We start from the raw sequence: 576,716 nt of genomic DNA on the forward strand, positions 1-576,716 counted from the left end.
AAGTAAATATTTTTTCCTAATTCACTTTTTCCACATCAGTCATGATTTTATAGATCTCTATCATATCCCCCCTTAGTCTCTTTTTTTCTAAGCTGAAAAGTCCCAGACTCTTTAATCTCTCTTTATATGGAACCCATTCCAAACCTCTAATTTTTGTTGCCCTTTTCCGAACCTTCTCCAATGTGAATATATCTTTTTTGAGATGAGGCAACCACATCTGTACACAGTATTCAAGAGATGGGTATATCATGATTTTATATAGAGGCAATACGATATTCTCTATCCCTTTTTTAATGATTCCTATTTTAATGATTGCTTTTTTGACTGCAGCTGCATATTGAATGGATATTTTCAGAGAACTATCCACAATGACTCCAAGATCTCCCTCTCGAGTAGTTATAGCTAAAATAGTCCCCACCATATTGTATGTATAGTTGGAATTATTTTTTCCAGTGTACATTACATTTACATTTATCAACATTAAATTTAATTTGCCATTTTGTTGCCCAATCACTTAGTTTGGTGAGATCTTTTTGAAACTCTTCACAAACTGCTTTGATCTTAACTGTCTTGAGCAGTTTAGTATCATCTGCAAGTTTTGCCACCTCACTGTTTACCCCTTTCTCTAGATCATTTATAGATAGGTTAAATAGGATTGGTCCCAGTACGGACCTCTGTTGAATACCACTAGTTACCTCTCTCCATTCTGAAAACGTATACTTTATTCCTACCCTTTGTTTCCTGTTTTTTAACCAGTTATCAGTCCATGAGAGGATCTTCCCTCTTACTCCATGACCACTTACTTTATCTTAAGAGCCTTTGGTGAGGGATCTTGTCAAAGGTTTGCTAAGTACACTATATCCTCTGGATCCCCCTTATCCACGTTTATTGACTCCCTCAAAGAACTCTAGTAGATTAGTAAAGGATGATTTCCCTTTACAGAAACCATGTTGACATTACCCCCCAAAATTATGTACATCTATGTGTTTGACAATTTTATTATTTACTATAGTTTCAACTAATTTGCCCAGTACTCACGTTAGACTTAATGGTCTGTAATTGCCAGGATCACCTCTAGAGCCCTTTTTTAAATATTGGCATCACATTAGCAATCTTCCAGTCATTAGGTAGATTACAAACCACAGTTAACAGTTCTGCAATTTCACATTTGAGTTCTTTCAGAACTCTTGGTTGAATGCCATCTTGTCCCGATGACTTCTTACTACTAAATGTGATATATACCCTCATTTGCCAGCAATGTTCCTCTGGTATGTACTTTAGACAAACTGGACTGTCTCTATGCTAAAGAATAAATGGACACAAATCGGCTATCAAGAATGGTAACATACAAAAACATGGAGGAGCACTTTAACTTCCCTGGACAGACAGTTACTGATTTACAAGTTACAATTCTCAGGGGGGGAAAAAACACCTCAAAAACAGACTGCAACACAAACTTGCTGAGCTGAAATTCATATGCAAATTTGATACTATCACAATGTGTCTGAAGAGACATGGAATGGCTCTCTCATTACAATAATTTCCCCTTCAGTACTCTCATCTTCTGATCATTAAAAATGAGGAATCCTTTAGCACCTTAAGGCTTAAAGATTGATTTGGCTATAAGCTTTTGTTGGTCAAAATCAATTTGTCAGATGCACTGAGACAAGCTTTCATGGAACAAAACTGCTATGTCCAAATAAATCTAAGTCAAGTCTTTACGGTGTCACAGAACTCTTTGTTGTTCTTACAGATACAAACTAACATGACTACTCTAACTCTTCTGAGACTTCTCATCACTGTTGGAAGTGAGCCACATTCACCCCCATTTAATTAGCACTGATGTTACAGAGATGGGAGTGTATCCCTGCATTACTCTCACTTCAAGCATATGAGGAAGTGAATTGTATCTCACAAAAGCTTATGCCCTAAAAATGTTAGTTTATAAGGTGTCACAGGACTCCCTGTTGTTTGTCTATCCAGAATATAAATAAAGGTCCCAAGTAGAACCAACAATAGGAGTACATTTACATTTCTCATCTGGTGGGGGCTGTACAGACAACAGCCAGGGTGTGACCACATGGGGACACTCAAGAGTCAAGATGAAATAATTAAAGTTGTGACGTTAAAGTGCATTAAACCTGTGTATGGACACTCATTTAGTAGTAAAGTGGCTTTACTTTGCTGTAGTTTAATCCATTCACAATACAAATTACATTGTATAGTCCTCTCCGAGCAGCACTCAATTACATAATCAACTCACCTGAGTAAAATGTCTTAATTGTATGCAGTTCACAATTTCATCAAAAAAAGCTAAAGAAATTATTACACACAATGCTTTCAAAAAGAAAAAATTCTAATGACTGAAGTATTACTCCATCCCAAACCACCAAAATTTGGTTATTATGTCATCTAAACAATTAATCCAAATCCTAAACTAAAAGCTGCACAATACTCTCTCTACCTGCATTTTGTTTTAGGAAAAGGAAAGTGCAACTTAACATTACCGTAAGCAAAACTGAAATTTTATTTCTCAAAAAGGGACATTCAAAATAAGTTTTAGTTAATAGCTATTACAGTTAGAATACAAAGTGTGTGTTTGATTTAATTAATACATCACTTTTCTTAGTCATAATTTATTTTCTCCTACATAAATTCTCAATAGCGACTTAAAACAGAATCATAAGGTTCAAAATATGAATGTTACCTACAGTGGTTTAGACAGCCCAAATTCCATATTAAAAATTAGTCTGGATTAGTAGCAGCCAAATGAACATAAGATTTGGTCAACAAAATGAATGACAGCCTGGACTCTAGTGTGCTAAAGCCATTGGACAGATTCTATCTCTTATATCAGGTGCTTCCCAAACTCTAAAAAGAGGAGCATGTCAGATGAAGACTCATGTTATGTCAGAGTTGGAGAGGATGCGGCAAAACTGAGGTCCACCACACACAACCCTCTGCTGGGAGTAAGGACTGCTACACCAGCAGCAAAACCAGCATTGATTAGAAGAGGACATCCCTTCCTATTCTATCTTACTGGGGGCCCCTGCATCAGGGTGCTGCAACTGAGATGCTGTGACAAATCAATTCCTTAATATTTAGTCTCACAGGCTACCCTTCTTGAACGTCAATTAATTCAGCTGAGCTTTAAGTTAATGACTGTTCTCCTTAAATGAAAGTGCTGTGTTCGGGGGGGGGGGGGGGGGGGGGGGAGAAGGAAGAGATACAGAATGTATACTATTAAAAAACCCCATAAAGAATGCTCTTTGGTTCTCTTTAATAACCTATTTGAAATTGTTTCCCAAACTCATTAAGACTGATGCATCTAACGTATGAGATTAATCCCTCCCCCCCAAAAAAAACACCTCCTCTTGATTGTTACATTCTGCTTTTCAGAATAATGCAATAAAATAACTCCAGAAAATAAATTTAATGGGAATATTTACATTAAGAGTAACTTTCATTGACCTAATTTTGTATAAAAGAAATACAATTACTTTAGTGGCCATCAACTAATTTAAATATGGAAATGCTTTTTCACTGTAAAAATGAAATCTGTATTTTTTCTGTGATATGACCAGCAAAATAATTGTATAATGAACCCAGAAATAATCTTGAGTGCGAATGAGTGGACTGGGAGGGTGCCTTTGCAGACTGTGTAAGCTTCAGAGCTTTCTAAGTCATCAATGTGGGAACATTAAATAAAGATATATAAATGTAGGAAAATGCAGAAATAGGTCAACTTTTTATAATCAGCTACTCAATTGCTTTTAGTAATTACATATTTTGTTGCTACATGGTTTTATAAGGTTTCTTGCCATCATAAGAATTGTTAAAAGTAAACAAAACTATTTAAAAGTGCACTAGTATGATTCTCAATTATTCCTGTTAAGAGCCTATTAAGATTCTAATACAAAATTATTTTCTCCTGATTAAGAAGATGTAAAGTTACAAGACAAAGAAGTCAAGAAAATTCAGTCTATAGTAAGTCACAAGTTACCTTCAGAGACCTATATAGAATGAGATAGTCACTATTCAGAGTCACTGTTCAGATCCAAGAGAACAGGAATTTACATAAAATGCCCGTGAAACTGGAAGTCTCAATCATGAAACCAAGTAGATCAAAAAATATGATATCTAGTTATGGCCCTTCTACTGCTGGAATAAAGGACAGTGGCAGGGAAGTATATCTGTAGTTGTGAATAAAGGTTTTCAAGTATTCAGAGTACTCAAGCACATATAATATGGTTCGGTGGTTGTTTGAAGAAGGTGAAGACTGTAAAAAAAAGACAGGTGATTTTTATGAATTGCTGTACTATAGCAATGACATTAACAAATTTGCTGTAACAGCCGTAAGTATAAGTTGTTAAGAACAGTCTAAGCATCATTCTCTTTCTGAAAAATGTTTCTTGCTATCTCTACGATCCATGAACTTGTACAAATGTAGCTTGAATGTGATCTCCTAAACATGTAGTATTTTAATGACGACCTTCCTCCATCCTGCACAACACAGTCTTATTTATATCTGGAAACAAGAAGCCCTCTTTGCTATAGTTTCTACAGAGAGAGATAGGGGATACCACTGTAGTTGCACTCATACTTCAATAAGCTACAAAGAAAGAGTGTGCAGAGGGAGAGGAAGAGGAGTTGCATGTATCTTGGACCTGCTTCTACTCCCAATGAAAATCAACAGAAAAACAAAACAATGAAGTAACAACGTAATATTAAAAGATTCTTTCGGTTATAATAAATAATCTTAAGTGTTTTTTCTAACAGTAGGTAGAGCATTTCTTCAGGGAGGTAGGATTTTTAAGCTGACAATGTCCTTTTGCTAAGCTAGCTACGGAAATGTTTTCTTTTTAAACAACATTTTTAACCTGAGAATCTTTCTTAGGAGTGAATAGGTGTCCTCAGTAATGCTGATTGTCTGCCTCCTTGTCTAGCAAATCTCTGCTATAAGACTATCAGAGGGTGAATTCTGCAAATTCATAGAGTTCAATCATGTTTGAAAGGTGGATGAACTTCACAAAGAACCACACTCACAAGAGTGTTTTAGTGAACCTAGCAATTTGTGTGTGTTTTTTTTTTAAATCACACAATTAGAAATGTGATTAGAGGTTATTTTATAGCTACAAGTATTTAGATATTTCACTAACATTTTGTTAGGCCCAAAGCAGAAGGTAAATCATCACAAAAGAGGACCTTAATGAGGAAAGGACATGCATTATAAGATTTTCTGACCCCAATGCTCTCTCGTCTAAATTATCTCATTTTTCTTTCCCTTCCTTGTCTTCAGGTTTGGTTCAGGAGTCTTTAGCTAAAACAAGACAGCAGGTGGAGTTTTGCAGCTTTCAGATTTGGAAAAGATTTACAAAATATATATACATAGACAGCATTATTGATAAATGTATTATAGACTTCTGAAGAGAACAGATAGATTTCATTTTACACTACAGAGGTTGTACTTTCAGGATTTACACGCATCAGTCGTGAAGCATTTCTCAGATCCTGTAGTTGTTTTGCTGGCTTTCCAACACCTTCCTCAAACCTTTTCTCCACAACAGGAAGGACCGTTTCATAAAGAAAAGATGCATTCTGCCTGATAAATGCTTTTTTCTCAGGGTCTTGTTCACACCGTAAACTGTAATCGACATGCTGGACAGCCACAAGGATGATCTCCACTAGACTTTCCAATAGAACCATGTGCAGCTCTGGGAAGTACAGCTTGAGGGCTTCCTCCAAGAAGGCCATAGTCTGCTTGGTGAAAGCCACCACAGTGTAGCTAAGATTCACCCAGCAGTCATCACCAGTGTATTGCTCAAAACTGCCCACCCCACAGCTCCTCATCTCCTCTTTGAGTTTCCCCAGAGCCTCTGGGGTCATCAGGTTCATCCTTCTCCACATTTCTTCAGAGTTGCGATGCTTGGTGGCTTCGATGATGATATCCTTGTAGCTCTGCAAAGCTCCTCTGATATCCTTCACCAACAAGGCATGAATGATGAAGGTGAGGTCCAACCCAATCTCGCTGAGCTGCTTGCAGTGCTCTTTCGCTACCTTCAATAATAAACGTTATTAATATTTATCTGGATATCACCTTCTAAACTAAATATTTTACAAAATAGTCTAGTTAAATCACCATATTCTCCTGAAAAGTATAAATAATGAAATATAAAGCAGAAATGAAGTAAGTCTTTTAAAAAAAAAGACATTGGTTTAATCTTTTTTTTTAATATTAGAAATGCAGATCTTCTCTGACATGGAACCACTAGAGAAGTAATAAAATCATGTTGTAAGGGCCTGAAAGCAGGGTAGTTAAATAATAAGAGAATTTTAGTATTTTTAAAGCTTTTTTGTGAACCCATATTCAGGTTAAATCCAATATACTCTTTGGAGAAAGGAATATTGAAACTTTTTTTGTTAAATAAAGTCTCTCTCTTCAAATAAGGTGTGAAAGAGCTGACAAACATTTACAATCTCTGAAGTGTCTTTGGGCAAAACCTGGGAAGACCAAACTTTGAACTCCCGATATTCACAGGATAAAACACAAGCACAAAAAACAAAACAGACAAAAAAAGCCTTTCACATAACAAAAAGAAAACATGAACATAAGCTAATTTCCCCCTTTTGCCTGGCGCCTTTCAAGTGACCAGATCAAAGCCACAGAGGTAATCAGTAAGTGAACATAGCTTAAACATCAGAAGTTATTGTCTTCTTCCAGCAATGTGGTCAGTTCACTAGATCACTATCTTTCTAACACACTTACCTTCACACATTCAGCAGCAGTAGACAAGCTCTCTTTACTATCGAATACCTGCTTGCTAAAGGCATCTACAAACATCCTCACAGCTGAGCGGGCCCACACAATGAAGGCAGAGTAGCAGCCACTGTTGCCTGCAAAGTCTGTTTCAAATTCCCTAGCAGTCTCTAGCAAGCTGGTAAAAAAGACATGGCAAAGCTTGTGGATGTACAGCAAAGTGGCACCCTCAATGCGCAGTTGACGAATGGCTGTGTGTACGGCAGCTGCCCTATTCTTCAAGAAAAGCTCACATGCCTTGGTTGACTGGCCCAAGCGAATGAGCTGAGACACAGCCCGGCGAGTGGCTCTAGGACCGCCTCGTAATGATCGATCTGGAGATAGCTCAAAAACCAGTACATCAGTGAGCTGCCTAACTCTCTCATCTACCTTGGCTCTCAACTCCCTCACTGGCTGGTTCACGGGCTTGTCTCCCAAATACTCATTCAATTTATCCAACAGGTCAACTGCTCCCTCAAAATCTCTTTGGGCAATGCAGACATCTAGGTCTTCAGGCAACTCCTGGATCCACTCCATGGACAGATCTACTGTCTCTTCCTCGGGTGGGGGTTCCTTTTCATCTTCTTGTTCAAAAGGATTAGCGGTCTCAGGAGGTGGTGGAGCAGCCCGTGGCAGAGCCTCTTGCTCCAACCTCAGCTTCTCGCTGAGGGCGCGGTTCCGTTTGGTCTCCTCCAGCACCTCCAGCCACTCCTTCTTGATCTTGGCATTCTCAGCCTGGAAAATGCGACTTTCAGGAAACCTAAGGAGCTTGAACATGTCCTTCATGGGTGGGTTGTCCTTGACGTTGATCACAGCCAAGTCTTCCAGCGGGTAGAGCGCGTCGTAGCGGTAGGTGCCACGCCGGTTGGGCAGCCAGGCGGCCACCAGCAGGCAGTCGTTCATGAGGAAGGCGTGCACCCGCTGGACCTGCGCCATGTGGTCGGCGTCGTACTCCACCAGGTCCCCGTTGTAGACGAGGTACTTGCCGGGACTCTCGGGGAGCAGGTCCCGACAGCCCTCCACCTTTTCCAGCAGGGTGGTGAGGGTGCGCTGCCGCCCCTCCTCGCTGGCGGCGGCCTCCTTGGCCGAGAGCGGCAGGAAGGGGTTGCTGTGGGGGTCGGCGGCGGCGCGGCGGGCGCCCTGGGCGGGGTCGTCGCGGTCGGCCTGCAGCAGCAGGGCCTGGGTGACGGCCTCCATGATGCCCTTCTGCTCGGTGAGGATGTGGCTGAGCTGGTACATCTCGCTCTCCAGGTAGCTGATCTCGCGCGCCGTCTCGATGAACTGCCGGTAGTTCTGGTAGACGTTGCGCTTGAGGCTCTGCGCCGTCTCCTCGCTCAGCGCCTGGATGCGCTGCCGGTGCTCCTGCAGGTCCCGGTCCCCGTCCGACTGCTGCGACAGCTGCTTCACGTACTCGCCCGCGGCGAAGCCCCCCGACTCCAGCTGCCGCCGCAGCCGGCTCCCGCCCCCCGTGCCCTCCGCCAACGGCAGCGCCATGGGGCCCGCGGGCAGGGAGGCCGCCAGCCGCGACGCACCCACAGCGGAACGGAAGACGGGTGACAGGTACGGTGGCTACCGCGCCTGCGCCGGAAAACGGCTCTCCGCGCCACCTACTCCGCCATATCGCGCCTGCGCCTGGAGAGCGACCGCCTGTTGAATGACGTAATATCCCGGCGTCCGAGCCAGGTTAGCTGTCCTGCGCAGGCGCTGGTTGAGCCCCCTCCACCCGGGGGGTAGTACGCCTGCGCTGGACAGAGCGGAAGTGAAGTGTGGGATGTCAGTGGCGCACGCGCACGCGCAACGTTTGGGAGCATGCGCATGTGCGGAGAAGGCCGTCGGAGGCTGCCTAGCTGTATTGCGCATGCGCCGCAGTGGAAGTAAACGGTTGCCGGTTGGGAGACTGACAGGCTGGTGCTTCCCGCCCGCCCGCGCCGCTCCGGGATGGACGGAGACTTCCTGCTGGCGCTGCGGCTGCAGGCGCAGTGGGAGGAAGAGGATGACGCGGCGGCAGTGGCGGCGGCCTGTAGCGGGTCCCCGCCCGGCTCTTCGTCCCCGCCGCGGCCGCTCTCGGTGGTGGACGAGGCCTGGGAGCTGCTGGACCCGAGCCCCGACGTGCGCGGCCTCTTCGTGCAGTTCAACGAGACGCTTTTCTGGGGGAAGCTGGCGGCCGTGGCGGTGACGTGGAGCCCGCGCATGACGCTGTACGGTGCCGGCTGGGGGCGGGGGCAGCGGGAGCCAGGGAGCGCGCCCGGCCCCGGGGAGCTGGATCGAGCGGCCGCGCTGGGCCCAGAAACCCGCTGCCGGGAGCCGGGCGGCGTCTGGGGGGACCCGGGAGCTCGCGGGGAAGCTGGTTTCGGGGCAATGTGGGGGAAAAACCGACGCGCGTCTGCAAAGGCGCCCGGGTCCCCGAGCAGGTCACTGAGTGATGCTGCGCCTGGGCCACTCGGGCAGACTCTTGTCAGCGGCGCCCCTCGAGGCTCACCGGGTGGCGGTGACTAGCGATGAGGTGCCAGGTCAGGTGTTGGTGTTTCTGACGAACTTGAAATAGCTAATTCTTATGCCCTCTGCTCTGGAGGCGACCTGTTCAGAGACATCATCTGTCACATACACTAGTGAGGGACTGAAAGTCCCTCTTGGTGTCACATGCTCAAAGCTTTGTGTTTCCCACTAGAGTAGGTAAATTTGGGGAGACATTTACTTCTGGGGGAATTCTGCACCGCAGCACATGTGCAGATTTTATGCCACCTGCAGATTTCTTTGCTTCCCTGCAGTAAAAAGACTTTCTGATGGGGAAGCAAAAAGAAGACATAAAAGTGGTTGTGTGACCCTCCTCAGCAGTGTATTTTGGTTGCATGGGGCAGCTGGCAGCAAGACAAATCATTGTGGGGCAAGAGATGGGACTGGGGAAGACCTGGTTGATGGCTCTTGGCCATCGCTGGGCTGGCGTAGACTGGACTTCCTCTTCTACTGCAAGGCAGTTGGGGCTGGATTAGACCCACCCCAGATTTCTTCCCCCAGCTGCAGGCAGTGCTGCAAACACCCCCATTCCACACATGCACCCACTTCCTGCAGCCATTCCTCATCTGCTGCAGGGGGAGTGATCCCCATACACAGAGCTGCTTCCCCATCTGTCCAACTTGCTAAGCTCTGTCCCCCTCACAAGCAGACCCCCACCCCGATGAGCTCCAACCACTTTGGGCTCCCTGGAAGAGCCTGGGGGGACCCTGAGATCACAACCCCAGGGGATCGCTGGGACGCTAGTTTCGGGGGCGATGTGGGAGGAAACCCGCTGCGTGTCTGTAATGCACCTGGGTACCCAAGCAGTTCACTGTGCCAGAACTGCACGTTGAACTGCACAAAGACTCCCTAGAAGAGTCTCATTGCCATTGCACCCAGATTCTGCACTGAGCCTCCTGTACCCCACGATTGCCCCACACCTGGATTCCCTGACATTAAGCCTTTCTACACTTGGATCCTTCCTTGTTGAATCTGCCAGCACACACTGAGGGGCAGAACCCTTGGGTGTTTCTGAGGCAGGCTGGGTCCTTGTGCTGTGTCAGGGGTGGGTGCATGTCCTGGGGGGAACTGCACAGTTATCTCTCATGTCTGTGTAGCTAGTGGCGTGTGCTCTCAAATGCCATGCTGGAACCTCCACAATTATTTGACAAATACAATTTGCAGAATTTTAAAACGTTAGGGTTTTTAATGCATAGAATTTTTAAACTTTTGGCACAGAATGACTTCAGGAGTCAGCATTTATAACAGGATACATAGTAAGCATTGTTAAGACTGTTAAAACAACATATGGATTAATGCATTAGAGATGTAAAAGACTAAGCGGTTAATTTATAAATATTAGCCTTAACCTGTTACCAGGTAAGCAAGCAGGTAACCAGGTAAGCAAGCAGGTAACCAGAAGTCTGAGCCTTGTGGGAGCTGTCCTCATTCCGCACAGCCCAACAGGCAGCTCCCTGCCTGTGGCAGGCAGACCCCTAATGCAACTGGCCAAGTTGGAGGACCCCAGCTGCAGTGGCCTCTTCTTGAAGAAGACCCTGCTGCAGGATCCCAGCCACTGCTGCTCTGCACCAGCCTTTTTAACCAGTTAAACAATACAATTTTAATAGTTTAACTGGTTAACTGTTTTAAGGGGTATTCACATCCCTACATTGCACATTAGATGTATTTTAAGGTGTAGCAATTCTGTTTTGTTTTCACCAAATACATTTGTTTTGTAATTCTTTGGGACAGAGAAATTGAAGTGAGAGCCGTATATGTAGCCAAGTATTTATTCGAGTATTTTAGGACTATATTAGAAGAAAATATTTTTCCATTTCCTAAATATTAAATGATTGGTTAAATTGTGGGTAATACTTGCTTTTTTGACTTTAGCAAGGTTGTGTTATTCTTGGTTTACTTGGAATTGTTAGGGCTAATGTTTGTGTATTTAATTCTCAATTATGCCCCGCCAGCTACAAAAACAATTAGAAGTCTCCATTCTACTTGTTTTTCATTTTTAGATGTGCTGGAGTGTGCAGCTATGAAGGAAGAGGTGGGATGTGTTCCATTCGCCTTAGTGAGCCACTCTTAAAGCTAAGACCAAGAAAGGATCTTGTAGAGGTATTTTAAGACAGCTTACTCATAGATGAACTTACTGTAAATCTTTCATTAAAATGTCAATGTACAGTATTATCTATACCAGTGTTTCCCAAATGGTGTTCCGCGGAACCAGCTAAGGGTTCCGTGAAAAAATTCTACTCCTCTGCCCCCTGCAGAGCCCGTAGGCAGCTCCCATTTGCCGGCAGGGGCGGACTCCTGGGGGCACACGGCTTTGGCTGCTCCATCCCCCCTGTGGCTGCTCTGCGCACGGCGCAGCCCCCTCCCTACCCTGCAGGACAGCCCTTGTCCAGCAGGACAGCCCCTGTCCCACAGGGCCTCGGGTGTCCTCCTCCATGTATGCAGGAGGTTACTTTTACAGTGGCCGCTGCTGCTGGGAGCGGGGTGGTGGCCAGGTCCAAGTGCCGATTAGCTGCTGCCGGATCTTGATATTTTTAAACTGCTGCCTGCATGGAACTCAGCTCAGGTTCTGCTGCCCCCCCCCCTCCTCCCGGGGTGCACTCGGGCTTTGCTGCCCCCCCCCTCGGGGCTCACTTGGGCTCTGCTGTCCCCCGTGCGCTGCTGCTCTCTCTGGGATCCCCGCTGCATGAGGGGGACTGAGCTCCCTTCCCCCCCCCGGGGAACAAGACCATGATCCTTGGAGGCTTTCCCTGCTGCAGCAGGTTGCCAAGCTAGGTAAGCATCCCCCCTCATACCCGCACCCAGATCCCCCTCGCTCACTCCTCTCCTCCCACCAAGACCCGGCATTCTCAGCTTGGTCTGACACCCTTCCCCAAGACTCCCTCCTGGTCAGACACCCTGCTGCATGTCCCTTCTTGTACCCTCCCTCCTCGCCAGACACTGCCCCAAGCTCTCTCCTGTACCCTTCCTCCTGGCCAGGACATTGTGTATAAATCGCAAAGAAGATCTGCAAACATCATGAAGTATTTTCCAACCACAAATGACAACAATAACTGGATTTGAAATCCATTAAGTATAACAGAAAAGCCAGTCAGTTTTTCTATGTAAGATTATGAAAACCTAATCGAAGTCACTTCAGATGGCTAATTAATACAAAAATTTAAAGAAGTTTCTCTAATTACACTTTGGAGTGGCTTGTGTCAAGAATATTTAGCTTTATCAAGATGTGCAGATTGTCAATTGTTACCCTTTGTCAGCACGTACTTTTGCGAAACTGGGTTCTCAAATTATGCAGCAACAAAAACGAAATACAGAAATCAACTGAATGCCACGCCAGATATGCGAATCCAACTTTCTAATATTAAACCAAATATAAAAAGAATTTGCCAAGAAAAGAAGAAAACCAACTCTTCACATTGAAAACTGCCAATATAATTCGTATTAGTTTTTGAGCTTTATTTTTTGTACACATTAAATGTGATTTTTGTTTTTAAATATGTGCAATTAAACTAAATGTTGATCTCATGACCTTGTTTAGCATTTGTTTATTATTATCCTTACTTATTTGTGGTCTATTTTTTCAGCTTCATATATCAGACTGTTATTAGGGGTTCCTCGAAATTCTTTTGAGTTTAAAAGGGTTCCATGGCCAAATAAAATTGAGAAACACTGATCTCTACTATAAAATAGTCTTTGCTTTGATAAGGAATTTCTTATTGCTTATTGTTGCCTGTCTAAGTATGAAAAATTGTAGTAATCTTTCAGTTCAGAAGTATTGCGACTAACACACTTATAGGTGAGGCCCATAGTCATCTACCCATCTTATTCCAAAATAAGGATGTAAAATCCTGTGTAATTGGTTATCTGATTGAATTTAATACTTAACCAGTTAACCGATTAAAAGAGGAAAGTTGGGGGCTGCTTTGGCTGTCTTGGAACAGTTTCTTGTCCATGGCAGACCCCGTAGAGTTGGAACCAATAAACCTCACCCATTAAGAATCAGGCTTACACGTTAACCATTCACCTCCAACTATTTCAATTTCATCTCCTGGTTGAGCAGCCCAGTAACACAAACTAGAATGCAGGATTTGATCATGTATGTAAGTTTCATGCTCTTCCTCATACCTTTGCCAGTTTTGTTGTGAGCTGGTTGAAAATTAAGGTTTTCATAAGATTCCTATTCTGAAGTGGTCAGTAACTGAAGTCTTGTAAAATGTGCATCCACTGCTGGCTCACAAGCATCACTTTTCTCCTGTGGAAATAATTTAAAAAAAAAAAAAACCTAATATAGGGGAAGTCACATTTTGACTGGCATTCTTTTTAGTAATATCCCTTTAAATGCTTTTTGCGCCATATGGAGAAAATGTGTAGATTTTGCAGTTGGAGGAGCGGATGATTTTTAGCAGAGAAGTTATTGTATTCTTATGACCCATATGTAGGTTGCAAATGCACGAAAATAAAGTCTGTATCAAGATTCATACAAAGTAGTAAAGACAAAACAGCTATTGGTTAGATTTTAAAATAATATATTTTTCAGAAAACATCTTAAATTATTTTTGTTTTAGACACTCTTACACGAAATGATTCATGCACTGTTGTTTGTCACTAATAATGACAAAGATCGTGAATCCCATGGGCCAGAGTTTTGCAAACACATGCGTCGCATCAATCGCCTGACTGGAGCCAATGTTACAGTAAGTGGTTTTTACTTGACAAAATACAATGTAGACCACTTAAACTATATTCTACTGAAGTATTATGTCAAATACAGTATGATAAAAATATTGACATATATTTTGATAACCAGTCCATAGCTGGTAGGGGAAGCTTTGGATAGAGAGATTTGCACCAACTACCCTAATTATAAGGTGGCAGTCGGGGAAAATCTGGTCGAGAAAAGTACAGCAGAATCTGTTTGGGAATATATAACTTTCTCTGGCTCAACTGTGGATGAATATTTGTAAGTGCTTTTTATGAACACTTAATGAAAAAAGATCACAGCTTAAAGATACAATGTGAAAATTAAAAATCCAGTTTGCTTTTAAGTCTTCTTTAATTAGATAGGCTGTTGGGTTAATTATATATTTTGGATCTTAAAACTCATCTATGTTGTTTTGAGCTTTGAATAAAACTTCAGTTTACATTCTTATTATGGTGTTTTCCATAATTTATTGATTTTTTTTTCCCCCTTCAGTCTTAAGTGCAGATTATAGCCTCATGAGGGAGATAAGCATAAATTTATCCTTGCTTGATAGCTCTCAGTGCAAAGAGTGCCAGTCAATATTAATGGTTATTGGTATTCAAGATTGTGCTGTCTATATATCAGGTTTTTTATTTTTCAAGGGAGGGGAGCAAATTATGTTTGTTTTGAAAGTGGTTTCTATGGGTACATCTACATTTGCTCCCTAGTTCAGACTAGGGATGCAAATGTAGGCAACCGAAGTTGCTAATGAAGCGGGGATTTAAATATCCCGCACTTCATTAGCAAGATCTCGCCTGGTGTGCTCGTCCGAATCACAGCTGATTCAAACCAGGAAGTGCGTGCCGGGACGTGGTAGTTCGAACCAAAGCCCTTGGTTAGAACTAACATTACTCCTCAAAAAATGGCGCACACTTCCTGGTTCGAATCAGCTGTGATTCGGACTAGCGCGCCGGGCGAGATCTTGCTAATGAAGTGCGGGATATTTAAATCCCCACTTCATTAGCAATTTCGGTTGCCTACATTTGCATCCCTAGTCCGAACTAGGGAGCAAATGTAGATGTACCCTATGCATACAATAGGTTAAGTCTTCTAGCAGCTAAACCCTGTACTGTTTTCCTTCTGGTTCTCTGTGGATTTTCCCTATGAGTAGCAGCTGTAAGTAGTTAAAGAATGCTAACACACCTCAAATGTGTAAAGATGGAATAAATGTATTGTTTTTGGTTTATACTTAGATCTACCACGACTTTCATGATGAGGTGGATTCATATCGCCAGCACTGGTGGCGATGTAATGGCCCTTGTCAGACTCGAAAACCTTATTTTGGATATGTGAAACGTGCAATGAATAGGGCGCCCTCTGCACAAGACTTCTGGTGGTCTGACCACCAACAGACCTGTGGAGGCACATTCTCAAAAGTGAAGGAGCCCGAGAACTATTCTAAAAAAAGCAAGGAGAAAACTCAACTCACAAAGCTTTCAAACTCTGCACCATCTGATGACAAAGGTATGTAACTCTCTTTTTCCTCTTCATATTCACTCCTGCCCTATACAATATGCCAAATGCAAATAAATTAAATGCTGGAAAGATTAGTATTAAAGTTTTATGTAACACTGGATTTGATTCACTTTTTTAAAAAATGCTGGTATAGCTTTAAAGTTATAGCATAGTTAGACCTATGCAGCAATATGTAGACATCAGTGTTTTTGCTCTAAAAATATGGACGGACCAAATATGAATGGACCAAATAAATAAAACTGAGATTCCTGGATTTACCTGTGATCTAGCTTACTCTTTGGCCAAGTCAGTGTTACCACAGGCCATCAATCTAAGTAACGCATCTTCAGTTATGTGACTAATGTAGCTGAAGTGGACATAACATTTACCATAGTATCTTCACTGCATTAAGTCAACAGCTGACACTCTCCTGTCAACTCCCCTCGCTATTCTCATTCTAGTGGAGTAACTGTGTTGACGTGAGAGTGCTTGGTGGTCGATTTATTGCATCTATGCTAGACACATTAAATTGATCCCTGCTGGATTAATTACTTCCTGTCAATCCAGCAAGCATCGAAGACATGCCCTTAGCAAATCCTAATTATAATCATGGTGCCCAGCCATTCAGAGAGACATAGCTATGACAGTCATTCCATCAGTATTCAGTTTTCTGCTTAAAATTCTGGGATAAAAGGAGTTATGCAACCATGTCCCTGTGTATTCCAAGGCCACAGAACTTGCAGCAGAATCTTCACCTACACAGTAGAGGCAAAATGGTTCTATTATTGTTGTGAGGAGAGCCTGCTAAGTAGTATTATCTATCTGAATTGGTAACCAGCCAGAAATAATATGAATTAACCACCTTAATTATCTCAGTGGCTTGCTAATTCCTGTAGCCTGAAAATGAGTGTAATATGTTAATATTCACCGCTAAAATGGAAATAATGAGCTAATATGATTAACCTACAATCCCCCACCCCTTCCTCCAGCTGCTAAGTGGTACAACTGTCCCCTTTCCAACTTCAAGAATCTTTAATATTTTCTCATCAGCCCCACATGTGACTACGCATGTAAGCGACTAAACGACTTATCTGATAAGCATATGCTTATCGGATAGTCAATTAGTGACTCGACTAGTCAATTTCCTGCCCCCTTGCTACCTCTATCAGAGAAAGGCAGCGGGAGGTGAGGAGGGAGGGAGCAGGAGCCAGCTTGTAAGCTGGTTTTGTCCCCCCACACCCTTACCATCTCTGTGGCTGGGGCAGGAGAGGTAGAGGCATAGTGGAGGACCAGGCATGACCGAGGAATCAGCTGCTGCGCCTGTGCTTTTTAAATGTATTAAGAGCCTATTGGCTCTTAATACGTTTAAAAGGCAGAGCTGCAGTGGGGTTAGCTCCGAGCACTGGGAGCTAATCTGCTGCGACTCTGCAGTTCCCCCCCTTTATCAACTAATCGACTAGTCAATGGAAATTCCATCGACTAGTCGATTAGCTGATTAACACCATTTAACATCCCTACATGTGACGGCCTCTGAAGTCTTCATCGGTATGAGAATGAACAATATATTAACCTGAGAGATAGTGACAGCATAACATTGAATACAAAAACCAGGAAGGGTACTGTATTGGTCTTATATATTTCCTAGTTAGTTCAATTTAATTTAAAAACTCCTTTTTATTGAAGCTGCTGCAAAAATTCTTGTGTGCCACGCCAGAAGTGTCAGTATTTAGGGGAACTTAAAACACAACTTAGCTCTAGCCTGATGTGGAATAATTGAAGCTGGTATTCAAGTGCTATTTTAATATTAAACAGCAAGTTAAGACTTGATAGTGAGCAAATGTAGTAGATGGAGAACAAAGATACTAATCACTCATCTTTTGCAGGGAGGAAACATGGAGGTGATATACGAACCCTAATCCCATTTAGTGGAAAAGGATATCAGCTTGGAGGAGCGAGCCCTTGGTCATCTGAGAGACATGCAAGTTCCAATAACAGTATTAAGGGCAGAGAAATACCCAGTCCTCAACGTTATTCAGAAGCTGGAACTGCAAGACCAATTCCTAAAAATGAACTAAAATTTGAGTCAAACAGATTGCATTCCAGCATTTCCCGTCCAGTTTTTACTCCTAGCACCAACCATAAAAACAGCTTTGCTTTGAACCACAAGTTTCCTAAAATATCTGTCGCTAATACAAAAGCTTACAGGAATGTTGATGGGTCACCTATTAAAATCCCTCCTGTTAGTGGGGGAAAATTGAACACAAGTCCTCCAGATGCTAAGTGTCATTTTTCATCTTTTAATGGAACACCAAAACGAATTTGCTTTGAACAACCTGAGACAACTGACAGAGCCAGGGTTTCATCCCAGGGAAATAGTAGCTTTGAAAGTACTGGTAAACCACAGAAACGGCCAAAAATGGAAGACAAATCTGCCTTTGCAAACTACTTTATAAAGAGAGAGCGTGCTGATAACACTCATGGAACTAGCACTCCTGTAAAAAGCAATGCTGAACCAACGGTGTCCTCTGAAAGTTGTAGTTCTGCTGTTAGTCAGAATAAAAAAGTTAACTGTCCTGTTTGCCAGACTGAGGTTTTGGAGACCAACATAAATGAGCACTTAGATTCTTGTCTGACATAACCTTTGAAACGCAATTTCACAATTAAGCGCCAAGAATTATTTCTTCCAATTACGTTGCTCAGGGTTTATCCAACTATGACTGTTATTGTGTATCTTTATACTGCTCTGTGTTGTCCAAACTGGAAACTTTTCTATATATGTAAGAATATAGAGGCTGAATTTCAGTATGAAGATGAGGGCAGTTATGGTGCATATATTTTTTGGAATTGCATAAAGATATGATTATGGGCACACTCATGGTGTGTATGTCCCAAAGAGCCTAAGGGTATAGGTACACTACAGCACCCACATTAACATATATACATTCTGGCGCAGGCAACAGAAAGAAGAGTTCTGCTGGTGTTGGAACACTACCTCCCTGAATAAGTTTAGATGTACCAACAGAAGTCATCTTCTGTCTGTATTGTTCTGGTCCATGCTAGTAGTGTAGTTGGCATAAATGTGTCCCAAGGAGATGTGGCTTTTTCTACACCCTAATCAACATAACTATGTTGATATAAATTTTAAGTGTAGTAGATCAGGCCTGATTTTAAACTTGATTTTTAGTAAATGTAGTTATTGTTGGGCTACATTTTTCTGCAAAACTAAGTATTACCATGGAAGGAGTCATACTTACTAGATTCTGAAATCTTAGATAAATTCTAAAATCAATTTAACATTTTTAACCATGCAACTTTTTTGACCCTCTTCAATCCCCAAAATGCTATTTAACTTGTCCACCCTTTAATTCTAATCTGTCCCTTTCCACATTATACACTGATACCTTCTTCTCTATTTACCTCAATGAAAATGTGTTAAATAGTGGACACTTTTTATATTGGCATAATACCAATATTGTGTTGAAGCCACTGCTACTCATTCTCCAGAAATCAGTATCACACACATTTTTTTTAAAGGGCAAATATGAGTAAGGGTGGGATTAAAATCAAATTATGCCTGTGTCCACACTGAAAGCTAGGAGTGTGATTTGCCCTGCTTATGTACACACATGCACTCTAGCTCTCATCAATACATACCTACTAGTTTCAGGTGGGTATGCAGTTTGGCTCAGCCATATCTGTACTGCTGCTATTACTGCAGCTGCATTGCTATTTATATTTGCACTACCTGGATGAGAGTGCAAGTACATATACACAACCAGTGGACTCATACTTCTAGCTGGCAATGTAGACATAGTTGAAGTCTTCATCAAAAACTGGGGGCAGCTTAGTTGTAAAAAAAAAAAAAAATACTGTAACAGTCTATTTAGTGTAATAAAAGTAAAAGCATTGGGTAGAAAATTAACACTGCTTGATGCATTTTGTTGGAGCATTAGGCTACAGATTTTAAGGGCCTATTAGAGGTACATATTGGCTTTTGAAGTATTTGTCTTTAAGAGGGACTGGAACAGGAGCTGTGGAACTTAAACATCCTTATAGTGTTAATGCATATGTTGGTTGATTTTTGTTTGACCACTTTGATGTATTTTAATGTGTGTGCAGTAACAGCTAGGTGATCGTTCAACAATCTCCACTTTTTTTCCTTCTCTCTCTCGCAGTGGCCTTGCTGCATATATTGACGTTTCAGTGGCTTTCACACTTTCCGCGCAGAATGCATATTTCTGTGTATTTGAGCTCTAAATGGCTAAAACCACCAAAAGTGAAAATAATGTGAGTACTGCCACAGAATTCTATCTGAAGGCCTGACTTTAACTACAGATTTCCAGTTGACTTTACATTTCAGAAAGGCATCAGATTATCATCAGTGGCAGAGCTTTGCTTTGCTTCCTAACCAGCCTAATAGATAGCTTCGGTCCAAATGAATATACTAACGGCATTCTGTTGCACATTATGAATACCAGGTAAGACGTATAAAGCCTACTGAAATGTTTATGGTTCTATTGGTGCACTAAAGGTATTTACCTGACTGGTTTGGAGGTGTTTTGAACAATGCTTTTGTTGTTAAAACTAGCTTTCTAAATGAAGATTTTATATACTAGGTTGCTTTTTGTACTGCTGGATGGCACACGGGATGATTATGGTGCAGACAAAAGTATAAATACAAGTTGCCTTGTTATAAATGTAATGTAGTTTACAGTTGACTTCCTTTGAGATGAGGCATAAACAGATGAGACAATTATGGAATTTGACCAATGCTAACTAATATCTGGTTTCAAAATATAAGAAAAAATATGAATAGAATGTACCTATTTTTGTAGAAACTGCATTTTAAAATACTGACAATACAGAAATCTTTTAATGTTAACAATGTCTTGTATAATCTGAATAAATCATGATACTGAACATTGGGTTATTATTAAGTCTTGTTTTTATGTGACTGCCAATGTGTTCTTCAGACACATTTGTATGAGAGTCACTTTTAACAGTTCACTCCAAAATGTGTACAACCTCTTAACTACCCCACAAATGCAAGTCTTGCTGTGGAATGAGCGTTACTTCTGGGAGAATTCTGTGCCAGTGCGCATGCATGCAGAATTCATGTCCACTACAGATTTCTTTGCTTCTTCCCTGCAGAAAATTTATTTCTGGATAGGAAGCAAAGAGAAGCCTTAGAAAGCTCATGCACCCCTCCTGGTCATCATAGGTGCATCAATTCAGGCCGCTGGGACAGACGTAAATTACTACCAGCAAGGAGAAGGGGGATGGTGCATTGTGAAGGAGGGATACTGTCTCTCTTGCTATCATGATGCTCTTGGCATGGATTGATAGGGCTTCAGGGTATTTGAGAGGCCTGGGCTGGTCCTTTCCCATCAAGAAAAGCAGAATATAACACTGCCTGCTTAGTGAATTTTCCCCAGGAGTATAAAAATGGGTAAAAATTTAAGGCTCCTTTCCATTGCCAGAGTGGTTCAAAGGAGCCTTATTGTAAATGATATGGCCAATTTGAAATGAACAAGAAAAACTGGGCAGTTAGAGCCCACCTGATACCACTTCCCCAGAGAAGCTGAGCAGCTGGGTCCCACTCCCAGCAGGGAATGGGAAGGTAAGAAGCCTGGACAGCCTTCCCCCTGCTGCTGGCATGGAATGGGAAGTCAAGCCCCATGTGGTCCACTGGGAGCCTATGGGATAATGGGCTCCTGACAAGGACATGCCATCAGTGCTGCCCTACTCTTCCCCCTTGGGTCAGTGGAAGCACTCTTGGTGAGGATGTGCTTCACCAACCCAAGAAAGGTAGTGTGGGCAACAGCCACTACAGTGATAAATGAGGTGGCTGCAAGTCAACTGAATGTAAGTTGACTTCTCTTTGTAACATAGCTATAAACTTACTGATTACACCTGGTCTAAATTTTTGGACTGAAATATCTTTGTAGGCTGGACCTGGGCAATGCCAGGTAAGTCTTCTAGTAGCCAATATAAATTGAATTTGATTCCCAAGCTCTCATTTACATTGTAGACAACTAAATACTGAGCATATGGCTGCACGATTTGTTGACTAATAGCTAGACGTGAAGTGTCATACTAGCTACATTACTGTAGGCAGCGGGCATTTATCTGTAATGAACCCACAGTCCCATTGACCATCCATCTTAGTAGACCACCTGCATCATTTCTTCCTCCAAAAGAATGTCAGGTATTCGCTGCAGACACCATGAACTCTGTAATATGGCCCGGAATCCTCAAGCAGACCTCAAGCCTAGCTGCTTTTTTTAGGGCTTTCTCATTGCACTGTTTTCCCATCAGTTTTTAAGTCTAACTGCAAGTTTTTTTTATTTTTGATCGACACATTGCAAAGCTTTGCATGGTTTAGGAGTTGGTATCTTTCTCCCTGTACAGCATCAAAGAACAGCAGAGCTCATAGTTATACTCTGTTGACCTTTGGATGGTGCAAGGCATCTTCTTGGTCAAGCACATGCCTAAGTTAAACAAATCAGTATTTTTTTTTTATGGTTGGCTAGGGAGTACAGGGAAGGGAGCTGTTACTCCAAAACATGCCAGCTGGTGAGTCCCCAGCAGATCATCTTCATTTGGGGAGTGCACAAGTGTAGTATGATCTGATAGAGCTCCTCTGTTTCATGTGTAGAGATTGGAACTGGACAGTAGTCAGAGGCCTTTTAGACCAAGGGAATTGTCAGATAAGAGCTGTGTGCTTTCTGCCTTTTTTTTTTTTCCCTGGGCCAGAATGCCACACAGGGGCTAGAATACTGTTCAGTATCTTTTACTGACTGTGACTTTTTTCTGTATTGTAATTTAAATAAATTACTAACTTATAAATCTCACTAGTTTCAATTATTTTGACAAATGAAAATGCAGAATTTTAAATAGCTCTTGTATTAATGAAGCTAATCAAGTCAGGGTGGAAGTGGGTCATTCACAGCACTGGCTGTGGAGATGTGAATATCCAGACAGGGGAAATTGCTTTTGTAATGCATTAACCTGTTGAAATCCTTATTCAATCTTAAATTGATATTGCTGAATTTGCAAATGAATTCCAGTTTGGCTGTCTCTATTTGAAATTCTTTTGTAGAAAGATGGCTACTTTCAAATCCATTACTGAATGTTCAGCGAAGTTAATTTGTTCCCTTACAAAGTTAGGTGTGTTGCCATTCCTGATGTCTGAGTTGCGTTCATTTATCCTTTGGCACAGAGACTATCTGGTTTGGCCAATATACATAACAGAGGTGCATTGCTGACACTTCATGCAATATCACAAGTGGTTGTGCAGGTGGATGAGCCCCTGCTGATGTGGCTTATGGGGTTAGGTCCCGTGACATCACTTGTATAGATGTGTGGACAGAGTTGGCAATGGAGTTTACTGCAGGGGTAAGTTCCTGGGTAAGTGTTTCTGTGGTGCGTCATGTGGCTGCTGGTAAGTTTTTGCTTCAGGTGGAGGAGAGCTGTCTGGAGGCAAGAATTGGCCTATGTCCCAAGGCCTGTGAGAGTGAGGGATCATTTTCCAGGACTGGTTGTAGATTGTCAATGATGTGCTGATAGGATTTAGGCTGGGGGCATTAGGTGGTAATCAGTGGTGTTCTGTTATTTACCTTGTCGGGCCTGTCCTGAGGCAGGTGACTTCTGGGTACTTACCTGGCTCTGTCAGTCTGTTTCTTCACTTCCCCACGGGGCTATTAAAGTTTTTAAAATGCCTGATAGAGATCCTGTAGGTATTTGTCTCTAAGGGATTGGAGCAGGTACAGTTATATTTCAGGGCTTGGCTATAGATAGTGGATCATGCATGTGTCCTGGATAGAAGCTAGAGGCATTTAGGTTAAGAATAGCAGTTAGGTTTCTAGTATAAAATGGTGTTTATATGACTGTCATTTATTTGTACTGTAACGTCCAGGAAGCTGATCTCCATGGAGGTTCAACATTATCAATTTAGAACTGACTCTTGACTGGTTAACGCATTCCAAAGGCAAGATCTCCACACCAAATGCTGTGAAATACCCACTTCCATCCTGATTTGATGAGCCTCATTAACATAAACAACTTCTCCCTTTATATACACACCTGCTTCTGTAACTTCTATTAACTGCATCTGATTAAATGAGTTTTACCTACAAAAGCTTATGCCCTAACAAATCTGTTAGTTTCTGCGGTGCCACAGGACTCATTGTTTTTGCGGCTAGACCAGGGGTAAGCAAAAGGGCCTCTGTGGGCTGGATCCAGCCCACCAAGCGGATTGATCCGGCCCATGGAGGCCCTGCCATTCCCCTGCCCCCAGGCCAATTAGGCTCTTGTGCACTCCTGATTGGCCTGCAGATGGAGGAGCAGGGGAAGTCTCTTCCCATTGCCAAGGGCATGGCTGCTTAGTGGGAAAGCGGGGGGGGGGGGCAAAAGGGCTCTCCCACCTTTAGACCAATCATGATCTGTGGGTGGCCATGCCCCTTTCAGTGCAGCTTGAAAAAAATTATTGGCCACCCCTGGGATAGACTAACACAGCTACCTCTCTGAGTCTTGAAACATGTGTGAGAGAGATGTATGTTAAACAATCCCTTCTGCCTTGTATAATGGGGAGTCGAGAGGGAATGAATACAGGTAGTTTATAGCTGCTTGAATGGTATTTTGAAGAATTGGGTCCAATTGTTTTTGCCACTTAGCTCTGCTCTTTGGTACTTTCTTGATTTTTTTGTTTAGCCTGATTGGTAGCAGCATGCTGCAAACATGCACAGTGTTGTTAAATCAGATACAAGACTAATTCCTGTGCCAATGCTCTTGTCAGCTAATAAAACGCTCTTGGATAGCAAAACAATGGGGCTGCGTCTAGACTGGCAAGTTTTTCCGCAAAAGCAGCTGCTTTTGCGGAAAAACTTGCCAGCTGTCTACACTGGCCACTTGAATTTCCTCAAGAACACTGACGATCTCATGTAAGATTGTCACTGTTCTTGTGGAAATGCTATGCTGCTCCCGTTCGGGCAAAAGCCCTCTTGCTCAAATGCTTTTGCACAAGAGGGCCAGTGTAGACAACGCGGTATTGTTTTGCGCAAAAAAGCCCTGATCGCGAAAATGGTGATTGGGGCTTTGTTGCGCAAAACCGCGTCTAGATTGGCACGGACCCTTTTCCGCAAAAAGTGTTTTTGCGGAAAAGCGTCCGTGCCAATCTAGACGCTCTTTTCCACAAATGCTTTTAATGGAAAACTTTTCCGTTAAAAGCATTTGCGGAAAATCATGCCAGTCTAGACGTAGCCTGGGTGTACTATAATAAAATGAGTAGATAGTTTGGCGGATAAGCAATTCAGGGTATAACACTTCAAGCCATCTTACCCTTGGAGACAGCAGATTTGATGAGATCACATAAGGCAGCTTCAGCAAAGAAGGTGGCTTTATTAAGAGGATTGAAAGGGAGAGAAAAGGCTTAACGGGGGCAGGGAGGCTCTTGTAAGCAGCATGGAAAGGCATGAAAGAAATAGTGAGCCAAGATATTATATCTCTCCATTAAGCTTTGTTAGAGTAAATGCTAGAGCAAAGCACTGCACATTTTTCCCCTTAACTATTAAGTAGGTAGAAGCCCCATTGCATGAGTATAGCTTTCGTGGTATAGCTTATTCTGATTTTGGGAAGCAAAATAAGTTATGGAGGTAAAAGGTAACTTTTACAGAGGTATATATTCCTTTAGACTAGGGCTTACTTATATCTGTTAACATTTCACACCAATTGACAGTTATAGCAAAGTTTTTCCTAGTGTAAACCTGGCCTTAAGACCACCTGTCATGCCATAAAATACATGGAATAATTTAACTTTCCCCTCCTTTTCATTACCAAGACATGAATAGAGAACAGTAGGAGAGCGTTTCCTAAACTATGGGCCGTGACCCAGTACCGGGCTGCGGGAAAAAAATAGCAGGCCTCAGCGTGGCTGAGCAGAGCAGGGCGGGCTGGGAGAAGGTTTTTGTGTGTGGGGGAAACAGGCTGCTGGGAAGCAGGGTTGTCCCGTGGAGATGGGGGTGGGAGGCAGCAGGGCTGGTGGCCAGCGGAAGCAGGGTTGGGGGTAGCGGCAGTGCCAGCTTGAGCCATTCTTGCACCCCAGGCAGCGGGCGCATACGCGGCCCCTGCCCCCCGAGCATGCGGCGCCCTGTACAGCTGTAATCAGGCACTGCGCAGCCCCCCCCCGCCCCCGGGGCTGTAAGGAGCACCGTATGCCTGGGGATGGGGGCCGCGCGGCACCTGATTACAGCTGTAAGGGGTGCTGCGAGCCCAAGGGCGGAGGCTGCACAGCACCCCTTACAACTGCAGTCAGGTACCCCCCATAGGTTGGCACCCTGGGCAGCTGCCTGGCTAGCCCCCCCCCCCCCTTAGTCCGGCCCTGGGTAGCAGGGTTGTCCCACGGAGATTGGGGAGGGCTGGCGGCAGAATCAGGGCTGGACGGGGAGATCAGGAGGGGGAGGATGACGGGAGAACAAGCTGCCGGAAGCCGGGCTGGATGGGGGCAGCAGGGCTGGACTGGGGCAATCGGGAGGAGAAGGGGAGGTGGGGAGCGGGACTGACCCGGGCACAGGCAGACCCAGGCACACGAATGAGTCCGGCCCCAAGGATTCTATTTTGCCCCCCATCTTCCCTTCCCCCACACATACCCTCCCTCGAAGTTGCGAACTGCTTGGCTGGTAGACACACTCAGGCAGCGTGAGCACATCTACCAGCCAGGCAGTTCGTAGCTAAGGACTGATGCACCTAATTATAATAAAACTTACCTAATTAGAAAATACCAGACATTTTATATGTCTGGTAATTTCTCAATTTGTTTCCTGGACAAGACCCTCAAATACCAGACTGTTCAGTACAAAACCGGACACCGGGCAACCTTACCCTTCCTTGCACCCTCCCTCCTAGCCAGATACCCTAACCCCAATCTGCTCCTGCTCCCACCACCTGGAGTGCCCATGCAGCACCGGGTCCCCCAAGCCCTAGCCCAGGCTGGGCGGAGGACGCAATGAATATGCAAATGAATGTTACCAGTCCTCCAAAAGCTCATGAATGAATTTACTAGTCCCCGTGTCAAAGTTTGGGAAGCCCTGCAGTAGGCAATGTAAAATATCTTTAGGGATATGTTTATTCTAAACACAACCAGCAGAGGGATCCAGTTCCTTAGTCTCACTGCTGCTGGTTTGTTTCTATGTAGGACGTGGGAAAACCAGACACATTTCCTAAGTATTCTATATACAGTAGCCCGGGCAGCCTTTGTTGAGGGATAAGTGAACATGATTAAGAAAAAAATCCTTATTTCTCCCCTAGACTTGAAAGAGCCTGTTTGTTTATGGCAGTTGGGATATGTATCATACGCTAAAGCAGGGGTTGGGAACTTAAGGTTCGAGGTAGCTTGCCTGGATCCAGCTCCTGAGACTTAAGGCTCCCGTAGCATTGGGGAGCCCATGATGGTGCTCCAGCTCCCCTGCTGTCTCAGTGTAGGGATGGAGCACAGTCTATTAGCCTGGAGCCCCCTAAGCTCTGCTGAGAGAAGGGAATGGAGGGAGTGTCTTTCTCCTCCGTTGGGGGCTATGTCAGTGAGGGTTTGGTTTTTCTTTTTTCCCCATTCTCATTTGTGCATGGCCACCACAAATATTTTTCTGTGGGTCAGTGGTCTGACCCAAAAGGGGTTCCCCACCCCTGCACTAAATTCAGAGCTAAACTCTTGATCTTAACATTAGGCGACTGGATATGTTCAACTATACAGAAGTGTCATTGTCCTCTCTCTATGTTGTAACTGGTTTTTTTTTTTTAATTGGCCCAGGATAAGAGTTTGAACGGTACCCAAGTGGTTTGAGAGAACCCAACATTGAAAATGAAGATTTTAGGCTGTCTTTATGATGAGACTTATGCTTATTTCCACTACACAAATAGTCAAGAGCTTTGTGACATTTCTGGGTGCTTTTCTATCTTCCCCAAAACACCCCTAGGCTGCATCTAGACTGGCAAGTTTTTCTGCAAATCAGCTGCTTTTGCAGAAAAACTTGCCAGCTGTCTACACTGGCCGCTTGAATTTCCACAACAACACTGACAATCTTACCTGAGATCGTCAGTGTTCTTGTGGAAATGCTATGCTGCTCCCGTTCGGGCAAAAGCCCTCTTGTGGAAATGCTTTTGCGCAAGAGGGCCAGTGTAGACAACGTGGTATTATTTTGCACAGAAAAGCCCCGATCGCAAAAATGGAGATCGGGGTTTTCTTGCGCAAAATCGCGTCTAGATTGGCCCGGACGCTTTTCCGCAAAAGCACTTTTTGCGGAAAAGCATCCTTGCCGATCTAGATGCTCTTTTCCACAAATGCTTTTCACGGAAAAACTTTTCCGTGAAAAGCATTTGCGGAAAATCATGCCAGTCTAGACGTAGCCCTAGAGTGCAGTTACATTTTTACTGCTGACTTCTGCAAAGCTGTTAAACATATGGCATTCATAATGCATCAATCAAATCCTTAATTCCAAGCTACTTGAAAAGAATGGAAAATAGCCGAAGTTGCACACTGTTACCTTTGCTTAAGCTTCCCGTCAACCCTCTTACAAATGGTTGGTTTTTTTTAAATTCCTCTTTCCTGGATTGTTATGCATTGTGGTTTGCTCAACCCCAAGCAATTTTAGTCAACCTTTCTAAAAGGGAAACTTACCTGACGCAGTATCTAGCTTCTTGTGATTCACAAGTCAAGAAATAAACATTTGAAGCCTCAAACTTTCCTATTTAAAAGGTACACTGTCAACTTGAAATCTAGTCCATTGGGAAAATAGGTAAAAGCAGGTTCACTTACTATGCTTGTTTCTGAGGGTGCCTGCCCATTTGTGATTTTATAATGTCATTTTCCTGCAGAAAAATATTTTTGACATGCAAAATTACCCACAATTGCAAAGGAACTAGATCAGAGTCCATCTGTCTACACTCTGCATTTGTGCAGGAGAAAGCATGCATGTGTTAGACAACAAATCCATAGCTACATCTACATTGGCAAGATTTTGCGCAAATACTTTTAATGCAAGAGAGTTTTTGTGTTAAAGTATTTGTGCAAGAGCGTCTACACTGGCCTGTGCTTTTGCGCAAAAGCATCTGTGCCAGTGCAGACACTCTCTTGCGCAAGAAAGCTCTGATGGCCATTTTAGCCATTGGGCTTTCTTGTACAAGAAATTCATGTTACCTGTCTACACTGGCCTCTTGCACAAGAACAGTTGTGCAAGAGGGCTTATTCCTGAGCGGGAGCATCATAGTTCTTGCACAAGAAGCACTGATTTCACACATTAGAACGTCAGTGTTCTTGTGCAAGAACTCTCTGCCAGTGTAGACAGGCAGCATGTTTTTGCACAAAAGCGGCAACTTTTGCGCAAAATCATGCCAATGTAGACACAGCCCATTTGTTGATAAATGTGTGTTTGAATGGGAAAAGAGAGATTGCATGTTTCTTGTTGGTAACTGTGGGCAAATAGATTTTTGATTCTGCTTGTGATTTTTTTAAAGATATGGAAGGCACCTATGGCTATGTCTACATTCGCGGCTTCTTGCCCGAGAAATATGCAAATAAGGCTAAGCATGGCATATCCGCGAGCCTCATTTGCATACCTAATGAGCTGCCATTTTTGTAGAAGAGGCTCTTGCCCAGGAGCTGTCTACACTGTCCCTTCTTACGCAAGAAAAACCCTCTTGTGCAATGCTGTTACGCCGATTATTTTCAGGAATAACGGCATTGCGCAAGAGGGTTTTTCTTCTGTTACCTCCTCTCCTCCTCCCCCTTCACAAATAACCCTCTCATCCCACAGCTGGCTCTCTAGCATTGAGCTCCTTCACGCTTGCCTGGTTGAGCTGGTCTGCCAGGCACCTGGCACAGATCCAGGACCCCAGGGTGTTCCTGGGATAAGTTCAGGCCTTGGGCTGTGTCCCGGACAGGTGCAGCCTACTGAGTCTATGTCCTAGGGATAGAAGGGCTACAGTGATCACTCCCCTTCATGCAGTTTCCCACTGCTATGCTGAAGCCTCTGCATTTATTGACAAGTCAAACTTCTGTACAATATATTGCATGTTGTAATTTTTGGTGCAGAATGCCCTCAGGATTACACTTTATAGCACCGAGCTGCTTTTCCTCACATGGAAACTAAGGGCACAAAAAGCCGATGGGTGCGGAGGAGCACATAGATCGGAAGGAGATCTCTTAGGGGAGAAAGTATTAGAGATTCTGTGTTCTAGTAAGGTAAGGATGGAAGATGATAAAATATGAGTAAGATCAGATGAGAAATGAATGAAAAAGTGCTATTCAATATCAGGAAATGGCATACAGCTGAACAGTGACAAATTTTTGAAGTGCTTATATACAAAGGCTAGAAAAGTCTAAAAAATAATGGGTGAGCTAGAGTGCCTCATATTTAAGGAGGATATTGATATAATAGGCATCATAGAAACTTGGTTGAATGAGGACAGTCAATGGGACACAGTCATACCTGGGTACAAAATATATCAGGAGGACAGAACAGGTTGTGCTGGTGGGGGAGCGGCACTATACATGAAAGAAAATATAAAATCAAATGAAGTCAAAATCTTAAGTGAACCAAATTGTTCCAGAGACTCTCTATGGGTAGTAATTCTATGCACTAATAAGATTATAGGAGTGGGGATATATTACTAGCCACCTGACTAGGATAGTGATAGTGACTATGAAATGCTAAGGGAGATGAGAAGCTATACAAATAAAAAAAAAAACCTTAGTTGATATCCCCCACTGTTACTATCTCCATATTGACTGGATACATATGATCTCAGGAAGGAAGGAATGCAGAGAGAAAGTTTCTCGATGCCTTAAGTAACTGCTACTTCGAGCAGCTGGTTCTGGAATCCCCAAGAGTAGAAGCAATTTTTGATTTAGTCTTAAGTGGAGCAAAGGTTTTGGTCCAAGAGGTAAATATAACTGGACTACCTGGAAATAGTGGCCATAATGTAATAAAATTTAACATCCCTGCAGGGGGAAAAAATACCTCAGTAGCTCAACACTATGGCATTTAATTTCAGAAAGGAAAGCTACTAAAAATGAGGAAGTTAAACAAATTAAAAGGTACAATGACAAAAGTTAAATCCCAGCAAGCTACATAGAGACTTCTCAAAGACACCATGATAGAGGCCCAAGTTAAAAACCACAGCAAGAGAATCAAAAAAAGTACCACAGTGGCTTAACCAACTGAAAGAAGCAGTGAGAAATAAAAAGGCATTTAAAAAAAGTGGACATTAAATCCCAGTGAGAAAAATAGCAAAGAGCATAAACTGTCCAATTAAATATAAAATTATAATCAAAGCCAAAAAGGCGCTTGAAGAAAAGCTAGCCAAAGCAGCAAAAAGCAATAGCAAAATGCTTAAGTACATCAGAAGCAGAAGCCTGCTAAACAGCCAGTGGGATCCCTGGACGATTGAGATGCTAAAGGAACACACACACGGTGAGGTGACTGTGGAGAAACTCAATGAATTCTTTGCTTCGGTCTTCACTGGCGAGGATACTGGGGAGATTCCCAAACCTGAGCCATTCTTTTTAGGTGACAAAACCGAGGAACTCCCCCAGATTAAGGTGTCAGAGAAGATTTTGGAACAAATTGATAAACGTAACAATAAAGTCACTGGGGCCAGAAGCATTCACTCAATGAGCTCTGAAAGAACACAAAGGTGAAATTGCAGAACTGTTAACTGAGATTTGTAACCTAACCTTTAAATCAGCTTCTGTATCTAATGACTGGAAGATAGCTAATGTGACACCAATATTTAAAAGTGGCTCTAGGTGATCCTGGTAAATACAGACCAGTAAGTCTAATGTCAGAACTGGGCAAATTAGTTGAAGCTGTAGTTAAGAATAGAATTGTCAGACATGTAGATGAACATAATCTGTGAGGGAAAGTCAGATTCTATAAAAGGGAAATCATGCTTTACTAGTTTAATCGACTAGAGTTCATTGAGTGGGTCAAGAAGCATGTGGACAAGAGGGATCCAGTGGATACAGTATACTTCGTCACAGGCTTTCTGGTGAGGGACTCAGATTTCCAAAGGCTCTTAAGTAAAGTAAGTGGTTATGGGATAAGAGGGAAGGTTCTCTCATGGATTGATAATGGGTTAAAAAGACAGGAAACAAAGAGTAGGAATAAATGGTCAGTTCTTCTTTGAGTGGCCCCGTGGGTGCTCCACTCTACGTGTCGGGTCCCGTCCCGGCGCCGCGGCTCGGAGAATTTTCATAGCCGTGTCCCACCAGCCCACGCATGCGCGCTCCTTCAAAGCGCCGTTTGCGCCTTTGATCAGCCGCGCGCAGGCTGGCAACCGCCAGTTCTTCTCAACCGCCTCAGGTCGCGGTCGGAGCTCCCTGTATTGTTAGATCTATGTTTCTCATTAGCATTATTAGTTCATTTTTTCTCAGTGTAAATAGTTTCTTTTAGGGATAGTCGTGTTCCAGTTCTACAGTTCTGTTAAAAAAAAAAAGTTTTTCTCTTCAGATCAACTCCGTTAGCGCTACGGCTAAGCGCTAAAGAAAGCTGAAATTGACAAACAGCAAAAAGACAGAGATTGCCTGGGTCGGCATCCAGCCACCCTCTTCGGCTCCTAACAATGCCGGGATCCCCCGGTTTTAAGAAATGTTCAGTTTGCCGCGAAGCTATGCCGGCGGCTGATGGCCATGACGCTTGCAGAAGGTGCCTGGGTGAATCGCATGTTCCTCAAAAGTGCACCCATTGCTGCAAGCTTACGTCCAGAGCCCGCAGAGAGCGGGAATTAAAGCTCCGGATGATGTCATTTGACAAGGCGCTGCAACCTGATCCAATACCCTCTTCAGCCTCAGCAAGAACTTCTGAGTCTAAGAGGAGAGCGGCTTCTCCCAGACCGGTGACTTCAAAGAGGGCAAAGCCATCCCCGGCTCGCTCCCTCCCTCCGGCAGCCTCAAGGGCTTCGGCAGCCTCCAAATTGACCCCCGCGGGGTCCCGCTGCTCTACTGACCCCGGTGATAGGGGATCGCAAACGCCGAGGGCTCGGGCTGCTTCAGTGCCGGCATCGGCGGCACCGGCTTCAGCTTCGCCGGCTGGCGGTGCAGCGCTAATGCTGAAACTGACAAGCCAGCCAGTGCCGGGTTCAGAGGCAGCAACGTCAGCAGTGCGGGCTCCAGCAGCACTGCTTGTGACGGCAACGGCATTGGCGGCACCGGACCCAGCCGTGCACATTCCTGACACGGCGCCACCAGCAAATTTAATGACGTCGGCACCGAGCACTCCATCGGCACCGACAGCAGAGCAGCTACAGCTGATCTCCCCGGCACCGCTCTGTTTTCACTCTGTGCAGAGCTCCCCAGTTGCCATGGAAACTGACAATGCCTCAATACCTAGAAAAGCTCTATCAAAGACTCATGGGAGGGACAGATCTGCCTCCCCAGTTTTCTCACTAGGACCATCTCCATCGCCACCAAGGTGTACACGGTATCTAGACTATAGTGGTTCTCCGATCCATGTCGCATACAGGCGGCGCAATTATAGAGACACAGTATATCTAGAAGCACAGCGATCTCGTTCACGATCTCGTTCACCGGGTCGGTCATCTAGATATGGGTCCTCTAGACGCTCTCCACGCTGCGTCTATTACATTCAACACAGTAGTGCACATTCGTCGTGTCATTCTTCTCCGTCACGTTCTGAGCACTACTACGGGCACTACTATCGCTCGTGCGATGGCGGTACCCACCATGAACATATATTATCTTCACTTAGGGGATCATCCTGCAACTGCCGCTCACCAGTCACACAATACTTACCTCAACAACCACAACAGTTAACCTCACCTCCTCCATCGACAAGCCAATCTGTCCAACAGGATCACTCCGAGCTGGAAGAAGGACAGCTGTCTGACGCAGAGGACCCCAAGCCAGAAACCTCTCCAGCGGACTGCGCATCTTCCTCACCAGATGAGGCAGTCTGTCCAGGTGAATTATCTCCACCTGACGATCTAAAACAATTCCAAGACCTGTTTAAATGAGAAGCAGGCACGCAGGAAATACAGCTGGCAGATGTTCCGGTGAAGACACACTGTCTCTTAAAGAACCTCCGTCCACAGCAGCGTGCAAGGATCGCCTTACATTGACGAAGCGATCATGGAAGTGGCGGACGAGATATGGCAAACGCCAACTTCAGTTACTCCTACCAGTAAAAAGGCCGACAAGAAATACTTTGTGCCGGCAAAGGGGTTAAATTTTCTATTCAATCACCCTCAGCCCAATTCGTTAGTGGTTGACGCAGCACAGCGAAGGACCAAAGCACCACAGTACAAAAATGCGCTCCCTGATAAAGACAATAAGAAGTTGGATATATTTGGTAGGAAGGTCTATTCTTCAGCCACACTTCTATTACGTATTGCAAACTACTCGGCTCATTTATCAAACCACAATTTTGATAATTATTCAAAGCTAGCAGAATTATTACATCATCTTCCTGACGCGAAGAAACCTCTACTAAAAGCGATAGTACAGGAAGGATACGCAGCATGTAGCACCGCATTGCAGATTGCAATGGACGTGGCCGACACAGCAGCATGGGCCACGGCTACGGGTATCGCAATGAGGAGATCATCATGGCTTTCGTCTGCGGGAGCACCAAAGGAGCTGCAAAGTAAAGTTGAAGATCTCCCCTTTGATAAGCTTAAGCTTTTTGCAGCAAATACTGACGAAGCCCTCCATTCAGGCAAGGATTCTCATGCCACCCTACGTACACTGGGGATGTACACGCCCAATTTTAAGCGTAGGCGCTATTACCCTTATCAGAGAAAGTACGATTTTAATTTTCCCAGGCAACAGACACGCATGTCGGATAATCAGCGTCCTAGGCAACGTCCTCAGCGGAAACGGCCCCAACAAAATCGTTCAATCAATCTTCAACCAAACAGCAGATTTGACTCCCCCGTCGAGGTTGCAAGCACACTTCCCTTGGTCAATGCAGAAAACGAAACTCCTCATCTCTTCCACCATGGACTGAAATCATATCACCACCAGTGGTCCAACATCACCACAGACAGATGGGTACTAGAAGTGGTAAAGTACGGCCTCTCAATTCCTTTTCTCTCCATTCCCCCTTCTACCCTACCCACCCCGTCCCTTTTCAGGGACCCTTCTCACGAGCAACTGCTGAAACAAGAAGTTCTTCGCTTACTCGCAATCGGGGCAATAGAGAGAGTACCCAAACAATTTTGGGGAAAAGGTTTTTATTCCCGATATTTTCTCACTCCGAAGAAATCGGGAGGCTGGAGACCCATCTTAGACCTTCGAAGGTTAAACCGCCACCTTCGAAAATGCCGATTCAAGATGGTGACCTTATCAACTATCATTCCGTCATTGAACAAGGGAGATTGGCTTGCAGTCCTCGACCTGCAGGATGCTTATTTCCACGTTGCTATTCACGTGGCTCACAGACGTTTTCTTTGGTTCCAATTAGGGAACGAACATTTTCAGTACCGGGTTCTACCGTTCGGATTGGCGTGAGCCCCCCGGGTCTTCACCAAAACTATAGCCGTAGTGGCGGTTCATTTACGCAGGACGGGAGTAACAATATTCCCTTATTTGGACGACTGTCTAATCAGGGGCTCAACATATGTGGAGGCATGTCATATGGTGCAGACAGTGTCCAGCGAGTTTACATCCCTGGGCCTCCTCATAAATGTAAAAAAGTCATTATTAATTCCGTGCCAAGACCTGGTTTTTATAGGTGCACAGCTCAACTCAACCGTGGCACGGGCATACCTACTGTTGGAGCGTTTTGTGGCGATTCAAGACCTTGTACATACTGTCACGCATGCTCCGACAATTCCTACATGTGTCTGTTTACAACTGATGGGCCACATGGCGGCTTCCACCGTAGTCGTACAAAACGCAAGGTTACATTTTTGTTGCCTCCAGCATTGGTTGGCCATGGTTTACAGTCCGGCAAAAGGCAGTATCCACAGACCGTTGGTGGTACCCCAACATGTTCGAGAGTCTATTCAGTGGTGGGCCAAACTGGACAATCTCCTCACGGGCATCCCATTTCATCGTCCGCAGCCTACAAGGCAGATAACTACAGATGCTTCCCTCACAGGCTGGGGGGGCGCATATGGACAACCTGATGATTCAGGGTCGCTGGTCAACTCAAGAAATGATGTTACACATCAACATACTTGAGTTGTGGGCGGTACGACATGCTTGCAAGCATTTTCAGTCCCACATACAGGATACAACTACCAGAATCATGATGGACAACATGGCAACTATGTTTTATGTCAACAGGCAGGGAGGCGCCCGATCTCGTTCTCTATGTGCAGAGGCTGTCCGGTTATGGAATTGGTGTATTCACAACACCATCCTAGTAGCATCCTACCTTCCGGGTACCGACAACTTAGTAGCGGACTCACTCAGCAGACGTTTTCCCCACGACCACGAGTGGGAACTCTGCACAGAGGTTTTAAACCATATATTTGTGCGGTGGGGGTTTCCCACAATAGACTTGTTTGCCACAGAAAACAACAGGAAATGCCCCACCTATTGCTCGAGAGCGGGAATAGGATGTCAGTCACTAGGAGACGCCCTCCTTCTCCACTGGGGATGGATGCTGTTGTATGCTTTTCCCCCAGTCGTTCTAATACCCAAGGTTCTCGAGAAAATCAGCATAGAGGGGGCTCGAGTAATTCTTATAGCCCCAGCGTGGACTCTTCAACCTTGGTTCTCAATGCTCCATCAGATGTCGATAAGGGCACCGTACCCCCTACCTCTCCTCCCAAATCTCTTGACCCAGGACAACGGATCTCTGCGCCATCCGAAACCCGAGACTCTACACCTCACAGCATGGATGCTCATTGGTTTAGCAGTGGTCCAGATTCCAGGCATGGTGTGTGGTTAACAACCTGGACCCCTATTCCACACCTTTACCTCGTATATTAGAGTACATTTTGCAACTCCAGGATAATGGACTGGCCATAGCTTCCCTACGGGTGCATTTGGCAGCGATTAATGCCTTTCATCACATGGACGACTCCTTCTCTATATTCGCACACCCTACTACGAAAAGATTCCTAAAGGGGCTCGCGAACCTCAACCCACCCCGCAGACCCCCTCCACCCTCATGGAATCTGGATTTAGTATTGGAAGCTATCTAATCCTCCCTTTGAGCCTCTAGCCACTATTCCGTTACACGTACTTACCACCAAGCTTTTGTTTCTCCTAGCCCTTACTTCAGCTCGTAGGGTCAGTGAGATAGCAGCGTTCATGGCTTCGTCTCCCTATACAGTTTTTTCTAAAGACTCAGTCACTTTGAGAGCTCACCCAGCGTTTATTCCAAAGGTTTCATCTGAGTTTCACATTAATGAACCAGTGGTTCTTCCATGCTTCTTCCCTAAACCCCATGCCTCAGTGCAAGAAGCAATATGGCATACGCTGGATGTAAGGAGAGCCTTGGCATTCTACATCGATAGAACGCGAGACTTTAGGAAAACGGACCGTTTAATAGTGTCATTGGCAAACCGTTCTAGAGGCCAACCATTGACCTCCCAACGTATTTCAAGACTTATCGTTTCATGCATATCTATGTGCCATTCTATACAAGGGAAACCTCTGCCAAACCCTCCAAAGGCCCACTCCACCAGAGCGGTTTCCACTACTACAGCCTTCCTGAAGGGAGTCCCGTTCCGGGACATTTGCAGGGCAGCAACATGGTCCTCTAATGTCACTTTTATGAGACATTATGCTATAGTTGACCAGTTTGCTTCGGACTCTTCGGTAGCTATGGCAGTACTTAGTCGTGATCATAAAGCCTAATTTCGGAGCGCTCTGGACTCTTTTTAGGTACTGCTCCGGAGTCACCTAGAGTGGAGCACCCACGGGGCCACTCGAAGAAGAAAAAGAAGTTCCTAACCTTGTGAAGTAACGATTGTTCTTCGAGATGTGCCCCGTGGGTGCTCCACGACCCGCCCTTCCTCCCCACTCCGGTTTTCTTTCCTCTCTCTTTCAGATGAGCGGATGAGAGGAACTGGCGGTTGCCAGCCTGCGCGCGGCTGATCAAAGGCGCGAACGGCGCTTTGAAGGAGCGTGCATGCGCGGGCTGGCGGGACACGGCTATGAAAATTCTCCGAGCCGTGGCGTCGGGACGGGACCCGACACCTAGAGTGGAGCACCCACAGGGCACATCTCGAAGAACAATCGTTACTTCACAGGGTGAGTAACTTCTTTTTTTCAGAATGGAGAGAGATAACCAGTGGGTGCCCCAAGGGTCCATTCTGGGACCAATCCTATTCAACCTATTTATTAATGATCTGGAAAAAGAGGTAAATGGTGAGGTGGCAACATTTGCAGATGATACTAAACTGCTCAAGATAGTTAAGATCAAAGCAGTTTGTGAAGAGTTTCAAAAAGATCTCACCAAACTAAGTGATTAGTCAACTAAATGGCAAATGAAATTTAATGTTGATAAATGTAATGCGCACTAGAAAAAATAATCCCAACTATATATACACAATATGATGGGGACTAATTTAGCTACAACTACTCAAGAGCGAGATCTTGTAGTTACTGTGGATAGTTTTCTGAAAACATCCACTCAGTGTGCAGCAGCAGTCAAAAAAGTAAACTATGTAAGAAATCGTTTAAAAAGGGATCAAGAATAAGACAGAGAATGTCTTATTGCCTCTGTATAAATCCCACCCCAGTTTTATACTATACTTACTGGATTTTGTGGCTCTAAGAATTGTTCTGTAGTCCAGTTTTTATGGTAATGGTTTGAAGAAACTGCTAAAATGCTTTTTTAAGCCTGGTTCCAAGATACCTAGTTAATGTGCACGAGATGTATATGCATGCAAACATGGTCATTTCACTCCACAGTCCCTGGACTAAATAATGGTTACCTGAATTTTTGACTGCCTCAGGCTTCTGTTTCTAGTATTTTTGCTTGACAGCACTCAGACAGCCTTCTACCAAGTTTACAGGTGACTTCCTTCCAAGCTTCCAGAGAGAATTCTCCCTTTAATTTCATTTAATCCACTGTGTGTCACTGACAGCAAATCTGTTACCCATTTGCATATCATGGTCAACTCTATAATAAATAGGATAGTCCATCAGACATGATATGAAGCTGCCAAATCTTTTCCTACTTAGACATACCTGACAAAGATCCCATAGAGTGATTTACGTGGCACTGAACTACAAATCAGACCTCAAAGTACTGGGGGTGGTCTGCTAAAAAAGTGCTTTAAATTAACCATCAATGAACTGATAAAAGAAAACGAAGCAGGGCAAGACTGAGGCCAAGTGACTGAAATGCCACACATGTTCCAAAGTACTGTACTAAATATCCAGCTGCTGGAGCAGGACAAAAGCAAACAGAGGCTGACAGACCTAGAAATGTAGGGAATTGTTAAAGAACCAACTTTAAGGAAAACTACAGATTGTACCTCCTTTAACCAGGACTCTCTGGTCTGGCAACATCTGTGGCCCAGCAGGACCATGATTTTCCTGGACCACAGAGTCCAGGTACAAGAGGTCAGGCCACAGGGCAGGAGTGGGGGAGAGGGCGCTGAGCCCTGAGGGGGCTCAGTCAGAAGCCCAGTGTTGAGAGGGGTGGGCAGCACAGCAGGGATTTCTGGCCCTTGCTGCCAGGTGGTAGCGAGGGTTGGCAATGGCTGCAGAGCCCCAGCAGCCACGGAGACCCGGCTGCTGCAGAGCCCTGGCAGCTGCAAAGTCCCGACAGCCTCAGAGCCCTGGTCCCAGCAGCTATGGAGCCCTGGCGTGAGGAATCCTAGCTGGGCAGGCAGCAACAGGGCTCAGCTGGAGTCCTAGCCAGGGGCGGCATGGGTCATCTTGGGAAGGACCTTCCCTCATTCAGCAAATCCCCTTGTTTGGGACTAGTCAGATCCCCACGGTGCCAGATGAGGGAGGTCCAACCTGTAGTATATTTAAGAGACTTTATAAGAGCTGGAGTGAAGCAGAAACCTGTTCATCAAACAGTGGTCAGGAAAGGACCGACTAGAAGGCATAGAAAACAACCTTTATAATTTGCAAGGGTTGGCCAATGACATGCAAGAGGAAGTCTGGCTCACATTGTACCATGTTACTGCTGTCCTTAAGGGTAAACATTCATGATGAGCTCGGGGGGGGGGGGGGGGGGGGAGGAACTCCCATTAATGGCTAAAATCCTGTCTGTAAAGGTTGGGGGTTTTGCACCAGTGTAGCTACACTAATACAAACCACCCACCCTATGTAGATTCATTGCACTGGTGTACAAGACCACTTACACCAATACAGCTCACCCACGAGTCTAAAAACTGACACCTGTTTTTTCTCAACCTCCTCTCAATTAAAAAAGCCAAATCAAACACACACATCCGGATAATTAAAAACAGAGTTTATAAAGGAAACAAATGACAGACCCTTGACTGTAGCTGCAGTGTCACTGAATGCTAAAAACAGACACACACCCTTATTTTATCAGATTATAAATTAGTTGCTTTGGAGTAAGCTTTAAAAAGTTACAGAATTACAAATAACCACCACATTGTTTTCCAATAACCTTTATACATCTTTTTAATTAGATTAGCTTTACAAGCAACTTGAGAGCTCTTTATAATGAACACTGCTTTTCAAATTACATGACTTTATAGGCAATCTGTAAATGAATCCTGAATTTCTTTGCCTGTTATAGAAAAAAGTCTTGTGTGTTTTATAGTCGGCTAATGTAATGAATAAAAATAGCATTAGGAAGCTTTATCTTTAACCAGGACTAAACATATAAAGGTCATAAGACAGTTTAAAAAATAGTTTTAAACAGGACCTGCTTCATGACACTCACAATTGTAGATTTCAATTGACATGAAATAAACAAATTCTAAAAGGATACTGTTAATGAAATGGCTGCTCTGATTTTCTGACCCTTTTGTAGTGATTGACAAGAATGATGAAACAAAAAAATTAAGCACTTTTTAAAACCTGTCTGGCAAGCACAAACCTATACAGTGATTAGAATCTGATACTTTGCATACCTGCAGAAATAGAAGTTTGAATTACAGACTGACTGACAAAGAATTGAAAAGCTCATGCTGTATATTTCCAAAACAAAACCAATCAAATCTCCATCAAAATAATACAAAAGTAGTAAGATTAAAAGTGATGGCTTTTTTTTTTTTTTTTTTTTTAAAGTTGGCCTAAAGCAATGCACCGCACTGCAGACTAGACAGTAATGAAGATTTGTACTCCTTGGTCAGGCTGGCAGAGGCACTTACAGTAGAGGTGTCTTGTTTGATTTTCTGGGAAGAAGGGAGGAAAGAGAAGCAAAGCTGTGAAGAGTGAGAATAAAGTTCTGAACAAAATGAAAAATTTTCCATTAAGGTCTCCTCCATTGTATTACAATACTGAATTCCCCACCCCCTCCCCAGGTCAGTTTGTCACTAAATACAATTAGGGTTGTTGGGTTTTTCATGTTTTACATGAATAGTAATCTTTTATAATAAAAATTACTGAGCTTTCCATAGAAAAGGTCTGATTGAATACAAACTATACAGATGCTAAAATTGTCTTAAATTGTAATATTATATACAGAAACATTTCTGTACACTCACATTGTTTTGGCTATGTCAGGAAATCAAGGACAGACAGAAAAACTGAAGTCGGCGAACTCGAATACCAAAAACATTTATAAATATGGATGCTGCCTTTTAGGATTTTCTTTGCTTTCTCAAACTTTTAAACTCATGACAACAACATCCATCTCTTAAGTAACAGAATTTGAAAGCTTTTGAATGTAAAGTCTGCTTTTCCTTTTAAAAAATTAACATGTAAAAATAAAAGCAAATTTTTTCACTAAATACTCAGTACTGATCAAAGGTCAGTGCCTTTCTGGGGAAATCCTTCAGCAGAATGTATTACACATGAAGCCTGTAGTGATGCACTTCAGCCTCAATGTATTGAATGTTTGCTTGATACTATATAATAGATCAAGGTGCCAGCCTGCAGATCAGATGGGACACTGATACTCAGAAAGAACATAAAGTTTGTGAATTTCAACATTCTATTAACTTACATAGACTAAAAGAAAATCTTTCAGAAAGGAAGAAAAATGTGAAAGTCTCCTGTCAAGTAGGGATGTGATTTTGGGAACCTCTAGAAGTCTAGGAAAGCCCTTATGTATCCAAGGAGCTTGACGGTATTTACCAGGTCCCCAAGACCACCTATAGCATGGATAGTGTCAAGTTCACTTAGTGCCAGTCACTTAGAGACACAGAACCCTTCCCCTCTGCAGATTCAAACACACATACACACCATGAATTAGAAGTTATTGATAGTAACAGTGATTTGTTTGTTAACAAGTTTCATAAAGGACATAGTCAAAAACAATACAGCAGCAATCTTAAAATTCAAATTAGTGTGAGATATGAACATAAAACAATCAGGTTTTTAGCTGGTTATTAAAGTGCTCCTTTTCGGATTTCAGGTGTAAAGAAAATTAAAGTCATCAGTAGTTACTGGCAATTCTTATATTAAATTAGGTCTTTCATGGAAGAGAACAGTATGAATAGTTTTACAAAAATAGATCAATGACATTTTGGAGAATACTGTATTTCTACTCAATTTCAATAAGTTGTACCTGGTCATACAAAAATTATCCCAAATCCAAACTTTACCATATAAAAAAGGGGGAGATGAATTGGATTCAGCTGGATGACAGGTCTGGCAAAATATAAGAATGGAAAATTTCAATGTAGGGCACTTATTTCATGTCCATATGTGTACGCTATTTCTTACTGATTGCTTAACTTCTTTACATAAGCAGTCACAGGTCTGAAGTCACAATCACATAGCACAATGCTGATTTGCAGTCAAAATCTTCTGTTTGATGCAACATTGAAATGCTGTGTTTGTTTCCTTATTAAAATGTTGATCTGTTGTCAATTTTCCTTTATCTCATTATTCACATTCAAGAGTTAAGAGTTCACCAGGGGAGAGTAGCAAGGAAAGTTGCTAGATTAAATGCTTTATAAAACGTCTTTCCCAATGGAGTCAGAAGGTTTATTGAGTTCAACCCTCACACCTTTTTCACCTGCAGAAAAGTAAATAAATAAATAAATGAATGAATGAAAAAAAAAAAATACATGAGCATTCCCAGCTTGCACCCAGTCCCGCTACCCTTCTGCCTCCCACAGAGATGGTGCAGGGGGGAACCGGCTTTTAAGTGACCAGTCACTTACATCCCTAATGGGGAGAAGTAAAAGCCCAGTTTTACAAACCAGGAACAGACAGAGACTAAGTGATCTGCCCACGGTCACACACAAATCATCTAGCAAAATAGGAAACTGAATCTGGGGCTACAGCTAGACTGCACTCTAAACTGAAATAAGGTATGCAATTTGTGCTATTTGATTTTATTTCAAAATAGGCTATTTCGGGACATCCCTTATTTCTTGTGAAACTAGGTTTACAGGGATGCTGATATAGTGTGTCGGTTATTTTGAAAATTATTCCTTGGATGTGCGGTAGCTATTTTGGGATACTTGCAGTATCCTGACAGTTTTGCAGTCTAGACATACCCTGAGTCTCCCAAGTCACAGAGCTTTAACCATCACAGCACCTTTCTTCTAAAACAGTGGTCCCCAACCTTTTCAGGTTGTCGGGCGCCAGGGGGCGTGGCCGTTCGCCCGCTGGGCACCAGGGGGCGGGGACACTTGCCCGCCCGGCCCCCCCCCCCGTAAGCGCCACGCGCCCGGGGGCAGGGCCAAGGCCGGCGCCGGAGCCGGCAAGGGCACCCGCAGTGCCCCCAGGGGCGGGGCCAAGCCCAGGGCTGGCGCCGGGGCCAGGGCACGCACGGCGCCCCCGGGGGTGGGGCCAAGGCCAGCGCCGGGGCCAGGGCACGCGCAGCGCACCCGGGTTGGGGACCACGGCTCCGCGGGCGCATGTAAAGAGCCTGGCGGGCGCCATGGCGCCCGCAGGCACCGGGTTGGGGACCACGCTTCTAAAACATGACTACACAAAAAATTATGTTATCCCTCTTTTTGTTCATAGTGTTAAGGCTACTTAGGATTTCCCCTCCCCCCCAGAAAACCAAGAACACATAATACACAAGTGATTAATTACCAGTTAGATATTTTACTTTAGCTCGTGCTCTTTCATCTGCATCAAAATACCACACTGTTATTGCGTACCTATAAAATGAATGAAAATACAACAAATGAATTCCTGTACTCCAGAAAACAAAGCTTACAGTGATGTTTATTTACATAATATAAACTATTTAATTGTTAGTTTTTTACAGTAAATTTGATAAGAGTATGGGGTTAGGAGAAACAGGAAAAATACATTTTCTGTTAATTTCTATTGTTTTAGCATCACTGTATAGGAGGAAATTTGAAATGACAAAGCAGGTTTGCACTGATGCTATGAATCTGCATTTTAAGTGTTATACAATTACACAAATCACTTCCAGAAACTGTACTGTACAGACTACAGCCACATCTTAGGTATGGTCTCATATTTCATAAATTAAGCAAGTTCAAGGTAGACTAATGCTACAAGAAATCATGCTGGTGATTCACTGGGAAGGAAAAGTAATTATCCTTTCCAGGCAGATGGACCAGCATTCTGTAGTCCATGAATAGTTTGTGACAGACACTTCAAAAGTATTTTAATAATTTCAGTAAGTGGCATCCTATCTGAATCAGTATTGAACCAATCCCCAATGCAGCATATAGGGTATTGTGCCTTTGGAAATGCAATCTTTTAAACAAGACAGAATAAAGAGGAAGTCTGGAACACATGCAGTTAAAAATCCCATGGTACTTTGCAAATTTAATCTCAATGTTCTAGCTAAATTCCAATTTAGGTCATTACATTATATCTAATAAAAGACCTATGGATTTTCAACAAGCTTCCTATCTTATGTTGTTGTGTAGTATAGCCGAATACTATGAAAAAAATAAAGGTTTCTCCTCATTACATGGTGGATTGATGTTGCAGCAATCGATCCACCAGTGGTCAATTTATCACATCTGCTTAGAAACAATAAATCAGTCTCTGAGCACTCCTGTCAACTCCAGTACTCCACCAGGACAAGAAGAGTAGCTGCAGTGGACAGGAGAGCAGCTCCCACCACCTTTGCTTTATGGAAAACACCATGCAAAACACAGACTTCGGCTACGTATCTTAGATTGACAGAGGAGGAAAATGGGAGAGAACATAGCGTAATCTAGGCCTAAGTGTAGACTAAGATCAAAGTCTGAAGTTTCACATTATGTTAAAAAGCATTCCTTTTTATCATGCACAGTTTAATACAGAGGAAAAATCAAAACTTAAAGTCAGGTCCAGGAAAATAATAAGCTAATTTTCTGATAATTTTTTTCCACTCTTCATATAAAAATAGGCCTGATTACATAAGATCCAGGTACTTTATTCTGGATGTGAGATTCTCCAGAAAATAGATTTTTAGTGACTAGCCACAATATTATTAGACTTTCACCTTTCTTGTTCAATATTGCTATTGGTAATAACAGGCAACACCAGCCTTGGTATCTCCTAACTTTTGAGCACTTCACTGTGCAATCAGAATACAGGCAGTCCCCGGGTTACGTACAAGATAGGGACTGTAGGTTTGTTCTTAAGTTGAATCTGTATGTAAGTCGGAACTGGCGTCCAGATTCAGCCGCTGCTGAAACTGACCGCCAGTTCTGACTTACATACAGATTCAACTTAAGAACCCCAAGTCAGCTGCTGCTGAAACTGATCAGCCGCTGATTCCAGGAAGCCCGGGGCAGAGCAACTGTGCCTCGGGCTTCCTGTAGTCAGCGCTGGTCAGTTTCAGCAACGGCTGACTTGGGGATGACTGGACCAACCCCAGCAGCACCCCAGCTGCTCTGCCCCAGGCGTCCTGATTCAGCCGCTGCTGAAACTGACCAGCAGCGGCTGAATCAGGACGCCTGGGGCAGAGGGCTGGGGTGCTGCCGGGTTGGTCCAGTAGTGCCCAGAGCGGCGCTGCGGGACCAACCGGCAGCGCCCCAGCTGCCGTGCCCCAGGGTCCACAACAAAGGCCTGCGCCTCCCCCCCCCGCAGACCAGAGACACGGGGAGCAAAGCCGCAGCGGCGGGGTGCCTCGCCTCTGAGGCTTTGCTCTGGCGCAGGACCCACTTTGCTCCCAGTGCCCCTGGTCTGCTGGAGACGGTCCCCAGCAGACCAGGGGCACTGCGAGCAAACCCGCAGCAGCGGTGTGTTCCCCCGCTTCTGAGGCTTTGCCAGAGCAAAGCCTCAGAAGCGCGGGACCCTGCCACGGCTGCGGGTTTGCTCGCGGTGCCCCTGGTCTGCTGGGGACCGTCTCCAGCAGACCAGGGGCACCGCGAGCAAACCCGCCGGGGCTGCTGCTTTGCTCCTGATGCCCCTGGTCTGCTGGAGACGGTCCCCAGCAGACCGGGGCACCAGGAGCAGCTTTTCTCGCCCCGGAGGTCAAGGTGGCTGACTGCTGCCTGTGAGCTCCGGGGCGAGAAAGCCCCGTTCGTAAGTGCGGATCCGACGTAAGTCGGATCCGCGTAAGTCGGGGACTGCCTGTACTCATTCTCTTAATATGTTTTGACTTAAAAAAAAAAAAAAAAATGGAATTTTCCCTTCATTCCTATTTTTTTAAATAAAGAAAAATTCCAGAGTATGAAATTTCTAATTTTAACACCAGAATACCTTGTTGTATGCAAGGTGTGCAGTAAACGTGCCAAAGGCTCCTCCTCACAGACATCACCTTAGAAGGTGCATATCAAGTGAAGCACTCGTCTTTCAATGTAATTCATACAACACACTTCTTACAAGATCAAGCACATGCACTGTGTGCTTCAGATAGCCTGGCACATAAATACCTACATTCCTTTTGAGTACTGCCTTAAAAAGTACTTTTGCTCAGTTTAATGCATACCCCAAAGTGCAATAATTCAAGAGTCCTAAACACTGCCAAGCAGTTAGTAATAATCATTATCTGGCTTTTATAAAATGCTTATCAATAGGATTTAAGAGTACTTTACAATCATTATCCAATTTTGTAAACTAAGGCACATGGCCCAAGTGATCCGCCCAAGTTTACCCAGCAGGCCAGTAGCAGAGATCACACATCTTGACTTCCAGCCCTCTACTGTATCCATTATGCAACACTGCCTTACCATAATCAACTAAATCAAAACAGTCAAAAGACTCAATGAAAGCTATTCCACCATTTTTTCCCTACCTAATTTTCTATTTCCAGCAATTTTGAATACAGCCCAAATTGCCCCCCTCAAACAAAAAACAAATGATCCTTTATGCAATTAAAATGCTGGACAACACTAAGTATGGGTGTCACTACAGGTTATACCTCCTTTAACTGAGACTCCCTGGTCCAGCAACATCCGTGGTCCAGCAACTCAGTGGGGGGGGGGGGGGGGGGGAGAAGAGAGAGAGAGAGGAAGGGGAGAAACTGGCAGCACAGCGGGGAGCACTAGCCCCAGATGCACAGCTCCAGCCCTGGCCATGGAAACAGGCAGATGCGGAGCTCTGCCCAGCTGTGGAGCTCCAGCCGTGATGCAGCAGGCTGGCAGCATTTAGAGATGAAATACCTGGTGAAATCGGTGCCAAAGAAATATGGCTCCATGCGGGTGAACGGTGCTGACTGCGGCCCTCTCTCGGTGCCAAACGGTGGTGTCTATCTGGTACCGAGGACAGCATCCGTGCTGAGGTTGCTGTAGACACCGGAGGCACCGTGGGTGCCGGAGGTACGGCAACCGGCTCCGGTGCCGGGCGTTCAGGCAGCGGGGCATCGGCGCGTGGCTTCTTCAGTGCAGGCATGTTGCTTCGGTGCCAATCAGTTGGAACCCTGACCAGCTGTTACGGCTGGAGTCTCGTATGGCCCCGGTGCCATAGGTTGCTGTGCCGCTGGCCTCTGCTTCAGCTCCGAGTGGGCTCTCTTATGAGTCGGCACCAACTTACGTGGCACCGTGCCCAAAGTCCCCAGTTTCTCTCTGGTGCTGACCCGTGCAGCCGTCGGTGCCGAGGGTAGCGAAGGAGTTGGGGGAAAGGCCAGTTTTCGAGGCTGCATGGCCAGAGTGGTTAGAGGGACGATTTTTATCCACACCCTTACTCTGTGCCGCTGGTTTAGGAGCCACGGGAGAGTCCTTAGAAGATAGGCGAAGGGACTTCTCGTAAAGGAGCATCTTGAGTCTACTGGCTCAGTCACAGCGTGCTCTCGCAGTGAGTTTAAGGCAGTGGGAGCACTTGTGTGTCTGGTGTGCTTCTCCCAAGCACTTTATACATTTAGAGTGTCCGTCAGAGACAGGCATAGCATCATGGCATGCCTCACATTGCTTAAAGCCGGGCATGAGGCGCCTGGGGGAAAAGTAGCGGGCCACAATAGAAAAAAAAATTCTCTCAACAGGCTGGGTAAGGAGAAAAGGGCTAAAAAACTTGGATGCTGAGGAAAACTAGGGAGTGGAACAGGTTTTTTTAATCTATTTTTAAACAGAAAACGAGGAGAACTCAGTGGCTCCATCTGCTGCCGAGGACAGTAGAGAAGAAACTGAGGAGCCGTGCTGCGCAGGTGCCTTAGGATTCCAACAGCAGTAGAGGGCACTCTGGTGCCTGAGCAACGTGGCAGAAACTGCTGGAAAATGTCTCCGGCGCGAGGATGCACCAGCATCCAGAGTGGAGCACCCATGGGGACCACTCGAAGAAGAATCAAAATTACCAATCATGTCTCATTTGAGTATTTATGTAAAGAAAAATAATTTTCTAAGTACTCCAAATTGTACCCATTTTCTAGAAAGAGGCAAAAATGCACAGAAAGACAATAGCATAGGGAGTTCTGGACCCAGTTGCAGAGCTCAGTCCTGTGTTCTAGCCCTGGCTCCGCAACTCCAGCCCCAGCCACGGAGCCAAGCAGCTGCTGAGCTCCAGTTGTGGTACCCCCACCCCGGCAGCAGTGGGCTGGCAGCATTTAGAGAGCCGCGGGGGCAGGCTGGACCCCTCCCCTGGTGGCAGCACAGGCCAGGAGGGGAGGGATCTTCCCTGGTCCGGCAAATCCCCTCATTTGGGACCAGTAAGGTCCCCAGGGTGCCAGACCAGTGAGATCCAACCTGTAAAACATTTGCAAAAGAGCCTCAAATCGTACAGACAATGGTCTCCATTTCAGGCCATATTGTATTAACATCTGCTCCTCTCTTCTAGTTTGTTCCCCCTCTCACAGAAGCTTTGGGAATACGTTCCTACATCTCATTCATCTTACCTTGTAGCAAATGCTGGCTGCACTTCATGAGGGTTGCGGCGGTCAGACCAGAAGAACAGCAGTCTATCAAATTTGGGTTCGATATCAGCAAACTGAGCTTTGCCTTCTGGGAATATTCGAAGAATACCTCCACTTACCTATTTGATTCAAAAAACAGTCTTAAATATTTACCTTTGTATTTTAGATATATTGACAATGCACAGCCTCAGTCATAAATGTCAAGTCTTCTAAAATTAAAGTGTTAAGGATTTTAGTAGATTATGAAAATATGTGAATCAACTGGATGGTTATAGGTTATCATGCTTCACAGAGACTAACCCTCAACTTCTGTTTCAAAATAAAAGGGTTTTTTGTTTGTTTTTTAACCAATACCCATTAGAATAAGGAAGTGAGAGATGTTAAAGTGGTGACCACAACCACCAAACAAAAAGACACAGCCCAGAATAGCAGAGTTCTAATTCTCAGTGCCAATAGGTTTTGCGCTCTCTCCAAGAGCAATTATTGATTTTCTAATAAGCTTAAAAACAGTAAGGAAGTGATGACTCTTCTTTAACTGGGTCTTTGGCCTTTGGAGCACTAATGTGTTTGTTTTTTTTAAAGCCACAGAGAAGGGGCAATCTGGATAGCTTTGACTAAGACTCTTAAGAAAACCATGATTTTTAAAAGCAAAGTCATCCAAATGTTCAACCATACATTACAGCTTGAAGAATGCAGTCATGCTAAACCAGACTAGAAGTTACTTTTTAAATAAAAGAGGTTTACTATTTTGCATAGAGGTGTCAGAGGTGGAGGCTTTGTGGGCTCCCCCAATGTGGCTACTTACATCCACTCCAACTCAGTTTTCAGATCTTCAAACTGTACACAAGTCTACTATCTACCCCACAGGGAAGTAGTGTGAAGTAGACAATGTAATGTAAAGCCTCTTGAATATGAAAATTATCATCACTGAACTCAACTGTTACCAGTTAAGTGCAGAGATCTGCACATGAGATCTGACTGGTTTATATTCCTCATTTCAGGTCTCTCACTTTTAAGGTGTTAAACAATAGAACTGTACTGGATTAATCATATGATTTTTCAAACAATCGCGAGTGACCTTTTCTTCTCTACATAACAATAGGGAAATAATCTCTGTATACCTGACTGCTCCCCAATACAATCTTTAGCAAAGTCTGAACTCACGTTATTAGCTCTGAATATCTTGTACAGCTACACTGAGCCATGATTAGCTATCTATACTGCCACAGTGATTACCACCTCTAAACAGGTTATTCAAGCCCCAAATCCTAGAAAATAAATTAGAAAACTACTGGCTAAAAGCAAAGTGGAGATTTCTATCGGGCACTGCACACAATGATCAGAACAGGGATAGCTACCGCCATGGTATCTCAACTACTTTAAATCAGGGATGTTAAATTTCATTTAATCAGCTAATTGAGTAGTTGAATTTCCATCAACTACTCAATTATTCAATAAGGGGGGAACTGCAGAGCTGCTGCAAGGTTAGCTCCTGGCCCCAGGAGCTAACCCCACTGTGCCTCTGCCTTTTAAATGTATAACATCCTCCTGGCTCTTACTACATTTAAAAGGCGGAGGCAAAGCAGGGGACCAGGTGTGAGCCAGGAATCAGTGTCCCAGCTTGCGCCTAACCGCACACTGCACCTCTGCCTTTTAAATGCTTTTAAAGCAGAGGCATGGCATCTGGGACTAGGTGCGAGCGGGGACAGCTGATTCTCAGCTCACACCCAGTCCCCTGCTGCACTTCTACCTCACCACAGAAGGAGCTGGTTGGGAACGCTCTTTTTAAGCCGGCTCCCACTCCCCACACCTTGCTGTCACTTGACTAGCTGCTTACATCCCTAGTTTATATCACAAAGGCTTTGCCAGTGTAACTGTACCAGCAATATAGAGCAGACCTATCAAAGACAGCAGCCTTCAGAACCTAAATTTATTAACGATGCCATAAGGCACATTAGATGTCCTCATTTTGGGAGTTCATAAAAGAATGAGAGATCTTTTCTGAGCTCTTAGGCCTAGTCTACAAGCCATTTTTGTACTGGTATTACTGTTTTGATCACTGGGGATTAAAAAACCCAACACAATAATTATACTGGTATAACCCCAAATATTGTTACAGCTATGCCACTATAAAGGTGCATTATATCAGTATAGCTTATACTTTTCTGTACAGGTACAAGCTATACATGTGTGCGCGCGCGTGCGCATGCGCCCACACACCCCCACACACCTTGCCGAACCGCAGTGAGCCCCGCTCACTAGCCGCGCTGTCCGGTGATCTGCGCATGCACAGATCGTTCTGTGCATGTGCAGATCTCCCGAACCCGGCTCTTCCGGGTTGCAATCTACTTGCCACGGGCGAGTAGACTGCATTATTTGTCGAGCCATGTATATATGGGACATCTTAATGCTGGTGTAACTGTGTCCACACAGGGCCGGCCCGAGGCATTCTGGCACCCCAGGCACGGGCGGGCCTGCCCGTGGGGAGCGGGCCCACCCCCGGGGCGCACAGCGCATACGTGGCCCGGCTACAGCCGCTGGCACGCAGGCCAGGGCCCGCCCTAGGGTGCACAGCGCAAGTGCAGCTCAGCTGCCGCTGCTGGCACACGCACTGAGCCATGTAGGGCCCCGCGGCCGTGGGAGGAAGGGCGTTGCGAGGATGCGGGCGGGCCGGTGCTGCAGGAGCCGGGCACGTGGCGCCTGATGGCAGCTGTAAGGGACGCTGCGTGCCCCTTACAGCTGCCATCAGGCACCCTGGGCAGCTACCTTGCTCGTCCATGCCTCCGTCCGGCCCTGTGTTCACACTACAGAGAATTGTATTGCTTAAACTTTACTGATATAGTTAAAATGATACAACACCTGCAGCTTCTCCCTTCAGGCACAATGGGTGTTAAACAGAAACTAACAGCCAGCTATATTAAAAAAACAAAACAAACCTAGATACCACAGAAAAACCAAAACCAAAAACCACACACTACAAAGCTGAAGTAAATATTGTATCTTTTAGATATACTTCCATACTGAATTTTATGAATACATTTCCTCTTCGGTTACATTTCATTAATATCAAACAGAACAAGCCTTTTTACCAATTATGTTATATTAATGTTAAGGATGTTAAATTGTGGTGATCTGGCTAATCGTGCAGTCCATACAATACTACACAATTGGTCAATAAGGGCCACTCTGCAGAGCCGCAGCAGGAGTAGCTCCAAGAGCCAGCTTGAGCTGGGACTGAGCAGTTCCATCTCGTGCCAGCTCTGGGAGCCATCTACACTGTGGCTCTGCCCAGGTCACCACAAACAGAGGCTCCTGCCAGAGCAGCCTCTGCCCCCGGCAAGCCTTGGCCTGCTGAGGGCAGAGGCAGCTTCATAGCAGCCACCTCTATCCCCCACTGACTCTCATAGAGCCAGCAAAGAGGTGGGGTAGGACAGGAAGCGAGTAGTTGATACTCCACTTGACTACCCAATAAGCATACGCTTATGCGTATCAGGTAGTTGACTAGTCAACTACTCGCTCACGTCCCTAATTAATATGTCTTCATACATACTATTATCATAATTTTTAGATATCTGGGGTGCTCATAAAATAAGTCCATTGGTCTGTGTCAAAGATGACATAAGAGTATATCGTATTAAGAGTATTAATCCCTTCCTGCCTCCCACTCCAGAAGTTTGTCAATATCCTTCAAAACCATGAAAAAACAATGCTTAGTATTTTGTACGCTTCATCAAGGTGCACAAGGGATTTTTTATTTTATTTAAAATTAAACTATAATGTAAGTGATATGGAGCACAATGAAAAACTTGAGGACCAGGAGCAAGAATCCTAAACATGCATGTAAAAAAATTATTACTAACATCTCTTATATAGGAAGAGAAACTACATACCTTGGCATCCCAGTCTTTATTAAGATAATATATACACGTGACACATCTTCCATCTCCATTTGGATTATCAACATGACGCACATATCCTGTTCCATTGCCTGGATAACAAGCCACCATTGCCTGCAATCAAAGAATCACCATATGAACAAAAGGGACATTTCTCCTACCTGTAAAAGTGAATTTCTGCACTTCCGCTATGTCAGTTCACACTTTAAACTCTTATTCCAATTTATATCTGTTAATAGGCATTAGTGCCCACTTGGAACGGTCTACACTGGTGTAGACATGGAAACAATTTTCAAGAATGAAAAGCATTTTTTTCTATTTTCAGTGAGTCAGGACTTGTGGAGCTGAAAGACTGAACAAACATCAAGTAGATTGAACAAACATCAACAAACTGTTTAACTTGCTCTTTATTTGACTAACTCTACAATGAAAGGCTGATCCACAAATGAAAACTTAAAGCTTGTTATAAAAAGTTACTATTCTTACAAAATGTTTTATATATAAAACAAAGCTGTTATAGAAGAACTCCTACCACACCTTCTAGCTGACAGTTTGTCTAGATAGGTATGGACAAATGGCAAATTCCAGGGGACATTCAGAACCAATAGTAAGTCCCACAAAAGTTGAACACTGAAGAGCTGAAGTGCTTCACAAATAGACATTAGCTAGGAATGTGCTGTCCACCTGTCAAATCCAGCTCACTGAAATCAACAGGAAAAATTTCAATGACTTTAATGGGAATAGAAATGGGCCCTTAGTTTCACTTTGCAGGCAGTTTTACTTCTGGTGCATTTCTCCTCTGCAATACCTCCAATAAAGAATAACATAGAAGACAAAAAAGAAAAAAAAGAAAGGTAAGAAGGAAAATAAGATTAGAGAAAAAACACTGTGCAGAGGAAGAAACAAGGAGGATGCAGACAGGATGACAACACAAATATCAAAATGAGGACTATTAAGCAATGATCTATCCCAGAACATCTGTAGCTTTCAGTATGTGGCTCATTCTGTGGTCAGGGCATAATGAAGGTTCCTCAAGAACAGTTCTAAAACTATCCCCTTTGTCAGACTGTCTCTTGCCTAGATTCCCTTCAGCTGCAGAGGTCAAGACTAGCTAGCAATTCAGCATATATCCCTCAAGAGTCTAAAATTACTTCTGGTTGGTTTACCTTGCACTAGGGATGTCAATGTATAGACGACTACAGGATTAACCAATAAGCCTAGGCTTATCATTTCATCTCGTTGACTACACATCACACCCACCCTTGCTGCCTCTGTATCAAGGTGGCCGGAGGAGGGGGAGGTGGAGGCGGTGGGATGAAGAGGCAGCAGTGCAAAGGGTGAGAGGAGCAGGTGGGAGCTGATACCTGTGAGGAGCCAGCTTTCAAACAGGCTCCTCGTGTGCCAGCTCTACAGACCCACCTGCCCCCCTACCCTTGCTGCCTCCTACAGAGGCAGAGGGGAGGGGGACCAGGAAGAACCAGTGCTGAGGAGAGCCAGCTTAAAAGCCACTCTCCCCACCGGTACCGCTGCAGGGGAGCTGCCGCGAAGCAGCCTGTCTGCAGTGGCCCGAGCTCCCCGCAGACAGAGGCTGCTCCAGCATCCCATGGAGCAGCCTCTGTCCGTGGCAAGACTGGGCCCACTGCAGACAGAGTCTGCTGTCACCCCACACTGCTGCCTCTGATACAGAGGAAGCAACTTGGAATGGCAGGCTGATTTTTAAACTATCTCCCACCTGCCACCCCACGCAGCTGCCTCAGAGGGGGCAGCAGCACAGGATGGCAGGGAGTTCCCTGGGAGAGGGATCAGAAGTGCGTTGGCAGCCAACCCTGCCACAAGGGACTATTGAATAGTTATGTAACCACTAAAATTTGATGCACTTACTCGACTATTCAATTACACACTAACATCCCTACCTTGCATCTTTTCCAGCTCTGTGATGTTCAGGTTAACACAACTGTAGCCAACATTCCTGCTTTGAGTTCTTTCAACTTACTTTTGAGCTTATTGGAATAAAAGACCTGGAAGACTAGATTTCTAACGTCATAGCACAGAATTCCAGATAACCTTTTACAAATTAGAGCTGTCTACACACGGAAGTTGCACTAGTTAACGAAAGGCCTAATTGTTTTACAAAAGCCGCTCTGTAAGAACATCCAAGTTTAAATGTTGATGGTTTAACCTGCATCTGTAATTCTAAACTATACTAAGTCTCTTTTCTTTATTGTTTCAACCATGACTCATGCCAGAAACAATTTGGAAAAAAAAAAATCATACTCTGTTCATCCTTTTACTAAGACACGGTCATGATTTCTTTTAATCAAACGTGCATTGGATTTATTCAGTACAGATAAGTATGTTACAAGAATTCACATCTTAAACAGTTTGTACATTTTACTGTCAATTAGGTCTATCTGAATTATTTCTCATAAGCCATTTCATGTGAAAAATCTAAGGATTTTATACGGTCACCCATCACCATAGTACCTATTAGGGATGTAAGAGATTAGTCGACTAGTGATGCAACTAGTCACTCTCCACCCCTTAAAAGCCAGTTTCCCTGAACACCGTCTCCGCTGGGGAGGGGGTGGGGTGGGGGTGTCAGGAGAGGTAGAGACAGCAGAAACAGCACAAGCAGGGACTGAAGCCGTCTCCGCTTGTGCCGCACTGCTGCGATTCTACTTTTGAAATGTACAAGAGCCCCAAGGCTCTTGTACATTTCAAAGGCTAAGGCGCAGCAGGGAGCCTGTGAAGCGGAAGGGGTCCCCGCTTGTCCCATGCTCCCTGCGAGGCTTCCTTTTGAAATATACAAGATCCCCACTGGGGCTCTTATCGATTTCAAAGGCTGCACAGAGCAGAGCATGGGGCCAGCTGCGGCACCTCAGCCTTTGAAATGTACAAGAGCCCTAAGTAGGGCTCTTGTTACAGTTCAAAGGCAGAAGCACCCTTATAGACTAATTGAATAGTCAATGGAAATCCCATCGACTATTTATTTAATTCATCCAAATTTAACATTCCTAATACCTATAAACATACACCACCGTATTTTGTTTTAATTTTTAACTACAATTATGACTTTTGCAAAGGGGATGATGGCCTCCCCAACCTTCCCCTACCGCCACTGTGACAAACAAGACATGATGAAGGCTCAATGTCTAGAGATTCTTTCTACACCTAGGCATCACTGATTGGATTAAAGTTAAACTCACAAATTTAACTCTGAATACCAAACCCGAACCCCAAAATTTTCAAATGTCTGAGCAAAGTTTCAGTCATACTACTTTTCTGATTGATTATATAAAGAGTTGTCTGTATAACAGACAACTGTATCATCTGTATAAGAGTTGTCTTGCTTAACACTTTATATTACTCAATCTGTAGTCTTTCACTGCATGCTTTGCTGGCAGTATGCATTGATATTGTGGTTGGGAGAATATTTATATAGGTGAAGCTTTTTTTGCTACTATAATATACACAAACAGTTTATTCCAAATGAAAGAAATTATTGTTTGGTACAGACTGGAGGATATTGTAATTAGGGATTTTAAATTTAGAACAACTAATCAATAAGTCGATGGGATTTTCATCGACTATTTATTAGTCGATAAGGGCACCTCCATCTTTCAGCTGTAGCAAGAGCCTTTCCAGGCTCTAGCTACAGTTCAAAAGCAGAAGCCCCGTGACTCCCTGTTGGCACCTGAGCCTTGAAATGTAGAAGAGCCCCAGAGGGGCTCTTCTACATTTCAGAAGTAGAATTGCAGCAGAACCTGTGCAAGTAGAGACTGCGTCAGTCCCCGCTCACGCTGTTTCCCACTGTGCCTCTACCTCCCCTACCTCCCACAGAGATGGTGCTGGGGGAAGCTGGCTTTTAAAAGCATTTGAAGTCTCCATGTATTATAAACGGGAAAGAAGATCTTGATACAAGACTAAAAGCTACATATTTTAATGTTTGAACATATAACTATATTCATGTAGAGAAGTTAGAATATATGCTTTGTTAAACATAAAGCATGTGGTGTCAGCAAATACAAGTTTAAAATTTGTAAATAATAAAAAGCAGGGACAAATTATCACAGTAATGCAAACAACTATGTTACTATGACATTTGGCAGAAATCTCAGCCACAAAACCCACATATTTCAGAATTTCATTAAGGTTCCCACAATGTAAGCCCTTAAATGCATTCACTGTTACAGTGTCTCTCAATGTCTCACATTCTGTAAACATATTACACAAAGTAATGCAACCTTATGTTTGGCAAGGTCAACATTTATCACTGTTGCTACAGGAAGATTAATTCAGTATTGTTTAGATTTTGTAGGTTATGATACCACACAATGTCAAATTAGCGTTCTGTAACTTCCTGTTTTTTTTATGAAACAGGAATTAACGAATGAAAAATGAAGTTACTTTGAAAAAGGAAGACATTTAGCTTCTGTAGAAAACCAACCCCTTTGAGAAGTGCCAGTCTACCAGAGCTAGAATTTGGCCTTCTAGAACTTGCACAGCTTTAAAAGTGGAGAAATGTTTCTGTTGGGTCCAGTCCTACCTCACACTTATCCCCAGATGTTATTTCATCTGCACCTCCAGCCAAATTTAAAGTCATACTAAAATATAAAAAACAGTAAGTTACTTGAGACAGTTGGGTGAGAAGTGCCATATAAGTCCCATTACAGATATTAAGCCTCAACACACAGGTAAAACAGGTAGTACTAAACTCCTGTAACAGTCTCAATTTTCTCCTATTGACTTGAAGATCATTCACTGAATCTGAGAAAATGAAGAGTAAAACCTTCCAATCCTGCTTCTCATACCTATTCCCTCTAAGCAGCAGCAAACATTCCCTCGAGGACACAAGCACATCCAGTTACAACTTACCCAGTTAGAAGCTATGGTATTCCACAAATTTGTAACTTTGGAAGAGCAAGTTACAGGGAAATTCTCCTGATTTACTGTTTCTTGACTTGATCCAAGAAACTGGATTGTACAATTTTAATTCTGCCTATCGAATCTAAAGAAAAGCCATCTGAAGACGCGCGCGCGCGCACACACACACACACACACACACACACACACACACACACACACACACACACACACACACACACACACAGCCCTTTTTAAGAAAGTATAACAAAGGGAATGTCTACACTGCAGTTTTTCCAGAAAAACTGCACTTACGTTCACACTGCAATTGCGTTCTTTAAACAGAAAGTCGAAAGAACAGAGGGATTTTTCTGACAGCAGTAAACCTCTTTCTACAAGGAAGAAGCCTTTTTCCAAAAGAGCTCTTTTGGAAAAAGGCGTGTGGGGACAGGGAAGAGGGTGTTTTTTTTTGTTTGTTTGTTTTTTTTAAGACAACGCCTTCAGGAAAAAGCACAGGTGCCCTGGTGGCCACTCACTCAATCTATAGTAATCACAACTTAAATGCAAGATAGTGTTCACATTGATTGAATGCTATCTTTTGAAAAAGCAACCACTTTTTCTATACGCTTTTGCTGTGTGGACACTCTCTTTCTAAACATGTTTTTCCGCACGATCTCTTCTGGAAAAATCTTTCAAAAGAAGCCTGCAGTCTAGACATAGCCAAAGCCACCATTATCACCATCTAATGCTATGTAGGATTTCCAATAAATATTTCAAGTCAATTGTCAGTATTGCTTCAAAGTGTTTTCTGTCAGTGTTGAGAAACCAACTTTATTTTGATTCAAGAGTCTGTTAGTAGCATAAACAAGCACTAAAATAAAATAGGTTTGCTGCGACAGTTTATCTAGCTAATATATATTGGTCATATCAGTATCAGTGACTCAGCATTTAACTGCACAATGGAAAGCAAACAACTGCAATAAGCCAACATTGCATACAGTATTTGTATATATTGCTGTATTATTCATCCCTTCACCCCACCCCACCCCCACTATGAAGGAAAATTTAAAAGCTTATAGTTTCCAGTGTCTGTGAAATGATTTTTTTAATTTGTATAAAACAAAATAAATATGCTCTCATGTATTGCAAAGTTATTTATATTTAAGAGTTTTCATTTATATTTGGTTTACATTTTGCTGTTTAAAGACGTAGCAGAGAGTGAGAGAGAGTGAGTGAGTGAGTACACACAGTTACACGCAGCTCTCCCCCATGCTGCTGCCTCTGTATCCACAGGAGCTGGTGCTTGCAGGGAGCGGGCTTAAAATACACAAACACTCTGCAACCTGCAATTTTCAGCAGTTACACGTTTACATAAATATACAAATTTTAACATCCCTACTATTAAAAATGAAGTATTAAGGACATGAGAACAGAGTACTTTACCATGTTTATTTCACTATAGAACCAGAAGACTTACGCATTGTTTCACACAATACAGAAAAAAATTATATGTGCCTAAATTAAGTGAAATAAAAACATTTTTGGAGAAGAAATTGTTCATTTTGTAACCTATTTAAAGGAGCCCCGATTCATCTTTTCCTTTAGAGTTAACATCCAGAGTGAAGGGTGTGCATACACTATGAAAATGAATGCATTTCTGCTACAGTACAAAAACCAATGTATTAATGGGGACAAGACCCAGTAATGCTTTGGTTGGTCATTTAAATTGACAACGTGAAATATTGTCAATTCTAAAGCAAATTAAAAGTATCTTTATGTAAAATCCACTATGCCAATTTTATAGTTTTACTTCACTTTTTCCTATATTAAATATTAGCTCTCTCCCCCCCTTGGTATCTATGAAACATTCAAAACAAGGGAGATAAAAGTATGTATTTTCTCTAATCTTGGGCAGGGCCACTCCCCACAGCCCTCATTGGCTAGGAATGACAAGACACAGCCAATGGCAGCTGCAAACAGCTGTACAGGTTGAACCTCTCATCTGGAATTACCATGTAAAATTATGTTTAATTGGTTAAACGCAGTGGTGTCTAGGGATGTTAGATATTGTTTATTTTACTAATCGTGTAGCCACAGCAATTTTTAATGGTTACACAATTAAAATGCTCTCCCCTTGGAGGCAGGGGCAGCAGCCAGTGCACTTCTGGCTCCACTCCTGGGGAGCCCCCTACATAGGCAGGAGTGCAGGGTGGCAGGAGGCCAGGAGGCTCCTGTGTGTGCTCTTCCTTTAAAACCTCAGACTGGTGGGCTAGGACTAAGCCAGCCTGCCAGTCCAAGTTTAAAATGCAGAGAACATTGAGGGGGAGGAGGAGAGAGAAGTGTTTGTGGTTAACCAATATTTAAAAAGGGCTCTAGAGGCAATCCTGGCAGTTACAGACCGGTAAGTCTAACTTCAGTACCGGGCAAATTAGTCGAAACAATAGTAAAGAATAAAATTGTGAAACATGTAGAAGAACATAATTTGTTGAACAAAAGTCAACATGGTTTCTGTAAAGGGAAATCCTGTCTTACTAATCTGTTAGAGTTCTTGGAAGGGGTTAAACATGCGGATAAGGGGGATCCAGTAGATATAGTATACTTAGATTTTCAGAAAGTCTTTGACAAGGTCCCTCACCAAAGGCTCTTGTGTAAATTACAGGACCATGGGATAAGAGGGAAGGTCCTTTCTTGGATTGAGAACTGGTTAAAAAACAGGAAACAAAGGGTAGGAATAAATGGTAAATTTTCAGATTGGAGAGGGGTAACTAGTGGTGTACCCCAAGGGTCAGTCCTGGGACTGATCCTTTTCAACTTATTCATAAATGATCTGGAGAAAGGGGTAAGCAGTGAGGTAGTAAAGTTTGCGGAGGATACCAAACTGTTTAGGATAGACAAGACAGAAGCAGACTGTGAGAGACTCCAAAAAGATCTCACCAAACGGAGTGATTGGGCAACAAAATGGCAAATGAAATTTAATGTGGATAAGTAATGCACATCGGGAAAAATAACCCCAACTATACGTACAGTATGATGGGGGCTAATTTGGCTACGACAAATCAGGAAAGAGATCTTGGAGTTATCGTGAACAGTTCTCTGAAAACTTCCACACAGAGTGCAGCGGCGGTCAAAAAGGCAAGTAGGATGCTAGGAATTATTAGGAAAGGGATAGAAAATAAGATCCAGAATATCTTACTGCCCCTGTATAAAACTATGGTACCCCCACATCTTGAATACTGTGTACAGATGTGGTCTCCTCACCTCAAAAAAGATATTTTGGCCTTGGAAAGGGTTCAGAAAAGGGCAACTAAAATGATTAGGGGTTTGGAACGGGTCATATGAGGAGAGGTTAAAGCGACTGGGACTTTTCAGTTTAGAAAAGAGGAGACTGAGGGGGGATATGATAGAGGTCTATAAAATCATGAGTGGTATGGAGAGGGCAGATAAAGAAAAGTTATTTATTAGTTCCTTAAATAGAAGAACTAGAGGACACCAAATGAAATTAATGGGGAGCAGGTTTAAAACTAATAAGCGAAAGTTCTTCTTCACACAGCATGTAGTCAACCTGTGGAACTCCTTGCCAGAGGAGGCTGTGAAGTCTAGGACTATAATAGAGTTTAAAGAGAAGCTAGATAATTTCATGGAGGTTAGGTCCATAAAAGGCTATTAGCCAGGGGATAAAATGGTGTCCTTGGCCTCTGTCTGTCAGAGGCTGGAGAGGGATGGCAGGAGACAAATCGCTTGATCATTGTCTTCAGTCCACCCTCTCTTGGGCACCTGGCGCTGGCCACTGTCGGTAGACAGGATACTGGGCTAGATGGACCTTTGGTCTGACCCAGTATGGCCGTTCTTATGTTAAGTGATTGTTTATCGGTTAACGATCTGGTTATCAGTTAAACGGTTAGTCACTAACATCCCTAGTGCTACCACCACATTTAACCATTTAAATAATTAAAGGACGGGTTGGGCCCCATGCTGCTGCAGCTTCCCCCACCCGCTTCCCTCCCACGGGAGATGCTGCTGTATACTGGGGGCGGAAGGGACTGGTGGAACTAGAGCAGCCCTTCCCCCACTGGGGGCTGTTCCTGTGTACCAGGTAACTATTTATCCGATTACCCTTTAACAACTCTGGTCTAGAACTCTCTGCTCTGGCATGGTTTTACTTAGCCAGCTGTCCACTTATCATGGATGTGGCAAGTTTCCAGCAGTCCCATAAAGTTTGTTTACAGCCGTCAGTCATGACTCAGTGTTCTGTGCCGTTATTTAGCTCTTATTTACCCCAAAAATGTCTTCTAAGAGCCCAGTAAGCAATAGAAGTGTTGGTAGAGCTGCTAAACAATATTGACCTCCTGTGGTTCAGCAAATTCTCTGATGCAGTACCAGTCAGATCCTGAGAGTGCTGGACTAGAGAAATTCAATCTGTACCTGCGGACAGTCAAGTAAATAAAACATCTGGTAGCACACCCAGGCTAATCTGGTAAACCACATCTGACCAACAGGTTGCTTACCGCCCTCTGCTATTTTAGGCATTATTACTCTTACACATTACAATAGGCCAAACATTTACAGACAAATGTTTTAACCTTGTGTCCTTTTAATACAAGAGCTTTGAACTGCCACATCTTGCCATATTTAGTTACTTATATTTAGTATAAGCATTAATGCTTAGTTTTATTCACAATATATGCAGGTAATTCTAAGTAACTGATTTAGCTAATTGGTAAAAATTCCTCAGTTATAGTAGGTTCTTCTATTCTTCTCCCCCCCCCCCCCCCTTGAGTACACTAAATGGAATGGAAAGCCAACATTGTTCTACCTCCAAGAAACAGTTACCACTTGTGCTTTTATAAAAACTGTTTAAGCGACTTGTTATAATACTGTCTCATTTTGACAGGATTGCAATATTATGAGGAAATGGTGATCTGCTGCTGGAAGATGAGTGCAGTTACAATTTGAGTGTACATCTGCTAAAAATAAGTGTAAAATTAGATTTATATTTTTCAAGTACCAGGCTAGTCCATTAACAATATTCTTTCCTATAATTTCATTTCTATTCTAGGAAACAAAGTAATTAGCACTAAGCCCCTCTGCCCCCCATGGTGACTGAGGGCTGGTAGCAGGCTCCAACATTTTAAAAAGAAGTGATTTTCTAGCCTGTGTTATGATAAAGAGCCTTGTGAATGCAGCATAGCCTTCATTAGTCTGTAGACATACAAACTGAAACAGCTTCAAAGCCCGATGATCCATTCCTGTGGTAAAAGCCACAAGAGGAGACTTGTTGAGCGAGAATTTGACAGATTCTCTCCAAATTCCCAAGTAACATCCTATCAGAGGTAGGGACTGCTGTCCAGCCAGACAGATCCCTTAGGAAATTGCACTTCCTTCCTGTTGTACACAGACAACTTAGATCAGTGGGATACTCAATCCCACCCTCCTAAACCACAAGTTTTGTACGGTCCTCCACTGTGGTGTTTGCTCAACCCATTGGTATCATGGAGCATACACTAGACCTCATTGTATTTTCATATTTGAACATATCTGTTTTTACTTAAGTTCCGTCTCCTCATCCCTATCCTTTTGCTTTGACTTTCAATAAACAGGAGTGATTAAAAACAGGTATGGTTTGGAAAAGTGATGTGAAAACTCCTGCACATTACTCAATCCTAAACTGAAACAGTCCTCCAGTTTCATTCCTGGCTTCCCTCAAAGAAAGGATGCCAAATGATAGTCATGTAATGAGGACAAATGTCCATTAAGGTTTAAAGTGATTCCATGATGCTTACTCTCATGGAATGTAAACCAAGCATCCAAAAGTACCAGTGAATTAATGAACAGCATGCCATCTTTCCTTATATAGAAATACACTGTCAAGTTAAGAACTCTAAAATGTATTTCCCTATGCTATCTACATCCAAGATTTAAAAATTTTAAATTTTATTTTCCACCACTGATGAGTCTGTTTTTTAAATTTCTCTCCGCTTAAACAAGACAAATGAAATCAGTTTTAGTTTTGTCCATAGTCCGTTCGTTTCACAATCAAGCTCTCAATGCTGCAGAATTTGAGATGCAAATAACTCACGCAATTGTTTAATAAGAATCATATTTTACTAAAATATTGGTTGAAACATTTCAGTTTATTGTAAGCTTTGAAAGAGCTTGATTCTGTAAAGTTTAAGGTATGAGCCCCTAGGAGGGAAAAGATAGACACTTTGTGAGTGGGGAGGAACAGTCCCTATGTGAAATTTTGTATCTACTCTTACAAGCAATACCTAAGGGTACGTCGACAAAGAGTATCTAGACACATTCAGTTCAGCTGCTTTGTCGACAAAACCCTGTAGTCTAGACACAACCCTACATGCAATAACACCTTCTGTCAACAAAAGGCGTTATGCCTCGTAAAATGAGGTTTACCAGCGTCGACAAAACTGCTGAGTTCTGTCGACGTTATGTCGACAAAACTCAGTGGTAGTGTAGACGCAGGTATAGTTTTGTCGACAAAACTCTGTAGTCTAGACACACCCTAAGGCGCTCTGTAAAAAAAAAAATAAACTAGAGGTTGGAGCAACCGGGCCATTCCGTCCCCACATTTTGTTTTGTGCATTTGAAAGTTTGGGAGATTTTGTATTATTTCACTGTAGTCAGTTTTCCCTGTTCAGTGGATCTTTCACGCAGCAATAGGAAAGGAAAAATGTTTTAAAATCAGGTAAAGTTGTATTTTTTTCAACCACAAAAGTTGACAAAAGAACTCGTGGCAAGTTTTAATATTGTAGACTACTTTAACTTCTTAAATTAAAATCAGATTTCCAGGTGACAGCACCCCTTTAAAAGCAAAGTAGTAATCCGATTTTGGCCAACTCATTCTGGCAGCATTGCAGTACAGCAACAAATATTACTGTACCATTACTGAAAAGATGCATATTGACTTGCTGTAAGATTAGCTCCTTCTGTTTCCACCAATCATAACTACAGTACTTTTTTTAAAAAAAATAGATGAATTTACTTTATGAAGAGTGCTTCAAACTGGCTGAGGCTATATTCCACACACACCCCCCCCAGATCATAAATAAGGTTAAGCCATCCAGCACTGTGACTGACCAACATTTATTTCACAGTGACCAACATGCCAGCTGAAATTTAATTAGCTCAAGATTCCCTTATCAACTAGCCACAGTTTCCTTTCTCACAATGCCAAGGCCAAGTGCCAGCTGTCTTAACAGCAATGCAAGAACTTCAACTGAAATGAACAAGGGCATCATGCCTTTTACTAACAGACCAAATGTTAAAATGAACCACAAGCAGTGCAAAGGGTGGGGAGTAGACAGCCTTGCAGGAGCTGGTACGTGTGGGGAGTGAGCTTAAAATTTCAGTGGTTACACATTTACCACAAAAAACAATGTATTTTAACATCCCTAATTCAGTCTAATCTTTAAATTTTTCTTATATTGCCAACTACTTCCACTTACAGCCTGAGGAACTCCAAGAACAGCTCATCTGCTTACATATTAGTTATTGCCCAAACAGCCCAAGAGGTAGAAGAGCCTTGATTAGTGTACTGAGAGACAAGAGTTAGGATACAAATCTACTTAAAGCCTTCTTTTTAGTCAGAGTTTTCAGAAATATTCTTTGTAGATAAAATACATTTGGCCTTCAATCTAAAGATATTTTCCAAATAGCTTCAGGAAAGCCTATTTAGCTTTTTTTTTTTTTTTTTTTTTTTTTTAATTATTAGTGAGAGAAGAGAGAACTATTCACCTGAAATTAGGCTTCCTTAATGGAATATTTGCTTGAATTCCTACTTCTGGATCTCAGGCTCTGGCCTTCATAGCATTAGGAACAACCTTAGCTTTCAAAAACATATGGCCCTTTGAGGCAGACAAGGAAAGTGAGTTATCTACACAGTAAGTCAAGTTTGAGACACCCATACTCACACCATGCTCTTGAAATTAGAATCTTTTAGCCAGTGGTGTCCATTGGGGCCAATCATGTACTGACTATGCCCTCTGTGCATAGCACCAAGATAAAGGGAGGACTGGTCAACCACCCCCTCTGTTCCTTCACCACCACATAGTCCAGATGCAACAGAAGTCCATAACAGAAGGGCTAGAGGGATGTTCAGAAGCAGTCTTACAATATGAGTATTGGAGGCAATCAACCTAACTAATTTTAAGATCAAGTTTAATATGTTTAGGCATGGGATTATATGATTAGGTTGCATAAAACAGCAGAGACGACTTTCTGATCCAGGAGATCCCTTCCAGTCCTGTGTTCCTATATAGGAAAGCAACTGCTCTTCCCTCCTGTGATATATTTAATCCACGCTTAGTGACTCAGAAGCTGTAGCCAGAAGTAACAAGGTGAATATGTACTTCATTAACCCTGCATGCAACATAAGTTTAGTTTGGCATGCAACATAACAGAAGTGCAATAAACCAGGGTTCAGTAAATTGTAACAAGTCCTTTCTGTTTGAAGAGCTGTCTGACGCTGAGTGTGAAGAACACGGACATGGTCTCCAATTTCCTCTGAGGCACGCAGGCTCCAGTGATCTTAAGGTATGCTTATACTGCAGTTAAACACCCATGACTGACCCATGCTAGCTGATTCAGGCTCAGGTGCGGTTTAACTGAAATTCAATCTTTCAATACGGGACCCTCCACCGCACACTTGTATTGAGCACTCTGAAGTCCAGAATAGGTCCACAAACTCAATTGTTCTTAGGTATATAGTAGTATTCAGAACAAACTATTTCTTCTGTATCATGGAGGAACCGCTCTAGCTCAGACAGCGATGCACGTAAACATATTTTCTTACCAGTACAGAAGGACACCCCTGCTACGAGGGGGTGGGCACATGACCTCCCCATGACTCCATCCTGCCCCCAGCCTGGAACCCCCACACTCTTCCCCTCCCCATCCCATGGTACTGGAGGGTAGGAGGAGGCTGGGGCAGTACAGCAGCTGGAGGAGCTGCTGGTAGTTCTATTCCTTTCTCCGCTGCTCCTCCCAATCACTGCCCATCCCTGGGACTGCCATACCTTTGTACAGGTCTTGGAGTTCTGCTCCTCTCTCTGCTGGGAGGCAGCAGGGAAAGAAGCAGAATGCCAACAGCTCCTCTGGCTGCCATAGTGCTCCTAGCCACAGCCTCGGGCCCCAGCCCTATACACAAGAGACACGGTAGCCAATGGAGGGGGGGGCTAGGAATGGCCAGCAGAGAGTCTTTTCAGTTCACCATACTGGCTAAAAATGACTTGCAAATATGGGGTACTGGATCAAACTAGCCCACTTGTACTGCTGAGCTCAGAGAGAAGAGAGCTCAATGAAGAAGTGGCTAGTCTGCTATGAGGGGGTGCCTGAATAGGGAATGGGAAGGTGGATTGGGGTAGATGTAGTACAGAATTGGACTTCTCTCAGGATTCTCAATGTCTGGTGACAAGATGAGCACTGACTCACCACTGATAACACCACTGAGCATGAAGCAGTATCTGCAGCAGCCAGAGATGCTCACAACGACACTATTAACGGACCTTCAGTTATTACAAGAACTGCTGTCTACGATCTTAGACAGCAATTTCTCAGAAGTCTGAAAATTCAACATAGTTGAGGGAAAAAATTAAAAAAAAAAAACTCACCATGCTCAAAAATTACTGATTCTCAGGGCTCGACAAACTATTGAATCTACTCGCCACAGCGAGTAGATTTCAGCCGGTCGCCCCGTTCACCGGCGGCACATGCATGCACAATGCGGGGCTGGTGAGTGGATTTTGCCACCGTTTGTCAACCCCTGCTGGTCTCAACTGCAGATCTGGAGATAAATACATTTTATGACCAAATGGATCCAAAGATTTTGGATCCCTGTCAATCAGGGTCATTTTAGAGTGATAATGTCTGCTTTTCTTGTTTGTAGCTACTGCTATAAGAAAGCCCGGTATAGAAGAACATAGATAACCTATTTCCTCCAGAAGACACAAACTATCTTTTGTCAGCTTTCTTGGATATTGGAACTATAGTAGCTGGCATCTGCCAGACAGTTTTTGCAGTTTAAAAAGGGTCTCATTTATAGGGAGAGTGATCAGTGGTGAAAGTAACTTAAATTTTCTTACAGGTACTATCCTATTGCAACATGCATCTCTGCCAGCTCTTTAAATAGCTCCCTGCTGGCTTTTGCAGCAGCTCAGTCAGCTCCTTGCAGGAGCTGCGCACCAGGGCACACCCACCTACTTTCACCTATGAGAATAATCCATCCTGGCACAGTGACAAAATATGCAATAGCTCATGAGAACCCTTCTGAACTTCCTCAAATTGGATTTGAAAATGTTCAGCCTTTTCATGAGTTTCTGAATGCAAATACAGAAGATTTAAAAAACACCAAGGTTTGATGAAGTTGATTTTCAACTGATCTATTTAAATTAGTGCAAATTAAGGCAAACAAAGTGCATCTGTTAGGGATTTGGAGTGTTTAAAGCAGATCAATTTTTAAAATGACTTAAACTGATTTAATTAAACCAAGCCTACTAGCTAGCGTAAAATATTTGTGATGATGTCCAAAAAAATCTACACTCCCCACAATGTTAAAAAAGCACAAACAGTGGACTACTGCATTTAACTGTAAATTATCAACTATATTAAATAAACCTTTACAAATGTAGCTTACCACACCTTCCCCCCCCCATTGCCTTTTTCCCTTCCTGGCTGCACTTAACTTTTTTTAATTTTCTCTGTAATAAATCATAAATTTCTCTCTTCCTGTGTCATCCATCGCTCTCTCTTCTTCTCTGTCCTTCTGTTTGCTCAGGTATCTTTTTCTAAATTGCATTCTCTGCCACTTCTATATTTCCTTTCTTCTCCCTCTCTTCCAAAAGATCAGTACTTCATCACCCTACAACTGAAAGTTTTGCCTAGACCTCCCCCACTGTAACTTGGGACCATTGCTCCTTGTTCTGCCATCTGTCACCACTGAGGACAGCCTCATTCCATCTTCTCTGGAACCGCCCTCCAGGAAGTTGAAGGCTGCTATCAAATCCTGCCTCACTCTTCTCTGCTGCAGACTAAAGAAGCCCAAATCCTTCAGCCTCTCCTCGTAGGTCTTGTGCCGCAGTTGTGCTTTAAACTTAGCAGCATAGACAAAGCCAGAAATGACCCCCTACAGTCCTCAAACGAGTAGATGTTGGGTAAATATTTCAAGGCCCAGTTATATTCCTTTTCGTACACTTAATAAATAGCCTTCTAATGGTAATGATTCCCCACCACAACCACTATATAACCATTGATTAAATCTGAACTGATGAATGATCATGTTTCAACTGCTTAATAATGAACAATCTTTAGTACTGAAATCAATTACTTAAGATTTTGGGTGCTTTTCAAAAGTATTTGCCATCAAAAATGGCACTTTGTCCTTTCATCATCAATCTCTACTTACTTCTGTAAAATAGTAATAGAAATGTAGCCGTGTTAGTCTGGTGTAGCTGAAGCAAAATGCAGGACTATGTAGCACTTTAAAGACTAACAAGATGGTTTATTAGATAATGAGCTTTCATGGGCCAGACCCACTTCCTCAGATCAAATAGTGGAAGAAAATAGTCACAACCATATATACCAAAGGATACAATTAAAAAAAAAAGTGAACACATATGAAAAGGACAAATCACATTTCAGAACAGAAGGGGGATGCGGGGGGGGGGGGGGGGGGGAGGAAGGTAAGTGTCTTCTGTAAAGGTACTCATCTATTAGTTAAAGCAGAGAATTTTTGCTTTTGCATCTCAAAAGGAAAAAGGTCAATTGAAAAAGGAATAAAATATTACAGATGTTTTCTATCAATGAAGCATTTATGAAATAACATAATCCCTACCTTTTTATTACAGTGGGCTATATAGTGGAGTCATTTATTATTAATTCCCTATCCTAACGGAACAGGCTTGTTTACAGAGCTTGGACCAATGATGGAAAAAGGTCATACATACAATAAAAATGCTGTGATGACTTCTGTGCCAAAATTCACCCCCTCCACACCCTAAAAAAAATCATCCATTTTCTATATGCAAGTACAGAAGACCAGACGAGAGATTTTACTGAATGCGATAAGGACTGTTCTGACTAGATGTCTAAACATCAAGGCTAGAATCAGAAAAAAATACCAATAATCTGCTGAGAGAGAAGTGTGTGCATTACAAGTATATTCATGCTTTTTTACCAATATAAAAAATATCTTCACTATTGAAGAGACAATTCCTGAAGACCAACTTTCAGATTTATATTTCAAAATTTTGTACACAAAAATCTTATTAGGGACATCACTTAGAGCACTTGTGCTAAGCAGTTCTGCTGTGGGACTATACTGCACCAGACCTTGTGGTAAAACTGAATAAACTTTAAAAACAACAAATGGTCTGGTAGCACTTTATAGACTAACTCGGCTACCCCCTGAAGCTGGTAAAACTGAGGCACTCTTTCTTACAGAGCAAAGCCCAACTATAAAAATCATTCTACTCCATAATATTTCATGCTAATTTACCTACAATTTTATTGAAATACTGTGTTATTAATATTAAACAATCTTCTTTTAGGGTCTCCATACACCCAAACTAAACAATCCAGTATATCACAGACACAAAAAATAATTTAATAAAAGTCTGAAAGGCAAGATTGCTTGTTACAAGGACAGTGGCAAGTTTTACTTAATACAACAAAAAACATGGAAGCTATAGCACAGCACAGAGCATTATACCAGATACTTACGTATGTCGGGGCTTATATGAACCTGGATCAATAGGCCTAGGTCTAATATAGAAGAAGTGTGATTAGTGTGCCACTGTTCATTTACAAAAAAGAAAAACAGTTTCTGGTAGTAAAAACTCCTACACTTTTGGTGTAAGCACTGTTCAAAAGAGGTCTTGAAACTGACTGGACTACACAGCCAAAACTAAGCTTGTTAACCAGAGACCAAAATGAAAGGTGTCCCACCAGCAAAGCCAAATGGCAATAACCCAATATGATCCCCCACTCTTTACCCCTGTGATCTGCTAAGATTCTTAACGCACTGCAATTCCCTTAAATCTGGGACACAAAGAAGGGGGGGAGGGGAGGAAAGAAAATTCATTTTTCGCAACACTTGTTATGCAACCGTTATATAATAAATGTGGAGCCTTCTTTCCCTCCCTCCTATCCAGCAGCCAGTAGTTAGAATTGTGTAAGAAGTCTCTACTCTACCCTCTCTTGCCCACTACATTTTGGGTTCTCATCTGACATGAAAAGTATTCAATTACACTGCCCCTTTTCCATAACTGGTCCCCCATTTTTGTTCACGTATCATCATCCTCACACCTTCGTCCTCTTTGTCTCTGTCCTCTCTCTCGTGTTGGTTTCATCTCCATTATCTCTCTCCCCAGAACTGTACTACTCAATCAAGTGATCCTGATTAGTTTCACTATGCTACTCTTGCCATACAGAGAAAGCGCTCTAAATGAGTGACAAGTGCAATTCTGTATGGTTGGTGGAGGCTGATGTAGGAAAAAAAAATATTAGTTTTCACAGCACTCCTAATCTGTTAGCTGTGGGAGTAAGTGAACAAACTTGGTTCCAAAACACACACTAGACCAAATACTTTGGCAATTTTAACCTTTGAGACTTTTCCCTCTTCTTTCCATGTGTCTTTCCCCCTAAACCACTCATGGGACAGATTTTTGTCAATTCACTGACTTCCACTTGGTCTCCGCTGAAGTTGCTTAGGACTGCATTCACTGCAGCAGCAAAAGCATTCACTTCTTATCAGGAGAGTAAAGGAAAAAGAGCAAAGAGAAGAGAAACATCTCTCTAACCCAGCAATGGAAAACCTAGGCTAGCAAATGGGCCGCTCCATCTCAATGGGCTGTTGTAACCAAGACAGTTTCCCGGGATAGAGTAGTTTTGCTAATGGTGCTTGCATACAGAGAATTTGCGGGGTGTACAGATTGGACCATAGCAGTACTTCGATTGTATACAGAAGGACCTCCTGGCTCTCAGAGTGAGTGCTATGCACAATCGGCACACACCTCACTTCACATGCTCCTGTTTCAAGTGCATGACACTTCAGTAATACCTGTAGGAAACATAACATGGACAGCAATCAACAGAAACTGGCAACCCTGCATGTGAGCAATGGAAAACAAAATGTTTTGTGGGCCATACATAAAACAGTAGTGGGCTATTTGTGGTGCTCTAAGCTCTTTCTCTTGGAGTGATCTTGTCCATAACACAACCCCAGCGATTTCAGAAAGTACAGACCAGCGATGGACAACCAAGAGCCACAAGCGGGCTGCATGAATGGCCCTCCATCTCAGTGGGCTGCAGCAGCCCACTAGGATCCAATCTGCAGCCAGCAGACCTCTGTCTAGGGATGTTAGCGAGTAGTCGACCACCTGATAAGCATAAGCTTGTCAGGTAGTTGAGTGGAGTATTGACTGACTGTTCCTTCCCTTTCTGCCTTTTGAGAGGCAGCAAGGTAGGGGGAGGACAGGAGCTGGTGCTAGGGGAGAGCCGGCTTAAAAGCCGGTTCTCCCAGCACCATCTCCAGGGTGCTGCCCACAACAGCCTCTACCCATAGGGATCCCAACAGGGAGCTGCCCCCACCCCAGACAGGGTCTGCTGTCACCAAGAACCCTCTGTTCACAGCAGACAGGGCTGGCTGCCACCAACAGGGTCTGCTGGACCCAGTGCAAGCCAGGACCAAGCAGTCCCAGCTCATGCTGGTCTGGGACACTGCGCCTCTGCATTTTAAATGTAGTAAGAGCTCAGAGCCACTGCACGGGTGGCTCCAGGGGCCATCTTGAGCCAGAACTTCTCAGTTCCTGCTCAAGCTGGCTCCTGGAGCTACTCCTGCTGAAGCTCCGCAAAGCGGTTATCGACTAATCATTTAGTCAAATTGTATTGACTCCACAATTAGTCAGGTAACCACAATTTAACATTCTTAATGGCTACCCTGAGACTTTTCAATTAGCAAAGTGGCTTCCTCAGTGCAGGTGTAGCCACCTCTGAAGTACCAGCTACTGTCCACTGTCAGAAGCTGGTAGGAAAACAGACTAGATGAAAAGTTTTAGAGGGGTAGCCGAGTTAGTCTGTAACTGGAAAAAACTTAAAAAAAATGATTAATAGTCTTGCAGCACCTTAAAGATGAACAAAACATGTAGATGGTATCATGAGCTTTCGTGGGCACAGCCCACTTCTTCAGATGACCTAATGGTTTGATGCTGTATGGCAACTTTAAATCCTAGCCTTGCTATTTACAAACACGTTACTCATCTACTGTAAGGTGCGGGTCTGAACAACAAAGAGGCAAAAGCCATGAAAAAAATGCAGGGATTCCCATTCAAAAGTACTGCTCCCATTTTAAATCTAACAATGAGACAAATTTTAGGAGACTTTTGTTATATTCACTTTGAGATTTTTTTTTTTGCGTTGAACAATCACTTGATGGACGAATTGGCTAACAAATCCCATGCTGCAGAGTTATACAAGAAACTTACACAATGATAGTATGTCAGCTAGCCAATTGCAACATAATAGCTTTACAAATTAAATGTCAGGACACCAACCTACACAAACAAAATAGTAGACACTTTCCATGGACAGGGAAATCTAATTTGCTACGGAGAAGTAGTCTAGGGGCTGGGTTCTTCCCCCCTTCCAGTTTCTCCCTCTCCTCCATAGCTTATTAGCTGATGCTCTGCAGCAACAAGTCTGTCAGAATACAACACACACAGATTGCTTCAGGCCAATTTCACAAGCCAAATACACAGGGAAACATTGGAACTTAACTGCATTTACAAGTTTGGGACCCCATCACATAGGTATGAATAAAGACATTATCTGGCTAGCACACTACCTTCCACATCCTAATGACTTAACCAACCAAACAATGGGTACTGGAACAATTTGACCTTCTCCATCAGCTTCATGTAACATGAACACTTCAATTTGCTATTCGCCCCCCCTCTCTTTTTTCCCCTCCTCATCCCCCCATCTCTTCTTTATTTTGGAACTGGACTTTTAATACTCCATTCATCTGAAGAAGTGGGCTGTACCCACAAAAGCTTATGATATGATCTACACGTTTTGTTAGTCTTTAAAGTGCTGCAAGACTATTAGTCTGTAGCTGGAAAAACTTAAGACGAACTCTGCTACCCCCTGATGCTTCTTAGCAGTTCACCCTAACATTCTTGTTCTTCAAAGGAAGCAGCAAGTTGTCAGATTTGTTGTAACGTCATTTTCACTTTCTTGCAAATGTTTAAAATGGTTGATATTATTTCTTTTAACTAGTCCTCTACTAAACTTAAGATGCCCTATGCAGTCTCTCTACCCCTCCCCCCATTTAAGAACCCAAAGAAAACAGTTGAAAGGATGACTGACATAAAACTTGGAATTTGATAAGAGGACTAGTGTCTCAGCCAAAAACGACCCCTCTCTCCCCCACAAAAAAAACAAAAAACAAAAATCAAGGAAACCATGGAGGTACTCATTTTTGGCAAAACTAGCGGAGAAAACATCAGTTACAACTTTCTTCTCCTCAAGGCTTACATTTTACAGTAGGCTATATAAACAGCACTGCCCGATAAGATTATAACTTCACTACAGGTCAAGTTAACACACACCCACACCTGAATACTTTTTCCATTTCGTTATATTCCTAAGTGCACCAGATATTGTAATATGACATAATATAGTCACTCTAAGTCTCATCCAGCAGTTTTATGCAACCATCTAAGAGCACTTCCTGTATTACCACCCCAAGGTAGCTCATGGTAATTTAAACAGACTATTATACATGCTAAAACCCTCATTACTAAGAGTGTGTTCATAAGCAAACACCAAGTAAATAATGCTAGAAATATTTGTAACAAGAATTACTATTTCAGAATATATAAACAGAAGCAATCATGAGAAACTGATGTAATATTTTGTAGCATGAAATCTCCAAACTGGTCATATTACTTAAGGGGAGCACTACAGACAATGCATCACATTCCAAATTTTTAGGGGCCATCAGTTCAAACAGAAGTTAAAAGGAGGATCATTTTTGCCTTTGTATAGAGTGCAAGTTTTCACAACAGATACCCTATAAGTTCAGAATTATATTTTATAGGCAGGAAAAAGACCTCAAGGTCAGCCACCTAAACTAAGCACAGGAAATATAACTGCATCATTTTCAAAAACTATATATTTACTGTAACAAATGCCACAGAACTACTCATTTTCCCACATGTACAACACGAGCTTTCTGTCACAAAACAAAAAACTGTCCTGCCCATAAGAGAATAGAGAAGTGGAAAATTTAGAACCAACAGCAAGTGCTGTAGCAACCTTGACATTTATGTATAATTACAGACATGCCTTATCTCTCTCATGTGAGGATAGAGCATTATTTGAAGCTCAATTTCTGAACAAGGATTGTGCCATACGAGTTCAGACATTTAATAAAGTATTACAGTTTTCCATGTGAGAGGTCTCATTTATGAAAGCATGCTCACTGACTGTCCTAAAGATGGAAAGCTTCAGAGGGGTAGCGGAGTTAATCTGTAACAGGAAAAACTTCAAGTGTCTAGTAGCACCTTAAAGACTAACAAAACATGTAGATGGTATCATGAGCTTTCTGGGAAAACCCCACTTCTTCCGGTTTTGCCCATGAAAGCTCATGATACTCTCTACATGTTGTGTTAGTTTTTAAGGTGCTACTAGTGTATTTGTTGGTTTTAAAGTTTTTCCTAAAGATGGAAGTCAGTCACAAAACACACACAGAACTGACAGCAGCAATAACTCTTGTATTCAGTGTAGTTTTAGTCACCTGGGCTGCAGGATGTTATACAAAGTGAGTGAGGTAATACTTTTTTGGGGGTCCCAGTTCTGAAAAAGAATTCTGTAGCTCAAAAGCTTGTCTTTCATCAACAGAAGTTGGTCCAATAAAAGATATTACCTCACTCATCAGCAATACACATTACCCCACCCTGACCTTTAGGGACAACCCTTTAGGAAAGAGGAGCTATTCAGTTTCCAGGACTACTCAATCCTTGGACCCTGCCAAGCCTATTTTACCAAGATTACACTTACAAAGATAATTTTACAGGGTTCTAAACGGAATTAGAGAACACAACAATTAAAGCACCTAGGATCCTGGTCCCTGCAATCTCACACTTGCTATTTCCAGCAGAGTTTCTTTGGTGCTGCACAGTGACAAAGTTGACTAAGATATTCAATATTGACAAAGTTCACTCTCCCAAAGTTGACTAAGATATTCAATATCGGCATCAGTGGCAGCTCGCCCCTCAGTGGTGTTTCTCCCAAGAGCCAACAGACTAAACAATTGTATTTTTCATCTCTAACTTGAGTTGCCCCTTCAGTGTGTGACAGAAGGGCTGTGTGAAGAGAGGATCTAACACGTTGGCCAGGCCACTGCTTGGTCTTGCAGGAGCGACTAGAAAGGTGGACTGCGCACAGGAGGAAGAGATGGGCAGGAAAAAAGCAAAGTGCGGGGGAGCTTGGGCTCGGGCTAGTGACCAAGCCGCAGGTGTGAACGAGGGACGTGGGGGGAAAGAGGGTCACTCACTTTCGTCCTGCCGTTGATTTTGTAGTTGCCCAGCTTGCCATTGCAGTGGCGGATGAGATCGTCCATGCTGTTCATGAGGAGCCCGATGGTCTGGCAGCAGGGCTCCTTGCCCTCCACCCAGGTGATCTTGTCCCCGCGGATGTCCTTGGAGGAGTCGCTCTTCTGGCTGACCAGCTGCCCATCGGTGAAGCGGCCAGTGTGGTGCAGGGCCCGCACCTCCCGGGCGATGCGCCCGCCCACCTCCTTGCCCAGGAACTCGTCCACCACGCAGATGCCGTGCTTGTTCATGCAGGGCACGATGTACTCCAGCGCCAGCCGCTGCGGCACCAGCGACTTGGTCTGCCCGTTCGGCCGCAGCGCGCCCCCGCCGACCTGGCCCCCGCCCGGGTACAGGTTGGATTTGTCCCGGTACACGAGCCCCGCCTCCCCCGCCGGAGCCGCAGCCTCCTCCTCGGCGGGGGCCGCCGCCTCAGACAGCGCAGCCGCTGCCGCGGGAACGTGGTTGTTGGTCAGCGGTGCCGCAGCCACAGCCTCTCCCTCCGCGCCGGGGCCCGAGCCCGGCGGCACCTTTTGAGCCGCGGCCCCCTCCTCCCTGCCGCCGCCTGCTCCCGCCGCAGCCCTGGCGAGCGGCTGGAGGCCGGCGCGGTGCTCGGCAGCGCCCCCTCCCGCCGCCGCGCCGCCACCGCTGCGGCAGACGAGCTTGTGCTTCTTCCAGTCCTGGCGCTGGTGCTCCTTGCTGCAGTAGAAGGAGCTGCGGCAGCGGCCGCAGCGCAGCAGGTTCTCCATCTTCCCGCACAGCTCGCAGTACTGCCGGTCCCGCTCGCTGCCGCCGCCGCCGCCGCCCTGGCCGGCCCCGCCGCTGTCATTAGCCATGGCGGCGCCGCCGCCGCTGCCCCTGCTGCTCCGGCGATCGCGTGGGGGCAGCAGCGCTCAGGCGGGTCCCGCCGGCCGCGCTGGGAGGGAGGCTGCGAGGCAGGGCGGGCAGCTTTCACTGCATCATGGCCGCCCCCGTCCCTGCTCCGCGGCGGCCTCCGCTCCCCTGCCCACCTCCCGCGACAGAGCCCGGGCCTCCTCCTGGGCGGGGAGCGGGCACCCGCCGGAGCCCAGGCCGCTCTGCTCTCCCCGGCGGCTCAGGCTCGCCACCGCCTCATCGCTGCCCCGGCGAGGGAAGCAGCTGGGAGCGCCGGGACTGGCGCTTCTCCCCTGCGCGCCTGGAACTGGGGGTCTCCTCCTCTTCCCGGTGCGGGTCAGCGTCTCCTCCTTCGCCTCGCCACTGCCTGACTCGGGGGGAGGGTGCGGGGGCGAGGAGGAGGCGCCACTATCTCTGCCCGCTTTGCACGTACGCCACTTCCAGCCAGCTAGCGCGGCCGGGGCGGGGCCGCGGAGGAAGGGGGAGTGCGGGCCAGCTCAGCATTGCTGCAGCGTTGGGGGTGGGGCTGGGACGCTCCTCCCTTTCCTGCGGGGAGGTTTTAGTTCCTCCGCCACCTAAAAGGCCGTGATTTGTTTGCATTAGGGCACATGGGGTGGGTTTCCCCCCTTACCCGCTTTAAGCCTCCCTGGCAGAATAGGAGTCGACTGACCCTCCTTTGCTCTCTCTCTCGAGTCCAGTTAGAGCTAGGCCAAACCAAAACCTTGGGCTCAACTAGTAGCCACATTTTACAGAATTCCATTCTGGCCCCCAGGGACTTTACTTCTCTGTGCTTTGAACTGTTGCCTGATACATGAACGACACATTTGTATCTAATAGCAGCCATGTGCTCAGTACTGCACAAACATAAGAAGGGGGTGTGTCTGGTATATAGTTGGACAGTTGACATACGTCCTAAATTCTGCCACTGATCTACTGACTGGCCTTGGGCAAGTCACTTAAAGGGAAACGGATCTTGAATTCACACTGCTGTCTGAAAATTATTTCGTTAATTGTTTACTTATAAGGCAAAAATTTTTGGTGAGAGGGGCCACTCCAAGATTTTGGAAAGTGGTCAAGGCCCTCACTCTTCCATGCTATTAATAGAGGAGGTGTGGTGTCTGAGATGGAGGTTGAGGGAAGGAGGCAGTTGTGACCTAGGGCAGGGGATTAGGGTGCAGGGTCTGGGACAGGGTATGGGTTCAGGAAAGAGACAGAGGGTTTGCCTTATATGAGGTGTGGGGTAGAGGGTTGGGAGGGGGGAGGGATTGGGGTGCCAGAGGCAGGCTCTGGCAGGGAGACTTACATGGGTGACTCCCAGCCAGCAGCCCAGCAGGTTTCTCTGCCTGCCTGCAAACCACTCCCACTAACATGCTTCAGGGGCCATGTGCATTGGTGAATAAGAGCCTGAGGGGAGAGGGAAATGGTGCTTCCTACACTGCCTGTTTTAAGCAGCTAGTTCCCAGTGGCCAGAAATCAGCCAATGGGATTGTGCTGAAGGCGAGAGCAGCGCATGAAGCAACACTTCTCCCTCTTCCCCCCTTCACCCCCCACTTCCTGACTCACAGTTGAGAAAGAGAAACAGCTGTGCCAGCCTTTTCTGAGCAGTATGGGGGTGCATGTGGGGCAAGCGGGGCAAGCAGGGAGTCTGCCTGAGGCTCTCTGCTGTGTCTGTGGGCCGGATCCAGTGGCCTGGTGGGCCCAGATCCGGCTGTATTTTGCCCAGGCCTGTTATAAGGTCTACAGTTAATACAATAGAAAGGTTAGCAAATTGTACATTTGAAAACACTTTCTGCATAGTCAATTACCCTATGGTTTCTCATGTACATAGTTTCCTCTGTTTGGTTATTTATTCATTTATTTTGGATGGTGGGGAGGGGGTGTTTCGCAGAGTAAAAGGGGAGAGGAAAACCCTCTTCCCCCCCCCAAAAAAGAAAAACAGTTGGATTGTTAAACAACATCTAGGAAGAGATACAAATTATTAAAAAAAAAAAAAACAATTACAAATGTTTGGCTTCCCTTTAATTTCTTGATGTTTCAGTAGCCTCCTCTATAAAGGGGGCCAGTATTATTTACCCACATTAGTAAAGTGCACCAGGTTCCTCCACTGAAAAGTGTGATACTGAAGTACAAAATATTATAAAATGACAGACAAAAAAGGACAAGAGTTAGATGCAGCAGCCCCAGATGTTTTGAGATAGGGAGAGCAACTCAAAGACATTTGCATTCTGGGCTTTAGTGATAGGTTGATTCCTAGTGGTGTTACTGGAAGTGGAGAGAACAAATCAGGTAGTTAGTTTTTGCCATTTCAAGCTGATGGTGTGAAAGCCAAAAGATGTTAGCTAAATGTACCATGCTGTATCTATGGTTGGAGATAGATCAGCCAAGGTGGCTAGGTAGCCTAGGACTTACAAGACTTGGGTTTGAGTCCCAGATCTGTTAATGACCGTAAGCAAATAATTTAGGGTGGCATTCACAAAGAGATTTAGGACCTAAGGACCACTGATTTCAATGGCAGTTAGGTGTATAAGTACCTTGGTGAATCCCACTTTTAGCCTCCCTATCTTAAAAGTACTTAAGTACTATTAAGAAGATAATTGTACTTCCCTATTAAAGAAGTGCTGTGAGGATTAAGATTGTGAGGCAGTCAGATACTATGATAGTGCAGGCTGTTGTAGTACCTGATAGGAGAGGTATCTTTGAGAGTTATTGGCACAGAAATGGTGGTTAGTAGAATGTGAACAGATAGAGTCACTGAGGCCAGATCTACACAGGAGTTTAGGTCAGTTTTCTATACAGTGAGTCCACACCAGCAAGCCCATTCCATTGTTCAGAGCAACATGCAGTGTCCAGACTGCCTTCGTCCTCTACCCTGGACTGACTCTGCAGAAGATCTTGAACAAGCCTTTACACCACAGGAAGTAGCAAGTAGATAAACTAACAACAAAAACATAGCTCCAGGAAATGATGGTATTCTCTACAACCTCCTGAAAAAAAATCATAGACTCTGATTGGTATTAACTGCCATTTTCAACAGATGCAAGTAGTTCCTGGTTTCAACAGATGCAAGTAGTTCAATATGTCAATACTCTCAGCTCCTGGAAAAAGACCATGATGGTTCTTGTCTACAAGAAAGGTGAGCGAGATGACCCCTGCAACTGGAGCAATCTCTCTGCTTCACTATATACGAGCTGCCTTGCAGCTAGTGAGTGGAGAAGCCATCAACTCCATATAGAAGGGCTTCATGTCATCTGGAGACTGCTACAAGCACAATTTTATCCTTCAGACTGCCATGGAAAGAGAGACTCCGGAAATTCCCATTTGTAGTGGTATGAAGCAAGGCTGTCCCCGCAGTCCCATTATCTTCAATTTAGCCATGGAGCTACTCATCCAAGCCACCTCCAGCAGTCTAGGTAGTTTAGACCAATATGTGAACAAAGTGAACATCTTGGCCTATACAGATGATCTGGTCCTTATCACAGACTAACCCGAGAGCCTCCACCTAATATTGGATGTCATCAACGCAGCAGCCAATTGGAGCCTCTATTTCAGCACTAGTAACTGTGCATCTATGTACGTAGATAGCAGCATCAGGGACTTGGCTTACACAATAAAGTTCCAGATCCAGGGTGAATCCATGGTTTTGCTTGAGGACAGGCAAGAGTACCAGCATCTCGGCATGCCCTCAGGTTTTTGTGTCCAGCAGACACCCGAAGACGCCATCACAGAGATCCTGTACAATGAAGCCAGCATTGATTCCTCCCTTTTGGCATCACAGCAAAGGATCAATGCCTGGGACACCTTCCTGATTTCCCGTATTTCATTCATCCTGAGGGCATTTACCATGGTGAAGGTACCCCTCAACAAGGCAGACAATCCCATCAAAGAACTGAGAAGTGGATGTTTCTTCCTTACAGGGCCAGCAATGACATGGTGTACATCTGTCACAGGCAGGAAGGCACCAACGTCCCTCAAATGGGTGACCTGTGTAATGTTACTGTGATCACACATGCTTTCCACCTCTGGACATGTGCAGACACCACCGTAAAGAGCATTGCAGAGAGTGCCATGCGAGATGCTGACAGGAAGCAAATCACCAGGGCTCCACAGAATCAACCCAAGATGTCTCCACCTACTTGAGTGTCTCCTTGGAGGGAGAATTTTGCAGAGATGGGGAAGCCTTTGCTTCACTCTGGACTCACACTTACAATGCTACATGATGCCGGGAGAAGCGAATCAGTTGCCCCTGGATGTGATTCAAAGAATGCTAGGAGCTGGGAGTTCTAGTGCCACAGGTGAAGAAGATGAAGCACTCCATCATCACTTTGGCAGCACCATGCTAGAGAGGACTTCAGAGGATACCATTTGCTACCATTATGCTGAAAACCTGAAATGGACGCCAGACCAGGGCAAGGCCTTCGAGTTGATATGCAAGTGGGACACCACATTCTCCCCAAAGGCAGCTGCACCCAATTTGCAGACTGGCAGGTCATCCATTGGGCTCAGCTCAACCGTGTTTCACTGAATAGAGCACTCCCCCACAGGAATGAGGACACTCCAGAGCCTGACAGCTGCGACACAATGCCATCCAGGATTGCCTTGTCAGGGCTATCCCGCCAACTCTGGGGAAGGTTTCTGTGAACTTCGCCATCCCTTGAAGAGACAGACAGCTGTGGTCAGACATCATCATCACTAATGAGGACAGGAAGAAGATCATCGTAGTGTATGTCACAGTGCCCTTCAAGAATAGGACCCCGGTCTTTTGCAATGTTCCATCTCAAAAACTGGAGAAGTATGTCCCTCCGGCTAACATCCTGAGAGATAGGGGCTATGAGGTTCAAACCCATGCATTGATCATTGGAGAACTTAGCACATGAGCAAGTACTGAGGGCATGTGGCGTTGGACATTGTTACACTTGGCTAATGCAGCAACTCATGGTATCAGATGTCATCAGGTGGTCGAGAGACATCTACATAGAACATATCACTGGACATTGGAAAAATCATGAGAGATGAAGAGGAGTGCCCACAAGAATCACCATTGGGAAGGTAACTCAAATACTTCCGTGATGGATTGTATTTTCCAATGGATAGTCTACCCTAAATTCTGAATTACTAAAGGTCAATCTCCACTCATTAATATCTTCGCTTTCCCCAATCAACACTCTATAAAACTTTCCATGAGTGATATACCACTTATTCAGTTCAAATATCTAAACTGTATTGTTAAATTTATGCACCTATATTTGGATTATTGCAGATTCTGTATTTTATGAATTATACGATTTTAAGCAAAACTTTTATCTATTGATAATTCAAGCATGACACCCAGATGTACAGAATCTCTTTTTCTTTAACCTATGTAAACTTTTTTAAACATTAGCTTTATTACATTTTTTTAAATCTTGGGGAAATACAAACAAAAAATCAAAACACAAGTAAACAATTTGTAGGGCAGGGTTTTTTAGCATGAACTTAATGCAAGATAATTTTTGTAGCCCTTCACCTTCTAATGTAATGGGGTCATTAGAAATACCTACCACAGGTAAGCTATTGGAACAGATTTCTCTTTTCAGGGTCTAGTAATAATAAGTTAGCATTTATACAGTGCTTTATACATTTAACACTATGAAGATGCTATAAAATACTGCTAGATATAGAAACTATATAGCAGGGCTACTCAACTTTGGAAGCCACGGGGGCCACAGTGATACTCTCAGCACATGCCGAGGGCCACAACTTAAGTGTGGTTGCATATATATGCAAATATTTATGCAAATAGCTTCTTTCACACTGATGGGCATGAATACAAAGCACTTCCCACAATCCCCCGGCACTGCCAGCACCTCCTCCCGGCGGGCTAGAAATGCCAACACCCTGTACCCGTCTATTCCTGCCAGCCTATCCGCTTGCGTCTTTCAATGCTCATCTCACCTCACTGATGTTGAGCATGTTCCCAGTGGAGGCCATGTTCAAAGGATCCCACATGCCGGTCACATGTTGTGCTCCATGTAAACCCAAACCGCCCCATGGGCTGCCTGTTGAGTAGCCCTGCGTTATAGGCATCCAGAGTTCAAAGCCTCTGGGAGATAGATCAATAAGTGGTATCCCTATTTTATAGATGAAGAAGTGGAGACAAAAGGTTGGCGTCTCCCCAAGAGTCCAATTTCCTCCTCCTCAGTAGGGGTTTCCTTCTGGGTGTGTCTAGACTACATGCCTCCGTCGACGGAGGCATGTAGATTAGCCAGATCGGCAGAGGGAAATGAAGCCGCGATTAAAATAATCGCGGCTTCATTTAAATTTAAATGGCTGCCCCGCTCTGCCGATCAGCTGTTTGTCGGCAGACCGGGGCAGTCTGGACGCGACGCGCCGACAAAGAAGCCTTTCTTGATCGGCACAGGTATGCCTCGTGAAACCAGGTTTACCTGTGCCGATCAAGAAAGGCTTCTTTGTCGGCGCGTCGCGTCCAGACTGCCCCGATCTGCCGACAAACAGCTGATCGGCAGAGCGGGGCAGCCATTTAAATTTAAATGAAGCCACGATTATTTTAATCGCGGCTTCATTTCCCTCTGCCGATCTGGCTAATCTACATGCCTCCGTCGACGGAGACATGTAGTTTAGACGTACCGTCTGGTTCTCCCACTTTGTGCCAGGGATAGGGTTTGGAGGCTTGCCTTCTCCTGTGGTGCTATCCCACCGCCGGGCTGGAACACACAAAATCTACTAGGTTAGGCCCCCCCTAGGTTCTGGTGTGCAAAGGGATTGTAGGGAGTGTCTTTCTCCTTCTCAGTCAGGGACCACATCCCTGAGGGGTTTTGGGGGGTTATTTTTTCACTTGTGTGTGGCCCCCAACTGATTTTTCTGTGGATCAATGGCACCCAACCCTAAAAAGGTTCTCCACTCCTGTCCTAAAGTAATGGCTCTTACTCATGAAGATCCAGTCCAGAACCATATTCTTAAATCTCATAATTTCATCAATGCAACCTACTTCCAGGACCTGCTCAGGCTTGTCCGCTCTCTCTCTCTCTCTCTTTGGAATTACATCTGATGAGTTGGCCATTATCAACCAAGAACCACAGGACACCCAGGAGAGAATCACATTTGTAAGGGACAGCATGTATGTTCCCACCAGGACCTCCAAGAGCAGTGACTCTTCAACTGTGCCATGACACCACCCTGGTAGGACAATTTGGGCAACAAAAAAGAGGACAATTAATGTCCTGGGACTTCTGGTGGCCTTTTATGCATTCCACAATAAAGACCTTTTTTACTTCCTGCCGGGTGTGTGCCCGAACCAAGATTCCATGACAGATATCCTACAGTCTCCACCAATTTCTAAACACTCTATCTCATCCCTACACGGCCAGCTCCTTGGTCTTTATGGTGGACCTATCAGAATCCTCACAGGGAAAACTGCCCAGTTATGGATAAATCATGTGGTCCATCTTCATGGCTTTCTAGATCACATCACTTACAACTAGGGACACCAGTTTACTGCCTACATCTATTAGGATTCCAGGCACACCTGTCCTCTGCCTACCATCTTCAGTCAAATGGCCACATGGAAAGAATCAATTGATCCTAGAACAGTATTTATGGACATACACTAACCATCACCAGGACAGTTGGTCTTCACAGTTACCACAAACTCAGTTCTCATATATTAATGCATCCATTCTTTGTCAACTATAGGTACCATTCTTCCCCAGTTTCACCCACAACTACCCAATGTCCTTCCCCCAACCCATTGGTCTCAGATGTAGTATAGCACATCCAAGAGGAGGTGAAGGGATACCCTGAAAAGGCAAAGGGGGACTATAAAAAGCATGCAGTTAGACAACAAGGCCCCATCTACATGGTAGGACAAAATATATAGCTTTCTACAGAACACTGCCACATGACAGATCTTCTTGGATACTAGGTTACCAGTTCCTTGGACCACGCCAGAATCAGCGACAAATCAACCTGGTCACCTTTGAGCTCTAGGTCCCTTGATCCCTTAGGCTATGTCCACACAGCAGCATTATTTCAGAATAACATCATTTATTCCAAAATAACATAGTGTGTGTCTACACAGCAAGCCCATTATTTTGAAATAAATTCAAAATAACGGACTTCTTACTCCGACTTCTGTAAACCTCATTGTATGAGGAGTAAGGGAAGTCAGGGGAAGAGTGCTCTATTTTGAAATAACTGCTGTGTAAACAGCAACAAAACTTGAAATAAGCTATTTAGATGTAAGCTACGCAATTAGCATAGCTCAAGTTGCATAGCTTTTTTTGAGTTTAGCCCTGTTGTATAGACATGCCCTTAGAGTCCAACCCCTAGTCTATGTCTCAATTCTAAAACCCTATGCTGAGAACACATTTCCTCATAAAGTCCAATCACTATCATTACCAGTGCAAGTACAAGGTCTGAATGAATATATTATCCAAAAAGTCCTCAATTCTAAGATCAAGCAGGACAAGTTACAGTACCTAGTTGACTGGGAAGGTTGTGGTCCAGGATAATACACTTTGGAGCCAGCTGAAAACATTCACACTCTCATCCTGATGTGGGTCTTTCACAGGCACTACCATGAGAAACCAGGACCCACATCACCTAGAAGACACCGCCAAGCAAAGGAAGATGCTGTTATTACTCAGAAGTCTCAAAATTGGATCTATGGGAGCTGCCACACTCCACCCCTCTATATGGCAGCCTGCTACCAGCTGCTTACCTAGGACCCATGAAGCGGAGCCCCAGTTTGAGGCTTTGCCTTCCTGCTGTTCTATTGGTGATGTCCCAGAGCAGCTGATTGGCCCATGGGCCATATTTAAGCCAGCAGCAGGAACAGGAAACTGTCTGAACAGCAAGACAGTCCTCCTTCTTCTGAATTGTTTGCCTTCTGGCTCTAGCTCAATTTACAGGGATCCTGACCTAGTGTAATTCCTGGCATTCGATTAATGGTTCTGAGCTTTAGTTTGTCTCCTGCCTCTGATTTCACAGTAGCCTGACCCAGCTGATTCATTACTCCTGTGTCACAAGTGCAGGGGAGCCAACAGATTTGCTGGGCATCTGGGCAAGGTATAGGGGGGAACAGACTCCACATGCCTGGAAGGGGCAGGTCTTTGGGCAGAAGGGGTGGGGCTGGAGGCAGCCAGCCCACAGCTCTGCCTGAAGTGCACCGCGTAGCATTCCAACGATCTAAAGTGCCTGGGGCTCTGGTCACTGCAAACTGCCAGGTCCCCTGTCAGCAGGCCTGCATGAGTGTGGACTCTGGCTCAAACCACTGGGTCTGACGTGCATATTCTGAGTTTATACTATTCTAAAGTCAATTCACTTTCTCTAGATTGTGCAAGTCAGGGGAAGACTGACCTGTGTAACAGAAGAATTTGGCTCTTAACCATTGAGTTTCATAACATTGAACCAACTATGAATTTTAAAGGAAAAACTGTCATAATCTCATTCTTTTAGTGCAACCCTCCTGACAAGTGAAAATGGTTGTATAAATATTCTTTCTATAATCTCATCTAGCCTTGCCTTAAATACTGCAGGATTTTTTCAAGCTTTTCAATTAAAAGTATTCCACCCCTTGTGAACTTTAATATGTTTCCCTTCCCTGAATACAAGTTGATCTTGTACTGAAAATGTAGTGTCCTGAACTAGAAGAGAGGTTGATAGACATTTATATGGAGCTTTATTAAAATGCATTTATGACTGCTGTAAACAATTGTTCACTCAATGTGCTTAAAAATAGATTGTATGTTACAGGACAAGATGTTTTGAATCTGGAAATACTGCTGACTGATCTGTAGCTGTCATTCTATGAATATGTAACCACATTTTACACAAAGTTCAAGACCATCTCAGTCTGTTTTTTGTCATAATTTTAAACTTTGTACTGTGAACAGTCAAAGGCATGTTCCATGCTGCTCGAGCAATTTCCTATTGTGGGCTGTATATTCACCTTTCTCTGTGTTATGTGGGCAGCATCCAGATACAATATACATATACTACTCTACCTATATGAACATAGGGATGTCCCATGGAGTGCAGCTATGTGCTGATTTGATGCTAGCAGCCTGCTGGTTAAGAACCACTACTCTGACAGAGGGTCATTAACGACTGCTTTTTCTGGGAAGAGAACTCCATTTCTATCAGTTAAAAGTCCTACATACTTTTTACCTCTGGTTCAAGCAAGCCCTCAAGTTTTGAGGGTGCTTGAAGTCTGATTATAGCCAGAAAAAAATAATTTAAAAAAGCTTTTTCTTGAACTTCACAGTTTGAAATGAATGTGTTATCAGCACATTTAACAAATAGAGGCAATGTTCTTCAAACCTGCTATCAAAGAGTCATTTAGAATTAGAGCAGTAACAAATTGAAAGTGAGTCAAATCAGCATTGAAATGGATTACAGGGAACCATAAAAGTAATCATAACATAACCTTTTTACTTTGCATTGTGATGTTTGTTTCATGTCCTTGTGTCGGCATGACTCAGCATCATCACATATTGAGCAAACATCAAGGTGAAAACAATTCAAAGTAGTGCTAGGATGCCATGTGAGGATATAATTATTTTGCATTTATTTTTAATCTATTTGATGCTATCTTCTCATTACTTCTCTTCAGCTACTGGGAAGAGGGGCGGCAGTTCTCTCTCTTCCTCCCTCCTACTATTGTTTTTCCCCCTTGTAACTCACAGGGAATACGAAGGGGCCTGGTTGTTCTGGTCCATTTTATTGGCACTTCTCTTGCAACTTCACAAAAAATGTACAATATAGAAGTTCTGATCCTACCCAAGGAATCTTTGGGAGCCACATGCAGGGCCTCAAAGAAACACGTGACTTTACAGCTATTAGTTATATCTCACTGAATTACAAGGTAGTTCTGTCATCATGCTCATCCAGCCCTTGATCTTTCAGACAGTGCTAACAAGGAAGTCCATCATAGTGCAAGTCTTTATCTTCTAGACATTGGATGGAGCCCATTCACTTACTTCATATTGATGACCAAAAAGCACTTTCAGCCACTACCTGACAGGGACAGATTCTAACCAATGAACTGGAGGTGAAAGGCTCTATAACTTGCCGTCAACTTCCACTTTGGGCTTGACCACATTGGGAAGTTTTTAAAATTAAACTTCCTTGCATTCACACACAGAAACTCTTTTTTTCCCCTTCAAATTATCTGGTGACTTATTGTGAATTAGACAATCCACACACACACACACACACACACACACACACTTCAGCCATCAGGACAGTTTAAATACTGGATCTGTTACTTCTCCAGTTATGACCAAGTGACCAACTAGCAACAGATGGCACAAAAGGCTATAGGTCTGGCAGAAGCATGGTCACAACCTCACAGGGTCCTAGAGCTGAGACTGCGGCCTGAGCCCAAATGTCCACACTGCCATTAATCAGCCCCTTAGCCCAAGCTGTGCAAGCCTAAGTCAATTATGGGCCAGCCATGGGGTTTTAACTACACTGTAGACATACGCTAAGTGACCTGGCCAGAGAACTGAATCACAGGAAGGGACAGATCACCCCTTGCTGACAGGCAGTAATGGCTGGATGTGACCAAGATGGAGGCGCTGCTACACTATGCTCAACCAGGAGAAAGTAAACCAACTATTGATTGAAGTTTTGACACCATCTTACATCCCAAGACTAAGGCAGCAATCAAGAACCCACCACCTACATGCCTTTGTGATCAGGACAGCAGCATAAATATGTACACTTAGCACTGTAGGTGGATGTGCCACATCTGCATTATGTTCCATGAAAGTTGCACTTTTATTTGTTGTGGTTTATATTCCTTTAATCTAAATTTGTGTTATGTTCAGTGATTTTTTTTTATTAACCACACTTCTTTTCATTCACTATATTATTGACAGACGTTCAGTACAATTTCACAAAATCACATGCGCTAGATAGCATAACACAATGTCCTTTAATGAAATCACTGTGCAAAGCATAACCAAATTACATTGCATCAAATCTTTGCAGACAGACTAATGAAATCTTTACATAATGCATAATAAAATGTCATGTTAGATTCTAGCCTCCAAGTGAAAGCTCAGGGCATTACATCCTGATGATTTGCTGCAGTCTGCAGAGGCAGCCTCTCTGGCTGCTCATAACATTCCCAAAGACTGTGCACCTCTGCTTCCCACCCCTCAAGGAGGCTCTCTCCCTTGCTCTCATAGCTGTTGTGCAAAATACAACAAGCAGCTGTTGCTCAGCAACATCCAGGCTTGCCACCAGGCACCTCTGTCTCTTTTTCAGCCTTCCAAAAGGACATTCTACTGTTACTTTGACACCACTCTGGGCATAGTTAAACAGCTCCTGTCCAGTATCCACTAAAAGGCTTTGTAAGCCGAAATAGAGAGTAAACTGGGTCTCCCATAAGTTAATCAAAATACCCTTAGTGCCCATAGTAGTCCTGGGAGCAAAAGTTCCCTTTTTCATTGTAGAAAACAGGCCCAATTTGCTAAAGATCACTCCATATTAATACTAGTGAACCTGCCATGTTATAAACCAGGCCTCGAAGTACCCTATAGATAAACCTTTTTCTGTTGCTGAACTCTGAGACTTGTTTTTGGGGGTGTCACATTATTGGATTTTATAATGAGCAGACAGATCACTGCTGTGCCCACGGGGGAGGTTGCCCCAAAGTCTATACAAAGAGGACCATGTGAGGTGTCAAATGATAGCTTATGTTCTACTGATTCTATGTAGGCTACTTATGTACTTGTGTGATGTTTGTATGTGGAGTTATGAATATGAACTCTGTGATTGTACAGTGAATGTTCTCTGTTTGAGACAGAGCAATGGGCCTGGGCTGCCTGTTGTAAAGAAGGATTGTTCAGTCAATGACTATGCTAAATAGCACGGCCTCAAGGACAATGGCTATAAAGGTGGCCAGTACACACCTGAGGAATGCATCTAGAAACATGGAAACCAGCCAGGGCATGATGGCAGCTGACATGGGAAACACATATAGGTCACTTGACCATGTGACCTGCTCCAGCTGGGGAGACGCGAGGAATTGATATATAAGTGTCATGAGGAGGACTCCATTTTGTCTTTAATCTTGCTATTGATCCCAGATGCAGCCTTGCCAGGGACAGAAAGCGGGAAGGATTGCTGGCCCATCCTGACATAGGATGTACACCAGAGACTTCTAAGCTAGCAGTTTGTAACATCTCTACTAAGAGCCTGCATCAAGAACTTGGTGATTGGTGCATGTAATATATTCTCATTAACAACCTAACTCTCAACCTTTTCTTTCTTTTGTTAATAAACCTTTAGAGTTTAGATTGTAAAGGAACAGCCCAGCATTCTCTTGTGGGTAAGATCTAAAGTGGAAATTGACCGGGGATCTGTGGCTGGTTCTTTGGGACTGGGAGAATCTGTTCGGGCTAGGTGAGATTGGATTCTATAACCACTCACCTGTGTGCAAGGCCTGGGGCTGATTGTGGCACAGGGAGAGCTGAGGTATCTGAGGGGTTTTGCTCATGAGGCTTCCTGCTGGCCGGATTGGCAGCTGAAGTGCTCGGTGTGACTGGCTTGTAGCCTATTTGGGAAAGGTCTCCAGTCTGGGGCTGTAAGGAGCTCTGGTTTTGAGCAATTCACCCAGAGCAGATGCCCTCAGCAGTGCCCAGACCCGGCCAATCCGTCATAGGGAGGGCGATCAAAGAATCCAAACCATGCAAATTCATCACATCAATAACTTCCTTTGCATTGCCATTCTTTGTGAACTGACATGGCAGTGTCCTCTTGAGAGCAACGTGCACCCACATGACAACAGCTTCAACATTTGATCAGTTTATCTATTGATCCATAGCAACGTGGAGTGGTAAGCCTCTGGTTGGTGATAGCCCATACTTTCCTGATAGGAGGGGAATTTTCATGTTGGTGCACACTCTAGGGGGAGCTCTGCACAGATTCCTAGGAAAGTGGGCTTTGTCATTATGAAATTCAGCTGCCATGGTTGATCATCCCAGGTCTGCATCTCTCTTCTTTTCTCACCATTTAGTGCTAGTTTCCTGAGCCCCAAAATGGCACTTTCACCAAGTGAAACGGTTCCAGGAAAAGTTCCTCCAACTGTAGCTGGACACAACTTCATCCTCATCCTCCACCCAGATCAACATGGCAGCACTGACTCTCACACTTACACCCATCCATCTGTATGACTGCAAATGTAAGTTCAGCAGAGTCTGTATATTAACAACTGTCAGGATCATGGCTGGCAGCAGTGTGTCCTCTCTCTGCTGGCTGGCAGCAGTTTGAAAAATGCATCGGTATGCAAGATACAGATGAATGTGAATCCGCTCTTTTAACCCCAAGCCCCAAATTTGGGCTTCTGGTGGGTACCCCATAATCAGGGCTGCCAACAGGTTTGCTCCAAGGCCTGGTGATGTAAAAGGGCCCAGAGCATTGAGGTTCCACTGCTGCCAGTAGTGGTGGGGGCCACAACCTTGGGCCCTTTATATCACCTTTGGAGCCCGGCGTGGTGCAGAGGGGCAGGTTGCCCCTAGCTATGTTCCTTCCCCCTTAGGCTCCGCTCCTTCCCCCACATTGTCAAGGTTCCAGTGAAGTCTGTTGCCAGCCCTTCCCATAATGACTTCAAAGAAAAAATCCCAGAATGCATAGAACCCAGCAATAGGACATTTCTGTTATTTGGATATCTATCCAGAATGCTTTGTTCTTATTTTGTAAAAAAATCCATGTTGTGCAGATACACTGATTCAAAGGGAAATAGGTTAAAGCCAGCCTTGCATGTATTTGAATGGAGGTAGGTTAATACAAACAATTGAAGAGCACTTACTTATTTCACAAATGTTTATACACAAAAACATATTTAAAAAAATATATCCCAATGCAGACAAACCCTTAGTTCCATATTCTTCATCAGTAGTTTTCACACTATCTTTAGGGTGTAATCTTGCTCCCAACAGAGACAGTGGGAGTTCTTTCATGGGGTGCATGATCAGGTTTTTAATTAGCAGTCCTGCCAGACGCTGTTCATCTCCTGGGTAGTAGTAAACTTCCAACTTCCAGGAAGCCAAGAAGAGCTTAACATGCTCAGCATTGTCCCTAAGCCTGATGCAGAAGCTCTCAGAGTATATACATGTAAGACTTCTCTGGTCCAGGACTCTCTGATCTGGCAACATGCATGGTTTGGCAGGACCATGGATGTTGCTGGTCCAGAGAGGGAGTAGAGGCTGGATGACAGTCCAGTGGCCAGCAGCAGGGGCTGGCGGCAGGGCCAAGAGCATGGCCTGGGCCAGAGCTGGGAGGGAGACCAGCAGCTGGGAGGTTTGCAGGCCTCCAGGACAACCTGAAGTCTAGCAGCAGGGAGCCAAGATTGACTTCACCTGATCCGGCAAACTCTCTCAGTCGGGACTGGTCATATCCCAAGGATGCTGGATGAGGGAGCTCTAACCTGTAATGTAAAAACAGAAGTCAATGTGAAAGAGCTTCTTTAAGAAGGCTCTTGGCAACTTAGCAATGTTGAGCATTTGATGAGGACTTGATTTTGGAGCATTTTATGCAGTCCCTGTACACAATTAAATTAAGTGCTGTTTCAAAGACACAGGTTCTTTTTAAACCTTGGCAGTCTATAAGAAGGTTAGAAGGTTAACTCCCAACTGATTTTTTTTCCTATGTCAGATCATGATGATTTTTATTCTGAACAATACTGCAAGAATAGGGGGTTCCCACTCCACCCCATCCAAAGCTCAGGAGAGGAATTAAAAAGCAATTAAGGAAATGGAGACTCTCCTCTGCTAGAGGAGCTAGAATCTTTGGATAAAGGCACATATCTTTTCTTTCTCTTTATTTTCCTGCTGGGTCATCTAATCAATTTTCTGTCATTTTACATTCTTCACTTCTAGTGAGGACAGTCTTCTGCCATAAGTAATGGAAATTCCAAAACAAGAAATATCTTAATACTTGCAGCTATGAAAGGGGAAACTTGTCTGTGTGTTTCAGTCATCTAGGAGAGGAAGGAAAAGACAATAGTCAGAATTTTTGTACTGATAACCCTAATTGAGGAATTTGTTATTTCTCAGAAAATGTAGGTCTCGTGATGGGCCAGCTTCTAGATAAGAATGGGTGTGAACTTGATTTTGTTTGTTTGTTAGGTAAGAAGTGGTCTCTCTCCTTTCTTGGAGAATGGAATTACAATATCATTTATATAATGTTGCAAGTGTGTGCAAAGCTTTGTAAAAACAAACAAAACACAGTATTTATACTGAAGAGCTTACCACTAAAAATATAAAATCCTTGCCAGAGTACAACTTGTTGTTTTATTTATAGGAAATTGTGTTTTTAAAACCCAGTTGACATTAGGTACTAAATCTTAGGCAGAGGCTTTGTGCGGTTCACCATTCTCCCTTCCCCCACACCAAGATCCCCTATTCTTGAACCTCATTTTCAGTTATTCTGAGTCCAGTCCCCTTTTTCCCCCTTGATCACAAGCCAGGGGTCTGTCTGTGCCCCATGTTACCCTACCCCTTACTATTGTCTTTCATTTTCCCCTTCATGTCAGGGATCTATGGGTCTTTGTAGGGCTGCCAATGCTCCAGAGTTCTCCTGGAGTCTCCTGGAATCAGCATCAATCTTCCGGTAACTGTTGAATTCAGTCTTGGAGATTTTAATTAGATATTTTAAGAAAATGACATTAGGTCATGGTAGGAAAAAAAAAATCTCCCAGAATAGCTTCAGTCAGAGAAAGCATCCCTACTCTGTCCCCCCCCCCCCTTCCCCTCCCACACTTCTATGCTAGGGTTCCTTATTCCCCTCACCATGCCAGGAGTGTTCAAAAGTTATTACAACAGAGAAATGCACTGAGTTGCATATAAGAACTAACTTCTCTTAGCCAACCAATATAATACTTGTATTGACGCTTTTATTCCAGTATAAGAGTGAGTTTTGTTTAAATTCCTTCCCAATCTAAATTATAAAAAAGACACTCATTGGAGTAAGTGTCCTCATGGTGGTTATATCAGTATTACTATAATGGTTTAAAATAATATCTTAAACTATAAAGAAATCCTTTCCTTCATGTACCCAAAGCTTAAATCTACTTTCATTTTTTTTAGAGGTATAAAAAGACCCAATCTTGATGTTGGTTGTCAGGTTGGGTTGGGTGTTTTTTGTTTTTTTGTTTTAAAGCTATAGAGTAACACAGCTACCCGTATGAGACTTAGCAACTAGTCCATTTCCCAGTGCATATGGGCATTAAATGAAAGCCAATGTGCTCCTGAAGAAATCCTAACAAGTAAAATAATATGCCATCAAAAAGGCTCTAGAACAATTGAAGAGCACTTGTAAAGTGATGCCTAAATGTTAGTTTACGGAAAGAGGGAACTTGCAAGGTAAACTTGAAAACATACACACATTAAATGGTAAAAACTTCATTAATGCAGAGTTAAGGTTTCCCTGTGATACATTGTGTCCTTCCAGAATGTCAAGTGCAGCAAAATGCAAGTTTGTGAAAAACAGAGAAGTTCCATGTCTCTCCTGTCCCTGCTCCACAATTCCCCACAATATTAACCTTCCCACAAAATTTTCAGCTTACAAGCCATTAGATAATACATTAAAAAGGTAGGAAGTTGTTTACTGTTTTCTGTCCTATGATGGTGCAAAGACGTATCACAGGTTCTTAGAGGGCTGCATGGTTATATAGCCCAAGTTATACAGACTGAAGTGGCCAGACTCCTTCTGACCACTGCCTATCCCCAACCGAGCCTGGCCTTAGCCTTTTTCCCCTATTAGTCTGCTTCAGCCCGGTTTTCCTCCTCTCTCCCTCAGCCATGCCCCAGGTCCACTTTGTCAAGTCCCTGAGCCTGTACTCTAAACCAGCAAATATTCTGCTGTCCTCAGATTACACTTCTTCAAAATTAATAAACAAGTACTAACAGAGGCAGATTTTTCCCAAGTGTTTACAATACATTCTCAGATTTCAACCAGGGTGGATTTCAAATTTTAAAGCTGCAAGCTCAGAGAAGTGTTAAGTGGCCCATTTATCTCAATGAGATATCTCCTCAGCTGAAAGAGAATGCTTTATTATGCCATGGAGATGAATACAGCCTGAAATATCAGCTCTGAGACATCAGCCTAAAAAGCTGTGTGTGTTCCTGGAAAAGTTTCTGATATGTGCCAGACATACCTCTCTGCTCTTCACCCATCCATGTTGCACCAACGCACATGATGAGCCCTCAACTCCTCTCCTACAACTTATCCTCTTATCCCTCTGCTCTCAATGGAGTTCCAACCCTCCCTCACCTCATTCCCCATCTTCTCCTTACCCGCTAATATTCCCTTCCCCTGCCAGAAGGCATTCACATGTCTATTTTTAATAAGAATAGAATCATAGGATAAGAAGGGACTGCAAGGGTCATCTAGTCCAAAAAATCTAATACTTTGATTACATTTCTCCTCCTTCACCCTTATCCAGTAACAAAAATTGACAGATTTTAGCAAAATGCCATCTAACCTTTTCCAAATTTCTGCCCTACATGGGAATCAAATGAACAGTAGCCTGCTGTTCAAAGGCCTAGCGCAGCTCCCCTTGGGCTAGCCAGCAAATGTAAAGCTTTAAAAGGCTAACAATATTATTAATTCCTCAGTCTATGCAGGATCAGTGAAACTTATTAGGCGTGAGACTAGGCTCTTGTGTTTATTCTCATGCTTATCTGGAGAGGGAAACTCTTGTCTTTTTCAAAGAATGTTTTAATTTGATTTCTCCAAAGGGCTAATATGTGCTATGCATTCTTGTTGGGGAACCCCATGGCTGTGTCTACACTGCACCCCTTTTCCGGAAAAGGGATGCAGATTAGACAAGTCGGAATTGCAAATGCAGCGGGGATTTACATTTTCCCCGCTGCATTTGCATGAACATGGCTGCCACTTTTTTCCGGCTCGGGGCTTTGCCGGAAAAAAGCGCCAGTCTAGACAGGGATCTTTCGGAAAATAAAGCCTTTTCCGAAAGGTCCCTTATTCCTGATTTTAAGAGGAATAGAGGACCTTTCGGAAAAGGCTTTATTTTCCAAAAGATCCCTGTCTAGACTGGCGCTTTTTTCCGGCAAAGCCCCGAGCCAGAAAAAAGTGGCAGCCATGTTCATGCAAATGCAGCGGGGAAAATGTAAATCCCCGCTGCATTTGCAATTCCGACTTGTCTAATCTGCATCCCTTTTCCAGAAAAGGGGTGCAGTGTAGACACAGCCCATGAGTGTTGGAAACTAGCATAATGAAATGAGGTCTGGTTTGATTGCTATTTGTGAGTAAAATAAGTTGCCAGAATCTGTCAACTTTAAGAAAAGTTGTTTTTGGAGGGGATGTAACTTAGGAACCACTTGATCAAATGGCCCCAAATTTAGATAATTAACAGACCCCCCCCACACGCACGCATTAGCACCCCTCCCCCCCACCAGGTGCATCAAATTTCAAGGCAATACAAATAATCATGTGGATTTAAAACCAATTATAAGCTTTACATTAAAAAGGTGGTCTCATCTAATGATAGCAAAGTGAATCTGGATTTTTAACATTTTGGGACTTCTCTGGGAGTGGAATGTGTGGTTTATTGTGTGACGGTTTGGTCAAAGAAGACCCCATGAGATTGTTTCCCAGTGTGCTGATTATGCCACTGACACCTGCCTTCTTACCCTCTGGGGCTCCCCACCACCCTGTCCTGCTGGGCCAGATTCTCTGGTATCCCCCAGACAAGACACAAAGTTGGGGTTACCACTCCTCTGAAGAGCAATGCAGACACTGACCAACTGCAGCTCTGGGAGGATGCAGTTCTAGGACATAGCACCCAGGAAACCAACCCTCAAAGGGATCAAAACCACAAATAAATCTGTCTTTGTGTAAAAGTTTTATACTGGAAAAGCTTATGAGGATGCCCTTTTTATCACTGAAAAAAAGATATGCACACTGGTCGCCCCTCCCCCTCAATAACAATTAGTTATATTGGGCCTGATAGTAAACAAAAACATTTTTATTAAGTACAAACAGTATGATTTAAGTGGTTGCAAATGAAAACAGACAGAGCAAAGTAAGTTACTAAATTAAAATGAAAAGAAAATGCATAGCTAGCTCTAATTCACTAAAAAACTTATTGCAAGCAGATTCTTACCCTAACGAGTTGTTCTTGTTCTAGGCATAATCTTGAGGTAGAGGCAACATCTTTTATCTTGATCTGGGTCCCCAGCCTTTTGTATACTTCCAAGATTTTGCAGACCAGCTGAAGACCAAGAGCTGATACCTTGATTAAATAGTCTTCTCCCCAACGCATGAATCTGATCTTCTACAGCCGCCTTTCCATGGAAAAGTACCTGGATAAAAATATGGACTCCCAATACCAGGTGGTATGGTTACATATCTTACTAGTCCAATCATCTTTGGACTTACAGACCAAACAAAGCTGTTTCCAAGTTGTTAAGTTGATCACCTAGTCATTAATAGAGCACTAATAATGACTCTCATAAGCATATATAAAACAATAAACAATTTCATTTTTCTAACTTTACATACAAGAATGATACAGGCACCAAAATAGGATATACATGTCCAGCATATTGCAACATCAAAATTGATATATTACATGAAGTATTTTGTTTAAAGCATCTCTGAGTTATGCATACTTATATTCATCAGCCAATTTCATAAAGCATGGTGGGGGGAACTGACACATATAGTAATTAGGGTTGGGTGGTTTCTGGATTTTCATAGCATGCTACCTCAATGCTTGAGTGCTTCCATTCTTGCTCCTAGGGTTTACCATATTTGAACTTTCAAAAAAGAGGATACTCCTGAAAGGGAGTGCATCTGTATTTATATAACATATTAATACAACCTGAGTTGGTAGATACTGATGTAGATCCACTCCCTCTCAGGAGTGTCCTCTTTTTTGAAAGTTCAAATATGGTAACCCTAATTGCTCCTTAACCTGTTTACTCCTCATCAGAACTAGCTGAGCCCATGTCTACACTACAGAGCATCCACACCTCAAGCACATTTTTGTGCAAGTAAATCAAAAGATTAGAGGAGTTTTTGTGCAATTGGTAATCCTCATTCTATGAGGAAGAATGCCCTTTTGCACAAGAGCTCTTGTGCAAAAAGGCAAGTGTGGATGGGGAAGAGGGTTTTTTTGCACAAGAAGAGGGAAGAGAAAAAAGCACAGGTGCTCTGGTGGCCATTCTGTCCATAGCAATCACTGCTTACTTGTGAGAGAGCACCCAGGCAGTCTGGATGCTCTCTTTCACAAAATCACATCGCTTTTTCAATGCGCTTTTGCTGTGTGGACGTTCTCTTGTGCAAGGAGTTTTTGCAGAAGATCTCTTCCAACAAAAGCTTCTTGTGCAAAAAGCCCGCAGTCTAGACGTAGCCTAACTGTCCCAGAGATAAGATGTAGCTGCAGATGAAAAAAGAAATAGGTTTTCATTTTGATATATAAACAATAAACAGGTCAGGCAGCAATTTACATTCTCTTTATCCATCCACTCTACAGTGAAAGTTGATAGCACTTATAATTTCAGGAGGATTTCACTTTTATTTTCATTCTTTCAGCGTGCTCTGATATTCTCCAGGGCGTTGTTGGTTTTTTCAACTGGCTTTTGGTCATCTCTACTGTGCTCAGAAACTCTCCTTAAAAACAGATGTTTAAAAGGGTTTCACTGAGCTGTTTCATCCCAGTGTGAAAGGGCTGAGTGTGATTAAAAAATTTTTTTTTTAAACTTGCCAAAACTAGAGGCCAACCAGGCCTGGCCCTCGTGTGGGTAAAAGGTGGGAGGCAGGAGTGTGGTAGTCACATAGATCATTCCCCCTTCCTAGAAAGGGCCAGGCAGACACTTGGCCCTGGCACATGAAATTTTGTGCATGTGGTATGAGGGAAGGCTGGTGAGGAGGCCTGTCTGTGGTCTTGCTTTCCATCCCGACCTGGCACACTCTGTGGACAGGGGGCAGCAACACTGGACCAGTTTTTAGGAGCATTATTTCTTACGCCTGTGTGCCTGTGGGTAGGGGTTGTGGAGGGGAGTTTTGTCTCTGGAGCTGCCACTGCGTGGAATGGCTCTGCCCTGCCTCCTAGGTTAGTCTGTGTGTTGAACATTGTGGCCCTTGGTCACTGCCTAGATATGAAAAGGGGGATGGGGGAATGGGGTGCAGGGTATATAGGACAGGCACCTATCCATCCTCTCCCCTCCCTTGCTGCCTGCTCCTTCCTCCCCTGCTCTCGAAGGTTCTTCTGCTGCTGCACGTTCCATTCCCATCCAACTGCCCAGCTTCAACTGTCATTCCCAACCTCCATGGAACCTTCTGGCCCCAACGTTCTGTCCTTTCAGCCAGAACATTCTGGGCCAGCTTGTGCCCAGCCTCTCATGGACGCACAGTGGAGGTGGGAGGGCACAAGGGGACTTGCCTCCCTCCCCCATCTCCTGCCAGCCATTGCACAAGCACCGACCTCAAGTGCAATTCCTTGCACTCTCCCTTGTCCTTGCAGACTCAAGCTTTTTCTCTGCCACTGCTCCTTACTTGTGTCACACGGACTTTAGATTGCGAGCTCTTCCAGATAGGAACTATGCATTTGCTGATTTGGGGATGCACGTGGCACAATTTTGGATACTTGAAAAATAATAATTAATTTTGAGTGAGCCCAGCTCCCACTAACCTCCAGAGTTGGCCAGCCACTGAGGGTATGTCTAGACTACATGGCTCCGTCGACGGAGCCATGTAGATGAGTTTACTAGACATAGGAAAATGAAGCGGTGATTTAAATAATCGCCGCTTCATTTATATCAAAATGGCCATTGCGCTGTGCCAATCGGCTGTTTGGCGGCACAGCAGGGCAGTCTGGACACGTCGCGGTCGACAAGGGTAGCCTTTGTCGACCGCTCCGGTATGCCTCGTGAAATGAGGTTTACCGGAGCAATCGATACATCAATATCTGCTAAGTAGGATACAACTAGGATAAGCTTGTAATGATGCTGTGGAGAGCAAACCAATCCTCTGCTCTTCCCCTCTCCAGCTTTCCACAGAGCCACTTTCACAGAGGCCATTCAGGAAGCAGCATGCATAAGGTATTTAGAAGTGGGATGAGGCTAATATCACAAATGTAGCACTGTCTGCAGCTCTGTACACAAAGTCCCTTTAATGTATGCATCCAGTGAACTGTCCAAGTTACTCTTACCAACAAATAGGAGATCTGACCAGATACTCACCCTGTTTCAGAATATTGGAAGCTAAACCTAGCTGATTTGATATAGTCTTATCTCATGAAGCATCATCTGTCTCTAATATATTTTGTTTATGTAAATAATTTGCTTTGGGGTTCCCTGGTTTGCCATAGACTTCCCATGTGACTTTGGGTAAGTTCCTAAGCCAAAGCTTGTCTACACAAACACTTAGTTCATAGAAAATTAGTGTATAAATCACCCTTCCCTGGTCATTCTGCACATGAAGGCTATATCTGCATTGTTTATTAGTGTTTGATTGATGTGTCAGCGTTTGTTTGACGCAAGTCATGTTGGAATCTGAGCTTGCAACTTTGAAGTTAGAAACCCACCTGGGCTGAAATCTGAGAATGAACTGTAAACATTTGGAAAAAATCTGCCTCCGTCAGTGTTTGCTTATTATTATTTCGTTGACGCAAGTCACGTTGGCAGAGAGCCATTGAAGCTAGTATATTGCTTGTGCATGTGCATACTTGGCTCCTGGCGTCAGTGCCACATGTACTCACCCCAGGAGTGCTTGTTTCAATGCACTGCGTGGTGCATGATGGGGAGGCATCCCAGTGTGAAACCCTACTATCCCAGGTACTTTCTTTTAGGAATTTTTGGCAATGCATGGTGGAGTGGAAATGAGCCACGCAGGGATGGCTGGGAGCAAGAAGTCAACTTCCCAGCATGCAACTGTCTCCATCCCATAATGTCATCTATATACCATAATTGTGCCTTTTAAAAAACTACACAGCTCCCCTCTAGCTGAGAATTCTCAACCCCTCCTGTTCTGGGCTCTGACCCTCCTCCAATCTTTCCTCCAAGCCCTCATCCCCACCCTACCTCTTCCCATCCCCACTCTGCCCCCACTCCACTCTTTCCCTCAAGTTCTTTCCCCCCATCCTACCCCTCCTCTTGTCCCCACTCTTCCCCCTCCTTCCCAGAGTGTCCTGGATGCCACAAACAGCTGTTCATGGCGGGCAAGAGGAACTGGGAGGTAGTGGCATGAATTGATCAGCAGGGTCTATAGTGGCCAAGAGGTGCTGGGAGGAGACTGTAAGAAGAACTAAATCAGCTGGGAACAGGACAACTTCTTGAAAGTTAGATTGCTCTGGGACAGGAGTGCAGTAATTTTTGCAGAGGGGCCACTTAATGAATTTCACAATGTGATCATGGGCCAGTTCCACCCCCCCCAGAAGGGGCGGGGCTGGAGCATAAGGGGTAGGGCTGGGGACCAGCCTCCTCCCAGAATTGTCTGGGGCTGCAGGCTTTGAATTAAAAACCACAGAAAAGGACTCGCAGATCCCTGCCCCGTCGCTACCGTAATTGCCTGGCAGCTGTCCAGGGTTGCTGTGGCTATTTAAAAGGCTTGCAGCTCCAGCCCCTGCCAGGGTAGCACTGTGATCAGTACATGTGAGCCATTTAAACAGGAACTTGCTGCCTGAGCCATCACCTGGAAATTTGGTGGATATAAATAGAAAGTGACCAGAGGCAGTCTGCAGGCCAGATCCAAATGTTAGGTTTGCTGGATCTGGCCCCCAGGCTGCATCTTGCCCAGCCCTGCTCTGGGACATAGTGAGAACCAATTCAAAGTGATTGTTGGTGTTTCCAGTAGAGTGTTTTTTCTGTGCCTGAGAGTATCGACTAGTGGGATTGCACTGGGGTTTGGACCAAGGAACAGTGGTTACAGAACTACTGAATGCCCAGGCCACATTTCAAGATATTTGTGCCAAGCTTGCCCTAACCTTCCAGCATACGGACTCCAACAGGAGAGCTGCAGTGACAAGTGAAAATATAAGTGGTGATCTCACTGTGGAAACTTGCAGTGCTGGATTGCTACTAGTTAGGGGGAAATCATTTTGGAATGGGAAAATCCATGGATGTTGGGGAGGGCCTTGCCATGCAAGTGTGCAGGGTCTGTAATCATCTCCTGTTACACAGGACTCTTGGAAATGTGCAGGACATAATGGATGGATTTGCAGCAATGGGGTTCATGAACAGCAATGGATCAATAGATGGCATGTGTATCACTATTTTAGCACCAGCTCACTTTGCCACAAAATACATCAACAGAAAGCAGAGGCAACACAATGGCATGTGCCCCTCAAATGCTGTGGACTTGAGGGGCAAAGGGCCAGCAATTGGTGGCACCAGAGCTTCTGGGCTACCTGGGGGACTAGTAGGGTGGCCTGGTGCCCACATTCACCGGCAGCAGTGGGAGAAAGCAGAGTGACATGGCCCTAGTCCACTCTGCTTCCCTGGCTCCCAGACATATCGCTCAGGGGTAGCACCCTTGTGGGCAGGAGTGGTGAGTTGTACGGGCCCATGATGCTTGTGGTCCAACTATATTCAGGGCATGGAAGCCTGGCTCCACCAGTGTTTGGGGCTGGGTCTCTCCACTTGCCCCTCCTGTTGCCTCTACAGGCTTCCTACAAGTGTCCCTGTGCTTTGGGCAGTGGGCAGATGTCTCCTGCAGTTCTGTGCTGCACTCCCTCTGGGTCAACCAGCTCCAGCCTGCTCCTCTCTGCTTTGCCAGTTCCTGGCATCAAACTGCTGCTGCAGGATCCTAGTGCCCCCCCACTGCCAGCGCAGGCTGACCCACTTTTACCTCGACCCTGCCCTTCTGCCTCAGGCAGACCCTTCGCTTTTCTGACAGACCTCTCCAACAGCACAGGCGGCCCCATACTCTCTACAGCCCTCACTCCCACAGCCCAAGCCTCTGTCCAAGCACCTCCCACACACCTACCCCCACTTCATTGGCCCCGCCCTGCAGCCCTCACCCCTGCAACCCAACCTTCTTCCCATAGGGTTGCCAGATACTTTCAAATACCGAACATGGTGAGGAAAAAATTGGTTGAGCAAAAAAAAAAAAGGAGGGGGGGGGGAGGTTGGGGAATGGACAAAACTTGTTAGGCAAAAAAAAAAAAAAAAAAAGAGGATTAACTGCACCCTTTAAATCCCCACACTCCCCACTCCTCCTGCCCCACCATACATGGCAGGGGAAGAATGTTCCAAACAGCCTTCCATCCAAGAAAAACAGAAAATACCAGACATTTTACATGTCCAGTGTTTTTTTAAGCGGACAGAGGCCACAAATACTGGACTATCCGGGCCAATACTGGACATCTGGCAACCCTATCTGCCCAAACTCCTCACTCATCCAAACTCCTAATCTCCAGCCCCACCCCAGAGCCCTCACATTTTAACATTATTTTTAATGTATATATCAGCTTACAAGGCAGGTGTGGGTGGAGGGCAGGACTTAGACCAGTTCTGGGCACCACCAAAAAGTATACAAACCTGCCTCCCCTGCTTCTGGGACCACACTTAGTACTGTAGGAGTCCCTGCCTTATTCCACAAGGCAGGGTGGTTTATGGTTCATGGTGGCCTGAACCATAAACTCTGTGCTAGTCTCTAAACAGTAAAAGAAGAAACTCAAAATGTAGATGACTGTGCCTTTAAAAAAAGAAGCAAAACCTCATTTCTATCACTATTCTCAAAAGCAAGTGTTGAGTTGCAGTGCTTGAGTTCTTCCAGGCATTACAGTACCATGGCAGAGGCAATTATAACTGTATTGTGATTGACCAAATGGTGTGTCTAAAAGTTGCAACTTTCTCTGTTTACAGTTGAATGACACTCAGGAAAAAATGGACAAGTGTCCTACCTTTACAAACAAAATATATGATTTCTAATTGAAAACCAAATCTCCCCTTTTTGCTGACATTTGTCCATACTAGGGACATTTTCTAAAAACATTTCACTATTGCTAGCACTGGCTTAGCTACACAGTGTCAGGAAAACTGAGAACCCTTGTGCTGCAGGCATTTTTAATGTTGTATTGCTTTAACCTGCTCTGAGCTGCCTTACGCCACACAGTGCTGAAAAAGGCTAGGAGGACACCCAGTATTCTGCCTTGCAGTTGTTGTTGTTTGCTTCTGCATTCACTTGCACCATTCATATTTGCTTTCACTCCGCACACCAATAAATGACTACACAGAGCACAAGCTGGAAGAGGTAATACCTTTTATTGGACCTACTTCTCTTGGGCTACGTCTACACTGGCCCCTTTCCGAAAGGGGCATGCTAATTTTACAGGTCGTAATAGGGAAATCCGCGGGGGATTTAAATATCCCCCGCGGCATTTAAATAAAAATGTCCGCCGTTTTTTTCTGGCTTTTAGAAAAGCCGGAAAAGAGTGTCTACACTGGCCCCGATCCTCCGGAAAAAAGCCCTTTTCCGGAGATCTCTTATTCCTACTCCTAGATCTCCGGAGGATCGGGGCCAGTGTAGACGCTCTTTTCCGGCTTTTCTAAAAGCCGGAAAAAAGCGGCGGACATTTTTATTTAAATGCCGCGGGGGATATTTAAATCCCCTGCGGATTTCCCTATTACGACCTGTAAAATTAGCATGCCCCTTTCGGAAAAGGGGCCAGTGTAGACGTAGCCTTGGTGTGAGACAAGGTTTTGAGCCACAAAGAGCTCTTCTTTAGGTCTGTGTGGCTCGAAAGCTTGTCTCTGTCATCAACAGAAATTAGTTCAGTAAAAGATATTGCCTCATCCACCTGGTCTCTCTAATATCCTTTGACCGACATGGCTCCAACTACTCTATATACACAGAGCACAATGCAATGGAGGATAAAACCTTTCATTACCCTGCCATGGAATAGGGCTATTCAAGCAAATGTTATCTGCCACTGCAAAAAAATGCTTGACCTACCTGAATCGGAGCCCTGTAGCCCCATATACACATTACCCAATGCTGTTAGAAATCTTCTGGATACACCCTTTCATTACCTTCTCGTCAGAATCAGGGTTGCCAATTTTGGTGTAACATCCTGGAGGTTTCATTATATGGCATGACCTTTAATTAAAAATCTTTAAAACCTGAAGACTCCAGGACAATCCTGGAAGGTTAGCAATCCTACTCAGAATAAGTGTCCTAGTTACTCATTTTGAAAACCCCATCACCCTCTTTAAATTAATAAAGGATGAATCCAAGAAAGGAGGAAATAAAGATAATAACATTTATTCCACATGGGTAAACTACCTGTTATTTTTCTATGGAACAATTTTGGTTTTTATTTAAGCAAAATCTGACCAATTTCAGCTGAACCACTATATGACAGATATATCCAGCTGTACACTGGTTGCTAAATGATCCATCCAGGGAACTGACCACATGCCAGTTGCTTAGTTTCTTGGGATTAACTGTCCCTTCCATCAGGCTGATTTAGACTCATCATGTAATGCAAATCTTCCTAAGAAAGACACTTACGCTATTGATTACAAAGGATGTCTATTTCAACAATCATATATAACAAAGGTCAAACCTTGTGTTTAGCACTTTTGTTGCATAAGCTTGTGAAATATCAGTATCAAGAGATAATTCTCATTTGTCACAGAACATGTAAATGGGCACCCTTTATACTACATGGCATTAAATACCTAGTTCAGCAACATTAAGGACTCATTTATGCCACTTAGGAAGAGTTGACTAGGAAGTGTGAGGGCACACATCACCTGAAAGTCCACCTGAGTCATTAAGTCTGAGAAATGTCCAGGGAGGATGTGCTGGCACCAGTGCATTGATTTGAAACATAATGGCTGACCAGTAGTATAGGTATAGTTGTAGGGAGGGCAGATATACTGTCTTATTTCAAAGGTTAGATCCTGCGCATTCCATGCCCTCTTTGTGCTGCTCCTGTGGTGGAAACAAGCCATCAAGCTGCTTTAAATTAGTAGTTTAGGAGTCCCCTGGTATGGGGGAATCCCCAGCCAGCAGAGAACCTATACAGCTAGATATATACCTTCTGTTGTCCCCAGCATAGGGGCATGTCTACAGACGGAGGAGTTTTGACTGAATCATGCTGCATTCAAGCCTGGGTTACATTGGGAAATTACATTGCTCAAGAACTACATTGCTCAAGAATGTGAAAAATCCATACCCCTGAGCAATGCAGCTAAATTTACCTAAGCCCTGATGTAGACAACGCTAGGTCAGTAGAGAATGCTCCCATTGACCTCGCTATTGCGTTTCAGGGAAGTGGAGTGCTTATCCAGACAGGACTTGGTGGTGTATGTAAGTAGTGTCTTCACTGAAGCGCAGAGTGGTGTAGCTGCAGCATTTTAAGTGTAAACAAGGCCACAGGCAATCCCCAGTATGGGAACAGTCCCAAGAGATGCAAACCAACATAAATGACAGCAGCCCTGAGGCTGAGGACTGAGGCTTATGTCTCTAGAAGCACTATTAGGAGTGCAATGAAAGCCATCTATGCTATACCTTTAATAAGGTATCATCTGTAATGTAATCACTAGTGTAAATTCTGCATTTCCTGAGCAATGCGTTACCCCACTTTACAGTGATGCCTCTCCTGCATTTAGAAGGAAGCATTCCACATTGATGAATCAGACCCATGGCCTATAAACTGCTTCTGTGACCTGGAGAATTATCAGTCACCCCATATATTTTATTCTGACTTGTAAACTTGAATTAACAGCTGTACCCCTGTGCATATTAATTAATTATTTAATTTTATTTACGTATTTGTTTATTTATTTGTGTTGTGATGGTGTCTAGGACAGTGATGAGAAACCTAGGCTAGTGAGCGGGCTGCATGAGTGGCTCTCCTTGACCTCAGCAGGCCACAAGGTTGCCATAACAACCAGTCTCTCGGGATAAGGTAGTTTTGCTAATGGCGCTTGTATACCTAGAATTTGTGGGGTGTGCTGATTGATCCATAGCAGCACTTTGATTGGATGTAGCGGGAGCACACAGCTCTCACAGTCAATGTTGTATGCAATCAGCATGCACCTCACTTCACAAGCCCCGGTCATAGACCAGAGCCTCTCTGTGCAAACACAGATAAAAAGACAGTCACTGCACCAGGTTCTAAAAGTACCTAATCAATAATACTTTCTAGGTCCATTGGGCCTGATCCTCTCATTTGTAGTAGTGTAAATCAGAAGTGACCCCAAAAATGTCAGTGGAGTTACACTGCTATAAAATTAATGAACCACAGGTAGTTCACCAGTCTGTGAAGCAGGCTGATGAGTGGCTCTGTGGTTCACCAGCAATTAGGAACCCAATCTGACAAGCTACCAAATGTATGTCAGATGTCAGACTAGAAGTGCCAGCAGGAATCTGAAGCACACTTCCTGAATTGAAGAGGGTACTAAGCATGGACGAGTCTCAGATTTTCCCCACAGTCACATGCGTAGCCATTTTATATGTGTCAGCTATAAATATATTAGTGTTGCTGAGGCCTCTGTGTTGTAGTGAGCTGAATGAATGTGTTGGTTAGCATGTACCTTTATCTATTGCACATAGAGGGGAGTTACTTCTGGGGTGTTATCTGTTATGGTGAATAAGGGTTTTCCTAACCTGTCAGTTCCCTGTGTGCTGGCCTGCTAATGGGAGGGGAAGAAGAGGCAGGAGACCCAGGGTCTGGTGGTCCAAATGGTACCGGGGCTCCCAGTCACCACTGCTGTTACTGCTGGAGCCCTGGGCTCCTTAAATCACTGCTGACGCATGGCACTGAGTGACCTGAAAGGACTGGAAGGGACATGGGAAGAAAAGAAAATGGTAACTAATGGGCTATGAGGAGCTTATCCATCAACTGGAGGCAGCAAGGGGAATAGCAGGGAGCCTCAGGCATCCACTTCAGGGAGCTCATGTAAAGAAAGGACCTCTGCAAAGGGCCTCTGTGCAGCCTTCTTTAGTACCAGAGTACTATAGATGTGTGAAATAGCCCATTCACCTCAGTGGGGCGTGCTCAGATGAATTAGGGCTCCTCAAAGCAATAAACAGTCTCTAACACAATTGCTCTGGGTGGTATGAAATAACCCATTCATCTCAATGGGCGTTCCCTATACCTCAGTTTCAGTTGTGGAATACCATTGTTCAAAGTAATCTCACTATGCATGCCAGTTTTAGAGCAACCGAATATTAAAATCTCATTGGTGGGGATAGTATCCAAGGAACGCCTGAACCAAATTACTCCAAACATGTACCATTGCCTCTGTTGTGGCATTCAGATAATCTCATGCATGTGGATTTTAGAATATTTTGAAAATTAATAGTAGCTCAGGATGCAGGCAGAGGAGGGGGGACGGAAGGGGGAGTTACATACGGAGAAGTTGCATACTGAGAAGGGAGAGTTACATTCTCACCAAACTAAGTGACTGGGCAACAAAATGGCAAATGAAATGTAATGTGGATAAATGTAAAGTAATGCACATTGGAAAAAATAACCCCAATTATACATATAATATGATGGGGGCTAATTTAGCTACAACTAATAAGGAAAGAGATCTTGGAGTCATCGTGGCTAGTTCTCTGAAGATATCCACGCAGTGTGCAGAGGCAGTCAAAAAAGCAAACAGGATGTTAGGAATCATTAAAAAAGGAATAGAGAATAAGACAGAGAGTATCTTATTGCCCTTATACAAATCCACGGTACACCCACATCTTGAATACTGAGTACAGATGTGGTCTCCTCATCTCAAAAAATATATACTGGCAGTAGAAAAGGTTCAGAGAAGGGCAATTAAAATGATTAGGGGTTTGGAACGGGTCACATATGAGGAGAGATTAAAGAGACTGGGACTTTTCAGCTTGGAAAAGAGGAGACTAAGGGGGGATATGATAGAGGTCTATAAAATCATGAGTGGTGTGGAGAAAGTAAATAAGGAAAAGTTATTTACTTGTTCCCATAATATAAGAACTAGGGGCCACCAAATGAAACTAAGGGGCCACTAAATGAAACAGATTTAAAACAAATAAAAGGAAGTTCTTCTTCACATAGAGCGTAGTCAATCTGTGGAAATCCTTGCCTGAAGAGGTTGTAAAGGCTAGGACAATAACAGGGTTTAAAAGAGAATTAGATAAATTCATGGGTTTTTAATGATTCCTAACATCCTATTAGCCAGTATGGATAAGGAATGGTGTCCCTAGCCTCTGTTTGTCAAGGGTGGAGATGGATGGCAGGAGAGAGATCGCTTGATCATTACCTGTTCGATTCACTCCCTCTGGGGCACCTGGCATTGGCCACTGTTGGCAGACAGGGTACTAGGCTGGATGGACCTTTGATCTGACCCATTATGGCCATTCTTACGTTCTTATGAGACTTTCTTATCAAAAGGCCTAAATTTACAGCATGAATTCTACCCTATCCCCTTAATAACTCCTTAATCATTGCTTCCCCAAAGTGTAAGTGGATGGTGGAAATTATCCACGATTTAACCCAGAGGAGTAATATTAGGATCAGAACCATAATTTGAGCCCCAAGTATGTGTTTAAAAAAAAAGCTATCAGTGTAAAATTTGTGTCACGTGATTTTTTTAGTGGGACTATATCTCACTCAAAAAACCCTCAGAAATCTTAACTATTAAACCAAACCTGTAGCTATTTTCAAGACAAGGGTTTTTTGAGGGCCTTTCCCCTAATGGACTTTCTCTTTCCCTAACCAATTTGTCTGTTGTGCTACCAGCACTCTGCTCTATAAGCATACTGTGAATGTAATGGTAAAGGGGGACGAAGTTTCACACCCATATCCAGTCTTTCAGTCCCACAAAGTAAATGGTTACCCTGATTTTAGGAATTAAGAATGTAAAGGAGAATTTCCTTTTTTAAAGGGGATCTGTAAAGGGTCAATAACTGAGACTGCGTTTGTTTTTCTTCTGATCTATAAATCTTCTGATCTGAAGATTTGGGGCCTACATGTTTATTTGTTTGCATGTTTGTTTTGAGGTTTATTGGGGGGGGGGGGGAGCAAAGCTTTTGCTGCCTCTTTTTTTTTTTTTTTTACTGAAAATCCAAGTCTTGGTTCTCTTAAGGGACTTATGTTCTGGCTTTGTCTAGACTAGAGTTAGTTATCCTGTTATAATTTGAACTAATTGATTGTAAAAGCTAATTATGTTGACAACTGAGGGTCTATACAAATGTTTGTTCTGGAGCAAAAAATTGTGTGGTTTGTCACAGGCTGAGCCCCCATGTCCTGATACAAACATTTGCAGAGTGTCTAGATTAGCATTTACAACCACTTAACAAGCAATTGGCAAACAATTACAGCAGGACAGCAAACTCTAGTCTAGACAAAGCCTACGATAAAGGGAAATGCAGGACAGTGAAATGATGACATCACAAGAGCCAAGAGACAGAACATTGAGCAATGAAGAAAGGAAGGGATTTTAAAAAACTCTTTGAAAAAACTTACGTTTTGGTAGATTTTGTTAACTCTTATTTAACTTCAGTGCTAAATAAATATTTTGGATAACAGATGCATGGGTGCAAGAGGAAAGAGAGAGATGAACTTGCTCCCAAATTTTGAGTATCCTGAAGATATCAGTGTAGCAGGGTTAATGTATTCTCATTTCTGATTTCATTCTAGCATTTTTTTAATGTACACTGAAGGAATACGTTCCTTAGACAGCCAGCATCACTACCTTCCTCAGGGGTGGACAAAATCGGGCCTAGAGGCCGGATCCAGCCAGTCAAGCATTTTTTCTGGCTACCCAGCTGATTAGCAGAGCGATCATACTTAAGTTATAGCCCACAGCCTATGTTTAGCTGTCCCTCCCCCTCGCCTTGCTCAGTCCTGCAGCCCAGCTGCTCCAGGGATTCTCCAGCTAGCTGTGCAGAGGGGAAAGGAGAGGGGAGTGTTCCCCTGCATCCTCTCTCTGCAGAACTGGGGTTAGAGAGAGGGAGACACACAACAGAGCTGCTCCAATCAGAAGCATGGATCGTAAGTGATTCAGAAGAGTGCCTGTCTTAAGTGGCAGTGCACCGTTTCTAATATTTCAGTGCTTGATTTGTCTCTCTCATGCACACTTCTCTCTGTTATACTCCATCTCTGCAGAGTGGAGGAGAGAGGGGACAACAGAGCAGGACAGCTTTCCCTATCTTAAAGGGACAGAGCAAGACTTCTCTCAGAAACTTACCCAGTAGCAGCCAGCACACATGCTTTCTGTGTCACTGTCTCTCACACCCAGTCTGTGCCACATTGTCTCTGTGCCATGCGTGCGCACACACACACTGCCACACACATTCTCTGGTCTCTGTGTCACACACACTCAGTCTGTATCACAAAGTCTGTTTCATTGGGTCTACTTCAGTAGCAGGAGATTCCAGGAATCTGAAAGGGTCTCTCTCCCTTAGCAGTGTGACTAAGCCACTCCCCGGAGCAATATAAATTACACAGACTGCTCATGTGCCTAGCACTATGTTGGTGGCAGAGCTTCTCTTGCTGACAGCTTCTGCTGCTCTCAGAGGTAGTTTTATTATGTTGACAGGAGAGCTCTCTCCTATCAGCAGAGAGCATCTTCAACACACCCACTGCAGCAATGCCTTACGCATGTGCATATGTACACACACACTTTGGCTATACGTCAGTTAAGTGCTATGGGTGTATACCAAAAATCATCTTGCCAATCCTCCTCAAAAGTTCTTTGCACAGCAGTGTAACAATGGAGGGAGGCTCACAACTTTAAGGAAAGTCCCCACTTCAACTGTAATTTTCCAAAACTATACCAGTTAAAGAGGAGAAAAGCAAAAAAAACCAACCCCCAAACAAAACAAAAACAAAACAAAAAAACCCACCAACCTTTACTTTGCAACTGCCAACAGGCTCTGGGCATTACAGTTGCCTGACAAACATAACAGTTTGTTGTTATAACAACCAGAGACCAGCTGACCTTCCACTTCCCTTTGTCAACCAGTTGCAAGCTTCTAGAGAGGTCAAGCAACAGTTCTGACCTGCATAGTGACCACAGTTTACACAGTTCCCTTCTGTGTCATACTTTTTGTTATTTCACTTTATTCAATTTGTGTAAATATCCTAAGTTATGCTGCCCTCCTATGATAGCGCTGATGGGGAGGTCTCAACACAAACTTCTGAGGAAGTGGGTCTGGCCCACGAAAGCTCATCATCTAATAAACCATCTTGTTAGTCTTTAAAGTGCTACATTGTCCTGCATTTTGCTTCAACTACCCCAGACTAACACGGCTACATTTCTATCACTACTTCAGAGAGTGCTCTGCTTTGGGGTGCGTGGGGGGAGTCCTCTCTTCTTTATGAAAGATCTCTTGTGTGGGTGACTACAACACCTACAAACTCCGACATGGGTGGAGCCACTATGTGGGGGAAGGGTCACAGTGTGCAGACAGCACCATGGGATTTCTATGTAGGGTGTGTTTAGATCCTCAGAGAGCCTTAATCCAGCAAGATTTCAAGATGTCAAGATTTCAGTAGTATGATAACTATGGTAGATAGAAAGTATAAGCGTAAGGCTATCTCCTAGTCAACATCACATCATCACTCTCTGTGTGTACAGTACAGTGAGATAAAAAGGAAAAAAAGAGAGAGACTAAATTTCAACTCTAGCGACCAAATGGCGCTGCCATGAGAGCAGCGACTTTAATAAAAACTTATCAGATTTGCGTAAGGGTGATTCAATGGTGTGAGTGTGTTACAAATCTGTTTAATCCTATGCAAACTCTGCAGTGTCCATTTACAGTGGAATAAACCCTACAAGTTCACTTGGGGTATATTTCTATTGCAATTAAAAACCTGCATAGGACTCACAGGGCTCAGGCTCAGGGGCGGTTTAACTGGTGTAGACGTTCAGGCCTGGATTGGAACCCAGGCTCTAGGACCCTGTGAAGGGGAGAGTGAAGCATGGAGTCATTTGGGATGGGTCAACCACAAGTGTCTAATTGCAGTGTTGACATACTGTTGGAAATTCTGGTTCTACCAAACTGCCAGCCTCCACAGTCCTGGATTAAGGCTCTCTGAGGATCTAAACACACCCTACATAGAAATCCCATGGTGCTGTCTGCACACTGTGACCCTTCCCCCACATAGTGGCTCCACCCTTGTCGGAGCTTGTAGGTGTTGTAGTCACCCACACAAGAGGTCTTTCATAAAGAAGAGAGGACTCCTCCCACGCACCCCAAAGCAGAGCACTCTCTGAAGTAGTTTGTGTTGAGACCTCCCCATCAGCGCTATCATAGGAGGGCAGCAGAAATGCCTTCTCGTTCCATACAAGCCCTGTGATGGGGCAGTATTTGTATGGAAGGCCTTAAAGCAGCAGGTTTCAGGGTTATGATGAATGGGGAAGGTCAAACCCCTTGGAGACACTGTTTCAAGTAGTGTGCACACATAGGGTCTGTTTTCAAGTTTTTCTTCATGAGAGTTGGAAACTATTTTTTTCTAATGGAAGTTGAGATTCTGATCTCACCATGAGACTCCAGGACTGGGGGCCCTAGGCACAGGCCTACAGAATTTATGTCTTAATCAGACCCTGAATCTCCAAGGAGGCTCTATAGTACCTCACTCTCAAAACAACAATCCTGCACTATCAACTAGCCCCTCTCAGCTATCACCTACTGCCCCAGGTCCTGTTATCTTTCAATTCCTTAATAGTAAGGGAGTATGCCATATTCATCAGGTATAAGAAAAGGAAACATGCTGGAGATATAACAGAAGGTAAGACTATGTGAGCTAGAAGACAGAGATGTCTAGCAGCCAGCTGCAAACTAGAGGGCTGTAATTTATAGTCTTCATCACATTTAAAGGCTGTGCCTCAGAAAGGCAGTCCCCACTCTCAGGCAAACCTCAAAAGAAAGTCATGCAAGGTGTTGTTGAGCAGCTCTTGGCAAGTGCTAAATGCCTTTGATGCTCTCAGAAGTCAAAGAGGGATGATGATGCTTAGCACCTCCCAGGATCAAATCTCTACTGTCCAAGGCCATCTGAAAACTTCCAAGTGATACAAGATATTCTCCTTCTAATATTCTTCCCATTCCCCTGGTGAAGAAACCCCACCTAAAATATTCTGCTTTTGGTCTGAACAGCTGGAGAGAACAGGGAAACAATCATAAAAAGAGAAGGCATTTGTTTCTGACAGCAATTTTTCACTTCTTCCAAAACAGAAAGTCATACTTTAACTTCTGTAGCAATAACAACATTAACACACTTATTCCACATTTTTATTGTTACTATATATAGTATTACTATATATAGTTAGCTCCTCAGTAGATAGCACTGCAGAAATTAAAACTGCTGTATAGCCCAATATGAAAAGCAGGGCTGGAAAAGATCTACTGGGAATTACCTTATTTGTTTGTTACATGTTATAATGTTGTTTTTCACAGATCAGGCATTTTGGAGCATTTTTGTTATGCTTTGGAACAGTTCTGAAAAGCACTGAAATTGGGCATCACAAGTGCAACTTGACTAGCTTGTAGGTTCCGTGGCTGGACATAAAATGATAGATTTGTGTATCTGTTCCAGACAATTAGAGAGATCAGTCTTTAGCAACTCCTGTTTAACTGTTTAAGAAACTTTCCATAGGGTTTTATATAATAGCTTTGCAACTGTTATCGTTTGAATTTGGCTGAGCTATATTCTTCCCACTGTTATAACTGGGTAGGCTGAAAGTTTGCTATTATTTGTATTTATGTATTTATATTCATCCATCACTTAAAGACCCAGGCAGGATTGGGCCCTACTGTGCTCAGTGTCATACAAATATAACAAGAGCAGGCTCTATCTCAAAGAATTTTCATCTAGCAACTCAGTCCTGTAAACTGTTTCATGAAGGTGGACCTACAACTGTAATGGGCTTGTGCTCAGGAACAGGGTCCATCTACACAGAACGTATTGCAGGATTAGGGTCTATACAGACAAAGGACATGGAAAAAAGAAGCAACCTACACGCAGAGTGATCAGGCTGCTCACCTGTAAACATATGTTCCACATGTTACGATTTTTAACATTTTTTGTTTGTGGTTCCCACCCTCATTTAAATGTACTATGAGGATAAATGTGTGTGTGGGTGAAAGACAGACAACAATGATTTAATGATGTAACTGCCCCTACTGTAGAATATAGCAGTTAGAACTGTGGTACACCAGCCCCTTCTGGATGCTCTCTGTACCTCAGTCCTGGTGGTGCTTGCCATAGGAACTGCAAACACTAGACTCTGAGCTCCAGACACTGGTGGGTTCTCATAAATATTCCTACATTTCAAATCAGCAACAAGAGAGGATTGCTTTAATGAGCTGGCAAAATAAAAAGTGCAAAGAAATGTACAAGGACGTCATTATTAACCAGGGCCAGCCCACAACATTTTGGCACCTAAGGTGGGGAGCTCAAATGATGCCCCCTTGCCACCTTTTCTCCTGCCTGTCTGTTATGTCTCTTGTGCCCTCCTTTCTCCAGCACATCACTCCACCATCTCTGTGCATCTAGAGCAGAGAGAATACATATGCACCAGCAGCAGACACAATTTTCTACACTCTGGGTACTAGTGGTGTCCCCTGCCCCCCACAGTCTGGCACCTGAGGCAGCTGCCTCAGTTCACCGCATGGTAAGGCCAGTCCTGTTATTAACCCCTTGCATACTGGCCACTGCCCTCTATCCTCCTACTGTAGCTACTACCAGCCCCTTGTCAGCGGCATGATAGATCTCATCTTTCACTTACATGTCTCAAATAGCTTAGGCTATGTCTACACTACGGGGCTTTTCCAGGAAATTCTCTGCTGTGTCCAGGGAATGTGTCTTCTCTTCCACTTTTTTTTGTGGAAGAGCAGACGCACTCTTTTGGAAGCCTTGTCTTCCTCTTTCCATGAGGAAGAAGGACTCTTCAGAAAGAGGAGGTTTTTCCAAAATTTGGCCCAGTATAGACGGGCCAAATTTTGGAAAAGCCTCTTCCGAAAAAACTACTGGAAAAAGGTACGCAAATTGTGGAATGCAATTTGTGTACCTTTTTCTGATAGATCAGTGTAGTCTAGACATAGCCTCAGCTGCACTCAGCCTGGTTCTTTGCCAAAGCCAATCTCTGGTGAGCTCCAGGATGTGCTTTCTCTAGGGATTAGGGAGCCCTCTACTGGCTGGGTGTTGAACACACAGTGCCCTTCTCTGGCTAGTGATAGAGATGTAGCCGTGTTAGTCTGGGGTAGCTGAAGCAAAATGCAGGACAATGTAGCACTTTAAAGACTAACAAGATGGTTTATTAGATGATGAGCTTTCGTGGGCCAGACCCACTTCCTCAGATCAAATAGTGGAAGAAAGTAGTCACAACCATATATACCAAAGGATACAATTAAAAAAATGAACAAATATGAAAAGGACAAATCACATTGCAGAACAGGAGGGGGATGCGGGGGGGGGGGGGAGGAAGGAAGGTAAGTGTCTGTGAATTGATATCATGTGCCGAAAGTGTCCGTCTGCTATGTACATTGGACAAACATCTCAGACACTTCGCCAAAGGATTAATGCCCACAAAACAGATATCAGACAAGATCACAAAGAGAAAACAGTTTCTTGCTATTTTAACCAGAAAGGACACTCTCTCAATGACTTAACCACCTGCATTCTGCTACAAAGACCTTTTACATCTGCACTTGAAAGGGAATCCTCTGAACTGTCATTTATGTTAAAATTCGACACTTTCCAAAAAGGACTCAACAAACATTTGAACTATCTCACCCATTACCAAGATAGTTTCCCCAATTATCACCTCTAATACCATTAACTCACAAACATCCCACTCTCCCTACCTCTAATATCATCAATTCACAGACACTTACCTTCCTTCCTCCTCCCCCCTGCATCCACCTCCTGTTCTGCAATGTGATTTGTCCTTTTCATATTTGTTCATTTTTTTAATTGTATCCTTTGGTATATATGGTTGTGACTACTTTCTTCCACTATTTGATCTGAGGAAGTGGGTCTGGCCCACGAAAGCTCATCATCTAATAAACCATCTTGTTAGTCTTTAGAGTGCTACATTGTCCTGCATTTTGCTTCTCTGGCTAGAGCCTCTCCCTCCAGCTCAGCTGGTCTGGAAGGAAGAAACCCAGTTACTGAGCCAGCACTAGAGTGAACATATTTCCCAAAAGGGAAAATGGGACATCACACCACATAGGTCTGGTCTGAGCCACTCGTCTGAGCTTCCCTCCCCATACAGAGGTCAGGCAGGGTTCAGACAAGCAGTAATCCACAAACTAGAGAGGGTGACCATATTTCCCAAAGGCTGGGATTGGTGTTGCTCACTCAAGTCATGATTGTCCCCACAGGAGCCCTGATTTCCATGGGACTGGACAGGCATTATAGCTCACCCTCTCTCCCCCACACCTCATTTTTTGTGTGCGTGACAAAGGTGGACATTTGTCCTGTTTGCTCTTGGCAACTGATCAAGCTGGCAAAAGCAAACAGGGCAAAGGCTCACTTTTACCCAAAAAAATCAGGATGGCTGGACAGGGCTTAAAAAACAGACTCTCTCAGCCAAATCAGGACATATGGTTACCCTAGCCAGCACGTTCATTACACTAGGAGCAAGGGAGTGGAATGGAATGGAGAAAAAGAGAGACATAGAGAGATGGGGAAAGCACCAAACAGAGAGAGGCCAATTAAGGCCCTGGGCCAGAGCAAGTGGGGGTCCCCTCCCCATCCCTTCTACCTATGGTCCTGCCCCACTACACACCTTTGCCTGCAGCCCTGCCCTGCCCATAGGACCACTTTATTCAGCTCCTTCCCCCACAGCCTTCCCTCTGCTCTACCCACAGTCCTGCCTCATTTTGAACCCCTGCATTGCGGCCTCACAATCTGTTTGCTCCTTTCTGCCCCACCTTGTGACTCCAATACCAGAGACGCTTCTGTCCCCTCACTATCGCCCTGGGGCTATGGTGGAGACTTAGAGCCCCCCTAGTTCTGAGGCCGAGGCAGGGTGTTAGAGCTCTTTCAGTCCTGGGGCTGCAGTGGGGTCTGGGTGCTGGGGCTTTCCCTGCCACTCTGGGCTTCTGAGGGAGACAAGGTTTGGGGACCTTGTTTCTCCTGTTCCACTCAGCACTTTTGCTGGGGAGCAAGATCAGGGTGCAGGGGCTTCTCTAGGCCTGCTGATGCTTCTGCCAGGGTTTCAGGCTTCTGTTGCCCCATAAAAGGATTCTGCTGGAGTGGGACATCAATTTTTCTAGGGTCACCCAATTGGCCAGGGCACTCCTTCTGCCCATTGGATCATCCACTGCTGATGGTAAAGGAGTAAGGAGCATGGGTGACTGAAGGGACTGGGGTTTAGGAAAGGTCAGAGCCAAGAGCAAATCAAGAGTAAATGGGAGAAGGCAGAGTCTATGGCATTGTCAGGCCAGAGTGCTGTGAACATTTCTGATTTCACTCCTCAGAGCTTGTCCTTCTTGCGGATAGCCCACATGATTAGGGCAATGTGAGCAACTTGGGGCTCAGTGTCCATAGAGATGTCTTCAGAGTTTCCTTTAGTAATAGAGATAACAAGGACCCAGATGGGCTTTTCCTCCCTCCCCAATTGCTTCTGCTCTGCACCAGGTTCCTGCCAGGGACAGGCCTTTTCTCCTGGGTCTGATTGTCTTTAGAATCCACTCCTTCTCCCTCAGTCCATTGGCCACCTGGTGGCCTAGAGGGGTCCCTCAGAGGTGATTCTCTTGCCAGTCCAGTCTAGGGTACCTAACGGGGAATGTCACACTCCCCTGCTCTGCTAGACCTGGGCTATGTCTGGATAATGTTTATGATAAGAAGTATTTTCCTGTATTATAGAGCTAATGTCCAGCCAGACTCTGTCCACAGGAAATCACATTGGTGTAAATTGGTAAATTTTACCCTAAACAAAGATCAAATTGTTCTGGATAGATATCAATAGTTAGGCTAGGGTGTACAGTTACTATATGTGAAAGTTGCGTGATACCAATTTTTTCTCATAGATCACACACTTACACTAATTGCAATATGGAACAAGTTCAAGGGAAGTAGCCAGTGCCATAAACCAGTGTTAACTAAAATCCCTGACAATGCAGCAGGAAAATAAACAGGGTTAGTGTTTCTATCTATGTTAGTTGTCTGAGATGGAACTGCACACAGAGTCAAAGGTAGTGGGTGTACTGTGAATCAACATAGTGGCATTACGATACTATCTTATTTGTGGATTATTCATCGCCTTTGACTTGGCAGCTATCTTTGTCAAATGTTGGCACCCTGTAAGGCTCTGATCCAGTACCATTCTTTCTGAGATACTTTGGAAAATTCTCAGGCCTTAGTCTGGTATCACTGAAGGTGACATACAGGCACTTCTCTGCATAGTTATTGGTTGCTCATGCACAACACAGACAAATGTTATTTGACAGTGTGGTTGGAGTTACCATAACTAATAGTATCAGAGGGGTAGCCTCTGGAAATTTCCACTACATGCATCTGACAAAGTGGGTCTTTGCCCACAAAAGCTTATGCTCCTACACTTCAGTTAGTCTGTAAGGTGCCACAGGACTCCTCGTTGCCATAACTAATAGCTTTCTAGAACTTTTTGAGAAGATGCATTTCATGAGTCCTCGTGCATTTTTACTCTTGCTTCCCCCTGGAGTTTTTGTATTTTTTAATCTGGTGGCAATTGTGGAAAAAAGAAAAGTATTTTTTGCAAAAGCAGAGACATTGTTTTGAGAAATTGATTTAAAAATGTTAAAAGTGAAACATTTTAATACGTGGAATTAGATTTTGTATTAAGAACTAAAAGGTTGGAAAGCGAGAATTTGGGATCTAATTTCTCCCCTGCCGGCTAGGAAGGAAAATCTGAGACTTGAACTTTGAGCTGCTGGCTTTTCGTTCCGAGAGGCTGGGGCTCGCGAAAGGCATCGGGTGGGTCACCACGTTCCCAGTAAAGAACTACATTTCCCACAATACACCGGTTTCACGGGTACGTAGTTAGGGTCCTTCAGTGGAGGTACTTTAGCCGTTTGAGGAATGCCTGTGTGGAAGCAAGACTAGTTTCCTTGACCTAACCCCTTCGCGGACAGAAATGCCGACTCCTTCCCCCTACGGTGACGTCTCCATTCTCACCACTTCCCGCTTTATGACCGCATTGAGGGGTTGGCTCCCGCAAGTTGAGGGCTATTGTCAGGCGCTTGCGATAATCACCTGACGGGGTCCTAACGGAAGGGGCGCTCAGGCGGGGCGGCTCAGACTGGAGGCGCTGGTGGCGGCGGTTGGCGGGGCCCAGGAGTGTGTGTGCGCGCGTGAGAGAGAGGGGCGGGGCGTCACCTCCCCCCCCCCCACCCAGCAGGGAACATGAGCGGCAAAGAAGGTGACGCTGGGGTCGCGCTTGGCGGCGCCAGAGCACGTCGCTGCTGCGCCCGGGGGCGGGGAGGGCCCGGCGGGTTCCCCGGCCGCGATCGGTGACCTTCCCCTCCCCCCCCCCCCCCCCCCCCCCGCTGCTCGCCGGCCCCTGGAAGGTTCCACCCCCCCGGGTTCGCGCTGGCGGGAGGCGGGTGGCACCGCGGGAGGGACTCCCCCGCTCCCGAGCTGTGGCTAGAGCCGGGCCCCAGTGCTGCCCCGGCCGGGGCGCAGCGAGGCGCCGGAACGTCTTGCGCCGCCGCTTTTTCGCGCGTAGAATGACTGGGGTACAGTTTGCTTGCAACAGTTATAAATGTGATTACACTGGTATCGCTTATGGGGGCACTAAGCCATAGTGGAGCAAATGCATCATCGTTCCTAGGGATTGTAGCAGCACACTTATACCAGGAAAAAATCCCACCCTTTAACTGGCCCAGGCCCTGGGCTGCCCGAGGGCTACTCAGCTATGGAGGCCACAGTGATACTCACAGAACAAGCCTAGGGCCGCATCTTAAGTGTGGTTGCATATACAGGCAGTCCCCGGGTTACGTACAAGACAGGGACTGTAGGTTTGTTCTTAAGTTGAATTTGTAGGTAAGTCGGAAATGGTGTCCAGATTCAGCCGCTGTTGAAACTGACCAGCAGCGGCTGAATCGGACACGCCTGGGGCAGAGCAGCTGGGGTGCTGCTGGGTTGGTCCAGTAGTGCCGAGGACCAACCCAGCAGCACCCCAGCTGCTATACCCCAGGTGTTCCCAAGTCAGCTGCTGCTGAAACTGACCAGTGGCTGACTACAGGACTTCTTGGAATCAGCCTCTGATCTGTTTCAACAGCTGCTGAATCTGGACTGGGACAGAGCAACTGGGGCGCTGCCGGGTAGGTCACCGCAGCGCCGCACCTCGGCGCTGCGGGGACCAATTGGGCAGCAACCCAGCTGCTCTACCCCAGGTGTCCCCAAGTCAGCTGCTGTTGAAACTGATCAGCGGCTGATTCCAGGAAGCCCAGGGGGCAGAGCAGCTCTGTCTCTGGCTTCCTGTAATCAGCCGCTGATCAGTTTCAAAAGTGGCTGACTTGGGGACGCCTGGGGCAGAGCAGCTGGGGTGCTGCTGGATTGATCCAGTAGCGCCGCACCTTGGTGCTGTGGGACCAACCCGGCAGCCCCCCCAGCTGCTCTACTCCAGGCGTCAGCGAGAAAAGCCTGGTCTGCTGGGGGGGAGGGGGGCGCACTAGCTGCGCCCCCCTCCCCCCAGCAGACCAGGGAGACGCGGAGCGGCTTTTCTCGCCGCGGGAGTCTGTTGTTCCATGTCGGGTGGAGGCAGGGCTCCAAATGTGGCTAGTGTGAGTTAAGGATGTTAATAATTAGTCAACTATCCAATAAGCAAATGCTTATTGGCTAGTTGAGTAGTTGATTCCCCCACTTATTGCCCCCATCAGAGGCAGCAAGTGGGGGGGGGGAGAAGAGGGGATACTTCAAAATGGCAGCACCACAAGGAGCTGACCCCGGACTCCATGTGGTGCTGTCACTTTAAGGGGGTTCTTGTACATTTCAGAGGAGGAATGCAGAAGTACCTATCAACTAGTCAGTGGAAATTCCATCGACTGCTCGACTAGTATATTAACTGATATTTAACATCCTTAGTGTGAGCCAGTCAGTGCCTCTCAGGCTCTGCCCGCAAAGCTAAGCAGCCAGCACCTTCCACAATACCCCGCCGCTCTCTGCATCTCCTCCCTAGGGGCCAGAAATGCTGACACCCTGTATCCGTCTGTTCCAGCCAGCCTGTCTGCTTGCATCTTGAAATGTTCACCCTGCCTGAGAGATGCCTCTCTATTGTGGAGCATGTTCCTAGTGATGGCCATGTTCAAAGGATACCATCCGCAGGTTGCATGTTAAGCCCTGCATAAACCCAAACTGCACTGCGGGCTGCAAACAAACGGGCCGCGGGCCACATGCAACCTGTGGGCCATGTGTTGAGTAGTCCTGTTCTATGTTATGGCGTGAGATTGATCTTGAAACTTCAGTTATGTGAATAGTGTAGCTGAAGTGAATGTTCTTAGGTCTACTTACCACATTATCGTGCATCAACAGGAGACTCCCATCGACTCCCCTTGTGCTCCCAGTTCTGATGGAGTACTGGAGTCGGCATTGGCAAGTGACTTATCATGTCTGATGCTATAAATTGACTCTTGCTGGATTGATTACTGCCTGTTGATCTGGCTGGTAGTGTAGACATGCCCACACTTATACAGATTTTGTACTCGTGTGTAGACCAGTGTTTAGAAGAGGGTGGTATTTAGTGCTGGTGACCTAACTTTTCACAGTTCATTGTGTTCCTACGTGCTCAGTTTGAGGCTCAGTATCCATACAGAGCATTTCCATTACCTCCCTAAAAACACTTCTGAAATGAATGCCATAACATCTGGTCAAAATGTTATTAAATTGGCGATCAATAATACTATTTGAATCTCACTTTTTTCCAATGTGTTTTATTTATAGGATCGGGTGGGTTCAGAAAACGAAAGCATGACAATTTCCCACATGGCCAAAGGAACGATGAAAAAGATAATGCTAATTCATCTTTGGTGGTGTCTTTTAAGTGTAAGTAAAAGTTGAAAGTTCAGACCGTGACCTTAACAATGTGTACAATAAAAGTTAGTGGAAATAAAATATTTAATGATGGAGTAAAATACAGTTGTCCGTAGGCAAGATTAAAATCAGCAAAACATCCTTAAATCTGGAGCTTGATCTCTTGCTTTCTAAGCCAGCAGTGTGCCATGGTAGAGATGATGTGGTAATATTTTAGTTAGGGGAATGGTGAGACACAGCGCTTCTTGCTGATTACAAAGGATATGATTCTGTCATGGACTTCTGAGGCAGAGCAGGAGCCATGTCCCCTAAAACAGCCATCATTAGAGCAGCTTACTGGCTGTCAGCCCTGGAGCAAGTCCCTGGAACAGTTTTCTTCCCTCTTCCTTTCCCCCAGTATTTTTAGTAAAAGGTCGCAGGCTTCTGTGAATTTTTGTTTATTGCCCGTGACTTGTCCCTAGCTTTTACTAATAATACCCAGTACAGAATCATAATGTCACTGATCATCTTTGAAATCAGAGCTTTGTTGCTCAGAAGCAAAAGTTGCAGTTATTTGAGATCAGGGCTCGTTTACACACAAAAGTTGAACTAATCTCATTGTTAAACTGGAACAGACCCATTATTTGTGTTTGAGAGTCTGATTTTGGTTTGTTGTAAACCAAAAACCTGTTTCTAATTTCAATTAAACCAGAATAAGTTTGGTGTAAGACAAAATACGTGCTTATATATAAAAATAGGATTTTGCACTAATTTAACTGCTTTAATCTCCTGCTTCAAATCTTAAACCAATGCAACTTTTATTATGTAGAAAATCCTTAGTGCACCCATGAGGTCAGTTTTGTAGGGCAAAATTGGCTTGATTAAAACACACTAATATCACCCAGGCTCCTGGTTTACTATCTTAACAAGGTTCCTTCACTTTTTTTTAAGGGGTGAGCACTGTGAAGAGGGAAGAATCAGAGGATAATTGTGTGGGATTGTAGAGTCCTTGCAATATGAAAGAAAGCTAGGAAACAGAAATTGTGTGTGATATATATCAAGCAATGGAAAATAATTTATCTGATCAGAAAGGTAAATCCATGTCTTAGCATGATCTAAAATTATCTGTTGCTCAAAGACTAATATAACTAAGATAAACAAACTTTTGTGAAATGAAGACTTTTTTTTGGGTGAACATAGCTATTATTAGAAAAGGTTTATATGACTTTTTTAGAATTCTGATCGTCAGTAATTGATATTGTTTTTCCAAAACTAGATATTTTGTATGTAAACAAATAAAAATAAACTTTATGGTGCAGCTGTAGCATGATTATTAATGGTATTCTGTGTTATATTTCTATGAAAATTAGTTATTAGAATTCTTCAAAAGTAAGTTCATATGAATGACACTTTGCATTTTCTGTTAATGTTTGTGTACTGTTAATTCTCTGATATTAAGGACTTCAAGTTTTCAATACTTTAACCATTCCCTTCCCGGAGGCTCCTGTAATACCACAGTGCAGAGACTAGTATGAATCTACAAATTAGGCTGTGGGCAGTTTGCACTTAAAGCAGAACTGCAATCCAAATTCATACTTTAATAATTAACTATAAGTCTTGTCTAGACTGAGAAAATGCATCCTGTAAGGATATGTGTTGTTAAATAGCGCAGTATTAAACATTATTTTTCTTTTAGTGTGAATAAAAACAGTTGTGTTTAGAAACATGCTAATTGGTTGAAACACAAAATGACATGTACATTTACAATATAGCTGGGAGTGTACCTTCCAGCACCAGTTGAAATATGTGCACTTGCTCTACTAAAGTTAGCATGTTAAAATAGCTGTAGAGCTGGGAGTGGCATTAGTGGCAGTCAGATCATACTTACAATCTGAGTACAAACCCTCCCAGATCCCCCAGGTATGTAGTGGGTGGTAAGCTTGAGCCACTGACCATACTACCACTGATTATACTGCTGTTGTTTTTTGCACACTAACTTGAATGGAACTAGCATATTCATGTTGGGAAGTATGCTCCCTAGCTGCACAGTATACATGTACCTTAATTACTTGTTTTCTCATATGTTTTCTCAATATGAACAAGGTCTTCCTCTCCAAATTTGGCATGATATTCAAAGAACAATTGCATTTTCTGTGTAAATCTTTTTAGTAAAATATTTACTAATTCTTTCAGAGAGAACATATACAAATTCTCACTTTTTTAAATATGCCGTTATCCTCAGATTTATTGTACTTTGCAACTGATTAACTGTGCCCTTTTGCTGTCCTTTATATTTAGTAAACAATCTCAGTGTTGACCAGACACTGTCCAACTTCTAACTTCTCTCCAATCTGAAGAATAGCTTTTCAACTTGAATTTATTACTAATATGTGTGCCTCTTTCAATATGTTTGTCCTCTATGGAATTGAGTGTATGTATCTAGCTGCAAACTAGAGAGAAAGTAAGACCCTAGTACAAATGAACCGAGAATAACAGAAAAAAGGGAGGAAGAATGAACAACAGAAGAAAGTATACATTTTTTCTGATACCTGTGAAACATTCAGAAATTTTTGACTGTAACAGCTAATCCTCTAGGAATCATCATTATCTCTAAACAAACTGTTCACATAGACTTGTAATACAGATGTAACATGCATTCCCGATGTTTCTGCCCCCAAAGAGTGAGCATGGCTGGAGGAAGTGTTAAGACAGGAGAAGAAACAGATTAGTACAAATCCAATATAAAGTTACAGCAGCTGATTAGTCATATAACTTATGATGAAGCTAAGTTAAACAAGATCCTCCATTGTGGCAGCAGGATTAGGCCATAAATTAGAATATTAGAAATAAAAATGACAGTCTTTTACTACTTTTAAAATGTATTTACATTTTATTGTGTTTTCTGTGCAGTAACATCTAGATAAGCATTGTAATGGTATGACTTTATTTATATAAAAATCTAAAATGTGAAATAATGGAAGATTAAATGGTTCTTGTACACAAATAGTATGGTAATAGAATGCTTAATATTGTATTACATTGCATATGAGAATTGTTTTTGTCATCTGCATTTGGTGTTTAGCATTTCAACTGGAGCTTGATACAAGACATGATAAATATGAGAGGCTTGTGAAACTTAGTCGTGATATAACTATTGAAAGCAAAAGGACGATATTCCTACTTCACAGGATTACTAGGTGAGTTGCAATATTAATTCACATTTCCATGCTGACCCAGAAACTTCTTATTTCTCTGTTGTGTTTTTTTGTATACATGAGTAACAGATGCAATATTCTGCTGAGACAGACATCAAAGAAGATAAACATAGGCTCAGGTTGTTTCCAATAAGCTGTGTTTTTTTTTAAATTTCCTCTACAAGGATATGTAAGGCAGTGGGTACTAGGGAAGTAAAGGAGTAGTCGACTACAGGCAGTCCTCGGGTTACGTACAAGATAGGGACTGTAGGTTTGTTCTTAAGTTGAATCTGTATGCAAGTCGGAACTGGCGTCAGCCGCTGCTGAAACTGATCAGCGGCTGATTCCAGGAAGCCTGGGGCAGAGCAACTCTGCCTTGGGCTTCCTGTAGTCAGCTGCTGGTCAGTTTCAGCAGCGTCTGACTTGGGGACGCCTGGGGCAGAGCAGCTGGGGTGCTGCTGGGATGCTCCAGTAGCGCGGCTCCTCGGCGCTACTGGAGCAACCCAGCAGCACCCCAGCTGCTCTGCTCCAGGCGTCCTGATTCAGCCGCTGCTGATATTGACCAGCAGTGGCTGAATCAGGACGCCTGGGGCAGAGCAGCTGGGGTGCTGCCGGGCTGGTCCGGAGCGGCGCTGCAGGACCAACCCGGCAGCCCCCAGCTGCTCTACCCCAGGGGTAGGCAAGAAAAGCCTGGTCTGTTGGGGGGGGGGGCACTAGCTGCACCGCCCCCCCAGCAGACCAGGGGGACAGGAGCAAAGCCGCGGAGCACGCCCGCAGCGGGACAGCCCAAGCGCGTGCTCCAAGGCATATTCAAGCAAAGTGCGTGCTCCTGGGCGGCTTTGCTCGGGTGTCCCTGGTCTGCTGGGGGGGGTCCAGCGGCTTTGCTGGACCCTCCCAGCAGATCAGGGAGACCGGGAGAAGCTTTTCTCACCCCGGAGGACACGGGTGGCGACCCGCCGCCCGTGAGCTCCAGGGCGAGAAAAGCCCCGTTCGTAAGTGCGGATCCGACATAAGTTGGATCTGCGTAAGTCGGGGACTGCCTGTATATGATTAACCAGTAAGCCTAAATTTATCAGTTAATCTAGTCAAGTACTCGTATTCCCCCCCCCCTTGCTGTCTCTGTATCAGCAAGGGGGAGCAGGAGTCGGTGCTGGAGTCAGATGACTTAAAAGCTGGTTCCCCCCAGCACCGGTGCTGCCTGTCCCCTTCCACTCCCCCCGTGCTGCTGCTCTATAAGAAGCAGCACCAGGGTGGGGACAGGGGAGGCTGCTGCGAAGCCCTTGTCTTTGGGGCATCCGAGCTCTCTGTGGACACGGGCTGCTGTTTCTGTATTGGAGGCAGCAAAGGGTGGAAGAAACAGAAGCTGGTGCTTGGTAGGGTTGTCAGATGGTTGAGCAAAAAAAAAAAAACGCGCCCAGAGTGGCAGTTGCGGCCCCGCCTCCTGTTATTTTCAGGAATAATGGCATTGAACAAGAGGGTTTTTGTTGCGCAAGAAGGAGCAGTGTAGACAGCTCCTTCTGGCACAAGAGCCTCTTCTGCAAAAATGGCGGATCATTAGGTCTGCAAATGAGGCTCGGCAATATTCCACGTTTAGCCTCATTTGCATATTTCTCGCGCAAGAAGCCGCAAGTGTAGACATAGCCAGTGTGAGTGCTATTGTCAGTAGGGTGCCGGCAGCTGCCATTTTTAAACCTTGATGCTGTCCAGGCTTGCTTTGAGCAGAGGTAAACAATATAGTGGTTATCATTCTCGTGGCCACTAGATCCTTGCTGCCTAACACTGTGTCTATTGCTACACAAAGTATAGTGTGGAACTTTCAGGAGGAAAAAGGCTTGTTTGTAGACTCAGCGTAGGTACTTAAATGTTCAGTCCTTCCTTTTGTCTCTGCGAGTTTAGACTCTTTTGTATCCTGAAATCCTGTTTCCTGTAGAAGTGTATTACTGGTGGTTTGCTGTACTGTCTGTACTTCCCTTTCCCTCTGTCTTAACTATTCAGTATAGAGCCCAGTTTCAGAATTCTAACCGCCTTTAAACATTTGTTCAAAACCTAACTCAGCCAAAGCCACAAAATAATTTTTAAAAATATGTTGTACATTTATAATACAATGTACATTGTTGGTTGTTTTAAGTACACTAGATGAACTATCCTTTAAATACTGTATATCAGTGGTACTCAAACTTTTTTTCACGCACCATTTGAAAATTGATGAGGATCTCAGTGAACTACTCAATGATCTTTCCAAATGTTGCTTGTACCATTAGCTAACTATTGTAAAGGGCTTTGGACAAAAGCACTATATAAATAACCCTTAATAATAAATAATAATAATTATGAACTTTACAACTCATTTTTATATCAGTAGGAGTCTCTTCCCTGTCACAGCAGCCATAGAGCTAACTCTTGGAAGAAAGGCATCACTCCTCAGCAGGCACAGTCCAGTAGCTAGGGAAAACAGCCTCTTTCTCTGGCTGCCACAGCCCAGCATGTCCCATTTCTCACCCGATTGCCTCCCCCACACTTCCTATTTCCCCCACTTCACTCACTGCCTCCTCCTCCTATCCCCAGTTTCTCCCAAGGCTACCAACTCACCTTTCATGTGAGGGTCCAGGCACCTGATTGGTGGAACCATGCCTGGAAACCACTAATTAGGCTGGCAGCCCTTCATTCTCTTGAGTGGGACCATCCAGGTGTGCACCTTAGGGGAAACTGTCCACGGACCACTTGAATGTAGTTTGTAAACCATTAGTAGTCCACGGGCCACAGTTTGAAAGCCTCTGTTGTTTATATAAAATATAATGTAACAGCAGTTGTGGATCATATATGATAGAGGTTTCTGTAGACCATTGGTTCTCATAGTGTGATCTGCGACCGTCTTGCAAGTGGGCCGCAGGCTCGCGGCTCACCCCACTCTCCTGCAGCGGAGAGCCTACACTGGCACTCCAGCACTGTGCCCTCATCCTTGCGGGCTGGATCCAGCTTGCAGGGGAAGGAAGCAGCTCCACATACTGCCACTCCTTCCACAGCTGCAGGAACAGCAGCTCAGGAAACCATTTACCTGGAGGCTTTCCCCGCTGCTCCCATTGGCCAGAATCCCGGCCACTGGGAGCAGCAGGGAGCAGTGCCTGGGAGCAGCGGGAGGCATGGAACCAGGTACGCGTCCCCCATACTCCTTATCCCCCTCAAGTACCCATCTCCCACTGAGACCCCACACACTGTACCTGCTACAGCATCCTCCCTTCCAGACTCCTCCACTCTCAGCCTGCTCCTGCACCCAACCTCCCGGCCAGACCCTCCCCCCATCCCATTCTTGCACCCTAGTTTCCACCCAGACCCCACATCCTTAGCCTGTTCCTGCACCCAACTTTCCAACCAGACCCCTCCACTCCCAGCCTGCTCCTGCACTCCTCCTGGCCAGACTCTGTACCCTCACCCCTTTGTGCATCCATTTTGTCATCATGGGTGATTGGTTGGTGGTTCACAGAGGGTTTGTGTTGAGCCGGGTGGGCTGCAGGCCAGAAAGTTTGAGAACCACTGCCTTAGTGGCATATTTCATAAATACTGCTTAAAAACATATAAAGTAGATCCTTACGCTGTTAATCAATCGTATTACAAAATGCTGTGAATTTTGGGTATGGGAGACGGGACTTCTGCAGATTTTTTTTTTCTAGCTTTTCTGTATAATTTAGTTTGAAGCTTGTTATTATCTTCCTTGTTATTTCTGCTTTCATCATAATTAAAGTAACAGCCTGAAATAAGCAGAAATCTATTCAGACTGGGTTTGACTGGTCGATTATCTTAAAGGTAGTTCTTTTTAGCATCTGTAGTAGAATTCAAAGGTACCTACTTCCACTAGATCAGAAAGATTCATTTTAACTTTTTCATTCCAAAATATTGAATTTTGACTGCACTAATTAAACAGTTATTAGTAAAAGATAATGTAATTTAACTCTTTGTTGATGTTCTAATATCTGCCACTTTGTAATTTTATTTGTGTTCTGTGTTTACAGTGCCCCCAATAGGGAGGAAATACTAAATGAATCTGAGGCCAAATTAGAAGCTGTCAGACAGAAAATTAAGCAAGTAGCACAAGAACTGGTAGGAGAAGATATGTATCAGTTTCACAGAGCCATTTCTCCAGGTAAGTCTACATTGCGCTAGGATGTATGCTCACATTGGGCCGAATTCAGTTTAGATACAACTCCATTACTTCCGCAGCCATGCATTTACTTACACCAGGGCTGAATTTGCAGTTTAAAACATAGATTGTGTTTTTTCTCTTTTTGAAGATTAAAAAGCATGCTCTTGATTATATTTCATAACGCTAAAATATGTAAACACATTATATAGATATGAGTATTAAGCACAAACTCTAATGTGTGCACCATTCAAACTTCCCCCCTCGATTTCAACTTCTCTGTGTAAATGGCAGTCTTTTTATAAACAAGTTTCAAAGGTCATCTTAGTTTTTCAGCTGCACTGATGGACACAATATGTTGAGTTTTCCCACAGAGTTTTTTATATCCTTCTCTCACATGCAAAAGAACTGTATTTAGGCACTATCTGTGGCACTAGTGATCAACAGAAACTCTGGCTGTAAACATCACTTGGTCTTTAGGGGTATGTCTACACTACCCTCCTAATTCGAACTAGGAGGGTAATGTAGGCATACCGCACTTGAAAATGAAGCCTGGGATTTGAATTTCCCGGGCTTCATTTGCATAAGCCGGGCGCCGCCATTTTTAAATCCTGGCTCGTTCGAACCCCGTGCCGCGCGGCTACACGCGGCACGGACTAGGTAGTTCGGACTAGGCTTCCTAGTCTGAACTACCGTTACTCCTCGTGGAATGGCATTCAGCTCCTGGGCCTAAGGTTCCCCACCCCTGCTCTAAGAAATTGAATAGCATGAGCTGACTGTATTGTGAATATCTTGTTTTTATTTGAAATCTTTATTTGCGTATGTAAGTGCCTTTTGCATTAAGGTGATTCTTATATCATCAGTGAATCCTTAAATGCAGTTCTCTGGTGCTTATGACTAGGGATGTGAAGGTTTAACCAGTTAACTGATGGCTCTGGAGCAGCTCTCCACTTGTCATGGGCAGGGGGCCGCTCCAGCCATGCAGGAGGCCCTCCACAGACAGGGGATGCTCCAGCACAGCCCCTGACTGTGGGAAGCCCTGGCCCACCTGCCTGCCGTGAGGGGGATCTTTCAACCCAGTACCCTCCCTCCACTTGCCCCCCTTTTAATTCATTAACCAGTTAAACAATATGTTTAACCAGATAGTCAGTTAAACAGGATTTTACATCCCTAGTTTTGACCTGGTATCAAGTATGAACAGTTTGAGGCCTGATGGAAATATACACAATGCCAATAAAATCTATGGTGTGCATAGATTCCCTTTTGGCTCATATTTCACACCATGTTATAATCCAGCATAGTTTGTGGTGTGCACAGCATTTAAAGGCTCTGCTTCATGTAGCTATCAGAGCATATAAATTTTAAGCAGCATTTTAAGTGTAAAAGGACTCAAATTGCATACAATTCAGAATACTGGAGTAGTAGGGATGTTAAATTGAGGTTAATCAGCTAATTAAGTAGTCGATAGAATACTCTATCGATAGGAGAGTACTCGCTACCCCCGCCGTGGCTTTGTACTTTAAATATAGTAAAATGCAGAGCTGCAGCGGGGTTAGCTCCTTGGGCCGGCTCGCACCAGCTCCAGGACACTGTGGCTCTGCTCCCCCTCCTCCGCCCCCCCATCTTCCTGCACCGTGGAGACCGTGCTGGGGGAACTGAATTTTCAAGAAGCAGCAAGCAGGGGGAAAGCGAGTAGTCGATTCGATTACCCAAGAAGCATATGCTTATCAGTTAGTCGACTAGACGACTACTCCCTTACATCCCTACACTGGCGACCTCATAGCAGAGGCTTAGAAAGCAAATGAGAAAACCTGACACACTCTAGGTGTTGGAGAATGCTCTTGGGGAGTGGGGGTGAATGCACTGATATACAGGCAGTCCCCGGGTTACGTACAAGATAGGGACTGTAGGTTTGTTCTTAAGTTGAATCTGTATGTAAGTCGGAACTGGCATCCAGATTCAGTCGCTGCTGAAACTGATCAGTTTCAACAGCGGCTGAATCTGGACATCAGTTCCGACTTACATACAGATTCAACTTAAGAACCCCAGGCGTCCCCAAGTCAGCTGCTGCTGAAACTGATCAGCAGCTGATTCCAGGAAGCCCGGGGCAGAGCAACTCTGCCTCGGGCTTCCTGTAGTCAGCCGCTGGTCAGTTTCAGCAGCGGCTGAATCAGGACGCCTGGGGCAGAGCAGCTCGGGTGCTGCTGGGTTGGTCCAGTAGCGCGGCCGCTCCTCGGCGCTACTGGACCAACCCAGCAGCACCCCAGCTGCTCTGCCCCAGGCGTCCTGATTCAGCCGCTGCTGAAACTGATCAGCAGCGGCTGAATCAGGACTCCTGGGGCAGAGCAGCTGGGGTGCTGCCGGGTTGGTCCAGTAGCGCCAAGGAGCGGTGCTGCGGGACCAACCGGCAGCGCCCCACCTGCTCTACCCCAGGCTTTGCTCCACGTCTCCCTGGTCTGTTGGGGGGGGGGGGGGCACTAGCTGCGTTCCCCCCCCCCCCCCAGCAGACCAGGGAGACGTGGAGCAAAGCGGCGGAGGACCCGGGCCGGACCGCGGCGCTTCCAGATCAGCGCCGAGGTCCGGCCCAGGTCCTCTGCGGCTTTGCTCAGCGTCTCCCTGGTCTGCTGGCTCCCCCAGCAGACCAGGGAGACGGGGAGCAGCTTTTCTCGCCCCGGAGGAGGCGGGCGGCAGGACCAGGCGTCCCTCCGCTCCAGTCCTCCGGGGCGAGAAAATCCCCGTTTGTAACTGTGGATCCGACATAAGTCGGATCCGCGTAACTCGGGGACTGCCTGTAGTTCATTTTAAAGACATAGCACCAATTTGAAAAATCACATTTCTGTGTGAAATGTCTGTAAACTTGCTCTAATTTCAAGTAGCACCTAAGATCACAATAACTGAAAGGAATGAATGAAAGTAGCAATTAATTTCTAATTTTTGTGCTTTCAATAAGATCACTTCAGTGACAGCACCCAGGACAGTTTAATATGAAGATGTAATGACAGGAGGCCATGTATTTTCTGTTCTGGATTAATCAGATGGGTTGTGGGCTTTCACCTTCATCCTGAGTGTTGGTATAAATTATGCTCATGTTCTGGTTGAGGTCCCTGAAGGGTACCATAATGCCACAGTATTTTTCATACACCGGTACAACAGGAATGTCACTGAATATGTAGTTGAATATGTAGCTGACATATTAATAATACAAAGCGCTTTAAACTCCAACGAGTAGTCTTGGGTAAGGTGTTGATGGTATCAGAGAGGGCTAAAGGTCAATGAAAGAAATGTCCAGATGATTCTGTAAATTATTTAGGCACCGCCTTTGATGCCAGAGATCCAGTGGACAGAGTGAAGTTAATTACTCAGCTGCCACTGCCAACAGATGTTATCCATCTAAGATCCTTTCTGGAGCTGACAGAGTTTTGTATGAAACTTGCTCCACAACATGAAGAAAAGGCAACCCCCTTTTTAAAAAATGGTTCAAGACAAATGAGGCACAGAATTGGACTCCAGCTCATACCAAAGCAGTAACTCAATTTAAAGGAGCCTTACTGCAGATCTGGATAACTAGACCCTGAAAAACCTTTCGTGTTAGAAGTTAGTGCTACAGAGTCAGCTTGGGAATGATCTTAATGCAGGAAGACAAACCAGTGCCTTCCAAATATTGGATGAGACTGAAGTAAAATTTTTGCCTTGCAAAATATAGTCATTGGTAGTATATTGGGGTATATTTCATTTTAGTTACTTGACAGGACATACCTTTGTCATTCTGTGAACCCTGCATACTTCCAAAAGATTACCAGTGTGGTGCCCCAAATTTAGTGGAGCTACATATGTGTATACCTAAGGATGGCTTTGAAGATAAGAGGTGACAAGAAAAGTAATGAATCAGCTTATTGGAATAGCACATGTGACCAGTTAGCTAAGTAGGCAGCATGGGGAAACAGTTTGTTGGATGAAACTAAATAAGAGGGCCAGGTATAGTTAGTAGTTAATCCCAAAGTGGAGTTTACGGATCATGGTCTGGTACAGGAAGAAGTAAACAGATAAAAAAGGATGTCACGAGGGTAGGGAAATTTAATAAAACAGAAGTGGAAGTGACTACAGAAGGCTTAATCTCGATGAAAACTGGAGAACATTGGAAATGGGTAATACCTGAATTTATAGGATTAAATTTACTGTTGTGGGTTCATGACAGACATGGACATCAGGGAATTGATTAAAAGTAAGGAGTGATTCAGGTGAGATGGTTGGTAAATCATGGCAAGGATGTAAAAAAGTATGTTCAGAGATATTTTCCTTGTGCAGCAGGGAATGCAGATTGTTGACTCAAAGGGGTCCCTTCATTGTGTCTTAGTTCTAGAATACAATTTGATTCCATTGGATCACTGCTCCAAACAGCAAAGTGGAATAAGCTTCCGCTGGTAATTGTAGATTCTTTCACAAAATGAGCACAGGCTATCCTTACGAGAAATAAATCTGCAAACGAAATTCTTACTGAACAAGTGTTCTCAAGAAGGCGTATCCCTGAAAGGATAGGCTCAGGTCAGAGAACTAGTTTCACTGGTAGGTAGCATGATGAAAAATGCCATGAAAATCTGTGGAATTGATCAATGATTTCATATCTCTTACCATCCCCATGTAAGTGGACAGATAGAAAAGATGACTAGAGCTATAAGAAGTCCCCAATTTATGAATTGGGTGTGTTCCAAAAGTTTGTTTGTAAGTTGGATGGAACTCAGAACACATTTCCCATAGATACAATGTTATAAATAGTGTTTAGGTTCCCAGGCTAGTCCACAGAAGCCTATTTTACCCATAATGTAGCTGAAATATTGTATATTTGCAATGAAAAATAGTTGAAATAGATTTTTATATAACCTTGAATTGCTGGTGCTTGAGGCAAGGCAGGTTGAATTAGATAAGAATGAGGAAGCAGGTGGAAATTCTGAAGGGCACTTCTGGGTATGCCACTTGTCCCCCTACCCTACTCCCCCAGCATGGGCTGTGCCTAACCCTTACTCACCAAGAGGTGGTAAGCAGCACAAGCGTGGCCTGGAGGACTCCAGAAGAGGAGAGGGTGACCGTGTAGCCAGGGGTCGGGGTGAAGCAGCAGTTTCCCCTTCAGAGTGCCATTTCTCTCTAGCCATTGGCTGTGCAGCTGCCACCTGCTGCTCTGAAGTCTCCAGCCAGCACTCGCACTGTGTGTGCTACCTCCTGCCTGATCTCCTGAGGCTGCAGATGAGCTTTGTATGTATGTGCTAATGTTTGTAAGTTGGATGTTTTGTAACTTACTGAGTGCCTGTATAGGTAATGGCCATTGTGACTAAGCAAAACTGAATGGACATGGGACTTGCCCATGTGATTCCATACTCTCTTTACCTATAATTTCCCACAGTAAGAATAATGGGATTCCATTCCACATGGCCGAGGCTATAAAAGGCCATAGAAACACCTTCTTTTTGCTTCTTTCCTGGTCAGACCTCTGAACTATAGACTTATACTAATGGGAGCATTCTAACAAAGGGACTGAGGTGCTTCCAGTGATTTGGAAGCAGCCAGAACCTTATCAAGCCAGCAGTTTATTCCATTGCTGCTATAAGGCTGAACCTAGAACTTTGCAATTATTGTGTGTATTTGATTCCTTTAACTAATTTTAACTCTCATCTTTCTTTTATAAATCTTTAGATTTTTAGATATTAAAGAATTGGAAACAGTGGTTTTTTTGGGGGGTGTATGTGAGATTTGAGTTGTATATTGATTTGGGTGTATGGATGGTCCTTTGGGCTCAGAAAAATCTTTTATCTGATGAGATTGGTTGTAAAGAGCCACTCATCTCTGAATCCAGTATTTTTGGTGGTAAGATAAAGACTGGAATGCATCAGGAAACTGCTCTTATATGACTTTTTGTTAGCCAGTGTGCTGAGACAGAAGTTACTTTTGTGGCTGGTTTGATGCATCTTATGGGGGAATAACCACCAGTGTTTTGGAGTGTAGTTGCTCTATTTCTCAACATTGTGACCTGTTATGAGTTGTGACCTACTGAAGCACAAGGACTTCTACTCTCTATTCAGGAGTTGGGGTGATGAGAGAGAAAAGTAGGATAGCTTTAAAAAAAAAGTAGAATCCAGATTAGGCACAGTGGAGTTTGTAAACTTGCTAGATCTTTCCTGAAAGTTATAATACCCAGAAAGCCTTTAATAGGTCCCAGAGTTTTAACCTTGACCTTTTAATAGCTTTAAAATTTTCCACTCCAAGTTAGTATATTTAAAAAAGCCCTTTGCACTAGTTCTTATTATGGACTAGTACAGAAACTGTGCACAATTTTTGGACCAAAACATTTCTGAATTAAGAATGAATTGAAAAAAGAATTTAAAAAATGCCAGTGTCCCATATCTCAAAAGCAGCTTGTCCAATTAACCTCACACTTCCTAAAAATATTCTCCTCTGGCTTGAAATCAAACATGAGACATCCTCTTGCTCTCCACCCTACCTCTCTCAGAAAGAATAATAAGGGGCTATAACTAGACTTACAATGAAAACTATCTTAACCACCTTAATTATGGATTCATGACTGTAGCTGCATAATAAAGATGGCTGATATTTATTTTATTTGGTATAATAACGGTTAGTCTATAAATAGAACAGTGCAAGATGCTGGGAATATTGTTTGCCACTTTAATTGTTAAATGTTTTTTTTGGGGTAATTCCAAATAGTTGTTCTTTTGACTTAAAGATAAAACAATTCTGGCAGCGCACTAAAGGAGTTTGATGCTTTCCCTCATTAAGCATAGTGCTAATGGCACGCAGGATGTTTCCCCAAAGGATACTTGTCTGAGCTCAAACACTGAGTATAGTACTAATAATTGAGCAACAAAACCTGATGCCTGTTTTCTACACTTAACAGTACAGATTGTCCCAAGGGATGATTAAACAAGCAAACATACTTTTTACTGAAATATTCTGAAATAACTAGTCACTTTTTAAATGTTTAACTTTTAATTTGTTGTGAATGTTCTGTTTTCCTGATATTTTAAAAATGTCAGCATTTGGAACATAGAATTCCTGCTCCTTGCCTCAATTTGTGATATATAACCATTATATCCTGTGAGGAAATGTGAAATGTGTGTTGTTTTTCTTTTTAATTTTATCAGGAAGTCAGGAAGACTGGCAAAGATTCTAGGCATAAACTCTAAAATGAAGGAGAGACAAAGTAGCTTTTCATGATGACTCTTTAGTCTATTCCAGTAAATTAATACTGTGACAGTGTCACTAATGTACACCAAATGCACACTCTAAAATGAAGCACCCCAAAACACATGCTTTATAAATAGTAAGATTTGTGGAAATACTTGAAAGTATATTTTGAGGATAATTTGCATAAATGTAGTAATTCCATTATGCTCGAAAGATAAGCCTTTCTCAAGCTTTACCTTCTTAGGCAACTGCTGCAAACAAATATTTATTATCATGATAGAGGTTAATTATGATAGCCATGCATTTGATAGACACTTTTACAGAATGCATTTAGGACTTGTGAGTGGTGAAGGACGAAATCCACTACTTCATAAGGACACAATTCTAGATATTTGTCTAAGCATTAATCAGTTGGGGCATGATTCTCCTCCCTGATACATCCATGAAAGTCAAGAGTGCCTAGAACAGTAAGACCCTGATCTGTTTGGAGCCTTTCTGCATTACTGTAATACAAATTAATCACAGGTGTAAGTAGGGCTTTGTCTAGCTGAGCTTTTCCATTGCATTACGGCTGGTGTGCCTTCACTGGTAGGTAGAAGTGGGAACTCTTGTGACGGAAAGGATAGGTTACCATCAGCTTTTTACCACCATGCTTTTACTTTCTCTCAACAGAATTAGATTACATTATTATAACAATGTCAGCATCTTGTCTTGCCTGGTGTTCCCATGGTTGCTGTGCAGGGTAAAATTACAGGGATGAGAGCAGCAATGGAATTATGAAACATCTGGGTTGACAAAGCTTAAGAACACAATTTCTTCTCTATAGGCACTATCTGTGCTAGAATAAGACTCGCGCTGAAAAATTTAATTGTGGCCAAACAGTGTTATATGGCTTAGGTCTTGCTTGTGGCCTTGTCCTCTGTAGGGATGTTTTGCAGGTCTAATGAATATGGCATATACAACACAGGAAGCCAGTCTCTGGCAAGGTGCACAATATTGTTGCCCTGACTAGTGTAGACAAGAAACTTACGTTGATGGAATGGGAAATATTATTATCCTGCTAGAGGAACACATTTTAGCCCAGTTAGTTACCTGTGTCATAATGTGGTGTACTAGCATGAATGTATGAGGGCTGCTTTCCTGTCTAAATATCCAAGAAAAAGCCATGTTTAAACAAGGTTATTTTTGTAGAGTATGCAGGGATCTGTTGAATAGAAACTGCATTGGCTGATAAAGTTTCTGTATAGTGACCATACAAGTATTTTTCCACTCTCCTGTTTTTGTTCATGCCATTAGTCTTTATTTTTTTTATACAATAAACATCTCATATGAAACTTACCTTCACAACTCCTTTTTATGTATATATCTCAAAACAATTTTAATATACAGTTCTAAAACAATAGATGTGGGATGGTTCCCCACTGTTGATTTTAAGGAAGTTATAGAAGAACTGTAGCAAAAATGATTAAACGTCATTTTTTTCCTATGCTTGTAATAAACAGGGGCATGAAGGAAGTCTGAAATGGTTTAAAATAAGCTGAATGAATAAGGTATAACAAATAATTGTAGAAGGATCACCCTGGAGGATAATTTTTTATCCTTTAAACACGTAAAGAGGAAGAGATCAATGAAGGAAGTCATTAGCTATTGAGAGATATTAGGGAGATTTTAATAAAATAGGATTGGGCTATAGCTGAAAAATCAATCAAGTTCACCTCATTTTTCATGAACAAGAGTGGAGGTAAGATGCCAGAAATGGAAACTGAAAAAATAAAGAATTATTGGTGTGTAAGTTGCTGTTTATCAGATCTAATTGTGTTGATTGACTTTCTGTTTTTAAATATGGCTAATTAAAATTAGCCAAATGGTGACTTTTCTCAGACGGCATCATTATTCTCAGATCTTTGTGATTTTTTTCCCTTTTCCCTTCAGTCCTCATGCTTTTCCTATTCTCTCCCTTCCCTCCAAAACCTCTTGGCTCTTTGCATTATTTTCCAAGCAACTTAAAACCTCTTCTCTTACTGACTTTGGCAATATTCATAATATCTATGCTAGAGAACTTAAAAAATAATCGTTTCCATTGTGAATGTGCAGTGATCTACAATAAATTCAGCTACTGTTCAGCAGGATATAATACATGAAATAATTGGTTATCTGGAAGAGTTCCTGGGCTGAGAACTTAAGCTTGGGAGGAAACTTGGGATATGCAATGAGAGTTTCTCAAAGTTTTTCATAGTATGGGTCATCTTATAAATAGAGACATTGTGTAGTATACATCACCCCACCCATTAACTGGACCTCTCCCTTCCAATTTGTAATGCTGTAATATCACTGCAGCAGTTGCTTTCATGGAAAAGTGCCATTAGGGAAATAGTTAATGTATTTTAGCTGTCTGAATACAGTTTAGTAGCTAGAATTGGGAGATGCTAGCATCATGTGACCAGTCAATTCTCTAGAGTACACTGGGAAGTGCTATACAGATCACCAGTAGCTTAGAGACCACATTTTGGCAACAAACCCAGGAAGAAAATGATAGGGCCAATAGAAATCTTAGACTTGTCACATTTGCCATTTGAGGCACATAAGAACCGTGCTTTAATGAACAAAACTGATATAGCACACAGCAGAGGTGAGCAAGAATTTTTGACTGGGGGCCACTTCAGAAATTTTTGAAGTGGCCCTTGAAGGGGTGGGTCCTCAGGAGGAAAGGGTGGGGCTTCCCTGCCCACAGACCCTGATTGGTCTCGGGGTGGGGAAGCTTGTGAAGTCTTTGCCCCCGTTACCCCCCCTCTCTCCCGAGAGAACCACTAGCTGTTCTGAACAGCTGGCAGTTCCCTCTAGGTGCCAGTGCCCCTGATGATGGGAGGAGACTTCACACGCTCCCCTCCACCTCTCAACCAATCAGATCCTGGGGGCAGCGGAAGCATGCAAAGTCTCTTCCCGCCCTTCCCCTGTCTTGCAAGGAGCACGTGGCGCTTAGAAGCGTCGCACCTCTTGCAGGGTGGGAGGAGACTTTTCAAATCAGAGCTAGGAGCATGGGGCAGCTCCCTGCCCTCGAGTGCGTGGAGTTTAGAGTCAACCGCCAGGGTTGACTCTAAGCACCGCATGCTCTCCAGTCCCTAAGCCCTGATGGGCCTAGGGGTGAGGGAGCAACAGGGCCTCCATAGGCCAGATCAACTCATTTGACGGACCGGATCTGGCCCATGGAGGCCCTTTTTCCCATCCCTCGCATAGAGCATACCCAGATTTGATCCTCTTTATATTGAATCCATCTGAACAGAGATTCAGGCAGTCTAGTAGGGAGAGATGATCCTGACTGCCTTTTCCATATCACTGAAAATCCGTATTTCTGTGGTTAAGTGGCCACCAATGCGAACTCTGGGTATTCCTCCTCTCTGCTGCCAATGAAGTAGGCCATCTGGCACAAACAAGGTATCTTACAAAAAACATTGATAGGATCCTTAATTAGCTGTAGTGGTAATTGTGCTTTTTTTCTAAAGCACTTCCTCTTCTTCCAAGAATGGAAAGAAAGGCATCAGGAGTCAAGCTGAGATCTTCCATGTGCGCATGACCTTGCAACAAACATAGCTGCAACATTGTGTCCTTATATAGTTGGGGGAGGCAAATTAGAGTCTTGACTGAAGAGGCAATTCTATTTTGGTAACTTTGAAATAAAGGGGTTTGGATAAAATAAGCCAAAATATAAAAATGCCAACCAAATAGTAGAACATGCAGATATGAGCTCATAAGTAACTAAAATAAACTACCTCAGCATACACAGCAGAATCCTTCCTAAAAAAAAAGGGAGGAAAGATATAAGTGGGTAGGAGGGAACATGAAGGAATTGTAATTCTTGGTAGTGATGAGCATTATGTTAACTAGCATACACAACATACTTGGGTCTTGTCTGTATGAGAAATTTGCAATAGTTTAACTAAGTGTGATATTATATCTGTGTATTTAAAACAGAGTAAAAGGCTTTGTGGATATTCTTATTTCAGTTTAATAGGGGCTTAGTTTAGTTTCAGTCAGTTATAGAGTTAGGAGTCTGAATGGAGATCAGCATTTCTTAAACTGCATTAAGATAGTTTAAGATTTGCACTGCTTTAACTAAATGGGTTCAAAAGCTGATTTGAGTAAAACTGGATCAAGCAGCTTGTCTGTGTAGACATGGCACAAGTTGTATTTTTCTGTCCTAATAGAATCCAAAAGCTGTATGTAACTCTGCATGGCATATTGACTTTGAAGAGTTGCTACAATGAATAAAAACAGTAGCAAATAAAATACTTTTTAAAATGTAAATGCCTCTTTGAAGGTTTTGGTTCAACGCTCTGTTTGGACTTGTCATCTGTCTCCATTGCACAAAGGCCAGTAGTTAGCAGTATCATAGTACTTTTTTAAAAAAAAGCCTGTTCTCACAACAGGATATCCAAATCACTGGTGTGTCTGAGAAAAGCTGGCTCTAGAATCAGCTTTCTTTCTGCATGCAGTTTTAAAATTAACCTTTGACTTCACTTCATTCCCAAATATGTAAGCTTTAGGACAGCTTTGTAGCAAATAAGCAGCTGGTGGATAGTTTTACAGAACTTTAAACTTTTGTATAATCAACTTCAGTTTCTAGCATTACTTAATGGAAATGGAACTTTTTAATGTGAATCTAATAAAAGCTATTTTCTTGAGTCTGCAAAACACCTGAATTGAAATAAAGACTGTGAGAAGAGTGAACAGGGTGTTGACTCAAATCTAATGATCACATTTAAACATTAACACCTTTAACTATTTTACTGCTGTTTATATTAGTAGAAACATCCAGTGTGGTCCAGTTGGTTATTTCACTAGTTCTCTAATTTTGTCTTTCTGAGACAAGTTTACAGGAGAGAGATCCTCTAACAGGTTAATGATGGACAATTTGCCACTACTTTTATCAGTGTTTAATTTTAAGGATCAGGGAAGGCACTCTATTCATCTCATGATAAACACTGGTGTATTCTAGTTATTTGAAAGGATGTTCCACAAGAGTACAGTTAAAGGTTTTACATAATAGGTATGAGGGTAGGTTTGTGGCCTAAATTTCACATTAATCTCTCTTGACCAATACCTCCACTGTCTGCAAGTTCAAATCCTAACAGGCAATTTCACGTGATGCTCCTTTACCCGTGAGCAGTGCCTTACCTACTCCCATCCATCCTGCAATGCTGCTGAAATCTCATTCCAGTTGAAGTAGAAGGTATGAAAAGGATTTCCCCTGCTGTTCTTTGTGTGTCCACTGTGTGCTGACGTGGCAGAAAACCACAGTACAGGCAGTCCCCGGGTTACATACAAGATAGGGACTGTAGGTTTGTTCTTAAGTTGAATTTGTATGTAAGTCGGAACTGGTACATATTGTAGGGGAAACTCTAGCCAAACATTTCTCCAGAGCTCAGTTTTATTCTCCCACACCTCACTTCCCTCAGTTCTTTATTCTCAATCTGAGGTGTCTGCTGAGAAAAGCCGCTCCGCGTCTCCCTGGTCTGCTGGGGGGAAGCAGCTAGTGCGGGGTTGCCTCACCCCGTTTGTAAGTAGGGATCTGATGTAAGTCGGATCCGTGTAACCCGGGGACTGCCTGTATTGCATTTCCTATTGCTGCACTCAGGCCAGATCCACAGTACAGTTGGCTTAAGGTACTCAATTCCAGCTATGTAAAAAATGTAGCTGAAGTCAATGTACCTTAAATTGAGCTTCAGCGCTGTCCTCACAGCGGGAGGTCGATGGGAGAAACTCATGTTGACTTTTCTTACTCTTTATGAAGAGTAAGCATATTGGCGCCAACTGGGCACCCTCAGCATTCGATTTAGCGGGTCTTTATTAGACTCACTAAATCAAACGCTATAAGATGGACTGCCGCAGTGTCAATATTCCTGCAAGCAGAGATGTGGCCTTAGTGCCCGGATACCTGCTGGCCAGTGTAAGAAGGGATCAGCCCTTGCTGTCTCCTTTAGCCATCTTCTAGCAGTGGCAGTTTTAAAAGATTAAGAGTGGGGACATGAGGAAGACATTGAGAAAGTGCAGGAGAAAAATGAAAATAAGTCTGAAGGGGAATAAGAATTAGGGACGTAACATGCCATTCAATTAGTTAACAGGTTAAATGTTAAGTATAACTGATTAAACAGGGAGAGGTCGGGGAGGCTGCTCCAGCCTGCTAAGGTGGAGCACCCTCTATCTGACGTGGTCGTGCTGGAGCAGCCTTCACACCACTGGTAGGGGCTGCTCCATCCCAGCTGCTTCTGGCTCTGCTTCCAGCCTGGGGAGCTGAAGCAGGGAGCTGGCAGACCTGTCCTCCCTGGTCGCTGCTTCTGTCTTCCCCTCCCCTTGACTCCTCCACCTGTGGTGGGCTGCTCCTGGGTAATAGTTAACCTTTACCCAATGGATAACATATTACCCATTCACATCCCTAATAGGAACAGAGAAATAATATGCAGGAAGAAAGAAAATAGGCCTTTTATTGCTGTGATTTTTCAGCCCAAAAATCACGCGATTATAAAAATATTTTAAGTTAAACATTTACATTTAAATTTTAATTTGTAATATTTCTCAGTCTCTCTTTTTTTAACCTTAGCCTGCCCTCATCCCAATTTGCCTGTAATAATTTCAAGCTGAAATTTCAATATTCATATGCAGAAATGTGATCCCCACCATGTCTTAAGCAGTTAGAGCAAGTTTCCATTTATTTACTCCAATATCTCAGATTGGGTAGCTGGGATTTTAACACTGTCCATCTCATTTCAATAGCACTCGTCTCCCTCCCTCCCAGCTCCTTCCCTTAATCTCTAGTCTCTCCTCAGTCTTCAGGTCCTATCTTCTTTTCTGATCCTCCAAATTCCTGTTGCTTTTGTGTGTAACCCTCTGGCAACATCTTATGTATTTGCAGTTTCCAACTATAATAGATCACTGTTTGTTTTAGGGAGCATGCCCTAGTTGCTTCAGATCTAAAATGAAACGAACTTTGGAAAAAAATAGCATGCAAAGTGAATTTTTCATTGTTTGTTTAGATTTCAATGACAAGAAGTCTGCTAAAGTCTGTTGTCGTTTTTGGTCTCTGAATTAGGTCCCTGTAAGAACTTGCTTGAAAATCTTTATGCTGAATATTTCTTCTGAATATATTGAGATTGTGTGCAGAAGATTTGTCTTCTAGAAAAAAATGTTCAATCTTTCAGTTTTCAAAATGCATGACAAGGATAGCATAGCTCATTTCTATTGTTTGTTGCATTTCTTTAGTAGGATTAACTGGTGGTGATGGAAGATTAAATTAACTGTTGTTAACTAAAGTAAATGTAATTAAACATGCCAAACCTACTTCTCAGTTCTGGTAAACTGTATCTCTATTTGTAGAAAGTTCCAGAAATAATTATAGAGGTCTTTATTTGGACTTCTCCGTGTGGATACAAGGAAAACAAAATGAATTACACAAAGCAGCCTTATAAACTACTCCATTACAGCACAATCCATAAATAATCCTATTTTGGAATAAATCCAAAACAAGAGCAGAAGGGAAAGGTATTGTTGGATGGAATAGTAAAATGGGATGGAATTTTTCACCTTGGGGATTATTTTCTGAGGGTAGCGGATGTCCTTCCATTAATCTAAAATATAACATATTTAAACATCCTTTTTACCTGGACATAAAAACACCTTATTTCAAGGTCTTGGGTCATTTAAATGTCATCTTTGAACTTCTGGCAGAGATTTTTTTTTCAAATCTTTATACTATGGTCAAATATGTTTTTTTACTCAGATAAACTAGACATATTTGAAAGATGATAATGTACAAGCCATTATGTAAGCAGAAATCTTTCTGAAATGAGGGGAATCATGGAGAAGGGGCAAAGGAAAACAAATGGCAAGCCAGATGTTTTTGTTTAATGCATCTGTGTGAAAGTCAGTGTGAAAAAGTATGTGAAGTGAGAGTTGAGAGAGATGTGGGGATGATCAGAAATAAAGTTGCAAAATAAAAGAAAGAGAAACAGGATGTGTAGAAATAGAAATAGAAAAAGGAAAGAAGAATCTGTGGACTAGGGTGAATTTAGGGAATGGGATGGTATAAGGATGTTAAAATCTCAGTTAAAATGAGATGCAATTTGTATCGACTATACGATTAGTAGATAAGCGTCACTTTGCAGAGCACAGCGGGAGTATCTCCAGGAGCCTTCCCCCCCCCCCCCCCGTAGCCTTGGATAAAGGCAGTGTGTGTGGGGGGACAGGTGGAACCCTGGAGACGGTGCTGGGGTGAGCGCTGCAGAGAGAAAGGGGAGGGCACCACAGAGAGCATGGGACGAATGGGGAATTCTTGAGTCTCTGCTCACCCCATGCTCCTTAGCGCACTTCTGTTTTTGAAATGTACAGGAGCGCCACAGAGCTCTCGTACATTTCAAAAGCAGGAGCACCCACAATGGGAACCTGTGGGAGCGGGGACTGAAGCAGTCTGCTCAGTCCCCACCTGCACTGTTTCCCCGCCATGCCTCTGCCTCCCCATCTCCCTGCAAAGACAGTGCCTCTCTCTGATAGAGGTAGCAAATGGGGGGGAGGGACAACTAGTTGAGTCACTACTTGATTGTCTGATAAGCATTTGCTTATTTGGATAGTCGACTAGTCAGTTACATCCCTAGGATGGTATAGTCAAGGGAATGATGTATAGGGGATTTGGGAGCTTGTTTGATCTTTTGGCAGAAGTTGGTCCCCTGAGTCTTCATTCTCCATCTATTCTTCAGTCCAAAGGTAGCAGAAATATTCTCTGCCAGAGGTTAGGGACGTTAGCTATCATGTTGTCGATTAGTTGTGTAACTGCATGAAATCTTAGTGGTTACCCATTCGTTCGATAGTCCCTGGGGGTGGGGCCAGCAGCCAGTGTGCTCCCAGCCCCGCTCCTGGGGAGCCCCTTGCTACACTGCGCTGCTGCCTCTGTATTGGAGGTAGCAGTGCGGGGTGGCAGGCAGCATCCCATTCACGAAGGGAGCCAGTTTAAAAACCAGCTTTCCTCGCGGACTGGCTGCCTGCTGCCCTGTGCTATTGCCTCTGATACAGAGGCAGCTGTGCGTGGAGGCAGCGAGCCCTGTTCGTTGGGAGCTTGGATCCCCACATGGACAGGGTCTATTGCCATGGAGCAGACTCTTTCCCAAAGGGCCCAGGTGGGCCTCCACAGGCTGAGGACTGTGGTAGACAGAAGGTGCTTCACGGCAGCCTTCCTTGCCCCTCCCTCCCACATTGCTCCTCTGATAGAAAGCTGGCTCCCTGCACATATTGGCTCCAGCCTACCCCTCCCACCCTCTGGGCTGCTGCCTGTCTGTCAGCAGCTGTGCAGGGAGTGAGGAGGGACAGGTGGATCCAGTGCTTATAAGAAGCTGGCTTTTATGCTAGCTCCTTATTGGCACCAACTCCCTCTCCCCCCGCCCTTGCTGCCTTTGATGGGGGGGGCGGGGGAGAATGCATGTAGTCAACAAGACTAACTGATAAGCCCATGGTTATCGGTCATTTGTGTAGTCGTCTACATGATGACATCCCTAGCAAAGGTTCCCATGTGTAATGCTTTTATATTTGGTGTGTGTTGGTATCTCTTGGGAGCCGAGGAAGACATGTTGTGCATTTCATTTGTGGAAACACATGTGGCTCCGGAGCCCAAAGGTCGAAGCACACATGCGGTTACAGACAGGGCATGGAACGCCAGTTGTCAGGACAGGAGAGAATGCAGCTCTATGTCGTCTTTCACGTGCAGCTGCGAGGCGTTGACGGCGGTCGTCCTCAAACTTTGTCGCTGCTTTCCTCGTAAGGGAATGCCAATTAGTCCTATCTGCAGCAGCTAGATCAAATAGTCGAGGTTGAAGGCCTGTCCACTGCAAGTTGGTCTTCAGGTTATCCTTATGCCTCTTCCTTGGGCGTCCCTGTTTGCGACTACCACGTACCAGTTCCCCATAGAACAGCTGCCTCGGGATCCTGCTTTCGTCCATGTGGAAAACATGGCCAGACCATCGAAGCTGGATCTGGAGGATCTTAGCTTCGATGCTTGTGGAACTAGCTGTATCAAGCACTTCTTGGTTAGTAATTCGGTCCTACTAGCATACTTACTTGACTGATCGTAGGGAGCACATGTGGAACTGCTCCATCCGCTTGATGTGCCTACGGAACAGGGTCCATGTTTCACAGCCATACAGGAGAGAGGTGAGGACCATGGCATTATATACTGTGAGTTTAGTTGAAAGGTGAATATCTTTGTGCTGGAGATCCTTAACATGCAATCTCCCAAGTGCCTGACCGGCTTTCTGGATACTCTCTGTAATCTCTTTGTCAAGGGATCCATTATTTGATATTGTGCTGCCCAGGTACTTAAAGCTGTCCACTACCTTCAGTTGTGTGCCATTGATAGTAATGCATGGCTGTCGAGGAGCACTGTTTGGAGCAGGCTGGAAGAGGACTTCTATCTTCCTGAGGCTAATTGTGAGACCGAACAGTTTGGGTGTTTCAGAGAACCTGTCAGTGATGGTCTGCAGGTGGTTCTCTTGGTGTGCCATAAGGGCACAGTCATCAGCAAACAGCACTTCGGTGATAAGCCTCTCCAGTGTCTTGGTCTTTGCAGTAAGGCATCTCAAATCAAACAGTGAACCATCCAAACGGTACCTTATGTAAATACCAAGATCTAGGTCTCTGACAGCATGCATGAGGACTTGAGCGAGGAACAGGTTAAAAAGCACTGGGGCGAGTATGCAGCCCTGCTTCATGCAATTGGAGATGTTAAATTTCTCAGATGGCACACCATCCGAGAGTACCTCTCCTGTCATGTCATCATGAAACAGCTTGATGAGTGAGATGAACTTCGGTGGGCAACCCAGCTTTCTGAGGATCATCCACAATGCATCTCTGTTAACCGTGTCGAATGCCTTCGTCAGATCAATGAAGACAGAGTAAAGGTTCATATTCTGCTCAAGGCACTTCTCTTGCACCTGTCTCATTACAAACATTATATCGACAGTACTGTGGTTAGGGCAGAAGCCACATTGTGACTCGGGGAGACTCACTTCTGAAACTGTCAAAATCAGCCTGTTCAGGATGATGTGGGCGAAGATTTTCCCGGCAATGGAAAGCAGCGAGATACCTCTGTAGTTCCCGCAGTCGGCTCTTGCACCCCTATTCTTGTACAGAGCAACTATCACGGCATCACAGAGGTCAGATGGCATTTCTTCCTCTTCCCAAATACTGGTTAAAGACATTATGAAAAACCTTAAGTGACTTCTCATTAAGGGCTTGTACAGTTCTGCGGGAATCCCATCCTTGCCGGATGCCTTGCTGCAGCTCATCTGTCTGATGGTCTTTCTAACTTTGTCAATAAATGGAGGTTCTCCCAGGTCTTCAAGGGTTGGCTTCTGAGGGATTTGTTCCAATGCTGACTGATCAACTAATGATGGACGATTGAGGAACTGACTGAAATACTCTTTCCATCTATTATTAATGCCAGACTTATCCCTGATCAACGTGGCTCCATCTGCAGACAACAAGGAGGCAGAGACAGACTTGGAAGGCCCAAAGACTGACTTGATGGAACTGAAGAACTCCCTTGGGTAATTTAAGTCAGTATAGTGTTGCACCTGTTCAGCTTTCTTCTCCCACCACTGATCGTGCATTTTGCAGATTTCTCACTGAGCCTGGGCCTGGAGGAACTTAAACCTGTCTTTCTTAGAGATGGAGCCTGGGTCATTCTTCCACTCAATAAATGCCTTGTTCTTCTTGGCAAGCAGGTCCTCAATAGCACTGTTGTTCTCTTCAAACCAGACTTGATGATTGCATTTCTTGGGACCAAGCACTTACTTCGCTGTCTCCATCACCATTTCTCTAAACTGGCTCCACTTCTGAATTGGACCTCCAATCAATGGTCTGTTGGCAGTCAACTTTTCATCAAGGCTTGACTGGAACTTGCGCAGATGAGAATGCTGCTGGAGTCTGGCAATGTTAAAGGCTGTTCGAATGACACATTGTCACTGCGTCATAACTGAGTACAACAAGATGAGCTTTGAATAAATGGGTAGTGAAGTCTGTTTCCACAGCTTATAGGTTAATAAACATTTTGCGGGATTCTGATTGAGCACATTCTTTTTAGCAGCCTTTTTATTTTACACTCAAAATGCTTTATCTAAATTATACTTTGAGTACCCATGAATTGTTCTAGCTTTTCTCCCTAATCGTAGGGCACTGAACAGATGCAGTCTCCAATGTCTCCTCACCACTGAATAGTATTTTAGAGTGGTTTCTGAATACTGAATCGTTTTTCCTTACCTTGCCAGCCTCAAAAAAGCATAAAAGGACTCCGAGGTGTCCTAAAAAAACCCTTCATAAGTAACCTGTAATCCCTTTATTATGGCTATGGTATGGCAGGCCTTCTATAGAGTAATCTGCTCCCCAAAAAATAACAAACCCCTCTTTCTTCCCCCTTTCTAGTCACTTTGGACAGCACCGTTTTTCCTGTTGTTCATATCCATGTTCCTTGCTTTATTTTTTACTCAGCCCTTCCATTTGATCCAGGTTGCATCTAACTTTGCTACATTTTCCTGCACAGTATCTGCAGGAGGGAAATTCTAGTCCTGCTGAAGTCAATGGCAAAACTCCGTAGACTTCAGTGAGGCCAAGATTTTCATCCCTAAAGCCAAGTTCATTTTCCTGGCACGTTGCTGTGACTATTGGCAGGTCTACACTATATTTTCAAGTTGACTTAAGCTATATAATTTGAGCTATATTAGTAGCATAACTCAAATTGACCTACCTTACATCTACTTATGGGATCCATAACATGTTGGGTCAACCGAGGAAACTCTCCTGTCCACTCCCCTTACTCATCTCGTTCTGGTGGAGTACTGCAGTCGACAGGAGAATGATTAGGGGATGGTTTAGTGGGTCTTCACTGGACTCACTAAATTGACTCCAGTGAACCAGTTGCCACAGCATCAATCCATCCCATAGGGCAGGGGTCAGCAACCTTTCCAAAGTGGCATGCCAAGATTTAACCCTCCTGCCTGGGCCATGTTGCTCTCCCAGGAGAGGGAGAGGGGCTCTCTCCACCATGCACCCCATGGACCACTTGAGTCAATGCAAACCTTTCCGCAGACTACCAGTCGCTAATGGAAACTTACTGTTAATTACATAATTACACCCAAGCCATTTTGCTAGTGTTGCAGCTGGGGAGAATGTTTAAAATGAAAGTTGATAAACTAACATGAGAAGGTTAAAACGCTTAATCTATTTAATAATTTAAATTAAACCAAAGTAAAATATTATGTCCAATACAAAAGGTTTCAATGTTTTCTTTATGGCAGGGGAGGGGAACCTTTTTTGGGTCAGAGAGGTCAAAATCAGTTGGGGACCACACAAGTGAGAAGCAAAAAAAGCTTCTCCCCAAATCCTCACTGATGTGGCCCCTAATTGAGACTCCTCACTCTTCCGGCACTCCAGCCCTTACGGGGTGAGGGGAAGGGACAGGGAAGAGTGAGCTTCAGGGCTTCTCATAGGCCAGATTTACTTTCCTGGGGTTCCAGAGTTAGTGGATTTTATGGAACCCCTTAGGCTCTCGGGTGGGAACAAAAATTAGGGGTTCAGTGTGCGGGACAGGGCTGCCAGCGAGTGGGATACAGATGCAGGATGGAGTGAGGAAGGCAGGGTCTAGAAGGGAGTTTGACGGCTGGAGAGGATGTGGGGTGGAGGTAAAAGAGGGAATTTGGAGGTGGGAGGGGGTTAGGGGAGTAACACAGAAAAGGTGAGAGGGTGAGAATGCAGCCAAATAGCTAGTTGGGGAAGGAGGCAGAGAAGTGGGAAGTAAAGGAAAGGTCAGCTTCTGCAAAGTAAAATTGTCTCCCTCCTCACGTTTTCCTTCTGCTTCAGCCTCACTCCCCTCAGGCCCATGATCCCTCCCAGCCTGATCCCCTGCATCACACCATGCCCCTTGTGCACCTCCTGCTCCCACAGCCTGATTCCTTGCATTACCCCATGCCCCCTCAGTGCACCCCTGCACCTCTCATCCTCCCCTGCAGCCTGATCCCCCTGGATTGCCCCATATCCTCTCCCATCCATCTCCTGCATCCTCCTCATCCCCCCCTTCCTGCTCTCACATCCCTGTGCCCCCAGCACACTCACCAGCAGGGCAGCAGCTCTGGGGCGAGAATTGTGGGGGAGCAGAGTCTCTTCCCTGTCCAGACCAGCCCTTTGCCTGCACTCTGTGGTTCTGGGGCTGGGCTCGGCTAGGCAGAGCCCAGAGCTGTCCAGGGCTGGGTCCAGCCTGACCTGGTGCAGAGGGGTGCTGAGGAAGGGTCTCCCCCTCCCCCCCAGGGAGCAGCCCAGGCCCTGGCATGCCACATGTGACCAGCCACCCAGCCCTGGCTCTGTGGAGCAGGCCTCGCCCCCTCCTGAAGCAAGAAGCCTGTAGCCAGGAAGTGGGGTGAAATTAACCCCTTAGCTCCTGGGAACTGCATGACTAGGGGCAGCCCCAGGGAAACGGGCTTGTGTGCCACTTGTTTCGTGTGTGCCTGGGGTTGCTAACCCCTGCCATAGTGGGTACAAACTCTGCCACCCTGCTTTTTTAACTCTCTCCTTTAGCTTCTTATTTTCCAACTTGTCAAGTGCAAACTTGCCATCTGCATTGTTAAAGTTCTTTATGTTTTAGGCTCCCTCTCCCATGCCTATCTGCTTTATTAACATACTGCAATGGATTTCAGCCTTTCCAAACTACTGTACCCTTTTCAGGGGTCTGATTTGTCTTACGTATCTCCATGTTTCACCTTATTTAAAAATTACTTGCTTATAAAATCAGCCATAAAAATACAAATGTCACAGCACACTGTTACTGAAAATTTGCTTCTTTTCTAATTTTCTCATTTAATTATAACATTAATCAATTGGCATATAAATACTGTGTTTATATTTCAGTATAATATATAGAGCAGTATAAACAAGTTATTGCATGAAATTTTAGTTTGTGCTGACTTTGCTAGTGCTTTTTATATAGCCTGTTGTAAAACTAAGCAAATATCTAGATGAGTTGGTGTACCCCTGGAAGACTTCTGCATACCTCCAAGGAGGACCACTATCTTACTGTGAGATTGATCTCTGCCGCCACTCCACCAACCACAACAGCCTCAGTTGCATGCTTATGGCCAGGGCTCGCCAAGCCGCGGCAAACCCTGCTCGCCAGCCGTGCGGTTCAGCATGCTGCGTATGCACAGACCGTGCTGTGCATGTGCTGATCGTGGTGCCATGCCGGGCTATAATCTATTCGCCCGTGGCGAGCAGATTACCTAAATTGTTGAGCCCTGCTTAGGTTACTTCCCATATGTTTTCCTCAATTCATCCCTTTACAATTAAGGACAAAACTCCCATACAGAATCTGTAAAGCAATCAAGTATACAGAAAAGTGATAGCTGCTTAGCACATGGTGAGTTGTGTTTACTACAGTTCACTGCAAATTAGGTACACAGTTTGTGCTAAAACAACATAGTATTTATTAGCCCATTTTTTTTCTCTTTCTGCATCCCCCATGTACATATTTGTTTGGGGCAGGATCTGTGTGTGGAGTAGTCAATTTCTTTGTCCAAATTTCTTGGTCAAGGTATAGTCCAGACTGGAGAAACATTTTTCACGCTGCAGTGACAATTATAATAAGCAAATATTTTGTGGTCCGTTCAGAAGTGTCAGGTGGCCTGGATTTGGTCTTCAGTCCGCCTGTTGATTACATTTGGTTTAGGTATATTTGGTCATGCCTCAGCATTGGGATGGACTCGTTCTTTTGGGGTCCATTCCAACCTGTATTTTTATGAATCTGTGATTTCCCAGAAAAGAGAAGATCCAGAAAACATGCGCTTAAAGCAGTGCTTTCCAGTAATAACTAGATGGAATAATGCATATTCATATTTCTTTATCCTTATATGGAGAGCAAAAATCAATTTTCATGCAGCTCTTTGTCCTCACACTATGCACTATGGCTTTGTGGGTTGCCTAATCACTTTCATCACAGTGCGTGTTGGAGGCAATTGCAGCCAAACAGACTCAAGGAGAAAGAAAATGTATTTGAAAAATTAGTCTTTTAGCCATAATATATGCTCACTCATAAAAAATACTCAATAGTGGGGATTTTGCCTGAGTAAAAAGTGCAGTGTCCAACTTGTATTATGATTACAAAAGCTTCTGGATAGACGAGAGGTTCTATGCATAATCTATCCTTCTGAATAAAAAATGCCAAAATGCTGAAAATTTATATTTGTCATGTTGTTGGTTTAATGCAGGCCTGGGCAAAATATATGGCCCTTGGGCCGGATCTGGCCCATCAAGCCACTGGATCTGGCCCACAGATGTAGTGGGGAGCCCCAGGCAGACTCCCTTGCTTGCCCTGCAGCCCCACACACCACCCGTCATCTGGGTTGTTTCTCTTTCAAAACTGTGATCCTGAATTGAAGTGGGGGAAGGCTTCAGGTGCTGCCTCTGCCTCCAGTACAATCCCTTTGGCCAGTTATTGGCCAGAAACTGGTCAAAACTGCCTGTTTGAATAACAGGCAGCACATGAAGCACCATGCTCCCCTCCAGCTCAGTTACCCACACAAGCACATGGCCCTGCAGCATGGGCAGGCAGGCAAGCTGGCTGAGAAATCATAGAACACAAGATTTGGAAGGGGTCTCGAGAGATCATCGAGTCCAGTCCACTGCCCTCATGGCAGGACCCAGTACCATCTAGACCATTCTTGATAGATGTCTATCTAACCTATCAGGCTCTGCAGGCATTTTAAACTCTGCAAGCCTTTAGCTCTGCAGGCAGACAGCCTGGTTGGGCTGTTGGCTGGTAAGTCTCTTGGCTGGAGCCTGCCTCTGGTACCTCTGCCGTTTCCCCCCCCCCCCCCCACTCAACATACTCAAACCCTCTGCTTCCCTCTTGCACCCACATCTCTTCCCAGATCTGGCACCCCAGTCTCCTGCCCTTGATCACAGTCCCTAAGTCACAAACCAAACTCCTGCACCCCAGTCCCCTCCCCTAGGTCACAAACCAAACTCCTGCACCCCAATCCCCTGCCATAGGTCACAACTGCCTCCTTCACCCAAACTCCCTCCCAGACCCCACCCTCCCTTCTGCACCCCAGTCCGTTAGTCCAGGCTCCCTTCTGCATCCAACCTCCATTCCAGACCTCGCACTTCCTCCATTAATATCATGGAAGAGTGCAGCCCTTGATCACTTTCCAAAATCTTGGAGTGGCCCCCCATCAAAAATTATTGCCCACCCATGGTTTAATGTTTTGGTTTGTATACAGGGAAAGGACAACAGGTGAGTGTTCAGCTCCTATTTCTGTCTTCTAGAGGTATAAAATCCCAGTTAAAAAGTTAAGTGGTTAAATGTGATCCTGTGTTGTGTGGGCCTGGCTATGCTGGAGCAGCCCTCCTGCCTGCCTGGCCAGAGCAGGCCCCCACCAGCTAACTTGTTACCCCAGTAAGCATGCCAATAAGGGTAACCAGTTAACCCTTTATATCCCTGTTATCTTCTGCACCATTTTCACATTTCTTTTGCAAGTGATCTTGAAAATAGTCTCTTCTAAAATATTTCTATAATTGTAAGCATGGATCTCTGTTGAGAAATTTTATTAGTTTCACGTTTGCTGTTTCTGCAGGGCTTCAAGAATATATAGAGGCAGTGTCTTTCCAATATTTCATCAAAACACGATCATTAATTAGTGTTAAGGAGATCAACGAACAGTTAATATTTACAATGGAAGACAAAGAAGAAACAAACACGGTAAGAATTGTTTTGTTCACATGAGCTAGGTTTATCCATTTGTATTTTTAAACACCTCATACTTAGCATTTTTAATATATTTAACACCTTGTGATGGTCATTCCTATTTTTATTTATAGGAAGTAATCTTTTCATAAATACATAATTGTGATTTCCTTGGTAATATGACAGGGTAGACAAGTTTATTTGTGTTGTAATTATAGGCAGTCAGACATCAGAGGTCTTCACCCTACTGTAAGTTAGACATGGGTAGTGCTGACAACATAATGGACTATTGAGGCTTAAAGTTAGAGAACAGTCAACTAGTCAAATAAGTTTGGTTATTGAGTATTTGGCCAAACTATGCGTCTCATGGATAGTAGAAATAATGTATATCTGTGGCGTAAGAACAGCCATATAGGGTCAAATCAAAGGTCCTTCTAGCCCAGTATCCTGTCTATCAACAGAGGCCAATACGAGATGCTTCAGAGGAAGGGAACACAACAAGTAATCATCACATGATCCCTCGCCTGTCACCCATTTTCAGACAGAGGCTAGGGACATCATTCCTATCCATCCTGGCTAATAGCCAGGGCTCGCCAAGCCGCGGCGAGCCCCGCTCGCCAGCCGCGCTGTCTGGCATTCTGCGCATGAGCAGATTGCCTGAACCCGGCTCTTCCGGGATGTAATCTACTCGCCATGAGCAAGTAGATTACATAGATTGTCGAGCCCTGCTAATAGCCATTGATGGACCTAACCTCCATGAATCTATCTAGCTCTATTTTGAACTCTGTTATAGTCCTAGTCTTCACACCATCCTCTGGCAAGGAGTTCTACAGGTTGACTGTGTTCTGAGTGAAGAAAAACTACCTTTTGTTTGTTTTAAACCTGCTGCCTATTAATTTCATGTGGTGACCACTAGTTCTTATATTGTGGGAATCAGTAAATAACTTTTCCTTATTCACTCTTCTACACCAGTCATTATTTTATAGACCTCTATCATATTCCCCCTTAGTCTCCTCTTTTCTAAGCTGAAAAGTCCCAAGTCTTTTTAATCTCTTTTCATATGGGACCCATTCCAAACTCCTAATCATTTTTGTTGCCCTTTTCTGAACCTTTTCCAATGCCAGTGTATTTTTTGAGACCTGTCTTTTATTCATAGCCCAGGCTAAGCCTTTTCCAATGGAAAAAATACCACCACATTATTGGGTAATTCTACAGGCACTTGTCTAAATTTTGTAATGCATATTGCCCACATGATTTTATCCAGTAGGTACTTGGATAAAACCCCATAACGATAAGGGTAGTATAAAAACCTAAATATAAAAGGCAAATGAATGTAAGGAGTACAGTGACTTCCACGATGCAGTCCCATTGCTCAACAATGAGCTCATTATAGCAAGCAACAGCAGACAGTGGTGAAAGGAAGGATGTTGCCCTCTGTCACAGTTTTATCAACTTGCAATTTTTTTACTTTGACCAGCTAGTATTAAAATACGTGATCTGTGTTCTAGCAAGGCTACTGATATGTCATTTAGAATTAATCTTGAACTTCCCCCAGAGGACAGACTAGCTTTCCTTCCACTCCTGTGCCTGATAAAGCATCTTCCATTTCTTGCTTGGCCATCTTTCTTATGCAGCCTCTGGATGAACAGTCCATTTTTTTAAATTCATATTTGGATGTAAAGTGGATCAGTGAGTACTTTTATGTAGGGATGTAAGCGACTAGTCGACTATCCGATAAGTATATGTTTATTGGATAGTTGACTAGTGACTCAACTAGTTGCCCCCCCCACTGCCCCTCTGCCTCTATTTCAAAAGCAGAAGCACTGCGGAGAGCACAGGGTGAGCAGAAGACTCAAGCAGTCTCCCGCTGGTCCTGTGCTCCCTGTGTGCTTTGCTTTTGAAATGTGCAAGAGCCCTGGGATGCTCTTGTACATTTCAAAAGCAGGGAGAATGGGGCCAACGGAGTGCTGCTTGAGTCCCCGCTAGCTCCGTGCTCCCCATAGCACTTCTGCCTTTAAAATGTAGCAAGAGCCGGCGGGGCTCTTGCTGTATTTTAAAGGCAGAGGTACCCTTATCAATTAATCAAGTAGTCAATGGAAATTCCATCGACTATTGGATTAGTTGATTAATCTAAATTTAACATCCCTACTTTTATGTGGAATCTATAATGACGCCTTACTTGCTTTTCTAATGAAACATTTTCAGTTTTCCAAGAGAAAAATCTCAAATGACACTGTATGGAGATGGTCATACCAGTGGTCATCAGCATTGGTGACTTGAAAACCAATGAAATAGATGCAATTCCTCTCCAAATTAAAAAAAAAAAAAAAAAAAAAAAAAAAAAGTCTTAAGCGATATTGGCATTACCTGCAGAAAGTGATCTCAGAACAAACCTGTTCAGTCAAAGTTAGTTGGTCAAAGGAAATTATCATTACTATGCAGATTAGGGATGTGAAAACAGGTTAACCAGTAAGAATCACCCTTAAAGGGTGATGCTTACTGGTTCTGGTTAACCAGTGGGGTCTGGAGCAGCTTCTTGCCTGACATGGGCAGTGGATTGCTCCAGCCCCGGGGGATCCGCTGCAGATAGGGGCTAATTCCGGCATCCAGAGCAGCCCCCATCTGCGGTGGGCCTGAGTGGGCTGCAGGTAGGGGCTGCTCCAGCTGGGGTGGACGTCCCCCCTTTAATTGTATAACTGGTTAAACACCACTTGAAAGAGTTTATGACTCCTGCCCTAGTTGCAGGAAGAGAAACTGTTGCTAAATGCAGGACAATGTAGCACTTTAAAGAATTTTGCTTCAGCTACCCCAGACTAACACGGCTACATTTCTATCACTGTTGCTAAATGAGTGCTGGGCTCCTGCTGAGGCTGTAAGTGGCTGCTCCTGTGTATCCTCTTACCTTGTTTTCCATCTGCAAAGTGTGGGGAGAGAATTTCAAGTTGTCTTTCTGTGTTTCCCCCTTTTTTCAACTCATCTTTAAAAAGCCACAAAGAAAAAAAGTCTCAGCCACTATATTGGTTTAATTTCCAGATTAAAGTGTATTTTTCATTTTGCACATATCTGTCCAAAATTGTTGCTGAAATTTCATAATGAGAGCAATGCTTCAGCTGCCCAAAATGCCAAAAGTGTTAGAGAAACTTCCTGGGAAAATGTTCACAACTTTCACACAGCACTAAAGTCTGTGTATTGTGTAAAGTGCAAGTATCTTCATTGTTAAATATTAATTTTCCTCAAAGAAATGCTGTAAATGTAATAAGTGATATGTTTAGATGGCTAAACTTTTGAGTGTAAAACTTAAGAATGGCAGCTGCATAACATTTCCAGGCAGCTGGAATTCAATTCTACATACAGTATTAAGCAAATGTTTCTAGAGAAGAGCAAACATCTGGAAGACAGATATTCATGGGCTGTGGTTTTGAGCAATCTGAAACCACGATGTCTTAACATTTGAATACATTTTAGAATGGTCAGGTTTCAGCTACTACCACTAACTGCAGTAAGTGTTTTGTCCTGTTTGAACTGTTGACAAGGGAGACTGGGAGCTCTATATGGGTGGTGAGCACAGCACCAGTTCTGCTGCTGCAGATACCTTATAGGAAATAATTTTATTTAGAGCAAATTGTATTCTAGATTAAACTTTTCATAGTTCTTTTATTCCCTCTGACTAAGGATATTTGCAAGGAAACCAGACCTTTGAATCAACTGCTCCTGCTGAAGGCAGAACCCTCTGTGACATACTCACTTTGACAACAAATTGTGATGTCATAAATACAGGATTTATGACTAGATGTGAAGAAAAGTAGCAGGCGCAGATGAACAAAAATAATTTTTCATATAACCATGGATGTCTTAGAGATATAGAATGTGGAAATTAATATACAGAAATTATATTATTTAGGAGCAGAATCATTTCTTGATAAAACAATATTTTAAGTACTCCATGATGTATTAGTTACTTTTAATAAGATTGTAGAATGATGGATCTGGGAAAAATTCCAGAGCAACACATTCATTTATTCTTCATTCCTGCATTTTAATGGTAACTATATTTTGAAATACTGGATTGATGGTATGATTTATTTTTCTTCACCCTGGCTCTTACATTGATTTTTGCACCAGCACTGGGCAGGTCAGTTTTTTAAACCTAGTGTTCTGTGTCTGTGCAGAAAAATGTAAATATATACGCAGAGACAAACATTATATGTACTGTTATAGATGGTAGCTATAGGACATGGTTCTCTGTCTTCAGTGTTTAAAATTAATGCATTTGCCACTGTTTTGTCTGTGAAGTCTAGAAGATACTTCTCTGCTTTACAGTTGTGCTGTAAGGATTAATGAATTTTATAAAGTGCTTTTTGAAGCCTTACCTGCTACTATATAGAAGTGTATGCAGTTTAATTGTACTGAATATTTTTCAGTTGGTGGTGTTTCTAGTTATGCCAGTTAAGCCCACATGTGTTTTAAACTGTTGCAAGCCATCATTTCTTCACTTTTCAATATTCTGCTTTATGTTTTGTTTTGTCCTCAGCCCTCCTCTAATTCAGATGATAAGCAGCTGTGCACATGGAGCCTGAAGGTGACACCTGTTGATTACCTGTTGGGTGTAGCTGATTTAACAGGAGAGCTGATGCGGATGTGCATTAACAGTGTTGGAAATGGTGATATAGACACCCCTTTTGAACTGAGCCAGTTTTTGCGTCAGATTTATGATGGCTTTTCCTACATTGGCAACACTGGACCCTACGAAGTGTCTAAAAAATTATATACCTTGAAGCAGAGTCTGGCCAAAGTAGAGAACGCCTGCTATACTTTAAAAGTGAGAGGTTCTGAAATCCCAAAGCACATGCTTGCTGATGTGTTCTCCACCAAATCAGAAATGATTGACCGAGAAGAGGGTCTTTCCTAAAACACTGAGACAATCATGACCTTGATGGGGCCTGGGCTGTACAGTTGAAAGCATGTTAATATTTTGGGTTTGTTTTCAATAAACCCTCATCATGGCTTTTATGTAGTGATGTTTTTAGTTTTACTTAGCAGAGCAAAGGTAAAATTTCAACCAAAAAAAGAAAAACCCTTTAACATAATGTATAGTGAACCAGTGCTTGTATCTGTGGGCAGTCTGTTTTCTTCTACTTCATGTGCTGTCATAATGACCAAATGCTGTACTCAGTGCTGGTTGTCTTTCAGTGAAATTAACTCACTTCAAACTGCCTTACTATTGCCTCAGTTTTCAGAGATCACAGGATGTTTGGAGTAAGCTGTGAATAAATTTTTGTAATTCTACATTACCTACAAATTTCTCTTGGGCCCTACACCTTAGTGTGGCCTGTTTTTGTGTACCTTTATCATATCTAAAGTAGTGAACCATGTCAGAATGGGGATCCTAAAGACCTGGAGAAGCAGCAGTGTCTTGGTTTAATCAGAGCAAAATACGGCGAGTCTCCCAGCATATAAATCTACTGTTGTCTTTGATCTATTAGATTATTTGGATCAAAATGTGTAATAGGCCCATTTGAGCATACTTGTCTGATGCTGGATCACCATTGTTTAATTTTGTATCTGCTTAACTCAAATGTTTGTCTCAATGGAGCTGAAATTGAGGCAGAGCCAAAGGTACAGTGTAATCTGTAGTTTGGTCTGAATATTTTTGCACATGAAACTGAAATTAAAGTTTCCTGCTCATTGACTTCTAACACCTGCTAAATATTACTGTATACTGTCTATTCCAGGGCTCAGAGCTTTATTTTAGCTCTGCCCGTTCAGATTTCTTGTTGCCTTATTGATTTGGCATCCGTTGGAAAATGCTTCAAAAATTAAATGCATTGTTTTAAATTTAAAGAATAAAAGCTTTAACTGAAGAATCATAGTGTGCTGGCCAGACCTGTTCCTGGACAAGTGCAGAAACCCAGCCAAACAAGTTTAACATTGATAATTCAGCACTAGGACTGATTGTATTGTTGGACGCTGGTTGCATGCTTGTCACTGAAGAGGGATCCGAGTTAAGTCAATGGATAGAATTTTGCCCTCCTTTTTATTTGTGGAACCTCCAGGGACTCCAATGGAGTTGAACTGGTGTTACTAAAGAAAGTATTTGGTCCAGTGTATTTGACTGAGAGGTGACTTATCCCTTTGAAATGTGTTGCCTTGTGTGTCTTAATACGCTTATGAAATATAAATTGCAATAAAAATAAGGCAGACAGGCAAATTCCCTGCATTTATTTGGCATTCTTGAGATCATTGGCAGATAATCTGATTTCTCCACTTGTGTCCAAAGTTGCAAAAGCTCCTTGAAAATATTATCCGGGGGGGAAACAGTAAATATTATACAATTTTTAAAAAAATTATAAAAATATTTCTGGAAATAGACCCCTTAAGCACAAATGAAAACACTGTGGCTATGTCTACACTGGTGGTTTCTTGCGCAAGAATATCTTGAGCTAGGGTTCTTGTGCAAGAAGTCTTGTGCAAGAAGTCTTGTGCAAGAAGTCTTGCGCAAGAAGTCTTGCGCAAGAAGTCTTGCGCAAGAAAAGCTGTGCTTTTGCACAAGAGTGTCCATGGCAGTGTAGACGCTCTCTTGTGCAAGAAAGCTCGGATGGCCATTTTAGCCATAGGGCTTTCTTGCGCAAGAAATCCCTGCCAATCGTCCACGCTGCCCTCTTGCGCAGGAGCTCCTGTGCAAGAGGGCTTACACCTGTTAAAAAAGAGCATAGCTCTTGCGCAAGAAGCCCTCTCCTACCACGCTATCCTGTAAATTTCCTTGTGCAAGAGCGGGTGGGCAGTGTGGATGCTCTGCGGATTCTTGCTCAAGAATGGCCATACTTGCGCAAGAAGCTGCGGGTGTAGACATAGCCTACATGTTTTTATTGTCCACTTCCATATGATGTAGTTCTTCCATATTTATCCCATTAGCAATCCTAGTTAACTTGGGTTATCTGAGATATGACCAGAACAACAATTACTTACAGTGTGTAGCACAATTTTTTTTCCATTGTTTTTCCATGTAAAGCAATATTCAGTGATTTTAAAAAGGAGTGTTTTTCCAGTTGTTTAATACCTTTTAAAACACTTTTTTCCACAATAAAATCATTCAAAAGTTATTGCTGAACGAATAGTAGTTCTTTTATCTATCCATCCTATTTGAGAATATTTGATGAATAACAGCTGAATGTTCTTGGTTATATGCATTCAATTCTTATAGTTCAGTGCTTTATTCAAAGGTCTGACTCATTCCCCATACTGTACCTGATGATTGGCACCCACCAATACATCATTGTTTCTCCCCCATTAAATTTACTCTATTAATTAAAAATAGTAGTGCAATTATGACTCCTTCGGTGCATAATCAAATGCAGGGCACTTGAAGAAATTGGCACTGATGGCAAGACAAGTTTATTCCTGGGATGAAAAGACAACAATACCAAGTTTCTGTTCCATCTGCTTTGGTTTTGCGACACCTTTTGTGTCTGCAGCCTGATTTTTCAGCTGTGCTGAGCACCTAGAGTTTCAGTTGAAGCTGATGAGAATATGTTACTGTGCATTTTGGGAGCAGAGAACTGACAACTCAAACTTGCAGTAAGATGTACTTGTCTGAAGCAAAACCATGAAGAAATAATGGCTAGAGACACTCTGAGATGTTAAACAGAGGTCTCTTCTGTCTGTCCTGGCAGCTATCAGGTGTGAGTTAAAAATTCCATGGCTCTTTTTAAACAGACAATGAGATGAACCCGGCTGCCCTGGCAGTGTTTCCTTCTTTCAGTAAGATTCTAAAGCCCAAGCTGCTGCATTTACCATTGATGAGCGCATAATAGCTACCATACTTCTCAGAACAGCCACTGGACTGGTACCGTGTCTCATTTCTTTTAAAGCACTTTGGAAACTTTAAATATGAAAGAATCAGTTTTTCTCTTGTCACAATCTCTAAGAACACTTACATGCTCTGATGAATATATATTGGCTTTAATAATTTTGAGATTGGAATAAACTTTTGACATGGCTACAGAAGATAATTTTTTGTAAATGATGTCTAACATGATTTTTAAGCCTCTTAGGGACCCTGCTGTTTGGCAAATCAAAGCCATGAGTAATCTTTAGTGGAAACAAAGTGTGCGTGGTGTATTAAAGCACCATGACAGATGGGAAATAGCTAATGGTTTGCAAACCTCTTGCTCAAGGAAATATTTTTTTCTCCAAAAACAATTGCACTATAGTTGTTTGAAAAATGACAGACATTTGTCAACAAAACAAGCTGCTAAACAAGCAATGGCAGTTTTCCCATTTTTTATCCTATTACTCTGTGGAACCATTGATATATCTGGTATTGAGCCAGAACAAGGTGACATCATAGCAGATGTTTTATGAAGGCTGCCTTGCGTACTAAAATCCTCTGCCTTTTTGAAATCCTCTTTTTCAGAGAAGTCAGTTTCCTTTTTGGAATCACATTTGTACAGAAACTACTCATTTTCAATGGGGAAAATAAACCCATCCATAATTTAGCTCTCCTTGTCTGCCAGTGAAATTATGTAAGAGATCAGCTGACAGAATATTATTTCAACTTACTACCTTACTTTGATTTTTGCACAAGGTGTATAATAATCACATTTAAAACTTGGTATCTATACTGTGCCCAAAATGTACATAGTGCTTTATGGAATATAGAGCAGATCTGGCCTTTGCCCCTAGGAGTTTACAACCTAAGATTAGACAAAACAGAGCAAGGGAGATGGTAAGCAGAAGGGAGGAGATGGAGAGGAAGGTAAGATGTGGATTATATCAAAAGAAAGTGGTTGCTTGGTTTGGCCAGATACTGAAAGGAAGCTTTAAAGTTTTTAAACATGTAAAGAATTACAGTAACTGTTCTGTTGGGATAGAGAAGATTAACAAAAGAGGAGAAAGAGATGGTGTTTGTGGGAGGGAAGTGGAGTGTAAAAGGACATGAAGGCAGGAGGACTGTGGGGAAGAGTAGCCGAGGATGAAAATATCAAGGAAGATCGGGGAGGTGCAAAATGATCTGGATACGTCTGTGAGAGGTGAGATTATGGGAGGGTTGTGTGGGTCAGGAGTGCCCTGCAGGAAATGAGACAAATTTTAAACCAGATGATTTTATTCAGTAAAAGATAAGGGAATCAATTGAAAGAAGGAAAAGGCTGATTTCCATCTGGCCACCTCCAGGCTTATGTCTAAAGTTGGACAGCTGGTTTCATAAGGTGCTGCCTTGTTCCTGGAGCTAATAGGAAATGCACAAATGGAGCAGCACTTGCAAGATTACTCCTCTGCCAAAAACTAACAAAACTTACTTTTCTGTTTTTATTTACATACACAACCTGGAAGGGAGTGGGGTGGGGTGGGGAATGATCCTAATTCACGATTTTAGCAAAGTGCAAAGGGAGCTGCACTGTCTTCCTGAGCCACCTGCTAGGATAGTCCCATGAGTCAGTCATGTCCATCCTAGCTGAAACATCTCAATCATTTCTATCCTTGCTGAAACATCTCAGTGCATGAACATGTCTCTTCCAAAGCTGTCAGAAGCAGAGATCTGTTGGGCTCTGAATGCAGGTTCGCTTTGCTTATGCCTCTTTTGAGAAATGCTACTGAAACTGGTTGATCTGGGTGGACTTCTGTTTTGTTCAGTATCCTATAACTGTTGTACCATGTGTCTAGAAAAGTTGATAGAGGTGATATTTCTTGGTTATTTTTAGGTTTATAATCTTCACAAGCCAAAGTAAAGTTTAACAAGCATGGAGCATTTTTCTAGTTTAGGAGAGTGTTATTCAGGATCACCCTTTCTCACCAATTTACCCTCTTTTTAGCCAACTTAACGTCACTTTTAAAGGCTTGTCTCTATGGAACCTAACAGTGGAGCGTTTGCCTATAACTTCTTCTGGAACTAGTCAATGCCTCCCTGATTATGGGCCAGAAGTGATATGTAATGTGTCTTCTCCCAGTTCATCCCATTGGATAGCAGGCTGAGATTCTGATGCTATTGTGCCTTGCCCCTTGTCTCTGCAGTCTGAACTCTGAGTCCCTGCCATTAGTTTTCTAAAACCAGCTTCTAATATATTTTTAGTTTACCTTCTTCAGTTTCCCTCTTATAATCACACTTGCCCCTCATTATGCCCCTCATTATTTAAATAAAGGGGTTTCTGTCACAAAGGATCCACCCTTTGTTACTGAACAAGATCAGACAGCCCATCAAGCCCAATTTCCTGTGTTGCCCACTTGGCCTTCCTTAGCTTATGACATAGGCATGGACTTAATGAGCACTCAAGCACCCACTGAAAAAAAATTGTGGTTTCTCAGCACTGTGTGTAGAGCTGGAGGTGGAGCATAGGTAGTGTCTTCTCTTGTAGAGCTGGAGGTGGAGCATAAGCACTGTCTCCTCCTGCCTATGACACCTACTGCCCATGGAGAACCATGAGAGGAGATGTAACAGCCTTCAAATATGTCAGAGATTGTTATAAAGAGGTGATCAGTTGTTCTCTATGTCCACTATGGGCTTAATTTGTAGCAAGGGAAATTTAGATTCTAATTCATAGTTAGTTAAGCACTAGAACAGATTACATAGGGTAGCTGATTGATCTGTCACAGAAGATTTTTAAGGTCAGGGAAGGTGTATTTATACTTAGGCTGTATCTACACTGTGCACTTTACAGTGGCACAGCTGTGCCATTACAGCTGTCCTACTGCAAATTATGCAGTATAGTGGCTTTTTTCAGCAGGAGAGAGCTCTCTTGCCAATAAATAAAACTACCCTGAATGAGGGGTGGTAGCTTTGTTGGCAGAAGAGTGCCTCCCTCTGACAAAGCACTGTCTGCACTAGTGCTTTTTGTTGGTAAAACATTTGTTGGTCGAGGGGTGAATTTTTAACATCCCTGACCCTCAAAACTGTGACCAAAGTGTAGTGTAGACATCGCCAGCTGGAGAGGCTCTGTTTATTCCTGCCTCAGCACGGGCGATGGACTAGATAGTCTTTTGAGTACCCTCCCAGCCCTTCATTCTATGATTCCAAAAATTGAGCTAATTGCGGTGTTAGTACAAAATGCTGGACATCAGTTTACAAATTATGCTGAGGATGCAAAGAGCAAGATTATTTCACTTCTGTTTTTTAAAACAATCTGCATTATGGCAGTTCCTTGATAAGACTTAACTGGGGTGCTAGGTGCTGTTCAAACACATAGGGAGAGGCAATTCCTGCTCCAAAGAGTTTGCAGTCTAAATAAACAGGACAGACAAAAGACTAGAAGAGGAAAGAGGGGTACAGATGGGTGAAGTGACTTGTCCCCACAGCAGGCCTAGGCAGAGCCAGGTCTTCCACACTGCCTCTAATCTTGAAATACTTTGTGTATACACCAACACCATCACCAGTATTTCACAAGAACCAGCTAGGATTCCTTTGTGGATATATCAAAATGTAAGTAGTATTTATACCAGTGGTGGGCCGCAGGTGGCCCAGTGGGGCTCCACCTGCAGCCGGTGGACCCTGTCTGCCCCTTCCCTTACGTGCCTCTCACTCACTAAGGCACTGGAGCCCTGAACTTCCTACTCTCCCTCCCCCCCCAGCACTTTTGAAGCACATGAATCCACTGATTCACGCTCTGTCGCCACTCCTCCCCATCCCTCCCAGAGCTGGAACATTACGAATCAGCTGTTCAAGCTCTGGGAGGGAGAGGGAAGGGTCGGAAGTGTGGGGCTCCAGTGCCCCAATGCACGAGAAGCGCATGGGAGAGGAAAGCCGACAGATTGCAGTCACCGGTGAAACCCCAGTGGGCTGCAGGCAGCTGCAACTCACTGAGATGGAGGGTCACTCGTGTGGCCCACTCGCTGTTCATGGTTGCTCATCATTGATATATACACACTTTTTTGTAAAATATTAGCAAGAAAATTTCAAAAGGCAGGTATAACATTGTTCATTTAAACTATTTACAGAGGAATTCAAACTAGCTTTAAAAAATTATGCTTGTGTTCACTTTCTTTTGCTCTCTCTATTTTTCCAGCCTGCCTTCCCGGTTTTAATCTGTATCTCTATTTGTGTTAAAATGAATACACAGCAAAAATAGACACACATCACAAGGAACAGTAGCCAGAAGATAGGGGAACCCATGTAAAACCTCTCCTCTGAGTCTTGCCAAATGGATAACAGCAGAATGCATTCCACTTATATCATGTAGCAGGAGAAGACAGGTCAATGCTACCATCTTGTGGTGTGAAATATTCTCTCTCTCTTTTTTTTTTTTCTCCCTATGCTTTATCCTCCTTAAGGATTCCAATTCTGCTTCTGTGCCTTTGTGGCTATAACTATACACTTGTCCTATCATTTTTCTCCATATATGAGTAGCAAAAAATGAGCTTGAATGTGAAGTGAAAGAACAATTATTTTGGAAACTGGGATCCAGCCTCTCCCATATAAGAAATGTTGCTTTATGGGTGTGGAGTTTAAAATTGCTAAGTATGTTGGACCACAACTTTCTTTATATCTATGACAACAGCTTCTTGATCCCCCTATCAGGTATGAAGGCCTGATTGTGCTCAGCATATGTCCACAGGGTAGGAATTTTTAAAAGTGCCAGAGTTACTTAGGAGAAGCGAGTCTATGAGAACTTTCAGTTTATATTTACAACACTATAACAGATGGAATTTAATTACTTTAATAATTTTGGAGTACATTTTGTGGAGAAGACATGATGCCCAATTTGCACTGTATTAGAAGGGGGCCCTTTGTTGTGATGAGAGCTACTATTGTGGCTGTAGCATTAAAGAAGGTAGGAGGGAGGATGAATGTTGATAATAGACTGCCTTGAAACATTTTAATCTCATTTAACAGATCCTGTACTCTACAGGTATTGGTCAAAAGAACAGCAGGGCCATGGCAGTAAGCATTTAGAAGTGAGTATTGGTTCTCTATAACGCTGTGTCTAGGGGCCATTCGTGATAAACAAGGTAGTACATACAGCTCTGTGAATTACATAAGAGAAAATAGTTCACATGTTCTGTTACTTGCTGTGCAATATCAATATCCATGATGAACTTAATTTTTAGGACTTGTCTCATAAAACACTTAAGTGAGTAGACTTTGCTTGCGTGACTCTAATTGAAGTCACTGCTTTCATATATGAGGATTACATATACTAATAAATGTGTGCAGATTTGAGCCCTAAATTACCTTAATTTACATTAAGAGTGTACATTAGCTGTAAAGAAGACTTTGAGTCTTTTTGGATGTTAAGCTTTCGGTATAAAATCAAAGGCCTTTGCATGTGTGTGTTTAAATAAACAAGTGGGGGGAAAATCAACGATACTATGTTGATGAGTGCTACAGGCAATCGTAAGATTGAAACAATATGTAACTTAACAAGATTTCACATCTGTACATAAAATAGGTTGGTACAACATACAGTCTTACTCCCTTAGTGAGATATGATGATTAATTATTTAACTACAGACTACTCTACCCTCCCAGGCAAACATTCTGCTTCAGGATTCTTACAGTTGTTTTTAGGGATCTCCCTAAGTCATGATCAAACTGTCCTCTTTCCACCCTCTCCCCCAGTATTTTGTAGTTTGAGGAGACTCAAATCAGAATGCTCCAGTCTCTTTCAACCACTTGGGGACTGAGATGTATTTTAAACTAAACCATTGAATTTCCACCTTCTCGGGTAGTGGGAAATGGTTTGATTTTGTGTGGTTATGCAGCTGTTGTGGTCTCTCTCAGATGAAAGTCAGGACAGGGAAGTATTGCATTGATGGGGGTCACAAATTTCTCTACTCATCACCACCTTCAGTTCTTCTCATTGTTCTTTCTGCCTACTGCTCTCTAGATAGCAGGACATCTTTAAAACTTAAGCCTCCAGTGTTCATATCCACATTTTTTTAAAAAAGTATTTTAGTTCACCTTTAAATAAGATAAGAAATAATTCTATCCTAGGTAATGTAACACAGATTTATTATCTGGATAACTTTAGTGGAGAGACTTTTATACCAGTCATTTATGAAGCTTAAACTAGACTTTGCAAGATGCAATGCTGTCTCTATACCATATCTCATCACAATGTTCCCTTTAGACCATTTCTTATTGCACTGTTGTTGCCTATCTGTGATGCTTAGTGACTCCTAACCCACCTATAGTGAATTCAGTTTTACAGATGCTGCGTAGAGGCACATTGTCACTGCCTCTATTGTCATTCAAAGCACAGAAAGTACAGTTCTATTGTCTTTTGTCATATAATCTTTATTGTAATATTTCATCAAACTCACAAAACAAACAAATCTTAACCAAAATATGCAGTTGTTCACACTAAGATGATGGGAAAAATATGCACAGAAAGTCTGGCCCATTCTACCTCTTCCTCCAGTTCACCATTAGATGGCAGCAGAGAGCTCCTTTCCCAGAGCTCCAGAATTGCCACAGACGAGTAATTTTATATCCTGTGGTGGCCAATATTGGAAGATAAATATCACTGTGGGAATTCAGTACAAAGTAAGCTTTTAAACTGAAATGACTAGGTGTGCTAGCATTGAAAGGAATGCAGAGGTCACATATCAATAAAACAATATCCTATAAAATCCTTCTTCATACTTCTCTGAGCCTCTTCCATGAAAACAATTAGTGGATACTCTAGAATTGAATGCTATGACTCACTCCAGTAATTTGGTCAAGTTTTATGATCATGCAGTTGGTTGATTTAGTGAAGGGAAATAGGCGATTGTGAGAATTTCCTGCCTTGTCTTTTTTGCCTCTTTGTAATTTTTCTGTGCTTTATACCAGAGGCACATATGATTGCAGCATGGACTTCCAGATGCTCACTCTTCACACAGCCCTTATTCACAAAATCTTTGTCCAACAGGGAATGAACTTTAAAATATTTTTCAGTGCTCTGTTGTTCAGCTGTTGGCACAATACCGTTTTTATTAAAATTATTAAACAATCCATCTGTAACCACCTCCTAGAGGATAATAAGGTTATAAGGAATAGTCAGCATAGAATTGTCAAGAACAGATCAGGCAAAACCAACATAATTTCCTTCTTTGACAGAGTTATTGGCCTACTGGATGGGGGGAAAGAAGACGTAATATATCTTGATTTTAGAAAGGCTTTTGACACAGTCTCACATGTCATTCTCATAAGCAAGCTAGAGAAATGTGGTCTAGATTAAATTATTATATATAAAGAGTAGTTATCAATGATTTTTTGTCAAATTGGGAGGGTATATCTGATAGAGATCTTTTGGGGTTTGTCCTGGGTCTAATACTATTCAGTATTCTCATTAATGACATGGATAATAAGGTGAAGGTTATGCTTATAAGATCTGTGGTTCACTCTAAGATGGCAGGAATTGCAAGCACTTTGGAACACAAGATTAGAATTAAAAGCAACCTTGATGACAAATTGGAGAATTGGTCTGAAATCAACAAGGGGACATTCAATAAGGACAAGTACAAAGTACTACACCCAGAAAGGAAAAATGAAATGCATGTCTCCAAAACGGGAGGGAAAGCATCGATATGGTGCTTCTTAAAAGTACCTGGTGGTTATAGTGATTACAAAATGAATTTGAGTCAACAATGTGATATAGTTGTAAAAAAGGCTACAGGCAGTTCCCGGGTTACGTACAAGATAGGGACTGTAGGTTTGTTCTTAAGTTGAATCTGTATGTAAGTCGGAACTGGCGTCCAGATTCAGCCGCTGCTGAAACTGATCAGTTTCAACAGCGGCTGAATCTGGACGCCAGTTCTGACTTACATACAGATTCAACTTAAGAACCCCAGGCATCCCCAAGTCAGCTGCTGCTGAAACTGATCAGCGGCTGATTCCAGGAAGCCCGGGGCAGGGGCTTCCTGTAGTCAGCCACTGGTCAGTTTCAGCAGCGGCTGACTTGGGGATGCCTGGGGCAGAGCAGCTGGGGTGCTGCTGGGTTGGTCCAGTAGCGCGGCCGCTCCTCGGCGCTACTGGACCAACCCAGCAGCACCCCAGCTGCTCTGCCCCAGGCGTCCTGATTCAGCCGCTGCTGAATCTGACCAGCAGTGGCTGAATCAGGAGCCTGGGGCAGAACAGCTGGGGTGCTGCCCGGTTGGTCTAGTAGCGCCCAGAGCGGCGCTACGGGACCAACTGGCAGCGCCCCAGCTGCTGTACCACAGGTGTCCGGAGCAAAGCCACGGAGCACGGGGGCAGCGGGACAGCCCAGACGCGCAGTGGCTGTCCGCTGCCCGCATGCTCCGTGGCTTTGCTCTGCTTTGCTCCCCCCCCCCCCTCCTCCTGGTCTGCAGACCAGCGGGATGGGGGGGGGGGCAAAGCAGAGCCAAGCCGCGGAGCGCGCTGCCAGCTGACAGCCCAGACGCGTCTGGGCTGTCAGCCGATCGCGCGCTCCGCGGCTTGGCTCTGCTTGGCTCTGCTTTGCCCCCCCCCCGTCCCCCTGGTCTGCAGACCAGGGGGATGGGGGGGGGCAAAGCAGAGCCAAGCCCCGGAGCGCCCGGCCAGCTGACAGCCCAGACGCGTCTGGGCTGTCAGCTGATCGCGCGCTCCGCGGCTTGGCTCTGCTTGGCTCTGCTTTGCCCCCCGTCCCCAGACCAGGTGGATGGGGGGGGGCAAAGCAGAGCCAAGCCGCGGAGCGCGCGATCAGCTGACAGCCCAGACGCGTCTGGGCTGTCAGCTGGCCGGGCGCTCCGCGGCTTGGCTCTGCTTTGCCCCTCCCCCGGTCTGCAGGCCAGGGGGACGGGGGGGGGGGCAAAGCAGAGCCAAGCCTCGGAGCGCGTGGGCAGCGGACAGCCCTGTCCGCTGCCCACGTGTTCCGCCGCTTTGCTTCCTCTCCCTGGTCTGCTGGAGACCAGGGAGAGGAACCCCGTTCGTAACTGCGGATCCGACGTAAGTCGGATCTGCCTAACTCGGGGACTGCCTGTACTATGATTCTAAGGTGTATGAACAGGTGTGTCATGTATACCATTGAGAAGTAATTATCCCACTTTACTTGGTACTGGGGTGGCCTCAGGAGGAGTATTGTGGCCAGTTCTAACTGCCACACTTTAGGAATGATGTGGACAAACTGGAGCGAGCCCAGAGGAGCGCTATTAAATGATTTGAAAGCCTGACTTATGAGAGAAGATTTTTAAAATGATCACATCTAGTTTTGAAAAAAGAGACTGACAGAGGGCCAGATGAGAGTCTTCAAGTAGATTAAGGGCGGTTCTAAAGAGAAAGGTGGCCAATTGCTCTTTGTGCCCCCTGAAGGCAAGAAGTAATAAGCTTAATTTGCAGCAAAGGCGAGTTAGTTTAGATATTAGGGAAATCTTTCAAACTATAAGGGTTATTAAGCTCTGGAACAGGAAGTCTGTAGAATCCCCACCACTGAAGGTTTTGAAGACCAGGTTGGAAAAACACTTCTCAGGGATGGTCTAGCTTTACTTCATCCTTCCTCACAGCAGGGTGCTTATCTTCATGGCCATTCAAGGTACTTTTCAGCTCCACATTTCTCTGAGTCATAATCCTCTTAGTAATAGTTGCATTGCAGGTTGGCTTTCCCTCTTCAGGAAAGCAGCCACCTCACACTTCTGGGAAAGCAGCCACCCCTCTGGTTTTCTTCCTCTCCCATCGGGGTTAAAACAGCAGCACTTCCTAGCCCCTCTCAACTGTTCCTCCACTCTTGCCTCTGCCTTTTTCTCACCCTACGCAGCATGCAGCTCTCTGGCTCAGTTCCTCGCAGCTCCTTTGCTGGGATGGGACTTAGCTGCACCAGATGACCCAGCAGTATGTAGGGGAGGGAGGAGATGTGACTGCAATGCATAGCATATCCCCACACACATTGCCTCTGCTTTTTTGCATATTTGCAAATTCCCATTAAAGACAGTGACCCCCACTAAAATAATTGAAAAATTGCTAAGATTCACCACAATATCTCACTAACTCTAGCTAACTTTACAAACCACCTGCAAGATTTTAACAGTAAATATTCTGTTGAGTGGTAAATGTAGGGGCTTTGATTTTTTTTAATAGTTGTGTAACCTTCTCCAACTTTCCCAGTACACTGATAATACAATACACAGTTAAGTCTTGAAACAATGCAAGATTTCAATGACACTGGAAAATCATGAGAGGTTTTTTGGGAAGAGTGTCTGTTCTAGCAGAAAAATCTCAAAAAAATGGCAACTATTCATGTCCAAAAAAGGAATTTTACAAATGTAATTCTATATGTACACACTTTGTCATTGAGGCTACACCTACACAGTGGAGCTATTTACAGCTATTCCACGTCTTAAGAGCGATCACGTTATATCAAAATATAATGGGCTCACTATTCTGATGTCCCTGTAAACCTCATTGCACAAGGGATAAGGGATGTTTCAGATTAGCGCTTTATTTCAAAATAACATCGAAATAAGCTACGCAATCTGCGTAGCGCAAATTGCGTAGCTTATTTCAAGGTAAGGGTGTTGTGTAGACACACCCTCAGACTGCAGCTTCCCTATTTGTTCTACTAACAACTGTTTTCAATTTGCAGGACTGTTTCTTTCTCCTTAGGCTGACTCCTCACAAGCTGAATCTCTTCTGTTGTCACTATAAAAGGCAGACAAGTCAGAAGTGTATCAGGAGTTGAGAGGAGTGAATACATTTTTGACTTGGTGGCAGTTTGGAAAAATCTTAACGCAGTTTGGATTTAAGCAAATCTAAATAGTTCTGAATTTTCCATGCATTGCTAAAGTCTGTTTCAGGTCTGTTTCAGAATGGTGATTCAAACCTGGGTCTACTTCATCCACACGGGAGTCCTTACCTGCTGGGCTAAAGATCATAAAAGTGAATGGGAAGCATCAGTCTTGGGTCACCACCATGGTCTCCTCTTCTGGCTGATTTGTGAATGGCTGGAATTATGCGTGTCAAGTTTGCTGATAGTTTTGGGTTAACCAAAACTGACTGTCATTAGATAAACTTCTTATTCCCAATTTTTTCCCCTGCTTTCATCAAGAGTGAACTGGAACAGGTCGCCCGTATCTACATTTTTTTTAGTCTTTAAATTGCTACCAGACTATTTGTAGTTTTTTTAAGTTTATCCTGTACAGACTAACTTGGCTACTCCCTGAAGCTTCTTATCTAAAGTAATCTGCTCATTGAAAGGATCTTGCAGTTTTGATGGAAGACCTAAAGTTCTACTGTTAATTAATGGGGAATCCTTCCCCCACCCCCATGGTTTCACAGGAAAGGTGAAGAATATGGCTCCTCCTGGAAAGCAGAAGTTGACTCTTAATAATATTATGTGGAGGGAGATATTGAAGTTTTGATGCAAGTCACCAGGTTGCCCATCCTTTTGCCTTCACTCTGACTCTACCCCATTCTTAGACATTTGGTGTTTTTTTCCCTAACTGCTTCTCCATTTTCCTTACTCTCTTTTCTCTAATCGCCCATCTCTTTTCTTTCCCTCCTTTCCACTTTTGACTTTTTCCTTTAATTGCTTTTCCTTCATCCTTTCTGTCTCTCCATATACTCTCTTTTCTTGCTTTTCTGTTTGCTTTCATATGCATGTACAGTTTTATAAGAACCGAGGCAAAGGTGTTTATAGGTGCAGTTTGTACAGGAACATCTTGTGGCCATCTTTTGGCACTGGCAAAATGACTTGTGGGCACAAATATGAGTCTTTTCCCGCTATTCAGTACAATGTAATCAGGGTGCAAACTATACTTGCAAAAGGGCAGCTGTCCTTCTGAAAATGTACCCCATAATATCTTTTCTCCATTCCAGAACCCTCAGGCTCCATGTTACAGACCTGAGAATCCCAAGCCATTCTGTCTTTCTTTCATGAGCCAATTAGGTATCTTGGTTCTTTAAAAGATACATACTATATAAGGAATGGGGAAATAAGATCATGAAAGGAGAAGCATCACTTTCCTTTTTTATCAGATGACAGCACACTTCTGCACAGTTCTAATGGCCTTCATTTGATTTAGAAGAATATTTTGCAGAAGTGAGCTTTAGTATTTTGAATGGTGCCATGTTTAACCTTTTAAATAGCATATAGCTGAGAAATGTGGCCCTGTCAAAACCCACACATTCATTCTTGCTGACATTCTTTCATTTTCTGTGATGGCATCCAGAAAAAATAGGCATGAGGCAAATACATTATAATAAACCTGCTAGCACTGTTATATATGCCGAGAAATCTTATTGCTGTATACTCAACATGATGGGATGCTGGTGTGTTTCAAAGGCATGTGCAAAGTCTGGGTTTAGCCTATTTTACAGGCTGAGGGTGAAAACCTTGCCCATTGAACTCTTTGAGGGCACATCTACACAGCAGGGTAAAAGTCAAATTAAGCTATGCAACTTCAGCTAAATTAGCTGTGTAGTTGAAGTTGAAATAGCTTATTTCAACTTTTGGCACCGTCTACACAGCAGGAAGTCAAATGAAGAACATTTGTCCTTCATCTTCCCTTATGCCTCGTGAAATGAGGGTTACAGGAGTCAGAAGTCCCCCAGCTCAACTTTATTTTGAAATAATGGCTTGCTGTATAGATGCGCTCTTTGTTATTTTGGAATAACGTTCCAAATACGCTGCTATGTAGACGTACCCTGAGAGTTCTGCCACTAGATTTAATGAGGTCAGGATTCCATCCTGAAACAGGACCAGAGTTTGTCCTGCTTACTGGTTTAGCAATGGAACCAACAGCAGAAGTTCACAGACACAGAATTAATCCTTGTCGTATTGGGTTTTGTTATTTTCCTTTCCTTGACTGTGCCTTTTCCTTTTAGATGTTGCCAAATGAACATGTTGTTTATGAGAGGTGCTGGGTTTACACATCTGTTTGTCTCCAGGAGAGGCATACCAGGTTAGGAGCAGCTGTGCATATTTTCCCCACACTGCTTTGCTGCTATGCCTCCTTTCTTTTCTGGAGGGTTTTTTCCAGCGGGAGGAGGGCAGTTCAGTTTCCAGGCCCCTCTCCACTTTTGGAATAACTCATGTCAGTATTTTCTCTTCATGTGAAGTTTTTATTACAGAGATCCGGATTTCACATCACACAAGAGTGAAGTTATTTGGCATCATATCTAACCAAGATGAATATTTTGGCAGCAAACACTACAACCATCTCCCCACATCCCTACAATTTCTGTTCTATGTGCAGCTGGCCCTTTGGTGTTGATAATCAATATTTTATTAGCCTTTTAAGTAAAGTGTTGGCCTTGGGCCACTAGCCAATTTTTAACACTGACAAATGATAGGAAAAGCAATTAATTCATCTGGAATATAGGACTTTTAAAGGTATTTGTACTTTCTAAATGAAAATTAATTCCTTATTATGGACTTGGCTTAGGTTTGTTCACCAAACAATACACTCAGTCTATTATTTTATCACCAATGCATTAAAGTAGATCCATGAATACAGGCAACAGAATTAGACCATTATTGTAGTAGGAGATAACAATACACCATACACAAGCGTACATCATATCTCCAGAGTTAGAAACTGAACAAGTCCAGCAGGCAGACTTCCATGTATTATCTCACAATAATTGTTCATAGCTAGTAGACAATTTGTACAGCATAAGACAAGTTATTTATATTTTATATTTAGCCTAAAACTGTAATAACATCCTTTGACAATGGCATTATCTGATGGTGTCTGAAACTGAACCCACTTCCTATTTCCAGGCCTTAACAAATGACAATTTTTGTGTCGTCTGATGTTATTTCCTGAGACTGGGATTAAAATGAGGGGGTTTTTAACTTCATCTAGCTCAGTCTTTTTTGAAGTAAAGATCTATTTTAGACAATTAAATTTCCCAGAATTGTTTAAGTGTGGTTTCCATCGCTAACCAGAATGTTTTCTTAAACCCTATAATCATATAGCCAGCAGCATTACTGCCAAAGGATAATACCAGCTAAACCTATAGGCAGTCAAAGAAATGTTTATGCCTGTTCAATGAGCAATCATTTGTGAAGCTCGGAAAATGTAATTAATTTTTTTCTATTGACTAAGAAATGTGTAAATTCCTGTCATTTTACCCTCTGGCTCCTTTCCCCCGAGACCCCAATTGTCAGGTGACAACTGCATGAGGACAACTGCATGAGGGCTCCTCTCCCCAGCTACTTGGCACCGCTGCCCTTGGTTCTCTGGCTGCGGCAGCCCTGTGGACTCCACAGCCCTGGGAGCTCTGGTGGCAGCCCTGCGGGCACTCACAGCCCCGCCAGCTGTGAGCTCTGCAGGCCTCCCCCTTTCCTGGTCCCACTTGCTGTGGCCCCTCACCCCGTGGACTCTAGTGGACCCACTGGCTTCCTGGTCTCACTGGCTGTGGGCTTGGTAGCCCCCTACCCTGCAGACTCCATCAGCCCTACTGGCTTCCTGGCCCGCTGCAAGCTCTGTTGCTCCGCACCCCATGGGTTCCTGTGCCCCTGCCAGCTTCTCAGTTCGACCAGCTGTGGGCTCTGGTGCCCCATGGGCTCTGCTGCCCTACTGGACAGTTCTGCTCCTAGCTGCCACTACCCTCTGCTCTGGGGCTCTCTAGTCCGGCAACATCTATGCTTCTTCTTTCCAGACCATGGATGTTGCTGAACCAAAGAGTCCCAGACCACAGAGGTTCAACTTGTACTTTCCCTTCCCTTAGTAACAAAGGAAGATATTACACATCTGCATTCGGATAACTTGCACTTAAAAGGAGGTCTTTGGGTTGCTGGTGTTCATTTTGGAATACATAAATCCTGGGCAAAATAATGGAAAAGATGATACAGGATTCAGCTGATAAAGAATTAAAGGCCAGGAATTAATGAATGATTAATGCCGGCTTTATAGAAAATATATCTTGTTAAATAAACCTGATTTCATTCTTTGATAGATTAAAAGTTTGGTTGATAAAAGTTTGATAACTATGTAGATGTAATGTACTTAAACTTTTGTCAGGTATTTGACTTAGTACTGTATGACATTCTGTCTAAAAAAATTAGTGCTACTTGATATCAATAAAGCATATGTTAAACAGATTAAGAACTGTCTAAGTGACAGATCACAAATGGGATATTTCTAGTGAGGTTCCACAGAGATCAGGCCTAGATCTGACACTCTTCAACATTCTCATCAATAATCTGGAAGCAAATATAAAATTCACTACTGCTAAACTTCAAATGGGAAATTAGGCACAGTTTTTTAACAGCAAAGGAGATTAAACCATTGGAATAAAATATCAAGGGATGTGATGGATTTTCCAACTCTTGCTGTTTTGATAACAAGACTGGATGTATTTCTGGAAGACCATGATTTAGCAAGACAATTTATTGGGCTTAAAACAAAGGTAACCGGGTGAAATATAACTGACTGTGTTATACTGGAGATCAGACTAGATGATCTAATGGTCTTAGTGGCCTTAAGTTGTATGAATCTCCTAATGAAACTGGAGTTCATGTTCAATACATGGGAGTATCCTAAGAGTAAAAACCACACATGAGCATTGTAGTTATCTCCAAAACAAGGGTTACAAACCCAAGAATTTTAGAATTATGGTTACATTTAAAAGAAATCAAAACATTTTGAGCATGGAAGTATACAGGGCTCTGAAACAATCCTAGTGCTAACACTGCACTGTAGTAACTGTAGTAAGATGAAGGCCTAAAACATAAGCCAATGCAGCACAGGCTTGGTCTGAAGCCTGAGGCTTAGTTAACAATGGACAAAACATGGCCAACATAAAGCAAAGCTAAACTGTGAGCAAGAGGTAGGCCCCAGCCCACAGAACTTGGCATAAACAGGGCTGAGAGTGCAAAACACTAATTGGTGCTAGGTACCGACTGCAGAACAATAATTGGTATTGGTCATAAGTGGAAAGCACATGATACCACTAGCTCATTAAAAAAGACCTTGGTACCCACTTCTCACAGATACAGACCCAGGTTCAGGAAAGGGTCTAAAATGACAGCATGATGGATAGAGATGATCTAATCAACCCACGAGGTACAGGGTGATGGGTGGTATCTATGTAGCATCAGAGGGTGGCAACCTGATATGTCAGCAGTGAGGTGTGACTTGTTTGAACCTGTATATAAAGTGGTGTCTTGGGGGGACAGTCTTTGTATGTCCTAGGGGGCAGTGAAAATTTCCCACTGACTGAGTCATTCCATTGTGGCAAGTACATATGCATAGTGGTTCAGTAGTCTACTGACAACTATTACTGTACTTTGGTTAACAATAAACCTGGTCTGGCACCTTCAATCCTTATCCGATTTGTGGTCTTTGGGGCTCTCTTGGGGTCTGCTGTGGAGACTAAGTGCACAAGTCGACATGGCACACATTACTGAGCACACATGCAAACAGCCTTCTGGTTATCATCATCAATGGAGTCAGAGACCTGTGAGGACACCTCGGCAATAAATCCTGAGCGCCTCCTGAATAACTACAGTGACACTGTGCAATAACTACACATATAATAGTTTGTAGTCTCAGATTGTTTAAAAATACATGATGAATTCTGATATTTTTCTTGTTGTTTAACAACAGGTCAGAGTTAAGGCTGATTGCCTATCTTAATTGTGCACTTCTAGACCTTCACATTTGAATTTCTTTAACAGACACTGAATTTTCTAATATTGTGAGATTTGTGATAAATTTGGAACAGTTGGTACCAATGTTCCCTCTAATCTTTTCTGGATGTGCACTTAGCACTGTGTGCATCCCAACCAGTAGGCTTGGCAGTTTTCCACCGTCAGTGATTTCCTATCACCTCTCAGACTCTAGTGAATGACAAAAGACTACTTTATTAGGGCTGCAGGACATTGGCACAATTGCTTTAAATTACAAACAAAAATTGAACCAGCTGCCCTGGGGTAGACCATTACAGAAGTATGAAGATGGGGCACATCAGGTCCAAAAGTGGTAGGAATACTCCCTCCAGGAAAGTCTCAGCTAGGGGTAACAATGTATTGGCCTGCAGATCTTCTAGCCATAGTCCAGTCCTTTTCTCTGCCTTAATTAGACCTATCTGCACAGCACCCTTGTTTGATTATCACTTCTCTTGCTCTTGCCCTCGCCAATAGGTGGCCAAACCTCCTGTATTGTCTTAGAGTCTCTAGGAATTTAATCTTTAATTAAAGATTATGCCATGTAATGAAACCTCCAGGAATAAGTCCAACCAAAATTGGCAACCCTGCTTACCAGAAACAGGCTGCCTGCTGGCCCAGCTCTAAGCCTTTTGGTCCCAACTCCCAGTATGCCTGATTCTTTTCCTCCACAACCAGCTCCTGTTAAAGGAGGACCATAATTGTTTCTTTTGGACTGCTATGAGTTTGACATATTTCTGACAAACAGTTCTTGGGGCATGAAATGCAAGCTCCACTTAAATCAATGGAAGTTTTGCCATTGCCTTCATTGGAGTCAGAATTTTTCATCAAGTGCTCTGACTTTGAAAGAGATAAAGTTTTATACTCCTGCATCTTGGCAGGAGGTTGGACTAGATGACCTTGGCTCCCTTCTAAACCTATGGTTCTATAATTATGTAATGAAGAACATCTCTCATTCAAACCATATCACCAAACACTCTGCAGAGTCATTGTGAACATTTACAAAGCTGAATAATACACATGGCCAAATTTAATCTCATCTGCTCTGTCCATGATGTTTCCAAGGTTCTGTCATTAAGGTATCTAAGGTAAGTGCTGATAGCTTGGTGGGAATAAAATTAAGAAGTGTAAGAAAGGAAGAAAAGTGACATTTGCAGTTGTTTTGAAAGGAGAGGAAGGAGTTGATGAGACACAGAGCTACAGGAAACCTATTCCAGATGGCAGCAGGTGTAGAGGAGAGTATTCTTACAATGTTGTTAAGGTTGCATGAAGGTACTGTACAAAGGAGAGGTCAGTTCCTGACAAGCAGAGGAACAAGAAAGGGAGAGAGGGGCCCATGGTAGGGTTGAAAAATGAAGATGTCAATTTTGAATTTGATTCTGTAATTAGTGGGGAGTTAGCAAAGTTGTTGGAAAAGGAGAGTGGGATGGCCTTGCACAGCATATAGTGGTCACCATTAAAAAGGCAACATCTGCCAAAAATCACGCAAACTATCAGAACTGCTACAGTACTGTCTCCTACAGGCTAAAATAAGAAATAACTGTGTGGCATCTGCTGGGAAATGTTGGCTTTTTAAAGGCATTCACTTTATGTGGGAATACAGCAACATTCCACACATGGATTAAAAACTGGGACATGAAGATATAGAGAACAATAGTAGAAGTGAGGGGTGATGAATATATTGATGAGGATTGTAGAAGATGCTGCATCCTAACTTTGGTGTACATGGATACTGTGGTGGTAGAGATGGTGATAGGAAAATATATAAACATGGGAAATATGAAAGAAAGCAGAATCCTGATTGAAGCCAATAGAAGATTAAGACAAAATCACAAGTTTACCTGGTCATAGTAAGCAATTAAAGGTATCAAAAGAAGTAAAGTTGAGTGCATCAGTGCAAAAGTGGTGATGAAGGTTTGAGATGGAAGAGAAGTTAACTAAGACCTGGTCTAGAATAGACCCAGAAGGTTGATTTAAGGTGTACAACTCCAGCTATGTAAATAATGTAGTGAGAGTAAACATACCTTAATCTGAGCTTGGTGCTGTCTTCAGAGTGGGAGGTTGATGGGCGCAAATGCTCCCATTGGCTTCCTTTACTCCTCAGGACTGCAAGGAGTACCATTGCCAACCAGAGGCGCCCTTAGTGTTTGGTTTAGGCCAGAGATCAATCTTCTGGCATTTGATTTAGCGGGTCTAGTAAAGTACCTTAAGCCGACCTTCCTAGTCTAGTATAGACCTGGTATAAGAGAGAAAAGGTAAATAAAAAATAGTACAGAGATGGCACCTAGCCTTTTTGGGGAACTCAGAAGGTGGGCAGAGGGGGGTTTCTCAGGATAGATACTGGTGGCTGTAGTAAGATGGAAGAGAAAAAAAGATATCCTCAGAAAAGTGATGGCCTTAATACACAAATGAGGGCAGTTTCCCTGCTTTGGCCTGAGTGAAACTTGAAAAATACATTCCAAGTTCCTCAGAGACTGATGGTATGTGATAGCTGTGTATTAGAATGCACCTACAACAGTTAATGTTTCTGTTTCTGACATCCAAATCCAGACTGAAGAATTCAAACAGCACATATAAACGAACTTAATTGAAGGATTCGTTCAAGCATATATACCAGATATAGTTAATCTAATTTGAAATAAATTAGAGAAGACCATGAGATACATAAAAGAAGAACATAATTCTTAGTGAAGAATTAGTTAATGAAAATCATAAGCCATTGAGATGCATACAGCACAATGATTGTTTCCAATATCATACACATAATTGTATGCATGCTTTCTTCAATGTGAAAAGGAAAAATTCTACAACGAGCAAAATACAGTCCCACAGAAGAACTCCTGAGTGTGCACAGAGACTACACTACTGAAGTGTACCACTGTAGATTTAAATTTAAGAGCAAAACATTCTGCATGTAGAATACACATAGGCACTTCCCCAAATAAGGGATGGTATAAATTACCCAGTGCTTCTAGAAGTGTAAGGGTGGATGTTTACTACTACAGTTCTCTGTGTAGTACAGTGGATTGGGCCTGCATTCTGGTCCCTTTTTGCAGGCTGGTGTAAAGGGCTTGGGACTGTGGTTTTACCTCCTCTCTTCCCTCATTGGAGCATTGTGCACCGCTAGGGAACTAAATACAGAGTAGCCCCAAGTCACTCTGAGTTCAGGGACTGAAAATTTGCCTGAATTTCATTTGGGCTAAAGGAATATGAATGAGGATAATCGGTGCCTCAGTGAACTGCAATAATTTCAGTGAACTACAAGCATTTTTACACTGTAAGACTGGCACACGTCCTCTTTTCAAAAGAGTTGAAAAATGCTCTTAATCTGCTATTTTGGCTAATTTTTCCATATCACACAAAGGCAGATATTTCTCTCTCTCTCTCAGGTTTATCTAACTTCTAAATAGGCTTAGCAGAATTCAATTTTTATTGTATAATTTCAAGAGATATTATGATAGATACAGGCAGTCCCCGAGTTACGCGGATCCGACTTATGTCGGATCCGCAGTTACGAACGGGGATTTCTCGACCCGGAGAGCTGATCAGATCTCGCCCAGATCAGCTGGAAGCGGCGCGGGTCCAGTCCCGGGTGCTCCGCCGCTTTGTTCAGCGTCTCCCTAGTCTGCAGACCAGAGAGACGCTGAGCAAAGCCGTGGAAGACCCGGGCCGGACCGCGGCGCTGATCTGGAAGCACCACGGCTCGGCTTGGGTCCTCCGCAGCTTTGCTCCACGTCTCCCTGGTCTGCTGGGGGAGGGAGGACGCAGCTAGTGCCCCCCCCCACCAGACCAGGGAGACATGGAGCAAAGCCGGGGGCCTGTGGTAGAGAAGGTGGGGCACTGCCGGTTGGTCCCGCAGCACCGCTCCTTGGCGCTACTGGACCAACCCGGCAGCACCCCAGCTGCTCTGCCCCAGGCATCCTGATTCAGCTGCTGATCAGTTTCATCAGTGGCTGAATCAGGATGCCTGGGGCAGAGCAGCTGGGGTGCTGCTGGGTTGGTCCAGTAGCTCCGAGGAGCGGCCGCGCTACTGGACCAAGCCAGCAGCACCCGAGCTGCTCTGCCCCAGGCGTCCCAAAGTCAGCCGCTGCTGAAACTGACCAGCGGCTGACTACAGGAAGCCCGAGGCAGAGTTGCTCTGCCCTGGGCTTCCTGGAATCAGCTGCTGATCAGTTTCAGCAGCAGCTGACTTGGGGACGCCTGGTGTTCTTACCTTGAATCTGTATGTAAGTGGAACTGGTGTCCAGATTCAGCGGCTGTTGAAACTGATCAATTTCAGCAGCGGCTGATGCCAGTTCCGACTTACATACAGATTCAACTTAAGAACAAACCTACAGTCCCTATCTTGTACGTAACCCGGGGACTGCCTGTACTTATTTTAAGTATTTTTTATTTTTATTGATTTAAAATTTTCACACTTGTGGGAAATTATGGGGGTGTCAGACAATAATGATAACGATAATAGATGTTGAGATTCAAAAAGTTAAAGTTTTCTAGTCAGTAAGCCATAATTTGTAAGCATCAAATACCAAAACATACGAAAATGTTTGCAAGCAGCAAACATTGCCTATCTTGCACGTTTCTATTATTTTTATGGCAGTATTTTCCCTTGGTTTGTGTTTATACACTGAATTGACTTTTACAGACATTGACCGATAAAAATCTAATCCTTATATGCCTTCTCAAATCTGTATCAAGCTCAGGACACTTGAACATAGTGCATAATAAATGGTGCTAACTTGGCTAAAACTAGTTAAAATGAATTAATTTAAAGGTGGAATCTGGAGTCTGAATCAGTCAGATATGTAGTGTACAATCTGAGTCCAAAATTAAAATAAATATCAGGAGATCTAAACACGACTACTTATCTAAATAAGAATAAACCTATGCATAAAAATTTGTATTTCCTTATTTGCAAGCTCTTTTGGGCAGGGAATTTTGTCTATGAAGTACCTGACTGACTGTGGGTGTTATATAAATAAATGTACCAATTATACAAAGATAATCCCAATATTTCATTGCACAAATTACTATGAATTAGAATACTTGACTTTTGCAACTCTGTATGGAAGTTGCAAACTGCATACGACTGGCCCTAATGAGAATTTACCATTGAAGTAAAATCTCTTTAAAAATATTAGTTTTTGCATTTTATTTGATATGTATATATATGTGATTTGAACAGATCTGTGGTTGTTGTGTGGGTGGATGTCTTTTTGGATGTGCATATTGTGTGACATGTATGTGTAATATTTGTGTGTGTTGTTTACATGGCACCTTCTTCATTACATAATCCTGATTAATTTCTAGCACTTTCCATCCTTTGTACCAAATGAGTGTCTTGTAGAAAAAACAGTATATGATCATATAACTAAATACCGTATACATGGGCAAGCTTAATTTTTGCATTCACTAGCTTTGAAGTACTCAGTAGCAACCTTAATGTTATTTTAGCATATACTTTTTGGATGTAATATACGTGTGATGTGCAAAGCTGTGTTGTATATGAGTGTGTAATATATATATATGTGTGTGTGTGTGTAGTGTTGTCAACTCTTACAATTTTATTTGTGAGTTGTGTTACCATTTGTTTTCCTTGAAGACGGAGAAGCTGGAATTTATGCTTAAATAAAAAAATCTCTAGTTGTGGAGAAAAGTTTGAAAATATGCTCCAAGTGCACACTAAAGACTCAAAACCCAGAAAGCCAATAAAACCATATGAGACATACACACAGGGCTCAAAAACATAAAGCCAATAAAACCGTCTCTCTCTCACACCCACAACACTTTTTCTTAAAAAAATCATATTGAATCAAATCTTATGCTTTTTGAACTCTTGAGGCTGCATGTGAGTGTATATATGTGTATATGTGTGGGTGTGGAGTGTACATGTGGTGTAAACATGCAATGCATGGGATTGTATATGTGGAGTAAGATATATTCCTATATGTAGATCGATGGTGGGTATATGTCAGGTGTGGATGCATATGGAAATGAGGTGGTGTGGGGTGCACGTGCTGGTGTGGGGAATATCGGCGGTGTGTGTGCGCTGGGCCGTGTGTGTATCTCTATCTGTGGGCACTGTGGGCCGTGTAGCTGTGATGAGGCAGTGAGAGGCGGGGGGCCGGCGGCTCTGGGAGCCCGTGAGGGGAGAAGGGTTTGGCTGCGTGTGCAGGGGGCCGGGCTGGGGCGTGGCTCGCGGAGACGCGACTGTCCGTTTGTCGCGGCCGGTAGGGCCAGGCGGGGGCGCTGCGGGGCCGCCTCTGGACCTGGGGCCGGCGGCGGCAGCGAGTCCGCGGCGGAGGATGTGGTGCGGCGCCAGCGGCGAGAGGCGGCCCGGGCGCGCAGGGCTGAGCCCAGGTGAGCGCAGCCGCGAGCTCGGGGCGCGTTACCGGCCGGTGCCCGCCCGAGGGGCGAGCGCAGCAGCCCGGCCTCGGCCCCGCGCCGCCTTGGGAGCCGTTAGCTCGGGGGTGCCAGGCGCGGAGCCGGGGCGGGGCGGCGGCAGGCAGGGGCCGTGGGGCTGCGCTTGCACCCGGCAGCCAGGGCCGCGCTGTGCTCGGCGCTGTGCAAGCGGGGAGCCCCAAGGGACCGGATCAGCCTGGGGGCGCCCAGCCCCACGCTGGTTAGCGAGCCTGGGTGAGTGGCTGGGCAGGGTAGGGTCGGGGTGACTCGAGGGGCGGGTTGGCCGCTGCTTTTCAGCAGTCATGGAGATCAGGACTTTTTTTTTTTTTTTTTTTTAAACTTGGCGTTTGTCCCCCTGTTCTTGCCTTGGAGGGGAAGGGGGATGAGGAATGTTTGAGCCAAAGCAAGTGGGACAAATATCCAGGTTTTCCAAAACAAGTTGTGATGTCTATAATCAGCTGGGCAGAGTGGCCACACCAGGTGGTTCTGGTCTGATGAGCTACCTGGAGTCACTACTTACCCAGCATCCCGTTTTCAGTTTAGAAAAATATGGTGACCTTAGTTCTGGGTCCTTCTGCCAGGGCTGGATAGTGTCCATGAGGCTTCCAGCTGGGAGGGCTCCTCTTGCTCAAATGTTCTTTTCTTCTTGAGCAGACTAGAGAAGCACTATCAACACCCTCAAATCCCTGCCCCCCAAACAAAACAAAAAAACCCCACCCAACCTCAAATAGAAACCAGATTGGATATTTTAGCTCAGCTGCTCATGATAGATGGCTTTGATTTAAGGGAAATTGTCCTCTGCTTAAATATGAACTATCCAAATAATTTTAAAAATATAAATATTAAAATAAATTATGTTCATTATATTCTTCTTTGTACAGTACTTGTAATGGCTTTTCTGCTAATCTGCCTATGAATCTGTTGCATTTCTAAAACAAATGTATCCATGAACTGTTTGTTCTCCCGCTGAGTGTTCTAAATAAAGAATACCTGGTCTTTACCATGTGTGGATCTCAAAACATAATGGCTGTGTCTAGACTGGCATGATTTTGCAGAAATACTTTTAACGGAAAAGTTTTTCCGTTAAAAGTATTTCTGCAAAAGAGCGTCTAGATTGGCACGGATGCTTTTGCGCAAAAAGTGCTTTTGCGCAAAAGCATCCATGCCCAGTATAGACACGCTTTTGTGCAAGAAAGCTCCGATGGCCATTTTAGCGCAAAAAATTAAGATGACTGTATACACTGGCCCGCGCAAGAGGGCTTATCCCTGAGCGGGAGCGTCAAAGTGTTTGCGCAAGAAGCACTGAATTCTTACATTAGAATGTCAGTACTCTTGCGCAAATTCTCGTGGCCAGTGTACACAGGCGGCAAGTTTTTGCCAGTCTAGACGCACCCAATGGATATTACTGTATTAAACAATTTAAGCCTCAGAATTCTTGTGGGTTATTATTCCCATTGTGTGGATGGATCTTTAGTTTGTTTCACTATGTTCTGTGTAATCAGCTGGTCAGTTTCTCTGTTTGTTTGTATGAAAGTTAAGGAGAGAGCAATATTTTTCAAAGCAGGAAAAGATGCCATTGTAAAACAACAACAAATTGACAAGAGACTTCATAAACAGCATGCCTGCATCTAGACTGGCAAGTTTTTCCGCAAAAGCAGCTGCTTTTGTGGAAAAACTTGCCAGCTGTCTACACTGACCGCTTGAATTTCCGCAAGAACACTGATGATCTCATGTAAGATTGTCAGTGTTCTTGCAGAAATACTATGCTGCTCCTGTTCGAGCAAAAGCCCTCTTGTGCAAATGCTTTTGCACAAGAGGGCCAGTGTAAACAACATGGTATTGTTTTGCGCAAAAAAGCCCCGATCGCAAAAATGGCCCATAGTTATAGTCCTAACAATCCCAGGAGATTAGAGTTGGATATGAGAATCTTTTATTGAACCAACTTTTGTTGGAGAGAGAGTTGGCTTTTGAGCCACACTGAGCTCCTCTTCAGGTCTTCACACCAAAAGCTTCTCTTTGTCACCAAGAGAAGGGACTGGTGTAAGGTCAGAAATTGCCCTTGAATAATTAATATGCTGGTGTCCCTTTAAACATGAAGTAGCTTCTTCCCCCTTTTTTCTCCTGCAGCCCTAGTTCAGCTGCTCCTTCCTCTCATGTTGTAGATGAAATAAAATATTCGTGGTCAGCCTGCTGTTGAGCCTGATGATGGCCTACCAACTTCCAGCTGTGTTTGCCCCGCCAGTTAGCTCTGTGATACTTGAGTACACCTGTGGGAGTGCATATTGGCAAGCCTAGCTGTCTCCTATGGGAATGCAGTGGTTATGATCTTTCACAGGCCCCAAAATGACATGAAATTTTAGTAGGGCACCACTGTATTTGTTTTTATTGCTTTTGTTCAACCAGAAAGCCTGACAGTTTTGAAATATTATTACAAAATATACAATACAGAACTTATTATGTGTGTGGAAAAGTTTCCAGCACTCTTGGAAAAAATATTTTGGCTCTGCAATTAGAGGCCTACATTTTAAGCACAGTGATGTCAGTAGTTAAAATCCACAAATAAGGCAAGCAAACTTAAACTGCAGTAGAGATGGTAGCTTTTTTTTTTAAAGCCTTGCCTACATTAAAAAGTTTGATAAGTTTAAGACAAATGTCTTTTGATTTAAAGTACTAAAAACAAATGATGATCCTATGGGAGCAAGCGTCAGATTTTTACAGGTTTCTCCTTAGTTTAGTTTATGGGAACATGGTAACTACAGAACTGGTAAAACTATAAAGAGCAAACAAAGGTCAGAAAGGGCAACAGTAGTTAATTTCAGTGGTAAAAACTCCCAACCTTTCAAAGGCTATGTGCAGTTTGAAACTTAGTTGGAATAAGGGATATAATAATGTATCCATTTAAACAGTTAACCAAGAAGCATTAATGTATCAGTGGTTACACATCAGCTCCCAGCCCTACTCCTAGGGGGCTGGCTGCCCCCACATGCTGCAGGCTTTGTATTAGAGCCTGAAGTGTGGGGTGGCAGCTGGCTCCCTAGAAGCCAGGTTGGGAGCCAGGTCCTGCTTGCTCTGGTACAGAGGTAGCAGCATGGGGTGTCACCTAGCTCTGTGGGAGTGGGGCCAGCAGCTGGGACCTGGCTCCTGCCATGTACTGGCCATCAACCCTGCTCCTGGGCAGCCAGTTGCAATGTGGAAGCCAGTATGTAACTACACGGTTACCTAATTAACCGCTTTTATCATCTCTAGTTGGAATAGTGATACTTTACAGTGCATTTGACTCATGGAACTTAAAAATGAGTAAACTTATGCACTTGGTTAGGTCAAATAATAAGTCGTGTTTTTTTTTTTAAAGCACACTGAGGCAAGCAGTTTGTCTAGGGTGCAAATTGCTCTCACAAATAGAAAAAACACATTGTCAAAAAATATAAACTTGAGAAAATTAGCACACATGAATTATGTACTAGTGTGTTTTAATGCTAAATCCATCAAATTGACTTTTTCCAGAAAATATTTGTCATTTTTGATAAACTAAGGGATATCTCAAGTTATCTCATTTTAAGCATAATTCTGGGAATGATTCTCATCTTAGTTCAGTACATATTACATAAAGCTATGTAATTAAATTATATATAAAAAAGTTTCTTACGACTTAAAACTACAGTGTAGAAGTGAGAGAATTTAAAACTTTTAAAGTGAGATTTAAAAAAGAGGTAAAAGGAGTTAAGTAGGGAATAAAATAAGCCAAACCAGTGTAAAGCTACCAAAAATGTGTGGCTGTGGGCTTTAAAAATACATGGTCAAGTTATGATTGTGTCAGCACGAATATACCAAAGTGGGAGACGGTTCAGGTATTTTTTCTCATCATAATTGCGTCTGGAATAATTATAATCAGGCTTCAGAGACCAAGGGAGTGCAGAGCCAGAGAAGGTGCATTTCTTGGTGGAATGAAGGTGCAGCTCATTTCTCTTGCACTGGTATCTTGGCACAAAGGAATAGGACTAGAGGAAGCCCTTATTGCACTTGCTGAACAGGTGCAATGTAAGATGGATCCTTTGGTATCAGGGAAGGCATTATGCTTTTGAAAGGCATAGTGCCTCCATTTGGTGGGGGGCTAGCGTTTCAGCCCCTTTTATGTCGCTCTGCATGGCTCAGCCTAGAAAGAGATGTAACTGAAACCTAAGTGTTCAAATGATTATTAATAATAACAAACTCAATAATTTGCCATAAGCATGTCTTGAAACAAATACAATTTACAGCAAATTAAAAGCTGATTGATAAACAAGAACTTTTAAATATCTAGTCATAGTAGATGAAAGTGACATTTAAATATCTGATGTCCACCAGCAAGATCAAGAAAATCAGTTAACTCTTAAAGTTCCATAGCCTATGCACAACGGAGGTCCCTTTTCAGTGTGCGTTGTGAGTATCTATTCATCCAGCCATTTGCTGGTGATGTCTGAGTGCGTAAATACTGGCTGTTTAATAGTAATCTGAGAACCTGCTTTATGGGCTTGTTTCAAATACTGAACATTTATCTTGATTGGTATTTGTTGAAAAATTATCTACTTTGATTTGTACCCCATCTTGTGTGACTAGTTTTACTAGGTTTTTAGCACACTGTCCCTTTCTTATTAAAGGAATATGGCATCAGTGCACTGTCCTTTCACTATTTTTTGCATGTGTTTTGATACATTATTATAGTTTGACGTGGAAAAGAACTAATTAGATCACAGTCAAGCTGAATGAAATTTTTCATATGGGATATAGTAGTTCTTTTGTAGTGCATATCCTAAAGAAATACAGATGGAAAACTAAAGTTATTGGAACTTGGATTTCTAGATCAAGTATGTTTTTGTCCTCATCAAAATGAATTTTTACTATGTTAGTATGTAGCAGACATTTTCACTGATGCAAACAGAAGAATGTCATGTATAACTTACAGTATCTTTAAAATTTCTAGTATGCAATAGCATGGTCTTTTTATTTCTTTCCTTATGATATAAAATAGCATCCATATTCACTGGAATTGCGTATTTCTGAGAGTTTATCTTCATACCCAAAGAGGGCATTCTAACCTTGAAAATTTCCTCAGTTCATCTCAGTCTTTTTCTCTCACACATCTTTGCTTTTGATTCTGACTTGAGTATGAGTTCAGGGGAGAAAATGGCCAAATTTCATGTCTACTAAAAAAAGCTATTGCTAAGTTGTTGTTTTTTCTGCAAAAAGTGAGACACCAAAGCAGATCATAGTTTGCATGTTCATAGCACATCAAGAAGCTAGTAGAGCTTTTAAATATTGAAGAATTCTTTCAATTTTGGAGCTTTTGCAAACCATTAAAAAACGTCTTTTGGGTGTCCCATTTTTGGTTGTGTTCATAGTCCAAGTAACAGTAAAAAAGCTTTCAGTTTCAAGATAATGGCCTTTCTGTTCTACTGGAATTAAAGAAGCCCGTCAATAGACCCGTTTGTTTCATTAATGGAAGAACCCACAGGAAGTCTCTGAGTGAGATATTTTATTAAATCTCATTTGCCCCATTATATCTGAGAATATCTGCAGAATTTTCAGCAACTTTAGGCCATGTGTACAGTACAAACATTTATAACATGGATTGATCTTGTTTGTGTGAACAGGATTGAATCATGATATAGTCATATTAAAGAATCATGGGTATGTATGGGAGATAGGGATGTAGAAGAATAGTTGATTAGTTGTCTATCAGATAAACGTAAGCTTATCGGGTAGTTGAGTTGATTACTCACATTTCTCTCTCTCTCCCCCCTTCCCCTTACTGCCTATATGAGAGGCAGCATGGCAGGAGGAAGCAGGAGCTACTACATTTAGGAGCCAGACAGGCAGACAGCCTGGTTTAGCCCTGGGTCATGCCAAGTTGGGGACCAAACCCTGCTGTGACTCTACAATTTAAAACACAATATGAGCTGGGGTGGAGGGCAGCCTGCCTGGCTGGCTCCTACTACCTTTTAAATTGCAGAGCTGCAGCTGTGTTTGGTCCCAGTGCAAGCTGGTACTGAGCTGGCTGCTTTCCCTTATCAGGTAATCAAATAGTCCATAACAGTTCTGTTGACTACTCGATTACTAAAATAACCTAATATTAAAGCAACGAGGAGTCCTGTGGCACCTTATAGACTAACTGAAGTGTAGGAGCATAAGCTTTCGTGGGCAAAGACCCACTTCGTCAGATGCATGTACTAATATTAACATCCCTAATGGGAGACCTGGAGCAGAGGCTAGCCTGTCACATCTGGGGTCATAACTTTACATTTGGTTTATGTTACCAATGAAAATTCGTCTTAAAGTCCTTGATTAACTTTTTTTCCACAATACGGAATCCAATACAATCTGATGTGACCAGCAGACTCTGCTTATAGGAGACACATAACTTGAATAAGAAAGCAGTTACTGTTGTTTGTACCGCACTTCCAAGTATTTTTGGGAATCCAAAGAAGTCTTAGGAAGAAATTTTTCTCTAGTCTTTAAGATAAACTATTACAAAACAATTTTATAAAGACCAAACCTAAAAGGTCCTAAGCCCTAGCCTTTTTTGAGAGGCAGCCTTTTTTAGTGGCCATATCAGGGATTTGGAATTTGGCACTCCTGGTTTAGTTTCTTTTTCTACCACAAGCATGCTCTGTGATCTTGGGCAAGTCACTTAACCTCTGTGTATGTCTGTTTACCAGCCTGCAAAGTACTGTCATGCATCACAGAACTGATGAGGTTTAATGTCATTAATGTACGTTACACTCCTTGCATGAAAAGGATAATAGAAGCAAAAATTATTGTTTTTAACAATAACTGTCAAGAGTGTTATGCCTAAAGCCAACATGAATGACTGGTAGAACACTAATACCTATTTAGGCTTCTGTGTTAGGCATAGTGCCAGCATTCATCCATTTGTTATGCAGCTGTTGCATCCAGACCCTGTTTCTCCCTCTCCCCCAGTACTCTGCATAAGATCATTTCTACTTTTCAGGTAAATGTATCAAATTCAGACTGGTGTAAATAGCAGATCAGAGAATTGCATCCATTTGCATCAATTCTGAATTTGTCCCAGACCATTTATAGCTTATCTTAGAAAAGAGTACAGAAGAGACTTAAAAAGTCTTTGCAGCTCTTTGCACCCAGGATTCGGAGGGTATCTGTTCATTTCTGAATGACCCTTCCCATCTCCTTCATGGATGTCTATGAAATTCACTGTGAACCTCCTCATCCAAAATATCAGAACATCTACTATTTTTAAAGCCCAATTTATTTTATATCATCTGGAGCAACGAGAAGGGGGTCACAGGCAAATAGGAGGCAGCAGCTAATATTGGGAGTGCCTCTAGGAAAAGAATGAGAGGGACTCCTGGTTACTACTTCACTAAAGGCCCTGCAAATCATAGGGACAGCTGTCAGCACATGAACGCGAAAGACAGGAGACAGGACAAATATAAAATCACATACAATATTTGTATTTACAGGTCTTTGAACTTGAAGTAATTTAAACAAACAACAGAACAATATTAAAATTATCGTCCACCAAACCCTCTTTTGGTATACATATTGGCAAGACTCCTTTCAATATTTTTTACTCTCAGTATGGCTAGTCATTTTTATATATTCATTAAAATGCCTGCAAAATGTACCAAGTTATGATGCATCTTTTGTGCTTATGTTTTGCATGATAATCACACACACACAAAAAGTTAGTCTGATTCATGTTTTCTCCACTTTACTTTCTAAATCTAAATTTCACTAAAAACATTGTTTCATTACGTATTCTTCATTGGTGGCCAGGACTTTGCATCATGCAATAAACTGTCTCAGAAAGATCAAGTACTGTATTCATCTCTTCCAGGATACGTTTAAATCATATGTTTAAAAATGGAAATATAGAGGAGTGAAAGACAGCAAATTCTATGCTCTTTTCATTAAAGTAACCATAGGAATACTTAGGTGACACACAAATAGAATGTGACAGTCATCAGCTAACAAACCTCTAACAAAATTCTTTACTTTTGTTTAAGCTCCAGAGGTATAATCTTACTTAATAAATGGGAACCTGTATTTTTGGCTAACATATGGAAGGGCAGAGGGATTGTCAAAGCAAATTGTGGAAGATAATTGGCTTGAAGTCTTTGATTTCCAAGACTTGAATGGTAATGACTAGTGGGTTTCAAAATAGGTCTTATAAACTGTCACAAGTGTAATGCTCTCAAAAGGAATGAATGGAACTAGTGTGCTTTTACAGTTGAATGTGGATAATGACAGGGGCCATTGAGGAGATTCAGCCCCATGTATTTTGGGGGAAGTGAGTAATTAGTTCCTGAGAACTAGTTAGGACCCCGGAGGAACAGCTGGGTCACAGAATGTGAAGGTAAATGACCAAGGAATTGGAAAACCATAATGGAAAAGGGGGTATGACTGGAGCAGATGACTGAAAGATGTTGGAGCTGACAGACCTGGATTAGCCTTGAGGGAGTGAAACTGACCTAGAATTAGTGTGTGGGAGAATGAAAGAAAAGTTCTCCAAATATGTGTCAGCGAGAATCCTCCTGTAGCTCCATATCTGCTCCATGTTCAAGCTTGGATATTTTTTGAGCAGCAGTATCCATCAGTGCTGTGGGAAGTTTTGAGTCCATTGTGAGGAGTGATGGTCAGTGCTAGCTGCTTCAGATGCTCTGCATTCTGCTTTTCCTTCTCCAGAGAAGGAGCCAGTGTCTGTCTGGCCTCCCTTGGCCTGCTTGCCCTGGTAAGTGGGCTTTTTAGCTCCTGATCATGCTGAATCTATATAGCTTAATCAACTCTATTTAATATTGTGCACCATTATGTGATACTGACAAGTCTGACCCTGGCAGATGTATATACAGAGTTCTACTTTTGAGTGACTTCCATTTTTTTCTGAAAGGATTTGGATGGTATTGTTCATTTATCTGAAGACTCTCTACCATGGAGTGCTGCTGGGTTTTGTTTTGCCCCTTTTCTAGCTCAGTTTCTGTAAGACTACGAGGGAAGATAAGATGATTTGGTTGTAGTGTATGTAGTTGGATTAATGATGATACTCTTTTCTATGCTGTAAAGGTTTTTATACTCATCATCACCATAGTATCAGTATCTGAGTTCTTTTCAGTAGTGCATTAAACAGTGTGACTTCACATCTGTTATTTATTCTCTTATCCTCTCCCCAGAGAAATGTGTGCAATATTGAGTCCTGTTTTGGAGGGTGTCTTTTAAATAAATAAATAAAGGTGTGTATTTGTTAGAGAAGCTAAAGTGTGCTTTGCCTTTTGGAGAGGAAAGTGGTGAGGGTTGTGATTAGGGATGTAAAATCCCAGTTAAAAAGTTAACTGGTTAAATGAAATGTTGAACTGGTTAACTGTGATTCCATCGAGGGGGCTCCTCCAGCTCAGCAGGGCCTGCTTCAGCCAGACCAACTAAGCCCGATGCATTGCCCTCCACCTGCAGCACAGTGCAGTTGGCCCGACTGGACTGAAGTGCCCCCAGCATGGCACAGTTGGCTTGGCCGGGCTGGTGCAGTCCCCTGTTTGCATAGTGCCACTGCAGCCTGGCCAGGCCTGCCGCTCATTAACCAGTTACCCCAGTTAGCTTGCTGGTAAGGCGCATGATTACTAGGTAACCAGTTAATTGGTTAAACCTTTATGTCCATAGTTGTGATGGTTCTTGGTTCTCTTCATGTTCTTGGACCACTACCCCAAGAAAGCTCTGTCTCGTATGCAGAAAAGCCTTTCTCTTTGTTGATAATTCCATTGTGCCCTAGGAGTAGAACTGAAGGCCATAGTTTTTGTCCCAGAACTTTAGATGATCTTTTAGATATCCTGGGCTCAGGCCAGAACAATCTGAAGATAAGGGCTCGGTTCTTTGTGTGTTCACATCAGAGGAAATAATGTGGTTACTCCGTCTACCCAGAGCCTAGATGGCATTGGGATTTGTAAAAGAGTTAGATGATGAAACTTTACAGCATGACCTGCAGAGAATACATTTCATGTCAGAGAGAAGGGAAGAGAATTTATACTGAGATTTTAAAATATTGAATTGCATAGTTAGGATCGAACTGACACCCTTGGCAATATAGGACCTGCCATATTTTATTTTTGTTATCTCTGATCACGATTGAGTTTTGTTAAGAGAAAATAACTTGCTATTTCAGTAAATTCAGTTCTGGTTTCTGACTGACTGCGTGCCAGAAACTTAATTTTGAACTCAGTCTCTTGGTAAAATTAAAAATTCAAATCTCTAGGCAGGAGTACTCAAACTGTGTTTGCCTTTGAAAGTGGCTGCTGTCAGTGTGCTGTCACACTTTCCTTTATCCTTGTGATGAGTTTTATATTAGAGCCTGCTGCAGGTGATCTGTCTGAGCCTAAGTGGGGGGAAATCCTCTGTTTCACATAGCCTATAGAAAGATGTGGTCCATTAAATAGTTCACAGAAAGTAAGTTGTAATGCTGTTATAATTGCATGTGCACTAGGTGGAACCTTCTGTTATAACATATTATTGTAGTCTCCCTTAGTATTATTAAATACTCAACCCACCTTTTTTCTGTTGTTTTGTAAACATTGTGGAATATGATTTTAAACATGTTTGAAAACTCTATATTAAATTGAATAAATCAAAGACTTTCTCTAAACTCTTTCCTTGTATGGTCTTTTGCTGTTGTACCTTAATTGGCATTAAGGTTACAGCTGTTGTCCCCAACCAGTCCATTGCGATTGATTGTTGATTGTGGAGGCTCTGACAGTTGATCTCTGTCTCAGTCCCTCATCTCCCTCCTCCCATCTTTGTTTTCCAGTAGCAGATGTTGCTTTAACAAAGCCTTAGCTAAACTCAGGCCACATCTTCACTTGCTACACTGGTGATCAGTCTTCTGGCATTAGATTTAGCAGGTCTAGTTAAGACCTGCTAAATCAAATGCTGAGGGCGCCTCTGGTCAGCGCCAGTACTCCTGGTGTGGGACTGGGATGGTTATTACATGGACAGCTATGTATATGTGTTTATACCGTGGGACCGTCTGTGGGACCATCATCACCAGCGTTTTTATCAGCATATCAAAGCAAAATAAGCTATACTGGCCAACTTCACACTTGCCTGTCTTCCACTCTTAGCCCACTTCCTTCCCTTTCTTCAACATAATCTCTGCTTTCCTTCCAGTCCCAGCAGTCCTCTTCCCCTGCTTTTCATCATCTCCTTCCTCTTCCCTAGGAGCTTAGTTCCCCATCTCTACAATCTGTCTTCCCTTCATGGACTCTACTGTCTATCTAACTTCCACCCACCCTTTGGTTCAAAGCTTCAGCAGAACCTGTTTCCTTGTGGAATTGACTTTGGCTTCTTTAAAATGCGGTGCATGTTGGGATTTCTTTTTCCTGCATTTGGTGGGTAGGCACAATGTACTCTGAACCTCCCTCTGCATGACAAACCTAGAGACCCTCCCTTTTCCTTTCATGGAGCCTCAGGAGAGAACAGTACTGGGATTGTAGTGATCATGAAGGGGTGTCATAGCTGTTCACATTTCTCCGGCAGGGAACAGGGCCATTGCAATGACCATGCAGAGTGAGTGAGGGCGTGGATAGCCAGGTCTCATCTGAATTCCTTTGAACACTACAGTACACACAGATCTCATAAACAACGATGTCATTTGTTAGAAGTGCCTCCTTCTCTTGCCCCATTACCTTTGGGGTACTGCTGCCTCTTCATCCGTGCTATTGGCTGCTTTGTCTCTTGCTGCCTCTCACCCATTTATCCCTCAGTTTTGCTACTCCTCTCCTCCCCCTTTCTCTTGGGACCCCTCTAATTTTCATCCTTCCTGCTGCTGTTGCCTCCACCCCTTACCTTTCACCCTTTTGCTGTTGTTTCCTCACATTTTTTGCGGTCTTCAGCATCAATTCGTAGCCTCCTCCTGCTACTATCCCTGGATGCTGTCTACTTCCCTTCCTGAATACCCTGTGATCTTGTTCAGGAAGACTGCTGGTGCTTGAGGGGCTAAGTTGGGATCTGCTGAGAGAGTTGGTCTAGCTGCTGTGGCAAGTGGTGGATCTGGTCAGCAAGAAGGTATTACTCTGAGTATGGCCCTCACAGCCTAAGGTGGGGAGAGGCGGCTGCTTACGCAGCTTGCCCCTGTGCATTCAGCAGGGACTTTCAGGAAGGTGGGGCAGGTGGGGGGAATTATAACAAGTCAGCTAACTAGCTGCCACAGAGAGTTGGGGCTGGTGCCCGTTAGCCCCAGTTCAGGAATGCCCTTAAGCATGTGCCTAACTTCAAGCATATGAGTAGTTCCATTGACTTTAGTAAGACATCAAAGCATGTTTAAATGATTTGCTCAACAGGGTGGACGTAATCAGATAAAATTGAGCATATGCTTAAGTGCTATGCTGATTCAAAGCTTAATTCTGAATAACAGGTGTGAAAACCAATATTACAATACATGAATATTACATTTTGGACATTTTAAATTTAAATATGCTTTTATATGGACTCTTTGGCTTTTTTTTAAGTCTTAAGATATTTCTTTCTTTCATAGGTAGCTGCAGAATGAGTTTTATATACCATGCAATTCTTTTACATAAAACACTACTGACCTTGCATACTTTTATAAAAAGATAGAGCTAGACATATTGGAATGGATAATTATAGACTAATGTGATGTCTTGACCCAGTGCTTTAAAGAGGGTCATTGCCATATTTCTCTCTATGGAGTTAAATGGATTAGACATGTCTATAATATTTTTGTTGTTTTCCACATTGTGGAATGATGTCAATAAAAATGCATTTGTTTGAACATTAATGCAACTAAAGAAATCCACTCTAACATTTAAAATGCATTACAGTGCTAAGACTGGTAGTCTTATTCTTCTTTGTAAAACAAGTATTTGATGATTTCAGTGAAATGATGACATGTTGGAAATGTTAGCAGTGAAAAACTAAACTCCGTACATGATCTTAGAAACCACAGGTGTCTTTGTGAGGAAAAAAAAATCTTAGATAGAAATTAAAATAATTAGCTAATCACTTCGTTTTTCTCAAAGTTCCGCATACCTACAAAATGGAAGTGAAGCAAAAGTAAACAAGATGTATACAAGACTGTAGTTAATAAGAATTAAAACTGAGAAGATATTTGACCTTGAATTTTAAGAATTTTTCAAAATCTGTACACAGCACTTTCACTGAAAGCAATACCAGTATCTATTAACTGTTCAAGTATTAAAATACTTTGTTCTACCATTAGAAGCAATATTGTCATTTATATTTAATTTTTTTGCAATGCGGCAAACAGATGTGCCTATAAAATATAAAAAAGCGCTTACTAAATTATAAATCTTATAGAAAACATTAAAAGGATGCAATTCTATTTTTGCTTTGGATTGATGGAGTTTGATTTATGTTTGGCTTTCTTATTAATGTACATCAATAAACTTCTTGTTTCTATTCTCATTTGTTGTAAATAAATATTTCCTAGACCAGAAAGATGAAATTTTGTCATCACATATATATTTTATTAAGGAAACAGTAAAAAAGTATTTAAAAAAAGCTAAGCTACAGATATTATTGTGAATGGGTTTTTGACAGTGGCACCAAACACCTCCCTTCTCCAAATCAGTCCCCAAAATGTTACTTTGGTAACAAATAACCAGATTAAGTTAAAATGGTAAAGTGTACTGTGACAGTCAATTTCTGTTAAAACTCTATTAACCAATAATGTTTGTGCTCAACTGAAAACATTTATAAACATTGCATGGTGTATAATTAGCCACTGCAGAGTTTGTGTATTGGTAATGCTTTGGGATTATATAAGATGTTGGACATTGTATTAATTTAAGATATTTTTATTTCATCTACATACTATTAGAAGATTTACCCAGTGTTTCTTGGGTTCTTAACTATATTAATTTTTGTTTTTCTTCATTTGAATCAATGCTCTGGGATGGGCCTGGGGATGTGGGGTTCAGTATGCAGGCTGCTCCGTGAAGAGAACTATCCCAGCCTGGGTTCTTAACTCAATTTTTGTTTTATTCTCTCAAATATATAATAGATAAGTTGCAAGCTTTTGCCAGCAGATGGCTCCTTACTTCACAAAAAGGATTTCTGTTGCTTCGGTCCTTAATTTAATGTTTGTTTTTCTTGATTTAAATGATTGCTTAGGGGTGGGGCTTGGGCTTGGGCTGTACTTCTGAAACTGGGCATCTGCGGTTCTTTGGTTCAGCAATATTCATGGTCCTGCTGGACCATGGATGTTGCCGGACCAGAGAGTCCCGGATTTTAGAGTTTCAACCTGTAGAAGACTTGGGCTTTTGGTCAAACAACTAAACTTCCAGTCATTTGTGACTGAAAATGAGGAGTTGAAAATTCTGATCCCACTTTAGTCAATATCAGAACTTCCATTTGCTGTATGCTGTACAGGGAGCAGGGTGTCTAAAGTTGTTCATTGAACTAGACAGACAAACCAAAGGAATAAAAGTATAGCTTTTTTGCATGCTATTAAGCACAGGATAGCATGTTTTACCTTTGTTACCTCAAATAATGCATGTTTTTTTGCATTCTGGTGTCCATCTTATTGATACAATTGAGGCTCAAGTGATGTTGGCTTTTAGATTTCAGCTTCTTTCTTTCCACCATTCTCATCTTCAGATTTTGCATTTTTTTGGCCCAGAGTAGGAATCCTTGGGAAGGAATCCGTGATTATCAGATCAAGTTTCTTGTTGAATATCTTCTTTAATAAATACAGGCCTCAGGATTTACATGATATGGTCTTGAACCTCTTTACTCAATACCTAATACTGTACTACAAAGATAAAGACTTCTGACAGCGAAAAAAATACCCGTGCTTCCACAAATTACGCTCACACTCCCTAAAATGTAAAGGACTAGGATAGTTGTGTAGTGTTTGTACTTTATTTGAATTTAACAATGTCAGTCAACTTTTTATTTAATCTTTAAAAGTATAATTTACTGTATATGTTTCTTTTTATATTGCTCATTTCCCTTCCTTCCTTGTTTCACTTCACTTTCTTTTTTATTCTCCTGTAAAACATCATGGTATAACTCTTCAAATTTTCTTCAGTGGATCTGGCAATTCTAGAAGATGCTAGGAGTCAGAGGATTGTGCTAAATTGTCATTAATGTGTCAATTAGCAATATTTGAAGCTTGCTTTATATTATTTTAACTTAAATTAAACATTTAAACTGATACATGTCTGCATTTGGGGTTTTGTACTGGTTTAATTAGATTGGTTTTAAATTGTTTTAAGTTAAACCAGTGAAACTTTTTTGTATAGAATTTGAATGGTGAATTCTTTTTTACTTTGATGACTCTGTTAACCTAAAATAGCTTCTCATTTTTAAAATAATAGCTTCTCATTTTTAAAATATCCTTAAACTAAAATAGCTTCTCATTTTTAAAATAACAGAGTCATCAAAGTAAAAAATGAAGCAAAGAGAAAATGAAGCAAAACTATTAGGTAGATTCTATACTTCATTCATTTTAGTATTAGATTATTTTATGTGCATCAGTTCATTGTGGAAACTACTGATTTGAGAGCAGAATTCTTTTGTTTTGCCTTCTTTGATTTGTGTCTGTCTGTATCTCAGATGGTTTTAGAGTTCAACTCTGTGTGCCACTGAATTGTGGGGTCTCTTTTTAATGATATATATGGCAGTAATAATCTACATGAACATGACACAATATGATAGTTGAGCACAGTGTGGAGAACCATCTTTCTCCCAAAATTAACGTTTGTTACTTGATTATTCTTATGGAAAGTACTTAAGTTGATATTTTTGGTACATAAAATATTGTCTATTTTTTTTAAATAAGTAAAGTTAGGCTTCATTTTTTTTCCACTTTAGAAAAATGTTTTTATAATATCTGCTTGAATTTATAGGGAGGAAATTACAAAAATAGTTGCCCAAGTTACACTGGTAAAATATGCATCTGAACAGGTAGCTAAGTGGGTGCAAAAGGTGCATGTAAAATGCAAATTTGCTGGGCAAATAGTCAGATTTATGTTCTTTTGTAAATGTGAGTTCAGTGCTGTACAAGAAACGCAAATGTGTATTCTGAGCATATAATTGCTTGTTTGTACATATGTTTGCAAATCAGCTCAGATCAGAGCGTGATGCCAGTCCAACATAATGATAACAGAACACTCTTTTCCCATTAAGATAGCCACTCTACAGTATTGTCAGACTGTATTAGAATCATAGAACCATAGAGCTGGAAGAGACCTCAGACGGTCATCAAGTCCAGCCCCCTGCTCTAGGCAGGACCAATCCCAACTAAATCAACCCGGCCAGGGTTTTGTCAAGCTGAGACTTAAACACTTCTAGGGATGGAGACTCCACTAGTTCCCTAGGTAACCCATTCCAGTGCTTCACTACCCTCCTAGTGAAATCGTTTTTCCTAATATCCAACCTGGACCTCTCCCACCCCAACTTGAGACCATTGCTCCTTGTTCTGCCATCTGTCACTAATCTGTACTGTTGTGTTTAAAAAGAAATCAGTGTTCTGTCTCAATGTTCTGAGGTAATTCGTTTCAGATGCTACAATATTTTAAGCCTGGAAAAATCACACAAATATTTTAAAGACATTTTTTTTCTTTTTTTAGATGGTCAGGATCATTCACTGCTTGCAGGTTCTTTTCATAAAAAGAAGCTGGCAAAAAGGCCAGGATACATGAGACCAAAAGCTCCACAACGGCTAGAGTTTCAGCCTTCTGCTGACTACAAGTCATTCAACCCAAAGGGACTTGAACATGGCGGAAAGCATTGTGAAGACTTTAAGAACTGCTCTCTGCACAAATTATGGAAAAATGAATTCTTACACTGTAATTCATCTGTAAACAGTGCTATAGTTACCAATGATGTGGTAACAACGTTGACTACTGCTGGAAATACAACAGGAGACCTCAGAAATCTGTCAGATCACAGGTTTCAGCAGTCAGAAAATGTAATTCTGCCAGTTTGTCCTGCAGCTGTCACATGTAAAAGAGACTTCTCACCTGCGTTCAGTTCACATACATGGCAGACACATCTACTAGCAACTACAGGGGAGACAACCCACTGTGCTAGAATAAAGGAGCCAAAGAAAATGTACACTTTGGATCATAAGGAAGTGAACAATAACTGTGAATATAAAAACAAAGAAATCACATCTTACTCTTCCAGTTCTTGGGATAGCTTTAATTCAAGTTTCAGCTTCATACAACTCTCACTGAATTCAAGTTTTGAAAAAAGTGACTCGGAAGACCAGTCAGATGGCAGGGCAGTGGAAAATACTCTGCAAACCAGTGCAACAGGACAAACAGAAAATGTTAATTTAGATGAACCAAGGGAGAGACTAAGAAGTTCACATAAAGACTTAGGGGCTTCATCTTGCATTTGTAGGGATGGTGAGGATTATCAGTGTACACGAGAGAACGAAGTGAATGATAAATGGCAGGATTGTGAGATTGCATCTCTTTCAGACACAGATGTAGCATTTTCATGTTACACGGATTCCTCAGATGCAGCATCTGCTGGTTCATCTGTTACCTCAGGCTATGAAAGTAGCTTTACTTTTAGTGATTACAACTGGGACACCTTGATGAGGAAATATGAACCGGTGCTATTGGACTGCTTGGTTGGCAACCGTAGTATATTAAAGGTTGGTAATCACAAAGTTTGTTCATGTGCATTTGGTGCTGTGAATTTTTAGACAAATCAATCACTGGGCTATTGTAAAAGATAGGAAATGACTGGCTTTTGTGGCTTTGTGGCATTTAATTATATTTACAACAGTGTAATGCATGGTTAGAAATGAGAGAACCACTGCTTGTGTGGTTCGTTTTCTCAACTTCCTTCTTAAAATAGCCAATTTAAATCTTTTCATAATAGTCAAAGTTGCAATTTCAGCAGAATACAGTAATCCTTGTTTCCTTTCCTAATAAACTATCTTGTTTCGGTATTAAACAGCTGCCACCCTTTCCCAGAAATGGCTGTTTTTTCTTGATGGAAAAAGTGACTGGCATGTGAGGGGCCAAATTTTGATGTGGATTGTACATTTGAAACCAGAGGCCCACATGGGGTAATTGTTGGTCTCAGTTTTGAAGAAACTAGATCCGCAAAGACATTGCTCTGCAGTCTTCCCTATATAGCATCCTGAAGGGCATATTGGAAAAAGGCTTAGAAGTCAATGGGTATGGTCAACTCACTTGAATACATACATAGCTTGATCTAGTCTCACAATTTTCCGCTAGATTAACTTTGTACTGGGGATTACATATCAGACTAAAGATGGCCAGAAATCAGGTTCATGGTAATCCTACTTTTGTATTTTTCTTAAGTTCTTACTGGGAACAATTATTTTGATTTCTGATGTGGAACAACAGTGTACATGTTGACTTTTAATATCAGTCCCTGCAAGTGTAAAATAATAATAAGCATAATCAAAATTGTCAGGATCCGGTCATAAAACAACTCAAACCTTTTGGGGTCAGGTCAGCTCTCCGTCTGCTTGTACGAATGATGCCTGGGTGATTGCGTGTCCTGTTCCCGTTGGCCGTGGCCACCTTGCTGTGCTGTGGAGTGAGTGAGCAAAAGCGTTGCAGTGCCTCTCCATAGAAGAGCTGGTGGCTATTAGGAGTGGAAAAAATGGATACTGCTGCACAGGAAGAAGGCTGTGGCTGCACTGTCTCAGGTCGAAGGGAAAGAGTCAGTGTCAATCTGGAAAACAGCACAACCTTATTGGGATCAATTCAGGTAATGTAGGTTTGGGTTTAGTTTTGGGTCCAGAATGGGCTTACAAATTAGAGCTGAGTTGTCCTCAATTGTAGAAATTTACAACACTAAATTGTATGCACAAGTACTCGTTGTAGTCAAATTTCTGTTTTTGTACTGATACAGATAAAATCCTTCATGTTAAGGCTTCAGAGGCTTCAAGAAAAAGCAGTACAGGAAGATGACTACGATAAGGGTGAGACTTTTTTATTATTGTTTTCATACCAGTTTGTCTTTCCCTTTTAACTTTTGTTTACAATAGATACTTTACTATGGTTGGGTAATGGTGACAAAAGTTCAGTGAACAAGTGTTTGTATTATTGAGTATGCAGTACAATGAGGTATAGAAATGAGAGAAAGTAGGTCAGCAACAGGTAGTACAGGGATCAATGCAACAGTTTATTATATTGAGCCACACCACAATGTAAGTGTCTACCATTAGAATCAGATATCTTTAACAATATGACTTAAATACAGAAATGAGTGAAGGATGTAAATGGGGCAAGTGAGGGCACTGGTTGCCAATGAAACACACTGCAATGACTAATTGTGTTGAACTAAAAAGTAACAGAGACGATACATAGAAGAAAGTAGGTCAGCAACTTTAGAATGCAAGTTGCAACAATAGCTCTTGTAAATGTAAACTGTATGAACTTGAAGGACAAGCTAGCAATCCACCAAATTCAATCAAACAAACTCAAGTAAAACCATGTTAAGACTGCAGTATGCATGGTAATTGTCTCTGGAAGATGCAGCTGCCGGTGAATACACTATATTTAAGAAATGTTTGTCATCTTAAGTGCTTTAAAATATTGCATAGTATATTGTCTATACATGTGAGTGTGTGTGCATGTGTAATTATATGACACAAAATCTCTCAGATTGCTCAATGATAGCTTATGACCCTTCCAAATCATAGACTTCAGCAAAAATCTACATTTTGAAATCAGGAAATAAAGAGTTAAAACAACTGCTCAAGCAACCTTAATTGCCACTGTGAAACTGCCAATAGCCACTGGGAACTCTCAGCATCACTCCAGCTGCTGAATTGAACAGTGCAGGAATGAATTGGAGCAGTTTGGAAGAGCTGTGAGTGTGAGTCCCCCTGTCAAAGGAGAGAGGTGCATATATATCGAGAACCTCCAGTATGCATCATTTCAGTACAGAATTGTGTAGATTGGGTTATTAGCAGGGCACTAGGGTTTTATGTCATGGGGATGGACTGTAGTGAGTTGGGATGTTTAATTTTCTAAATTTTTTTAAACAAAAGGGACATACTAGTTGGTCAGAGTTAGAGATCATTAAGGAAGTTGTTCTTACCTAGGATTACAGCTGATATGCTACAGTAGCTAGGTAATAATTAAAAGACCTAGCTTTTATACAGTACTTTTTATCAGTAGAACTTTATAGTGTTATTCCCATTTTACAGGTGGGAAACCAGGTCACAGAGAGGTGAAGTGATTTGGTTAGCAGGCTAGAGCTAGACAGAGCTAGGAATGGTCTCAGGCCAGTGATGTTTGCAGTAGGACATGTGGCCGCTATGTGATCTGCCAGTGCTCCAGCCGCCTCCTGTAAATTTTGTTATAGTGTAACAGGGATAATGGTCGTGCTTTGAACTGCTTCCAATATGTCATTGCTAATAGTACTGGTGTGAGAAATCTCATCCATCGTCTGTGACCCAAAGTTTAATTACAAAGTTGTTACACTAGATTTAAGTGCAGGAGAGAAGATCGGTATCTGTCACTCTTACTACACCATTCCTGGCAACATGTAAGTTCCTCAACTCTCACCAACATTTCTAGCTTCCCTTTCCATTCTAGTAAAACATTAGTTGGTACTGCAAGTTGGTTCTTGCTGTCTGCCATAAGTGTATCAAGTTTGCCATCTCAAAAAAGAAATATACAGTGAGAGTGGCCAGCTCTGAAAGTTCTGATATAAATGACTTGTCTGATATCATGTAGGAAATGTGTGACAGCCAGAACTCAGTTCTCTGGGGCTTAGCCAGTGCCCGAAGTACAAGACTGTCTTTTTCTTTGCCTGCAGTCACCTGTTTAATTTATTACTTCTGCTGCAGTTGAGGCTTACAAATAAAGCAGAGGTTTTGCAGACAACTGTTTCCTTTGCTGCATGACATTGCCTCATTTACTGTCCATTCTGTGCAATGATGAGGGAAGAGCCCGGTGGAAAATATATGTAATCATGTCCGTGCCATGGGTAAAATTCTCAGAACTCCTATTCCATTTTAAAAAGTAACTTGGTTGCTTCGGAACCTAAATCTCATTTACTTTCAATCAGACTTAGGCTTTTCAGTGCCTAAGTTACTTTTGAAAATGGAACTTACTCTTGTCATGTAGATTCTTTTAAATTTTTTTTTACCCCATATCAAAATGCATACCCATGCATACTTAATTCTAGTGCTTCCTAATTTGTGAGTGCTTGACCTACTTCATCTCTTGTAGCTCTTTGTTCCTTTTCTGATGCAATTTTCAGGCAATTTTTATGACTACTTTTTGTTATTTTCCTAACATCTGAGCTGACTTCTCTAGTTTTTTCTTTGTAAAATGTACATTACTCATCTCAGGGGATAGACTATGAGAATGGATGGTGCAGCAAGAAGAATTAGAACTGTGACCTCTCTTTCTCTTTGTGTGGTAGTGTTCTTTCAGTTTTGCTTTTAGAAACGACTTTGTATCCTACTAAGAGTAGCAAAGTCATACTTGGTGAAAAGTTAAGTTTTAAAACTCATCAAAGAGCTGGCTGATGTATTTAATGCTAATTTCTGTCTAAAATTTCTGGAAAGGGATGGAGATACTGAGCATCTATTTCTACAAATATGTTGTATAAACATAAATATGCCTAGACAAAAGGGAGAAAAACTGAAACATTAATGCATACTATGTTTTGAAGGTATATTATGTATTATTGAAAAGAAATATGGAATGTTGGGGTTTTCTTTTGGGATTTTCATTTTGTGCAGTCGCTTTTTTAGTTGAAAGCAGAACTGCCATTCAGGGTGCACTAAATAGCCTGTAATATTTGCCACATGTGGTTAGACCACGGCTGGTGCGTCTAGTTTGGGGATTTTTCAAAGGAAAGGAGAACTGTGGAGTAGTACAGTTTAATCAGTTGTGCAATGCCATGTGGGGTGTGCGTGTGTATGTATTTTGAATGAAGAATGTGAGCAGTTGGTCAACTTATATCCTAAAATATGAATTTTTTTATTACTGCCATAATTATGGTTTGCATAGCTGCAAATGTTATCACTGTTTTTAGTTCACTTCAGCAGTAGCAACAGACTACTGCTAAAACAACAGATTTTCAAAATTATGGTGCTTGCTCTTTAAAATTCTTCTCATCATGCAAGAAGAGATTAAAAAAGGAATACAATAGGTAGGAAATCCCTTAGGCTTCGTCTTTTCTGCGAATTCTTCTGGCAGAAAATATGCTAATGAGGGACTCATTAGCATAAGTTGAGATCTCATTAGAATATTTTCTGCCATTTCTTTTTGCGCAAGGGGGTTTTTGCGCAAAAAGAAGCAGTGTGGACTTTTTTTTTTTTTGGCGCAAAAACCCCGTTTTGCGCAATATTCTGATTCCTGTCCTGGAGAGGCATAAGGATCTGCACAAAACGAGGGTATTGTGCAAAAAACAAACAAACCCTGTCCACACTACTTCTTTTTTGCACAAAAACCCCATGAGCAAAAAGAAATGGCAGGAATTATGCTAATGAGATTGCAGCTATGCTAATGAGTCTCTCGTTAGCATATTTTCTGCTGGAAAAACTATCAGTGAAGACGGAGCTCTAGAGTAAAGAAGGAATTCTAAAAGCTTAGGACTGTAGGTCTGTACTTGAAACTTTAGAGTAATGCAGTTTTTCTTCTGTAAATAAGACAGTCTAATGATAACCAAGAAAAACATACAGTGGGCGTATGGAACCGAAAAAAAAACTCATTATTTTAAAAAATGAGCAGAAGTTATTTGAGGTAACAAACACATTAAATGGATGTAATAGGAAAACAATGCTGAAGGACCAAATAATTGCAGAATTTTGCTTTTGACACTGCCCCTCTTTTCTATGTCTCCATCCCTGTAATTGCTATATTTTTGGACAAATTAGGGAGATTAAAATGTAAATTGAATGATATCTATCGTGCTGGGAGGTGAAGTGACTTTTCTATTGAAAAGTACTATATTCTCCTTTGTGTTTTTTAATCTACTACTGTTCTACAGACACACAAATATTATATAAACATATATTGTTAATGGTGATACAAAAGAAAAATGCTTGCACTTGATTCTTTCTAGTGAATGTCAAGATACTTGAAAGTGGAAATTAACAATAAACCCTAAAGATTCAAAACAGTAGACAGTGTTGTAGACATGAAACTCACAATAACTTTAATGGATGTTTGTAGAGCTGCAATACTCCACAAATTTGAAAAAGTTGCTATGAATAATCTGTTTATTATTTTCAGTTAGGGTTGCCAGATGATTTCAACAAAAATACCGGACACACTTGACATTACAGGCAGTCCCCGACTTACACGGATCCGACTTATGTCGAATCCGCAGTTACGAACGGGGCTGCCCCAGAGTACACGGACTGCGGGACCTCGCGGTCCTGCCGCCCGTGTACTCTGGGGCTTTCTCTGCGTCTCCCTGGTCTGCAGACCAGGGAGACGCAGAGCAAAGCCGCGGGGGGGGGGGGAGGGGTCGGGCAGCGAGGCAGCCCAGGCGTGCCTGGGCTGCTCCGCTGCCGGCTTCCCCGAGGCTTTGCAAAGTGGCGGGGGGGCTCGGGCAGCGGGGCACACCAGGCGCGCCTGGGCTGCTCCGCTGCCAGCTTCCCCGAGGGTTTGCAAAGCCGCGGGGGAAGCCGGCAGTGGGACAGCCCAGACGCCCCGCGGCTGTCCCGCTGCCGGCGTCCTCAGAGGCTTTGCTCCCCGTCTCCCTGGTCTGCTGGTCTCCAGCAGAGCTGGGAGACGGGGAGCAAAGCCGCGGAGGACCCAGGCGGCGGGACCGCGGTGTGTCTCGGTCCGCCGCCCGTGTCTTCCTGGTCTGCTGGGGTGGGGGTGGGGGGGGCGCAGCTAGTATCTCCCCCCCAGCAGACTAGGCTTTTCTCTGGATGCCTGTGGCAGAGCAGCTGGGGTGCTGCCGGTTGGTCCCGCAGCGCCGCTCTGGGCACTACTGGTCCAACCCAGCAGCACCCCAGCTGCTCTGGTCCTGATTTAGCCGCTGCTGGTCAGTTTCAGCAGTGGCTGAATCAGGACACCTGGGGCAAAGCAGATGGGGTGCTGCTGGGTTGGTCCAGTAGTGCCGAGGAGCGGCGCTACTGGAGCAACCCAGCAGCACCCCAGCTGCTCTGCCCCAGGCGTCCTGATTTAGCCGCTGCTGAAACTGATCAGCGCTGACTACAGGAAGCCCGATGCAGAGTTGCTCTGCCCCGGGCTTCCTGGAATCAGCTGCTGATCAGTTTCAGCAGCAGCTGACTTGGGGACGCTTGGGGTTCTTAAGTTGATTCTGTATGTAAGTCAGAACTGGCGGTCAGTTTCAGCAGCGGCTGAATCTGGACGCCAGTTCCGACTTACATACAGATTCAACTTAAGAACAAACCTACAGTCCCTATCTTGTACGTAACCCGGGGACTGCCTGTACATCACAATCTATATTACATCTTATTTAGAAAATAACGGACATGTATATTTTCTCATTTATATTTTCTCAATTTGTTTCCTGAACAGAAAGCTCAAATACTGGACTGTCCGGTTCAAAACTGGACACCAGGCAACCCTATTTTCAATAAACCTGGAGGTTCTAAGTAAGCACAGCGCCTTAGTAGTGCCAAGTCTTTTTACATAGTGTACCTTCCCTTGTTTCCAGAACAGATACTTTCCACCTGCCTCCCGTGATATTTCTGTGTGAAATGTATATTAAGTCAGATGGATTACCTCTGTTCCCTGTTTTATTTAATGTAAAATGTTAGGATTTCATATTACCTACTTTATAATCTATGTGGCAAAATATAATGAAATGTCTAATTTGTTTCTGTATTTACGTAAAGTTTCCTCTTGATGGCCACATTACTGTATTTTTTCCAAGCAGGTATAATGCCCTGGGAATATGACAACAGCATTTTGCCTTACATAGCATATACTAGAAATTGGTCTGTTCTCCAAGGATTGCTTGGAGTGTTGTCATGGCTCATTATTCCTGATGGAGCTTGACAGCTCCAAGGTTAAACATGCTGTTGAATTAAAAAAAAAAAAAAAAAAAAAAAAGCAGCGCACATTTGTGTCTATGGGAGTTGGGTTTGTCAGGGCAGCAGTATAGGTTTTTTTTTGTATGGCACAGTTCCATTTCCAAACGTTATAAAACCCTTTTCTTTTCCTTTATTGGCTCCTGGAGTAATTTTCATTGCCTCCGGTGGCACCAGGTTCTGGGGACAGATGGTTTGACATTTGACACGAAGTTGCAGGGTCGAGTCAGCTCTAGGCTCTGCATCAGCTTGTGCAGCCAGTAGTTACTTCAAAATTAACTATATACAAATAGTTTAAAACCCCCTACATCTCCTCCATGCAGGAATGAGAACACACAGAGTTCCTTTTTGGAACTGGTGGGAAATGTTGACTTGCACAGCAGAACTAGGCTCTGTTGGGAGTCTGTATTCTCCAAAGCAGGTGGGATAACAATAAAATAATTCTACACAGATTTCTTGTGCAAGCTTAAATGTAGAGAATACAGGCAGTCCCCAACTTACGCGGATCCGACTTATGTTGGATCTGCACTTACAAACGGGGCTTTTCTTGCCCCGGAGCTCACAGGCGGCGGGTCGCCACCCGTGTCCTCTGGGGCGAGAAAAGCTTCTCCCGATCTCCCTGGTCTGCTGGGGGGGTCCAGCAAAGCCACTGGACCCCCCCAGCAGACCAGGGACACCGGAGCAAAGCTGCCCAGGCGGCGGCTTTGCTCTGGTGTCCCTGGTCTGCTGGGGGGGGGGGTCCAGCGGCTTTGCTGGACCCCCCCCCCAGCAGTCCAGGGGGACAGGAGCAAAGCTTTGGAGCACGCCTACAGCGGGACAGCCCAGGCGCGCTTGGGCTGTCCTGCTGCGGGCGTGCTCCGCGGCTTTGCTCCTGTCCCCCTGGTCTGCTGGGGGGGGGGGTGCAGCTAGTGCCTCCCCCCCCAGCAGGCCAGGCTTTTCTTGCCTACCCCTGGGGTAGAGCAGCTGGGGTGCTGCCGGGTTGGTCCCGCAGCACCGCTCCGGACCAACCCGGCAGCACCCCAGCTGCTCTGCCCCAGGCGTCCTGATTCAGCCGCTGCTGGTCAGTTTCAGCAGCGGCTGAATCAGGACGCCTGGGGCAGAGCAGCTGGGGTGCTGCTGGGTTGCTCCAGTAGCGCTGAGGAGCCCCGCTACTGGAGCAACCCAGCAGCACCCCAGCTGCTCTGCCCCAGGCGTCCCCAAGTCAGCCGCTGCTGAAACTGACCAGCAGCTGACTACAGGAAGCCCGAGGCAGAGTTGGGGACGCCTGGATTTCTTAAGTTGAATCTGTATGTAAGTCAGAACTGGCGTCCAGATTCAGCCGCGGTTGAAACTGATCAGTTTCAGCAGCGGCTGACGCCAGTTCCGACTTACATACAGATTCTACTTAAGAACAAACCTACAGTCCCTATCTTGTATGTAACCCGGGGACTGCCTGTATACAACATATGTCATGACAAAGTCTGTCCTTCCTCCACAAGTATAAACAGTAGGTGCTTTTGCGCATAGTAACTTGTGAAGCCAGCAACTATTTTAGCTTATTTTATGAGTACAGTCAATACTCTAAGATAACAGAGCTTGATAGAGCACTGTCCAGCCATGTTATTACATTTTTTTTCTGTTAATGGTGTGCCCTAAGAGCCCCTCAGTGCCATCTTTCAGAGGGCACTCAATACTGTAATTCATATCAGGCCTGATACACTCACTGCCCCAAACTCACTATTTTCATATATATCTAAAAAGTGTCATTTGAGGTATCATATATAAACTGATCATATCCTGACTCAAAAATGGTGTGTATGGATTGTGTTCTAAAAATTATATATGTACTTTTTTTCCCAAGCAGATTTTAAGAACACATAAACCAGACCTGTGCTAGATAAACAAATGTTGATTGACTTGTCTAAGTGGCTTGATTGCAGGCAAACAATGAAAGTACACTTACATATAAGGTCAATAAAGCAATCAAGATAACAAGCAACAGAGAAGAGACCTTTGAGAGACCAATGGGGGTTCTTAGTCTGCACCCCCGGAAAGTCTTCTGGTCTCTTGAGACAAAAAGAGTGGACTTTAGAAAGCATAAGGGGAAGCAAAATATATCACTTAGGGGAGACATAGGGAACAGCACCCTCCGAGTCTGTGACGAGTGTATCCTCTTGACTTGATGGATGGGAGTTGCTGATTACTTAGTTCAAGTGAAAAACTGTTTTAGGTAAAGTTGTAACTTGCTAGAATTAAGATTAGTAACAAGAAAAAGTATGCTTTATTTGTAATCATGCCTACCTCTTTATCTCTTGCTTAGTATCATGTAAATCTCTATTCTTTGTTGTTAAACATATTATTAGTTTTACTATAAACCATCTCAGTGCTTTTATGTTGAAGTTTAAAGTGAGTCTAACCTAAGACGGTCTTTTTGGAAGTGTAGACTTACATTTTGTGAGAGTCCAGTGTGAGGGACTGGATGTTTCTGAGGAACTCACACAGGCACTGGTTTGGATTGGCAGTCTCAAGGAGTTTGTCAGGGAGCTGAGACACAGTCTAATCTCCAGGAAAAACCCTTCTGCCTCAGCAAAAGTGAAAACGTAATGACTTATAATTCTGGGTGTCCTGGACAGAATTTTACACAGGGCTTCAGTTTAATTTATCTGCTTCTGTAGGCCCTTGGCCTGGAAGTCAAGGAGACTGTTCTTTGTTCCTTATTATTACTGTAGTTTGGTCCCAACTCCCCTGAAAAAACCAATGACTCTTTCGCAGATAGTGTCAGTACTCAGTCACAATATAAGAACTTAAGTGCTGAAGATCCCCATATTAGATCTCCCCTAAGTAGAAATATTCTGCTGCTAAAAAGCGCTGTGTAATATTGTACCATGGCATTGTTTCAGTATGGCTGCATAAAGAAGAGTAGCAGCTATTTAATAAGCAACATCTCTCTCTCCAATACATATGCATTCCTTTGAGTAGAATCTTTCAAGTACAGATAGGGTTGCAAGATGGTTTCAACAAAAATACTGGACATACTTGACATTAATTCACAATCTACATTACATTTTATTTAGAAAATACCGGACATTTATGTTTTCTCAATTTGTTTCCTGAACAGAAAGCTCAAATACTCGACTGTCCGGTTCAAAACTGGACACCTGGCAACTCTAATTACATTCTGCTTTTTAAAAATTTCTCCGTGTATTTTAAATTGGATAAGGTGTTGCAATAGAGCACTTTGTCACTATATAAAGGTCATAGTAAGTGTATAAGGCAGTCTGATCTTAAGGTATATAATTTCTGTTGGCACAGATAAGGGTGAGCAAAACCCATATTTTATGTTTGTTTTGCTAATAGCCTGAAAGGGACTGACCAAGGTTTGTTTACCAGTTGTTCATTTCAACTGGTGGTCAAGGGGAAGGAATTGTATTTGTTTTTTTGAGGGGAAGTGAATATGCACCTCAGAGGAAATGTGTGGAAATGTGCTTTTGAAGAATATATGGCCTGGGATCCATGCCTGTTTCAGGATGGGAGGATATAGAAATCTGATGAAACCAATCTTGGAGGTAATATCTTTTAAAAACATCCCTGTATGCTCAAGGAAAAAAAAAAGATCTTTAGCAGTCAAACAAGGTGATTTCTGACCAAGAAGAGGCTGACCTCTTGGCACAAGAGAGAGACAGATAATCTTGGGATCATTTGGCAGGTTGAGAGCAATTGGATGTATAGGACAAAAAGCTTCCCACTATGTAAGGTTTTCAGGTATGTTAAAAACTGTTTTGTACCGTAAGCTTTAAGGCAACCTGGAAATGCTTTTTGTAATCAGCTAGGCAAACTTCCTTTGTCTTTTTTTTTTCTTTTTTTGTTTTTCATTCTCTAGTTCTATAATTTGCTAGTTAGATCTTATGAAATCCTGCATGGATCCTCTTTTACTTGAACAAACATAAGTGACTTTGAAAAGAAAGGAGCTGCATCTTCCAGTTTTGTAGATGATACTGAGATCAGTAGGAGTGATTAAAAAGACTTTAGTGTTCCTGAAAAATACGTATTAGAGACTGAACTCTGCTGTTCACCAAGCAGATACAGCACATGTAGCAGCCATGTGAAATTTTCAACCCCGATTGGCTTCTTTTTGAGTTCTACTCAAAGGTCCATATCCCTGCTGACTTGAGTACATCTAACTTATCTAAAAATTCTTTTACCTGTTCTTTATCTCTTTTGGCATGCATTCCCTCCCCCTGGTTGTTGGTCTAGATTAGAGAATGTGCTGGAAAGCATAATATATTTTGGAATTTTCTCTTGAAAGAGATGCAGCAATAACAAAAAATTAAGGATTTAAAATCTGATTGTCAGAGGTTCTGAGTACCTCAAATTTTAGTTGAAGTTAGTGCAAGCAGCAGATGTTCAGAACCTTTGAAAATAAAACTTTTAAAATTTAATGGTAAGAACAAAAATAGAAAATAGGGGCATAATGTGCAGCAATATTTAAACAGCTAGGTAGAGAATTGTCCCACTTGAGTTAGACCATGTTTAGAGTGGAGTGTTGGATACCAAGCCCAATGGAAAATAAGGCTAACTTGGGGGCTAGAAATACTTCAAAGATTTCTTCAAGTTCTTGGAGTTGTGCATGTATAACTGATGGTGGAATTTGCCCTATTTTGTGTGTGTGTGTGCTGGGGTAGAGAGGCAGGCATGAAGTGTACTGAGAGGAGTACAGTGTATATACAGTAATGCATATGGTGGCACTTCACAGTTCTAATGGCATTAAGTCAATGGGTGTTGAAGCATATCCAGATTAATTGTTCCATTGTGCATTTGTTGTGCTTGGTGGCTAGGGCAGGAGCAAGTATCCTGGCTGCAATTTTCTAAAACATTACTGTGGGTGGTGTTATCCCCAGTACCTTTGAGCCATGCTGACTTGTAATGACAGCATGGCTCCTGAACCTTTCTCTTGGTCACCACCATGTAGTTTCCCCCATCCCTAGAGTTGATTTTAGATGAGTTTGGTCAGACTTCTGTGCTTAGTGTTTTAAGGGTTATCTATGTTTTAAACACTACAGAGGCACAGCTGTGCCTATATTGATGGAAGGGGCTAGTCCATCAGCATAGGCAATCCACCTCCCCCCCCAGGCTGGCAGTTAGGTAGACATAAACATTCTTGTATTCTAGTCCTTTCTTCATGAGAACCTAAGTTGGCTTAACAGGAGTGAAGATTTTTTTAGACCTTGATCCACGTAGTTAAAGACCTAATTTTCTAGTGTAGATTAGGCTTTACTCCTTCACACTGGAAAGCAATAATAGATTTGTTTTATTCTGGATGTTGGCAAAGAAATCATAATGGAAGCTGCTTTAGTCATGTAGTATCTTGACTAAACCATCCTGTCTTAATATTGTCAGCAGACTGAGATTCTATGTTCTCTCTCCCTTAGTTGTGGCCAGCATGAAGATGCTTGATGTGATGACAGATTGTGCTTCTGAGAATTGCTTGAATTTTTTAAAAAAAGTTTACTGAAGTTTTAGCATACTTGTGCTTGAAATCTGACAGTACACTAAGCCAGTCACTGCCTAAAACTGACACACCAAGTAACCTCAGACTGATAGTAAAGCTGTATTTCCCAGTGCATGATTCAGCCATGTTGTTCTCAGACAACTAGGACAGTCTTTTAACCACCACAACAGCAAAATAAGCTGTTTTGCATAATTTAGCAGACTCCTTGTTGAATATTTTTTGGGGAAGAGTTGGCATTCCGAAGCGTAACTTACTACAAATAATGTTGCCATTCAAATGGACAATACCTGCTGACTGTGTAACATTGACCTCTGGTTTCCCAGCTGATCTTTTTCACATTGACTTACAAAAGAATTCACCGTTTCTATGAAACTGGAATGTCTGCATCCTGCTCATATTTTAGAGCAGTGTTGAGGATCAGTACAGTTTCTTTGATGGACTGGTTGTTGTGGTGTTTGGTTATACAGGAGAAAAGGCAAAATGGCCTATGCAAAGTGAATCCTTCCTTCATGCAGTGTGCAAGCCGTGGATCCAATAAAGTAAACGCTAATCTTCCTGGAATGCTGCACGATGCTCTGCTCGCCTCAGCATAATTTTTTGAAACTAAGTTTAAGGAGCTTACATATTGGGCCTTCTCAAGCATCCAACATAGCATCTTTCTGCTAATGCCCTGCTGGTTTTGTAGCTCCACTGTCTAGAGCAGGGGTGGGCAATAATTTTTGATGGGGTGCTATGCCAAGATTTTGGAAAGTGGTCAAAGGCCGCACTCTTCCATGATATAATGGAGGAGGTGCGGAGTCAGAGATGGCAGTTGGGTACAGAAGGGAGCTTGGGGTAAAGGATTGGGGTGCAGGAGGGAGAATGGGGTCTGGGACGGAGTTTGGGTGAAGGAGGCAGTTGTGACCTAGAGCAGGGGACTGGGTGTACAGGGGTTTGGTTTGTGACCTAGGGAAGGAGGGGATTGTTATCTGGAGCAGGTGATGGGGGTGCCAGATCTCGTAGAGTATATGAGTGCAGGAGCGATCAGAGAGTTTGGGTATGTTGAGTGGGGGTGGAGGCTCGGAGAAGGGAGGGATGCCAGAGGCAGGCTCTGGCCAGGAGATTTACTGTCCAGGAGACTTACTAGCCAGCAGCCCAACCAGCGTGGCTGCTTGCCTGTAGAGCTTAACACATTTCTCGGCCTGCCTGCCTGCTCGCCCTGTGCTTGTGTAAATAATTGACCTGGAGGGGAGGGGAATGTGGTGCTTTGTGTGCTGCCTGTTATCAGACAGGCAGCTCCCATTGTCTAGTTTCTGGCCAGAAACTGGCCAATGGGATTGTGCTGAGGTCAGTGCCTGAAGCCTTCCATTTCTGAGCAGCGTGGGCAGCTGCTGGCAAGCAGGGGAGTCTGCCTGAGGCTCCCTGCTGCATCTGCAGGCCGGATCCAGTGGCTTGATGGGCCAGATACGACCCACGGGCTGTATTTTGCCCAGACCTGGCTTAGGGAAATTCCTGCTGGCAGATAACTATGATAAATCAGCAGGAGATTCCTGGCAGGAATGCTGATGTGCTTAACTGCTAGCAGCAGATATGGAGTGGTTGGCTGCCTGAGAGAAGGCTTTAACGCTTGGCTTACCAGAAGTGGTATAGGGTTCATTCTAGGGATATAAGCAACTAATCCTCTAGTCGACTATCTGATAAGCAAAAGATTATCGGATAGTCGACACACTAATGGACTAGTTGCTTCCCCCCACTTGCTGCCTCTATCAAAAAGAGGAAGCAGGGGGGAGAGTGGAGGGGTGCTGGGGGGAGCTGCCTTAAAAGCCAGTTCCCCTCCAGCTCTGTGGCAGGGATGCAGTGGCAGCGTTCCACCTTTTGAAATGTACAAGAGCCCCACCACGGGCTCTTGTGCATTTCAAAGATTGAAATGCTGCCTGTGGCTAGCGGGTAGCTCTTGCTACATTTCAAAGCGGAATCACCCGGATCGACTAATTGAATAATTGATGGAAATTCCATTGATTATTCAATTAGTTGATTGATTTAATTTTAACGTCCCTAGTTTATCCATCTTGAATTGTGATTGTATCAAAGGTTTTGTGCACAAATCCCAATGGTTCATATAGTAGCGTACAGAAGATTCATGAGACTAGAATGCTGTAGACACTATATTAGAGAGAGAAGTAATGAATTAGAAAATTACAGAAAATGGCAACACAGTTGCTAAGGGGCTTTAAAGGTTATAATCATAAGGAGAGAATTTATGTAGTTCTGCAAAGTATATGGATAGAGGGTAACTTGTTCACCTGAGCATTATGTAATTTTAAACAATAAAGGAGTTCAGGAGAGACTTTTAATCTAGTGGATAACTAGCACACATAATGGATGAACAACGGCAGTGACAGAAAATGTAACTGTAAACCCCTTTAAAAAATTGAAGAGTAAAACACTAGAGCATACACATTTTAAATACCTGGGTGGATATAGATAGTCTCTCCTTCTGTCCATCTATGGTATCTGATATTAGGACTGGGCTTTTATCCTGGACATCATTCACTATATGACTTTTGACATTTTGGTATTTGCAAGTGGATGTGGTAATAAGTTGAGCAAATTTACTGGAGAGCTGCAGCGGGAAATCCTAGGCTGCGTGGGAGGCTAATAGAGAACAGGAGATACTCCAAGTGACAAAGTTGTCACAATACAAAGGACCGGATCAGTGAACTCTGTATGACTTTTTCCCTAGAGTTGTAGTCTTGATGGTCACTACATGAGCAAACTATGTTCCGCTCACACCAGCTTTGATAGCAGCCTCCAAAGCAAGGTAACAGGGTATACTATGAACTTGGTAGGGCAAATGCAGAAATTCTTTAAACTAAATTCTGCTGTCTAGGCTTACAAAAGTAACAAGAGGAATTAAATTTTACTAACTAAAAATGTTGGCTTCAATGCAACCAACCTGAGAAGAAATATAAATACAATATCTAAAAACTGAACAGACCTCTCTCCAACTCTTTATATATGTGTTGTGTAGGATTTAAAGGCATGCAGTGAGCATGTATTGGTCAACATGTTCTGTAAGTCTAGTGAAGACAAAAAAGCATGCTAAGTGGTGAAAGAGACCCACATGGAAGCCTGTTGCTTTTAACTTGACCAGTATAGAACCTGCTAGTCTACACTGACTTGTCTACACTAGATTTGTAAATGCACATTAACAGGGCTTGACAAACTGCGGTGAAAGCCGCTCGCCAGCCCTGCACTGCACATGCACAAGAGCCGCATTGCACATGTGCGTGCCGCCGGTAAACGGGGCGCGTGGCTGAAATCTACTCACCACGGGTGAGTAGATTCTATAGTTTGTCGAGCCCTGCACATTAACTAATAAGTATTTAAAACAAAAATTTTAAATCAAAGTATAGACAAGGCCATAGGAACAGTTTGGGATATGTGTTTTTTTTTGGTCTATCTTGGCTGTCATGTCACAAGACAGTTAGGGTTGGGTTAGTCTTAGATTGTAGATACATTTATTAATTATTTAATTTCGTTAGTTAAAAGGTTTTCAATTTTGAGAGTAATGATACAGAAAGGGTAGCAGAGATCACTTTATATGGCAATATTCCATCTATAAAGGATGATGTAGGGCAGACCTAATGAATTTAGAAAGACTGTCCAATCTTTTAATTAAATCATACATTATCTTTACTTAAAAAGAAAAAATGCTGAATTGGGCAATGAAAGAAAGAAAGGGGGAGGTGGGCAATAGAGACTGGATCAGAATAGTAGCTAATATCTGTGTCAGTTTCATTTCATGTTTTATTATTAATTTTTGCTATCATTTGCCTTTGGGCTATGATCAGGAAAAAAAAGATTCTTCTATGAGAGAATAGTAATAGAAATGTAGCTGTGTTAGTCTGGTGTAGCTGAAGCAAAGAGTAATTCTGGGTCAGCTAATATTGAACTTTGCTACTGATTTGGAATTTTAAATTTATATTACTGTTACAAGGTACAAATTTGACTTGTGTAATAATTATGGCTTCTTATAAACTGACTGACAGATAGTATAATTATAAGATTATTTGTTGGAGGGCTGCACTGGCTGAGATGTTAGATGCAATGGACAAGAAGTTGGGGAGCTTTCATTTGAACTATTAGGAAGTTGAGATAAGAGGGAAAAAATATATGTATAAAATAAAGTATCACTTTTGAAAATAAGATCATATAACCTTGAGAAACTGAACTGCAAATCTGAAAAATAAACTTTCTAAGACTAAGAGTATAATCATTACATTGATGGATTTCTCTTTCAGGGTGGAGAGAAAAGAAACAAAATGAATCACTTTCCTTTTCCTCTTCAGTGTGGCTTATCCATAGGAAAAATCTGTTGGGCAACCTATCCACATTTGTAAAACAGTGCAGATTTTGAAATGAGCAATACCACAAAGAAATGAAATATAAGCTAAGATTGGTTCTTGTGTGTAACAAATTTTGTTTGATCTGACTGTGTGTCCAGATGATAAAAACTTTATGCTTTTTAAGAGAAGCTTTAAAAATACACATCATTTGAAATTAATTCTTTTATCCTACCTGATGAGTGTGAACTGTTCTTGTCTAACATAGGGCATGTCTACACTAGGGATGTAAAATCCTGTTTAATTGGTTAACCAGATGCCAGAGCAACTCGTGTCTGAGGTGGACCCCATGGAGCTAGAGCAGCCCCCTGTTAACTGGAACTGATAAGCATCACCCTTAACTAGTGAGGCTTAGAACTAGAGATGTTAAAATGTGGCTAATTTACGAATCAAGTAGTCGATAGAATTTTTATCGACTACTTGATTAGTTGATAAGGGAAGACAGCCTGGCTCAATCCTGACTTGCTCCAGGTCTGGGACCAAACCCTGCTGTGGCTCTGCAGTTTAAAATGCAGTAGGAGCCGGGTGGACAGGCAAGCCTGGCTTCTACCGTGTTTTAAATTGCTGAGCTGCTGCGGGGGTATGGTCCCGGACCTGGCACGAGCTGGGACTGAGCCAGGCCGCCTGCTCACCTGGCTCCTATTACATTTTAAATGCAGATCCGCAGCGGGAGTAGGTCTCCTGCTGTGGCTCTGCATTTAAATGCGTGTAGTCAGTACCATTAACCAATAAGCTTTTGCTTATCGGTAAATCAACTACTTTATTACATCCCTACTTATAATATCCCTCCAGTCATAGGAGAAAAAATATTGGAGGAGAGGTTTATATATTTTTGTAATAAACCATAAATCTAGTCTCTGTTCAATTCATAATTTTACTTTCTAGCAAAGATATGGATTTAAGATTGTGTTCTGAAGGTGTGCCAAGCTTCATTGTCTCTTTAGTGTTCTGAGACCAACATGACTATCTCACCATTACTTACAGGGCAGTGAAACCTGGAAGGAATGAAAAAGGGGTGGGGAAGAAAAAGAAAGCCAGAGAAATAGCAGAAGGAAAAAGAGAGAGCCAAAGGAGGACATAATTTTAAGAAGCTTTCCAAACAGAACACTTACTTTGGAATAAAGTCACTTTTATTCCAAAATAGAATCTGCAGGGGAGAGTTATACTGCAGTAGTTACAGTACAAAAGTAATTTAGCTGTATCTATGCTGATCAGCTACCCTGTGTAGACAATCTCTTGCCTCAGCAATTCCCAGACTGTGGGTTGCAAACTCAAATGGTAGAATTCTCCTTTGCCTCTCATCTCCTAACACATAGACTGATTTCTCATTACTTATGCATCAGTACCACAAATGCTACCTTTTAATGTTCTCATGTTCCAATACATGTTTTGTCCTTTAAGTTCATCAGATAGTTTCTTGTTCTGCATGTTTCTGCATTTGTGTTTGTTCCAATGATGTGTTTTTTGCCTCTGCTTTGATTTCTTAGTGGTGAATAGCTCTTGTTTATCTGGGAAACAACTAAGCCAGCATGCTGTGTATCTGCTCAGATTGAAATGAAGGTTATGTGCTGAATGTATGGTCTCTGGAAGCAGTTAAAATGAATTTAGTAGTGGGATACATTTGTCCCATAGTGACATTTTTGTCACCTCTCAGATATTTTTTTCTTTGGGCCTGATTCTGGAAAGTACTCTGCTCTCAGCAAAGTCCAGAGGAATTGAGGGTGGTGAGCATTTTGCAGGAGTGAGTCTTTTACCTGTGATGCAAGATGACTACAGGAATGACAAGAACTTAAATAAGACTACAGGAATAATGAATGAGAAGGTTGGATTCAAGGCATTTTTATTGTAGTTACAGGATTATCTGCAGGATTCTGATAAAGGGGCTAAGGTTTAGTATTGTCAATGGTAAGGTCAATGCAAGGATGTCCCTCAGTAGGGCAAGACTGAGAGATTCTTCAGGGAATCAGACCAAAGAAATGTGAATTTTCATATTTTCTTTCTAAAAAAGAGCTTGCAGATCTTTCAGAATCTCATGAATGGGAAAAGAGGAACTTCTTTGTTAGCCAGTAAGATTGACAATTTGAGATTGGAAGATGCAGTGACATCTGTGTCTATGCCTGCTCTAAGATTCAGAGTATGCAAGTGCACCTCTGGTTCATGCTTCCTTTTTTTAAATCAATTTCCAAGCAATAGTTTGTTTGAAAGACAAACAAAAACCAGAGACCCACACCCAAACATTTTCTGTGTTTTCTGAGATCACAGTGTCTTTGGTAACATTCTCACACACTCTAGGGACACCCACCCTCACTTGTTCCTAGGGCTCAAAGGTAACCTTTTCAATATAGGCATCCATTTGTACCCTTCTGCAGGCTTAGGTGTAGCCTTACACTTTGCGAGTTTGTGGGGTCTTTTACCAGTGAAAGAGCCTTGCACAGTAATATCCTACTTAAATCTCTATTTATTAACAATCATCAAAAACAGATGCACACAGCAGGCATACAGTGCTCACCCCTCCCAATAAGACAGATTAACTTGTCTTGATGGCCAGTCAGGATCAAGTCCATCTGGGGGACTCCAGTTTCAGCACAGTGTTATTGGCACAGGGTTGAAGTTTGGCAGCTCTGATCTTTGAGCTGTGTCCTGGAGTTGGTTTCCAAAGGATTTCCTTATGGGCCCCACTTTATATAGTGAAACCTGTGTCTTGCTTGGCTCTACCTTAAGCAATTATTGCACTTAAATTTTATTAACCAATCCTAACTACTGCAACAAGATTACCTAACCAATCATACCGCACCACCTTAGTTGATTTACACCTAGCAAATTTATTAATATATAGCAGACAGGAACAATTAAAAACAAGACGGAGATTATACAAATAATAAGAAAGTAAGGACCATAATCTGAGATTGAGGATTTCCCAACCTCAACTATTGATTAACAGTGTCTTGCCAGACAAAATGCTGTTAAACTAAGTTTTCTTTACCGATGTTAAGATCTGTCCCAGGTGTACCCAAATCAGCTGCTGCTGAAACTGATCAGGGGCTGATTCCAGGAAGCCGGGGCAGAGCAGCTCTGCCTCAGGCTTCCTGGAGTCAGCCGCTGGTCAGTTTCAGCAGCGGCTGAATCGGGGACAGCTGAGGTGCTGCGGGGTTGGTCCCACAGCCCCGAGGGGCAGCGCTACGGGACCTACCGGGCGGCACTCCAGCTGCTCTGCCCCCGGCTTCCCTGATTCAGCCGCTGGTCAGTTTTAGCAGCGGCTGAATCGGAGAAGCTGGGGGCAGAGCAACTTCAATGGTCCTACTGCCCGGAGCACTTCCGGGTTCCTGACGGTGCCGGACCATCAGGAGTGCCGGACCATCAGATGCCGGACCATCGGAGTTTTACTGTAGATGGTGGTATGGGCTTTTGTGGTCACAGCCCACTTCTTCAGATGAGTGGAGTGTAGGATGTCCAGAACCAAGAATAAATAAGGGAAAGGGGTGGCGGGAGAGGAGGACATTGAGTAGATAAGTTTCAAAGGTATAGTCGAACCAGTCTGTAATGAGCACCTTAAAGACTAAATAGTTAAGAGGCGTATAAAAACCATTAGTTTGCACTAGGAAACATACATCTTGATCCTGGTTGTTGCTGAGCATCTGCAATTTCTAGAGCTCAGTGGGACTTGCAGCTGCTACATCCCTCAGTATTTGGACCCTAATTTATTCTAGGCCAAATCCTGAATGTTTGATTTAGTCTTTGTTAAAGCAAGAAGTTTTGTGTGTCTTACTGCCAGTTGTTTGTGTGAACATTGCATTGGTGCATAGTCTTGGCAGTTGAGAATGCATATTGCAAGCAAATGTAAATATGGTTTTGCAACTCTGAAAATCAGTCTGAGATTTGATTTGTTATATCTTTATGATGGAAACCATAACTAGCAATGGGTGATTGTTTTTTTTAAACACACTGCTACAAGAGGGTATTTAGACACATGCTATGGCTGGATTTTTTTTTACAAGGTTTGGATAGCTCCATTATCCTCTTTGACATTTCCAGCTTTATAATCTAGAGTATTCAAACATCATAATTCAGGGTGTTATCTGATCACCTGAAGGGGTCTGAAAGAAATTCCCGACATCAGCAACATATCTGATGTGCATTGTCCAGTTGTCTTATTTGAGTGCATTGTCTAGTTGCATTAATGGATATTTTTTTTTGCCTTTGAAATACTGAAACAATCAGCATGGGGTGCTGCTGTAAGAAAGATACTTGCACTAACTGGTGGTATATTCTGATTGACTATGGCAACTCTTGTTTTAAAATTGTGATATTAGTTTCTCTTGGTGTAGTGTTTTGCATACTTTATTATATGTATTGGCGATGTTAAAGACTAGTCAGCTATCCGATAAGCAAATGCTTATTGGATAGTCAGTCGACTAGTCAATTCTCCCCCCTTTGCTGTCTCTATCAGTAGAGGCAGCGGGGGGGGGGAGAGGGGGAGGGAGAAGGGGTATTTCAAAGGGGCAGCCATCGCATAGCTGATCCACGGCTCAGCTGTGTGGTGGCTGCCCCTTTAAAACGCTGCCTCTGTCATTTCAAAAGTGCAGCTGCCAAGGAGCCTGGGGTCAGCTGGGGACTCCCTAGCCGATCTGCGTTTTGAAAGGCATTTCAAACCCAGCTGACCCTGGGTTCTGGGGAAATGCCCCATGAAACCCGGGATCAGCTGGGGAGTCCCAGTCCACAGCGGTGCCCCTTTAAAATGCCGAGGCTGTGTTTTAAAGGGGCAGCTGCTGCACAGCTGAGCCGCAGATCAGCTGTGTGGTGGCTGCCCCCTTTAAAACATGACCAAGAATCCCAGAATCAGCTGGGAATTCCCCAGCTGACCCTGGGTTTTAGGTAAGTGCTGTGCGGAACCTGGGGTTAGCTGGGGAGTGCCCAGCTGATCCCGGGTTCCAATGAAATGCAGCGCTGGAGCCCGAAGTCAGTTGGGGAGTCCCAAGCTGACCCTTGACTCCCTTGTAGCATGCAGTGCAGCATCACCCCAGGCCCCTTGGCTTTGAAATGCACAAGAGCCTCTGCTGGGGACTCTTGTACATTTCAAATAAGGTACTCACATGCAGCCCAGAGTCAGTGGGACTTCCCGCTGGCCCCGGGCTGTACAAGGAGTTTCGCATTCCTCCTTTGAAATGTACAAGAGTCCCAGCGGGAGCTCTTGTACACTTCAAAGGAGGAATGCAGAAGTGTCTATCGACTAGTTGATGGAAATTCCATCAACTACTAGACTAGTCAATTAACTGCAATTTAACATACCTAATATGTATTAACACAGTGATACATTGTGCTTATGAAAGTAAATGAACAATGGTCTGTAAACTTTATACACAAACACATTAATTTTCACACTTGGGTTGCAAAAATAAGGTCCCTAAATCAATGTTTAGGCTACTTAATCCTGATCTTTAGAGATGCTGTACACCTGAGACTCCCATCAATTTCAAAGCAATCTGTGGATTCTCAGAAGCTCTGAAAATCAGATTCCTTATGTTTAGGAAACTAAATGTGGATTTTGGAACCTACCTTTGGGCACCCATGTTTGAAAATATTGACCAGAGGTAATTTTTTTTACATAGTAATGCATACAATAAACTAAATATCTGAGTACACGTAGATTATAGATCCAGAATGAGAGAATTCATTATATAGAGGTAACACATGGTTATGAATATCCATGTCCCAAGAGACATTCTACAAGTGCAATAAGAGAACCTAAAAATCTGAACCTTAAAAATTCTGTTCCCCGTCTTGCCTTTATTGAACAGCTGGACAACAACAATTTTCTTTGCAATTCTTTTCTCCATTCGCTGCAGGACCATTATACATAGTCTTCTGCTGATAACATGGTAGCACTGGAACTTCAAGTTGAACCAGTCTCAGGGCTTGTCTGTAAAGAAAACTACAACTTCCCTTAAGAGTTTTTTATTAGCTTCCCAGCATAGGTCTGGATAGAATCATTATTAAGAATCTTTGAACAATTAGATTAATTTGACACACTGATGCCAGAGGGCAGAACAAATACATATAGCTACAGTTCTATAATGTGGCACCTAATGGCAGTAGTGAGGCTGATTAAGAAAAAATGCCACATCATCCCATGCATTTCTTCCAGGCTCGAGCTGCATTGTGAAATGAAAACCCAAAGGAGTTGTACAGTAGTGTATAGTCCTGTGTTTTGTTTAAGAAGGTGATAATGTTTTAAAACCTGAACATACCGTAATTTCAAGATTGCTTCATAATATGTCTCTCAGCAACTACAGCTTGTACTTGCTTGTCCATTGGATCTGATCTTCCTGCCACTAAACTCAGTGACAAAACTCCCATTAGCTTCAGTGTTGAGGATCAGGTCTATATTGTTCAGCTGGTGGTGTACATAGAGAACTGTAGAATGGTCTTTTTTATGTTTGTTCTCTTTTACTCCATACTTCAGCGTGTGCTCAAGGTATGTGAACTTTCTAGCCAGAATTGTATTAATGCAGCTTAATCTAGCATTTGGGAAATGAATGGCTTTTGAATGTTTCATTAAATGTTGGGATCCCAGCTTTGTTGCAATCAGTGCCTTAACCGCAGTATTACTTAACAGTAGCGTTTTGCATGGTATATTGAGGAACGGATTTTTAACCAAGTGTGTGGAGTACATTTCTCAATTTTCTGTCTGTTGGACAAGATATACCTTCTCCTTTCCCTGACCTGCTTCCAGTTGGTCTGTGTCCCGTTGGTTAGTGCTTTGAACACTACACTGTTTTGAGTCTTGCTCTAATCCTGTGTTATGAGTTCATACTGTGAGGGTCAGAAACTTGTTTGAATTGCAGTGACTGTATTAGATGAACTTATGCACCTCTCCTCCATTATTACTTAGGCAGAGTCTACACTTTCCACGACAAGGGGTATATAATCACTAGATAAACAAATTTCTCCCTATTCTTGCATTACAATGAAATCATATTTGTTAACATTGTATTAATATTCATATGAATTAATTTTACTTTGTATTAAGGGTAACTTACTGAGATCACAAATAGGATAATAATTTCACTGGAGAAGCAAGTTGATGTTATAATATAATAGAAAATGCTCTTACCCATGCACAAATAGCTGAAAACATAACAAAGAGAATACAGAATTAAGCTTTTCTTTTGTGTATTAGCTTGTATGGTCCAATGATTCCCCTGGGCTCTATGAACTTTCTGTGTAATCTTAAATTTTCTTTGCAATAGTTTACCCATCTGTAAAATGGGCATATTATTAATCTTGCAAATATATTGTGATGCTTAATTAAAGATTGTAAATCCCTCTGACATCTTCATATGACAGGAACTTCAGAAATGTAAAATATTATTTACAGTAAATGTCCTGAAAGAAGTCTTTGATTTTGTGTTTCAATAGAGGAAGGTACTGTGAATAGTCATGGGAAATCTCTTTATTGTTCCACATGTATAACATACTGCCTAAACAAAGACTTTGGATTCTGTAGATAATCCATTCAGAATGGATTTACAGTTCTTGTCTGGATTCCAAGAAAAGGACAAGAACATTGGTTTGTTATGGTTTCAAACATTTGAGAGAAGAAAGGTCCTGAGTAGTTTTCTCATGATGTAGATTGCCACAAAGTTATTTTTTGTAGTTGTGATGTATTAGATGGAATGACCTTTACCAGCTGATGACATTGATGTAGTGGAAGTGACATTTTTCCACTTGACCTTTACATGATGTGTCAGCTTGTCCTGTAGCGCAAAATAAGTTGCAACTGACAGATCTGACAGAATGCTAACTTGACAGAAGCTTATTGTTTGGAAGAAGATATGTGTTGAAATGTGGACCCTTTAGCAATAACATGGTGAAGTTTTCATGTACCCTGCATAACTAAAGAATAGATAACTTAGAAATGACTACTGTTCAAATCCCAGCTGAAACATTTATTATAATTAATTCATCTTTCCATAAACGGCACTGTCCCCGCCCCCAAGAATGAACTTTTAAAACAAAGGAAGTAGAGCTAATATTAACTTTTTTTTCTCTTTTTGGATACTACCTCTCAGAAACCATTAACACTTTATTTTCAAATTCTAACTTTTTTGTTTCTTTTCTTCTCTGTACATTTTTCCTCTTGTATAATTTTTGTTTTATGTCCATATCAAGGCCGTTAAACTGTGGAGTACTTGCAACCTGATAGGAGTTGGGAGTAAAACAGTTTTTGTTTTGTATTTACTTTGTGATGACCCTTAACCAGAAATAATGCTAGAATAGAGTAAAAGGTTGGAGGGCAGTGAACAGCTGGCAAACTATAAAACAATAATTTTGCAGGATATGTTGTTGAGAGGGGTTTAGTGTGTTGGTTTTCCACAGTTTTGGCACTTCAGCTAAAGAGTACAAATTGTAACCAGACTTTACTAAAGAAAGAAGACTTACAGTTGCACAGAAGTAGCTTAAAAAGTAGAAAATGACAGTGAGTGATTTCAAAGACTGACTGCAATAATTCCTATTTCCTCTTCTACTGTGGTCAAAAGTTCCCGTGCTTTTTGTGAGGTTTGATTGGAACTATTTGACCATTTAGTAGATAAGAGAAGCAGTTACGGCGGCAATGGGCAATCTAGGCTAGAGTGTGTGTCACATGAGCGGCCTGTCTTCATCTGAGTGGGCCGCAAGATTGTCCTAACCAAGATGGTCTCCCGAGAGAGGGTAGTTATGTCAACTGTGCTTGCGTACTGACTGAACCGTAGCAGTGCTTTGATTGGATGCAGAGGGAGCACACGGCTCTCCTGGTCAATGTTGTGTGCAATCAGCATTCACCTCATTTCACATGTCCTTGCTTTGTGCGTGTCACTTTAGTAATACCAGTAGGAAACAAACCTCATGGAAACCAGTGGAATCTGTCACCTTGCATATGGACAGCAATAAACAAAATGTTTGTGGGCCACACACAGAACCCCAATGAACCGCAGGTTGCCCACCACTGAACTAAATCTTTTTGGTTGCAAGTCTGAGACACTCCAGTTAATGAGCTACAGTGATGTAAAAGCCATTGAACAGCCAAGAATAAGAGCAGTGAGAACTACTGTCTGATAAGTCTGTGCTACCGTGACCTGGCTCAAGCTATTCAGTCATAGATGCCAAAAGGAAGGTGGAGGCAAAGAGGTGGAGTGAGCCTGCAAAGGGAAATACAGTCTTTCTACCATGACATTTATGGATTCTATAAACACAAAATGTTATATTTCCCCAAATACTCACCAAAGCATTTTTATTAGCTCAGAGGAATCCTATAATTTTACTGTGCAATTTTGTGTATGTATTTTGCAAAAGACTTAAATGCCAAAGGCAACCGGTACCTTTGGGCAGATTTTAATTTTATTTAAATTTATGCAAATAATAAAGTCCCCTTGGGATAACTTACAAATACAACACAAAAATGCTTTAAGTACAGTTTTAATTTTAATATGAACTAATCTTGGCTCTGTCCTCTGCATGCTGTAATTGCCTGCATACCTCTCTTTCTGTTGTACGCACTCCAGCTGGCACTGAAATTTGGGCTTTTCTGGTCCTGAATCTGTCAATATTGCAAGCTTTTTTGTGGTTTAAAGCACATAATCAGTGCCCCTGAGGCCCTATCAAAGCATTGGTTTAACACTGTTTCAGGAAGACAAGTGCCACTTACAAAATCATCAACAGCATCATGTTGTTGTTGTTCCACATTACACATTGCCATTTTTATGTGGTATTTTATGGTAGTGCCCACAGTTTTCATGGTACCTGCCACACATGTAGTAAGACACAGTCTCTGCTCCAAAGAGACAGATGTATGGTGGATCTGCTCTTCTTCCATAGTGGACACCTTTAGGTTTATAGAAAAAGTTTGGTCAAACAGTGGGTATCGTTAGTATAAACAATGGAGTTTTTTCATTCGGATGTGGGTTTAAACGAAGACCAGTTAAAAAAAAGAATTTCCTCCTTTAGGTAGAATAACAGATTTGCAGGAGCCACTTTGAATGCAGAGCCATTAATTTAGAGAGATGTCTGGGGTTTCATATATTTTCTCACACAGTGTATGTCTACTAATGTAAAAGTCCCAGAGTAAACATTACCATTCAAGAACATAATGGATATGGGGATCTCTCTGGAAGATTTTAAATCCATTAAAAGACTATGGTAATTTGGGGACAGAACTCCTGTGCCTTTTGTGTTTCTTTGCTAGTTATATAGTTTGCCTAATTTGGAACAATGGAACAGAAAAATAAGATTTTCAGCTCCACTATGACACAGGATAGCAAAGACTTATATGCAGTCTGAAGCAAAATTCTCTAGATACTTATAGAATAAGAATGACATAGCATCCAGAGGGGGAAATATATGATGACTGGTTGTTCAGTAATATTTCACGTTATTAGATCTAGTGAAATTTATTTGTTGTATATAAACGTAGCTCTTAGAGAAATCTGGATCAATTCACAGAATAGTTTGTGAACACATTTCAAATGTCTGTAAACTGTTGTCTTTATTCACTGCTTCTCAGACTGTGGTGGGCAACCTGAAGCCTGAGGGCCACATGTGGCCCATTGGGGTTCTGTGTGTGGCCCACAAGACATTTTGTTTACTGTTGTTCACAAGCAGAGTTGCCAAATTCCTCTGGTTTCTGTCCATATTGTACGTTTCCTGCCAGTATTATTAAAGTGTCAGGCACTTAAAGCCAGGGCATGTGAAGTGAGCTATGTGCTGATTGCACACAACATGGACCATGAGAGCCATGTGCTCCCTCTCCATCCAATCAGCGTGCTGCTACGGTTCAATTGGCACACTTCCAAATTCTAGGTATGCAAGTGCAGCTAGCAAAACTGCCCTTTCCTGGGAGAGCATCTTGGTTACAACAATCTTGTGGCCTGTTGATTATAAAGGAGGGCCACTTATGCAGCCCGCTCACTAGCCTCAGTTGCCCATCGCTGCTATAAAGTCTTCTGGGCATGGACAGCATCTACCTCTGAATCCCTAGCATAATGCAGACCTAATCCCAACTAGGGCTCCTGTTTGCTACTGTAACAACCGAATCTGTAAGTTGAAAGTGGGAGAAACAAAATAAGGCCTTGTCTATCTTAAAACAAGATTGAACTAAACTAACATTTTAAATTGTTTTAACTCTATGGGTTTGCCATAGTTTATTTAAATTGATTAAAAATAAACCTTTTAGTAAAAAAGGGGAAGACAGTAAGGAATGGAAAGAGGCAGACTACCTTAACCATCCTAATGACTTAACCAACCAAACAATGGAGGTGCTAATTGTTCATATGAGCCTCTTGGAACTACTTGAACAATCTATTCACTGTCTTTTTTTCTCCTTTTTTCCCCCCTCCTCCTACATGTTTTATTAGTCTTTAAGGTTCTACTAGACTATATGATAATTAATAATAGCATAAATGAAACGTATTCACAGATTTTATTTAATGGGACTTCTGCTGTTGCTGGGGGTGCAGTTTGTGGTTCAGGAGGGAGGGGCAGAGTGCTGGGGGTGGAAAGTAGTGTGTGTGGGGGGGGGAGGGAAGATTACCTTACCTGGCCGGGTCTGGGCTTCTGCACCCAGGCAGCAGTGGATGGATGAGGGGCTGGGTCAGGGTTGCTGCAGCCGTATTGTGGTCTCCCCTCCTACCCATGTTGCAGCAGGAGGGGGGCCGCTGCCAGTCCTTCCTGCAGCCAGATGGGGGCCAGACTGCTGGGGCCTGCCCAAAATTGGGGCCAGGAGGCTGTGGCCAGATGGGGGCTGGGCTCTGATTGGAGGCCAGTCTGCCACAGCTGGACCCCTAGCTGGGCCTCCGTGGCTAGGCTGTTGCAGCTGTCATGGGGCCGTTGGGGCTGGGCCACAGGATCTGCCCCTGGAGCACAGCGAGTGGGAACAGACCTGCAGCAGTCAGATGGAGGCATCTGCCACTGCAGCCCCTCTCACTGTCCCAGCGGGGAGCACACACACATCCCTTACAGTGTGCCGTTGGCCCCAGAGCAGAGGGCCCCAGCCAGGTCTTGCTGGAGTGCAGCCAGTTTTTACCAGGGTCACTGTCTTACTTTCATCTCTGGTTAAAGGCAAAATAGACAAAAAGAGACCGCCTTGACCTGAGTAATTACGAGTTTTTAAAAATTTGAATTAATTTTTCATTTTAATTTAAAAAATTGCATGTATTTTGGGAATGACAAGAGAGCCATATTTGTTTCTGTACTGAGCCATATTTTGCTTGAGAGTCATAGGTTGCTGATCTCTACTCTAAAGTATCTTTCAATGGCATCTTACTTTGGACTATCCTTACATTTGAGAGAATTTATCTGTTTGTTCAAGAATTACTCCAAGTTCTTACCATTTAGTACCACCAAAGTTTTCTTGTGCCAGGAAAATGGGATGTGAGTGGAATGGTATTGCTTCTCATAAAACCATACAGAAAAGACCGAATCACCAAGTAGATGAACGGGGCTCGGCGAACTGCCCTCCTTCCACTCCAGTCTGGGACTGCTTTAACCTCAAGCTTCCTACCCCTGAGATGCCCTTTAGGAAGGGAGGGATGAAGCTCCCCTGTCCCTCCCGATTCATACAGGGACATTGCTGGCTGTTCCCTTTCATCAGGGAGTCAGGGGAAAGTGCAGTTTGCTGCATTCCTCACTCTGGCTGGGGAGCACAGGGAGCAGATGAACCTGGACCCAGGGCTGGCCTGAGCCCTTTTGGGGCCCCGGGCGTGTGGCGCCGCCCCCGGGCGCACGGCGCATGAACGGGCCCGCCCGTGGGCCCTGCAGCCGTGGGGGGAAGGGCACTGCTGGCCGGCGCCGCAGGGCCAGCGCTGCGGGAGCTGGGCGCGTGGTGCCTAATGGCTCCCGGCGCTGCGGGAGCTGGGCTGCGCGCCCCTTACAGCTGCTATCAGGCACCCCCCATCTGTTGGTGCCCCAGGCAGCTGCCTGGCTAGCCCATGCCTCAGTCCGGCCCTGCCTAGACCTGCCTCAGCTGAAGTTAATGCACCCCTCCCCCAGCTGTGCCCACCAGAGCTGCAGTGGTCATGGAGAAGGACTTTGTATCTGCCCCTAAGCTGCTTTGGAGTAGTCTTCTCTCTTCAGGGAAGCCTGTGTACTGAACCTCTCATCCTCAGCCCCACCCCAAACAATGATTTAAATGAAGCATGTACATGTTAATTTTATTTTCCAAAAAACAAAAAATTAATTAAGGACCCAAGCAATGCTAGGTAAATCTTCTGGTATAGTCATGTGGGAAGTTCAATTATCACATCATTTTAATTGGAAATTAGATAGCAACAAACAAGGAAAAGCAAATAACAATGTATTCTATATTTTCAGTAGATTAATATAATCCTGTTGATTCCAAAAACTTGACACACTAAAACCATTGTGTGATTTGTGGCACATTACAAGTACAAGTTTTCTGATACCGTATGGATGAATGAAGTAGGAGAGAAGAGCCACAGAGTGCAGGCTATATTATTATTATAAGACTTGAAGGGATCTTCTGGGTCATCAAGCTCAGTCACTGGCTGTCACAAGGAACCCCGTCATATAATCCCATTCATAAATGTATCGAGATGGATTTTACAACTAATTAAGTTGTTTGCTCCCATAGAAACTTTGTTTTAGAATTGCAATACACAGATAGGACATTTTCTAATTTCCAGCCTGAATTTGTTCATGACCAGTTTATACCCATTTGTTCTTTATTCAATTGCCTTTTAAATACCTTTTCTTCCTTCCTGGTGTTATTGATATATTTTTAAAGCAGACTCCTATCTTCTTTCAGGCTTTAGTTTGGTTAGCTAAACAAGCCAAGTGCTTGGTAAGATGGTGTGTGTCAGGGGTCTCTGCTCGCAGCCCATACAGAGACGGGTTGATCAGTTTCCCTACCCCACAAGTTCCATCGCCTCCTATCTGGGGGGTAAATATGGCCCAGTGGCCGAGTCTCTATTACCCCTGTCTGGGGGTAGATATGGCCCAGTAGCTGGGTCTATAGCTTGCTAGAATTGCTCCCCTCTCAAGGGTGCATGGGTAGGAGGGTAAGGGGACTCAGGCCCACCCTCTTCACCAGGCCCCAGCCTCAGCCCCAGACCCCATCAGCGATGGGTGGTTCCCACCACTGGCTTGGCAGGCGTTGCCCCAAAGCACGCTGAGCTCTCCAGGATGCCTCCTGCTCTCTGCCCTGCACTAGTTCCTACCCCGGCCTGCTGGCCAATAGAATCCCCACCTGGATCAGCGAAGACTGTGGTGTCAGCCACTGCGGTGGCTGTGGCTGGTGTGGCAGCTGCGGTTGGTGCGGCAGCAACAGTTGCAGATCGAGACAGGTGCGGCAACTGTGGTGGTTCAGGCTGGCGCTGCGGTGGCTCTGGGTCCAGACCCAACTCTGGCTGGTCTCGGCAGGGTGACTGCTCCCCTTCTTGGGCAGGAGCTCCTTCCGCTTCCCTGGCCAGTCCTGAATGAGCTGCTCCTTCGGCCTTTATACTGCCCCTGGAGTTGGAGCATGTCCAGCAGGGCTGCAGGGGAGGGGCCTTTCCAGCCCAGTAGGCCTGGTTAACCCCTTCCTGGCTGGTGTGGCGGGGTTGATACCCCCAGTCACATGGTGTAAGGCTGCTCCCCAGTCTGGCACTTCGAGTGCAGAAGGTGGGGCCTACAAGAGATTTTAAAGTACCCTGCCACTAAAAGCTTCTGTTTAAAAACTCTCCAGAATCACAGACTTCCTGACATTGGGTGGTATGCTGTCACCACCCAAATGCAAAATCCCTTTGATGGAAGACATACTTGGGAACTTCTCCCATGAGGTAACACCAAGCTCTTTAACTCTGCCTTAGGAGAGAGCCTGAAAACAAACTGCAGTCTTTTAATAGCTGACCTTCTGTTCAGACACATGGATACAGAACCTCCTGCCTTCTAGAACACAGGAATCAGATTATAATCTTTAAAAGGTAACATTATTAACAAAACAAAGACGTTATATTTGGTAAAGCATACTTGGTTGGTAGGTGTTATAGAGCAACTAAAAAAAATTAAAGCACAGAGAATTAATTTCCTGGATTCAATTGCAGCGTATAGGGTTTTTTAAATTAGCACAGAAAAGTCCCACAAATTAAGAAAATAACTTTATATATTTATCTAAACATTCCCTGTTCTTCTGAAGTCTTCGTTGTTCCAAAGTTTAAGTTTTTTTTCTTAGACATGGATATTGCTGAGAAACCCATGTCTTACTCCTGCTCAGTCCATTTCTCTCCCAGCTCCTTTCTCTACTCACAGACAAAGGAGACTGAAAAAGGCAAAACTTGTTTCATTTAAAAAAATCTCTCGCTCTCTTTCCATTGGCTTTCCTGGCTTCCTGCCAACAGTTCCTGGACACCTACTGGTTTAGGTTTAACTCTTTAGTTATTGAATGCTAGGATGTTTAAAAAAGGGTAATATCCTTTCCACACATTACAGATGGGTTCTTTATGCCTCTGATGATCCTGGTGGCCTTTTTCTGTGTCTGTTCCAGGTCCAATTAATCTTTCTAGTATATAGCTGACTAGAGTTGTACTCAGCATTTTGGATGTGCTTGTACCAGTGCCTTAATACTTGTATCCATTAATACTTTTCTATTTCTACTGGAAAAGCCTCTCCTGGTATATCACATGGTTGCATCCCACTGGTGGCTCTTAGTTACACTGTGATCAACTAATACACAGTTTTTCTCCTCACCTCTTATGAAAAACTGGTAAGCCCTCAGCTTTTAGCAGAAATTCTTATTAGTTCCTAAGTGCATGACTTTGTACTATTAAAATTCATCCCATTTCTGGTACTCTGATCCTCAAGATTATCCTGTACCTCTTGTATAGCATTCAGATCATCCTCTATATTGACAATGCCTTTCAACTTTGTGGTTCAGTAAATTTCATTAGTACTAGCACACTTCAACTTTTTGTGTCAAGATAATCAATGAAGCTATTAAATAAAATTTGTACCAAGACCAGTCCTTGAGGAAATCCACCAATAAATGTCCCCTCAGCACAATCATTGTCTCTTCAGCTTAACCCATTGTTGTCTCTGTCAGGCTGTGTGGAGCTTGCTAAGAAGCAGGACACAATCCCCAAATTAGTTGAGAGTTCTCTCCTTAGTTTTCACCAACCAAGCATGAACTTTTCAAGCACTGTAACACCTTCAACATGAAGTCACAGGCAGTCCTGTTATAGAGGTTTACAGTGCAAACACTCTATAATATGGAGTACAGATATTATATAGGAGATGAATGAGCTAGTCAGCAATTGACAAGCATTTAATAAAATCTGAACACTAAAAGCATTCTTATAAATTCAATGTCTGTTTTAACAATGGCAACACACAGGTGAGCCAGACGGACTTCCAGTTACGTATTGGTCATTGCTCAGATGAGGCCTCTGGGCCTTGGCATTATCTGTCACCTGGTCTACCAGTGTCAGTCTCTCCTTTAGTCAATTCCTTATCCACCTTACAATTTTTGTAGTAATCACCATTTTTTCAGTTGAATTTATAATTTCTCATGTGATACCATGTTGAGTGCTTTACTGAAGTCCAGTTTAGATTCACTGTATTTTCCTTGTCTAAAAAAATTAATGTAGTTACAAGGACTAAGTAAACAGAGTAAAAATGTATCAAAAGGTCAGAAGCTATTGCATAGCTAGTGCTGAGTGGATAGTTTTATAACTTAATTTTTCCAGACTTTTCAGAATACTAAGTGATTATTTTATGTGTTTGTAATAAAACATTTATAAAATTCTCATTATTAAAAAATTATTTATAAATGTATTTGTATGTATTGCTGGTGAAATATGCCAGCTAGACAGCCCTGGAGATATGTACAGCAAGGGAAATAGCTATGCAAGCTTCTTCATTCCTACCCCGTGAGGCTTAAACTTGGTCTAGGTGGGACCACTTTGATGGTGAGGGTAAGCTAGACCACATCCCTGTCATGTGACAGTGATTAAGAATCACAGGAAGAAGTTTCTATCTTCTTATGTTGAACAACAAACTTCAGACTAATGAATACAGCATTATTTCTAAATATCCCCCTATTCTGCAGCTTTTTGTGTTTTACCATAGAGTTTTGCTAGAAACTTCTCAGCCTCTCTTCTGCCTGGCTTCCTGTTGTTTTTGAAGTAACAGTACATACTTCCTCATATACCCAGTCAGTCCTTACTCTGTTTCCATAATCTGGTAATGAGGGTTTAATCAACCCCACTCTACCACTGTAGTCAGGGCTGGATTAAGACCTTTAGAGACCCTAAGCACTGAAAAGATTATGGTGCCCCCCCATATGTAATTCAAAATAAAAACAATACTATACCGTAAAATCTATTGTGCGTGTGTGTGTGTGTGTGTGTGTGTGTGAGTGTGTGTGCGCGCATGCGTGCCCCTGCTTTGCTGGTGCCCTAAGCATGTACTTAGTCTGCCTGTTGGGTAATCCAGCCCTGACAGTGATCCATGGACTGAATAGAGTTAAGTGGTGGCTTTGGGGCTGTGGACTTCTGTGATGTAAGGACATGTCTGGGGCATAACTGACTCTGCTGCAGGGTATCTGGCAACCTTAAGTGCACAACTGCCCCTGAGAGAACTGGACCAGCTCCCACCACTAGGCTAGACCATCCACAACTGCCATTGACAGAACACGTCAGATGGGTGTAAACATCAGCTGAGACAGATGGAACAGAAGCTGCTAGCCTGTTCTGGGATCCAGCTAGCACCCTGCTGGTGAAAGGCTTGATGTTCTGGGCAGTATTCCAGATGTAAAATTTAAGCTACAGCAAACTTGTCCAAGTCATTAACAAAAGAGTATCTGAAATGTTGAAAATTTTGCTTTTGCTGAAATTTTAAATGAAAACTAGTGGAGTCAATTTAAATTAAAAGGAAAAAAATCCATAACTGCCAGCATGTGTCATGTTTCATTTTTTCATATGATTTAGAACAACTGAAATATTAAACTCCCAGAATGGGTTTATTTATGCTGTCAGACTTTTAAGCAAATCTGCTATAAAACTTACATTTTGTATCCTTAGGAAATCCTAGTGGTTACAGTCTTTAAGGACTTGCTAGTTTTTTTAGATTGCTACCAGGGTGTGTGGGTGGGAGGGAAGGATCTCTGGCATCTTGGAAGAGAAGGATCAGAGTTGGGAACCTTATTAGGAATAATTTCAAACCTACCTTTTTATTCCTCTTCAAGTGGAAACTAGTCTTATTTGCTTGTCTGTGTTCCTAATGTTTTCTGCTTTCTGTTGCTACTGCATCTCAGCCTGTCTTTCACACAGGGAAAGGTGGCATGCAGCTAATATTGTAGGAAAGGAAAGTGGTGGAATTTGGGGACATATTGGAACCAAGCCATCCTCAGGATGTCTGAATAGTCTGGTGTACAGAGCAGTAGACAAGGATTCCAGAGATTTGTTACTTTCCTGGTTGGGCCTTAAGCCTCCTGTGTGATCTTGGGCAAGTTACTTATTCTACTTTGTGTCTCAGTTTCCAATCTGTAAAATGGAAATAATACTTTTCTGTTTTATGGGGGTGTTGTGAAAATAAATCCATGATGATGATGTGCTCCGATATTATGTTGATGGGGGCTATGTAACACCCAGGGCCGGCCTTTGGCCGATTCCCCCGAATTGGGCCCCGCACCCTGAACCCAGAAGTGTGCCGCTGGGCGCGCTGCAGGAAGGGGTGTTGGCCCCGGAGGAGGAGGGCAGCGGTTGCCTGCGCCACAGGAGGTGTGAGTTGGGGGGGGTGTGTGTGTTGGTGGGGGATTTTTTTGTGCCTTTTGTTTGTTTTTTGGTGGTGGTTTTTTTTTTCCTTTTTGCTTAACCCAAATTGCTGTGGGGTCCCGTTGAAATTGTTTGAATTGGGCCCCGCGCTTCCTAAAGCCGACCCTGGTAACACCTATGTAGAAATATAGGGCAGTAGTTTAATGGCAAAGGTTGTCTGGAAGCTGAACAAAGGCAAGCTCTGAGTTTGATGTGCTCTGCTCTCTTAGGGTATGTCTACACTGCAATTAGACACCTGCAGCTAACCCATGCCAGCTGGCTTGGGCTCATAGAGCTCTTTAATCACAGTGTAGCTGTTTGGGCTCATGCTGCAGCCTGTACTCTGAGACCGTTACACCTTTCAAGATCCTCTATATCACTGTTAAACAGCTCCACAGCCCAAACTCCAGGTGCCTGAGTCAGCTGAAACAGGCCAGCCACAGGTGCAATGTAGAAAAATACCCTGAGAGGGAAGGGATGAGAGTGACGAGTTAAGGGGATGGTAGCAGGAGCAGCAGAAGAGAAAATGGCAGGATTCTTGCTGTAAAGGATAGCGAGAGGCTGCAATTGAATTTTCTTAATCCCTGCCTTTGTGCATTATCTTTAGTAGAGCAAGGAAATAGGGAAAATAACACACTTCAGTTTGTACACATTAGTGCATCCCTAAATGACTGGATCAATGAATGAGAAAAAGGATTCCTTTCAAGGCTTTAAAAATACTGTTGTTAGTTGTCTTGCTTACAGCTGCTTTGGATTGCCCACCAATGTGAGCCTCTGCCAATTGTAAAGGTTAATCAGTACTACGTGTGTCCTATTAGTGTCATGTAGTGATAGAAATGTAGTCGTGTTAGTCTGGTGTAGCTGAAGCAAAATACAGGCCTATGTAGCACTTGAAAGACTAACAAGATGGTTTATTAGATGGTGATAGAAATGTAGCCGTGTTAGTCTGATGTGTCTTTAAAGTGCTACATAGTCCTGTATTTTGTTTATTAGATGATGAGCTTTCGTGGGCCAGACCCACTTCCTCAGATCAAATAGTGGAAGAAAATAGTCACAACCATATATACCAAAGGATACAATTTAAAAATGAACACATATGAAAAGGACAAATCAAATTTCAGAACCGAAGGGGGAATGCGGGGGGGGGGGGGAAGTAGATGTCTGTGAGCTAATGATATTAGAGGTGATAATTGGGGAAGCTATCTTTGTAATGGGTAAGATAACTAGATTGGTTGTTGAGACCGAGGCATAAAGTGTCGAATTTTAGCAACACTGTAGTCAGTACAGTATGTTGATCTTAATGGATTGTTCACTTTCAGTCCTTTGGGTACAATGTACATCTATCAGTGTCAGGCTCTCAACGACTTGATTACCTGCATCCTGCTTCAAAGACCTTTTAACACCAGACTTGAAAGAGAATCCTCTGAACTGTCATTCATACTTAAATTCGACACTTTTCACCTCGGTCTAAACAAAGACATTAATTATCTTACCCATTACAAAGATAGCTTCCCCAATTATCACCTCCAATATCATTAGCTCACAGACATTTACCTCCCGTCCTCATCCCCCTTCTGTTCTGAAATTTGATTTGTCCTTTTCATATGTATTCATTTTTTTGATTGTATCTTTTGGTATATATGGTTGTGCCAATTTTCTTCCACTATTTGATCTGAGGAAGTGGGTCTGGCCCACGAAAGCTTATCACCTAATAAACCACCTTGTTAGTCTTTAAAGTGCTACATAGTCCTGTTTTTTGCTTCAGGCTCTCTAATGGCTTCTTTCACAAAAAAGAGGCATTTGTGTTAGGTCCAGCATTCTGATATCTGAAGCTCATCTGGAAGTGATCCATCTGACCAGCTGAATACCACAGAGAACCATCAAACAGTAGTTTCTTTGTCTATCTGCAGTGGCTCAAGCAGAGAGTCACTGACAAAGAGTCTGAGTTATACAGGAAGTAATACGCATGAGAAGTATCCTCTAATAAGAGCCACCTCAGGTAGTTCTTCCCTCTTTTAGTGTTGGATTGGATGCAAATCTGGGGAGGAAAAAATGACTTTGAACTCTTATATAGAATACTAGCAGATTTACCTTGGGGGTCCTTAACTCAGGCGTTTTTTGTTGTTGTTGTTTTTTTTAAATGAAAATGTACATGCTTTATTGAAATTGTATTTTTCAAAAATAGTGTTATTTTATTAAGTTAATTTTAGTATTTTTTTTAAAATGGGAATTCCATCCAGTGTTTTTTCTTCATCCCTAAAAGCTATGGATTGCCCATAGCTATGTTGTAACAAAAAAGGGATATAATCAGTTTGGTTTCCAGTAACATAGTCTTCTAGTTTTCAAATCTTAAGCATTGGTTTAGCTGTGCCAAAACAGAGTACTACTCCAAATTTCTCCATATTCTCTCTTTTCTGTAAGGTTTATTGAAAAGCCATCCTATTCTAGGTTCATCTTATTTTTCTGGCTCTTCTTGGTTCAGTCTCTTTCAACATTTGGTAAGTTATGTCAGTTTTGAGAACAGTACTTGATTTGGTGATTTTTGTCTTTTTTCTGTTTGGTTTTATGAGAGGCAATCCCATTCCAGGCACATCACGTTTTCCTGGCACAACCAAACCGTTTAAGTTATGATATGAGAGAGTTCTTCTTTGGGGATGTCCCTGCGGGTGCTCCACTATGGGTGCTGGGCTTGCCCCGGTGCCACAGACGGAAGCTTGTGATGAGCAGTGTTCAGCCGGACCATGCATGTGCCGCGGGCTCACGGCTTTCGCGCTCTTTTCTGTCTCGCACAGTCCGGTCCCCCCGCCAGTTCCTTTTCACCACCTCAGGCTGCAGACGCTTGAAACTGCGCTCTTCACTTGCTCACTAAATTAGACTATTTCTAGTTTTTCCCCCTTGTACCTTACTTCTCTTTCTCCTTCTCTTTTTTTTTTACCTTACTTCTCTTTCTCCTTTATTTCCCTCATTTCTTCAAAAAAAAAAAAAAAAAAAAAAGAGAGAGAGAGAAGAAAAACCATAGAATAACAAAACTTGAAGGGGAATAAGAATAAAAGCTGCTTGTTCTTATCTCCCACTTCTCAGCTGTTTTCCCTTCCGCTCCTTTGTACATAGTTACAAAAAACAAACAAACAAAAAACCACAAACAGAGAAAGAAAGAAACAACAGGAGATAAAGACAACATAATAGAGACATTATCACCACATTATCTCTACCTTGAGAAAAGACTCAGCTAGGAGGACCTCAGGGAAACCTGCCGGCTTCAAGAAATGCAGCTCTTCCCCGGAGGCAATGCCAGCCTCTGATCGTCATTCTGAGTGTATCCGGTGTCTGGGGGAATCCCATGTCCCCCAAAAATGTATCCACTGCACCAGACTTACCTCTAGGGCCAGGAAGGACAGAGAGAGGCGTCTTCGGATGCTTCTCTTTGATAGAGCCCTGCAGCCCTGAACATCAGAGGAAGCCAGCCTGAAAGACTGGGGACTTCTGGCGCGGCTAAGCCAGGTCCCCCTGTCTCAACGGCTCCAAAGCCGAAACTACCACAGGAGCCTTTGCATGTGCAGGCTCCCCAGGCAGCATTGCCTCCCTTTCAGAGAGCTAAGTCGGCTCCGAGATCAGACCTGGAGCCGACCATCACGGCACTGGCACCCGCACCGCTCCCAAGCCTCTGTGCGGTGCTGGACTATGCGGCGCCGACCTGCCGGCGTGGCGCCGGCTGCTGCGGCTGCCTCTGAGCCTCCGGCACCGATTAATACTGCGCCGGCTTTCTCTGCACCGAACGCTGGCAGATCAGGAGCTCCGGGTCCTGCTCCTTTGATCTCCCCACGCCGGAGCTCTTCTCACTCCTGCCTACTCTCGCCAGCACTCCTCGCCTCTCCCGGTACCTCACTCTCCACGCCGCTATAGTCATTGGCATGGGTCCCCCCATGCCTCCTCCAGGCTGCCTTCACTATTCCTGGCTGCTGCACCTTCCCACCGCAGACACCACTATGGGCAGCTCTCTCTGACTCCTGCTTCTTTCAGGGTATCAAACATCCGTTCCTGTTTGCCCTGTTCTCCGTACCGATACCAATATTACGCCTGTTCCAACTATCAACACGACTGCTCACTGCGACATGACAAAGGTCATCATGTCGACCGCCACTCTCGAGACTCTTGCAGCGGCTGTTCTTATCGATCACATTCTGCTTACGATTATGTACCACGCAGGCGATCTCCAACTCCAGCGCCTCTTACCCCGCTGCAGCATTCAGCATCACTGCCTCATCCTTCATCAGAGACGGATCACACCGCCTTCAGGGACCACCTACTAGGGTCTTCCATCCCAGACTCGTCCCCACCAGATGAGGCAGTCACACCGGGCGACAGCTCTCCACCAGATGACCTCCGTCAGTTCCAAGAGTTGTTTAAGAGGGTGGCTATCACACAAGAGATCCCGCTGCAGGAACTCAAGGACAAGCAACACAAGCTTTTCAGGAATCTCCAACCGCAGCATAGCTCACGCCTGGCCATTCCTCTTGATGAAGGCATCCTGGAACTGGTTGATGAAGTGTGGCATGCGCCAGCATCGGCTCTTCCGACCAACAAACGGGCCGACAGGAAATATTTCACTGAAGGACATGGAATTCCTCTTTGCCCATCCACAACCTAACTCCCTAGTAGTCGATGCAGCTCAACAGAGGGCTAGAGCCCCACACCTCAAACAGGGCTCCGATAAGGACGTAAAAAGACTTGACCTCCTGGGCAGAAAGGTCTACACTTCAGCCACGGTACTCGTCAGAATCGCCAATTATTCGGTGCATCTCTCCAACCACACTTTTGACACCTTTTCACGCCTCACCCCCCTCATGGATCATCTCCCTGATTCTAAGAAATCGAGCCTGAGGTCAGTAACCCAGAAGGGCTACACATCAGCAAGTACGTCCCTCCAAATATCCATGGACGTCGCTGACACCGCTGCTCGCTCTGCTGCTGCTGCCATCGTTATGCGCAGAGCTTCTTTCCTTCAAGCGGCGGGAGTTCCGAAGGAACTACAGGCCAAAGTCGAGGACTTACCCTTCGACAAGGAGAAGCTCTTTGCAGAAACCACGGACTCAATCTTACACTCTTCTAAAGACTCCCGAACAACCTTGCGAACTCTGGGGATGTACACTTCCCCCCTTTAAGAGACGCCGGTACTCACCATACCAGCGCAGATATAACTACTCCTACATCAGACATCAGTGGCAGCAGCAATGCTAGCAACGGAGGCCCTTCGACAACCAACACTCTCGCCAGAGGCCTCAGCGACATCGAAATCCAAACAGCAGGACGAACATGCCTCCCAACAACAAGCAACAGGTTTGATGTGTTGGTTGGGGGCGAGCAGACAGTCACCGGCAGCATCACGAATCGTACGACCCAGCTCTTTCACCACCTGCTGAGGCCCTTTCTACATCAATGGGCAAAAATCACTATGGACAGACGAGTCCTCGAGATTGTTGAATCTGGCTACCCTATCCCTTTTATAGCCATCCCACCAAACACCCCTCCCACTCCGTCCCTCTTCAGGGACCCCTCTCACGAGACCCTCCTCCGACTAGAAGTCGACCGCCTGCTCTCTCTAGGTGCCATAGAGCCAGTCCCAAAGGATTTCAGGAACAGGGGCTTTTACTCACAGTATTTCCTCACCCAAAAGAGGTCCGGAGGTTGGCGCCCCATCCTAGACCTCCGCCGTTTGAACAAATATCTCAAGAAACGACGATTCAAAATGGCGACTTTAGCTGCCATAATCCCAGCGTTAGATCCACAGGACTGGTTTGCTGCTGCCATAATCCCAGCGTTAGATCCATAAGACTGGTTTGCTGCCCTCGACCTCCAGGATGCCTATTTTCACGTTCTTATCCATCCAGCTCACAGGAGGTTCTTGTGCTTTGTCGTGGCAAAGGACCACTTTCAATACAAGGTCCTCCCCTTCGGACTATCGTCATCCCCCAGGGTGTTTTCAAAGATTCTATCCATGGTCACGGCCTTCCTCCGACACCAAGGGGTACTCATCTTCCCTTACCTGGACGATTGCCTACTCAAGGGCTCTTCTGCACATGTGGTCTCCTCATGATGGTTCACCTCACGAGGCAAGTCTTTCAATCGCTCGGACTCCTCAACGAGCAAAAGTCCATTTTGCGCCACACTCAGAACATTGAGTTCATTGGGGCCCACCTGGACTCACTTTCCAGCAGAGCATTCCTACCCTTACAGAGATTTCAAGCCATACAACATTTCATTCACACCATCACCCCTACCGTTCCACTCATCACATGCCTCATACTGATGGGTCATATGGCAGCCACAACTTACGTGGTGAAATACGCCAGACTACATCTGCGCACCCTTCAGTATTGGCTGACTTTCATATACAACCACATCAGATACGATCTCCACAGGCCGGTAACGCCGCCACCTGGCATTCTCCGATCACTCCTATGGTGGACCAGCCACACAAACCTACTGTCAGGTATACTTTTCCATCGGCAGGAGCCACTCCACCAAATCACAACAGATGCCTCCCTACTAGGTTGGGGGGCTCACATGGGCTCTCTCTCCGTCCAAGGCCAATGGTCTCCACAAGAAACACGGCTACACATAAACCTTCTAGAGCTACGTGCCATTTTCAACACATGCAAATCCTTCCTCATCTACATTCGAAACACCACGGTGAGGATACTCACGGACAACATCACAGCCATGTATTATGTGAATTGCCAAGGCGGCACTTGCTCCCGTTCCCTATGCACAGAAGCCATCCGCTTTTGGAACTGATGCATTTGCCATGGAATAACATCTACGGCATCCTACTTACCTGGCACCACAAACGTGATGGCAGATTTCCTGAGCAGACACTTCCATGTGAAGCACGAATGGGAAATGCACGATGGCATCCTACGCGAGATCTTCCAATGTTGGGGTACTCCCCGAGTGGACCTCTTTGCAACTCCCGCCAATACAAAATGCCGCAAGTACTGCACCAGGGCGGGCCTAGGCCACGCATCCCTGGGGGACGCTTTCCTTATGACTTGGCGCGGACCCCTCCTCTATGCATTCCCCCCCATACCTCTGATCCCCAAAGTCCTTCAGAAGCTGAAGGTGGACAGGGCAACGCCTCGCCAGCACTAGTTTCTCTTCCTCCACCGTCTCTCCGTGCAGACACTAATCCACCTTCCGCCTCTCCACGATCTCCTCACACAAGACCAAGAAGCCTGAAACCCCCCCAGATACAAATGCTGAACCTAACAGCATGGTTCCTAACTGGCTGACTCCATTCGAATCCCTCTGCTCTGTCCCAGTCCAGCACGTCCTAGTACACAGTAGACGACAAACAACGAGAAAAACTTACCTTCACAAGTGGCGCAGATTCTCCTCCAGGTGTACCTCGAACCACTATGATCCGACATGTCCGTCGATCCTCTCCATCCTGGACTATGTGTTGCACCTAAAGAACAAAGGCCTCACGTTAGCCTCCATCAGGGTGCACTTTGCAGCAATTTCAGCATTCACATCACCGCTAGATGGCGTTTCTGTCTTCGCCCATCCTACTACTAAGAGATTTCTCAAGGGCCTTACCAACATGGCTCCACCACATGACCCAGTCCCACCGGTGTGGAGCCTGGATGTAGTCCTCGATGCCCTAATGAGGCCGCCATTCGAGCCTCTGGCGACTGTGTCCTTGCATTTCTTCACATATATGGTTTGAAAACCGTTTTCCTGCTTGCCATAACATCAGCATGCAGAGTGAGTGAGCTTTCCGCCATGATGGCCACGCCACCATATACAATTTTCCATAAGGACGGAGTAGTCTTGAGACTACACCCAAAATCGTCTCACATTTCCATGTCAACGAACCAGTGATCCTGCCAACCTTTTTCCCAAAGCCCCTTGCCTCACTATGAAAAGTGGCCCTACATTCCTTGGACACCTGCAGGGCCTTAGCATTCTAAATAGATTGCACTAACCCTTTCAGGCGTATGGACCACTTATTCGTCTCCCTGGCACAGAGGTCAACGGGTCAACGCCTATCTTCCCAGAGGATTTCCAATCTTGTAACCTCATGCATAAAGCAATCGTGTGCAGCAAAAGGTTTACGCCTTCCATCCCAACCACACGCCCACTCCACTAGAGCCATGGCCACATCTATAGCGTTTCATAGAGGGGTATCTCTGAAGGACATCTGCAGCGATCTGGTCCTCACATGAGACCTTCGCCAAACACTGTTCTATTTCTCAAATCACTCGTTCAGATGGGGCAGTGGCGACTGCGGTGCTCTCCACAGCGGATAAATAGGGACTCCTTGCCCTCCTTCCATTCTGGTGACTACTGCTACGCAGTCACCAATAGTGGAGCACCCGCGGGGACATCCCCGAAGAAGAAAGCGAAGTTACTCACCTTCAGTGCAGTAACTGTCGTTCTTCGAGGTGGTGGTGTCCCTGCGGGTGCTCCACTACCCGCCCTCCTCCCCGCTTCAGAGTCCTCTCTCTCTCTGCTCTTGTCTCTTACAGACTCCGAGGAGGTCTCGAGTAACTGGTGGGGGGGGGGGGGGCGGGCGGACCGCGCGAGACAGAAAAGAGTGAGAAAGCCGCGAGCCCGCGGCACATGCACGGTCCGGCCGAACACTGCTCATCCCAAGCTTCCATCTGCAGCACCGGGGCAAGCCCAGCACCCATAGTGGAGCACCCGCGGGGACACCACCTCGAAGAACGACAGTTACTGCACCGAAGGTGAGTAACTTCACTTTATATATCGAATTTGGTGGTCCTAGTTCTTACCGTTTAAACAGGAGTTCTTGATTAAACAGACAAACTCTAAAATACTAGATTTTGCTTGGTCGTGAGTGATTTAGAAAAACTTATGATCGTCTGGTTGTCTTTTGTAAAAATTAAACCTATTGTTTATGTTAGAGAGAATATTTTGATCTCATTTTGTTTCCTGCATCTGCTCTACACCTTTAGGGGCTGTGTAGCCAGTTTTGGGATGATTTTGTTAGCAAAGGGTTGCACAGTGCTCTATGCTTCCTGGCTGGAGCCAAGGATTGGGCCGGACTATTTTAAACACAATTGACGTTATTTTGGTGCTGGTTGATGAAAAGCACTTGGGACTAAAGGTTTTTCCCATGATCCTTCTTAAGATTTTATTGTAGCATCTGTTGATAATTGCATTAAAATGCTTCCATCCCTTCTCATTTTATTGTTTTTAACTGCAAACAGACACAGTCCATAGGATGGCGTAGCAAGATCATTCTTCTAACATAAAACAAAATTACTATGAGAAAAGTATGCACAAAATACATGAGTTTAAAACTATATACACGTTTTCTGATTAACTTGGAGGCAATTGGTTCAGTATCTTTAAGATACATTTCCCAGTGTCCCTTGAGATAATGTTTCTAGTTCTATGGAACTTGACACCTGTACTATTCCTTACCAACTGTTTTTTGGGAACTGGAAAAGGGAACAACCTCGAGCATGTGATCACTGGATTATTGTTTTCTATGCTCCTATTGATAGGAGTTTTAAATGCCAGTGGGTGACATTTTCTGTGTCATCAACTTCTAGCGAAGTTGTAGTCCTCTTGTTCTCCAAATCCATGAGATTTGATATTGCCTCCAAGTCAGAAATCCAGCAGTACTGAAAACAAGACATTAGTTCGCCTGTGTTGTTTAAGAAAAATAATTTTCTTCTCCATGCTTGCAGTATGTTTAATCACTAGATTTATATGGGCTTTGGATTCAGAAAAGGAGGTACTTAGTGGGCTTGATTCTTTTTTACTTGCATTGTTTTAAATACAGTATTGCCAACCTCACATGCACAAAAATGTCAGGCACCAAAATATCATGTAATTGGCTTAACATTCTTAACATTTAAAAAAATAATAAATATGGGTTATTTTTAGCTGTCTTCTGATTTTTAACATTAGGGTATGATTTTTAAGCTTTTCTCTGGAATCATGAGGACTAGAAATTTGCTCTTTCTAAAAAGAAAGTTGGGTTTTTATACAATTATGTGGCTTCAAGACTGAAGCTTTAAGATACCAGTTATCCTGGCAAAAGCAGGACCATATGCACGAATTTCTGGGTGTGTGTATGCTTTTTTGTAAATGTGGACTGCAAGGGTGCACATGGTCCCCCAGGTAAGCGTTCTTCAACTAGCCGGGGGAAATTAGCTTCATCCTTCCTTCAGCTAGCCAGAGCATGGAGAAGGGATGCTCGGGCAGCGTGCTGTTCCTGCCTTCCCTGGTCAGCTGGCACATGCTTACTTGGTGGACCATTGGGGGGCGGGCTCACATACGGGCCTGATTCATCAGTTCAAATTGCTAATTTGAAATCTGCCTGTATTTGAAGCCACATTCAGAAGCTGTTATCCAGTTTTAACCCTGTTATGCTCTGGAGAATCATATCTTCCCTCATGATGGTAACTGAGAGTCTTCCACAAGCCTGGGTAAGAAGGGGAGGTATGACTTGCAATTACCTCACAGAAACAGGTTGGCTGAGGTACTATCTTGTATAAATTGTATTGGGACAGTCTGAGTTGGTGAGAGAGACACGTTTTCAAGCTACACAGAGCTCTTCTTCAGGTTTTGGAAATACACTCAGAATCTGTGTTACTATCAAAGATGGAACAGATGGTTTAGCATAAATAGTTAACATGTTTTTCAAAGGACCACGTAAGGTGAAGTGGCCCCTTAACTCCCCAGTCACGGGCTAGTTAAGAGGGTCACAGATTGTTGTAATGATCATAAATCCAGTGTATCTGTTCAGTTCATATTTTATAGCATGTAGTAAAGGTATGAATTTAAATTCCCAGGCTCATTTTTTTGAAGCTGTTGTGCAGGTTTCCTCTGAGGGAAAGGCCTAAGGGGTCAGATACAGAGCACTGGCTCTGAGAAAAGCGTAGTAGCTTCAGAGGCATTTCCAAAACCGCTCATACCCTTTTACCCCCAACTGAGCAAGCTGCAACACAATCTGATACCCACCCAAAGGGATGGTCCCCTTACTTCCTGTGGAACTGAGGTGACAGCAGTAAAAGGGGAATCACCCCTCAGAAGTGGGGGGTGGATGGGCAGAGGCTGTAAGTACCAAGCTATGGCTGAGCAACGGCACCTGCCAGAGCAGTAGTGGCCCCTCCTGCAGCATCTCCTATATATCCAGGCGGCAAGGGGCAAAGAGTTGGGGCACTCACCTCAGCTGGCGGAGGGGGGAAACTCTATACTCTTGGGCCCTTCCTGCTATAGCCAAGGGCCCCCCTCTCCCCCCACAGCCAGTCCCACCGCCCATCCTGGGGCACAGCCTGTCTGCCTTGTGGACAAGGGGCTCGCACGCTGTTGCTGCATTTAGGAGGACACTAAGGAGCGCAGCCGCCCCCCCCCCCCACTCCCGTCGCTATGAGACCTTTGAGACCCGGACTTGGAATAGAGGTCTCAGAGGCCTCCTACTTTTGCCGTGCACAGGTAGTCTGTACCAGGGGTGGGCAATATTTTTTGATGGGGGGGGCCACTCCAAGAATTTGGAAAGTGGTCAAGGGCTTCACTCTTCCATATTAATGGAGGAAGTGTGGGGTCTGGGATGGTGGTTGGGTGCAGAAGGGATCTTGCAGTAAGGGACTGGGGTGCAGGAGAGGGTGTATAGTCTGGGAGGGAGTTTGAGTGAAGGAGGCAGTTGTGTCCTAGGTTAGAGGACTGGGGTTCGGGGTTTAGGTTGTGACCTAGGGCTGGAGACATAGGTGCAGGAGGTGGTGGAAGGGTTTGGGCTGTGACCTAAGGCATGAGGGGGTTCTGACTTCAGGAGGGAGGCAGAGGGCTTAGGTTGTGACCTGGGGAAGGGGATTGGGGTACAGGATCTGGGAGGGGATATGGGTGCAGGAGGAGGGGCAGAGGGTTTGGGTTGTGATCTACAACAGGAGCGGGCTGTGACCTAGGGCAGGGGATATGGAGGCAGAAGGAAGGGCAGAGAGTTTGGGTTATGTGAGGTAAGGGGGCAAAGGGTTGGGGTGCTAGAGTCAGGCTCTGGCTGACTCCCAGCCAGCAGCCCTTTAAAGCAGACTGGCTGCAGGGGCCATGTGGTCTTTGAACAGCTAAAAGCCTGAGGGGAGGGAGGGAAGTGTGCTTTGCAAGCTGTCTGTTGACAACAGGCAGCTCCCAGTGTCTGGAAGCCAGCCAGTGGGATTGTGCTGAGGGTGGGAACAGTGCATGAAAACTCATTACTGTTCAAACAAAGCCCCACAGCAATTTTTCTCTGTGGCGTGCAGGGCGTGGGTGGGGGGCAGGAGGTGGGAGTCAGCAAGGAGTCTGCCTGAGGCTCCCCACTGCGTTCGTGGATTGGAGGGTATTTTGCCCAGGCCTGGTCCATACCTGCCCCCACCCCACCCACAGATCTGGCTTCTCATACGTGTCACAGGTGAGTTGGATGGCATGCTGGGAGTTGTAGTCTTTTGCCTCTCTCGCTTCTCTCCCCTTGTCAGGGAGCATGCCGGGGGCTGCAGAAGGAGCCAGCGGGAAAAGGCAGGGGTGGTACACAGGGTCCCACCCCACTCTCAGCCTCACTTCTAGGGGATGAGAGGAATCAGCCTCAGCCTTCCTTGGGCCGGCCAGAGCACAGGGGAGGAAGGCTAGGGCAATGTGTCTCCCCAGCACGGATGGAATTGGCCCCATGGGGGACCGTAGGGGATGTGTGTGTGAACCCTTCACTCACCACCCCTGTGTATGGACCTGAAAAGTATAACAATACTGATTTTAATTGAATTTTCCTCCATGATTCTCACCAGTGTAAGTGGTAGGGCAAATTGAGACAGGTGAGTTTAGCAAGGTTTTAGTTGAGGACAGATTACTTTCCAGTTTAATTATCTTATACCCTGTTTTGCACATAGACCTAATTTATCCTCTAAAGAGGTCTAGGAATGACTATTTCTGACATGCAGGGCTTCAGTTTACTGCTAGTGAACTTTCTATCCTTGGCGATGAAGGTGTCTGTGAAGCAGATGGCAGAACATAAATTCATGGCGGTACGTTAAAGGAGTCATTTCCCACCAGCTTTGTTTTCATCATTTTCAGATTAGTATTGCAATGCCAGCAAGACCTTCAGTGAATTCTGGAGCTTCTTGATAAAATTGTGGTGTTAATAGAGTTGCCAGGTGTCGGGTATTCATCCGGACAGTCCGGTATTTGCAGGCTCCGTCCAGTAAAACAAAACAAAACAAAAAAACAAGAAATCCCAGACACGTGAAATGTCCGGTATTTCCTGTTTCTCTCGGACGGAAGTCCAGCAGGGACAATTTTCCCCTGCCACGTCTGGTGGGGGCAGGGGAGTGAAGAGCGTGCAGAGGTGTAGCGAATGGGGGCAGGAGGGGCACCTGCTGGGTGCCACACTAGGGGGGGTGCTGGGCTGTGGTGGGAGCAGAGCACATGCTGCTCTGGCCCACGTGACCAGCAGAGACCCGAGAGCTAGCCACATGATGCCTCCCTCAACACCAGCCATGGCCAACCTGTGGCTCTTGCCCCCCAAAAGTGCAGCTTGTGAAGCCACACCTGTGCTCCATTCAATGGTCCCCACCCCCTGCCGGCTCCCCCCCAACCCCTGGCTTCCCTGTGCTTACTAGATGGAGCTGTGGGGTTATAAAAACAGTGCCTAAGATGGCGGCTGTCTTAAAGGGACAGCTTCCATTAAAAAATTAAAAAAATTTTTTTTGCCTCCACAATTCTGTTCTGCACGTCTTTTAAAATTTATTTATTTATTTATTTTTTGCTTAACAACTTTGGTCTCCCCCCCTTTTTTTTCCTTGATAGAATTTTTTCCCAGTGGTTTTTTTTGGGGGGGGGGGGGGAGGAGGACAGCGAGGGGGGGTGTTTGGTATTTTTTGTTAAACCATCTGGCAACCCTAGTTGTTAAGGTGAAACTAAAAACACTCAAATATTTAAAGGAATACACACCATATAAATGTCAGAAATCATGCATCTGTTTCCCAAATACCAACAGATTGTGCCTCAGAATAATGGTCATTTTAACTGGTAGCTCACTTTCCAGATCTAAACAATTTCCCAGTTGATTATATTGCTATCACTTTAGGTAAACAGTTCATTCACTTCTATTTTTAAATGACTCAACTTTGAGGTACTTAACATGCAATTTCAGAGCATCCATACTTATTTGCTGTATATATTGCATATAGCTGCGCCTTTTGGTGATAGGAAAGAAAAGATGCATTTTTCCTGTTTGTATTTTGTTGCTTAATAAACTGATGGATAGGCAGGTAAAAAAAAAAAAAGATTGATTAGAGAAAACTTCAGGATTATAATGACTAATAGAGAAAGGTTAAAAGACCATTTGGTTTTGAGAGAGGAAAAGAGTATGAGGCCAGCAGTATTTTTTATAAAACAGCATCAGAACAAAATATTTGGAAACATCTGATAGTAGATATTAATTGAATGCCACGTACCCTTGAAAGTATGAAACATACTGCACTTGAGAATGAATGAGTGAGGGATAATAAATTGGCATTTGACTTCCTTCATCTGTATTTCTTCCAAAAATAACCTCTGTTTATAACATCCTGAGGTCTAAGAGGATAAGCATGGGCTGGTGAAACTACTCAACAGAAAAAACACAAGTTCAGCCAGTCATGCTACAGAGGAACAGTTAAAACATCAGGCAGAAAGCAGAGTGATGCAGTGGAGAGAACAAAGTGGCTGGGGCCCCCTTGCTTCACTTACCCTGCCACTGAGGGTGGAGGTGGGATGGGGCAGGGCAGTAGACTCTGGTGCCACTCCTGGCCCTGCTAGTCCTCCGGCCTGCTTCGGTTGGGGGAAGAGGCAGGGCATGGGCAGAGCAAGGTTGAGGAGGGGGCAGAGCAGGGGTGGGGCCTGCAGTAAAGAGGGGTTGTCCTGGCACTTCCCCGGATGGGAGGTGGTGGTGTCGGTGTCACTTGGTTGGTGGCCCCCCAGATCCTCCCTGACCTCTGCTCTACCTTCTTCCCACCCATGCTTGATAGCCCTGCTTAGGCAAAAGTTGTTAAACTGGTCTATCCTAAATGTATTCATCTGCAATTTATAAATGTTTATAAATGAATAGTAAACAGAACAGCAGGGGTAGGAATGGCAGGAAACAGAACATTTTGGATTTCAGAATATGTTTGTGGGGAAGAAAGAGCATGGAACCTCCTTCATTGCCAGACTCCATATTGCCATCCTTACTGCTTGAATAAACTATATTTTGAAGGATAACTCCTAAGAAAATTCCACTTGAGTGGACTATAGAAAGGGACAAAGAACCCCAAGTTAACTTTTACCCGAGAAGACAAAGACACCAGTACCTTTCGGCTTCTGGAGTTATGTCTAGACTAAGGAGTTTTTCTGGAATACCAGAGGTATTCTGGAAAAGCTTTGCCATGTCCAAGGAAAGTGTCTGCTCTTCTGCAAAAAATAGCTTTTTTTTTTTTTTGGCTCAACAACTTTGGTCTTCCCTCCTTTTTTCCCCTTCAACAGAATTTTTTCCTGTTTTTTTTTTTGAGGGTAAGGGAGTTCAGTATTTTTGTTTCAACCATCTGGCAACCCTACTCACAGGACTTGGGCTATATCTGTTAATAGGGATTCTATATCCTAGTAAAGAGGAGAGGATTGAAGATGCTAAAATACAGGTAGGATGAGAAACGGGCAAAAGAGTTGCTGTGGGTATTGGACCTTGCCTTTCCTTAGGTTGCACTCACTCTTTCCCTGCAAGTTGCATCATTGAGTCTCTGTGGAGCTCAACTCCATGCTACACAATGAATTGCACACCTAATCTCTTCCTCTGGAATCATGTCCCCACTCTTGTGCAGTAAGCTCTTTGGGAGCAAGGACTGTCTCTTACAGTGTAGCTGCATGGTGCCTACCACAATGGGGCCCCAATCTTGTTTGGGGCCTTAAGGCACAACAGTAATACAGTTGATAAAAATAAGTAGTATTTGGCAACACTGGGTTCTCTCATCTCAGCCTAACCAGAAACTAACTCAGTAAAATGTTTGATTATCATGAGAACACCTTTCACTAAAATGAGAAAACAAAAACTGATAAGTCTCTAGCTTAGAAAGAAATTGAAAGTAGTAGAAAAAGCATGCCCAGATTGATATGATTCTGGTAACAAATTACTTCATTCAAAATAATAAAGGGCGAGGAAAGCAAATTACAAAAATATTCAAAAAAAACACTGGTAGACCAAGTATGGAAACGGAAAGATTTTTCTATTTTTCTAACAATACTTCAAAGTTTTCAGAGCAGGGTCAAGTATCATTATGAATGTTCCCTTCCAGTGCTTGAATTCTTTCATTCATATGAATCTGCCAAGTGTATTTTCCAAAACATCTTGAGGGTAGAAAATAAACATTGTAAAAATTAATTCTATGTCTTTGGGCTATTCACCTGTTTTCTTCATGGAATAAAGTGTTATTCTGGTAAAGTTATGAAATGGTTATCAAATGAAAATGCTTTCTTGGCACCATTGTTATTTTTATTTGAAATCTACAAAGTAACAGGTTTGATGGATCCATAAATTAGAAATACAGGCAGTCCCCGGGTTACGTACAAGATAGGGACTGTAGGTTTGTTCTTAAGTTGAATCTGTATGTAAGTCGGAACTGGCGTCCAGATTCAGCCGCTGCTGAAACTGACCGCCAGTTCTGACTTACATACAGATTCAACTTAAGAACCCCAAGCTTCCCCAAGTCAGCTGCTGCTGAAACTGATGAGCGCTGATTCCAGGAAGCCTGGGGCAGAGCAACTCTGCCTCGGGCTTCCTGTAGTCAGCGCTGGTCAGTTTCAGCAGCGGCTGACTTGGGGACGCCTGGGGCAGAGCAACTGGGGTGCTGCTGAGTTGCTCCAGTAGCACCCCTCGGTGTTACTGGACCAACCCAGCAGCACCCCAGCTGCTCTGCCCCAGGCGTCCTGATTCAGCCACTGCTGAAACTGACCAGCAGCGGCTGAATCAGGACCTGGGGCAGAGCAGCTGGGATGCTGCCGGGTTGGTCCAGTAGTGCCCAGAGCGGGTGCTGCAGGACCAATCCGCAGCGCCCCAGCTGCTCTGCTCCAGGGTCCAAAACAAAAGCCTGGTCTGCTCGGAGGGGGAGAGGGGGGCACACTATCCGCACCCCCCCCCCAGCAGACCAGGGACACGGGGAGCAGAGCAGCAGCGGCAGCGGGGTGCCGCGCCTCTGAGGCTTTGCTCTGGCAAAGTCTCAGAGGCGCGGGACCCCCTCCCCCCCGCGGCTGCGGCTTCAGTCCCGGTGCCTGTGGTCTGCTGGGGACGGTCCCCAGCAGACCACAGGCACCGGGTCTCAAGCGGCGGCAGCAGCAGCGGTTCCCGCGCTTCTGAGGCTTTGCCAGAGGCTTTGCCCGGTGCCAGAGGCAAAGCCTCAGAAGCGCGGGAACCCGCCCGCTGCTGCCGCTTGGGTCCCGGTGCCTGTGGTCTGCTGGGGACGGTCCCCAGCAGACCACAGGCACCGGGTCTCAAGCGGCAGCAGCAGCAGCGGTTCCCGCGCTTCTGAGGCTTTGCCAGAGGCTTTGCCCGGTGCCAGAGGCAAAGCCTCAGAAGCGCGGGAACCCGCCCGCTGCTGCCGCTTGGGTCCCAGTGCCTGTGGTCTGCTGGGGACGGTCCCCAGCAGACCACAGGCACCGGGTCTCAAGCGGCGGCAGCAGCAGCGGTTCCCGCGCTTCTGAGGCTTTGCTCTGGCAAAGCCTCAGAAGCGCGGGAACCCGCCCGGTGCCCCTGGTCTGCTGGAGACGGTCTCCAGCAGACCAGGGGCACCGGAGCAGCTTACGAACGGGGCTTTCTCGCCCCGGAGCTCGGAGGTAGCAATCCGCTACCTCAACCTCCGGGGCGAGAAAGCCCCGTTCGTAAGTGCGGATCCGACGTAAGTCGGGGACTGCCTGTAATTCACTGAAAATGTAATATGTCATCTTGAGGTTTGAGTGTTTGTCACTACATATGCATTTTCTATTTAAATTAGGATCTGAATTTAACTAAAATATCATAGGGTATTTTTTGGTTCTCTTTATGTAGTCCTAACAGGTTTTTAAACCAAGAAGATATAAAGGTTAGATTAAGATTAACTCATACACATGTAACTACCACTCAGACAAATTTGGTTAAAACCGGAGCAGCAGAGGGATAGGAATTTTCATGGAGATCAACTAGTTTAGCTTCATTCCTCTGGGAATCCTGCATGGTTGTAAATCATAAGCTAAAATTTGGAAGCCTCACTGACTTAAAATTCCCAGTTGAGACTCACAGGCTTCAGCTTTATATTATTACAACAGAAGTAAATCGTTTGACATCATGAATGTTTCTGATGTTATCCAGTTACAATATGAATAATTTAGAGCAAAACAATCTCACTTATTTTATCAAAAAGGGAAGTATTAGCTACTGGATGTATATCTTTTCTTGATGACTTTTAGGTAAAATGTAAACCTGTTTATTTTTTAAATTATATCAACTTTTTGTATTTTTTTTTTTGTTTAGCTGATAAACTGAGAAGGAAACTAGAAGAGCTGGAGCAAGAGAAGAATAATTTAAAATTTCAGCTTCCTTCAAGGCATCCGTCAATTACAAGCTTTTTGGACAGATTCAGTGCACAAGTTCAAGCAGCATTGTACTGGGCTGCAGATCAGTAAGTTCACTGAAGAGTTATGACATGGAATTATTCCTATTTTTCTTGAAGAACTGGGTAGAAGTTATGGCTAGGTTTTATTTTTTAAATAAAAAAGAGTGCTTTTTGGAGCATTGATGCTACACCATTATTAATATAGTAATTTAGTCCTGTTTTCATCATTTCACCCTTTCTCCAGGTTTTTGAGAATGGTCCTATTAGATCCTGATCCTGAAGTAAATATGACTTTTAGCACTGACTTCAAATGAGAGCAGGCTTGAACCTTAGCTCAGCAAGTTACCCACATAGCAGCAAGGTCACCTGAGCTACATCTCCCTGTGGAACTAAATCCAGCTCACTTTTGGGGAGATGAAAAAACATTTAACTTTGAAGTATTTAAACCATTCTGCCGTGGATTCTCCTGCCAGCTCGGGAACCACTTTTATTCATTTTTAGTTAAGGACTAGCAATGTGTTGAGCTGTGTAGTTCCCACACACATCAGTCTCTACTTCTAGAACTAACAACTTGCAAGACTGAGACAATTGGAGATGTGCCAGATGACCCTGGGAAAGTGGTTAACTTAACAAGAATTATTTTTCTATTTGTGTTTCTAAGTCTATCTTCTCTGTTATAGGGTGGCTTTATTAACAAATAAGGAAGTCCTTTCTTAGGTATTTATTAGTTATGGCATCAGTGTGGGAAATCTTGGTTGCTGAGAACTTGCATTAATAAAGACTTTGGTACAATATTTGATCTATGCATATTTGTGTGGATTTACACAAATACATATAGACAATGGAACTTCACTAAACAGCTATGACATCCTGTTTTTTTAAATTTCTGGTTTAGCCCTTGTTTATTGTATTTATAAAGTAATGTGATTTGTTTTGAAATAAATATACTCCCTAAAAATTATCTCTTGTGGTCTCAAATGGTAGAAGGGGAAACATTGTGAATTGTATGGGTGTCGGAATCATGAAACAAAGTATAGGGGTACAAGATACTTAAATGCTCTATCAAAAGATTCCTCTGATATTATTTGTTATAAACAGTTATTGTTTTTGAGAGAGATTATAAACTTGAATTATTGGAATGATTAATTTTAATACATTTGTTTTTGGATGTGGTATCCTCTAAATTGTGTATACTGATAATTTTTAAAGAAATGCTCAGAGGGCTGAAGACTAGAACCGTCTTTGCTATAGGTCTGAGAACAATCATACTAACCATGGTCAGACCACAGTTCTTGCTTTACATCTTAGTTTCTGTGCACATTACTCTGCTTTCTTTTCAAATTCACTTAGGCTGTTGCTTTTATTGTTAAATCTCTTTTTTTTTCATTTATTGTCTTGTGCATTTGACAACAATTTGTAGATAGTTTCACTGTTTTGCTTGTAGTGTGTACTCTTCCTCATGCTCTTCAAGAAGGTGCTTAAAATATTTTAGATGCATTAATATTTTAAATAGAGCTAGCTGGAAAAAAAATCAGTTTTGTGAAAAAGGTTGAAGTGTTGAGGCCTGTTTTTGTTCCACAATGGAATAAAATCAAGGTCTTTTGAAATTTTCAGGGATGGTCTTAGATGGTGTCTGGTCCTGCCATGAGTGCAGGAGACTGGACTTGATGACCTTTCGAGGTCCTTCCAGTTGTATGATTCTATGAGTCCCACAGTTCCCATGAACTGGGAATGTTGAATTGCAGTCATTGGGAGTTAGGGGTTCACGCCTGTGTATATAAAATGTCTTGTAGCCTACCAGCAGATTTACTTGATGGGCCATGTGCTGAAACCTGCCGACCTCTGGTCTGGTACTTTAAAATGCTATACTTAGATGATTTCCTATCATTTTTGCAAAGTATATGTATATAATGTTCATGTGACTTCATGTTAATAAGGAGTGCATTCTTGCTGGCATTTACATTAGAGCTAGACTTTTCCAGTGATGTGTTTTTTTTTCTAATATGTTTATTTTTAGTTAATGTTTATGGAACAAAAAAAAAAAAGCATTCAGGTGCACCTAAATGCATCATTCTGAGAGGCCTTCCTGACTGTCTACTCAAGACACTTGTTTTCCTTTATTATCCATTTCCTCCTCTCTTCACTGACTTTGATGTTCCATTGCATCCATCTTTTGCCACATGTCTTTTTACCTGTCTTATAGTTTGACAGTTAAAACTATAGGTAGCTTGGCGGACAGCAACATCGACAAAGAGATCTCCGCTAGAATTTCCCTGGCAGCGCAAGCCTTCCAAAAGCTTAACAACATTTGGAAGTCGTCACTGTTGCAGACCAGGACTAAACTGAAGATCTATAGGTCGAATGTGCGCTCAGTCCTGCTATATGCCGTAGAGACTTGAAGGACTAACAAGAAGATTGAGAGCAGACTCAGAGGCTTTGAAGGACGGTGCCTTCATCACGTCCTTAGAGTCCGCGGAACAGCATGTTACCAACAAGGAGATAAGCCAACGCACTGGCATCAACAATGTTGTGGACGAGATCAAGCAGAGACGCTGGAGATGGCTGGGGCATGTCCTTCGGATGAGCGAAACAAGATTCCCTCATATGGCACTCAGATGGACTCCACCTGGAAAGCGTAAAAGAGGGAGGCCGTTGGGCACCTGGAGGAGGACTGTGGAGGAGGACATGAAAAGGAAGGGCACGACCTGGGAAGAAGTCAGCTGGCTTTCTCAGTACTGTGAAGGCTGGAGAAGATTTGTTAGCGCCTTATGCTCCATCAGGAGTGAAGAGGACTAATAATAATAAATAATAATATAGCTTGATAGTATCATTTGTAAACCAATCATTCTGCTTTGTCCCAGTTGTTCTCAAGCAATCTCTGTGAGAGACTCCTGAAATATAGTCCTTCCTTCATGATAGAATATTTTTTGGAAATAGCTTCTGTCACAAACAAGGAAACCCTTAGACAAATTTTAAATTCTCTAGTTTTGTTCAGGCTTCAGAAGGTGTGCCTTTAAAGAAGGAGGTGCTAAAATTGTATCGAGTACATGATTAGTTGATAAGGTGCAGGCAGCCCGTGCAGACAACCTGGCTCCTACTATATTTAAACTGCAGAGCCGCAGTGGAAGTAGGTCCGGGACCCAGTGCGAACTCTTACTACATTTAAAAGGCAGAGCAGCAGTGTTCTGGACCTGGCTTGTGTTGGGTCCTGCGCTGCGCCTCTGCCTTTCAAATGTAGTAAGAGCTGGGCGACTTTTACTACATTTAAAAGATAGAGCTGCAGCGCTGCTGTGCCTCTGCTTCCCCTGCCCCCCCCCAACTCCCTTCACCCCGGAACTCCCTTTTAAGCTGGCTCCCGCTTCCCTCCCCCCTTGATATGGAGGCAGCATGGAGGGGAGGGGGGGAAGCAATGTGAGTGGTCAACTTGACTACTCTTTTACATCCCTAGGAAGTAGAGTGCAAGGCTGACTGTGAATGAAGTTGAAAGATGCATTTCTGAGGGACAAAAGCCTAAAATCTTCCATGTTTAATATTGCTTAAGGAAGATTTACAAGATGGCCATTCAAGATAGAGGTTCATTCTACATGAAATCATGGCAGCAACATAGCCATGTGATTATGCTGTTGTTGCATCTACGATGTGCCTGCAAAATGGATATTTGCCTTTTCTGTGTCCAAGTCACACATTTATGCATGCAGACAACAATAATGTGGCCAAACTCATTATTTCTGTATTATGTACAAGAGATATCTATGTACATTTTACAGATTTATCTTAGGAAATGAGGTTTGAAAATTTGTCCTTGGCAGATGTATTCATTTGGGACCATAGTTTTTCAGTGAGCTATTAAAATGCACCTGTAATATTTATGGAAAACCCCACATATACATAAATGGGCAGAGAAATGCCATTACTCAATTACTTGCACAAATACAGGGAAATACATAAGAGAACATGTCTGCACGAGTTGCAGGTGCATTTTGAGAGTCCCATTATAAATCTGACATTTACCTTAGGGCCCTGTCATGCAAATATTTATTACTGAGCACAGTGCTTACTACTGTGAAGAATCTCACTGACTGTAAATTAGAAAGAGCTTTTTGTATAGGAGAGGGGCCAAAGTTGACATCATATAGCACACACTCAGGCTGATCTCTAGTGTGATCTCCAAATGCAGACAGAAGCATGAGAAAGTGCTTTCATTTCTGAATGTTTTTCTCAATGATGTTGGGAAATTACATTCCTTAGTTTGCCGCCAGCCATTCACTCAATAGAGTGATGAGTGAATATACTGAAAAATGAAATAGCTGGGGGAAGCCAGAAGCCATACAAGTCTTCCTCTTTCCTTCTTGAGATGCTATTAAAAACAAGTCAGTGTTGGATAAAATAAGAGAAATATGTAAAGGAAAAGTTTTCTAGTTTGTTAAATAATGTTTTTAAAGATTCAGATACTCTGTTTTGATGATGGGCCATCAGGACCCCTTGGGTGACAGAACATTTCCTTTTCATCTTCCAGAAATGAATACACAATAGTAACATTTATATTTAATGTTTGTCATTTTTAAAGGGCTGGAAGTAAAGAAGCACAGCTCTGGCAAAAAAATGAACAGAAGCTTTTGACTCCTGCTTACCAAAAGAGGATACAGATTTCAACCACAAAAAGAGACCAGCTGCTTCAAGAAAAACAATTGTTGCAGGTAAGACTATAAATAATGTTGTTGTCCAAACCAGTAGTAGTAGTGGTGGGGGAAATGCAGCTTGTAGGCATTCATGTGGAATTAAACCGAGTATAGTGCGCTGCGTCTGTGCAGCAATTAGAGACTTGGCTAAAGTCTAGCAGATTCTCTCAGTGATGACTGGAGAGAGGTAGTGTGAATCTCATTACAGACGAGGAGTTTAAGGCTCAGTTGCTTATGTGCGTGCTTTAACTTTCTCATTATCTTTTAAGCATGCTCTTTATGTTCACAGGTTTAATTTGCCTTCTCTATGCTTCACTGGTCTGTAGAAGTTTTTATCTGAAGACAGAAAGAGTCTTAAGAATACAAAGAATTCACTTCTGTTCAAATTTGATTATCAGTATGTGATTTGCCAATTTTATTCATGAAAGATGATCCATACATTTTGTAGGGACACAGTGAGTGTCATTAAAAAGGCAGCTTTTGCTAACAGTAACTAAACACTGATACCTGAGATTTTCATGGTGTGTCTCTATTTAGAATAGGTAGTATCTGTTTGGTAATGGTTACAAATGTTAACTGTTTAAATTAAGGATGTTAAAGTGTAGTTATCAGTCTAAACATATAGTCGATACAATTTGACAATATGATTAGTCAATAGGGCCATTCTGTAGAGCCACAGCAGGGGCAGCTCCAACAGCTGGTTTGAGTTGGGACAGAGCAGTCCTGGCTTGTGCAGGCTCCTGAAGCCACCCACACTGCAGCTCTGCATTTTAAATAGAGGCAGCAAGCAGGGAGGGAAGCGACTAGTCCAGTCACTACTCTGGATAGTCGACTAATAGACTAGTTGCTTACATCCCTAGTTTAAATGGTTGCTGCTGTAATTTTGGTTAAAAAGTATTGCAAACTCTTTAGCTATAGCTTAGATCCTTTCTTCACATCTCTACCACCCAAAAGGCTCTATTTTTTTATTTCCTATGAATGAAACCCTCTTTTCTTCAATACTGATGATCAGTCTAATATTGCTGATCTACTTTAATAGTTACAAGAAAGAATGAATCATCATGGAGGGCTGACTAAAGGCTTGTAGACATACTTTTCTAATCTTTACATCAGGTCTCTGTTTATAACTTTTTTCAGTGTGTTCAGAGGTAGGAAGAGGTGAGGTGGGATGGAATGGATATAAATTAAGGCTGTTTCTTAGATAGCAATGGTAGGTTAAGGGGCCTTTCTGTCATCACACTTGACTGCCCACAAGGACATAAAAGATTCCATGATACTTCTGGAAAAGAACAGGTGAGAACTGCAGTTTTCTAGCCAAAATTTGTGTTCTCATTAAAATAGATTTAGAATGCATGTGAATTATTCTTTAGTATAATATGCAGATGCTGTAACTGCATCTAATTCATTGTAGTGTACAATATTTTGTTATACCTTGACTATGAAAACTGTATTATAAACCAATTCTGCTTATCTTCCTGTACACACTCATATAGGTGTCTTATTGCAGTCATTTCAGTTAGTATATTTTCAAAGAATATGGAGGGCTTTGTTTTCAGTGATGCTTACTAAAATTCTGGCAGTATTCCCAAATGAGTAGTACAAAGAAGGAAATGTTCTTTGTGCACCTAAAAACCTGATTCGAGATTCATAGAAACAGTCCTGATGTTTTTGGCCTTCTGACCTTTGTTATCTCCGTGACAAATGCCTGTGGGGATGAAACATCAGCTGTTCTGTTCTCTGGCTGCTACTTCTAAGAAAAAAGAAAATAATTGATGCATCTACTGTGCAACATTGCAGTAAGTTGAATTCTTTGAGCTAATTTGTTCCATTAATATGGAATAATAGTTTCTTCTTATGCTTAGTCATATAAATGTAAAGCTTGAATATTTATTTTGATGTCAAAATATACTTTTAACAGAGAGAGCATTACGACTGTATTGGATATTGTAACCTTCATTTAAATTATAGATTAAAAAAATACCCCCTACATTCAAACAATGTTTAGGTTGCAAAGTCAAGCACTCAGAAATTAGGAAATGCCAAATACAAGGTTACCTCTGCATTTAATTCAGTCCTTTTATGTATATGCATTATGATGGTCTTTCATTGTGCGATCACATACTATGTTCTTGACAGGGCTCCAGTATGTACATTGATAAAGGCAAGACAGTGCTCACCGAATGAGCAACTATTCAAGTTCCATTTTATTCTCATTATTCTACAAAGTAGAGTCCCAATTTACTATTCAAGCTCTGTTCTGAATACAGAATTATTAATTTCCTTCTGGGTTTTTGTATGGTGCTTATCATTATAGCATCTGAGTGCTCCATAAATGATGATGAATTTATCTTCATTGTATCTTTGTGAGGAAAGGCAGCATTATCCCCAGTTTACAGATGAAGAAATAAGACACAGAGACATTCATGTCAAAATACACATTAATCTTCAATGCCCATTTTGAGATGCCTAGGGCCTGGTTTTTCAGAGAATGTATCATTTTTATAACAATGTGTTCAAAGCACAACCATCAATAGCCTAGCTGTTGTTTGCTGTTAGGAGCACTCGCCACTTCTGGAGATCAGAATCCCCAGGTGTTTACACATCTAGAAATTGAGAGTGTGTGGCACAGGCAAGGATAGAATTTACTTCTCCTGACTAGAATTCAGCTATCTAGACAATGAGATCATTCTTTCTTGCCCATGCAATCCTCTGCCTTGGTCTCACTATTCACCTCCCAACTTCTGCAACAAATGAGGCATAGGTGCTATAGTCAACAGCTTCATTAACTGCACAGCCCTGATTCCTTCCCAAAGCACGATCCATCCTGTGCACAAAGTGAGGTAGGTTACTGAGAATTAATGTGTGATCGTGTAATTTAAGACTATGATAAAGCACAAGGGGCTGTGTTTGGACAAGAGTGCTTGACTTTGAAAGCTTGTAATTTTTTTATTAACGCGGAATTTAAAATTTTATTTCTTAATGTTTTTTACAAACTTAAAAATTATGGAGTATTGATGTACAGGAGAACAGGGTCTCTCTTCCTGTGCTTGGTACCACATTTGCAGAAGCGAGGAGAAATTGCACAGAAATTCTTGCTCAGCTCCTGCAACCCTGCAGTTATGTAGATGGAATGCTTAGTCTAGTTCAGGGTGGCAATAAAAAAATGGTCACCACTATATTTACCTGTGCCTCTGCAGGTATTGAGAGATTGTAGCTCCTGTTGGCCGTGGATCGCTGTTCACAGCCAATTGGAGAAGTGGGAAGCAGCATGGAATTGAACACTGCTCCCATTGGCCATGAACGGTAATCTGCTACCAATGAGAGCTGCAGTCGCTCGATACCTGCAGAGGCACAGATAAATATAGAGGTGGAGGCCTGCCAGAGACTAACCCTGAGGACTGGATCTGGCCCATGGGCTGGAATTTTCCCACTCCGGTCTGTGCGCCATCTTCAAAGAATTTAGCTGCCAAACTGTAACAAGTCTGTGTCGAGCATGTGTAAAATGAGATTTTTTCAGCGGTTCATAACTTGTCCAAATGTTAACAGATTTTCACAGGGATGTCAAAAGGCACATCCTTGACACAATGCTGTCCTCTAGCCAAGTTTCAAATGCCTGCTCCAGAGCACGGAGGTATTAGAGCTCCCAATAAAATGTGTCTACGAATTTTTAACATGGGCAAAACAAAGTATTTCCCTCTAACTTTGTGCTGAGAAGCAGTGAAATTGGAAATTTTCAGCAAAAACAAAAATATCAGCCTGAGGCAGACACCCAGTTTGGAAAATTTCAGACCAAATGGTTAAAATTTAGCAAAGCTACAAGGAACAGAAAATAAAATCTTATACTGTAATGGAAAGTGTTAGACATTTTTTAACTATTGACTGCCATCTATATTGCCTTTAGTATACTGTATCTTATTAGCAGTGTTGTTTTCGTTCACAAGGTTAAGTAATAAACTTTGGTCTCTACTCCATATAGAAAGAAATTGAAGACCTCAGGGCAAGGCTGGCTGTGCTAGAAGAAAAAGATCAACAATTAAAAAGAGATATTGAGGCGCAAGATAGGCTTATTCTGTTGCAGGACTGTGAATTGAGTGCCTTGCTTAGCTGTGTATCTTTAAGAGAGTTACAGGAAATAAGCAAGGCCTTGGATGACACATTAGCAGCATCGTATCAAATACCATTTAGTTTGGATCTCCCTGGAACCCTCAAGAGGTATTTATGCATTTTAATTATTTTCCATTATATTCTCAATGGCATATTGAATCTATACTGCTCTACCATTTATTTTCCTTCACACTGCTCAAAGATTTCCTGTCTCAAAGGAATATGTGTGTGTTTGTGTATATATAATATATATGCCAGATAATCAAAGATATATAGATAGAAAAGAGAAGACTTGTGCTTGCAATATAATTCTTTAAAGGAATGTCAGGAAAAAATATGAGCTTTTAAAAAATACTGTTTTTAATAACATTATTCAGTCTGAAAAGTGTAAAAAATAAACTTGCCTTTTACTGTTACAAATTGTCTATTTTTTCATTTTGCTAAGTTTGGACAGTGCATATTTTTTGTGTGTATTTATTTAGTTTCACCTTTATTAGTACAATATAATTTGGATTTTCAACAGTGCTTATTCATTATTATATTGTTAATATTGATATCCTGACTGTTCCTTATGTTGTACAGGTAAATGTTAATTTTTCCCCCCAAAGTTACTCAAACTGGGCTTAGTAGCCCGTCTTCCTTTCCTTCTTCTTGTTCTGATAATTGTTTTCATGAACATCCTTTCTGGGGGTTCTACCAGGAGATGTCAGATTTAATTTATTAAAATCTCTCCAAGGCTTCTTTGTCATACTGTTTGCTGTGCTAGAACTGCCCACTTTTGAGGTGGGGCTGGCTAGTTGCCCAGGCAATCTTAATTCTGGCATTTCCTAATATCTAAGTGCTTGATTTTTTTTAACCTTAACATTCTTTTAATGTAGCTTTTTGTATATAATAAATTCATTCGCTAATTCTCATATACACTTGGAATTATATAATTTGATCAAGCTGATTTTACATATTGTCAGTTTCCAAGGATTTGTATTATCAATAGATATTTTTACAAAGTCTTGCTTATTTTTCAGTTGTTCAAAATTCTTCCTGTTTTTTTTCTCTTGATCAAAGACACATTTACAAAAAGCATTCCATTCCCTCAGCTCTTAATGAATCATCATGTTTCAACATGCTCCTTATTTACTAGCACATACACTTTCTCCCCAGCATTGGCAATGTGGTAAGTATAATATGTGCTAGTCACTGTACAGACAAAGATTATAAAGACATGCTTGCTTCTAATCTAAATAGAGACATTTTGAGTGATAGGAACAAACAATGGAGTGGAAAGAGAGAGAAGGAAGGTGCATTTGGGGGTACACAGTTTTGTTAGGCGCGCACCCTGGAGACTTCTCTAAATGTAAACACAGGAATATAGCCACATTGAGTACAATTTTCAAATATGCCCAAGTCCCATTTAAGAAAGTGATTAGAAGTACTTCAGAGGACTTAAGCGCCTAAGTTGCTTTTAAAAATGTTATCCACTATGTTTATATGCTAGCAGAATCCTGCTTAACGTAAATTTATTTTTTATCTGATCACTATGATACATTTTTATCTCTTCTTGCATTTTATCCTTTCCATTTATGAGGCTTGTTTTGGTTTAATAAGCTTTAATGAAGTATTGCTGTTTGTATTTGCTAATATATTTACAGAATTGTCAGATGAATATCAAAAGAAAGATTCATCTCTGTTTGGAATCTAGAATGTAGGTAATAGTAACTTGAGTTTTTTGTTAAGTAGCTCCCGTATCTTTTTATATTCCATGTAAAAATATTTCTCTACTGTCTTGCAATTCAGTGGCCTTGCAGTTACCAGAGATCATGCTTTGATTCCAATGCCTTCTCTTGGTTTTGGATTTGGTTATACGAAAATATTCAATCTTCTTTTTTTCTTTCTTACATTGTCAATAAGCAATTTTAATTGTACTTGATATGTGCTATCTTGAAAGTTCTTTAAAAATGTATGAATTAAATCACTGCATACCAAGATTGTTATAACACTATTTGAGTAAGTGGAAACTCTTGCAATGGGTCGCATGGTACCGGCATCATAAATAATGTTTCCCCTTTAAAGAAAAAATATATGTGGGGACATCCTTTATAATGGACTCAGAAATAACTTAAGAGTTAACTTCCTGTTATATACCTTCTCTGTAATGGTTTTTTTCATTTCTTGTTCCTTCTTGAAAACAATGTGTTGTTTTCCTTCCTAATTTAAAATATAAGCTTTTGGGGCCAGGAACTTATCCAATTTTGTGTCAGCAAAGATTATGCAACCTTACTGTACGGCATAAATAATAATGGAGTACAATCTTGCACTCAGCTTATTTGCTCATGCCAACTCTAAGGATGTTTGAGTGTAAACGATTAACCGTTTAAACTGTAAGTGGATGGGAAGCGGCTTTCCTGAAGGTAAATGACATCATTAATTGATAATTATCAGTTAAATAGTTATTCATTTGCACTCAAACATACCTATAATTAACAGGTTAAAATATTTAGCTAAAATTAGCTGAATTTATTAGACTGTTATTGAATTTTGAGTTTGACATTGTTGACTTCTTTATTCCTGTGAAAGAGATTTAGCTGGTAATGTGGGTTTTACTTTATGAAGCATTAAGAGGAAAGATTTCAAATTCTTTCAAATATAGTTCAGAGCTTTTTGTCTCATCAGTGAATCAAACTTTTATCCATTTATTATTCAAATGATTCTATGTATGTGAATTACAGTGCTGACACTTACAGCTGAGCCTCATTCAGCACTGATGGGTTTGAAGATCAGTTGGCTGTGAACCAGGTTGCAAATATTGTGTATCTGCTCTAAAACTGCATCATGTCAGCCAGCAAAGTGTTTTTGTGAGGTGTCTTTTACTTATTTATACTATCCATAATATTCAGCAATAGAATAACGCAAGACTGATGTCAAGTATCCCTTAAAACAATGTGTGTCCTAATTGAATTCATTCAGCAACTTACAATTGACCATAAAAATAAAATGCATTTTGTTTTCTTTTGGTCTAAATGTTATTTAATATACAATAGTAACATAATAAAGCAAACTGTGGAGAAGAAGGAAAAGACGCTTGGAAACTAACTGCACAAATATTTTTGTACAAAAGCAATAATGGAAAGGATTTAATTTCTGTTCATTGTAATGGGGATTGAGTGGTGTTTCAGGCTAATCCATTTTCTTTTGGGCCTTGCTTCAGAGGGCAGGGGGATCCTGTGCTAAGACACGGCCATCTAATGTGGCTTCAAATATGTTAGCTTGTATCTTGATAATGCTTTCAGTTGTGTTAAGCTATTGTGATTGAGCTAACATGACTGAAAAACACACCATTTTTGCCCCTGAAGACAGGGCCCCAAATTACTCTCTATAACAACTTTGTGAGGGGTCCAAGTATTGCTATCCATATTTTACTTAGGAGGAAATTGAAGTACAGAAAGGGAAGTCACTTGCCCAGTGTCCTACAGTGATGCTATGGCAGAACTAGGATTGGAATACAGGAGCTCTTGGCTCCACACTTCATAGCATATCTCTTTCTCAGCTAAAGGAGACATTCTGGAAATAGTCATAAAAAGATGGATCTATGTTTTGATGCTCTTTGAATACCTTCTGGTTGGTGACTACACAGGGAGGGGATATTGTCAATTTAAAAACTATGTTGTAAATAAAAAAATATTTGTTTCTGTAATTTATAATCACTTGACACTGTGCTCTTTGTTTACTTTGTTGCATATCTCTATTGGACAGTGAAAATCAAGAAAATCTGTTTCACTTCTGTTTTGTGTGCTGTTTTCACAGTTTGATTTAGGTTTTTGCCGCCTGTGATTTTTTTTTTTAACCCACATTATAGGTGAGACTGGGCATGTAACTCTGTAGCACATTATTCCCAAAGTGGATTTCACTGCACTGACTGTTGTCTGTGAAGCTGAATGCCATTCAAGACAGAAATTCAATTAAATATCCTTCAATGCACTTGAATCACTCTGCCTTCCTTTCCACCCTTGCCACACACCACACATTAATTGGCAGAAATTGGTTCCACAGAGTGTGATATCTTTTGAAGATATGGAAATTCTCTATTCTCTGGATCAGTTGTTGTAGTACTGACATGGCCAGGAGCGCCAGGAACTGAACTTGAAGTTTTGTGTAACCAGTCCACTTTGCTGTAGTGTTGCCTGAGGCTTATCTGACAAACATTAATTCAAAGTGAAGTGCAAATGCTCAGAGGATGAAGACATTATTACTTGGAATATTGTTGAAACATTCAGCAATCTCAGTTGAGGACAAAATGTGACTGAATCAAAAGATCCTGTTTTTAGAAAGGGTGGTTTATTTGAGAAAGGAGTAACGGATAAAGAAAGAAAAACTCAATATGTTGCTTAACCATATGAAAAATAGACTTGCCACTCAGACTGCACTGTTGATATATATGCTGCCAATAGGGGATTCTGCTGTACACACAGTTTATTGTTTTACTAAGTGAATGTCCCCATGACATCGCTTGTTGACCCGTTGGTTCATTTAGCAAGCACGTGGAAGGCAGCCAGGAAATCTGGGTTTAGTAATGTTAGGTCACATCTGCTTTTAAACAGAACTGTCAGTTTTAAAGAGCTGTAGTTCTAAAGAATGTAGTGTTAATTGTACCTTACAATTTTGAAAGGATTTCTGTTGTTTGTCATGCTGCACATTATGTAATAGCGTATGGGGGGAGGGTCCATTGACTAACTCATACCAATATACATAGCTGCTAATATACATTATTTATTATGACACAGATGCTAACCAATATATATTAATCACAAATATCTTTAGGTGGTTATATAGCGTAAATTGGCCTTTATCTTTACTATAGTCCTGTTCTCTTATGCAAAGTATCCCTCACTAGCTTGCATTACTAAAGTGAGGTTTGGCTTAAGTTAAGTAGATAGGAAAGTGGTCACGATCAGGACAAATTATATTACCATATCATGTGGTAGGGAGTAAATCTCACAGGCCAGTACTGGAATGTTCCAAAGGAAAAAAACAAGATGTATGATTGTTCTACCTGGTACAAACCTAGAAGTTGCTTCCATGCTCCTTGGTACGTGGAATGCATTTGTTCTGAACAAGACATAAGGGGTACACAACGATATCAGGAAAACAAGGGACAAAGTTGATTTGTTAATGTAGCTTTAAATGATGTACCCAGTACCTTGTAATTTTTAACAGGTTGAGTATAAAAAAAGGCTTTAGGTGTGTAACTTTGGAAGCACATCTTCTGTGGAAGGTGAATGTAATATTGCTGCATGAAATGGCTACTCAGAGATTGGTATCATATATAATTTTTTCCTGTCCTATGTTATCATTGGCTTATAGCTGAACACCTGACTGACACTGGTTATTTGGTCTTTGAATATATTTTATAAAGAACCAAAGTTCAAAGCAATACATAGTTTCCAGTCAGAGTCTTTATCCTGTCAGTGCAGATAAAGAGGAGTTCTGTGTGTTTTATTGTGTGGGTGTTCTCCAGATGAGACCTTAATCCAAGGTCCTCAGTGCTATATGTGAACATTAAAGGTTGTATGTCATTTTCTTAAGAGTAGGGATCTGTCCCAGTAACCTTGACCAAAAACTCCCCATTCCGCCAAATCTTGTGTGGCTGCCTACCTTCCCCTCACCTTCCCAGAGATGACTACATTTCAGTGATGATTCTGTATGTATAGGCGTTGTTTGTATATAGCTAAATTATGAGATCCTCATTTATTTCTCTTTTTCTTGCCTTGTGAAAGAGATTGAAGAGATGTTTGTCTCTGTGTGCCAGTCATTATTCTGCACCTCTTTATCATATGCCCTCCTAGTTATTTCCCTTCTCTTTTCAGTCTCTCTCCATGGAACTGCAACAGAATATTAAAAGTACAAACAAAGAAGCAACAATATAATGAGTAATACAGAAAATGAGGTAGTTGTGATATAGCTCAACTTTAGTAAGGCTTTTGATACTGTCTCATATGATTTTCTCTTGAGCAAACTAGGGAAATAGAGCTTAGCTGAACCCATTAAAAATTGGGTGCACAAGTGGTTAGAAAACTTTACGTAGTTATCCGTGGTTCATAGTCAAGACCAAAGGGCATATTGAGTGGGATCCTGAAGTGATCTGTTCTTGCTCCAGCTCTGTTCAGTATCTTTCTAAATAATCAAATATCAGAGGGATAGCCATGTTAGTCTGGATCTGCAAAAGCGACAGAGTCCTGTGACACTTTATAGATTAACAGATGTATTGGAGCATAAACTTTCGTGGGCAAAGACCCACTTCATCAGATGCATGTAGTGGAAATTTCCAGAGGCAGGTATAAATATGCAGGCCAGAATAACAAGGTTAATTCAGTCAGGGAGGGTGAGGCCCACTTCTAGCTGCTGATGTGGAAGTGTGAACACCAAGAGAGGAGAAACTGCTTTTGTACTTAGCTAGCCATTCACAGTCTTTGTTTAATCCTAAACTGATGGTGTCAAATTTGAAGATGAACTGTAGCTCAGCAGTTTCTCTTTGACGTCTGGTCTTGACCTTTTTTTGCTGCAGGATGGCTACCTTTAAATCTGCTACTGTGTGTCCAGGGAGATTGAAGTGTTCTCCTACAGGTTTTTGTATACAGGCAGTCCCCGGGTTACGTACAAGATAGGGACTGTAGGTTTGTTCTTAAGTTGAATCTGTATGTAAGTCGGAACTGGCATCCAGATTCAGCCGCTGCTGAAACTGATCAGTTTCAACAGCGGCTGAATCTGGACACCAGTTCCGACTTAAATACAGATTCAACTTAAGAACCCCAGGCATCCCCAAGTCAGCTGCTGCTGAAACTGGTCAGCTGCTGCTGAAACTGATCAGCTGATTCCAGGAAGCCCGGGGCAGAGCAACTCTGCCTCGGGCTTCCTGTAGTCAGCGCTGGTCAGTTTCAGCAGTGGCTGACTTGGGGACGCCTGGGGCAGAGCAGCTCGGGTGCTGCTGGGTTGGTCCAGTAGCACGGCCGCTCCTCGGCGCTACTGGACCAACCCAGCAGCACCCCAGCTGCTCTGCCCCAGGTGTCCTGATTCAGCCGCTGCTGAAACTGATCAGCAGCGGCTGAATCAGGACGCCTGGGGCAGAGCAGCTGGGGTGCTGCTGGGTTGGTCCAGTAGCGCCGAGGAGCGGCCGTGCTACTGGACCAACCGGCAGCGCCCCACCTGCTCTACCCCAGGCCCCGGGCTTTGCTTCACGTCTCCCTGGTCTGCTGGGGGGGGGGGCACTAGCTGCGTTTCCCCCCCCCCCAGCAGACCAGGGAGACGCGGAGCAAAGTGGCGGAGGACCCGGGCCGGATCGCGGTGCTTCCAGATCAGTGCCGCGGTCCGGCCCGGGTCCTCCGCCGCTTTGCTCCCCATCTCCCTGGTCTGCTGGCTCCCCCAGCAGACCAGGTGGACGAGGAGCAGCTTTTCTCGGCCTGGAGGAGGTGGGCGGCGGGACCAGGCGTCCCGCCGCTCCAGTCCTCCGGGGCGAGAAAATCCCCGTTCGTAACTGCGGATCTGACGTAAGTCGGATCCGCGTAACTCGGGGACTGCCTGTATTGCCATTCCTAATATCTGTTTTAGGTCCATTTATTCTTTTGCGTAGGGACTGTCCAGTTTGGCCTATGTATATAGCAGAGGGGCATTGCTGGCACATGATGGCGTATATTATATTGGTAGATGTACGGGTGAGGAAGCAGTGATGGTGTGGCTGATCTGGTTAGGTCCTATGATGGTGTCGCTGGTGTAGAGGGCAGAGTTGGCACAGAGGTTTGTTGCATGGATTGATTCCTGAGTTAGAGTTGGTGTGGTGTATAGTTGCTGGTGAGAATATGCTTCAGGTTGGCGGGTTGTCTTTGGGTGAGGACTGGCCTGCCTCCCAAGGCCTGTGAAAGTGTGGGATCATTGTCCAGGATGGGTTGTAGATCACTGATGATGTGTTGGAGAGGTTTTAGCTGAAGACTGTAGGTGATGGCCAGTGGTGTTCTGTTGGTTTCTTTCTTGGGCTTGTCTTGTAGTAGGAGGCTTCTGGATACATGTCTGGCTCTGTTAATCTGTTTCCTCACTTCCTCGTGTGGGTATCGTAGTTTCAAGAGTGCTTGGTGAAGATCTTGTAGGTGTTGGTCTCTGTCTGAGGGGTTGGAGCAGATGCGGTTGTACCTTAGTGCTTGGCTGTATACAATGGATCATGTGGTGAGCCCGGGATGGAAGCCGGAGGCATGAAGATAGGCTTAGTGATCGGTAGGTTTTCGGTATAGGATGGTGTTTGTGACCATCACCTATTTGCACCATGGTGTCCAGGAAGTGGATCTCTTGTGTAGACTGGTCCAGGCTGAGGTTGATGGTGGGGTGGAAGCTGTTGAAATCGTGGTGGAATTCTTCCAGAGTCTCCTTCCCATGAGTCCAGATGATGAAGATGTCATCAATGAAGCGTAGGTAGAGAAGAGGCGCTAGTGGACGAGAGCTGAGGAGGCGTTGTTCCAGATCAGCCTTAAAAATGTTGGAATATTGTGGGGCCCTACGGGTGCCCATAGCAGTGTTACTGGTTTGGAGGTATAAATAAATAATGTGGATAATGGCAGTGTGCACACGTTCCATGTTTTTGGATGATACCAAACTGGAGGGGGGGAGGAGCAGCAAGTACTTTAGAGGACAAGATTAGAGTTCAAAATGATCTTGACAAGATGGAGTAATGGTCTGAAGTAAATAGAATGGAATTCAATAAGGCCAAGTGCAAAGTACTGCACAGAGGAAGGACTAACCAATAGTACAAATGCAAAATGGGTAACTGCCTAGGAAGGAGTATTTGCAAAACAGGATTGAGGGGGTTAAAGTGGGATAACTGTTGTGAAAAAAGCAAATATCATTCTGAGTGGTGAGCATGACATGAGAAGTAATTATTCCACTCTCCTGAGCACCGATAAGGCCTCAACTGGAATAACGTGTCCACTTCTGGGAAGAATGTGGACAAATTAGAGAAAATCCAGAAGACAGCAGCAACATAATTAAAGGTCTAAAAAATGTGACTTGTGAGGAAAGATTTAAAAAAATTGGTTTGTTTAGTCTGGAGAATAGACAACTGGGGGGAAAGAGGGGACATAATAGTCATCAAGTAGATGAGATGTTGTTATAAATGGTAGGGTGATGAATTGTTTTCCTTTTCCGCTGAATACACAAAAAGAGGTAATGGGTTTAAATTGCATCAAGGGAGATGTAGGTTAGATATTAGGGCAAAACTTCCTGTTAGGGTAGTTAAACACTGAAACAAATTATCTAGGGAGGTTGTGGAATCTCCATCATTGAAGATTTTTAAGAACAGGTTAGACAAACACTTGTAAGGGATGATTTAGATCAGTGTTTCTCAGTGACTAGTCTATGGACTAGCACCAGTTCCTGATATCTTCCTGACACAGTTTAGGAAGGCAGCAGGCTGGTATCAAAAAGTTTGAAAAACTTGAATCTAGATAATACTTTGCCAGCTAATTACAGGGACCCTGCTGCACTAGATGATCTCTTGAGGTCCCTTCAAACCCTGTATTTTTTATTGCATGTCTGAAAAATCAAATGCATTTTTCAGTTCTCTCCCCATACCTCCAAAAGACAAGAGTTGGGCTGAAGCTGATGAACAGGAGCAGCAAGTACCATTTCATAGCTGCCACCACAGCTAAAGATAATTGCTTGCTGACCTAAGGCATCATGGACGTGAGAAAGTGCTAGCCTAAGTGTAAAATTGATGTTCTTTCCCAGTCTCACACATGGCCTGATTAATCTAGCTTTGTGTGTGAAAGCCTGCCGGGGTTTGGAGATCATATTCAACCGTATACCATTCAGGCAGACTGCAGAGTTGCTCTCCCTCTTGTTGCTCTCCCTGTTGGTTATTCCTGTCCCATATTCAGGGCTTTGGTGCCATTGGATCTGAATAAGAAAGGATTCAACTGCTCTTTTCTTGTCCTCTCCCCTGTGCTGATCTTTATGAAGGCCCATGTCCCCTCCTAAGGCTCGAGAGCCCGAACTCCATTCTAAGTTCCAACTTCAAAGTTCTGTCTATGCCGCTGTTCTTCGAGAGCTGGCCTGCACCCCGTTAGTCTGATCCTGTCAGCTGGGCTTGGAGTAGGGATGTTGAAATGTGTTTAGTTGTGTAAATGTGTAACTGCTGAAATTTTCAATGGTTATACATTTACACGTGTGTGTGTGTGTGTGTGTGTGTGTGGTTGGGGGGAGGCAGGAGCTGAGTGCTCATGTGTAGCCAGCTTTTAAGCTTAATTCCAGTGAACACCAGTTCCCATTTCTCCCCCACCTCTGTGTTGCTTCCTGGCTCCTGCCTCTCTCTCCCCACTCCCTCCCCTGTGTGTAAACATGTAACCTCTGAAAATCTCTGTATCAGAGGCAGTAGCCTGGAATTGAGATGCCTTGGGAATAACTGAGTGTAGCTCATCCCAGGGGAGACTAGAGGTCGACCGGAAGCCAAGGAGGGTGCCATGACCATCTGGACTGAGAGAAAGAGGAAAGGGGCATCCCTCCTTGGCTGCTGGCCGACCTCTAGTCTCCCCTGGGTTAAGCTACACTCAGTTATCCCCGAGGCTTGTCAGTTGTCCGCTTTCAGCCCCTCCGAAAGGGGGGGGGGTGGAGGTAGGGGGCCCGGGCCCGCCCTCTCTCACAGGCTCCTAGCCCAGGGCCCTAAGGACACTCTACGTCCGGATTCTGTCCGACTGGTGGGATATTCGCTGTAACTCACCAGTCTGCCGGCACTCCTAAGGAGCCTTGCCCTGGGCTGCTTCCTACCTTCACTCCTCCTTTCATGTCCTCTGCCCCCACGCTCTGCTCTCTGCTCTATTCCCCATCTCTCTCCTTCCTTCTCTGACCTCCTCCGTCTCCCATCCCCCTCCTCTCTCCTCCGCTCTCACCCTTCACTCCTCCACCGTCTTCTAGCTCACTCCTCTGTTCGCCTCTCTCTCTCTCTATTACTCTCCTCCATCTCCCTCCTCTCTTCCACTCTCCTCTACTCCCCTTTCTAATGTGGTGCTCTCTTGCGCTGGTGCCTCTCCCCCTGACGTCAGGGACCCACGCGCACTCTGGCCCTGCCCTACGCCTGTGTACAGCCCCGCTTCCAGCTCCCATCCCAGGACTCGGCCCCCCTGCATGCCGCTCAGCTGGGTGGCTGCACAGGCACAAGCGGCGCAGACCACTAGTCTCCCCTGGAACAACTGTCAGAACGCCGTGCTCCCCATGCAGCACGGAGGTCAGCGCTGTTGGAGTGCAGGGCAGGTTGCCACAGCTCCGCCCTGTCATACGAGCAAACATGCCATCCTGGTCATCCCGTTCTTCGGTGGTGCGCGCCTGCGCGATGGGGATCACGTGGTGAGTCCCTTTTTTGTCTGGCGAGGAGGGTTTTGCATAATTTGTCGAGCCCTGGTTATGGCTGATAGACAAAAGATAGGAAGGAGAGAGAACAGCATTGATCTTCCTGGTGAATGGCTTTAGCAGAGGTCTGCTGTTGCCAAAATATCTATATCATCTATATCTATATCTGTATCTATATCTAGCCAGGTTCAAAGTGGACCACAAACAGAAGTCTCAAGAGATGGTATTACACTTCTTATCCATTGGAGTAGATCTCCTTATACCCTTTATGTGTGGTGTCCCTAAGGACACTTAGGCTATGTCTGCACTGCACAGTTATTTCAGAATAAGCTATTCCTCAATAGTTACTCTGAAATAGCTTATTTCAAAATAGCACGACTACACTACAGGGAATTCTCAAAATTAATCCAAGGCAGGCTTCCCAAATGTAAACGTGCTATCTCGATTTAGAGCCCCAGGAAGAATAACTTACAATGGCCTGGTGAGAGGCTATTTTGAAATAGCAGAAGTAGAGTGTCTACATACACCTTATTTCAAAATAACTATTTCAGAATAGGCATTATTCTTTGTAGAATGAGGTTTACAGAAGTCAGAATAAGCCGTCCATTATTTTGAAATATTTCAAAGTAACGGAATTGCTGTGTAAACGCGTTCGTAGTTATTTTGGAATAACAGCAGTTATTCTGAAATAACTTTGCTGTATAGACACACCCTTATTTACTGATGTTTCAATAAACTCACCCACCTTAATCTGGTGATGCACACTTTGTATCTCTTTAACCATGTAAACCTTTACTTGTATTTCCTCAGAACCCAAGCTTAACGCCGGATGTACAGTGCCTTCCTTTTTAATGTGTCTTGTAAACTTTATTTGAAACATTAGCTTTAATAACATCTTTTCAATTTGTCTGCAATCAGATGAGCTTTGAAATTGGGAATTTTCTCAGATGAGACTCAGTGTTTTACTTTTTAATTCAGATGGTAGTTCTCACAATTCTCAGGGTATTCATTCCCAAAATAAACTTAACTAAATAGTCTTCATTATGTTATGCCTCAAACTCTAGTTCTTAGGAAAAGTGACAGTCTCAAAGGGTGGGAAAATGATGTCGTCTTTATTGCTATCTAATAGGCAACCACATGACCATCAATTCATAAAGTCACCCAAATTGGATAAATCTTCTGTCAATATTTTTATTGGCACAAGTCTTCTCTACCTTGTAGTTCCCCTTAGAAAATGAGGGATACGTAATATATCTCATTTTGTACGTCCATATTTAAAGAGTAATCTTGGTTCTCGCTCATGAGGCATGTTGCTGTGAAAATCATATTATAATGGTCTTGCCCCCAAGCTGTGGGCAGGCTGACCTGCCTATTACAGTGGATCTGTGCATCTTATTATTCACAGAAACAGAATTTCCAAATAAATATGGAATATTTTTCATGCTTGGTTCTGGCTATTTGTCTAGTCTTTACTGTCCTTTTATTTAGTGTTGCTTTGTCACAATGTAAGATTTGTCTTTTTACCTGTCCTCAAAGCATTCTGTGATGCTTTCATAGAGGGAGTTATAGGAATGCAAGGGAATTATTGCTTGCTTGCTTGCTTGATTTTATATTGTAGAGTTTCTGAAGGCCAAGAAAAATCTTTACATTTCTGACTTCTAAATAAAATTTTGCTATATTTTTCCCTTGATGTTGGCTGCAACATATGGTTACCAAAATCCCCTTGAGTGTTGTTTTTGACTTCTTTCATTAAGAGATGGACAAAGGCTTTTTTGAAAGCCAGCACTTTCAACTTGCCTTTAGAGGTGAGAATACAAAGACGTTTGTACAGTGTGATGTGTGTATTTTCATTTTTTTGAACAAGTCAAGCACTTTTTGCCTGTGAATTAGAAAAGTGGCAGTGATAGGGAAGTTGAACTTGCTGTTATAATTTATTTTGAAACCTCTAAGAAACTGTGGTTCATCAATATCTCATTTTAAACTTCATATCTGGTAGGGAAGCCCAGCTGCACTAAGTTGTGTATTATTCAACTTGTCTGGCTGCTATAATGTCATGAGCACAGAGTGGTCATAAAAATATCCCATATTTTTCAAAAAATCGGTACTCACTACTTTCAAATTCTGAGGTTGTGCTTATTTTTTTTTGTTTCATATCTTGACATTTTAAAATTTGAAGGAGAATTTCATACATGTTATAGAGAAATGCTTTAATAGCTCTAGTATATTCCAAATTATGCACTAAACAGATGTTTTATATCTTTGTGGCGAGAGATTCTCTAAAGGTTTATTTTGAATTTAAGTTGTGCATTGCACATAATCTGAGTACCCCCATCAAATTCAGATCTGTTCTGAACTACCTGATCCTGCTGAGTGTAGTGGAGATTACACTCACATCTAATATGAATTTGGCCGTAAGGCTGTTTTCATATGGGCTGAGGATTGGTCCATCCTGTTGAAATTTGTGCCTGCAAAATCTGTCTCTATTTTTGAGCTGTCACAATGAATTGTGAGTGCAAAGGTGAATAGTTTCAGCTCTACCTGATTTACCCTCACATTTCGATAGCAAATGCAAATTTTGTTTGTCCAGCTTGTACTTTCAAAAGGGGTACCACTCTTAGAAATTTACCTCACAATGTATCTATGCTGTGAGAGAGATGAAAAAGTGAAGATGATTCATGGCTTGCTTAAGAGAAGAGTCCTCATTTCAACAGTTTTAATTGTAATGTTATTGCAAATTGAATATAGACCTGGTTGTCAGATCCTTCAATAGATTCCTAGTAAACATTTATATTACAGTAATTCATAAAGACCCTACTGAAGATCCAGGCCTCCTTGTGCTCATTGTAGTAGAAACATAGAAGAGCTCCCTGAAGAGTTTCAATCTTAAAGATTCAGCAAATGAGGGAGAGGGATATAATATTCAAGCAAATGAACCAGGTAGTGATTAGCATAATTTTGTTGTATTGGGGGTGGTTTGATTTGGTTTTATTTTAAGCAGGGGTAGGATGAGTGAAATAGAAGAAAGCAGAATTGTCTTTTAAGTGAAGGTGGTGGTGCAAGGATGGTTGCTATGAATGTAGCATGGTGTCTTTCAGTCTTTACAGGCCTGGATCAAGATGGAAACAATTCACAGAGAGCCTGTCTTTCCTGCAGTTGTTAGCTTGAAATACAGCTTAAGTTTTGCCCCAATCTGACTCCTGTCTACCCACAAAAATTTCTCACTCCCAGTTAATTGGTGCTTTAAGTTTCAGCCAGGTAGCCTATCTGGAGGGTGACATGTGGTGATGCTCCTGCTGCTGCTTGAGCTATTAATACTGCAAGAGTGCAGTATCTCAAGTTATAACTACTCATCGATAGCTTTTCAATCCCTGTGCTGCTAATCGTATCACTTTGTGACATAGTTATTTTGCAATGTGATCACTCTTGCTGGAGTGTGTTAACTGAAGCTAACTTGCAGTGAAGATCAGCCCTCAGGTATTGACCTTGGCTGGTCTAGCTAGGTGGGAAGCGGCACTGAAGAAAAGCCTGAAGAGAATATCCAAGCTCTCTATGGTCTTCAAAAGGCAAAGCCTCAAGTGCTCCAAAAAGGACCAGTTCAAGAACATCTCCTTGTTTTTATTATGGGGGAGGGGTGAAAGAAATACATCACAAACATGATCCCTATGGCCTTGCACCAGCCTAGTTAATCACATTTTTTTACAGTAGACTTCCGATAATCTGGAACCTATGGGACCTAGGTAATGTTTAGGTTTTTAAGCCTTTTTTACCCTTTTTGCTCAGTTCAGCTGCTGCCGCTGTTACCTTGTAACTCATTTTTTGCCGAAGCTCACTCACTAGGCTCTTGCCATTTTGATGCCGGACTATCAGGAGTACTGGACTATTGGATGCCGGACTATTGGAGTTTTACTGTAATGATGCTTTCCCATCTATTCTTAACCAGCATTCCATTGCTGTGTAATTATGGTGACTGTTGTCTATATTCTGTATGAATCTTTTATCACAATAGTGTATAAATGTTTCATCATGTAGTATAATCTCCCAGTTGGGTAGAAAAGGTTCATCGTCGGTGAATCTCAAGAATATAGAAATAATCTTGTCTTGATTTTTGCCCACTAGTTGGTGTCAGGCTTTCTCTCCTCCCTCTTTCTTGAAAGGATAAGCATCTGTATATAGTACCTTCATATGGAGAGGTGAGAATGCAGACAAAATTAAATGAGACCAGAAATGTGCCTGTAATTAGCACAAAGTAATTCTTCCTCATACTGTACTATTCAGTTTTCCTTTGAGCAGGGTCATTTCCACTATACTGGAATGAAAATAGCAGGGAGGTGATAGTAAATTCTCTCTGGTAGTTAAAATGAAGAGTGAGTGAGTGAAGTTCTCATCAGGCAGAGTGCTACTCTAATATTAATCGTGTGAAACAGGAATACTGGTAAGAGATTGAATTTTATTTTGTGGCCTCTGTCATCTGAATGGGTCTAAGTTATTAAAACTCCACAGGCTTAGTATCCACTGATACATTCCTGCGCTCAGTAGCTGAAGATTTGGGTTGTCTTCCCACATAAGTTGAATTTTTTTTTCTCTCACAGAGGGATGAAAGCTGCCTGTACCTGTCTTGAGTTTTTATTGGAATTTAACATTGATGTATGTACTAGCTGCAACCAAGACCTGGCCCCAACTTCTGTGCAGATGAAAACCAGCTTGGTCCTTGGATAGGCTGGTGTCCACAGTGGGCCTGACTTGTTCAGATTTATATGCTCCATCAACTTGTACATGGTGTTCAAAAGGGAGATTGATCTATAACTACAGGGATAATCTGCAAGTTTTCAAGTCCTTGGCTTCTCTCCACATGCAGGGGATTTCCCTGTTCTTCCCAGGATGTTTGTAAAAAGCTCCATCATTAATTTCAATGCCAGTGGACCCAGCTACAGGAAATGGGGATTGATACCATCTTTTCCTGATGCCTTTCTAAATTTCCTGGCTGCAAGGACTGCATCAATATCCTTACTAGTGAATGGTCTAGACCTTTGGGTTTGCTAAATTTGATGCTTGGTTTGTTTACAATGCTGTTTATCCACTGGCTATTTTAGCATCCGCAAAAGTTTAGTACCAGTGGCATTAGCTTTCACCTGTGACCCAGAGGCATGTGAGAGATTTGCAGTCCTTAGGCGTCTCAGCAAGTTTTAGGTGCATCTGCTGGAGAGGTGAAGTTTAAAGCTCCACAGTCAGGTCAGTGTTTTTGCCTTGCTGCATCTAGTGACACTCAAGAGAATCTCTACACATGATATTTTGTGGAAGAGTTTTTGGTTTTCAGCAAAGTACGATGACATTGACCTTGGGAATTGTTCTTTGTAGTGGAGATTAGGAGTGAAGTAAAATGGTCACAGATCGATATTTGCCATTGGGGGGATGCTAGAGTTAGTATTGTCCATAGTAATAAAAAAAGTGGCCCAGTCTGTTTTTTTGAATTTTCAATGTAGCACTGGTTTTGAGTAGAGAGCTGGAATTTGAAAGCAGGTATGTGTCAGTACTGGTCTGTGCAGTTTGGGAAGTCATCAAGGATAATCTGTAATGGAAGTATCAGCATATCTCTATCATCTTAGAGATGAACATTAGGTCAAGGCAATATCCTTTGTCCTCTTCTGCAGAGTGGAAAATGATGCATTGTTGCTCGTCAAAAAGGATGCGCATATCATTTGCTGATGCCAAATGGTCATTTCTTCACCAGTTATGTTGTCTGCTGCATAGCCATATCATGTGTAGTTCCTATTAGTCACCCACAAAATACAGCAAGGTTCTGTGCATTCTGCAAAGCTGGTTGAGGCCACTGTGCGCCAAGTGATTCCTGCTATCACAATTGATAAAACACCACCAAAATCAGAACTGGCAAATTAGTTTTTATAGTTAATTCTGAAACTGAATCCTAATTTGTCCACAGACATACACATGCATACACAACACTCTGGAAAACCTCTTTGCAATTTACATTGTGGAAAGGTAACTGTTTATTTACTTATTAGGTCTGAAATCAACCAGATGAAATTCAGTAAAGACAAATGCAAAGCATTACACTTAGGAAGGAAAAAAATCAAATGTACAACAACAAAATGGAGAACAACTGACTAGCTTACTATAGTACAGCTGAAAAGGCTCTTGAGGCTATAATGGATCTCAAATTGAATCCAGGTCAAAAGTGTAATAAAGTTGTGAAAGACTAGTACCGTCGGGTTGTATTCACAGACGTATCAGTATGAATTACCCAAGAAGTAATTTCCTCCTCTCCTTAGCACTGATGAGGCCTTAGCTAAATTACTGTGTCCAATTCTGGGTGCCGCATTTTAAGATAGGTTGGAGATAGTCCAGAGAACCACACCAAAATTGGTAAGTTAGAAAACCTGATCTATGAGTAAAAACTGGACATGTTTAATTTTGAGATAAGAAAACTGATAAGTCTTCAAGAATGCTAAGGGCTATTGCGGAAAGGGTGGTGATCAGTTCTCCATGTTTACTGAAGGTAGGACAGAAAATAGAGGGCTTAATCTGCAATAAAGCAAATTAAATACCCTTAAATTTTTAAGTTTTTACCGGGAACGCCCATGGTATGGAGAAGGAAGTGGCTCTGTGTGCTGCTGCTCCCTCTCTGCCCCCATCTGGGGGAACAGCAATTTGCAGAGCTGCTTTCCCTGAGGCTTTTCCCCACTGCTTCTATAGCAGCGGGTGTGTGTGTGTGTGTGTGTGTGTGTGTGTGTGTGTGTGTGTGTGTGTGTGTGTGTGTGTGTGTGTGTGTGTGCGCGCGCAGCAAGGAGAACAGAGTCACATGTGCCCCTGGATGCAAGGTGGCAGGTAAGCACCCCACCCTCAGACCTTGCATGCCGAGACTCTGCAGCGCCCTCCCTGGCTCAGCAAAAGCTTTAAGCTGACATTCCCTGTTCCCCAAGTTTGCTGGTTTAAAGAGGTTCGAGCATATTAGCAAAAACCTTTCTAACAGCAGGGATAGGTAAGCACCAGAATAGGTTTCAAAGGGAAGTTGTGAAATCTTTGGTTTTGGATATTTTTTTAAAGAACAGATTAGACAGATACCGATATGGGAGGGTACAGGTGTATTTGGTCCTGCCTCAGCCTGGAAGACTTCTCAAGGTTCCTTCCAGCCTTATATTTCTATATGTAAATCCACTTTATATAGAACTCTTACCATCTATTGTGTAGGTCTTTTGGGACTAATAGGTGTTCTGTCAACAAAGTTTAATGTGTTACTGCAAATTCCTACAAATATAATTAAAAGATGAGGCAGTCTAAATTCCCTTCTCAGAAGGGCTCCTTCAATTTGATGGCTAATGTGATTTGTTTTCCTCAATAAAAATGATCACTTAACCATATTTACTATGTCTTATTGTTTCCTAGTTTAATTTGAAAAACAAAGTCTTAACTTCTCTTAAAATGCAGTTATACTCTGAAATATTAAATGGAATTGTGTGGTTCCATGTTTGTGCCTTAGTAATTTTAATAACAACCTTTTTGAATTTACAAGTGAAAAGATTGACTTTCCAAATGTCACCCATTGCCAACTCCACCTTGAACCTGAAAGTCAGGATTTTTTAAATTTTCTGACGTATTCATCGTATCATTATTAGTAAAAAAGATTATGTAATTGAAATTTAGTTTACAATGCTTTTTCTTGTGTGAATCAGAAAAATACCTCACCGTCCCATAGCTATGTTGACTGCAGAGCCATACTGAAGTAAAAATATATTTACGTCAGTAAATAGGCATGACTGAATATACACAGAGAACAGATCTGCTAAGAAAGAAGGTGTCATTTCTATACTGCTATTTTTCTGTCTACAGTCACATTGTACATTGTGTTATTTCATGGTTCATTAAAGCTGCATTTTAAAAGTCAGTTACAGAACCATTGGGATGGTCTCCCATTATATTATTCAATTATACACTCCTATTTCTCCATTGCTCCACACACATGCGTATCGAGACTAGTTATTTTTATTCAACCTGACCAGCTCAGATGATAATTGTATTATATATTTAATGTGATTGAGAACAATCTAATATCTGCAAGAAGACATGCCTCAATTTTTCATTCCCTTTGGTAATCATTCAGGATCCACAGGAAGCTGTTAATAGCATAATTTCAGTTGTTACTTTTTTGATACCTTACTTATACTCCATATTCATCTGTAAATCTATTAGTCACAGAAAAGTCTCCTATCAGTCACAGAATTTTGGGAGTGAGCTCTCTGGGGAGTTTCCAAAACAAAATTAAACAATGTCCATATGCCATCTAGCTATTTTTCTAGTTTAGTTTTTTTCTGGGCTGGACATACATGATTGCTTTTCTGATCTGTCAAGGGGTGATGAGGTGCCAAGCATAGGAAGTTAGAGGAGGTAGCTGATCTCTCCTGTGCTCTTGGTACTCCCCCTGTTGGATCTTAATGTCGTTCACAGTTCGTTCTTTGGATGAGGAGCCAGTATGAGTGTGGACTGGGATGAGGAGCCTTGGAAGGGGCGGGGACCAGAGTAGGACAGGGACAAGGATCCAAGAATGGTTTGGGGACACTGGAGCTTGGAGAAAGACAGATTGGAGTGGCCAGGATAGAGTGGGGCAGAGGCAAAAGGGTCTGTAATCACTACAGTACACTCACCTTATAGAGTCAGGAATAGAACCCTGAAATTCCTCAGTCTTGATATTCTTGTATTAGCATATAGCTGTGAAACCCCTTAGCTAAATGTGTGTCTCATCTTCTTGTGGCTGGCCTACATTTACTTTGTTAGCTCAACTGGCAGAGGTCTGTGCTGTGGATATAATGGTTCTAGCCCTGCTGATGAGCCATGTGGGAGCAATGTGCCATTTAGATTGTGTGCTCTTTGGGCTAGTGATAGTAGTTTTGTTTTGTATTTATACAGCACTTAACACAGTGGGGTTCTGGTCCATGACTGGAGCTGCTTGTTATTACACTGAATTTCTGGGGGTTTTTTAGTTTATTTTTTTCTTAAATTTAGGAAATCACATGCAAAGAATACTACATTAAAAAGAATGGTAAGGTTGCAAATTTAAGCACTCAACTGTTAGGAAATGCCAGAATTAAGGTTGTCTGTTCAACTTAATTTGTCCTCTTGTTCATATGCATTTTGATAAAGTGTATAAATCCAAGATCACATTCTATTTTTTCCACAGGACCCCCATATTATTCAGTTGACAGTCTCAATGGTGCTCAATTAATAAATGACAGTTCAGTTTTGTTTTACCCTTGTGCATTGGGTGACCCATGCCTTATTTACGATCCGCTATTAATAACCTACTCTGAATGTACAATTATAAATTTTCTTATGGGCTTTTAGATGGAGCGCATCATTGTAGCATGGGAGTGCTTCAGAGAGATTAACTGATTTATTTTTACAACAGCATTGTAAAGTAAGGCAGCATTATACCTGTTTTACAGATGTAGAACTAAGGCAAAGAGATAATATCAATAGCGCACACCAGTTTTGGTGCTCATGGCCTGTTTTTTTTATACCATTTGATAGCATTTTGTTTATTCATAGCATCTCTCATTGACTTCAGTTGCTGTTGAGTGCTCAGCCTCAGACGTTTGATTAGCTATTTGTGTAGTGGTTCACAGAGTGCAATGCTGTTCTTGGGTATGTGCCCCTAGTTTCTACTTCTGTGCAAGTCATATAAATTATTAATACCACAGACAATTAATAATAATTAAAATAACGGTAGATAATATTAGTGAGTTTGTTGGAACAAGAAAATGTGTTCGTGAAATAGACAACAATTTGCAGTGCAGTGTTATTAGAGTAGGGCTCTACCAAATTTGTGGTCAAGGACTATTTTGTTCAGTTTTGTGGTCATAGAATTTTAAAAATAAAACGTCATTATTGCAGCAGTTTAAATTTTGAAATGCCACGGTGTTGTAATTATAGGAGTTCTGACTCAAAAAGGAGATGGTAGAGATTTGTAAAGTTTGTATATGGGGGTTGCAGTACTGCTACCCTTACTTCTGTACTGCTACTCACAGAAGCACTGCCTTCAAAGACAATGTCAGCAGCTGCTAACTGGGAGCCCAGCTCTGTAGGCAGAGACACTAGCAGCAACAGCAAGGAAGTAAAGATGGCATGATATGGTATTGTCAGTCTTACTTCTGTGCTGCTGCCTACAGAGCTGGACTCTCAGTTAGCAGCCACCTTTATAAGGCTGCCTAGCTCTGAAGGCAGCAGTGGAGAACTAAGGATGGAGTGGAATGGTATTGGCATCCTTCTGTGGTGCTGCTAGCAAAGCACTGTCTTCATAGCTGGGCTGCTGTTAGCTGCAACTTTCCAGCCACCCTGTTCTGAAGGCAGCACGTATGTAAGTATGGTAATGCATACACCCCTAGAACAGGGGTGGAGAACCTAAGGACTGGGGGCCAGATATAGCCCCCAGGTTGCTTGGATCTGGCCCCCAAGGCTCAGGGCTTCCCCCTGCCCCAACACTGGAGAGCGTGCAGTGGCTCTCCAGCCCCCCTGACACCTCACCACCAGGCAGTAGCATACAAAATCTACTTGCCTGAGTCCCCCTACGCTCTGGTATGTGAGAAGAATGTGGGGAATGCCTCAGTCAGGGTCCACATCAGTGAGGGTTTGTTTTTCTTTTTTGGCTTCTTGCTTGTGTGGGTCCCAAACTGATTTTTCTATGGGTCAGCATCTCCCCACCCAAAAAAGGTTCCCCAGCCCTGCTCTAAAATAACTTTGTGACCCTCCTGCAACTCCTTTTTGGGCCAGAACTTTTAATTTGAGAAGTGCTGGTCTCCCCTGTGAGATTGGTATAGTATAGGGTAAAAGCAACACAAAGACCAGATTTCATGAGTTTTCTATGGCTTTGACTTTGGTGGGACCCTCGCTGTTAGTAAGATAGACTAAATGAAGATTTTTAGAGAAATATTATTTTTATCCTGATGTTGGTCCTCTATTCGTGGAAGAATAATCTTAAAACATTTGTGTATTTATTTATGAAAAAATAATTGTGAAACATACCATTATTAGTACAGAAGGTCAACATTTTTATTTTATTTTAATTCTTGTAGCCTTCAGGAAAAAGAACGGTCGCTCAGCATGTCCATTAAAGAAACAACTGCCAAAGTAAGTGCATATCAACTATCATTTTTTCAGTAATTTAAAAAACAAAGATAATGCATTACGTTTTAAAAGACAGAATATTACATTTAAAAGGCCAAATGTGTGGTATTTCTTCTGAGTATGTTTCACATATACATATTCTTAATATCTATTTAAAAAAGAACTCTAAACCTGGTCAAGACATTAAAATGCTTATGGGTCTGCCAAAGGAATCAGGTAGAATGGTTGTTTACTTGTAATATTTCTTGGTCCATGTTCACAAGAGAAACCAATTTGTTGACCTCTACTTAGAATAGAGCTGTCAGCTTTAAGAAATGAAACTGAAATCTGGTCACAATTGAATGTCTTCATTATCAGGAGAAAAGAGCCGTACTCTCATATTGGTTTTACTGGTGGCAAATCCAGAGGAATGCCATTCAAGTTAGGGATGTTACTCAGCATTTACAGTTGTGCACATGGAAATCAGTCAGGCCCAGGGTAATTATGATAAATTAATTACCTTTTCATCCCATCTGGGTAAATTTTAGATATACTCACACATATTATTAAAAATTGTCACATAATGCATAGTAGTTTCCTGGATACTTAATGGACCTAGTAGGGGCGAGGCCTCGGAGAAGGGGCAAGCAGAGTGGTTCTGCCTTGCATTTTGGAGGGTCCTGCAGTGGCCACTCCAACTGTCCTATGGATGGGCTGGTCCCCCATATTGAGGATAGTGATAGAGCCCAGGGAGGCTTGGTGGATTACTGGGAGACCTGGGGCTGGCTTCAGGAGTCAGCCCTTCACCCTCACATGCACTGTGGTGGTGGGAACCGCAGGAAGTGGAGTAACATAACAGCCTGCTCTGCTGCCACTTCCAACTGGGTCACTCCACTTTCTGGTGTCGTGGCCTTGCAGTCAGGGAAGGGGCGGGGCAAGGGTGTTCGGTTTTGTGCATATACTTGGTTTTTGAAGTTTATGCATGATATCTGGTTTTGCATTTGTGGCCAATAATGTCTAGCAAATGTAAATACTTTAGACTAGGTTTTTTTTGCAGGAAGTTTTTTGTACTTCTCTCACCAAAGGCATAAGTCCTCTGAGCATTGTAAATATAAAGGACAGGAGGGGTCTGAAATATCATGTTGTTGAAAAACTTTATTGTGGTAGTAATTAGGTTTTATTTTTTCCTAACCAAGTATTGGCTGTTAATGTAAAGTATTGTTCCTGACACATTTCTTGGCTTTTACTTAATAAAGTTCAAAATGTATGGTTCTCTCCATTGTGTTGGTTTGCCTCTGCCTCTCTTCACTGCAGGCAAAATCTAGCTGAGGCCTCAGTCATTGCACACGTTTCCACCTGTTATAGTTCTTCACCCTCAGAAAATTATTGGCTAATTTAGATGGAATGCAGAAAAGAAAGTAGTGTGTAGTATCTGGAGACTGGGAGAAATTAAATTATGTAGAGCAGTGACTAGAAATATGTGCATTACAATTTAATAGGAAGATTTAGAAAGGGGTTCTATACGAATACTGACAGCTTGAAGGATGGTTTTATTGGCTAAAAGAATAGCTGGCCCAGTTATGATTAACAGATTCTTTTAGCTGAAATAAAGGGATATATGTAATAAGTGGAAAGAGTTTCAAGCATTGTAGTTAATTTTATATAGTTAAAATAAGCTTCCTGAATACATCTGGTGATAGTGTAAAAAATATCTGGGTGCGATGTATAATTAATTTACTACTAACAGACCGGGGTGGCCAACCTGTTAGAGACAAAGAGCCAAAATAGCAGTGGATAGAGTGCAAAGAGCCACATAGAGGGAGGAGGGAGGGGAGATTTCTTGAGGAAAAAAAGAACAAACAAACCCTGCACTGGGGGAAAATAGGTGCCGGTACACCATCCCAGGGCATACCATCACAAAAAAAGCACTGGGAAGGGGTGAGAGGTGCAAGGTCTGGCAGGGAATTTGTGTGCAGGAGAAAGTAGAGAAGAGGATGCTGGCTTGGGAGGGAGGGGGAACTCCAGGCTGGAGAGTGTTGGGGTCAGGTGGAGGGTTGGGGTGCCGAGCAAGCCGCAGGCTTGTGGCTGTGAGGGTGCAGGAGTTTGGGCTGGGATGCATGAGGGGCTCAGAGCAGGGAGGCTCGGAGTATGATGGGCTCAGGACACAGATTTGCAGTGTGTGGATGGTGCAGAAGTGTTGTGGCAGAACACTGGAGATGTGGGGGTGCAGGAGTTTGGGGATGTGAAAGGCTCAGGACAGGGGGTTCCAGTGTATGATAGGCTCAGGTTTGGAGTCTGGGAGGGTACAGGAGTGTTCTGATGCTACGGCCAGATGGGGTCTTGGCCCCAATTGGGGGCTTGTTGGCCAGGCTTCATTGTTAAATAAAATATTATGTCAAACACAAAATGTTTCAGAGTTGTCTTTATTTATGAGAGGGCAGGGAACCTGTTTTGAGTCAAGGGTCACTGACTCAGTCAGGGCCACACAAGTGTGATGCAAAAAAAACCCCCTCCAAACCCCTCCAAGCCTCACTAATGTGGCCCCAACTGTGCTGGTGGGGGTGGGTACAGGGTGCTGGTGGGTGCTGGGGCAGGGTACTCGTGGGGGGAGGGGTAGTCTGGCCAGGGGGAGGATACAGAGACAGCTGGGGCCAGTACCTGGGGATCCCGGGTCTCATGAAGCACACTGGCTGCTCTTCCCTTCCCCTTCCCCCAGCAACCCCCCACTCTAACCCAATCCCCCTCTCTTCCCCAGAGCCAGGGACCACCCCCCCTCTAACCCAGTCCCCCTCCCCGTCAACTTAATTCGCGGGTCCCAGAGGTAGACTCCACTGCTACAGCCACGCTACAGCAGCTGGCCTTGAGATGTGCTGGTTGGGAGGCTGTGTGCACCCCCTCCCCAAACCAATCCCCCTCCCCTCCCTTTCCCCAGACTCCCTTCCCCTGCTCTAATAGAGTTCCCCCTCCCTCCCATTCTAACCTAATTCTTGGGTCCCGGAGCTGCCACCACCACTACAGCTGTGTGTCTCCCTCCAGGTGCTGGGGCACGTGCGCTGAGCAACTGGCATGCCATGCGCACCCCCCAACTCAATCCCCCTCTCCTCCCACAGAGCCAGACACCTCCCCTCCCTAACCCAATCTCCCTCTTCCCCCAGTCTTATGCTGGGGTCTTGGAGCCAGAGCCGCTGCTACCGCCATGTGCCTCCAGGATGCCATGCGCACCCCCCACACCCAATCCTCCTCCTCTCCCCTTCTCTAGAGTCAGGCATCTCCCCCCACTCTAAACCAATTTTCCTCTTCCACTAACCTTATGCCCAGGTCCTGGAGCCCGTGCTGCTGCCTGTGCTCAGCAGCTGGCTGCTAGCATATGCAGGATATGACACAGTGTGCTGGGGGCTGTGAGTGGAACAGCGTGGGCCGTGAGCACACATGAGGCTCACAACGGCCCAGCCGTGAGAGCGGCTGACCTGAGCGGTTCCGGGTTCCGTCCTGGTTCCCTCAGGAGCCACAATTTATGCAGCTCGTGAGCCGCAGATTGGCCATCGCTGTAATAGATAATCTTTGAGAGTCCTGTAACAGATAGCTGTGTGTGTGTGTGTGTGTGTGTGTGTGTACATGTCTCTCTCTATATACAGTAATACTAGTTTAACACGTGCCCGCTTAACACGTTTTGCACAATAGCACAATATTTTTTTTTTAGGGAATGTTTTTCGAATAACATGACCATCCCTGAAATAACACGAAAATAATCAAGTGGCAGACTACTTTGCATGGCGGTATAAGTTGGTGAAAACAGGGTAATACGCATGAGCGGATGAATACATGTGGTCACAGTGCTCTTCCACGTGTTTCTTTGTGTTTTAAGAAACTGCGGCGACTTGTGTTGCTAGTTATCTTGTGTTACTAGATATCTAATGTTGATGTTGACAACGCAGCACCAACAAAAAATTGACTTTGCCACCACCACTGCCTGAAACGCAATCCCCACCTTTTCCATTATTTTTAATGGGAAAATTGACCCCGCATAGCATGTTTTCACTTAGCACGAACATTTTCAGAAATGCATCTATAGTGTTAAATGAGGAATTATTGTGTGTATATGTGTGTGTGTGTGTGTGTGTGTGTGTGTATATATACACACACACACACACACACACACACACACACACACACACACACATACATACACAGAGACGCGTGCACACACATATATTGCATCACTGAGGAAGACAGAGCATCGAAAGGCAAACAAACATTCACCTGAAATTTCAATTCAACTCCAACGTCCTCAGAGATGGCCAGTGCCTGTTTTACTAATGTTGGACACTAGGTTCCATCCACTATCATGCTTTCCCAAGGCTTCTCTGGGGGATTAGAATCTGTAATGTTGGCTCCACCTAGCAGTAAGAGTCTGTCATGTCAGCCTGGCTTGTAGCAGTGGGTATGGGTAACCAGGCCGTCCCATTTCATCGGCATCCAACCTAAGTGATACATTGGGCTCTGTAAGGAAGGTGCCCACTAACTGTGGTCCAGCTAATACCCTCCCCCTGGTCTCTTCCTTTTTCTTTTTCTCTCTGGGGGGGGGGGGGGCACACAGGCCTCTGAAGACTGGAGCATCCTTCTTCATGCAGCAGTCCTCCTCCTGTAGATATTCTGGCATAATCCCCCTGTAGCAGTGAGTGCAAGACTGTCTTCTCTCCATCTGCCATCTTGCTATGCTGAAAAGACGCCCTGGCTGGTACCAGAGTTGTTCTTCACTCCTCTCTCTCCACAGTGTGGGATTTATCTACCCCAGTACAATCACTTTAGGCATCTGCTTGATGATTGTCTTTAATCCCCGGGGTATTGCCTGCCACACTGATATGAACCTTTACCAGAATAATTTTTGTTTTTGTTTTTTCCTTTGGCACTCTAAAATAGAAGTATTGAGAAAATGTAACAGAAAAATTACTTATGATATGCAAAATTTTTCAGAAGTGATAATATACCTTAAATAGAAAGTGTTGTTTGCTTTTATATTTTGTTTTCTCTTCTCTCCATTCCCCATACCAACTGTTGTCCTGTGCTTTGTTAGACAAACCTATATTTGATTTCACTATAACCATATCTAAGTCCTAGGTGTTAAGTGAAGAAGTGATCTGTAGTGGAACTGGGAAGCTGGACGCTTGAGGGTGGGCCTGTCCCTATTTCTAACTTTTAGTGAGACAGTGGCAGGGTTGCCAACTGTCAGCAAATTTACAGACAGTCTGTAAAAAATTAGCTGAAATTGGACATGTCCGTAAAGTGTGTTTAAAAAAAAAAAAAATTTAGGTGTCTGTAAATTTCATAAAAGTGCAATACAATTTCAAAAAACAGCAATTATTCTATAGCAAAGGTCTAACCAGCCTCCTATTTTTCATATTCATTGCACTTGTCATGTTGCTGCTTTATGTGCAACTGATGCGTGCAAGGCAATGCCAAAGGTAATTGAACAGCTTTGCAGAGATATTCATAACCATTTTGCGCACAGCTGCAAACAAATGCAAGTTTATAAAGAGTTTCAGGAGTTTTTAGAGGGGCTGAGAGAGGGAGTTAAATAGCATATTGTTCTTGTGATGTATGAATGACAATGATTACTTTTCACTTTTGGCCATTTATGTCATCTTAATATAGTATAAAAATTATGTCCATAAAAAAATTTGTCTGTTCATAAATGTTTCCCATTTTGTCCATAAATGAAATTTCTGTGGGTTTGCAACTCTGGACAGTGGGGCCTGTGAGGCCTAGAGGAGAGTGTTTGTTTTGCCAGTGGAGTTGGGGAGCTGACTTCTGCTTCCTCAAGCTAAGAGTGGGGGGTAGTGTGGTGCCTTCCTATCTTGAAAGCTCCTGGGGAGTGTTGCAGAAGTCTTTCAGCAGAAACACTGCACTATATACCACTCTTCAGCTACTGAACACGAAACTAGCTATATTATCTTGAACTAGTGTAGGCTCTTTCCAGTGCCCATCTATAGCGGTGTAGCAGAATTTGATGTTTATGGTTAGGAAAGCAGGCGTATGGGAAGGTATTTTTGATAAACAAATTACTTATACATTTTGGCTACGTCTACACTGGCCCCTTTTCCGGAAGGGGCGTGTTAATTTCAGCTATCGTAGTAGGGAAATCCGCGGGGGATTTAAATATCCCCTGCGGCATTTAAATAAAAATGTCCGCCGCTTTTTTCCGGCTTTTAGAAAAGCCGGAAAAGAGCGTCTACACTGGCCCTGATCCTCCGGAAAAAGCGCCCTTTTCCGGAGGCTCTTATTCCTACTTTGAAGGACATTTTTATTTAAATGCCGCGGGGGATATTTAAATCCCCCGCGGATTTCCCAACTACGATAGCTGAAATTAACACGCCCCTTCCGGAAAAGGGGCCAGTGTAGACGAGCCCTTTGTGTTACTGACTCGTAAATCTGCTTACCTGAATTCCCCTGGTTACCAGACACCATTTTTGAAAATAGGCCATTGGTGCAAAGTTCATAATCTTGTTCATAATGGTCACAATATCTACTACTGAAACAGTCTCTGTGTGTGTTTTCTCATGGGTCTTGCTAATAATTCATTACTGTTTTCTCATTTTTATATTGGAATGTGTGGCAAAGCCAATGAATTCTGTTATATGTCTTTATAGAAGTATGACACATCACTTTTTATTAAGTTTTTTAACCTTTTGGCAGAATGTTATGTCATGTTTGGGAAGCAAGAACATTTGAAGCCCTATTTAAATTGCCTTTGTATTTTTCTATTAATCAATAATGTATTGTGGCTGTCTGCTTCAATCTAGGTTTGTACAAGTCAGAAACTGTGCAGTACTTTGAGGAGGAAAGTGAATGATATTGAGACCCAACTACCAGCTTTACTTGAAGCCAAAATGCTTGCTGTATCAGGTAAGGTTTGCCTAATAAGAGAGAGAGAGAGAAGTCTTCATAATAATGCCTTAGAAAATGTTTAGTGAGGGGGATATGTAGTAGTCATACTGAGAATGTAGTATTATCACTATAGTCCAAATGTATAAATATGTGATGGGTAGATTTCCTGATTTTGACATGTTAAAAGTACTTACTGCTCTTCAGTATCTGAAGAGCCATAAAAATAACAAAAAGGTATAATAATTATGTGGCTGAGTATTAAATGACACTGTAAAATGGAATACAACAATTGGTAGCTTCAGCTATTCAGATCATTAAACAACTAATGTTGGCAGTAAAAGAGCAATTTGGTCCTTGGAAGCACTCAGGTGTATTATTTACAACTAGTAAAACACTATATGTGAATACAAAGCCTGATTCATAACAGGTTACATGCCACTTATTTGGGATTACTGCACCATTTACTAAGGAAAAAAGACACAGCATAATTTTGTTTCCAAGTTAAATAGCTGGCTTTTGTAATTCAGTAAGTCTTTCCCACGCATGTAAATGGATACCACTTCATTAGGCACCTGCTACAGAGGACAAGCCAAAATAAAAGAGGGGTAGATTCAGGCAGAAAATGAATTCAGTCTTGCACCCAGTTAAAGAAAAGGGCCAGTGTGTGTTTTACATGTGCCAGAAGGATACATGTGACCTATTCTGTGGCTATTTACTCCTTGAATTAGAAGCTATAGTATTATTTACAAAAGCATAAATAATTGTAGAATATAGCATTGTGAGTCATAACATGTATTGTTTTTTAGAGCTGAATAATGTAAAACTTGAATGCAGACTTCAGGATCAGACAAAATTGGAATGGAAAAAATTAGAGCCCTGATCCTGCAAGTTTCCATATTCTTCCATGTGTCCCTTTCTGGATAGAATTCCTTGTGTTTTGCTTGGGTAAGAATTGCAATGTCAGAGCTGTAGTGGATTTTCATGTGCATATGTTAAAGCAACATGGATCTGTGTGTTTTTTGGAATCATGAGGCAGATTTACCAGTATTCTCCATCTGCTTTACACTACTGCCATGATGCAAATTAGCCAGAAACCAGATTTACAGTCACTTTGTGTTGCAAGAGTGAAGAAGCTAAAAAGAACTGGTGCATCAGATTCTGACATCTTTAGAAAATAAAATGTGTTTGCTATGTAAAATCTTCTTCCATAGCAAAGCATTTTGTACTAATTTTTAAAAGAGGTTGCTTAGAGTTCAGCAAGAGATGTAAGAGACAGTTTAATGCATCTGTAAAATGTCTTCCCAATGCTATGAATACACTGCTGTTGCATGCCTTTTTAGGAATGACAGTACTACTTCTTTGCAAATTACGATTTTTTCACTCTGGCCCTCTGAAAAGCTCTTCTAGTGCAAGAGTATTTCAAGGATCAGATATTATAAAATGTTCCTTTATTGTCTCCTTGCCAGATGTCTATATTTTGCTTTCATATGCTGGCAGGCATGATAACTGTTTATCTCTGACAAAACAGAAGTAAATTATTTTGAAGTTTTGTTCTTTGACAGAATAATCTGTTTGGGTGCTGTCTTGCAATCCTTATTCAGACAAAACTCCCAATTAATTCAGTGGAAGATTTCCAGGGGTAAGGATTATGGGCTCCAGTTCTGTAAACTCACACAGTTCTCTTTCATTGACTTTTTTTTTGTCCTGCACCGGCACTGTTTGTTTGTTAAATGTGATTCATGTGACTTGACTTGTTTGCATTTCTTTTTTACTAGTGGTGGCTTGAAGATTAAGTAATTATTTTGAAGGCATAATAAAACTCCATGTAAAGACAGAAAACTGTTGCAAATGTCCAGAAAGGAGGCATGTGATAGGGAAGAGGTCAAGGCCCTGAGATTTTTCTTTAAGTAGTTGTGCCCTAAGGGAAAGGAAGATTAGATAATGAAAAGCTTTTGATGCTATCAGTCTGAGATGTACTTTTTTATTGTAGTTTAGGAGGAGTTTTATTTTCTGAATGAGCCAGTCGCTGCAAAGCGCTGAGCCTAGTATGCTGAATTCAATGAGAGCTGCTGGGAAATGCCTTAGTCCCCACTGACATCTGTGGGAGAAGTTGAGGGCACTCAGTACATCATCTCTGCAAGATGATGCATTATGTAATTGTGATGGATTTGGTCAATGGGACCTCTGTGGGATTACACTAAGCAACTGGTTACATGTAATATCCCACCTTCAGAGTTGTTCTAATAAGCTTATTTCACAGACTAGAAAGCCTCCCAGTGTGGGCTCAATCCTTTCCATTGCCCTGTTCAGTCTTAAATTCTTTCAGCAGTCATCTTGGGTGAGGTAGCCACGGTGAACTGACAACCTGGATTGCCTCACTATCCACTGTTAAATAGGATTTGCACAGGGTGGGACTCCTTTTTGTTTGGTTTAAATTTTTTCCTTACTTTTGATGGAAAAGTATAGCATCTGAGATGAATCTCAGCAGCAGGTGACATGGCCACATGTCTTGGTAGGACCAACTATAACCCCTCTTCCCAGGCTTACAAGGATAAACAAATCTATTCATGGATCATTTTTCTGAATAGTGAGCCATTAAGCTCCTTGAGTGCTACTAATGCTTCTCACTTAGCAGATCTATACTTCATTTCTAACTTCAAATACAGAAATGATAAATGCGTACAACATGAGAGAATCATATTCAGTAAATTACAAACTTTCCAATGGTATGCCACTTGAAGTGTTTCACACGAGCAGGTAAGGCCCATCATTGACAGGGCAAAATCATTTTGCGTAGATTACTCTTATAGCAAAGTTCAAGAAATTAAGTAGCTGTAATATAGTTTTTTATTAATGTGCTTGCAAAAGGGAAATAAAAGAACAGTTTTAAATTTGTAGGATTTCAACTTCAAACATTATTCATTTTATTAATGCAGAGTAACTTTGAATCAGAAACTTCGTAAAGCTTTCATTACTCTTTCCATAACTAATTTGAATTGTAATGGTAAACATTTTTTTAAACTAAAATGACAATTTGAATAGGTGACTTGATTTTAATGATGTTCGCAAATACTTTTTATGAACTCTAATCATAATAGTCATGACTTTTTTCCAATGAAAAACAGGAATAATTATTTAAACCGTTCACCTAGCATATTCCCATGTAAAAAGTAGTACATTCAGCTAATTTAAGAGGCAGGATTGTTTATGCAAAATTTGGTATCTGTAGGTAATCGTAAAGTATGACTTTATTTTGCACAAAAAATCCACAAACCCTTCAAAATATATAATGAAGCATATTCCACTTATATCACATTCATATTCTTATTAAATGTGCATGTGATTTGATCACTTGGATGCCATTGTTCTTCTGCTAGTGTATAGCTAAATTTTGATATGGATGTTAATAACACCTGAATACTAGTTAAGGGAAGAAAATAAAATATCCTATCTACTGTTGTGTACACTCTGTAAGATATAGCAGGAAGGAGGTGCACATGTCTGTAATGGTGTAACAGTATACTGATCCACTGTGTAACAGTATACTGATCTGGATGGTTTATTTACCATTTGTGCCAGGTTGTCCCCTTTTGAGATGCCACCTAACTTCAGATGTAGAAATGATAAACACATAATCTACAATATATTTGAGAGAGTTTGTACGTCTGTCTGTGTGCCCATTTGTTCAAGAATTCTTCCTAAACAGTAAGAGCTAAGACCACCAAATTTGGTATGGAGCTTCTTCTTCCCCTCACTTTGCAGTATGGTGAGGGTTTGGTTGTGCCAGGACAATGGAATGTGTGTGGAATGTGATTGTTTTTCGTCATACACAAAGGGGAGGGGTTGATAGCAGGAACAGTTATACTCCCAAATGACCATAGGAGGCAGCAAGCATGGGGGACAGTTATACTGAAAAATGACCATAGGAGGGCAATAAGTCCTGGGGAGCAGCTTGCCTCACCAGAACTCTTAGGTAGAGAGCAGCTCTCACATTTTAAAAAGCCAGCTGTTCTCCACTCTGGATAGCGGGGAGGGAGTCTTGGCACACTGCCTCCGCCCCATGGCAAAATCTTTCAGCTTCCATTAGCCAGTTTCTTCCTCCATCCCCCCATGTCCAGAGTGGAGCCAAGTGGAGCAGCGAGCAGCCTGTAGCAGATAATCTGCCTAAGGTTCCTGTAGGGCTGCTGGATGGGAGCTGTCTAGGTAAGCACCTTCCACCCAGAGCCTGCCTCTGGCATCCCATCCCCTCTTTCCCCACTGATTCCCTGCCCTAGGCCACCACCCCAACCCTCTGTACCCGCTTTCCCCCTTCTCCCAAGTCACAACTCCCTCTCAGACCCTGCACCCCACCTCCTATACCCTCCCACAGGCCAGAATCCTCTCCTGCACGCAATTCCCCTCTGACCCTGCATCCCATTCCCCAGACCCAGGTCATCACTCAAACCCTCTGCACCCCCTTCACCCAGGTTATAACTCTCTCCCAGACCTTACATTCCTTCCTAAAGCCCCTCTGCCTGGCCAGAATGCTCTTTTATACCCATACCTGCTCCTGGACCGTGCACCCCAAACCCTGCCCCAGATCACAGCCCACTTGTCACCCAAACTCTCTCTGATTCCTCACACCCTCCTTCACCCCAGTCCCGTACCCCAAGCACCCTTTTGGACTCAACCTCCGTCCCAGACTGCACACCTCTTCCATAGTGCAGCCCTTGACCACTTGCCAAAATCTTGGAGTGGACCCCCATAAAAAATATTGCCCACCCCTGAGCTACTGGCTGGCCAGCATGAGGCCTGCCTACCCAGGGAGAAGCTGGTGAGTGGACCCTGGGATCCCTGCTGCCCTGGCTCCAGGACCCTCCTCTCCCCAGGTGATGTGGCCTGAGGGAGAAGCTGGCAGGTAGGCCACATGGCCCCCATTGTATCTATCCCCTGCTTTGAGCCTACTGTTTCTCCTCCTGCAATGAGGAACTACCGTTACTCCTCCTGCAAATTTAAATCCCGGGCTTCATTTGCAGGTTTGAATGCCTACATTAGCCACCCTAGTTCGAACTAGGGTGGCAGTGTAGACATACCCATAGAGTGTAATGTCACACCATTCTTCTTTTTCCTTCCTGCAGATTTATTAGCTTTGCATTCCTGTGTGTGTGCACACAAAACATGTAACCAGTGGGTTTCCCAGTGGAGCCAATTGGACTCCATGGTTTGCATGTATTCCCTGTTTACTTTCCTTTACCCTGCATGCACCATTAGGTGTTGAATCTCATCAATGTCCTACTGTTAAGTATGGTTGGCTTTCCTGTTTCTGGAATTGATAAAAGCCATTCTTGAGTGTCAGGCAAAGTGGTTATTTGGAGGAACTGTAGTGTGTGTTTTTTCCCTCAAAGTGAACACCATGCCTTTTCAGAGTACTCTCAACCTTTGCTGGCTTGGGCAGTGAAAGACCAGACTCCTACTGGACAACTTAACACTCTATTGTTAAATTGTCCAGAAGCTTTGTATTTATTCAGCTTTTTTCTCATCTGTAAACGAACTTTGATTTTATTTCTCCGTAAATTCCTAATTTCTTCATTTACTCATGTACTTGGAGGACTTGTAGACAAAAATTGCTAGAAAAAACTAATTAAGGGTTTCATGATGGCACACTATTTGAAAGATGCATTGCTGTAAAGTATTCCTCATGGGTCTTTTATGTGTAACACTAAAAGGCAATCAGTTTTTGTCACATTGCAAGGAGTAGTATTTTGCTTCCAGTAAGTCTATTATTTGCAGACTTACTTGATTCACTTCTCTTTAATAAAACTGAAATTTTACATGCTAAAAATATTTCATATCTGAGAGTGTTCATTACAGGCAGTCCCCGGGATACGTACAAGATAGGGACTGTAGGTTTGTTAAGTTGAACTTGTATGTAATTTGGAACTGGCGTTCAAATTCAGCCGCTGCTGAAACTGACCAGCGGCTGACTACAGGAAGCCCGAGGCAGAGTTGCTCTGCCCTGGGCTTCCTGGAATCAGCCGCTGATCAGTTTCAACAGCGGCTGAATTTGGACGCCTGGGACAGAGCATCTGGGGCGCTGCCAGGTAGGTCCCCGCAGCGCCACTCCTCAGCACTACTGGACCAACCCGGCAGAACCCCAGCTGCTCTACCCCAGGTGTCCCCAAGTCAGCCGCTGCTGAAACTGATCAGTGGCTGATTCCAGGAAGCCGGGGCAGAGCAACTCTGCCTTGGGCTTCCTGTAGTCAGCCGCTGGTCAGTTTCAGCAGCGGCTGACTTGGGGACGCCTGGGGCAGAGCAGCTGGGGTGCTGCCGGGTTGGTCCAGTAGCGCTGAGGAGCGGCGCTGCGGGACCAACCCGGCAGCGCCCCAGCTGCTCTACCCCAGGCGTCGTCGGCGAGAAAAGCCTGGTCTGCTGGGGGGGGGGGCACACTAGCTGCGCCCCCCCCTAGCAGACCAGGGAGACGCGGGTGGCGGGACCGCTGAGACGCGCCGCGGTCCCGCCCGCATCCTCTGCGGCTTTGCTCCGCGTCTCCCTGGTCTGCTGGGGGGGGGGGCTCCCCCCAGCAGATCAGGGAGACACGGAGCAAAGCCGCGGAGCACACAGGCAGCGGGACAGCCCAGACGCGCTGCAGCAGGACAGCCGCGGCACGTCTGGGCTGTCCCGCTGCCTGCGTGCTCCGCGGCTTTGCTCCACGTCTCCCTGGTCTGATGGGGGGAGTGCCCTCCCCCCCAGCAGACCAGGGAGACGCGGAGCAGCTTTTCTCGCCCCAGAGGATGCGGGCGGCGGGACCGTGGCGCATCTGGGCGTCCCGCCGCTCCCGTCCTCCGAGGCGAGAAAAGTCCCGTTCGTAACTGCGGATCCGACATAAGTCGGATCCGCGTAACTCAGGGACTGCCTGTATTTACATTTATTCCCACATGTAAGATGTATTTCATTTGTTTTACAAAGAGTAAACTTGAACTCTGATTGTCCTTTCAAATACTGTAGTAGGTAATTCTAGCTTTAAAAAGAGTCTAATGACTAATTGAAAGAATTCTCTTCTAATTCCGGCAACAATAACATGTTAAAATAACTTTAAGGCATCTCTTTCTCTGTTTGATGAATATTCCTGTCAATAGTCCACTTGTGCTTCCACCTATCAACTTCAGCAGCTATTGTGGAATTGTTATTAAAATTCTTCAGATGCTCTCAAAATCAGTATATAAAATAAATGTAGAAAAATTTCAGTTGTTGAAATGCAGCTTGGTAGTGACTAAAAAGTGTTGTTTGATGGCTGCTGAATAGCTTACAAGGTATTTGGTGGCTTCGGGGTAATTTGTAGTGGACAGGCACTCAGGTCACACAGTCATAGTTAAATCAAAATAATCTGAATGTGCACTCTTTTTTTTGGTCCTCTGAGATGATTACTTTTATGGACCACTGAGACTGAACTCCTTTCCTCTAGGTATTGATGGGCCTATCATGTCACAGTTGAGGCACATTGAGAGGGCAGTAGGACAGCTTGAATGGCTGTTACTGGTGGTGTACTTGTTCTGTGGCTAAACAGTATGCTTGTCTGTCTCCACATTGTCGGTAGGGTGACATTGTATGAGAGCAAAATCCACCAAGCATATTTAAAAAATGGGGAAAAATCAGTTATTTTAAAGCATGATGATGCAGATTTATGTTCTAACACTACTGGGGGGGGGCTTCTTTTGGAGACTGTATTTTGAATCTCCAGTGCAGAGTGGGAAACTGCAGAATATATCTCAATTGACTACCGAAAGTCACCATCCACTTAAAAAATTATCCGAAAGGCATCTAGTGAGCACCCACAGGAGGAATCGTGTCCTTAAACTATTTCACAGAATAAAGTCTTAATTTGAAGTGATACAACTCAGCTTTCTGTAGAACACAAATGGCTCCTAGCTGCTTGCAGGTGAGAGAGAAAAGAGCCATCCTGTGGAAGAAGCTGATCTAAAAGGGCTTCTAAAATACATAAAAACACTCAGAATTACAGCTGTGTAGAGAAAGGTACTCCGTTTTAAGGAGGATTGTGATATTTTGAAATTTGAGATTTGGAACAAACCCAACATTTTCCAAAATTCTCCAGGAAAGGGAATAAAGTCTCAGTTCTAGGGCATTGGCAACAGTGGGCTGCTCTTGAGTCACGGAGGATAGAAGCTCTGGGGTCCCTGGCTCAGGGTGAGGTCCCTGGCTCCGGAGTAGCAACATAGTTTCACCAAGGGCAAGTCATGCCTGACTAACCTGATTGCTTTCTATGACGAGGTAACTGGCTCTGTGGATATGGGGAAAAGTGGTGAATGTGATATATCTTGACTTTAGTAAACTGTTTGAGATGGTCTCCCACAGTATCCTTGCCAGCAAGTTAAGGAAGTATGGATTGGATAAATGGACTATAAGGTGAGTAGAAAGCCGACTAGATTGTCGGGCTCAACAGGTAGTGATCAATAGCTTAATGTCTGGTTGTCAGTTGGTATCAAGCGGAGTGTCCCAAAGGTTGGTTCTAGGGCCAGTTTTGTTCAAAAGCTTGATTAATGACTGGATGAGGGGATGGATTGCACCCTCTGCAAATTTGCAGTGACCTAAACAAATGCGAGGCTTGGGCCTTAAGAAATCTAATGAGGTTCAACAAGCACAAGTGCAGAGTCCTGCACTTGGGATGGCAGAATCCCAAGTACTGTTATAGGCTGGGGACCAACTGGCTAAGCAGCAGTTCAGCAGAACAGGACCTGGGGATAACGGTGGATGAGAAGCTAGATACGAGTCAGCAGTGTGCCCTTGTAGCCAAGAAGGCTAATGGCATATGAGGGTTCATTAGCAGGAGCATTGCCAGCAGATCTAGAGAAGTGATTATTTCCCTTTATTAGGCACTGGTGAGGCCAAAACTGAAGTATTATGTCCAATTCTGGGCACCCCTTACAGAAAGAATGTGGGCACATTGGAGAAAGTCCAGCGGAGGGCAACAGAAATGATTGTGGGCTTGAGTACATGACTTATGAGGAGAGGCTGAAGGATTTGGGCTTGTTTAGTCTACAGATGAGGGGAATGATGGGAGATTTGACAGCAGCCTTTCACCTGAAGGAAGGTTCCAAAGAGGATGGAGAGAGGCTGTTCTCAGTAGTGACAGCGACAAGGAGTCCTGTAGCAACTTATACACTAACAGATGTATTGGAACATAAGCTTTTGTGGGCAAAGACCCACTTCGACAGATGCATCTTATGCTCCAATACATCTGTTAGTCTGTAAGGTGCTCCAGGACTCCTTGTCGGTTTTGCAGATCCAGATTAACACGGCTATCCCTCTGATACTTGTCAGTAGTGACAAATGGCAGAACGAGGAGCAGTGGTCTCAAGTTGCATTTGGCGTGGTCTAGGTTGGATATTAGGAAATCTGTTTTGCCAGGAGAGTGGTAAAGCACTGGAATAGGTTACCTAGGGAGGTGGTGGAATCTCCATCCCTAGAGGTTTTTAAGTCCCGTCTTGACAAAGCCCTGGCTGGAATGATTTAGTTAGGGTTGGTCCTGCTTTGGGCAGGGGGCTGAACTTGATGACCTCCTGAGGTCTCTTCCAACCCTATGAGTCTATGATTTCTTGGTATGCTGCTGTGGACCCTGGAGTCTCTGGGTAGTTCTTCGAGTGATTGACATGTCTATTCCAGTGTAGGTACATGTGTGCCCCAAGCACAGTCACAGGAAAATTTTCCCTCAGTGATATCTGTCAAATTGACTTTGATGCCCTCTAGAGCTTTTTGCTCATAGCACCAGTAAAAAGGGCCCCTGCTGACACTGATTCATCAGTTCCTTTTTACTACCTATGATGATTGCTGGAACTATTTTGTCCTTGCTTTGCAAGTATAATATCAATGGACTTTATTTCAATTATTGTACATAGTTTGCATAGTTAAGTTTTATTTAGATGTTATTTGGACTTGGATCATTCTCCGCTTAGCGAAATTTGTTCTCTACTCCTGGTAGAGAGGCATGCTTCAGTCACCAGGTTGTAAGCCTTGTACCTCATGCAACAAGGCTATGCCTCTGGGCAATCCTGTTCTAGCTCCTCAGGTGCTTTGGGGAAGCTCACAGTTGGGAGAGCTGCAAGATCTGCAGGGATGTCAAGCCTTATACCACAAAAGACCAAGACACTGGGCTGAAGTTCATTTTAGTGGGGGTAATGCCAATGCCTCCCTCAGAATTGTGACACTCGGATTCAGCACGGACCAACTTGGTATCAGTGAGGAGTATCCTTGCCCCTGTTTGGGATGTTTGGTACAGTTCATGATCTTCAGTAACAAGGGATGACGTACCTGCTGCCATTTGAGGGCGTCAGCACCATTCACCATATCCAGACCGGGGAACAAGAAGTGGGAGAGAGGCCATTCTCTGATCCTGAGGTTGGCAAGTCATGGAGAGGTTTGCAAAGTGTGACCTGCACTGAGACACTCTGTGATTGCAACAACACTTACAGCACCATTGATTCCAGCCCCAGTGTATGTGACATTGAGCCTGGCACTGGAGGGTCACCATGGTATCAGTGCTTTGGTGGTACTCTTCCACCAGATGCATTTGCCACAGCAAGTGTTCATTACTCTCAATGTTGGTAGCCAAGTCTCTGGCTACATAAAAGATAATGATGTTGGTGCTGATAGGAAGGAAAGAGGTGGTACCAATGGCAGGGAGAGATTATAGCCCCATGTGTAACTTCCTATTTTCACCTCTCCCTTTCCCCTAGTTTTATTAAAATTGACAGGTACCTCAGTTCAGCTGTTGGCAACTTGCTTCTGGCTGTACCTGATCTGGAAAGCGACCTTCTTAGTGGCCATCACTTCGGCCAGAAGAATTTGAGGTCCATGCCCTCATGTCACCTTATACTATATTCTTCAAGGACAAAGTCCAATTGTGTCTTCATCCAGTTTTCCTTCCAAAGATGATTTCCCAATTCCATATCAGACTGTCTGTCTACCAGTTTTCCATCCAAAATTACACACAAACATGGAGACGAAGAGATCCCTTTTGCTACATATTAGGCATGCTCTGGCTTTCTACTTAGACCAAGTTGTTTCAGAAAACTGCCAACAGTTTGTGGAAACTGCAGACAGAATGAAATGTCTTCCTGTCCCAGCCCAGAGAATTTCATCATCGATTATGTCATGTATTTTCCATGTTACGACCTGGCAGGGGATCCTGCTGTCCGGACAACTCATTCCACAAGAGTGAAAGGGTCTTTGGCATTGTTTCTAGTGCAAGTGCTTCCCCAAGACGTTTGTAGAACTTCACAATTATTCTATGTTTCTGGATGCTTTTTAAAAGAAATAGTGAGTTGTCAGGGAAGGAGATTGAGGATGAGTAATAGGAAAAGAAAATAATTCCCCTCAAAATGCAAGGATCTGACTTGAAATGAATAATCAAGACACAAGACTAAATAGGTTGACTGTAATTGGAAAAGACATTTAAAGCAGGAATCATATGCACATCAACTTTTCATTAAAGGGACACTAACACACACATAAGGAATGCAGAATATTCAGTTATTTTACTAAACATATATTTAGAAACTGTTTATTAGATGATGCGTGGGAAAACTTTCTTGAGGGTATATGCTGTGTTAATTGACTTAGCTGTCCTCAATATCATGCCCGCTATCTCAGATTTTTAAATCAGATAGAACTTCTGGTGTAGATTGGGATCCTTTTTATAAAACTGTTCAAGAAGTGCTAATAAACCTATTGGCAGATGTTTTCAATATCACATCCACAGGGCAGAAACTTACTACATCAAAAAAGAAGCATTTCTACTAATCCTCCGTAAGTAAGTAAATGTCTATTTGGACATCCTGTTAAATTATTTCTCAACTCACCAAAACCCAGATGTGGGATATGACGTGCAACAGATGCAAAAGAGGGAGACCGTGGAGGACAAGCTTCCATGGATACCTTCTCCAGGTCCCACTGTCCATTGCTTATCTTCTCTTTTCAATTAATTGGTTACCCTTGGGGGAGCTCTCTGAGGGTAACTGCCTGTAGGGAAAGGCTCCACCTCTTCTTTCCCCTTAGAATAGAGGACAATCTGGAAAGAGGGACAGTCTCTCAGGCAGACCCTTGATATTCAGTTCTAAGGGCTCACTCTTCTTTGTGGATTTTATCATCTGTTCTCCTCCCTGAGACATATTGCTTTGCAGTCAGTCAGGGAGCAATACACCTTGTGGCTGTCTCCTCCTCAGTTGGACTATCTCTGGATGCAGCGGGCTCTGAATGGAGTGGCCTTCTTTCTTTTCGCCGCCCCTTCCTGGGTAAACCCCCCCCCCAACTACTTCTTCAGGCTGAACAAGCTTTGCAAGTGTATTAGTGTGGAATAGGCCCACAGGAGCTCGTCAGCTTCCTCCAGACTAGTGTGAGGACATGTACATTGACAGAGGAAACTTAAGATGCTGAGGTTTTAATAGAAATATCTCTGTAGTCTGTTTAATGATTATTTGTTTTTGGCATAAATAACTATCCTCAGCAAAATGAGGCAACACCAAACATTAATAATTGGATATTAATATCTTAGTGATGAAGACACAATTGAGGGGTATGTATTGACTCATAAAAAATATCGGCCAAATTAAGGTTAATGGTTTAAACAAAATATCATCTACCTATGTATACAGAGAAGAGAAAGGGAGCCATTCACTGTCAGATGACTTTTGAGGGATTATTTTATCTGACCGATCAAATAAATGCCTATGTATTTTAGTGTTAGAGGCTAAGAAAGCATTTAATCAGAATGAGTGGAGTTATTTCAGAGCAGTGTCGAGCAATATAGAAGTGTGGATAACTTTCTTAGAGTGACAAAATCTTTATATCTGTAACCTGCTGTGAAGATGGAAGAACAGCTGCTTACCTTGCCAATGGGATCATTTGCTGAAAGAATCTACTGCAACAATGTTGTTAAATGATATCCCGCGCAGAATTTCCCTATATGCTGATGTTAGATGGCTGATGACGTTACTTTGTTCTTAGCCAACTCCTTAATTACCTCAAGGAAACAGTGTTAAAAAAAAAAAAGTTTTGGAACACTGTTGAAGTAGAAAGTTAATAACATGAAGTCTGACATATTGGCCCAAAGGTCCAGTGAGATACTATTATCAATATATATGTATTAGTTATATGAATTATTTATAAAATATTTACAATTTGGAGAATACTAAATACTATTTCATGGATACTACATATGGATATGTAAGGTTGCTTTAAAAAATGAACATTCTATCTTTGGTCACCTTTCTATTCCAGATGCATCAATTTACGGTATTGGGCAAAATACTTCAAAAAGTGCATGGAAGAAACAAAAATTCAGAATAAATGCAATCCTAAACATGAAAGTCTACTTAGATCTGCCAGTTAAATTTGCTTTAATATTAACTTAAAGAAGTGTCAACAGACGGAATGCTGTTTAGCCCATAACAACTTAGCCTGTGTTTCAAGACCCAATATGGCAGTGCTGGGTAACCTGCAGCCCTTGCATGTGGCCTATCGGGGTTCTATATGTGGCCCGTGAGATATTTTGTTTTTCATTGCCCATGTGCAGGGTTGCTAGATTCCACTGGTTTTCACCCATGCAGTTTTTTTCCTACCGGTATTACTGAAGTGACATGAATATAAAGCAAAAACACGTGAAGGGAGGTGCATGCTGACTGCACACAACATTGAGAGCCATGTGTTCCCTCTGCATCCAATTGAAGTGTTGCTATGGGTCAGTCAGCACATCCTGCAAAGTCTAGGTACGCATGTTCAGTTAGTATGCCTATCCTATCATGACATATGTCAATCTTGCATCCCACTGAGATAAAGGAGGGTCACTCGTGGTCCACTCACTAGCCTAGGTTGCCCATCCCTGAAATAAGTAATAGCCACTCTGCTGGAGAGAGGTAAAATATCATACAAATTGAGTAGTTTCCCTTCTGCATTATATCCTAATCTGATGACCAGGGAGACGCGGAGCAAAGCCGCGGAGCACCGCGGGCAGCGGGACAGCCCAGACGTGCCGCGGCTGTCCCGCTGCCAGTGTCCTCAGAGGCTTTGCTCCCCATCTCCCTGGTCTGCTAGTCTCCAGCAGACCAGCAGACCAGGGAAACGCGGAGCAAACCCCGTTTGTAACTGTGGATCTGACATAAGTCGGATCCGCGTAACTCGGGGACTGCCTATAGTTAAAACTATAGTAAAGAACAGAATTGTTAGACACATAGACTAACATAAATTGTTGGGGGAAATTCAGCATGGTTTCTGTAAAGGGGCACCTGGGTCAACATAGGTAGGGGCTCTGCTGGAGCAGCTTCTGTCCATGGCAGACCCCCTGTGGGGATGGAGCAGCACCCTGCCCATAGCAGGCAGGAAGCTGCTCTAGCCTCGCCAATTAAGAGTGACACTTACTGGTTAAACTTTCACATCCCTTGTCTACACTGAACAAATTCCCTAACATGTTATTAGAGCTTCAGAGGGGTAGCTGAGTTAGTCTGTAACTGGAAAAATTAAAAATACAATGAATAGTCTAGCAGCACCTTAAAGACTTAACAAAACATGTAGATGGTATCGTGAGCTTTTGTGGGCACAACCCACTTCTTCAGATGACTGGAGTATTAAAGGTCCAGTTTCAAAATAAATATGGGATGGGGGCAGGGAGAGAGAAGGAAGGGAAAAAAGGGGGGGGGGAAAGGTCAATTAGTGTTCATGTTACATGAAGCTGGGTGAGAAGGTGCAAATTATTCAAGTACCCATTATTTGGTTGGTTAAGTCATTAGGATGTGGAAGGTAGTGTGCTTACCAGGTACTATCTTTATTCATACCTTTGTGATGGGTCCCAAACCTGTAAATGAAATTAGGTTCCAAGGCTTCCCTGTGTATTTGGCTTGTATTGTGCTGTTGCAAGGTCTCTCTCTCAGATGAGATCTCTACAATTTGAGGTCTTGTTGCGTGCAATGTTTAAAAGTATAAACAGGCAGATTGGGTGGATAGAAGACAAAGTGCTTTCACTAGCATGCTCCTCAAGTGCACCGTCAGCCAGCTCAGAATAACATTGCTCAGGCTTCTGCAAATATCTGTTTTGTGTGCACATTGTAAAAGGAACATTGGTATATTACAAAGGATCAGGGAGACAGTCAGTCCTACTGATTAGCTGGCATATACTGCTTAACATGGAGAGAGGTACAGGAAGTTGATTGAGCAACTTGGTGAATCCCTGGCTATTATGAATGTGCCTATTTGCCCCTCTCCTGAACCCTGCCTTCTCACCTGTTCCTGGTTCTGGCCTCCTTTGTCAGTTCATCGTTCCTGCTTTCCTACCTCACTCCAGTTTCTGCTCCTGTGCCCTGCCCTCTGACTCTTGGTTTGGCTCCTAAGTCTGTCTCCAGCAATGAACCTTGGCATGACACCTGACTATGATCCTAGCCCTGAGTCTTGCTCCAGTTCAAGGTTCCTGATTCTAACCATTGGGCATGGTTGCCTATTCCCCAGTCTCTTTAGTGAGATCCAAAAGACCACTGTCAACAGCGGCATGGCTGTAAAATTTAACTCCATGTATGCTGGGAAGTGATAAATTATTGTACTAGGTTTAGGTACAATAATTATTTTGTCATCAAAATGAAGTGTTTTATTAAATTTATGATATTTACAAAATGAAATATTTTGACAGATGTTTAAAGGATATTTCTGTAGTAACCAAAGTGACTTTTGGTTTCTAAAAAGCAGGACATTTTTTGTAATGTTGGCAGCTAGGGTATAGATATAATTTTGAAAATCAACATTCTTGCGGCATTTAGAAAGTGCCTATTATAGTTACTGTAATTGTGGTCAGAAGATCACTGGTAGTACTCTTGGGAGGTGCTGCAGAAGTCTGTATATGCTTTTCTCATTTTTCATCACAGACTTATGGGCATATTTCTGCTGTCAGGAAAAGCTACATCAGGGAGATTTGCCTTATGGGCAAATATCTGATGCCTTTTCATCATAGCCTGAGTTTTTATATTAATCTCCCCTATGTGAATTCATAATCATTCAGTATATATAAAACTTTCATGTATAGTACCATACCTTCTTCCTAGCTTTTTTTTTCAAAAGTATAAAGAAGGCTGCAGATTTTAATTAAGAATCTCTTCTTTTTCATGTTTCGTTAAGGATCTTGTGCACTAAGGCTCGTAATGAGCTCCATTTTCTTTGGAGAGACCATTGTCTCTAAGGCAGAAAAGCTGACACCAAAACATCTGAATATTTGCTATTCATCCAATATTATGTGTCATCTTAAGAGTTCCCTTATTTGTCCTCATTCTCTCCTTCTCATCCCTCTGGAATCAAATCATAGATTAGATCTATAAAACATTTATAGTGGCCTGGAGATGAAAGGAGAGGATGACAGTTATTCACCCTCCCTGTTGGTGGTTATTTATAATAATTTATTTGTAAAAATTCACTGTAGATTGAAATTTTGCATACAGGATCTAACCCAGGCAACAGAAGTGTAGAAGTTCTGATAAGTAAAGTGAAGGTTGTTTGGTCTCTTAAATTTTAGAAAAGGGTAAAACGATGGATAGAGAGTTCTTTTGATGCATTATTGAATTAAATACACTGTATTTATGTCTGAAGCTGATGTTTTGCTGATTATTTGTTCTTATGGATAGGTGCTTTAGGATATTTCTTAAAGGGGAAAAAAAAGCTGTTTACCTTAGAAAATGATTTGTCATGTAATTTAACTCTACTTTTCAACCTCAACCAAAATTATGTATGGCATTTTGGTATATAGACCACAGATGGAGCTGTTACAGTTTGGGGTGCCTCTTTTGTGAGGTGGTAGATGGATAATGTACACTCAAAGTGGATGTACTTTACATTAATTTCTAGAAGCAGGGTTTGATCCAGAACCCTTGAAATGCCCCTGCTTATTGAGTTAGATTTCCTAAATGTTGTTTACAGATCTGTCTTTCAAGGCCCTTCCCTCATTAATGGCTAATCTTCATTTAAATGTTTTACAAGTATAACTATTTTGGTTAGAAGTGTGTGATTTTTTTTTATTGAAGTAGTTATACCAGTGAAATCCCTATAGTGAATGCAGTTAAAGTTCTATAAAAATTACTTATGCTGGCATGGTTATCCCCCTTCCTGTATAGGAATAGCTTTAATGGTAGAAAGCTCCTTTTTACTGCTACTAGAAGATTTACCTGACATTGCTTTAGTCCTTAACCCAATTTTTGTTTTTCTTCATTTTTTAAATCTTTGCTCTGGGGTAGGGCAGGAGATGAGGGATTCAGTATGCAGGCTGTCAGGGGGAGAGAAGAAACCCCAGGCCTCCTCTCACTGCAGCAGCTTGGGGCCAGGTGAGATGTGCCTCTCCATGGCTACTGCATCTTCAGCTGACACAGCCATAAGAGGGGTGCGTGTCCTCCAACTGGGGCAGTTCTGGGTTCATCTGCTCCCTGTACTCCTCAGCCAGAGTGAGGAACTGTGCACTTTCTCCTGGATGCCTGACAAAGGGGAACAGTCAGCAGTGCTCCAGAATGAATGGTTGGGGGGAGCTGCAGCCCCTCCCCTGCCCTTCCTAAAGGGTGCCTGGGGGTGGGAGGCTCAGGGATGGGGCAGGCGGTCCTGAACCGGAGTGGTGGTGGTACCCCAAGCAAGCCTCTTTCACCTGTCTGGTGATTCTGTCTCTTTTCTGTATGGCTTTACGCATCCCTGTATGCACGGAGGTGGGGGAGGAGGGAGCTTCAGGCCCTCCCTCACCCTTCCAACCAAGCCCTTACCTTGCTTTCAGTTGTGTTAAGAGGAGGCTGCATATTAAATTCTGTAATCCTAGCTCTTACTGTCTTACCTTGCAGGAAGAGTTCATGAATGAACAAACAGAGAGATAGACTTGCTCGCTCACTCACAAATAGTAGATAACTGCATTCACAGTAGGGGCGTGCACAATTTTAATATAGCTAAAAAAATACAACTTTCTGGTGTCATGAATGTAATTATCCTTGTGAGGTAGGGAAGTGCTGTTACCTTGCCTTTTTAAACAAGCTGAGGACTAATGGATATCACAGGCAAGCCAGAGGTAGAGCTGGGAATTTAACTGGGGACTCCTGACTCCCAGTCCTGTGCTTTAATCACAGGAATCACACACTGCTCAGGAACCGTAGGGCAAAATAAGATCAGCGTATCAGGAACCCTGCATGATTCCTAAAGTACATGTTTCAGGGAGAGAAAGGAGTGGAGTTTCCTGGTTTTTAAGCACTTAACCATACAACCTCAGCATTTTCTTAATATATTAATTTAATGGGTAAATACCATATATATGTTCTGTACATTTAAGGAAATAATGGTATATGGCATTTATCTTTATGCAAAAATATATTTTGTGGAATCTAACAGATTGATGGCACACATATAAATGCACTATAACATTGTGTAATTATGAGTTCAGGAATGCTACAAAACTTGATGATTATCAGATAGACTACAAGGTAGTGACCCATGAATTACAAATTTGAAATTTTCTTAAACTTAAATTTTAGACTTGGATTTTCCCCACAAATGTCAAAAATTATTAAAAAATAAAAAGGAATGTTTTCTGTGTATAATGAGTACAGGTTAACCATAATTTGGCACATCTTGTTCCCGTGGGTTATTAAGAACCATTCCTACAGGAGTTAGTGGAACAGAAAATGTAAGCAAAATGCAAGTTTTTCCTGTCTTTTATTGCTGTTGTTTTAGCTTCTGCTTGGGTGTTCAGTTGCTTAATTTCCCGTGTTTTTAGTGCAATCTACTTATGTTGCAAATGTTTGCTTCCTTCTCTCTTACCCTTCCTCCAAATGAATCTGCAGGAAGTAATTTCTGTACTGCTAAGGATCTTGCAGAGGAAATCAGATCATTAACATCTGAGAGAGAAGGCTTAGAGGGACTTCTCAATGAGCTGTTGGTGCTGAGTGCCAGAAATGTCCGAAAATTAGAGAGAATTAAAGAAGATTACAACAGACTGAAACAAGAACTGGAGCAGGGGGAGTCTGCCTTTGGTAAGTAGTTCACCAGCTGTTGAGTGATTGAAGCTTTGCTTTTGCTATATTGTGGACAGACCAGTATTCTACTTGATTGGATGAACATCCCTGTGATATATGTGACATGCAGAATGTTCCATTTTTAGGAGGGAAATTTTGGCAGGACCTTGATAAATAGTAGGTTGTACATGCTGTCAGGCTTTGTCTTGTCATTCATGAGTGACATTTTTTTCTAGCTTTGTATATATTAAGGTTGTAGAGTGCTTTTGATAGCTCCCTTAGTCCTGAATCTCAAACAGTATATTGTCCTGAAACTTAATAATAATAATAATGCCTTGTGCATGTACATCATGCATAATCAAATATCTTGTATATACATTTTCTTGTCCCTTTCATCTATGTAAAATATAGGTTGTCCACAAGAGTAAGAACCCCTGCCATTAAAATAATTGAATATGTATTAATTTGGTTTGTTGGGGGGGAAAGCATGCAACCCAGAGAGGGGACACAGTTTTGAAAACAAGAATTTTTTATTTAACTAAATGATTTAGGAAATTCTGCTTGCAAGTCAACATAAGCAGCTTTTGTGGCTTACTGTTTCAAAGTGGAATAAGGAAATTTGATATGAATGCAACTGACAAAGCTGCTTGTAAGTTCTGTTGATTCTCTGTCCTCCTCTCCTGAAGTGATACAGTAAGTTACCAGATCAAGTGGCATGTTGCTTAAATAAAAGATAGAGTAATGTTTGATTTATTACAAATGCAAATATACTGTACTTAACCTTTTGCCTATAAAACATAATCCTATAGTTGAGTGGTTCCCAAACTTTTCAGCATCACACCCCCTTTTTGATTTTTGAGAGATCCTCATGCCCTCCCCCCGACCCCCCGCAAATAGCAGCAAAACTTGTTGAGAAAAGAAAAAGAACTGACTGGGGCAGCAAAACTTGATGGGGGGGGAGGGGTTGGGTCACCTCGCGCCCCCCCCCCCCGGAATTTCTTCATGCCCCCCAGTTTGGGAACCCATGATATAGTTGCTTTCTTGAAAAAGAACTAGAGTTAATTCCAAAGTTTGAAACTCTTTTCCTACTTCAAAATAGAGCCCTGCAAATCTGCAGGTATCGACTTTACATCCTCAGGTATCCGCATCCACCGCTCATTTTTGTGGACATAAATTTTGTATTTAGAACCCTGCAGATTTGTTGATATTTGCTTCATATCCATGGGTATGTGCATCCACGAACATTGATACAGATATCTGCTGATTATTATTGCAGATGCGGATGTGGATACTGAATTTAAATCAACGGTACTGTTGAAAATATTTGTAGGAGGGGAAGGAGGATACAGGCAGTCCCCGGGTTACATGGATCCGACTTACATCGGATCCCTACTTACAAACGGGGTGAGGCAACCCCGCACTAGCTGCTTCCCCCCAGCAGACCAGGGAGACGCGGAGCGGCTTTTCTCAGCAGACACCTCAGCTTGAGAATAAAGGAGTGAGGGAGGTGAGGTGTGGAAGAATAAAAGTGAGCTCTGGAGAAATGTTTGGCTAGAGTTTCCCCTACAATATGTACCAGTTCCGACTTACATACAAATTCAACTTAAGAACAAACCTACAGTCCCTATCTTGTACGTAACCCGGGGACTGCCTGTATTTCCTCTGTGCTACTAGACAGGTATTTATCCTGATAGAGGCTAGAAAAGTTCCAGAAATGTGGGGCAAAAATGTTAATGGTATTCATCCAATGTTTATGTTCTTCAACATAAGCTAAGTGATCCAAAAGTGGTCTGGAAGCAGCTTTTCTAATTATTTAGAGTTGCTAGTGAAATGAAGAGTTTTTTTGATCCTCCAGGTTGTGCCTTTCATATGCTACCTGCTTTGTTAGGGAAAGAGAACTTTGTACAACACACAATTTTCCAAATGGTACAGATGAATTCTTGTTCAGTGAGCTTTCAGACTAATGTTTGTGAGCTTGTTGAAGCAACAGAACTGGCAGCCGTTCAAAGACAGTCTTTTTTTTTTTTTTTTTTTTTTGAAACAATGAATGTATGCAATGAGGCATTATATTGTGCTGAAATTTACTGCTAATTAAAACAATAATAAATTGTAAAGCACTGATATGTCGGAGATTTACTATACAGATTGCAATTTGATTTGTTGTGATTCTACAAGAATAAATGAAGAAAGTTAATTCTGTATGCAGTAAAACCCTGTGGAGCACAAATTGCTGAAAGCTGTGTAAATCATTAAATTATTTATTCTTCATATAGCTACACCATTTTACTTTTGGAAGGAAGACACTCCTTTAGATTTGAGAACATGTGGCATGTGAACTTTAGTTGAAATCAAGCCTCTGGAAAGTGGTAAATATCTTGCATTTAGAAAAAGACACTGAGTTTCAGGGGCCAGTTGTCTTTTCACATAGTACTTTTATGTTTGGAAAATAAAACATGGAATAGTCTAAACTGCAAGATGGCACATTATCATTGAGAAGGCTTTCTTTGTGATTTCTGCTGTCCTTTATTTAATGACGCACGCTGTTTTCTATGACAGACTGGTGATGAGGACAGGGTTTTTTTCAAGGTTATTACTGCACTTAACTTTAGCAATAGGCAATTGAAATTAGTGAGTAACTTGGACTTGGGGATGTTTTTGTGCTCATCACAAAATGATGCATATTTAGAATATCAATGGTAGAAAGGATTGGTAAGTACCCCAGTATTCACACACCTCATTTTTATGATAAACAGGAATATTTTGAAAAACTTACCTTGGAAATAAAGATTGATGTAAGTCCCTGAATGATGGGCAGGAACATTTAGAGGAAGAATATCTACATCTCAAAGAGCAAGCAGAGGGAACTAGAGAAATGAGATTGTTTGTTTGTTTAAAATATGATTGTGGATTATGTCCTCCTGGAGATAGCTGTGGCAGAGTGAAACAGGAGCCCTCAGGCATAGCAGCATCCAGTCACTAAAATGAAGGAAAAACGATGATTGCAAAATGACTGTCAGTGAAATCTGATGACTTCAACAAACCCTTCTGCTAATTGATTAGTATGGTTTGTGAAGTTTAAAAATCTCCTTGGAACTCCAATTGTGCATTGATGCCCTGCTCCTAAAGAACTAGAAACTAAATGATTCTGAGTTATTGTTCCCTCCCAAAATGCCAATATTATAACTATTTAGGAATTTGTAAAATTAATAACCCAAGTCCTTGTTGATTTGAGTTTAGAATGCAATAGCAAAAACAGCAAGAAAAAGAGGTAAAAGAAACAGATTGTCATGATTTTATTTTATTATGTATGTAAAGTCTTTGTCATTTAATTGAGAATAAGCATTTTCATTTTTAAAAATTGATTTGGGACCATTTTTCCCCTCCTGCTTTTCAGAATTGTATATTTATATATTAAGTGTTTCAGAGGGTGCACCTTCGTTGCCATGCTACCTCAAGGTATGCCTCAAGGGTGGCCACAACTCGACTCCTGCGCACACTCAAAAATCTCTAGCTCAAGCTGAGTGGTGGTTTAGAGCTGGCCTATCAGAGGGTGTGGGTTTGAAGCTTGAGTTCTGCTGACTCTTAACCTAGTTACGCAGTGTGGGATTAGCCACTCTGTGCTGCTAATCCAGTCGTTCTGTATGACTCCTCTTAAGTGAGTTGCACTGGAGGGGCGTACATTTGAGCTAACCCTACAATGACAAGAAATTAGTTTCCCTTTTCAAATGTTTATACTAGTCTATTTCAGTGATGTAGTTGATAGTCTTTTATATATAGACAGTCAAACTAGTGGCCAGTCATTGGTTACCTGTCTTCCCTCTCTTGCTTTGTGCTTTTCTTTGCTACTGTCTATCTTTAGAAAAATCATCTCCTTCCCCTATTCTTCCACATCTCTCCTTGAAACCTGTTACTCTGGCAAATCCTTCCTGTGTTGATCTCCTCATTGACTATTTCTGCACATCATCTCACTTGAATTGTTACTTTTTAACTTTGTGAGCCTTTTCAGAATTTGATTTTGTTTATGAAAATAACACCCTTTTGGTAGCTTAGAAGGATCTGTTTTTCACAAGAAATTTGAAACGCTAACTAGAATGTACGTATGTGTTTTTCTTTTCCTTGTGATTAAACTGGTCATCTGTATTGTACTTTATTAATATTGTTGATTTCTCACTGTAACTTCGATATAACGAAGCAGACGTCAAGGGAAGAGATTTAATCACACAATAGTCAGAGCTAGAATTTTAAATAGGACATATCATTAGCATGTTAATGGATTTTTCTCACTTTTTGCCAGCTGCCCAAGTATAAAAGATATTGCAGCTGTAGTGCAAAAATCTGGCTTGTCTTACTATGCTGTGAACTGTCAGGGTTTCATGAAGGAGACTTAAAATACAAAAGGATTTGTAATGAGAACATCATAAGTATTTTAGACTGCTTTGTGTAATAGTGATGTCAGCCGATAACTTAGATGTATTTATTTATACAGGTTAAACCTCTCTAGTCTGGTACCCTTGGGACCTGACTGGTGCCGAACCAGAGAATTTGCCAAACCACGGGAGGTCAGTATTGTCTAGCAGCATTGCCAATACTTCCACTGCTTACTGGGCTCTTAGAAGACATATAAGGGTAAAATAGAGCTAACTAATAGCACAGAACACTGAGAGCCAGCTCTATTATCTGTAAACAAACGTTATGTGACCACGGGAAACTTGGCCACACTCATGATAAGTGAATATCCAGCTAACTAAAATCATGCCACACCACAGATGTTACCGGACCAGAGAATGCTGGACTAGAGAGGTTCAACCTGTATTTTATGATGACATAATATTGATTTGCGTTTCTTTTAATCTAAAAATCTTTACAAAAATGGCTAAATGTTGTTGTTTCAATTTTACAGCTGAAACCAAACCACAGGGAAATGAAGTCCTTTGCTCAAGATCATGTAGTGAGCAAGTGACAGAGCAGGGGATAGAACACATGTTTCCTGACTCCCAGCCTCTTCCTATAACCACTGGAATTCATTAATGTAAATAGATGAATTTGAAATGATCTGGAGACCAAATCTGTCTCTAAAGCAGAGCTCTCATAGTAGGGAAAATCTTATGGTCTTGTAGCCCAAGACCACCCAAACCCTATTCCATACAAGTGATATTTAACTGGAACAGTGAACTATAGCAAAAGGATTAGGAGAGTGAAACAGCTTCCATATGAGGAGACACTAGAAATATTGGGACTATTCAGCTTGGGAAAGAGATGAGTAAGGGTGATATAATTAGGATTGCCAACCCTCCTGGATTTACTGGAAGTCTGCTGAAATCTACATTGGTTTCCCAGTGACTATTAAAAGTAATTTGGGAGATTTTAATAGGCCACAAAAGTCTGATTGGTGGCACAGCAGTACTAAGGCAGAGTCCCTACATGCCCTGGTTCTGTGCAGCTTCTGGAAGGAACTGGCATGTTGGACTCCAAGGCAGAGAGGTAGCCAGGGTGTTTTCACACTGATTCTGCAAGTTTCATTGGCTGAAACTGTGACCAACGAGAACTGCAAGGGTGATGCCTGCAGACTTGGGGCAGTGCACAGAGCCACCTGGTTGCCCCTGAATGTAGGCGCAGAAGGGACATGCCAGACACTTTCAGGAGACACCTGAGGTAATGGCTGCCTGGCCAGAGACAAACAAAACACAGATAAAATGTCTATAAAATAAAAATCCTTGTGACTATGGGAGAATCTAAAGAAGTTCTGAGGGTTTTTTTTTTCTAAACCATTAGAAAATCTCTGAAAAGCATTAGGGTCTCCCTTCCTCCCCTGCTATATGATTAAATTCCCTCTTCACAGTTGCAGTAGGGAACACAAATCTTGCATGGTTATACTGCATACCAAGCAACATTCCCCCTAATTTATACTTGGTATGCAAGTATACTGAATACTAAGCACCATTCCCTCTAATTTTTTCCATGTCTGTGCATAATGAATTTTATTATGTGCATCAATATGGAGGCAATGTGTGATAGGGATGTAAAATCCAATTTAATTAGTTAACCGCTCAAGTATTAAGTTTAAGTTCCACAGGCAGGAGCTGCTCCAGCCTGTCTGCTTCCGGCCCCGCACTGGGCTGCCAGTTCCCGGTCAGTGCGGGCTGGGAGTTGACAGCCTGGTGTAGTGTCCCTCCACCCACAGGGAGCTGCTCCAGGGTAACAGTTAACCATTACCCGGTAAGCATCATCATATATTTAGTAGCCCAATGTCTGTGACTCTGTAACGCTGTACCCTCATGCCGTGGTGCTTGGCTGAGTTCTGTGCCACTCTGCTAGGTCGCCGCGGGGGAGCAAACAGCGCAAGCGGCCGTTTAGGCTCTGCGCTTCCTGTGTTGCATGAGGAGCGTGGAGCCCAAACAGCCGCTTGTGCTGCTTGCCCCCGCACAGGGAGTGCGGAGACCAAACAGCCGTTTGGGCTCCATGGTTCCCCAAATGAGAGGCAGGAGGGGGAGGAGAAGAGAAAGGGAGAGTGAGAGGCAAGAGGGGGAGAAGAGAAGCAGGAGGTGGAGGAGAGCTGAGAGAGAGAGAGGGGGGAGGCAGGAGGAGGAGAGAGACACACACACAGAAATGGAGGAGAATCCTGAAAAACCCCATTGTATGATGGGTTATTGGCTAGTCCATTAAAGATTATGCTTATCATGTAACCAGTTAACCGGTTACCCATTCACATCCCTAATGTGTAGCAGAGACGGGGCTGAGGGGTTCGGACTGTGGGAGAGGCTCAAGGCTGGGGCTGGAGCAGGGGTGTGAAGTCACCAGCTGAGGGGATGGGCTCTGTGATGAGGCCGGGGATGAAGAGTTTGGGGTGCAGACTGTCATAGAGCTGGGGTGGGGAGAGAGTATTCTCTCCCTCTCTTTTTTTCCTTCATCAGCATCTGGGCTGGGATGTGGGGGAGAGGCACCGCTTCCCGCTGCGGTAACTCTGGGTCTGGGGCCATGGGATAGGTGCCTCTCTCCTGGTGCAGCAGCTCTGGCACTGGGGAAGAGTGTCTCCCCACCATCTCTCCCTGTCTGCAGCAGATCTGGAGGTAGGCCAGGGGAGAGGTGCCTCTGCTGGGCCATGCTAGTTCTGGGGCCGAAATAGAACATGTTTGTTCACCTCTTCCCCAGTTGGGCAGGTCCAAGTCAGGGAAAGAGGTACTTTTCCCTGCAGCAGCAGGTTCAGGTTTGGGGGCCAGAGCAAAGAGGCGTCTCTCCCCATTGTGGCAGGTTCTGAGTGATGTGTCTCCCCTCTGCAGCCCTAAGCACCTGCACAGCATTTGATAGACTTTGTGGCCACCCAGTTTAGAGTGAGCTTAGACTCCAACCCCCTGACCCAGCCCTGAGCTGTCTTCTGCATCCAAACTGCCTTCCAGATCTTGCACCCCTAAGGGACCCACACCTCAGACCCTTGTCCCAGGCCTGAGCCCCCTTCCCAGAGCTTGGGCCCTAAACTCCCTCCTGTACTCTGAATCCCTTGGAATAGGGAAGTGTTATTTACACCTTTACGTAACACAAGAACCAAGGGTCAGTCAGTGAAATTAATAGGCAGCAGGTTTAAAACAAAAGTAAGGAAGTGCTTTTTCATATAGTATATAGTTACGCTGTGGACCTTTTGCCAGGGGATGCTGTGAAATGCAAAAGTGTAAATGCATTCAAAAAAGAATTATCTGTGTTCACAGAGGATAGCTCCATCAATGGCTTAGTCAAGATGGCCACTGATGCAACCCCATGTTCTGAGTGTCCCGCTCAGAGGTGAAAATGGCCCAGTGTGGTGTTCCAGAGGCAAAAGGGGCAGCGAGGTTAAAGCGCTGCTGCAGCAGTACTGCTGGATCCAGCTGGCAGAGATGTGACTGGGGAAGGGCAAAAGGGGCAGCTGCGTGGGCCCGGTGATCAGAGCTGCATCGCTTGGAGGGGAGGCGTTTTGAGGTGAAGGGTAGAACTGCACCCCATGTTCAGACAGCAGCAGGAAGTGGAGTGGCCCTGCCCCAGCTTGCTCTGCTCCCCTGGCTCCCAGCTGCATTGCTCTGAGAAGAGGGCTTCAGGGAAGGGTGCACCCCTCTCCTCCCCCCACACGCTTCCCAGCAGCAGGAAGTGGAGTCAAGAGAGCAGAGTGAGCTGGGAATGGGTTGCTCTGGTTCCAGTTATTGCTGGTGAGTGCGGAGTTGGCTCAATCCCTGCTGCCAGTGCCAATCTCCTGCTAATACCTTGGGCCACATCGCTTGGGGGAGCAGGTTTGGGGGAAGCAGTGAAGAGGGGCTGAAAAAGTTGGGGTGTGGAATGTAGGAGGGGGTTGTCCTGGTCCTCATATCCCGCTATGGATGGCCCTGCCAAGTGATTTAAAAGGGCCTGGGGCTTCTAGTTGGGGAGGGGGTCTGCCCCAACCCTCCCCTGTCCACCAAAGACTCAGGCTTTTCCAAAGCCCAGAGCTGCGCCACCCCCTTGCTGAGGACGCTGGGCTTGGTGCAGTGTACAGCGGTAAGTCCTGGTGTCTACTTTCACCCTTGAGCCATATGTCTCTGACAACAAGAAATTGAGACTAGACAACATGGGACGGATCATGCAATAAATTGCCCTGTTGTGTTCATTCCCTCAGAAGGATCTGAGCTTGGACAGCATTGAAAGAGAGGATATTGGGTTAGATAGAACGTTCATCTGACCTGTTATGGCCATTCTTATTTAATTACTTGCCTTCATGCCAGACAAACTGCTGATTTGCATTTAAAAATCCTGTTTGCATTGATTGGCATATCTCAGCTGAGTATGAAGTTGGAATTTACCCTCCTGTCTCAGTTTGCTTTGTTATCACTGCTGGAGGGCAGATTTGCCTGCTACATTTGCTGAATTCCTCATTTAGCTCTGTTCAGCAAATTGCTTCCCATATTACACTTTTTCATTAAGTGTCTGAAGCTAGCTACTACATGGCTACACAAACCTGGAAGAACTATATTTTCTTGATTTAAATGCCAGGTTGTCTTTGCCAGTTCACGTTAAGTAGAACTTTCTTGTGTGGATATTTTAAAGCCATCCATGTGGCATTAAAATGAATAAATAAATAAAAGCCCTTCACTCACAAGTTAAAACAATGTTTTAACTCTTTGTTTTCTCTTGTTTTTGGTCTAATTCTGCCCTTCTTCCTTCTGAACTCCGATTGATTTTAGTGAGAGTTTTGTTTGATTAAAGGTTACTGGTTCAGCCTGTAAATCTTTTACTAGCTTACTTGCAGAATGGCGGAGGCTTTCTATGAGTTAAACTGGTAAGAGCTTTACAGGTTGAAAATGAATGGGACGGATGGGAAGTTATAAAGGAGTCTGGAATTTTCTTTTCAGAAGTACAAGTATGAAGCATATTTGCCATGCTTAGCTTCTGCAATTATTTATTTGATGTTTGCAATGTTGTTCTAGATATGTTGTCCTATGATATTAGAAAGCAGGGGGTAAGTTATATCTTTTATAGAATCAGCGTCTGTTGGTGAGAGAGGCTAGCTTTTTACCCTACACAGACGTGTAGACGAGCTCTGTGCAAGCTTGAAAGCTTGTATCTTTCAACAACAGAAGTTGGTCCAATGAAAAAAATATCATCTCACCACCTTGTCTCTATAATTCAATATACTCAATAGCATGTTTATTCAGTATATTTAAGGGGCTTCTCTTTTAATGAAAGAGAAATCTATACAGGGTTCTGGTTTTTTAATAGAATTTGTACTGGGCGATGAAAATAAAAATATACAGTTATAATTTAGCAAAAATGTACCTCAAAGTATAAGAAATTCTTCCTATTGTTTTTATTATTCAGTCATTGTACAGGGTGCAGTTAACTACTCTGTAGCTTAATATTCATGTGGGTAGCAGAAACCATTAATAGGTATTTAAAATAATACAGGCTTTTCATAATTAAATATTTATGAAGGGGGTCTTTCTGACTCTCTGACAAACCCACATATTCATGGAACAGTATTTGATTTTACTTAACTTATGATGAATGGTTATTCCAAATCATTCTCAGAGAGAATCTTTTTAAAGATATATTTTTGTATTCTGTCAGCTTGGACCAATTTAAGCTGGGTTGGATATCTGCATATAATCAATTAAAAGTATACAGTAACTCCCTTGTGGGAAAGTTTATTTATTTATTTAAATATCTAATATTAATCGTAGCTGATAGAGTAGAGAAAAAAAGGAAGCTTTTTATAGCATAAAATGTTCTATTTTTTTTAGAAAGATCTAGAAGTTCCTTACAGTTAAACCTTACAAAATTTAACTGTTCCAGAAAAAAGCCATCTGAAAAGCCCTTCATATCAGTGTGGTTTTGTGTCACTGGCATAGTTTAATTGATTTCCATGGAACTATTATATAAGAAATGATTTGGTCTAATATGTTTGCATTATCTGCACAAAATAAGTTCTCTGAGCTGAATACATTTCCATGTAGTTTCCACAGTTAATCATATATATGAGAATGATTATTTGATCCTTAGCTGAAAAGATGAACCTTTTGATTGAATTTTTTAAAGAAATCTTTAATGGGAGATGACACAATGTGTAATAGATGGATTCCATTAGAAGGAATCTATTCCCAATCACATTATATGTCCACTTCCAATTTGTACAAGGCTATTTCTTTCTACAGGACCCAATATGTACTCTAGAGAAACTATATTAAATGCTTGTTGCTAAAACTAGAGGTAGAAGGGAATGCTTATGTCTATAGGCATATCTTTTAAAATTGTGACCTTGTCAGATTTCAAAAGGTAAATAGGGGCCCTCATTGATACCTGGTTATGAAATCCAAGATGTTGTGAAAATGGTAATTGGATTTGTGGCATTCTTCCTTTTGAGCTGGCATTCAGCTGATGCTCCAGCATGGTACCGGGCAGCTTTCAAGCAAGATATAAAACCAAGATCCTTAATACTTGTTTATTTTTAAAAGATCTTTTAGAGTAGGGGTTTTATTCCTATTTTACCCAAATTTTCAGTTTGAGTCATTACACTCTGTTTAAATTCCTCCTCCCATTCCTTTTCGAGAAGGTGTGCTTCATTTTCTGGTCTAAATTGTTGTGGTAAATATCTTCCATGCTCCACATCATTAGTAGCAGCTTCTGAATGATTGTTGAAGAGATTTCTGTGTTTATGGCATTTCTGAAACACTTGGAATCTTTCAGGAAAATAATACGACGTAAAAGTTTTTATTTTTGTGAATTTCAAGTATAGGATTGATAAACAATTTAAAACTAGTTGACCATTGTAGCAGAGCAATGGATCTTCTATAGTGAAGACCAACTTTTGGTTTAAAATTGGACTCTTGTAAGTCCTCAGAAAGCTACAAGGTTTATTTAAAATTTGGTGCGTCTCCTGAGCGTGTGGAGTTCTATTAGTTGTCCAAGTTTGGGGCCATTTGACCAAGGGGTCTTAAGATACAGCACTCCTCGTCCAAAAAGGGGGTCTTTTCTTTTTTTCTCAGAGAGAGCAAACTAGGCTCAGATCATCCCACCAGAGTGTTCAACTGCATGCGTGCATAATTACCCCAACAGCATGTATGGTGCCCACCCACCCACCAGCCCTTTGGAAAAAATACAATTTAAACATTATTTCAAAAAGATTTTGCTTCTCCAGTTAGGCTAGTATCAAGCCTCGTGTGCTTATTTCTACTCCTAATTGATTATTCTGTGCATATGCAGGAGGTGGGGAGGCTAACTATCTAGAAAACTGTCTACATCACAGGACCTCAATGGCTCCAAGCACCACTACAGGTACCAGCCCACAACAGAAATCTGAAAACTTAAAAAAAAAATGCATATTCCATATTTGCCTGTCAAAAGGGGATTTTTATTTGGGGAAAGGTAACATGAGTCCTGCAGAAAATTCAGAAGATACAACTATTTTTGCAAAGAATAAAGAAAATGCTCACGAGGACAGGAGGGTGTTTGGGGCAGAAACATAGATAGCAATAAGGGGAGAATTGTAATTAGGGAGTCAGGTGAGGGGATGGGGCAAAACACTGAAAAGGGAGGAAAGGGTGTGTGTGGCAAGTGGGATAGGTGAGAATAGGGCAAGGGTGCTTGTCATCTTAACAGGATGGGGAGGGGAAGCTGGAAATGTTGGTTGGTAGTGGCTACATGTTATAGGGAATGGTGTGTCAGTTCGGTGCATAAGGAGAAATAGACACCAATCTTCTCTCACATGCTTAAATCTAGTGTAACAACCTTGTAATTAAACTGTCAAGATTTTGGGATGAGATTTCTCTCCCCAGCCCTATTGGTAACGAGAGATTGGAAACAGTTCAAAGCACGACCATTATCCCCATTCCACTATCTCAAAATATACAGGAGGCAGGGTAAACACTGAGGAATGACATAGCAATCATGTGGTAAAGACCAATGATCTGGGTCTGTTCCTAGTTCTGTTTCTGGCTTGCCAAGTGACCTTCCCTTCACCTCTCTGTCTGTTTCCCATCTGGAAAATGGGGATAAAAATGTAAAGTTCTTTGAAATCTAGTGATGAAATGTAATATACGAATGTTAAGTCTCTTTGATTATAAACTAGATATAATAGCATATCAGCTGCAACCTTGGATGAAAACTTCAACTACCTTAATGACCTTTAACTCGGACAAAAAAAATTAAGACATTTCTTTCTATTTAAAGAACTAGAAAATTAAATGGCAAAAAACAGTTAACTCAGAGTTAAGGATACCTGGTGATAGCGTGTGCCCTTACAGAACATTGATTTCAGCAAAGCACGGGCAGCGGCAGCCCGGCCCACACCGCTTCCCACGGCTCCCCTTGGCTGAAAGCAACAAACTGGAGCCAATGGGAGCTGTCAGGCTCCGTGGCCAGAGCACCGGTAAATAAAACACACTGGTGCAGCCAGTTAGCAGCTTTTTCAAATTGGCTTCGCGAACCACTTTGAGAAACACTGACTTAAGTCAACATCTCTCTATCTTGGGGTCCCAACCCAAAGGGGGGTTGTAATGCCATTGTAGGATGGGTTGTTGCTGCTGGTGGCAGCACTGCTCTCAGGTCACCCAGTTCTAAAGGCAACATAGAAGTAAAGGTAACAACTCAACCCCCCTAAAATAGGCATGAGACCACTTTTTGGGTTGAGACCCACTGTTTAAGAAATGCTGTGTACTTTTTATACTTTTACCCTATAGTATTGTAGCATATGGTAAAAGTACACAAAAGGCCAGATGATATTGGTAAGACTGGGTTGCAAAGTGGTGTGATTTTTTTCACTGCTGTGAATTTGGTGGGGCTCTACTTTTGAGACTTACTACCGTAGTTTCAGAGGGGTAGCTGTGTTAGTCCGTATTTGCAAAACCAATGAGGAGTCCTATGGAACTTCAAAGATTAACAGATTTATTTGGGCATATTCTTTCATGGGTAAAAAACATGTCAAACGTATGCATGCACAAAGTAATTTTTACCCACAAAAGGTTATGTCCAAATAAATCTGTTTAGTCTTTAAGGTGCCACAGGACTCCTTCTTGTTTTTGTTAGTGTAGGAAATCTTTGCTTAAATTGGAAAAAATGATTAATCAATACTTTATGCTGTAGCCACAGAGACATGGTGAAATATGACCACAGAGCAGAGGTAATAGTTCTTTAGGAATTGTGTTATTTACAAGGTAGTAAAAATGTAATTACATAAGGTGGAGTTTGATCAGCACATTTGGGAAAATAACTGTTTTCTTTTGAAAATTACAAAGGATCTTTAATTACCACAAATACTTACAGCTTCCAGATTTTACAACTTTTATGTTGTTCCCTGATACCAGTATAAATTTAGTATAACTTTGTTTGATCAATGATGTATTGAATATAAAAAATTGTCCCCCTAACACCATGCTACAATCATAGAATACTAGGACTGGAAGGGACTACGAGAGGTCATCGAGTCCAGTCCCCTGCCCTCATGGCAGGACCAAATACTGTCTAGACCAGTGGTCCCCAACGTGGCACCCGTGGGCACCATGGTGCCTGCTGGGGCATTTATGTGCGGCCACCGAATGATCTGGGCCGGCCCTGTCCTGGGCGCACTGCGCATGGGCAGCCCCTACCCCGGTGCTGCGCATGGGTGGCCTCTGCCCTGGTTGCGCGGCATATGCGCGGCGCCACTCCCGGTGCACAGTGTGTATGCAGCCCCGTCCCCGGCAGCTCCACAAGGTTGGGGACCACTGGTCTAGACCATCCCTGATAGACATTTATCTAACCTACTCTTAAATATCTCCAGAGATGGGGATTCCACAACCTCCCTGGGTAACTTATTCCAATATTTGACCACCCTGACAGTTAGGAACTTTTTCCTAATGTCCAACCTAAACCTCCCTTGCTGCAGTTTAAGCCCATTGCTTCTTGTTCTATCCTCAGAGGCCAAGACGAACAAGTTTTCTCCCTGCTCCTTATGACACCCTTTTAGATGCCTGAAAATGGCTATCATGTCCCCCCTCAATCTTCTCTTTTCTAAACTTAACAAACCCAATTCTTTCAGCCTTCCCTCATAGGTCATGTTCTCTAGACCTTTAATCATTCTTGTTGCTCTTCTCTGGACCCTCTCCAATTTCTCCACATCTTTCTTGAAATGCAGTGCCTAGAACTGGACACAATACTTCAACTGAGGCCTAACCAGCACAGAGTAGAGCGGAAGAATGCCTTCTCATGTCTTGCTCACAACACACCTGTTAATGCAATATTGGTTTGGTAATTGCAGAGAAAAATACTACTTAATAAGTTACCATAATTTCATATTGGAGTTTTTTTGGAAGTATGTAAAATGGTATCAATATAGTGATTGGGCCTGCCCTAGTTTAAGTCCTGACAAGGACAAGAGCACAGCATAAGGTGGTCTTAACCCCTGTGATAAAGATATAATTAATAAATCACTTTTCGATTCTTTGTGATGTAAGTCACTACAGTAAAACTCCAATGGTCCGGCATCTCATGGTCTGGCACCATCAGGAACCCGGAAGTGCTCCGGGCAGCCGGACCATTGGAGCTGCTCTGCCCCCAGCTTCCCCGATTCAGCCGCTGCTAAAACTGACCAGCGCTGAATCCGGGAAGCTGGGGGCAGAACAGCTGGAGTGCTGCCGGGTAGGTCCAGTAGCGCTGCCCCTACCAATCCAGCAGCACCCCAGCTGTCCCGGATTCAGCCGCTGCTGAAATTGACCAGCGGCTGACTCCAGGAAGCCCGAGACAGAGCTGCTCTGCCCCAGCTTCCTGGAATCAGCCGCTGGTCAGTTTCAGCAGCAGCTGACTTGGGTACACCTGGGACAGAGCAGCTGGGGTGCTGCTGGGTTGGTCCCCGCAGCGCAGAGGTTTGGTGCTACCAGACCAACCCAGCAGCACCCCAGCTGCTCTGTCCCAGGCGTCCCGATTCAGCTGCTGCTGAAACTAATCAACGCTGATTCCAGGAAGCCTGGGGCAGAGCAACTCTGCCTCAGGCTTCCTGTAGTCAGCGCTGGTCAGTTTCAGCAGCGGCTGACTTGGGGACGCCTGGGGCAGAGCAGCTGTGGTGCTGACGGGTTGGTCCCGCAGCGCCGCTCCTCGGCACTACTGGACCAACCCGTCAGCACCACAGCTGCTCTGCCCCAGGCGTCCCCAAGAGCAGCTGGGGTGCTGACGGGTTGGTCTCGCTGCGCCAAGGGTCGGCGCTACAGGACCAACCCAGCAGCACCCCAGCTGCTCTGCTGCAGGCGCCCCCGATTCAGCCGCTGCTGAAACTGACCAGCAGCGGCTGAATCGGGGACTCTTGGGGCAGAGCCGGACTATCAGAAGGGAGGGCTATGAGGGGGTCTGGGGTAGCATCCCCCCACCCCACCTCAGACCCCTCATAGCCCCCCCTTCTGATAGTCCGGCATATCTGATAATCCGGCACCCCCTGGGTCCTAAAGGTGCCGGATTATCGGAAGTTTACTGTATTAAAATTGAAGCTGAAGTTTTCAAAACTGAAAAGGTTTTGGATGCTGAATTCTTATTAAAATGAACATAAATTGTCAATACAATTCTTCTAGGCAGCTTTAAAAATCAACGGTATGATATTTTTTCACCATTAAAGCAAATTTCATAATCATTTGAGCAAATCACTGTAATTTCACAAAAAGACGGCATCACAATGTAACACTTAAGTGCTTAATTTTAATTATGTACTTAAGTCCATCTCTATTCATGTGACAAATGTACTTAAAATTAAGCATTTACTCATGCTCTTTGTTGAATTGGGGCTGATGTACCATATTTGGGAAATTATTTTGTAGTCTCATTCTAAGAGAATTTGAAGCAATTAGAATAACCGATGTCACTTAACAAAATACTGTGTGATGTATTCTTTTGTCTTGATTTTTTTCTTTCTTCCCCAAATATATAAGGAATAATTTTTCCAAAGAACTACTTAATCTTTTCACAGTGTTGTAATAGGAATTGAGGAATGTCCTGAGGGGCACCCACCTCAAAACAGAAAAATATTAGCGGATTTTCTAGGAAAATGTCCTCTTCCTTTCTTTTTCTTTTTGCCTTGAGAGGTTGACCTTTGAAAGTGTCTCTTGTAGTCATGTAAGATTAAATACAAAGTTATTTCTAATGCTGATTTAAATTGACATGTAGGTCCATTTTCAAAGTTAAGGTAATCTTTTCTTAGTTTAATTTTTTTAACTTGTAAATCTTTAACCAGGGTATTTATATTTTGATAAGAATGTTTTTTGTAAGATTAAAAAAAGTATTAGCTAGAAGATCATTTTGCTTCTACTTTCCCTACTGTGGAGACAAATGAAATGAAATTCTAAGGACCAAATTCATTGGTGAAGTTAATGACAGTGCATATTGCATAGTTGGTGTAATTTGTTATAAAGGTAAAATGTATCTTGGCTCAAAGGGCCAGAACGAGGTCCACCCACCATTTAAGTCCCATAGAAAACTTCAAAATGTTAAAGATTAATGTAAAAGATTAACCGGTAAGCCTCACCCTCAACTGTTTTGAGGTTTTGGTAGTAGGGGAGGGACTTTGGGCCTCCAAGAAAGTTTAGGGTTTTTGAGGATGGGGTTTGTCTCATTCTCTTTCCTTTGAGGACTGGGTGGAGATAACTGGAAAATTTTTGGAGTTGTCCTCATTCAGTTTCAGTCTGTGCACCAGTGAATCTAATTAGAAGACAACATTGCATTGGTTTACATTCAATCCACATTCAGAAAGTTTTATTCATTACTGTAAGGCAGGGGTGGGCAATAATTTTTGATGGGGGGGGCCACTCCCATGGTTTTGGAAAGTGGTTGAGGGCCGCACTCTTCCATGGTATTAATGGAGGAGGTGCGGGGTCTGAGATGGAGGTTGAATGCAGAAGGGAGTTTGGGGTAACGGATTGGGGTGCAGGAGGGAGAATGGAGTCTGGGAGGGAGTTTGGGTGATGAAGATAGTTGTGACCTAGGGCAGGAAACTGGGGTGCAGGGTTAGGGATGTGACCTAGGGTAGGAGGGGATTGAGATCTAGGGCAGGAGATTGGGGTGCCAGATGTGGGAGGGGATATGAGTGCATGTGGAGCAGTGGGGCAGGAGTGGAGGGCAGAGGGTTGGGAAAGGGAGGGGCTGAGGTGCAAGAGGCAGGTTCTTGCCAGGAGACTTACCTTCCTGCCTGCAGAGCTAAAGGCTTACAGAGCTTAAAATGTTTCTGCCTGCTCGGCCATATGCTTGAGTGAGAGAGAAGGAGGGTCGTGCTTTGTGGCATCTTGTTATTCAAACAAGTAGCTCCCATTGGCTAGTGTCAGTCCAGAAACTGGCCAATGGGATTGTGCTGGGGATGGGAGCAGCACCTGAACCTCCTCTCACCCCCACCTTTTTGGACTCAAAGAGAAAGCGCCCTGAAGCTGCATCTCTGAGTGGCATGTGGGACTGCAGGGCAAGCAGGGGTGCCTGCCTGGGGCTCCCCACTGACTCCGTGGGCCGGATCAGGTGGCTTGGTGGGCTGGATCCAGCCCTCGGGCCGTATTTTGCTCAGGATTGCTGTAAGGGCTAGAAATGGTTTGAGAGGACACACAAGTCTTGAATCCAGATCTTTGGGTCTGTAGGCAATCCCTTCATATCCTGGCTACCATCTTACAACTATGTAGTAATTTATGAACTGAGAGGCTAATGGAACCCTGGCTCCAACAGAAGCACCTCCCATGTGAGTCCTGATTGGAGGTGTGCACAGTCCCACTGATTGGTCTACTTGTGTTCTTTAATCCACAGGATGGAAACATAGGAAGTTGACCATACAACTGGGTGAACTCATTGCTGGCTGCTATATCAGCCTTTTTTTCCCTGAGTCCTTGTCCTGCTCTCCTGCCTTGTTCCTTGTTTCTGCCTTGTTCCTGACCTCTGACTCTGGCTCCAAACCTATGCTTGATTCTCTGACTCTGATTCCAGCTGTGCCTCTTAGTTTGTCTCCTGACTTAGATTCCTGCTACAGCCACAGGGATGATGGCTCAAGCCCTGACCGTGACACCTTTTTCTTCTGTTGAAATGGAAACATAAGTGCAGCTGTATAGAACTTCAAGCCTATAACACAAATAGGTGAAATCCAGGGAATATAAATTTAAGGAAAATTGCTGTTTGTTAATTAATTATTGATATTTCAAAACAAAAGCATTATTGTCTTCAGCTACCCCCCTCCTCAACTTAATGCTACAGTGAATTAGGATAATTTATTTATCTAGTACTTAGTGCCTTGAATCATGTAGGATCCCAAGTGCCTCATAGATTTTACCAAAAGACCGGCCTCCACACAAATCACCATTGAAATGCAGCCAAATCTAGTGTGGAATATTGGAAACCATCTGTTTACAGCATGCTGCACAACTGTGTGAGAGGTGCAAATTGGCCACAGGAACCTAGGAAAACCTCTGAAATTAAAATCCTGGAAATTATTATAACATCACACTTCAATATTCTGACTTTATCTGTAGGTACAACCAGAGCAGAAGCTGAAGAAGAAAATGTGTATACAAATATTTATCTGATGAATACATAACTCCCATAAAAGTTAGTGAAGTTGCAGGTATCCTTCTGTGGCGTAGTGGGGGTGCTGTCTGCTCTGTGACCTGGGGTCCCCCTGCGCTGTGAGGGGAGATTCTCAGTGACTCTCCCAAATGTGTATTAACCCAGACACCCAGGCTCAGCCTCCCAGGGAGGGAGACAAAGGAAGGAGGGCAGAGACGAGCACCTGGCTGGGGGGCCAGGGCTGGAAGAGAGGTTTTTTGTTTCTGTCTGGTATCATGGAGGAAGCAGCCTAAGTCTCCCCATCTCAAGGGGGCCTGAGGCATCCTAGGCCTGCCCTGTAACCAGGTTACATCTATGCTGTGTTGTATCCTGGAGAAGCAATAAACTCCCTATATTCTACTGGCTGGCGGAGTCTGTTCGTGTCACTACGGGGGTGCAGGAGATGGGGGAACCCTGATGTGACGTCACACCTTCATCCCTCAGTGTCAGGTATTTTATTTGCCAGAATAGTGAACATACACATACAGATCAAAATCCTAGCCCAACAGAGTCAGGATTTCACTCGTGGTGTATTATTTTGTTATTTTGAGACTCGTAGGGCCCACTTCTGTTCTCAGTTACATGGGTGTAACTTCTCTTAATTTTGATAGAAGTTTTACCCTTAAAACAAAGGACAGAACTAGGTCAGATTATTTTTACTTAGAAAAACCTTTCTGTTGCATAGTCAGTAATCTTCTGTTCCTAGCAAAGAAGATCCTCTCGCAGTTTTGATTCAGACTAAAATTTCAGTTATCTCAATTAGTTTTATTTCCTTGAGTTTCGTGTTTTTGTCCTCCTAACATAAAAATGTATTTGAGAGAGCCATTGTTTTTCTGTAGCTAGAAGATACCATTTGGGTGTTTTGTTTTGTTTTAAAGTTCAGGGAATTAACAATGTAGAATTTCCAGACAAAACTATGATTGGGTCTTTATTCTTGTTATTGCAAAAACAGGATTCACCTAAAGGAATTAAAATGATTTCTCATTTCCCCGTCCCAGATGTATCATATTCTGCTATATTTAAACATTCTTACTATTATTTGTTGTTAGTATTATAGTAGTATCCCGAGTACTTTGCAATGTCTCCATTTATGAAAAGATGAATTTCATAACCCCAAGAAGGTTACAGTCTAAGATTTCAAGCAATGGGCAAAGGTTGTAGGGGAGAGAAAAAATAAACTATCAGACAGTTTTTAAATTAATATAAACTGTCCTTCAACTGACCTAAAAAAGTAAGGTGTTTATATATTGTGAACTGTAGAAACCTCTACAATTACCATAACAACACAAATGAGCAGTAAAATACAGCCCAACTAAGACTTTCCCTACTCAACCTACTCTTCCAGTAGGTGATTGACGATCCAACAAAACTCTTGAAGTGTGAATATATGTAACAAAAGCTAGGCAGAACTAATCAAAGAAGCAGATATTACTGATTCTATTTTCTTTGATTTTCCACAGTCTTCTCATGTTGCTAAGGTCAGTTCTACACTGGCGGAGAAAATTGATGCAAGATATGCAACCCTAGCAATGTGAATTGCGTAGCTGGAGTTGACATGCTTTATATAGATTTTCCTGGGGCAGCCCCATAACAGGAGGTTGATGGGACAAATGGTCCCATCGACTTCCTTTCCTCCTTACAACAATGAAGAGTATCAGCGCCTCTGGAAGCGCTCTCAGCATTTGATTTGGCAGATCTTTACTAGACCCGCTGAATCAAACCCTGGAGGTTCGATTGCTAAAGTGTCAATCCTCCAGTTAAGTAGAGATGTGGCATAAGTTGAGTATCAATTATATCTCATCCAAAGACAACGCCCATTACATATGGGAAAAATGGATCAACTCTATTTCATGGATCTGATAAACTAAAGGTGTGGAAATGAGTATTCTCATCTTTTCTGATGTTACACTCAGACATGCTCGATGTCTTTCCTAGTGGCCTTGTATATGTTTGAATAGGAATGGTGACTGAATAGAGCTATGTTTCACTCCACATCAGAGTGTACTCCAGGCCATTGTCTATTATTGTCACTGACCTCGCCTTGGGAGAGATCCTTGGAAGCACTTGGTTCTATCTGTCCCTTCCATCTGTCCCTTCCAGGATCTAAATGTGTGTCAATACCTTTGTGATCAAGGCTATGTAAAGCAATTGATTGATTTAAAATTATTTATCATGAATAATCAATTTTTATCCATTACCAGAAAGAGAGGCTCAATCAATTGGAACACTGCAGATCTGAGGCCAAGGAAATCTGTGCAGTCCAGATATTTGCCAGAGTTATTTTGCTATAATCTTCACAGTCTTGTTCACCTTGAAAACAAGCATTTGATAAGAACGGCCATAGTGGGTCAGACCAATGGTCTATCTGACCAGTATCCTGTCTTCTGACAGTGGCCAATGGCAGGTTCTTCAAAGGGAATCATAGAATCATAGAATAATAGGACTGGAAGGGACCTCGAGAGGTCATCGAGTCCAGCCCCCCCGCCCTTAAGGCAGGATCAAGCTCCGTCTACACCATCCCTGACAGATGTCTATCTAACCTGTTCTTAAATATCTCCAGAGAGGGAGATTCCACCACCTCCCTTGGCAATTTATTCCAATATTTGACCACCCTGACAGTTAGGAATTTTTTCCTAATGTCCAATCTAAACCTCCCCTGCTGCACTTTAAGCCCATTACTCCTTGTCCTGTCCTCAGAAACCAAGAGGAACAAATTTTCGCCTTCCTCCTTGTGACACCCTTTTAGATATTTGAAAACCGCTATCATGTCCCCCCTTAATCTTCTTTTTTCCAAACTAAACAAGCCCAGTTCATGAAGCCTGGCTTCATAGGTCATGTTCTCTAAACCTTTAATCATTCTTGTCGCTCTTCTCTGTACCCTTTCCAATTTCTCCACATCTTTCTTGAAATGTGGTGCCCAGAACTGGACACAGTACTCCAGCTGAGGCCTAACTAGTGCAGAGTAGAGTGGCAGAATGACTTCATGAGTTTTGCTTACAACACACCTGTTGATACAACCTAGAATCATATTTGCTTTTTTTGCAACAGCATCACACTGTTGACTCATATTCAACTTGTGGTCCACTATGACCCCTAGATCCCTTTCCGCCATGCTCCTTCCTAGACAGTCGCTTCCCATCTTGTATGTATGGAACTGATTGTTCCTTCCTAAGTGGAGCACTTTGCATTTCTCTTTATTAAACCTCATCCTGTTTACCTCTGACCATTTCTCTAACTTGCTAAGGTCATTTTGAATTATGTCTCTATCCTCCAAAGAAGTCACAACCCCACCCAGTTTGGTATCATCTGCAAACTTAATAAGCGTACTCTCTATCCCAATATCTACATCATTGATGAAGATATTGAACAGTACGGGTCCCAAAACAGACCCTTGAGGAACTCCACTTGTTATCCCTTTCCAGCAGGATTTAGAACCGTTAACAACTCTCTGACTACGGTTATCCAGCCAGTTATGCACCCACCTTATCGTGGCCCTATCTAAGTTATATTTGCCTAGTTTATCAATAAGAATGAACAGAACAGGTAATCATTAAGGGATCCATCTCCTGTCATCCATCCCTAATACCTGACAAAGAGAAGTTAGGATTTTCTAAAAAGTTTTATAGAACAGGGACCTAATAATTGCTGACACTTTGCTTTCCTATCAGGTGGCATTGTCCATTACCATATGTATTGGGTATAGTATCTCTCTGCTCTGTTTTACCAACCAGAAAGAACATAAGTCCTATTTTCAGGTTGTAGCCCAAAGCCTTCAGAGCATTTATGGACAAAATTGGCCATTGGTCCAAGGATATTTCACACTGGTTCCCCATATCCTTTTTGAGGTAGGATTATACATCCCTGAAGAGTGAAAATCAGGTCTGTGTAGCTGAGTAATTCTGTCGTTGAAATAGATTGAAAATTCACAGCATGAGCCTCTTGATTCCACTTTTGAGTAGAAATAATCTGGATTATTATTAAGGTGACTATATCCTCTCCTGGCAACAGTTGTCTAAGAGAAGTTATGAGAGTGGATCTGTAAGGAATAATTTGTAGATAATAAATACAGAGTATTTTTTGTTTAAAAAGACCCAGACAATATTAACATTTGTTTAACGTGTATGACTCATGTTTGTTCTAGGAATGTAAAAGTGTAACTATATAAAAACTGGCTTCTGGCATGCATTGGCTCCCGGGAAGCCACCTGCTGCTCCATGCTGTTGCGATGGGGGTGTGCATGTGTGTGGCAGGAGCTTGTACATGCCGAGAGCTAGCTTGCCAACTGCAGCCCCAAGTGTGGTGACATGGTTACTTAATTACACAGATTTTAATATCCCTAGTTTGTTCATAAATTCAGAAATATACCCCAGAACTGAGGAAGAGGGAAAATGAGGGAAAAGCTGGGCTTGAGTAAGTTGATATAACTGGGGTGTTTGCAGTATTGCTAGTAGCGATAAAAATCAAAACAGTGAATTAAAAATAAATATAAATTATTAATGTAATTGTAAGGTTCTTATGGTTTTGGTTAATCAGTTATTTTTCTCATTTTTGTCTTCCCAGAACAAACAATTTATGCTATAAGTGAATAAATATTTTCCATGATGCTAGTTTATCCTTTGAGGGAATTGTGTGGTAAAGACCTTTCATTATATTAATTCTAATGGACAGAGGCAGTATTTTAATCATCTGTGTTCCCTGCAGTTCCTCTCCCGATAAAACTCAATTCAGCAAGCTGTCAAACAGAAATAAAAAAGGGCATAAAGGAACTAGAAGATTTCTCTTTTCAGAGCTTGATGGTTAAAACAAAGTCATTAACTTTTGTCCCCTTTCCTGCTGTGCCATATCTTTTTGAATGTCCTAGATGGATTTTAGCAGAAGAACAACTTCTAGTTTATTTGTAATTCTGGATTCTTTCTACATATCTCTTCTAAATGTAGAAGTGTAAGTTTTTTCAGTTTCTCACAATAAATGAGTGTTGCCTTTACCACTCAGTACTGTTGATGATGAAATGAATTAGTATTTAAAAAACTGAAAACTAGCTGAAACTAAGAAACTTTTTTTTAATCATTCAGAACTTCATGCACCGAAAAAATATCTGCTTAGTTGAGCTGCTACCCGTGTAGAGCAGAGGTGGGGAATCTTTTTTTGGCTGCTGACCCACAGAAAAATTAGTCAGGGGCCACACACAAGTGAGAAGCAAAAAGGCCCCCCAAAACTAATCCTCACTGACATGGCCCCTGACTGAGAAGGAGAAAAACACTCCCTTCATTCCCCTTGCACACCAAAGCCTAGGTAGTCCCAGGCTAATAGATTCTATGTCTTCCAGCTGCATGGGAGGTTGGGGGCTGGAGCAACAGTGTTGGGGGGAAATGCTGAGGGGGAGTGCTGAACCTCGGGACCAGATCCAGGCAAACGGGGGGCTGCATCCAGCCCCTGAGGCCTTAAGTTTCCCATCCCTGCTGTGGAGCATTATTCCATGCCCTCTTTAGGACAGTATAAAGTTCACCAAGATCTTTCTTTCTCTTCCTCCAACTGATTTATTTATTTTAAAAAAATTCTGCAATGTCCATCCCTTCTCCAACTTGTTTAAATCCTCAAAGACGCACAATATGTAGGTGTATTATTTCATTCTTGCGCTTCTAGCATTTTATCTGTCATGGTGATTCCCTGCTGAGGTTACTTACATAGCCCTTGAATAGATTGGATAGGGAAATGAACTGGGGACAAAACAAAGCACGCTAGAATACATAGTATTTTATAAGATGCCTGTCTGACCATGGATAGCAATGTTTGCTGGTCTAGAGGGAAAATATTTTAATAATTTTGCAGACTAAAACACAAAAATGCTGGGATCTTTTCTCATATTCAAATATTGTATCCTAGTACTAAAATGCCAAGCTGCAGCTAAGAAACACCAGGGAACATTTATTAGCTATTTTTGCCCCTAAGAATTCCCCTAAGTAGGATACTGTTCATCAAGTTATACCCTTTACATGAATATAAAGAGCTAAGAAACCCTAGATCTCTTTTTAATACTCTCTTGGGGTTTGAAATTTGTTTTAAGCGTTTTTATTGAATCACTGAAGTCTGTCTTCCTCAGCATCCCTATGTTTATTTTATAGCCAATTTCCTAGCTTTCAGTGCCTTGTGTGGAATGTAGTTTAATACTTATTTTCTGTATCTTTATTAAATGTTCATCCTTCTTTAGGGCCTCAGAGGTTTAAACCTGTTAAAATCTGATTTAAACTGTTTAAATCCTTCTAGTTTTTTCCTTACCTGTTACTATTAGCTCTTCCCATCTCAGTTACATTTTTATTTCCATTTCATACCATGACCATTTCTAAGACTTGTCCAAACATGTTCTTTTATTTACTTTTTCTTTTATATCTTCTTTGTTCAACACCTGTTTTATTTTCCTTATCCTTTTTGCCTGCAACTTTCTCCTACTCTTTTTTGCATATTTACTTCCATTACTTCACATATTGCACTGTTTTCTAGTTTGCTCTCCACTTACTGTAAGCATCTTCCTTTATAGATTATTCCTGAAGGAGGCTTTATGGCCAGACCTCTGTTCTATTCTTTTCATTTTGTTAATTATTCCAATACTTGTTTGTATAAAACCCTGTACAACTAAGGTTTTCACACACAATGATTAACATTATATTCCTTTTATAATCAGAACAGACTTACTTCTTGTAGCTCTCTGCACACATCAGTGTTGAGATACAAATAGTTTCTCTTTACAGTTGCATGCTCTGACTTTGTGGAATTTGTAATTAGATGCTTACTAATTACCAACTGCCAACAATTTTGGATTATGTCTTTTCCTGTCTACAGTTTCTATCGACTGTGTGGAACATGCTAGATGATAGACAAGTGGTTTTTCCACACACTTTATTTTCTGTAAGCCTTATCCTACCCTACTCATGATGTTAAAGATCATGGAAGAGATTACCTTGACCCCCAGCAAATAATAAGTTTGTCAAAGGGAAAAGAGTTCCATCAGTAAAAGGGCAAAAGTACAGAGTTCCAATAAGGATAATACAGAGATTCATACCCTAACTTACTGTTTGCAGATACTGTGCAAGGAAGAGATCTTCCATTTGATGCTCTTTAATGGTGTTTATAATGGCTAGGTTCTTTGCTGTTTCACATTAGATGTGCCCATTGATTCATTGGACCGGATCCACCATGAGTGCTGATTTTCGCAATGTACCAACTGGTCTGCCCCAGTTAGAGTTGCCAGTGTTAACTTTGAATGCAGTTTTATGCTGCTTTCAAATGTGTATATACCATGTAAAATTATCTATAGATTTGAAATTATTAGATTGTTATTGGTGAAAGTCTGTACCCATACAGACCGATGTAAAAATATTTCCATAGACAAAAATCAAAATGTACAGATAGGCAAAGAAAGAAAAATGCTGCTTGAGAATGTTAGTTTGGTTTAAGGGTATTAACTCTATATTTTGGTAGGTGATGATCACAATTTGTGTGTTAACAGTTATAAAACTGTAACTTTTTTGAATTTCAATATATATTGTCATTAAAAAATCCCCGATTGGCCTATACCCACTGCAGTTTCCTACAACGGTGGGAATTTAAATGCATAAAAGTTATAAAATGCTTATCAGTTGAAATTATGAAAAAGTAAAAATAGAATTTTGCCAACCATAAATATCTGTGTCCTGACTCCTCCTTCCTTTTTATTTCACCACTTAACTGTTTTTGAATATGGTCCTCCTGTTACTCACATCTGGATTTGAATGGCTTATGTGTACGTATGTGTGATGTGGAATAATATATATTCCATTCAACAGGAATTTTCACGTCTCTTTTTTCATGTAAATTCTGTCCATCTCTCTCTCCATGCTGTATCAGAGAAGGAGTATATTGGTTTATGACTATGTATTTCACTCTTTTGGAGACTTGGGAGTACTGAGGAATGTTTCCACTGTGTTAAATTGAAGAATTTCCTAAGATGATTTGTCTTAAGACTGAAGATTTCAATCTTTCTCTACCATTTGTCTGTATTTGGATATAGAACAGTAGTGCTCATGATAAACTTATATGCTCTTGAGATATTTTGGGATATACGTAATTATAAGATGAGTAGATTTCTACAAATAGCCCTCCTAAAATGATTGTTCAGGTAGGAGTTCTGCCTGAATCTGTGGAGTATCCAGCTGGAATTGCTTTGAGTTATGAGCTACTTACATTATGAAGTAGACACAGATAACATTAATAGATGTGTTGCAGTCCAAGAATAGCTCTTCAAAGGGGAGTTGGGCTGGCAAATTTTATCTAACACTCAAAGTTCACTGGCCCAGGCAGAATTAATGTAGCTTTTGTTCCAGAGTCAGTGTGCTACTGTAAGTAGTTACTTTTCTCAGATGTTACCTTTATTATTAATAACAAACTGTGACAGTGTGCTTTCAACGAGCATCTTCCTGCCTTGAGATAAAAATCTGCCTCTGTGGAATCACAATCTTTATATTAGTTTTGATAAGGTGCACTTCTAAGTAGAGCTTACTCTGCCATCAGGTATTTTATTGGATAGGAATATACTCCAGATACCTGCTCTGCCCATAGGTGTTGCCTAAACAGTCTCAGTGAGCAAAATTCAGATTTGCTGTAAGCAGATGCAAAACCCATGTAAATATCTGGGCCAAATTCTGTTGTGATCTAATACTTTGGGTGTATGTTGGTAAGAAAACAGGTGCAGTTTGCTGCAAGGAGTTAAGTAGTTTAACTTGCACTGGTCTGGCATACAGATTCTCAGCTATGCCAGTGGATGGCAGCAGGCATCAAAGATGGCTTTAGTCTACCTTTTCCCTACTGCCATCGCCTTTGACTGACCCAACCCATGATGTAAGTTAGAGTGGCCTCTAGTTATCTAAAATATTCCCAACTGAATTGGCACCCCAGGTGGCCATTAAAGGCCAAGACAGCACCCTGACAAAGCCATCTTCTGCCCTTGGCAGGTGGTGATACATAATTGGCATATCTGACTCTATGCAAGACAGGGATTTTCCTTTGGTAAGGAAAGCTCCAGCTACTGTGCCAGGACAGCTTTAATGCTTTTGTGTGTGTGTACGTGGTGCTGATACTGCACCAAGAGCTTAGTGAGAGACCAGGATCTTGCTTTGCCTGTGTAAAACACATACACATATTGAAAGAATGGAAGTTAAGGTGTTTTAGGAAAAGGGGCTAACTGGAGGATGTAAAATACAAAGCAGGCTTCCCTGTCATAACTTGCACCTTCCTATTAATTGCTTATTATGTTATAAGCCTCCTTGAATAATCTCTGAACTCGGAATACTCTTAACATAAATGTGAATTGTTTATATCACTTAGATTTAACATACAGCATCCAGAACCACAAATTGCTCTGCTTCTGAATTTGACTTGTATGAGTGTGACCTTTTTTCCAAAAAGTACAAACATCTTAGAAAGAGAACTTCCTATCACAATTGGCCAATCAGTATATTTTGTTTGCAGTCACATTCTAAAAAGTAAAGTTTTCATAGGCAACACTTTTCAGAACACCAAAAAAATTAACTTTTTGTCCACTTGAAATTTAATTTTAGGGCACGAGTGTGTTGATATTTCAGTACAGAAGATCAATGTATTAATGGTGATTCATGTGTCACAGACAATCTCCATGTTCATTAGAGCTGAAACAGCAAATTTTATCTGTGACGAAGAAAGATTTTTTTAAATTGTGTATCTTCCACCTCGTAGTCTTTATGCACTCTATAAATGTTCCTTCTGACCTTGATTAAAGGCTGTAATTAATATGTAATTAAAGTAATGATAGGCTTTCAGGGAAAAAGAAAGCTCTCTTGCATTCTTTTGACACAAGAGGGCGATGTTGTAGCAATATACAGTACATACAGAGTTACAGAAAAAAATTATTAGCAGATTACAAAGAGGACTCATGAAACAGAACTTCAAAAGAAATGTCATTCCAGAACCTTATTTATCAACTTCAGATAACCAGCCATGATTCCAGCAAAATGCAGAATAAAATAAGATAAATCATCAAAATTACATTTCTCTTTGATAGTAGGGCCTCTCCTCCTCTATTCTTAAGACCTGATTTAAGACAATTGTTCTTTGGTTTTGAATTACATTAATATTTCGTGTATATTGTTCCTCAATGCCCACCTTGCTGTAATACTCCAGATGGCTGTCATCTTAACGATAGATAAGAATTAAGAATGGTAATAAGGGATATTTTATTTAAATCCACTTCTTTATCGTCTGTTACTCTATTTTCCATTATACACAGTGCTATATTCAAAACATACAAGGATTTAAAGGGGAAAATAACCATTTAAAATTAATATATATCTTTTCTATTAATCTTTTAAAGAAATCATAGCACGGAAAAGGTGAGACTGCTCTCTGACAGAGAAGCATCCACAAATTCCTACACATAATTCATATACCCATTAAAGGATATGAGTTGGTTCAAAAATAAGAAGAGATACATTGGATGACTCAGTGGCAATGTCACAACTGGGTGCACTTGCAGAATTTGTGTGCATGGTTTAAAAGGCTCATTTCCCTCAAAGTGAGATGACTTAGCTACTGCTTATTAATCACACAAGTGGCGGACCCTGTTAAAACTGACGCACTTAAGAAGCTGGAACACAAAATGTCTCGCTATACATGATATTTTTACTGCTGTACAGGGAGTTAGAAATAACATTAAGCTTAGTCTGTACTTTCTGCAAAACAGATTTGTAGTAAGCTAAAACCATCTATTAATCAGTTCTTTTAAGCCTACTATTTGGCTGCAACACTGTGTGATGCTGTATAAATAGTATTTAGAGCTGGTTGGTATACTTTGTATAAAATGAATTTTTGCCGAAACATGCTGCTTCATTGAAGCTGTATCACTTTCAACAAGATTTGTTGATAAGGGGAAAGGAAAAGAGAGGGTGGCTAGGTTCAGATCACTACATGCCTGATTCCGCGCCCCCTCCCCCCCGACACACACAATTTCAGTCTGTGTGTGGACATGTTGACGCAATTTTGTTTTTATGAAAATATGGAAAGGTTTTATTTTTACTCTTATGTGGAACAAAGACAGCCTTGAAAATTGCTGCAAAACAGACTTGTCACTGTCCAGTCAGTTCTAATAGTATTGTGGTGTGTAACAAAGCCAAGTTTAAAAATGTCCGTGTGGCGGTCATGGCTAATTGGGCTGCTTAAACTGTCTCTACAGTGGAGATCTATCTCTTCAAGTGCCAGCATGGGGTGTGGAGAGGAATGAATGCACTCGGAATACCCTTAGCATGAATGAACTCCTAAGCTGCTCAAAAAAGAACAGCATTGGTATTGCAGTGGTAATACTATAGCACTGAATAGATTTGATTCTGAACAGCTAGTGGATAGGTAAAAAACAAGTCTCTGTACATAAATATTATAGGGTTGTGGAGCTACAAGGAGAGGGAGAGGATTTTTTTCCCTTCTCTTGTCACTCACATGGAGCTGCTGTGGTTTTTGAGCTTATCAAAAGGGTTTGCTGGTTTGTTACCATACCTGTTAATTTAACAATTATGTTCACAAGGATGATTGATGTGTTGAGAATGGAACATGGAGCCTGTAACCTCTACATTGCCAGTTCAATCTCAGCAAGAGTTGGTAGTGACAATGTTCTTACCATCTCCTAGATCTTAAATGGTCCGTGTGAAATAATTGTTGGTGTTGGTGAGTTTTCCCCAGAAGATACTGAGACAAAAAGAGAGCACCACACTGAGCTCAAATTGGCATCATATTGGACCTTGATGACAGTTGAACAAAAAAGTGCAGGTCATGGAGACTGAATTGTCTTCTTGCCCCCACAAGTGGCCCCTCAAAAGCTAGGATTTAAATTCATTGGTAGGGTAAAGTGGGGAAGCTTACACTGCTGCTGCTCTTGCTATATCTGCATAGTGGAGACATTGAAAATTTCAGGCTACAGCAATGGTAATTTGGTACCTGTCAGCACCAATAAATTCACACAAGGGATGTGAAAAAAAGTTTAGAATTTTTGCTAAACATTTGGCTACAGATCGCTTTGCTCATGTTTATTTAAAAGAGAGATGATTGATCCTCTGATCCAGGTTCAGTATAATCTCATTTTTCATGAATGCTGTAGTTTACTTCCTGCATCTTCATATGTGTGGAATATGCTCTCTATATACTGATAATGTAAAGCCATATTTATTATATAGATACTCTATATCTACCAAACTGAAGTTTAATGACATCAGGCTAGAGTAAAAACTGTTTTAAGATCTTCCATACTGCTGCTTTACCAGTGATTTGCCACAGCCCCAACATAAAATAGATCTTAGAAAATCTTTGTCTCCCCCATTTTAGTACAGTAACACTTTCACTCCAGATATAAATATACAGCTAATTTGGTATTGCTAAATTCATTTTAAAATGTTCTGGACATTATTGAAGCAACAAGGCAGGCAAATTATCCGGTGAGAAATCTGGATTCTTTCTACATGGTATATATGCAGAATATTTTTGGACCTCAGCAGAATTGCAGCGTGGACATGTGTTACTAAAAGCCCCATCAGGCTGATGGAAACATTCATAAAACTCACTTGATCAATGGAGTGAAGAAGATATGAAATATGTTTTAGGTGAAGGTATTGTCGTCGGTGAGAATCAATACAAATGTTGTGGACAAGAGTTTTTGTTTCAAAACTTGACTCAATATGTTGTTATGCACCCATGTTATCCCCAGTGCAAGTTTTTTTTTTTAAGATAATGAAAAAGAATGTGTATGTCATGCTAGCCCTTATTGTAAGGTTATTTTCCCCTATTTGTTTGAAAACTCTCTTATTTTTCCCAATCTACTATATTGATTTTACTATATCAGAGCCTTGCAAATGTCAGCCATTGATTCAGTGTTTTGTGTTATATAGCTCCCTCTTCCAAGGTCACTGATTTCTCCTTTTTTTTTTCTTCCTCTGACTACCTAGAGAACTATATCAGTACCTGATAAAGAATGAAGCATAGAAAACTTGTGTTGATATGGGTTCATGCATATTTTTATATCCTGTCTATGCACAGTGACAGCTGGAGAACAGTCTGTCAAGTAGAGAAAAAATGTGTGAGGTAACACACTGCTGTGTTGAGCCAAACCACCAATACTAACTTATACTTGTATAGAGTTTATAGCCAAAAGCGACCATTAGATCATCTAGAGTGACCTCCTGTATATCATAAGGTATTATATTTCACTCCAATACCCGGGGGGGGGGGGGGGGGGCAGACTTGCTGGGCCCTTGGGAAAGGTGGGGAACCTGGGGGGCAGACTTCATGGTCCTGGAAGGGCTGGGGTCTCAGGCAGAAGAGGCAGGGCTGGGTCTGTCAGCGCTCAGCACTACCCAAATTGTGCCATTCCATGGCACCCTATCTCCCTGTCGGATGAGGCTTTTAGTTACACATGCCCACCCTGCAATTCTGCAGAGGTCATTCAGCCAGTATATGCTATGTAGAAATAATCCAGATTTCTCTCAGGATAACTTGCTTTCCTTATTACTGCCAGTAGCAGCTGGGAGCTCCGGCCCTTTTGAATTACAGTACAGAGGACAATTGGTGGGCATGCCAATGTCTGTACATTCAGCCCAATGATTTCAGTTAGACTGAAGAATTTCAGTCCTAAGGAGTCTAAACAATTGTGTGCCACAGGCAGACAACAGGAGAGATTGAGGTGCCGTCAGTGCTGGAGGACCCTGCAATGGCAGAGAATTGGTTACGTGAGAGATGCCCAGGCAATTCATCCTATATAGGACAGAAAAAGCTTCCAAAATTTCCTGCCAATCTGGCCTGGATGAAAATTCCTTCCTGACCCTGTGTGGCCTACTCTGTAAACTGTGTACAATTTACGAATTCTTCCACAGATTATAAACTCTGTGATGTATCTTTACCAAACTGCAAACTCCATTTTGAAGGTGTAGCATTTTGTCTTCTCCTTTTTCTTTTGCTTCCATATTGGGATGAAATCGGTCCTGTAATCAAACATCCTAGACAGTAAAGTATATCCCACCCAATAGCAGAACACTGATTTATCAGGAGAGAGATCACTTAGCAGCAAGATCATTTTCTGGGGGCCTGGGATCACCTGAGGAAGCTTATCCAGGAATCACCTTATAGAGAAACTGGAAGGTTTTAAAAGGTACCTGATCTTTTTGGGGGTCTTTTGCCATTTTCAGCAGTTCCAAGTAGAGAGAATCTGCTGCAGCAGTCTGAACAGGTAGGGGGGACACTGCTTCCTGAACTCAGATGATCTCTCAAGGGAAGGGTGAGCTAGAGAGAAGGTGTGATGGAGGGACAAGGCCTGCTGCTGGGGATCTTGTGGCGCTACCACATAATGACCCAGAAAAAGGAAGTAGAGAGACCCTTAAGGCTTCCTTGAGCAGCTATATAGGAAGCAGTGAATCAAGGCCTTGCAGGGTATTAGTATAAGGAAAGGTTCAGGGCCAGCACCAGTTCAATTCCTTGCTAGAGTTAAGAGTGAATGGTGCTCCAGAGCTCCACCAGAACAATACCCTGAAGTAAGACTGAAGAATATGCTGGAGCCACAAGGAAGTGGCTCAGGGAGTTGTGGCAGCAGTGCAGTGTATTTAAAGGGACATGGCAGATGGTGGTTATACATAGTGTCTGGGTTGGGACCCGGAGTAGAGGACAAGCCTGTATCCCACCCACCAGACTCTTGAAATGTCACCTGGACTTTGACACTCTCCAGAAGGGGAACTGAACTCTATAGTGGCCCAGCCAGAAAGTCCCAAAGATGGCCCAAGGGGACATGCCTCACACGAGGGCCAGGACTGCTTGAAGAGCAGGAACAATTTGTGACAGCCCAGAAAGGGCTGAAACAGTTCAAACTAGGATACTGTGGTAGGCCCTGCTAGACTAATTGAGGAGTAAGGCCAGATATAAGACTGCAGGTCAAGAGATGTTGCTGAGGGCTTTGAGACAGGCTGGGTTGGACTTCTATCCTGGAAGGGGGGTTTAGTTTTTATTTCACATACAGACTAAATGTGACTTGGCTGGAGGGCCTCCACAAATTGAGTGAGAGAATGCAGGCACACATGCTGGGACGGGGTGCTTGGGAGAGGACACTGCAGCCCATTAAGGAAAGGTTCAGGATGTCAGTTATTTTCTATATGATCTATATTCTATGTATTTCTCATGCTTAAGTAAAGAGCAATAGTGTTTTAGAATCCTGTGCAAAGTGACTTTGTGTGTGATATGCACTACACCTATCATAGGCCCTTTGAAGAGTTAACCTGTGAACCTGAACATTCACACAATTGCAGTTTTGAGAAAGGGTGTGTTTGAACTGGGAGAAGTCTGAAGGAATTCGCATTGGTAACAAAAGCTATGCAGAGTCTGTACTCCAAGAGTATTCCTAGAGTCCTCAAGGCAGTAGCCTCTGATCAGACTTCAGGGGCTTACTGCCGAGGATATCCAGCAATCTGCTTAGTGGCCAAGAGTGAGGATTTGACTAGATCTGTGAGATCTTGAGTATGTAAGCAAGACGTACCCTAAGAAAGAGGTTTTTCTTCCTTGGAATAAAGATTCACTTTAGCCAGTGCCCCATTTCCAGCTGTAGTCAATTTCTGATGCTTCAGAGGAAGGAAAAGAAATCCCTCCGAATACATCTGGCTAGTTTGTATATGGAAGATAATTCCTTCCTGGCCCTTGTAAGGAACCTGTTTGAGCTCTGGAGCATAACATTTGATCGTAGTTCTCCTAATGCAGAGGTGCAAGTGTTAAGCATGTTGAAAGCTAAAAAGGCAAATCTGATTTTTTCATAGCCTATTAAGGAAGAGAATGAACAGAGGGATTCAAAGATTCTAAGGCCAGAAGGGACCACCAAAGGTCTTAAACCTAATTCCTTGCACACGTAGGCTGTAGAATTTTCCCCAGAAATTAGATTAAATGATATCTTTTAGACAGATAGCTAATCTCCTTTGAAAATATATAATAAGGATCATATCTGCCAAACATTTTGAAATTTTGCCATACTTTGCAAAGTTTGCATTACACAACTCTTTCTTTCTTTGGTTTCAACTAACAGTAAATGTCCATGGCTCCTGTCGTAAGCTGGCATCCGTTATAAGGATATTCTCATCAGATTACTGATCTGTTACCTTTTTTTTTAATGTGTTCTTCGGTTTATTCAGTGAACAGGTTACAAAGCCTTGCATACATGCTTAAATTGACATGTATTAAATTCAGTCAACCACAAGTATACTTAACCATACATGCATATCTTTGCAGGAATGGGTCCTTAGTCTTTGCAAAACTATTTCACTATTTTTCTTTTACAGTTCAAAAATCTATTATTGTGCATATTTTCCTTCCCAAAAATCAATAGGCATTCCAGGGGGTTTCTCTTACAAAATCAAGTGAAATCCTGGGGTGAAATCCCAGGACTCTTTGAAAACAATGGCAAAACTCACACTGACTTCAGTGAAGCCATAATTTTTCCTCATGTGTTTCACCTATAAGAAGTGGTGCAAAATAAAGAGCAAATGAAAGATGCAAGAAATACAGTAGTGTGTTGTGAATTATACTCCAAGTTGGACTTCCCTGGTCCGGTGCTCTCGGACCAAAGGAGGTCATTTCTGGCCCCTTCCACTGCCCTCCCCCCCCACATGATCTAGCTGCCAGCCAGAGCCTACTGCCAGTCCCACTACCCTGACTGCACCACTGGGCTTTTGAGCCCCACCGGGCAGCCCAGCTAGGCTATGCTGGGCTCAGGGTCCTGCCAGATAGCCAAGCTGGGATGCATCAGGCTCCTGCCCTATTGGCAACCAGCTATCCTGCTGGTCACAAGACTTCCAGCTGCCACCTCTCCACCCAGACTCTCGTCCTGGAACATCCAGCAGTACCACAGATGTTACTGGATCAGTGAGTCCCGGTTTAGAGAGGTTCAACCTATATCTTGGTCTCTTTGCTTACAAATTCATACAACTAATTTCATGAGTTTTGTTGCTTCTTTGCTGTTGAATACAAACATGAGATTAAAGCTGTGTAACTACAGTAAAACTCCGATGGTCCGGCATCTGATGGTCCGGCACTCCTGATGATCCAGCACCATCAGGAACCTGGAAGTGCTTCGGGCAGCCGGACCATTGGAGCTGCTCTGCCCCCAGCTTCCCCGATTCAGCACTGCTAAAACTGACCAGCACTGAATCCGGGAAGCAGGGGGCAGAACAGCTGGAGTGCTGCTGGGTAGGTTGAGTAGCGCTGCCCCTCAGGGCTGCGGGACCAACCCAGCAGCACCCCAGCTGTCCCGGATTCAGCCGCTGCTGAAACTGACTAGGGCTGACTCCAGGAAGCCCCGGGCAGAGCAGCTCTGCCTCTGGCTTTCTGGAGTCAGCCGCTGATCAGTTTCTGCAGCGGCTGACTTAGGGACACCTGGGGCAGAGCAGCTGGGGTGCTGCTGGGTTGGTCCAGTAGTGCCGAGGAGCGGCGCTGCAGGACCAACCCGTCAGCACCCCAGCTGCTCTGCCCTAGGCGTCCCCAAGAGCAGCTGGGGTGCTGATGGGTTGGTCTCGCGGTGCCAAGGGTCGGTGCTACCGGACCAACCCGGCAGCACTCCAGCTGCTCTGCTGCAGGCATCCCGGATTCAGCCGCTGCTGAAACTGACCAGCAGCGGCTGAATCGGGGACTCCTGGGGTAGAGCCGGACTATCAGAAGGGAGGGCTATGAGGGGGTCTGGGGTAGCATCCCCCCACCCTACCCCAAACCCCTCATATCCCCCCCTTCTGATAGTCCGGCATATCTGATAATCCGGCACCCCCTGGGTCCTAAAGGTGCCGGATTATCGGAAGTTTACTGTATTTCCAGAAATCCTTGGAATTCAAAATATAATTGTTTCTCCTCTTGAAAGGTTTCATGATACATATACTTATTGGATCAGTTTATGGAATGCCTAGTTTGTAAAACTAACACTCTCAATAAATTATTAGTTTAGTGTCATATATATGCATAACACCAAAATATAAAGTTGAATAGAAGCAAAAAGAAGTCTTGTCCTTCAGACTAAGTTTGAAGGGCTGCAAAATTATGTGGAAAAATGATTATTAGCATTCATTGGCTTTTCCTGGAGAGATTTAATAATTTTTTGTTTCCTCTGTCTTTAGTCATAAAGGGACTCTGATGATATCTCAGGAGATATGTGAAAGAAGATGGGGAAGATTTATATGAAATGGATAGTGTTTCTGATGCTGACATGAGTAGTCCCAATAGTGTACAACTATTACCTTCTTTTATGAGGACTTGTTGATTTTTTTTCTTTCCTTTGGTTGTACCACATCCATTAACTTATATGTATAATGGTATATTGTATATGCTAGCAATTATGTAAATTGTTTTTTCAAGCTGCCTGTAACAAAGATCTCTGGCTAAGTGTGAGCATATGATCTGAGACCATTCACACTTAAATGGAATTCATAGTATAAATATACAATCAAAACACAGCTGTCATGCACTGGCTTTCACAGGGAGCTACTGTAAGCCCAGAGCAGTGTTTACCTTTTTGCTCCAAACTAAAGTCCATTGCTTAGCTCAGAAGATGCATGAATTAAAGGCAACTAAGTAAGATTGTCTTTTGTAAGACTAAGTGTTTGCAGGTTGTTTTCTCTGCTGTTCCTGAAACAGTTCCTGCCACTTTTATCTTTCTCTTTTCTTCTCTCCACCCCCTAAACTCACTCTCTCTCTCCTTTCCCTGAAAGCTAACACAATATGATTCTGACCACTCAGATGCTAATTTTTCCCCTCAGTACTTGAAATGACAGACTTTAGGAAAAGTAACACAAAATTGACTTGGAAATCTTGAGAGCAGGTTTTCTCATGAAATTCCAATCTAATCTTCTTGTTTAATGGAATTCTTTTCATTTATGCCGTGCTCATCTCCCTGGCATCTGAATGCCTTTGGTATTTCTGGCACTTTTTGCTTTTAGCCAAATCTAGGTATATTAAAGGCACTTTAAAGGAACAGCAAGTAAAATCAACAACATAAAGAAATGCCTTAGCTTGAGGAATGGATGTTGTCAGTTCTGGGGCTTATTATATGAACCGTTTAGTCTGTGCTGAAACAGTTGGTCATTGGTGCTAAGGTAACATAAAGCAAACTCTCCTTATTGAATTAGTGCAAATGGTCTCAGATCAAATGTTCACATGCATGTGCTGTCTTTTGAGGTTGCTTTGGGGGATGTCACTTAGGACGGGTCTACTCTGGGAACTTACATTGGCATAGCTACATCTCTTAGGAGCGTGAAAATCCACATCCCCAAGAGACAGAAGTATGTTAACCTTTCTAAAACAGCACTGTCTCGGCAGAGAAATTCTCATGACTACAACTACACTACAGCAAAGTTGATGCTCCAGAGATGGATGCGCCAAGGGTCAATTTAGCGAGTGTAGTGAAGACTTGCCAAATCGATCACAGATTACTCTCCAGTTGATCCTAGTACTCTGGCGGCATCCATACTTACCATGCCGGAGACTAATCTTCTGGCATTCAACTTAGAGGGTCTAGTTAAGACCTGCTAAATCAAATGCTGAAGGTGGCTCTGGTACTCCTAGCAGTTGTGAGGAGTAAGGGAAGCCAATGGGAGCATTTGTTCTCATCAGCCTCCCTCTATGATGATGGCGCCAAGCTCGGCTTAAGGGTGCATACTTTAACCTGGCCTTCCAGGTCTAGTGTAGACTTGGCCTCTACCCCGAACAAGAAGAGTAAGGTAGGTCAATAGGAGATTCTTCCATAGACCCAGCTCAGTGTGGACACCACAGTAAATTGACCTAAGCTATGTCAACTCCAGCTATGTTATTCACGTAACTGGAGTCGCATAACTTAGTTCAGCTTACTGCAGAAGTGTAGATAATACATCTGTTGAGAGAACCCCTCCCATCAGTGTGGGTATTGTCTATACTGAAGAGCAACAATGGTGCAGCTACCACCATGCTGTTGAATCAGTTTAGGGATGAACATGATCTCAACCAATTTCCTGCCATTGTAGGAGCCTTAGGCATTAGTGCAGCTTGGTCCTACCTTTTCTCTCCTTGTGGCACATAGTAATTTAGTCTTCTGAGGGCAGTAATACATTAGTTTAATTTCACTGGTTGGGTTTATTGTGCAGGTAATGGGTGGTGTTGATGGCATGTGACATATAGAAGTGCTGGCTAAATGATCTAGCAGTCCCTTTTAGTCTTCAATTCTGTGACTCTGTATGATGACCCTCCAAGTCAGCAGCACAATAGTATGAAAGTGTGGGTTAGGGTTCCTATAAATAGCATTCTCCATCCTGGAGAAAGTTCACCTTGAATTGACTTGCAAATCATTATTCCTGAGAGGCACATCAGCAGAGCAGTGTGGACGGGAGGCAAGATTTTGATTAGTGATGATAGGGCTGTCCTCTACTTACCATTCAGCAAATACTATAAAAAACAGCTTCCAAGCATTCAGTGGAATAAGAATTGTGAGTTTGCTTTGGCGGTATACATGATCCCTTTCATTCACTCTTTGTAATAATTTAGGTTAGCAAAATCCAACGGTAAATTGTGAATATTCTTGTGCATATATATTTGCATGCCAGTACACATTCATGAGTACTCATACTGGAAGTGTTCACACAGATATCCTGATTGTTCTTTTTAGGTGTTGGAGGCTTCAGGTAATCTAGGGATGTTAGCATATAGTCGAGTAAATGAACCTGGGATTATTGGTTAAGCCTATTTACTACACGCAACTCCTCCCCCCTTTGCTACCTTTGTATCAGGCTCCCCATGAGCACTGAATCTGCCTGCTCCCCCCATCTCCATGCTGCTGCCTCTGATAGAAAGGAAGCAACACGGAGGGTGAGAGGGACAGGAGAGGGCCAAGTATGTGCAGAGAGCCGGCTTTCAAGCCAGCTCTCAGTGCATACCAGCTCCTGTGGACCTGCCTGCCCCCCTTGCTGTCTCCTACAGCAAGCCTTTAAAGCAGTGCAGAGGGGAGGAGGGCAGAGGAGACTGCCACAAAGCAGCCTCTGTCTGTGGGGGTCCGAGCTTCCCATGGACTGAGGCTGGAGGCTCCGCATCCCACAGGGTTTACAGGTTTACATAAGATACAGAAAACATATCAGATATCACTAAATACTGCAGTAGATCAGATAAGGTCCCAGTCTCAGAATGCCATAGGTTTCCTTTCGATATGACTTCTTTCAGTGGTGGATGCATCATGTGCTTTAATAAAAGTGTAAAAATACAGTTGGTCTCCCCAAAGATTTTGCAAAAAGCTACATGTAGATAACCAACAGTTGTATCTATCATGCCTAGCTTAAGCTTACTGCTAAGACAAATTATTTGGTATGATAGTTTGCCTATTGGCAAAGAATTAATTGGATTTTATGTTTTGCTGTCTGTTCTTTCTCTTCATCATGATCGTCATTGAGTTTCAGAAGTCAGCAGTAGGAAAAAACCTCTATTGTCAACTAGTCTGTCTTTCTTAATGCAAAGTTTCCACTGCTTTCCTCGGGAGGCTGTTACATTCATGTTGTTTTTTTCTTGGTTTTGAGCCTACATGTTCCCTTTCTTAATTTCATCCTGTTCGCTGTGTTGGTCCCAGGATATTAGAGAAGCAGTAATGTCTTTTATTGGACCAACTTCTGTTGTCCAATGTGGCTTGTGCCCATGAAAGCTCATGATACCATCTACATGTTTTGTTGGTCTTTAAGGCACTATTAGACTATTAGTTGTTTTTTGGTAAAAAGTAACACGGCTACGCTCTCTGAAACTTCTAGAGCCCTGTGCAGCTCAAAATCTTGTCTTTTTCACTAACAAAAGTTGGGTCCAATAAAAGATATTATCTCACCTACCTTGTTATTCTTAATTGTACCTACTTGTACCACTCTAATAATTCATTTCCCTCCTTGGCATTTATACCCTTCAAATATTTGGAGGCTATTATGATATCCTCCGCTAAGTTGTTGCTTAGCCAAACTGCATGTAGTTGACTTTTAATCTTTCCTTGTAAATCACTCTCTCCAATCTCCTCTCATGCTTTTTGTCGCTTTTCCAGTAATTCCCTCCTATGTGTTATCTTTCTGGTACTGAAGTGTTAAGAAATTAATGCAATATTTCAAGGGGGATGCAGCAGAACTATTTTTGAGAGACTATCAGCTCCCTACTTGAGTTGATGCTTTTGCATATGCAGACCAAAGCTGAGCTTTTTTGTGCTATACTATGTAGCAAACTTGAAATCAGTTTCATTCATATTGCATTGGTTTCACAACATTTGTCGTGCTGAGATAATATTATGGCTGCTTTTTGGACCATAATAAAGCCTGTGACTAGTGGATCTGTGACCACAGAATACTAGCTAACCCTCTCCATCCACCCCTAGATGTGAGGAGCATAGAGGGAGTGTGATGTGCCGTTGCTTCACAACTCAGGTTTGTGGCATTTAAGAAAGAATAAAGAACATTTCTATGACTTCTGCAGAGTACACCTGAACTATGTTGATGGAAAGTTTGTTTTTTTCCTCTTAAAAACATACATTAAAAAATCAAATGAAAATCGAGTGCAAAGTAATGTTAAATTTACATTAAAACCTGGAATAGGTTAGCAGGATTTGCTGTTCATCTGTTCTGTTAGCAGTTGTGGGCATCTCAAAAGAAAATGGACAGATTTCTGCTGACTCATTGTGACAAGTGTGGCTTGTTAGCTCCATACTGGTAAAGTAGATGGGAACAGCCCTTTGGGAAGAGGAGACTAGGGCACATAAAGTTCTCTAGAGTCATAAGTAAAGCCAAAAGCCAGGAACAGAGTGAGTTTGGACACTGGATTGGACTCTTTAGAACTGAGAGGAGAGAGATTTGGCTCATGGGAATGGCCCTCACTGTTTAGAGCTATGTGCTGGGTGAATTTGAGTGTTGCTGATCTGTGCTCAGTCAGTGACATGGCTCAATGACTGGGCTGAATATGGGTGCAACCCAATTTAGTAATCCCCTCTTGCAAGATATATGAAGGATGTGCCGTTGTGGCTCTGTTTTCACCATGTACCACAGAACAGTGCAGCTCTGTTCAGCCACAGCAGTTTAGCTGGCAGGGTGAATGCAGGAAAAGACTGTGCAAGGGCCTTTACCCAGGGGATGAGTGACTGTAGAACCACTAGCTAATCCTCTCACTCAGTCCCCAGATAGGAAGAACACGGAGTGATCAGCACATGCTGTTGCTTTATAGCTCAGGTTTGGATGAGTGCAAAAGAGAAGGGATCTGTTCATCTGGTCTCTGCAGAGAGGAGAATAGAAAGGAGCATAAACTCTCAAATTAAGTACTGTATACAAATTTAAGAAAAGCCAAAAAGGCATTTGAAGAACAGCTAGCCAAAGCCTCAAAAAGTAATAGCAAAATATTTTTTAAGTACATCAGAAGCAGGAAGTCTATTAAACAACCAGTGAGGCGATCAAGATGGTAAAGGAGCACTCAAAGACGAGAAGGTCATTGCGGAGAAACGAAATGAATTCTTTTCTCCAGTCTTCACTGCTGAGGATCTGAGGGAGATTCCCAAACCTGAGCCATTCTTTTTAAGTGACAAATCTGAAGAATTGTCCCAGACTGAGGTGTCACTAAAGGAGGTTTTGGAACAAATTGAAAAACTTAACAGTAACAAGTCACCAGGACCAGATGGCATTCACCCAATGAGCTCTGAAATAACTCAATTGTGAAATTGTGAAATTATTAACTGTGTTTTGTAACCTATCCTTTAAATCAGCTTCTGTGCCTAATGACTGGAAGATAGCTAACATGATGCCAATATTTTAAAAGGGCTGTAGAGATGATATTGGCAATTACAGACTGATAAGTCTAATGTCAGTACTGGGCAAATTAATTGAAACTATTGTAAAGAATAAAATTGTCAGATGCATACATGAACATAATTTGTTGAGGAAAAGGCAACATGGTTTCTGTAATGGGAAATCATGCCTTGTTAATCTATTGGAGTTTTTTGAGGGGGTCAGGAAGCATGTGGACAAGGGGGATCCTGTGGATACAGTGTACTTAGATTTCCAGAAAGCTGTTGACAAGGTTCCTTACCAAAGGCTCTTAAGTGAAGTAAGTTGTCATGGGATCAGAGGGAAGGTTCTCTCATGGATTGATAATTGGTTAAAAAACAGGAAACAAAAGGTAGGAATAAAAGGTCACTTCTCAGAATAGAGAGAGGTAACTAGTGGTGTCCCCCAAGGGCTCATATTGGGACCAATCCTATTTAACCTATTTATAAATGATCTGGAGAAAGGGTAAACAGTGAGGTGGCAAAATTTGCAGATGATACCAAATATTAAGTTAAGACCAAAGCAGACTGTGAAGAGTGTAAAAAAGCTAATCTCAACTATACATACAAAATGATGGGGACTAATTTAGCTATAGCTACTTGAGAGAGATACATCTTGGCATCACTGTGGATAACATCCACTCAATGTGCAGCAGCAGTCAAAAAAAGCAAACAGAATTTTAGGAATCATTTTAAAAGGGATAGAAAATAAAACAATATCTTATTGCCTCTATATAAATCTATGGTACGATCACATCTTGAATAGTGTGTACTGATTTGGTCGCCTCATCTCAGAAAAGATATATTGGCATTGGGAAAGGTTCAGAAAAGGGCAACAAAATGATTAGGGGGTTTGGAATGGGTGCCGTATGAAGAGAGGTTTAACAGAATCGGACTCTTTTTAGCTTAAGAAAGAGGAGACTAAGGAGGGGAGGAGGATGATAAAGGTATATAAAATCATGACTGGTATGGAAAAAGTGAATAAGGAAAAGTTATTTACTTGTTCCCGTAACATAAGAACTAGGAATCACCAAATGAAATTAATAGGGTAGCAGGTTTAAAACAAACAAAAAAAAAGTTTTTCTTCATGCAGCACAAAGTCAACCTGTGGAACTCCTTGTCAGAGGATGTTGTGAAGACCAGAACTTTAACAGGGTTCAGAAATGAACTAGATAAATTCATGGAGGTTAGATCAGGATGGGTAGTAATGGTGTCCATAGCTACTGTTTGTCAGAGGCTGGAAATGGATGATAGCAGAGGGATCATTTGATCATCACCTGTTCTGTTCACTCCCTCTGGGGCATCTGGCATTGGTCACTGTTGGAAGACAGGATACTGGGCTAGATGGACCATTGGTCTGACCCAGTACGTCCGTTCTTATGTTATTATGTTCTCTGTGCAAGGCCTATTCTTGTGGGTATTTTTTAAACAAATTTAAAATGGGGCTGTTTGCGCCCTTGTATTGCCTGTGTCACTGACTCTGGCATATGAATGATGGGGTGTGATCAGTTCCTCAAACTGGTAGACCATGCTGCTTTGCAGCATTGCTGTACTGACCTTGGTTATGGCTTGTCTATTTTTCAAACTACTTAGTGAAAAATAGATTACAAGCCAAGCCTGCTGTTGCATAAAGTATCTGGGTTGAGGCTTTCTGTGACCTCTTCTGCTACTTCATAATTACATTCTTTAAATATTACCTGTGCATATACATGTTGGTTCTCTTCCAACTTTATTTATTTGTTTTAAAATGGCAAGGGTTTTTTCTTTTCTTTTCCTTTGTTTTGTGTATGTTTGATAATATAAAACCTTCGCCCATGAATCTTTATTGAAACATCATCAAAACATACAGTACAAAGAAGTAGTAAATTACTTTGGAATCTGTTCTGTTCTTTGCAGCTGGAACTCACTAGTAGCTGTCATTCTTGCTAAGATAGCAATGTTTCTTACATGACAGCCTACTCTAACTTCCTACCTGCAAATTACTGCAGACATTGTGAAATAAATTTAAATTATAATGAAGAAAAACATCAACTGTCAGAGAGCAACTTGAACTTAAGTTTGATGTTTTCATAAGAAGGCATACTGCACAGGACTTGATTGTTCCTTTGTTAGGAGTTAGTCAAGGGGTTGTATTTTCCCTTCAGTTAAATCTGTACAACCCTCTTGCATTACGTTTGGTTGCACTGCAGGTTGTACCTCCCTAAACCAGGACTCTCTGGTCCATCAACATCTGTGTTTCAGCAGGACCGTGTTCCAGGACCAGAGAGCACTGCAGCAAAGGAGGTTTTGGCCTCTTATACAGAGGCAGCAGCACAGGGTGGCAGCAGCCCCTGTTTGGGGGGTGTCCAAGCTCCCTGCAGACAGAGGCTGCTGCCAGGGATTGTGGGGAGGAGGATGCCATGAAGCTTGGACACCCCTCTCCATCCCTCTGTGGACTGAGGCTGCTCTGTGGCAGCCTCCCCGTCCCTGTCCTCCCAACTGCTTGCCTCTGATAAAGAGGCAGTGGCAGAGGGAAGGGGGGCAAAATGTATGTAGTCGACACGATTAACCGATAAGCCTAGGTGTATCAGTTAATCATATAATCAGTTGACTACATGTTGACATCCCCAACTCACTGGTTAACGAGTTAACCAGTCACATGCTTAATTCTGAGTTCGCTCTAGTATGTAACTAATCAGTGGTAATATGTGCATCGCCTGCGATTCTGTCTGTAACTTTAATAGGCTTACTTACATGCTTAAAGTTAGGCCAATATTTTAGTATCTTGCTAAATCAAGCCCTGATCCACTTCTGATTTCGTTAGTGAATAAATTGATTCTTTTTACACATGTTTATTGTTAGATAAAGCTTACAGAGTACTTTGGAGTCCTTCAGGATGAAAGATGTCAAAGGGAAGGAAGCTGAGTCATGGTTAATGATTAAAGCAGAAGGCAGAGTCATGAAACCTGAGTTTAAATTTTCAAAAGTACCTGTGTGTCCTAAAAGCTTAAGTCACATTTTCAAAAGTGATTTCACCAGCCAGCAGCCTTAGACCTACTGAAAGTTGATAGGATTTAGGCTCCTAACAGCCAAATCCGCACAGGGGAATTAAGTTCAGTGTTGAAGCCTTAGTTTGTGCTGGTTGCTCAGGTTCCATATGCAATGTATGGGAGAAGTTGGGTACCTAAGAATGATATTTATAAAAGCCAACATGCAGAATGAAGAGCTGCTGAAGCTAGCCAGTTGGAAACACTTACTTCTAGATTGGAGGGAGGTGCCTCAGATTCAAGTTCCCACTGTGCCTGGAAAATAACATCTTCCCAGTTAATGGCGCAGATACTGTTGTGTGCAGGTGGGTTTTGTTTTGTTTTGTTTTTTGTTTTAAAGGAACCACTCAGTGTAACAGAAATAACAATTCGCTCACAGGACTGCAGACAGGAGAACTTGTTGTTTTATTAAACTGTTTTACAGCAACCTTAATGGTGGGAAAACCTTGCAATTATAAATAGGAAATAGGGAGATGTGGAGCATAGCCCTATCTCTTAATATTCTGGGTAACCCAGTTGACCCCAATCTTCAATCTCTTGAAGTTGTTTACCATAGGTGTCATTTCTAACATTAATTTTGTTTGCTGTGATTTAACTATATGTAGTGTGGCAGGATTGTATCAAATAGGTAAAAGTGAGGTGAATATTATTGTTACAAAAATATATTTCCCTAATTTTTCACTGTCTGTAATCAGGAAATCAGGTCTCACTTGCCAAGAATGGAAGGGGGAGAAAATGGTTAAAGTAATATTTATGTTTTTTTTGGAATACAAGCTGTTGTTGACTTCGTCATCCAGAAGTCCTGCAAATCTGAAAAGTGTATCAAGGAGGCAGAAACTACAGTGAAATGGATTTTCTCTTTCTCTCTGTTGTCACTGTAACATTTGAATAGATACACAATGATTTGTTGGTGCTCCTAAAGAGACAAACTGTAGTTCTTTATACTACACAAATCAAAAATCTGTCTGGATAAGTCATTGATGTCTTGAATTGTTTCTTGACTGATTTATGTAGAGTGGCACACATCATGAATGCAAAAATATTCCGAGGTTCTTTCTTCAACAGTCACATACTTTCACACACAATGGGTATTTAACATGAGGAATTTTGGTGTTCATGTGAATTGCACCTGTGAAAATGATCTTTACCAAGTGGATTATCCGTAATTTTAATTTCACTTTTCCATTGCAGGATTGCTCTCAATTTTTCTTTGATGCCAACTGATGCATTTTAACAAAAGGAATAAATGCAATAGGAACAATTTCAGCATATTTTTTAAAATCCTCACAGATATCTCTGGAAAAATGTTGAAAAATATTATTGTGGAGACCATTTTATTTATATAATTACAATTATACTGTAACTTCTATATTTCTCTCATCCTATCAGGAATCTTTGGAGGAAAGCATTTCTTTATTTCTTATGGAGTTCATTGAACTCTGATACTTATTCCCTTGCTGAAATCATCATCCTTTGTTTGTGATATTGTCAGAAGTTGCTATAGAAATGACTGTCATCACAAGCTGAGGATGACTTAAAATAGCAATAAGTAGCAAAGATTGATAATCTACACAAGAAACAAAGATTCAAAATTTATGCAAATATCCATAGGCATCAGAATCTTGAGTTAATCATGGAAAATGATTTCTTTTGATTTGCATTGCTAAATTTATTGGACCAAAGTTTGTCTTCAGTAGGGACCCAAAGATGTGACTAAGGGCAGAATTTGGGTAGTCCTAAATTCCTGTACTTTCTGTATGGTTGTCATAGGTGTGTTTGTCTCTTAAAAAGTCTGTTTAAATAATCAGACAACTATATAGTAGTATATCCTCTAGTGCATCTTATAATGGTCAGACAGAAAAGCTGTTTAATGAGTATCTACTTTGCCATCATTCGTAATTGGCACATTCATCAATCTGCTTACATTTAGTTTTTTAAAACAACTCAAATCAGCCTGTGTAGTTTGATTTGGTTTTGAATGTAGTATTTTTTGCTGTTATTCCAGACTGTATATTTTTAGAAGAAGTTACTTTCTCAAATATCTCTGGGACAGTTTTGGGGCATTAACAATTGCATTATTAACATTAAAGCATGCTGCAGTTGGTTACATATATTTGGGTTTATCATATCTGAATAAAATCCAATAAAAGCGTGAAGGAAATTTTAGTTCACTTTGCCATTGTTTGTTTTCATGGGAATTAGGGCTTTTTGCCTTCTTTCATATGCCTTTATTTTTGTTCTGAATTCTGCTTCCATCAGGATGGCAGTGGTAGTGATTTTTTTTTTTTAACTGCCTGGCACACACACAATTTCAGTTATCATTTATGGAACAAATCCAGACTATTTCTTTCATACATGATGTGCTGACTAAAACATCCTGCTCCTCCTTTATTTCCCTCCCCCCCCCCCAGTTTTTTGAGATATTTGTAGTGTCTGAAAAATTTCCTTGCAGTTACATTTTGCAGCAGCTCATTATATAATCTCCAAATTTGGGCTGCTGTCTGCATTCTGCAGCAAACTTCTTTTGTTTATTTTTAGTATAGTACAATTTGCTGCTGTAATAACCACAGTCTTTGATGCCTTTGAGATATCACCTTTAGTTAACTGGAACAAGACAAGGGAAAAGAACAGATGAAGCATTTGTTTGTCACTGTTCCCTTTGGGGATTAGAACTTCACATTAGCTTAAACAAAGGGTCATCCATAACCACCAGAAAGACAGTGAAATAAAGAATCATAACACAGACTATTAACTTTTTTCTGTTTCTCCATATGCTAAGGGAAATCTTGTGAGTTTGATCGCAGAAAATTTCTGTGTGCAGCCCTAACATGAAGTGTTTTTATGCATTTGATTCCATTGATTAGGATTGTTGAGCAGAATCCATGTCCACAGCAGGAATCTGTATTTTGTCTTTGTTGTTCATCACTGTCAGTTTTACCTAATTAAAATTCCCTCTGTTTTTAAGTACTGTATCAAATCACCTGCTATGAATATTCATTTGGTATATTCAGTCCTTTTGATTTTATTTACGTTTGATACATAATAATCACTGTATTATAATAGTAAATAATCTTAAAATTAAAGAAACAATAAAAAATCCCAGTGACACATTCATTGGTAAACTCTAACATTTTGATATCTATTTTTGAGGTGCCATTATCAGACATCTTTATAATTAAACGATAGATTGAGAATCCTTCCTGTTTATGAAGTAATAGTTGATTTAGTTTAGGATAGCTATGTCCAGAAGCCAAGGAATTTAATACCAAGGTGATATTGTTGAATTTACAGGGTGTATACCCTCAGGTTATTGTACTGATTTGACTTTCTCCCTCAACTCACTATCTTTGCCTACTTTGGAAGTGGCAGACAAGAGCTTCTGACCTTTTGACACCTCTATGTCACCATCTATAGCCTCAGTCTTTTCAATCTCTCCCTCATCTCTTCTGTATCTTTTGAGGACAGTGAGGTTGTGTCTAGACTACTGAGTTTTGTCGGCAAAAGTGGACTTTTGTCGACAAAACTATACCTGCATCTATACTACCGCTGAGTTCTGTCGACATAACGTCGACAGAACTCAGCAGTTTTGTCGACGCTGGTAAACCTCATTTTACGAGGCATAACACCTTCTGTCGACAGCGTTCTGTCGACAGAAGGTGTTATTGCCTGTAGGGTTGCGTCTAGACTACAGGGTTTTGTCGACAAAGCAGCTTGCTTTGTCGACAGAACTGAAGGTGTCTAGACGCTCTATGTCAACAGAAGTTTTGTCGACAGTATCTGTCAACAAAACTTCCGTCGACAAAACCCTGTAATCTAGATGTACCCTGAGGTTTGCACCTTTACTTCCTACTGAAAGTAATTCCTTTGCTGATCTAGCTTTTTAATGTCTTGGCTAGAATAACTGGGTAGAGAATGGTTCAGTAGATGAAGCATTTCTATGAGAATCTCCAGATATGTTTCACGTACATTTCTTCATTCTTTTGTTTTCTTCACAATACCTCAATGACTGTATGATCATTAACAAACTGAGAATGGGAGAATTCTTGTGCACCAACATGAAAGATGAGCAATAAACACATTTAAAATGCAACATTATTTCTTGATTCACGGCAGTCACTGAACCCCGAAATAGATGATGTAACTATGCTTGGAAAGGATATATACTGAGTTCTAAATACAGTAATCCCATAGAGTGGAGGGATTTCCACAATTATTATAATTTGACGAAAATTATGGAATTATATTTTGGAGGAAATGAGAATAGCCTGACGATTCAGAGGCAAAATCAACTTCTTTAGGTTAGGCTTCCCATAGTAACAGCAACAAGAACAGCTAAAGAAAAAACAGAAGGAAAACATGAAGTCATTGCATGCAGAGGTTTAAAAATTGTTGAGCAACTTTCTAGGGAATTTTTTAATCTGTTGTTTGGGTGCTTTCTGGTCCAGTTCACTTTTGTGAAGTTCCCACCGATTAGCCGTGTTTCTCAAACTGGGTCCCACCCTCCCGGGGGGGTCGCGAGCAACTTAGAGGGAGGGGTCACGGTTTAACAAAGTTTGAGAACCCCTGTATTATAGTGATGGGGCATATGTTGAGAACCTTTAGGGATAGATCTCACATTAGCTAATAGTAAGAAAAATGTAGAGAAGAGGGATTTGTGTAAAGTACAGTTACAGAGAAATAAACAAAATCATTGTACTAATCAGACCTCCATTGGCCAATTAAGAGTGCCGAGAACTACAAAACTGAGAAATAAATGTTGAATGATACGTTCATAACTGCACATCATTCCTATATTTTGAGTAGATACGACAGTTCTATTTCAGTCTGATTGCTAATAAAAATAAATTTGTTGTTTAAAATGCTGCACAGGGGAGATTTTGTGCACATTGACACATCTTAGAGATATTGCATGCTAACATCGATATTCCCTTCATTTTTGCTTTGTTTATCTCCCCACTTCCTTGATTCTCGTAATAAATTCTTAATGATACAGAACTACATTTATTGGATTTCTGTAGCATCAAGAAATTTCTAAATTATTTTAGTGTATCTGGACTAAAAGTTTGTTCTGAAGCTATGGATTGAAAATTAAACTATTTTATTATGGCACTGACTTTGAATTGAGTTTTTCTAAAGTACATAATGTTATTTCAAATGAGTATCCAGCTCTTTGAAACAAAACTACTTCATGAAGACCATCTTTTCTGTTGTTTAACTCCCATTTGCTGTCAGCATTTAAACCCCAGATACAGAATATTCCTTATTTCTGTGGATTTGAGTCTTCCTACTATAAAGGTGTAGTATTGTCATCCAAAGTTTAAAACCCTTTTCATCTATGAAATAGTATAGTTTGAAATTACCGAGTACACAGTCCCATATTCTTGGTCCTATCGGTAGTATAGTGAATGGGGTTGAAGAAAAGTGACTATTGTCCTTTTAGTTGCATTCCTTTTCAGAGCTGCTTCTTTTCCCACCCATCAGATATTCAGCTGCCTCCAGTTCACTTCAGTTTTTTTCATATCCAACTCCATTCTCCCTTTACAACTGTAGCTTTCTAGCCCTGTTCTCCTCCAAATCCTGCCACTGGTCCAAACCACTAGTTTTCACCCTCTTCATTGGCCTAGTACAATGTCCTTCTGTCTCTCCCTTTTCCTGTCTTGGTGCTTTTTCGAGATCTTGAGCTGTCAGATGGATTGTCTTCTACCTAGAAAATGAAATCCTCCCTCCCTCCAAAATCCGACTCAGAGATTCCAAACATCAGGGAAGAGAATTTGTCCATCTCAGCCAGAGCCTTTGTAGTGCTATGGAGAAATGTATACTATAGCATTCCACATCTTAAATCCATCCCAGAATTCACCCTTTATATGGAAACACAATATTAAATCTAGGTGAAAGGAGGGAGACATCCTGCCATTTGAGAGAAGATTTACATAGCATGGCCATACCACCCGTTGGGCCTTTCCTCATTTAAATGCTGAACTGCATACCAGGTATACAAAACTCAGGCCAGCAAAGTAATATTTCTACCAAGCTTACGGGGTTTCAGTTTTGGAAGTCATCTTCTAGGGCAGGGGTGAGCAATAATTTTTACTGGGGGACAATAATTTGTGAAGTGCCCCTGCGCCACCCCAGAAGGGGTGGGGCCGGCCAGGGCACTTCTGTTTCTCCCTGCCCCCAGACCTGATTGGTCTGTAAGTGGGGGAGCATGTGAAGTCTTTGCCCCCATCCCCTCCAGAGAGAACTGCCAGCTGTTCAGTTCCCTCTAGGTACCTGAACCCCAGAAGTGGGAGGAGACTTCACGTGATCCTCCTGCCCCCAGGTCAATCAGTACATCACTTGTACTTGAAAATATAATCTCACTACTGCAGTTCCCGTTTTATTGTTATAGTTGATATAGAAAATGATTAAAATCAAACCCTGTAAAGACCTTACTGTCTTTGTAAGAATATGCTGCTATTCTTTGGAAGAAACAGATTAGTGCCACTAATATGCATACACTTTAAATTTTCATCAGACAAAAATATTTAATGGAGAAGATAGTAATTTCCTACTTAAAATTATAATAATAAATCAATTTACAGTAAATTATAATATGATTGTGGTTGTAAGGATATTAAACAGAAAAACTATTTGGATAGCTTTACTGTCCTATCAACACCAGTGCTTCATATTTCAACTGAGCTCAAGAAGTAGTGAATCCTGGTTTTTTTCTGGAATATCACTGCTGGTACTGGGTTGTATTTGGCTCCCCCTTCCAGACTGGGGGCTCATCTAGACTGCGCTTAAGTTTCAAAAGAGGATATGCAAATTCCGCAGGAATTTTCATATCTTCTTCCAATCTCACTTTCGAAAGCAGAGCTTTCGAAAGTGAAAGTAGTCGGGACGTGGTTTTTTGGTAACCCCCCCTTTTTCGAAAAGCCGTTCTTCCTCAAAAAATGAGGTTTATGAGGCTTTTTGAAAAATGGGGGGTTTGCCAAAAAAAAAGCATTCGACTAGCTTTCGAAAGTGCGATTGGAAGAAGATATGCAAATCTGTGGAATTTGCATATCCTCTTTCGAAACTTCAGCACAATGTAGACATAGCCTGGGTGTCATAAGAAGAGGGATTCAACTCTTTGTGTCCTTTGCTTACCCTTATTGCTGTTGCTTGGTCTAATGGTACTCTTCAGAAATCAAGGAGTAGGCTCCTAAATTAGCAAGGATAAGTCAGGGCATATGGACACAAGTTTTAATTTTCTTCAATGACAGTAATGTGTTTTGTGTTACCTGTAAGTATTAACTCTTTGGGTCAGATATTTAGCTAGTCTGAATTGGCACTGAAGTCAAAAGATATACTTTGTTTACACAAGCTGAATATCTAGCCCTCTGTCTCTGTTCTTTATTGATATATCAATTAAATAAATAGATAAATATTTAATCTTAAATCAAGCAACTGAAGTTGGACATTTCATAATCAATAGCTTTGGATAACTTGTAAAATCATAGGATGAGACAGGATCTCAAGAGGTCATCTAGTCCAGCCCCCTGCACTCATGGTAGGAGTAAGTATTACTTAGTCTCTGACAGTTGTTTGTCTAACCTGTTCATTGGAGATTTTCAAGATGGAGATTTTTACAACCTCCCAGACAATTTATTGTAGTGTTTAGCTACCCTGACAGGAAGATTTTTCCCTAATGTCCAACCTAAACCTCCCTTGCTGCAATTAAAGCCCATTTCTTCTTGTCCTAGCCTCACATGTTAAGGAGAACATTTTTTCTCCTTTTTCCTTGTAGCAACCATTTAGATACTTGAAAACTCTTATGTTCCCTCTGTCTTATGTTCTTCATGCTAAACAAACCAGTTTTTCTATCTTTCTTCATAGGACACATTTTCTAGACCTTTAATCATTTTTGTTGCTCTTCTTTGGACTTTTCTCAATTTGTCCATATCTTTCCTCAAATGTGGCACCCAGAACTGTACACTGTATTCCAGTTGAGTCCTAATCAGCATGAAGTGGAGCAGAATAATTACTTCTCACGTCTAAAAACATTCCTGCTAAAACATCCCAGAACGATGTTTACTTTTTTTTGCAACTGCGTTACACTGTTGACTCATTTAGCTTGTGGTTGGCTATGACCCCCAGATCCCTTTCTTGGCATCCATTTCCCATTTTGTATGTGTGAAACTGATTGTTCCTTCCTAAGTGGAGTGCTTTGCATTTCTCCTTAATGAATTTACTGTTCATTAAGGAGAAATGCAAAGCACTCCACGTAGGAGGGTCTGTTTACTTCAGACCATTTCTCCAATTTGTCCAGATAATTTTGAATTATAATCCTATCCACCAAAGCACTTGCATCCCCTCCCAGCTTGGTATCATCTGTAAACTTTGTGTACTTTATATTCCGTTATCTAAATCATTGAGGAAGATAGTGAACAAAACCTGAACTGATCCTTGTGGGACCCCACTCATTATGCACTTTCAACATGACTGTGAACCATGATTACTACTCTCTAGGACTGGTTTTCCAGTTAGTTATGCATTCACCTTATATTACAGATAAACGTCTGTACTCTGGGTATCCCTAATCGGGGAACACCCACGAAATGGAGGAGATAACGGCCACCTCCTCATGCACAGACCCCCCTCAGTACTCTCTGTGGCCCAGCAAAATCTTTAATCTGGCATACCCTGTTTCCCAGGATTGCCAGATTAAAGAGGTTCTAGTGTAGCACCATCTAAGCTGTATTTCTCTAGTTTGTTTCTGAAAAGATAATGCAAGATCATATCAAAAGCCTTACTAAAGGCTACCATATCTACAACTCCTCCCACCCCCATCCACAAGGCTTGCTACCTCGTCAAAGAAAGCAATCAGGTTGGTTTGTTCTTGACAGATCCATACAAATCTGTTAATTATTGCCTTTTAGACTTTGGAATCCTTAGATGGAAGGTGCTTTATAAACCTTAAGAAGAAGGTTTACCAGCACAGCTCTTGGTACACTGGGGCCGGGTAGGGTGGGATAGATGGCTGTAAACAGTGGTCTGGCCCAAGCTGGCCACTGACATAGGCTGATGCAGCTTCAAGGCTGTTCTAATTGCTGCCAACAGATAGCAACTCCTAAGGAGCTGCTCCACTGGCCAAGACTGCTAGACCATAGTGCAATCCAGATGCATTTTTTCCCATCACAAGGCACCCATAGTCTATCCTGAAGTGCCCTATTTGAATGCATAAATTCTCATCTGCAGTCACTTGCTGCAGGATAATTACAAGAAACTGAAATTCTGCCCCTAAGTGTTATACAAATACTGTACCAGGTTTAATGAAGCCATGACTCTTATTCTAGAACTTGTTACTCTGATGTGCTTGTGATCTCACCAGTTGAGATTCTATCTTAGACGCTAAAGTAAGTTGGCATTTTTTCTGTCTATCTTATGGGATGATTTTTACTTGCACAAATTTATTTTTAACACATGAATTTTTTTCATTGCCATTCTTATTCTCTCTGACTCTACTGATGTGATTATCCTATCCGTACTACCGTGAGCTGGTCTATACTATGACTTTAATCTGAAATTAGCCCCCCCAAGATCTATTTTCTATGCAATGTATCCACACTACCAAGCCCATTATTCAAGAATAAGGGGCTGTGGAATTCGAACTCCGTATTCCTACCTTTCACGAGGAGTAACGCTATCCTGAACTTGTAAAATAACATTAGTGTAGATGTTCCGGTGTTGCTAATTTGAACTAATTGGCGTCTGGGAGGCCCCTACAGCTCTCCAGAGTGCTTCCTGGGGCTCTGAGTCCGAGGTAGCGCGTCCACATTAACGGAGCCTGCCTTGGACTACATTCAATTCTTCCCTGTAGTGAGGACACGGAACTTTGAATTTGTAAAATCGGGTGTCCAGAAGTCAAACTTAGTAAATTTGAAAGACTCTCTCCTAGTGTAGACATGGCCATACACCCTTTAAGATCCTCTAAGTAAAAGAAAAATAGCAATAATTATTGGATGTTTGCCAAGAGAATGCATATTATACCAAATATGTTAGATTATTCAAACAGACTATGTTTTTTCTCTGTCTAATGAGCCTATATAGCATAGGGATGCTATTAGGAGTTTGGCCTCAAGGAAAAGAAAATCCATCAGAAAAAGGTACCTGAGAATAGCATTTCTTTCCTAGAAATTAGTACAGGAAACGGCAAACCATAGGCAAAAATGGAAATTGTGCAGGCAGTTTTTTGGTCAATGTGAAGCAAATATTCCTAATGTAATTGACAGGGCAGAAGAAATATTTCTCAGGTTTTATAGATGGAGCTATGAGAATTATTGTTATGCTTTCTGTCATCCAAGTGGTAGAAAGCAAGTTGTTTTAACATCTTAAAAACCAACAACTCTCACTACAAAACAAAACCGTATCTCCACTCTGGGAGTCATTTCTTTGCTAAGTTCATAATTTTTCATGTTATCTGCAATCTGGCATTTTTAGGTCAACTGCACATATCAGGCAGTACTAGTTTTCAAAGTGTAGCCATGGAAACATGGGCGATCATACCTTTAGGGCTCAGGTTGGTTTCTACTTGGGGCAGTTAGCTCATGCCACCACTTTCTGCTACCTGAGCTACCACGACTCCAGTACTGTTTTACCATGCTAGCTTGATCAGAACAGGGAGCCTTTCCCTCTGCTTCCCAACAGAGCCTTCTGCTAGCTACACATACTCGCATGTAACCACAAGTGTAGGCAATGGCTAAGTGTGTATTTCAGTACCTCTCTCCTGCACTTCCCTTAAATCATTGGTTGCAATATATATCACAACCCTCAGGTTCCTTGTTGGTATTTCTAGGGAGATATGCCACTTTCACACCGAGGACGTAGGTCACCAAACAGCTCTCATTTTCACTTCAGGTATCTCCAGGTATCAATATTTCTGTCTCAAGCTGTACTCCCATCTCTTGGTGTGACTATCTTAATGCCCAATGTCATGTGATCAAGATATGGGCAGAAATATCTTGTGACAGGAGTAGGAGTCAGGTTCTGTGATCAGAGCAAGTGTCAGGCCTAGTATTTGGAACAGAAATCTGTAGCCAGGAATTAGAGCACAGGATCAGAACCAGAGCTCAGGCATGCTAACCAAGGATCACAGCTGGTGTCAGGAGACAGAGCCTGTGTCAGAACCAAAGTCAGCCTAGATATCAGAGCCAAGGGTCAGGAATAAAAGTCCAGGGTCAGAACTGGAGTACTTGGAGTGAGGCAAGAAGGAGCTGTCAAAGCCACGAACAAATACTTTGAGCAGCTACAGAAATGCTGCCACTGCTGGGCTTAAACCCCAGTCTACTGACCTTTCCAACTAATCATGCAGGGTAACCAATCAGGCAGCCTACAACAGGCTAGCTGTGCTCATTAGGTTGCCTGGAGGCTGGCTGTGCTGCATTATGACTGATCATGCCTGGTGCTGGCAGCAGTCTCTACCTGTAGTGGAAGGAGGAAGCCTGTAGTGGAAGCCTCACCTGAAGGAGGCTTTACCCTCCTATTCCACTGTAATCTCCTTCCACTGTGACAATTTCCTTATACTTACCTTCCTGGAAGAGTGGGGCTGCCAGTTCTGGGGTGGACTCTCTCTACAACGTCCACATTTGTGCTGCCTCTGTACACTTTCTTTTCTCTTCTCCAGTTCAGTAGCTTTGATCCCAAAATGCTATATTGGTCTTTGAAGACAATGAACGGAACCAGGTGCATAAATATGCAATTCGCCCATCAGCTAGTGGTCATATACATCCTACATTCTATGCACAAGGCTGGGCATTCCCCACCCTGACTAAGCTGTTGAGGGTCTAGTGTGTCCACTGTTAAACTGAGACTTTGAGTCTGTAACTACATATTAGCTTGTCTGAGGTTTTGTTTTCCTTTTAGAAATGAAAGCTTTTTGTTTCTTGTATATATTTTATGTGCGGTGGCTATTCTCAGTGCTAAACTCCCAAACACTCTAGATGCCTTCATGCTAGCTACCCTTTTTAATTTTTGATCTGGAAAAAAGGTGGGTTTTTGGAGCCCTGAAGATCTATCCTTACTTTTTTCTATGCTCTTCTCTCCCTGTTCCTTTGGAGCATGTCAGCCCTGCCTCATCTGCCACCAGACTTACAGTAGAATGGTGAGAGCAGAGGCACTTTATTCTCTCCTTGAGGTCAAGCACTATTTCCCGCCTAGGGAAGTTGTTCAGTTGTTGGAATTTTAATAATATCCTTTATATTTTTGTCCAAGCTATTGTGGTTTAAAAGCTGTGATAATTGACCTGATGTTCTGGTTTTAGATTTATGGTCATAACCCTCAGGCTGATTTGCACAATGTGCTTTGAACTGAACAGTCTAATGCAAATATAATGTCTTATTAGTAAACTACAAATGGTTACTGTGGGGGTTTGTACAACGATTTTGAGTTCAATATTACTGATGTGCCATATAGTAGATGAGTGTGTGTCTGTGTGTGGAGAGGGGAAGAATAATTAAACAAAATGGTGGTTTGAACCCCAGGAGGAGCATCAAATCAACAAAGATGAAATACTAGAAGCCTTAACTTGCGTTTAATGTGTAAGCTTTGTTGGGAGGAAGGGGGAGTATGGATATGTTATATGTACTCAGCATAACTGCCCAATCTAATTGGATGGAAAAATTGCTACCTAGTGAATCATTTATTTTCCCCAAACTGTTCCATTTTTCTACTGATTCTAAGGGAAGTAACTTTATGCTGAAAATTGTGTGAGAAATGTACAATAATTGTCCTCTGAATATAAGCCAGATTTCCAAAGTGATGTTTGGGGATTTAATATGTGGCTCCCATTGATGATATTAGGAGTTACATGGATGAAATCCATATACAGCTTTGCAAATGTGTCCAGTAACAAAGCTTTATATATCATTAGCATGTAAACACTTCATTTCTACTGCTACATCTATGCTATGAGCTCAGGCTGTGATTTCCTGGTCTTGCATACATACTTGCACCAGTTCTCATCATGCTAGTGTGAATATAAACAGTAGTATAACAGTGGTATCACCAGTAGTGGATGACCGACTGAGCCATGCCAGGTACAAACCAGCCTGAAATTGGTGGATATGTACTTGGTGAAGCTCAACTGTGTCTTCATTGCCATTTCCTTTCTACTGCAGCTACAATGCTATTTATACTCTTGCTACCTCAGTGAGAGCTAGTGTGCATGTGTACATGAGCAGGGTGGTCACGCTCTACCTCATAAGGTAGATGTGGCTTAAAACTTGTCCAGAATTGCTTGAAAGAAATGTGGTAAAATGGTAGTCACAGAGCTGAACATTAAGGTAAGCTTACTGATTCACTCTCAGAAAATGGTTTTTTCTGATGGACCCATCCTAACCTCCAGGCACTATCACAAAGTTTAATATTCAATTCCTAAAGAAACTCCAAACAATCAAAATTACCAATTGTCCAGCCCCACTAACTCAAGCTACATAGCACAATAAACTGACCAATCAGACAAATCAATTCAGCAAATGTACTGCAGCATCTCCAGAGCCTAGTCATTCTGTAGAAATTGGCTCTATCCAGATTGCATCCTGAATATTCAAGAAATGGGTTTGCAGCATATCTTGCACATTCTCAGATTCAGCCTATTTCAGACCAATAAGAGTGAGTTCCAAAATCCACAGCCCTTCAGAAGATGCCCTTCCAGCTGCCCTCCCCCCTTTAAATCGCAGGTGGCTGTAGATTGGCTGCCTCCAATAATTTAAACTATGAAAGAACTGGTGTCTCATAGAAGATTAGGAGCCAATTTAGGGCCTTATAGGTCAAAAACAGCCAGGGGCGGCCCGTGAGCCTAGGTGAGCTAGGCAGTTGCCTAGGGCACTGCTGCCCCAGGTGCCCGATAATGAAGTCACGGCCATTGACGACTGTGCAGGCAGGGGCGGCGATCGTGCCACCCCACCTAGGGCACCAGCTGTTGCAGCTGACCTCGGGCCGCTCCTGAAACCAACACCTCAATATATGCAGTCACCTGCTAAATCCATCCATGTTGGGCATGGCAATTGGGTAAAGAGGCACTATGTCAAACACTGATTTAATAACCTTTTTATATATAGGACTGACTGAAGTTGATGAAGCTTATTACAGATCCATCTACTAGTGCTTGTGGGATGTGTGGAAGTGCCTCAAAAACCTTGGAAATACTTGGATGCAAGTCTAAACATCACAGAAGGGGTGAAATGGAGTTGTCTGGGAGAAAACTGAAACAGATTTTTTTTGGAGAGTGTGTGAGAAAAGGTTTTATATTCCAGTACTAACTGGAAAAGAGATTAAATTTGACTACAGTCAAAATCACTCAATTAATACTGAAAGTCCGATTTAACTCAACCACCTAAAAATAAATATATTCATTCTCAGTTAACAGCATCTCCTCATTCGTTCCTCTCTCACTTTACTAATCGCTGATTATTCCATGCCCCCCCACAAAAGCTTCTTATCACAAAATATTTTTGTCTCCTCCTTCCCATCCATGGCATTCTCACACCTGGTCTCATTCCTCCATGCATTTACTTGCTAGCTCTCCTCATCTACCTCCTCTTGTGACCTGCCTGCTTCAGCATTTTGGCTTACTCCAGCTTTTTGTCCGTTCTCTTTGTCCATATAAACAACACTTCTGACCAATCTACCGCCCTATATTTGTTCACAGCCCAAATGGTTCAGTCCAGGAAATAAGGCAGGGAGGGAGATTATGGGGAAAAATGCAGTTTGGGCATCAAGAAAAGTTTCTGGCTGTGGAGTGTGGAGAGGCTCACTGCCAGAAATACTCACCAATCCTTAGACTGCTTGTCCTGATCTCCCCAAAACTTCTGAAATTAATAAGTTTTCAAATATCACCTGAAAAATGGTCAGTGTCAAAAAAGTTAAACTAACAACATTTGCGCTCACAATTAAGGTTAAAACTTCTTCCAGACTTCTTTTTTATTTGGAGAATTATGCTTGGCAAATATTTGCATATATTGCTCATATATGGGGGGGAAAAGGGAGGAGAGAAAAAAGGACAACTGGGAAAAATGTGACAAAGTAAAATTACAAAAAACAAAGATGGGTAAAGAGTTTTAGGAAGAAGAATGGGGCAAGCTGGAGAGAGACTGTACAGAAAACACGGGAAGTAATGACAGTGCTGGGAATATGGGAAACACAGATGCAGCTTCATGACAAAGTGCAACAAAATTAGAACTATTGGGCTCAATCAATGTGGAGTTTTTAAGCAATGAATGACTTCACTTACCATATATGTAAGAGCTAGACCCTGTGTTAAGGACAGGGTTTCAGTTTCCTTTCTCTTGTGCATTTAGTTCAGATCCTGGACATTACTGTAACAGAACACTTGTGGTTTAATTCAAATAAATGCTTTTCCATAGGTACTGAAACTGTCCACTTCCATCTAGAAGGGAATTTTGAACTGGTAATAGGGCTGCTTCTTTCATTATCTCTTCAAACCAAAATAAGTATTAAGTCTTTCTTTTTATCAGAAAGGTTACCAGCCAGCTCAAATATTTTATTATTTATTCAGGTGATAAGGAGAAACTGCATACTTATCTCTGACTCCAGTGACAGGGAATGATAGTAAGAAAAAAATACCACAATCCCTTGTAGAGTAATAGAGCTGGAAATTACACAGTATAACAGAAATTACACTGCAGTATAATAGGTTCTGTCTTTCATTATAATTGTATCCTTTGTTTTATTGTACAAATGAACAAGGTAGATATAACTCATTTGGAAACTGTAATTTATGATCTTGTTATAAAAAATCTCTTCACTTGGACCCTCTTAAACCAATGTTATTAAAGCTGTCTCTGTATAGAGGTCTAGCATATTAACTTTTTGCACTAAAAAGTATATATAGAAACTGGTAATATTTTATACAGTAAGTATTATTTTAAAGTCAACTGACTATAAATTAATGACCGTACCTGGTAACCTGCTTTGAAGATATCTGGTTGCTAAACTGTGCTTGCCCAAATTGTACCTCTGGTACATGCTATTTAGGTAACTATGGTACATACAAGCAAGTTTGGATTTTAAAAGGGTTCTTTGTATGCACACGTTTTTGTGTCTATATCTGTTGTGCTCTGCTTTGAAACTTTAATCCATCGTCTTCTCACTTAAATTCCATACCGTTTGGCTCTAGCATTTAGTGTAATCAGTAGAGACACTCTTACTTAGACATAAGGCTTTGTTGTCTCTTTAAACTGAAGTCCCACAGTGGGAATGTTTCAGGAGGAAGGTAGATAAAGACAAGGTTGTGCCTATCATCAGTGTCGGGATGGGTGGGAAGGTTCCTTGTGCATTCTGCTTCTCACATCACCTCCTGACTCATTTGCCTAGAGCTAGGAACAATCCCTAGCCCATGGAATGACTCAGTCCATGGAAACATAAACTAATGCATGTTAATTTCATATTATGCTCTTTCTAAGATCCCATTGGTCTTGGGCTGCATGCAGGGTAAGTGTGCATGTTTTGAGAATTAAAGGAATGCACATTCATTAAATGGTGATAAGATTTGTATCTACTTAATTGATATTCCACGGTTGTTTCAAATTGTCTGTTACATTGAATGTTCTTTTCCTTGTAGCTATGGGACAATATTCTACTTGAATATTATTTCTCATCTTCTCCAAGGGAAAGCCTACATCATAAAATTAAGTGGATTTAAGTTAGAGCAACCTACAGCCCCCACAGTAATTACATCGATTTTTCATATCCACATTACTCTCCTTCTTTCGGCAGGGCACAGCCTCACCCGGAGCACTTCCATCAATTTAACTGACAGTATGGCCAGCCCTATTGTTGGAGCACCAGCTGTTATTCCTGGGTGGTGGAGTTCTGGGCTGAAAGCTGTCAGGGCTGACAGCCAGAACAGTCAACTCTGACACTGCATCGACCTAACCTTCATCAATCTAAGTGTTATGCCTTGTGTGAAAGTGGAGTTATTAGGATGGAATAGTGCACAGTTTACATTGCCAGAAGCGGTATTGCAGTGTAGACACAGAGTTAGATTGATGTAAGCTGACGTCAACCTAACTCTGTAATGCAGGCCAGGCCTGAGTGATTCTGCCACTTTCCTTGCTTTAAAATAATCTGAAGTACGAATGACTCACCCACCATGTACTGCACTGAAGTGAAAACAAGTGCTTGTCATTTTCCTTTTTCAGTTGCCACAGTGCATTCTTTCTTCACCACATTTTCATCTTTACCACTTTCCAGAGTTCTTCCACTTGTGCTGGTATTCTCCTATATCTCTTTCAGTAGTCAAAAACCATGGCTGTTCTACACACATCTTCTTGGCTGCATATCTCTGCAGTGTTTGTGTTCCATAAATGAGTCTGTAATGCACAGACCCTTCTGCACCTGTAATTACATTTGGTGTAGCACAAAATTACATTTTGTCATCTTGGCTGAAGAGGAGCCACTGTGCATAGCTGGGTTCTGCCCAGATTGTACAGCCCAGATTGAATGCTGAGAAGCCACATTATGAATGGCATAAAATTCTGACCTTGGTTGGGAGAATTTCTAGAGATTGTTTTTGACATAGAGCCACTCATTTTAAATGGTGTGGTCTTCAATTTAACGACTACGATAGTATAGTATGTTTCTGGCTCAGTTGAAGAACCACAATGAGAAGAAATCAGAATAGGCCACCAAGGCTACATCTAGAATGCTTTCTTTTGCCGAAAGAAGATATGCAAATTCGGGGCGAATTTGCATATCTTCTTCCAATTGCTTTATCGGAAGAGGTTTTGTTGAAAAAGAAAGCAATTTAGATGTGGTTCTTTTGGGGGGAAAAATCCCCTTTTTGAAGGAACCCTGCACACCTAATTTTCTTAGGAAGAAGGGTTCTTTCGAAAAACGGGTTTTTTCCACGCTTGGAAGAAGATATGCAAATTAGCTCCAAATTTGCATATCTTTTGGCAGAAGAAAGCAGTCTAGATGTAGCCCAAGTGTTTCAGTAACTTTTGACAGACATACAGTATTGTGTAGCTAGTACATAATATAATAATTCCTCAGCTGTGGTCTTTTGATCACTAGCAAGCTGCAGAGCAGGCTGGTCATATGGTGTAGACAGTCATTGGTTTCCAGTCGCTTAAAGAGATGTCCAGGCTCTCCATTGTAGCCCTGTAAAATCAGCTAGAAATGAGAACAGACAACTTTGCTGGCTCTACTGCACTGAAGACCCCAATTTGTGATGAAGATGCATCTGGGTTTCCTATATTCCTAGCATTGTCAGAATATGGATCAGAATATAGATAACTTTGAGGAGGACAACTGCTTGTATTTCTAACAGAGATGGGCTGTAGCCACATAGTTTTGATCCAGATTTGGAGTTGAATTTCTATTTCTGCAAAGGCTGTCCATCCACCTCACTATGCCACCTGAGAGATCGCATTTCAGATCTAGGTTCAGATTCAAACTTCTTCCTGTCAGTGGGCCCCAAACAGAACAGTTGTAATTGCTGAGTGCTGTTAAAATATAAACAAACATACCATAGTCCATGCTCAACAGATGCACCTATCCTGCATATGATTATCAGAGACTCCGCTTGCTTACTAGATAAGGCACTGGGATTGGGAGAGAGGAAGACCCTTCCTGATCTCCCGTGTGACTCTGGGGCTATGTCTAGACTGCAAGTCTCTTTCGAAAGAGAGCGTCTAGACTGCACGGAGAAATTTCGAAAAAGCGGCTTGCTTTTTCGAAAGAAAGCATCCAGTGAGTCTGGATGCTCTCTTTTGAAGAAGCCCTATTTTCATTGAAGAACGCCTTCTTTCGAAAGAGGAACTTTCGAAAGAAGGCGTTCTTCCTCGTAAATTGAGGTTTACCGCCATCGAAAGAAAAGCCGTGTTCTTTCGAATTAATTTCGAAAGAACGCGGCTTGAGTCTGGACGCAGGGGAAGTTTTTTCGAAAAAAGGCTACTTTTTTCGAAAAAACCCCTGAGTCTGGACACAGCCTGGGCAAGTCACTTTTCTGTGAACCTTTTAACCCACTCACCCTCTTTCTGTGTTAAGTCTATTAAAATCATCAGCTTTTCAGGACAGCAACCTGATTGGTGATGGTGCCAATTTTGCTGTTGACCAAGCCTATTCAAGAATGGTGTTCGTTTAATAGAAAGATTGTCTAATAATAATAATAATAATAAATAATGAAAAGGTACATACTCTGGAGTGGGGTGGGGGATAAGGGGTTCAGTATGCAGGCTGCCCTAGGGAGAGATGACTACCAGTCTTCCCCTGCCATCCCAGTACCAGTTTCTTTCCCCATTCCCCTGCCACTCTTCAGTTCATATATGTTTGTTCAATGCCTCACATAATGGAGCCCCGTTTTGTTTGTCGCCTCTAGTTACTAATGGAATATTAATAGTTATAATGGTTTAGTTTAGAAGTCTTAAATTTGTTATACAGAGTAAATAATTAAGCATAACTTTGAAAACATTAACCTACTTTGCTTTTAAAGGTATTATTTATTAATTACCCCTCCCCCCAAAAATGCTATGTGAGAAGCTACCCTATGTTTAGTTTTCTAGATTTACTAAACTCTAAAGGAAGCTTAAAATCCATATGAAGCTATGGTAATTCCATTCAATTTGAGCAATTTAATCATCACTGATTAGATAAAAAGTACCTTGTACAGTGGTACAGTGCAGTAGGTTCAGCAGGCAGTTTTTCGGAACATCTGTTTTGAGTGTCTCTCTTTATGTAGAATGTTTTATATCCCCACTTTTATGCCTTTTATGTCCTACTCTGATCAATAGATTGCCTATATTATTGTAGGTGGTAGGGCCGAGAGCACCATTTATTATTTAATTTGCTTAGTACATCCCATTGTAAGACCTTGGTTTCAGTTGGTTACATTTTGGCAAAGTTATAAGCCTTTGGGCTGAAAAATTTCATGCCAAATGTTTACCATGGTCTGAATTGTTCTGGAAAAATTCAGTCAAAACAGCTCAGCCATTTCAGTGAAAAAGGCTTGGGGGGGAAATACATTCTTTTACCATGTTAAATAATTATGGAGGCTTTTTCTGAAAATATAGAAATGCCATGCTTTGGATCGGGGACTTGAAATGTGGCTTGGTGAGACTTCGGGATTAGGATTATGCCTTTTGACATCCCAATGAAAATCCAGGAAAGTGTGACCACGTTATAAAAAGCCTTTGATAAATCGTAGTTGTCACATGCTCAACAGAGACTTCTTAGATTTTTAACTGCAAAATGTCCCAAAGATTCTCTCCATATTGGGTTTCAGCTTCAGGCTGAGAAGGACTGTCTCTGCAATTACAGTTCTGGGCTATTGTGCGCCATGCTGAATCCAGGATGGATATCTGAATTAAGAGCAGCAAGACTATCCCTCCTTTGCTGCTTATGACACCCTTGCTGGATCCAGTCAGCATAGAGGAGGATACTGCCTGATTCAAATGCAAAGGGGACAAGACACTACCCCCGGGGTCAGGAAGGGTGGCTAGGGGAGTAGATTGGGACAAGGAATCTAAGGGTATGGAAAAACTGGAACTGCAGAGTGGCAGGGGAATGGGGAAAGAAACTGGGACTGGGATGGCAGGGGAAGACTGGTAGTCATCTCTCTCTAGGGCAGCCTGCATACTGAACCCCTTATCCCCCACCCCACCCTAGAGCATGTACCTTTTCATTACTATTATTATTATTATTATTGGATGATCTTTCTATTAAACGAACACCATTCTTGAATAGGCTTGGTCAACGGCAAAATTGGCACCATCACCAATATAATATGGCCCTACTGCCACCTCAACCAAATTCACAAAACCAATATCCCTAAAGTTGAAATGGAATTCAAAAGTGATGTCGCAAAGCACATCATCGAGCCAATTACATGTCAATTTCAAGCGAATTTTGGAGACAGCTTGATGGAGCGGCGAATGCTTCCAGTCATCCATGCTTATGCGGTCACTGTCCACAAACTACAAGAGACCACGGTTTATAGAGCAGTTGTGAACCTTAGCTCTCAATATTTTGCGCCAACTCAGCCATTTGTTGCGCACAGTCGAGTATGTTGGAAGGCATAGCGATTGATGAAATTGATCGAAACAAATGAATGGCCAGCAATGTTTATCATAACACCTTAGAAAAATTACAGCATCTTCAAAGCCCTTCCCCCTTTTAACTAACAAAACAATTGATCAATCACCTCAATTACTTTATTCTTGCCTTAAACAAAACTATTTTTAATAAAAAATGTAAATACCTAGTGCAAAAAACATTTTGCCTCGTGAAACGAGGTTTAAGGGATCAGTCGGCAAAGGCTTCCCCAGCTGACAGATACGTATCTAGACTGCCACGCTGTGTCGCATCAGCTGATCGGCAGCACAGCGTGGCGGCCACGTTTATTTTAATGAAGCAGGGATTATTTAAAACCCTGCCTCTTTGACTATGCTGAATAAACTAATTTACATGGCTCCGTCAATGGAGCCATGTAGTCTAGACATACCCCTTGTGTTCAATAGCTGAGAAGTTGGAGAATGCACTCAGTGAAATCTCTGTTATCATGGCATACCGAGATGCGACACATTCAGCATGTGGAAAAGGCTTATTTATTGCTATGGTAATCCCTGCACCAGATTGATATTTCCTGATCTTGCTGCTGAATGAATAGGCCAGATAGGGCCAAGTAAAAAAAAAAAAAATCCCACTTTTCTGAAGAAGTTTCCTGTGGATTTAAGGGAGTAATGAGACAGCCCTATACATGTAATAAGAGAATGAGCTAGTTAACTAGTTCCAGAAAATCCATTCATTTTCCTAGTAGTTGATTAGTTTTATCTTCTAACATATTTTTGCATAGTTTTTAATGGGGATGTTAAAGTTGCTTGTGAAGTGTATAAAGGTTGAGATGAGAGTGTGTGGAATATTATATGGTGGTAGAATTTTCTGTCTAGATCAGGGATCTCAGACTCCTGGTCCATGGGCCATTCCTGGATAGAGCAGTTGTACAATCCAGCCTGGGAGTCCCCGGGTGGGGGGGGGGGGCTTGTCTGTTTCTGTCCCCCAAACGCCACCCCTTCTCACCATCACTCCACCCTCTCCCTCCATGGCATCCTGTCCCCCAAGGGACATAGCTTCTGGGATTACTGGGGAGGGATGCAGCAGCAGTGGAAGCCCACTGCCATGGGGAGGCTTGACCGTTTCTGCTGCGCTACACCATGGGGGGAGGAGAGGGCAGGGATTAAAAGACGGGAATAGAGAGTCTCTCCCTCCCCCCCCCCCAAAAACACCCACCCACCTCCAACTGGCTAGGACTTCTGTGCCAGATTATGCAACTGTTCTGGCTGGGGGATAGCCTGCGGGCTGGGAGTTTGAGATCCTTGATCTAGATTCCTTAATTGCCATACTGGATCAAAGCTGTGGTCCATTGAGGGCAGTGTCCTGCCATGGACACTGGCTGGTTTCAGATGCTTCAGTGGAAGAATACCTGCAGTATGCGATATTAAAATAATCTGTCCCATGGGGAAATTTCTTTTTAAATCCTATCAAGTAAAATTGATTTATAGTTTGAAACTTGAGGATTTAAAGTACTTCGAAGCATCTGCGTGTTTTCTTTTTAACTCTTATTATTGTTACTTGAAAATAACCTTTAATCCAGGAAAGAATGACAACCTTTCTAGAATATATTCTTTCTTCCATGCAATTCACCATTTTCCATTCTTAATCCCTGCCTTTTCCACAGGGGGTTATCCTTCTACCGGTTGAACCTCTGTAGTCCAGGACTGTCTATTCCGGCAACATCCGTGGTTCCCAGTGGCTAGGAACAGAGCCCACCAGTGGGGGCAGCGGAGACTATGGGGCCGGGAAGCTGGAGGGGGGGGGCAGAGCTCACGCGACAGCAAAGCCCACAGCCAGCTGGGCTGCTGGGAGCTCTGCAGGGGTAGGTAGCAAAGCTGCCACGAGGCTGGCGATGGAGGTGCTGCGAGGCCTGTGGTGGAGCTGCCACGAGGCCAGCAGGGCCATCAGGAGCTCTAACAGGGCTGCTGTACCTCACAAAGCCAGGAGGCTGGGGAGAGGAGCCCAATGGGGAAATCTTTTCTGGTCCAGCAAACTCCCTTGTCCAAGACTGGTCAGGTCCTGAAGATGCCGGACCAGTGTGGTCCAGCCTATGTTAATGTGTCCCATAGAAATGCACTGGTTAGAGTCAATGTTTCTTCCCATAAAACATGTTCTTTTGGATTTTTCCTCCTATGTCTATGGAGTGCAAAATTGGTGCTTTGCAATCCAAGATCTTTCTACTGCTGTTGTGGCTTGATAACTGAGCTTGACTTATGGCTTGAGAAGTTAAAATGCCACCTCTCGAAGTTTGACTGGCTTTGCAAGTAAAACTTCCAATACACTGAAGTTTTGGCATGGTTTTCAGAATACTGTATGATTTCAATCATTTCATTCAGCAGCCTTCCACTCTCATAGAAAAGAGCAAAGCCTTTCAGTTAGTGGTCTGCTGCTTTATTTTTTAAAAAAATCCCTTTTTACATTTTAAAAGCCAAATCCTGCTGTACTTACTCAAGGACCAGTTACGCTCTGTTCCATCCACATAGGTACACTGAAGTAAATGCATTGACTGCTGCATCACTCCCCATATAACAGAGCTGAATTTTACCCTCAAACCTTTGTCAGACAAAATTCTCAATGAAGTCAGTAGCAGTTTTGTTTGAGTTGGCCCAGAAATGTAATGTAATAGGGGCATGGATCTTCACATTCTAACCTTGCCTGCAAACCCCACTACTTTTTTCAATCCTAGATACAGATTATGGATTATTCCTAACTGTACCAAACAGAATGTTTCCATTATTTTACTGGTAAATGTTGTATGGCTGTTAGAAAGGAGAATGCAAGAATACCACTGAGAGTCGGCTGCACCTGACCTTGATTGTTTGTAAGACTTGACTCAGGCTGTCAGGCCCCAGGAGGAAGAAGAAAATGTGTTACAGTCCCAGATTATGATTTTGTGGGAAAGTCCTATTTCTGGTCTCAGCAGATACTCTGGGGTCTATTTTTCCATTAAGATTTACACTGTTTGTTTGGGTAACTCCCCTTAATTGGCAATAACAGTGAAGCATGTAAATCCCCAGAGCACTGGTCAAAAAATAGACCATTTGATTTAATTTAAAAATAAACTTCTGTATGTTTATGTTTATGCAGTATACAATTTAATAAATTATTGTCTCTTCCATCATCAAGTACTTCCTGAGCTACATTTAAGAGACTCAGGTACTGATTTTGGCTTGAGTATTTTAACACCAAATGGTGATGAGTGATTGTTGTTAAATTAAAACAAAATCTAGGAATCTGCCGCTTATCCTCTATTTCCAATGGATGGTCCAAAGGTCTGAAATACTCACACACTTGTCATGGTGCTTCTTGAAATTCAAAGGAACACAAATAGAATTTTTAAATAGTTAAAAGCCTTCGGGTCACAACTCTTTCAGTTATATGCACAGTAAAGCAAGGAAGCAACATTAGTCTGCTGTAAGAGGAGAGATCCGTAGAAAGTTTGTGTTCCTCTTAATTTAGTTAAAACATTTGGCAGGGGTGTATGTGGCTTAGTGATGTGAAGATATTTTCAAATGAGTGTTAGCATTTAACCGACCCATGTTGTGCTAGTAGTGTTCTCTTGTATGTTACTTTTTGTCATTGAATAATGCTGATTTATTAAGCTGTGTGCTTCAAGGGCATTGTAAAATAACATGTAGGGGCAGGACTGAACTGTGAAAGCGAGAATTACTGTATCAGATCATGTCCAATTAAAATATGACAAGCACAGCAGGAGAAATTGGAAGAAGAGTTTATCTTTCATGAAAGAGAAGAAGTCATTATATCAGTTAGAAACAAAGTACGTGTGAAACAGATTTTCCACCCTTTCTCTCCCTCTCAGAAAAATTAATATCTGTTGACATTTATATCAGGAAGAAGTTGAAATCTCATGTTCAAGGGCATTATGGCAGTGGCAACTGAACGAAGAGCACTGCAGCCATACATACTAAAGCTATTCTTTCTCAAAGTATGTGTCAAACCAAAAGTTAAAACATTTGTAACAGACAAATAAAATAGTTTGAAAATTAGATTTTCTTTTAGCTAAAATTATACTATATGATTAAAGGAAGGCTTATAGTCTTTCTAGGTCTCTTGGGCTTCCCAGATAAATCTTTTAGGGAAAACTGGAATAAAAAGTATTTAAAAAAAATCAGATTCTGTACTTTTATAAGATTTGAAGTATAGTTTTTCCTATTATGAGTTTTGATATAAAATTCTCTTTGGTATGAGGTAGAGAAACTGTGCATTGACTTCCACTACCTCTACAATCCTTTATATAACCTATTTGTATAACATTCACTAGCACTTTGCTTGCAGAAATGCAGAATTGTAAATATAAATAGATGCAGTTTTATTTATGCATAGCTGTCCTTGATCCTTCTGGGTCATAGCATGTGGCTGTGTTCAATAGCGCCTCTTGAAGGTCAATTTGAGGCTTTTCAAGACTATCATCTGTAGAAACAATCATATCCGAGTGGCTGAGCAAAGTGAGGCCTTCACTCAACTTTATGGAATTTTTCTGTATGTTTGGATGTAACCTGATAATTTTTAACAGGACATCTGATCAATTACCAAAATTTAGGGAATCTTCTAGGCATCACTGTGAGCAGAACTCAACTGATGTAGGGAGAAATTGAAAAAACTCGAAGAAATAAAAAATTGGAGGGGGACACAGCTTCGGACACGAGTTTGTCACACCCATCATCTGTAACTGTCTGCAAATTACAGAACTTGTTGATGGCAGCTGCTAGACGTTCCAGCCAAACACCTACCCCACCTCTTTCAACTCTGTTCATCCTTCCAATGGAACTTAAAATGTTTCCCCTCACCTCACCTCCCTAATGACTTTTCTGTGAGACAGAAAAAAATTAATAGATTACAAATCGTTGGGTAGATGAAGGCGGCATGCAAGGGACCCTTTGTGTATGGAATGAGTTCAGTCTACAGAAGCAACAAAGTTTACAGCCCCGTAGCTTATTTGGAAGAATAGTCTATCAAAAGCTAGTATAGTTTCCATTATCAGTTTAAGAAATTCAGTATTCCCATGTGATGTAGAGACAGTAACTTTGGTTAGAGACAATAATGAAGAACTCTTTCCAACAACATGGAAATGTTGACCCATTGAATGCTTCTGTCCTTCAAGAAAGGATTTATATCTTTTTTGCATCTTATCCAGGCATGTGGATAGTCAAAAAAAAGACATGTTTAGTGCAGTGTGCATTATAAGGTTGAATAATATCCATTGGAATGAAGTCTAATAATATTCCTTCTTTCATGTGGAATGAATGACATAGAGCAACCTCTTGAGATGTGAAGTTACTATGAGATCCTCACACATATCAACTAATGTCCAAGTCCCACTTATTACTAGATCTTAGAACATTGCCTGGATTGGGGGAACAATCTCAAGAAAAGAGCGTTTAAATTCAATTAAAATTGGTAGCTTGGGAAAGCTTCAGTCTTGTCCTATATGTTTCATTAAGGTTGGATTTTTTTTTTTTAAGGAATCTTGAGCATGGACTGGCACAATAGCTGAACCCATCTGGCAGGCTTCTGTCATAATGGCAGAATCTAGCTCAGTTGCTTGTGTGATGAGAAAAATCTACTCATGTCTTTTTCTTCTCTTTACCACCTGCATTACATAGCTGAGAGCAGAATTTAGCAATAATAATAATTTAAACACATTAATTTAATATGCGCTTTTGATTTTAAAGGTAGGGAAAACATTCAGATCCTAATTTTTATATAAAAATACTAGTAGAATTCACCTTCAAACTGATACATATATAATAGTGTGTGTAAGATGGAATGAAAAAAACCTAAAAAATTGAGGGACATTTTTTCACTAATCTATGTAGTACCTCTTCATCTTGATTCCTGAGTAAATAATAAGAGTAGATAAATTACATTTAAACTACTGCAACACTCTCTAACTTTGACTTTTATCTTGCAGAGACAAACGTGAAGGAAAATGCTATGAAATTCATGGAGATGCTGGAGAATAAGCTGCATAGGTAATGATGGCATGGTGGAAACATTTAAAAGAATTAAATGTTTCTTTATAAATGTAAATGTGGTTTTAGCATGTTGGAGAACTCTTCAAAACACATTTAAAAAACCCCAGCAAAACACAGAATTTAGAAAGTAAAGTTTCAAAGGGGATTTTTTGTTATTAATCTTTCTTTCCAGCATCCTGAAAAGTGCAACAAAATCTTATTTAAAAAAAAAAAACAAAGACATGGAAGTCGCATAAGTTTCTATATTGTGGATCATGCTGCATCTGCTTTGCACTACTCTGCTAGTGGAAAGTGATCATGTAAACATTGTTGACTCATAGCCAGTTAGCTGATTCCCCTGGTATGAGAGTATTCTTTAGGGGTATAGATTAGTCATATACCCATGTCAGCTGATCACTGACATAGAGGGTGTGATATGGCAGGAAAGGGACATGGTCAGGATAGCACTGCATCCACCTTAGTGCAAGCTGTCCGTATGACCATGAGACAGCTCTATTTTAAGTTGCAGACTAGTCTGGCAACCTTGAGTTATGGGGAGCACAACATTGATTTAAAACCACCTGCCCCTCTGGCACTTGTACTCAAAAGTACTAGTTGGGCCAGATAACTTTTCCCATGAACTCTGTGCTCTCATGTATTAAGTATTGATCCACTTAATTTTGAATGGTTCTGAAAAATATAATGAAATTTTTCTTTCCTCTCTACCCCCCCACAAATTAATAGAAACTAAGACAACAATATAGCTGTTTTAAGTATAACCCTACTCCAAATACATATTTAAACTACCACAAGGATTAATATTTAATCTTCTTGCTACATGAAGAACTCTTGTGCCTCCCTCAAGGGTTGCCTTGCCTTTCCCAAGCTTATTACCAGGTATGATGTTGCTGTTGTAATGGAACCATCTGTTAGAATGGACTATGTTTTAAAGAATTATTTACATTCTTTTAAAAGTCTGGCTACATTCCATTGTTGATGTGTATAAAAATCTTCTTTGTTCTGCTGGACTGGAATTGAGAATACTACCCATGCAATATTTACCATATTGGCAGAGGGAAGACTCCAGGATTTTAGACCTGTTCATATGTACTTCTGAATACTAAATATTGATTATGTTAAAGCAGTAAATTTAGCAGTAAATCAAAATCATAGTGCAAAATCTTGTTTGTTTAAATTTTCATCAAGAATACAGCTTCTGAAAGAATATGGTATAGCATGGCTTAGTATAGTGTTAGCGTTTCATGGATTTATATCACTACAACAGAGCCTCCAACAAAGAGAATCATTTTCCCTTTAATAGTTAACCAGAGGGAAAATCTGTAGAGAAATGTCATTTTCATTTTCTTCAGTGGGAGGTTTTACGGTTGTGGACAGCATTGCTGCTAGCTTTGTAGTTAAATGTTGAATTGCTTTAAAAAAATTAAATATTGCATTTGAGTTCTCATGCCAACCCAAAACTTTTTTCTGCATTACTGTTCTTCTAATACTAGGGGGTTTTATGTGTTTTGTACACTCTGAGCTGTTTAATGGGTTTTGAAAGAGTATGTGTCATGCGTCTGCCTCCTACCCCTCTCTCTCATTTCTGAGACTGAAATTTGTGCTGGATTTAGCGATGCCACCATGCTGGTATTCATCCTGTTTTGTTGAAGTGTGTCATTTCTGAGAAAATATTGAAAGTTAAACCCTCCTGTGGCACTATGCTATATATTGAAAGCCCATGCTGTCAAGTTATTTCTTTATCAACAAGGGGCGAACATTTCAAACTAGTTCTAACAGACTTCAGCAATATAGTGAGTGGTAATGCAATATGTTTAAATTGCATTGATAGGTTGCATTCCTTAGTACTGTGTAGAGTTTCCTATGTCTGATCCAATCTGGATTTTTTTTACTGAAACTACATTATAGGTCTTCATGTTTTATTACTTAGAGGTTTCTGTCATCATTAGGGTTGCCAGGTGTCCAGTTTTGAACTGGACAGTCCAGTATTTGAGCTTTCTGTTTGGGAAACAAATTGAGAAAATATAAATGTCTGGTATTTTCTAAATAAAATGTAATGTAGATTGTGATGTAATGTCAAGTGTGTCCAGTATTTTTGTTGGAAACCATCTGGCAACCCCTAGTCATCAGGTTTACTGAGAACTAAATACAGTAAAACTCCATAGGTCCGCGTCCAATGCTCTGGCACTTCTGATGGTCCGGCACCATTGGGAACGCAGAAGTGCTTGGGGCAGCTGGACAAGTGGAGCTGCCCTGCACCCGGCTTCCCCGATTCAGCCACTGCTGAAACTGACCAGCAGCTGACTTGGGGACGCCTGGGGCAGAGCAGCTGGAGTGCTGCGGGGCGGCACTACAGGACCAACCCGGCAGCACCCCAGCTGCTCTGCCCCGGGCTTCCCAGAATCAGCCGCTGGTCAGTTTCAGGAGCGGCTGAATCGGGGCGCCTGGGGCAGAGCAGCTGGGGTGCTGCCGGGTTGGTCCCGTAGCGCCGCCCCTCGGCGCTGCGGGACCAACCCGTCAGCACCCCAGCTGCTCTGCCCTAGGTGTCCCCAAGAGCAGCTGGGGTGCTGCCGGGTTGGTCCCGCAGTGCCGAGGGGCGGCGTTACGGTACCAACCCGGCAGCACCCCAATGCTCTGTCCCAGGCATCCCCAAGAGCAACTGGGGTGCTTCCGGGTTGGTCTCTCAGCGCCAACAGGTGGCGCTACCGGACCAACCCGGCAACACCCCAGCTGCTCTGCCGCAGGCGTCCCTGATTCAGCCGCTGCTGAAACTGACCAGCAGCGGCTGAATCGGGGACGCCTGGGGCAGAGCCAGACTATCAGAAGGGGAGGTTATGAGGGGTCTGAGGTGGCATCCCCGCCCACCCCACTCCAGACCCCTCATAGCCCCCCCCTTCTGATAGTCCGGCATATCTGATAGTCCGGCACCTCTTGGGTCCTAAAGGTGCTGGATTATCGGAAGTTTACTGTACATGTAGTTGAAGATCTGCACATACATTCCTGCAGTCATATTAGTTCATTTGTCATGCATCTTTCACAATTATACCAGCCCTCTGCTCACTGTCCATCTCACTTAGTCTAACATGGCAGACACCTGAGCATCTTCAAAAGGCTACGATTAAAAAAGGTAAACATTCAGAAAAACAGGTTCTCCCAAAAGAGGAATCTGTACCCCATTCCTCCCCCGCAATACACTCCAAAAAACTTCCTTTTGCTGTCCAAGTTCCGAGGTAGGGACTGTCTAGTGATAGATTTTTTTTTTTTTTTTTTTTTAGAACTGACACTTATAAGAACAGAATAGTTCCTATCTCCAAGAACCATAGGGCTAGAAATGTGCATGTTATTCACCGGAAAGAGAAAATGCTTTGCATTTCAGTGGTATCCGCACCCTTTTCTAAATTTGGATGGGCTTCAGATATATCTTTGAAGTCATGATATAAAAAAAAACCCTTATTTTAGGCCTTTCTTGAAAATTTGTCAGGCTCTCTGAGCCCTACAAAAGTTGTACCTGTGGTAAGACAGACATCTGATTTTATAAGCAGAGAGAGTGAAAATCTTTTTTTTTTTTTTTTTTTTTTAGAAATTCACAAAAACTTTTCTTAAGTAGCCTTTCTAAAACATGTGACATTACACAGAATATATGAAATATGATATAATGGGCTTTATCAGGATTTTTTGGCATGAGGTTCAATGCTCACTTGCAGCTTGCTTTGTGATTAATATGACCATCCTAAACTCATGACCCCCACATCTTCATGTGTTCATATCAACTCCCTCCCCTAAAAATAACTTTCCTACTTCAATATGTCTACAACGAGTTGTTCCTGCTCTCTTTTCCTAGGAGGCAGTTCAGATCTGCTACTTTTAAGTAGGTGGCTAAGCTCCTTGCATTGTATTAAGCCAACAGAATTTCTATATCTCCTCGTGAAGTAACCAGGATGTTACTTAGCTCTCTTTTAGCAGAATACTTTAATACTAAAATGGATGAATTGGATTAACAGGTAGATTTCCCTTTAGCGTCAGTGTATATTCAGTTTTCCACAGTGGCAGAGTCAATCCCCAGAAGGGTTGCCTAAGTAAAAAGGTCTAACAGCATAGATGATGTGCTTATTTTTGGACACTTTCCAACCATGAACCGTGGAATTGTTTGTTTTGTTTCCAAAAGGAAGTATTTCCTGAAATTTAAGGTGCTAGTCAGTGTTCAGCAGGAGAAATGAAGGCCTCTTGGGGAGAAACAGAGAAGTTACTATCCCATTCCTGACTACCAGGTTCCCGCTGAGCTTTTACAAGGTGTTTGCACATTAGGAAAAAAAGGTGTGATCTTAGCTCATTTTTGCCAGCATACGGCAACAAATACTGGGTAAAATCCTAGTGAAGTCAGGACAGTTTTTAGCTTTCAGATGTGTTAGCAGCAGGTCAAGGTAAATACTATGAGGGGGCCTACTGTTTACTTAACCTCATGTTAAAATTACAACTGCCTTGTCGTATCTAGTATTTGTCACCATGTTTTTTCCTAGACTAGACAATGCCTAAGAGGCAGCTGCCAAAAGCAATGACGTTTAGTAACATGCTCCATGGCAATCCTCAGTTGACTGTCTTAGGTTTTCATTTTCTTATGTGTGAAAGCCTGGCATATCAAGGGTTCAAAGAACATCACAGAAATTGATTCATCAGATTCTACCTTAACTTATATGAATGGAATTTGCATGTGTTCACATCTCTCCTTACTTTCCAGTGGGAAGTATTGGTGGTGGAGCTATTCATGTCAAGAATGAATGCCATGTCTTCCAGTCTTGTTTGACCAATAAAAAGATGATTGTATGCTATAGTAACTGTGGGCCATAGTTGTGACCTATGTATTTACTTTATACATAGTTGCTGACCTCCCCAGACTCCTAAGAATGCTGTAGAAAGGCCTGTAGTAGAGCGCCCTAGTCATAATTCTAGCCCCACATTAATCAAGAATCCTTGTTTTTTCGACTTCTAAGTTCACCTGCAAAGTTTTCCATTGCTACTTTTCATCTTCTAGACCTGCTACAGCAGGATTTGATTATTTACCAAAACAGGAAGAGATGGGGTTAAGGCATTTTTAGAACATCATAGAACTATCCAGAACAGTAATGGGAGATTTTATCTACTCTGACATCAGATAGAAAAGGTAATACTGGAAATGTTGTATTTTGATGTAAGTTATCAGAATGTATTGAGGACAACTTTTTGTTTCAGAAAGCGGAAGAAATAACCAAGGGAACAGCCATTTTAGACTTGAGTCTAACCAGCTGAGGGGAAATGGTAGCAAATCTGAAAATGGAACACAATTCAGGTGAAAATGATCATGAAATAATAGATTTCATGATTCTAAGGAAAGGAAGGAGTGAGCGCAGCAGTATAAAGCCCATAGAATTCAGAAAAGACGACTTTAACAATCTCAAAACTGGTAGATAATGCTGCACTGGAAGAAAATCTAAGGGAAAAAGGAGTTCAGGAGAATTGGCAGTTTCTTAAGGAGACAAGACTAAAGGCACAACTGAAAACTATCCCAATGTGAAGGAAAAAATAGGAAGAATAGTAAAAGGCTCATAAAAGAACTCTACAAAAACAGAAGCCTGGATGAATTGCTAATGATGAGCACCCTAGTCATAATTCTAGCCCCACATTAATCAAGAATCCTTGTTTTTTCGACTTCTAAGTTCACCTGCAAAGTTTTCCAGTGCTACTTTTCATCTTCTATACCTGCTACAGCAGGATTTGATTATTTACCAAATCAGGAAGAGATGGGGTTAAGGCATTTTTAGAACATCATAGAACTATCCAGAATAGTACAACCATGAAGGTACAAAATCAGAAAAGCTAAAACATAAAGAAAGTTGCACCTGGCAAGGAACATAAAAGGCAGTAAGAGGAGGTTCTTTAAATAGGTTAGGATCAAGAAAAAAATAAGGGAAGTATAGGTCCTCCATCTAGTGGGGAAGGAAAACTAGGTACTGATGACATATAGAAGTTCAGAGGGGTTTAATGTCTATTATACTTCAGTCTTCTCTAAAAGGTTAATGAGGACCGGATACTTAGCACAATAAATATTAATAAGAGGGAAGCCAAAATATGGAACAAACAAGTTTAAAGAGTATTTTGATAAGCTAGATGTATTTAAGTCATCTAAGGTGCTTAAAGAATTAGCTGAAGCAATCTTGCAGATGTTAACAATTATCTTTGGAGCATGGGTTAAGATCTCAGAGGACTTGAGAAGGGCAAACATAGTACCTGTCTTGAAAAAGGAAAGAGAGAGAATTTGGGGAATTACAGACCAGTCATCCTAACTATAAAATCAGGAAAGATTCTGGGACAAATGATTAAACAATCAATTTAGGGTTGTAAGGATTAGCTAGCATGGATTTAAGAACAAATAATTGCAAATCAACCTAATTATTTGACAGAGTTACTGGCCTAGTGCGTAGAGTGAAAGCAGTAGACATGATATATCTTAATATTAGCAAGGCTTTTGACACAGCTCCACATAAGCAAAATGTGGTCCTGATAAAATTACTGTAAGATGGATGCACATCTGGTTTACAGACCTTACTCAAAGACTCGTTATTAATGGCTCACTGGCAAACTGAGAGGCTGTATCTACAGGGGTCGTTCCTGAATCTGGAACTATTTAGTATTTTCATTAATGATTTGGTGTACCTGGGTCAGCATCCATGTCTTGTGAGCGCCCCCTTGGTCAGTGGTTTCTTAGGTGGGTCTTCAATGACTCTGCCCTCCGGCTATAACACACTCAGTCTATAGATGGGATGAAACAAACCCCCTTCTGGAGTATGCAGTCTTTACCTTCTCCCAGGCCGGGTTGAGGGCCACTCCCCTAGGGCTTTTTCTCTAGAAATATTTCTTGAGCCTAGTCCACCCTGTCACACTTGGGTAATGGAGTACGGAATATGCTTCTATCATTTGCAAGAAGCTGGGAAAACAGGATTAGAATTCAAAACAATCTTGACAAATTGAAGAATCTTAATATGGCAAGATGAAATTCAGTACAAACATGTGCAAAGTACTTCATGTAAAAAGAATCAAGTGCACAGTTACAAAATGGGGAATAACTGTCTAGTCAGTTGTATTGCCAAAAAAAAAAAAAGTTCTGGAAGTTATAGTAATCACGAATCTGATTCTACAATCTGATGCAGTTATGAAAAAGGCGAATATTCTGCGGTGTATTATGAGGAGTGCTGTGCCAGAGATCCTCAAAGCAGGCCTTCCCAGCAACTGCACGCCAGGGCCCTTTGTTCTAGCAACATCTGTGGCGCTGCCAGTCTCTCCCAGATTTGAGAGGTTGAACCTGTACTTTGTAAGAGTCAGGGTGAGAAAACAACAAGGTTTATTTTTAAAAGTTCCTCTGAAGCTGCAGATCTCTAAAGATCTGCTAATTCATTTCAAACAATTATAATAAACCTTAAGTAATATCCTTAAAAATATGTAGAATATACCAGCTCTTATGATACATGATAGCAGCTTCTAGCCCTGTCAATCAATGATAACCTATAAAACCTCAAAACATTAAGCAAATATGGCATAATCAGTCCAATAATGTCGTCTTATTGATCTGCAGGACTAAGACGACAACATTCTTAGGCTGATTCTGCCATAAAATCTTTAACTTTTGCCTCATGACAACCGGGTTTTATGGCATATTAAACATTGTCTGGCACATATGTTAACATGAGACTTGCCCTGTCTATTGCCATATCTATGATAGATTTACTGTGCAGGAGCGTGTACCAAGAGAGAAAATATCTTAACGGAGCAAATCAGAAATCAAATAGAAAGTCAAGAGGTCCCAAAAATTGTAATAGTTATCTTTTCTAACACATTCAGAATGTGAAAACCAAAGCATCATGAAAAGACTAAACCTAGTATTAGCACAAACCTGAAACATAGTATTAGACCAGCTCCATCATTACTTAACTAAACTTTTTTCAAGTATGTCATCAAACTTGTCTGCTATTGTTTACGTCACCTATCCTTCAAGTTGTGTTGTTATGGACTGGCAGAGCCCAGTTCGTGATCAGTGGGGCTGTGCTCAGACAGAGGATTCATGTGGAACAACCTGCAGAATCAGATCTAAGTTGTTAAGAGTATAAACATGTAGTTCTCAGGCATTTTGTAAGTAAAGCAAATCTTAGATAGGTGCCTAAATATGGGAGCCTATCTCTAGGCATCCAGATTATCAAATTTTGGCGTTGTTGTTTTTAGACACGTGGAGTCATTCCTCTTCAGCTGGGTTTAAAAGAATTTGCTTTCAATCAAAGTGGGTTTTCATCCACAAACTTCTTACATACTTAGTGGGCAAAATTTCCCTCTCATTGTGGTTCCTCTGTATGCTGCTGCACACAAAGCCTCACAACTTTCTGATGAAGGGTTCCCTAGGTAGAGACACTGCATTGGCCAGGACCCAAAATAAGTCACCTCACAAGTTTCAGAGAAGAGCCATTCTAGGGAGCACAGATGGGCTGCAGTAATATAGAGAAATCTCCAGTCTGCATAAATAATATGGATGCTGTTTTAGCCTCTTACATACATAACTCAGAATTGGAACTGTGCTAATGTGACTTGAAGCTACTTTTGCCCTTCCCTCCCCAATGCTTCAAGTTTTATGTGGCACCTTCAAGAGACTCAGCAAAAAATCTAACCCATTGTTTCTAAGTACACTGGTTTTGATTCACTTAACTGTTCCAAGTTAGATAAAATATACCTTACTAGTGACACATTCCCTCCCCCCTTTTTTAGTCCCAGCCACCCTAGTCATATGCCAGCTGTGAGAACATTAGCTACAAAATAGTGAACAGCAGACGCTTTATGTGCTATCATGCATGCCATGATATCTTATAGCCCACCTGGTGATGGGTTCCAACTCCCTTATCACAACTGCCTGAGGCAGGAAACCATTTTTTATACCAGTTGATATAAAGATGACATTTCTTGAGCTGAATGAATATAATGTGATTGTACAGTACTCCAAGCCTCAAAAGATTATTCTGTGACATCCATTCACCATAGAAATAGGACATTACTCTAATTCTCAGATAAAAATGTAAAATTATTTTTAAAGAATAGCATTTTTAAAGGATAACTGGTGACAATTACATGAAGCAGTTTTACTGAATTGTTTTCTCTATTCTGCAAATGGCAAAATAAATTAATACGACTGCCAGTAAGCTGAAATATTGAAGAGAACGTGTTTTGCCATTATTTGGTAACAATACACAACCCTGTAACCTTGCAAATGCATACAAAACCTTTTTTTAATTGATTCTCACTTGCTATTTGTCTTGCTTTTTTCCATTCTGCAGTGTTTGTTTTATCTTAATAGTGACTTTTGGCAACGTGTGGACCCACAGTATAGGCAATGATAGCAGTCTTTCTTTGGAGCAATGCTGTGCTCATTTGTGTAGCTGCTTGCTTAATGGAGCATGAAGTGTGTGTGTTTTAGGATAACTTGTACTCATATTTAATAAAGGAGCAACAGTCTAACAGAGCATGTACACAATCAGGTGAATCATCTCCAAGTGCTTAGTTGGACTTTAAGATGTTCACCTTCCCTCCCTGTGCCTGTCAATTGATCCTTCTCACAAGAGTCTCCTCAGACAGGAGATACATTAAGACAGATCTCTCCCTCAGACAATAGGGATGTTAAATTTTGATTAATCAGCTAATCGAATAGTTGGTGGAATTTCCATCAACTACTTGATTAGTTGATAAGGGAGGCACTCGCTATCCTGCTGCGCCTTTCCCTTTCAAACGTACAAGAGCCGCCTGCGGCTCCTGTACATTTCAGAGACACACACACAGCGGGTTCCTGCTGCTTCTCTCCCTTTGAAATGCACAGGAGCTGCCTTCGGCTCTTGTACATTTTAAAGGAAGAGGAGCAGCAGTTGGACCAGTGTGAGCCGGACTGTTTCAATCCACACTCATGCTGTTTCCCCACTGCCCTCTGCCTCCTTTGTCCCCTGTGGAGACGGTGCTAGGGGGAACCAACTTTTAAGCTAGCACCAACTTTTCTCTGGTAGAAGCAAGGGGGGGGGCAGCGACTAGTCAAATTCCTACTAGACTACTCAGTAAGCGTTTGCTTATCTGGTAGTCGACTAGTGGCTTACATCCCAAGTGCAGTCCCTTCTAACCCTAGAGGTGATTGAATCTGTAAGTCTTTCATGGGATGATGCCATGTAGTGACTTTCCCCAGGCTCCTCACCCACCCTGCCCAGCCTTACCCAAATAGCACATGGAGCCTGAGGGAGGAAGGGAATGATTTTACTCTGGCTCCTCTTCCAACTTCATGCCTTATGTGTTTGCTCAGAACTGTTGGACCAATACTCTGAATACCTTTCATCTCTGTGCATAGATGAGGAGGGAACAGTACATGTTCCTTTGTTATTGAATATGATTTTTATCTTACCAGTGTCCCCTATGTGATGTAAAACATTTAAGGATCACAACTGGACAAAGTAAAGATTTAGATTATAAACTCACTCCTTTTGTTACAAAGAGCGGTGGGATCTGTCTGCTACAGGGAGAAATATTGCATGGAATAGAAGATGCTCATTTATTCTGGTAATAGGAAACATATAGTTACCTAGAGCATATCAGAAAAAATGTGAGAGGGGCTGTGGGTAGAGGATACGTATTTGGAAAGCAAGCTGATTTCCTAGACTACAGAATTTTTTATTTATCAGATGTTCTCATCTTCATTGAGACAATCCCTCTGTGTTTTGTAAATGTCCTGTTGCTTGGGGGTCTAGTTATGATAAATTAGAGCTGCATTGCTTTCCATCATACTGAGAATTTAAAAAAAAAAAATCTCAAAACATCATTGAAATCATTACACTGCCTATGTACATGTTCTGTCATTTTATATGCCACAGAATATGGCCTTGATAAAATCTACTGAAATGCAGATGGGCATCATGTAGCAGAGCTGGATTTGAGAATTCTGAAAGTGGCAAGCTGAGCAGTCTCATTAGCAAGCCAGTAACACTGCTGTTTTATGGTATTGCTGATCTTAGAGCTCAGAAAGAAACTGAAAGACTTGGGTGTGCTGGTGCATGTACAGAGCCCTTTTTTATGCACATTGTAAGTAGGAAATACATTATGCCTATGGCCCTACTTAATTTACGATATTGCGGATCCTGCAATGTTAGACTTCACCACAATTTTCATTTTAATTTGCTCACTTTCCAGAGTCCATAATTTTGATACATTTTGAGGTTTGCATCCCAAACCTTTCCCCCTATTAGTACAGTAGAATCCCATTTATTCAAGCTGACAGTGACTGGGACTCAGGCTGTCAGCCCTGTGCATAAACAACTGTAATATAGTTGCAGCAAAATATCTGGCTATAAAAAAAAATTAGAAGGCATAACAAAATAGTTGTGTTTATGTTGTTTCAGCAATTTTTTTTTAAGCAAATACGTCTTCTCTGGCTTTTCAAAATTACTACAATTAATTAAGGCCCCTTATTACTTCTCTGTGATTTTCCATACCTTGTCTACAGCTCAGCTGCAATTATTTGACAATCCTCCTGCAATTCAAGTAAGACCTTAGTTATGCTTTGTGTGCTTTTCATATCTACACTGCTATTTTTAGTGTGGAATGCATATAAATATTTTTTAAAAACACATACCAGAGGCCCAAAGCTACAAACTATTACTTGTCTGAATAGTTCCTCCCCACCTGAAGAGAGCCACTGATGTCAGTGGGACTGCTAGTGTCAGTGACTAAGGTTTTCAGGGTTATGCCTGTATAGCTGTCTTTTATATTGAAAATCTACTACACTGGGGGCAACTGCTGTCACAGAAATTAAATATCATATCTAAATTACAAAATAGGTTTACAACATTAATAGAAAATGACACCTTTTAGTTGCATCTGAAAGCATTTTGATGCAGAAATATTTCACTGTTAGATTTTAAAATTATGATTTTAAAGCATCATATAGATAGTTATCTTCAGCTGATAACTCCAAAAAAGAACAAACCCAATTGTCTTCTACAGTAGTGATCTAAAAAGCCTTGAAGTACTACTAAAGCCACATTGAGAAGATTGAAAGCTATTATATGGAGAATCAATTCTTTTTTTTTTTTTTGGTATTATTACATATTTTCTTTTTCCATTGCTTTATTCTTCATCTTGAGTGAGATGGTGTCATGAAAATAGTTTTTTTTTTCCTTAACTTATCTTCTCATGATGTTCTTTCCTAACCTGAAACATAATCCTCTCTTTGAGACTTTGCAATTGTTTGCTGTGGAAAAGGTTATGATATCATGAGTTAAGTTAAGTATCTACCTATCATTTCACTATCTATCATTTCAAGTAAGTAATCAGCTGTAAGAGCATATGAAATAAAAAATCTTATTTTCATACAGATTTCTTTCTGAGGAAAAAATCTTCACAATCTAGAATGTATTTCCAGAGTTGTTTTCCCTTTCCCTATTTATAATTTTTTTTACAAACTTTATAACTGTTCAACTAACCTATTGTATGAATGATTCCAAATGGCCGATAAAGTGCTTTCTGTGTGAGCATTCTTTGGAATGTTTATTCCTTGCTAATGTTCTTGACACTTTTGATTTCGTATACTTTATGAATAAAAGCTTGCCCATCTAAAAATTTAAGAAAAAAGGAGCTGTGAATAGTGACAATGTGAATTGGTAGGTTTTAGTCAAAAGAATATTCTTGAACAATTTTTGTTATATTTCCTTGTCCTATTGAGGAGGTATCATCTGCTTTTTTAACCAACTTTGAAAACTATTCATTGTAAAAATGAGCACATCTACTTTTTTCTGTTTGTAAACTTCTCCCTTCACTTCCCATTTCCTATCTTTAATCGAGCTATTTGATTTCAGCCTCAGTTTAGTTCTTTTGGAGATAGGTCATCCTATTTCTCCTTCTGGTCTTTTTCTATTTGATTATTTTTCTCTCTCTCCTCCTCATGTTTCTACTTGCCTTATGTATCCACTTTATCCTTTCATCTCCATTTTCGTTGTTGGATTTGTTTTTCTTTGCTTGCCTCTTTACATGTTTTCCTTTTGTTATCTTATAGATGCATATAAGATCAGGCTTACTTGACAGAAACTCCAGTCCCACCTTCATTACTTACCTATTCTTAGGGCATAGGTACAAAAAAACCCTAATTTTTAAAAGAAAAATAAATAAAAATCTGGTATGTGTATTTCAGTTAAATGTAGGGATGTTAAATATTGATTAGTTGAATAGTTGATTAACCTCATGAATTCTTATCAGTTACTCGTCTATTCTATAGTTGCCGGGTGTGGGGCTGGCAGCCAGTGCACTCTGGCTCCACTCTCAAGGAGCCCCCCTACCACTCCACACTACTGCCTCTGTATCAGCGAGCTGGAACTCAATCTGGCTGCCTGCCCCCCTTGCTCCTAATATACTTTAAATGCAGAGCCACAGCAGGGATAGGTTCCAGACCCAATGTGAGTCAGGAGTGAGCAGGGCTGCTGGCCAGCCTGCTAAAAAAATTACTGGCAAGGGAGGTTTATCTCCAATGATGGAGATTCCACAACCTCCCTAGGCAATTTATTCCAATGCTTAACCCCTGACAGTTAGGAAGTTTTTCCTAATGTCCAACCTAAATCATCTTTGCTACAGTTTTGAGTCCATTTCTTCTTATCCTATCATCACAGGTTGAAGAGAATAATTTTTCTCCCTCCTCCTTGTAACACCCGTTTAGGTACTGGAAGCTGTTATGTCCCCTCTCAGTCTTTTCTTTTTCAAACTAAACAAACTCAGTTCTTTCAGTTTTCCTTCCCAGGTTATGTTTTCTAGATCCTCAGTCATTTTTCTTGTTCTTCTGTGGACCTTCTCCAATTTCTCCACATCTTTCCTGAAGTGTGGTACCCAGAATTGGATACAATACTCTATTTGAGGCCTAATTAGTGCATAGTAGAGCGGAAGAATTACTTCTCATGTCTTGCTTACAAAACTCCTGTTAGTGTGTCCCTGAATGATTTTGCTTTTTTTTGCAGTAGTGTACACTGTTGACTCATATTTAACTTGAGTCTGCTATCCCCTCTAGATCCCTTTCTGCAGTACTGCTCCTAACAGTCACTTCCCATTTTGTATGTGTGAAACTGCTTGTTCGAAAGTGGAGTATTTTGCATTTGTTCTTATTTGTTCGAAAGAGGAATACTTTGCATTTGTTCTTATTGAACTTCATCCTATTTAACTCAGACCATTTCTCCAGATCATTTTGTATTATGACCCTATCTTCCAAAGCACTTGCAACGCCTCCCAGCTTAGTATCATCCACAAACTTTATAAGCATACTCTCTAGCCATTGCCTAAATCATGAATGAAGATACTGAACGGAACTGTTCCCTGTGGAACCCCACTTGCTATGCCCTTCCAGCAAGACTGAGCCATTGATAACTACTCTCTGGAAATGATTACCCAATCAGTTACATTCCCGCATTATTGTAGCCCCATCTACATTGTATTTCCCTAGTTTGTTGAAAAAGTCATGCGAGACTATATCAAATGCTTTACTAAAGTCTAGGTATACCACATGTACCACTTCCCCCTTGTCCACAAGGCTTGTTATCCTATCAAAGAAGACAACCAGGGTTGTCATGAGTTGTTTACAAATCCATGCTGTTACTTATCACCTTATCTTCCAGATGTTTGGAAATGGATTCCTTAATTATTTGCTCCATTATTTTTCCTGGAACAGAAATTAATCTCACTAGTCTGCAGTTTCCTGCATAGTCCTTATTTGTCTTTTTATAGATGAGCTCTATATTTGCCCATTTTGAGTCTTCTGGAATCTCTCCCGACTTCCATGATTTTCCAAAGATGATACCTAAAGGCTCAGATACCTCCTCTATCAGCTTCCTGAATATTCTAGGATGCATTTCATGAGGCCCTGGGGACTTCAATCAAAGGAGACTCCACTGTGCCTACAAACTCTTCACAGTGTTTTCCTCTGCTCATCATCATCACCACTGTCTTGGTCAGGTTCAGCATTAGCCAGCTCGTTTTTCATTTAAGAATCAGTTTTGTCCAAGCTCTGGACCCACTTTGGTTGAAATGGAATGGCCATGTACAGTGGAGGGTTGATGAAGCTGTGTTGTCACAGCTGAAGCCATATTGCTGGCTCTTGAATCTATGCTGTTTTGCCAGTTCATCTAGTGTCTTCATGTTGGTATTATAAAAGAAGAGAGAGAATTGATCCTTAAGGAACTTTACAAGTGAGCAGTGTTGTAGTTGCAGTTTCCTATGATGACTCTTTGGGTGCATAACGCCAGGAAAGACTTAAGCTATTTTAGTGCATTCCTCTGAGCCCCTGCCATCTTTCTCAGGCAGAACAGAAGTTTCTCAGTAGACAGTGATGCTGAAGAGAGGACTAGGAGGGAAGAATATGCATGTTTGCCCACAATCTGTTGACTGCAGGAGATCCTCCATCAATGCCAGTAAAGCTATATCCATCCCACTCCTATAACTATGGGTACGTCTAGACTACAGGCTTTTGTCGACAGATACTGTCGACAAAGCTTCTGTCGACAAAGAGCGTCTAGACTACATTCAGTTCTGTCGACAAAGCAACTTGCTTTGTCGACAAAACCCTGTAGTCTAGACACAACCCTAGATGCAATAACACCTTCTGTCGACAGAACTCTCTCGACAAAAGGCGTTATGCCTCATAAAATGAGGTTTACCAGCGTCGACAAAACTGCTGAGTTCTGTCGACGTTATGTCGACAGAACTCAGCGGTAGTGTAGACGCAGGTATAGTTTTGTCGACAAAAGTCCACTTTTGTCGACAAAACTCTGTAGTCTAGACACACCCTATGTGTTTGTACACCACCTGACATAAAATACTGACAATTCCAGGCATCACTGGACAATAAATACATGCTACTGTGTGATTAGCCTGTGTACAAGGGGGGATGTAGCTGTAAAGAACAGGTCAGAATAGCAGTGGTCACCAATTGGCCAATCACATTCAACTTGTTGAACCTGGGGAACCAGTCAATTGCAACTGGTACTCGGCAGGCTCCCTGCCTGCTGCCCGGCCCTATGCCACTAGCCCACTCCTAAGACTGACCAATGAGGCCCACTGTTCCTGGTGGGGGGAGCAGCAGTCTCAGATCACTGTTCCTGCCTGTAAACACCACCCCTGGCAGATGCTATTGATGGGAACAGGAAATTATAGTCAATGGGAATGGACAGAGGTGGTGCCAGCAGAGAGAGGCAGTGTGCAGAGCCATATGCCTCTTGTCTCCCATGCCACAGGGGCTTGTTGGCCCCTTCCAAGAGTGGACGATAGAGCCCTGTGTGGATACAAATATCTAATTGCAGATAAGTATCCGCTGATGTGCAGGGCTCTGCTCCCAGGAAATGCCCCGTGCCAACAGCTCCTCCTGGCTGGCAACATGCAGATGGACTTAACGTGTGCCTGTAGCAAATTGAAGGTATTTTTAACAGATTAGAGATGAGATGAATGACAAAATAGTGTTGAGAAATTGCATAGAGTGCTGGTAGCTTTCCGCCCAATTACTAAAGCTAAGTTTTTATCCTATTTTATCTATTTACAGTAGATGTTTTAATGGAGAAACTAGATTTCTCCATTTCTTCAAAAAGAGAAAAATGGTCTTCAATAGAGACAATAAATTCCATACCTTATAGTTAATATGGTAAAAACATTTTACGGTAAGTAGAAGCACTAAATTGAGTAGTAAATGCTTGCTACTTATTTCTTTGTAAATTAATTTCCTGCATCTGCCATGTCAGTTCAATCACAACATTCACCTTGCATTGAATCAAAGTGAAAACAGCAAACTGCAGAAGTCTATCATTTTGTGTTTTTTAGCAGACATAATTTAACTATAACATAGTGACATTGAATATTGATAGAAAAATGACAGGCCATGATTAAAGTTTTGTGCCAGATAAAATGAATAGGTGGCAGATGAAAAGAAAATAGAAATTAATTTCCCTCTCTGACTCCTGTACAAATGTGTTTTCTAATTGTTATTGCTTAGTTTTGCACTGTCTTGTTTTTTAATATCCATAATAAAACCATTATTAGTTTTCAGCAAACCAATTGCACTTTCCCTTTATTTTCTTTAACAGTGCCACCGAACAGAAAGAGTAGTTACATAATCTTTACTTTCACATAAACTCCAAGAAGTCAGTTATGGCCTCAGAATGTCAGTTTGTTATTCTTTTATGGGTAAGGAAAAGAAGGAAATAATATTATCAGGTTCTTTTTAGATTTCAATTTAGCTCTTGTATACTGTGGATACAGCAGGTGATGTTTTTTCCTAGACATGAGGAGTGGATAATGGCTGTTGTTGATAGGTTTAATCTTTTTAACATTTCACAGAAAATATTGCCAGCCATTTATATTTCAGTGTGCAGTCAGTATATTGATAGCATAATAGGAACTACATCTTTTAATATTGTTTCACTGCTACACAAAGTTATAAATGTTTTGACCAAAAAATTCTAAACAAATTCTATACACAAGTAAAACAACTTATGCTATTATTCATTGTAAAGGTTGAGAAAATGAACTTGAGATGCATTTAAAAATACAGAAGTTTTTAAAATATGGATTTCATTGTGTGACAATAATAAGCATTCATTTTTTAAAATGTTTGCAATTTAATTGGTGGAGATGTGTGTTAGGATGGACTTACATGAGGGAGCATAATTTAAGTTTAATCATTTAAGTCAACGTGTTCATAACATTTCCCTTCATGAAAATGGTCCAGAAGTCAATATCCAGAGAAGCAAAAAGGAGTTAAGAAAAAAGGGTAGAATTCTGAAACAAAATAGGAACCACTTATCAATGAAGTTATTCCTGGTTTACATTCCAGCAATACATTTTCTCCAGTAAACTATTTTTGCCTTGACTCTGGGCTTTTTTGAACAATAAGGTTCTGGCCTTCACTGAACAATTTTCAAGAGTGTGCATTTCAGATGGTAATACAAACAAAATGGTGGACTGCATTTTGTTTCCCACTCCCAAATCTCTTGTGTTCTATTTTGTTTTGGTAATTTAGGCATGTTTGAAAATTTTGTCCTTAATTGTATAGCAGTTGTGAAATAAATTTACAGTAATAGACCTATGTAAATTCTTGTATTCAGAGTCACTTTCAGGGCTTGTCTACATGGAAACTCTTAGGAAAGTTAATACAGATGAATTGTTAAATTGGATCAATTAAAGTGTATTAAATCTCTGTAGGATCCTCATAGTCCCAATTAAAGTGGGTTTAATTTGGTTTAACTTAATTCACTTTGAAAATATCCACTAAGGGCGTAATGCAGTTTAACAAAGTCACTTTAAATTCACACAATTCCTTATTATCCTTGTGTAGCTAAGCCCTTAGTACAGGTGTGGGGAACTCTTTTGGGACAAGGGCCACTGACCCACAGAAAAATCAGGGGTGAGTGGCCCAATCTAGGGGGCCTGATCTAGGCAAGCCTTAGGTTCCCTACCACTGCCTTAGTATATTAAAAGGAATTTCTTTATATGGATTGAAAAAGCTTCCTCCTTCGCTGTATCTCATTGAACAATGTTTTATATATGTAGTTCTTTACAGGTATTGATATCAGAATCTTTTGCAAGATGGTAAAATAATCTAATGACACTTGCTTACAAATAAAATACTTTTTAGGATATATGAAAATCATGTAATTTAGATCTAATCAGCAAAGTAATTTATACAATATGATACATGTATATTTTGTATACCATCTTTCATACAGATATCACAAGCTTTACAGAGTTATTCCAAATAATAAAATTGTAGTATTAAATAATGAATAATTGGGGGGGGGTGGGAGATGGAGGGGAAATTGGGAAAATGTTTTTGTCTGAGATAGATGAATTTGGAGGCTGTTTCTAGCAGCCAAAGGTATAGAAAAAAAATCTTTACCAAGGGTGGTCATTTCTTAAATGGTGGAAGGAGCAGGGAGGGAGTAGAGAGAGGTAAGGTCCATGAAATATGCATGTCCATACAAGGTTGTACAAATACATAGGGCGTACACTACAGCAAGATGGGTAGAATCAAGGTATGGGAAGGTACCAGTGAAAAAGATGGTTCTGAGAATGGTACATTAGCAATGTCATAGTAAAAGCTTTGTTATCAGGTAGGTTGCGGGAATGAGGGGTGCTTGTTAGTCAAATATTCTAGTAAACTTAAGAGTTAACTGGAATAATGGCAAGGAGTGGGCTCCAGCTGGGTGTGTGGGCTTCAGGGGGGGAGCCAGATCTGAGGGTTTGGGGCACAGGATGGGGGCTCCAGGCTCTGTGTGCATACACCACAGGATCAGAATGCTGGATCTGGATGGTGTTCACCTCAGGCAGCTCCCTACAAGCAGCAAAATGTCCGTGCTGCTTCTAAATGGAGCTGCATCTAGGCAACTGTACGCTGCCTCTGCCTGAAGCTCTCCTTTTTTCAGTTTCTAGCCATCACTTGGGGCAGGAGTGGAATCCTCAAGGCTATTCTTCCACCTGGAACAGGGGTGGGCAATAATTTTTAATGGGGAGCCACTTCCAAGATTTTGGCAAGTGGTCAAGGGCCAACTTCTATGAAAGAGGTGTGGGGGTCTGGTATGAAGATTGGGTGCAGAAAGGAGTTTGGGGCAGGGAACTGGGGTACAGGAGGGGCTGTGGGGTCTGAGAAAGAGTTTGAGTGAAGGAGGGGGTTGTGATCTGGGGCAGGGACTTGGGGTGCAGGAGAGAATTCTAGCCTGGGGAAGGAGTAGAGGAGGGGGTTCAAGGCCTGGGAGGGATTTGTGACCTGGAAGAAGGGGGTAAAGAGGGTTTGGGTTGTGGCCTGGAGCAGGTAGTGGGGGGAGCTTCCAGAGGCAGGCTTTGGCTGGGATGTGTTTACCTAGGTGGTGCCCAGCCAGCAGCTTTGCAGGAAGCTTAGTTGGCTGGCTGCTCCATGTGAAGCTTTTTCTGGGCATAAGAGGGAGAGGAAGGGAGGAGGATTCATGTGGTATCCCCTGACTTCAGCAAAATTTCTCAGCTCCTATTGGCTGTAAATTGGCCAATGGGAGCTGAGAGATTTTGCTGGGGGCCAGGAACAGTATGCAAAGTCTCCCATCTCCCTTCTGAGCAATCCAGAGCAGAGAGCAGCCTGCTGTTTAATGCATGAGCTGCTCTCTGTGTAAGGGTTCTGGTGAGACAACCGTGGGCTGGATCCAGTGGCTTGGCAGGCCAGATCCAGCCTGCTGGCAGCCTCTTGCCCACCCCTGACCTAGGAGCAGCAGGGCTATGTTGAGAAAAGGTGGGAGGGGAGAGTAAAGGAAAATGAAATAATCGGGGCGGCCCTAGACTAGCTGCCAGCAACTGGCGCCCTAGGTGAACCATGCAATCGGCGCCTTCCCCCCCAACCCCAAGGGCAGATATTGACTGAAGGTTTTGGTTCTGTGCTGGTGAGAGGGGGGCTGGGGGCCGAGTGGGTTGAGGGCTGGGGGCCAGAGGGTTGGGGATGGAGTTGGAGTTCTGTGGCTGGTGACCGAGGGGCTGGGGCTGGAGTTCTGTGGCTGGGGGCCAGGGGTTGAGGGTTGGGGGCCAGGGTTGGGGATGGAGTTCTGGGGCTGGGAGCCGGGGATGGAATTCTGGGGCTGGTGGCTAGGGGCCAGGGGCCTGGAGATGAAGTTTGGGGGCTGGGGAGAGGGAACAGGGTGCCAGCCGGGGGAGAGATTCCCCTGCATCCGCCTCCTCCCAAGATCCTACTCCCCCAGAGAGAAGCCGGCATGCACCTCTCCCAGAGTGACCCCCCCTCCTGCGGGGCAGGGGAACTCCCCCTCCCCCGCGTTTCTCTTCCCCCGGGGCCGACCCTCTCGCTCCCGCGGGGCAGGAGAAACCCCCGCATTCCTCCAACACCTCCCCCCTGCGTTCCTCCTCCCCTGGGGCCGACCCCCTGTGGCACAGGGGCACCCCTCCTCCCTCCCGCGCTCTGCCTCTCCCAGGACTTACCCCCCTCCTGGCCACAGGGAAGTTGTGCTCCAGGTAAGGCACTGGAAAGGAAAGGGGAAATGGAAGGGGCAGGGTTTGGAATTTGGCACCCCATGTAACTTGGTGCCCTAGGCAGCTGCCTAGTTTGCCTATAGGCACGGGCTGCCCCTGGAAATAATTGATTAGAAGGGTTTAGAGGAGGCCTCTAAAGGAGAGGAAATGTTTTTTAAAAAGACACATTGTGGAAGAAAAGAAACAGGATTCCTTGAGCCTTGTTGGGTAAAGGCTAGTGTTTGGATGGACAAGAGAGTTAATAGTGCTTGTGAACAAGCAAAGCTGTTAAATTTGTAAATGACGGAGCAGCAGAAACAAAGTTTTGGTGCCCTGGGAACATCAGTATAGAGTACATTATGTAATAAACTTACAACATTTCCAACTTTCTCAGTGGCCGTAGAGATGAAATATACATCATTGTTTTACAAGTCATTGAAATGTGAAATTGAGACTCTGACTGCTGTGTATAACCAGCTTCTCTCACTGGAAGTGAGAGAAACTCTCAGGCCAATATGAAAAAAAAAATCAACCCTGTTGGAACTGAGTCCCAATTTTTCCATTCCCCACAGTCTATTCCTTTCCTCTTCCTCCTTTCTTGTGTGGCAGCCAAGTCCTGTGTTTTGATGAGCCCCAGCTGTATCATTTTCCTCTACCAGATTACTCTTAAACCCAGACCTGACAGGGAAAATAGGGTTGTAAGGACTTTGTCTGCCTAAGCCTCATGTGATCTGGTCACATGATGGAACAAGAAAGTGTGTGTTTGTATGAGCAGTGGAAAGTGTAGTTGTAGGCATCAAAAATGCAAGGGAGGAGGCTAAAGGAGCAGAGTGAATGTTATAGAATCAAATTAAATCAGGCTGGAAATCTGGATAGAAATATTTGAGAGAACAGATGTGAGTAAACTTCTAAAGGATTAAGCAATGTTCAAATGTAAGCATGGTTATTAATACATAACCTTAATAGTAATGTGGTAAACTACATTAAAAGGCTGGGTTTCTTAAAATATGTTCTTCATGGGATTTTTTGTGTGCAGGTTAAGTGTTACTGTACTTGATTTTCTTTTGCTTGTTCTTCCTGGCTGTCTCCCTGGTCTCCCTTAGGATGGATACCTTTAGGCGACAGCTAGGCACTGTATGGACATACAAAAAGAAAAAGGTCTCTGTCCCGAAGAACAGAATCTAAATAGATGAAATAGACAGAGTGTGTGTGGGGGGTGGGGGGGGAGAATAGAGGTGTAGGGAAATGAAGTGACTTTCCTTAGCTCACGCAGTAATAGGTCAGTGGTTTAACGAGAAATAGGATCCAAGCACCTGAATTCCAGTCCTCTGCTCTTTTTACTAGATAGCTGATGTTAAATGTAGTTCCATATTTTTTATAATAACATTCCATGTTTGTCTGCCAGACCCATTTCATCGCTCCTTAGGCATTTTTTACTTCGGGGAAACTCCTGAGTGTCAATTCGAGTTTTTTTTTAGCAGAAGGGTAAATAAGGCACCCTGAACAGGGCTTGTGGAGAATGGCAAGTTAGTGCCCACTCTCTTTCGTACATTTTGAGAGGCATACATGGTGTGTACAATGAATCAGTAGTAAACATGTTTTTTCTTAACATTTGTATTTAAGCCCTGATTCAGGAACACGCTTGGCCATGTGCTTGAAGTTAAGTGCATGCTTCCATGTCTTTAATGCCAGTTGGACTCACACAGGCCTGCTGATGGGTGTGCATGGGGGGACAGAATGGGCAGTTCCTCCAGGGCTTAGCGATTCAAAGGAGCTACTGCAGCAGTGGTGGTTGAGCCCAGGGTCCTTTTGATCATCACTGGAGTGCCATGCCATCACTCTGGACAGCACTAAGGGATGGGGGGGGTCACACCAGGTTCATTGAGGGCTGGTGTGGCACACTCCTGACAGCGCTCAGGGCTGGCTGCTCCCAGCTCCACCCCTTCCAGAAGCTCAGAGCTGACTCTCCCCCCGCCCCTGCCCCTGCCCCAGCAGAGGCTGTTGGCTTCCTTGGTCTTGCACATGTGCTCTTCTTAATCAAAACTTTAGTTCTGATCCTGTTAGAGTTGCCAGTTTTGTTTGGATGTATTCATGGAGGTTTACTCACATGCCATAAATTTGTTAGCCTTTAAGATACCTCAGGACTAGAGATGTTAAATATCGGTTAATTGAAAAGCCAATATGATTCTAGGATGCATTAACAGGTGTGTTGTGAGCAAGACATGAGAAGTCATTCTTCCGCTCTACTCTGCGCTGGTTAGGCCTCAGTTGGAGTATTGTGTCCAGTTCTGGGCACCACATTTCAAGAAAGATGTGGAGAAATTGGAGAAGGTTCAGAGAAGAGCAACACAAATAATTAAAGGTCTAGAGAACATGACCTATGAAGGAAGACTGAAAGAATTGGGCTTGTTTAGTTTGGAAAAGAGAAGATTGAGAGGGGACATGTTAGCGGTTTTCAGGTATCTAAAAGGGTGTCACAAGGAGGAGGGAGAAAACTTGTTCTTCCTGGCCTCTGAGGATAGAACAAGAAGCAATGGGGCTTAAACTGCAGCAAGGGAAGTTTAGGTTGGACATTAGGAAAAAGTTCCTAACTGCCAGGGTGGTTAAACATGAGAATAAATTGCCTAGGGTGGTTGTGGAATCTCCATCCCTGGAGATATTTAAGAATAGGTTAGATAAATGTGTATCAGGGATGGTCTAGACAGTACTGGGTCCCTTCCAGTCCTAGTATTCTCTGAATAGTCGATTAACCTCATGAATTCTTATTGGTTACTCGACTATTCTATAGTTCTGGGTGTGGGGCCAGCTGCCAGTGCCCTCTGGCCCCACTCCTGAGGACTCCCCCCTCCCCCCAATCTGTGCTGCTGCCTCTATATCAGAGGCAACAGTGTGGGGTGCCAGTTTAAAACCAGCTCCCTTTGCAGACTGGGTGGCAGCAGCTCCTGTCTGAGTGGGGGGGCAAGGGGTGTCTAAGCTCCCAGACCCGGGGCAAGTCCGAACTGAGCCCGACTGCCCACCTGCCTGGCACCTGATACACTTTAAATGCAGAGCAGGTAGGTCCTGGACCCAGCACAAGCCGGGACTGAATAAGGATGTTCAATTTTGATTAATTTATTAGTTGAGTAGTTGATGGAATTTCCATCGACTACTCAGCTAGTCGATAGGCACTTCTGAATTCCTCTTTTGAAAAGTACAAGATCTTGTGCATTTCAAAATGGAAGTGCCTGCATGGAGCTTGGGGTCAGCGGGGAGACTGAGATTTCCCAGCTGACCCTGGGCTCCATGCAGTGCTGCCTCTTTGAAATGCCACATGGAGCCTGGGATTTGATCCCGGGTTCCGTGGAAATGCCGCACGGAGCCCAGGATGATCCCACCTCCGTGCAGCATTTCAAAGCAGCAGCGCTGCACAGAACCCGGGATCAGCTTTGAAATGCTGCCGCGGCGCTTCAGAGGAGCAGCGCTGCATATAACCTGTACCCAGGACTCTGTGTGGTGCTGCCACTTTGAAATACCCTCTTTTTCCCCCGCCCCCTTTGCTGTCTTTATCTGATAGTCATCAAGGGGGCAGGGGAAGCGATGAGTCAACTTTGCTTTGCTTATCAGATAGTCGACTAGTCCTTAACATCCTTAGGACTGAGCTGGCCTGTTGGCCAGTCTGCTACACAGTTTACTGGGGGAGGGTTGGCAACCCTATCCCCTGTTAGGAATCAGTTCTCTAAGTTAGATATTTATTTTCTTCTGTGTAATTGATGTTCCCACCACTACAAAAAATTTTTAAATATATATTTGTTGAATTTGAGCTTTATTATGCAGTCTCACTTTCTCAGCTTTCATGATATGACTCCTTACAGAGGTTCATTCTCTCGGTAGTCAAAAGAACAGTATCTTCTACACAGTGTTCTGGCAACTGTGAATAAGAAGTCATTTTTCTTCACTCACATCAGAAGACATCCCTGAGATAAAGCTGCAATGAGATTTAGAAGAAATGCTGCCTCCTTGTCTAGCTCCTGTTACTTTTTATAAAAAATATTTTGGCTATTCTTACATAGGCATATGTTTTCATTCAAGCTAAAGTGTGCAAGAGCTGAATATAACTTTTGTATGTCTGCAGCACTCTTAGTAGGAAACTTATTTTTCTGGACTTCCAGCTAGCATTCTACATAGTTTTAAAGCAATAATCTACTGATGCAACATATACAGAACTCTTGTTGACATCACTGGGAATCTTACACAAAGACTGATGAAAGAAATAAATAGACCGTAAACTTTACAGAAGATGGAAAGAATCCTCAGTGGGCAACTTCCCCCGCTTATATATATATATATAAAATCATACATACACACACAATCTTGGGTCATACTAAGAGTACACATAAGTAGCTTGTAAGTGATCAGTAATTGATTAGTATATATTTTAATCAGTTCTTATAGATTATGAACTCCAACAAATCAATAGTTTTCTTGTAATACCTGTACCTCTATTTGGTGTGCTTAACACATACTGTTATGTAACATACATACGTGTATATGTGTGTGTAACATCTATTAATCAATTCCTAATATTGCATAATGTTATTATAAATGTAACTTCAATATAAAGTATGACCTAATCTTAACCTGTCCACAATATAGGTCCAACCCTATAGATTTACAGTGTGCTTAATTTTAAGAAGGGGACTCCTCCATTTCACTGGGATGAAAAACATCCATAAACTTAAGCATTTACAAAGTGGATTTAATATGAATAAGCCAAATATTGTAAGTCAATTGAATTTAAGTAACTAAAATGCTATGATATTCAAAAAATTAGACCACATATACTTTTTTTTACATGTGGTTTTATGTTGACTGTTTGCAGTTATCAAAATATTTGTTTAAAATGCCTCCAAACTTTCAGTAATTTTAAATGCCTCTAAACTTGCAATAATTTAAAAAATAAACTATGAAAGCATAGCCCCAAGAATTAAATAGATTCAGAAAATTAAAAGCATCTGTACATTTATTGCTTTCAGTTGAAAAGTTCAGCAACATAGAGTCTATTAACATACATATTTGATAACCAAATTCAGGATACATCAGGAAGTACCAGAGTTTTACTAATATATGGGCAAAACAAATATATCCTTAAAATACATGCAAGGTATTAGACATGTAGAGTATTTATGGAATGTTGGAATCTGTATAATTCTTAATCATAATCAACTCACGTTGACTAGAGTACTTTGTAATAGCTCAGGCACCGTTTGTTTTTCTGGCAGTAATAATGGCATAACTTCCTATTTCTATCTTGGTTGTATTGATGGAGCCTGCTATTAAGTTGATTGATCAAAGTAAGCTACCTATTGGAAGTTTTAAGTCCAGTCTTGAGTTGTCTAAAATGCATCTGACAAAATCCTATCCATTGGTGCTGACAAATATTTTATAAGAAGCAAGAAAACTGGCAGATATACATCTACAGTTTTTATGTAACCATTATGCTGTGACTGTCAAGCACCATCTCTGGTCTAGAATAGGGATGTTAAGGGTTAACTGGTTACCCAGTAAGCATTGCCTTACTGGCGTGCTTACAGGGGTGACCAGTTAACCAACTCCCAGCCCAGCTAGAGCAGACCCCCACCTGTGCCATGAGTGGGAAGCTGCTCCAGCCCAGCAGAGCCCTTTGCGCCCCAGGCAGGCGCACTCTAGACCAACCAGGCCCACGATGACACAGTGGCCAGTTTAAAATGTTAACCCCTTTAAATGATATGTTTAATGAGATTTTTACATCCTTCTTGCAGGAAGTAGTAGGATTTGCTTATTTTACTTGATAATGGAGTGTTGGCTGGAGGGAACATAGAATTCTTATGTGGTATATGCTGAAGAGTTCCTCTTCTCCCCCTCCCCCCCTTCTAATTAGCATTGCTCAGAACCCATTGGGATTCAGGCAACAATTTGAAGATCTCATGTCACATTCCACTTTAAATAAGCAGCTATACAAACTGTAAGACTAAAGCCAGTGGCTCAGTTTCTGATTCCCAATTGTTCACACATGCATTCTCAAAATATTGAAGTTTCAAAGAATTTGTCACTCCAATACATATTTTACTAACCGGGTAAATAATTTATTCCTGTATTCAGAGTAAAAAGCTCAAATATCTGGGAGAAACTAACAACTGATTTAGTCAAGAAAGTTGGAATAAAATATATAGATTTTTAATTTTTACTTTCATTGCATTACAACTGATAGACAATAAAGGACATTGACAGAAAGTACTGCAGTTATTAGAGATTGAGATAAAATCTAGGCATTACTGAAATGAGAGTCAAGACATGTGGCTTCTATTTCCTTCTCTGCCACTTACTCACTGTACTTAAGTAAAATAACCTCTCTGGGTTTCAGATTCAGCATTTGTAAAATGAAGATAATATATGCCTGTGTGTCATGAGGCTACTGAGAAGTTTAAATACCTGATACTGCAAAACCTTCCATGTATGAAATTCTTATTGACATCAAGTGAAGTGCTGTACATGGAGAGCTTTCAGGATAATATTCATAAAGCACTTTAAGATCTCTGATTGAAAGAAGATGTAGAAGTACTAATTATTATTAAGAAATTCTAAACCTAAATCTTTCAACTCATTCTTCAGCTACAAAAAAAGGGACAGTATAATATCACTGAAAAAGTGAGATTGCGGAAAGTTGACAAGAAAATTAAGAAAAGGCTGAGGGAGAGTAAAAACAGCCCAAATTTGATTGGCTGATGCTTTAGATTTTGATCTAAGTTCATTCTAGCAAGAATCTGAAAAGTTACATACATTATTTTCTTAAAAGTATAGTTTGACCAATATATTAAAAAGTATAGTTTGACCAATATGTTTAATGCATCAAATAATATTGTAGTTGAAGTGTTAACATTCTCTCTGAGAACAACTTGGAAAAGATTGTGTGAGTACTGTTTTACAATACAGATTTACTGCTGTTGGGAATGAATAAGCCTCTGAACCTGCTCCCATTGAGGTCAATAACAAAACTTCTATTGACTTCAGTAAAATCAGGATGGGGTCTAATCTACCTACTGTACATATTGCAGAAGGTAACAGCATCTGATCAGCAGATATTTCTTGACATCCCACTTTTCTGCAGATAAATCTTTCTACTGCTTCACAGCTTGAAATAACTCATTACCGTTTTAAAAAGTGCTGAGCTCTTTATGAGAACATTGACCTGCCCTTTTGGTTAGGTTAAGAAAAAGTTACATGTGATAGGAATTATGCTCCCTGAAAATAATTTTTATTTTCCTTTGGCTTTTATTTCAGTTGTGGGAACCAGCTGCTTGAAAGAGTGTGGGAAGCTGACTTGGAGGCCTGTCAGCTGTTGATCCAAGAGTTTCAGCTGAAAGAAGCAGTTTGCTGTGTTTCTGAGGGAGAAGAGTGCCAAACAGATGAGATGGATGCTACTGCTGATGACTGTTCTGACACTGAGAGGGGAAAAGAAAGCCACTTTCCAAAAGACACAGCGTGGGGCACTGTTCCATGCCCCATTGCTCAAACCAATAGCTGTGAATTAAAAGAGGTATCTTGAGTTTCTTGCAAATTGTTGACTTGAATGATGTCATTGTTTTTCATTTTGAGAAAGAGGGTTAAGGGTCGGCAAAGCAGATTAAGAATTAACTTTAGATTTTGGCTTCAAATAAGGACAAAAATAGAGCTTTATGAAAGCTCTCTCAATCCTTTTTCCTTTAACCATCAGTCTTTTTAAAAATACGAAAGAAAATATGTATATAGGGGTTTCTAGGGAGAAAATATTCTCATGGGGTTTTTTTTGGGTTTAACACATATTATCAACCGTGTCTCTCACTTGCATCAATTTCATGTTAGTTTGATTCCATCGACTTTTTATTCATGATTTATTTCAGCATGAGGAAGAGGAGAAGCAGGATCCCTACTCTCAGTGGAATGGTCTAAGTCTTTCCAGTTCAGATGCTGGCAGATTTCCAATTTGCATGAAATATTAAAAGAAAAAATGAGGAGGCTTAAAAGGGCTTGATATATTTCTTTTAATTTTTGGATTTGCTTTGGCATTTCTGTCTTTCTTAGATATTCACTACTATCCTGTAAACATTTACCAGCATTACAAGAATAACTAAGCTGCTTAAGAGTCAGCCCATCCAACAGAGCCATGTAATGTGACCAAAAAACCACCCTCACCCCTATGATATGCATTGTTTTTATTTCTTTGGAATTTTGTTGACAAAAATTAAATGTGTGCTTAAAAGCACTTAGTGTTAACAGCCATTGAACTCTGGACCAGATAGAAAAATTGATATTTAATTGTGCATTTGTATTGACTGAGATTTAAGAGAAGGCAGGCCATTACCCTACTGTAAATTCCCTTCTGGCCTAGTAAAATTCTATTCTCAATCAGGCTGTACATGGTAATTTCAACCTTTTGTAAAGTAAAATATTTTACAAAGCTGGACCATTTGTAACACAGGGGCATTTTCATCCTAAATGGCAAGCTGTGGTTTTAATTTTATCTGCTGTTCTTGGTGAATCTGCAAAGAGAATGCCAGCAATTCTGTTGCCTGGGTAATGCTCGACTCTTCTTCCAAAAGTGTAACTGAGATTTGTGGTTGATTGTGACTTATTCTGCTACAGTCACAGTCAAAGCTAGTTGAGGCAAATTCCAATTTTAGTTGCAGCAGCATAATCTGGATCAACTCAATTGAAATCAACCATATTGCTCTGGAATTACCAACAAGTATGGCAGCTTAGAGTAACAAAAATATGTAATATCAAGAGGTTTTGTGGGTAAAACCCGCTTCCTTGGATGAACTGGAGTGGAAATAACAGAAAACAATGTATCAGAAGATGTACCTGTCAATTGTAGGACCCATGTTAATAAGGGTAATTAAGCCGGCTGGAAGTGTTAGCTGGAAGTGTCTCATTAACATGAGTCCTAAAATTGACAGCTACTACTTCTGCTCTTATTTTATAGATAGATATACATACACACTAGGGATGTAATAGTATAGTCGATTAACTGATTAACCGATAAGGATAAGCTTATCAGTTAATCCTATAGACTACACACATTCCCCCCACCCCCTTCCGTTATTAAGTTTCTTAGCTGGCTGGCCAACAGACCTGCTCAGTCCTGGCTTGCGCTCAGTCCAGGACCTGCCCCCGCTGCAGCTCTGCATTTAAAGTGTAGTAGGAGCAGGACGGGCAGGCTTCCCAGCTCGCATTGGGTCCAGGAACTCAGACCCCCACCCCCCGGACAGGAGCTGCTGCTACCCCACGCTGCTGTCGCTGTATTAGAGCCACCCAGGCAGCTGGTCCCGCAAAGGGAGCAAGTTTTTTAAGTTGTGATCAATATTGTCTTTGTTGTGAAAGACTTCTTTGAAGCAGAATCAGTGCAAGAATTCTCCTAAGTCTCACATGTTAGTATGGTATCAAGTTCTGTGATGAGGCAGAAGTTCAGTCCCATTAAAAGTAGATAATTCAGCTGTAGTAAAAGGCAGCCTTGATAAATTGGTGATGTTGTGGTACCACATAGTATCCATTTGGTGGGTCCTGGAATAATGGTTTATCTTAGAAGTAATGTTCTGTGGGTTGTGGATTTGTACTTAGTTCTGTTTATTTTTTTTTTGGTGTTGGATGGTTATCATTAGGGGTTTTTTTTATAATTGCTTTCAGTTTCTTGCATGATCTCCAGATACGTTTCCTATTTTTATTTTTCAGAGTAGGAGAGCATGTGATGATTTCTTGTTTGATGTGGTCCCTTCTGGAATATCTGAGGTGCTAGAGATGGTTCCTCAGTTTTCCTGAAGTCCTTCTGCAGAGCTCTTCAGCATGTTTAGAGTTGTATTTAGTTAAGTGATCAGAGGATTATAGATGGTGAGTCATCTGGGCATCTTTTTGAATTTGCTCAGGTCATAGAGGACACTTAAGTTTGGCTTCCTTTTCTACATGTGGAATTTTCATTTTGGACAGTAACATTTCATATCTTCAGATGTATTTTGCAATATTGTGGTAGCTGTGTTGGTCCCAAGGTATTAGACACACAAGATGGATAAGGCAATTTATTTTATTGGACCAAATTCTGTTGCTTAAAACAGGCAAGCTTTCAAACTTCTCCAGAGCATTACTTGGAAAGCTCAGAATATCATAGCTAAATACAAGATGGAACAGATAAGGAGTTACATGTTGCCAGAGACTATGCAATGCAAAGTGGACAGCATACACCTCTAAATACAAGATGGAACAGATAAGGAGTTACATGTTGCCAGAGACTATGCAATACAAAGTGGACAGCATACACCTCTACGGTTATATGATAAAGGAAGGTTAGCGGGTTACAGATTGCGGTAAAGAGCTATAAATTCAGTGTTGTTATTCAGTTCTCAGGATTTTTTGAGTCTTCCAGAGTTACAAATCTAAGTTCTCAGGTTCATCTTTTTAAAGTGTTCCCTGCCCTCCTCACCAGCTCCACTGCCCCTCCCCTCCCCCCCCCCCCCCCCCCCCCCGGCCTCTTGGCTCATTCCAATAATCTGTAATATCCTGTGGCCAACACAGCTACCACAAGACTGAAAACAGATTTTCCCACAATTTTCTCAATTGCTCCCCAGATAAAGGTGTTGTTTCTCAATACTGCCTGCTTCCTACGTTGACCAAGTGATTAGGTGCTTCATTTCATTTTAGAACATCAGGCCAAGTTACACATCTGAGAGAAATGAAACTGTGTACCATGGTAATCTCAGAGCTGATTCAGCTTCAGTTCTACTACCTTAGCTTCCAGAGCCCTGTGTTCTCCCGGTGCCTTTCAGTCCATTTTGGAGGTCATAAGATTGCCCCCATATTGCTCCTTTAAATAAAATGCATATACATATGCCCTTAGCTTAACATTACTACATATTTAAGATTGTTTTTGTGGAGTATAACATTTGTACATTTTTCATCATTGGTTTTGTGGTTTAGAGACAGTAGAATAACAGGTTAGTAGCGTCTGAACAAGAATGTTGTGCAGTGTGCATCTAGTGAGAGAAGGCATTGAATGTATCATTTCCAAGCACTCCTAGCAGCCAGTTATGGCGTGAAATATTAAATAAAAACATAATACCTTTCTATAGCCCTGGAAATTTTTGTTTGAGAGAAAGAGAGAACTGGGTAAAGGAAAAAAGCTAGTCCTCTGATCTGTAAATGCACTTATTTGAGAGATCTGGCATCTCTTTTCCAGCATTTACACTCTATCATAATGCATAACTGTAGAACTTTTCCAGTTGTTTAAAAATAGCTCTATCTATGGCAAAATAAGTTGTACGTCTTTTACTCTTTCATTTGACCACATAAAGGGTTTTAAGGTATCTCTTAGGGAACAGCTTAATGACGATCATTAATTTATCAAACCAGGAATGGAAATTATAGATCCTCACTTAAGGAAGAAGGTGTATTTTCCAAGGTATTTGATGGTATTCTTTGAGTCCTTATAGAACCATTATATGATACATATCTTGATAAGATTGAGCTCATTTTTATGGGCAACAACAAGACGTCCTGTGGCACCTTGGGGAAGACTAACAGATTTATTGGAGCATAAGCTTTCGTGGGCAAAGATCCACTTCATCAGATGTCTGATTTTTTTAGGGATGATTCCCCTTTAGCTACCTTACCTCTCTTCTAGTTTATGGGGTATCAAAAGAGGAGTGATAGCCTTTAAAGAATATTAACTGCTTTCCAAAAGAGAGGAAAAGAGGCATCATTTGCTTTGTTTTGAAGTTAACAATTCTGCAAACACCGATCTCCAAGAGGATAAAATAATGTGCAAACACACACACACTTCTCATACATTGGCTTTACGTAGCCTGGTAATTGATTCACTTTATACCAAAATGTTTTGAGTGAGGGTGTGAAGGCTACTTCATACATTTTCACTTTCAGTCATTTATTGCGTTATCTCTGACAAAACATTATTGTGAACTGGGTGTATTATAAATAAGATTTCATCACATACAATTAACTTTTGTTCATAAGTTTCATTAAAACTTAAAACTATTCACATGCAAAATGAGTTGGAAACAAGAGAAGGGGAACATCCAGTCATTCAATATTCTTCTGGATTTGATCCTTGAAAATAGATACTTTTTTTTTAAATAAGATATATCCTCAGTAGATCAGAGAATCACATTCTCAATAATGATCATTCAGGTTCTGTATGCTTTGAAAGTTCCAGATATCTCTTCTGTGTTATCATAAGTAGGGATGTAAAATCCTGTTAATTAGTTAATTGGCTAAATGTTAATTTTAACCAGTTAACTGATTAAACGGGGACAGATGAGGGGGTGGCTGCTCTATCCCACTGGCTGGGCTGGAGTGGCCCCAATGCTGCAGGCAGGGGCTGTTTCAGACTGGATGCTTCCAACCCTGCATATACTGGAAGTCAGCAGCCTCACACAGGGCAGATGCAGCAGCTGGTGGGGAAGGTGTTAAGGGTGATGCTTATCAGTTACCCAAGCACATCCCTAATCATAAGTTTATTATCTGATAGTAGTCCCTATATAGCCTTAGCTGCAGTTCTTAAGACAGCTGGGGCTTTTTTATAGTTGTATTTATACTGAAGACTCAGTGATCTTCACAAATACTATTCTCTTTTTAACCTGCTTATGTAGAACTCAGAATTAAATATACTGTGTTTAATGTAGAGATTATAAAATTCCATTTAATTAGTAAACTGGTTAAAAAATTAAGCTTATCTGGTTAACTGATTTAATGGGACTGGGTGGGTAGAGGAGCTGTTCCAGCCCATTTAGCCTAGGAGCCAACAGCCCCCCTCACTGCTTCTAGACCCCATTTCCCTATATGAAGCTGCTGACTCCCAGCCCATAGCAGGCTGTTCCCGGGTAATGATTAACTGTTATCCGGTAAGCATCACACATTAAAGGTGTGATTCACATCCCCAGTTTAATAGGACAATAAATTCTTCTAAAAATTGCGAAAACACTCCTGTGATGCCACATAGATTCAAAATAACTATATTGAATAAGCTTCCCCTGAAAAACCAACTGCAGAGCTGGGGAAACATCTACAACCCCTCACAGCCCTGCTGGTAGGAGCACCTTTATTTTTTCCAGATCTAAATCACAAGGTATCAGCCAAAACAATCCTGGAACAGTCATAAATACATGAGAATAAATGGCATCCCACTGGAACTACCAATAGCTAATCAGTATAGCAGTCGTCTTTAACTTGTTTGAGAAAAGCCATAAACCACACTAACCAGTCTGAACCAAGCCAAAGTACTCTGCACCAGACAGAGCCAAGATAGAAGAACCATACCCTAAGTTTTCAGAATCTATCAGGAATTAAAACTAACTTGGTGGAATTATGTAACACAACCTGGAGCCATGTTTAGTCTGAAGGAACTAAACTAGAATCATAGATATTGAGCATAATTCTGGGGTGGTCCTCGATTTGTTACTTAAAATTTTTTATAGATCTAAATTGATTCCAAGTAATTTTATTCTGGTTACAAGTGGATGAGGTTAGGGTTTTTTTTCATAGTTTGTTTCTTGGTAAATTCTGAATTATACCAGAATTTTACCCAGTCTTGTATACAATAACACTTCATTTCTCTTAAAGTATTAGCCTTAGTACATTGCATCTCTCCTTGCATGTTCTTGCTTTGGCTTTTGTTTGTTGATATTTTTCTTGTAAGCAACATCAGAGACACTGCTGGTAACTAATATCTGTGTAGATTACAGTGTGCTAAAACTTCCCTATCTCCTGGTACCTCTACAGTCATGTAAAACCATTAACTTCAGGTTTCATTTCCTGACTTGTCCTTTTTTTTCTTCTTCTTCTGGCATTCTCTGCAGTGTTCCCCCTTTAATCTTATGAAGGAAGGAAACACCTACTAGATTTCAAGAAAATTCAGGTGATTAAAGTTCCAAGGTAAAAAACAAAATGCAGTAGTAGTACCTATGGTAAACCAACAAGTTTGGTAGCTACCGCATCCGACATTTGTAGCATGTGAATAATTCCTTCTCAGTGCTTGAAACTGTGTTCAGAGTAGAGATCAGGTTGCCAGTTTCACCACCAGGTGTGCTATTAATTTTGAGCAGGTCACTTTTCCTCTCTACTTCAGTTTTCCCCTCTGGAAAGAAGGTTTGTAAAGTGCTTTCAGATTCCAGTTGAAAAGGTGCTATATAATTACACAGCATTTTGTTTGATTAGCTATGTTTGAAATAGTAATAATCTGTGATATTGAAATGGACTGTAACTAAAAAGAAATGACAACAGTATACTTTAAAATGACAAATACATTAAAAATTAAGTCAGAACTGTATGTGGTATAGCTTTTCTCAGAATTTGGTGACAGCAGTCAGTAATATGGCCTTCGTCAGTAAGATGCACCACATTACCACAGATTAAAGTGCCCTCTGATCCAGGAAGTAAATGTGCTAGATGTAAAGGGCAACGCTTGTAGAAATCTAAACAAAATGTACTTTAATATTAGTTTAATTAAATATTGTATTTGTAGAGATTCAAAAATCATTTGGGGACTTCAAATTTATCTGTCTTAAATGTCAACATTGAGCATCAGTGAAGGTCAGTGTTTGAGTATGTTTTCTATATCCTTAATCCAACCTTCAAAGGGACTCTGTAACAACAAGCTTGTATACAGTGGTTAGATCGCCATTGTACAGCCAACAGACTACAATACCTTTGTCCATTCTGAGCATAAGGAAATACTAAGGAGTGTCAGATACAACTGTGTGGTATCTCTGGATAAACACTAGCTTTTTAATAAAAGCATCTGTATATCATAAAATTTAATCTTTCCAAGAACATGAAACATAGCCCCTCCCCCCCAAGTAAATAAAAAAAACCGCACTAACCAACAAACAATCAAGAGAGAGTTAATGTTGAGTTTTCAAGCAACCTTCCCTTCTTTTTAGAGGTAGAGTTCTGAAAATGTTCATCAAGAACACTGGTTTATAATTTGTTTCCTATATGCAGGCCTCTGATTCTGTGTGCTGTTTTGTCAAAATACTAACCATAGCTCCAGTCATGCAAAGGCTACAAATAATGTACACTTTCATTACTTTCCCTAACTGCCCTTCAGCCTAGTCATTTAAATGTTTTCTAATTTCTTGTATCATAGTAGAAGAGTGTCTTGAGAAAGGTATTAAAGAAGATTGTATGTAACCTTATGGATCAGTTCAGAGAAGTCTTCCATGCCTATAAAAGTATCTGTATGGATTGACTATAGTGCCTGTGTGGGACATCAGTGGGGCTTTCAACTGGCACAAGGGTATACTGATGCAGTGTCATGTACAGGAGTGGGACATATAGTCTTAATTTATGAATTAGGATTTATCAGCTGTCCTTTGAGCAGTGCATTGAACAAATACAAATAATAGTCTACATTTTACCGCTCTCATTCTTTCAGCTAGTTACAGAATGTCCAGAATGTCTAAAAGAATGTAGAAATAGTTTTGCTTTCCACGTCCTTTTTGAACTTATACCATTTTTATAAACTTGAGAAGATTCCACCTCAATGCCAGATCTCATCTCCTAGTTTTCAAGATGATATTCTTTTGTGTATAGATATCGGAGGGGGTATGGAGTAGGCCATAAATGAGATTTATTTGTAACAGAAACAGTAGCCTTAAATGTGGCCTGGCTGCCAATGCATAAGCTCCATGGAAATTAGCTTTCTGGTTTCCTTTGATTTCTATACTCTTTCTTTCTATTTATGCCACAAAACAGTGTAACAGTTTAACTTGTGTAATCTGTTACTGTGCAATACTGCTGCTATACAATTACATTAAAATCCTAATGTTTATACATAGTTTATCTTATTACATATCCCTAACAGGTTGTCGAGGATATTTCATTTGGTGAAGATGATCATTTGTATGAGGTAAGTGCTTTCTAGATAATATAGGAGGATTGGGGGAAATTTTGCTAACATCCTGGGATTCCTTTAAAAAGGATACATCTTTAGATGTTACCTTTGGGCATAAATTGCAGAATAGAGAGCAAATAATTAGGAAAGTAAGGCCAAGACCAAAATTAAGTGACCAATCTTTCTGCCATTGAAGATAATGGGAAAACGCAAACTGACTTCAATAGAAGCATGACCTAAGGCAGTGGTTTTAACACAGATGTGTTAATGCATCAGAGACACAGACAGCTAGTGGTAATTAGTTTACTCTAGTGTAGACAATGATATTTTAACATGGAGCAAAATCATAATAATTGTTTCCTCACCTTCCTGTACCATACTTTTTTCCTATTTGAATCCCTTTGAACAAATTGTTTTTCCTTTTATAAGTGTATAAATGTTAGGAATATAGATATTCAATATAAATGTTATCTGGATAAAAATCCTGTATGTTTCTCATCTTTTTTGGTATCTTGTTTTGCAGCCATTTTGTAAATAAAGATGTCAGATCCTATAGTTTGTATCTCTGAGCAAAGTATATAACAAAGTAGTTCAAGATGCTTTTCGAGTCAAAAGTAAATGGGGAGACAGCCTATTTTTTTGCTATAAACTGAGTGGTCAGATAATAAATCCATAGTTACACATATACTGCCCTTAGGAGTAGAATATATATACCACGGCCCAAATCCACACTAGGATACCTTGGGCTGAATCTTGCATATTGAAAAAGTTGAATTGATATGCACCAGTTTCAGTAAGCAGACAATTACACAGGAAGTAAACCTTATTTCATGTTCTGTAGTAGTATATATGAGTATACGTGCCCTGTGCTGCCCAGCCATGCAAATTCAAAAAAGAACTGCGACAGGGGTGCAATATGGAGTAGCAATCTGGACAAGTCACTACTCTGCACTACTGCCAGTGAATCTAAAGGCTAAATAGAAGCTAGAAAAATCCCATCAAAGTATTCTACATCAATACACCAACTCAAATTACTGTCTGTGTGGACAGGCAGAGTGAGAGAAGATCATGGCCAAATGAGATTACACATGCCAGAGAAAATCCATCTGTGCATAATGGATACACAGAAGAAGCTTTTGGGGGGTGAATGTCATCTAAGCAAAAAAAAAAAAGAGCTCAAGAAGATAGAAACTGCCTCTCATGCCATGGGCCTCAGCTGTGAATCAGGACAAAGCAATGCATATGCCTCTGAACAATGCTGACACACAAAAGGAGTACATAATCCCACAGGCACCAAGACACAGAAAACACCTGTTGTCAGGAAAGAATGACAACAATGGTACATGGACAGTGTCCAGTCATCAGCCACAGGCAGCTGCCAAGATAGCACAGTATTTACAAGACAGTACAGGGAGCATATGGCCTGAGACATAGAATGTAAAAACCTCCAGCAGACTTGTACACAGCAGTGATACAGAAAGCTGTAGGACAGTTGCAGGATCATGGTGACTAGACAGAGATACAAAAGGGAATTATTTATACTGTGAGTCACCTGCAAATGATACCCCAGCTAGGCTGACTCCTTACCCAGATGAATGTGCACACCAGAAAGCAGTTCCTGGCCCAATGTAGATCATCCCTTGCAAGCCAGTAGATGACATTACCCACAGGAACATGTCAGAACAGAAACTGGAATTATCCCATGTATATTAAAGGAAGCCTTGATAGTAATAGTACATGTGCATATTCAAATGTCTACCCAGTCCAGAGATACTGTCATTCAGACAGGAGAGAGAATACAGATAACAGATGGAAACATGTTCTCTCACAGCTCATGGCAAGATGTTTGAATGCTGGAAGACAATGGAAAGACCTACTCCTGCTTGGATGCTCTTTCAGGAGCATTCTTTAGCAACTCTAACAGGGAAAGTGAGGGGACAACAATCAGGGTTGCAGCATGATTTTGGCATTAACATACCCATATGCCACAATGTCCAGTGTTGGTACCACTGCAGAGAAGGTGGGGTGAGAGATAAGCTAGAGCAGTGGTTCCCAACCTTTTTTATATACCAGGGACCTGCAAACTCATTCACTAACTTTTGGTGGACTGGTGATATTTTATTTGCATACTTATTATGCAAATAAGATGTTACCGGTCCACCAAAAGCCCCGGCCCCCAGAGCCCGCAAGTGCCAGACCTAATCTCTAGAGCCCCCCACTGCCAGCCACTGACCTCAGTCCTCGGCACCCAACCCCCCAGTGCCAGCCTCCCACCCTAAAACCCTGCCAGTGCCCCATCCCAAAGGCCTCAGTGCCAGCCCCCAATCCTTACAGCCTGTTTTCAGAGCCACAATGCACCCAACCCCCCAGAATTCTCCCCAGTGCCAGCCCCCAATATTAGCCACATCCTCAGAGCCCCCACTGCCAGGCCTGCCTGTATAGCCTCCCCCCCCCTACTAGCCCCATCCCCAGAGCCACTTCCAGTGCCAGGTCCCCACCCCGGATGCCCCAGTGTCACCCCCCTCCCATTCCTAGTGCCTACCTTGCCCCCCTCACCTAACCCTGCGCTGCCTCCCAGCTGAGCACTGCTGCCTGGGTCGTGGCTGCTCTAAGGTTGCCATGCTGGGCTCCACGTAGCTGCAGCGAAGCACTCTTCCATATCTGGGAAGAGATCCTGCCTCTGCCTGGCACTGGTTGGCAGAGAGGCGGGGACAGACACACCTCGCCCAACAGCCATGGCGGGAGGGGAGGCATTGGGCGGCGTATACTAACCCTGGCTCCCAGAGTCACTGCAGCCCGGCAGCTGGGAACTGCGAAGTTAGAGCTAAGGGAATGTAGGAAAAGTGAGATGTAGTAGTTAGCAGTCTCATAATTGCAAAGAACCTGAGATAAGAGTCGCAGCACATAAGCAGGAATTCTGATGCATGTTGTGGTGTTGAAGCTGCTCCATAATACTGTAAATACATTGCAGCAGCTTCATTTTTGGCAAAAGGTTGATGGGCTGTCTTGAATTAAAGGCTGTATGATAACTCAAGCAAACTCTAAAACATAACTTGGAACACAGCAAGCTATGGTTCACATAGCCCCTCTTCTCTCACCAATATGCCAATCCCTGTCACTCATAGCCGTGTTCAGAGAGCTTTGACAGAGTGAAATGGCTGGAGGGTGAGATGCACAAGCACTGATCATTTCATATCCATGGTCACTGAAGACTTTTTGCCTCTGTCTTCACAGACGAGGTCAGCTCCCAGACTAGTGTGTTGCCTAGTGCAGTAACGGGAAGGAGGTGGGCAGCCCTTGGTGGAGAAAGAACAGGTTAAAAACTATTTAGAAAAGTTGGACATGCACAACGCAGATTTAATGCATCTGAGGGTGCTGAGGGAATTGGCTGAAAGAGTTGGCCATTATCTTTGAAAACTCATGAAGATCAGGGGAGGTCCCAGATGACTGGAAAAAGTCAAATGTAGTGCCCATCTTTTAAAAAGGGAAGAAGGATAATCCAGAGAGCTACAGACCAGTCAGCTTCACTTCATTCCCCAGAAAAATCATGGAGGGGATCCTCAAGTAATCCATTTTGAAGCACTTGGAAGAGAGGAAAGTGATCAGGAATAGTCAACATGGATTCACCAAGGGCAAGTCATGCTTGACCTACCTGACTGCCTTCTCTGACAAGGTAACTGGCTCTGAGGACATGGGGAAGTTGATGGATGGTATATAGCTTGACTTTAGAAAAGCTTTTGATATGATCTTCCACAGTATTCTTGCCAGCAAGTTAAGGAAGTATGGATTGGGCTCAACAGGTGGTGATCAACAGCTCGCTGGCTGGCTGGCAGTCAGTTTCAAGCGGAGTTCCCCAAGGGTCAGTTGTAGGGCCAGTTTTGTTCAACATCTTTATTAATGACCTGGACGAGGGAATGGATTGCACCCTCAGCAAATTTGCAGATGACGCTAAGTTAGAGGGAGAGGTAGATACGTTGGAGGGTAGGATAGGGTCCAGAGTGACCTAGACAAATTGGAGGATTAGGCCAAAAGAAATCTGATGAGGTTCAAGTGCAGAGTCCTGCACTTGAGGTGGAAGAATCCCAAGTACTGGTACAAGCTGGGGACTGACTGGCTAAGCAGCAGTTCTGCAGAAAAGGACCTGGGGATTACAGTGGATGAGAAGCTGCATATGAGTCAACAGTGTGTCCTTGTAGCCAAGAAGACTAACAGCATAATAGGTTGCCATAGGAGGAGCATTGCCAGCAGATCTAGAGAAGTTATTATTATTCAGCTCAAGTGAGGCCACATCTGGAGTACTGTGTCCAATTCTGGGCCCTCTATTACAGAAAGGGTGTGGGCACATTGGAGAGTGTCTAGTGGAGAGCAACGAAAATGATTAGGAGGCTGACCTATGAGTAGAGGCTGAGGGATTTGGGCTTGTTTAGTCTGCAGAAGAGAAGAGTGAGGAGGAATTTGATAGAGGCCTTCAACTTCCTGAAGGGAGGTTCCAAAGAGGATGGAGAGAGGTTGTTCTCAAATAGTGACAGATGGCAGAACAAGGAGCAATGGTTGAGGTCTAGGTTGGTTGTTAGGAAAAACTACTTTATGAGGAAGGAGGTGAAGTACTGGAATGGGTTACGTAGGGAGGTGGTAGAATCTCCATCCTTATAGGTTTTTAAGTCCCAGCTTGACAGAGCCCCGGCTGGGATGATTTAGTTAAGGTTGGCCCTGCTTTGGGCAAGGGGTTGGACTCAATGACCTCCTGAGGTATCTTCCAGCCCTACGATTCTAAGATATACTCAAGTGCTGACCTAGACAGACAAGTACAGTCCCACTATTCATCTTGATGTTGGCCTGCATCCAAACCCTAAGTCACAAAAGCCACACAGCCGGTCAACCAGAGCTTCCCATGATGTGATATTGCTGGAATAGACCTGCCAAACTGTAGTCAGTATTGGGTCACTGCTGATGTGGTGGCCATAGCTAGGTGGTCATTTGTTACCAGTTTAGTAGGGTAATAACTTTACAAACCATAGTCTCTGCAGCCCGTTAAAACCCCTGATGCTTCTTTGCAGTATCTTTTTAATAGTACAGTAGATTGTAGTCACATCACTCACAGACCACAAACATGGTTAGTACAACTCTAGGATTTTTCTTGAGTGGATGCATGTGGCTAGATAACGCACTGTCTGAGTATGTTCGGAGATTATGCCTACATGTGGTTTAGGCATGTATTCAAGTGTCTGTGTGTACACATTCTTTGACATGCAGGGACCTGATTCTTCAGCGGTGCTGAATACCAACAGCTCTGATTAATTTCATTTGGAGTAGCTGGAAATTAGCACTTCTGAAAATGAAGCCTGAAAAATCTAAAAATACACTGTAATGTGAAATGTCTGTCAAAGGGAAATCCCCAATCTCCATTTTCAATTACTTCCATTTTTAATGGGTATAAAAGAAATATCCATTCTAATTCAGCCTGGATGAAAAATGTCTCACTGGACATGCTGTAACAATACTTTTAGAAGCTTCAGGGGTAGCCAAGTTAGTCTGTACAGAATAAACTTAAAAAAATAACAGATAGTCTGGTAGCACTTTAAAGACTAACAAAACACGTAGATGGTATCATGAGCTTTTGTGGGCACAGGCCACTTCTTCAGATGACCAAAGTGTGGGTTTTTTGTGGTGATAATTTTTATCAGGGGCACAATTTTAATACTTGGAAGACTAAACAGCTTGCTTACTGTTACTGTATATATGTCTATATTTGAAGGGCCATAGTTTTGGGGATGTATCTGGGGATCTCACTTCTGAGAGGGAGTAAAGAGGAGATTTGTGGTGAAACTTGTGAACAAAAAGTGTGAGAACTACACAAATTCCTATATAGAAACTGCTTAACTAGAATTCAGAGTGGAGAAGTCTAGTAGCTGGTTCCCTCCAAAGTTTCCCTCAGGATAGCTGGTGCTCGTATATCTCCCCAGTTTTATCTGGTAAAGCAAATGATTAGAGGTTTTGGGGCTGAAACAATCTCAACCTATTCTCAAACTTTAAATGGGTAAGAAGCCCGGCTCGCTGGTGTGGAGCTGGGCGCGGAATGCAAGACCCTAGTGGGCCACTTTTGGTAAGCAGAACTGGCGCTATGGGATGAACCGAAATGCCAGGTTAAGTCTCCCAATTCTGCACTGGAGAAGTTGTCCAAATTTGTATTTATAACTAAGTAGTACTGTATAATGTCTGCCAGTTAGAAGCAGGGATTAAAATGGCATTTAAGAAAATATAATGAACCACAGAAAGTAAAATAAGAAACATTCCAATCTTCCCCTATTAAACCCTAGTGTGCTAATACTCTCATGCAGGTGCAGCAACAGCTGTTCTATGCCCACAGCTAAAAAGAGGAGGGGAGGCGAATACGTCCACATTGCATGAGAAAGCTGAGGAAATCTTCCACCATTGCCACAAATGATCTGTCTATCTATCTAGTGTCTTTCATGTGCATTTTATAACTATTTCTGTCTGCTTTAGGAGCAACAAAGATGAAATCCATCAAAAACTATCCCTTCTACACACAAAAAACTCCCACACAATAATATTGCATATCCTCTCCTACTGCATCAATGTCTCCTGGAAGTAACATTCAGACTGCTGAAAGTGATGTCAGTGCATACAATAATTAGTCAAATCCTGAGGTGCTCTCAGAGCGATGTTTGCTTGCAGTGTTCTTAAAACCAGCAAACAGGAGAGTTTGTGTTAGTATATTGAGCTTGAGGCAGAGCCCATTTACTTCTCCGAGCTATTGTTGTGCAGTATACACAGAGCAGATCGTCTCCCAGGAAGAGGTTGGAACAGTTTCTATGTCACCGGCAGTGTTTTTGCCTGGCTATATATTCAGGTGCCTATTCCTGGTGCTGATAGGTATGAAATATGCTGAAAGGCGCTATTCCCTCTGGGTGGTTATTTTTAAGTTTAAAAAAGAGCTGTTCTCCTTTTTTTAGAAGTAGAAGATTGTGAATTTGTTTTCGAAAATGTAGAACATTCACTTTTATTGTCAATAGGGGTGACTTTCTCAGCCCATGTAAGACAATTCTCAGCACTCTGTCTTTAGTGTTAAACAGCTTAAATGATCTCTCTAAGCATGACCTCTCCTCCTCATCCCTGGAAAAAAAAATCAGTACATTGCTTCATTTCCTGTGAGGATTTTGCTGTATATTTTTACATGACCTGCTAATGAGGCATCTAATGTCATTGCTTGACTAAATTTGGAGGGAATTGCTTATTTAAACAGAAGAAGCAGCTCTCTTCCACATATAGATAATGTAATATTATTATTCAGGTATATTAAGACAGAGTTAAGCCTGAGTACATTTCCGTAGTTTAGGGTAAACTATTTTACAGGGGTGTTATAATTACCCACTATCAACAATATGCAACAGTCATGCGAGTAAGACAATTTAGAATTAGTGGACCCAGATTAAACTAATTTTTTAAAACTATTTAATTTTTTTCAATCTTCCTCTGATGTCATAGGTCTAGACTGGGTGCTAAATTTTTTACAGGACTCAGTATTAAATAACTGTAATTCTGGATCTAGTTAACTGATTATTTTAAAAAATTCAGCCGTTTTTCTGTACTCAAAGTGCTGTAATTTGGGGAAGGAGGGGTTGCATTAGTCTTATGTAACAGAGTCCCTTCTTTCAATGAAAAACTTGACATAACAGTAGTATTACTTTTAATGCATCCAAAATAACTGCGCTATAAATCTATTGATGGAGAAGAAATTGAGTCTTTGGCTAAAATTACAATAGATTTCACTTAGGAGCTTAAATGTTAATGTAGTAGTGGCAAAAGAACATTCTTGTAGTACAATGTTTATTCACAAGGTGAGCATTCAGAATGAGGAGAAATAAACTCAGAAGGTATTTTTGGAAAGTTTATACTTTTCTTTGAGTGTCATTGTTCCTTTTTTTAAAAAGGAAGCAGCATAGTGGGTAATGATACAGGATCAAAGGGGAGACAATTGTAGGCTATGTTGCTTATTGGAATGATGGGGATTTAATTATTCTTGAGGCCTCCAGGTTCTCTGCATCACAAAACCTGTGTGATTTGTCATTGCTGATCCCAGTTTGTAGTTTTGTGCCTACATTTCCAATCAGTCATCTCAACCTCAAGCCCCTAATTAAGTTTCAGTAAGAGACTAGATTTAAGGCCCTTTTTAAAATATTTTCTCAATGTTTTATTTAAAAAAATGCATTGGATGAGGAGCATGTTTAAGCTAATTATATGCAAGTCTGAGGTACAGAGCACCAGGCTACACCGTTCAATATACAAATCAACATGTCATTTTGAATGCTCTTTTTACTTTACAAAAAAGAAAGAGAGGGGGGAAAGAGCCTAAATCAACACAGCTTTCCCAATTATTTATATTTTGGGGATTTGCTTGCTGCTGTTTTAACACACTGAACAGGTTAGTAGACCAATGTTGTATTAATTGTTTATAGGCTAACTCCTGCACCTGGTGCTTTACTAGTGAGACACCAGCTGGAGCTGTTCAGCCTGCTTTGACTCTGTGCCTACCCAACACTGAGAGAATCAAACATAAAGCTCCCTCCCTCTTAGAACTGACCCATTGAGAGATTCTGCAGCTAAGCAGCCTGTCCTGTCCCTGGAGGTAGATCAACCGTCATTTCCATATGGTTACTGGAGGATAGGGCCAGAGTGGCAGGCTAGAGCAGCCTGGAAAAAATACTTTGAACAGATGAATCAGTGGATTTGTATAAATGTTGTAATTGTTAATATTATGAATTATAACAGGAAGAGGGTCTCCGCAAACAGAAGAAAAAACTCAGTCTACAAAAAATAGTTGATCTTGAAATATTTCATGATATTTTTTCCTCATATCCTTCTCTTCTCCTAACCCAGTGTTTCTCAACCTTTTTTATAAAGTACCCCCTTTAAAAAAAATAAGTACCCCCCACTACCTACAGTTTTCAGATGCACACAATTTTTTTTCTACCATTGCAACACATTTGTTTAAACAACTTATTGTAGCTGGGCAGGCACTGAAGTGTTTGGGTGTAAAAAGTACACAAATAATAAAGAGCTGTAAAACTTAAAACAAAAATTCGTTTTCTCCAAATTTCATTTGCCTTGATGTACCCCCCAGACCTCTCTTGAGTACCCCTAAGGGTACTTGTACCACTGGTTGAGAAACACTGTCCTAACCTACCCTACAAGAGCAGCTATCAACAGAGTTATGGATTAGCTAGAAACAAGGTTAAAATTCAGTCAGTCAAAAATTATTTATAAATACAGGTCCACACTCTTACCCTTATTTTGGTCCATTCCTCATTTGAACAGCTGAATTACAATTCTTATTTCCCTTGTTTATTTTTTGTATTATAGTAGCACTGAAAGCCTTAAACAAAATCCACGTTGTGCTAGGCACACATAGCAAGACATAGTCCCTATTTCAACAACTTTACAATTTAAAGACACACTTAGAAGCGTTATACCTAGACACAGATAGGGTCTATGGCATGCCCAAGGCCACACTGTAGCAGAACAAGGAAAAGAACCCAGATCTCCTCAGGTCCAGACCAGTGCTTTAATCACAAGCTCATCATTCCCCTAAGTACAGTACATGCTGTATGTTCTGATCTCACTTCAAATGTAAATCTGTGTAATTAACTCAGCTGATGTGTGAATTTGGCACTAAGTAAATGGGTGCTTTTGTCACATGAACTTGAGAACAGTATAACAAAGATGTATCAAAATGTTGTTTTTGTGGATGTGCCAAAAGCAATACAGTCATAGGCTTATTTTTGTTTGGAATCATAGAAAAAACTAAAGTTCCTTGTCAAACAGATTTGACATCTTCATAATTCCTTTCTGAATGTTCTCTCTTTCTCTCTTGAAAATTGTATTGAACTCTTTGCAATACTACAAAGCAATAATGCATCAGAAGAAAATTACTATTATAAGACATGCTAACAAAAATAAGCGATGTGCTAAAGTGAAGATAAATATACATGTAGTTTGTGTTTCTTAGCAGTGATGCAAATGGGCAAGTCAAGCTGGTTAGAATGAAAATACATAGCAGTTTATGACTTTAATTTGACTGACACTGATGTATGTTAGAGTAAACCTGTTGAACTCATTGAAGTTTACCTAGGGGTTTAACAGGTATAAGTGATTTGACAACGAAGCCCACTACTATTTATGTATTTGAAGTTATTCAGTCCATTGATACCAATATAGTGGTCAGTGTGAACTGCTGGTAGTTAGAAGCATAGCTCTGCTGCTTTTTGTAGCGTTACCCCATGTAAGTAATTTGGAAAATTGCCTCTTAGTGTTGACATTTGTAAAGTGTAGATAATACTTTCTTACCTTATCAGGAGATAATTGACCACTAGAACTTTGAAAAGTCAGTTCAGATTGTTGACTTGGCAAAGACTGATTCTGTTCTCTTTTTGGCATGAGCCACTTTTTCCATGTTGCACCTAAAAGAAAACCTGACTTCTCCCTCCAATCCCAGAATGACTCAGTGAAGTGGGCTTAGTTAGTGGGTTTCTTACCATGATATATGGGGCAGAGCTGAAAATAGTGTTCCTTCCTCAAATGCTAATGTGTGAAGTGGGACTCCCCCCCCCCCCCCCCCCCCAGCTATACCTCTTTTCTGGCTGGTAGTTCATGATAGTGAAATTAGAATCCTGCTTTCCTAGATGCTTAGTGAACAGGGTTCTGTATGTTTCACAGTTTTCATAAGAACAGATAAAAGAGTCACACGAAGTTGGAAGGGCCAGTGCTACTCTTCCTCTTAGAAAATATTAAAGGTATGTCTGTACTGCAGGGGAAGGTGTGATTGTAGCATGGGGAGGCATATCCATACTCACTTTAATCTAGCCAGCACAGGTAACAATAGCAGTACAGATGTGGTGTGAGCTTCAGCCGGATTAGAAACCAGAGTACAAGCTCTCCACAGATCCAGAGTATGTACTTTGGTTGCTAGTCAATGTAAAGCCTATGCCAACATGCCTACACTATTGTTACCTGTACTAACCAGCTTAAGACTGCATCTACAGTATGCACAACTGGCAGTTGATATGTAGTTCATGTCTAGCTGCCTGCCATAGTGAAATGCAAGCTATGTCCATGCTGCGGTGTGTAGTTGCACACCAGTGAATGGCTGTAGCAAAGAGGAGTCAATCAGGAAAGTCTGCAGCAGCTTTTGCTGCCATAGTTTCTCTCCGCTGCAGGGAAAGGATCCAGGAACAGGGAGTGGCCAGATCCTGACCCTGGTGGGGGAATCACTTCTGACAGAGAAGAAAGACTGCAGCTGCAGATAGCAGGACACCACAGTGCTAATAAGAATAGCAGTGTCAATAGGGAAGCACAGCTTAGAAAGGTAAAGGACCATATAGAGTATGTACTTGGGTATGTATCCGTGCCCTTCTGTATGTCTTTACTTGCCTAAGCATTTACTCATTGGCTACACTGCTATTATACCTTTCTGGAGGGGCTATGTCTATATGATGCAAAAAGAAGCACACAGTGTAGGTTTACCCTAAGGCTGAGGTGGCTATACCTACCAGTGCCACAATCACACCTTCACTTGTGATGTGGACAAATCTGCAGAGACCAGTCTCCCTTTCCCCAATAGCACCGTTGAATCCCCACTCTGGATACACTGTATTAGTAGGGACTGCTGGTTTTTAAAAAGAAAAAGAAGCTTAAATGTTAGCCATTTCTTTGCCTAGCAGATCATCCTGAGACAGATTTTGTAGAGCATCTCTGTAACAGCACATGGGTACATCATTTATCTGAAAACTAACTGCCATCAAGTTCATGGAAGTCACATTAAAAGGGTGCTCGGAGCTCTGATTCCTCAGCCAGTCAAAAGAGTAAATAAAGAAAAGCTCTGACGTCCTGACTACCCCAAGGGATTGAAGTCTCAAGCTAAACCTCAAGTTTAAATCAGAAGCATTGGAAATTCCCTGGACAGCACCAATAACCAGGCAATGTCTGCAGGTTATCCAAGTCTATCAAGTTGTGCAAACTTGGTGTGGCCGTGAAAATCAAGAGAGGAAGAGCTAAAAGTTCCAGTCTAACTGATACAGAAGAGAGAGAAAATTTCTTCTTGTATACAGTGAACAAACAGAGAGGGAAAGATTCTGTTTCAGGTTACTTCAGTGTCCTGGACTGTTGGTTTTATTTGCGATTACATTGAAATTAAGCCGGAAAGACACATTAGACTCTGGAGTGACACGGGACATTGGAGTGGAAAGAGAGGAATAAACTGGGAATTTTCTAATGCAGCAAACCCCAAACTTTTCAAAGTTGGGGGATCTTGCTTCAGAAATAGGAAATCAATCATGCCCCCTCCAACCCTGACAGGTGTAAAGGTTGCAGACATACAGAGTAGATTCTGTAGATTCTTATACCATGATGCTTTCTCTTCTTTCTTACGTGCATTGCTGAGCAGTGGGATAGTTTAAAATGTTGACATTTAAAGAATTGTCATTGGTGTTCATTCACTGGAATTTATGGTAATCTCACCTCTACACTACAGTTTGAGGCTCTTTGAGGACTCAGGCTGACATTGCTACACTTGGGTCATGTTTTTGGGACCATGGACAGCAGTTGAGAGGTCTGTCCACAACCTCTTTCCCCAAGAGGGGCACATCCTTCTCATAGGTAAAAGCTGCTCTAAGAAGAGTTTGGAGTACCCACAAAAGCTAAAAGATAAGCAATACCAGATATGCCAAAAGAAAGACCTTTTCTCCTTAACTGCTGAATCAGAAAACAAAAGGAAAAGCAAGGTCTGGTTAGGAGTCCACAGATCAGAGCTGTGAAGAGGTGGGTGTTGTGGATGATCTCCTTTTGCATGTGATTTTCAGGGATGATCTTGAGGAGCCAAACTGAGATGACCTGTGTTATTAACAGACTAAAGCCTGTTTCAGGTAGATCAACATAGAATTGGCCTTCATTGACCAGTGTATTTTTTCACTGCAGAATTAAAACCCAGGCTTTCACTTGGGTGTTGTCCTCAACCTCCTACCCATACACACACTTCCCTCAGGGCTACCTGGATTGTCTGAGGCTATACCTTAAAATCACTTACCCCAGTACCAAGAACCATAAGATATGCCCCTGGCTGTCTTAGCTACACCCAGGGATGAGTGCATATTACTGAGGGAACAGTAACTCGGGTAAGGCTTTGTGGTGTGGTCACTCACTGCTGAGCTAGACCAATTCAATGTCAATCACATGAGATAAAGCTGCAGTGAAGAGGTCTAAATGTTCCTCAGTATTTTGTACACCATGAAGCAGAGATAAATACAATATTAGAGGAGGAGGAGGAGGAGTTAGGCTGAAAGGATTTTGAAAGCCAATCCTGTCTTTCAGCAATAGTGATTAGGGATTAAAACCTGTCCATGCAATATTACTCTAGGTAAGGACTCTGACTTCACACTTAATAGGAACATCCCATTGTAACACATACCCTTAGTATATCACTTTGCTTAAATGTACTCAGAAGGATACTTTTTCAAAGGCAACCACTTAATCTATACAGTGTTTTTAACTTGCCTCCAATGATGATTTTTTTTCAAACCAGTTTTGTAAATCTCAATTTTTGGTAGTGAGAATCTGGTCTATAATTTAATATACTAATAAACCTTAATTAAAGCAATGCATTATAGTCTTATCCAGCCAAAGTACTCAATATATTGATAATAAGGAACTAGAGTCTCCTTTTTGTTTACAAGTCACTTTGGGTCAGCACTTCATGTTCTGTGGTAATTTATTTTACTTGAGTACACAGTCCCCAGTGATAGCTTGATTTGGAAAACTTCATTCATATGTTTTATCCATCAAAACTAGCCTACACTTGAGTTTTCAAATCCTAGTTAAAAGCTTTTCTTGCTAAATCAAGTGCTTGTATTTTATAGTACCAAGCAAACTGTCACCGCACAAAAACCCTGTCTCTCCTCCCCTCCCCCCCATACACACTTGAAATGATGGCTAGATGGAGATCTAATTGTCTTTTGACTAGTGAACTTTAGGAAAAAATGGCATTCAAAGATGGAACTTTCACTAGGTAATCAATTTTAGATACACTTTCAGAGCAGAGAGTATAAATAATTTACTGGCTCTTCTCTTTCGAGCAGGAGAGATACCAAAGTTTTGCTTAGAATACTGCAATCTTTTCTTGTATGCCTTTCACAAAACAATTCTCTAATAGCCTTCCAGTTGTGTAAATTACTCAGGTTATCCCTCTCCCTAAAAAATGTTCAAGAGCTTACTGGTGTACTGAATAACAATTTACCAGCTCAATGAATGACTCATTTTCTTTAGCCAATTCTGAAATAAGGACATTTACAGTCAATATACAGAGATGCCACCTTCTCCCCACCTGCCTCTGAATTTAAAAACAATTGACCAAATTCATCACTGGTGTAAATTCACTAGAGTTCAGTATGGACAAGTATGCGTACACTCAAGATCCACAGAAACAATATAGCTGGGACTCAAAATACTTCACATTGGACGGCACACTCCACCAAAGAATAGCACACATGCTTCATGAGAGAAGTTCTGTCCCACGTTGGTGACCTAGGCAGTGAAGCTATTTGGTCACCTTAGTTTTTCTCAGTTGCCCCCTTACACTCACCCACCCAGCTATAGCTCTTCCCCCTACTCCTGCATTTTTCTGCAGAAGAGAAATTTCTGGTTTTACTTGTGATTAGTGAATGCTTGGGTTCCTGACTAGGCCCCAGAATCTTTTGCAATTATTTATGCCCTGATTTAAAGAAGCACCCCAGCAGCAGGCATTGTACATTCTGAGGCTCATTTAAGACCTAAGACACTAACTGTATGTGTAAAATTAACATCACCTGTTTGGATAAATTTCTTAGGGGTTACACCAAGAGAAGAATAACCATGGTTGTCTCAATCTTGTGGTCATGGAAACTCAGATATGGTATTTTATAACCCATGTACATATAATTAACTTTCCCCTGAGTCTGGCCATGTCAACCAGTGTTGATGCAGGTACAGATCAAAATAGCAAAACTGCCTTGTGTTCACTGTTCCAATTAATTTTAGAACTTTTTTCTCCCGAAACGATCATTTACCCATTGGTCACCTAATGAGGAATGATACTGTAAGGAAATATATTGTGTAAAATATCCAAATGAAAATGTGTACAGTGAATATTCTAAACCTGGTTAATTGCAAAATTTGATCCATCCAGTAAGCAGACACAGCACCGCATATTTTTCAATTGCTGTGATTGAGATGAAAAATAGTGGGAAACAGCTATATTTTAAACTTCTATTTTCTTATATTCCAATAGCCCAGTAGTCTACAACCTTTTTCAAGCACAAGATCACTTTTTGAATTTAAGTCAATCCAAGGTCTACCTCAAACCCGAATATCCTTGCCCCGCCTTCTTCACTGTCTTTCTCTGAGGCCCTGTCCCTGCCACATCTCTTCTGAGGCCTCACCCTACTCTCTCTGTAGAGTTGGGGTACAGGAGTGGAGGGAGGTGGACACTAACATCTCAGCATCCCCTCCTCAGTCTCCTTCACCCTGCACAACAAACAGGAGGCTCACAGGAGACAGCTCCACAGCAGAGGGCAGGAGCAGCAAGGCAGTGGGGGGAAGGGCTGTGCTGGCACTTGATAACCTCCTGGCCAAAGTATTCAGGATCACCTGTCAGAGGCCCCAGGATCTACTAGTAGATCCTGATCTACTGGTTGGTGACCAGTGCAATAGCAGAATTCTCTTAATCTAAACTGAGCTCATTTTGTGCCTTTGCCTTTCTAATCTTGCCCCTGCATTCCTGTGATGTTTGCCTTTTTTCATTCTTTGTAATTTGTCCCACTTTCCATTTTTATATGACTCCTTTTTTATTTTTAGATCATGCAAGATCTCGTGGTTAAGCCAAGGCGGTCTTTTGCCATATTTTCTATCTTTCCGACGCAGCGGAATAGCTTGCTTTTGGGCCCTTAACAATGTCCCTTTGAAAAACTGCCAACTCTCCTCAGTTGTTTTCCCCCTCAGTCTTGATTCCCATGGGACCTTACCTATCAGCTCTCTGAGCTTACCAAAATCTGCCTTCCCGAAATTCATTGTCTCTATTTTGCTGTTCTCCCTTCTACTGTTTCTTAGAATTGTGAACTCTATGATTTCGTGATCACTTTCACCCAAGCTGCCTTCCACTTTCAAATTCTCAACCAGTTCCTCCCTATCAAATCTAGAACAGCTTCCCCCCCAGTAGCTTTTTCCACCTTCTGAAATAAAAAGTTGTCTCCAATGCAGTCCAAGAACTTATTGGACAGTCGATAGTCTATTTAAGAATAAAACATTCACAGCATGGGCAGCGCAAGATTTCCCTTCACTGAAGGGCTGGAACTACTGTGAGGAGTGGGGGCAATTCAGTCTGTGTCCATTTAATTCCCTTTGAGTGTAATTATCATCATGACTTATCTTTCTGCTTGGGGATGGATTGAGAACACTAGCTCATTTCATTTCATATAAGTCAGCAAATCATCATATGATAACAGGACCCTGGTTTGAACAAGTGACCTAGCAATGCAAGGAATTGTCCTATTAACAAGTCCCTGAGTCATCCAGTCTTACTGTTCTAAAATACTTATTTTGTCCTGAATTTGCTACAAATTTGATCTGTACTAATGGATTAAACAGCAATCACATTTTCTTTTCTTTAACTCCTAGGACTTCCACTTATTTTCTGCAGAACTGGGAGAAAAATGTGAAGCAATAAGTGAGAAATTGGTGCAATTAGAAGATCAACTCCAAACAGCAGTCTGCAGCTTGGATGAAGGTTTTGTTCATATCCTTTTGCTACATAGATTAACTGTTTATCTCCCAGCTTCATGTAAAGCACTAATTTATTTTAGCATGGTCTATATGTGTTAAGCAAAGTAAAAATCAGTAAATCTTGCTAATGTGGATATTTTTGATCTAGTAAAACATTCCCATCGTGCTCATTGACAGTCTGATCCAATTCCTGATTAAGTCAGAGACAAAACTTAAAGTTGACATAAATAGGAGTGGGTTAAACCCTATAAATGTAATCTTTGGCTAAACATTGAAATAATCATCTGCTTATCTGTAATGTAGACATCACTCTAAGTATATAATGCACTAAGTTATACGCATGTAACAGCCACCACAAATCTGCACTTTCAAACACCACTTAGTCAAATTCAATATGAATTTGTGTAGTCAAATTTGATTATAGATATCTAATCTGGCTATTGTTCCTTTTGAAATATTCAGTAGTTGCATCATGTGGTATTTACCACATAATTTATCTGCATACAGTGCAGTACAAGGTAACTAGGCATAAGAAAGTTGTGTATTTGATTCTCTTTCAGCTGAAAGCCCTTGGATAAAATACAGAAAACTGAAAGGCTGCTTACACGATCCAGCATCAGAGTAAAGGTTACTTAACTTTTATAGAACCATCTGCTGCACCTACATATTTAGAAATTTTCCAACTTTAAAGCACAAACTGTTTTTTCACCTGTGTTATCTGATCCTCTTATTGTATTTGTAGAAATCAATTACATTCACAAAAGATAGTGATTGTACTGAGAAAGGAAATTAGCCTTCAGAAAGTGTAAATGTACAAAGCAAAAGAACAGATTAGTTTGACTGGGGTCTTGGGTTAGTGTTTATTCTTTGTAATGAATAAATGAGCCATGGAACACTAGTTCAAGTAAGAGAAAATGGGAGGCAGATTTTGGGTGAAGGTAAAGATAGCAAGCTTTCCTAGCGCAAGCAGCAGTAAAAGTACTTGCTGGAGGTCAGGGAGTCTGAGATTGTTCTTGGCACAGGAGCAAGATAATAGAAATGAATAGCTATGAATGCAAGAACAATAATAAGGGAACAGCAGGGAAGGAGAGTCAGGAATACCATACAAAATGAGAGGAAATGAGAACTAATATACAGTTGGGACCAAGATTATGTAACATTTTGAAGATTAGGAAATGAAACTTGAATACAGATTCAGTCCTACTTTCTCAAAGGACAGCAATTTTATTGGAGTGACTGGAGAGAAGGATTTTGGCAGCACTAGGTGAATTTGATTGGGGAGAAAAGATGGAAGAGGTAGGAGGGTCTAGAAAAGAAGTTTAAAACAGACAAGATAATGATGGACAAGAACTGGACAATGGTTTTCAGAGAATGGGGAGGAAAAGAGAGAGTAAGGCTGTGTTACAGAGACAAAAGGGATAGCCCTTAAACACAGGCTACATAGGGAGAAGTGTAAAGAGAATGGTGGGGTTGTAAATCTGGGGCTATGTCTAAATTACAGAGTTTTGTCAGAAAAATGGCCATTTTTCCGACAAAACTTGAGTTAGGTCCACATTGCAAGCATGTTCTTTTGACAGTAAATCAAAAGAACAGAGGGCTTTTTTCTCAATTGATAATCCTCTTTCTATGAGTAAGAAGTCTTTTTCCGAAAGAGCTCTTTTGCAAAAAGGCGTATGTGGATGGGGAAGAGGGAGTTTTTTCGGAAGAAGAGGAAAGAGGAAAAAGCACAGATGCCCTGGTGGCCATTCTGTCAATAGCAATCAATGCTTACATGTGAGATAGCATCCAGGCAGTCTGGACGCTATCTTTCGAAAAAGCAGATAGCTTTTTTCGATGAGCTTTTGCAGTTTAAACGCTCTCTTGTGCAAGAACTTTTTTCAGAAGCTCTCTTCCGAAAAAAGCTTCTTGTGCAAGAAACCTGCAGTCTATACATAGCCTGGGATACAAGGCATCGTAGTAGGAGGGTGAACTGTGCCTTGGACCTCTTTTGGTCCCTCTCAAGTGCACCCTTTAGGAGACAGGCCTGCCTTCACTATGCAGAACCATGCAGGGACTGGGTCATTGGTTTGCAGTCTCGCTGGTTCTCAGACAGGTTAATGACACAGGCTGAACTGTGTTTGGCATCTTTAAGCCCTTTCACTGAGAACCTGTGACCAGGGAGTTGATTAAAACATCTCAAAACAAAATGTTATTCGTTTCCCCAGAGGTACAAGCACATAGAGCAAAGGGTAAAAACAATAAAGATGCTGGATGCATTGCTCTTACCTACACCTTAATCATTCCTCACTAGCTTTTGTAGGTTCCTCAGCTAATCCCCATCTCTGGCTGGGAAAGACAGATTGTTCTGCTTGCAGCTGGCTGTCTTTGTTTCTGTGTATCTTTCTGTGTATCTTTGTTTCTGTGTAACTTTCATTGATTCTTCCAGGGCAGCCTCACCCAGGTCACCTGTTTCTAGGCCCACGCTCCTGTAATAGCTGAGTGTTCCCTTTGCTCATCAGCCTTGGCCAGACGATTATGTCACTAGGGTTCAGACCTGGACATCACCTCTTCATGGCTCTAAATCTGACTACTATTTTTTTCTGTTTGGTGTGTGCTTGGTTCTTTTAAGAATGCTTTTTGATCCAGCTCCATTGCAAGTAACCCATAATAAACAGAGTCAGGCACATAATCATACAAATAATACATGTTATTTCCCAGTTTGTCATGCAGAAATTATTAATCGTGTTTTCAATTGAAATAGAGAAGAGACAGAGGAGAGTAGATGGAAAGGAAAGATAAAAAGTTTCCTTTTGGAGAGACTAAATTTGGATGAGGGGCTGAATGGAAGGCATGCAGTTATAAGAAAGGTAGATGTGAGAATCTTCCTCATTAACGCTATCATTTAAACCATAAGAGCAGACAGTGTCTCATAGGAAAGAGTACGTTAGATGCTAAGGACAAAATCTTAAGGGACAACAACTGATGGTAGGAAAGAGGATAAGATACTGTGTTTGAGATGCAGCATTGGTTTATAGACCCAGAGGGCCATTACGAACCTTGCCAATACTTAAACGATAGGATAAATCTGATATTCTTTAACAGTGCATCATATTTTTACAGTTTAAAATTCCTCTGAGAAAAAGCCAAATTACACTGGATACATCATTCTATTTTGTAGTAATCTGTCATTACTTAGATTCCTTCAGCGCTCTAAATGTCTTATTTTTGCAGAATAATTAACCTGTGGTTAACACAGACTAATTTGTAATGTGTCTTCGAGGCATTTGTGTAGTATGATCGATAAACCTTAATCCAGTGAGAGATCTCTTTGCAGTGCTATATACATACATCCATTTAACTCCCCTATAAGTGGCAGGTTGTTCTAACTTTACACCTTCTATATCATTCTTAAGTCTGCTCAGTGTCTCTAATAGAGAAGCACTGGGAGAGAGAGAAGTCTTCTGTTCCCAGCTTTGCCACAGACTTGCTATATTCTCTTTTTGAAGTCACTTGATAGCTATATTTAAATTTACCCAGCTGTGAAATGGGTCTGACAATTGCTACCTACTTTATAGATCTGTTGTGAGGTTTCAGACATTTGTTTGAAAAGAACAATCACATTTTCACTTACTTTAGCTTTGAGTGCCCCACATTTTCTCTCTCACCTTAGCCACGTTTTAATAGACAGGGCTGGACAAACCGCTGTTTTTACTCACCCATGGCGAGTAGATTTCAGCCAGTCGCTCCGTGCACCCCATTCACTGGCAGTGCACGCATGCGCAGTGCGGGGCTGGCAAGTAGTTGTCGCCACAGTTTGTTGAGCCCTGTTAATAGACAATATTTTTAACCTAATTTGAAGCAATTTTCACTATTCACAAGATTGATCTTATCATGATCGTGTACTTTGCAGTTAGTGTAAAGATACACGACCTATGAAACTTCTGTGTAATTAAAAATAGTGAAGAAAAACAGTGGTGTTTGTTAAATGTACTGTGTAAGGTGAAAATTTGGTTTCTAAGTTCAGGTACCGAAGATTACACCATAAATCTGGATATTTGGAAGTTATGGGCTAGAATCAAGACTTGGCTCTTTGACATCAATGATTACATGAGTGGAGTTTACTTCTATAATGAAGAATTGGAAAACATGTATAACCATGTTATGACTTATACGAAGTACATCAAAAACCAATCTGAAAACTTATTTAAAGTTTGTTGATTACCTCAAGTGCTTGCTAGCAGAATAGAGAGAGCCTTTAATTCTAAATTAAAAATTAAAGATTCAAATCCACTAATGGTTGATGTAAGCAAAAATTATCAAGTTGTCCATTAAGATCACTATGTTTTATTTAAAAGAGATGAAAAAAAAACTTCACTGTTCAATGGGCTGTGAAATAATTGTGGTCTCATTCCTCATATTCCAATGTTACAAAAATCAGCACCACAATTGGCACTAGTTCCTATTGTTAACAGAGATTAAGGATTGATCTGAGAATTAATTATGTAGTATTTTCACAGCAGTCTGTTTATTTGTTGTCAATGAAAACACTTACATGGTCTTTATTAAAATATGTTTTAAGTATAAAACTGTTATGTAAGGGGTAGCTGTAATTTATTTTTAAAATATGACCTAGAATTTAATGAGTGAAGTACAAACTTCCCAGCAAAACTTTTTTTCTCTCTTTTTATATTTAGATTTTAAAAAAGGAAGCTGTGAATATTGTGAGGAGGGGGAAAGTACATATTTCCAAAATTTTCTGCAAGGGGGTTTGGATGTAAATGAGGGCAGAACTGATCTCAGCTTTTTAATGAAAATGTCCCACAGTGAGCTAAATTCCTGCAGCTGTCAAGAAATTCTGCCAATATTTAGTATACATCATGGCTTTGATTAATAATTAAATCTATATTAGAGGAAATAATTCCCAGGTGTCATTGTTTTTCATTATACATTTAGATGGCACATAACACTTGATTCATCCATGCTGTTACTAGTAATTGCCAGTGTGACATGAACAAAGGCAGCGGCGATATTTCTTCTTTGAATATTTGCATAGAGCCTCTTGGGCTTCTCGTATAATATTGAAGTTTCCCACTGCAAATAGTAAACAGTATCTTTGTACAAAAAAGTATCAAACAGACAGAATAAAAATAAACCTCATCTGTAGCACTGTCAGACATGTTAGCTAAATTATATGTAACATAACCAAACACAACCACAACACAGTCAACTGTAGTTCGTCAGTGGCAAGTGTATGAAAACAGTCTGCATCATTAATTGGAAAAACCAAAGAAGGAGATGTGACTCATTGCTGGTGTCTGCAGGGTTGATGAGAAGTGTTACTTCATTGACAGTAAAGGCCTAGAATTTCCAGTAAAATTAAATGGCTTCTATATTGCAATTTCACAGTCATTTTTGTTCTTAATTAGCAGTTATGGTTTGATAGACAATTTGAGTGCATGTGATAGTTCCTCCTAGAGAAAATGCTTTTGTTGAAAGAAAACAGGGACAAGCTATTTTATGTTAAATGCACAAAATCTCCTTTCCCTCCCTGCTAAAAACCCAAATATTAAGTAATGGTTCTGAAGTTGTAATTGCTTGTTTAAATGCCTATGATAGACACGTAGGCTCCAACAACTTTTCTTTTTCATGTATTTAGTGCTGAGATGGGGCTTGAGTCTGATCTCCTGTATCTCAGAGTAAACTGAGGTGACTCTGCTGAGTCAATGGAGTTACACCAGTGTAAAAGTGATGCTAGACCAGAATCAAGCTGAATGTCTGCTCCAAATATGTGCTGATATAAGCATTTAGTTCTTTACCAGATCTTAGTCAGGAGTCACCACCTAGATGAACCTTTTAAGAAATTAATGTTGTGTCCCTGTGGGAACTCTCAAGGCAGTAGTGTGGTGTTCAGCCCTATCACACCCACAACTCCCAGCACCACCTTCATTTTCTATTACAGAATTGCATGGTCCAGCAGGCTGTGTGTCATGCATGTAACATTGGGTTTTGCAGCATCTTCATTATGTCTCATCATTCCACTTCCTTATACTTAAATGGAATGCTTTCTATTTGATTTGCCAACATACGGTGTGGGAAAAAAATTACAGATTAAATAGAGTCTCGTTTTCAGCTTGGGCCTGTGATGCTCAGGATGGCCGGGACCAGCCCTCAGACATTTTTTGGGAGGGATGAGGAAGGGAAAACCATTTTTAATCTTAGCTAATTCAAGACTAGGTTCTGACAGACACCAAAGCAAGCACTCGCAGTGCTCCCTTCACCGTAGGATGGGTTGCCTTCCTCTTACAAGGGAAAAGGAGGAAAAGGGTGATATACAAAAGCTGGAGAAGGGCTTGGAGAACTTCTTGCCTCATGCCAGCCCCATGAAACCAGTGAAACAGAAAGGAGTCAGGTAACTGAAAGTAAAGATATGCCTAACTTGCTGCCCCTTCAGTATATAACTTGTAGAATGAGGGGGGAATCACAATACATATAGAATAAAACGTAACATTATGCACTAATCTCAGACAACTGTAGTACTTAGGGCCACGCTAAACAGCCAAAGTAGTTCACCAGGTACAACAAGGGATGTTAAGTTTAGATTAATTGGCTAATCAAATAGTTGATGCAATTTGCATCGACTATTCAATTAGTCAATAAGGGTACCTCTGCCTTTGAAGGCTGTTGCTGCACTTCAAAGGCAAAAGTGCTGTGGGGAGCACAGGTTCAGTGGGGGACTCCCCAGCTGGCTCCGGGCTGCATGCAGTATTTCAGAGGGTCTGGCCTCGGGCTCCACATGCTGCTGCTGCTTTGAACCACCCCCTACTCCCTCCCCTTGCTGTCTCTTTCTCATAGAGCCAACAAGTGGCCGTGGGGAGGGGGTTACAAGTGAACTAGTGTGTCGACTATCTGATAAGCATTTGCTTATCGGCTAGTCAACGAGTCATTCACATCCCTAGGTACAACTGGAAAAACCAAACAACTCACAAACATCTTTCTGTACGTATTTCCCCCCATGTTCAGAACGCACTAACCACAGCAAGATGATAGCACATCATCAGACCTGTACACCACAAAATCCCAATCTAAACCACCTCAACTCACAGCTCTATTCTTAAAGAGTCTCCTATCTTCCTTCCTGGGGTCTCTGGCTTGTAGCATCCAGGCTGCCGCTTTCTGACCTTGAGCACCTTGTGCCGGGGAGAAGCAGCTTAATTGGGTTAAACCCTTGTTTTCCAGCAACGTAATAGTACCCCTGGATCCTCTCAGAGACTCGAAATGAGCTTGACCCTTGTGCACAGTTCTGTTTGTTACTAGACCCACTAAATCAAATTCCAGAAGATCAACTGCCTCAGCGTCGATCTTCCAAGAAGTTAAGACGTGGCCTGAGACGACTAGAATTTATTTCAGGCATAAACCATTCAGTCATCTCTCTTGCTCTTCTATCATACAGCCACTTTTCTCAATATTTTTTCTTTCTCTTTCTTCTTCTTCCTGCCTCAGTGGTATTCCTGCCTCATATTCAGTGGTAGTGAAGCGTATAATTTGTGCTTCTATTTTTTTTCTTCCCAAAAAGCCTTTTGTAATCATTTAGCATATTACAAATAACAGCATGTAGTCCCAGGCTGCATATCAAAGGTAATTAAATCTCAGGGGTTTCTTGGTGTTCATAAACTGCACAAGATATGCTTTTACCAGTTGTGATTTCAGCAGAACTTTATAATTAAATTGCATCTTGATATTCAAGCTGCAACACCAGCATTAGTCACTGGGGCCCAGAGCAGAAGCTAAGGAATGGGCTCCCACCCTGCCTCCGTTCCTTCCTCACACATCAGATTTCTGTGGTGCTTCTGAAACTGAAGCACAAACCCCACCACACAGGTCACCTGTGGCATGGAGCGCTGGGCAGTTGGCCTGCTTGCTGTCCCCCAACAACCGCCCCTGACAGTCTGGGACCACTTAATACACAAGAGCATATTTCCCTGCTTCACATTGATGGAGTGGGGCTTAATTCATTTGTGCTTGTTAAATGAGAAAAGTACATAGAAGTGCATATTATTGTTATTTATATAAGTCATACATTGATTGTCAAGCTTAATAAAGCTGCTTCGAAAGGGGGTGAGGGGGAAATCACATGGTAAAGTATAAAGAATGAAACCTCACAAATCAATGTAAATAATATACAGTAAAAGAGGAAATGTTGAGGACGCTATAATAGAATCAAAAGCTGCCAAAAAGCTTTTCAACTTGGTGTCCATGCCTGCCATAGAAGCGATTTGCATAACTTTCCCATGATTCTTTTTATTCACATTTTTCAAAAGAAAGCTCACTTTGTACAGCTGCGTAACCTAAGGGTGTCTCTTCCTTTTGACATTGTATTGACACTCTGGTTGGGTAAAACAACATTTCATAATAGATGAGCTCTAAGAAGGGCAAACGCAGTAAAGCATTTCCTTTCTGTGTAAAGTTTTAAAAAAGTAAGTTGTTTGTTCCAGTTCGTCGTCTTTCATTTATATTGAAATAGAACTCAGTGGGTTGATTTTGCGGACACTTTTGCACAAAATCTTGCCGCCTGTCTACACTGGCTGCGAGTATTTGCGCAAGAACACTGACTTTGTAGTGTACAAAATCAGTGGTTCTTGTGCAAATACTCCGACGCTCCTGCTTAGGGATAAGCCCTCTTGCGCAAGTATTCTTGTGCAAGAGGGCCAGTGTAGACAGCCATGTTAATTAGTTGCGCAAGAAAGCCTGATGGCTAAAATGGCCATCGGAGCTTTCTTGCACAAGAGAGCGTCTACACTGGCATGGCATGCTTTTGCCATGCCAGTATAGACGCTCTCTTGCGCAAATACTTTTAACAGAAAAACTTTTCTGTTAAAAGTATTTGCGCAAAATCATACTAGTCTAGACGCAGCAGGGACTCAAAAACACCCTGTGATGCTTTACTATTGTAAACTAAGATTTACTCTTCTCTGTTATCAGTTGAATCTGTTACCTTTTTTTAGGATTCAATACAACAGTCTATCCTGTGCACAAAGATCGCTGAATATATTAAGTATACTCATCCCCAGAAGGCTCCAGAGCGAAAGGGTCTGATTTTATGATTTTCATACATAAAAAGAATGAGCATATTAGATTCCAGTGTTAACACATTTGGGGAGGCCTCTATGGCTGAGCACATCACATGCAATCAGAGGATCAAAGATGTTGGCAGAAAAGGGAGCCAAAAACTCCCTGTGCCACAACTTGCAAATTAACCAGACCCTGCTCATAGGGCAGGGCAGCCATACCATATCTGCTAGGCCAGTGGTCTCCAGTCTTTTTAAGCATGAGGTAACTTTTTAAATTTAAATGCAATCCAGGATCCACTTCAAACCCAAACACCCTTGCCCCACCTCCGTCCCGCCCCTTCTCCAAGACCCTGCCCCTGCTCACTCCATCCTACCTCCCACCCCAATCCTCACTCACTTTTATCAGGCTGGGGGCAGAGGGCTGGAGTGCAGGGGAGGGGAATGTGGACTCTAATCTTAGGCTGAAGGATTTGTGGAAGGCTATCGTGTTCACCCTAGGACTTAAACACCACAACTGTGCTATGAATCGCTTCTCTAGTACTGTCTGCCTCATTAAAGGGATGCAGTCAGACAAACTTGCACTGTGCAGCTGGTAGATAGCTCTGCCCGTCTCACAAAGGCTACATCTACACTGTAAGTTTTTGTGGCAGAAAAGATGCTAATGAGGGATTAGCAATTTTTTTGCAATTTCTTTTTACTCAAGGGCTGCGTCTAGACTGTCAAGTTTTTCCGCAAAAGCAGCTGCTTTTGTGCAAAAACTTGCCAGCTGTCTACACTGGCCACTTGATTTTGCGCAAAAGCAGTGGCGTTCTAATGTCTGAAATCAGTGCGTCTTGCGCAAATGCTTTGACGTTCCTGTTCAGGCAAAAGCCCTTTTCCAGAAATGTTTTTGCGCCAGAGGGCCAGTGTAGACAGCTAAAAATTGTTTTGCGCAAAAAAGCCCCGATGGTGAAAATGGTGATCGGGGCTTTCTTGCGCAAAACCGCATCTAGATTGGCACGGACGCTTTGCCACAAAAAGTGCTTTTGCGGAAAAGCGTCTGTGCCAATCTAGACGCTCTTTTCCGCAAATGCTTTTAACAGAAAAACTTTTCCGTTAAAGCATTTGTGGAAAATCATGCCAGTCTAGACGTAGCCAAGGGTATTTTTGCACAAAAAGAAGCTGTGTAGCCGCTTCCATTTTGCACAACACTCCTGATTTGTGCAAGATCCTTATTACTGTCCTGGAGAGCTTATGGAAAAACCCCTTGCGCAAAAAGAAATGGCAGAAAATAGGCTAATGATGTTGTGACTTATGCTAATGAGTTCCTCATTAGCATATTTTCTGTCACAAAAACTTGCAGTGTAGACGTAACCTAAGGTTATAGCCTCACTGGGGAAAGGCGGGGGGGAGACACAAAACTACCCCATTGCAGTGACTATTAAAGTCAGACTCAGCTAACTCAGGCCATTGGTATGGGGCAAAAAATAGCAGCATCAGCTCATGCTCTGAATTTTGCGACCATGGACTTTGTTTAGTTTGTTAGGGTTTTTGCAGTGTGCATGCACTGCAAGGGATCCATGGAGACAGAGGGCTGTACTATAGCTGATATATAACTCTTCCTGGCTTATTGAGGGGGTCCAATGATAGGCCAAAGCTACATGAGCAGCTTGTAAACATCCAGGAAGTTAGTAATCCAAGGAGCCATTAGAATCATGGAAGAGTCCTCAGAGATCTAAAAAAGATTTTAGTGGACTTCTTGATTACAAATGCAGGGAAAAGAATAATCAACGTTATTACAAGTCTAAATATCCTTTTCCTTGCTAATCCCCTCCATATGGAAAATGAGGCTAAAACAAGGTGATGGAACAAGTTTAAGTCTGGAATGGGGTGTGACCAGTCTTTCATATTGCAAATTCCAACATTAGAAACAATCCCTGACGGTGGTCAGGTGGGTCTAACAATTAAAATCTTTTGTACAGGGGGAGGAGACTTATTAAAATTTCAGAACCAAGGACCTCACACCACAGACAGATAGGCTCTAGCTAAAATTGGAGTAAACTGTGCTATAAGATTCCAAATTACTGTTTTCTCCTTTCTTCCTGCCACCTTTCCTGAGGATTTGAGAGTAGCGAATATGCCAAAGGCCATGCTTCATCTTTCACGAATCAGTGTGATAGTTGCCAATGCAAAGGTATTGTCTTGCCATTATTCAGTCTTATTTCTGGTGATCAAAAGATCCAGGGAAGACAGATGGGATTGACTGAAAGCATCTGAACAAGTTCCAGGTTCCAGATGGACACTGAAGTCAGTACTGGGAGTGATCTGCCAGGAGGATTACCGTACATTAGTTGACTTGAGGGAGGCCTACCTTCATGTGCCAGGTCACCAGGGGCACAAGGGAGTTTTGCAATTTGTTTATGGGGGCCAATAATTTTCAGTACAAAGTGCTGCTTTTCTGACTGTCATCTGTGCCTTGAGTATTCACAAAATTCCTCATGGGGGGGGGGGATCGGGGCTGTTCACAGGCCATAAAAGATACAGATGTCCCTTTTTCTGGGTGACATTTAAATAAGCCCTGTCCAAGAAGGAATCCACTTTGAGTAACCTGGACCACAGTTCAGATATTACAACAGCATGGATTTATCATACATACCAAAATGGGTCGTCATTAGCCGGTGTGATGCTTAGTTCGTCTACGCTGAGGCCCACAAAATTTTTCTGATAGCAGAATGCTAGGACCCAAGTAGATCAGCAATTACTCTGCTGAGGAGCTGCCCAAGGACATCAGTTAGCATCAGTGTTCTTAGGGTGACCACGTCCTGCATAAGGATAGTGCCCTGAACAAATATACTTATGAAGACTCCCTAGAGCTTCCTGGTGTTGATTCCGTGTTCTCTGATTTTCCCATTTTGTCATTTGTTCTGAATTTCCTGGATTGGTGGATAAGTCTGGAGAGGTTCCAGGGAGAGAGGGACATGGCGGAACAAGTCAAATTTGTTGTAATAGATTTGCGTCTGGAAGGATGGGGAGTGTTCTCCTAGAAGTGTGTGACTTAAAGAACATGGTGATTTTCCAAACACAAGAAAAGCATACATTTTCTGCCACTGAGGGCAACGAAATATGCTCTTCAACAACTGGCCTCAGCATTGCTGAGCTGTCATATCTTTCTAATAATGGGCAGGCTATCAGTAATGGCATACACAAACCTTTCAGTAGTATGAGGTCAAAAGATCTACAGAAAGAAGTAGCTTCATTGATGCAGCGGGTGACGACCCATCTGTTGCCTATCAGTGTCTTGCACATCAAGGCTCCAGCAATAAAAATGTTGGCTGGCTGACCAGAAAGAAGAAAAAAAAAATCAGGCAGGCATAATGGAATCTAACAACAAATCCTTCCAACTGACCACTGAAATGTGCAAAGTTCCAGTTCTGGAAGGCTTACCAATACTTTGCCAAGAGGCGAGACAGAAGCCCTGAGCATACATGTCTGTCACTACGGGCACAAGAAGTTACCTTTTGCCTTTTCCCTGGTGCCCATCGCAACTAGAGTTAGGGTCTATTGAAGGCCAGTTGTTGAAGAGCATATTTCATTGCCCTCAGTGGTAGAAAATGTATGTTTTTCCTGTGTTTGGAAAAATCACCATAGTCTTTAAGTCACACACGTCTAAGAGAACACTCCCCAGTCTTCCCAACTCTCATCTGTTACTATAAATGTGACTTGTTCTGCCATTAAAAGCGTAAGTGGAAGTGATCTTAGCATGTTGCTTCATTAAATCACTTTAGCTATTGGATCCTCCTACGGAGCAGAGAGCTCTACCTTGGGATCTGAACATTGTGCTTAACGCAGGTCTCAATCCTCCAGTGGAAACAAGCTCACTAGCTAGTACAAGCGGCGGTGGGTTAAGAAAGTAAAGGTGCCTTTAAGCTGCAGTTATACAGACTGCCTTGTGTCATTCCTGCATACATTTACCCAGCTTTATAGCACAGTCTTTAGCTGATGCAACCTTAGGTAGTTCAGTCTTCCACGTTGTGACGATTCCTTAGACCATGGCTACTCAACTTTGGAAGCCCCAAGGGCCGCAATGATACGCATAGCACATGCCAAAGGCTGCAACTTAAGTATGGTTGCATAGACATGCAAATATATATGCAAATATATGCAAATTGCTTTTCACACTCATGGGCATGAGTACAAAGCTTAAGGCAAGACTTCACAACACACAGGCCCCATTTAAGATGGTTCTGTTGATATTAATAAAATGCAATATTTACCCGATTTCTACCCACATGACAGCACTTTTAATGAGCAATAACAGTCCAGGAATTTGACTACTAAAACACATATGAGCCCAGTGGAGGCCATGTTCAAAAGATCCCACCCACGGGCCACATATTGAGCCCTGCATAAACCCAAACAGTATCGCGGGCTGCAAACGAACAGGCTGCAGGCCACATGCGGCCCCAGTTGTTGATTAGCCCTGCCTTAAATTAAGATAATCCTTTTTCTGAGGGACATTTTCTTCCCTTCCTAGGACTTTTGTCACTGCTCAGAAAATCCTACATTAAGAATCTGTGGACCTTGCCTGAAAAGAGAATGGGAAAATTTCTGGTTGCTTAGCTGAAAAGTTTTCCTCGTTAAAGGGGAAAGGTCCACAGAACTGCCGTTCCCTGTAAATCCATAAGGGTTAAAGTTCTCTGCAGATGTTAAAAATCTATCTGGTTGTTTATAATGTTTCTCATCAAGTATTTTTTGCAAGGTGCTAATCAAGAATGAGACTTCTGTTTTGTTTCACAGTCTAAAGGGGCTATCTTTGGAAGCATCTTGAAAATGAAAGTCTTCAGATAGTGGGGCTAGTTCTGCCCACTATAGCTACAAACTAGTGATGACCTATACTGAAGATCTGTGAACATACCCCCTTCAAAGAAGGGATAATTTTCAGCCAAGCAACCATAGCTTAGTTTTCCTAAGTATAAAGTACTGGGGGAAGGCATGGTGAAAGTTGGTAACTTGTCCAGATTCTGTCTTCATGCAGAGGTGAAAGTAAGCAGGTGCACCTTGGCTCCAGAAAGAGCTGGCTGAGCTGCTGCGAAAAGCCAGCAGGGAGCTATTGAAAGAGTTGGCAGGGACCTGGGTTGCAATAGGAAAGTACCAGTAAGAAATTTAACCTAAGATTTCAGATTATTTCAATGGGCGTTTGACTGCATTGGTGTCTTTTGGCATCAGAATAGACAACCTATATTTTGATTTTCACCACACCAAACTGCCTTTCCCCCTTCCCTGCCCAAAAAACCTCCAGCCAAACAAAATATTTTCTAACCCTTATAAGGCGCTATGTTATGCCAATTGAGGACTTCAAAGTTACTGGAAATCCTGACTAAAAAAAGAAGTGTGAAACATGTATGAATATTTAATCCAAATAATTTGGAGGAACTTGAAGCCACAATTAGATAGCATATCCATGGGCTGTGAAACAGCAGAACAATTTATTTCATGACTTGGAGAGAGAAAAGTGGTTGCCAAGCGTCTTTAGATTTATTCCTTAATAAACTGTGTACAGTCTCTACAGAGGGAGATCCAGATGGTGAAGGAAAGTCTGCAGGCCATGCTGATGCAGCTCCAGCCAGATAACGAGGCAGGAGAAGATGAGGCTGGAGAATTCCTCTGTGACAGCTGGTGTCCAGGAAGAGCAGACTTGAAGGAATAATGGGGAGGGAGGTGTCTGGTGTTTTAATGTTAATCTGCAAAAGGGTTGTTGTTAGTTACAGAAGCCTTGAGGATCTCTCTTCTCCCTGCAATAACTAAGAACTAAATCAATTATGGAGCCTGAAGGTCTATCAACAGGAGCATTCTACACAGCTTTGCATGTTCTGGTGCAGACTGGAAAACAGCTTTTAGGGCACAGCATCTCCTGTAATTGCGTAGATTACAAATTTATACATTTCAAGTGATTCAGAGTTTCCTTTAATGTCAAGAGTGAGATTTCTCTAACAATGTTATAAATTACTTCCTTACTCTGGCATTTTTCAGTCTTTTTCTCTTTCAAAATGTAACGTTAAAGGCAGTATTTTTCAGTATTGCTGAGAGACAACTGTGAGGGAATAAAGGGCTGGGTTGTTTTGGGGTTGGTTTGTTTTTGCCTTTGTAACATCTTTATTTTTCAGATTCCTACGAAGTATAAAAACCACTAGGATAGAATTAAAAATAACTGAATTCTTCCAACTTAAATTTGGACTGCACTTACCCAGTGGCATTCAGCATAGCAGCGATAATTAACATCAGACTAGAGAATAATAGCTTTTCAACCATTTGCATGTACATTTTATAGCAAATGCATATTGATATCAAAAGCTCAGACTATTTAAAGTAATAACCTGCTGGTCTGTGATCTTTATATTTGAATACTATATGAGCATTAAGTAATTTTTTAAAAGAAAGGTTCTTTATATTATACTTACTCCTTTGATCTGCCCTATGTTGTCATAAAAATGAAATATTTTTGGATGTGTATATACATACTTATGTTTAATAATGTTATATTATCTGTTTAATCTCTTTGCTACAGGACAAAAATTAAAGGAATTGAACTAAAATTGTAAATATCGGTGATTTACAACAGCGTCTTAAAAACTGTTCAATCTTTAAATCACCAGCTCAAGCAAATTATTTACAGCAGTATATTGTATCAAGTTTTTAAAATCTACCATTTTCATTTGAAAAATGGACTTTTTAAAAAATAGTAATAATTCACATTTGTACCATTAGAGTAGCTAGGTTTACAAATAAAGCATAATGGTTTTGCAGATGTTAATCCCTGGACTACTAGGCAAGTAAATCCACAAAACTGTGTTCATTTTTCTTTGTGTACTTAAATACTAGAGTTGAAATTTCTACCTCAAAATGGTAAAAAAGTATTTATAAAGAGAATAAGCACCAGGCTTCTGTAATTTCCAGTCTGGCTATAATTTCATCCAGGGAGGTAAAGCCACGAGAGTGAAGCTTGCATAGTCCGGATGGGTTACATCTCTGTAATTCAAAATGTGCTTGGCTTTTATCTCCGTATAATATATACATCAAAATCCATGTTGTGGCTGAGAGTCCTGGGTCAGTGCCTTGCATAGGCTTCAATTCTCTCTTGTCCCTTCCCTCACTTATCCACCATCTCCCATGGAGGTCTCCTGCTGCTCTCTCTCCTTACTCCTCTTCCTTCCACCTACTTGCTCACCCTCCCTTGAAGTGTTCCTGCATTTTGCCTCTCCACTCCTGCCTCTGCACTTTCTGCAAAGACCCATACAAGTGGATGAACAAAGCATTAGTACTAGTCAAAGGCAGACCAAGTATAGACTGTATGCTGCTATTGTTCTGCTCACCAGTCAGCCCAAGGCTTATGCATCACTTATATCCCATAATCTGAAGAGAGCTTGGGGAAGCGTACTCTACACAGGGATGAAATTCAGCCACCCTCTTTGAAATCATTAACATTTCTGGATAAACACTGATGGTCATAAAACTGGCATGACTATTGTGTGTGAATTCCAGTGCTCAGGATATAAAATAATGCTGTTGGGCCTAAATATGGGCTAATATCTAATGGCAGAAATGATAGTCGACTGTGTTACTAACCCAAAACAAGCTCACCCCGCATATATAACAATTCACACAGAACCAGAGTGTGAACATCTCACTCACTTGCGTGAGCAGTAACTCAGACGAGTAGTCCCATTGGGAGTATGCATGGTTTTGTCATTGTTGATCCAAACACATCCTGACTATTTATAAATCACAAAGCACAGAAAAAAAATAACACTGCTTTGCAGTAATTAATGTCACAACACTTTTCTCAAAATGACTCTCATCTTTCAAATAGGGACAGTTAATCCTCAGATTCTGTTTTTGTTTGTTTGTTTGTTTTTTTGGTCTAGCATTATGAGTTTTTGAAGACATTTCATTTTAATTTAAAGTACCGTGACTTTCATGTTTCATGGCTTCAAAGCATTGTTAGTTTTTAATTAAAAAATACAACCATGATAATAAAAATACTGAACTCAAACTATCAGTCAATATTTGATTTCTCTGTAATTTTATATTTTGGTATATTAACATTTTATTTTTTACATCTCTGTGGTCTATAGTAATTTATCATTCCATTATTTTTACTACTTGTGAGAAGTTATGCCAACCCAGTAATTGTTCTTGTTCATTTACTGTACCTCACTCCCCTTTCTTTTACTGTGGATAGGAAATATATTCTTCTGCAAATAAAGAGAACCGTGTTTATAAAAAGCATTGCAACATCTGGGTACATTTATTGTTCATTCAGTTTACATGTTTTTTTTTTGCAGGAATACTCAGTGTCTGGCACCTTACAGAGAAGGGCAGACATATTAATGGATTTTTGAGAATGTCCCATCTTCTGGAAAGATTTCTGAAAATGCCTTCCACTAGGTGCAACTTTGTGCAACAGCAAACGTCAAGGATTTTCAGAAGTCTCCTGGTGTGAATGGGATAGGAAAGATAGCCTGGTGGCTAGGGTACTATACTGGGATTTGAGCAGGGCCATCCTTACCCATATGCAGAATACACAGCTGCATAAAACACCTGAAAATTTGAGACACCACTAGGTCTTAGTGTCTACTCTCTGCCTCTTACTATCCCCTGTTCTGTGCTGCTGCTTCCTCCAGAGAGGAGCTGGTTAACTTACAAGTGAAAAAGCCTGTCAGATCTATTAGCAGACAATGAAACTGTAAAAGAGCCATTCAAGTGGTAAAGAAGCCATTTATTAGGAATTTACAAACCCCAAGTGTATGCCATCAGTTTCTTAATTTACTGTGTTAGTCTACAGGACCTTAGTTTAAAATTGGCTTTAAAAATGTTCTATTAATGTGTGGCTGAAAACTGTAAAATCACATCTCCAAAAAGGCACACACACCACTGCCATCGGACACAGGGACACCAGTGTGTAAGGACCCATAAATCCTAAGGATGGCTTTGGATTTGAGACCTGGGTTCCCAGATGATCCAAAAATGTCTTGCGTGATGTAGTCACTTAGTTTCCTGAAATCTCCATCTGTAAAATATTTCCCTGCCTCTCAGAGGTATAGTGGGAATCAAATCCATTAATGATTGAGAGGTACTCAGATACCACAGCAATGAAGGGCCAGCTAAGTACACCTAGATTCACTTTTTACCTCTGTATCTTTGTACAAGTTCTCTGCAGCTACCAAGCCAAATTAAGGCCTATTTGAGAATGTAAGTAAGCTTAGTGATATACAGGCCTTATCCTGCCTCTCTGAATAGGGGTGAATTTCACCTGGTATAATAAGCCAGGGATGTAAGCAGGAGCGGCCCTAGACTAGCTGCCAGCAACTAGCACCCTAGGCGGACCATGCAATTGGTGCCTCCACCTCCAAACCCCTCAATGATATTGCACCACTGTTTGGTACCCTGTGGCGCCCCATTTAACTTGGCACCCTAGGTGACCGCCTAGTTCGCCTATGTGGACGGGCTGCTCCTGGATGCAAGTCATTTCTGGCAGGGTCAGTTTAGCAACTACCCAGGAGGCGGCAAGAATCCCACCACAGATAAATCCCTCCCTCTATCCACTTTCCACATATTCCATCATTTACCACCTCTCCACCAAACTCCCTCCATATAGGCTATAGTGAGAGAGTGTGTCACAAGAGGGAATTATATAGACCAACTTAACAGCACAGAGAAAAAGAAATTGGGAAATAAAATGCCCACAATGAGCAGGCTGTAAACAGTTCTGAATAGCTGTTGCTCTCTGTATTTAAAATTTACTTGGGGAAATAAGGAAAGGGGAGGAAAAAAAGCAGCCTGTGAATGGTTCTGATCTATCTTAATATTTTTGTTCTCAATCAGTTACCTAATCCCATTTTTTCTAAGGCTTGATATTTCAGTCATTTCCTTTCCTATCATTATGTATTGAATCAAGATAAGCACTTCTTTTCTAGAGAGGATGGAGGAGACAGTTCTATAATGGCTCCCAGATATGCAGCAGTGCTTGAGAGCGCTTCAGGGTGGAATTAGAATAATCTTTATGTATCCTCTTAGTTTACTATCCTATTAAAAGTGAAACTGGGACTGAAAGATTTTTAGTTTCAGAGATTTAACATATGCAACAATGAAGCTCTAAAAGTATGCACATGCAGATTTTTTTTTCCTGCGCTGTCAAGGAGGATGATAAAAGCTTCTGAGGTCAAAACTGAAGGACGCAAAATATTTCTCATGCATCTGAAAACTAGCCCCAGCAAAAGCCATGATAAAGCTTCCTACTTTTCAATGTGTAAAGGGGATCTACATGTGAAATCTGGTTTAAAAGCATCTGAGGTTTGTCTGAGCAAGGGGGAAGGAAGTCTCCATACATCTATGCTGCTCACTACACCCATGCTCTGACTCCCATTTGAGCCACACTTCCAGCTACACACAAATCAGTCAGACTCAGGTCAGCAAGATTTCAGGACCCAGGTTTTTCAACCCACTGGGGGCAGACAGAACCTGAGCCACAGATCCAAGTGTCAAGGTCTGTGTAGTTACTATACGGATGTTCTAGCACAGCTCAGACGTAGGTCCAGCAGTTGTAAACCTGGCTTACAAGGCAACAGGGGCTTGGAAACACCAAGTCCACAAAGCCTGGATCCCACAGCCCTGGGTTTACAATGCAGTGTAAAAACACCACCTTATGCATGTTCTCAGAATGCGCTGGATTCGGTCATGTTCCTGTGGGGAGGGTGATATAGAATAGAGATGTAAAAGACCAGTTGAACTTAAGCTTATTGGATAGACAACTAGTGATGTAACTAATCATTCCCCCCTTGCTGCCTCTTATCAGAGAGAGGCAGCAAGGCAGGGAAGCAGGAGCCTGTTCCTCCCCAGCTCCGTGGGAGGCAGGGGAGGTAGAGGCACAGGCGGAAACAGCGTGAGCGGGGACCGAAGCAGTCTCCGGTCACACTGCTTCTGCTGCAATTCTGCTTTTGAAATGTACAAGAGCCTCGTTAGAGCTCTTGTACATTTCAAAGGCTCAAGGCACCACAGGGAGCACTGGGCCAGCAGGGGAGTCCCCACTGGTCCCATGCTCCCTGCAGAGCTTCTGCTTTTGAACTGTACAAGAGCCCAGTAGGGCTCTTGCTACTCTACAAAGGTGGAGATGCCCTTATAGACTAATCATATAGTTGATGGAAATCCCATCGACTATTTAGTGAGTTAATCTAAATTTAACATTCCTAATACAGAAAAAGGGTCTTGAGAAGAGAGACAAAAGCCACTTAAAGCTAATGCATCATTAGGACAGTCGCTGTTGCCAGTGTAGCTGAACAAATAGTAATAATTTCTCTATATATTTTAGATAAGCGAGTCTGTTCAAGAACTCCTCCTAAATAGTAACAGCTAAGACCACCACATTTGGAATGCAGCTTCCTCTTCTCCTAACTGAAAGCAATGCCAGGGTTTGGCTGTGCCAGGAAAACAGGAAGCCCCTGGAATGGGCTTGTTCTCCCTAACACAGAAAGGGGAGGGGACTGATCAGAGAGACTGGGGTACTGCAGAATGACCTCTAGGGACACCTGCACCAGCTGGGAATGGGGCTTCACTTTACTAGCCACGGGACCTGGTAAGTGGCCCCCTGTCCCAAACAGTGACAGACAGGGTAGCTTCCATACCCCCAGCCCACTCACTGTGGAAGCTCTGGGACCACTCCCAGGGTGAGGCAGGGCAGGCTGGCCCCCACCAAGGAGATATATCCTCCCGAACAGAAGCCAGAATGACAGGCCCCCCTGCCCAGGGAGATGCTGGACTGGAAACCATAGCCCAGCCTTGGACCAGCTGCAGGCTGGAGGGGGGCCACGGGAGGCTAGGGCCAGCCCTAAGAACCGCCCCCTCCGGACCAGCTGCAGAGACGGGGGGAAGCTGGAGGCTGGGGCGGGCCCATGGAGCCCCATCCCCCCCACCGGACAATCTTTAGGGCCGGCCCTAGAGATGGAGGAGTCACCAGCCAGGGAGTGCAGCCTCAGGCCCCTGGAAGGAACTGCTGGCTGACAAGTGCAGGCCTGGCATCCATGGAAGAGCCTTTGTCATGTAGTGGAATCTAAAGATCACTGTTGCACCCATGGGGGGTGTTTGCCCCAAAAGTCTGTACAAAGGGGGCCATGTGAGGTGTCACATGAAAGCTTATGTCCTACTGATTCTGTATATGCTATTCATGTACTTGTACAATATCTGTATGTGGAGGTATAACTATGTACTCTGTGTTGATGCTGGAAAATTCTCTGTGAGGGAGAGCAATGTGCCAGGAATGTTCGTTCAATGGCTATGCTAGTTAGCAAGGCTCCAGGGACAATAGATCTCTAGGTACCAAAGACACACCTGAGGAATGAATCCGGATGCCTGCAGACCAGCCAGAACAATGATTGCTGGCTTGGAACACAAGGATAGGTCTCTGGGCCATGTGACCCACTCCAGCTTGGAAGAGACCAGGGATGGATATAAAATGCCATGTGGCAGACTCCATTAGGTCTTAAGTTCAGCTCCTGATCCCAGATGCAGCTTGCAGGGAATAACGAGACAGGAAGAACCGTGGACCCATCCTGACATAGGATGTACACCAGAGACTTTTAAGATAGCAGTTATAACATCTCTGCTAAGAGCTTGTATCAAGAACTGGGTGATTCGATGCATGTAATGTATTCTCCTTAACAACCTTACTCTCATGCTTTTCTTTCTTTTAGTAATAAACCTTTAGATTGTAGATTCTAAAGGATTGGCTCAGCATGGTCTTGTGGGTAAGATCCAGAGTGTAAATTGATTGGGACCTGTGGCTGGTTTCTTGGGAGCAGAAGAACCCGTGCTGGGTAGGTGAGATTGGGTTCTAAAACCCCTCATCTGTGTGCAGGCCCGGGGCTGACTGGGGCACAGTGAGAATTGAGGTGTCAGAGGGGTTTTGCTTGTGAGGCTTCAGGCTAGCCAGATTGGCAGCTGGAGCACGCTGTGTGACTGGTTTGTGGCCTATTGGGAAGTCCCCGGCCTTCCACCCCATGCCCTGAGCTCTCCACCACTTGCTCTGAGGTCCCCCCATACGGAACCCTGTGCCCTGAGCCTTCCACCTCCTGCTAGCACCCTTCACTCCTGCCCTGAGCCCCTCAATCCTCCCAGGCCCCCGCACCATCATTACTGCACCCTCTCCTACTCTGAGTTCCCCATCTCCTGCCCCCCACCCTCTGCCCTGAGCCCCTTTCCCCGGCCTTGACTTCTGCACCTCCACTCCATGCTCTGAGCCCTCCCCACATAGCAAACCCTCTACTCTGAGGCCCCCACCCATTGCCTTCACTCCAGCACTCTCCACCCCTTCCCCGAGCCACCCCACAGACAGCCTCTGCCCTGTTCTCCCCCTCACCTTCCAGCCTCTGCCCTTACTCCTGCCCTAAGCCCTCCCACATCCAACGTCCTGCCCTTAGCCCTCCACCACTCAACTACCTGCCCTGAGCCCCCACCCCTACCCTGAGCACCCCCAACCAACCCTGTGCCCTATACAATCATTTTAACAAAGCATGTACATTTTCCTTTTAATCTAAAAAAGAAAAATAAATCCCAAACATTACTACAGTTAAGGAGCCGAGTAACGCCAGGTACATCTGCTAGTAATAATAATAAAGCAATGCAAGAGTGTAAAGTGCAGAAAGAGCTAATAAGAAAATAATCACAGCCTCGCTCAGAGATGCATGATAGATCTTGCTGGAGAAATGGAAAATTAAAATGACCTTTGCACAATGGCAATCCAATATACAATACAAAGAAAACAATCTCTGATTTATTACTATTCAGACAACGAGAGTCTGAAATGCTGAAGGGGAATCCCATGTGATTTTCTTGCCAAATGAGCATTTTAACTTTGAGGGCGAGCTGATCAGCTCATAATTACATCTGAGTTTGATGCTAACTTCTAGTAGTTTTAAAATAAAATTAAAAAAAAAAAACATGTTCAGCACAGAGCAGCAGTGCAACTCATGTGCATTACTCTTATGTCCCTCCACTGTAGAGTAAGATGCTGAATTTAGATTCTTCTTCTGTCCTACTACTAGATGGGGAGTTAAGCTCATGAGTCAGGCTCATGATTTGCTTCTGTGCTCTCCTGATGCTCAGGGGTCAGAACAGATTACCACTGTTAACGTGTGTGACGTAGTGGGGGGTAACTTGCTGGCAGCTGGCTGTAGCATGGCCCAGCAGGGCAGGGGATGAGTCATTATGCAAAAGGGGTCTCTCAACCTGTCTGACCAGCTACCCTCCCAGGGAGAGAAACAAAGGAAGGTGGAATGCCGTTCCTGGCGGGGGGGAGGGGGGAGCAGGGCTGGAAGAGAGTTAGTTAGTCTCTGTCTGGTATGGAGGAAGCAGCCTAAGCAACAGGCTGGGATTTAGGAACTCAGACCCCCCCCCAATATCAAGGGGGGCTGAGGCATCCTAGGCCTGCCCTGTAACCAGATCACATCTGTGCTATATCCTGGAGAGGCAATAAACTCCCTCTATTCTACTGGCTGGTGGAGTCTGTCCGTGCCATTACGGGGGTGCAGGAGACGGGGGAACCCCAACGCGCCATCACAACATGAGCTCCCAGTGCAGTGTTGTAAGTAAGAGGGCTGTATAGGCAAGTGAATATCAAATCGGAGGAGGGAGGTGGTGTTACCACTATTGGTCAGTCTGTATATAACAATTAGCATATTTATCCAGCATTGCCCAGTGGTGCCAAAACAGGGCACTACTCCAAATTGCACCATTTTATCTCTTTTTCGTAAGGTTTATTAGGAAGCAATCCTCATCCAGGTTCATTCTATTTTTCTGGCTCATCTTCGTTCAGGGTCTTCAACATTCACTCAGTTGTGAGGACCCTGCTTGATGTGGTGATACTGTTTTGTTTGGTTTTCTGAGATGCAATCCCATTCCAGGTACATCCTGGTTTCCTGGCACAGCCAAACCCACACCTTGCTCTAAGTTATGATAAGAGGACGCTGTTTCAAATGTGGTGGTCCTAGCTCTTGCTATTTAGGAGGATTTCTTAAATGGACAGACAAGCAGACAAACTCTCTAAAATATACAGTAGGTAGTGAAACCATTTCTGAGTGCGGTCATCAGTTATGGTTCCCACACATCAAAAAAGATGTTGGAAAATCAGAAAGAATTCGGAAAAGAACTATAAGAATGATTCAAGGCCTGGAAAACATACCTTATATTCAGAGTCAGAATAAGCTCAATATATTAAGTATTCTACGAATCAATTAAAAGGTGACTTGATCAAGGGCTATAAATACCTGCATGGAGAAGAGATTTCTGAAAGTAGATGGCTCTTTAATTCTGCAGAGCGCAACGTAACCAGATCTAAAGGTTGGAAACTGAAGCCAGAAATTCAAAACTGTAGAAATAATGTGCATAATGTTAACACTGAGAGTGATTAACCATTGTAACAGATTATATGGGGATATAGTGTTTTCTTCATTGCTTGCAGTCATTAATTCAAGAATGGATATCTTTCTAATAGGTATGATTTGCAGAGAAGAGCAATAAAGATTTAGAAAAACCTATGAGGAAAGCTTTAAAAACTGGGTATGCTTAGTCTTGATAACTGTCATCAAATATATTACAAAAATGACTGATCAGTTGTTCTCTTTGTGCACTGAAAGACAGACAAGTAGTAATTGGCTTAAGCTGCAACAAAGGAAATTGAAGTTAGATATTTGGAAAAACTAACGATAAATGGTTACGTTCCAGGGCAGATTTTGTCAGGATGGTTTTAAGGAGGGTTTTAAGAACAGGTTAAATGAACACCTGTTAGGCATGGTCTAGGTTTACTTGGTCCTGCCTTGTCGCCATGGGCAGGATTATTGACCTCTCAGAGAGCCGTACAGCTCTACATGTCTGTGATTTCTCTGCACTAGTTCAATGAGAAATAATGGGTTTAATGCAGAAATTATTGCTAAATTTCCATGGACTGTGTTGTATATCAGGTCAGATTAGATTATCATAATGGTCCTTTCTGGCTTTAAAATCTATGAATTATGATTAACTAAATAATCAACAATGACAAGGAAAAGAAACCCTTGACAACTGTTGTAAATGCTCTCTAGCCGCCTGTATGATAGCTAGAATTTAGCTGTAAAGGGCAGTGGAATACAGGCAACTGAAACTGAACATTAAGAAAGGGTTACTGCAAATCTTTCCTGAAATGCAGAGATTGAAGCGATCATAGAATATAGATAGTTCTGTTCAGACGCCTGACTACCCAGGCACTAACTAATGCATACGTTGCACAGACAGCAGGCAGTGCAGACTTCAGGGATCCTTGATCTGTGTTACCACAGTGGGCTGTCTGGGAATATTCATGGGCATCAGGGAATGACACGCAGCTGTGACAGCCATACAAAAGACTGAGAGATTGAAAAGACAGTCTCCTATTTGTAGCTCACTACAGGCTTCTTCACATCAATCTCTTCCCTCTCTGCCTAAACCACCTGTGTCATCTGCCACTAATGGCTTGGGCCACGACAGCCTCAGTTGGGAAAGCCCCGGCCCTAGGGCATTTAATCCGAGTGGAAAGATCTCTCTCTGCAGAGCATTATGTCTCATCTCCTATGAAAGTGTAACTGGGTGGGGCAATGCAATCGGAGGGAAGGGGTTAGACGAATAAATGAGTTCATCACAAACAACAGATTAATTCAGCAGGGCTTTATGAAAACCGCATGATTCAACTATGGAGGGAGAATTCCATGACGGCTTGGTACCCCAGATAGAGAAGCAGGGTTTTAAGTTACACGCATGGCCCCATCAGAACTAAATGCTCATTGGTCAATGTATCCTGTGGGCAGGACACGAGCCCTGATTTTGAGTTGCTCAGCCCAGCAATGAGCGGACAGAGATGGCTCAGCACAGTCTTTGTAGCTCTGGGATGTTGTGGCTCCCAAAAAAGGGCTGGTTCAGACACCAGCATACACTCGAACCCCAGGATGGGCACCAACTTGCAGATTGTCTACAAGCATCTCAAAAGTACACTTCGGCCATAGGCCACTCTAACTTTGCTAGAGATTAGTTGTGTACTACATGAAACACCCCCATGCTGGGATAATTCACCAGTAAGGAGGTCCAGCTGTATAAAGGGGCCTGAACACAGTCCAGTATTAGTCTTTCCCCCCACATAGGTAGCTGGTTGTGGCTTTTCAAAATTGACAATGACGAGATGCAGCAAATAAAATTGAATTATAAAAGAATGAAAAATACTCAATCATTGTTTTATCCATCCATCCAACTTACCATACCAAGAAGATGGAATGTCAGAGTTAGCAGTTTGCTGTATAACTAATGGTTAGCCCATGCTACCATAGAAAGATCTTATGTTGTATACTGATTTCACTAAAATGCTATGTTTTCCCTTTCACACACCATCAACATGCTTTTATTCATTCCCTTTTGACTCTCTTGTCAACACGAACAATATTTAAAAAAAATTAAAAACAAAAACAAAAAGACTCCAAAACAAACCCCCCCCCAAACCCACAAAGCCATTACCTGCACAAAACACAACTGATTTCTGCCACACACTCTACTCCCTCCGTTAAATTTAAAAAAAATCTTAAGTGGGTTCCTCCAAAAAGTCTCTTTTTTCTTGGTTTTGTTGAGAATTTCTCTTTATTTTCAAAAAGACAAGGTAGTGACTCTATTATGATGTCAGATACCAATATATGCACCCGTATTATGCTGGTGTGATAAGGAGGTGATCAGTGTTCTCTGTATGCTGTGGCCATGTATGGCCACTACAGAGAGATTCAAATGCCACTGATTAGTAAAATGCCCACAGCTAGGTTTTTGTTTTTATTTATGGGTGCACATCTGCACATGCCTCAGTGCACATAAATAAATTTATTCCACACATGAATGGAAAAATATCTGCACATGGATAGAAAAGATTAGAGGGAACATTGCTGTGCAGTAACTCACCATGGCTATGTCTAGACTACCCGCGGCTTCCGAAAAAAGATTTGCAAATTAGGGGCAAATTTGCATATCTTTTTCCGATCTCTTTTTTGGAAGAGTTTTTTTTTTCAAAAACAAAAGCAGTCTAGACAGGGTTTTTTGCACGAATACCCCCTTTTTCAAAAGAACCTTGTAAACCTCATTTTTTTTTGAGGAATAAGGGTTCTTTTGAAAAAGGGGATTTTCATGCGAAAAACCCCATCTAGACTGCTTTTTTTGCATATCTTCTTTCGGAAGCCGCAGGTAATCTAGACATAGCCCTAGTGAACACTAGTAGCCTATGGAGATGACACTTGCTTATGACGTGCAGAAATATGAAGAAAAGTAAATAGGCTTTGACAATAGTCTGGCAAATAGATATGGCAAAATGTCAGTGGAAAAAAGACATCTCTGAGGCAAGCTAGAGATAAATTAGGGTGTAACCCCAGGTCATGTTATAATATGTTTTGGGACTAGTTGGTTTTTACAAGCATTTTAGATAAAATGTTAATGTTTTAGAAAACACTTTCTATATTGCTATTTATTGGGATGGTGTTTATGCAGATATTAATTAAAGATGAGGGTTGAATTAAATAGCCAATGGGAGAGAAAAAGGTAATTTTAATTAGGGTAGTAGACATAAAGGTAGCTCAAAGGCAGATTTAAGATTAATTAATTACAAGGTGATTCCTGAAATTGATTATAAAAAGAAGTAGCACCTCAATTTTAGATGAGGTCTGACCATTCACCATTAAGGTATCACTAAAGAATGGATTATACCTATTCTTCCTGTACAGGGACTGATCATCATTTTGTCTTAATGAGTGAGTATCAGTGCAGTGTTATATTGCAATGCCTGTTTGGTAGGTGAAGTCTTTCATTTTATGCTCATTCACAGTTCTCCCACTAAATTAAATTACCGTATCCAGGCTCAAGACTCAAACCTTAAAGAATTTAGTAGTTTAAAGATAAGGAACGGAACCAAACTAACTGGGAATACATAGAGCAAAAGCCTCACCCAATGACAGTACAAGTCCTACAGTGTGACTTAACATACTGTACTGTAGCAATGTTTCACACGGCAAGTTACTGTGTGGCAAATGGATGCTCCATAGAGTCACACCTTAGCTTGCTGCACACTGACGGGCTATACAGCAAAGCTCAAATCTAGACTATTTACTTTTAATGCACAGAGACTTTTTTTTTAAAATGGCTGACTATATTTGAACAACAAATGCTTTGGAAGAGATTGTGGTCCACGCGCAGATGTGCAATGGTCTTGAATACAGGTAGAATTAATTAGATACATTGATTATTGATTGAGCTATGATCTACTCAGAGTTAATTTGCTCTGTGACAGCTTCTTAAAACTCTAAAGAGAAGAGCAATCCACAATCATACCAACCCTCGCACAGCTGTGTCCTGCACTTGTCAGAGCAGTCCCTTGTTTGATCAATCTACCAGGGGTGGTTTTCATTAAAGAAAAGGAAAAGGTGGAAGGAACACACAGTTTCGTACTGGGATATGTGGCTTGTCGTTTCTTATTTTCCACAATGAACTGTAGTGACTGCAACTAGTCTCTCTGCATTAATCCCGCTGAAGATGAGAAATGTCTCCCTTTCCCATGGCCTGCCATGCCCTCTCCACTGAATGTACCTTCTATCTGTATTGAATTTATGGCACTACTTGACATTTTATCTTCTGCACTGCCAGTGGCATGCCCTGATATATAGTTGCTGCACCTCTGCATTAATACTCCCTGGTTACGACAATACAGTGCACAGGGAGCAAAAAGGCATCATCCACCTCCTTGTGTTGTCTGTATGGTGTATGCTTAATATCATCATGAATTGGAAATGTAGTATTGATTGGATCTCCTCGAATGTTATTGCTTAATAACCCTATTAAATATAAAGTAGAACTTATGTAGTGGAAGAAATGGAGGACTGATATTGTCTCCTGCAAGACAAATTAATCATTGTGTGTTTCTAATTAATGTCTACTCCTCTGCAATTTTAATTCACAGAAGAATCTAGCTGTTTAGAATCATTTCAACAGGAGATGCATGGGGGTAGGGAAAGGCAATTGTTCTAAGATTTCTTTAGTTACTTTTCCATGTAAACGGGAAAACAACAACAAGTGTCTGTTCATCTGTAGCAAAGAATAGGGGAAAGCTTCAGATTTTGCTTTTAAGGCTATTAAATGGTTATTGGGCCATATGTTATGGGAGGTGATTTTCAACTCTAGAGAGTAAGAGCAAGATCAATAAAAAAAAAAGAAAAGAAAACAGTCATGACCTTCTGATATGGATTGCCCTCCTAAGCTATCTAAAGAATTAGCTGATGTCTCATGTTCAAATATTTCAGTAGCTTTCTTGGTTCTTACCTTCACTTATTTTGTGCCTTAGGGGTGAAATTCACTCCTGGGCAGAGGGCCAGGAAAAGGCATATGCATGACATAAAGCCAGCGAAGGCCTTGAATATGCAGCTTCCACATGTCTTTAGTGGTGCATAGACCTTTGAGCACAAGATTGAATTTCATTCTAGGATTAGGAACTTAAATAGCCTCTTGTAGTTAATTTTCTATACATCTCATTTTGATTCTGCTTTCCCTTTTTGATCTCCATAAGTAGCCCTATCTCCCCCTCTGCTATATACTCAAGCAAGGCCCCGCTATCACTGATTGGCATATCAGGCGCAAAATTGGCTGGGTTACAACATCCCCAGCCTCAAGAGCTACACATGAAGAAATTGCACCCAAATGGAAAGCCCGGATGCTACAGAGCTCGTTTGTTTTGGTCTATGTTTACTGAAAATCGGATATTCTGAGGAGAAGGGAGGAATCATATGGGAAGTTAAAGTTGCTTTCCTGTGACAGTTTAATTCACTCTTATGTACGTGATTTATGGTTTCTGTGGAAAACAAAGGGTACTGGGCTAGATGAAGTTCTGGTTTGTAAAAGAGTGGTATGCCTTTGGGTCATATAAAACTGTTATTGCAGAAAAACAATGAACACTGACAAAACATTCCTCACTGAACTGGCAGTCTTATAGTACTAAGATAATTTTTTAACATGAAGGGAGTATATTCTAATGGTTACAGCACAAGAGGACGAGTCAAGGATATCTTGATTTTATTCTGGCTCTACAACAAACTTACTGAATGAAGTGAGTTGTGCCCACGAAAGCTCATGATACCATCTACATGTTTTGTTAGTCTTTAAGGTGCTATTAGACTATTCATTGTTTTTAAAATTTTTCCTGTTACAAACTAACTCGGCTCCCCCTCTGAAGTGTGAGGACAAATCATTAGCTTCAGAGGGGTAGCTGAATTTGTCGTGTTTTAAGTTTTTCCAGTAACAGACTAATAGTCTAGCAGCACCTTAAAGACTAACAAAACACGTAGATGGTCTCATGAGCTTGGACAAACTAGTACACTTTTTCTGTACCTTAGTTTACCCATCAAGAAAAATCCCTGTAATAGTTACACTACAGGGATACTGTGAGGCTTAACTGATGTTACAGGGTTTTTTGGCATTCATTTTTACAAAAGCAAAAAATTGAGCCTCTGGCCCTGTAGCTTACAGTGCAATTCCAAACTATCTGCCCATCCATCTGAAGATATTTATACTGCTGTCCACTGCTGGACTCTGAGCAAGAGTGATCAGCAGCAGTGATCTACATGAGTCCCTTACTCTCTAAGGGTATGTCTACACTACCACCCTAGTTCGAACTAGGGTGGTTAATGTAGGCAACCAGAGTTGCAAATGAAGCCCGGGATTTGAATTTCCAGGGCTTCATTTGCATATTGCCGGGCACCGCCATTTTTAAATGTCCGCTAGTTCGGACTCCGTGCCCGCGGCTACAGCGGCACGAACTAGGTAGTTCGGATTAGGCTTCCTATTCCGAACTACCGTTACTCCTCATGGAACGAGGTGTACCGGTAGTTCGGAATAGGAAGCCTAATCCGAACTACCTAGTTCGTGCCGCGTGTAGCCGCGGGCACGGAGTCCGAACTAGCGGACATTTAAAAATGGCGGCGCCCGGCAATATGCAAATGAAGCCCGGGAAATTCAAATCCCGGGATTCATTTGCAACTCCGGTTGCCTACATTAACCACCCTAGTTCGAACTAGGGTGGTAGTGTAGACATACCCTAACAGTTCTAAAGTGCTCTTGGTTCTGTCCAGGTGAGTTGCTCTGAGTTTTCTGTTCAGCGTCTTTTTAACAAATGCTAGAATTTAATCTGAATACCTCCTTCTTTCTACCAAATAGACTGTTGGCATATACACATCCAAGCCTACATACAGCACTTGTTCTGCAAATATGCATGAAGCACCTGACAGAGACATCGTTAGCCTATCTGTTGGGGTTTAAAAAAAATTTTTTTTAAAAGAGTCTGTGATGGGACATGTAAGCATCATCCACAGGTTGGCAGGGAAGAGTTATACATGCGTTCCTGCCCTGAGCTCAGGATTTTGCAAGGTAGCACTATGCTGGGCCAGCTACATAGAATGAATAAATCATACCGCCAATGCCTCTGAGCATATGCTAAAAAGGGGCTTGTTGTAGGAAGGTGGGAGCTGCCTCTGGCAGTGAGTCAGAATAGAAACACCAGCAGAATAGAAGTTCATATGCATCAGAGGCAGAGAAGTCAGCTCCCTATTCCCTTCAATGTAACAGCAAAATTGTAAGAAAGGGCTCTCGGGAGCACCTTCCAGCACATCACTGCGCAAAAAAGGCAGCTTAATTCTCATCCAAAGCACAATCGATCCCCCTCACAGTGCAGTACATCTGCTCCAGAACTGCAAGGCAATTTCAGCATCAAGTATAAATCCAAACTCTAGTGTAAAACCAACTCATTCCCTGGCCAAGAAGGGATTGTGCTACTAGTTGAATCACACTCACATACAACACCTTTTGGGGGAGGACTGTAGAAACTTTATTGCAGCTGATATGCAGGAATGTAAGAACTCCCTTTGGAGGAGAGCCCTGGCTGAGTATAAAGTGCACAGAATTCCAGCAGGTGCCATTCACATCAATTAGTTCAGAAAATGGGTCAGCCTTCCTGCTGCCTTATCCACTTGCTGATTGCCTGAAGCTGACTTCCCGCTATTCCTACCATCTGCTGACTCCCTTCTGCTGCCCTGTCCACTTCTTCAGTAATTTTCCTTGCCAAATTTACTGCTTTCCTCATTAAGCGACTTAAAACTGGTTGTTTACACCTAAGAGCTTTGAACTGAATGGAGGAGAGAAAGTCAACATTCAGACTAAATGAAAAAGAGCATAAGTGCTAAGGTTTTAGAAACACAGCCAAAGAAGGGGATTGCTTTCTTACCCTGCCACCAACAGCACATGTGCGCATGCGCACGCACACACTGCAGTGGCACCAATTCAGATGTTTATTGGAGTGGGGAAAATCCAGTCCCCACCTGCTTTGGCAGGGATCCCGTTCCAGTCCCCAATCATCTACCCATCCTACCTGGGATCCTGAGCCTTCTTTGGCCATGGAGCCTCCCTCCTCCCACACCCACACACTTCCTGAGTCGGTGGCACCAGGAGTCAAGTTCTTGGCAGACTTCTCTGTGCTCTGTTGCATAGGAATAGACTCCATGTGATGCGGATTGTAACTCCATTCAGCCTAGCTACCCCTCTCATCTGGATGGAGGGGTGGCCAGGCCAAATTTATCTGGCATCGCAACCCTGTGCGCTAGGTTGCAATACCACTCTCTAGGTTGGCTATTAGGAAAACTGTTTCACTAGGAGGGTGGTGAAGCACTGGAATAGGTTACCTAGGGAGGTGGTGGAATCTCCATCCCTAGAGGTTTTTATGTCCTGGTTTGACAAAACCCTGGCTGGATTGATTTAGTTGGGGTCGGTCCTGCTCTGGGCAAGGGGGTTAAACTTGACCTCCCGAGGTCTCTTCCAGCTGGAATTTGGCCTGGCCGCCCCTCTGTCTGTACAGAGGGATGCCCAGGTCCCTGATACTGCAACCACATAGCCAGAGCAACAGTACTGACTCAGCACAGGGCCACTGCTTAAAAGCAATGAGGGCACAGCCAGTAAGATCCATGGTCTATGGAACTTGGAACAAGTGCACACACTTTGGGAGAGGAGAAACATTTCTCTCGCTACCCTACTTAATCAGTGCCACTGACACACAAGCCAAAGAAGCAAATCAAGCTTTGACCAAAACCACCTCTCCTCCTACCGGGAAACCGACACTCCTGTCAGCCACAAACATGTGATATCACAAACAGCAAACTTCAGAGTTTTGTCAGTGTCTGATGACATGCCAAATCTTGGTCCCTACCTTTAATTAGTAGCTGCCAGTGATTCTTCCCAACCTTTAGGTGGAATGGATGCCATGGTACAGAAGATCACCTTACATCTCCAGCAAAAGGATTCTGGTCTGATGATATAATACTGATGCAAGAGATTATTTCTGCGTTATGTTTCCCCCAATTCCTCTTCTGGTAGAAATAGCCATAATCTCCTGATTGCTGAAATTAAACAAAGACAAATGCCTGCTTAGAATTTTTGTGTCTGCAGCCAGTAAATGTATTTCATCACAATGGCTGCACAAACACATCATCTAGAGAAATGCGATATCTCAGAATAAAAGAATTAAGAGCATGTAGCAATTTACTACCTCTAATGGAACAACAACTGAGCTTTTTGAGGAAGGATGGGCCAAATAGGATGAGCTGATTAAGAAATATAAAAGATACATTTACTGTAACACAGACCCTATGCTGCCTTCAGTTTTGTTATTTTCCTGTATGTCACCTTCTCCTTTGATACTTATGATAGAAAACAATATATTTATCAATCATAATAATTACAAACTAAAACATCATTTATAATTGAACTGCAAAGTTGAGCATGGGCAACTTGGACCTAAGAATGGCACTATCTGGTTTCTGACGAGTTTGAGAACTCACATCTCTTAAAGAGTGACTCAAATATGGCTGTTTGGACTGAGCCCAGCAACTGCAAAAGTCCTGCCAATTGCCCCATAAGCAGCGGTGAAAGTCACTTAATATATCTTACAGATACTGTCTTATTGCAACCTGGGTCTCTGCCAACTCTTTCAATAGCTCCCTGCTGGCTTTTGCCACAGCTCAGCCAGCTCTTGCCGGAGCTGCGCACCAGGACACACCCGCTTACTTTCACCTCTGCCCATGAGTTAAACCGTCTTTTAATCTTATTAGGCTATAGATACCAGGCAGAACTTTTCAAAGAATGCAGTTTAGCATAGTTAATTTCAGAGATCCCGTGATGCAGGCTCACACAAGACCCTGGGATCCATCATGCTTTACAGTGGTGGCACTGTAGTCATTGCATTGGCTGAAAGGAATACTACCTGGGATTTCTATAGTGCTTTGCACTTAGAAAGGCTGCATATATTTCACTCCCTGAAGAAATGGAGTCACCTGCTGTGTGGAAGTACAGGAGTTGTTCTGTGGTAGTGACACTACACATAAGTTGTTAAAGTAGAAGTGAATATAATTCCCATAGGTAGCAATTTGGGATGGGACAGACTAAGACAGGCAGAAGGTGGCTGGAATGGGATTAGGAAGAGCACGGTAAAATCTTTCCCATAACTAGAAAGAAGAGGCACACCTTTCTCTCACCAGCACTTCTGGGAAAGTCTCCATGTGTTGAAGTTTTGACAGGCCATTCCAGATGACTTGCCTTTATTGAAAGAACCCGTTCAGCTCACCTCAGTGAAGCTGCTGCCTGTATTATACAATCGTAGGACTCCTTCCTCCTACCATGCACATCTATAGAATAAAGGTCTTTCCCCTTTGTGTAATGTGATAGGATGGCATGAGTTTCATCCTTCCTCAGTAACTGGCAATGTCCCAAACCTTTCATTAAAAATTAGCATCATTCCACCTGAGAATTAAGAATCGCAATAGTTTTATACAAGTTTTGCCTCGGCCTAACTTCAATGAAGCTATCGATTAAACCTGTTGCTAGAAAAACAAAGTGAACATGAGAGAAATTTAATTGTGAGGGAAGGATCTGAGGTAGAGAAGCATTTAGGGTCATCTTCAGATAAATTTGGAAATGTTAGGTGTAGGACATGTTAAGCTTTAGATTAAGAACTAAATGTAGATTAAGATCCGATTGGTCACAGTATAAGAGGCCTCATTCTCCTCTTCCTCACACTTGCAGTAGCTATTTACATCTATTGTAAAGCACGTGCAGCTTACACCCACTTTGCCCAGGTGTAAACAACTGACAAGATGGAGGAGTGGACAATCATGCCCCCAAATGGATGGTCTTCTTAACCAACCAAAAAAGCCAGGCTTAAATTTGTATTTATAATATTGTCTCGCTAGCATAGGGAACAAGAAAGTTTAGCTCCATTGCTTCCTTTATCTTGTTCCTGTCATGTGTGTCCCTTTCCATCTCAAGAGCCAGAAAGATGCACTGATCCTTGATCTATTTTCAGACCTAGTCATTGAGACAAGATGACATGCACATGCCAGACAGGCAAATCAACCGCCCAGGATTCCAACAACAAAACAACAAAATCCGAGCGCCAGGAATCCAGCTCAGAATGAAAATGAAGAGAAAGCCGATGCCTGCCCTTCAGCAGTTATCAGTGCAGTATCTTACAGAAAGGAGGCAGGGAGCTCATACTGCACACTGTGACAGATACCGAGAGGCTGGAGTGCTTAGATTTGTTGCACTCATGTGAACTCTAGCTCATGCAGCTATCAAGATGGGGCTATCTGGGTGAGAGCATGATTACAGAGATAATCACGACTAGATGACTGCCTCCACCATACACACCTTTGTGAGCAAAAGGTCTCCGATTTATCTGCAGGCTTCTTTCCTTCTTCACCTTTTGTCAGTGCTTTGGTACTATCCATTTCCATCTGAATGCTGCATCAGACCCACCCCCTCCTTTCATTATTACAGGGGCTAATTAGCCAATTCCAAGCAAGTAATTAGTAGATAAAAATAAGCCTTCATTTAATTTTTGAAAATGTAAATCCAGATATTCCTGTAAGGAAAGAGCGGCAAGATTAGCAGAGCCCAGGAGTATAAACTGCACTTTACAGTTGCCTCCACTGTACATTTGCTATTAAGCCTGGCTGTATACTTTCTTTTATCATCCAGTTCCAGTGCTCCATTGTGATTCTAAATGATTATCTATTATCAAGGTTACTTAGGGTTCTGTTTTTATGAGAGAGAGAGGTATGGTGTGATGGAGAGCTTGCAGGGGAGAAAAAAAGATGAAAGGCAAGGTACTGTGATTCTCCCAAATCAGTTTGCTGAAGCGAGACCAGACTTATTTTCTCCCCTTACAATGTCAGGCAGAGGCATAATAAATAATAATAATAATAATAATAATAATAACAAAAACCACCACCAATGTCAGTTGCCTCTCACTGTTCAATTCATATGTATATTCCTCAAAGCCATCTGCTAACATTTGTCAATACAGCTCAGGAAATTATTTATGGTTTACCACCCGAACAGAAATTCAGACCTCCCCGTTGATCCTGCTATGGACTTAGATTTCAAAACAAATCCAGGCTAAAGATTGGGACCCCCTGCCATTCACACACCATCAGTTTGGCTACAAGAGCCTTCTCTCCATCAAGCAGCTAATGAAGGCACAGTTTTCAACCTCTCTAGCTTGTCTCATTAGTTCTGCCAGACAGAGAGTTCATGACACGTGGTCGACGTATTCTTCAGACTGTAAAGTTCCTTATTTATGACTCATGGTGGCAAACACTGAGAGTCAAACCACATTATGGTCTGTCCCCAACATCAAGAGGGAGATTGACATTGGCATATGCAGGTGAGAGGTATGAACAGCATGGTATTCCATCCATTTGAATCTACTTCCGATGATGTTAGGCAGGTATTACTGAGTGCTGTTCTGAGGGGAATGGTGGCTCAGAGTGAACCAACCCACCCAGAATGGTCTTGGCTCAGTTTAAAAAGTTAGACTGGACACTGTAGGGGGCAAAGACCAAGAGGGCAAGAACAATTAACTGCCTGACAGCATGATTTACTTGAGCTATTGACCAATTCACTACCCAGAGTGACTCCACATATGAGATCACACTCATAGCTCTGTAAATCTATAGAAGTCAATTTTTACATGCTCTGACACTTCCTAATAGCAATTGATCTTTACTCTGTTTTAATAGAAGCATATACTGCTTGGTCAGCAACTTACGATCTTCACAGCTAACTTTGTACATTCAAGCCAGGTCAACGTTTTCCAGGACCCAAATGCTTTGTGGAAATGGTTCATCAGTGTAGCAGCAGTGCACCAATTTAGGGATCAATTGCTCTGTGATTGCATCAATACTGAAGCAATACTGTTAGAAAATGTTGAGTGCCGGCAAGGAGCTGAAGTTGAAAGCTGCCACTGCTGGTGCCATATCTGAGTTTGCAGGAGATTCTTTTGGCAGATTTGTCCTTCTTGGCCTGTCTTTGTAAAGCTAGCTGCCTGTGTATGTACTGTAGGAACGCTGTGTGGTTAGCATGCAATGTGTAGTTTGGAACATCCTATGTAACTGGGTATTAATGTGAAATTGCTCAGTCATCTTCTTCATGAGAGTGCTGGTACATCCTTGTGTGCTTTCCATGCACACTTAACGGACCCAATTGTTGTTTTGCTAGACTCATTATTCCAGCAGGTTTATGACTCAGGCAGGCTGACTCAGTCGCTGTATCATGGGTGGTAGATTCAAATGGATTGAGGATGATGAGTAACTGTTCTATCATATTTGCTGAAGTGGGGATTAGGTTAATGTCACCAAGGGTGCTTCGTAAGCAGCGTTCTGCATGTAATATTAAGCTTTAACCATGAGTTCACCCTGCAGGAGATATTAAGCTTTGCATACCAATGTTGTATAGGGTGGATACAGCACGAGTCCCTGATTACAAAGAAATTCACGTACACATGGTTGTAGCCTTGACGGCAGACTGAATCTTATCTTGCAGAAATAAGAAAAATGCAGTAAAACTGCTATTATCAGATGCAGCATAAACAATGTTTATGACATTATCAGTGCAAACTCACGTAACTGATTCAACCCTCTGCTCAGTACTGCTCAGTACATTCAGATAGGCCACAGTCACCTGTTCCATACAAATATATGTCCCCTCACCATCTCCCTACCACCAATGTCACTGTTCTATATATTGTAACGATCCCTGCAGACAGCACCTCCACCAGTAGGTTGCACTGTATCTTAGAGCTAAGTTGTCTTGTTTTGATGTTATGTGTTATCTTAGTTGGGGGGTTTTGCCTATCTCCTAGAACTGGAAGGGACCTTGAAAGGTCATTGAGTCCAGTCCCCTGCCTTCACAGCAGGACCAAGTACCATCCCTGACAAATTTTTGCCCCAAATGGCCTCCACAAGAATTGAACTCACAACCCTGGGTTTAGCAGGCCAATGCTCAAACCTCTGAGCTATCCCTCCCCCCCCTTATAATATTGGAGATTGCCTATCAATATTGGAGATTGCAGGGGGCAGGTGGAGGGGGCAGGACAGGAGAAAGTTAAATCCCAACTGTGTGTTCTGGATATGTTACGTGCAACATCCTAATAAGTTCCTTGATTTCTGGAAGCAAGTATTACAGTATTTTCAGATCACAGACTTACTGCTGTGTTCCTAGTACCTCTCTGCTTAGTTTCTGGTAATTTACTAATTAGAACTTTCTTTAAAATGCAGTTGGTGTCTTCATCCCAGATAATTGTGATACCATCGACGCTCATGACTGAAATGGGAGAACATCTCCTTTCCGTGAAATACCTTTAACATCTGAAATGGTTAATAACCATTCGGACTGGGTTTTGATGGGATCTTAGTAGTGGCAAGTCCATCACCTCCATGGTCCATTGGATCAATAATCTAAAAAGTAATAAAAATGTACTTAATGGATCCTAACTGTATTTTAAACAGTATTGAACAAATGCTAGCTCCAGCAAAATGCTGTGAAGCAAATCTTACCTCTAGCTCAGGGGTGGGCAAAATACGGCTGATGGGCAATGTTCCCTCTACTCTTTTCCATCCATGTGCAGAATAATGTTCGTGTGCACGGAGGCGTGTATAAATGTGCACCACCAGTAGAAACAAAAACCTAACTGTGAGTGCTCTGCTAATCAGTTGGGCAGCATTAGAACCCGCCCCGAGCAGCCGCACATGTGCACAGCTGAGAGAGAAGACTACCCACAGGCCGAATCTGGCCTGCCCAACATTTCCATCTGGCCCACCCAGCTGATTAGCAGTGCGAGCGTACTTGCAGCCCACAGCATGGGTTTAGCTGCCTCTTCCCCCAACTTGCTCTGTCCTGCAGCTGAGCTGCTCCCAGGACTCTCCTGCTAGCTGTGCAGAACTAGGAGTAGGAGGGGAGAAGAGAGTACTGATGTCAGGGTGTCTTCCTGCCCTTTTATCCCATCTCTGCAGAGCAGGGGTCAGGGAGAGGGGAGAGACAGTCAGCAGAGCTGCTGCAGTCTGAGGCATGACTAGTGGGTGACTGAGACAAGTGCCTTTCTTAAAGAGGCAGTGCACTGTTTCGAAGATTTCTTTAGCAGCTAGTGTTCTACACACACACACAGCCCCTCTCTTCCCTGCATCTCCACAGAGCAGAAGAGGGCAGACAGAGCAGGAGAGCTTTCCCTGTCTCAGAGACAGCACTTGCCATCTCTCAGGAACTTCCCCAGCTGCAGCCAGCACACACACTTTGTGTGTCACACACTTACAGAGTCTATCACACTCAGTCTCTTTCTCTCTCTCACACACACACACACACACACACACACACACACACACACACACACACACACACAGTGTCACATACACAATTTGTGTCACTAAGTCTCTGTGTCTCACACACACTCTCCTTCTAGCCCCCCGTCCCATGCCTTCTGGGGCCTGAAGCTGGCCCGTGACAATTTACCAAAATTTATGAAGTGGCCTCCCTGTGAAAATTACTCCTCACCCTTGCTCTCTCTCATCCATGGTACGGAGCCAGCCAGAGCAATGTGTCCATCTGGGCTTCCTTCTCACCAATCCTGAACAGGGGAAAAAGCCCTTCCCCGCACAGCCATCTCCACTGGCTCCTGGTGGCATAGCTCCACTGAAGTAAACAGATCAAGGCCAATTCACATCAATAGAGGAGTTGGCACCGAGAATCTACCCTGCCAAGCACTGGGGGAAATGAAGGCCAAGCAGCCTGCCAATTCTCTGCAAAATGGTTTCCTCTATGGCTGTCAGCCAACTGGCGGATTCTGACCCGGCTTGTGAGCCCAAGACAGTGATCTGACCAACAGCAATGGGATGAAACATGTGGAAGAGAAATGCTTGACCTCTTGTGTCCCAGCAGGCTGGGCATGCACTCTTGACATGTATTTACAGCAGAGTAATGAGTTGGGTCAGGGTAACGCAGGCCAAGTTGCAAAAAGGAGCACAGGGAATTCAATAAAAGTAGCAATTTGTTAATCCACCATGGAGAATTCTATGCTTTCAAAGCAGGGAGACCTCCACACCCAGGACTGGGTTGTACCCCAAAATAAAACATTTCTCTGGTTATGTTGCGTCATACAGCAAGAACCAGGATTATGTCAGAGCAGGGATTTCAGGACGTTAAGAGTAAGGGGCCTTATTAGAGTCCATTCTAATAGTTCAAAAAGTGACTTTTAACAGGACATGTGGAGAGACCTGCAATAGTCAAATGCATCCTGACACTGGCCAGGTGAGGGTTAAGCTGCCTTTCCCACACAAGCAGAACTCACATAAGAACTTAAACTTTAGTAACAAATTTGTCAGATAGTTACTTCCACCATGGACTAGCTGTTTTGCCTATGTTTAGTTTGTTTTTAAAAGACACCAATTAGTTATTAACTAACGTGTTGGTATTCTGACCCCGTCCCATGCACATTCCGTACAGAAAATTAACCTTTCCTGAAAATATATTTGATATTTAGGAGTACAAAGAAATATGGTGCAAGCACCCACTGTCTTTTGTTCTGTCTGGCTTGACTTATCTCGGTGCTGAATTCACAGAGTCACATAAAAATGAAAGAAAATGAATACAAAATTCAGATTAAAAAAACTGCTGAGCTGAGAGTGAAGTAGTCAGTGCTGGCTTCCAAGGACCCAAAGGCTGCAGGGTGTCCTGAGCTCTTATTGTGTGGTGCTGAGTTCCTTCATCTCCCACAGATTACACTGGGTTCTCTGACTCAGCCTTCAATATCTTTGACTGTAGCTTGTAATTGGGTATTTGATCAGTTGCATCCTCAGTCTCTCTCCAGTTATTAAAATCTCTGACAAGTGTATAGAATCCTGACTCCCTTTGCTGTATCATGGGGCAGACGCAGTTCTGCTGTATAGAATGTTAAAGGGATACTGACAAGTTACTTTGGTCCACAATTTAGACTTTGTTAAAACAATATTTTGCATGATGACTCAAACGACAAATTATTCCAATGTGCAGTCTAGATTTAATCATCCCCTTGCAGGTTTTGAAATCTCAGTGTTGCAGCACTGTATTTATGTATCCATATCTATGAGAGCTAGAGTGTGAAACTGATTAAAAACCAAGATAAAATTAACTAGTCCATTTTGATAGTCCAACAGAGAGAAATTTAAAAAGTAAATAATCAGCCAAATCCTTTGATTTTAATCTATGGTGTTAAGAACATAGGTAAGGAAAGCCTGCATCCTTTGGGCCACGTGTCTTATGAATATATGAATTTTCTTTTTACCTCTACTTTTTTTTGTATCTTGCCCTCACAGGGATAAGATTTCTTTTTTTGAATTAATTAAAACTATTATGTAGGATTTTTTAAACTGTGTGTCAATGTAAACCGGAGCAGTTTAGAAGGCACCAGTGCCTCATCCCTGTGTTCAGACTAGGGCTAACAAGAACACTTCTATTAATCAGGCACATAAGATAGAGTATCACAGCACTGTACTTCTCCATGACCAAGTCCTTGGAGGTTACAAATTCATGGATTATACTAATCCATATAAATGTAATTACAAATCTTTATAGTCTTAGAAATCATTGCTTATTAGCCCATACACTACTATGATCGCTTCTCTAATCCCATTTTCCTGATCTTTACAGTGAATATCACTGTGTCCTCCTTTACTGAAAGTGAAATTTGATGTTTTTGATCTGGCAGGATTCAGAGCTCTCTGACCATGGGTCATGTATGGCATGGTTTTGAAGGTTAGCTCACTGGCTCTGCCTTGGTTTATATGGATGGAGATAGGAAATATCCAGGACAAATTACATTAAAAACATATTAAAATTATACTGATTTTTAACTGTTCTGATTTCCTCTCCCCCACCTATGAAACGCTGCTTGTCTTAGTAGATTGTGAGCACTTCAGGGCAGCACAGTGGCATGTATGTGCTTGTGCACATACAGAGCCTGGCATACGTTAGCTGCTACTGGAAAAACCATACAATACACAGGAGACAGCTGCAGCCCATGCTGGAGCACAGTGGGACAGAGAGCAGAAGCCCTCCCTTCACTCCACTCTCCTACCTTGTACTCCTCATGCATGGGCTAGTCACAACTGCACCTGTTGTGCTCCCTTTAGTGCAGGGATTGGTCAGGGCATCCCACGCTGCTGTGGAAGGAAAGGAAGGAAGCCATTCAGCACTTCTCCCTACCTCTGCTAACAGAGCTAGCCAAGCAGAGAGGGGAATGGTTGCTTTCCAGTCAGAAACTGTGCCTCCCTTAGGCTATGTCTGCACTACCAGGTTATTTCAAAATTAGGTATTTTGAAACAATAACATCTGAAATAACTATTTCAAAGTAAGCTTATTCCTCTTAACAAGCGGGAGTTATTTTGACATAACAAGCCCATTATTTTGAAATAATGGGCGTGGGAATGTGGATGTGCTCACCTTGTTATTTTGAAATAAGGGGAGTTATTTTGAAATAACCTCCCACTGCAGACATGCCCTTAGAGAAGAATGTGATCTGGAGCTCCTGCTGGCATAAGATGGCTCTGCACCAATCAGTCTCAGGTTTATGTCTTGTTGGCCCAATCTGAAACACTGACACGCTCGGGATATAACAGCATCTAGAGAATGGGCTCAGTCCTAAATTCACACAGAGGCACAGATCACACTGAAGCTAACTTCAGTCTCTGGTTGAAAAACAGAAATTATTTTCGGGGGAGAAAGAAAACGACTGAATGAAATGAAAAGTTTTGTTCATTCAACATGTTTCATTGATTACTTCTAATTTTTCTGCAAATTGATTTTTCAGTAAAAACCTGGAAAAATGTACATGGTGCAAAAAGAATTCATGAACATCTTTCTATTGATTTCTTGTTGGGGGAAAAATAACATTGGGATAAAACTTTCCAACCAAATATACTCAGCACATTGGCTGCTGACCTCTTTTGACAATTTGGCCATTCAGTCACCTGCCTCAATGGGACTGGACTCGTTAGAATATCTGGTCCCAAATTCTTGGTGTTGGGCCCTTGAAAACTTGGCCCCAACTGTGGGAATCAGCCTCTGAACAAATAAGGTCAGATCAGAAATAATCAAAGCTGCATATAAATGGAGGCAGAATAAGCCTTAGGGAAAAGTGGTGCCCTGGATGAATTTGTATTTTGGTGCCCCTTTCAGCTGCCACTGCCTCACTCAGCTCTCCCCGATCACCTCCAAATTCATTGCTGCTACCTCCCCATTCCCATTGCTTTAAGCTCCCTTCTGCTGCTTCACATCCAAGACCCAGCCTGATCCTTGCCTACTGACCACTATGTCCCACAGACCATGGCCCCTGGGTGGTTGCCTAGGTTGCCCACCTCTAAGGCTGTCAGGGACCTTGAGAGGTCATCAAGTCCATGCCCAGGTGTCGAGGCTGGATCAAATAAACCTAATAATGCATGTGGGGGGGATAAGAGTGGTGTATGTGTAACTGCCACCAGGTAGATTTGAACCTGTGACCTCTGGAGCTGAGTATAAGAGCCTCTACAGTCTGAGCCAAAAGCCAACTGGCTCCCAGCCCATGCTGTAGAGGTCTCTTGATCTTAACTGTTGCTGTGGTCTAGGTACCACTTGCATTGCTCAGTAACCACACTAGGGCTATGTCTACACTCGACTTCTTGCACAAGTATATCTTGCGCAAGTGTTCTTGTGCAAGAACTCTTGCACAAGAAAATGTCCACACTGCCATGTGCGAGCTGTGCTTTTGCGCAAGAGCGCCCATGGCAGCGTGGACGCTTTCTTGCGCAAGAAAGCTCTGATGGCCATTTTAGCCATAGGGCTTTCTTGCGCAAGAAATCCCTGCTGAGCGTCCACACTGCCCTCTTGCGCAAGAGCTCCTGCGCAAGAGGGCTTACACCTGTCAAAAAAGAGCATAGCTCTTGCACAAGGAGCCCCTTCTTACCACACCGTACTGTAAGTTTCCTTGTGCAAGAGTGGGTGTGGACGCTCTGCGGATTCTTGCGCAAGAACAGCCGTACTTGCACAAGAAGCCGCAAGTGTAGACATAGCCAAAGTGTGTGGGTTACATACTTCCCCTAGGTGAGGAAGCACATCCCAAGCTTCAGAGACCCAGCTGAGATCCTGGATGAGCCCCACTTGTAACCACCACCAGATGGATTTGAACCTGCGACCTCTGGAGCTGAGTATAGGAGCCTTTACCCTCTGAACTAAAAGCCAGCTGGCTCCCACTCCCATGCTGTAGAGGTCTCTTGGTCTTAACTGTTGCTGTGGTCTAGGTACCACTTGCATTGCTCAGTAATCACACTAGGGCTATGTCTACACTGGCGGGTTATTGCGCAATAATGGCTGTTCTTACGCAAGAATCTGCAGAGCGTCCACACTGCCCGCTTTCTCTTGTGGAAGATGATTTACAGTACAGCATGGTAAGAGAGGGCTTCTTGAGCAAGAGCTATGCTCTTTTTTAACAGGTGTAAGCCCTCTTGCGCAGGGGCTCTTGTGCAAGAGGGCAGTGTGGATGCTCGACAGGGGTTTCTTGTACAAGAAAGCCCTTTGGCTAAAATGGCCGTCAGAGCTTTCTTGCGCAAGAGAGCGTCCACACTGCCATGGGCGCTCTTGCGCAAAAGCACAGCTCACAAATGGTAGTGTGGACATTTTCTTGCGCAAGACTTCTTGCACAAGAACCCTTGCACAAGATGCTCTTGCGCAAGAAGCCACCAGTGTAGACATAGCTTGGGTGTGTGGGTTACATATGCATTGTAATTCTACAGGCTGCCTCTAAGGACAGGAAAAACACAGAGTAGAAAAATAGCAACAAATAGCCCCCATTTTCACTGACATCTTAAAATCAGTTCAGAAGCTTGAGGCCAGTCTCCCAAGCAGGGCACAGGTTGTTCTCTAAAATATTTTTCTTTAAGAAGTAGCGTTCACGAAGGGGACTCTGACAGCCCAAAGGACTGAAGTTCAGTCATATATATAGAGAGAGATTCATAAGCAAAGCATGAGCATTGACAATTCACACTTCCTTCTCAACCCTTCTCTGTAGGGACCTTTAGGAGTGAGAGCATAGTTCTGTTTCTCTGATCCATTACCTTAATGGCCTTTCTTCTTGAAACTGCCAAGAATAAGTGCAAGTATAACGAAGGAGGGAAGGAGTCCTTCCCCTCTGAAGTCCATGACAAGCTACCTATGGATGTCAGTGACAACAGGATCAGGACCATCAAAGGAAATGAGGATGTACATCAGAATACTGAAGGAACTCTGGAGAAAAGTTGTTTTGAAACCCTTGTAATCTGGTAAAGCAAGCAAATGAATTACCTTCCTTCTGGATTTCTTTTAGAAGAATTTCACAATGCTCAGACTGGCAGAGGGGCAAGTGTGGCACAAGGATTGCACACACATTGCTCTTGTGTATTCATTTATGTGTAGTGGAGGTAAAGAAAAAAACTACAATGCTAACACGGCTCAACTTTGAAAGCCCTCTTCATAACAAAAGGGGTATTATTACTGACGGTTCTGCATCAGACTGCGTTTTACATTTTAAAAGTTTTCCTCTTTCCATTCTACCTTGGTCAGCCCATTCACATCTCTTCTGATGTTTATGAAATTTCTGTCCAGTGAACCCAGCTTTTGTGAATCTAACACTTGTCTGGTGTGCCTAGAGACTAAAGGGCTTTATTTATACACAACAAGGTTAGCATCAGTGTAAGCTCTCATTGTTTTTCCTTGTCTGACCTCAATCTTGACCAACAGGAACAACCTTTGTGGATAAGAACCTCTTTGGTCTATTGCTTCAGTTCCCATGGCTCTTTAGGTCTTTCGTCTTTCTACACAGATGGCTAATTTGTGTCAGGTTTTATTTTTATTTTTTTTTTTTCTTTTTTATGATGAGGGCCCAACTACAAGGGAAAGTAATGGAAAAAGTAGCTCAATTCACTGAATAGTTGTCAGGTGCTTAACAACTTTCCAAGAGCTGTACTACTGCTGTGGGCCACATTCAAACTACTGACCTCGTAGTGAAAGGCTTTAGCCTGTTTGTTACCGATCCTCTGAGCTCATCAGTCAAACCCAAACAGAATGTTTTCTTGTTCTGTGGCAAGTCAATCCTTCTCCCACTCAAAATCATTACTTACTTCCACTACCATCTTCTTACCAGCCCTCCAATTCAAAGTGTGACTGCTTTGTCTTTAGCAGAGGGCTCTTCTTTCTGAGCCTTTTGACATTATACTCCTGGTTTCCATGCAGTAGGGCACAGCCAAGCATTTTCCTTCACACTAAGTACAGTACAAGTGCTCTGACAACCCTAGGGTCAGGAGTGCCATAAGACTGCCCCGTGCTGTTGGTAGCGCAGTGCAGTTTTAGCTGGGTAAACCTGAAAGCACAAACCAAACGTCACTGAAATAGGTTTTCTAGTGAACTAAGAAGGGTAGCCTGAGTGATGCTGTCACAGATGGTGTTTTCTCCCATTAAATTACCAGAAGTAGCAGCAGGACCAAAGGTTTGGAACTTAACAAAAGGCTCATCTTTTACTCCTGATACTGGACAATGCAGTCAGGGAAGAAAAGCTCCTTTATTTATTTCCCGTCCAGGGTAAAAGTCTCTCAGTGAGTTTCTCAGATGCATCCCACTGCACCAATATAATTCTGAGATCCAGTCCCACACTGGACAACACTTCCAATCTACTGTCCCAATTTTCCACAGAGCTGACTTATGTACTAAATGTGAAACTTCTTCATTTAAAAAAAAAAATGGTTCCTAGACAATGCTTCATGAATTAGTGATAGCAAAACCCTTCAGGGTACTGCCCTTTTCATCTGCTTCAAGACTCTTCTGAACGAAGTTCTTTCCCAGTGTAGTGCATAAGTGCAACAATACCTGGAAATTCAATTACGGGCTTTTGCTCCTTCTCAAAATGTCATCTTCGATATTTTCCTTTTATTTCTGCTGTAATGAAAGCGTTTTTTTCCCACAGTTTTTTGAAATGTTGACATCAAAGTCCATCCAAGATTAGTGAAGTGCTCCTTTGCTGCACAGTTTCAAGGACGACAGCAGACCTCTCTGTTATAGTGGTGCTCTACTAAGCTTCCAACTCCTATGAAGTCTCTTGTGCATTTATGGCCAAATTCTGCCTCAGATTGTTCGCATCCACAAGAGGAAGATGAAGAGGGCACTGAGAGCTTTTTCCCATCTCTCTTTTACATAGTATCATGGCAGGATTCAATGCATCCACTCCCATGCTGACCAGCACATCACCATCCAATATACCAAATGCAACTAGTAAGGAACGTTACTAGCTCTTTGCTCACACACCAGCCAGGATCACAGTTGGCTCTTTTCTGCCACTTTCCCATTTCAGCCGAGACACAGACAAAAAGTTTGTACTTCTGAACCCTAAAAATATTCTCTTTTTCCTCCACCATGGTCCTCGTTGCCATATACAGGCTGGGTGATCTAAGTGCTCTTCTACATCTGACTCTCCCAAAATGAAGTGTATTCTTCTGAACTAGTTCTTAAGTCATATGAAGCTTAACACTGGACTTCTAGATACTTTTAAAGCTGCATGTGATGTGGACATATCTCACCCAGGCATCAGGATGAGACTGTACATTTGTTTTCAATGTATGCCTCGAGGAAGGATTTGAACCCAGACCGTCTAACATGGAACACTATGGATTGGCTTTGAAAAACACCGCACTGATTTAGGGAAAAATGTCTCATTGAATGTAATTGAAAGTCTCACTCTAGAGTAGTACCAGTTCACTGACTCTCTGATCTTGACATCAAACTTTATTTATAAAAACAGTAAAAAAAAAATCCACAGCATATTGTGTCTTGCTTGTTTTTAAAGAGGCAGCCTCTAGTAACCCAGGAATAGAGGTTTCACAATTAAATGCTGTGTATTTTTTTAAAACCTATGAAAAACCCACCAACAAGGTAAGCCAACCCCTTCTCTAAACTTTAAACAATTAAGAGGCTGCTAGAAATGTTAGCCCACTGTTGGAAAGCAGATAATCCATCAAAACATACTGTGGCATAAAGCTACTATAAAAATAGCTTTAAGTACAAACTTCAGAGAGGATGTCAACCTTTGCAGATTCTTTCAAGTATGAAGTGCATGGCTGAGATGAATCTGGGCATAAATAAGAAAAAAAAAATCTACAAACACAAACCAGCCAAAGACTGACATGGGTTAGGGAAAGTCAAGCAGAGCTGCCTTTTCATCCCTTAAATCCATTCTTTTCAAAGCATCGTACCACAAATGAGCTATTCCTCCTTTGTTCCCACCTCCCATTTGGTTACCTTTTGTGACTGCATCACTGGACGAACTGAAGGACAGGACAGAAAATATAGCGTAATTAATGATGAGCTCATCAAAAGTTATCTGCCCCAGGGAATGAAATTTCCTTTTATAGGACAGGAGAGAGTGGAGTCATGCTCTATGTCACCTTTTCTTGACCATTCTAAAAGCCAAAGCCTGAAGACTAGGGATGTAAGTGTCTACTCAACTATCTGAAAAGCAAAAGCTTATCTTATAGTTGAGGGACTAGTCAACTAGTCTCTCCCCTCCTGCCCCCCACCCCCACTTGCTGCCTCTATCAGAGGCAGCGGAGGCTGGGGGAGCAGGAGCTGGTGCTGGGGGGAGCTGGCTTAAAAGCTGGTTCCCCCAGCACTGTCTCCACAGGGGGCAGGAGGGACCGTGCATGAGCTGGGAATCAGCTGTCCTGGCTCATGCTGTGTCCCTTCTGCTGCGCTATAGCTTTTTAAATGGATTAAGAGCCTGTCAGCTCTTAATCTATTTAAAAGGCAGAGCCCCAGCTGGGTTAGCTCTTGGGCAGGAGCTAATCCCACTGTGGATCCCCACTTATTGACTAGTTGATTCATTGATTAAACTAAATTTAACATCCCTACTGCAGACAGGAGTATAATGTGGGAGGAAAGGAAAGAATCTAGACTATAAGATCCTAGGATTGTAACTCCGTGTCACTTTGAAGCCTAGAATGTGGGTTGAGTCACTACAGCTACAGGTATGTTTGAGAGCTCTTTTGGTTCAGAATATTACCAGGTGCAATCATTTCTGGATTTCACCATCTGTTGTGGTCCAATTTTTAAGTTCTCAGACATTTTGACTTTATAAAATGACACCCCTGTGCTTTACACCTATGGTAAGGCATAGAGCTAGTCCATGTCAAGATCATCATGACCTCAGAGGTAACTCAACCAGCCACCACCTTAAACTGCATGCAACCGTTTCATTGATTGTACGAGGGAGACTGCACAGAGAGTGGGTTACTTGACCCAACGGCCTCACCCATGTGATGGCATTAGCTTTCAGCTACTAGTCCTTAAATAATACAGCTCACTCTTAAAAGCCATGATGGGGTGCACTAATCAACCTAAAGGGAAGAAACCCCATCATCCCTGCCTCTGCTCTGTGATCTTATCCAGGATCAACAGCTGTTAAACAAGAGACTGCCAATTAGGAGCCATGTAACCTGCTGACCATGTGCAAGCATGGTAGCTAATTTAATACACACACACCTTACTGGGTAATGAGTTATCTTGGGAGTTAGCACATTGTGCTCCTAAATAGTCTAACGTGTCACCTTATACTTGCAGTATAATCCTGGTGGCTTGTTAGCAATTAGTGCAATAATCCACTCAAACTGCCAGCTGTTTCATTTTGGCTCTCTCTCCTCCTTGCAGCAGGTAACTCCACCACATATCCATAGTACTTTAGTCCTACTGTGGCCCACAGCTGAAGGATCTGTAGTTGCACACTAAGGGTGTGTCTAGACTACATGCCTCCTTCGACGGAGGCATGTAGATTAGCCAGATCGGAAGAGGGAAATGAAGCCGCGATTAAAATAATCGCGGCTTCATTTAAATTTAAATGGCTGCCCCGATCTGCCGATCAGCTGTTTGTCGGCAGATCGGGGGAGTCTGGACGCGATGCCCCGACAAAGAAGCCTTTCTTCATCGACACAGGTAAGCCTGGTTTCACGAGGCTTACCTGTTTCGATGAAGAAAGGCTTCTTTGTCGGGGCATCGCGTCCAGACTCCCCCGATCTGCCGACAAACAGCTGATCGGCAGATCGGGGCAGCCATTTAAATTTAAATGAAGCCGCGATTATTTTAATCGCGGCTTCATTTCCCTCTTCCGATCTGGCTAATCTACATGCCTCCGTCGAAGGAGGCATGTAGTCTAGACACACCCTAAGTGATTTCATAAAAAAAAGAATAAGACACACCCATATTAGGTCCATCTAGCTGAGTATCCTGTCATCTCTGAGGTCAGTGCCAGATACTTCAGAAGGAATGACAGACCAGGGCAATTATTTCGTTATCCATCCCCTATCCTCTATCCTCTAGTCCAACTTTCTGGCACTCGGAGGCTTAGGAACCCTGCACGGGGTTGCAATCCTGACCATCTTGGCTAATACCCTCCAAGAACAGTTGCATTTGAATTTACAACATTAATGAGAACACTCTGCTTTAGAACAAGCCCTTGCTTGAATCTGGATGAATCAAAAGGATACAGTTTCCTTCTGTGGATATAAATTTACCTGGTGGATCGGCCACTGACGATATTGTTCATGAAAGGAGATGGACACTGAAATGTTCATTGCATGAGGGTCAGCTCCCTCAGTGTCTTTTACTCCTGACACAGAGTACACAGAGCAGGATGTGGAAGTGTTCCAAACTGCTAGTTGGTTACCTTGGTTAAGAACTGGTCCCTGCTTGGAAGAGGCTGCACTAGTAACAAGTAAACTTCCTGTGAAGTCTGCAGAACAGTTCAAAGCAGATGCTGAACCATGTCCTTCCTTACAGAAAGTGTGAGATTAGCTGGCTGCAGAATAACATTGATCCCGAGTGCTGTCCCTCCATGGTGAGTTAGTCCCTCATGGCATATATGGATTACATGAGACTATTGTTCCTACTGAGTTTCTGCCCACGCTATTCACTTTGCTTATGATGCTGATCAGTGAATTGTGCAAACCAAACAAAGGTTCAGTGATTTTTATAGGTGGCCAGAGATGGGCTCACAAGGTGAAAGATTAATAAATTTCAGATGCAAGACAAATTGGCTTCAGCAGGTGGGGCAAAATTGCACCCAATTCCCATATTGGATTTGTATGGGGGAAATGATTATATTGGTAGGAGTGTCTGGAACAGCAACTGCTGACACCCACCATGACACTACTGTAGCTTAATGAGTTTTGAAAGACTGTTTGCAATCTGCTGACCTAGAAGAAAAGTCTGAGAAGCCATGTGTCATGTTTCTTGCATAGAGTCATTAAGCAATTTGACAAGCAATGAGCCAGAGGGCAAATCCTGAAATCCTTTTTGAGTGTTGACTCTTTCTTTACCCAGCCACCACTACCATGGGCTTGAGTGGGAATCTTGCTTGAATAAAGGCTTCAGCATTTGGCTCCATCTTGCTCTGGAGTAACTGTGGAATAGGAGAAGAGGATTTCCCAAGTTCAAATGCTCACCTGCAAAATCATTCTTTGAAGAACATTACAATACAATTCTGTGCAACAAAACGCCCAAGGCACTGATAGCAGCTGGATATCAGCAAATGGTTGAAAGGGAAATGCTATAAGCTAGGTATCCAGAATTCCAGTGTGCCGCTCTTGTAAATTTTCATTAGTTTTTTACTTGTAAGAAAAATCCAAAATTTAGCAACCTGCTCCAGATTGTAGGGCATAAAGACTCTTCTACATAGAGATGATTGGATAGGAACACTTAGAAGGCACTAAACTTTACCAATAAATCAGGTACAGAGGATCAGCGTTCCTGATTATTATAATGCGTTGAATAATTATATTTGCTCCAGATGGTCTCCACTAAAATAAAGCGGTGCTAAGATACCACAACAAGAGGAGCACCTTTATGGACTAGAAACTATATTTTGTATTACAAGATAATAATTATACACACACACGTTCCTTTATACCATATTTGCTGTACTATGTTTCATCATTAATGTAACTTATTTTGGTTAATTCTTGCATATATTTGTTAATGGATTTATAGGCCACAGAACCATCTTGGAACTCCTATTTCTTCTGAGAGTCATATATACTCCGTATAAGGAAAAACATGTAATGTGGGTTACTTCAGGAAATAGCTACATAGCAGCAGAGTATATTTCTGTCATGCAATATTATTGTTACTATGGATTATATTTTTGCAGTTAGAAGCTCCTGTAATGAAATAAACTGATCAATGTTTAGATGTTGATCACTATCAATTGAGGTTTGCAAAATTCTGCTTACATGCTCTGATGGGAGAAATTAAATGTCATTTGCTTTTTCATCATCATGGCAAAAGCGAGGCAAGTAGATTTCATACCTGGGCTAGTAAATTTCCAGGGCCCATTTGTCAGAATTCTCTTAACACAAAAGAGCTGCCAATCTATTTATGGGAGGACATGAATGAACCCTGTCTCCTCTTCATGACAACTGGAATCACTGTCAGCCCATTTTAGGCTCCACTGCAGAGATCAAGGCCCATATTTTCAAGTGTGGTCTATAATCTTGGGTGATTTAAATGATCAGTGCTCTGCTTCAGTTTATCTAGGTTCTTATTTTCAGAGCTGCTGAGCACCCACAAAGTTTCCATTGCTTTCTACTGGAATTTTGAAGCTCACCCCCTCTTAAAATCTGGCCCTTAGTTTTCAAATAGGGCAAAGTCTGGTTTGGAGAATCTGGGCCAAGTTTTTTATGAAAATGTCATTGGCCTCTTTCCAGCTATGCCAGTTCCAGTTTGCAAGCCACTTGCAAACCCAAACCAGCAGATTTAATTCACCCAGGTGTGAGACCTTGAGCTTCAAGTGCCATTATGAAAAGTTCATTCATCTCTATTTATAATTTCTTTACTACTAACCACAGACTCTCTGTGTCTCCCCCATATTACGGAAACTTCCTTTGTCACCTCTGCAATTGTCAGCCAGGACACTGGCTTCCATCTCTGCTACTTTTAAATGCCATCTCTCTTACTTCCCCTGCTCACTCTCTTACTCACCAGGCTGGATCTTTTATGTCACGACTTCAAGAGTGTGGCCTCATTAATGCCAGCTGCAAATGATGAAGACTCATTATGGGGTAGACAGCAGGATGTGCGTGAAACCATTTTGAACTAAATGTGAATGGTATTGATGCTGAGCAGTAAGTAGCATTCATCAGTGTAAAACGTAATAAATAACCTGCTTTGGAAAATGGATTTGACTTGTGTTCCATTTGGGTCTTTCAAACTTGGCCACAAATCAAGCTTTTATTTCTTATTTGGCTCTAGATCAAGGCACTCCATTCTCTTTTCCTGATGCATCCCCTTGCCATCTGATAAATAATTATTCAAATTTATATAGCACTTTACACATACAAACTAATCCTTACCACATCCCTAACGGACAGGGAAGTCAATCGTTTTCACTGTTGGAAAACGTCATTTGACTTACTGTGTGACTTTGAGCAACGACAGAGCTGGGATTGGATTTTGGAACTGCCTCATTCTCCGTCCTGTGCTCATTTCTCTACACCATGCTGTCTCTTGTGGCTAAACAGATTGCAAGTGGTTTTACTCTGAACTCATCCTCTTTAACCAGACATTCTCACAGCCAACATTGTTCTTTGATTGCTGCAATTCTGCTGCATTAAATAATTCCCCAAAGTGCCTCTGATTTATTCAAAATGCTGCTGTTTTAGCCATTTAGCAGCCAGTGCAGGAGAGAAATGCAGTCTTACTGTGATTTGCTTCAGTTACCAAAGAGAACAGAAAATACAGTACAAAACACTGCACAGATGCCTCAGTGATCTTTCACCCTGCATGTCTGAGCTACTGACGTCCAAAGCTCACTGTCAGCTCTCTCTCTGCTTTCTCCGCTATCATTATTGTTCTAGGGTAGATGCCAAGAAGATGGGACAAAGGGCTTTTTTCCCCTTCTTCCACACCAACTTTATAGGGCTACAATTTGCAAATAGTAATAATACATTCCCACTCAAAACATTGCCTCTCATCTGCAGGCGGGTTCCCATCTTGCTAATGGAAGTTAGGGGCAGTTTGGCTGAGCTGAAGCGAGACTGGGATTGAAGGTTATACCCGATCAGCTAAGCTTCCTAACAGCCAGCCCGTTTCTAGTAGTTACGCATAACGTTACAGTTCAGGCACTCCTCCATGTTTCCTTTCATTTTCCTCCCCCAACTCATTTTTGTTGGCAAAGATTAAGTAGGCCCCTTCCATTTTAAATTGGAGTGAGTGTGTTTCTCATTTACCTCACTTGAAGAAAAAGAATTCCAGCAGAGACCATTCAAGAAAGTACCCCAGACCTTATTTGAACTGTCTATAGACATGACCCAGCTTGCAATAACAGCTCCACATCTAGCAGTGATGTACCATTTTACAGATTGTGCCAAGAGCATGGTGCATCACCCTGATAGACTAAATGGACTCTGATTTGGCGTGATATGGGATGGATGGAAAAGCCTGACACACACATGGTACTTCGCATAAGCCTTTGGTACAAAGAGAGAAAACTCGCCCTCCTCACTCAAATGCTCAATAAAAAGTCACCTCATTATGCCTTATTGCTGCCCTCGTAGCTAAGGAAAAAAGTCAGTTTTCTTTTCCATATCAGGAAAAGTATCAGCTTGTAGAAATCCACTATTTCCCTCCAAAACGGTGCTAAATTCACTCAGCCCCAACTAGCAGGCATTTACTCCACCTTTCTTAGTGTCAGTCTAACAAGGTCCTTTCGCTCCCAGGGCATTCCTCTGACTCTTCTTCTAGAGGTGGTCTATAATAATGGTAAGGAAGTTTCTAGAACCAGTACATGCCTGAGACACAGTGCTGCCAGGGGATCACTTCCAGGAAAGAGGAAACTCTTTTCTCTGAGACGTCACTTGTTCTTCACAAGAAATACATTTAGAAAAAACTATAAGAAACCCCCCTAAAACAACAAACAACAACAACAACAAATGCTCAATACCAGCCCCTCTGGAGAGGAAGGGAAATGATCTCAGTCTGAAATAAGACAGGGTCTTTCCACCTGAATGCCTTGGCACCATGGACCTGTTTTAAAGGAAGACAGACACCTAGAGATGCAGATATAAGAACCGAGTGGTATGTTCAGAAGTGCCTGTCTAAAGTCCCTTTAAAATTCTGGGCCCATGTAGCTACTGCTATTGTCACACTGTCTTACAAAGAAGAGAAGATAAAATGGTTACCGACAAATATCTTCTCTTCAAGTCAGAAAACAAAACAAGACAAAATCAGGCCCACTTTCCTAATTTCTCTTCTGTGGATGTAATTAACTGAGAATAGGAAAGCCCTGATAAGGGGTGGGGAGGTATCAACAAATGATGAAATTTTGTAATCCTCACTGGTCAAAAGCTAATTTAGTTTCTGTTTCCCCAAGATAGATGCTGCCACAGCTTCTGCACCCAGAGATATGATTAATCCTCACAAAAGGGATTTTTTCAAAGGACCCCCATGGATAGGAAAATAAAGAACCTTAGATGTAATTGTGAGGCCAGCACAAGCGGTCTTCAGTCATCTCATACCAATCTGTTCTGCTAATATACCCACGCCATTGTGTGAGGGTTTAAAAGATCCAGATCAGCACACGCCAACAATCCTTAAATTGTTGTCTGTCAAGCACTGATGGTGCATGAAGCTGAAGCTATATATTTTTCTCAGTTTTTAAGCTAGGCCCACCTTTGTAGTATCACAACACCTTCCATCCAGCATCTCAGACCCCTCCAACCCATTATACACAATCTACAACCCATCTTGGAAAATGATCCCTCACTCTCAGAGGCCTTAGGAGAAAAACCTATTCTTGCTTACAGACAACCCCCAACCTGAAATGTATTATTTCTGATAACCATGCCACACAACCACATCATAAGCCTCCAGGAACCCGGCCCTGCAACCAAAAAAGATGCCAACTCTGCCCACATCTCTAAACTGGCGAATTCATCACTGGAGCAAACAACATAAGCCACAAAATCAAAGGGTCATTTGACTGTGCATCCAGTAATTTGATCTATGCCATCAAATGCCAAGAGTGCCCCACAGCTATCTATATATTTATATATATTGGACAAACTGGACGGTCTCTGCAGGAAAGAATCAATGGACACAAATTGGATATACGTAAACGGAATACGCAGAAGCCTGTTGGTGAGCATTTCAGCTTGCCTAACAACAGTCTGACAGACCTGCAAGTAGCTGTCTTGTCACAAGTCAAATACACAGAGAAGCCCTGGAATCCCAGTTCATCCACATATTCAGTTCACACGCTAATGGACTCAATCATGAAATGGGCTGGTGGGGACTCTACCTACTTAATAACCACTGAAGGTGCTAACAGCTCCCTGAGTGGTATCCTTCCTGTTTTAGGAATCTATTGACTTGGATTTTATCTGCTTAGGTTTAAGTACCCATTCTCCAGATACTTAATGATGCTTTGTCTCCCATCCCCCTCCCTTTTTTCCTCTCCTCCCTCCCCTTTCCCTCTCCTATTTATTTTGAGTTTTCATATCCCCAACTCTTAACTCTGGTCATCTGAAGAAGTGGGCTGTGCCTACAAAAGCGCATGATGCCATCTACATGTTTCGTTAGTCTATAAAGTGCTACGAGACCATTTGTTGTTTTTTTCTGTAACAGACTAACTCAGCTACCCTATAAAGCCCCCTTAGTGCAGTCAGTTGTGCTCACTGCTAGATGCATTACTTTAGCTGTGCTGTGAAAGTACCATTTCCGAGATTAGCAGATACCTCCCCATTAGCCACAGATCAGTTACTGAGCAACCTCTGTTCAACAGATTCAAAATCAACCAACAGCATCACACAGCTCTCACTGGAGAGTGGAGCATCTCGAGGCCCTTGAAGGCTGTGGCTGGTCTCTGCAAAGGATAGGGAAAGGAGGAGTCAACAGTCAGGAAGAGGGTATGTAATTATCAAACTCAGCCTTGAAGACAGTTAGGCTTTTTGCTGGAGAATGTAATAGCTAAAGAGAGAGAAATCCAAGCATTTTCTTCCAACTCCTTTTATACCCCCAAAGCAATCTTAAAATCTCCACTTCTGGGGTGTTGCCTCGAGCAAGAATAGTACAGGTTGAACCTCTGTAATTCAGGACTCTCTGGTCCAGCAATGTCTGTGGTCCTGAAGGACCATGGATGTTGCTGGATCTTCGGTGGCTGGCGGTGGGGGCCAGCCAGGAGTTTGGTGATAGCGGGGCCAACCAAGGTCAGGAAGTGCAGCCGGCTTGGCAGCAAGAGGTGTCAAGGAGCCTGGCTGGGTATGCAGCTGGGTATGCAGCCTGGCTGGGTATGCAGCTGGGCAAGGAGCCCCACATAGGCTGGGAGTGCAACCGGGCTGGCAGCCCCAGCAGGCTGGGAGTGGAGCCAGGCTAGTGGCAGAGGGGCTGGCAGCCTGAAGTCCTGCTGGGACTGGGAGTGGAGCCCAGTAGCTGGGGCTGGCTACCAGGGGCCGGGAGTTGGGGCCAGTAGCCAGCAGGAGTGAATTGAGTTCCCCTGTTTCTGCAAACTTCCTAGTTCAGGCCTAGAGAAGTCCAACCTGTAGTCAAACTTAGGTCAGGCTGATCATATATGCATGATAACTAAACCTGACAAACTCAACCACTATTCCCCGTCAAAACAAAAACCCAGGAGACAAAGACATCAAAAGGCTTGTAGGAAGCCTACATTCAGGTCCAAGCAAGGCCTTGTCAATGACACTTTATGTTGATAATGTTGGCTTTTGTAAGCAAAAGAAAGCTGTGCTCTTCACGCTGTACCCTTCCCTGAGGGTAAGTGTGAAGATTGAACATCATCATACCACAGAAAAATCCTAAATGTGACCTGCCCGTGTATCTTTTTCCTCAGATGATAGTCTCCTAAGAGAAGCCTCAGCAATAACTGCCAGTAACCAAAATGGAGAAGTCACTACTAAGGATCCAAGAGTGCAGACTCATAACATAAAAGTTGTTTGAGCCTATCTCAAAGTGGCCATTTGGGAGGTTTTCATTACAGGGCCAAACAAACAAGATTCAGAGAACCTTATCGTAGATCGTCAGAGATCATAGATCTAATTCATTCCTGGCACAAATCCATAACCAATACGTTTAAAGCCAGGATAAATATGGCCAAAAGTGGCCTCGATTCTTTCATGTCTATAACTACTAGGCACTGTGGCTGGGTTTACAGAAATATCCACATCTTAGAAGCAAAAGTCTCACTGAAAGTCATGGGGCTTTGCTCTGAAGTCACCTGCATCCTTTTGGAAATCTTGCAAAAAAAAAAAAAAAAAAAAAAAGCATCAGAAATTAATCACAGCTCCATCTAAGGTGAGACAAGAACTCGAGACATTTAACTCACAATTCCTCACTATAACCACAAGTTACATTTTATTTGTAATGCCAAAATTATATTCACTATATCTTTGCAGATCAACTTGCTTTGCTACAATATCCTCCTCCAATCACCCACATTTCTTCAGTTTTATTTATGAAGGACCTTTAATGCCGCCTTTCACACGCAGAGAGAGATATGGTAAACAGCTTATGTTGTCTACAAGCATGGAAGCTTGCTACTGTTAAAGGTGACATCATATTGCCTATTCCCACATCAATACCTAAAGGATTTACATTTGAATTAAATTGTTCCTACTTTACTCTTAATTATGCTTGCTACATCAGTAGATAATGGACAATGGAGCCCAGAGGCAAATTGTTTTCAATCTTCAAGTCAATGGCAATTGAAGGTGTTAAGCAATTCTCATAATCCAAGCCTCATGCTGCTTTTGCAGCATATAGATTGTGGGCGTTCTTAAACTCTCGCCTGCATTTGCCATTATGAAAGCAGCAACATGTGAAGACACGCATCAAACTGAAATGGAAAGCTACATCATTTTCCTAGCAACAAAGTCCCATAATCATTAAAAGCATTAGTATACATATAGGTTTTACTCTTACTGGTGCTGGGTGAAGGGTTTTTCAACATTTACAAAATGATGCTTTTTAAAAAAGTGTCTCTATATGAACACTAAACTTTGGAACCAGATTACTGGTGAAATAATTTTTACCACACACCCTGCTTGAAAGGTTCCTCATTTTCTGTTCCCAGACAATAATTTTGGTTAAATTTGCTAATTTAAACTAGCATGAAATATTAATAATTAGGCTTTTAGGATAGTAACTGTAGACTAAGACATCTTGAGTTTGTAATTTGACTTGAAAGTCAGACAATATTTGCCCACCTGTTAAAGAGTAGCAGCAAGGTGATAATTCCCTGACATTTTACAATTACTCATTATCAATCTTCAACTGATACATAATTGAATGCAGTAGGAATCAGCAGTGAGGCAGTAACTTATCCCTGTAGTTGTCAAACTCTTCATCAAATATTTGGATAAATCAGTCATCCATCAGCCTCAGCATTATGTAATTATGTTGGATGTAGCTTTGAACAGATGGCTAAAATCTGTTTATAGCGTAACATCCTTTATATATTTATTGCAGTACATCAGACTGAACATAGTGAAATGAAGGTCCATGTTTCCCATGGTTTACTAGTAGAAGTATGTGCAGTCAAACAGGACAGCAAAGCAATCCAATCAGCTTCAAAAGCTAACATTAAAAACAACAAAGGACACTTGTATTACAAACCATGACAAGTTACTCAGAAACAAGCCCAGCTGGAGTGCAAATAAGACACTGGTGACGATTTTTAAAAGATCTCATTGCTGGAAAACATTTGATCTCGATTGAGAGCACATTCCACACTAAAGGAATGTACAGGCACAAGGACTAGGGTGACCAGAGTGAAGAGATTGAACAATCAGTATCAGGGTTCAGTGACAAATACTGTATCTCTACTGACAATCTCATACAAAAGCGATGGGGTGGAGGGAGGAAGAAGAACTGCCTGATGCACCCCATTGTCAAAGCATAAAATCAAGCCCACTCTACCGTTTCAGGAGATATATTTAAGTACTGTCTCACTGCTACCACCTTGTCCTTTCTGATTCAGGGTCCTATTTCCATCTGAGACATCGCTTAGCTAAAACTGGTCAATGAAGGCATCAGAAAGCCATCTTCTTGGGTCTTTGGACAGCTAAGTAATGTGATATAGGTGAGGGTGAGGCAAAACTTGCATTGCTGTGACTGAGGGTAACATGGACCAGGACAGCCTTGTGTGTTTTTAATTGTACAATTCTCCCTCTCCCCCCTCAGATTGGGCTTGATTTGTTAAAACTCCACTAGATCTGCAAATCAAGTGTGAAATCTTCTGGATGTGTAAGGTTTCTAATATAAACACCTAGGGTGAGGAAGGAATTTTTTCCTGGTTTTTGCTCAAACATTACTTACACACAAACATACACAAAACGTGCCTGAGACTGAGAATGGAAAAAAATCAGCTCAGAAGGAACTTGAAAGTTGTGAGTAACTAACAGAGTGAATTAGAATGGAACTCAACCTGAATTATAGTGGATGCTAGATAGCGCCAATTATAATACTGAATATTTTGGATACCTCAAAAGCATAACAGTCCTGAGCCATAAATTCCTACTGGACGCTTCCATACAGGAAGGAACCAAAAGTGTTCGATAGCTTCCAGCCAAGTCACATGCCACCAGTGATTCATCACTGAAGCATGATTCCAGGAACGGTAACCCGCAGTGTGAACAAACAACTAGCACAGAAGGGTGCACAAAACAATAGGTACCTGTGGAAACTTTCGTTCAGGGACAGTGTTATTTTAATAGCTGCAAAACACAACCACCAGTCCTTGTGCTACATGAACACTCAGAGCTACAGTCACAAAGGGGACTTAAATGCCTAAACTTTTAGGCGCCATTGGCATTTATAGAACTAGCTCTTAGTTTCCACCTAACTCTAAAGGTAACTGAAGTCCCTAGATGCTCAAGTGTCCGTAGGGCAGGTATAGATCCTGCATCTTGGCAGAGAGGTAGATTGGATCTCCCTCCCAGTCCCTTCTAACCCGGTGGTTCTATACTACCAGGGTGAGCAGATGTCCTATTTTTATAGGGGCAGTTCTGATAGTCAGCACTTTTTCTTATATAGGCGCCTATTACCCCACCCCCATTTTTCACCTGAGTAATTCTATATTTTGGCCAGCAGGCATGCACAGAGGTGAGCAGCTCAGCACCTAAGTCCTGGCTAGATTAATACATTAGGTGCTCCTTCTGCCTGTCTCACCTGTGAGACCCATTCTGTTGGGCATTTTCAGAGGCCAGACAGCATACACCATACTGGGGTTCTTCCACCAAACATAGCCCAATGGCTAGAGCCTGCAGTGAGGAGCAGGAAGACCTCACTTCAAATCCTCTTTCTGCCTGACTTGAAACCCACTTCAGAAGTGAGTGGCCTACGAAGACTTGGTCTCTCCTACTGAAATTGATGCACATTGTACAAGTACTGAAATATTAATTGAAGCAGAAATTGGAACCCAAGGCGAGCTCCCTAACCATTAGGCTATGAAGTCACTCCTCTCTCTCTGGCACAGTCAGTGGAAGTTTTCAGAGAAGAACCTGTACAGATGATGCAAAGTATCTGGGGGAAGGGAATGGTGTGGGCAGGCAGAGGGGCATGCAGGGTCATATGCCTCCCCTCATTGCTTAGTTACATGGTACAGCTGAGCTCCCTCCCCGTGGGGCAGCTGAGCCTTCAAACTGCACTAGGCAGCGAGTGGCAGAGGCAGGAGGAACAAGTGGGGGCTGCAGGCAGGAGCGGTTGCTGCTTTCCAAGAGAGGAGCTACCGGGGGGTGTGACTTCAGCTATACCGGGGTTGTGTTTCCCCCAACCCCCACTAGTAGCAGGCATGGTGGAGGGGCCGAGCTCTCCCAAGGTCCTTTCTCTTCTCCCCAAGGCCCTACCCCCACCTTTCTTCTTCCTCCGGAGGCCTCAGTCACACTAGAAGTGGGAGCAGGACAGGGGAGCTTCCCCTTCCCTAAGGTGGTGGGGATGAACAAGCAGCCCCCTGACCATGTCTTCAGGCTCCTATCCTGACCTGGTTCTGGCCAACGGTGGGGGAGGGCCTGGAGCCACATCCTAGCATAGTGAGAGCTGTGTGGGCAGCTGGGGGAAGCCGTACACTGGGAAGGTGGGGGGGACATGGCTGCTCTTGGGTTCACACTGCAGCATGGGCAAAAGGAGGGTCCATTCAGTTCCCACAACTGCCGAGGCTCCCTGGTCAATCTGCACCAGCTGCTGGCTTGGCCAGGGCACGGGGCTTTGGGCAGAAGAGAAGGAAAAGGGACGGGGTCCTCCTCAGTGAATAGAGAATGGGTCATGGCCATCCTCTTTCAAAAAGTGGGAGGGCTGTTGTCCCCTGCCCTTTTCCCACTGTTGCAGAGCCACAGGGCACTGGTGGTCTCTGAGGCAGGGAACCAGCCCACACCCATTAGCTTTGCTCTGTCCTTCTCATCAGAAGGGGCAAATGAAGGCCTTTTCCTGACTCACCCTTCTATCTCTTCCCCATCATTGCCCACCCACCCAAAAGTCAGGGACCGTTTTCCTGCCTTAGCTACACCACTGGAATGAAGGTGATTGAAACCCAAGTCCTCTTACCCAGCTGTGGTCTTAGGGCAGAGTCCAGTCTCTGGTTTAACTCAGTCTGGAATCTGCCCTTTTTGCAGTAAGGATGCTGGTTAAGCCACACTCTAGTTCTGATAATCCTCCAATTCCCCCAAAGAAAGGCAAGTTCCCTCCCCCCATACATTTGGCTGGGAAAGAATGCTAGAACAGCTCAAAACAAAGAGATATGTCCCCACACACATCCAGGCAAGTGCAGAAACAATGAAGACACAGCAATTCAGGTGAGGCTTTGCAATGGGGACATTCAGATGGGCGTGCTCCTCACCTGAGCTAACGCTGCATGGAATGCATATCCTGAAGGGGGAAATGCAGGATTCAGACCATCATTTTATGACTGTTTGGAAGAGAATTTAATTTAATCAAGCATTATCCACAGTGGAGAAATGTCTTCATGACAGCAGGATATCATGACAGCAGGAGCGAGCATCCACTGTTTTCAGCCCCTACATCAAACACTCTAAACTGCTGTTTGCACTGGTGAAGTTACCTCACTTTACTTAGACTGTAAGCCCCCCTGGGTAGGAACTGTCATTTTGTTCTGTGTTTGTACAGTGCCTAGCACAGCAGAGCCTGGTTTCTGACTGGGGCCCCACTGCTGCAACTGAAAAAAAAACTAATAGGTATTGAATATTTGTTGGACCTGCCAGTGTGAATAGCTTCTTACTTTTTACACTTGGGGTTTTTACTGGTGTAGCTACACAAGTGACAGAGCAAATGTTGCAGATAAGTTTGATTGGGATATTGCTATTTTGTGAGCTTGCTAGAATAGCAACCACAGCAAGCAGAAACATGATAATCATAACAACACTCTTTTCTTTCTTCCTGCAAGGAATTTGCTGAGAGCAGCAAAAAGTGTTCTACAACATTTGTTTTCAGAAGGAGTGGGACAGCTAGGTCAGGGACACTTTTAATAGCTTGGAATATTTAGTGCAGATAAGCATTGTAAAATACTGCTAGTGACACCATAGGCGGAAATCACATCAAATTAATGGAAATGTATGGAAATTCCACATATCCACCCCCATGGAATGCATAGGGTTTTGAATCTGCTTTCAGGAGCCCCTGTTGGGAGGAGTATGTGGGGCTGTCCATCCATCTGGCAAGGTTACAAACACGCCAGCACTCTCTACAACTCGCCTGATGTAACCTCCTTTTTGTAGCCTTTGCACTCCTCTTGCAATCTTTGTTTTATACTGAGAAATGAAGCACTGCAAAGCAAAAGCAATGAACCATGAAAAATGTCAGGGTCCAAACTACTGGCTCCCATGAGAAGAGAAGAAAAACAGCACAAAAGGCAGAAGGGGGAGGGGAAAGGATCTAAAAATACAAAGAAGATCCTAAAGGGGAAAAAAGTGGTCATGAAGAATGCAACCGGCGACGTCTGGTACCCCCTCTTACTGTGTGGTTCAAGAACAGGTTATTTTTATGCTTTCCATGTATATTCCATCTGTCAAAATGTCCAACTGCCTAGGTATTTACGTTACACTCAGCAGAGAGCCTGTCACTAGCTTTTCCTCTCTTCACTTAAGAGGGTGGATCTATTTATAAGCCATCTTTTGTTGTGATTCTGATGATTAATTTATGGGCAAGTATGCACACACACGAGAGGCCTCGAGTTATATTTTAGTAGTCAGAAGAAATAATAATAAAATAATAATAATAAAATAGTCGTTACAGAAACGTGCTCTTGATTTATGCATTACAATGCTTTCCTTGTGCAACTATGGCAGACAATACTATGCTTTTTAATTCCTAAGTTCTATGACCAAAGACTTCAGGTCATCCAGAGCCAGGGAATTTATACAAACTATAAAACTAGGAAACAAACATTTGTTTATGTTTCCTAGAGAATGAATTTTCTTTTGCACTAACTTGTGGACCAAATACAGTCCTTTCATCCCAATGCTTTTGAATAAGGCAAGAACAGGCCATGCTTTTTGGAATAGTTCGGGGAGGGAAATTTTGCTGACAGACATGTTAGGAAAGTTGCTCAGGCCTCATTTTCAAAAGATTTCCCCCCCCCCTTTTTTTTTCAAGCACATGGGTGCAAACCAATGTAGTTCCATGTCTACTGACCAGATTTTGTCATCTGCAGTAAGTACTCTTACCAGAAAAAAGACCAAAACTTCTTTTTTTTTTTTTGAAAGAGCAATTTGTGCCCAGTCTCTGCCTTGCTGGGAATTTGCTCTTTAACTCTCCAGTGTCTCAGTTTCCAAGACTCAAGGACTCATTGCTAAGAAGTGTGCTGATTAGGCTTCAGTTGGAGTACTGTGTCCAGTTCTGGGCACCACATTTCAAGAAAAATATGGAGAAATTGGAGAGAGTTCAGAGAAGAGCAAGAAAAAGGATTAAAGGTCGAGAAGACATGACCTATGAGGGAAGGCTGAAAGAACTGAGTTTAGTTTGGAAAGGAGAAGACAGAGGGGACACGATAGCAGTTTTCAAGTATCTAAAAGGGTGTTAACAAGGAAGAGGGAGAAAAATTGTTCTCCTTGGCCTGTGATGATAGGACAAGAAGCAATGGGCTTAAAATGCAACAAGGAAGGTTTAGGTTGAACATTAGGAAAAGCTTCCTAGCTCTCAAGGTCATTAAGCAGTGGAATAAATTGCCTACGGAGGTTGTGAAATCTACATCATTGGAGATATTTAAGAGCAGGTTAAGTAGGCCTACCAGGGATAGTCTAGCTGCTGCTTGGTCCTGCTATGAGGGCAAGGGACGGGACTTGACCTCTAGAGATCCTAAGTTCCAGTTCTAGTATTCTATGATTAACACAATCAATAACCTCATTGAATTCACTTTTGAAGGGGAAAAAAAGATTATTTCTTTCAGATAGGTTTCCTCCAATCATTCATCATTTACAGGAGTTAATGCTACTGAAAATCCCCAAAGCATATAAATCATTCCACCCAATGGCAAGCAAGAATGACAATCTGATTCTGCTATTGCATGTATTCATAATTAAGTGCAAAGTTAGTCTGGAAAAGCATGGTATGAAACTGATGGCCAGAACCTCAATCTGCTAAAATCCCATGGATTATCTAAAGCCAAAAAACTATGGTATTTTAACTCAGTTGAGGATCTGGCCCCTAGATTTCAACATTTTAAAGAGAGTTAATCCAGAAATTTGCCTCATCTAGCACAGCAAGATCTCTCTCTCTTTTTTTTAAGTGGGTTTTGTTTTTCTTATTCTCTAAAGAAGGCCACTTGTCACTGCAAAAGCCAAGTGTGCTTCAATCTATACTCAGGAAAATCATGTAAGCTGCATACTACCTTTCATATTTATTAAAATATCATCCACTTTGCCAGGAAACAAAGAGATGGGATCACTAGTAAGCTATATCTATTTAAAGGGGCTTTTAAATAACTTGCTTGTCTGAAAAAAATTACATGCAGTCTTTATTAGTCACACTTTTCTTCCAAAGAACATAACCTTAATTACTTTAACAAGGTTTGCATGCCTAATATACTTGATCCCAATTATTTTGCTTTTGAACCTGTTATTTTCAATCTTTGCTCTTAAAAGGAACACTTTATTATTATTGTGTTTCTTCACAAAATGCCATGATTTTTACGCTTCTCTGAACTGGAGGGCTTTTTGAACGGCTTCGCTTGGCATAGTAGCATCCTTGTTTTCCCTGTTATTCGCAAACTATAAATAAATAATATATAAATGATTCAAATATATTTTAAAAAGCAATGCTGGACCATTCTTCCTTTATTACTGTGTCTGAAACCTGCCAGCTTGGAACAAGAGCTAGACATAGATCATGATGAAGTCCAACTAGAGTAGCTATGTATTCTAATTAGATTCTAACAAGAAGTAAATTCATTCATGTACAACTCCTGGGATTTCTCATGTGTGTGGATGTGCCTCATCACATTCCCTCCACCCTCAGAAAGTTACTGTATAATGAGATGGTATTGTGATTTCTGCTACACAACATAAGAGACCATTATTCTCCTCCAATATATAGTGTGGTTGTGATAACTGGCTTCTTTATGTTAGTCACTGTTTTTTGTTTGTCATTTTCATTTAAATACATAACCAGAGCACAGAGGACAAATTTTTATAATTGCCTTTTATTACAATGGATTTTAAACTTTTATTGGCCTTGTTTATTAAATGGTTGCCATGGAAACAAGTTCAGACTGTTGTTGCATTGGCTGTTGTCTTCATACTCTGATAGTGATGGTGAAAATAATCATGACTGGCTAGCTGACCATTCCACACTGCCCAAAATGGAAGCTGCTACTGGGAGTTCTCTGGTTAAGTTATTCTCTGCACATTTCTCCTGGTTTCAATGTTCCTATTAGAATTTGTTACACTTACTGCTCTATGGAACTTTCCTTCTCAAAGATCACATTCTCTCTCTCCCCCACTACAGATCAGATGCAACTTTTGGAAATAACTGCTCATGTAGTCTGAGGTTCAGAAGGCCATGAAGGGAGAGTCTACAGGGAACCAGCTGGTGATTCAATTGCTTGTGTATAGTGTAATATTTGTTTTTAAAGTCTAGCACATTTGTGCAGTATGCTGTCATGCTCAGGATGACCTACTTTGGAATTCTCTACAGATCCAAGAATTTATTTCCTTGCTAAAACCCACGGTATTTCCATTTGTTAATTATTGTGCTTTTCAACTTCAGTTGGGTGCCTAAAAAGCCACAACCACCTCAAACATTAGTGTGTATTGAACATCTTTTGCTGCTTCCTCTACGTACATGCAGCCAGGCTAAACAGCTGCATATTAAGCAATGGGTCTCTCTCTCTCTGTCGACCATCGTTCGTGGACAATTAAGGTACAGAAATCATCTCTAAATCAGAAGGAAGAAATGGTTTATACAGGTTGCCCTTTCCACAGAGATCCCAACTACAGAGTCCATTTTCTCCCCAGCACGTTTTCAACACACAGCATGCTGCAGAAGAGAGCAGGTGAAGAGTGGAAATGATTCATTGGTGCCAAAGGTCAACTTGGGAGAGCAGTGCATACAACATTCAGTTAGGGTGCGTCTACACTGCACCTGTAGCCTGAAATAAGTTATGCCATCTGAGCTATGCAAATTGTGTAGCTTATTTTGAGTCCGTTTCAAAATTGCTTATTTCATAATTTGGCACGGTCTACTCAGCGCCAAATTTTGAAATAACCCGCTATTCCAAAACATCTCTTAATCCTTGTGGAACAAGGTTTACAGGGATGTCGGAATAGCGAGCCCATTAGGTTTCGAAATAACGGGCACACTGTTAAGACGCGGGATAGCTATTTTGGGATACCTCCAGTATCCCAAAATAGTGCCACAGTGTAGACATAGCCTTACAGTGCTACTCATGGCCCCCCCTAGTGTACAGGCCATTTTGCCTCAATTAACTCATTAAAGCAGCACAGAATGGGTACTGGAGGAAGATCATCTAAATCTTCATTACTCGCCCCCCCAAGTCCTGATGCCTTAGGATTGAAGACATAGGGACTGACTTTATGGATGCTGTGGGGCACAGGCACCCGCAGGAAAAAAAATTGGTGTTCAGCACCCACCAGCCACAGCTGTTTGGTGGCTGGGGGAGAGCAACGAGCAGCAGTCAGGCAGGGATCTCAGGGGAAGGCTGGAGGGGCAAAGCCGGCATCCTGAGGGAAAAATAAAAGTCAGTGATGATGGTTGAAAAATGCCACCCACCCACCTTAGTTTACCAAGATGACAGTTGCCAGCATGGTTACATTGCAGCTCATGAGGAAAGCAGTCCTGGTGAGGACAGGGAGCCAGACAACTGAGGGACCCAATATACCCAGTTTACATTTGCTTATGCAACTGGGTATCAAAAAGACTGCAGTGGTCTATCAACCAAGAGGCTGCTGTGAAAGTACACTGGGGACTAACCTGGGCCAACACTGCCATTGAAATGAGGAGAGAATGATAAGAGTCAATTTCCCCCCTCTCTTGTCTCAGGTGCATCAAACTACTCCAGATGACAACTATTCACTGGTTTGTTTGGGGTTTTTTTATGCCCCCTTCCCTTCTTCACACTGGGCCTCATCACCCTCTAACACACAGAAATGCAGTGGTGGGGCTGCATTTTGAGTCTGTGCCCCGGCACAGGTGCCAGTACATCTCAGACTCATCTTATTGTAACCACATTCAAAGAGATTGCTTTCTTTTTAGCACTTTTTTTTCTTCCTGTGTTTCAGCTTCTCCACATTTGTACAGATTTTGTCTCTAGCTTTTTGAGTATGGTTTCCTGGAGTCCAATCATGCCACTTACTGAGAAACAGCTCGTTCTTGGAGCACTCTAGAAATTAGGAGAATTAAATCATACTCTGACCTCTGAGAAATCCTTAGATCAGGTTTTTTTCCTCAAATGGCCTATGTATCTGGGTAAGCATTTTGACCCAGCGAGCAATCTGTCACCGAATCACTCCCTAAATCCTTGCAAAGCACACAAAGAGCATCAGTGTGCAAAGTACACATGCAGCCCTCAAATTCTATTACTTTATGCTCTAGTTATGCAGAAAATAAGGTAGGAGGTAAATTGATATTTCAGGATTTTATTTATTTATTTAAAAACAGGCTAACCACCCACGCCTGGACCCCAGGGCATCATGGGTTTGAGCACTGGTGGCTAGCCTAAGCCTGTGCCAGTGCTGCAGCATCCACACAGCTGTTTCTAGCTCACTAGTATGAGTCTGGCCACATAGTTGAGAGGCTTGCTCCTACCTGCAGTGTAGCTTTACCAGTTACCATTCGTTTATGGGTCCCTCCCCACTCTGGGAACAGGAAAGGGCAATAATCTACTAGAAATCCATGCTAGTAGCAGATTAGCAGAGGGGGAAGTAAACTGAGTTTTGCTGGAAGTATATTCAGGGCTGTTGTGGTAGGTCAACTTTCCTCCCACTCACCATCTCCCCCACCCTTACGTGCACAGGTGGGCGAGTAGCTGCCCTGAGAAGGCTGCTTGTCCACCTACATTTTGACACCTTGGCTGCATCTAATCAGCTGCTTTTGCAGAAAAACTTGCCAGCTGTCTACACTGGCCGCTTGAATTTCCGCAAGAACACTGACTTCCTACTGTCTGAAATCAGTGCTTCTTGCGGAAATGCTATGCTGCTCCCATTCGGGCAAAAGTCCTTTTGCGCAAAAGGGCCAGTGTAGACAGCTCAGATTTGTTTTGCACAAAAAAGCCTTGATCGCGAAAATGGCGATCGGGGATTTTTAGCACAAAAGCGCATCTAGATTGGCACGGACGCTTTTTGCGGAAAAGCGTCCGTGCCAATCTAGACGATCTTTTCCGCAAATACTTTTAACGGAAAACTTTGCCGTTAAAGGCATTTGCGGAAAATCATGCCAGTCTAGATGTAGCCCTTGGGTATGTCTAGACTACATAGCTCCGTCGACGGAGCCATGTAGATTTGTTTATTGGGCAAAGGGAAATAAAGCGGCGATTTAAATAATCGCCGCTTCATTTAAATTTAAATGGCTGCCGTGCTGATCAGCTGTTTGTCAGCTCAGCACACTAGATAGATGCTCCACGGTCGACATCAAAGCCCTTTGTCGACTGCCCCAGTATACCTCATCCCACAAGGAATAATGGGGTGGTCGACAAAGGGCTTTGATGTCAACCACGGAGCGTCCAGACTAGTGCGCTGACAAACAGCTGATCAGCTGTTTGTTGGCTCAGTGCAGCAGCCATTTAAATTTAAATGAAGCGGTGATTATTTAAATCGCCGCTTCATTTCCCTTTGCCTACAACCCTAATCTACATGGCTCCATCGATGGAGCCATGTAGTTAGACACAGCCATTATGTCCTCTGACTTCCCTGTGCAGATACATAATGTAAGCAGTGACCTTGCCCTCATGCCTCAGTTCTCCATTCTTTGGTTTCTATGTTCTAATCCCAGGTCTATCTTGCCTATTTAGACTGTAAGCTCTTCAGCACCCAGGCAGTCTCTTATGATTTGTCTGTACAGCACCTAACATAAGACGATTCTCGTGTCGCCTGAAACCTCTAACCACCACCATAAAATATATGGTGATAAACAATAACATCCATAGCGATTTGCTCCTTAAGCCACACAAGTGTTTTTAAGAGTCAAATCTGAGCTATTTTCTTGCAGAATCCAGCACATTATTTTATACTGAGCTGGACTGGGCATAAGCATTGACACAGATTCTCAGGCTACGTGAGTTGACTATGGGACGTTTTTCTATATGTTGTCAATCAGGAAGGTCAGCAGTGAGTGCTTTCATTCACAACTCCATTTCACTTCAGCATGATCTTTTTTAAAGTTCTCAGTGGCCATGAGGCCAAAGATAGTCACTCTAGGCACTTCACATGCTGCTTCTAGGGATGATGCCCTTAGATATGATCAGGCAATGAGATTGTTTTTCCTGATGGTGCAACAATTCTAATTTACTGCATGTTTCATTAGTTGAGTGCGTTCTCGTGTCAATTCTAGTTTTGTGCAGCACTACAGAACCCCCAAACTCTGGGTTATATCCCTTGCCTACTCGCACAATATCAAATAATCTCAATCCTCTTTCCCCCTCCCCCCACCACCAAATACACATGCTTAGTGAACAGTTGCCCTTACGATACAACCTGCATATGAAACCTGAAGGCATATTCATTAGCTCACACACTGGTCAGTCACTCTCCTGTTACAATTCCAGGCATTCACTCTGGACTGTTTCAGATTATTTCTACTTTTGCCTGAGAGAGCTAAAGAAAACAGAGAAAAGTCATATCACATAACATTGGGCCAAATCCTGAAGCCCTCACTAAAAAACTAGGTGTGCAGATGTACCAGAGCAATGCTTCAGAAAGGAAGGTAGGTGGCTTTAAGCCACCTTTCTGCCCCCCGATCCTGGGAGCTGTCTGGGACCAAAATGGCCATGGTGAAAATAAAGTGGCCTCAGAGTTGTTCTAAGTTGTGCTGGCAAGGGTCTGCTCCCCAGAACACTGATGTGGCCCTACTCCAACACACCACTTCCAACCTTCAGCCATCCCAAAACACCCCTATGTTTGGGTTGAGAGGAAGGAGAGAGGCAGACATAAGAAAGATCTGGCTAGATGCTCCTTGCCTCCGGCTGATCCCTTGAAGTCATTGCAAATCTTGAGAAAGCTGCTGGATAAGATAGGGAATCACCCATCTTATTCCAGGGGAGTGAAGTGGGGGAAGGGGCACAGCACACATTCCCAATGGTAGAACTCAAAGGAAATTCCATATGCCTGATCGCCCACCCTCTTGCACCTGCTGTTTATACCTGTAACAAGCTAGTGCACAAGGGGCTGTGAACAGCGGCATCATTATGATCTGGCAACGCTGCATTCACTTTGGTGAGGTGTCAGTGAGAAAGCAAGGCAGAGAATCAGGCTTCATGAATTGAAGCTTGTGGACTCTTCTCCCTAGTGTGAGCTATTCCATAGTACACAGGAAAGAATGGAGCCCTGTAAAGGCTTCAGATTTGCCCAAGAGTTACCCAGCATGATGAGAAAAGGAAGTGCATCCCTCACTTATTTTCTCTAGTCTGTTCAACTAATCTGCCTCTTTCTAAAAGTCTCTTAATTCAACAGGTGGTGCTGTATTTATTACTGACAATAGTGCATTCTTCCACATGAATAACACACCTATTTACTACCCTGAGTTCTCATTTAATTGAATTCAGTGGATGACAACATCATGACATTGCTAAGATTAATGACTCAATAATTTTCGAGACATGGCAAAATGTGAAGTTAAATTGATTGCATTAATTGCTTTTTTGAGAACACTATCTCGTATCTTGTTCAGAAGCATCCCAGAGTGCTCTCTTTGCTATCACACCACGGGAGGCCTAGTTACCCATTCCATTTAAGGCTTTGGTGCTCTGACATTACTGGAGAATTACTTTTAATGCCCTTTCCTAGCTGAGGAGATGCAGCCGACAAGACAAAAATGATAAATGGAAAGGGCTTTTCAGAATGGAATCCTGGGTTATTATTGGATCATTCCAGAAAAGATGTTACAGCATGGAATGGAGAATTAAAGCGGCCAGACATCTTACTCTAAAATCCATGCATATCTTTCTAAATGTCATGTTCCAGCATCTTGGTAATTATATGCATTTATTTAAATGCTATGACAGATGCAACATCTTGTCCTCAGTGCTGTTTGTAAGCCATGAGATGGTTTATTTTATACTTTCAGTATCATATGGATGTGCACACTAGATTCTATAATGACTTAAGTGTCAATTTCGTATAATTCTCTTTCTGAAATTAAATGATAAGTCAAGAGAGATCCCAGAAGACTGGAAAAGGGCAAATATAGTGCCCATCTATAAAAAGGGAAATAAGAACAACCCAGGAAACTACAAACCAACCAGTTTAACTTCTGTGCCAGAGAAGATAATGGAGCAAGCAATTAAGGAAGGCATCTGCAAACATCTGGAAGATAAGGTAACAGCCAGCATAGTGTAGGAAACAAATCACATCAAACCAATCTGATAGCTTTCTTTGATGGGATATCAAACCTAGTGGATAAGGGAGAAGCGGTGGATATGGTATACCTTGACTTTAGTAAAGCATTTGACACCATCTTGCCTTGATCTTATCAATAAACTAAGGAAATGCAACGTAGGTGGGTACATAACTGGCTGAACAACCACTCTCAGAGTAATTAACAGTTCCCAATCATTCTGGAAGGGCATAAGAAGTAGAGTTCTGCAGGGGTCTGTTTTGGGACCGGTTCTATTCAATATCTTCATCAACTATTTAGATATTGACATAGAGAGTATGATTATTAAGTTTGCAGAGGATACCAAGCTGGGAGAGATTGCAAGTGCTTTGGAGGATAGGGTCAAAATTCAATGTTCTGGACAAACTAGAGAAATAGTCTGAGGTAAATAGGATGAAGTTCAATAAGGACAAATGCAAAGGACTCCACTTAGGAAGGAACAATCAGTTTCACACATACAGAATGGGAAGCGACTATCTAGGAAGCAAGTATCAGAGGGGTAGCCATGTTAGTATATAAGGTGCCACAAGACTTCATTGTTTATGCAGATTCAGACTAACAGATTTATTGGAGCAGAAGCTTTTGTGGGCAAAGACATGCATCTGATGAAATGGGTCTTTGCCCATGAAAGCTTATGCTCCAATATATCTATTAGTGTATAAGGTGCCACAGGACTTCTTAGGGGACGTCTAGACCACATGCCTCTGTCGCCAGAGGCATGTAGATTAGGCTACCAGACATAGTAAAATGAAGCGGCGATTTAAATAATCGCCGCTTCATTTAAATTTACATGGCTGCTGCGCTGAGCCGACAAACAGCTGATCAGCTGTTTGTCGGCTCAGCACAATAGTCTGGACGCGCGGGTGGCGACATCAAAGGTATTTGTCGACCACCCAGGTATACCTCATTCCAAATCGCCGCTTCATTTTACTATGTCTGGTTGCCTAATCTACATGCCTCTGGCGACAGAGGCATGTAGTCTAGACGTACCCTCATTGTTTTTGTCTAGGAAGGAGTACTGCAGAAAAGGATCTAGAGATCATAGTGGACCACAAATTAAATATGAGTCAACAGCGAGACATTGTTGCAAAAAAAAAAAAAAAAAAAAAAAAAAAAAACCACACACCCAAACATGATTCTGCATGCATTAACAGGAATGTTGTGAGCAATACAAAATGGATTGGCAGGAAATATGCAAATGAGACTGCGACTCATGTAAATATTAGCATATTTTTTGCCAAGAAAACTCGTAGTATAGACGTAGCCTTGAGGGATGATACAAGCAGTGTTTGGTCCTGCTCTGAGGCCAGGGGAATGGACTCTATGACATTTCAGAGTTCTAGGATTCTATGATGGGCTGCTGTGGTGTTCCTCCTCCCATCTTGGATCAGAACCTGTACTCCATTTAGGATTAAACTGAGAATTTCCTCTCCTCTTGTGAGTTCCAGGACTAGCTCTTCCAAGAAGCAATTATTTCAATGTGTCAAGAAACTTTGTGTCTGCATCCTGTCCTGAGGTGACTTGTACCCAGTCAGTATGGGAAGAGCTGAATTCCTTCCATTTTTATCGAGTTTCTAAAATACAGGGAAAATCATAGACTCGTAGGACTAGAAGGGACCTCAAAAAGTCATCTAGTCCAGTCACCTGCACGCATGGTAGGACTAAGCATTATCATAGGGATTTGTCTAACACGCTCTTAAATTTACAGTGTTGGAGATTCTGCAACTTAAGTAAAATACTTTGCATTTGGATTTCATCCTATTGACTTCAGACTATTTTTCTACTTTGTCCAGATCATTTTCAATTTTAATCCTATCCTCCAAAGCACTTGCAGCTCCTCCAAACTTGATATTATCTGAAAATTTTATAAGTGTACTCTAATATTTTCATCAGTGATTTAGATAATGGTACAACAGAACTGATTCCTGCAGGGCGCCACTTGATATGCCTGTCAGCTTGACTGTGAACCACTGATTACTCTCTGGGACTGGTTCTCTCAATAGTTATGCATCCACCTTATAGTATCTCCACCCAGTTTGTATTTCCCTAGCTCATTTATAAGAATTTGTGAGACAGTAACAAAAGCCTTACTAAGGTCAAGACATACCACCAAATCTACCACTTACTCCACTCACAAGGCTTGCTGCTCAAAAAAAGCTATTAGATTGGTTTAACAAGATTTATTCCTGACAAATCCATGCTGTTTCTTATCACCTCATTATCTTCTAGGTCAGTGGTCCCCAACGTGGTGCCTGTGGGCGCCATGGTGCCTGCCGGGGCATTTATGTGTGCCTAACAAGTGTCCTGGGCTGGCCCAAGCCATTCTTGCACCCTGAGCCCCAGGCATGGCAGGGCTGGCTCGAGCCATTCCTGTGCCCCGGGCAGTGGGCATGCGACGCATGCGCGGCTCCGTCCCCAGGTGCACGGCGCATGCACGGCTCCGTCCCCCCAGCGTGCTGCGCACCTTACAGCTGCAATTGGGCGCATGGTGCCTGATTACAGCTCTAAGGGGTGCTGTGCGGCCCCTGGTGCGTAGCACCTGATGGCAGCTGTAAGGGGTGCAGTGTGGCCCCCGGCTCCGGGCGCGCGGTGCCTGATGGCAGCTCTAAGGGGCACCGCATGGCCGGCCACACGGAGCCCCTTACAGCTGCCATCAGGTGCCCCCCATAGGTTGGTGCCCTGGGCAGCTGCCCGGCTAACCCAAAAGGTTGGGGACCACTGTTCTAGGTGCTTTCAAATGGATCGTTTAATTATCTCTCTCAGTACTGAAATTAAACTGACAAGTCTATAATTCCCTATGTTGTCCTCCTTCCCCTTTTTATAGATGGGCATTATATCTGGCCTTTTCCAGTCCTCTGGAATCTCTCCTATTATTCATCACTAATGGCTCAGATATCTCCTCAGTCAGCTCCTTGAGTACTAGGATATAGTCCATCAATGCCTAGTGACTTGATTTTAACTTGCTCTTTACCTATTTTAGCTTTTGATACTATTTCATTTTCACTGGCATTCACTGTTTTAGATTTCAATCACTAACTTTTTTTTTTTTAAGTTTTCACCAGAAGAGTAATTTGGCATTTCCACATTTTCTTTTATTGTCCCCCTCCCCTTCTTTGAGTAACAGTAATATAAGAACAGTCATACTGGGTCAGACCAAAGGTCCATTTAGCTCAATATCCTGTTTTTGGCCAGTGACAGGCACCCGAGAGAGAATGAACAGAACAGGTAGTCATCAAGTGATCCATTCCCTGTTGTTCATTCCCAGCTTTTGGCAGACACAGTAGGGACACCATTCCTGGCTAGCATAGCTAATAGCCATTGATGGACCCACCTTCCATGAATTTATTTAGAATTTTTTAAAAAATTCTGTTATAGTCTTGGACTTCACAACTGCCTCTGGCAGAGAGTTCTACAGGGTGTGCATTATGTGAAAAAATACTTGTTTTAAACCTGCTGCCTATTAATTTCACTTGGTGACCCTTAATTCTAGCGGTATGAGAAGGAGTAGTTAACACTTCCTTATCTACATTCTCTACACCGGTCACGATTTTATAGAGCTCTATCATACTCCTCCTTAACCGTCTATTTTTCCAAGCGGAAAAGTCCTAGTCTTGGTAATCTCTCCTCAGATGGCAGCTGCTCTGCACTCTTAATCATTTGTTGCCCTTTTCTAAACCTTTTCCCAATTCCAGTATCTTTTTTGAGATGGGGTGACTACATCTGCATACAGTACAGGCAGTCCCCGGGTTACGTACAAGATAGGGACTGTAGGTTTGTTCTTAAGTTGAATCTGTATGTAAGTCGGAACTGGCGTCCAGATTCAGCCGCTGCTGAAACTGACCGCCAGTTCTGACTTACATAGAGAATCAACTTAAGAACCCCAGGCGTCCCCAAGTCAGCTGCTGCTGAAACTGATCAGCGGCTGATTCCAGGAAGTCCGGGGCAGAGCAACTCTGCCTGGGGCTTCCTGTAGTCAGCGCTGGTCAGTTTCAGCAGAAGCGGACTTGGGGACGCCTGGGGCAGAGCAGCTGGGGTGCTGCTGGGTTGGTCCAGTAGCACCGCTTCTCGGTGCTACTGGACCAACCCAGCAGCACCCCAGCTGCTCTGCCCCAGGCGTCCTGATTCAGCCGCTGCTGAAACTGACCAGCAGCGGCTGAATCAGGACCTGGGGCAGAGCAGCTGGGGTGCTGCCGGGTTGGTCCAGTAGTGCCCAGAGTGGCGCTGCAGGACCAATTGGCAGCACCCAGGCTGCTCTGCCCCAGGGTCCAAAACAAAAGCCTGTCTGCTGGGGGGGCGGCGCACACTAGCTGCGCCCCCCCACAGCAGACCAGGGACACGGGGAGCAGAGCCGCAGCGGCAGCGGGGTGCCGTGCCTCTGAGGCTTTGCTCTGGCAAAGTCTCAGAGGCGCGGGACCCCGCCGTGGCTACAGCTTCAGTCCCAGTGCCTGTGGTCTGCTGGGGACGGTCCCCAGCAGACCAGGGGCACCGGAGCAGCTTACGAACGGGGCTCTCTCGCCCCAGAGCTCGCAGGTAGCAATCCGCCACCTCAACCTCCGGGGCGAGAAAGCCCCGTTCGTAAGTGCGGATCCGACATAAGTCGGATCCGCGTAAGTGGGGGACTGCCTGTACTTAAGATTTGTCCTCAATTGGAGTATGGTGTCCAGTTCTGGGCACCACATTTCAGGAAAGATGTGGAGAAATTGGAGAAGGTCCAGAGCAGAGCAACAAGAATGATGAAACGTCTAGAGAACATGACCTATGAAGGAAGACTGAAAGAATTGGGCTTGTTTGGCTTTGGAAAGAAGACGACAGAGGGGACATGCTAGCAGTTTTCAGGTATCTGAAAGGGTGTCACAAGGAGGAGGGAGAAAAATTGTCCTCCTAGGTCTCAGAATAGAACAAGAAGTAATGGACTTAAACTGCAGCAAGGGAGATTTAGGTTGGATGTTAAGAAAAACTGTCAGGGTGGTTAAACACTGGAATAAATTGCCTACGGAGGTTGTGGAATCTCCATCTCTGGAGATATTTAAGAGCAGGTTAGATAGATGTACTGGACCCTGTCATGAGGGCGGGGGACTGGACTCGATGACCACTCGAGGTCCCGTCTAGTTCTAGTGTTTTATGATTCTGTGTGGGTGGTGCTGTGGATTTAGAGACACACAATAGGATCTTTTCTATATTATTCAACACTTTTCTAATGATTCCCAACATTCTGATCACTTTTTTACTATATTTGCAATTTGTGGTATAACCCCCAAGTTCATGGATTCATTAAAAACCTTTGCTTTTGGACTTTCAATGTCATGTGGTCATTCCTTAAATATGCTTGGATAGGGTCTACCTAGACCTCTAATTTGGTCCTATTAAGCTGCTTGAGTCTGGCTTCCAAATCTGGTATAGTAATTTCTACTTCTGTATCCTCGCTCTCATCAGACCCCCTGCCACTGACCCCACGCTCCATGTTACCCTGAATAAAAACTGACAAAGTATTCATTTAGGATGGGTGTTGGGCTTTACCCACATTGTCTTAAATCTCCATCCCCTTAATAGCACTTCTGACAGTTGTAGAAGAATCACTACTGCTGGGAACCTTTGGTACATTTATTTTAGGAGAGGTGGTGGGAAGAAGGAGATGTTTTGATATTTAAGATGTTAAGCCCTTTAAGGCAGGGACTGTCAGTCCCAGCATATGTGCATAATACAAGACAAAATGGACCTGACACCGATGGGGAATTCTGGGAACAGTCACAATAGAAACAACAGTACAGGAGAAAAAGAGTGTTCTGGCAAATTCCCACATGATAATTTGACATTTAATTCACAGAAGTTCTTATAACTCATATTTCAGGGAAAATACATTGTGATTTTTCTTCTTCCATGCTCTGTAACTTAAGGGAACTTTATCATTTAAGGCATTTATATTGATTGGCGTCACTGTGCTAGCCAGACTTGCACTGTTTTGCAGAGGCAAAGAAAGCATTTCCAGGCTGATGACTGACCGTGTTCTACCTCAGGGGCTAAAAACACAACCTCCCTCTTTTAATGCAGTATCATTTACTTTGCTATCCAGCTGCATGCCTCTTTGTCCAGACTTAAGTGCATAAGAGATTACATCTACAGGGAAAGCGGTTCCAGTAATCCTGCAGCAGTGGAGAAAGTGACCCCAAAAAATGATGTTTATAGTTAGAGACCATGGAATCATTACAAGCTTGAAAAGAGAAGGACAACCAACATGGTTTCCCCAAATAATAGTCTTACTAGGTTCAGATGCATTTTGATAGGACCTGATGATCAGCACACAATAGAAGAGATTTCATTGCAAAGGTAAGATTTAAAGATGCAGAACTAGAACAATCGAGGTTTCATACAGCAAAGTTCACAGAGTACATGCACTGGGAATGGCAGTGCTGGTACCAGATACTTACAGACATACTTTCAGAGAAGAGGTCTGATTTTTGGGTGCTTCAGATTGTGGATGCCCAACTGCAGACACTATCACCTACTTCTGAGGAGTGCTGAGAACCAACATCTCCATTCAAAGCCAATGGGAACTAGGGGGTTTTGTTGGCTTTAAATGAAGAGTTTGATTCTCAACTGCATGAGCTCAGTACCTACAAAAATCAAGCCCAAGGTGTCACATATTGGGAAGGCACCCCAAAAGTCAGTGGCTACTTTTGAAGACTTTGGGGTCAATTGGGGTCCATTCTGCAGATTTGTTCTATAGATTAAGATTATCTCATTAACCTCAACCAGGCAGTCCCCAGTAATTTGCAGGAGGCTGCTTTACTACTGATCCCTGATGGCTGGAATTGGAGATGAAGGAGCATTCCACAGAGAACATTAAGGAAAAAAAAACCTGGATCCACCCATGATCTTCAGTGATACAAGCAGAATATCTTCAGGTGTATGGAGGGGTGTCATGAAATGCAGAGGAGGGAACAGGGTATTAAATGGTGGCACTGGGTGAAATTGGAGACAGAGGAAGAAGTATTTGGGGAGGAAAAAATTGAAAACAAAATCAGGCTGAGTTGAAATGGCAAAGAGCATGAGAACAAACTAGTGCTGGTGGAATGGGAAGAGTAGAGATGAACTGGATTGATGCTGGAGGTCAGAATAAGTGTGTGGAAACTGGGCTGTGAAATAATTGGTCGAGCTGCTGCTCTCCCCAGGTAGGCTAGAAAGCCCTACCCCCTTCTCCCTCTGTTCATCTCTCCCTTTGTTTTCTCCACTTTTATACAAGTTGGAAATCTACTATTTTCACATTGAGGATGCTGATGAACACATGACTGCCAGAGTGGAACTTCTCCAGTGCAGTTCTTGTTACAAATCACCAGCTATAGTCCTTAAAGAAACGCATACAGATTTTTTTAAAAATTGGTTTTAATGTGAGGGGGAAGCCAGGATCTTATGAGAACTACATTTGCCATCATTAATGTGAAAAAAGTCTTTACAGAAATGCTGACATTTCAATTTCAGCTTTTCGCTAAATTTATAACCAGACGCGACTTGACAAAAGACAATTGTAGTGGCTTTTTTTCTTGTTTTCTAAGCAAGAAACCTGCAAATCCTGTGCTCCTAATTAAATCACAGTTCTACTGAAGTGTGCAGGTGTATGAGACAGACATGTTTCTGCTACTGGGTGCAAATTACCATTCATCATTCCCTTCAATTCAGCTAAAGCATAGTTTAGATATGCTCTTTTCCTTGCTCTATACCTTCTTTCATGCCATGACATCATGCTGTGCTGGAAGGAGCTCTCAGGAGGAAGCTTGCTGGCTTTAATCAATTTCCCCCAATCAAACCTCTGCTGAAAGTCTACCAAGCTTGCCAGCTGCACACCCATTCTTTGGTAACTACTCTCTACCCATCTGTACCGTGAGCCTGTGTTGTAGTGTTTAGCATTTTGCTCTTTGTGCATAGCGTTTTGGGCCTGCCTCACCAGCACACTCCATTTGCAGCACTCCAGTGCAACAAAGCAGCTGCCAACCTGCCTTAAGCGGTTGCTGCAGCTGCATTTCCTCTTGCTTTGTGTTACCAAAGCTCTGTAAAGCAGGCAGAGAATGTTGTCTGAAGTACTGATACAACTCTAGAAAAAATATGGTACTCGACAGTTGAGTGTTGTGGTTCTGGTAAAGCCGCAGCAGGGCGCAATGCAGTCAGATCCAGAAGTCTGTCTCAGGGTCAGATTGGGTCTGTTCACACCCAGGTGCATCAGGGGTGAGTGACTCACACTGACTTCAATAGATGCTGGACAGGGCTCAAAAACTCAAGACCCCTGGGATGTCACCTGAGGTGCTTATACACTGAGCCCCCTTCTCTAGCAGCTTTGGCCCGCTGTACCTGGTCTTGCTGAGCCAGGCTCTCCAACCTCCTCTTTAAAGAATCCCCACAGGCAAGGCCGCACTTAGCTGCAGATATAGCCACTGAGATCAGCTCTGGTAGGATTCAACTTAAGGGATTTACTTCAGCACTCAGACATTCACCCTTCCGTGGTATAAAGATAGGTATCCACAGCCTCTTTCCCCCTACTCTCAGTCAGAAATTACATAAACCAGAAATGAGGTTAATAACTATGAAAATATGTATTTTAAGTGGCCAAAGGGGGTAGCAAACAGAACAGAGCAAATACAGTAAGAAAATAAACAAAGCACACAATCTAAGCTAGATTCACTAAGAACTTGTTACAAATAATTTCTCACCCTAGTTATTACTTCAGGTAAAGTTCTTCAATGGCCAAGTGTCTCATGGCCTGGGTCCAACAGTTCTCCCCCCTTTATTCCCATCAGTTACAGTTCTTTTGCTTCCAGGTGTTTTCAAATATCTATGGGGTGGGGAGGCAGAGGAAAAGCAAGCTTAAGACAATCATCATTTTCCTTCTCTGCCTTATATAGAAGTTCCATACGGTGGGAAACCTTTGTTTTCCCCCCACCTCTCTATGAAACAGTTCATCAGACTAAGGAGATGTTAGTGTCAGGTGACCAGGTCACCTGACTCTACAGTGTCCATGAGTCAGTCCATGAGCATTCCCCGGAAGGCCAAGCCTATTCACCATTCGCTGTTCTCGCTGGTGGTCCATTAAACAGTGGCTGGCTTTTTCACTGTAGTCCCTGAAGTGTCAGCAGTGGGAATGACCCAAAGTTGCAAATATGAAATACAGATACAAAGGTATTCTTAACACCATCTACAAAAATGATACATGCATACAAATGGGATAATCATATTCAGTAATTCCTAACTTTTCCAGTGATCTCACATGGACCATCTTACAATAGAGAGCCCCTTAGCAATGACATTCATAAAGCATTTGGAATGTCCCGTCACAATCAAACTGGTTTCAGGATAGAGTGAGAAGACTTTTGGCATCAATTCTGCCTTCTACCATGTGTGTGGAAAGTGAGCCCAAGAGGAATGGTGACACATCCCAAGTGAATTCCATTTTTTATTCAAGTGAATATTCACAGAACTTTCCCGAAGCTCTAGAAACAATGGATACACTGTCAGCAGCCTTCAAGGAGTCTTTTGATACAACAAGACATGCAAAATTACGCTACTGGATGACATTTCTATGGGTGCCTTTCAGCCAAGTTACCCATGGTGCTCAAATTGTAGGGCAAATCCTGTCTGTGTTTAGTCATGAGTGCCTGAGTGTGTAGTCTCAGGGAAACTGTCTATGTGGAGTAGCCCTCAACAGCATGACCAGGGCGCCACAGGACCCTCAGTGCTTCACAAGAGTTGCCAGCGGGCCAGTTACTGGGATACAGGATGTGAAGACTATACTGAAATGCAATATCCCTTCCCTCAGTCCACTGTACATCGGTGCATTTTACAGCTGACAGAGCCCCTTTCTTTAGACCATTTTATATAAAAATGTATCTGCCATCCCTGGAAGAGAGTCACGCTGCAGTGGAAGGCAGAAGTCTCTAAACCAAGGGTCTCAAATTCCCAGCCTGTGGGCCAGTCCTGGCTAGAACAATTGCACAGTGTGGCCCAGGACTCCCAGCAGGCCAGGGATAGGGGGGTGGGGGCTGTCCGTCAACAGCTCCCAAGCACTGTCCCTTCCAACCATTGCCCTTCCCCCTCCCATGGGACTCTGTCCCGAACCTGCATCTTTGGGGATCAGCAAGAACCTAGCACCATGTGGCAGCAGCAATTGCACCCTCCTGCACTCCCCCGGCAGCAGGAAAATCAGAGTGCATTGAGCAGGTGCACTTGCTTTGCTGCATGCCACTTCTCCTGCAGGAGGTGCCGGAGGGATGGGGGCAACCCTATGCCACCATGTGCCATGAGAAGCTAGCCCCTCCCAGTGATCCCCAAAGCCACATGCTCGGGGGACAGGGTGGGGTGATTGGGACAAGGGGCAGGGCTTAGGGGCCATAATGGACAGCCCCATCCTGCCCTAGCCTGCTGGGAGTCATGGATCAGACTGCACAATAGCTTTGTCCGGGACCGGCCCCCACGAGAGGAGAGTTTGAGACACTGGCTCCAAGCCAAAAATTTCAAAACTCTGCAATAACTGTACCTAATTCAGCTAAGTACTAAGGAAAATTTAGAGGGAGACAGGAAGAGTGAGGAAATATCTTCTACTGGATGAACTGCTGTTGGTGATAGAGAAATGCAAAAGGGCTCTTTGTAGCGTGAAAGTTTGTTTCTACCACTAATAGAAGAGGATCCAATAAGAGATAATATCCCTTCCCCTCCTCCCACAACTGTTCTCTCATATTCTGGGACTAACACAGCAAACAAGGACATTTTAGATAAGAATATAACTACCCAAGTGGAATTTCCCAAGACATTAGAGCCAATCACTGTGTGGTACTTTGATGACTGATATGGGATTTTTAACAACCACAAGCAGTTAAAGGCAGACATCAGTTTTACAGCTCATTCAGAAGACACCACCTCCAGCAAGATGGTATCCCTTAGCATTATGCTAGAGCACTGATTTGGAAAGGAGGGCCAGCTACTGAATCCCCCAAGTGCTTCTTGTGCTAACATTTTTCTTGTGTCTATAGAAGGGCTGGAAAGTCCCAAATGTGCTTAATTTACAATATATGAACAGACTTCCATCCAGGAATTCCTAGTCTTTGAGTAGGATGCCTACAAGCTATACAATAATGATGATTAAAAAAATAGTACTGAGTAAAATATGCAACGGGATTAAACAAATGGCTTAGTAATAGAAAGTCAAAGGAGGGTGGATAATTAAATATAGATCAGGTAGCAGAGATGACAATTTAGTATCTTGGATCATCTACTAGTCAAGGGAAGTGGCGTTGGATTCAGTATTATTCATTGGCATTGACCAAATTTTCAGACTTTGATCTCTATTGTTAGGCTCCTAAATAGGCCTCTAAAATTGGCAGATTTTCATAAGAGCTGAGCATTTACAACTCCATTAAAGCAACGGTGGGCAATTAGTAGCCCACATGCCAGAGGCTGCTGCTGCTGGTGGGCCACCAAAGCTTTATTTATCTATGCCTCCGCAGGTGCGGCTACTCCCATTGGCCACAGTTCATCATTCCCAGACAATAGGAGTGGAGCCACGGTAGCCAAGAGGAGCTGCAAACAGCCACACTGGTGGATGAGCAGGTAAATAAAGCAGTAGCTTACTGTTAGTTTACCTTTTCACACCCCTCCCCACCCACACCCTGGACTTGTTTGTTTCACTCACCTGTGGCTTTTTTTTATTAAACTGATTGTAAGATCTTGGGATGGTAACTATATAATATAGGTTTGAACAGAGAACAATGGAATTTTGATCCTGACTGATGCTCCTAGTCTCTACTGCCATACAAATAACTCCTTAGTGAGGAGAAAAAGAATTGTGGCAAGATCGGGAGCCAGGGAGCCCTTTGTACCCATTCCTCCATGAATAGCAGGACTGTCTTCCCCTCCACTTATTCTTATGCTCAAAGTTGGCAGATACATAGTCTTATACAAACAATAAAAAGTGCAAAATAAAACCCAATTAGATATTCCTACACAAGTCTGTAGGAAAGACAGAACTATGTAGCACTTCAAGTTAGCCGTTAAGTCTGTACATACACTCTTATTTCAGAATAGAAGTGCTAAAGTCAATTTTGCTACAATCTGTAACATACCAATTTTAACTAAGGGCTTGTCTACATAGGGAAAGAGACAAGAATAGCTGGTGTGCACTGCTGGCCCATACTAACTCCCTGTATCAAGAGACTTATGCACAATAAAACTGCCTTTCTAGGCATTAGCTTAATGTTCTTTGAGTGTACTAAGCTAAAAACACTTGGGGGCACTCTGTATGCAGTTAAGTGTCTACATAGGAAGTTAGTGTAGAGTAACTTGTACTTTCAGCTATAAATTCATACCTTAGTTTACTATGCACTAAATTCCCTGTTTAGGCGAACCCTGAATTAACATTAGCTATTTTTTATTCCAGAGTAAGATTAGTCAACCACAGATTGCAGGAAAATAACCACAAAGATTAGAGGCAGCTAAAGCCGTTGAACTGGTGTAAGTGTGTGCGCAGACCAGGCCTTAGTCAGAACAAAGGAAAAAGATAATCCCTTTTTAATGTAGCCTGTAACATCAATCAAAAAGGTGATAATTGCTTCAGTCGGAGGGGATTAGCACATTGTAACCCGGTTATAGAGTGGAGTGTAATTTCCCTATTAAAGTTTGTCTACATAGTGAAATTATACCATCATATGCTAGAGTGAATTTAAATCAATAGTGGAGTATATATGTCAATGTGAGTATTTATACCAGAATACAAATAACTTTTTCAGTTTAGATTATGTTGCTTTGGAAGAGATTTAAAATAAACCGGGGAGGGGGAACCCAAACACTTTTGTATAGAAGTAAAAGTGCTCTCACAGGGAGTTATACCAGGATAATTCTATTAGTTTAACTCAGAGAGAGGGACATCCCAGGATGTGTGCAGGCCCAGGGTGAGGGAAGGGGGAGATGTGCTGCCTAGAGTAGAAGTGACAAATATGACACTTCTGGGACCACCATGCCACTCAATAGTGTTGGCAAAGCATGGCACAGTCACCCCAATTCCCCATACCCTAGAAACAGCTCTATTTAATTACTCCTATTTTTGTATCCTTTCCCCCACCTTCTCTCTTCAGCAGCTGAGGAAGTGAGTTGTAGCTCATTAAAGTTTATGCACCAATATCCTAATACATTTAATGAACTACACCTTACTTCCTCAAATGCGTGAAGAAAAAATAAAAGATAAAAGAAAAAAAAAAGGCAGGGATTGAGACATCAGTGCTAATTATAATCAGAGATGTGGCTCATCTCCAAGGGCATGGCTATTCTACAGCGTTATTTTGAAATAGTTAATTTGAAATAGCTTATTTTGAAATAACGCGTGAACACTGAATTGCATTTAAGGCTAGCCGGAACCAGGTCCAATAGGGCATCAAGTCAGGAGTTACTTTGCGTGGCTGCTGCCTGAGACTGAGGCCTGTGCTTAAAGGGACGCCCCCAGACAGCCAGTTCTCAGGTTTCCCTGCTTGCTTGCCTACCTCGATGAGGGACAGCAAAGCATTTTGTCTCTGCGTGTCCCGGTTGCCCTCACTCGGGACACCACAGCACTCTGCAACACGGAGCCAGAGCTGCCACTGGGCACTCTGGTGCTTCTCTTGGATGCGTTGCTGTGAGCCTGGCTGCCACCCGGGACGTCCATCGGGGGGCTGTCAATATCCAGGAGGCCCTGCAGGAGAGCTTCCACCCTGAGCAACACTAAGCGCTTCCCTGGTCTGCCCCACTGGGGGCTTATGCCCCATTCCTCCCTCACGTCCTTCCACTTACCCCTTCCTGATGTCAAATAAAATACACGTATTTTCATGAACTCAAACTCTCTTTATTTAACAAAACTGGGGGGAGGGGGGGAAATGAAACTCTGGTGAGACTGGGGAAAGGAGACGGGAGAGGGGAAGAGGAAACCTGGGAGGAGGGAGCTGGAATGGGGAAAACAAGGGGAAGGGAGGCTTAGGGCTCAGGGTTGGCGGTCTTGCCGGACCAACTTGATTTTCATGCGAACCTGCTCCTGGATTCGCATGTGGCCTTTTGTGGCCAGGCTGGCAGCTATCCTGCCATAGATGGCAGCGTTCCTCCGTCTAGTGCAGAGATCATGGACGTTGGGGGCATCCCCCCCAAACCTGAATAAAGTCCATGATTGCCGCCCTGGATCAGGAAGGTGCCCGCCTTCTCTGGGCCCTGGCAGGCTCCTGGGAGCTGGCAGACTGCTCCTGGGGAGCAGTGGAGGGCTGGCTGCCAGTGGCTTGCTGGCTCATGTTTTGGGGCCACTGGATCAGGGGCAGTGACTGCTGGCTCTGGGCTGGCAGGCTTGGAACTAGCACAGGCACTGTGGCCAGAGTCTACACTTTTTAGGGGCTCTGGGGGGGGGGAGAGGAGTGTTCTTGGTTGAGGCTGGAGTGGCCAGGGCACCCTGGGAAGGCTGGAGGCCCCCCATTTTGAAATAAGTGTCTACACAGCACTTATTTTGAATTTGGCATTATTCCTCGTGGAATGAGGTTTACCAAATTCAAAGTAAGTGCTCCGCTATTTCAGGTTTATTTTTAAATTGCGGTTTTGCTGTGTAGACACTAGGAAAGTTATTTCGAAATAAGGGCTGTTATTTCCAAATAACTTTGCTGCATAGACATAACCCAAAAGCGATGAGAAGGTGAGAATACCTGAAGGAGAAATTACCTATTGTAATATGAGAACTACTCCCGGCTTCTATTTAAACCTTTTTTTTAGGGTGGCAAATTTGCATATACATTTTAGCTTAGCAATTTCTTGTTGCAGTTCCTTGTTTTTGGCCTGAGAATGGAAACACTTGAATATAGCCATAGGATTTCTATGGAGTTATAGGCTTGTTTTAATTCCACAAAGATTAAAACAGAAATACTGTAACACGTAGCATTCCGTGGAGGCGTCTGAAAGTGGGCAGACAAAATTGATGTGAGGATGCCTCTCAGATGCTATTTACAGCAGCCAGTAGAGATCATGCTGTTTGAGTCAAAACAGGCCAAGCAAAACTGACTGACACTTTAGGGGGAGAATCTCTGTTGGGAACAGGATGAAATTGTGTTTTCTCTTAATATTCCACATGCTCATCACCATCTTTAAGCCAAATGCCCAGTGTCTCATAAGTCCCAGGAACTGCAATTGTAAGCGACATCATTGAAAATTATAAGACTTAGGGGCAGAGGGCCAGAAGATAAAATATCAAATATGCACAGAACCCGAGAATTTAACAGTAAACTAAAACGGTGTTTCAGTAAACTGCAAAATAAAATTATTCACCAAATATATGTATACATTAGATTAGAAGTTAGTTGTGACTTGTTGGATCACAAAGGTCCCCTTGGGACAGTCACCAGTGTGCTGATCATATAACTGAGCCTGCCTACCTGCCCTCTGGGACACCCGCCACCTTTGTCCTGCTGGGTCAGACGCTCTGGTCTCCCCAAGAAAAGGCACAGAGTTGGGGTAACAGCTCCCCAACAGAGTAACAGACGCTGAACCAAGTTAGCTCTGGGAGGGCTCAGCTATAGGGACTTGATAGCACCCAGGAACCCAACCCTCAAAAGGGACCAAAATACCAAATAAATCCATCTTACTCTGTATTGAAGTTTTTATACAGTAAGAGCTCAAAAATGATCACCTCTTTTATCAATGAAAGAGATGCACAGCTGTTGTCCTCCCCACCCCCGATAATTATTTATACTGGATTTGATAACCTACTTTAAAAAAATTACTTTTTTGGTTAAGTGATTGCAAACAGATCAAAGGAAGTTAAAGAGCAAAAAATAAAGCAAAACATGCCAGCTTTACCCAATACACTAAAGAACTTGTTACATACAAATTCTTACCCTAACAGTAATTCTAATCATCTTTTTCATAAGCGAGGCAGCCTCCAACCTTGGGCCCGATTCTTGCCCTTGTTCAGTCTTAGATGTTTCCAGTATGCATGTTGGGTGGTAAGTGTGTGTGGGAGCGGGAGGGGGTCTCCTGGTGTTTTGCAATCATTCCTATTGTTTGGTTTCCCATCTTTAGATCACCTTTGCCCAGGGTGGGAATTTTTTGTGTTCAGTTCAAAATAGATCGAAAATGGGTTCCAGCATCAGGATGCCTGGCCTCGTGTCCTGGCATGACCAACCACAATCTACCCTTAAAGGAAAAACAAGACTATTCACAGGTTGTTGGTTTGAGTACTAAGCCAATAGGCTTCCAGAATATATGGCCTGCATTAGTGCATATTCTATTTATAAACAGATTCACACTTCATATTTCTAACTTCACATACAAGAATGATACATGCATAGAAATAGAGTAAACAAATTCAGCAGAATAACTTTAAAAATGACATTTTCTATGATGCATTTGCCTAAAGCCTTCAAGTTATGCATATTCATATGCCAATTTTCATAAAACTTGGGGTGGGGGGGTCAAGTCAGTTAGTTTAACTAACATAGTTTAATACAAAAAAATCCTAAGGCTATCTGTTCAAATTAGAGATGTCAGTCAGTGAGACATAAGTCAAGTCATTAGCCTGTAGGGCCTTGTTTAGCCAGTGGATTAACATGATTTAGTTGGGGTTGTTCCTGCTTAAGGGAGGGAGATGGACTAGATGATCACCTGAGGTATCTTCTAACCATCATCTTCTATTATTCTGCTTCTAAGCACTACAAGGACTCTAGAGTTTAGCACAATCTGCTAATGTTTTTTATTTAACTGCTGCTTTTATACACCACTGTCTTGATCTGCACTGGGTACTACATGCTGTTTTAAAAATGGTAACTAATGTGTTACCCAAGGCTTGGTCTACACATCAATTTTGTACTAGAAGAACTATTTCATGACTTTTTTAATGAAGTAGTTATATGAATGGGAAGATTAAGTTAATTGGTATAGTTTCCTTACACTGCCATATTTTTGTTCCCCTTTGGGTACAGGAATAGCTATAGAAGTATAACAGCTCCTTCATACTGATAAGACTGCTTCCACATGGCAGAGGTAAGATTGTGCTGCTTTTATTGTTTGGGTATAGAGTGGTAGAGTGTGTGTGTTTAGGCAACACCTACCTTACCCTGGGAGAATTATCACGGTGCATAATCAGTGGCTGTTGCCAATTCTTGTTTTTATTTATGAATTGCTTAAAATTCATGCATCTTCAGTGACACCCACCACCACCACCACCACCACCACAGCACACCTTTATTTCAGGGATCTCAAAGTTCTCTGCAAACATTAATGAAGCATTGGCTCAGAAGGGACTTAATTTGGTATTATACATGTTACACTAGCGGTCTTAACAAGTACAGAGGTTAAATGACTTGCCCAAAGTCACATAGTAGGGCAGTGACCAAACTTGGAAAAGTTAGGTCTTAATGTATTCAGTAGGATAAGGGCATAATCAAGAGTTTTATCACATCTTTCCTTCCCATTCCCCCCAAGGAGCAAGTGCTGATGAGCTCTCACCTGGCTGTCATTTTATGCACACTCAAGGTCACCATGAATAGTAAAATATGAAAATCTAATCTGCTTTAATAATGCACAATAACTTATTTCTGTATGTGACCTCACAGAGTTCAGCTGCTCAGCTATAACAGGCTAAAGATTGCTTTCAAAGTCTTAATTCAATTTCAGAAAGCGCTATGTGAACTCCTGGAGAACAATAAGCATGTCTTTCTTTTCTTACTCCAAAAGGAATACATCACAAACTGTCCTTGATGAGCTCTGATTTCAGATCCACATTTATGCACATAAGTCAGCTCTAATGCTTCCTTCAGATTTGAATCACTTGGGAATTTGGTCTCCACACAAACAAAGTCCATTATCTCTTTCTAAGGCACTTACATTAAAAAAAAAAAAGTCTTAAGTGTTGCATTAACCTTTCTTCTAGCAAATATTCTCTAGGTAACAGTGTACACTGGAAGAATCAAACAGATCTATATTTTCCCTATACTGATGAATATAACAGTGTTTTCCTTTATTGAAAGTAATGACCAGATATTTTGCCATAATAGCCCCAATTGCTGCACTATCATTATCAGAAGCTCAGTTTTAAAAAACTATTACTGTAAGGTACTTTAAAAACAAACATGGAAGCATGTTTGCTAGTAGTTCCGTAACATGGCACCTACTCCTAGTAATCAGTGGGAGTTCAGCACCAAAACGTTTTTGAAAATCTTACTAGGTACATCTTTGGAAAAAAAATTGGCCCTAAATTCCTATTGCAGGATTTCATGTATAGGCCCTGACTCTGCATGGGGCAGGCTCAAGCACCTCTTAAAAAGTGCTGAATTAAACTTTGTGGTCCCCAGTGCCTTGACCATGGACTGTCTCCCACTCTGTCTGGGAGCTACTCCAAAGCCCCACCCCCACTTGGACTCTTCTCCTGAGTCTCCACCCACTGCTCAAATGTGGATAAGGGCAGAAAGGAGCACCCATTGATCAAAATGAAAGTCAACACCTGTGGACTTTCTTCTGAAGCCCTCAGTGCTGGTCACTATTAAAGACAGGATACCAGATGAAATGGATTAGCAATCTGATCCAGCATTTCATTTCTTATGGTCCTGTGAACCACTGAAGTGAGTAGGAATTTTGATAGTTTTCTAAACTGGAGCAGGGTCTCAATCAGAACAGAAAAGGACCATCTGTTGGTGTAAATCTATTGATTTTAATAGAACTGTGGCAATAATCACCTTCTGAAGATCAGGTCCAAGATCTTACAAGTTGGGATTCATGGCCAAAATCATTCTTTTAAGCATTTAGTCTTGACACTTCTTTAACTATTAACATCAATATCAAGCAACAACTGTAGAGCAAGTGCACTGCTGGATTTAATTGCATTTATCTGATCAAGCTAACAAAGAAGCGTTTTCCAGTAAGGAAACAGACGCTTCTTTCCCCCTCTAGTAAGTGAGGAAAATGTTACACTAGCTTATTGCAGAAGAGCATTAATTTTTTCTTGCTCATTCCAGTTTCAACTAGAAGAAATTAAGTTTCTTCCTAATTATTCTGCTGCATGTTTACAATATTCAATCCAAATGTAACAACACTTAACACATACATACCCATACATACCTATTTTAGACCCTCATGGTTATAGTACAAAATTAACTAATGAATCCAGAAATGTTTAGCACTCAGTTAAATGAGTGCACTACTGTGGGTAAATAACCATTTGCTTTCTCTCTCACATGATATAATGTACATTAGACAAACACAGATAGCCTGTTATAGAAATGTAGCTGTGTTAGTCTGGTGTAGCTGAAACAAAAAACAGGACTATGTAGCACTTTAAAGACTAACAAGATGGTTTATTATTTGATGAGCCTTCGTGGGCCAGACCCACTTCCTCAGATCAAATAGTGGAAGAAAATTGTCACAATATCCTTTTCATGTGTGTTCATTTTTTAAAATTGTATCCTTTGGTATATATGGTTGTGACTATTTTCTTCCACTATTTGATCTGAGGAAGTGGGCCTGGCCCACGAAAGCTCACCACCTAATAAACCATCTTGTTAGTCTTTAAAGTGCTACATAACCTGGGCACTCGTATTAGATTTTTAAGCACAAGGAGAATCTCAATAAAATAAGAACTTTAATAAGTTGATATAAATCAGCTGAAATAGTCACTTCCTAAATTTACAGGAATTGAGGCTCTTCTTGTCAAGATTCTAGGGGCTGAGTACATGTATTGTGTTTGCAGGAAGCAGCCTGGGAGTCCAGATGTTACCTCACACTGGCTGCCTATGTGGTACTAAGCTGTTACAACATCACACCTTTAAGCACCAACACCATAGGTGTTCCGGGGGCTAGAGCACCCGTGGAGAAAAATTAGCAGGTGCTCAGCACCTGCTGGCAGTCAAGCTCCTTCCTGGCCTTCTTCCTCCCAACATCTCTCCCCTGCCAGAAGACCTGCTGACCAACTCTTCCGCTCCTCATCAGCATCTCTCACCCACCATGAACAGCTGATTCACAGTGTCTGGGATACACTGGAGGGAGGAAGTGCATGTGGGAGAGGAAGCGGAGAAGCAGCAGGGCAGGGGATGGGGCAGAGGGGGAGGTTGGTGCCTAGTAGTCTAGACAATGCCCAAACTTCATAGCAGAGATCATTTTCCTCGCTGGATATTTTAAGCTTTCCTCTTTGCATTGCTCCACTGACTATTTCTATCCCACTGCATCAAACATAAGTTACTTGTCTTCACTTTCAAGTCCCTTCATGCTTATCTCCACCCTCCCCACCATCTCTCACACTATCACAGTGTCATCACACAGTTATGCTCTGCCAATGATGCCAGCCTTCATCATTCATTTGGTAAGCCTTCAGGCAAGCATTTTGAGCATTTTCTCCCTTGCTTCTTGCATGGGGGAGGGACTCCCCATAAAACACTGACAAAGCTACCTCATTGTCCCCTTCAAATCTGTTCTTAGAACGCTCCTTTGCTGTAATATCAATAGTTAGGTTGCTGGTCTGATGAGACAACAGCACATCATGTGGACTAGTGTTCTCAGTAGTCTGCGTGCACCCTCATCTGTCTGTTGTCTCTTGTCTTGTACTGAAATTGTAAGCTTTTTGAGATAGGGACCTTTGCGTAGTGTGTTTGAGCAATATTGAGCACAATGAACATAGAACTAAGGCTATATACTACAGCCTGATAGAGGCTCTGAGATCAAGCCATTGGTGGTCAATTTAGTGGGTCTAGTCAAGACCTGCCAAACTGACCGCAGATCACTTTCCCATCAACCCTGCTATTCTACCCTAGATGAGAAGAGCGAGGGAAGTTGATGGGCGAATTTTTCCCTTTGACTCTTGTGGTGTAGAGCCTGCAGTAATGTGATGTAAATAATGTACATTATTCACATAACTGGAGGTGTGTCATGTAAGACAATTTTCAGCTATAGTGTAGATGTAGCCTTGCTAACTTAGATTTTCAGAAATAAATGGAGAACTGATTTCTTCCACTCAGCTTTTGCTCACAACACTCACTTCACAAATGCCCACACAGAAAAGTTAATTAAGCTCTTTAGCCATTAATCTAGGAAAGAAATGAGAGGGTATGTCTACACTACAAAGTTAGTTCGAACTAACGGACGTTAGTTCGAACTAACTTTAATAGGTGCTACACTAGCGCTCCACTAGTTCGAATTTGAATCGAACTAGCGGAGCGCTTAGTTCGAACTAGGTAAACCTCATTTTACGAGGACTAACGCCTAGTTCGAACTAGCTAGTTCGAACTAAGGGCTGTGTAGCCCTTTAGTTCGAACTAGTGGGAGGCTAGCCCTCCCCAGGTTTCCCTGGTGGCCACTCTGGCCAACACCAGGGAAACTCTATGCCCCCCTCCCGGCCCCGGACCCCTTAAAGGGGCACAGGCTGGCTACGGTGCCAGTGCCAGGTGCAAGCCTGCCAGCACCCAGCTAGCAGACCCTGCACCTGGAACGGCACAGAGCCACCCACCCGATGCCCCCCAGCCCACCCCCTCTTGCCAGGACCAGGCTGGCGGCTCCCGGGAGCTTGCCCTGGACCGCAAGAGGCGGGCACCTTCCTCGGCTAGTGCGGACATCATGGGCCTCGTCCACGATCTCCGCACTAGGCACAGGAAAGTGGCCGTCTAGGGCAGGAGAGCTGCCAGCCTGGCCACCCAGGACCAGGTGTGCATGAAAATCAAGGGGGTCCACTGAGACCCCCGACCCTGAGCCCTGAGCTTAGAATGGTCGTCCTGGGTCAGACCAAAGGTCCATCTAGCCCAGTAGCCTGTCTGCCGACAGCGGCCAACCCTAGGGACTCTGGAGGGGATGGACCGAAGACAGTGACCAAGCCATTTGTCTCGTGCCATTCCTCTCCAGCCTTCCACAAATCTTGGGCAGGGACACCACTCCTACTCCCTGGCTAATACCACTCCATGGACCCAACCTCCATGACTTGATCTCACTTCGCTGTAAACTCTGTTCTAGTTCTAGCCTTCACAGCCTCCTGCAGCAAGGAGTTCCACAGGTTAACTATTTGCTTTGGGAAGAACAACTTTCTCTTACTAGTTTCAAGCCTGCTACCCATTCCTTTCCTTTGGTGTCCTCTAGTCCTTCTTTATGGGAACTCAGGAAGAACTTTTCTGAATGCACCCTCTCCACCCAACCCCTGCTTTTAGAGACCTCTATCCTGTCCCCCCTCCGTCTCCTCTTTTCTAAGCTGAACAGTCCCAGTCTCTGTAGCCTTTCTTCATCTGGGACCTGTTCCCAACCCCTGATCATTTTAGTTGCCCTCCCCTCTCCCAGCCTTTCTCTTCCCCTCTCCCACCTCCTTTTCCCAGTCTCCCCCAGTTTTGTTCAATAAAGACAGAGTCAATGTTGGAAGAAACGTTATCTTTATTTTGTACATCAATAAGAAGGGGGGCTAGGGAAGGGTAAGTGGAAGGAGGTGAGGGAGGAATGGGGTACGAGCCCCCGATGGGGAGGACTGGGCTGGCTCTGCGGGCTTCTGGGGGTGGAAGCTCTCCTGCAGCCCCCCAATTACTCCCTCTCCCCAGATGGCAGCCTGCGGCAAGTGCAGCCGGGCTGATGGCCGAGTGGTGTGATGTGCTCAGTGTGGGCACTCAGGGCACTCCAAGCCAGAACTTCTTTGCAAGCGGGGCACCCCTTAGAACTGTGTGTCCGGGGTGGGGGTCGGGACCCTTTAAGCGCAGCCCTCGGCTAGCCTGAGACAGCATCTCCATGCTCTAAGTCCTCCTTTTATGCCCTGCCGGCACTGCTTCCGGCCATCCTTAAGCCCTGTTCAGAGTCCACTCAATGTGGACTTGCTAGTTCGAACTAGCAAAACGCTAGTTCGAACTAGTTTTTAGTTCTAGATGTGTTAGTTCGAACTAGCTTAGTTCGAATTAACTAATTTGAACTAAGTTAGTTCGAACTAGCGCTGTAGTGTAGACGTACCCAGAGTGATGAGGAGAGTTCATTTTATTCACAGAATTTTAGAAGGAAGGAACACTCAGACATGCCGATAGACAACAGTTAACGTTGAGATAAAACTATAATGAGCTATGGCTAATGTTGTTGTATTTGTAAAATTTCATCTAATATGCTGATACAAAAATTCTATTCCAGATATGGTACCTTGTATCTTTTAATAAAGACATCAGGGAAACTGATATGACCCTCATTTCAAACACATCTGTCATAGAACATGGCAGTTTGAGGGTGTTAGAAACAGAGCATTCCTGCCAACAAAGCAGCATTCATGCTTTTGCTTGCTTTGGTAAAACTTTGTTGTTCATGTGGGGGTTTTTAAGAGCCCATAAATGACAAAAGTTGTGTCAGTCAAGTGCAAGTGTAGATGTAGTCTGAATAATTGGTACTCCTAAAATGGCTGAATACAAACACCACCAAATTTCCCCTTGTGCACTGCCCAGTGTACGTGGATTACAATATATTTCTATTGTGACCCAAGTGGAAATTGTTTAATATTTTTAGGAATTCAACATGCGCTTCAGTTTCCCTTTAATGTGGCATGACTAGCAGAGAGGGAACAAATTTCCATTTGCTCACAGTACAGGCTGGGAAACAAAAGGTATGAACATTGCTAGGTCTGTGTCATTAAAAAGGACTGTCCTAGGCTGACCCCCATCAGTGGAAAACCCAATGACCTAGATATTGACACCCATCAATTTCTCCCACCTATCAGGAGTCAAGCTGACTGAGCAAAGTTTCCAGATTGAGGAAATTGGCAGTTGGAAGTAATCAGAGCAACACGTTATGAGTAGTGGGGTGCAAGGTATAGAGCTGCTTCTGGATAACAGCATGACATTGTCTGTTCCCTGGCGGTAGCTCTGAAGATCCAGGTTCTAGACCAGAGGTGGGCAATAATTTTTGATGGGGGACGAGGGGGAGAGGGTTACACTCTTCTGTGATATTAATGCAGGAAATGCGGGGTCTGGGATGTAGGTTGGGTGCAGAAGGGAGCTTGGGGTAAGGGAGGAAGTTGGGTGAAGGAGGCAGTTGTGACCTAGGAGACTGGACTGGGGTGCCGGGGTTTGGGTTGTGAGCTAGGGCAGGAGGGGACTGATCTGGGGCAGGGGATTGGGGTGCCAGATCTCAGACCGGGGGGGGGGGGGAGAGCAGGGCTGGCTGGGAGGGGGTCGGAGGAAGCGGGACTGGCTGGCGGAGACTGGGGGAAGGAACCGGCCGGCGGGAAGCAGGGTTGGCTGGGAGGGGAACAGGGGAAGAGCGGGGGGGAGGGGGGAAGGGAACTGGCCGGCAGGGAGCAGGGGAAGAGCGAGGGGGGGGGAACTCGCCTCCTTTCTACTGCATAGCTGTGTAATGCCTGGCTGGTAGACATGCTCACAGAGTACGCAACTATGTACTGATATGCATGATAATAAAACTAAGTCAGCAAATACTGGACATTTATGTCTGGTATTTTCTCAATTTGTTTCCCAGACAGAAAGCTCAAAACCGGATACCTGGCAACTCTACCTGTAACCATTTGGGGAATAGACTGTTTTAAATAAAACTGTAACAGCAAATACTGGATGATTTAGAATCAAACGGTGCCGTGCAGCAATTAAACTTACATGCATCTTAGGCCTCTCCCTCCTTTAGTTCATCCCATTTAGGACTTGTCTGAAGGGGAACACTCAGAAGAGCCAAGGCAAATTAATTAAGATGTGAAGTTAATGTACAGATATTAAAGAACTTTAAGACCCTTTGTGGATATTCTCACTCAAAGGGGCTTTGGTTCACTGTGGCTTAATTTTCCAGTCCTAAGGCCACTTTATTTCTGAACAAGAACACCCATGTGGAGGTTTAATGTGCTTTAACATATGTGCATTAACTTCACAGTTTTAGTCGATTAATCTCAACTCCCCATATAGACATGGCCTAATTGTGTCACATTTCAAATTAGATCATAAGTTATTTGATGCAGTGACCACAGTGAGGCCCCAAACCTGACCATCACTACGTCAATAGGACCCTGATCATTACGGAGTCTCCAGGATCTATCATTACATATGTAATAGAACCAGCAGCTACATTGAATCATGAGAACCAATAATGCTCTTACCACCATTAGACAATAGGCAAGTACAGACACAGATAGGACAAATATAAGCTTTGTTCATTCATTTTAAATTCTGATGCAGAGAGTAACTAATTCACTAGCAACCATTACTATGTAGGGCAAACATCTCAAACTAAATTAGTAACACAATAGCTGGCGAGAAGAGACAGTCTCATTGCTGATTTTGCCTCCGGTTATTTAAAGATGACAGAAATTTCTAGGCAATCCAGGCAGCAAACACACCAGTATTATCATGAAGGTTTTTTTTATATTTTATTTTATATATAGAGTGTGTGTGTGTGCGCACGCACACGAGTGTGCACATTTGCTGCTCATGGACTTTTCCCTCAGGAAATTCTTGAGACTCACTGTCTCTGTCAATCAGGTTAATGTGCCTGTACAATTCATCCAACAGAAAATGCATCATAGTATCATTTACATGAGGAAATGACAAGTAAAGCCGAACCATGAGAGTGCCGCTGTCGAACACATTCAGACGCAGTAGACATACACCAGCTGAAGAACTGGCCTACCCTAGCACCAATCCAAATAAAATACACCAGCCACTTCTAGAGCTGGTGACAGTATATACAAGTTCTGCGACTTGCCTCCCAGGACCCTCAAGCTCTGTGTGGGCCAAAGTGTCTTGCAGGCATTACTATCACCCTGAAAACCTCTGCTATCAGGAGTGTGTCCTTAGATTATCACACTATGAAATACATAACATATGGCAACATAACAAGGGTCTCTGTCCCTGCCCCTCCCCCCGGAAGTGGCTCAAGCATTTACCAAATTGGTTTACAGATCTTCTTCCTCCAAGCTAACAGACTAAATCTTGAGCTAAAACAAAACTTAGACCCAGAAGACTCATGTTCAATCCCCTCTAGCTATTCCAACCAGAGATGTGATCACACATTGCCGACAGATGAGAAATAGTGCAACGAACTGAACACTTTGGTGCTTTCCTATCTGACAAAGGGACCTGGACATCTCTGGACTTGCAGCTTATCTTGCTTCCTCCTTTTAGGTTCTCTGCTCCTTTTGCAGCAACCAAGATCCACCATCCACCGCATTCAGTGTCTTTTGGTATTCTCTAGCCAGTGACTGAGGAATTAGGAGCTCAATAACCATGGTGGCCTGATAATTATCTCCTATCTAGAATGTTTGTTTAGGCAGTAAGAGAGGCATCCCTTATTTTTAATCACTAACTGTACTGGGAACTGTTGAGTGTTTTCCCTAGGTGGGGACTGGCACAAATGTCTTCCTCAGATTTCTGAGCTCCTTCTGGTTGGATAGATTTTCCTTGTGTAACCTAAACACCTGCTGGGTGTGGTAAACTTTTCCATCTACTGGCACCAAGACCTCTTACAGAGAGAATGAGTCTACTCTACAGCCTTCACTAATAGACAGCTTTTTTAGCTCATATGCTATGCTGCAAAAGTCACAGGTTCTGTTCCACCTGCAGACAACCAGGATTTGTCAGCATTACACTTGCGTTTATCATCCTGTCTAAAAGAAAAGGTAATTGGGTGGAAACGTAGGAAAGCAATTTAAAGCAGTTGTAAGCAACAAAAACAAACAAACAACAAAAAAAAAAAACCACAAACACACCCAAAAACTACCACCACAACAAAAAAATGCATGGAGAAGAATCAGAGGTCCATGCAGAAAAGGTGGCAGAGGAAAGTCAGTTTGTTCAGAATACCTCAAACCAACCACTAAAAGGAATTAAAGTGGGGGGGGGGGGGGGAACCAAGAGCAGATTGGTTTTGATGGTTGAATCAGAGCTGATAGATTGGATCACCTGTCTATAATGTACCTTTTATTCTTACTCCAGTTTGATGTAGCACAGATGTTAGACAGCTAAATAACGCATTCCTCAATCTCTAGAGCCATACCATAAGATAAGCAGCTGCATAAGCCACAAAAACGCATTGACTTCATTCACATCTGTGGCAGGTTCAATCTATGAGCAATCTGCAAATCTTTAAAGATCTTTAGCCTTCTGGATTACTTCAGAGTGTCTCTCTTGCCCTATAAACAAACTCAAACACTATTAAGATGACTCAAATGAATGATCCATCTATCCACTGTTGTGTCTGAGCAAAACCACATCTGATACACTGAAAGTAAGCAGTTAGCCAGACAAGATAACCAATGCATAAACAATCACCCTCAAGAGACTGCATCAGTAAGGTTAATAAGCAGCTATTTTCTTCCCCAGAGGCCTTATCAGAGCATTTCAGAGACCTGAGCAGTCTTCCATTTTTATTTTATTCCCCTGTGTTTACCAGAGCCCTGATGCTATGGATGGTTGCATTAAAAACGTAGAGACAAATACTGCCAGCCCCAGATTTTCAAGCCATGAGTCAGGCTCTAGAAAAAAAAAAAAATCACAACACTTGATTGTTTTTGTTCACGAGTGGGGTCTTTCCATCTGCTTTATGGTATTTGAGCCTTGAAAGTGCATATGGGCTAGAAATTTGCCATTTAAAAACAGAAATTAAGATTTTCATAGAACCCCTTATTTCCTGGAACTGGGACTACAAGTAAAATATCAAATATTACAAGATGCTAATTAAAATGAGAGTTGGCAACATGGAGACAGATTATGTAGGATCACGGCTGACTGAGGAGAACTGGGCTCAGCAGCTTCTGCAGCTGGCCAGCATCATCCTGAGTAGGCCAGAGAGACAACTGCAGAGGGCGGAGACACACACGGGCTTTCCGCGGGCTAAATATACTGTCTTCAGAGTGCCCCCAGCTCCCGGCAGCCATCCAGCAAAGGACTAACCTGATTTCTGAGGGTTTTTTTTTAAATCCCCCAAATTATGGAGCACTTATCAAGTGCATGGAAAGAACTGGGAATTTCCCCACTCCCAGGCAAATATTGGTGAGATTATCTGACACCACAGGGAAAATGATTCTACCAACATTTTGAGAAAAGAAATACCTATTAGGATTGGTCTGTCGTATTTAGCTGCTGTTGTGAGTATAGTTACGTTGAAACCAGATGCCTTTCCCCTCTGCTCTTTCAGCGTCAGCAGGTGCCCTCAGAGCAAGCTACCTGAAGCATTCATGGGGAAGACAGAACATGTGCACAGTGTTCTTTGGTGAAGTTTAGATTCTGCCCCATCGAATGCATTTCTTTGTTGGTTATTGGTGCACTCCGTTCAGGGGCAATGACTACAGCATTACCTTTACCGACCCACTGTGATTGCCCGACAAATCCTGGTCAGTAGTTGATGGGACACAAATTGGGAGGGTCAGTCCAGTTTCCAGTGGAGAGGGGTTCACATGATAAAAAGTTACTTCCAAATTGACACTAGTTTGCTCTCTTGTAGGCACTCTAAGTAAGATGCAAATAGCTATGGGGGATCCATTCATCTCTCAGGGAGAGAGACACTCAGATTGATTGAGTGGGCTGGTGAAGCTTGTTCAGCCATTATCCATACTGTGACTCTTCGGCAGTGTAACATTCCTGGTTGATGTGGTAGAGGTCATCAATGCAGAATATTTAAAATCTTGGGAGAAAAAAAAAGAAAGAAAGAAAATACACGGTCTAGTTCATAGCACTGTTGAGTTCTTTTCTAGTGATATTCATTGGGACAGCATCACACCCATAGGTTTATGCTTCAGCTGTGAGGCCAGGCTTCAAAGCCCAGAAGTGAACAAGTGAGGAAGGCTGCTGTCGCCCTCATACAAGTAGCATATTCCACTCCTGCCATGACCCCTGAGCCCTGTAACTGGCAGGTTTCTTTTCCTGCTAATGACTAAGGACATGTGTTTGATATTTGTGGGGGTTTTGGTAACATATAAAAACATAAACACTTCCAAAGCGGCTGCTCTTTGTGCTCCATATGAGCATATTACACCAGGACTACAAATGCTTATTTGCAAATGTGGCCATAACGGTCAGCAATTGCTTACTTAATTTTTGTGTGTGTTTTTTAAAAAACACACTACCATTGTGCTACCGCCAGAATGTCCGCAAGTTCTCAGTAGATAGGAAATTGTTAGGGATGGATTAAAACCTTGACATTACATAAGCCTCTCTCTCCCTCAGGTGATGCAGTATAGCGCACACACAACACACACAATGCAGGAGGAATCCCATCAAGTAGGGACACGTGGCTATATTTACACACAATGAGTCATGTTTTCTGCTCTGCCTGACCTGTGATTGTTGAGAGGCCAAAAGGGATGAGAGAGGAGAAAGGTGATTTTATCATATCCAATCCACTACCTTAAATCAAAGCAGGCTAAAACCGGCTCTGAGTTACGCCTGACAGTCTATGCTCCCACATAGCCATTCTGGTAGCAGGGCTGTAGAGTAGGAATGCCCTAGTATGTTTCCCTCTGTTGCCCTAGACCTACACCACACAGGGTTTTCCTTTGCATAAAATCCCTAGGTAACTGGTTAACCTACTAACTGCTCTGCATTATTAGAATGGTACCAAAACTAAACCAAAACAAACCAACCCCCCCTCCTCCGCCCCATAACAAACCAAAACTGGCACAATAGCCAGAATCTGGCTTAATGTCTTCCCTTCCTGCTTGCTGCCTTTCTGCTCTCCATCAGCTATCTGCACACCAGGGTTAATAAATCATACATCATTTCATAAGCTGAAAATGGTCCAAACAATTCAGGGAACAGGAACAAATGAAGAATTAATTATGGAAATTGTGATCAGATTGGGAAGGATTTGCCAACTGAAGAAAAAAGTTCCATTCACAACAAATTATTTCAGCAGTTTGGTGCCTAATATTGCTTGTGTTATGATGAGCAGATATGGGGCACACTTTGATGTGTGCTTCAGCAATAATCATGCAAAGGTCACACACTCCACTACAACTATGTGTGGTTTTATGTGGGGGTGCTAGCCCTAAAAATAAGCTTCGCTCAGTATTTTTCCATACAGCTGTCCCTTTATTTTCTTGAAACATGGATTATTTTGATTCGGATTACACAATCACTGTGTGTGCCCATAAGCACATGTGTTTCATGAGGCACATGGGGGGGGGGGGTAGCAAACAAAGGATGAGAAGAGACAAATGCAACTGCTTTTTAACCATTGCCACCATTTCTCTATATACAGCCTCATTCCTATGACTGGAAGACTGGTGAAACTACAGTAGCAAACCCCCTTGGAACAAGTGATTGAATAGGAGTCAGGTGAACGGGGTTTTATGTCTGTCTCTGCAAACCAGGGCTGGCTCTGGCCCCAGACAACAGCCAGATAAGTCTTCTAATAGCAATATCCAATACTTTCAAAATGCTTTTAGAGGTACAGTGGAAGCATTTTAAGGGTACATCTAGCACGTTCCTCGAAATAAGCTATGAAATTTGAGCTACGCAAATTGTGTAGCTTATTTCGAAATAGCTTGTTTCAAGATTTGGCACTGTCTACACAGCACTTATTTCAAAATAAATTGCTAGTCCTCTGACTTCCTGTAAACCTTGTTGTATGGGGATTAAGGAAGTCAGAACAAGAAGCCAGTTATTTCAAATTTATAACTGGCATAATGACAGTGCATAATGTTATTGCAGAATAATGAACGCTATTCCATAATGACTCTGCTGTGTAAATGAACCTAACAGTGCAGGAGTTAATATTTCATTTTTTCACAGAAAGTTGCATTGCTACCTCGCATTGTTGTAGGTGTTAATTAGGGAAATTAGAACCTGTTCAGATTTTTATTTGTTGCAGGAAACAGTTTCAAAGCAGCTGGAGATTCAGCTGTGTTATGGCAGGTATTGGTTTCCATTCCCTGTTTTGCTGTGTGTCTTTGTGTTTATTCCATCAGAACCACCAGCAGTTATTAGACGCCCTTTTACCTCAGGCCAGAAGCCTGCTTCCAAAGATGACACCACAAGTGCTGTGGGGATCAATCAGCCACTAGACATAGCGGTCTCTCTTCCTGTGAAGAATTCAACCTCTGAGAACACAATACATCTGCTCTGAGAAAAACCCCTCAGGAAAGCCAGGCAAGCATGGTCGTCTCAAGGGAACTGGGAGAGTCAGAACAAACACAGTCATCACTAGAGGCACTTAAGAAACCAAGGACACAGAACAGCCAGTTGTAAACATTTTGCTATTTTCCATCCAATGTTTATTGTAAGGATTGTGAATAAAACAAACCACAAACCATTATGAGCAGCAACAGACTAACAGACACACAGTGGTGGCTCTTGGTCAGGTCAGACTAACAGAATGAAAGTGACCTTTATGGAGATGCTGATGCATATATTCACCTCAAGTGTGAAACCCTTTGGCTTCAGTGAGTCTTCCCATAATTCCCAGACTTTCCTGCCTCTCTGAAGTCCCCCATTCATGGTTCCTTTCCACTCCCCCCTTCTGCTTTCTCTGCTGCTCTCCTTAACACTGAGATCTCCATCTCCCCCCTCCCCCACCCTAGTTGATTAGCTCAAACGCTCCCATTTCCCTCAAGAAAAGAGCCATGTGGTTTTTGTTTTGATTTCAAAATGACTATTTTCTTCTCAGCTCATGGGGCCACATTGATTGAAAGTGACACTGATTCACAGCACCTGCACACAAAGGGGTGCAGTTGCAAGAGCACAGTGATACCTATATGCTGGCGGCTGAATATTCTGTCTCCCCCTCAGGTCATGTGGCTCATGAAATGTTACCTCACAGGGAAGGTACACTGGTCCTGGATCCTCCCTTTGGAGTATGACTGGCAATAGGGTGAGCTGCTACACTAGGGTTTGGGAGCAAGCAGATTCTTCTCTGCAGTGACTGACTGCTTGCTTGCTTCTCTCGTGCTCTAGGGAAACGGAGAATCCAGTTTTAGTAGCCCTGTTGACATTCCAGCCCCTCCACTGTGGCTCTGAAGATTTGCGCTTTGGAAGAGGGGTGGTCATATCCCACACCCAACTGTGTTCCTGGATCCATTAATGATAATAAAATATCTGTGCATCACAGAATTAGATATATAATTACTCACATTTTACAAATGGAGAATCAGGGGGACTGAAATACTAAGTCACTTCCACAGGGTCATATAGGGAGTCATCAGCTGCTTGGTGATAGGACACAGCTCTAATATTTAGCATACACCTGTGATGGATCGGTAAAGCAGCAGGCCACAACTCAAATCAGTGTCCTGAGCAGGGAACTTCCCTTTCTCCTGGCCAGGTAAGAGTGGTGGTGGTGATCTGTGAAAGAGTAGGAGCAGCATGGCAGCAGGGAGCTGGAGAGGAGCTCCTGGATCTGTGGACAGGCAGTGACTACAACCTTACAACTGTGGGGGACTTATGGGGGTTGTGCTGGGAGGGGGCAGCACAGGGTCATAGTGAGAGACGCTAACCAAGCCAGGTCTGAAAAGCTATAAGCACCTATTTGCTTCATTACAGACTGGACTAAAGGAGGCACCCCAGGCATTAGGCCTGAAGAGCCCTGTCACTTGGACTGCCCCAGAGACCCACACAAAAACAAGTAACCCTCACTTTGGAACTGTTGCAGCTTCTGTACCCCAAGGTATTTACAGCCTGTCCTCATTTCTGCCAGCCCCTAGTAAGTTACCCTCTCCCTTGGCCATCTGTTTTAGTGGTGACTGAGATCCAGAAAATGCCAACAACTAGACACCCATTGGATTGAAGGAACCACCACGGAGCAGCTCCTCAGTTAGTGGGAAGAATTCTTGCCCGTACATCTGCCTGGCACCCTGCCCGGTTGCTCAGGGTGGGTCCTGTCAGGAAATATTGCCCTTGTATGTACTTTGTTAGAATTACTTTAAATACTGTAATATATATTTTGACTCTGGATTAACGTACAAAGACATCAGAATGGATCAATGGGATTCTCACTTACACCTGTTATTTACTAGTTTGTGATATGCGCCAGTGTACATGGGAGCAAAGTCTGACCCAAACAAATGTATCCAAAATGTCAGCTATAATACGCATAGCAAGATCTTCCATCATCTTTAATTACAGGTCAGTTATACAGGAAGATCTACAACAACTGGGGGGGGGGGGTAGAGGAGAACAATTGTACATTAAGAATTAGCTCTTGTATCAATTCACATGAGGCATGCAACTTCAGTATTCAGTCGCCCCCTCACATAAATAAGCAGATAAACAAAATAAAGATTTAATTGCTCCAAAATGTCATCTGGCACTTTCCCCCTGTACTCATTGCATTACATTACTAGACTCCAGGGAATTAATACGGAATTGTTGTGGTAGTGCCAGTAAGAATGTGCTGCAGAAGCCTGCGTGCAGATTTCTCTCACCTAGTTCTTTGCCACTCTTGTGAACACTAAAACAATCACTGACCTTCAAAAACAGCTGTTTGTGCTATGGTAGCACTGCAGGGATAGCACATTTTTAAAGTGACAGGCTAGAATCACCGAGTGCTAAGTCTTTCCTGTTTTGTTCTTTAGGCAAATATCTACTTAACTCAGGGAATTGTCATATTGGCTCAGACAAGTGATCCATCCAGTTCAAGGGCTCTTGAACTTCACTGCAGGGCAACCCCCTTTTGACAGCAAAAGTTACTACATGACATCGGGGTGGGGGTGAGAAACTGAAGCCTGATGGTGCCCAGGCAAGGGGGCCAAAGCTAAAGGGATTCAAGCAAGTCTAACTCCAGCCCAGAGAACCACAACGGGGAAGCAACCTACAGGTTGAGAACCGCTAATTCTACTTCAGTGTCTATACCCAACAGTGGCCAGTAGCAATAGCCTCAGACATTTTTTTCCAAAAAATCCCTGAGCACATATGGACTGACCTGCTTATTGCTTTTTCCTAATCCCTAGTAGAGATGGGCTTAGTCTCTCAAAAATAAGGACTACCCCGTCTCAAGCACTTGTCTCTTTGTAAAATTTACTATTCTAACTCTAGCTATTTGTAAGCTTCAGGGGGCAGCCGAGTTAATCCGTAACTGGAAACACATCTTCATCTGAAGAAATGGGTGGTGTCCATGACAGCTCATGATACTGTTTACATATTTTTTTTAGTGTCCAAGGTGCAAGACTATTTGTTGTTTTTCTAGCTATTCTTGTTACCTGTATAATTATACAATACTGTTTTTAATCTTTCCAACCTCTTGGCCACAAGCTGTCTGCAAGGCAGTCTTTATGGGTGAAAAAGGATTGCTTTTTATATGTTTAACTCAATGCTCATCTAAGGCCAAATGATGAATGAATAAAAGCAGTTAAAACCTCATCAAAACAAAACCCTTAAGAATTCTTTTCTCCAAAGCTTAGATCAGTCAGCTCCATCTCTCACTGGGACAGACAAAGCAATTTGTGGCAGCTGTGCACAGCCATAATTCTAGGGCCTGCCCATAGCAACTTAAAAAATATTAAAAGGTTAAAAAGGACAGAACAGTGCTGAGGAAATTCTCCCCACAGATATAATATTAGTTGGCTGTGTGGTCTAACCGGTTAGGATCAGAGGAGTGCTGGATTCCAACGGTAGAACAGTCAATGAGTCACTTGTGTGTCTGTGTGAATCACTTTACCACCTGGTATCACAGCTGTTAACCCACCTAGAAAATGGAGGAAAAAAAACTCCACGAACACCAAATGCTGCATCTGAGCTGAATGGTCCAGGGCAATATAAACTACTCCCCTTATAATTAAGTGTACAGGGGAAAGGGGTGTGGGAGGGTGGAGTTGGGACCCAACAGATAATTACAGGACAGCCAAATTCTGAGTTTGGATGTGCACAAGTTCAGCTCCCATGCACTTCACTGAGACTATGCATCTTAAAACAGAATTTGGCTCAAAATAATCAGAGAAGAGGAGACGCATCCCACACACCACTTTTGACCCATGTGTGGGTCATGCCCTCCCCACCACATGCTTCCCTACCTTCCCCTGCAGTCCCTCATCTGTGCACAGGGAGGAGACAGACTGAGGAGTGGCAATGCGGAAATAGGTAGGATTAGGTACAAAAGAGTACAACGCATAACAAGCTTCTGGTTTGAGTTACTATGGGGGTGTCCAGGAACTTCAATGAAGGATCAGAACCTGCTGTGCTAGGCACTGTGCGCACACAATGAAATCCCCCAAAAGATGCACCGTAGCTAGTAGGAGCTCCCCTCAGAAACAAGATACAAATCAGAGAAGTTTGTGGGCCTGATGCATAGCCTATTCTCCCAGAAGGGCGGAGTTGGGATGGGGTGGGGAGGGAGAGGGACTCCTGCCTGAAAATGGGACACAGATTGGGAGGCAACTCGATAGAAGGGACTCTCTAAGATATTCTCCACTGCTTAGTGACCTCCTGTGGGCATGGGAGTGCTTTCAGATGGTCAGTCACTTTAAGGTTTAATCTATGGGGGGGGGAGGGGAGGAGGAGAGAGAAGAGACACACAAAGTGACAAGTAGTTTAGGCCTTAAACTTAAATAGCCTTGGAAAAATGTAAGAAGAGGGGGGAAAAAAGAGCAGAACTTAAGATCTTAGTACATGAAATGCAATAATTTTTTTTTACTAAAATATGTTGTTTTTACATTGAAACATTTTCCTGCAGTGTTGGAAATTAAAACAAAGCCTCATTGTGCCAGTGCACAGGAGCCAGGAAAAGTTGAAAATTATAAACAGGAAGTGAAACTGTTCACTAAGCCAAGTGAGATGCAAAAAAGTAGAACACCCTCACTCAGGGAAAATTAAGTTTGATTTGAAATGTTGTAGTGTCTTTACTAACATAGGTAAATATATTGAAATGGGTGGGATTAAATCCTGCTCAGTTACATCTCTATAATGGAGATTAATTTGGTTTCCTGTTCAGAATCTTAAATTACATATAAAATAATCACAACAGCCAAAAAAAAAAAGTCATAAGCGTCTTGTTCTATCTTGGTCAGCTTGCAGAATGAAGAAATCTTTTATTCCACTGGTAAAACCTGACTGTGGCGTGCACAGGAAAGAAAACTCACTTGCATACAGTAGGGGATAAAAACAAGAAAGGTGGCAACTCCAGTCACAATAACTTCAGCAGGGATCCTATATCCTCTCTACTATTTCATCAGCTGCCAGCTGAGAGCAGGCAAGAGGGTCACCGCACAGGAGATGGAAGTAGTGCAGCCCTACTCAAATTCTTTGCACCCCAAATGGAAATCACTAATTCACACACTGATTCCTCAGTCCTGGCTGTGAAGTAGGTACTGACAACACAGGAGAAGAGTTTTGCAGCTTGTCTTGCCTGTACAGAATATGCCATGGCAATCTTCATCTTTGTCACAAATAAAATGCTTAGTAGAATGCTTTGCTATGGCCATCCTGGTGGGTATCGCCCATCTTGAGAGGAGCAATGAGGCTGTTTGATGATCAGTGAGAGTATTATAGGGCCTAATGCACCACCTAATAAAAGTTCATGGAAAGGTTCTGGTTAATTTCAGTGAGAATTAGATGATACCCATCAGGAGACACCAGCTAGTGTTTCCTTTCTATGGGCAAGCTGGCAACAATCCTTTGCAAGGCAGATAGGGTACCATGCCATCTTCCTTGTTATGCTGCGTTGTAGTAGATAGGGTCATCATAGCAAATAAAAGCAACATTTTCTAATTGTCCATGAAAGGATCAAACTTCTCAAACATTCAGTTTTCAAAATTATTCACAAATTTCTTCAAAGGATTCCTGTCCAGCAGATAGCCTGAGTGAATGGCAAGTGTTACAAATTCAATTTGTGCAGTGACTTGCAGTAAGCGACTAAGCTTATGTGTGATTGTAAAAGCTCTGATATTGTACATAAGTCTGGCAATCAGGATGAAAGAAACCATATCGCACATGGCAGATGCAAGTAACATACCGCAAACTGCACCTTCATGACTGATATACAATTTGAAATTTGTTTTCTGCAAATAGCTCACAACACATTTACTGTTTGTTTTCCTCATGTGGCTCAATCTGAAATCGTCATATGGAAGTAGCCTTGTGAACGTGGCTCTCCCACTTCACTTGCAAGGCAGATGGGTTAGCTGCCTTCGTGGCACTGTCCTCACCTGCACCTCCAGGCATCACAAAGAATTCCAGGGGTCAAGGGTGCATGAAGGGGGTGCAGAGGGAAACCACGCAGGTAGGGGAATAAGTGGATAAGCCAGGGACAGCATACTTAGGATGCATGATGTTCTCCATATGGTGTGTCAGAGCATATCCAGGGAAGATAGTAAAGCCCGGTGGAATTATGCCTAAGCATGGACAAACTGAAAACTGACTAAGCACTAAAATGCTATTTTAATTCTTGACTCTGTAATAACCATTGTCTTTCAGGGAAGGAAATTATCTGCCTGATTGAGAATACAAACAGCAGTACGATATGATCTATATGCAACATGTAAAAGACACTGATGAAGAGAAAGAATAGAATTATCTGAAGTGCAGTCACATGTCTGTGCTGAAAGCTCGCAGAATCATGGTGGTAACTCCACCATTAAGGATGAGGAGGGGATACAAATTAGAAATGGAAAAAAATCCCTACCCTGACAATCTCCTCTCTCAACTCCCTGCCAATCCGGCATTGTTTCCTACAATGCAATGTCTAGTGTTTCATTTAGTCTAACTTTTAGTCTCCCAAGCAATGAGGCTTTCCCTTTTGGAAAGTCAGGTCACACCCCAAAAGATCTTACTGTCAAGAAGTTTCTCCTTATATTCAGTCTATTTCTCTTTTTTTAATTTTGTCCCATTAGGATTAAAGAGGTTAACTAAACTTAAGCTCTCAGGAAACATGTGTGTTATAAAGAAATGCCCTGACTAACAAATAGAAGGCCTTGAAAATAATGAGGCCCAAAGGAATGAAGGAGGGAGGCTGTCTGGTTTGAAGAATAACTAAAGAGATAAGTGAAACTTTCTAAAAAGGAGGCCTCTGACTGGTAGGCGTGACCAAAGATGGTTTTCAAAAGTAAAAAACACCCAGAAACTCTTAAAAAGGAGCCACTATAGCCCTTCCCGCTCCACATACCAATGTTATCTCCTATGTGAACCCAGGTGCAATGAAAAAGCTGATGGTCAGCAGGAAGAAAGGGAAGGGATAAGGCGGTTGTAAATCTTATAAGGGTGAACTGTCTCAGACTGGTTTTTAGCTGAAGTCAGTAACTGGCAATGACATCATTTGTTTGGCTAAAGGCTATAAAGAAACGAAACTCGGAAAGGGTTCATTGCTAGTACAAGTACCTGTCTGTGGGAGCCGACCAATAGAACTCTCATCACCTCTCGGGTTAGCCTGTCTGCAAGGGTCTTAAAATGTTTTGTTACTGTATGGATGTAGAAAATTGCTCATCAGTTAGGTTTTTTAGGCATTGTTAGAGCAACTGCTAAAAGTACCATTTGGCTTCTAGATTTAATAAAGACATTTGTGGTTACATTGGTATTTGGTGATTTCCCATATTAATTATTGAAATTAATTTCAACACTCCTAGACATACCCCTATCAACCCAAATCATTCCTCTTCCTCCTCAATATTTACACTTTTCAAATGCTCAGATGGAGATCACCTCCCAATGTAGCAAAAAACTTTACAGATTAAAATCACTTTCAGCCACTCTTGATAGAGGAACTTTCCCCCTCTCTCTACATTTTCTCCAGTTCTATCCAAATCTTGTCTAGAAGACTATGCGATAGTATTACACGGCCCCAGAAGATAAACTCTGAGATTGTTTCCCAGTACATGATTCCACCTGTGACTGATCCATCCTTGCTCCCTACCCCATGGCTAAAGAGTCAAGAGTATCAGATCACCAACTCTTCCTTTAGAGGAAGAAAATCTATTATTCCCTCAAAGATGTCATAATCCAGCTTTTATTTAAATTTGTGCTTGATGTGACCAACCTACACTACTGCAGTCCACATTCTGATTCCTGAATAAGCTATTGGCCAGCCATGTCAAAGGTCTCCTTCAACTCCACCTAGATACTGCTAAGGTTCCAAAAGGCTTCTTGAAACAATGTAGGATTAGTGGTAGGTCAGTGCTTTGCACCTATGTGATGGCAAACTGGGACAGACGGAGTCCAGCAATGTAGCATTCCTCAATCCTTTCCATATTGAATCATGAGGATGCTTCCACACACTTAAAAAAAAATAAAAAATCTAGACCAACCCCACTGTAACAGTTTTAGAAACACTTCACAATAGTTTTCCTGGTCCACAATTTGTTGAAAACCTGGATCTCTTGAAACCTTGCTCACAATTGGATCGCAACCCATTGTTTGGATCCTGGGTAACAGTCTCTCCTTGCATATGCCAGTGCTTCTAATAGTTAAATAGAAAGTACATTCGCTTGTCTCAAATATAAGTAGACAGTCTCTTCCATGTGCCCTTGTGTACTCTGCATTGTGCCCTTGCCAAGGAGTGCATAATGCAAAGTTACACAGGAAGGGTTGAAATGTGCTGTGGCATTTGTCACTGCAAGTGAGAGGCACGTTACAAGCCTGCGTCTTGGTTTTGGGATGCTGCTGCCCATAGCTCTGCCATGACATTGCTAGCTGCAGCATGGCAGAATCTAAATCTCATCCAAAAAGCAAGGGACACACTCGTGGGCACAACAAACAATGCTAAATACTTCAATCCCTGTTGCTCAAGCAGTTTGAATTGGGTTGTTTGTGCTGATAAGTGGAAGTGCTGTTCTGTGAGCGTTAACAGAAAGCTCTCTCCCCTATGGCCAAGCCCGGTTTCAAAACAATACTGCCAAATAATTTTCAGACATAGTTCCCAGCTCATTCGTGTGGAAAAGTGCTTATTATCACTTGAAATTCAGAGTACTGGTGTGAGGAAAGTAGATATGGTTTTCTTTTAAACAACATGAGCAATGTTGGGACACGGTTATATCTGTCACCAATAAAAATGCTATATTTATGCTTCATTGTAATCCATTCATTGGTTTATGGACCAAAAGTCCTTGAGGGAGTGTCACAAATCCACACAACGTTGCCGATTGCTACATTTTGCATTTGGATTTCTGATTTATCTGACAGATGTGTACAATCAGACAGCTCCCTATTCGCTGTACATCTGAGGAGGATCTAGAGGGCAAATTATTTCAGCTAAGGTCAGCATTAACTTGAGCTTAAAAAAATAAAAAAAAAGGACACACACAAACACCACAACCTCTTATTCCCTCCAGATCCACCCGTTTCAGACCACAGCCTGCAAATAAATGTTCTTACTCTTATTAATTCCACCCTCTTCCCCATTTCACATCCCCTTCTGGGGCTCTGCCATCACAGATGCAGAAGACATATGCATCCTTAAATTAAGCACAGAAACTGCTTTCAGCCACTGAAGGGAAAAACTGCAGTTCTAATACAGCACCTGGAAAGTTGAATATTGGTGATTATATGCACATGTGCTCTAGAGAGACAACTGTTCTCGGTTTCTTTAAAGTTATTTATTTAGAACAAAAAAAAAAGAGGACTATGTAGCACTTTAAAGACTAACAAGATGGTTTATTAGGTGATGCTCATCACCTAATAAACCATCTTGTTAGTCTTTAAAGTGCTACACATAATCCTCTTTTGTTTCAGCTAAACCAGACTAACACAGCTACATTTCTATCATTATTTATTTAGAACTGTGTAGAAAACATGTTGATCAGATTAAAAGCCAATGTCAAATCAAATATTTCCCAGAAATATGCTTTAAAGAGGGAATCTCCAGGTTCTCTTTTCCTTTTAGACACCAAGAAAGGCCTTCTTTCCTCTCAAGCTATGTTGCTGAATAGCCAAACCATGACTCTCTCCCTAATTAGGCGATCGTGCCCAGCTGTTCCAAATGTGTACAGTGAGCCACCTGCTCATTCCCACCCTGTTGTGCTCCCATGCAGCAGCCCAGGCAATTATAATTCCTGCATTCCTCCAAAATGCGTCCATTTCTTCCACCTGCCACCCACTGTGCACAAAATAGAGGGCAAAGAGGACATGGTCCTGTCATACCCAACCAACAGTGCTAACCAGGCCTGCGGTGGAGGCCATCTAATAAAAGTCTTCCTTTGGCTAACTGTCCTCTACAAGTTGTTAGCCTATAAACTGCTCCTAGACTATTTGTTGTGTGTGTGTGGAGGTGGGGGGGGGGGGGGGGGTTTGCCCTCTTAGAAACACTTAGCAGATGAATCCAATCTGCTATGTCACAAGACCTTCACAGTTAGGTCAGCTACAGTTGTCCTAAACCTATGTTAATTCTCTTCTTCCAGGAAGAAAGAAGAATTGGGTTATATCACTAGAGGCAGCTCATTGTTCATGAAAAAACCCTTCTTACAGTAATGTGTGCGTTACAGCTATTGAAGTTATGTTTGCAAATCTGAAGAGTTTGGTGATATTCCTTGAATAGCCCCAAAGGCTCTTGTGTGGATGTCAAAGCTGAGGTGGCCATACCACCAAGTTCACTCACTCAGATTAGATATTTTTATTGGCTGTGCCTGTGAAAGTGATGGCATTAATGGCTTTAACAACAACAGAGAACTGTGGCTCCCCTCACAGCAGGTAAGCAATCTGTGTAAGTCGGCAAAAACTGCAACAGCAGAAGCCTCATTCCAATTAGAGCTACCACACACACTGCATCAGCAAAAATTCCAGCCAGGAAACTCCTTACGGATTTCCTTTTGTTCTTTATAGAGCTATTTGCCTCATGCTGTACCCCGAAACCTCAAGTCTATGGCAAAAAAAAAAATATATATATATACACCCACCACTCTTCTCTGAAGCTGAGTAAGTTATACAGCAGGTGTTGCCTGCCATCCTGTCAACGATGTGATATTAGCTGCCCTGGGAAACAGCAACTTAAAATGAAACAAAAGCACGGAGACACAAACAGATGGACACACTCACATAGACAGGCAAAGACTAATACACACAGACGTTTAAGTTAAACCTCTAGCCAGTCATGGGAAGCTGAAACTTCTGCTGAGATGTTTAATTTTAAGAAAGCTGCTCCAATGGAGAGTGCTTGGAAAACAGATGGGTCTCGAAGCAGGACACAAAGGCAATCAGAACAGAGCTATAATTAACCATGGGGGAAGCATATATCAGAGCTGATAATCCATCATCAAGAAAACCCTGTCACCAGTCCATTCTGATTTAAAGAAGAGTATTATTGGCTTGAGGTATCACAAAGGGATCTGAATGGTCTCAGAAATTACTAGGGCCCAACATCGTACAGGTATACAGCATTTCAGAAACCTATAGAATGTCATGGTCCTGACTGACGAGCACACAATCTAATGACAAAAGACCGGCTTACACAACTAGCAAGACAAACATAACAAGGCAACTGAGTCCACATAAAGATCAAAACTAGAAGACTGGAAAAGGAGAAGGGCACTTAGCAGGCAAGAAAGCTGTTCCACATATAGGGACACCTTGAAAGACGACAAGAAGGCAGGGGTAGCCTTCTCATCTGTAGTGCTTTGGAGAATCAGGAAAGCATTACTATTCCCCTTTTACAAAGGGTGGTGGAGAAACTCACCTAAGTCAATGGTCGAGCTAGGAATAGAACTCAGTTGTCCTGTGGCCATGTTTACCAACTTATCCATGTCACCACTCTTTAGATCAAGTGGAGGCCAAGGGAACATCAGGAAGTTCCCTCTCCCCCTTCCCCTCCCCCAGGAGTATGGGGGAGAGTAGGAGGAAATAAAAAGAGGAATCTTAGCAGAGACAGAAAAGAGATAGAGATTTGTTTCTGCTACAAGTTAAAGAGTGGAAGTCACCAAAGGGATTCAAGGACTAGGATGGCATGGGTGGTGTGAACAGGTACCTATTACAAATTAATACACTGGATTCTCTTCTGGCTTTCTGCAATGCCATTTGATTAAAAAAAATGGCTCTTCTGAGTCTCAATATTTAGTCTCATTGGCCTGGGACACCAATGCTGCACAGTGATGTGCATTCTGAAGCTTCAGAATAGAGTCTGAAGGGTCTGTTCCCCTGAAGAAGCAGAACGATTCTGACAGTACAGTTCTTTCCAGTGTCCTTAATGCCCTCCTTATACTCATGGGGCTCGTCTACACTGGCCCCTTTTCCGGAAGGGGCATGTTAATTTCAGCTATCGTAGTAGGGAAATCCGCGGGGGATTTAAATATCCCCCGCGGCATTTAAATAAAAATGTCCGCCGCTTTTTTCCGGCTTTTAGAAAAGCCGGAAAAGAGCGTCTACACTGGCCCCGATACTCCGGAAAAAGCGCCCTTTTCCGGAGGCTCTTATTCCTACTTTGAATACCCTTTGAAGTAGGAATAAGAGCCTCCGGAAAAGGGCGCTTTTTCCGGAGGATCGGGGCCAGTGTAGACGCTCTTTTCCGGCTTTTCTAAAAGCCGGAAAAAAGCGGCGGACATTTTTATTTAAATGCCGCGGGGGATATTTAAATCCCCCGCGGATTTCCCTACTACGATAGCTGAAATTAACATGCCCCTTCCGGAAAAGGGGCCAGTGTAGATGTAGCCATGAGCTTTAAGGCCAAAAGGGGCCATCATGATTTAGTCCGATTTTCTGCACATCAGGCCACAGAACCTCAACTGTCCACTCCTATGGCAGGCCCATAACATCTGGCTGAGTTACGGAAGTCCTCAAAATCTTTTTTTTGGGGGGGGGGGGGGAGGGGGGTATAAATCAAGACTTCAAGTTACAGAGAATCCACCACTTACTCCAGTTAATGATCTGTGCCCCACGCAGCAATGCAAGTTAAAACTTCCCCAGACTCTGCCAATCTGACTTGGGGGGGATAATTCCTTCCTGACTTCAAAAATAGTTATCAGCAAGACCCAGATTATGTGGGGGAGACCCACTTACCAGCCATCAGGGAAAGAATGTTCTGTAATAACTCAGAGCCTGCCTCCTCTACAGCCATGGGAGATATCTGATAATAGCTATCACAGCTGAACCATATGCCACTGTAAGGAACTGCATCATATGATCCCCTCTATAAACATATCAAGTCCTAATCGGATTTTCACAAGTATTGCATCAGTTCTACCACCTCCTAAATCCTGGTCTGGTCAAGATTTTTTATTTCTTTGGAGAACATTAAAACAAAAAGAAACCTGAGTTAAGCATTGACCATTGTGTTTTCACAAACGGCATACTGAATCTGGAAGCTGCCAATACTACATTTTTTGGTGAAAAAAGAAAGGAAGCTCCTTTTGTATATTGTTTTTGGAAGTTTCCACTAATATGTAAACAACCAAATCCTGCTTTATGTATTACACCCTCCCAATGGAAGTTTAAGAGTCCTTTCTCTTCTATTTCAGGGGATCAAGGACAGGCAGAAGACAAATAAATCATTTCCCTTCTCACAGTATTATTAGAGGGCATTTTGAATGTCACAGCTGGCAACGTGAAGTAGGCAATATGGCCTTGCAGTCCAAAACACTGATTTGTAACAGCATTCTGATTGATTTACTTACAAGAATTATATGAAAGGATGACATAGGCCACAAATTCACTGCTAAAGTAAGCTGACAACACTAAATGCACCCATATATGCCAACAGCTCAGAGGGGCCTAGTCTATATTAGACCAGACAAGTCAGCTTAAGGTACGCCATCCAGGTATGCAAAATGTGTAGCTGGGGTCGGCTTACCTTAAGCTGAGCCGCCACAGCATACACACTGAGGGAGGCCAATGGGAGCATATGCTCCCATCAGCTTTCCTTACTCCTCATTCTGTGAGAAGTATTGGGCGCTGACAGGAGCTGCCTTCAGCTTTTGATTTACAGGTCTACATTAGATCTTTTTATTTGATTTAGTGTCTCGACCTCTGGAGGGTTGATCATCTCTCTAGTGTAGATATGCCCTCAGAGACTTCTCTCCTAGGAAAGCAAAGATATTCATTCAGGGGATTCTAATATCAAGGAGAATGATTCCTTACAAAATTATATAGAAATCCTAGAATGCTACCTTGCAATTATAGAGTGGATAGACTGGAACAATGGCTCTAGAATTATGTAATGCTTGCTTGCTAAAAAAAACTCCTTTTTAATGGCACTCCTTTTTAATGGTAGCCCCAGCAACTTTCACCACACTTCTCCAATTAGTGTTCCAGTCCCAGCTTTTAAGAGATGTGCACAGCTGTTCCAAATTGATTTACAGTAGGTTATGGTGACTGCTGGCCAAAACCTTGGAAACACATTTTTAATTTAGATATCTGGCCAAGCTCTAGCCTATCTGAAGCCTTTAAAAACATACTCCACTGTAACGGAGTGAAATTCAGTAAGTCACAAGAAAGTCAGAATTTAGTGGAGGTACTACCCTGTAAAATGGGTGAAAGTGGAGTCAGCATAAGGCCCAATGTTTTACCATTTAAAGAGTTTCGGAGGTTTCTTAAAGTTTCATTCCAGGCCCCCAGTAGAGGCATTGAGACCCTCTTTACTGTTGTGAGTAATGGAAATTTAAGCCATTTTTTCCAGCCAGGTGTGTTAAAAGATATGCACTTCTGTTGCTTTATAGCCAGGTGGTGGCTGTCCTCTGCATGAATGGACATACAAGGGAAGGATGCAAAGATTTCCCTACCATAACAGGGGCTATCCAGTAACCTTGCTACTGCCCGTACAGGAGCTAACAGTCTGAATGGGAGTGTGCAAGGTAATGCCCCATGAGGAACAAGACAGAGAGCACCACTGCAGCCAGCAGAATGTAGAGAGCATCACAACTGTGGTTTCAACTCACACAGCTTAGAGAAACCAGCCAGAGCTCTAATCACAAAGGGGACCTGCCGCACCTTCCTCCAGGGAACAGGGTAGAATCTTGCCTTTGGCTATTGTGGATGCCTTGAGGTTAAGGCGGCAGCCTGAGAATCAGATGTTATACATTCTAGCCACAGTTCTGCTGCAGGCTTTCTACGTGACCTTGGACAAATCATTAAATAACTTGTGTCTCAGCTTTCCTACGTGCAAAACAAGACCATCCTACCTCCCAAGGTGTAGGAGGCTAAATTAATTAACGTGCATGGGGTGCTCACATACTACAGCGATGAACACCACAGTAAAGCAAATAAATAATAAAATAGTTTCTCAGCCATTATGCACAAGTTATGGGAAGCAAACCCCTGGGACAGCAGTGCCACAACACTGATAGAGATTTAGAAGAAATTGAATCTTGAATAATTCATTGATCATCTGAAACCTGGTTTCTTTCCAGAACAAGTTTTCCAGTTTTACTGCTTTTTTGTTCATCTTTTGCTTGGATGTGGAAATTCCAAAAACGTTATAGGTCGTAGAGGGCCATGGCCCAAGCACAACCTCCAACCCTGGGTGCAACCATGCCCATCCATCTACAGCACAATTAAACAGCTTCTTAGGATCACAGGGTTTGTGCTGAGTCAGCTGATGTGGGCCAGCTGGGAACAGGGGGTTTATTGCAGCACAAACATATAGCCAGAGTTTAAAAAAAAAAAAAAAAAAAAGAGCAGAGCAGCATTTTCTGAGTCTCCATGTAGTGAGTATTTTTAATGAGTCCCCTCCTTGTCTTTTCTAATGGCAACATTTGCAGTTTGAGACCGTTTTTAGTGAACTTCCTACCTGTGAAAGTTACTGCCTTGGAGACTGACATCCTATTGATAGCCACAGGAATAGCAGTGGAATCTTTCCCCATGCTGCCAAGACACTGGGCCTTAATCCTGTTGTAGAGAGGGATGAAGGCTTTGCAGTTTTCCCTAGACCATATGTTAGTTGGGCTGCTGTTGCAACTGTTAACGAGTATCAGTGATTTGCATCCATTTGGGGTGATGGGTTTTATGATGTACTTACTAGGAAGTGGCTTCAGTCCAACAATGTGCTGTGCATAGGACATGTGCTCAAACCATGACAACTTTCAGTAACCACCGTCCAGATCACAAATTTATGAATGAAGCGTTAACATGAACTTACCTCAGCAGCATCAGTCTCAGAACCTGGCAGACCTAAGTGTTAAAAGTTTTTCTGCTCAGCTGATTCCCTTGGCATGTGGAGAACACATTTGTAGCTTGATTCTCTTTTACACTAAGGCTGTTCATGCCATTCTGGCAGTGTAGTGTAAAGGGCCTGTAGCGTAAATACAATCATGGCTTCTTTTCTTTAGATGTACAAAACTCCTATCCTTTGCTCTAGGTAGCATTGTTAATTGAGCCCCTCTAAGATATTTACACAGCACTTCTCTCATTTTTGGACAATCTGCTGGTTGTTTGAGGTTTTTTGGTACCCAACTGCTTAATATGTAGGTTTCATTGTTCTTTTAGCTATTCTGATCCAATAGTTGTTGAAAACCATGTATAGATACATAATTCATACATACAGGTGCTGAATTATGAATATTAGACTGGTGACTAGAATAGTGTCTCCTATCAGACAAGCCCATGGAAACTGAAACAGCAAATATTCAATAGCATTATTCAGTACATGTTCAATAATTGAAAGAAGAACATGAGTGAATTTGCTGTGGCAGTTTTATGAATCCCTCCTTAGTTTTGCCACATATACTAAAATTGTATGTTTTCAAGTTTGCGTTTTCTTATGGCTCTGTCTCAATAATAGCATATTGTGAGACCCATCCCTGTATGGGCAATGACAGCAGCCAATTTATTCGCATTGCTGTCATATAGGCTTGTTTATGAGACGTCCACTGTAATTCAGCATTTGCTGAAATGTCAACATATTTATTTTTTAAAGAGGTAGTGCCAGCCATAACTGGAGGCCTCATATGGCCAAAAGAATTCCATACACCCGCTCTCTTACCATATTTGTGAGCAACCAAGTCAGTTCCAGTGATTTCTTTTCTTGTCAATTATTTTTCAAAATAGTGAGATACCCTGGTCAAGAACCGTCACTTGACAAGAGCAATGACTAGTTTTGAAGAATGAGGACATGGGGGAGAAAAAAAAAATCAGAATCTGTGAGCTGATGATCCCTGACAGTGCAGTACCACCATGGAGAGCAGGTAAGCCAGGGCACTGGTCAGTAGCTGTGCAGACTAGAGGAGGAACACAGCACCTTCTCAAAGCCCTGAAGTAGAATATGATCCTGGTAATGAAGAAGGATGGCGCGCTTGCTTGCCTAACGAAGGCTTTTGAAAGACTAGGATCGTGGGGGAGAAATATCAGAGACCCAATGACCAGAGAACAGCACTTCAGGCTAGGAGAGGCAAGGGACAGGAGCCAATTCCAAGCTTGAGAGAAGAAGAAAACATTGATGTAAGAAGCAGATCTGAAGTGAAAACATAAAGGCACTTGTGCAACAGCAGAGCATCAGAAAGAATACAGAACCCCAACATTCTTTCCAAAAATCTTGTGTTACAGTTGCCTACAGCTGCAGTGTGACTACAGGAAACTCTCTCCATTCACCAATACCGAGAGCCGCAGCTCCCGACCTTTGCAGCGAGTTTCCACTGGGACATGAGACCTGCAAATACGTGAAGCTGTGGAGTTCTCCTGTAAGGCTAGTGTGGAACACCCAGTAAAGGAGAATGGACATGTGCAGGCAACACTCCCCTCTCCCCCCACACTCACACTCTACTTTGTAGCATGTGTAAGGGAATTAGTCCTTGTTCCCTCCCAGGAACGCATGGCTCAGAAAAGGGACGGGGAACTGATAGGACATGCATGGCCTTAATTCTCTCCCATGCATAATACAGGGTGTTCCTGCTAAGAGTCACCCCAGTATACATCTGTTCTGCACTAAAGTCATTGACATTTGTAAGAACTGATGCATTATAAATCCTCCCATTCCCTGCTCTTCAGTTGCGCACACAAAAAAGAGGTGTGCAAATGGAAGTGAGCCGTGTGTGTGGGGGGGGGGGCGGGGGAATCTGTGCTTTAAGTTGTTTTACTATCAGTCCAAGTTTCTTGGAACTTATCTTGGACTTATAGCTAGGATGGCCTGTACAGTCTTTAATCACTAATTTTCACCACATGATCCTATCTCCTGGAGTATACAGTTTGGACATAGTTACAAAGTTGCACAGCTGACCATAAACTGGTCTTTCCTGAATCTGAGTGCTTGAGTTTGCAACCTATACAAGGTTTTAAAAAGGCTTCCATTATATATAAAAGAGGTAGCTCTCTTGTACTCTGAGGCTGTGTCCAGACTCCATGCCTCCGTCGACGGAGGCATGTAGATTAGCCAGCTCGGAAGAGGGAAATGAAGCCGCGATTAAAATAATCGCGGCTTCATTTAAATTTAAATGGCTGCCCCGATCTGCCGATCAGCTGTTTGTCGGCAGATCGGGAGAGTCTGGACGCGATGCCCCGACAAAGAAGCCTTTCTTCATCGACACAGGTAAGCCTCGTGAAACCAGGCTTACCTGTGTCGATGAAGAAAGGCTTCTTTGTCGGGGCATCGCGTCCAGACTCTCCCGATCTGCCGACAAACAGCTGATCGGCACAGCCATTTAAATTTAAATGAAGCCGCGATTATTTTAATCGCGGCTTCATTTCCCTCTTCCGAGCTGGCTAATCTACATGCCTCCGTCGACGGAGGCATGGAGTCTGGACACAGCCTGATAGTCTCTTCAGATTAGAATGTAATATTTCATGCTTTGCAAGTCGCCTAGACATGGCTCTGGAACTTAGTGAATCAGGGCTCATGCCTTGGATTTTTATATTGATATGCACAGTCTGGGATTATAAACAAATGTGGTTTAGGATACAGATGTTTTGTTTATTACATCAGTTATGCTTGGCAAAAAAACAGAACCGCTACATTGATTGTGCTGAACAAAGAGGTAAATTTAAAAGTCAAATTCCTATTTCATGCTTTCTGTGTGTGAAATTTGAAGCCCAATAATGAATTACTTTTTATATTATAGAAACAAAGAGAAATAAGGAAAACAATGCTGAATTTAAAAATGAAGATTTTAAATATGTCATACACAAATATTGTGAAGCTTACAGGAGGTGGTGGGAGAGGAAAAGAGGTAATCCTTGTATGCGCTGGTCTTCAATTTTGTGAAGGGCAGCAGGGGTGTGTACACCCTTCTGGTTTCTCATCCCTAACGCAATAAGGGTAGGGACAGTATCTTGATTTGCCGGTAATGGAGATGTATTTGTGGTACAGCAAGCAGTTCCGCTGCTTCTTCATGCCACATGACTAGAATTCTCCTCTTCTGCAGACACCACAGTCCTTTAAGGAAGAGGAACCTTGGGTGAGGAATTCACCAAAGGCCACGATTTCAACTAAGATGCTGGATGTGCCAGCAGATGTGCCTGTGAAATTAGGATATAGAAGCAGCCTGAGGATATGAGCACTCATCTGTTGTCTACAGACAAAGCAGCCGCCAGCACTGGTGGTCACATAAGCTGACTGTTGCCATCACTGCTTTAGCAACCTACAGAATATTGGTTACATGAGGTTGTATGGGGTGTGATCATTGCTCTGGCTATTGTAGAGCCCTGTGCCCCTTTGCAAAAGGTGTCATAGGTAGGGACCACTGTTAGCTGGGTGATGGGGAAGCCACTCAGGAGAGAGATTCCAGTGCTGCCTGGCTGAAGAGCAGAGCGCCCACAGCTAAGTTTTTGTTTTTCCTGGTGATGCACATACAAAAGTTATTCCACACTTGGAAAAATCTGCACATGGATTTAAGAGATTAGAGGGAACTTTGGTAGGGACCATTTAAATTACTCTCCCCTGTGGGGCCATGCAGATGCTTTGCACTGTTGGAAACATTCTTCAGTCCCTGGCTGGCCATGGTCAAAGCATCCAGGCCCCCTGATGTGCCGGAGCTCTGGAAGAGAGCCATCTCCTATGAGGGGAGCACAGGGATTGGTGCCTGCCGTCTCACTGTTCCCTGAAGTGCTGCCAGGTGTTCAGTCAGCTTGGTTCTGTGCCACAGATCTGCCGGTTTTTAATTTATGCCCTCCATTTGCCCATGCCATCACCTGCATACATTATGTGGATGCTCTCGCCCTACAGCTGATATCCACACACACAGCTGCATGGGGACTGCGGCTTAGCAGCAGATTGTATTGGGGTTTGCCTTCAAAAAAACCACTATCCATAAAACTAGATTTTTGGCCCTTCTGCTTGCTGGGCAACCTCCCTTTTCACATTAGGCCCATAGCCTTGATTTGGCTCTTCATCCCCATCAGCCTCCTTGACAGTGGGGATGCTGAACAGCTGCCAATACTCTCACCAGACTCTAGGATAGCAGATATGCTTTAAGCAAGATAGTTAGTGAAAGATATCCCTGGAAAGGTTAGGATTTACTCAATATGATTATCCCATTTGTATGCATTTATCACTTCTGTATCTGGGTAACTACCACTGACACTTAAGGGACTACAGCAGAAAAACCAGACAGGGCTGATGGCCCATCAGCAAGGACAATGGACTGTGAAAAGGATTGGCCTTCCTATAGACCAGGGTTTCTCAGCATTTTTTTAATAAAGTACCCCTTTAAAAAAATTATAAGTATCCCCAGTACCTATAGTTTTCATACAATTTTTTTCTACCATTGCAAAACATTTGTTTAAAGAACTTAATCATAGCGCTGGAGGTGCAGGGGGAGGGAAGAGATGAAATTTTTGGGTGTAGAAAGTACAAAAACAATAAAGCGCTGTAAAACACAAAAATTCAGTTTTCTTCAAATTTCAGTTGTGTTGATGTACCCCCCAGACTTCTTGAGTACCCCTAAGGGTACTTGTATCAATGGTTGAGAAACACTGCTGTAGACTATACAGCTACTGACTCAGGCCACCTGACTGTAGCATCCCAGTGACCATATCTCCTGGTACTATCCTGCCTCTTAGAACACTGATCTGTTCCACTGGGAGAAAAGGGCCAAAGGAGGACTGAAATCAGACAAAGTATTCCTGCCTTATGTAGAATTTTCACAAGGCAGGGGAAGAAAACAATGTTGGTCTGCAAGCATCACTCTGGGGTGGGGAGGCAGAGATGAAGCAAGCTGAAGTTAGTCCTTTTGTTTCTAAATGTTAACTGAAGGGTGGAGGAGAACTGCTGGATCTAGGCTAAAAGGATACCTCTGGCTTGCGAAGGACTCTACTGACAATATCTAGGGTGAGGAATCATTATGTATAACAAGTTTCTTTAGTGAATCTAGGTTAGTTTGCATACGTTGTATTATTTTCTTAGTAATCTGCTGTGTTCTGCTTGCAGCCCCTTTAACAAAAGACGTATTTTAAGTGGTCAACTAATAAACTTATTCCTGGTTTATAACACAAGCCAGTTTATGTAATTTATAAACAGGGCAAGGAGAAAGTGCACATCCCTCTCCACATTGAGGAAGAGGGACAATTTTTTTACAAGCTTGTGCAGTGCAGATCCTTCTATACAGTGCAAGACAGCATTATTTTGCTTTTGTCCCCCCCAAAAGAGGTGTTCACATGAGTGGTGAGTGAGTCCTCTCACATAGAGATGACTTTAGCCTGGCTCTGACCTTGGGTATGGCACTCTGGGCATGTGATGGCTGCAAGACCAATTCAGCAAAGCAGGGAGAGAGAATCCAGGCTGGTGGAGCAGGAGAGGCTCAGTGAAACTCCACTACATGAAGTGGCATACTGGATGGGTGCAGGAGGGGTTTCCAACACATCACGATGATTAGATTGAAACCACCACCAAATAATTGATAGTAAAATGCACTGAAACATCCATAACTCCCCTGGAAGCAGTGATGTGGAAGCTTCAAAAAATGGACACAACCTCATCCATCCATACTAATTTAATTTAATTGGTTACTGAAAAACTTGGAGACATTTTCAATGTAGCATAGTTGCACCAACCACTGATTTGATTATTTACGCAATCACAGTTTAACTTATAACCAACGATTAAAAACACTATCACAGCGCATTAATTTCTCATGGACTTGGAAAGTGGTATTGCTGCTGACAAGTGAAACGTTCTGCACACAACTCATCTCAAATTTGGAAAAAAGATTAGCCTAAATACAATAAAAACCAAAAAAAAAAAAAAAACCTGCAAAAATGCCTGCTGCTGTAAATTAGAGGAAATCTGCTTCTGTTTGCAGTTTCAGTTCCCTGTGCAGCTGGAAGTGAGAGGTCTGGGCATTGTCAGGGGTTGTCAGTCACTGAAACCAAACCAGGAGGGACTATAATTACCTATACCCAACTGTTCAGTCATAGCAAAGGTCTCAGAATAAATGTTATCTTTCTAATTACCTGAGGATTTCTGTCTGTCTTCAAGGGACTGTTTTATCAGGCCTCCATACACAAATGCTAGCGCTAAAGTTCATGCAGTGCTAGGGAACAGTTTGGTGAAAGTGGATCACTTCTAGAAATATTTCAGTAAAGCAGAAATGTTTTAAGAAGTAGTTTTCAAATAGCAGAAGCTGCTTTTCCTTTACTAAAAAAGGGCAAATCTCAGGTCGAGTCTATTCACTAAGTACAGGCAGTCCCCGGGTTACATACAAGATAGGGACTGTAGGTTTGTTCTTAAGTTGAATCTGTATGTAAGTCGGAACTGGCGTCCAGATTCAGCCTGTTGAAACTGATCAGCGGCTGATTCCAGGAAGCCCGGGGCAGAGCAGCTGGGGTGCTGCCGGGTTGTTCCAGTAGCGCCCAGAGCGGCGCTGCGGGACCAACCGGCAGCGCCCCAGCTGCTCTACCACAGATGTCCGGAGAAAAGCCTGGTCTGCTTGGGGGGGGGGCGCACTAGCTGCACGCCCCCCCCCCCCCCAGCAGACCAGGGAGACGCGGGCGGCGGACCGAGACGCACCGACCGCCCGGGTCCTCCGTGGCTTTGCTCCGCATCTCCCTGGTCGGCTGGTCACCAGCCGACCAGGGAGACGGGGAGCAAAGCCACGGAGCACGGGGGCAGCGGGACAGCCCAGACACGCCGCAGCTGTCCCGCTGCTGGCGTCCTCAGAGGCTTTGCTCCCCGTCTCCCTGGTCTGCTGGTCTCCAGGAGACCAGGGAGACGCGGAGCAAACCCCGTTCTTAACTGCGGATCCAACATAAGTCGGATCCGCGTAACTCGGGGACTGCCTGTACCCAAAAATTCAGACGCTCATCTGTACTTACCTGAATCTCTTGATTTTGCCTTATTAGGCAGGAAATGTAACAAGCTCTTCCATTACATTTCCGATATGCCTGCTTTTTCCTGGGCCAGAGATAACATATGAGCATCCTTCTTTGGATTACTTTCTGCTTCTTGAGCTAAGAGGGCCAGAGATCCACGGAAACAATACATTATTTAAAGCTATTTTATTTCTCAAATAAAGTTTTGGGTGCAAGTTCTAGGTACAACTTCAGGCCACGCACTCAAGATGCACTTCCAGAGAGTCAGTTTCTTATGCAAATGCAGCTCTCCACAATGAAACAAACTTAAAATACCCTTTACATAAATGAGAGCCATCCATAGGCTTATGTGGGGGAAGCTGCTCCAGGCCCCAGGCTTTTGGAGGCCCTGTGAAAAATGCCCCAATTGTCCTATAGACAGGAGGGACCGGGGGAACTACAGGGCTGGGCGACAGCAGGAGTGCCCCCTCCCCACACACAGGCCGTGTAAGCTGGAGTGGCCTAGCAGCCTGCCCTGTCCCACTGTACCTCTCTCCTGCCCACTGGGTTTGGCTTCCTGGTGGTGGCAGGAAGTAACATGCCCAGGTCCCAGGGCTCCATTTCCCATTGTCAGGAAAAACAGGGTACAGCAGGCGGTATGGCAGGGCCTCTCTGGCTCCCGTTGCCCCCATGGTGAGTGGGTGGCAGAGGCAACCCCTGCTGTCACTGTACCAAGCCCCATAATCTCCCAGGTTGCATTGCTCAAGGGAGGGGGCAAGGAGGCAAAGTGGGAGGGAGCAGGAGCAGGGCTTGGGGAAGGGGTAGAACAGGGGCAGGACCAGCGGCGGGTTGTCCCAGGTCCTGAGCCCCACCTTGGGACAGCTCCGTGTATAATAATTGTGTTCCTACAGCACCTAGAAAACTGGGGTCTGGTCCCTGGCTAAGCTCCTAGGTGCTTTGTATTTATATTGTTCTATAGCCCTGTATGTAGACTTATAACTTTACACTGAACTGATTTTTTCATGTCACTTGAAGTTTTGATTTTTTTGCCTGCAATCCGGGCTGGAGACCAGTCCTCAGTAAGAACAAAGCACCTGGATTGTCTTACTTCCCAAAAACCACCATTTTTCAATTATTCTAATAATGGCCTTATCTAGCACTTATGGAAATTAATGGGCATGACCACTGACTTTTCTGGGAGTTGCATCAGGTCCTACGCACACAGAAGAGTCATTCCCCATCGTTGTACACTAGGAAAAATTGTGTTGATGTTTTGTTTTCCACCTCACAGCTAAAGAAAACACTAGGTGAATGGATTTTACTCGGAGTGTTTATAAAACGGGGCACATGGGTGAAGAGCAAGCAGAAAACATTTCAGTTGAAAGAGGATTTTTCAGAAGTTTGTGAGCAGCTGAAAACAAAGTATTTTTGAGGAAGTCCTGATATAACCTCACTAAAACATTCTGTTCCAAAAGCATGATATAAGGCAGTCAAGCTTCGATCCCATATAAACAAGCCACATTTGTAACAAGCTCTTTTTTGTACTATTGCCCTTCTCAGTCTCTGCAAACAATTTTGCAGGCTTTAGAAAGGGGAGGAACAAAGAAATCAAAATAAAAGTGTAAAGAAAGATCTGAAAGAACTTATTGAAATAGGATAATCAAAACATGCCATATATCAAAACTGCTTGGAAAAGTCCACAGAAGGACAACATTTAGTAGGGTATATTAAAAACAGACCAAATGCTCCAAAACAACATGTGAAACTACTGAATAGGCCTACCAGTTGGGCTTCCTTACTGTATGTACAGTCTGAAATGACTTTGGACCTTACACATTTTAGACAGGCAGCTTCAGAGACAAGGCAAGTAGTAATCCCATTCCACCCTCGATACTTGTGGCCTAAGCATTGTACCATGGAGAATATCTTTTTACCCCTCATGCTTCCCCTTCCTCCTCCTAATAGTCTGTTGCCACCAATTATCTTTTGGCAGCTTTCAGTACTCTTCCCTATTTTCTCCCCTTGTCAAGAAGAAAGAGCAATGCCCACAAGAAAGCACACAATGTTACATTCCAGCACTGGTTTCCCCAAAATGCTTTAATCACTATTCTGAGGCTCTCCTGTGGAAATTCTCTGAGGTGGGTGGGGGAAGCATCTACCTCTGCAACTTTTGTCTGTGGTGCTGCAGTCACACCCTTCCAGGGGGGAAGAAAAGGGAGATTGCTACCTTGCAGAGGAGGAAGTGGTGTAACCCTGGTTTCTACAAGGAATTTGATTCCTAACTCTCGGCTGGGGCCCACCCTCTGCATGGGAAGGTGGCCAGTCTGTGCCAATTCGTGGCCTTCCTCCCCTTTCTGGTGGCCCAGCACCTGAGGGCATGTCTATACTGGGGAGTTATTTCAAAATAACAAGGCGAGCACGCACACCATCAAGTCTGTTATTTTGAAAAAAAGGGGCTTATTTCAAAATACCAACAACGTCTGCTTGTGAAGAGGAATAAGATTATTTCAAAATAGTTATGTGGGGAGCCATTTATTTCAAAATAATCTAGTAGTGTAGACATAGCCGGAAGGCTCTCGTTTGCCATTAGCTCCCTGCTTCATGAATATATTCCAACCCGCAGCATCTGAGGAGCAGAAGCTACACATGAAAAATGAGTGTGCTCACTACCAGAGAGAGAAAGAGAGAGACCGAGACCCTTGATGGGAAAGGAAACGAAGTGTCAAACAAAGTGTCAGCTCCAAACCTGAAAACGCACAAGTGCATGAAAGTCACTCATAGGGGTGAATTTCTGTGAGTTCCTGCACCAGAATGCAGTAAAGCATGTGAGAGACTCCATTTTTGCTCATATTTTTCTTATCTGTATGTACAAAGGGAAGGGAACACGTGAGCTGTTACTGTAGCTTACTAGACTAATAAAGAACAATTTTTCTTGTTGAAAAATCAGCTTACAGGTAGCCTGCTGACAACCATATTGCCTGAGTCCATGTCTGAATTTAAAAAAATTACAAAGTGTTAATGGGTTTGAACCATGTTTCCCCTTATAGGGAAAGGAAAGGTGTGGAAAGAGATAAGAGCTGCAAAAAGTGACTAAAAAAACCTGAGCTGTGCAAATTGACACATGAAACCCAGGGGCACAGCCCTAATATTTTACCATAAGGAGGAACAGCAGTTCTCATAGCCACTAAACAATTTTCTGTAGTAACTTAGGGCTAAATCCCTCCTACCTTTTCAACTACACAGTCCTACTAGATGAATGCCTTGGATCAGGAAGGCCTTGTTCTCTCTCTCTCTCTCTCTCACAGACACACACTTGTACCCTTTAACTCTCCCCACTATAGTTAAAGCAGCTCAACCCTGTTGCAGGGTCCACTCACCATTCGCCTCCTCTTGGCTGCTCTGGGGATTAGGTCTTGCCAGGTTTGACACCCACTTTTGTGATTCATTCACAGGCCTCTCCGTCTCTGCGATGCAGGGTGTTTTTCCTTCACAGCTTAGCCCTTCTGCCAGCTTACTGTAGTTCTCCCCTTGAGGGGTACTAGAGTCCTACTAGACAACTGTCCTAGGCCACCTTGACTTTACTGCCTGGCCTGTGCCACTTCCTCAAGGGTGATATGGATAGGCCTGAGCTCCACTTACTCTGGGTTCCAGCCAGGGGCCCTACAAACAGCAACCAAGGTCTGCCGAGTCCCAAACCTTGCTACTATTTGCCTAGGCTGCACCTGCTTTGTCTCTGTCAGACTCTTGCTCTACTCTCTGCTGGGTATTCTGCTCCCCCAGGACCTCTGTTCTCCTCTAGTTTCCTCCTTTCCCTCTCTCAGGCTAGAGAGCAAGTGCAGCTCCCTCTGGTCTCAGCCTCCTAATGCTGCACCAGCTCAGCCTGTTCCTGTCCAGCTGGGTGCTATCTTCTGGTAGGGCTTCCAAGACAACCTACTTCTCCCTCAGGTGCAGTCTATCAGGTTAATTAGCCCCTTCCTCATTAACCTGCTCAGGAGTGAATGCCTCATCTCAACCCCCCTACTGTGGATGTGTTTATACTAAGATAGAAGTGCTCATACTGGAAAACCTGCGTAGCGCAGTCCTAAGATAAGCAGAGTTTGCATTGTTTTTATGTGGCCAATATGCACACGACTTGGAATTAGCACAGGTAGATTGGCTCCATTTATGCTGCTTTATACTTCATCCCATTTTGGGTGGTTTGCAAAAGTTACAAACAGCAGAGGAGAATGAAACAACCTGAATAAAGCAAAACTCATTTTTGTTTATGAGAGTTTAACAGGGTATGAAGTTTGTACAAATGTATGTAAACCACCTCTATGAAGGGAGTAGTTAACAGGGCTGGGAGCACCGCCTGGTTCCCACTTGTGCTTTGCAGTGCTGTAACTTGCTGTGCTTGACAGCGTTCTCTATTTTTTCATCCTTGTATGGAATAAATGTTATGTGCACCAAGGCAAGTGCAGAGCTACACCACTAATAGAAACATATGCTATTGCAGTGGTCCCCAACCTTTTGAGGTTGTTGGGCGCCAGGGGGCGTGGCCGTTTGCCCACCGGGTGCAGGGGGCGGGGACACTTGCGCACCCGGGGGCGGGCCCCCCCCAGCTGCTCGCCCGGGGGCGGCCCCCCCCCAGCCGCGTGCCCGGGGGTGGGGCCCCCTCCAAGGGCCGCGTGCCCGGGGCCGGCGCTCCCCCGCCCCCGCCGAGTGCTGCGCGCCCGGGGCCGGCGCTCCGCCCCCCCCCCCCGCCGAGTGCCGCGCGCCCGGGGCTGGCGCTCCCCCTACCGCGCGCCCGGGGCCAGCGCTCCCCCCCGCTCCCCCCACCGAGTGCCGTGCGCCCGGCGCTCCCCCCGCCAAGAGCGCTCCCCCCCGCAAGCGCCCGTGCGCCATGTGCCCGGGGCCAGGCCAGCCCCGAGCACCTGGTGGGCGCATTGAAATGCCCCCGTGGGCGCCATGGCGCCCGCGGGCACCGTGTTGGGGACCACGGTGCTATTGGATGTGGGTGCTGTGGGCACTTTGCTAATCAGCTGGGCAGAACCTGGCTCTCTCCTGAGTGGCCATCCGAGCACTCATCTTACGGGGAACTCTGGTACTTTGGTGAGGGGAGTGTTTTTTCACATCCCTGAGCCAGAAAGTTACAGTGCTATAAGGTGCCAGTGCAGACTTAGCCTAACAGATTTATTTGGGCATAAGCTTTCGTGGGCAAAGACCCACGTTGTCAGATGTTTATATTTACAGAGCATCGTGTTAGCAAATGTTTCCAATAATCTCTTTGGAATGTTTGAATAGTCAGCAAACATCTGCACAATGTCATCTCAGAGCCTCCCAAAGTGCTATGTTGGTTATGCTGAGACCCCAAAGGGGTCAATAAACATATATAAGAAACCAAACCAAACCCTAATCCAAACAGCTATGATGACAGAACCATTCTTCAACACACTGTAGTATTCATGTTAGATTTCACTGTAAAACAAACTACAGAGATGTGCCGCACTTGGGTACTGCTTGAGGCACCGGAGGGACAGCCAAGACATATGTCTTTTCTCTCATGGTGCCATGGAATTTACCTCTTCTACTACGGAGTCCTATATTTATTCTCCCAAAGGAATTCACTGTTGTTATTTTCAAAGTAGAATACCTGCAAATGTTGGACATTAAAACAATCTGAGGTGGCCCAAACCCCAAGCCATTTTTATGCTTGAGCAAAGGGTTCTCCTGTGAACTCTCAGGCCATTGAGGATGGGCTATATGAATGCTTTGTGCACAGACCTGCGGAGCTGTTCAGTGGTGTGGGACGTATATAAATACGTTCCTCACCCACCTGGCAGCCTTCCATGGATTCACCCCGTATGTCACACATCCAGGATACACGGAGTCTATTGCAGCCCTGCGAGGCAGCCTGTGGGGGAGAAAGCAAAGACCAGGGATTGGGACAGAAGAAGACGACAATGGAGCTTAGGGTTAGGCTTTGAAGGAAAAGTGTCCAGTCCCCCTTCACTGTAATTGCCTCAGCAGGAGGAAGTGTGTGGACCCTTCCCCTATGACTGGTAGTGCCAACATGAAGCGGTCAGCCAGCAGTGAACTCTGAGCACGTAGCTCCTTCATCCCACCCCAACCTGCCGCTCAGGTGGAGTAGTCCAGAGCCCTACCACCCCCGGACATCAGGGGACATGTTATCACCCCCACTCATTGCCATATATACCATCTGGGATGGGGGCGGTGTGAGGGAAAGGCAGCACACACTCTCCAAAGGAGGGGGCAGAGCAGCCCAAAGTATTCATGTGGTAGCTTCTAAGGGAAACCCGTTTCTCCCATTGGTTCATAGTATTGATGATAAAAAAAGCAAATGCCTTTTATACATTTTCTCCAGAGGCACTGACTTTCTAATGTGCCAGGAGGTACTCCCCCTGGCTCTGCCCCAAACCCTACTCCCACACTCCACAAGGCCCCATCCTGCCTCTTTCTGCCCTTTCTCTGCCACACCTATTCCTGCTCCCATGCCTCCTCCTGTCCCCTCCCCTGAGAGTGCTCCACCCTCGCTCCTTTCCCCTTGACCCCTCACCACCTCCTGCATGCCACTGAACAGCTGATCACCCCGGTATGGGCGGTGATAGGGGAGGTGCCAATGGGTGAGAGGCACTAGGGAGAGCAGAAGGAGCTGATCTGGGGACTGCTGAGCATCCTCTCAGTACCTATGATTCCCTCCGCCCCCAAATGTATCTATAACCTCCACCAAAATTTTGATATTTTCATCCTCATCCCCCCATGTAAAGTATTATTTACCTGCTGGCCACATTATGGAGCTTGCTATATGAAGAAACATCTCTCTCCCTTTAGCTGCTTTCTCTGCAGCTCCCATGATAGGTGGAAAGAATTCAGAATATTGCATTGTTGGAGAGGTGTCTTTGCAAGTTTATTGGAGCTGGAGGGA

The 576,716-nt window shown here is 42.6% G+C and overlaps 5 protein-coding genes, 1 long non-coding RNA gene and 1 pseudogene across 10 annotated transcripts; 4 read left to right on the forward strand and 3 right to left on the reverse strand.

Annotated features, from left to right (window-relative positions):
- Positions 1-869: 869 nt before the first annotated feature.
- EXOC8 (exocyst complex component 8) lies at positions 870-8,601 on the reverse strand. The gene is made up of 2 exons (XM_006122074.4): positions 6,767-8,601; positions 870-6,057 (listed from the first exon to the last, which is right to left on the reverse strand). The coding sequence occupies exons 1-2, from the start codon at positions 8,288-8,290 to the stop codon at positions 5,449-5,451; spliced, it is 2,133 nt and encodes a 710-aa protein (XP_006122136.2). The 5' UTR covers positions 8,291-8,601; the 3' UTR covers positions 870-5,448.
- On the forward strand, positions 8,595-20,423 carry SPRTN (SprT-like N-terminal domain). 2 transcript variants are annotated; one of them, XM_075924734.2, is made up of 5 exons: positions 8,597-8,994; positions 11,311-11,410; positions 13,873-14,001; positions 15,242-15,512; positions 17,387-20,423. In XM_075924734.2, exons 1-5 carry the CDS (start codon positions 8,735-8,737, stop codon positions 18,139-18,141), a joined length of 1,515 nt encoding a protein of 504 aa, XP_075780849.2. In that variant the 5' UTR covers positions 8,597-8,734; the 3' UTR covers positions 18,142-20,423. The 2 variants fall into 2 exon arrangements, with proteins under 2 accessions (XP_075780850.2, XP_075780849.2); XM_075924735.2 differs by lacking the exon at positions 13,873-14,001 and having other exon boundaries at positions 8,595-8,994.
- Positions 20,424-39,880: 19,457 nt separating this feature from the next.
- Positions 39,881-77,451, reverse strand: EGLN1 (egl-9 family hypoxia inducible factor 1). The gene is made up of 5 exons (XM_006122076.4): positions 76,109-77,451; positions 52,675-52,794; positions 48,767-48,903; positions 43,621-43,688; positions 39,881-42,589 (listed from the first exon to the last, which is right to left on the reverse strand). The coding sequence occupies exons 1-5, from the start codon at positions 76,979-76,981 to the stop codon at positions 42,525-42,527; spliced, it is 1,263 nt and encodes a 420-aa protein (XP_006122138.4). The 5' UTR covers positions 76,982-77,451; the 3' UTR covers positions 39,881-42,524.
- Positions 77,452-77,652: 201 nt separating this feature from the next.
- Positions 77,653-82,176, forward strand: LOC149525148 (uncharacterized; annotated as a pseudogene).
- A 10,653-nt stretch (positions 82,177-92,829) lies between these two features.
- Positions 92,830-99,346, reverse strand: LOC112545611 (uncharacterized). Of its 2 annotated transcripts, none has more exons than XR_003089138.2 (3): positions 99,201-99,346; positions 97,153-97,351; positions 92,830-93,003 (listed from the first exon to the last, which is right to left on the reverse strand). It is a non-coding gene; the product is annotated as an uncharacterized LOC112545611 (long non-coding RNA). The 2 variants fall into 2 exon arrangements; XR_012902797.2 differs by having other exon boundaries at positions 99,019-99,288.
- Positions 99,347-120,187: 20,841 nt separating this feature from the next.
- Positions 120,188-162,306, forward strand: TSNAX (translin associated factor X). Of its 3 annotated transcripts, none has more exons than XM_075924736.2 (7): positions 120,277-120,331; positions 122,854-122,955; positions 123,874-124,014; positions 126,005-126,119; positions 130,124-130,254; positions 155,097-155,221; positions 159,738-162,306. In XM_075924736.2, the coding sequence occupies exons 3-7, from the start codon at positions 123,987-123,989 to the stop codon at positions 160,113-160,115; spliced, it is 777 nt and encodes a 258-aa protein (XP_075780851.1). In that variant the 5' UTR covers positions 120,277-120,331; positions 122,854-122,955; positions 123,874-123,986; the 3' UTR covers positions 160,116-162,306. The 3 variants fall into 3 exon arrangements, with proteins under 3 accessions (XP_075780853.1, XP_075780851.1, XP_075780852.1); XM_075924737.2 differs by lacking the exon at positions 120,277-120,331 and adding an exon at positions 120,503-120,647; XM_075924738.2 differs by lacking the exon at positions 123,874-124,014 and having other exon boundaries at positions 120,188-120,331.
- A 23,624-nt stretch (positions 162,307-185,930) lies between these two features.
- Positions 185,931-459,560, forward strand: DISC1 (DISC1 scaffold protein). Its single transcript, XM_089777362.1, is given in 15 exon segments — positions 185,931-186,081; positions 202,734-203,770; positions 205,009-205,078; positions 258,293-258,440; positions 262,942-263,071; positions 267,030-267,265; positions 289,612-289,666; positions 296,443-296,545; positions 315,355-315,543; positions 388,439-388,499; positions 416,835-417,090; positions 425,398-425,442; positions 442,147-442,263; positions 456,835-456,936; positions 456,938-459,560. Coding segments are annotated over 15 exon segments (2,643 nt in total). The 5' UTR covers positions 185,931-186,026; the 3' UTR covers positions 456,977-459,560.
- Positions 459,561-576,716: the final 117,156 nt, after the last annotated feature.

This window comes from Pelodiscus sinensis, chromosome 3 (genome assembly GCF_052426305.1).
Source record: "Pelodiscus sinensis isolate ZL-2025 chromosome 3, ASM5242630v1, whole genome shotgun sequence".
NCBI lineage: Eukaryota > Metazoa > Chordata > Testudines > Trionychidae > Pelodiscus > Pelodiscus sinensis.

Coding starts and splice junctions, on each gene's coding strand:
- EXOC8 (XM_006122074.4), bottom strand. CDS start 8,290: ATGGCGCTGCCGTTGGCGGAGGGCACGGGGGGCGGGAGCCGGCTGCGG. Junction 6,058..6,766: donor CTGCTGCTGAATGTGTGAAG/GTAAGTGTGTTA, acceptor TTATTATTGAAG/GTAGCGAAAGAGCACTGCAA.
- EGLN1 (XM_006122076.4), bottom strand. CDS start 76,981: ATGGCTAATGACAGCGGCGGGGCCGGCCAGGGCGGCGGCGGCGGCGGC. Junction 43,689..48,766: donor CAGCCAGCATTTGCTACAAG/GTAAGATGAATG, acceptor TTCATTTTATAG/GTACGCAATAACAGTGTGGT. Junction 42,590..43,620: donor TAAAGTAAAATATCTAACTG/GTAATTAATCAC, acceptor ACTTTTCTGCAG/GTGAAAAAGGTGTGAGGGTT.
- TSNAX (XM_075924738.2), top strand. Junction 130,255..155,096: donor TCACAGAGCCATTTCTCCAG/GTAAGTCTACAT, acceptor CTGTTTCTGCAG/GGCTTCAAGAATATATAGAG. Junction 155,222..159,737: donor ACAAAGAAGAAACAAACACG/GTAAGAATTGTT, acceptor TTTTGTCCTCAG/CCCTCCTCTAATTCAGATGA.
- SPRTN (XM_075924734.2), top strand. CDS start 8,735: ATGGACGGAGACTTCCTGCTGGCGCTGCGGCTGCAGGCGCAGTGGGAG. Junction 14,002..15,241: donor TGACTGGAGCCAATGTTACA/GTAAGTGGTTTT, acceptor GTTTATACTTAG/ATCTACCACGACTTTCATGA. Junction 15,513..17,386: donor TGCACCATCTGATGACAAAG/GTATGTAACTCT, acceptor CATCTTTTGCAG/GGAGGAAACATGGAGGTGAT.